The 576,716-nt window shown below is 39.5% G+C and overlaps 24 protein-coding genes, 1 long non-coding RNA gene, 5 other non-coding genes, 9 pseudogenes and 6 gene segments (V, D, J or C); 23 read left to right on the forward strand and 22 right to left on the reverse strand.

The window, feature by feature from the left end:
* Positions 1 to 4,957: 4,957 nt before the first annotated feature.
* LOC107521099 lies at positions 4,958 to 5,545 on the reverse strand. The segment is given in 2 exon segments: positions 4,958 to 5,316; positions 5,491 to 5,545. Coding segments are annotated over 2 exon segments (414 nt in total).
* Positions 5,546 to 9,514: 3,969 nt separating this feature from the next.
* Positions 9,515 to 10,337, reverse strand: LOC107521128. The segment is given in 2 exon segments: positions 9,515 to 9,934; positions 10,125 to 10,337. Coding segments are annotated over 2 exon segments (456 nt in total).
* A 7,664-nt stretch (positions 10,338 to 18,001) lies between these two features.
* Positions 18,002 to 20,859, reverse strand: LOC107521117. The segment is given in 2 exon segments: positions 18,002 to 19,692; positions 19,801 to 20,859. Coding segments are annotated over 2 exon segments (462 nt in total).
* Positions 20,860 to 26,095: 5,236 nt separating this feature from the next.
* Positions 26,096 to 26,978, reverse strand: LOC107521124. The segment is given in 2 exon segments: positions 26,096 to 26,743; positions 26,881 to 26,978. Coding segments are annotated over 2 exon segments (381 nt in total).
* A 14,300-nt stretch (positions 26,979 to 41,278) lies between these two features.
* LOC107521127 lies at positions 41,279 to 42,680 on the forward strand (annotated as a pseudogene).
* A 9,437-nt stretch (positions 42,681 to 52,117) lies between these two features.
* On the reverse strand, positions 52,118 to 54,676 carry LOC107521090 (annotated as a pseudogene).
* Positions 54,677 to 54,685: 9 nt separating this feature from the next.
* On the reverse strand, positions 54,686 to 55,889 carry LOC107521091. The segment is given in 2 exon segments: positions 54,686 to 55,475; positions 55,606 to 55,889. Coding segments are annotated over 2 exon segments (438 nt in total).
* Positions 55,890 to 63,379: 7,490 nt separating this feature from the next.
* Positions 63,380 to 64,383, reverse strand: LOC107521125. The segment is given in 2 exon segments: positions 63,380 to 63,746; positions 64,184 to 64,383. Coding segments are annotated over 2 exon segments (336 nt in total).
* A 29,033-nt stretch (positions 64,384 to 93,416) lies between these two features.
* On the forward strand, positions 93,417 to 94,364 carry LOC107521133 (olfactory receptor 4E1). Its single transcript, XM_016165542.2, has one exon. The coding sequence runs from the start codon at positions 93,417 to 93,419 to the stop codon at positions 94,362 to 94,364; it is 948 nt and encodes a 315-aa protein (XP_016021028.2).
* Positions 94,365 to 103,375: 9,011 nt separating this feature from the next.
* Positions 103,376 to 103,494, forward strand: LOC118600648 (annotated as a pseudogene).
* Positions 103,495 to 105,241: 1,747 nt separating this feature from the next.
* Positions 105,242 to 106,165, reverse strand: LOC107521103 (olfactory receptor 1509). Its single transcript, XM_016165523.2, has one exon. The coding sequence runs from the start codon at positions 106,163 to 106,165 to the stop codon at positions 105,242 to 105,244; it is 924 nt and encodes a 307-aa protein (XP_016021009.2).
* A 17,638-nt stretch (positions 106,166 to 123,803) lies between these two features.
* Positions 123,804 to 124,760, forward strand: LOC107521129 (olfactory receptor 10G2). The gene has a single exon (XM_016165538.2). It carries the CDS (start codon positions 123,804 to 123,806, stop codon positions 124,758 to 124,760), a length of 957 nt encoding a protein of 318 aa, XP_016021024.2.
* A 7,014-nt stretch (positions 124,761 to 131,774) lies between these two features.
* LOC118600399 (olfactory receptor 10G2-like) lies at positions 131,775 to 132,863 on the forward strand. Its single transcript, XM_036218006.1, has one exon. It carries the CDS (start codon positions 131,852 to 131,854, stop codon positions 132,806 to 132,808), a length of 957 nt encoding a protein of 318 aa, XP_036073899.1. The 5' UTR covers positions 131,775 to 131,851; the 3' UTR covers positions 132,809 to 132,863.
* A 7,034-nt stretch (positions 132,864 to 139,897) lies between these two features.
* Positions 139,898 to 140,854, forward strand: LOC107521122 (olfactory receptor 10G2-like). Its single transcript, XM_016165536.2, has one exon. It carries the CDS (start codon positions 139,898 to 139,900, stop codon positions 140,852 to 140,854), a length of 957 nt encoding a protein of 318 aa, XP_016021022.2.
* A 3,678-nt stretch (positions 140,855 to 144,532) lies between these two features.
* Positions 144,533 to 144,639, forward strand: LOC118601063. Its single transcript, XR_004950165.1, has one exon. It is a non-coding gene; the product is annotated as a U6 spliceosomal RNA (small nuclear RNA).
* A 10,836-nt stretch (positions 144,640 to 155,475) lies between these two features.
* On the forward strand, positions 155,476 to 156,641 carry LOC107521131 (olfactory receptor 10G3). The gene has a single exon (XM_016165540.2). The coding sequence runs from the start codon at positions 155,476 to 155,478 to the stop codon at positions 156,415 to 156,417; it is 942 nt and encodes a 313-aa protein (XP_016021026.2). The 3' UTR covers positions 156,418 to 156,641.
* Positions 156,642 to 161,100: 4,459 nt separating this feature from the next.
* LOC118600495 lies at positions 161,101 to 161,219 on the reverse strand (annotated as a pseudogene).
* Positions 161,220 to 173,904: 12,685 nt separating this feature from the next.
* SALL2 (spalt like transcription factor 2) lies at positions 173,905 to 186,979 on the forward strand. Of its 4 annotated transcripts, none has more exons than XM_016165633.2 (3): positions 174,055 to 174,280; positions 182,359 to 185,185; positions 185,800 to 186,979. In XM_016165633.2, the coding sequence occupies exons 1-3, from the start codon at positions 174,208 to 174,210 to the stop codon at positions 186,035 to 186,037; spliced, it is 3,138 nt and encodes a 1,045-aa protein (XP_016021119.1). In that variant the 5' UTR covers positions 174,055 to 174,207; the 3' UTR covers positions 186,038 to 186,979. The 4 variants fall into 4 exon arrangements, with proteins under 4 accessions (XP_016021116.2, XP_016021119.1, XP_016021118.1 ...); XM_016165632.2 differs by having other exon boundaries at positions 182,359 to 185,186; positions 185,655 to 185,911; XM_016165634.2 differs by lacking the exon at positions 174,055 to 174,280 and adding an exon at positions 181,718 to 181,973.
* Positions 186,980 to 192,804: 5,825 nt separating this feature from the next.
* METTL3 (methyltransferase like 3) lies at positions 192,805 to 206,617 on the forward strand. Its single transcript, XM_016165566.2, has 11 exons — positions 192,805 to 193,036; positions 201,514 to 201,731; positions 201,820 to 202,224; positions 203,211 to 203,386; positions 203,981 to 204,197; positions 204,409 to 204,596; positions 204,947 to 204,985; positions 205,159 to 205,267; positions 205,386 to 205,451; positions 205,622 to 205,734; positions 206,386 to 206,617. Exons 1-11 carry the CDS (start codon positions 192,937 to 192,939, stop codon positions 206,495 to 206,497), a joined length of 1,743 nt encoding a protein of 580 aa, XP_016021052.1. The 5' UTR covers positions 192,805 to 192,936; the 3' UTR covers positions 206,498 to 206,617.
* A 721-nt stretch (positions 206,618 to 207,338) lies between these two features.
* TOX4 (TOX high mobility group box family member 4) lies at positions 207,339 to 220,223 on the reverse strand. The gene is made up of 9 exons (XM_016165564.2): positions 220,128 to 220,223; positions 219,849 to 219,917; positions 214,245 to 214,487; positions 213,171 to 213,431; positions 212,582 to 212,812; positions 210,879 to 210,959; positions 209,769 to 210,512; positions 208,488 to 208,651; positions 207,339 to 207,854 (listed from the first exon to the last, which is right to left on the reverse strand). The coding sequence occupies exons 1-9, from the start codon at positions 220,131 to 220,133 to the stop codon at positions 207,794 to 207,796; spliced, it is 1,860 nt and encodes a 619-aa protein (XP_016021050.1). The 5' UTR covers positions 220,134 to 220,223; the 3' UTR covers positions 207,339 to 207,793.
* On the forward strand, positions 212,006 to 212,124 carry LOC118601338 (annotated as a pseudogene).
* A 193-nt stretch (positions 220,224 to 220,416) lies between the features above and the next one.
* On the forward strand, positions 220,417 to 231,811 carry RAB2B (RAB2B, member RAS oncogene family). The gene is made up of 8 exons (XM_016165567.2): positions 220,417 to 220,589; positions 220,817 to 220,888; positions 223,689 to 223,756; positions 225,002 to 225,084; positions 225,302 to 225,394; positions 228,746 to 228,857; positions 229,426 to 229,494; positions 230,200 to 231,811. The coding sequence occupies exons 1-8, from the start codon at positions 220,544 to 220,546 to the stop codon at positions 230,305 to 230,307; spliced, it is 651 nt and encodes a 216-aa protein (XP_016021053.1). The 5' UTR covers positions 220,417 to 220,543; the 3' UTR covers positions 230,308 to 231,811.
* On the reverse strand, positions 225,655 to 225,773 carry LOC118600615 (annotated as a pseudogene).
* A 2,195-nt stretch (positions 231,812 to 234,006) lies between the features above and the next one.
* CHD8 (chromodomain helicase DNA binding protein 8) lies at positions 234,007 to 285,364 on the forward strand. 13 transcript variants are annotated; one of them, XM_016165547.2, is made up of 38 exons: positions 234,008 to 234,113; positions 250,273 to 251,334; positions 252,205 to 252,576; positions 253,346 to 253,731; positions 254,753 to 254,867; positions 260,566 to 260,748; positions 260,830 to 260,898; positions 261,243 to 261,298; positions 261,691 to 261,808; positions 263,187 to 263,270; positions 265,789 to 265,926; positions 267,258 to 267,379; positions 267,525 to 267,768; positions 268,746 to 268,922; positions 269,942 to 270,085; positions 270,338 to 270,593; positions 271,173 to 271,383; positions 271,614 to 271,809; positions 272,328 to 272,495; positions 272,692 to 272,871; positions 273,023 to 273,133; positions 273,474 to 273,670; positions 273,919 to 274,118; positions 274,199 to 274,379; positions 274,469 to 274,558; positions 274,818 to 274,921; positions 275,938 to 276,067; positions 277,187 to 277,262; positions 277,714 to 277,768; positions 277,946 to 278,153; positions 278,585 to 278,793; positions 278,885 to 279,604; positions 279,830 to 279,981; positions 280,259 to 280,561; positions 281,389 to 281,502; positions 281,695 to 281,874; positions 282,264 to 282,380; positions 284,389 to 285,364. In XM_016165547.2, the coding sequence occupies exons 2-38, from the start codon at positions 250,492 to 250,494 to the stop codon at positions 284,950 to 284,952; spliced, it is 7,773 nt and encodes a 2,590-aa protein (XP_016021033.1). In that variant the 5' UTR covers positions 234,008 to 234,113; positions 250,273 to 250,491; the 3' UTR covers positions 284,953 to 285,364. The 13 variants fall into 13 exon arrangements, 12 of the variants coding, with proteins under 12 accessions (XP_016021040.1, XP_016021033.1, XP_016021041.1 ...); XM_016165555.2 differs by having other exon boundaries at positions 234,009 to 234,113; positions 250,273 to 250,323; XM_016165549.2 differs by having other exon boundaries at positions 234,042 to 234,113; positions 250,276 to 251,334.
* LOC118601148 lies at positions 276,519 to 276,628 on the forward strand. The gene has a single exon (XR_004950234.1). It is a non-coding gene; the product is annotated as a small nucleolar RNA U6-53/MBII-28 (small nucleolar RNA).
* LOC118601149 lies at positions 281,079 to 281,187 on the forward strand. Its single transcript, XR_004950235.1, has one exon. It is a non-coding gene; the product is annotated as a small nucleolar RNA U6-53/MBII-28 (small nucleolar RNA).
* LOC118600343 lies at positions 281,535 to 286,323 on the reverse strand. Its single transcript, XR_004949921.1, has 2 exons — positions 286,192 to 286,323; positions 281,535 to 281,975 (listed from the first exon to the last, which is right to left on the reverse strand). It is a non-coding gene; the product is annotated as an uncharacterized LOC118600343 (long non-coding RNA).
* Positions 286,260 to 321,174, forward strand: SUPT16H (SPT16 homolog, facilitates chromatin remodeling subunit). Its single transcript, XM_016165559.2, has 26 exons — positions 286,260 to 286,629; positions 298,106 to 298,198; positions 298,452 to 298,622; positions 299,297 to 299,449; positions 299,991 to 300,137; positions 300,558 to 300,709; positions 301,647 to 301,819; positions 305,888 to 305,978; positions 307,140 to 307,213; positions 307,350 to 307,462; positions 308,409 to 308,474; positions 308,584 to 308,679; positions 308,764 to 308,879; positions 308,967 to 309,120; positions 309,622 to 309,749; positions 310,319 to 310,454; positions 310,561 to 310,687; positions 311,130 to 311,248; positions 311,794 to 311,919; positions 312,266 to 312,378; positions 312,703 to 312,778; positions 313,432 to 313,601; positions 318,153 to 318,282; positions 318,954 to 319,083; positions 319,220 to 319,297; positions 319,878 to 321,174. The coding sequence occupies exons 1-26, from the start codon at positions 286,564 to 286,566 to the stop codon at positions 320,021 to 320,023; spliced, it is 3,144 nt and encodes a 1,047-aa protein (XP_016021045.2). The 5' UTR covers positions 286,260 to 286,563; the 3' UTR covers positions 320,024 to 321,174.
* On the forward strand, positions 306,697 to 306,815 carry LOC118600865 (annotated as a pseudogene).
* A 242-nt stretch (positions 321,175 to 321,416) lies between the features above and the next one.
* Positions 321,417 to 377,732, reverse strand: RPGRIP1 (RPGR interacting protein 1). 4 transcript variants are annotated; one of them, XM_016165563.2, is made up of 25 exons: positions 377,444 to 377,732; positions 372,714 to 372,835; positions 364,665 to 364,797; positions 361,568 to 361,842; positions 360,304 to 360,403; positions 359,669 to 359,800; positions 358,207 to 358,312; positions 354,894 to 354,917; positions 353,904 to 354,050; positions 353,357 to 353,430; positions 351,655 to 351,800; positions 349,867 to 350,027; positions 349,255 to 349,398; positions 348,647 to 348,797; positions 346,182 to 346,634; positions 345,869 to 346,020; positions 345,079 to 345,460; positions 343,669 to 343,853; positions 343,161 to 343,364; positions 342,454 to 342,589; positions 334,347 to 334,444; positions 329,022 to 329,214; positions 326,704 to 326,788; positions 324,208 to 324,338; positions 321,417 to 321,574 (listed from the first exon to the last, which is right to left on the reverse strand). In XM_016165563.2, exons 2-25 carry the CDS (start codon positions 372,730 to 372,732, stop codon positions 321,441 to 321,443), a joined length of 3,765 nt encoding a protein of 1,254 aa, XP_016021049.2. In that variant the 5' UTR covers positions 372,733 to 372,835; positions 377,444 to 377,732; the 3' UTR covers positions 321,417 to 321,440. The 4 variants fall into 4 exon arrangements, with proteins under 4 accessions (XP_016021049.2, XP_016021048.2, XP_016021047.2 ...); XM_016165562.2 differs by lacking the exons at positions 345,079 to 345,460; positions 345,869 to 346,020; positions 346,182 to 346,634 and having other exon boundaries at positions 334,347 to 334,447; positions 342,454 to 342,586; positions 348,680 to 348,797; XM_016165561.2 differs by lacking the exons at positions 345,079 to 345,460; positions 345,869 to 346,020; positions 346,182 to 346,634 and having other exon boundaries at positions 348,680 to 348,797.
* A 2,918-nt stretch (positions 377,733 to 380,650) lies between these two features.
* TRNAG-UCC lies at positions 380,651 to 380,724 on the forward strand. Its single transcript has one exon. It is a non-coding gene; the product is annotated as a tRNA-Gly (tRNA).
* A 9,827-nt stretch (positions 380,725 to 390,551) lies between these two features.
* Positions 390,552 to 436,051, forward strand: HNRNPC (heterogeneous nuclear ribonucleoprotein C). 14 transcript variants are annotated; one of them, XM_016165570.2, is made up of 11 exons: positions 390,559 to 390,701; positions 391,296 to 391,341; positions 394,676 to 394,839; positions 395,169 to 395,194; positions 413,625 to 413,901; positions 419,022 to 419,136; positions 419,727 to 419,774; positions 433,992 to 434,152; positions 434,689 to 434,802; positions 435,037 to 435,197; positions 435,297 to 436,051. In XM_016165570.2, exons 5-11 carry the CDS (start codon positions 413,661 to 413,663, stop codon positions 435,378 to 435,380), a joined length of 924 nt encoding a protein of 307 aa, XP_016021056.1. In that variant the 5' UTR covers positions 390,559 to 390,701; positions 391,296 to 391,341; positions 394,676 to 394,839; positions 395,169 to 395,194; positions 413,625 to 413,660; the 3' UTR covers positions 435,381 to 436,051. The 14 variants fall into 14 exon arrangements, with proteins under 14 accessions (XP_016021061.1, XP_016021068.1, XP_016021054.1 ...); XM_016165571.2 differs by having other exon boundaries at positions 394,676 to 395,194; XM_016165579.2 differs by having other exon boundaries at positions 394,676 to 395,194; positions 419,022 to 419,097.
* On the reverse strand, positions 404,370 to 404,490 carry LOC118601153. Its single transcript, XR_004950239.1, has one exon. It is a non-coding gene; the product is annotated as a small nucleolar RNA SNORA52 (small nucleolar RNA).
* A 28,377-nt stretch (positions 436,052 to 464,428) lies between the features above and the next one.
* On the forward strand, positions 464,429 to 465,611 carry LOC107521135 (olfactory receptor 5AU1). Its single transcript, XM_016165544.2, has one exon. It carries the CDS (start codon positions 464,611 to 464,613, stop codon positions 465,544 to 465,546), a length of 936 nt encoding a protein of 311 aa, XP_016021030.2. The 5' UTR covers positions 464,429 to 464,610; the 3' UTR covers positions 465,547 to 465,611.
* Positions 465,612 to 469,086: 3,475 nt separating this feature from the next.
* On the reverse strand, positions 469,087 to 480,268 carry LOC107521106 (annotated as a pseudogene).
* A 1,920-nt stretch (positions 480,269 to 482,188) lies between these two features.
* ZNF219 (zinc finger protein 219) lies at positions 482,189 to 496,537 on the forward strand. Of its 8 annotated transcripts, none has more exons than XM_016165599.2 (6): positions 482,189 to 482,393; positions 484,861 to 485,410; positions 492,978 to 493,067; positions 493,343 to 494,774; positions 495,071 to 495,202; positions 495,448 to 496,537. In XM_016165599.2, the coding sequence occupies exons 3-6, from the start codon at positions 493,062 to 493,064 to the stop codon at positions 496,047 to 496,049; spliced, it is 2,172 nt and encodes a 723-aa protein (XP_016021085.2). In that variant the 5' UTR covers positions 482,189 to 482,393; positions 484,861 to 485,410; positions 492,978 to 493,061; the 3' UTR covers positions 496,050 to 496,537. The 8 variants fall into 8 exon arrangements, with proteins under 8 accessions (XP_016021085.2, XP_016021082.2, XP_016021083.2 ...); XM_016165592.2 differs by lacking the exons at positions 482,189 to 482,393; positions 484,861 to 485,410 and adding exons at positions 488,338 to 488,382; positions 489,239 to 489,317; XM_016165593.2 differs by lacking the exons at positions 482,189 to 482,393; positions 484,861 to 485,410 and adding exons at positions 488,763 to 488,797; positions 489,239 to 489,317.
* On the reverse strand, positions 483,181 to 485,778 carry TMEM253 (transmembrane protein 253). The gene is made up of 6 exons (XM_016165603.2): positions 485,501 to 485,778; positions 485,004 to 485,114; positions 484,854 to 484,910; positions 484,430 to 484,540; positions 484,165 to 484,311; positions 483,181 to 483,795 (listed from the first exon to the last, which is right to left on the reverse strand). Exons 1-6 carry the CDS (start codon positions 485,606 to 485,608, stop codon positions 483,715 to 483,717), a joined length of 615 nt encoding a protein of 204 aa, XP_016021089.2. The 5' UTR covers positions 485,609 to 485,778; the 3' UTR covers positions 483,181 to 483,714.
* A 496-nt stretch (positions 496,538 to 497,033) lies between the features above and the next one.
* ARHGEF40 (Rho guanine nucleotide exchange factor 40) lies at positions 497,034 to 514,397 on the reverse strand. Of its 5 annotated transcripts, none has more exons than XM_016165585.2 (24): positions 514,230 to 514,397; positions 511,484 to 511,681; positions 509,636 to 510,881; positions 509,316 to 509,483; positions 509,055 to 509,175; positions 508,364 to 508,481; positions 508,197 to 508,277; positions 507,948 to 508,064; positions 506,804 to 506,899; positions 506,608 to 506,723; positions 506,101 to 506,227; positions 504,336 to 504,458; positions 504,091 to 504,234; positions 502,992 to 503,602; positions 502,625 to 502,859; positions 502,193 to 502,279; positions 501,781 to 501,996; positions 500,884 to 501,054; positions 500,043 to 500,220; positions 499,177 to 499,281; positions 498,800 to 498,943; positions 498,169 to 498,299; positions 497,720 to 497,766; positions 497,034 to 497,576 (listed from the first exon to the last, which is right to left on the reverse strand). In XM_016165585.2, the coding sequence occupies exons 1-23, from the start codon at positions 514,230 to 514,232 to the stop codon at positions 497,725 to 497,727; spliced, it is 4,578 nt and encodes a 1,525-aa protein (XP_016021071.2). In that variant the 5' UTR covers positions 514,233 to 514,397; the 3' UTR covers positions 497,034 to 497,576; positions 497,720 to 497,724. The 5 variants fall into 5 exon arrangements, with proteins under 5 accessions (XP_016021071.2, XP_036095016.1, XP_036095017.1 ...); XM_036239123.1 differs by having other exon boundaries at positions 498,169 to 498,311; XM_036239124.1 differs by lacking the exon at positions 498,800 to 498,943.
* On the forward strand, positions 513,127 to 544,770 carry RNASE13 (ribonuclease A family member 13 (inactive)). Of its 2 annotated transcripts, none has more exons than XM_016165601.2 (3): positions 513,127 to 513,878; positions 542,631 to 543,071; positions 543,361 to 544,770. In XM_016165601.2, exon 3 carries the CDS (start codon positions 543,366 to 543,368, stop codon positions 543,825 to 543,827), a length of 462 nt encoding a protein of 153 aa, XP_016021087.1. In that variant the 5' UTR covers positions 513,127 to 513,878; positions 542,631 to 543,071; positions 543,361 to 543,365; the 3' UTR covers positions 543,828 to 544,770. The 2 variants fall into 2 exon arrangements, with proteins under 2 accessions (XP_016021087.1, XP_016021088.1); XM_016165602.2 differs by having other exon boundaries at positions 513,127 to 513,804.
* On the reverse strand, positions 524,510 to 529,404 carry LOC118615095 (annotated as a pseudogene).
* LOC107521153 (ribonuclease 7-like) lies at positions 534,617 to 536,099 on the reverse strand. The gene has a single exon (XM_016165600.2). It carries the CDS (start codon positions 535,804 to 535,806, stop codon positions 535,336 to 535,338), a length of 471 nt encoding a protein of 156 aa, XP_016021086.2. The 5' UTR covers positions 535,807 to 536,099; the 3' UTR covers positions 534,617 to 535,335.
* A 719-nt stretch (positions 544,771 to 545,489) lies between the features above and the next one.
* TPPP2 (tubulin polymerization promoting protein family member 2) lies at positions 545,490 to 547,212 on the reverse strand. Its single transcript, XM_016165533.2, has 3 exons — positions 546,924 to 547,212; positions 546,536 to 546,689; positions 545,490 to 545,762 (listed from the first exon to the last, which is right to left on the reverse strand). Exons 1-3 carry the CDS (start codon positions 547,094 to 547,096, stop codon positions 545,577 to 545,579), a joined length of 513 nt encoding a protein of 170 aa, XP_016021019.1. The 5' UTR covers positions 547,097 to 547,212; the 3' UTR covers positions 545,490 to 545,576.
* Positions 547,213 to 550,850: 3,638 nt separating this feature from the next.
* NDRG2 (NDRG family member 2) lies at positions 550,851 to 559,601 on the forward strand. 9 transcript variants are annotated; one of them, XM_016165617.2, is made up of 17 exons: positions 550,851 to 550,923; positions 552,509 to 552,575; positions 553,276 to 553,356; positions 553,695 to 553,736; positions 554,128 to 554,233; positions 554,465 to 554,585; positions 554,770 to 554,832; positions 555,763 to 555,823; positions 556,037 to 556,123; positions 556,307 to 556,363; positions 556,534 to 556,637; positions 557,123 to 557,167; positions 557,468 to 557,519; positions 557,777 to 557,824; positions 558,133 to 558,168; positions 558,317 to 558,368; positions 558,602 to 559,596. In XM_016165617.2, exons 3-17 carry the CDS (start codon positions 553,282 to 553,284, stop codon positions 558,766 to 558,768), a joined length of 1,116 nt encoding a protein of 371 aa, XP_016021103.1. In that variant the 5' UTR covers positions 550,851 to 550,923; positions 552,509 to 552,575; positions 553,276 to 553,281; the 3' UTR covers positions 558,769 to 559,596. The 9 variants fall into 9 exon arrangements, with proteins under 9 accessions (XP_016021103.1, XP_016021105.1, XP_016021104.1 ...); XM_016165619.2 differs by lacking the exon at positions 550,851 to 550,923 and adding an exon at positions 551,148 to 551,205; XM_016165618.2 differs by lacking the exon at positions 550,851 to 550,923 and adding an exon at positions 551,252 to 551,410.
* Positions 559,602 to 564,901: 5,300 nt separating this feature from the next.
* On the reverse strand, positions 564,902 to 566,983 carry SLC39A2 (solute carrier family 39 member 2). Its single transcript, XM_016165521.2, has 4 exons — positions 566,869 to 566,983; positions 566,549 to 566,679; positions 566,251 to 566,301; positions 564,902 to 565,828 (listed from the first exon to the last, which is right to left on the reverse strand). The coding sequence occupies exons 1-4, from the start codon at positions 566,981 to 566,983 to the stop codon at positions 565,196 to 565,198; spliced, it is 930 nt and encodes a 309-aa protein (XP_016021007.2). The 3' UTR covers positions 564,902 to 565,195.
* A 1,187-nt stretch (positions 566,984 to 568,170) lies between these two features.
* METTL17 (methyltransferase like 17) lies at positions 568,171 to 573,919 on the reverse strand. Its single transcript, XM_016165635.2, has 14 exons — positions 573,789 to 573,919; positions 573,505 to 573,658; positions 573,285 to 573,419; positions 572,305 to 572,386; positions 571,970 to 572,051; positions 571,612 to 571,685; positions 571,066 to 571,160; positions 570,631 to 570,701; positions 570,332 to 570,439; positions 570,000 to 570,068; positions 569,248 to 569,298; positions 568,896 to 568,988; positions 568,492 to 568,676; positions 568,171 to 568,419 (listed from the first exon to the last, which is right to left on the reverse strand). The coding sequence occupies exons 1-14, from the start codon at positions 573,867 to 573,869 to the stop codon at positions 568,314 to 568,316; spliced, it is 1,386 nt and encodes a 461-aa protein (XP_016021121.2). The 5' UTR covers positions 573,870 to 573,919; the 3' UTR covers positions 568,171 to 568,313.
* Positions 573,920 to 576,716: the final 2,797 nt, after the last annotated feature.

Here is a 576,716-nt window from a genome sequence, read left to right on the forward strand (position 1 = left end):
TAATTGATGTGGTCTCTATATTCATGACCAAACACTGCCTAGTATGTACATTTTTTTCAACTTGGAATGAAAAGCACCAGCCATGCCAACTGTAATAGGCAAAATAATGGACAAAAAAAGATCAGGTCCAAAACCCTGAAATCTGTTGTCCTGTATGGAAACACATGCGCATGTGCGTGCGCACACACACACAAATACCTTTAAAGATATAATTGACTAAGAATCCTGAAATAGGAAAATAATTCTGGATCATATGGGCCTCAATGCAATCGCACATGTACTTTTAAAAGGGAGGCAGAGGGAGATTTGATGGCAGATAAAGAGAAGCCAATGAGACTGTTGAGGCAGAGATTGGAGTGATGTATCCACAAGCCAAGAAATGTCGACACGCAATACAGCTGGAAGAGTCAAGGAACAAATTATCTGCTAGAGCCTCTGGATCAAGTGCAGCCCTCCTGACAGCTTGATTTTAGTTCAGTGAAAATAATTTCAACTTCTAGCATTTAGAACCATGACAGAAAAATTCTATTGTGTGGATTTGTGTGTTTTAGTGTAAGTAGAGAAAGAAAATTTTTCTCATTAAACTTATCGGGGAAGATTGGTTAACAAAGTTATATAGTTTTCAACTATAAAATTCAATAATACATCGTGGGTACATTGCATTATGTGTTCACCGCTCAAAGTCTTCTGTCGCCATATATTTGACCCCCTTTACCTTTATGTACCTTCCATTTCCTCTGTCCCTATAGAAATCATTAAACTGTTGTCTGTGTCTGAGTTTTTGTTTGTCTTGTTCATTTGTTGCTTCCAGTTTTATATCCCACATATGAGTGAAATTATATGGTTCTAGACTATTTTTCTGACTTATTTTGCTTAGCATGATAATCTCAGGATTCATCCATATTGCCACAAATGTCAGTATTTCAGCTTTTCTTATGGCTGTTTAACATTCCATTGTATATATGTACCACTTATTTTTTATCCAATCACTCATGGAAAGATGCTTTGGTTGTTGCCAAGTCTTGACCACCATGAATAATGCCACAATGATCACCAGGGACATATATCTTTACAGATAAAAATTTCCATTGTTTTAAGCCACCAAGTTTGTAGTAAATTGTCCAGAGACAGTAGGAAACACATATGCAAACCACACTGAAGTTTTAAAGCTTGAATGTGTCTGAATCTGAGCTAACTGGATACTGACTTGCAATGCACACTCTAGCTAGAGCACTTTTTTCTTCCAGTGCATAGATTCTCACCCTAGTATAATAAATCATTAAGCTCAAAGTAATTGCACCCCTTCTCTCTTCTAACTTAGTTTGAGAAGAAGAAACCAATAAAATATAAGCCACACTTCCCTCTCACTCCATTATCAGTCTTAGAAGAAGAAGATCAAAAGAGAGTCAGTCTACTTCTACCAACAGAAGCTAGTGGTTACATTGAGGAAAATAAGAAACACCACTGAGGTGTTGGAGATAATGCTGACCTTTCTTGTTCAGATGTTTTCTATCTAACTTAACCTAATGATCTTCCCTATAAAAACAAAACGGTGAGCTAATAACACACAACCATAACTCAACCAAAAGGGATCATCTCTCCATACCAATTGCCAATTATAACCACCCTTAGGAAGAAAATAAGACATCTTGAAAATAGCCTACCGTTGACCCAGGTGAAAGAATTAGGAAATTAATTATTTATGCAAACATGTCTTTTCCATTGATATATCTACAACAGCAGAAGAATTACTTTTTTGAAAAGAAACGTGAATTTATATGGAACCATAAAAGACCCCAAAGAGCCACAGCAATCTTGAGAAAGAAGAAAAAAAGTTGGAAGTATCACATTACATATATCAAACTATCCTACAAGCCTACAGTAATCAAAACAGCATGGTTCTGGCACAAAAACAGATATATCAATCAGTGGAATAGAATAGAGAGCCCAGAAATAAATCCACACTTATACGCTCATTAATATAGGACAAAGGAGACAAGAATGTACAATGGGAAAAAAAGAATGTACAATGGGGTAAAGATAGCCTCTTCAATAAGAGGTGCTGAGAAAACTGGACAGATACATACAAAAAAATAAAATAAACTAGACCACCTTCTTATACCATATACAAGAATAGACTCGAAATTGATTAAAGACTTAAACGTAAGACTGAAACCAGAAAACTTCTAGAAGAAAACATAGGCAGTAAACTCTTTGATATTGCTACTAGTAACTTCTTTTCAGACATATCTCCTTGGGCAAAGGAAACAAAAAATAAATAAACAAATGAGACTGTATCAAACTAAAAAGGTTTTGCACGGCAAACCATCACAAAATGAAAAGACAAAATGAAAAGACAGCTGACTAAATGGGAGAAGATATTCACTTATGATACATCTGATAAGAAATTAATATCCAAAATATATAAGGACTCATACAACTCAACAACGACAACAAAAATCCAATTTAAAAAATGGGCAGAAAGCATGAACAGATATTTCTCCAAGTAGGAAATACAAATGGCAATAGACATATGAAAAGATGCTTAAGGTCACTAATCATCAGAGAAATGTAAATTAAATCCACAATGAGATCACCTCATACATGTCAAAATGGCCACCATCAATAAATCAAAGATCAAGTGTTGGCGAGGATGCAGAGAAAAGGGAACTCTCATACACTGTTGGTGAGATTGCAGTTTGGAACAGCCACTATGGAAATAAGTCTGAAGTTTTTGCAAAAAAATTAAAAGTGGATATTCCTCTTGCCCTAGCAATTGCACTTTTGGGTATTTATCAAAAGAAAACCAAAACAATGATTCCTAAAAACATATGCACCCTTATGTTCATGGCAGCACAATTTACAATAGCCAGGATATGTAAACAAACTCAATGCCCATCAACAGACAATTAGATAAAGAAGTCATGGTTCATATATATAATGAAATATTACTCAGCTGTTAAAAAAATGAAATCCTGCCATTTGCAACAACACGGATGGACCTAGAAGTTATTATATTTAGTAAAATAAGTCAGATAGAGAAAGATAAATATCATATGATTTCACTTATATGCGGAATCTAAGGAACAAAAACAACAAACTAATCAAAAACAGAATCACAAATATAGAGGAAAATCTGGTGATGGCCAAAGCGGAGGAGGTTGGGAGGCTGACAGTAAGGGGTAAAGGGTTAAAGTACAAATTATTTGTCGATAGATGGTTATGAGGATGGGAAGCACAACATAGGAAATGCAGTTAACATTAATGTAATAGCTAGGTGGACAGCCAGAGGAGTGAAAGAACAATTAGAAAGAACATTTCTACAGTTTATAAAATGTATAAATATATAACCAATGTACTATATACTTGAAAATAAATAATAATAATAATAATAATAAAGATTGTAGCTTCTCTTAAAGGATCAGAAGAAAACTTTAAAAATGGCAATAATTACTTATCTATCAACAATTACTTTAAGTATAAATAGTTCAAATGCTCCAATCAAAACACATAGGGTGGCTGAATGGATGAGAAAACAAGACATTTTGATATGCTACCCAGAGGAGACTCATTTCATATTAAAAGACACACATAGACCGAAAGTAAAGGAATAGAAAAACATGTGTCATGAAAATGGAAGTGAAAAAGAAAACCTGGAGTAGAAATAGTTATACGGACAAAATAGACTTTAAAAAAGGCTTAAACAAGAGACAAATAAGGACCCAGTAATCTCTCTTTCAGGTATTTATCTGAAATAAAAACCAAAACCCTATTTCAAACTGACATGTGCATCCGCATGTTCATTTCAGCATTATTTACATTAGCCAAGATATGGAGGCAACCTGGGTGTCCATTAATGGGTGAATAAATATAGAAGAGGTGGTAAATATATACAATGAAATGTCACTCAACCATAAAAGGTGAATGAAAATGTACTATTTGGGACAGCATGTATGTACCTAGAGGATATTCTGCTAAGTGAAATAAAACAGACAGACGAAGACAAATAAACATGATTTCACATACACGTGGAGTCTAAAAATTCAAAATATATGAACAAAACAGAATTAAGCTCATAGAAACAGAAAATTTATTGATGGTTGCCAGATGAGAGGTTAAGAAAGCATGGTGAAAATGGGGAAAGAATTCAAAAGTACAAATGATGTTTCAATACAGTCAAGGGATGTAAAGTATAGCATAACGAATACAGTCAATAATATTGTAATAACACTGTATGGTGTCAGAAGGGTATTAGATTTATTTGAGAGATCACTTCTTAAGTTTTATAAATGTTTAATACCTGTGTTGCACAATCAAAACTAATATAATAACCTATGTCAACAGTAACAAAAAAATATTTAAATAAAGTGCTCAAAGCCTATAGAAGAGCTGACAAATTTTATTACAAATATATACTGAGGAAGAAAATACAAATGTAATCGTGGTTTATGACATGCTCTCAGGACTATTAAGAATCAGGTGCTAGAGGAGAAGACAAAATTTGGAACACACAATTCAAGATTTACTATTAAGTGAAAGAAATCAGATTCTTAATTTTACTAGAATTTATGAAAACTGTACATGAAATATAAGCAATAAATTAACTGGTTGTAGAATTACTAATTTTACATATTTATATTTTATACATTTTCTACATTCACCATGAAATGTTTTATAATTGGCCAAAAATAACATATGAAATTTTTGAAAACAAGAGTTAAAAGCTCATTGCTAATAGAAATACTCGGGATTTATTTATATGAGAAGAGCCTGACTAGCAAATGTAAAGTCATTATCAAAGCCTAAATCTCAAAAATCCGCTAAACAGTCATCCAATAAAATGTTCTTTCAGGGTCATCTAAAACCTAACTTTTTTATTGTGTGCCTTTGAAAACAACACATTAGCTTTCACTTGAAGACCAAATATGACAAACACCGTGCTTGAAGTTCTGTACCTTCAAAAAAGGGGGCGCTGCTCCACTCGCAGGTTTGCGCACAGCTTGCAGGTGCCTGGGAAGCACTGTGGATTCGCTGCACAGAAGTAGACAGCTGAGTCTCCAGGCTGGGTGGCTTCGATGCTCAGGGAGAACTGTTTCTCCGCCTTCTTCAGTGTAACAGTGAATCTTCCATCTTTTTTTTCGTCCTTATTTGAACGAATATCTATAATGAACTGAGGACCTTTTCCAGCTTCTTGCTTATACCAAGGGAAGTAGCTTGAGGCACTGTCTGAATAAGTACAGGTGATAATAGAGGTGTTTCCCTCCTGGATACTCAGGGTAGAAGGATGCTGATCCACTTTCTCTCCTCGGATTACCACTGTACAGAAAGAAAAAGTCAGAGAAAGATGAAAGTTTGCCAGATTATTACTGTCCAGAATATACTTTTTCTCCTCTATAGCAACTAGAAGGAACCTGAATAAAGCCAGTCTCTTCCTTGGCTTCTAAAGAATACCCATTAATATGCCCTGTTCCCCATAAATCCTCGACTCACAATCCACTTCCAGCCATAAGAGCACAAATAAAGCTCCAATGGATGTCCTCAGCATTCTTCCCAAGTTAGATCGATTATAGAATTGCAATCTCCAGACAACTGAGCTACTTCTGTTATCAGGCTATCCCTTCTTTTCTCTAACAGACATGGAGTTTCTCACAATTTCTGCCCAGCCAATAAGAAAAGGGCTCTGCTTCTGCCACACATGAATCATTCAAAAGCCACATATTCTTCATCAACAGCAAAGCACTACCACCCTGTGGTCACATTCATAACTACTGAACATGCTGGTTCAATGTTCTCTTACCCTGTGCCTATGAGGGACTCAGACATGAAAAGGCAGCAATAGGTCAAATAAATAAAGTCTTAGAGATTAAGTTAGATGTTGAGGTCACGATTTCTATCTCTGCCCTCTATGGAGTCATTGTCTATATGTTGAAAAGAGGCAGATGCTGTTGCTTTTTATTCGATGGGGGACTACATCTCTTAAACAAAGAAAATAAAAACCTTCTCTTTTTCTTCAGCCAAATCTATATCCTCATTTATCAGTTATGGAAAAAAATCTCTTTCTAAAAAAAACTTGTAAGAGAGAAGATCATTCGATATTTTAAATACGTACTGTTTCAGACTCTGCCCCTCTAAGCATGTTTTGCCCGTGACCTTGTTATTCCCAGAAAACTGACAGTACCTACCAAAGTCAGAATGTGCAAACTTCCTTCAGTAGAGATGACTGTGACAAGAGGAAAAGGACTGAATTTCAATGATAAGGAAGGAGGAACAGGAAGTTCCATGAGACGGGAAATGGTCTGATCCATAGATTCAGTTGATTTGCCAGGACAAATCTGACGTGTTTTAAGAAATCTATTGCTATTGCCATGTGAATTATATACAGCAGAGTATTGAGAGAAAGGTGAGGAATTATCAGAATATATCAGGCTGAGATTAAGAAAATGTAGCTATATGTAAATTTGTTCTGCAGGTGTTTTTACTTTCTGATATCAAAAGGGACGGCATGTCCTAAATGCAGTGACTGACTCACACACATCCTTAGTGGAATTGCCTCAGCAGTATACGCCAACTCACCTGGCATGGATTTCTGCTGCTTTGCTAGAGCAGACTCAGGTCCTGACTCTGTCATTTTTCTCATAAACTCTGCTACAATGTTCTTTTCAAAGACATGATAAAATACCTCATTCCTATAAACTTCCAGAATTATCTCCTTCTGTCAAAAACTCTTTTTCATCTCCTTTAATAACTTTGTATTTTCCAATTACCTCCGTAAGAAAAAAAAATCCAGGGAAGACAGAATATAACCTGTGTCTGCTAGGGAACTAGTACATAGAGAAACTGACCCTAAAGAACTGATCATGAGAAATGGTCCCTGGCAGACCCAGACTACCTCATTTCCAGATGTGAAAGCCCCTTTCCCGTGATTTGTACTCACTGATCCTCCCCAGTTATGGAGAAAAAGCATAATCCCTCATCCTCATTGCACACCCTGAAGTATTTAAAGATTCTTTAGCTAGGGGGAAGAATCACAAATCAACATATAAGTATCAACATGTAAATATAAATGTGTTCTTACGTACATAAAACTTCTCCATTCTAAAGATCTTCCTCTATTTTCAGATCAATATTTGCCCTTTTGAGTTATGGATCTAGAATGGAATGTGATAATTTAACTATACTCTGCTCAGTAGAGTGTTCCACATATTAAGTCTAGCACAGATATAGTGATGCCCTGGACAAAATTTGCAGCCCCATTACTACTTCATTGGCTATGGCCTGACTCATCATCAAAGTGTTGACCTGTGGAAGCTTCTTCTAGAACCTCCGTGGACTGCCGGCTTCATGACGACGATGTTACCTTTAGGCTCCAGATTCCAATAATCCTTTCTTTACAACAGTGTGTTGGTGATGCTCCCTATTCATGTGCTGCCTTTCAGAAATGTTCACCTGGGATAATGAACATATTTGCAATTTCTAGAAAAACCCTTAGAAATACATTGGGCTGTTGGGGATGGCACTATCCCCTTTGGCTTACTCCGCAGGAGCCAGTGAGTGATGGACTTCGTTTGCCAGTAATGACAATGGCTCAGCCTGTCTGCTTTCCTGCCCAAAGCGTCAAACATTTACACCAATTAGAATTCTTCATTCCACTGGTCAAACTGTTATGCCACAGCTTTACCAGACCCAAACTGCAGAGATCTAAGTGGAGGGGCTTGCATTGGCCACTCATTGCTCAGTAGGATGGTCCTGCAGGGAGAAAGCAGGGAAAAGATTCCTAAAGAATTAATGAGATCCAGTTTCTTTCTATTCCCTTGTTACTTCATACTGGTATCGTGGATTTAGCTTTTGTTTTGTAAAATGAAGTTGAGCTAAAAAGTTGCTGAAGGCTCTTCTGGCTCTAAATTACTTTTTACGATTTAACTAAGCAAAGATTTATTGAGGACTGGTTGTGCACGACATACAATGATGTGAGACCAGAGAGAAATTGTCCTGCATCGTGGAACACCAAGACCATTTTCACAGTCACACACAGTCAGGTACATCTACGGAGCCCCCAACCAACCCTGAGCCCTCTTCATTGACAGAGATGGGATCCTGGGGATGAGTTCCTGTCTGGGTTTTCATTTCTCCTACAGGATCAGTGATGAATCAAGGAGAATTTAAGTCCCTAGAAAAATGGAATGGAATAGGACTTTCTACTAGGGTAAAGATTATCACAGGCAGTGCAATGGGTGTGGATTTTGTGGCTGAGCCCTGGGGAAGACAAAACACTCCTTTCTGGAAATTCATTTCTTATATGTATATCTGTAACCTATCATATCTCTCTTGTTAGAAGTAAATTGAGCAACTTGTAGAACCTGGAGGAGGAGCACAAGGTTAGTCACACGTCGAGGAAAAAAACTGCTTTCTCAAACAGCCTGATTGCTTTCTGGCTTCTAGCTCCAACCTCCCAAGATCAACTCCGGTGTCGAAAACTCACAGTCAGACTGACTACTATAATTTTGGGACCCAGTACAAAATGAAAATTGAAGGAAGGAAAAGTGATGTCATGTAATAAAATATAAAGCTCTCTTTTAAAAATATTTCCTTACTTAGGAAACGCCATGGGATTTATAATGATACATAAGAAATGAAATAAAATTGCAATTTGTAAAAAAATATATTGGGGTCATTATTTTAACACTTTAATAACAAGAAATATTTTATTAGTATGTAATCCTGACAATAATAAAAATTTCTGGCTTACTTTTCTATAAATTAATAAAGTAAGTTATTTTTTACATTTATACATTCTATGTCGATTTCAATCAATATAATTGAAGGCAATGTCAGTTGTTAATAGAAAATTGAAAACAGAATTTTTGGTAATTTATAATTTTGAGATGGCTATTTCTGTTGATGGAACTGAGAGTAGAGCTCTTAAGAGTATTGTCTATGGTGTGGCAATATTAGCATACATAGCTGATAAATGAGTTAAAATATAAATTCGAATAAATCTAGAGCTGACGTCTCTAGTGGAACAGTTTTTCCATAAAAGATTTAACTCTTCATACCAGTTTCATATCAGTTAGATTTCATTTAAATGTAAATTTTTATAGCAAATTTATGTTTTCTCTGATATTTTCTGTAATTCCAGAGGATTCCTAAGAAATTAAAAGTGGCTACATGACTTGTATATAATAATTCAGAATGCCTGTTTATGCATCCTATCACTGTCATTTTAATTATAAGGAAAATTAATATTTAATTATCTTTTGTGTTAATAATGAGTTTGCCAAAATAGTTCAAACTGCACGTGCAAGGATATGTTTCCATTGAAGCGATTATTTTTCTATTTAATTTCTATTTTCTAATCCTGTGAATATTTCCTTTCCAATGTGGCAGCAGTTTTCAAAACATGAGTCTCTAAACATTTTGAACATTCTAATAACTCTCCGACATGCTTTATTACAATATTCATATATACTTTTTATTTTGTAATAACTTATTAATAAAATTTATTACCACCCCCCTTTGGGACCTTACCGAGCTCATGATTGCCAAAGGTTTACTGTGCAAAGGCACCTGTGCCAGCAACAAGCCTGCCCCGGGGGAAGGGTGGGGCTGCAGGCCCAGTTGCAGTTTGGGTACAGGCTGCAGATCGCCTGGGAGCACTGTGCCTGCCCTGCACAGAGGTAGGTGGCTGAGTCCTCCAATTGCGAGGCCGTGATGAGCAGGGTACTGGACAGTTCCTTAGTATTCATTGTGGAGAATGACCTTCCATTTTGCTTCGTTCCTGAACTCATGAAAAACAGACTGGTGAGGCCGCCTCCAGGATTCTGTCGGAACCACTGCATAGATTTCACCATGGCAGAAAAATTGCACCTCAGAGTAGAATTGCTTCCCTCCTGGAGACTCAGGGATGGACTCTGCTCCACGTTCATCCCTCCCACACCTGCTTGAAAGAGGAAAAGGACACAAATGACATCACTGGGGACTGATGATGCATTTCCTAAACCTATGAAGTATCCCAGGAAGCCCATAAACAGGACCGTCTAGGAGCTCTGTCAGCTCTCTCTTCCTCTCCCTCCAAATTCAACTATGGAACACTTCCCAGACCCCCATGTGGGACAGAGTCAACTCACAGCAAACCTGGAACCACAGAAGCCCCAGCAGAGCTCCCCCGTGTCTCTCCATGACTCCTTGCCCAGGTGCTGCGGTGCCTTTGCCCCTGCTCTGGAGGGGTAGAGTCCTGGACCGGCAAATGTTGTCTTTCAGTTGTTAGGTTCCACCAGACTCACTGAACACCAGTCACATCTGAGCCCTGTCATTCACTTCACAGGAAACTCCTCCCACAGTAGACCAGTCAGATGGCACAGTCATTCTTTCAAAATCATAGATGCAAAGCGCAAATAGTGCAGGACAGTCGTGGACAGTATTTCCAATACATGAAGTTAGAAGGTGCTTTTTATCTTAAAACACTTTCTGTAAGAGAACTTTGCATTTGTGAGAAAAGGGAGATGATACTTTTGAGAAGAATCAGAGTATCGACTGGGTGAAGCAGAGCATTGAAGTATCATGAGCCTTCAAATAGAGCCTGGGAAGTACGGTCTCATTTCTAAATTGCATTGTTGGACATAGAATTTAAGAATTTGGTTTTATGAAGTTTCAGAGAAAGGAAGACGATATGATAGCATGCATCGTGCATTGAACATCTTTTCTTGAAATCAAGAGACTCATAGAAACCCCAAGGCATATGGTCACCATCTGCATAGAAAATTTTCTAACAAAGGGTCGGTTAGTGAAAAATAAGTATGTGCGTAATGTCTTCTCTGTTAAAGTCCACCTCTCCCCTATCCTGTCCACCACCTCGGCACCCTGAGAGCCACGCAGCTATCTCTCATCAAGCCGCACATTGCTGGTCAAATTAAATGTTGTCCTCTTCCTTTCCTCCTTCTAGCTGTATTTCTTATTTCATCAAGTTTTCTTCTACTCTCCTCATTATTCTTTTTCCTTCTAGTCTCAGGGGAGATATATGAAAAGGAAGGCTATATTGGATTTTGGAATAATTTCTAAGTCCATATTTTTTGGCAAACTTAGTTATAAAATTTTTTTAATGGAAAACACCTTATGGAGTTGTCTTCCTTTGAGCTTCCATGCACACGATGAACATAAACATTCTTACCCTTGCGCCCCTGCCTACAAAATCACACTCACAAAGGATTTATACAATACAAAATTTCTGAAGGGTATACAGAGTCACAGAAATAAAAACATGACGTGAACTTCACACAAGTACCATTACTCCTTTTCCCACACTGCTGTCTATAATTGGACTAGCTCACAAGCTCTCTGGTCTCCTCTCTTAGCTGTTCAACCTTCTGGAACCTTCAAATAAAATCATTTCTCGTAAAGCCAACAGTGCCCCCTAGTGGGAAAAAACCATCAACGAAGAACACTTCACACCAGCCAGCCCCGCAGTCACAAAACCCCAACCTCTTTCACTCCATGCAGATGGTCAGAAAACAAAATACATAATTAGATTTAATGGCTTTTTTAATGAGCAACTTTCTTTTAAAATTTCATTTCGTGAAATTTGTATAATAAAATCTTATTGCAGTTGTCACCCTGTGCTACTTGATTTTTTTACTTAGTTCAAAATAAGTGCATAAACATTTGCTGAAGTTTTACTATAAATGAGGCAATTTGCTAGGTCTTAAGAACATATAAAGCGATTAGGCAGTAGAGTGCAGGTTACTGGGGAAGACAAAAATATACATAACTGTAATGGGGTTAAAAAGCAGGACACTAAGAGAAATATGACCCATTGGAGGGGTCAAATACTTGCAGAGCTTGAACAGATCTTACGAAGAAGCTGTCATTTCTCATTTCTCTCTTTTTTGATGAGAGGAATAGAAGAAAAATGGATAAACCTTTATGATGGCTCTTATGACTTTTTATATATTTTAAGAGAAATTCATGAATATATGAATTATTAAAGGTACAAAACTTTACATACAAACTACAATCCCACTTCACAACCGCTCCTGATTATGACTTTTTCATCATTCATTAATTTGGAGATGATGTTTCCAGGTGTTTTAATTTGGATTCACATGCATATATCAAATATATGAATTAACATAAAATTACATTCTTTTATTGACAGTTTTCACTTTAATACAAAATGATGCATATTGAGCATGCCTTTTTGTAACTTGCTTTATAAACTGAATAATAAATCTTGTAGGTTGTATGTATCATGTCAACACCCATAGGTCCTTCTACAGTATATGACATATTATAGATATACTACTATTTGTACAGCCCTACCTCTATTAATGAACACTTAAGGTGATTTTTTTTAACTATGAAATGCATTCCTCTTTAATCATATGTGCACATGTTTCTTTAGGAGCAGAGACTAGACAGAAGTGAAGGAACGAGCCTTACAGGCAGTAGGGTAAATTCACTCCAGGCAGGGAAGGTCAGGGGTTAAGGCTCTGAGGAAGAATCGCATGGATTTATCCTCTGATTCCTGTCTTGAATGGGTGTTAACATTATTTTTCTCGATTTTTGTTGGAACTGTAGTTGATCAGCTTATTTGATAGTCTCTCTGAAATTATTACCAGATATGCTGCTAGTATGCACTTCGCTTCAACCAGCCGCTGAGATCATTCTAAACTAATGAAACAGCAAGAGAAAAGGTACACTCAAGGAGAAGGAGTGGAATACATGAAAGGAAAAATATTATCAAATAACATTGAGCATAGAAAAATATATGGGATACAGCAGGATCTCAAATAACAAAGTTTCAGAAAATGTCATTTTGATACAACATTGGTGAGATGCTAGAGAAGTTTAACTCCTCTTTATACAAATTAGATTATGGTAAAATTTGTTTTCTATCATATACTTTGGCTTAAAATGCCACAACTTACTGAAAACATTAAGCAAAGCATTACTGTATATAAAACTAAAGAATACCATAAGAAAAAAATACATTTCACATTTTATATATCAGAAAAGAGAAAAAAATATATATATATCACATATGCAAACCTGTGTTTCTATAAAAAGAAAAGATTGAAATAAATCAAACATAATAAAAAGCATATGAATCCAAATACATTGATAATTCAAACATATGTAAAAAGATTACTCAATTGAGTGGAAATTAACAATCTTGCTACATATTGTTTAAGGGACAAATCTAAAAGAATACAGCCAAGAAAGCTGAGCAGATAGAATAGGATTCTTCTCCTTGGTGTAAAGACTAACTAAGCGAAACCATCATACCCAACAAATAGATTATCCAAAGGAAAGTCAATTTTCCTAAAGGGACAGTAAAGGTGAATTGAAGAAAACGATTTAGTAAAATAAATTAAATTCTGCAAATATAAGATCTATAGTGACAGAAAAGGTTTTAAAATTAATATTCAGACAGAAAAGAGACTAAAAAAAGGAAGAAACTAGAAAGGTGAAATACTAAGAACTAATTGAGATTAACTTACAGAAAAAAGATAAAACTGAAAATGAGGACATTCCATACTCTGATATAGTACAGCTCAGATAAAGAAGCCAAGTGTAAAATGCAATTTTGTGAATGACTAATAGAGATATATTTGAGGGTCCTCTCAAAACACATTAAAGAAGATGGAAAAGCTCCTCATCAATATTATATATAATAATTTTGTGCATCAAAATTAAGAAAACATTTCACCAAGGCAAACCTCAACTGTCTTGTTTATTAACTTCCCATGTATTTACGGAGAGGGTTCTAACTGGCTGGATTGTGTCTCCCTCAAGTTCATATGTTGAAACCAAAACTTCCAATACCTAAAAAAGTGACTACATTTGGAGACAGGGCCTTGAAAGACAAGACATATTAAGGTGTAATCAAGCCATGTGGATGAGCCTGAATCCAACACGACTAGTGTCCTTACAAGAAAAGGAAATTGGGGAATGGCACAGAGGGAAGATCTCGAGGGGGCACACTAGGAAGGTGATCAGCTACAAGCCAAGGCCTCAAAGAAACTAACCCTGCCAACACCTTCACCTCAGACGTAGAGTCCAGACTGTGAAAAAACAAATTTTTGTTGTTCTTTAAGCCACCAGGTCTATGGTATTTTGTTATGGCAGCCCAAGGAAACTAATACAAGAGCCAATTTTAATAACCCGTTATAAGAAATACGTCACAAAAAGCAATTTGAAGTCACAACTATACATATAACATTTTAAGCATTTTAAAATTCTACCTTTTATGTCCATGTTTTAGTGCATTTGTTTATTACATAAAAGTATCCTCATCTTAGCTATTACCATAGAAATTGTATTTGGAGGTCTGATTATCTTAATGATTTTGTTAATATACTGAAAAGATTGAACATGAATACTGAATGTCTTGTGTATTTGATATTAAGTATGAAAGGAAATAGGGAAATTTTTTCATAAGCTTTCCAATATTTCAATAATCTTTTATGGCAAAGTGTCTCTAAATCTTAAACTAAAGAATCTCTGGAATTTCTTATCAGAAATGATTCTAGTTACATGGCTTCTAGATCTTCAGAATTTGCACAAAAAATTACTTAGAATTTTTTATAATAACTATATTACAAAGGAAGAGTGAATATTTTAAAGTGTTAGAATGTACAATTCATATTAAAATTTTTTTCAAAACGGACAATAAGATAGCGTGTGCCATTTAAATTGAACTTCAACTCTAAAGAAATTAATTGTCCTAGTCAAGAAAGCAAATTCCAGGCCAGGGGTGGTCAGCATGCCTTGTAATACAGAGCTACGATAGAAGAAACTACATTTCAGCAATCTAAATCTTGATTCATACCTGAAACTTTGCTAAATAGTATAGTGTGGATGTTCAGAGTGAGTGACTCCAACATGTGTCTCCTTGGTATGCGGATTATTTTGAACTAAAGGCAACTTTAGCCCTGTGATCAACAGAAACTCCTGCCCCTCACTGAGCTACCAAAGAGAACTTAAATCAGGAACCTTGCCTATACCAAGAGATTATCAAAGATAAATTCTTCGGTCTATCAATGAGGCAGAACTGCTATTTCCTAAACAGCTCTTCTTATCATCCTGCAATGACCCTTTGAAGACCCCAAGGTACCTTACTCATCCTTAGCTCAGAATTTCATATATACTAATTTTTTGTTTCAGTCTCTGAAACTCTCCTACATGTGGATTCTCTTACCCTCTCGTGTATGTGAGGTTCCCATATACATGTATGTATTCAATTTGGTTATTTCTCATGTTAAGGTGTCTCATGTCTGTTTGATTAGCAGACCAGTGAAAACAACCTTGAAGGTAGAGAAAAATTTCTTCCTACCTCACAACACTAAATATCAGATGTTGGGTTTACACTGACAAAAACTAGTGGCGTGTTAACTAAAATAATGAGTGTTACATGGGTCTTTAAATAAAAGTATTGAAGATACACGATTTGACTAATATATTTTAGAGACACATTCTGCTCTCGCATGAAGAGTATATAATAGTTTAGGATAACCTATACCCTGCACCTTTATCCATGAGACAAAAGATCCGATTTAAGATCTCCTGCATCTTAGGCAGTGGTGGGTAAACTGAATGGATTAACAAATTGTGACATATTCATATAATAACTTACTAATAAAAAGTGATATGTGATTGACACATGAGAACATGGATAAATCATGTTCAGTGACAGAAACCGGGCACAAAAAAGCACCTGTCGTATGATCCCATTGATTTGAAGGTTTAAAACATTTAAAACAAACCTACGGCGATAGCAATAATAATAGCCATTATAATCAGAAAAAGTAGATTCATGGAAAAAGAACCAATGAAATCTTCCTGCTCAAGGGATGGAAGTATCCTGCCATCGGACTGGTTCAAACTCACCTCTACCTTCCACATTTTAAAGACATAAAAAAAATCAGAAAAAATGTATATTAAGGAAGTTACATGCAAAAAGGATGATTTGAAATTACAATATTCAGACACACTCTCTGGTAAACGTTTGTGCTTAAAGTCAAAAATATATATTTTTAGAATAATTACAATTGGCCTCTCTACTATAATGAAATTTTCTGTCAAATATACACAAATTATGAAAACTCAAAAATATGTTCATTGTTATAATATTTTCATATCCATAAATGAAACAATGACTAAATAAAGCCACGTTAAATTCTCAGGAATATTGAAGGTAGGGAGTTTGGGGATGCTCTCATTTATTCCTTGGTGAATAAATGAATTTGGTCCTATCAGGAGTGAGAAATTAATCAGTAAATTGAATAGGCAAAGCTCAATATAAAGAATTATTAACTATTACAGAGTCTTGGAATAACAGTAGAATGCCTAACGAGAAGAAAGAGGACCCCCGAAGGAACAGCATGTGCAAGGTGTAGCCACCACTCCCACAGCTGGGTTGTAACACACAAGGAACACGACCAGACCCCCACTCCAGAGCTCACCCCCAAACCTAGTTGGAGAAGACACAGCTGTGGCTCACTGGATGGCAGAGAAGTCACTGAGATCTCTACCAGTGAAACTTCCAGAAATCCACCTTCTAGAACTTGACAGAAAACCATCCTCTGGCGTGCACAAAAAAGAGGTTCACAGGTAAGCGTTTCACTGGAGGCACCTCTTCTACACAATCACCTGAAAATGGAGACTCTAGGAGAAGCTCCTGTCCTCAGGGTGCTGGTGGCCACTGCATGACAGGGACCTGGTGCAGGCGTGCTGTGGGAGAGGCTCAGGGCACAAGCCTCCCATGCTGCAGGATCCTCTCAAGGGGGTAAAGAGGAATCAGGGAGAAAACTATTGGTCACGAGACTCATAATTAATACCTATGGCCTCCTTCATGCATTCCTACTGAGTATTTCCCCTGCCCTCCGCCAAAACTTTGGCTGGACTGAGATCCTTGCCTGGCTGAGTTACCCAAACTTTTATTTCACCATCAATTGTTCTGTTTTGATATTGGTAGGTTCAGTTTTCCATGAGCTTTACCATTGGCCGGGAAAGTATTAAGACTCCAAACACAGTATTCCCTGCTTTCATTGTGTACAAGCAACACAACTTCTTTTCATTACTCAGGATCAATCAAGACAGCCAACAGATTGTTTTCTTCTATGTTGGCTCAATGGCTAAAGAGCTCAAAATATCCAGAAGATAGTCTCTTCATCCATTGAGTGGAGTCATTTTTTTTCCCTTGGTAAAGAATTCTTCCTTAAGAAATAAAGACTTCAAAATCAACACAGCATAAAGTTGCCAGGCTGGAAATATAAAAGTCAATTAGGGCCTTATTAAGATTAATAGTGAGAGAGGCCAATTCCATGTCCAGTTTTTAATTCCTGGATTCATGTACTGTAGCCATGTGGGACACAGTAACATATGAGGGTCTCTGATACAAAACATGTGCTGAGTCTTCTTAAACAGAACTGCATCCTGGCAGAGTATTGCCTCTAAGCTGGACCTGGAACTCAGTCTCCAGTAAGCTGTTCCATCTTTCAATTAAGCCAGCTGATTCTCAGTGGTGGGGTATATAATAAAACTACTTAATAAGATGATAATTCAGAATCATTAATTTAGTTAATAAAATAAATCAAGATTTCCTGTTTCTTCAAACAAAATTCTTTATTGTAGGAATTTTCTCAAAAAAGACTATATAATTACATAAATTATCACTAAAGAAGGAAAGAATGTGGAGGAAAAGAAAGAGAAGGAAAGAGGGAAGAAAAAAAAGAGGAAGGAATGAAGGAAGGAAGGAAGGAAGGAAGGAAGGAAGGAAGGAAGGAAGGAAGGAAGGAAGGAAGGAAGGAAAGAAGGAAGGAAGGAAGGAAAACTACTTTGATTTCTAAGGCAGAGTTAGGGTTGGGAGGTGGTCATGTGATATCCAAGCTACATGGTGTGACACTTTTTTTTTCAACACCCAACAATAGTCCAATATCAAACTGGAATGACAATTCTCCTTATTATTGCAAGGTGCATACAGTGCCCATCAAAGTCCCTTTGGGCAATATAGCTGAGACAATGAAAGTGATTCACCTGAAAATAGTCACAGGGAGAAGAGAGTGTGGTCCAAATATAGAAAAGAAGGGAGGGAGGGAAACAGACCTTAAATGAGCACACATTTCTTACACTCATTTACTTCTTTACACCCTTCTAGCAATCACTCCAAGACATTATCACATATAACCTATTCACTAGCCCCTAAAAATTACTGTTGATCTCCTGATTCACCATTTGACTTTAATATCATATTGGTCACTATCGAATTATTCTCTCTGTATTTTGAGGGCTCCTATTCACCCATCTTCTTATGCGGTATAGTGTAAGGTAAAGAGCAGTAAGAAATCTCCCTCCTCATTCTCTTCTTACACCAAAGTATTTATTCCCCTCCTAGGCATCAAGAGCACAAGGACCATAAAAGCATACTATATGTTCTTTCCAAAAGGTTTATAATGGCTTATAAATTTATCTCATATCAAGTAACCCCTTAGTATCCACCAAAATCTTAATCAGTGTATCCAGCCGAGTGTGACACAGCTAAACTTACTACGTGATTAATTATGATGATGTTAACATTTCAGGTTCCATTTCTCATATACCAACAGGGAGAGTAAAAAATAGGATGAAAAAAATCAGAAAATACCTCTAAAGCTGCAAAAAGGCAGCGAAAAAGATTATGCTCACAAATTTCTGCAATAGATTTCTAGATTTAAGATGTGACCATAGAAAGTCACTTATATAACTGAGAAAAAGTCCTTTCTCCACACTACTCTTAAGTAGCTGCCAAAAGTAACATGATCGTGACTCTTTACAAAGCTCTTCACAAATCTAATTGATCTCCTATAATTGGCCAATACTTTTTCGGAATCCCTCCTGACGACACGTACTTGAATTCAGACAATATACACTGACACATTGTAGCTGACACAGTGAGACCCAGACAAAAATATTCCAAGGTCATTGTCCATAATAACCAAGTAGACATGGAAGAAAACTTTCAGAAGAAGTACATGAGGAGTTTAGCTTTTGGTGTCTGGTTTGCTAGAGAGATACAAGGAAAATAAAAACCAACAGAGTCAATCCGTTAAATCAATCAACCTCAAGACAAAGGCCTGAGCTTGTGAGGAGTAGTGATAAGAACACTGTCTCCTTCATCATTCTAGAATACGATTAATGATAATGTAGTTCCTAAGAAGAGCAAATAGCTTCTGAAATAAAGTTTATCAGACATAGCTTTGTAGGATTATATCAAAGAACCTGAGTCTCCTCCGCTCTCTTTGCCTCATTTGCTGTCATATGGCAACGGAACTTTAAAAATAGCACAGGAAGAGATCTTAAATCTCCAAAACCTCCACGACCATGAGTGGTTTGTGCTCAGCTCCCCTGCAGTCTCAAGCACTGTGCCACTCACAGCACAGAAGTACACAGCTGAGTCGCTCAGACGGGCTGAGGATTTCTGCAGGTTGAAGGAAAACTCATTCCTCCTAAATTCAGCCACAAAATCATTCTCGCCTTTAACCAAGGTGTTCCCTGAATAGGATTTGAGGAGAAGCTGGAGGCCTTCGCCGGGATACTGGACGTACCAGAAGAGAGAAGGAGTTGCGCCATAGTCATACTTGCACCTCAGCTCCAGAGAGGCTCCTTCAGAGACAGAGATGTGGCTGTCAGGCTGGGTCACAGTCTGGGCTCTGGAGTCTCCTGCAAAATCGATGTTTTATCAGTGAATGCAGTGCAGACTAGCTGTGAAACCTAAGTATTTCCATTCAGATTCTGTAGACCTAGAAAACACTATGAAATTTCACTCACTCAAGGCAAATATGATCCCCAGTATCGAGACGAGCAACAGGTGCATGACTGGGCAATAGAAACACTGTGGACCCTTTTCTGAAAAATCTATGCTGAGCAGTCAGGAAAATAGCTGCAGAAACCAAGCCTTTGAAATTAGGAGTTGGGGGGAAGAAGCAGCCTGCTCTTGTAGATAAAAATGCAAAAGCTTCTGAGATGAGCCTGGAGCTTTCTGACATCTGATTCTTGTCACCTCTATGTCTACAAAAGCTCAGCCAGCTGCAGGGAGGAGCTGAGCAGGTGATCCTGATCTTGTTCTACCTCAAGTTTGTGCAGCATCGCCCTCTGCAGGCCAGGTACTCAGCCAAAGATCCTGAGGCCCCACCGATAATGACTCAGTGGGTCCCTTCTATTTTCTGAGATACATCAAAATTTCCACACATTTTTCTTCCTTCCCTAATCACTGATGGTGTATTACCTCTATAGCCCAATTAAAAATGGGTGTCCTATAAAAGTAGACTAACAAGTTACTTCGCAGACAAATCAGTTTTTAAAAATACATCAGACGTGGAATGCAAGTTCGCGAGCCTCTTTGCAATCAGACGCAATGCATCTGACCGAGTTCTGATGGCCCAGGGCTGCCATGTGCTTATGAATGATGGCAGAGACATGTATCTTTACTGATGCTCATGCAACCGACATGACCCTCAGTAACCTATGAAGAAAAAGACAAGCCCCATTAAATGAAGGCAGTGCTACTCTTGGCAAGGAGTCACCAGATTGAAGGCTTGCTCAAGTGCTGAAGGACCTACAACCACACCAAGAAAGCAAGCTCTGAACAGCTGAGAAAAGACAAATTCACCACTTTCTCTGTGGACAAATAAGCTCTTTGACAAAATCGGAACACTTCTTTTCTTTGATTCCAAGAACAAGAGCCCAGATATCTCCTGGGGGTTCTTCGGTCACTTGTTCATTCCACACAGATTGACTTCCACATAGATTTACTAATGTTGTTCATTTGTGAATTTGTAGTACATAAAGCTGAACTTCTGATTTCTAAGGCTACTATATGCTCACTTTTCATGTCTTTTAAATATCCTTTTAACTAAGAATAGAAACACAAAGAGAATAAATCAAAATCAAGGAATAAACACAATACGGATCATCTTGAGATGAGAGATTTGTACCCACTTTCAGAATATAGAAAGTACATAGCATAACATTGAGGATTAAGTTAGGACAGAAAAAAAACCATGAACGGAAATAAGCTATAAGAAGCAATTCCTACTACCTTTCAGGCTGGTGGTCATTTTTACTCCTCTCAATGTTGCTGGACTTTGGAAAAGCCAATCACGGACAAGAACAAAGGACCCAACATTGTCTCACGCCCTGGAACACTTCTGTTTCCTCTGTACAGAAAGAATGCAAAGCAATTCTCGATTCTTCACTTGTGGTATAAGCAACATCTCTGAGCTGAAAAAGAATAACATTGCAAATAGAATATTCGCCCTTCAGAATGTTGACAGGATTCTAAGAAATACAGTGATTGCCAGAAAGAGTGAAGAGTCTCCATAGACAGCCTAGAACAGCATGAATCATGGTCCATGAAAAAAGTAATAATTAAGAATTTTTTTAATGGAGAGTAAAGGAATTTGAAAACAAAACAGCTGTGTTAGGAACTGAAAATATATAGGCTTTGATTAGTTGTACCATGCCTTCACATGCTCTTAAAAATTGATGCAGATTTCAAAACATTTGAAATTTTGAAAAGAAAATTGCAATACTTAAAGCATAGATAAAAACAAGAGCATTCTTATTTTCCTGTGGATTCTGAAAATTATACAAAAGCAGGCAGATTGTGTGAGGAAGTCAAAATTTAGAGAAACAACCTGTACTCAGATAAATGTCACATTTTAGTATTTTCTTTTAGTTGTGCTCTGGTGGCAGGACTCTGATGGCAGGGTGTCAATAACCCAGAGATAAAATGGAAAGGGACATGGTCTTTCTGACCTGTGGATTAAGCTGGTGTGGAGGGATCCTAAAGAAAGACGTGGGGAACAGCCTAAGTCCCAGGCTAATCCCAAAACAGTAGATGCATGGAACAGACCCAGACCAGAACAACAAAGCTGAGGTGGCTGAGCTGAGAGGTGAACCACTGCCCTAGTTCAAACTATACTGAGTGGACACATGCAAGACACACTCAATCCCACGTAACAGTGGTTTCAGGAACAGATCTGATATCGACCCTCTCGAACAAGTTTTAGACAATCTCTGAGCAATACGTGACCGGGAAAGACCCACAGAAACATAGAAAATGCTTGGAGAACTGAACTGACTCACTCACAAATGGAGACAACAATTACCATTTGAACAAAACTAGATTGACTTCTTGTTAAAACGAAAGCATCAACATTCTCCCAAGGATTATTATACAAATATGAAAGAGATTACACAACAAGACATTTAAAAATGTTTCAGATGTCTTCGAAAATTATTCAACATACAAATGTTATAAAACAAAATTCATCCAAATTAATTCAAAGATCTAATTGACCTTATTAAATGATCAGGAATAGAACAGCATACCGCCAAGAAGATGTGAGCTGAGAAGCTGTACAAAATAAAAGGCTTTTTAAGGCTGAAATTGGGCAGGACAAGAAAATATTAGCAAAGAAAAATATTATTTCAGGCAAGATCACTTTTCTTAGGAGTGGGAGGGAGGTTGGCAGAGGTCCTATCAGGCAGGGTACCACACTAGTGTTTATCCAGACTGATTGTTTTAAGCTCACACTCAGAGGGCTGAAACAGCAATTAAGTCTTGACTAGTTGTCCCAGGGTCTACAGACTTCACCTTGGACCTGTTGTTTCTTTTAAAACACACATGCACACATGGACAAATGCGCGCACTCGTGGGCGCGCGCACGCACACACACACACACACATACACACAACCAGAGAAATTGATTAATGTGTATCTTAGTAAAAGACCATCAACTAATAGAAATGTCATGATGAAGAATATGCTGAAACTCATTAAAAACAAACAAAAAAACACTTAAAAGGAAGCACACTTGAAATTGTCAAAATAATATAAATAGAGACACTTTAAAATGGAGTCACGCTGCCATGCCAGGGGAACTGCCTTGCACATTAGCCTCAAATCTTCTGAATGTTAAAACAGGGCTAAGCAACCTTTGGACTGGGTGAAAAGCAAATTTGTTTCCCAAAGAACTGTTTGTACGGATAGCAGTTGTCGCTGATTGACTGATGACTACAGAACTGAAAAAGTTTTTAATTGTCTGAAACTAACATCACTCTGTTACACCATCTGCACCAATAGCAGTGCCTGCTTCCTTTGATTGATGTCTCCCTTCCCCTTCTCCTAAGTACCCATGGCTTTCATCTTCTAATCAAAACACTATTTGGGCTTCTGCCTAAGTCTATGCATCTGAATAGTTTTTCTTATTCATCTCAAATAAATGCTTGTTGCCTTTGAAAGGACTGTTGTGGGGGAATGGAGGAAGTCAACAAAAGAAATGATTAAACAGGTATTCACAACAAAGAAACAGAACATACCAGAAGAAGCAAAAGGAAATTTTGTGACTAAAAACTACAATACATGAAATAAAATCTCACAGTAAGGGCCCAATTGCAGAATAAAAATGACAGAAAAGACAGTAAGTGAACTTGAAAAGAGATCTATATGAATTATCTAACTCAGCGATTACCAATCGAAGATGACTTTGCCTCCCACAAGGTGTCATTTGGAAAATCTGGAAAATTTTGTTTGTCACAACTTGAGGATAGAGTACTACTGGAACCTATAATGAGTAGAGATCACAAGTACTTTTAAAAATCCTACAATTTACTGGACAGTCTCCCACTAAAAAAAAAAAAAAAAAAAAAATTATTTGGCTCAAATGTTAATAGTGTCAAAGTCAAGAAACCCTGATAAAACTTACTTCCAAAAAAAATATTGAAACAGGAAATGGACAGAGCCCCGGAAATTTCTGGCAATACATCAAAAAGTCCAAATTAGAATCCCAGAAGGAAAAAAAAAATAGGAAGAAATTAGAGCATAAAACATATTTGAAGAAAGAATGGCCAAAACGTTGACAAATTTAATGAAAGACAGAAAGACAAATTCAAGAATCTCCGCAAACTCCAAAGAGGAAAATCATCAAATCAAATTATACCTAAATACATCATAATTAAATTTCTGACAGCCAAAGTTTAGATAATAATGTAATATATAATATACACAAATGTATTGGCTAGAAAAAACATATGCATATATATGTATTCAAGAATATATATATAGAGAGAAACAGTAGAGAGATGGAGAGTGGGAGCAGCTAGTAAAGAAAACAATGTATTATCCTGGGGAGCAATTGATTTAAACCCAATTCACTTCTCATCACAAAGCACAGACACAGTGAAAATACATGAAAACAGAGAAACAACATCTTTAAAGTGCAAAAATGTTAGTGGAATTGTAAATTGGTGTAGCCACGGTGAAAAACACTATGGAGATTCCTCAAAAAGTTAAGACTAGAGCTAGCGTATGATCCAGCAATTCCACTTCTGGGAAATTAGTCAAAGAATGCAAAAGCACGAATTGGAAAAGGCATGTGCATTTATATGTGTATTGCAATATATTTACCAAGATGCAGAAACAAACTGAGTATCCTTTGACCAAACAAAGGGTAGAAGATGCTGTATATATACAATGAATATTATGCAGCCATAAAAAAGATTACATATTGTCCTATGCAACAATATGGATGGACCTTGAGGGTATTATGCTAAGTGAAATAAGTCAGACAAAAAGGACATAAGTTATATGATTTCACTCACACGTGGAACAGAAAATAAAAAACAAATGACCAAACCAAACAAAAATGAACACATAGATATAGACAACAGATGAGTGGTTACCAAAGGGCAATGAAAATCACAGAAGGGCAAAGTGTGTAAGGGGGTACATGCACAGTGACTCATGAAAACTAGACTTTGGCTGGTGAGCACACTGCGGAGTATACGGATGTCGAATGATAATATCATATGCCTGAAATTTATATAATATTATTAACCAATGTTACCTCATTTACAAATATAATTAATTAATCACAATAAGACAAAGTGCAAAGAAAAATACAAAATTGCAGATCCAGTAGAAAACCTTTCCAAAACATAGGTGAAGCAAAGTCATTTCAGTTCAAAGACAACTAAAGAAACACAGTTGCCACAAAACTGTTCTAGAAAAAATACTAAAGGAAGTTTTTGAAAGGTAAGGGAAATGCATTATTTCAGGTACATTCCCTGGTGTCAGATGAAAACCTGATTCTTCAGGAGCAAAGGAAGAACAACAGAAATGATAACGACAACTAGAAACAACTTCTTATTCTTCGGTCAACTTTTAAAATGCACACAATTGTTCATGGTGGGGTTTTCAATGTATGTTCATGTAATATATATGAACAACCATAACTAGTACCAGTGAGTAAAGAGACATTCAGAGTTTCAACACTTTACGTGAAATAGCACAATATTAACACTCGGTAGCCTCTGAATAGTAGGCATTTATGTTGTAATCTCCAAAACGACCACTCAAAAAAGTACAAAAAGAAATACCAAAAAAGTCAATAGATAAAATAGAAAGTTAAGAAATATTCAGGTATTCTTAAACAATCAGAAAAAAAAAAGAAAAGAAAAGAGAGGAAAATAATAAAGATGGGTCAAACAGAAAAATAACAATAAAATAGTATACCTAAACTCATGCAAAGTAATCTAGAGCAGCATAGAGATGATGGTTTTCTGAGGGAGAAACGGATTGTAAAGCCCAAAAGAAACCTTGTGAGGATATGAAAATGCTCATTACCTTGATTGTGGCATATACTTATGTTAAAGCTGATCAGGTCTATGGCCATGCCACCCTGAATGTGCCTATTCTCATCTGATCTCGGAAGCTAAGCAGAGCCCTACATGGTTACTACTTGGATGGGAGACCACCTAGGAAGACCAGTACTATAGGTGGTTAAAAGAGAAAAAAATAAATAAATAAGTAAAAGAAAAAAAAGCTAATCAATTTGCATCTTCTCTTTCCATATGCGTGATCATAGGTGAGATTCTCACTTTCTCCTTCTTTTCTTGTATTTCTTTCTTCCCTTAAGAATCTATTTTTTCTTGGGAAAATGTTTCCCTAGAAATCATTCCTTTTTATCCCAGCTCATCAAACATTGAGAACTTGCAACCCCATCTATTACAGACGTTGTGTTCAAATACAACATATCCATGGATGACCTGGAACAAGGTCACAGGCTAGAATTTTAAGTGAGGATGAACACACAGAGCATTTCCTTCATCTTGAGACTTTATATTTTAAAATCACACATTTCAGCTGTGATTAAAACACTATGCTGACAAACTCTGTCTTCACTCTCACCATTAAAGCACCTCATACAAGCCATGTTTACTTATCGTTCCTCTGCTGAGTTGTTCGAGTTCATTTGAATGACTTTCATTACAATGAGAGTATAGGGTAATAAAAATAGTAGACTATATCTTGGACCCTAAACCAGAGTGAATTGATGGGTCAGACACTAAGCATCCAGGCTCCCCCTTGCAGCTCAGAGTTTGTGCTCAGCTCCCCCTGCAGTTTCTGTCACTGTGTCACTCAGAGCACAGTAGTACATGGCTGAATCTGACTCTCGGACTGAGGTTTTCTCCAAGTGGAAAGAATTTGATTCTTTGCGGTATGTGGCTTCAAAACCTTTGTCACTTCCCTTCTCATTGTCCTTCGCAGCTTTCAGGAGGACCCGTGGACCTTCTCCGGGATACTGAACATACCAGAAAAGAGTAGGATACCATGAGCTTTCATAGTAGCAGTTCACAGTCAGGGAAGCCCCTTCTGTGAGGGTCACTTGGCTTTGTGCCTGATTCACCGAGTCTCCATTGCTTCTTCCTGAAAAATAAAAATAACAGTAACGGTTCTGGTTACCTCAAGCAAGTTCTGTGGCTTTACTCTTAGAGAAATCATCGTTAAAGATTTCCAATATAATGAGAGAAAAGACTTCAAGCTTTAGGTGCCATTTGACTTACCAAACATTAAGAATAACACGATCACTGATCCTGGACAAGAATTCATTCTTAAAGTACCTGGTCTCCTTGGGTCTTCACTTCTCAAGTGTAAGAAACAAAGTCACAGTGAGAGTATGAAGGTGAGCTGAGAGTTTAAGCAGAAAGTGTGCATGTGTCAGGGAAATACACCCCCTTGTGGGCAAGATGCTAAACTAAACTCATGGGAATGTTAGTCTGTTCTCTCAACAGTCTTTTCTCCTCACCTCTGGTTTTATTTTATTAATAATACCTGTTAACTGTCAGAATGGTCCTTTGAAAAGCGAAAGAATACTTTGTACTTTTCATAAGCCTATTTTTTCCGCAGCACGCTCAATGACTTGGAAGCGCCATACCATGTCATTTCTGAGAATTCAATTCTACTTCTCTTATTGATCCGTTTTTAACCTCCTTGTGATTCACAGAAACATTATGTAAGAGATTTTAAAGATAAAATCAGAAGAATATCAAGAACATATATCTAACAACCAGTGGAGGGATGTGGGATGACACCGAAACTCTTTTTCACCACTGTATTTCCACACCTGCAACAATATTGGACCCTTAGCAGGTGGCCAAAAAATATTTCTTCAAGGCATAAATAAATGAATAAACGAGTGGTCTGTGCTTTAGATTTTGCTCCCTGCTATATGCCATCAGTTTGACCCAAATAACCTCATAAAACTTCTTTACAGGTTGGAACATCTAACATCAACATGTACTGGGTGTACATGGCAGGATTTTGATGAAGACCACACAAGACCACCCGGCAGACTTGGATCTAGTGCTGGGTACAAGCACAAGTGGGGCTCCCACTCTGAATCAGGTGAACTTTTCTTGGAATCCCGAGCCTCTTTGATTTCAATAGCAAGTGATGCTTTTGATCTGTTCCTAGAAAATCTCAAGGTGGATAAGGGTTGAGAGAACCCAGAGAAAGAAAACAAAATGGCTTGTTACTTTAGTTTTGACTTTTAGATTCATTAATGAGAGTCTGAATAAAATCTGTGCTGGTTCAATGGCAGGCTGAACTCTCTAGCTCTCAAAGAAAAGGACACTTGCTTCCCCAACTTGAGTAGCCAATGGAGTATGATAATGGTTGAGATCCCCAAATCCTAAATAGCAGAGATGGACTCCTGGAGCTGTCCAGTGCCATAACACAGACAATCCCAGAGAAGCCGGCACGAGCCCCAAAAGAAGGGCAGGATGCCCTGAAATTGGATCACTCTGAGAGAGAGGGTCCTATGCCTAGAAAGTGTCAAGGTTCTTCCAGCATCTGGTAAACTCTCGCTGGCTCTTGTTCAGGTATTCTTAGGTGATTAAAAATCTTTGTGTGTTTGCCTGAGGAAGAATAACTTCCAGGGCCTAAAGCAATCCTATGAGAATATCCACTGCATTTGGGTCATTTGGACACGTGCCTTTAAAGAGTGGTTTTCCCTAGAACTTTGTTCAGACTCTACAGATCTCAAAGTTAGCATGAAAAATAGTGTCTCCGAGGCCAACAAGCCCCACGACAGTCAGCCTCCAATCAGTGTTAAAATAGCCGAGATGAGGACTTTGTAATACCTCTAAGTTAATCTTTTACACACTATTAGAAAAACCTGGCTGTAAAATTAGGCCAAAAAGTGGGAAGCATATGTACTTGGTCTCAAAGTTTCAAAAAGAGCATTTAGAAAAATGGATCAACCTATGGTGTCATTTAGAAGTCAATCAAATTCTTTCACGTGTTAAAAATGTCTGTCATTTTAAATGGGGGAAAGTCTTTTGGAACTTGACTTGTCAAGGACACATATGACCTGTAAAAGGCCTCCAAAACAAAATTTGGATTCCACTATTCTCTGTCCATGTCTGTCTGTGCATGACTATATATGTATGTTGTAAATGTAGGATAATTCTCCTACCTCTGGATAGTACCGTTAAAATTAATTTAACCACAAGTGCTTCTACAGATTGGGTACTCTAAAATTCTCAGAAATAGAAACTATTTCAAATGCCTTAGATCAGGTGCACAAGATCGAAGATTAATCCTTAGTAAATAAAAGTTAGCTTAAGTTAGTTGGTTTCAGAGCTTATAAAATATCTTAAATATATGTGCCAAGAAAAGAGCCTACTTCCTAGAGATTATGACATATCTTCATAAATCTGCCAAGCTGAAGAATGATAAATGCTTGTTTCTTAGTTTTCATTAGAAATTGAGGTTTGAAGAGCCCAAATATCAATATGTGAGGGAATAAGTCTGTGGTATTCCAGAAAGGCCCCAGAACACTTTGAAGGTATTGTCTTTTAATGTTTAATTGCATGAAAAGATTGCAGAATAAATGATGGAAAACTTCTGTAAATTAAATGAATAGTCAGGGCTATAGTAAACGCAAGATGGCCGCTTGGATTTATTCTCCTGGCTCCCTGGCATACCTCATTTTTTGGTGTTTTTACATTCTATCATGTATCATATTGCATTTAAGCTGAACTTAGACGAAGGAGCTTATGAGCTGACATTGTTGAAAGGAGACATCTTACACTATTGCCAAGGTTTGAGAGAGTCACTTCAAGAAAATGCCAGCTTGGTCACCACTTCCTTTCACAGTGAGCTCCCAGGAGACAAAAACTTTAGATAATGTTTTTTGAAAGGACATCAGATAAAGAACATTCTCCAACTCCATTGAAAGGGACCTTATCAGCACCTAATCACAAATGGACATCTACCCCTGTCTCTGACACTTGCCTTTACCTACAATCGACATCAAAGAAGATGAGAAGATGATGATGTCAGAGAGAGACAGCTATTCCAAGATGTCGACAAGGCCTGTATACCTCCCAATTAATACTGAACTCAAAATCCATTTTGTTTAATTGCCCTTACCTGTCTGCTAATGACATTAGTCATAAGAAGTGTTATATTTCATCTTTGGCTTTCTCTATGTAGTCCAACTGTTTATGGTTACTGAACATGTCTTTGATAAGTGGTAAAACTCTTTTCATGGCTTATGTCATGTTTTACTAAATTGCAGAGACACAAAGATACAGATACAGTAGGCAAAACTGAAATCATGACAGTCCACAGGATAGAAATGATCCAGAGTCTTTTATTCACAAGGAAAACCATAAGACCTGATTATCTTCCATTTAGCTGCCCTTCCCTTTCTGGGAAATACTCAGCTTCAACTCAGATCCCGTGGTCACGGTATTGCCTCATCTCCAATGGCCAATCAGAATACTGAGACTTCCTAGAGCTGTGAGATCCTACAATCCAAACGAAAGGTTAGTCATCAATATATCCTTCAGATTGACTTACGTTCAAAAAGAGAAACTGTGGACAAAAAAAAAAAAAAGGTAGTCCTATGAATAATTAACTCAGGACTAATCTGATCATAAATTTATAACTGGGCGGGTTATGATAGGTAGTCATGCCCCAGGCATACAACTTCTTTACTAAAAGGCTTCTCCTTGACTTAAGCCAGCCCTATACTTGCATTTAGATTAAAGCACTTTCGAAATACCTATTTTTCAGACTCCTCCTTCAAGGTATAACTGCCCTCCAGAGAGCAAATGGTCATAACTATCCTGCAATCTAAACCCCACCTCAAAATCATTCACCTTTACGTATCTTCCTTATGTCCCCTTCTTAATTTAAATGCATAAAAGTAATGGCAATACTTTTATTCTCAGAAGCATTTTAAATCTTTCTCCCTGGCATGCCATCAGTTTGACTCAAATAAACTCTTAGAAGAATGCTCTACAGGTTTGAACCTCTTTTTACTTCAACGATGCTTGTTCGTGTTTAAATTAAAATATCTTTCAAAGCTGATTAAAATCTATCTCTGTGGTATAATGAAATTTTCCATTAAATGAGCACAAATGTAAAAAATCTAAATGTACATTGTATAATACCCGTCTTCCTCAAAACAAACGTATTATTAAAAGTTTATATATAAAAAACAATAAATAAATAAATAAATAAATAAATAAATAAATAAATAAATAAATCTGCTTTCACTTCTTAGACAGAGTTGGAGGTGGAAAGATAGGGATGCTCTCTGGCTGCTTGAGTTCTTTGGTGAAGGAATAAATTCAGTACAATTGAGACAGAGAAATTACTCAGTAAATTAAACAGGGGAAGCTCAATATAAAGAATTACTGACTATTACAGAGTCTTTGATTAACAGCAGAATGCCTAACGAGAAGAAAGAAGATGCCTGCAGGGACAGCAGGTGCTATGTGTAGCCATGATTCCCACAGCTGGAATGGAACACAGGAGGAGCATAACCAGACCCCATTCCAGAGCTCAGCTCCAGACCTGGTTGGAGAAGACACAGCTGTGGCTCACTGGATGGCAGAGAGGTCCATTCTTCTGCCAGTGAAACTTGCCAGAATTCTACCTTCTAGAACTTGACAGAAAACCATCCTCTGGGGTGCACTAAAAAGAGGTTCACAGGTAAGCATTTCACTGGAGGCACCTCTTCTACACAATCACCTGAAAATGGAAACTCTAGGAGAAGCTACTGTCCTCAGGGTGCTGGTGACCGCTGCATGGCAGGAACCCGGTGCAGGTGCGCTATGGGAGCTGCTCAGGGCAGTAGCCTCCTGTGCTGCAGGATCCTCTTAAGGGGGTAAAAACAAACCAGGGAGAAAAACCTTTCCTTCTTGTACTCTCTACTGACAAAGCTGAGCATTGCGCCCTTGTCTACTTTCACAAAACCAATGAAAGTTGCATTTGGAGCTAAGAGCCAATAAAGCATTGCTCACCTTTGGCTACTCATTCTACATGCAACCTCTACATACATTTGAACCACATATAGCAATAAAACAGCTCTGTATTTCCACCTCCTTCGAGATACAGCTACCCTTCTTACGGCTGAAAAATATCTCACCATTTTCCAAAAAGGACAAAATGCACAGTTGCAATCATGCCATCACTGATTATATTAATGATGCTTCAAATTCAAAGACACTCTGAAAATTCTGTTATCTGTAGATTACCTTGTAAAGTTAATTTTCCATCACTTGAATAAAAAAATAAAAGTGGGAAGAAGAAAGTGTTTTTTGCATATACAAATAAGCACACGCACACATATATAAAACAAGCAAATAGAAAATACACAAAAGTGCTACATACAGTCTTTGTTTCTATAATTGGTCATGAGGCTGTAAGTCGTATCTATGGCCTCCTTCACCCATTTCTGCTTCGTATTTCCCCTGCCTTCAGCTAAAACCTTGGTTGGTCTGGGATCTTTGCCTGGTTGAGTAACCCAAACCTTCATTCCAGAAAGATCTGCATCCTCCATTGTACTGTTTCGTTTTCGAGTTCTTCACTTTTCCATTAGCTTTTACCATGGGCCATAAAAAGAGTAAGAGGCTCCAAACATAGTATTCCTTACTTTCATTGTGTATAAGCAACATAATATCTTCCTGTTACTCAGGATCAATCACACAGATCGTTTTTCTTCCATGTTGGTTCGATGGCTAAGGAACACAAAATATCCAGAAGGTAGTCTCTGGGTCCATTAAGTGGAGCCATTTTTGTCCCAGGTAAACAATTCTTCCCTTAGGTGTTGTGGTGCGATCAAATTAGAGACCCATGGAGCCAATCGAGATGAATTATGAGTCTTTATTAGCCGGCCGGGTGACTCTCTCTCCCCACAAGAGAATCAGCCCCAGGTCTTTGTTTGAGGCAGTTTTATAAAGCCTCGGACTACATTTTAGAACAAAGAGAGAGTAAGGAAATTACAGAAAGCAGAAGTTAACCGTTAATGTCCTTTACAAAGATAAATGGATCTGGGGAATTGCTAGATCAAACATAGCCTGGTAGACAGTCTTGTTATCTGTATCTTGGAATGTTGTGCCTCTTCCTGGGATTTTGGTGTCTCAAGGAATCACCTCTTTGTTACTGATTTACGGGGAAGTCTTCACTCTTACGATTTCAAAAGAGGCAGCTCACAAAGCCAAAAACTACATTAAACGAGTAAGCAGTTTACAGAAAACAGAAATAGACCATTAACGCAATACAAATACATCACCTCACACTACGCTCTGGTTAATAAGTGAGCAGATTACAGAAGCAGACCCTGGCCATCTTCATATCCTATACAATACATTTCCTAAACTCACACCCAAGCAAGTAGGACAACTTCTGGTATCTAAAGATATTTCTTCCCTGTAGCTGACTTAGCAAGTCGGCTCACTTTGAAGATTTTCCACCCTTAACATAGGAACTAAAACTTCAAAATCAATGCAGCATAAAGTTGTCAGGGTGGGAATTCAAAAGTCCATTAGTGCATTAGTAATCATAATAATAGTGAGAGGAGCCAATTCCACATCCACCTTTAGATTCCTGGACTCATGTACTGTGGCCATGTGGGACACAGTAACATATGAGGGTCTCGGATTCAAAGCACGTGCTGAATCCTGTTAAGCAAAGCAGAGGATTGTCTCCCAACAGGACTGGAACTCAGTGTCCAGTAAGCTATTCCACCTTTCAATTAGGCCAGCTGATTCTCAGTGGTGGGGTGTGTAGGAAGACTAGTTAATCACATGAGAATTATTAATTTACTTGATAAAATAAAGTCCATACTCAAAAGAGAATGAGTCCATACTCAAAAGAGAATGATAGATCTCCTCCTCATGATTTCCTGTTTATTCATACAAATTCTTTATTATACGAATTTTCTCATAAAAATTATATAATTATGTAAATCATGAACTATCAATAAAAAAGGAAAGAAAGTGGAAAAGAAAAGAGAAAGAAGGAGGGAAGGAAGGAAGGAAGGAAGGAAGAAAGGAAGGAAGGAAGGAAGGTTGGTTGAAGTAGGAAGACTCCTTTGATTTCTCAGGCAGAGTTAGGGTTGAGAGGTGGGTATATGATCTCCCAGCTGCATGGTGTTGAATTTCTTTTGAACACGCAGCATGAGTCCATACTCAAAAGAGAATGATAGATCTCTTCCTCATACTGCATACACTGCACATCAAAGTCCCTTTGGGTAATATAGCTGAAACAATGACAGCGAGTCACCTGAAAATAGAGGAAGAAGAGACTGTAGCCCAAATATGGGGAGGCAGGGAGGGAGAGAAACAGACATTAAATGAGCACACATTTCTTCTTAATTCTATATTTCGAACACCCCATTTACTTCTTTATACCCTTCTAATAATCATTCCAACACATGTATTACCTATAACCATATCAGAATGCCCTGAAAATATTGTTCATCTTCTGACTTGCCATGTGGCTAAAATGTCCCATTGATCACAGTCTAATTATTCTCTCTACATTATAAGGGCTCCTACGCACCTATCTTCTTATGCATTACAATGAAACCCAAGTAGCAACTAAAAGCTCCCTCCTCCTCCTCCTCCTCTTCTTTCTCCAAAATAGTTGTTACTCTCCAAATATTCAAGAACACAAAAACCATAACAACTTCTTATACAGTTTTTCCATCGCAGACAAAAAAAAAAGTTTATACTGGGTCATAAATTTATGCTGGATCCAGTGACTACCCCCACCCCCAAGTATTCACCGCAATTCCTATCAATATTAACAGCAGAGTTTAGCCATGCTGAACATACTACGTGATTAATTAAGATAATGTTAACAACATACTAGAATCCATCTCTAGTATTCCGAGAGTGAAATTATACCAAAAGAAGAAGAAGAAGAAGAAGAAGAAGGAGGAGGAGGAGGAGGAGGAGGAGGAGGAGGAGGAGGAGGAGGAGGAGAGGAGGAGAAATATTTAAAAAAATATCAATGCCTGGACGAAAGTAGCAAAAGGAATAATACTCACAAATTTCTGCAAAAGATTTCTTGATATAAGATATGGCAAGAATAGGAAGCTACTTTTATAACTGAGAAAAAGTCTTCTCTCTACACTATTCTTAAGTAGCTGCCAAAATGATTATGACTGTGACACTCTGCAAAGCTCATCACAAATCTAATCAATCTCCTATAGTTTGTCAATAATTTTTCAGAATCCCTCCTGATCACACGTAGTTGAACTCAGACAAAATACACTGACACATTATAACTGGTACAGTGAGACCCAGGGAAAATATTCCAAGAACATTGTCTGTAGACGACCAAGTGGGCATGGAGGCAAACTTACAGAGAAAGAATATGAATTCGGCTTTTGTTTTCAGGCTTGATAGAGAGATACAATGATAAATAAAAACTGAGAGTCAATCCCTTAAAGCAGTCAACCTCAAAACAAGATCTTGAGCATCTGATTGATGCAGATGGGGCAAATTTCTCCAGGTTGATTGGGGGAAGTCAAGCCATGCACAGAGAGAAGAGGGTCCTTTGGCAGAGAAGGTGGAAAGTGCTCAACAACACACAAAGTTAGAGTGAAAAGGAAAGTTTATTAAAAACAGGTAACCCTCCAAAGACAGACTATGGTCTCCTCTCAGAGGCAGAGTGTGTGAGGGACAGTAACAGATAGAGTAAAGGCACTGAGAGGGACTCTGAGAGTTCAAAGAATTCAGTTTGTATGTCATTCTTTAGTTCTCATTTCCTTTGCTATGGACATACAGTGAGGAAGGGGAAGAGAACCTGGCATGAAAAGGTGAGACTATGTAGAGTGGAAGGCCTGCTGGCAGTTCCTAGTCTTTAATCCATAGCTTCCCCATGGTTTCAGCTGTAGGGAATGACTCTTGGATCCCATTTCTCCTTCATGGGTTGTTAGCAATCCCAGGAGAAATCTTCCTTCTTTCCAAAGGGGTCCTCCTGGCCTGGCTGCAGGGCTGATCGGCATACTATAGTCTCTGACTGTGGCTTGATTAACATTTTTAATTCTCTTGCTTCTTCCCTACATTATGATAGTTATGTGAAGAGAACACTAGAATAGTATTCATTATGATGCAGTTCCTATAAAAAGGAAAAAGCTTCTGCAATAGTTTACCAAACATAAATTTATAAAATTCTATCAAAGTACTTGGGTCTGCTCCTCTCTCTTTGCCTCATTTGCTGTCATATGGCAACGGAACTTTAAAAATAGCACAGGAAGAGATCTTAAGTCTCCAAAACCTCCACGGCCATGAGTGGTTTGTGCTCGGCTCCCCTGCAGTCTCAGGCACTGTGTCACTCACAGCACAGAAGTACACAGCTGAGTCGCTCAGACGGGCTGAGGATTTCTGCAGGTTGAAGGAAAACTCATTCCTCCTAAATTCAGCCACAAAATCATTCTCGCCTTTAACCAAGGTGTTCCCTGAATAGTATTTGAGGAGAAGCTGGAGGCCTTTGCTGGGGTACTGGACGTACCAGAAGAGAGAAGGAATTCCCGAGTACTCATACTTGCAGCTCAGCTCCAGCGAGGCTCCTTCAGAGACAGAGATGTGGCTGTCAGGCTGGGTCACGGTCTGGGCTCTGGCGTCTCCTGCAAAATCGATGTTTTATCAGGGAATGCAATGCAGACTCACTGTGAAACCTAAATATTTCCACTCAGAATCTGTAGCACTAGAGAGCATTACGAAATTTCACTCACTTGATGCAAATAGCATCCCCAGTATTGAGACCAGCAACAGGAGCATGGCTGAGCAGTAGAAACACCACCGGCTATTTTCTGGAAAACCTGCACTGAGCAGGCAGGAAAATGACTGCAGAGCCAGCCCTTGGAAGTAGGAGGTAGGGGGAAGAAGCAGCTTGCTCTTGTAGATAAAAATGCAAAAGCTGCTGAGATGAGCCTGGAGCTTTCTGACATCTGACATTTGTCACCTCTCCCACTGCAAAGAACTCCTCCAGCTGCAGGGAGGAGCTGAGAAGATGATACTGAGTTTGTTCTCTCTCTAGTTTGTGCAACATCACCCTCTGCAGGCCAGGTGCACGACCAAAGGTCCTGAGGCCCCGTGAGAACTAATCACTGGCTTCCTTCTCTTTTCTGAGAAGAATCAAAATTTCCACACAACATCTTTCTTCCTTCCCAGATCGGATGGCGTATTAGTTCTAGAGTCCATAGAAATGGATATCATATAAAAGTCGACTAACTAGTTACCTTGCTGAAAAATCAATCTTCTAAAAGTGTATCAGTCGAGAAATTCAAGTCTGTGAGAGTCTTCGGAATCATGCCACTTGCCTCAGACTGAGTTTTGGATAACCCAGTGCTGACATGTGATGATGGAAGATGAAAGAGATATTTCCCTTGGCTGATGCTCATGCACCCACATGAGGCTTGGGAGACCTTTTAGAGGAGATTTGGGACCCATCAAATGAGAGTAGTGCTCTGTGGAAGGGAGAAAGATGATTGCCCAAGGGCTGAAGGACATACAACCACACTAACAAAGCAATCTCTGAACAGCTCAGAATAGACAAATTCTCTGCTTTCTCTGTGGACGATAAGCTCTTTGACAAAAACCAGAATATCTTTTCTCTGTGATTCCAGGAGTCTGAGCCCAGCCTTCTCCTTGGGTTCTTCAGCCACTTGTTCATTTCAATGAGATTTCCTTCTACAAAGATTTACTAACACTTGTTACTTGTTGATTTCACTTGAGATTTCCTTCACTTGTTCATTTCAATTGAGATTTCCTTCTACAAAGATTTACTAACACTGTTCATTTGTGAATTGTTAGTCTATTGAGTATGGACGTCTGATTCCTGGAGCTTTGTACTTACTCCCATCTCTTCTGAAAGTCCTTCTGACTAAAAGCATAGAAATATGTAAGAGAATAAACCAAACCCCATAGAAGTACACAGAAGAGTGATCATCTAGAGATAAGAGAATTATAGTTATTCCCACAATATATAAAGTAAATGGGATCCTATTGAGCATTAAAGTTAACACAGAAAAAAATTATTTTAAAAAATGCTATGAGGAGCAATTCCTGCTAGCTTTCAGGCTGGTGGCCATTTTAACTCCTTTCAAAGTAGCCCAATGTCAGCAAACCCCGGCATCTTCAGAGTGGAGAGAAAATTGAAAACAAAACTGCTGCTTTAGGTACAGAAAAGACAGAGGCTTTGATAGGTTATACTATGCCTGAACATGCTTTTGGAAATTGATGTAGAATTCAAAAATGTTTGAATTTTAGAAACAATTTTGTAGTACTTAAAGGATGGATAAAAACAAGTAATCATTCTCATTTCCCCCATAGACTCTTGAAAATTATACAAAAGCTGGCAAATTCTGTAGGGCAGTCAAAACTTGGAAAAGCAACCAGTACGAGGATATATGTCATATTTCATTTTTTCTTTTAGCTTTGCTCTGGTGGCAAGCCTCTGATGACAGGGTGGCAAGAACACAGGAAGGTAACACTGAAAGAAACGTGATCTTTCTGGCCCTATGAGCTGGGCTGCTCTGGAGAGACTCTAAAAAAAGACATGGAGAACAGCATAAGTTCCAGGCTAAACCAAAAACTGGACTTGCGTGGGGCAGACTCAAACCAGAATAACCAAGCTGAGATGTGAACCACTTGCTTAGTCTCCGATTAATCTCCGAGTGAACGAACACATGCAGTACAGACGCAAACCAATGCAATACCAATTTCAGGTACTGACCAGAGATATGAGCCACTCAAACAAGTTTCAAATTAATCCCTGAGATTCACATGACAAAGAAAGACCCATAACAACTTAACAAATGATTAAAGTACTAAACCGAGACTTCAGTCACAAAAAGAGACAAAACGTACAGTCTAAAACAAGTTGATTTCCTTCTAAAACAAAAACATCAACATTCACCAGAGGATTATTATAAAAACATAAAAGAGTTTATCCAACAGAACATTTAAAAGGTTTAAGATGCATTCCAAAATTATTTAACAGACAAATGTTAAAAGACAAAATTCAGTTGAGTAAAAATGAAGATTTAATTGACCTTATTGAATGATTCGTGAATCAGGCAACATCTCGCCTAGCAAACAGAGAGGCGCTCCAAGAAATTATACAAAATGGAAAGTTTTACGGTCAGAAATTGGGCAGGGCAAAGAAGTTATTAGTGAAAGGAAATGAATGGTCATTTCAGGCAGGGTCACCTTTCTTTGTGGACAAGGGTGGCAGGAGTTTTTGCAGTCAGGGTATACACTAGTGTTAATCAGAAAATTCCACACTAATTGGTTTAAGGTCACACTCCCGAGAGGGACTGAAACTGCAATTTAGCCTGGGGTTTTTGTTCTGGGGTCGAAGAGTTTCTTGCCTTGGGCCTGTTGTTTCTTTTAACACAAAGAATCAGAGAAATTGACTAATACGTATCTTAGTAAAAGATAATCAGCAAGTACAAACATCAAATGACTAAGATGCTGCAGTTAATAAAAATAAAAATGTAGTTAAAAGGAAGCACACTTGAAATTGTCAAAGTAATATAAATGGTGACACTTTAAAATAGAGCCGAAACTGCCATTCCAGAGGTACTGCCTTGCACATCTTATGCCGCAAATCAAAAACTCCAAAATGTATGTGATTAGAGTCCCAGAAGGAATAAAGGAAAGAGATTTGAACATAAAACATATTCCAAGAAAGAATGTCCAAACACTTGACAAATTTGATGAGAGACAGAAATTAACGAATTCAGAATCTTAGCAAACACTAAACAGAAAAAAAAATCAGAGAAAATTACACCTAAAAACATCATAATTAAACTTCTGACAGCCAAAGATTAGATGACAATATAATATATAATATAATACATTTATTGACTAGAGGAAAATTATATATATGTGTATATACACCTACATATATACATACATACATATATACATATATATATATATGGAGAAGAGAGAGAGAGAGAGAGGGAGAGAAAGAGAGATAGAAAGAGAGGCTAATAAAACAATATATTACACCGGGGAGCAATATTTTAATGTCATTAGATTTCTCATTACAAAACATGGAGACAGTGAAAACATGGACACAGTGAAACAACATCTTTAAAGTGCAAAAACGTTGGTAGAATTGTGAATTGGCACAGCCACTGTGGAAAACAGTATAGAGATTCCTCAAAAATTAAAACTAGAACTACCTATACAATCCAGCTAGTCAACTTCTGAATATTTATCCAAAGAATGCAAAAGCACTAATTTGAAAAACTATATGCATCTACATGTTTATTGTAGCATTAGTTACAATAGCCAAGATATGGAAACAACCTAAGTGTCCATTGAACAATGAAAGGATAGATTATATGAGATATAGATAGATATATAGATAGATATAGATATAGATATAGATATAGATATAGATATAGATATAGATATAGATATAGATATAGATATAGATATAGCTAGATACACACATATATACAGACACACTGTTTAATATTAGTCCTCCATAAAAAAGATCAAATATGTCCATTAGCTACAACATAGATGGGCCTTGAAGGTATCACGCTGAGTGAGGTAGGTTAATCAAAAAGGAAAGAAATTGTATGATTTCGCTCACATATAGAGTCTTGTAGCCGCCAGCCCCCAATAGACACATGGACCACTAGAAACCAGTGAGTTATAGGAAACACACTCTTTATTCAGCCAGCTGAGTCTGCCAGGGGTACGCAGATCCCAAATTAAGCAGCCCCGAAATGTAGAGGTCCAGGGTTTTTAAGCCCTAAACTCCATTCTTCATTCTGTTTGAACACACAAGTCTATTTTTCTTCTTTTTACTAATTGTCAACCCACAGGTCAGTAGTGCAAGCGGAGGGTACAGAAGCAGAAAGCTTATTGTTAGAATGTTATGTGCCCATAGGCGATAGCCAAGCAGTAATTTTCCAGCCAGCACATAAGAAAAAAAACAAATGAACCAACAAAACAAAAACAAACTCATAGATATGGAAACAGATGAGTGGTTACCAGAGAGAAAGGGGAGTGTCAGAAGGGCAAAATTTGTAAAGGGGGTAAAATGTATACTGACTTATGGAAACTAGACTTTTGGTAGTCAGACATTATGGGGTACGCAGATGTCAAATTATTATATCGTACACCTAAAATTTATATAATGGTATTAACTGTTAGTTTCACCAAGGAGGCATGCCCAAGGCCAAAGGGGTTAAGCAAGGTTTATTGTAGCAGAGTGACAGCCCAGCTGAGCCGAAGATGGCGTCAACATCGAATGCAAGGTGGGGATCTGAAACTTACATGGAGCTTTAGGCGGGCTTTTCCAGTGGGAATATTTTGGGTGGGTAAATTGTCAGGGAAGGGAGGAGAGCCCAGTGAAACCGGAGGTGAGCATGTAGCGTTGCCAGCCAGATGCCGGGTCCCATTCCCACATAAAGGTAAGGGAGGAGTCTGGTTCCCACACTGAGGGGATAGGGATAGGACCTTCCTATCCCTAACATTAACTAATGTAACCTCAATTACAAATATAATTAATTAAAATAAAACAAAGTGTGCTTGGGATAATTTCATCCTGTGCGGCTGTTCTGTCAAACAGTAGTCATTTGTATCCTTCTGCCTTCTCTCCCACCTAAGTGCATGAAACCACCTCATGGTAGATTTCTTGGACTTGCACATGAGCACCCTGAGGCTCCAGAACTATGTTTTCAGTTGTGAACCAAAGGCTGACAAAGATAATCACTTTAAGGTGGATAATGATGAAAATAAGCACCAATTATCTTTAAGAACGGTCAATTTAGGGACTGGCGCAATGGATGAATTACACGTTGTTGAAGCAGGGGCCATGAATTATGAAGGCAGTCCAATTAAATTAACACTGGCAACTTTGAAAATGTCTGTACAGCCAACAGTTTCCCTTAGGGGCTTTAAAGTAACACCACCCGGGGTCCTTCTTGTGGATCAGGGCCTGTGCATATTACTGGGAAGCATTTAGTAGATGTGGAGGAAGGTGAAGAGTCAGACGATGAAGAGGAGGAGGCTGCCCCTGGAAGTGGTAACAAGTTTCCAAAGAAAAAAAGTGAAACTTGCTGCTGCTGAAGATGACGGTGACAGTGACGATGATGAAAATGATGATTTTAATGATGAGGAAGCTGAAGAAAAAGCTCCAGTAAAGAAATCGGTACAAAATATTCCAGCCAAAAACACACAAAAATTAAACCGGAATTTAAAAACACAAATAAATAAACCTCAAAATCAACACCACCAAGATCAAAAGATCAAGAACCCTTTACAAATGGGGTGGGCGGGACGAGGTCTTGGTAAAAAACGTCAGCGACGGCGAGGTCCCGGGTTTCTGGGCTGCTAGCTGTGTTCCGGCCACGGCTGGCACAGCCCATGTCGAGTGGCGCCCACGGAGAGGAGGGCTCAGCTCACGTGTGGAAGGTCCTCACCTACTTCGTTGTGCTCCCTGGGGTGGGAGCAAGCATGCTGAAATCTTCCTGAAGTTGCACCACCGGGAGCACAAGACACCTGAGTTCATCACCTGCCCCCATGTCCGCATCAGGTTCCAAGCGCTTTCCCTAAGGAGGTGGTGACCAAACTCTATTCCATAATCCTCAAGCGAATCCGCTTCCGACTGGCTATGAAGATGAATGAAGAGAATCTGGGCCACTACCCAGTGGGGACCATAGCACTGGTTGAGACCATTATTCTGCACTCGGACCAGAAAAGAGTATGGGACCCTAAGCAAACCTTTCCCTGTATCAAATCATGACCAGCATACTTACCTTCCATCCTTTTGCTTCCAGCAAGAGACGGCTTAAATAAATAACTTAGATTAGTCTTGGGGAAAATAAAAAAAAAAGAAAAACCTCTTAAAATACTGAAAGGACATAGTTCTGTAGAAGACGTTAAAGCAAAAATGCAAGCAAGTATAGAAAAAGCTGCTCTTCTTCCCTTAGTGGAAGCCAAGTTCATCAATTCTGTGAAGAACAGATTCCGGATGACTGAACAGGCGGCTTCAAGGTCTCTGGCAGTGGGGGAAGTCTCTTTAAGAAAATAGTTCAAACACTTTGTTAAAATGTGCCATCTTTTTAAATTTATAGAACAGTTGATATCTGGCTGTCCTTTTTATAATACAAAGTGAGAACTTTCCCTACCACGATTGAGAAGTGGTGTCCAGGTTCTGTTGCCAAGAATATATAGTTTAATTTTTAAAGGTGGAACGACACCTTGTGCTCGGTTTTAAATATTTATGGAATGTTACATAAGAATAGCACTGGTCAGACAAGTGGAAATGGAGGGGAGACAAAAATATACATATGAAATAAACTCAGTATTTAATAAAGTAAAAAAAAAATTTTAATTAAAAATAAAACGAAGTGCAAAAATAATACCGTCAACACAAAATTGCGGATCCAGTGGACATCGTTCCTAAATAATGGTGAAATAAAGACGTTTTCAGTTCAAGGACAACTAAAAACATAGTTGCCAACAGACCTTTTCCGGAGGAAATGATAAAAGAAATTTTTCAAGGTAGAAGAGAAATACATCATCTCAGACAAATCCCCTGGTAACAGAGGAAAACTTGAATCTTCAGGAATGAAGGAAGAATGGCGGAAATGATAAATACCTGATAAATAGAAAAGACTTCTTATTCTTCTTTTAAGTTTCAAGAATGCACACAACTATGTTTTCAATGTATGTAGATGTAATATGTATAAACAACTATAACAAAGCTTCAGTACTGATGGATAAAGAGACATACTTTACAAAATTCAACATTTTACATATAATAATACAGTATTAGCTCTCAGTAGCCTCTGAATAGTAGACATGTATATTACAATCTCTAGAAAAAACACTCAAAAAAGTGCAAAAAGATATAACAAAAAGTCAACAGATGAAATGGAATATTAAAAACTATTTAAGTAATTCAAAATAGTCAGGAAAAAAAAAGAGGGGACCAAAAACTAAAGACAAGTCAAACAGAAAAAACAATAATAAAATACTATACCTACACTCATCAACGTAATCGACAGCAACATGTAGAAGATGATTTTCTGAGGTCCAAAGTAGAAAGACAGATGAACTGTGAAGGCCAAAAGGATGCTTTGGAGGTGGTAGAAATGTTTATTACCTTGACTGTGACATATACATATGTTAAAACTAACCATATTGTACACTTAAATATGTGCACTTTATAGCACTTTAATTACTAATTAATTAAAGGCAAATGCCACACCTAAGAGATTAGTCACCTAGTCTTTACGATAACCAATTTGTGTCTAGTCTACATTTCTCAGTATGAATCCTCAATGGACTAAATAATAATTTTCTTTGCTCCATGCTTCCTATTCCAATGTCCCAAATCCTAAGGAAAATGTATCTGAGATATTTTTGTATTAACCTCACTAAAACTCTCTTCTATCTCACAACAAAAATGAAGCCAGAAAACACCTAGGCGGCTCTCAGACACATCTCCATGCTTTACCAAGTACACTGCCTAGGGCGGCATCCAAGTCCAGCTTCTCTCTCCTATATTCTTTTCTGCCACATGAAAGGGAGACTCAGGTTTACTACCAGCTCACCAGACAGCAGGGATGGCTCTGCTGCATACATTTATATCTATTCAGAGTTGCGTTGCATGTGTGAGGGGAAAAGCCAGCAAGACCAACTTAGAGTCAGAACTACACATGCCCAAAACTTCCAATTAACTTCTTGTTCAGCCTTCTCCTTACCACCGGCAAGGGGATCTATATATACATTTATATGAGTACTCTACGTTAATACTTAAGTCACATGCATTGAGAACCTTCCTTTGAGTCCTGCCTCTGCTACTACCCACCTACGTGATCATGAATGAGTGACTTACGCTCTTCGTGCCTCAGTATCCTCAGATACACAATGGGCATAGCAATAGATAACATTTTTTGAGAGAATTACATAATCTGATGCACATAAAACACTTAGAATAGCAGTAACGTGGAGTGAGCACTCTATTAGGATATAAGATCTATTAGGGCAGCAAATGTTGTTTGTTCTGTGTACTATCCCTTTGATTATGATCTGGCACAGAGTAAGTGCAAATAATTCTTCATCGAATAAATTTGTTTAATGAAAATTGGTAGTTTTCATATGGTAGCAGCAATAAGCTTTCCTACTCATTCATTAATGTAACAATTATTTGAGAGGATATTACTTTGATACAGGCACTATTCTAATGCAGAGATTATAACAGTTTTGCTTTCATGTGCATGGAGAACACCAATCTCAGCTTGACATGTAATTTCCCCAAGGAGAAACTGGAAGAAATATTCCAACATTTCTTTCCATACATGTGATCATAGGTAAGAATCTCTCCTCCTCCTTCCTTTCTTGTATTTCTTCCTTTAAGAATCGATTGTTTCTTCAAAAGATCCAGTCCAAAAATGGTCAGAGAACTTGAACAGACACTTCTCCCTAGAGGACATATGAAATGTCAACATTATAAATGAAAAAATGAAAAGATGCTCAACATTGCTAGCTATTAAGGAAATGCAAATCAAAACTACAATGAGTCACCATCTGACACCTGTTAGAATAGCTATAATCAACAGGACAAGTAATAACAAATGTTGGAGAGGATGCAGAGAAAAAGGAGCCCTCATACACTGCTGGTGGGACTGCAAAATGGTACAGCCACTGTGGGAAACAGTGTGGAGGTTCTTCAAAACACTAAGAATGGATCTACCATATGATCCAGCAATCCTATTACTGGGTATTTACCCCAAAGGCTTGAAAACCATATCTGGAAAGATATTTGTACACTGATGTTCATAGCAGCATTATTCATGGTGGTTAGGACATAGAAGCAACCAAAGTGTCCTACGATAGATGATTGGCTACAGTGGCTGTGGTACGTATATGCAATGGAATATCACTCAGACATAAGAAGAGATGAAATACTTCCATTTGTGACAACATTGATAGACCTCAAGGTAATCATGCTAAGCGAAATAAACCAGACAGAAAAATTGAAAATCACATGATATAACTTGTATGTGGGATATAAATCTAAAAGCAACAAAGAAGCAGGACAAACAAACAGAGACTTGTGGACATGGACAATAGACTACTGATTGCCTAAGGATGGGGGGAGAGGAGAGAGGGGCAATAAATGGGATAAAGGGAGACTAATATGTGGTGACAGAAACAAATTTAACTATGGGAGGTGAACACGCAATGTAAATATACACATGCCTTACTGTTAAAAGGTATGGCTGAAACTTACCAGATTTCGTTAACCAATGTCGCCACAAAAAAAAAAAAAAAAGATTAATTGATAATGAAAAAAGAACCCATTGTTTCTTGGGCAAATGTTTCCCTAGACATCTTCCCTTTTTATCCTAGTTTGTCAGGAAGACATGAAGCATTTGCATGCTCACCTGTTACAGGTTTGTCTCTAAATACAATATGTCCCTGGATGCCCAGGGACAAGGTCAGGGGGCTAGAATTTTAAGCGAAGATGAACACATAGACCATTTCATTCATCCTGAGGCTTTATTCTTTGAAAATCATACATTTCATCTGTGATTAAGGAATCTGTTTTCACGCTCGCCATTACTGCGTTTCGCATGAAGCATGTTTACTTCTTGCTCCTCTGCTGTGTTCTTGGAGTTGATTTAAATGACTTTCATACCAACCAGAGTGTCTAGAGAGTGACTGATGGGTGACAACAGTAGTAGACTAGCTCTTGGTTTCTAAATCATTGCATCAAACACTCAGCATCCAGGCTCCTTGTTGTTGCTCAGAGTTTGTGCTCAGCTCCCCCTGCAGTTTCTGTCACTGTGTCACTCAGAGCACAGTAGTACATAGCTGAATCTGACTCTTGGACTGAGGCTTTCTCCAAGTTGAAGGAATTTGGTTCTTTGCGGTATGTGGCTTTAAAACCTTGGTTGCTTGCCTTGTCACCAGACCTCGTGGCTTTCAGGAGGGGCTGTGGACCTTCCCCAGGATACTGAACATACCAGAAAAGAGTGGGGTATGATGAGGATGAGTAAATACAGCTCACATTCAGGGAAGCCCCTTCTGTAAGGGTCAGCTGGCCTTGTGCCTGGGTCACTGAGTCTCCACTGCTTCTTCCTGAGGAAACAAAAAAAATAACAATAATGGTTCTGGTGACACTGGTCCTGATCTGGAGCTTTACCACTTGAAGAAAATCATGGTCAAACGCTTCCAATATAATGAAACGAAAGACAACAAGCTTCTGTGCATTTGGCTTACCAAACATTAAGAAGAGCACAATCACTGATCCTGGACAAGAGTTCATTCTTAGGTCCTCTGGTGTCCTTGGCTCTTGACTTCTTAGTGTGAGGAAAGTTTAAGGTCACAGCGAAAGGATGAATGTGAGCTGAGACTTTAAGCAGGAAAAGTGCATGTGTTAGAAAAATGCACCCCCTTGTGGACAAGATACTAAACTCATAGGAATGTTACCATGTTCTCTCAACTGTCAGTCAATATTTGTGTAGTATAGAATTTCCATGATTTCTTAGGAAAACTTTGATTAAATTGCATTTCTTTCAATTGTATTTGCAATGTAGTATTTTAAGTAGCTGGCCTTTTTTTCTTTTTTTAATGACACCTGTTAACTGTCAATATGATCCTTTTTAAATCAAAACACTACTTTGTTTTCATAAGCCTATTTTTTTCCCCAGCACACTGCATGACTTGGAAGCTCCATATCATGATATTTCTGAGAAGAATTAAATTCTACTTGTTCTTATTTAGCCATTTTTCGTCTCCTTGTGATTCATGGAAATATTATATAAGAAATGTGTAAGATAAAATCAGAGGAAATTCAACAATACATGTTTAATATTAGCAGATGATTTGAGATGACAAACTTTCTTTACCACTCTGTTCCCACACTTACGACAATGTTGGACACTTATCAGCAGGTGGTCAAAAATATTTACATGCATAAATAAATGCATAAATGGATGGTCTTTGAGAAATTTCTGCTACTTAAAATACCACATTGCAAATACAATTGAAAGAAACATAAATTAATCAAAATTTTCCAAAGTAAAAAATGGAAATCCTATATTACATAGATATTGACATAAAAATGATAAAATGTAACTCTTAGCATTGAACAAATATAGAATTAAAGTTATTAAATCTCTATAAAATTTTCTGGCATCGCTCTCTTCTCCCTTAGGATTTTAATGATTCTCAGATCACTCGATTGGCCCATGGGCATCAGGCAAAATATTTTAAGGCTAAACTTTTAATGGAAATTTTGCCTCAAGTATGCGCTCTGCATATATCCAACTGCCCAACTGACCAATACTGCTCAAAAAAATTATTTTCATGACAGGATAGGATTTTCAGATATTGTAGATTTGCCTTAAAAACAAGAATGAGTTCAATATCAGCTTCTAGTATTGGTGGAGACGGGTCTGCTGATGTACAGAAGCATTTTAGACCAAGGATGAAATTTACTTTTTATATAAGTGTTAGTCAGTGATCATCTTAAAAGCATAATGTGGAGATCTCTCCATTTTACAAAATCATAATCTCCAGAAGTAAGATCTGGGAAGATAAAAATCTAAGGTGGTTTCTGATATAACCAGTGTTCTAACAATTGATAACCTTCAGGAACCCTGAACTAAGAGGACAGTTGAGGTCTCACTGAACTTTTTCTGGATCAGTATGGGAAAGTGCCTCCAATCTTCACAGATGTTTAAAGTCATTCTTTTTTCATGGTACTACTAAAATCAGTAGCAAAAACAAATACTGCTTACTCTCAGTATTTTTCCAATTCAACTTACAACAAAAAAACTCGGACCGTTCATGGGACAAAAATGGAAAAGTATGCCTTTTATCTATTGAGCTCTACTGTTATGTATATTTGAACATAGAAGAATTTTTCAGTGTGCATCATAAAATCTTACTCTCCATGACATCACATCGGAAGAAGCAGCTACATAGTCCTGCATCAAGGTATAAATAGTAACCAGCTTCAGATTTGGGTCCAAAAATGTAGATCTAGATATTATTTAGATTCACAGTTGCTTCTCTCTATTCCTTTTCCCTTCTACTTCTGTCAACTCTCTGTGAGCAAGGAGTGTCTTCCTCCTTTTTTCCTGGTTTTTGGTCAATGCCTCTAACTTATTCTACCTGAAGTCAAAGCAGAAATAAACAGAGTGAGCACTCATTGTCCATGATTCTCTTTATTTTTTCAAGTCAACTTTGTTTCTTGCGTACAGCACTCTCCATTCCTCTGAGGGAATCTATCATCCACATTATGAGATCATAAGTATATGAATGTCATTTGAGGAATTGTAGCAGTAGCTTTAAGTAGAATATATTAAAGCTATGTGATCAATAACGAAACATTGCTTAAGCTAATTACCAGCTAATAATAAATTTTATTCAGATGTCCTGACTTCAGGAGCTCAAGAAGCTCTGCTTAAAGGACTTAGATTTACCAAAGTGTATTAGTCGCAAGTCATAAAAAGTAGAAAAAAATTCAAATATTTTAAGTAGAAGGAAATTTAATACAAGAAATTAAACATACAGATATTGTCAGAGATAATAAAGAAAAAAATGAGAAAGATTAATTACAAGAAATTCTGAAGTATAATGAATCCAGCTGCCTGCAGTAGCAAAACGTGTGATTTCTCAGGAAGAAACCCAGGAGTCCAACAAAGCCACTGCTGGTAACCTCAGCTGTCTGACCCCAGCCAATGCACAAGAATAATGGCTTCTCTTTCTCTTCCACTTTTCTACTATCACACAATTTAAGTTAGATAATGAAAGAAAGGATTGTGCAAAACCTAGTTTGGGTTATCCTCAGGAAATCAAGGTAGTGTATTAAAGGAGATGAGGAAGATGTCCAGTTGGCAATATTCAATGCAGCATACCAGTAAACTAAGTCCTTATCTACACTATGTTAATTGTAGTTTGTTTGTTTGTTTGTTTGAATGCCGACAGCAACTGGTATTCCTAGGTGGTCTCCCATACAAGTACTAACCAGGCCCAACCTAAATGCAGTTTAAACCTACAGAAACTAGTAGCACTGTTGTGTGATCAGAAGACTTCTATAATCTTTAATACAGATAATAACTGAAAATTGATTATGACAACTATACTATTTCAGAAATTGTCATTCAGAATTTTTGTTCCGTTTTTTTCCAGAATAATGAGACTCTACATAAAAAGAACCACCACACAAAGAGCAGGGATTAAGCTAATGACAATGTATCATGTTCTATTCTTACATGAAAGTTTTAAGTCTTATTAAAACCTCACTGTGAGCTCTTCAGATGTGTCATATGCCCTTCATAAATTGTTTAAAATACTTTTGAATATGTGTGTGATAAATGACATAAGATATTTGCTTTATCACTGAGAAGAGACACTGCTAATGTGTATCTGCGGCTACTGTTTCACTAGTCACACCGTTTTGTTTTTAAATTCTGAATTCCAGGCTTGCTGATCCTATCCCCACTTCTCTCATCTAAGGTCTCCTGTTTATAATAATGACAGTTCTCCACCACTTAGAGCTGGAGCTATAATCATTCCATCTGTTTACATATGCAATGATTTCCGAGTAATTCCCACTGAATGTAATAAAAGAAGATGTGAGGGATCTCGGGATCAAAAGAGTATGCTATGCAGGAGGTTAAGATATTCTTGTTGTTCATAGTGGTTCTTAGTTTTCTGTATTGTCAACTTGGTTCCAGAGAAAACTACAAATCCCTTTCTGAGTACAAAAGTGAATTTTTACAAGATTTGGGAAGCAGGCAGGAAGTAGCAGCCATTATCTTCTGAAGATCACTGTCGGTTAATGATGGTGAAAACACAAACATAGTGCGGTTGGCTGGTTCCATTGTTCCTGCTCTTCCTTGCTGGAAACTAACTACTAACCAACTCCACAGCACCTCAATTTACCATGATCACAATACCTCTCAAAAACTAAGGTTATCACATAAGCTAGGGCAATAGCTTATACCCGAATCCCATGACAATTCACCCCAAGTAATTACTACCTGTCAGGACTTATCACCAACCCACTTATCTCTAATTGTGCGATCTTCATTGTCATATGACCGTGAATAACTTAATTCCAGAGACTCATTCCGTCAATTCACTGGCTAAGACCGCTTCTGTACCGAAAGAAATCTTAGACTGAATTTCTCCAGAAGCCAATCTTGAAAAAGGGATTTGAGTACAAAGAGTCTATTTGAGAAATGAAAGAAGCACAAGTAGGGTAGACAGGATGTGTGATTCAGGGAATATCAAGTACACAATGTGAGGAAGTGGAGGTTCTTTTGTGCTGCTGATGAAAGTGAAAACTGGTAAGAACATTTTGAAGAGCAATTTGACAATGGCAGTAAGTTGTTAAAAATGTAAATCTTAGAACCCGGTAACGCCCCTTCTGTGTATATAACATAGAACATTCTGTGCCTATGGATGAGGAATTATATACAATTATATTCCTTGTAAAACTTTATAATAATACAAAATTCAAAACACTCATTGAGTAAAGGATTAACGAGACTCTCCTACATGAAAAAATGTCTACCTGTATGCTACCTGTGTTCACCTGGAAATCTGATAAAAGTGTAACATCAGCTGTACTACTGTACAACATTGCTGTGGTCAAATGATCTCTTGTTGGTAAATTACGTCTAGACTGTAAATGAACTGTGAATATTTGGTAGGACACCCTAGCTTCGGGGCAGTGATTATGTAACTGTTGCAGGAGATACAGGATAAGGGGTTTCTGAGTGGCCTATTTGGTTCTGTTCGCTTGAGCACCTGAGCACTCGATGTGGGAGAAGGGACAGGAGAGTTGAAAAAAGAATAGTCCCTGAACTCCTGTGTAAACAGCCCATGAGACTCTACTTAAAAACACTTCTGGCATGAGGGAAACCAAAATTTATGTGACTTTGAGCTTTGTAAATGATTATCTAGTTGAGCTTAAGACCACTGCTCTTGACATTGCATGATACATCAAAAAGGGATATATGATTTATTCCTAAGATGGGATACCACATAGCAGTTAAAGTAATACAATTTATCTATATGTATAAATTTTTCTATATCTCAAAAATATTTTTAATTTAAGAAAGCAAGTTTCAGAATTACATATACGATAAGATAACATTTGGGTAAATTTTGAAAATACATCACCACACATTGTTTACAGATAAACATATATATATCAGCAGTATAAAAACACACACTTGAAAAAGTTCATAAGGTTGTCTTGGGAAATAGAAAGAGAGACTGAGGAGAAAAATAAAGGAGTTGGCAACTTTATCTGTAATATTTTGTTTTTTTAAAATTGAAATCTCATATTGAGATATAACTATTTATTTGGAAAGATATAGATAATATAATCCTCTAATATATTTTATATATTTTAAAAATATTTTAATATTTCATATAGAAAATGCATTTATGTTAAAATAATTAAGAATTTCTTCTTTCCCCTTAATATATTATGTATTATGTAAAGATTTTAACAATTATAAAATAATTATGCAAATAAAATTAACTATGACTGCTCAGGCAGCATTGCTAGTGTAAGGATGGAAAATGTTTTCCCAGGTGCTTGGTGCCAGGAGTTATACCTCCTCAGTACTCAGCTTCAGTCTGAAATCGAAAGAAACTGGCGTTTCTTCTTCTCATACATACAAAGAAAACACACATATGTGGTCATCTTGGGTCATGGATCTAAGATGGTGACCACAATTCTTATAAGCAGCCTCTCAAAACAAAGCAGGTTAATTCAGCATAAATTTCTCATGAATAATTTTACATCTTTTATTCCATTTTTAGAAATCCTTCAAATGCATATAATACAAGTAGACATATCAATATGACTTGAAAAATAATGCTGATTTTTACCAATGTCCCCTCCGGCTAAGGTAAATCACTAAATACAATCCACTATAATTCTCTATATCTTAGAATTTCTAAAATCTTCATCTCTTATCCATCACAGCATCAGGACATACACAACTAAAAAGTCAAAACTTCCTCCACAACCTTCCCTTTACTTTTTTTCAAAGTCATCATTAACTTTCGGATCCTTAACCATACAATCTTCTCGTAGAGATTTTCATTCTAGTCAAGAGTCATACTTTTCACATGCCCTTTGATCTTTTAATTCCCACTGGAATTATTATTATTTTTTTGACTTTTACAAACTGTTCATTTTCCATCAACCTTATTTCCATTTTAAGAGTTTGTAGAAGAACAGCTTAGGACCAATCAGTGGTTGCTCCTAGCCATTCAGTGGCCCGAGCAGTGGCAGCTGCAGACATGTCTTCAGCGGCAGGCTGAGCACTCCAGGCTTCAGTAGGAAACTGCTGAATAGGGCACAGAGGGCACCTGAACACCTTCAGACCAGTCTGCGACTTGAGGTCGCACAGCAGTGAACTCGAGACCCGGAGTAATCTATTCGCCCTGAAAATTCTCCTTGGTCACAACCTTTTCAGCAGCAGCCTGCTCTTCCTTCCTTTGCAAGGTCTTCAGGATCTCTGTAGAAGCAGAGATCAAGCATGACCTCCCACAGGAGATGGTGCCACACATGCACGGGACTTCCCGGGCCAGCATCCACCACATCAACCCACCGAGTAAATTCCCTTGTTGTTGCAAGCGATGGCGGTGTCCACATAGTGCAGAAGAAAGTCTGTGTTACACAGAGGGATGGTAGGCACGTTAACATGTGATGCTTCTGTGAGGGGTTGCCGGTCGGCCCTGGGATTGGTGACCACCAGAAGTCTCAGCTCCTGGAAGGCTGCCTGGATCTGCTTAGTGAAGTTTCCAGGAGTGAAGCACCAGCGATAGGAGTAGCGTCAGTGGCAATGGCAAACTTCAGCACAGCTCACTGACCCGTATTTCTGGACAACATGATGCTGACATCAGCTGGGTTTTCAGTGGCACGAGCCGCCAGCAGAAACTTCTCCCAGGTTCTCTTCAAATTTATGATGTAGATGCCATCACTTTTCCTTTTGAAGATGTACTGTGCCATTTCGAAGTCAAGGTTGGTGCCACCTAAATGAGTTCCTACTGCAAGGAATTTGAGGACCCTCTCTTCCTTCATTTGCAGGGCACCAAGGGCTCTGGACATTGTGAAAGTTTCCCTTCAGTTACATGGCAACCGACAACAACACCGTACAGACCCCTCTCTGGGTAGCGCAGAAAGGCCCCAATGAAATTTTTCGTCAGTGTACTTTCAGGGGCCACACATTGTTAAACTTTATACATTATAATTGCAATGTGAAACAGATGAGAAACAATTTCAAAATTCCAACAGTAATGCCATATGAAAACAGAATAACAGCAGAAAACAATGACAGCATGTGTAATAAATTGGCAAAGTTATTGTCCCATCAATTTTGAAGATTTCCAGTATGAATTTACAAAATTTCAGATATTAAAAAATAGAAATCTATTATTATAACTGGGAACCTACTTTAAAACAAATGGAATTTGACACCTCGATTTAGTATGTCCTCTCTTCTCAACAGTCTTTGAAGAAATACTGAAAATTTTGAGTTATTCACCCTTCTTTCTGCAATACGTCTAATGATTTACTAAAATTTGCATGAGCATGCCATATTCTTAGCTATTCACCAAGCCAAACATGTCCTCCTTCCTAGATGAGTACCTACTAAGAAGGGGAAAAAACCAACACAGAATGGAGCCAGAAAAAACAATTCCAGAAAACCTATCTTAAAATTAGCAATTTGGGAAGGCAAGCAAATTTGTAAGAAGGAGATGTCCTCAGAAGGAATCCATCTTTTGTTTTGGATTATCGAAAGGTAAAATGATGAATGGAAAGTAAAACAATCCTGATGCCATGTCTCAACTTTCATATCCAATCACTAATGTAGTAAGTATATCCACCCCACACTGGCTCAGTGTTGTGAGAAATGCCTGCAGTCCTGGCGGGATGCCTGGTGCTTGGAGCAACACAGTCATCAGAAGCAGATGTGGACTTGCACACAAGGACACATTGCAGGGAGGGCGCACACGCCTGACCTATTTTGGGACTTCTTGCTCTAGGGACAAGGATAAGAAAAAGAGAAGAAATAGCTGATAACACGGTGGTAGGTACTAGAAAGAGATACTTAAGAGGAGAAAAAGCTGATAACACAGAGGTGGCTTTGAGGCTGACTCTGGGAGTTAGCTGTAGCCTGTATCCACTTGTATCTGCTGATCTTAGAGTAACTATTTTTTAATCACAAAGCCGGCACTGTTGCGAAACTTAATAAAAAGCCATAGAGACAGGGGTAGAGGATGCTAGCATTGCCATTCCTTGCCATTCCTCCTCTCCCTCATCAATGTTACTAAAAGCATTTCCAGGCTCCGGCTCTTCTTCCTAACCATCTCCGCAACAGCTCGGCAAGTCCCTGAGCACCTCTACACTGTGCGATAAGAAGATCATGGCTTCTACAATGTCAGAATCCACAATCCTTCACATGCAATTATCTTCCTTAGTGTCTCACAGAGTTTGTGTTCAGCTCCCAGTGCAGTCCCCAGCACTGTGGCACTCACAGCACAGAAGTATTCAGCTGAGTCACTCCAATGAGCAAAGTGTTTCTTCAGGTTGAATGAAGAGTCATCTTTCCTAAATTCAGCCACAAAATCATTCTCGCCTTTAACCAAGGTGTTCCCTGAGTAGGATTTGAGAAGAAGCTGGAGGCCTTGGCTGGGATACTGGACGTACCAGAAGAGATAAGGGGTTCCAGTGTACACATACTTGCACCTCAGCTCCAGGGAGGCTCCTTCAGAGACAGCGATGTGGCTGTCAGGCTGGGTCACTGTCTGGGCTCTGGCGCCTCCTGCAAAATTCAAGTTTTATCAGTGAAAGCAGTGCAGACTTCACTGTGAAACCTAAGTATTCCTGCTAAAATGTAAACAAGAAAAATGTTACTTCTATGCAACTAAGGACCAGAATAGACTATTACTCACTCAAGGCGAAAAGCATCCCCAGCACTGAGATGAGCACCAGGAGCATGGCTGAGCAATGGAAATGCCGCCGGCTTCTTTGTGGAAGCTCTCCCTTGAGCAGGCCGGAAAACAGCAGTAGATCCCAGCTCTCTGAAATAGGGATGAGTAAGGTTGAACTACACAAGTCCTTTGTTTGGGTAAAAATACAAAAACTGCTAGATAACCATGGGGGCTTCTAATCTCTCCTCATTCTCCTCTCTTGTCTCTGTCTTCAAAGAATTCAAGGAGGGTGCTTCAATAGGCTAGTTTCAGGAAGGCGGAGGCTTAGGGGAAGGTGCTGATCTTCAGAGAAAAAAGGATCTCTAGTTTGTCCAACATCACCCCCTGGAGGCTAGACATAGGACCAAAGATCCAGACTCCTCCCAGGAAGCTAATTTTTTTTCAGATGTATCTTTTGAGATGTATCAAAATTTTCCACTGAATATATTCCTTTTTTTCCAAATATATGCTCTACCCTCTGTAGATCTTATTGATCCTTGCCTCAATGAAAAATAAGGTCTGTAAAATATAGTAATTTACTTTACAGAGAAATTGATTAGACAGTAAGTCTAATTTGGAGTCCTTTGGAGCCTTTCTGTGAAAGCAATGGAGTCACTCCTTAAACAGAGATGATCAGATTAAGCTCCCTAGGCTGAGCTTTGGGGGGCCTTGCTGGCAGTAAGTAAGCATCAGATTTTGAGGACGCAGTAGGATGTGAAGATAATTGCCTTGGCTGGTGAAATTAATGAGCTCAGATGTACAAAATAACAGATTAGAACACAAGCCCTCATCTATGAAAATGAAGTAAGATTATCTTTGTCTAACTAAATCAGAATTATTAAGATTCAGTGGCTTCAGATCAACAACAACAATAAAGAATATTCAGATTAAAAAGTACAATCCCATGGGTATCTGCTTAGAACGTGACTGAAATATTATACCCAATTTAGGACACCACCTCATCAAGAGACTATTGATAGATTTGAATTATCTACAGATGAAACCGAGTAGACTGCTGAAGTCATTGCACGATAAAAAACAAGTAATCTTTGAAGAAATTAAGGACACGGCAAAAATATATCTGCATTAACCCTAGAATCATAGGAGTGCCACCAGCAGACCAAAGCTAAGAAATACCTCTGAGAAAAATAAGATGTGAGAGCAGTTTGGTAATGAAATCTAACATAGACAGAGAACCAGCAGTTTGATAAGGGTGACAGTCAGATCTTGTCAAATGAGGGTCGTATGGGATTGTGGCCAAAAAGCAAAGTATAATGTTTTAAAAAGAGTTTTTTCCTCCACACTCACTTCAGCTTGTAGACTCCTGGGACTAAAAGAGTAACCACCACCCCAGGAGATCAATTTCAGAGAAAATGGGCATCAGGGAGGAAAAATAATTTTCCTTTCCCCTTCCAGGTTCTTGGCTGACACCAACCCCCTCTGTCCGTGATAATAAAAGACAGATTAACAGGAAAAACAAACAAGTTTAATAATATGTATAATTCCTTATACATGGAAGAGACCCAGGAAAACCGAGAACTCCCCAGAAATGACCCATGTTATTACTTTAAATACCATCTTCAGCTTTAAAAAAAAAAAAAAAAAAAAAAAAAAGATGCAGATGTTGATTGGAGGGAAGCCAGTTGTGGGAGGTTTTGAGGCAAAAGCACAGTAAACAAGATTAGAGTTGTTATGCAGATTTAAGTCAAGGCCTTCTCCTTTCATAAATTTAGAGAGATTTAGAGTGACCCTCCTCTTCCAAGTACATTTACTAATGAAAATTTCCTTATAAAAGTAAATAAATGTTCCTTACACAAGGGTAACTTCTGCTCAGCTTTCAGAGCTGCTTCCGTATCTACTCTTTCTTAAAAATAATCAGCTCAAAATAATCTTTATGTCAAAGAGGTATATTTGGGGATGGCATATTCTGCTCCCCTCCAACTGAAATGGCACTGCTGGGTAAAAAAAAAAAAAAAAAAAATACAAAAGTCCTCAACTCAGAACCTATGCCTACCATAAGGAGGTGCAATGTTCCTCATTTAAAGAGAATTACATGTAGACTCAGTCAACTGATATCACACACATAGTAAATAAAAGCTCTAAAACTATCTTCGTGATGCTCATGACTTATGGCATGTTGCTTAATATAGCATACTCATCTGTTCAGAAGATATGTGGTAAAAAACACTAGTCAACTTTTTTTCCTTTTCATCGTCATTATCTTTATAACCATGGAAATCGTTATTTCTTTAAAATGACTTTTTTCTCTTCTTTTTCTCCTGGATTCAAACTGGGCGGGTATTCACTTGCTTCTTTTCTTTCCTTATCCTTCCACCTTCCTGCATACTGCATCACCACTCCAGTAATCATTAGGCCCTTAGGTCAGCATCAAAAAGTCTTAGGAACAAAGCCTCAGGTCTATGGATCATAGAAACAGTGAAAGTCAAACTAAAGATAACATCTTGACCTCAGTAGTGTTTCAGCTCCAGACCCATGAAGGCCGAATGACCCAACCAGCATCCCCTTGAATCCGGACAGCATGATGCCGTGACTGACATCCCGACTTGGTGCAATGCTCAACTGCCTCCTAACTTTACCCTGACCAATCAGTAGAGCCCATAATCCCAACTCCCTTAGCTACCATGGCTAATGAGTTTTCCTTTATATAATCTATCCCCTAGAGTCCATTAGGAAGCCAGGTCTTTAAGTGCTAGCTCACCTGTGTCTTCAAGTTTGGTAACGTTTTTGTAAATAAATCTTTACTTTTTTTTCTGCAAATCCCTGCTCATGTCTCATTTGGCATTAAAGTGTGCAGACAATACAAACTCCCTCTATTTCGGTAACATCATCATCATCATCATCATCATTATTTTTGATGTTCAGTTTAGAAGGTTCTTAAAAACGTTTGCTATGGGAAGTGAACACACAATGTGTGTATATGTATATGTGTGTGTGTGTGTACACACACACACGTATATATACATATGCCTTACTGGTAAATGTAAAGCTGAAACTTATTGGATTGCATTAACCAATGCAACCATAAAAAATTAATTAATTAATTAATTTTAAAAAATTAATCTAGAGGAATATGTTTTTTATGTTTAAGAGGAATGTGCTTAACCCTGTATATATCTCGTGCTATTTTGGTCTACTCACAAAAACTGAACAGAATGAGCTGTCTTAAAAATAAGAATAATAAAGCAAATTCTCTTTCCTTCTCTCAGACATTCTTCAGGATGTTTTGTTTACTGTGTCTTTGAAAAACAAAATTTCGATTGAATTTCAGAGCTGACCAAAGCTTAAGAATCACGTTTAAACCCATCATTTTTAGATGAAGAAACTGAGACCTGCAAATCTCAGGCATTTCTCAAAGTCATACAGTCGGTAGCAGCCGTACTGCAAATATAAGATGTGTCCCTGCTCCCAGTCAATCCAGTGCTGTCTCACACTGAAGCCAGAGGGCAACCGAGTCCGGGACTCACACTGCCTGTGCCACTCAGCCAATACCCACACAGGAGTTGGGATATTTAGGATAAGAGTTTATTGTCAGAGCACCAGTGATCTGAGAAGGCAGCAGGTTAACACCTTCAAAACTGCCTTCCCTTCTCGGTCCAGCTTAGGGTGTTTAAGGGAAAATCTGGGCGTTATTCCAGGGGCTACACGGTGGTTCCAAGTGTCTGTCGTGCTTCACGGGGCCATTACTCTGGCAAATGGTCCTCCGGGGGTGTTAGCAACCCAGAAACAAAGATGGAAGCTGTCTGGAAAGAATGCTAGACCAGAAGGATTGTGATCAGAAAGCATAAGGGCATTAATCATAAGTTTCAGGGCAACTTTTTACGTCAGGGGACATTCCAAGATCTGGGTCAAACCACTGGGAACAATCTTTTGTTAAGTTATATGGCAGAAAAGTGGAGCCGGAGCACCGTGATGCTTCTACTACAGGGATCCCAGCTGGGCCCTTCTTCTACACTTTACCCCTTTCAAATAACTCTCAGTTTCTTTTGCCAAGAGCTGTGGTAAGCCTTTCGGGGATAGCACAGCCAGCAGCTCTGTTGACTGAATGTTTAGCAGAGTTTCAGAGCAGGAAGCCGGTGGCAGGGCCTTGCTATGTGTCTGCAGCACAGAAGTAGGTGGCTGAGTCTGCAGGCTGGGAGGCCGCGATATGAAAGGAACTCTGTTTGATGGCGGTATTAAAGGTAGCCCTCAGTCTTTCCATCTCTCTCTTGCCCTCATTTTCACGAACTAGTAGCAAGAAGACCAGGCCTCTTCCCGGATCTTGTTGGTACCATTGTACTAACACTGGAGAAATATTTGCATAGTTACAGGTCAGAATGGCCTCTTCACCTTCCTGGATGCTCAGGGTCTGAGGATTCTGTTCCACCTTTTGGCTGCTCACCCCTAGGCAGAAACACCATGCCAGAAACACAAAGTTTAGTCACTACACCGACACTCTCAAGAGTCATATTTTCTTCCCACAACTCCAGATATAACCGAAGATGCGGCAGAATGGATCCCAGCCCTTTCCCCTCCAGACAGTGGGCTAGATCCCTGGATCGCTTTGCCCTCATCACCTCCAACTCACAATGCACTGGAAGCCACAAAATCACCAAAACAACGCCCAGAAACAACTCCATTCTTCTCCCCAATTGGGACCTGAAATGCTGACTCAGTTTCTCAGTCCAACAGCCATTCTCTTTAGTCTGGTGGGTGTTACTGGGCTTCTTCCATCAGAGGAAATCTCTACTCTCTACCTAGCCAATTAGTGACAAGCCTACCCAGCCCTTAACACACAAACACTGGCCTAATCCAATTTTAAAGGGAACTTTGTTTCAAATCTGAGAAAGGATCTGAAGGGGTAGGAAACGCTGCCACCTTGTGTTCAGATTTTTATAATTGCATTAATAGATTGCCCTGTAGAAGAGTGTGTCTCAGACTTAAAGTGCATACAAATCACCTAGGGTATTTGCTAAAATGCACAGATTCTGTTTCATTAGGCAGAGCTAGATAGCTTATATTTCTAACAAGCTCACTGGTGATGTTGGAGCTGCTGGCTCTCAGATCACACTTTAAGTAGCAATTGCAGAGAATGTTTGTTGAGTCTCAGTAGTATGTGGAAACGGAATTGGCTGTATTAAAGTTTGTTACAGGACAAACGATCAAGTATCCCAGGTCGCCTTTCCAAGGCCCAGTCAAACTATTCTGTTGTTTCCACAATTGCCTCAGGATGTCGTGAGCTCTAGATAATATAAAGTACTATAGCAGCAAATTAACAGTAAACTGTGATTTGAATGTAATTTTGCTCACTCTTCATAGAATAAATGAGCTTTTAATATTTATGTAACCAAGTCTGTTTTTCCCTTGATTTCTTCAATTATTTTTAAGTTTAGAAACTTCTCCAGTTACTCAATTAATATACATTTACATGTATTTACTAAAAATTTTGTGATTGAATAACTTTAATCTCTCTGAAATTTATTTCATCATGTAAGGTATTTCATTTATTTATTCATCTAATATTTATTGATTGCTGATTTTTAAACACTTTTTTCTTTCTTTTTTTTCTTTTTTTTTTTACATATTCAACTTTGTGCTTCTCAAATTAGAGTACTCCTGCCCTCAAGACAAAACATGAAATAAACATATACATCATCTGGGGGCACTATCATTACTGAAATATTGAAGAATGGGTCAACTGGTTAATTATTTTAAAAATACGTTGCACCAAAATTGACATGGAGATATTATACAGTAAAATCAAAATGTTTCCTCAGTTTTCTAAAAGTTAAAATGAGACTTTATGCTTGCAGCAGACTACTGTAGACTACTATGCTCTCGTCATCAAGATTTCAGGAAGGAAAGGGAAGGAGAGGGTCCTGTTCATGCTCCCTGCACAGTGGGGATGCTCAGGAGAAAGACTGAGAGTCTCTGAACTAAACAAGTGATACGGCAAAATTTAAGGAATGATCCTCTTTCCCATATTAATTTAGAGCTCCTCTTTTGCTTAATTCAATTTCGTTCTTATTTGAGTCCACTCCTTGCTTTCTCACTGTTTTTCTACTATTATTATTATTACCATTATTGGCCACCACATTTTTTAAACTATCTATTTAAAAAGTAACATCTGTTGGTGAGTAGGAAGAATTCCTCCCACTCCACCCTTCTTATGGAAGGACTAGTTATAAAAAAATTGACACAAGACTAGATTAACAGGAGGAAAAAATAATTTAATATGTACACATGGGTTGATCACAACATGATGCTCAGATCATAAAATAAGACTCAAAGAAGTGACCAAACTAGGCACTTGTTTATACATTTTAGACAAAGAAACAATAAATTCATGAGAAATTGGCAAGACAAAGAAAGTTAGTGCTCATTAGAAAGGAATCTAAGCAGATCTGGGTATTCGTTAGACAGGAATCTAAACAAAGTTTGGGCTGGGGTAGTAAATTAGGGAAGGCATTACAAGGATTTTTTTGTACACATTTTTTCTACTCTGGATTTTATAGCTCTTACAATAAGTTTGTCTCTCAGTCCCTCCAGAGTGGGAAGGGCATCAATCATGGAGATTTATTTCCTGCTTTAACTGGGACAGAGGAGAGTCAGAGGGCTCCTCCTGTTCTTGCTGCTTTTCAGGTGATTTTCATTCAAAATAATCAATATGCCACTGGGATGCCCTGCCCTGGTTCCCAACACATGTGAGTTCACAAAAATATTGAGGGATTCAGGGGGAGCAGAATATGAGCTAATGCTTTATAATTATTTGTTTTTCCATAATACTATTTCCCCACCAAACCTTAAGATGACTAGAGGGAAACACTCTCCCATCCCATGGTCTAGCCATATCAGTCCCAATAGAATATATCATCAAATATTGCTTTCTCTATTGCCAAAATCAGAGACAATCTCATAATGATGATGATGATAATAATAATAATAATAATAATAATAATAATAATAAATACCCTCATAGCTCTGATGAAGCCACAGGAGCTCTATAAGATTTCCAGAAACTTCGCCATTATTTCTGTCTTTCTTTACCACTCCCCCCAAAAAACCCCAACCTTGAAAAGTAATAATAACCTAGAATTTCTGTTCCTGCTTCAGATATTGCAACAACAAAAAATAACCTATCATACCAATCAGAAACAAAAAAACTTTTCTCCACCCCCTCCTCTATTATCATCTCCATTTTTCTCCCTACGCCATCCATCATCCACGACAGGGGAATGGGAAAAAAGAAAAGAGAAAGAAGAGCAACAAAGAGAGTGAAAGATCTAAACCCAGAAGAGACTTAGAAACCATCTCATAGATTCTTAAATGGCCAAAGAAATGTTTGAGATTTGTGTGACAATAGATAATAATCTGACACAGCTAAATTTTTCTAAAGCTGAGAAGCAAGTATTCCACATTGACTGTGTGCAGTGCACATGTAAGGATGTGTAGTGGGTGTGCGTGTGTGTGTGCGTGTGTGTGTGTGAGCACGTGAATGGAGGAGCACCAGTGAGCGAAGCAACAATACTATAACCACCATAGACTGCCTCATTTTGTATAATGAGCAGCTCAGAGACCATGGTGGCATGAAGACATTGCACTGTATTGCCTTTTGCACGTTTTGAATTTCAGAGCATGTAATGAAATATCTATTTTTAAAATAAATAAGATCAAAAACTTTTTAATAGTAAAATAAAACAGGGATTTGTTAAGACCTTCTGAAAATGATAAAATAAAATAAACATTTTAGAAAGCACTGCTTTGGGGCGTCTTCCTGGGCTTGACTCCCACCCCACAGGGGGATACTGCACAGGTGCAGCCCTGTCTGCCTCACTGTGTGTCACTCACGATGCAGTAGTACACAGCGGTGTCACCCAAGGAAGTCCAGGGAAGGCTCAGTGTGCTGGACTTCCTGTCATGAGGGATAAACAGAGATACCAATTCATTTGCCGTGTTTGTTTTATATCCTTGAATAAGGAATTGTGGTCCCTGGTTGGGAAACTGTCGGTACCACAAGATATACTCATTTGTAACAATGTTGGCGTGGTCACAGGATATGTTCACTTCTTGTCCTTCGTATGAGTCCATAAAGATGGGCTGGGTGGTCTTACCAAGGCTCAAAGTACCTGTGGGAATAAAAACACAGTACTAGCTCCTATCCTGAAACCAAGGTGAATTGAAGAACCCTTCAGGTTCTCTCAAGGTCAAACCCACCCCTACCTTTACTTCCCCAACATACACAGACACATACAATTTACTTCTTACTGTGTTCCAAGGCAATATTTTAAAAACATTTATTCTGAGGAATCGCAGGAAAACATATACGGAAGCGGGAGGTCTAATATGTCTGTCCCTTGTTTCTGGCTCAGTAACCCAGAACATCTTTATTGCCCAAGGACACCCTTCACATAATGCTAAGGAACTCCCTAGAGAAAAATAGGACCCCCCCCCTCACTCCCAAAGCCAGCCCTCAACATCTGGATAAATAGCAATGGTGGAGGGAGGTTTATAGATCGCTGTCCAGACCCAGATCCCAATGCCTCTTAATCCCAAAACGACTCACCCAGGGTCAGGAGAACAGTCACTCTTGCCACCTGCCTCATATTCTACGTGTCAACCAGGAAAGGTCTAGGCTTTGTGGCTGAGTCTGAGCCTAGACTGGGATCCGAACCAGGAAATAGGCACAGCGGCAACAGGCAGAGCCCACACCAGCAGCTCCCGCAAAGAGCAAGCCAATAGCAGGATGGCAGCTCCTCGCAATGTGCTTCCTCTCAAGGGTCCACTGAGCACTCAGGAAGAATGGTGGGTAAAAATCTTCTAGCACAACAGCATAGCAGGCTGGATTTCCTTTGAGGGTTTTGCTCAGGTCTAACTTCTTACAGATTTGGTCTGAAAGAAGCAAATACATCAGAGGGTAGATTCCATCAAAATCCTATTCCCCATCACTTTTCCACATTCCCAGAAGGTGTCCATCTAGTCTGACGCTCATGGAGCTCTGAGACTAACCCCTCTGACCGGGTACTTTATATCCGGGAATCTCCCACTGATCCCTATTCAACCAGATAAAACAGGGAATATTAATCTTATTTGACAAAAGAGCAAGTGAGGTAGTTTGAAATGGACCTTTCATTTCCTGACACCCTGGTGTCCTCATATCATCTCAGTAAGTCTACATCTAACATCTGCTTCTCAGATCTCACTTAACGAATGTTAAACAGGACAGCAGACCCCTAGCTGGTCCCTGCTGACCAGCTAGCGTGAGACATTTAATGTGGAATCATTCACCTAACCAGAAAGGAATTGAGACGACGAAGAAGAAGAGGCACAAGTTCAGAGTCAGACAGACCTAAGTCCAAGTTCCAGCTCTGCCACCTTGTGACCTTGGGCAACTCACAGCTCTGAACCTCAGTTTCTTCATCTATAAAAAAGGGACAATAATACTTACTTCGGGGTCTGCCTATGGCATATAGTCCAATGTAAATTGTAATTCCTTCCCATCCCCTTCTTTACCTGAATGACTTGCAAAGCACCATCCATGGCCAGCATTGTACAGGATCATGTAAGTGGCTTTTATTTTAAATATATATATAATAAATATATATTTCACTTTCCCTTTAAGAAATATACAATATAAAATCAATAACAGTAACACAAGATTTTTGTCGAAATGGCCATTCAAGGAAGGAGTCAAATCCAAAAGATACCCTAACATTAATTGATTCAGCCAGTTGAAGCAATCAAAACATGTGAGATGCATTTATATAGAAAAGACAATAGTGTGTTGAGTTCTTTACTCATATAATATGGGAAAGGAAAATCACTAGAAAATATGTGGGAGATGCCTCTTCTAGGTCTAGAATTGCCCAATGTATTCTGAGTGAGCATTTTTTACCATTTTCCTGTGCAAAAGATGAGTGAGTGCTCATGACTTCTAGCAACATTTTGACAAAGGAGATAGCTCAAGGGATGGAATAATTAACCAGCTGACCCTCAGTATCAAGTAGAGGGGCAAGGAAGTATTTATGCGGGTGCTAAAGAGGCTAGGACACCTTGTGAAAAAATAAAATATTAGAGTTATAGGTTACAGTTTAGAATCAATTCGTTGCAACAGCGACCCGGTGTGGTAAATAGAAGGAATGTTTCACAAAAGTCTCAGACTCATGAAATTAAATTATGGAGCTTCGTATTCCTTTGTTAAGTGCTGTAGCCGGTAGTTTGGCTTAATCGAGTGGACCAAGGAGTATATTTTTTTTGCAATGAAAGAAACACTGAATGAAGACTTAGACTAACTGGATTGTAAGCAATTCTCTGGACTTCCTAGTTGTGTCAATTTGTGCAAATCATTTATCCTCTGAGAGGCACAGTTTCTTCATCTTTATAAGAAAGATTATAGGGATCAATTAAATGAGCATAAGAAAGGTCTTTCTAAACAATAGTTCTTTCTAAACTATAACAGTTTATGAATAAATAATTTTAACAAAACTGGATTGCATGTGCCTATACGCACAAACACACACATGCACATTTGGGTACCCTGGAGTTTTTTAACTTATTTCCCAAATATTTTTGCCTGCCAATAAACCTACATAAAATTTCAATTATGATGGCCTCAAAATATTCTAGGATAGAGATGTACTATAATTTATTTACCAACTGTCCTAGTAAAAATAATGTGATAATTACCTTTGTACATAGATCTTTGTCTAAACTTCCAATTATTTCCCCAGACTAGCTTCTGCAAAATGGATTTCCAGGATTAAAGAGTAAGAATATTTTAAGATTCTTGGTAAGTATTAAATTTACTCAGTCAAACGATATTTATGGAGTCCCTACTTGGGTTGAAACCAAGCAGGCACCCCTCTGCAAGCTGCCCCCCACCCCAGTTCCTCAACAATGGAAGCATGACTTAAGTCCTTCAGTCAGGCAACATGCTCAGCAGGTACTAATTAAAAAATCAAGGCGTGTAGAAACAGAACAAAGGAATCAATTAAGCAGTAAGTAATGACAGGTTAAACACTAATAGAAAGCTAGAGACAGGGTGGCAGGACTCCCGGTTCTTAACAGCTGTGCATGATCTCTTAACAATCTCAGGTTGTTTTTCAGAAACTAAGACCTCCACCGAAGGGGAGCTGCAGACAACAAAGCAAGAAACATTTTTATTAGCAGACTCAGATGTACCTTTTAGTTTTCCTGTAATAAGTCAAAAGTAGATACACTTAGATTTATATAAGGATGTATGAGTGTCATATCTTGTGTGGTAAGGATTTAGATACTAAATGAATTTCATTAAAAGATGAGCTACTCGAATTTAGCTTTTAATTAAACTTGATAAATTAGCCCTCTCAAGACACATAGCTCCCCTGTGAAGGGAAGAAGTGTTTGCCCCCTCCTAAATATGCCTTTTGGGATATTGATTTTAAGGTGGTCATTAAGCAACAAAAGACTCAGGAAAAGCCTTTGACTTCCCTCCCTTACCTGCCTAAAAGGAACTTAGATGGAGGACCTGCTCCAGGAGGGAAGATGGCATCACAGATAACTACAGTTTAATGTAAGCCAGTGTGTGACAGAAAGCAATCTAGCAAGGCCCACTTGTTCCAAGTCCTCGCTGTATCCCGTTTTACAGATGTCCCAGCAAACATTTATTCACTAAGCATTTGCTTTTCCATCTCCATACGACTGGCCTTCCTGCCCTTTGAAGTTCCAATTCATAACCCCCTTTGGCTCCTTAGCTTCAGAATGCCTTATAAACCTTAACTGCCCAATACTTCTTTGGGTCTCTATTCTTATGGCACCCCAGAATGTGCACTCGTATGATAAACTTTATACCGTTTCTCCTGTTAATCTCTCTTCTCTTTTGATTATTAGTCCAGGTAGAAGAACTTAAAAAGTGGAAGGAAATATTTTTTTTTAGCTGGCGGTCATTATTTCTGGTTAAAGTCTAGGAAAGAATGTAACCAGGTCTAAGAACCTGAAGACCTGCTTGTAAAGCTGGTTTCAGGGAATATATTGTTTGAGATAATAAAATAATGACTCCTGTTAAGCACAAGATGATTAGATCTGTTCTTCTGCTCTTAAGGTAACATCACTGACTCACAATCCCCAATATGTACTGCAGAACTTTGGTTTGTTTGCAAGCAAGAAGCTCTCTCCACCCTAGTAACAAAGACCCTGGACAGGATGACACCAAGGGATAAACAAATCAGTTAAAGAAAATCACCGAAGCTTCCACAAAACCTGACCAATCAACACAGCCCATGACTCTGAACCCCTTATTTATGAGTTTAGCTTCAAAAGACCCCTATTGTAAGCCATCAAGGAATTCGAGTCTTTCAGCATTAACTGCCCATCCTCCTTCATTGGTGCCTTTGAAATAAATGCCTCCTTTCTTTCACTGCATCCAGGCAGAGGCAAGTTCATGCATGGAGCAGGTGTCAATATAATTAGCTTGTCTGCGGGTCGGGAAAAGTAACCTCCCTTCAGGTTCTAGAGACACTGAGCTAGACACTAGATAGTCAATGATGAGAAAGACTCAGTTGTCTAGTGAGAAGGAAGAGAATTTTAAAAGAAGAGATAGTCCTCATGATAATTGTTGTGACAGGGAAAGTACAGAGTACTATAGGAACATACCACAAGTGAAACTACTTTGGCAGGAAGTCCAGGAGGACTTCCCAGTAGGAGCGACACTTGAATTCAAACCTAAGGGAAGAGGAGGTATGAACCTGATAAAGACGAGGCCCAGTAGGAAGAGGCAGAAGGAACAACATCGGACAGATCTGGAAGCAAGAAACGATGGCACTTAGGTAGATAGTGGTGCTGTTGTTGGATCTAGAAAACAAAAAAATAAGGAGGAAGTTTGTCTTGCTTTGTTTCATTTTGTTTTGGAAAGGGGAGAAAATGAAGAACTAAGCTTTAATTTGAGATGCTTCTGGATTATTGCAGAGAGCCCAGTGAAACTCACTAAACTACTGGAAAAAAAGATCAGAGAAGGGAGGACTGAATGTGCCCTAGAAGGTTCTGTGGAGGGTGATTCCTCTTGGGGAGAGGGGTCCCCCAATATCCAGGCAGGGGCAAGTCCTCCCGTACATAAAGTGGGTGGCTATCCACATCTCCTGTTCTCAGGAAAACCAGGACATTTCTGACCCCCAACATATTTCTCTCCCCCTATTTTCTCTGAAATGCTTAAAATTATATTTCTGGGACAAAAACTGTGATTCCACAAGTAATAAAAAAAAAATTTTCTTAAATGCAATGTAACCACACTATAAATAGGTAATATTAATTCTTCTTAAAAGCATGTTTTCAGAAATAAGAGATAGTATTAGAATACAGGTCCAACTGATGTGACAATGGCCAAAATAGCTTAAACAAGATAGAAGTGTATTTCCTTCTGCTATTACAATTCAAATATAAACAGTTCCCGGCAGATAGAGGAGCCCCACAGTATTGGTGCCTGTCGTAGTCCACTCGAGTTGCCGTAACAAAAATAGCATAGACGGGGTGACTTAATCAACAAATATTTATTTTTCACAGGTCTGGAGGCGGGAAAGTCCAAGAGCAAGGTGCCTCTAGACTCGTGTCTGGTGGAGACCCACTTCCTGTTCACAGGCCACTGTCTTCACTCTGTAATCTCACCTGGAGGGAAGGGAAAGGGACCTCTCTGAAGTTCCTTTGATTAGGACACTAATCTCTTTTATGATGGCTCCACCCTTATGACCTAATCAGCTCCTAAAGGCCCCACCTCCAAACACCAACACACTAGGGATTAAGTTTCAACACATATATCAGGAAGGTGGAGTACAGGGAGACACAAACATTCAGTCTATAACAGTAACCTAAGTATCTGATTGCTATGCCTCCCTCAATACCCACTATTATTTGGGGTCTAAGACATATTTTTCATACACAACAATCCTTCCAATTATCTCACTTTTAGGACTTAGGTGATAAGGTACTTAGAATAGTAAATGGCTTATCCAGTAATAGTTACCTAGAAGAAGAATCAGAAAATAACCTACGCTTTTTAATTCTTAATTTAGTCCTCTTTCCACAAAGTCCTTGAAGTGAGAAAACAGGGAGCATCAAAGTGGATATTACAAAGAAAAATTCTATTGAATTTCTAATTTTGCCTAAAAGTTATCTGGTTATAAGGAACATTTTCCAATGAGCATAGGAAAAAAAGAATACTAGGCTAACTTACCTCCTCAAAGGAAAACAGGTCAATCACGAGGACTAATTAACAAAACAGAACTTTAAGGAAACATCATTGCTCCCTCCTAGCCACCTCAAAAAATGGGGAAAATGTAGATTCCCATTTCTCTACATGACTCCCCTCCCATTAATGCAGAGAGGAGGCAAGAGAATAAAAAATGTTAATTAAGCTACATTTAGAGACTACAATATGCTGATCAGCCCCACAGTCAGGCCAGGAGGACACCTACAGAACAAAGGAAGATTTCTACTGGGATTGCTATAACCCATTCCCCATACCAATGAAGGGGAAACAGAAACCAAGAGTCATTCTCTATAGCTAAAACCATGGGGAACCTGTGGATTAAAGGCTGGGAGCTGCCAGCAGGCCTTTCCCTCTACATCTTCTTACCTTTTCACACTACATACTCTTCCCCTTCCTCACTGTGTCCATATGAAAGGAAATGGGTTAACAAAGTCCTTGAAACTATAACCCAAGGAAACTAAGAATGATATATAAACTGAATTTCCCAAACAGTCAGGGTCACTTTCACTGTCCTTCTCACTCACTGTTCCTCTCTGCTTCTGAGAGGAGAACCACACTCCGTCTGTGGAGTGTTTCCCCTTTTCTAATAAACTTTCCTTTTGACCCTAACTTTGGCATGTGTGTTGAAGTCTTTCTACACTCTCCGCCAAAGGACCTTCTGCTCTCAGTGCAGGGCTTGGTCTCCCTCTGCCCAGCTAGGAGAAATGCGCTCTGTCCTACATCAACACCACCACCACCAATCACCACCACATGATGAAAACGATGTACCGAGGGCTAGTCTGACACTGGAGAGTCTTCCTGAGAAGGTGACATTCTCGAGAGTGGTGCATCTTTGAGTAAGAAATACTTCCATTTGGGTAAGGAAATGCTACCAGTACTTTTCAAGTCCGGGGTATGACTAGATGGGAAGCCTTATTCACCATTGTATTCCCAATGACTAGAACAATGTCTGGTGCATAGTGGGAATGCTACAAATAAGCACTGAATGAATAGGTAAATAAATGAATGAGTCGTAATTGTGTGAACATCTTTCCTTCTTTTGTAGGACTTGCATAAAATCTGCTTTCAAGTATCAAAAGCAGAAACAGACCCCAGAGCCAGGTTGATGATGTAGTGTGCTGAGAGGTTCCTTCTGGGTACGAATTTCCTTTGGAGCAAAAGAGTAATGGGGCTGAGGCCTTACCTAATGCTATGGCAACGATATGTTTAAATCTGAAATAAGGATTAGAGTATTATGAGCACAAATGTATTTGGAGCAATGATGATACACAACACTGCCACTCTTAGACGTGCGCAGCAATGTCCCTGCTCTAGTTCTCTCTGGACAGCACAAGTTTCCTCCTCTTTAGAATATTTCCGAATTGGCAGAGGACAGGAGATAGGTACAAGGGCTCCCTGTTACTGTGGGAGCGATCGGAGTTCCGGTAACAGTTCTGCATGTTAAGGCTCCACTCGGACCATCCCGCAGCTGCTCCCACCCTTCTCCCTATGAGAAGTCCACGGTACCAACCACGGTCCTCTGCACTCTAAATATCTCTTCTAGATTCTGAGTACGCAGGATCCCAGAATTCCCTGCACACATATCCCCACGTCCACTTTTAAGGTCTACATGGGTTTATTCCAAGGCCCATCTTCCCAGAAACAGATATCCCACCAGTATACACAATCTTAGGCTGAAGGCGTGGTCAAGCGATGGCTTTTTGCGGGGATTGTAGACATATGGACTAAGGTGTCTACATCCCTTTGTGTAAATCCCCTCAAGGTATATGACAGAATTAGAGATCAGAAAAGAAGGAGAATAGATCATAAAATGTGAGTCAGAGGCTGGAGGGTGACACTCCCTGAAGGAACACATTCTAGCACAGAACTACAAGAATAGAGTTCAAAAATAGATCTGGGTATATATGGGAATTTCATATACTAGAAATGTAGTACTCTAAATCTGTGGGGCAAGAGTAAATTTTTCAATTTTCCAATTCCTACTATTGGCTATAAACAAATATGGGTACCTATGTAAAAAATTATGTCTTTGGGGACATACTCCTTTAAACCAAATAGAGCTGCCGTTTAATAGTTTTGTGACTCGAGCGAGATACTTCAATTCTCTGTGTCGTCATTCCTTCATCTGTAAAGTGAAGCTCAGGGTAATAGCTGTGAGAATTACATGGGTTCATAAGTGTGTGAGATCACATCTGGCACATAGGGATTAAGGATGACTTTTTTCAGTGCTTAGCACAGTAGCTGGCACGTAAGACTTCAAAAAACACTTCTTGAATGAACAAATTCTGTGGCTTTCCATTGTGATTTCGTTATAATAACTGACATAACCTGGAACCACACCACCCTCTTGTGGAGGGAGGCACATGAAGCCTTCAGGAACATTCTTTTTACTGTGCTCAGGGGTTTGTGTTCAACTCTCCCTGCAGCCTCCACCGCTGTGTCACTCCCAACACAGAAATACACAGCAGAGTCAGTCACAAGTGCAGACAGTTTCTTCAGGTGGAAAGAGGTTTGCTGCTTATCAAATTCAGCCTCAAAACCAAAGTTGCCTTTCACCAGTTTATCCCCTGTGATGTATTTCAGAAGGAATTGGAGACCTCGGTTGGGATATTGGACATACCAAAAGAGGTAAGGGCTCCCAGAAAATGAATAGGTACATTTCACAGTCAGTGGATCTCCTTCGGTGACAGTGACCTGATAATCCGGCTGAGTCACTGATTGAGCTCTCAGTCCACCTGTAAATTAATCCACACTGCATCAGTAAGACTGCTAGAAGGAATGTAAGTGGATGATACCAGTGGAAAATGGGAAGGAAACATTACTCACTCAGTGAAAAGAGAATTGCGAGTGTTGAGATCCATGCAGAAGCCATGGCGTAAGCTGGGCTGCTGGAGGCTCCTTTCCAGCCCACCTCAGCAGGAGAAGTGGCCTCACATCAGGGACTGGGCTATCAATGAGCAACCAGCACCCCTGTGTCCTCACAGCACTTTTAGAAGGGGCCCTTTTTCGGGGAACCTGGTACTTCCTGGCACCTGTGTCTTCTCTCTGTTGAGCAAGCTCTTGATCAGGCTCCCCACAGGTCTGTGAAGAGCAACACTGTTGATTTTGTGAATCCAGAACAAGCTGCAGCGCTCCCTAGAGCCAACCTCCCTAACCCAGGGGTGACTACTGTCAAGGAGCCAGAGCTTCTGGGTCTTATCAGACCTCTGGACATTCACATCGTCCATGAGAAACACAAGGAGGAATTTTATATTCTGGGAGAAGAAACACGAGTTTGTGAATCAAAGTGTAAAAAATGCATGCTGAGAGGATGCAGCTTTAAATAGCTTAGGCTCCCTTAAGATAACATAGAGATAGAAAGAAGGGAAATAAAATAATTGTAATAGGATGGGGAAATAAACAGAAAAAAGATGAAAGTGTAGATTTGGGTGAAGAGGAAAAAAATAAAAATAAAAGATAAGTCAAAATAGGAGAAACGAGTAAGACAAGAAAAGGAAAATGATAAGAAAGAATAAGAACCTTGTTATTCTTTTTACAAATAATTTAGAGACGGCTTCTGTATAAACCTCTCTGACCAAAAGATAATTCAGGTTTTTCTCCAGGTTGGACCTATCGGGCCCCTCTCCATAATAATCTTTAGTTAAAGACTCATAGAAAAAGAACTTGAGCCTTCTCTTGAAACATTTTTAGAGAGAGGAAAGGAAGGGATGGTGTTAAGAACACTTCATGGCACTTTTGTTGTATTAGATTATAAAGAAAAAAATTATCTGTGAAGGAGTGGCAAAATATAGATTTCACACATGAAGAGGCTACTCAAAAGAGAGTTCAAGTAAAATAAAGTACATAAAGTAAAAATTGATGGTTAGCTAAGCTCAAGTTATTATGACAACGATAAAGGGCTCATTTTAAGGGGAGAAAGGCTAAAGTTTTGTACTAAAAATATGTCATAATAGCAGCAGAGCGATTGTTCAATAGATTTGAAAAAAAGGAAACAAGTATCACTATCAAGACATTGTTCCTCTGATTTACCTTATTTTTCCTGTAAGTAATGTCCAAATAAACGATATATTTTGGAAAGAGAATAGAAAATCTCTTGGCTTGGAATCAGACAAAGAAGTGGAACATAGCTGTTCTTGAAAGCTTTGCTAAGGATCTCATAATTAAATTGTTGAAACCTTGACGCTATCATAATGTCTTTCTTTGAAATATGTAAATTAACTTTAAATACTATTCTTCAGGTCCCAAGAGGCCTGTTGTGAATGGGAACATGAAATAAATTTCTCTCTGCCTAGAGCCTAAGATGAATGTTCATGGTGTATATTTGAGGGTCCTGACAATTGCCTCAAGAGAATGCTTGGAAAAAGGCTTAATGAAAGAAATATTTTTAGATGTATGACCAGAATCAAGGAAAACCTACAAGAGAAGGTGAATTACCCTGGAGCTAGCAACATCCAGAAGGCTTCACCAATCCTAGGCCTAAAGAAACAGAGGAGGAAGAAATTATCCAGCCTGAGGAGACCTGTAACTGAGGGAGAATAACACTGGACAGGATGGGTGGACTATAGTCCACAAAAGCAAGGATCATACAGTGTAAATAGCCTGACCACTCTCTCCTGCCGACACCTCCCAAATCCACTGGTCTTATCTATTTACAGATCATTTTGCCTTGTAGAACCTACAGCCTTGGCATTATCAACACTGTTATAGGAGTCTCAGAGAGACGGGACACTGAGGCTATAAGCAGAAAGTAGCACTTATTGATGCCAGCACCAACTCAGCAGATTCCTATCCAAAGGCTGAGCCCCGATTGTACATAACAAGCAGTTTTACACAGTCTTGTTATTCCTACACAGCTACAGAAATAAGGAAGAATATTAATTGGTTGGCAAGCCATGAATCAATAGATGAACTGGAGAGTCCTTGAGGTGGGGAGGGGGAGAGGGGAGGTAGCTATGGGATAGTCCTGGAAGAGGCGGAGAGGGCAGTAAGGAATAGACTTTAACTGGCTGAGTTGGTCATTTCTGCAAGCCCTTTCCTTTGCATTTTTCAGTTGCCTCCTCTCCTCTCTTACTTTCTCCACGTTTATTTACACAGTCCCCTAGTGGTAGACTCATAGGCTGCCTCTAACCCCCATCAACACAGCAATGAACACATTTTTATATTTCCCCTTATTAACTATGTGATAATAATGGGGAGATATGTATCCAGCAAAGATCATTCAATCATAGTATATATGTTATTTTAATAATTAAATATTAAAAGTAGCAATGGCCATACACACTTCTACCAGCAGGGCATGAGCATTCCAGTCTCTACAAATCCTCCAGAACATTTAGTATTATAAAATTTTTTTAACTGTCTAAATTTTAGCAATATGCTGAGTGTGGAGTCTCATTTTAGTTTGTATTACTCTGACTATTAGTAAAATTGAGCCATTTGTCTTTTTTTTTCTCCAATATTATCTATTTAAATGATTTGCCCACCTAAGAAGGTCTTAATCTTTCACCTAGGGCTGACCTGGAAGTTGTGAAAGAAAGAAGTAAAGACCAAGGCACAGGTGCAAACTGCCTGGGTAAATATTGAAGGAATTTCCAAGCCTGCACACAAAACCCACTGACAAAGGGTAGGAGGCCTACTAGTTCTGGACATTTAAAGAAATCTCTGTCCAATCATGAGCTGACCACTAAGCTAATCAAGCAGAAAGTTCAGTAGCCACATGACAAGAAGACAGACTTCACAAATTAATTCAGGAAAGTCACAAAACAAACTAACAGCAAACACAATAACAGTAGCCTTCAAAGGAATAGGAGACATGAATTGTACTGTCGCCATATTATATTATTTAAAATGTCCAATTTTCAACAGTGAAAAAAATAACACATACAATAAAACAAGACAATATGGTCCATACAATGGAAAAGAAGTGTCAAGAAAAAAAGAGCTTGAAGAAGCTATATATTGGTCTTACTAAACAAAGATTTTAAATCAGCTTTCTTAAATAAGTTCATAGAACTAATAGAAACCATATATAAAGAAATAAAGAAAAGTGTAAAATTATGCCACACCAAATAGAGAATATCAATAAAGAGATAAAAATAATTAGAAAAAAAAACTAAAGAAAAATTAATAAATTTAAAAGGATTGAAATCACACAAACAATTTTCTCCTACCACAATGGAATGAAATTAGAAATCAATAAAAGAAGGAAATTTCAGACATTCACAAATATGTGGAAATTAACACAGTCTTAAATTAAACAATGATTCAAAGAAGTAATCATGAGGGAAACTAGAAGATAATTTGAGATGAATAAAAATAAAAACAATATAATCTCACAACAAAACTTACAGGATGCAGCTAAAGCCATGTACAGAAGGAAATTTATAGCTGTAAACACCTATCTCAAAAAAGGAAAAAAATCTCAAATAAAAAACCTAACTTTACACAATAAGAAACTAGGAAAAGAAGGGCAAACTAAACTCAAAACAAACGTAAGGACAGAAATAATAACTACCGGAGCACAAATAAAAGAAGTAGAGAATAACAAATGAAAACAAAAACTAATTCTTTGAAACATCGACAAAAGCGATAAACCTTTTTTTTTTAATTAAGTTTATTGGGATAATGTTGGTTAATACAATCATATAATTTTCAGGTATACATTATCATTTGACATCTGTATATTCTATTGTGTGTTCACCACCCAAAGTCCAGTTTCCTTCAGCTACCATATATTTGATTCCCTTTACCCACTTCACCCTACCCCTACCCCTCTATATTTGATCCCTTTTACCCCATCTACCTCCCCACTCTTCCCTCACCCCACTAGTAACCACTATTCTATAGTCCTCTGGTAACCTCTAGGCTATAGTCCATGTCCATGAGTCTCTGTTTGTTTGTCCTATTCATTTGTTGCTTTCAGGTTTATATTCCACACATAAGTGATATCGTATGATTTTCAACTTTTTCTGTCTGGCTTATTTCGCTTAGCATGATTATCTCGTGGTCCATCCATGGCAGTATTTTATCTCTTCTTATGGCTGAGTAATATTCCATTGTATATAAGTACTACTGCTTCTTTAGCCAATCATCTATCATAGGGCACTTCAGTTGCTTCCATGTCCTAGCCACTGTGAATAATGCTGCTATGAACATTAGTGTGCAAATATCTTTGTAGATATGAATTTTCAAGTCTTTGAAGTAAATATCCAGTAGAGGGACTGCTGGATCATATGGTAGGTAGATCCATTCTTAGTTTCTTGAGGAACCTCCATACTGTTTTCCATAGTGGCTGTACCAATTTGCAGTCCCACCAGCAAAGTATGAAGGTTCCTATTTCTCCACATCCTCTCCAATATTTGTTATTGCTTGAGTGACAAATCTTTAGCATATTGACCAAGAAATAAAGAGAGAACACTAAAATTGTTCAAATTAAGAATGGGAGAATTGCTACTGACCTTGCAAAAAGAAAAAGGATGAAAAGAGAATACTTTGAACAATTCTATGCCAACAAATTAGATGATCTAGACAAAATGGAGAAATTCCTAGGAAAATATAAACTACCATAACTGACTCAAGAAGAAATAGAAAATCTGAATAGATCTATAACAAACAAAAGATCAAATCAGTAATAAAAAACATCTCAGAAAGAAAAGCCCAGGCCCAGATATCTTCACTAGTGAATTGTACTGAATGCTTAAAGAATGAATCTCAGTCATGCACAACTTCCAAAACACAAAACAGGAGAGAATGCTTTCCATCTTACAATTACGAGGGGACAGTGCTGAGAATGTTCATGATTCTGCCCAAGACTGATTCTCCTAAAAATGTTCACACTACTCCTTTACATCCATCCTTCTTTCCTGACTTTTCTACCTTTTCATGGGCATCCCATAGGTTCTATTTCTAGAACCTCCTACTCTATTACCTCCTACTCTTTATCTCTCAGCAGTAGCTATACCTCTGGTAGTCATTACAAAGACAAAACTTTGGGGCAGTAGGTGAAACGTTTATTTTTAAATAACGATCTAACTTGATAGGGCTCTGCATATAGTCATTCAAGTATGCACTGCATAACCTTGGGAGAACAATTCAGTCACAGGCCCATCACAATTTTCCAGCAAATAGCAGGACAGCAACTTTATCTCACAAAATTCAGTAAGTTGCAACCACGTAATTGTAATTCGAATTACATAAAAATTACATTTATATGAATTGTAATTCATATAAAAGTGCCATAATTGACCCTAACTCTGACACTTCTAGTGAGTTAGGACCACTAAGGAAACTAAGGACCTCTCAACAGAAATATCAATTCTCTTTACTCCAATACACATTAGTAAGCCAAAATCTAATTTATCATTTTTACCCAAAACCTGTTTCTCTTCCTAATTTTTTATTTCTGTAATTGTTTCCATCACCTAGATTTGAATCCTTAGGCTAGCTCATTCATCTCTCCAATCTATCCTACATAGCGGAATAAAATTAATCTTCCCCTGAGATATAATAAGTGATGTTTGCTGACTGCAAATAGGATACAAACAGGTTGTGAACCAGGTGTAAAGTGGTAGCTTGAGTATAGCCTCTTGAGTTGATCAGCTTCCCCTAATGGCAAGGCGTTTTTACTTTTGCTTCAGTATTTTATTCTAAAGCAACATGTACAGATTTTACCAAGATCTTCTAATCATCAGTCATTACATGTTTTGTGTTTCTGAAATCAAAGCAGTAATTCTCAGGCTTCGTTTTTCTCCCAGAATTCACCCTTAAATACTAAACAGTTCTCCAGAGTGTGACTAGACTTTGTGATTCTCTGTCTCCTGGATATGTTCTGTGTGCATAGCTTGGTTCATTGGCCACATTTATTCATTTACATAAGTTAATCACCTCATAACCACAACAATTTTAACAAGGTCCACTGGGGAACCCAACTCCCTTTGCTAACTGCTATTCTTCCACAGAGAAGCATTTAGAGAGCAGAGAGTAATCAGTGAGAATAAGAGTTATAATAAATTGCTAGACGAATCCTCTGCTTATCTGTGGTGTTAGCATGAGACAGAGGAACACAGGAGATTAATTTAAAAGTTTAATTTTCCTCTGGGTCATCTTAATAGGCAGTCCCTATTGGCCTGTCATTTGTCAAAAGTAACCAAACTCTGGGTTTCTTCCTTCCCTGAACTTTATGTATGTTTCGGTTACAAACAGCTAACCTCTTGAGTGCCATTTGACCCAGTAGAGCAGAAGCAAATTACTACCCTACAACTCTATTCCTTTGTGAACAGCTCCCTTCATCATTAAGAGAAAGTGTAAAGAGAGGATTTTTAATCTAGAGTATAGTTAACTACTTGACAACGACCCTGTGTGGATAGTTAGTACACACGATCCACTTATTATTTTCATTTCCAGCTGAATTGGTCTGTCATCATAGCCCCAACTAGGTATGAAGTTCAAGACAATAAATTTATTATCTAAGAAATTTGGAGATGGAAGAAGTCTTAGAGTCTATCTGCTATAGCCCATTCATTTTACAGGAGAGAAAGCAGATGCTCTAGGAAGTTATTTGCCTGAGGTCACACAGAAAGTCTGTGATTGAACCAGATCTAGAACTCTAGTCTCTTATCTGGTGTTCTCCTGGTGAAAATTATAAGAATGTCTGCCACTTGAAGACAAGTTTGGAAAAAAATTAAGAGATGGTTTTAATTAAATATTGGTTTGGAAACATAATGCCCAATTATTTCCTCCTGAAGAAAATTTGAAATCTCTCTCATAGTTTCCATTTTCTCACCATTCTCATTGCCATTGTTCTAATTAATTCATGCTCCAAATGCTGCCGTAGACTCCTTGCTTTGGCTTTCATATTCCAGTCATTCCTATTTATAATCTATCTTGCATATCATTGCCAAATAATCTTTCTAAAAGATCATGTCTCAATCTACTTAATAAAATAAACTGTATACTCTTAATGTCACTGCTCTGCTTAATTACCCAAGTTGTATCGAATGAAGGGGGATCTAATTATATTTTTTGCTTCAAGTTCCTGTTCGATGACTCCAAATAATTTGTTTAAATTTGTCGAATTCATTGGCTTATGCTCTCCACTTTAATCACATGTTAGATTTTTAAATATAGCAACATTTATTTCTGGGCTTTTTATTGTAGATGTTCCATGCATCTTTCAGTTTATTATATATGTTCCACCCTTTTTTTGATAACCATATCTATATAAATTGGGAAAACAAACTGTTATATCTATGCAATCAAAATATCGCTCAGCACTAAAAAGGAGTGAATCACTGATACAATTACATGTATGGATCTCCAAAAAATTATGTTAAGTGAAAGAAGCCAGACCAAAAAAGTGCATACTGTCCATTTACATAAAATTCTAACAATTCTGAAAAGGGCAACTAATCAACAGTGACAGTTAGCACATCAGTGGTTGCCTGGGAAAGGGAGATTGGGGGCAGGAAGAGGCAAAAGGGGGAATTACAAAGGAACACAAGAAAATGTGGGGGAATGATGGTTATGATCACTAATTTTATTATGGTGATGGTTTCATGAGTGTATACACATGTCAATATTCATCAAACCGCAAGCTTTAAATGTGTTCAGTTTATTACATGATAGTTATACCTAAATGAGTCTGTTATGAAAGAGAGAATAGGCATTCTGAACTAACCATTATGAGGTCACTGGTGACCTTCAAGGGGATGGGTTCCATAGATAGTAGATGTTATGGAATGAATGTTTATGTCCTTCCAAAATTCATGCAGTGAAATCTTAACCCTCAGTGTGATAGTATTTGAAGGAGAGGTCTTTGGGACATAGTCAGAGTTAGATCAGAACATGAGGGTGGTCCCTCATGATGAGATTAATGCCCTTATAAGAAGTGGAGGAGACACAGGATCTCTCTCTCTCTCTCTCCCTCTCTCTCTCTCTCTCTCTCTCACCCCCTCTCTCCCTCTCTCCCTCTCTCCTCTCCTCTCCTCTCCTCTCCTCTCCTCCACATGAAGACACAAAGAGAAGATGACCATCTTCAAAGCAGGAAGAGAGCTCTCACCAGACACAAAATTGGCCTGCACCTTGATCTTGGACTTCTCAGCCTCTAGAACTGTGAGAAATAAATGTTTCTTGTTTAAATCACCCAGCCTATGGTATTTTTATTGTATGAGCCCAAACAAAAACAGATATAGAAATTCAACTGCAAGAAGTAAAGAGTGAGTGGATAATCAGGTATTAGAAGCAAATAATTTGTTGACGAAACAACAGAAATAGAACAGTAACCCAATCAGACAACAGGCCCAAAATTAGAAATTTTTTAATTATAGGAAAGTTCTAAGCATGTTTGGAGGCTAAGGGAATTGAATCAGTAGAATAAAATTGAATATGTCAATGAGTGAGGCAGTAAATGATGGAATAAAGTCCCAACGGAGAATGAAGATATTTACCACAAAAATTCAGAAACTTCCCCCAAAGAATTTGGGAGACAACCCCAGGAATGCAAGATACAGGTATATCTCTGAAAATCTCTTAGCAACTTTGAAATCTACATACATTTGCCCAGTTGTCTTTAACACCAATTCTACCTCTGGGATGTTTTCCAAAATTATCTCCATTTTTTTACAAAGTCTTTGAACATCTTACTAACGTCTTTGAACATAGACTGTTTTAGATCATAAATTCAATTTAAAACCTTGTAAATTTCTTTCAGATGGAAGTCCTGCTTGGCTAACTTTATTCCACCCTTGCTGTGTGCTCTGAAGCAAAGGGTTTTAGTGTATCTTGGTCTCTTTTCGTAGTATCTGTTACAGCACAGAAATATGTGCCACTGTGTCTCTACTCTACCCCTCCTAAGAGAGATTACAGGCAACATTCTAGTTTTGATGAGAAATATTCCAGCTACTACAGATTCAACAGTTGAATTCCTCAGAAAATGCAGCCCTGTTCCCCAACTTCCCTTTGACTGTTGTTATCAAAACATAATGTCATAGATGATGGAGCTGTGGCTGCAGGAGGTCTACACTTTTTCCCTTTCTTGAAGTATCATCAGGGAGAGCCATAGAACTTGAAAGATAGCAGGTTTGCGTACCACTGAAAGAGGAGAAAAGTAAGATTTTGTGGAATAATGAAAAGATTGGCATGCGACTTTCATACAGAAGAATGCTTATGAGTTGAAAAATAGCCAAATTAAATGTGAAAAAATTTTAGCACATTTAATTCTAAATGTCTAACAACTAAACTCATTTAGCATCAATACCTGCACAGAAAGTAGCTCCATCACGTTGTCTCCTTCCAAACCTGGCTCTCATTCATCTCATTCTGAAATGAAGGAGGCAGGCTCATTCATCACAGGAAACCATCTAGGGACAGTGATTCCACAGAGATATACTAGAAAAAGAGAAAAATGATTCCTCCCTCAGGTTCATTGGTTCACACTGTCAGTTGGTAAAAAAATTTCTAAATTGAACCTATTCCCTCGTAGCTAGCACAAGTTCTCTTTAAGTACATAGTGAATCTGTGGTTTTGGAATTGGTCACAGTTTCGTGTTATAGAGGCTATCCTATTTCACTGCTGTGAGAAAAAGGAAGAAAACAGAGCTATATCTAAGCATCTTTTCAGTGCTTCTGAAGCCCGTTTTTTCAAAGCTTACACCAGAATGTAATTTCTACAACCAGTCACACTTAAAATCAGAGGAGATTGTTAAAAGTTAAAAGAATAATACATTCTTTTTCTTCCTCATCTTTCTCCTATAGCATTTTATGGAAAACAAAAGCCAGATTTAATCTGGTAGATTTTTAGAGTAATATTTGCTGTGTGGTGTGGTGTGTGTGTGCCAGTATGTGTTTGTGTGTGTAAGAGAGAGAATGAGAAAGACAATAAAGGAAAGAGAGCTAAAAAAGCTATACCTACGAATGGGAGGAATAGCTTGTATATAATTAACTTAAAACTTGCGATTCCTTAAAGAATAAGTCCTCATTTTTATCACAATGGATGAGATGAGTGATTAAGTCTCAACTATAGGTAAGGCAACAACATCCTCTGACTTATAAAATAATATGAAGTTTAGCTTTTTTATAACATCTGACATGATGCTCATATCTTATCTTATTATTTTACAGAATATCAGACAATAGCATATCAAGCTTTCAATAATAATATTCATTAAGATTTAAATATATAAACTAAATTAGAAAAAAAGTAGTCCAAAAATATTTTTAATTATCCACATCATAACATTAAACATCAAGTTTTTTTAAATCAGCATCGGTATAGATGTGAACACTGGAGAAGAGGTCGAAAAACTGAAACAAGCTTATCATATGAACTATCTATGTGGATGATGACAACTGCCAAAATCTTTGAGGAAAGGGAGAGGACGGTTAAAGATACAAGACAGGATTGCAGTGGAAATTTGATAGAATTTTCTTCGAAGGTTAGGGAATTTTTACAAAGGAGGGGGAAAAACGACTCATTCCAAAACTTGAATCCTAGCTTAGGAGAAAATGCCTGCACTATTTAAGAGGGCTGCAAGAGACAGACACGTAGAACAGGAATGTAAAGGCAATGTGCAGAAATGAGGCTGAGGGTTCTACTTGCAAAATGCTCCTTAGAGGGCATAATAAAGGGTTTACATGGTCAGAGAAGAATAAGAGCTTGACTACGGAAAGTACCAAGACTTAAGAAGATAAGAGTCCATGGGGGTGAATGGAAGGTTAAAAAATATGAAGACTGAGATAACAGGCAGACAGGGCTTGATGAGATTAAAATGGCCGGTCTCTTTTGAGAGAGTAGGTGATGAAATCTAATTGTGGCCTCTTCTTGGGGTCGGATACCTGCACAGTTTGTACTGAGGGGCAGAATGATGGTCTCACAGAAGTCTGCAAGCTCTGTTGGTTCCCTTCCTTCCTGCTGTGAGAGATGTGAAGGCTGGGACAGAAGGTCACATCGCACTGTTAATTCCTATTGCATTTACTGCTAACATGACTCTAAAGCTTCCTTAAATTCCTAAAATAAAAGTCATCTTCATTCACTATATTTTAAGTGCCTCATAGGAAAGAATTATTACTTTTATGAACATTTTTATCTTCTACTGCACTAAGTACACTACTGTACAAACCCTTTATGATTGTGCTGATAATTGCTTTCAGCAAGGAGTCAGTTACCTTTTAGAAGTGAGAACCATATCTTTTTTATCTTTTGGAAAGGAAAGAATAGAATGGGAGACAAGAAACTCACTCAGTAAGGTCAAAAAAGCCCCAAAGGGTTATTTCTCCCCTATACCAATGAAAAATTTCTATATGATTTAACAAGCAATTACAGTTGATATTCAAAATTATAATAGTTTCAGGTGTATAACATAGTGACTAGATATTTATATAATTTACAAAGAGATCCTCCTGATAAGTCTAGTACCCACATGGTGCTACATATAGTTATTACAATATTATTGATTATATTCCTTATGTTGTATTCTATATCCCTGGGACTATTTTCTAACTGCCAATTGGTATTTTTTAATCGCTTCACCTTTTTCACCCAGTTCCCCAATCCCCTCCCATCTGGCAATCATCAGTTTGTTCTCTGTATCTATAAATCTGTTTCTATTTTGTTTGTTGATTTTGTTTTTTTAGAATCCACATATAAGTGAAATCATATGGTATTTGTCTTTCTCTGTCTGACTGATTTCACTTAGCATAATACCCTCTAGGTCCATCCATGTTGTAGCAATGGTAAGGTTTCATTTTTTATTATGGCCATTGTATATATGTACCACTTCTTCTCTCTCTTTTTTTTTTTCAATAAATAAAGAGAAGCTAATTCATTCCATGCCAGAGCCAGCCGGCTAAAGTCGATCAGTACCTGAAAGAGGGGGGTGAAGCCTAAGAAAAAAGAAGATAGGAAAGCGCTTCGGGAGGGCATACAGTCACTGCTGCAACCCCGAGTTTATTTAGCACAGCCTTTATATAAGTTTTTGGATACAATAGCAAAGCACAGGGTACAATATAGTAAAGCCCAGGGAACAATAGTAAGGTACAGAGTACAATGGCAAAGCACAATGTACATTACCATAGGAATGCTGACACTTAACATAAGTTCCTATTCTTTTCTGGGCTGTAAAACATTCCACTATCTTAAGAAGATTTCTTTAGGAGGCAAACCTCCCCTCCAGGGTCAGTAATGTTTAACTCCACACCCTGCTTCCTAGAACCATTGTTTAAGCAGTCTCAGCGGCTGCTCCATGGCTATCAGCTACGTGACTTCTTCAGTGCCTCAGAATGGCTCCCGACAATACCAAACCATAAGGTAACAACAATAAACCCAGTTGAGATGTAGAGAGAAATCACAAAAAGTGTAAGTATGCGGCTGCATCTAATAACAGGTGTAGACTTAAGCGGATAAAACTGTAGACAGGCCAAAAGTAGCAAAAAGGATTAGGGGCTTTTCTGATGCTACCTACCCTGACCTTGGTCATGGGTTGTTAGTTACACACAGATCAATATTTGCATCCTGTTAGGAAACCATTCTAAATCACTTCTATTTTAAAAACTTTCAGTATTTGCATTATCTTTTTAAATTCTTGCTTTATTCTTTTTTTAACTTTATTATTACTTTCAAGTACACAGTATATTAGTTAGACATTTATATAGTTTATAAAACAATCCTCATAATTGCTCTCTCTCCTCTGACTGTCCACCTAGCCATTACATTAATTCTAACTGCATTCCCTATGTCGTGCTCCCCGTCCCTATGACCATCTATCAACTAGTAATTTATACTTCTTTAACCTTTCAACCTATTCTCCCAGCCTCCCAACTTCCTCCCCTCTGGCTATCACCAGATTGCCTCTATATTTGCAAGTCTGTTTTTGATTAGTTTGTTCTTTCTGTCTCTTAGATTCCACATATAAGTGAAATCATATGATATTTATCTTTCTCTGTCTAACTTATTTCACTCGGCATAATAACCTCCAGGTCTATTCATGTCATTGCAAATGGTAAAATTTTATTTTTTATGGCTGAGTAATATTCTATTGTATATATGAACCATAACTTCTTTATCCAATCATCTGTTGATGGTCATTTAAGTTGTTTCCATATCTTGGACTTTGTAAATTGTGCTGCTATGAACATAGGGGTGCGTAGATCTTTATGAATTATTGTTTTGGTTTTCTTTGGATAAATTACCCAGAAGTACAATTGCTGGGTTAAAAGGTATACCCACTTTCAATTTTTTGAGAAACCTCCAGACTGTTTTCCATAGTGACTGTACCAATTTTCATTCCCACCAGCAGTGTATGAGAGTTGCCTTTTCTCCACACCCTCACCAACACTTGTTCTCTGATTTATCCATGATAGCCATTTTGACAGCTGTGAGATGATATCTCATTGTGGTTTTAATTTGCATTTCTCTGATGATTAGTGACTTCAAACATCTTTTTATATGTCTATTGACCATCTATATTTCTTCTTTGGAGAAATATCTGTTCAAGTCTTCTGTGCATTTTTTCATTTGATTGTTTTTGTTTTGTTTTGTTTTGTTTGCTGTTGAATCGTATGAGTTCTTTACATATTTTGGATATTAACCTCTTATCGGACGTATCATAAGTGAATACCTTCTCCCACTCAGTCAATTGTCTTTTTGTTTTGTTGATAGTTTCCTTTGCTGTGCAAAAATTTTTTAGTTTGATGTTCTTGCTTTATTATTTATCACTACTGTTGTCATCATAGTAATAGAAGGAGAATTCTCTATTTCCATAGAATATTTCATGGTTATAAAGCACCTTACAATAATGTTACCATTTTATCTTTAAACTCTGCTTAGGTGGATTGGGCAGAGAAGAGTATCTTCACTTTACAAATGAGAAATCCAAAGCAGGTACATGACGTGCTTATTATTTCAGTTCTGAAAAGTAGAGGAGTCCCTTCACTGTAAACTACTTAAATGCAAGGCATCTTACATTTACTTTATTTCTTATAACACCCAGTTCTGTGCCCAGCACCTGTTGTTGACTGAATAAAGGAAGTAATTACTGTAACTTGATGTTTGCCTAAATTACTGATTTTGACATTATACCGTGTCCTCTGTGCCCCCGTTCTCAAACTTTCTACTTTCCATCAACTGTTAGTCAAAGGAGACAGTCTCTGATATGGTTCAAGTTGAAGACTGTCTCATCCTACAATTTTATTTCCACACAGCATATTTCTCAAAAATCTTCTACCATGAGAGTTTTAATTGTTATTTTCTCTAACATTTTCTTCCACTTGTATCTGGGATCTATCTATTTTATATGATACTCTATTACTCATTACACAAGCCTCATTTCGCTGTGGACCTGTTCAGCCTGATGGCAAGAGATAAGATGACAAGACTATAAAAATTATTTAAGCAGCATATGGGACACTAATAAGGGTCCAAATATCTGTCTGATTGGTATAACTGAAGAAAATCGAAATGTTAAACAGCTATTTGAAGAAATATGATGGAAAACTTCCCTGGGGAAGGAAATGGACATAAAACCCCAAGAAGCTCAGAGAATTCCAAAAGACAAGAATCCAAAGAGGCCCACTCCAAAGCACATCATAGTTACAATGCCAAAGGTTAAATACAAAGAAAGAATATTAAAAGCAGCAGGAGACAAACAGATAGTTACTTATAAGGGAAAACCTATAACATAAGACTGGCAGCTAATTTCTCAAAAGAAACTATTCAGGACAGAAGGGCTTGGCAAAAAAATATTCAACAAGATGAAGACCCAGGATCCACAACCAGAATACTTTATCCAGCAAAGCTATCATTTAGAGTTGAAGGACAGATAAAGAGCTTCCCAGACAAAAATAAGCTAAAGGAATTTATCACCACCAAACCAGTATTACAGGAAATACTGGAGGGACTTCTTTAAGAAGAAAACACCTGTATCAAAAACAAGAATAAAAAAATGGTAACAACTAAATTCCTATGAATAAGTACCTGAAATGGAAAAGAATTAAGTGCTCCAACCAAAAGATAGAGTGGCTGAAAGGATAAGAAAACAAGACTCCTACATATGAAAAGGAAGGGGATGGAAAAAGATATTGCTTTGATGGACCTAGAAGGTATTTAAGTCAGATAGAGAAAGATAAACACCATATGATTTCACTTACATGCGGAATCTAAAGAATAAAAAGAACAAACTAATTAAAAACATATTAGCAAATAGAGTGGACAATTTGGTGATGGACAGAGGGGAAGGGGTTTGGGGGACTGAGAGAATAGCATGAAGGTTTAAAGAAGTACAAATTAGTAGCTGATGGATGGTCACAGGTATGGGGAGCATGGCATAGGGAATGCAGTTAGTGTTAGTACATTGGCTAGGTGGAGGGTCAGGGGAGAGAGGGAGCAATTGGGGGGGGTCATTTTATGAACTATATAGGTGACCCCCCCAATTGCTCCCTCTCTCCCCTGACCCTATGCCATGCTCCAATGTACTGTATACTTGAAACTAATTAAAATATGAATAAATAAATAAATAAATAAATAAATACATAAATAATTTTTAAAAGAAGCAGTGGTACATATTTCCAATGGAATATTACTCAGTCATAAAAAGAGATGATATACTGCCATTTATAACAACATTGATGGACCTTGAGATAATCATTCTAAGCAAAATAAGCCAGCTAGAAAAAGTTGAAAACCACGTAATTGATATGTGAGATATAAACCTAAAAGCAACAAACAAACAGGACATACAAGCAGAGACTCATAGCAGTTATCTAGCAGTTATCTGCAGTCAAAGGAAGAGAGGAGGGGTGAGGTAGATGGAATTAAAGGGGACAAACATGTGGTGACAGAAAAAAATCTAACTATGGGTGGCGAATACACAATGCAGTGTATATATATGCCTTACTGTTGAATTGTACACCTGAAACTTACTGGATTTCATTAACCAATGTCACCATAATAAAAAAGAATGATAAAAAACTAGAGGTTTATATCTTTTGACCGCCTTCACACTTTTGTCCACCCCCATATCTATGTGTTCATTTTTTTTCTTTTTTAGATTCCACATACAAGTGATCGAGCAACTTTTTAAGTGTACACATTCCATAGGTGATGAGATCAACCAATCACTTATACCTTGATGCTATTCCTCTTTTATGAAATGCAGCTTCCAAGTGAAGTGATAGAGTAAGTACTGAATTTAGCAACAGAAGACCTGAATTCAAGCTCTGCTTCAGATGCTATCTGACATGTAAATTCGGTGAACATCACTGAACACTCAGTCCAGTTTTTCTATAATGCTCTCTATCTTACAGGATTATTGTGAAGATCAACTAAAATAATGAATATGAAAGAGCTTTGCAAACTCTAAAGTATTGTGCGAATATAAACAACTGTTCTCATTTTTTCTGTGGAGCGAGTAGGAACACACAATTTTCGAACACGAGGAATTGCCAGGGAAGAAAAGCCTAAGTAGGACGCCTAGGTTGCAGTCTGTGAACAGTCAGAGGAAAGTGGTGGGGCTACCAAAAGGAAGTAAAGAAATAGTAATACAAGGAGGTCAAAGAGTAATTTCTCAACTTTGCATTTTGCCAATGACAACAGTCATAGTAATGGCCCTGTAATCAATTGAAAGTCATTTTCTGTAGTGCCCTGGGTATATTATGCTTGTGATAAAGGATTTAAATTCCAAGTGTACAGAGAATTAGTATGGCCAGCATAACCTTCTTTCACATGTGTTCCCTGATTGTCAAAGTAATAATACAATACAAGCCCCACAGTGGCCAAGTAGCAATATCTGTAAGTTCTGAAAGCTCTAGATTTTTCAATACAGTCAAGTCTGGCCTCTGATCAATATTAATGAATCAAACAAGAAAACTGGGGGAAGGAGCCTAAGCCAAAATCCTTGGGAGTAAGAATTTCTATTAACTTCTGACATTTTCCTCTATTACCATATTCTGTCTACACACTGTCATATGGAGAGTCAACTATGAGGCTTAGCCTCTAGCCCCAAACCCTCTGTTTAGGATATCATGACCATCCCACAAAACTGTTCAATCTTGAAATTCAAACTCAGAGTATAATCTTCATCTCTCTCCTTTGAATCCTTTCACCAACTTAAACCAGCAAGCTCATACATCCAAACAGAGAAAGAGAAAGGGGCATTAAAGCAAGAGGTTCTACATGTTCACTATTATCCAAAATAATGAAGCAATGCCCAAATAGGGATGCTGGTAGTTATTGGTGGCTGTTTTGTTTATTTTTTGAATTGCATATTACATAAATATATTAACATACTTAACACATTTACTAAGTGCCACATGCTTTGCCAAGAGTTCTAAAAATTTTTACCATTGTTATTCATATTTTTTAACTGAAAACTGAGGCTCAGAGTGGTGAAATACCTTGCCCAAATTTACACTTCTAAAACATTGGAATTTTTACTTGGGCAATCTGACTCTAGTCCAAACATTTGACTTCTCTGGCAGGAAGGTGATTAAATCTTAACTTCACTGCCCTCCCCTCATCTCCATGTTTTCATATAAATTAAATAAAAATACATAAAAGCCCTTCCTCATCTAATAGTCATATATAAATATAAATACATCCTAAAGACTTATGTTGAAGTCCTGTTTTCTCATTACATTTCCTTAGTGACAGTTGCAAGTCTGTAACTTCAATCCCCACAGAATCAGAGAGTTAACTTTTTCTAACTAGTGACTAGGGCAAGCTGATGTCACTGCTTGAAAGTTCCCAAGGACACAAAGCCTATATAATTCAGTAGAAAAACACCAAGTGGCAGCGTCCAGTTCCAGCTGCTTTCTTTCTCTACAGATTTCCTTCAGTACTTGAAGGTGGAATAATCCATTCGAAATTGGCAATGCAAAACTTCTACCTAAAGAGTATGCTGCGAAGTAACAGGATGCTTCAGATGCACTGATTCTGAATAATTCTGTCAAGCTTGTGTCGTGGTAAACTAGCATGGCCTGCAGAAGTGGTTGGTAGCACTTTTAATCCTTTCTACTTATCACTGCTGTCTGACGAAGTGTGGAAAACATATTATTTCTATTCCACACCTTCAGTTGACTAGAAACCAATTCTAGAAAATCTTAGTGCAGAGTTACATGCTATACATATTGAAAAAATATGACAATAATCTAAGTATAAAGGTGTGCTTTTGGCAGAAATCCTGAAGTGTCTCTGGTCAAATATCACCAAATATATTTACTATGACTTATTATCAGTAATTGTGATTAAGACTCAAAGGAAGTTCAAGGTTTTGACCTTCTTTACAGAAAAATCAGATCAAGGTAAGTGGGGTTATTTGATTTGTCCAATTTCAAAAAATAATTATTTCTACTGGAAAATAATATCAGTATTAAAACTACAAGACTGAGATAATTCCATGACCTTTGGAGGTGCTGAGAGCATCAGGAACAATCCGAGATGAATTTTATAGACATTTTAATTTTATTCTACTTTTCTTTTCATTGTTTTCCCCCACTTTTCTGAAATATATGCAATAGACAATAGGTTTTTATTTCACGTACCTCATTTTTGACATAAACTAATACCAAATTTCTACTACAGTTGGACACATCTCTGTTTTTTAAAACATTTTTTCTTATGACTCCACTGAAATAGAAAAAAATGATGATGATGGAACAGAAATCTTTCCTTCGGATCCATTTCTCAGTCTGCATACCTTTCCTATCTGTATAGGTGATATTTCCCATACTGAACTTAAAATAAACCCCTGGCTCTATTGATCAGTTCTTCAACTTTCAACTTTGCAATCATCCCCTTAGAACCTACAAAATTACAAAATACAAAGATAACAGAAGTAAATAATTAAACATTTGAAATTGTTTTCTGGAGCAAAAGCTTTAAATAAACAATCTAAGAAAAACTTGTAAATAGTAAAATTAATCCATAGCTACATTAACATGTTCTTGTAAACATGAATCTAAACAATAAACACCATGAGTTTAATTGAAATGTTAACTGAAAGATTTCTCCTGCCCTAAAAATTTTTGCTTTGCCACAGATTTCCTTCACTAGTTTTCTGATTTGACATGACTATTAGTCTTTCCTCTGTTATAGACAAAAAGGGCCATTGTCTGCAGAAGTCCAGTGTGATGAGGTATAGGAAATAATTGAGAAGCAAAGGAAAACTAAGAGCAGAAAAGTTTTGTCTAGTCTTTTTTCATAAGCAATGTGGAGTTAATTCATTTGTCTGGCAGAGAGCTTGATCTCAATAGATGACATAAAGCACGCATTATGATCAGTGATGGGAAGAAGGTAGCATAAGATGATGGGACTTGAAGAATGAAGAGGGGCAGCCTGTTTGGGTGGGCCACCTCTGGAAGGCTGTGCATCAAGGCAGCAGCATGAAGGAGGCAAGCTAAGAAGAAAGATTTCTCACAGATGCCCGCCCTAGGAGAGAAGGAGGGAGGTAACTAAGACACATTCTACTTATTGCCTCGGTTATACCAATTACCACCAAAAGTCAGGTCAGAATGGTGGTAAAGAAAACCTGGACCAGCAGTCAGGAGACCTAAGCTCTAGACCCAGCTATTACTCCAAGTCTCTGTGAACTTCGGCCAGATGCTTTACCTCTGTGCCTCATTTTTTTCTATTTGAAAATGAAAACAAAATAGATTAGGTAAGCTCTTAGGTCTTTTTAAGAGCTAAGATCTTATGATTCTGTCATATATACATTTCTTATTAAAAATAGTGAGACTTGGGTTGAAAGTAGACTAGTTTAAAAGAAAGTAAAACAACTACTTTTGATTTACTTGTGGGCCAGATAACAGAATTGGACTTTTTAAAACACTGAGGATAATTTAGTCAAGACAATGAGGCTATTAAGCCTAAATCTCAACCTCTAGCTTATGAATAAGCAAGTCCACCCTCATTTGAGGAGTGGAGGAGAAGCAAGCCTCCCTCACCCTCTCCAGATGTTCTAAGATTTCCAGGGTTTAATCTAGCCTCCTCTAAAGAATTGTTCAAAAAATACCACAGCCACATTGTCAATTGCCCAGCAGCTTGGTGAAAAGCCTCTACCTTCCAAAAACTAGATAATTGAAATTACAGTGTCAAGACATCATAGCAGAGGCAACAAGGGAGAAAATCATTTGGGTTAGTGAAAAATGCAATAACAAGACAATAAAGAAAGCTGTGTTCAAGGCCAGGATTTGTGTGACCTTGGACAAAATACTTAATTCGAGTCAGGAGAAGTTTAATTTCTTCTGTAAAAATCTGTAACCTAAATCTGAGTACTGATATCTTACCACAATAAGGGAGAAACAACTTGTTTGGTCTCTCCCTATCTAAAGTTGTTTTATATCTCTTAGTAAATCAAGATTCTCTATTCTGTTATTCCAAAAGTGTGCATTTAGCACCTACTATGTGTCCAGCATGATTTAAGATGCTAAATAGGGAATTTAAAATAAGATATTTGATCAGATATTCTAGATAGAGGGGAAAGTCATGAGCACAGAAGAAATTAAGCAACCAAATAATCGATGCAAATATTGGTTTGTTTGTTTTTTTTAATTCTTGACAGGAGTGTCCAACAAAGAGAATGGAAGAGGTTGGCCTACTCAATCAAACTAATTTAGTGACATATTTTCTGCTTCGAGGTTTATTTATAAATCAGAAGGTACAGGTGGCTGTGTTTGCCATATTCCTCATTTTCTATGTCCTGACTCTGATTGGGAACATCCTCATTGTCATAACTATTATCTATGACCACCGGCTTCATACCCCCATGTATTTCTTCCTCAGCAACCTATCCTTTATTGATGTCTGCCACTCCACAGTCACTGTCCCCAAGATGCTGATAGATACCTGGTCAGAAAAGAAGCTCATTTCCTTTGATGCCTGTGTTACTCAGATGTTCTTCCTGCACCTCTTTGCTTGCACAGAGATCTTTCTCCTCACTGTTATGGCCTATGATCGGTATGTGGCCATTTGCAAACCCCTGCAATATATGACAGTGATGAGCTGGAAAGTATGTGTGGGGCTGGCTGTGGCCCTCTGGATAGGGGGGTTGATCCACTCCATATCCCTTACCTCCCTCACCATCAAGCTGCCCTACTGTGGTCCTGATGAGATTGACAACTTCTTCTGTGACGTACCTCAAGTAATCAAACTGGCCTGCACTGATACTCACATCATTGAGATTCTCATCATCTCCAATAGTGGGCTAATCTCTGTGGTCTGTTTTGTGGTTCTTGTGGTTTCCTATGCAGTCATCCTGGTAAGTCTGAGGCAGCAGATCTCTGAGGGCAGGCGGAAGGCCCTATCTACCTGTGCAGCCCACCTCACCGTAGTCACACTGTTTCTGGGACACTGCATCTTCATCTATTCCCGTCCATCCACCAGCCTCCCTGAGGATAAGGTGGTGTCTGTGTTTTTCACTGCTGTCACCCCCCTGCTGAACCCTATCATCTATACCCTAAGGAATGAAGACATGAAGAATGCCTTGAACAAGTTAATGGGTAGGAAGGAAGGGAAAGAAAAAAAATGAAAATGTCTAAGCCCATAAGAAGCTTTGTGTTCCAAATCAAAGAAATACTTTGCAAAGAATAAATTACATACCACATTTATCAGACTAGTCATGTGCCTCATAGGGATATTTAGGACAATGATGGACCACATATATGACAGTGGCCCTATGAGATTATAATGAAGCTGAATTTCCTGTAAGAAATGGAAGGATAGGTGGTTCATAAGGAATATCTGAACGGAATCTGTGGGGTTTGACAGTAGATTCCCTCTCGTTCACAGCACCTTAATTTTGAGTGCACAGATTACATCCCAGTCAGACACTGACTCCTTTCTGCATAGAGGAGCCTGTCCCCGCAGTGCTACAGATTCAGAGGGCAATACAGCCCTCTCAGATCTAGCTCGATGGTCTTCATAGTACATTGCTGCATATTCTTTGTTGAGAACATAAGATCCTGTACAAGGACACAAGTCCACAGAAGCTACCTTGACAAGTATTAAGTGGCGCTGTCACTTTAGTAAGTTTTCTGTGGTAGTGTGGAGCCAGCCAGTCTCTGTATTTTGGAAATATTTTTAGGTTGTAATAACATAAAATATAAATAAATTTTATTTCTTCCATCAATTTAATGCTAGAGAGAGTCCTTTGTGTCAGATAGGGTCAATGGAAACTAAAACAAATTTTCAAAGTCGAAACATTAAATGTTCAGTTCTATACCTTCTCCCTTTTATCTTATTTTTTAAATTTTTTTATTAAGTTTATTGGAGTAACGTTGGTTAATACAATTATATAATCTTCAGGTGTACATTGTCATTTGCCATCTATATTTCTATTGTGTGATTACCACCCAAAGTCCAATTTCCTTCAGCCACCATATATTTGATCTCCCTTACCCACTTCACCTTCCCCCTCCCCCTCTACATTTGACCCCCTTTACCCCAACTATCTCTCCTTTCTTCCCTTACCCCCTACCCTCTGGTAACCACTAGCTCGTTGTCCATGTTCCTGAACATCTGTTTGTCCCGTTACACTCTCCCTTTTAAATATCCTCTTTTTTTAATGACTATCACAAAGTTCCTTCATCAAACCACTATTTCAACATGCAATAGCCTAAACCACATTGCCACGACAACCCTTTATCTTCCTTTATCTCTCCATCTTGATGTCTTATTCTTCCTGATCCTCAGGTCACCTTTCACTTCCTCCTATCAGTCACTATTATGGTGATCTACACCTTACCCAGCCAATTTCTCTTTGATATTCCAATCAACCCAGCCCACATCCTTGTTCACGAATCAGAACTGACAGCTTTGATGTTCTATTTCTAACACTTTGGAAGGAAGTAATTGGGGATGTGGAACAATATTTATAAAGCCTACAGTGGTGTACAGTACTGTCCTAGACCTTCTCATCCACTAACCACTCACTCGCTGACTCGCCCACGGCAACTTCCAGTCCTGCAGGCTCCATTTATGGTAAGTGCCCTATACATTTTTATCTCATATCATATTCTTACTGGATTTTTTTCTATGTTTAGATACACAAATACTACTATTTTACAATTGCCTATAGTATTCAGTACAAAAACATTCTATAGAGGTTTCTAGCTTAGGAGCAATAGGCTATACCATATAGTGTGGATGTGTAAGTAGGCTACACCATATAGATTTGTGTAAGTGCACTCTATGATATTTGCATGATAAAATCACCTAATAATAAATATCTAAAAACGAATCCCCATTATTAAGTGACACATGACTGTATATGACTTATCAAATTATCTTCTGGCCCAATATCTGACAATCATAGCAAGAACTATGATATTCAATATCTTCAATACACTGGAAATTGTTCTAGTCACTTTGCCTTTACTTAATTCTCACAACAACCCATTTTACACATGAAGAAACCAAAGCTCAAAGAGAGCAAGTAGCATGCTTAAGGTCACCTAGCTAGGAGATGATGAAGGCAGGATGTTAACCTAAGTATATCAACACAAACTCATGCTATTTTCATCACCATGCTGTTTCTCCCTGCTTTTGTCTTAGGATCATAACTAAGGTCTAAACAACCCTTTAGATTTATGGGAAGATTTGCCTACATCAGTCATTCAGATGCTTTCCTAAATAGTCTAAGAAACACTGGTAAATCAGACAAAGTGAGTTTGCACTTAACTTTGGTGACTTAGAAGACTTTCAACCATTAAAGTCATTGATATCCTCATGTGTCCAGAAAAAGTGTACCATTAGAGACATGAAAAGGGGATGTGTTATTATTCATTTATTTGACAAATATTCACTGAGCACCCATTATGTGCTAAGTACTATATTTATAGTTATAAATAAAACAAACATATTGTTTCTCCTTCATGCAGTTTAGAATCTAATAAAAGTAGGAAAAAGATACAAATAATTTTTAATTACAGATTATGACAAATGTTGTGAATGAACACTGTAGGATGCTATTAGAGGTCTAAAGAAAAGACTGTCTTTAGTTTGGGTAGTCAAGGAGAGCCTCTCTGAGGAAATGACATTTAAGCTAAAATATGAAAGATGAAAAGGAGCCAACCATGAGAAAAAAGAGGTAATAAACATTCTAGGCAGAAGAAATGACAGGTGTGGAGACCTATGTTGGGAAAGACCTTGGCTTGTTCCAACAAGTGAGAGACCAATGTGGTTACAACTTAGACTGTGAGAGATGACTATCAGAGAAAGGTGAGAGGTAACATCGGAGAGGTAAAAATAATACTTTCATGTCCTCTCAAGGAGTTTAGAATCTTCTTCAGTACAATTGGAAGCCACCAGAATGGTTTAAGTATAGAAGAGGCATGATCTAACTTAATGAAATTATTTTAATATTATGCAGAGAATTCATTCAACTAAGCATTTATTATTAAATAGTTAATCCTCACTCAATTTTGCACTAATCGATGGGAGAAAATACCAAGTGGAATAAAACATAGTCTATAAACCAGCATATTGAATCTAGTTGTGGGAACACACATTGTAACATTGTGATAAGTGCTCTAAGAGTGCCGTGTGCTAAATGGATCGGGAAAACAGGGGATATGAGGAAGCTAGTCCAGGCAACAGTATCTCACACACCTATACAAAAAGCTTGCTATACTAGGACCCAACAGGTCTCTCTGACTCCATTGGTGAGAAGGGCATGCTTATATGCAGCAGGGATTTCCTTGGCAATTAATGAAAGTGTAATCATTAAGACTGTGATCAATAAATCTGTGATCTCATATTTTTTCTGGTAATTTTGCCAGAAAATATGTTGGGAAGGAAATTCAAGCCATACAAGCCATTTCATTTATACAGAGGCATGGTTAGGAAGCCACCCCGTAGTGTTTCTAGGTACCATAAGTTAACTTCCAACAGACAAATCTAATAATTAATGGAATAGTCTCTTTCCCAAAGATAACTCTCTGCATAGTATAAAACCACGTTCATTGGAACTGGTTAATGGAATAACTGAACTGAATTTAAGAATTAGAGAATTTGTATGAAATACTTTTATCACAAGCAATGGCAGACAATAAGGGTATATAACCTATCGAAGAACCCAAAAAGAACCACCTTGTGCAGCAGTCGGCAGCACAGAGGAACAATGCAATGTGATAGACAAGATGATGCTTCCTAGAAGTTCTTATGGTAGTGGCTGGTAAAACTAAAATAGAACAACAATGTCATGTTTCCTTTTTTTCCATAGTTGCAAGCAAATTTCTAATGCTACCCATTTTCAATTGCATTAGTCCTCACAGCTTTCTGGGGAGGTAAAATAAAACATTTATTCTCCATTTCACAGAAAAAGCTTTTTAGACTCAAGGATAAGATAAAATGTGTTTAGCTACTGAATAAATAGAAGAGTAAAGAATAAAATGAAAATATCTTGGCTCTTGGTTCTGTGGTTGACTTACTTTAAAGGGGAACAGGGATCATTATCGATATAGAAATTTGTTTAGTAACTTTGTATTCAAAAGTTAAATTCCTCACACTATGCAATAGAGCAATATTGCCATAATACCAATAAACAAATAAGGCATTAGGAATTTATTTTTGCATAAAATGAACTAATGGGTGTGAAAAATCTGTCTGTGTAAAAATCCAGGATGTTGAGGCATAATTAGATAATTGTTCTAAGTTCTTCAAGTGTACTTAGTAGTAATATCTTGGCCTCATTTACCATAGATATATAAAACTATGATTTGACTTTGACTTTATTAAAAATTGTAAGGGATTAACATGCTGTATTTACCTGTCAATTTTCGAGTAATGATGTTTAGATATTTTTATGAGCAGCCTTTGTTTATTTAATAAACTGTTCCTGATTCTTTGTCTTTTTGAGTCCTTTCTGTCATTTTATTGATTAGTTACCTTTTAGCCAGAGTTAGTGTGTCACTCATTCTGTAATTATGCATGCAGATATCCCTATCGTTGGCGGCCAATTCTCTGGAGTGCTCATAAACATTATTTCTACAAGTTAACAGAACTTGGTAGAATAGTGACCCAAAGGCCTCAATCAATTCTAAATTCCTTTCATAATAAACAAAGAAAGATCAAATATATTTTTAATATTAAATGTATTCTATATCATTTCATTAGTTCCATTAAAATTGATACTATAACAATTTTATATGGCAGCTCTATGAGCATGTATGGTAGGATTCTCTAATCTTACACCCTTAGGTCACAGTATATCATCATCCTTTTTCCCTAAGGAGTGTGTCATGCAGTCGTCTTAATATGATCTTCCGTATTCCACAATAAACTGATATATTTTATCTCAGTGAGTGATACTAGTTAATTCAGTAAATCGACAGCTTGAAAATTGTGTAAATCTAAGCATCCTCTTAACTATTTTCCCCTGTTTGTTTCTTCAAATAAACTTATAGACTTATTAGAAAATTTACTGACAAAACCGTGTGAGTACAGACACTATGGAAGACAGTCTGGAGCTTCCTTAAAAAATTAAAAATTGTTCTACCTTTGACCCAGCAATTGTGCTTCTGGGTATTTCTTCAAAGAAAACCAAAGTAATAATTGGTAAAGATCTGTTCATCCCTATGTTCATGGCAGCAATATTCACAATAGCCAAGATATGGAAACAACCTAAATGCCCACCAACAGATGATTGGATAAAGAATTATGGTTCATATATACATAATGGAATATTACTCAGCCATAAAAAATGAAATCCTACCATTTGCAACAGCATGGGTGGACCTAGAGGTTATTATGCTGAGCGCAATAAGTCAGACAGAGAAAGATAAACACCATATGATTTCACTTATGTGTGGAATAAAAAAACAAACTAATCAAAACCAGACTCACAAATACAGAGGAAAATCTGGTGAAGCCAGTGAGGAGGGGGATTGGGGGGCTGGGAGTAAGGGGTGTATAACTAAAGACATACGAATTAGTAGTTGATGTTGATAGATGATCACAGGGTGGGGAGCACAGCATAGGGTATGCTTTCAACAGTAATGTAATGGCTATGTGTATAGCCAGAGGGGTGATAGAGTAATCGGGGGAATCATTTCATAAACTACATAAATGTCCAACCAATGTACTGTGTACTTGAAACTAATACTAAAATAAAATGCTTTAAAAAAGCCAAAAAAAAAAAAGAAGGAAAAATTCTGTGGGTTTTCATAAGTACATTAAATTTATAATTCACTTTAAGAAGTTTCGTATGTTAACAATGATTTTTATTCTTATTTAGGAACATGCATAGATCTCTAACTCTTCAAGTTTTCTCAGCAGAACTTTCTAGTTTTGTCCCCTCCCCCCGCTCCCCGCCCCAGAGGCACATATGCTTCCTTTTATTGGGAAAAAAAAATTTCGTATCAATTTTCTATTGCTGTTGTAATGACTGACCACAAACTTAGAAGCTTAAAACAACATAAGTTTATTATCTAACAGTTCTGTAGGTTAGAAATTCAATATGAATCTCACTGAGCTAAATTCAAGGTGCCAACAGAGTTACATCATTTTCTAGTCCTTTTTTCCCAGCTTTATTGAGGTATAATTGACAAAAATTATGCATATTTTAAGTGTACAACAAGATAATTTGCTCTATGTATACACTGTGAAGTGATTACCACAATCAAACTAATTAACACATCTATCACTCACACGTGTGTGATGAGGACACTTAACATCTACTACTCTCTTAGCAACTTTCAAGTTTACAATTCAGTAATATTGAGTAAAGTCACCATGCGATATTTCTTGATGACCTCATCCAGTCCCATGACTTTAAATACTTTCTATATACACTGCTAATACTGCAAAGTCATGTCTCCAGACACGACCTCTGTCCCAAATCCCAGAATCATATATCATCTCCATGTGGATGTCTACTAGGAATGGCAAATGTATCATGACCAAATAAGAACTTTAATTTCCCACCTTAAAAAAGAAAAAGTTCTCCTTCAGTCTTTTCTATTTAAATAAATGGCACTGATACAGGACGGGGAAAATTTCCTTGAGTTGAGGGGAGACCAAGCCCCACACTGAGAGAGAAGAGGGTTCTAAGGCAAGAGAGTGTAGAAAGAATGCAACATACATGCCAAAGTCAGGGCTAAAAGGAAAGTTTATTAGAAAAGGGGTAACACTCTCCAGACAAAGTGTGATCTCCTCTCAGAGACACAGAGTGAGAGTGACTAAGAGAGATGAGGACAGTGAGAGAGACAGAGCAAAGTGTATTTAGAGTAAGGGCAGTGAGAGGGACCAAGAGAAAGACATAGAGAGGGACAGAGAAAAAGACACTGAGAGGGACTGAGAAAAAGAGACAAAATAAAGGCAGTGAGAGGGACCCCAAGTGCTAGGGGCGGGGAATTCAGTTTATATATCATTCTTTAATTCCTGTGAGTCACAATTTAAAGACTTCTTTATCCGTCTCCTTTGATATGAACATACAGTGAGAAAGAGGAAGGGAAAGAGTACATATGTAGTGTGAAAGGCTTACTGGCAGATCCCAGCCTTTATTCCATAGGTTCCCTATGGTTTTAGCCATAGGGAAAGAATGATTTTATTTGTGTAAGGCAGTCACTTAAAGATTCTGTTTTTCCTGTTTCCCTTCCACAGGGATCAGAAATGGTGGTTAGCAATCCCAGCAGAAATATTACTTTGTTCTGCAGGTATCCTCCTGTCCGGGCTGCAGAGCTAATCAAGCAGCAAATTTCAGTCTCTGAATGTAGCTTGATTGAACATTTAAATTCTCTTGCCTCCTCCTTACATTAAAACCCCTATTTACAAAACAAAATGAAAAAAGTATTACAAACTCCTTAATTAACACTAATTTCCATAACTGACACAAGAAGACACAGAAAATGTAAATAATACTGTATGAATTAAAGAAATGTAATTTATTTAAACTTTCCTACAAAGAAACTTTGGGGCCCAGATGCCTTCTGTTTAGGTTACTATTACTATGTACAAAACTACTCTTAACTTGGTGGTGAAAACAACCTTTTTATTATGCTCATGTATTCAATAAGTTCAGAATCCATGTAGGCCAATGGAACAGAATAAACTATTCAAAAATAAATTCACATTTAAAGGGTCAACTGTCTTTCAGCAAAGGTGCCAAGGTAACTCAATGGGGGGAAAAATAGTATTTTCAAATGGTGCTAGATCAACTAGATAGATGGAAAAAGTAATTGCAATCTTTATCTCATACCATATGTCAAAAGTAAACTCAAAATGGATCACAGACCTAAAATTTTAAGCTGAAGCTATAAAATTAAAAATAGGGGGAAATCTTCAAGACTTTTGGGTAGGCAAAGATTTCTTGGAATACAAAAAGCAATCCAAAAAGTAAAAAATTGATAATTGGACTTAATTGAAATTTAAACTTCTGCTCTTCAAAATATATCATTCAGAAAATAGAAGAGCAAGCCAGAGAGTGATAAAAAAATATTAGCAAGACATATTTTTAACAAAGGTCTTGTATCCAGAATATACAAAGAACTCTTACAACTCAGTGACAAGAAAACAAAAATAATAATAATAATAAGTGAACAAAATATTTGAACAGACACAAAAAAGAAATACAAAAGGATAATGAGCAAATGAAAAGATGCCCAACACCATCAATCTTTAGGGAAATGAAGAATAAAACCACATACTTGGCTAGAATGCCTAAAATTATGGACTAATGATACCAATTGTTGGACATTAAACTCTTATACTTCTGATGAGAGTATAAAATGATACAACCACTTTGAAAAAGTCTTGTAGTTTCCTACAGTTTCCTACCATGCGACCCAATAACTCTACTCCTAAATATTTACCCAAGAGAAATGAAAACATATGTCCCAAAATATCCTGCAAATAGTGTTTATAGCTAATTTCTTCATAATTGTCAAAAACTGGAAATTCCCAAATGTCCGTCAATATGTGAATGAATAAACAAATTGTGGTATACCCACACAATAAAATATTACTCAATAATAAAAAGAAACAAACTACTGATACTACGAAGACATGGATTAATCTCAGAAACAGCATGCAGAGCATGCAGAGGTCAGGCATGGAAGAGTTTATATGGTATGATTCGATTTATATGAAACCTTGGAAAAGATAAATCTAATTAATAGTGACAAAAATCAGATTCTTGGATGCTTGGGTGGGGTAGAGGGATTGTCTGGGAACAGACTGAAGACACTTTTTGGGTGTATTGGAAATGTTCTATACCTTGATTGAGGAGGTGCTTACATGGGTATATATAATATGCCTTTGTCAAAACTTGTCAAAGTTTACAATTAAAAGGAGTTTATTTTATGTAATTAAATTTTACCTCAATAAAGTTCATTTTAAAATAAGTTCTTTATACATCTTAATATTTGTCAAAATAAAAATACAATAAAAAGTACAAAATAGATTTAGAAATAGTGAGAGAAAAGTGACATTAAATTTGTCACTTTCAAAAGTAACTAAATTTAAGTCAATATAAATAAGTAAAGGTTTAAATAGACACATTAAAAATATACTTGAAAGAAAGATTAAAACTTCTATGATGTAGTCTACAGTCATGCCACCCTGAATAAGCTCATTCCCATTTGATATTGGAAGCTAATCAGGGTTGGGCCTGGTTAGTACTTGGATGGGAGACCACCTAGGAGGACCAGGTGCAATAGGTGTAAAAAATAAAAAATAAGATAGTGTAAGCTGACAAGGTCCTTGTAATCTGTGAAGTCAACCAAGGGTTGCCTCACCTTAAAAAAAAAATTTTTAGAATGTATAAAACACAGGTGTGATGTATAGCTTCCCAGAGTCAATAACCTGCAGAAGAGTACAAATCAAGAAAGTAGGTTCTCTCTCAGCTATATCTGTTCCTGAAAATGAGTCTGTGCCCCAAAATGTGTTCTTTTTTTTAAAAAAAAAAAAAGTATTTATTTAAATTAGTTTCGAGTATACAGTACATTGGTTAGACATCTATATAGTTCATAAAACGATCCCCCCAATTGCTCCTTCCCTTCCCTGGCCCTCCACCTAGCCATCATATTAATGCTAACTGCATTTCCTCTGCCGTGCTCTCCATCCCTGTGACCAACTATCAACTATTAATTTGTACTTCTTTAACCGTTCACTCCATTCTCTCAGCCTCCCAACCCTCTTCCCCTCTGTCCGTCACGAGATTGTCCTCTATATTTGTGAGTCTGTTTTTGATTAGTTTGTTCTTTTGTTCCTTAGGATCTGCATATAAGTGAAATCATATTGTATGTATCTTTCTCTGTTTAATTTATTTCACTAAGCATAATAACCTCTAGGTCCATCCATGTCATTGCATATGGTAGGATTTTATTTTTTTAATGGCCTAGTAATATTCCATTGTATATATGAACCACAATTTCTTTATCCAATCGTCTGTTGATGGGCATTTATGTTGCTTCCATATCTTGGCTATTGTAAATTGTGCTGCCATGAATATTGGAGTGCATAGATTTTTACAAATTATTATTTTGGTTTTCTTTGGATAACCACCCAGAAGTGCAATAGCTGTGTCAAAAGGCATATCCATTTTTAATTCTTTGAGAAACCTCCATACTATTTTCCATAGCATCTATACCAATTTGGAATCCCACCAACAATGTATGAGGGTTCCCTTTTCTCCTCATCCTCTCTAACACTTGTTGTTTTTTGATTTATTGATGATAGCCATTCTGACAGGTGTGAGGTGATAACTCATTGTGGTTTTAATTTACATTTCTCTGATGGTTAGTGACCTTGAGCATCTTTTCATATGTCTATTAGTCATCTGTATTTCCTCTTTAGAGAAGTGTCTTTTCAGGTCTTTTGCCCATTTTTTAAATTAGATTGTTTTTTTGTTGTGGAGTTGTATAAGTTCTTTATATATTTTGAATACTAACCTCTTATCAGATATATCATTAGCAAATATCTTCTCCCAAACAATTAGTTGTCTTTTTGTTTTGTTGATGGTTTCCTTTGCTGTACAAAAACTTTTTAGTTTGATGTGGACTCATTTGTTTATTTTCTTTCTTTCGTTTCCCTTGCCCGAGGAGATATATTCAGGATACTGGTGGAGGGTAAGAGGCTCATGCGGGATTCATACTGAGGAAGTCTGCATTACCTGGCGCCAGAACGAGGGGTGGAAGAGCAGCCACCATCATGCCTTAGTCCGGCCCCCCTCGAAATGCGTTCTTTTATTGGTGAAATCAGAAGCCTTTTTAAAACTTTGTTGGGTTCTTTTTCCTTACATGCTTCACCGTGATCTTTTCCTTTATATAAGTAATGGTTATCAAATCTCTCTCTTTCACACAAGAGTCTGCCCTGCTTCATGCCATTTCACATAATGATTTTGATTCTTTACTTTTGTTCTCTCTCATTAAAGATACGGCCTCAATTACATCTGCAATCCCATGACCATCATGTACATGATTTCTGTCTGAGATGCTTCATAGCACTTTTTACTTCCTCATTCCTCAAACTGTAAATAAGGGGATTCAAGAAAGGGGTGACCACTGTGTAAAACACGGACACCACCTTGTCAAGGGAGAAACTGGTGTCTGGCCGGGTATAGAGGAAGATACATGGTCCAAAAAAAAGGGCAACCACCATGAAGTGGGCTGAGCACGTAGACAGGGCTTTCCGGCGCCCTTCAGCTGACTGTTTTCTAAGAGAAACCAGGATGACTGTGTAGGAGGTGACCAAAGCCAGGAAACAAGCGAGGGAGATGGTCCCACTATTGGACACAATCAGCATCCCTGTGAGGTATGTGTCTGTACAGGCCAGCTTGATAACGGAAGGCACATCACAGAAGTAGCTGTCAATAATGTTGGGGCCACAGTAAGGTAGATGAATAGTCAAGAAAGTTTGCACCAGTGAGTGAACAGTACCCCCCAGCCAGAGAGCAAAGACAAGCTGTATGCAGACTCGCATGTTTATCACAGTGGAGTAGTGTAATGGGGTACAGATGGCTACGTAACGATCATAGGCCATAATAGTCAGTAGAAAGATCTCAGCACAGGCAAACAGATGTAGGAAGAAGAGCTGTGCAATGCAGTTGTCAAAAGAAATGGTCTTTCTCTTTAAAAGCAAACCCTCTAGCATCTTGGGCACAGTGACAGAAGAATGGCAGATGTCAATAAAGGACAAATTGCTCAGGAAGAAATACATAGGGGTATGGAGACGTGCAGTAAAGACTATGGTAACCATGATGAGAATGTTCCCCCAAAGAGTTAGCACATATGTAGTTGAGAATGTTATGAAAAATAGTATCTCCAGTATCCAATTATCAGTAAGTCCCAAGAAGACAAATTCAGTCACTCTTGTTTGGTTTTGTACATCCATCCTGTGAACTTTCTAAAAAACCTTGTGTGGGAATCGGGAGGGATGAAAGTTAATTTAGCTTTAGTTTTACAAGAATAGACCTAATTGAATTGATTCTGCATTTCTATCTGAATTGTTTATTTATTTTTAGAGCATATAGAATATAAGACAAATTTAATAATAATTGTTAAAATATACCCACCATGTATTAGGAGCCATTCCAGGCACTTTATATCTACCATTCTGCACGATGGCATAGGCATTACTGATCATGTCTTGCAGTTGAGATACGTGAGCCTTACAAGAATAAATAAGTTGCCCAAAACCCTGAGCCACTAGTTAGCTGGCTCTTTTAATTTCAGTCTGATCCACGGATAATGCCAAGTTAATATTCCAAAGTACAACTCCCAGCTAAAATCATGCACTGTTTCATTTTTCCTATAAAATTAAACGTACCTTCAAAGTTTACAACAGTCTGCTGCACATTTATTTTTCCAGTATGGCATTCCCCTTCTCTCCAGCAAAGCAAGTTACTATGCTTCAGCCATGCTGCCTCCACCTACTTACTTTCTAAAACCTTTGTCCTTATTTATTATGTTTCTTCTGCTCAAAAAAAATGTCCTCTAATCAAATGTACTCTCTTTACTTCATCGCTGACTATTAAAATATCATTAATCTTTCAAGACTATCTCAAAAAGCAGTGCTATTAAGGAAATTTTTCTGACGCAATCAAATCCTATCTCTTCTTCCCTTTGATGCCTTTTTTGGTGATACTTAACTATAAAAGACAATAAAATGAGGTATTTGTTTTCCCTCCCCATTAAATTAAAATTTTCTTAAAAAGCAATGACCGTATATGACTTATCCTTCACAGCACTTAGAATGGTTTCTTACATACAGTAGGTATATAAAAAATATTTTTATTTGAACTGAGGTAACCTGAAAAAGAACGCAATCCTTCACAATAGAGCTAATAAGTAACTTAAAGAACATATTTTTAAAAAAATTTTAATATGCTTTTTCTCTAGGAGATATTATTATATAAATACTAAAGTTATATTACTCCTAATTTTCTATACCGATTGGCTGGCAAAAAAAATTGTAACAAAGCTTAGGAAATAATTACTACAAATCATAAAAAATATTTATACTCTTGATCCAATGATTTCATTTGTAGGAATCTCTTAAGCATCCAAACTATGGAGAAAGCTAAATACACACACAAAAAAATTAATCACAGCATTATTCAAAATAAAAGTCATGGGACATTTTTTGAAGCTTGAATGAATAGAGTGGAACTTGAATAGAATTATGTGCAGCCATTTGGAACACTAGAGATAAAAGATTACAATATAAAAAATATTGAAATATTATAAAGTATTAAACATGAGAAAATTATTTATACATTCTTAAATGTTTATAAATACATATAATGTCATGTAAATGATCAAAATACAAATAGCAGGCTAGAAGAAAATATTGCAACTCACATAACTAAAAAAGGATAGTATTCCTAATGTTCAAAGACCTCTTAAAATTTGACAAAGAAAAAGAGATGACAATTAAATATGGGTAAAAAAATATATGACTAGGTAAATCACAGGAAAAAATGCAAGTGACAAATAAGTATGAATAAAAAGATGCTCAACTTCAGAAGTAGGTAAAGAAAAACTCAACCAAAATACTTTTTTTTCTCTCTTCAGACTAGCAAAAGAATAAGGAGCTGAGCATTCTATAGACTGCTACTGGAAGCAGATATTATTAACATCTTTTGGTAAATAATCTAGTAGTACTTCTCAAAATTTTAAATGCCTATACCACTAACCCAGAAATTCCACTTTTAGGACTGTATTTCATAGAAATAAAGGATATATATTAATTAAAACATTTTTAGCAAAACAAGGTACTGGAAATAAAATGAATGTTTATCAATAGAGAAAAAGGTAGATACATTTTATGACAGCCACAATATGAAATATTATGTGGCTATTAATAAGAATGAATTGCATCTATGTATATTGACTTAAAGCAGTGGTTCTCAAAGTGGCAACATGTTAGAACCACCTATGGGGGGGTGGGGGATGTTATAAATTTTGCTGCCCAGTCCTCACCCCAGACAATTAATTCAGAATATCTGGGGTTGGACCCATGAGTACTTTTAAAGTTTTTTGTTGATTCCAATGTACAGCCGAAATTACAAACTATTAACTTCAAGGAATATCAATAATATATTAAGTGAAAGGAACACATTATAATTATATTTTGAACCAGGAAGGAAGAAAGGGAGGGAGAGAGAAAGAGGAAGGGAAAAAAGAAAGAAGGAACAAAAAAAGAGGAAGGAAGGAATTGAAAGAGATTTTTATGTGTATACATACACATATAGGTGCATACATGTGTTTTAACATATTTATACATATTCAAATATATATTGATGAATTATGTTTGTCTGTAGTATTTATTCCTAAAAGGACAGAAGATAAGTGTTGTGGAATACACACTTATTTTAACATTGGTTACCTGTGGAAGTATAGACCTGAAAGGAATAACAAGACTTTATTCATTTTTACATTATATTCTGTATTATTTAAATTTGTATAATAAACATGGGTTACTTTGTTTAAAAAAACAAAGTATTAAAAGAATGAATAGGGGAAAAAACAAAATGAAACAAAATGCTGACTTCATAGGATTATGAGTTCATTTTTCCTTCTCCATGTCTAAGAGTTTATAATATGGTTGTATTTCTTAATAAAGCAATATTCTTAAAATGGGAAAGATCTTTTTTATAAACTCCTGTCCAACAATACATTAGTAGCAGAGAACCAAGAGCTGTTTTGCTTTCAACTAGAAAGAAGAGGGCAGAGGCTCTTCATAAGAGTACGTACAATTCAAATAACTGTGACCTTTGCCTCCCTAAGCCTCAGTTTGCTGAGCTGCAAAATAGGAACTAGATGCACCTCTTCTAAATGATTAGATGTAGCAGCTATCTAGGTCTCTGTTGAAAGATTAAAAGAGAAGCCAGGGAATGGGAAGAATCTCTGGCTTCGTTAGTGGTTCTGTGGTACATAAAATTATCATTGTAAATTAAAGCTCAGATGCATTTATTTCTCTGAGAAAATGGAATGCAGATAAGGTTCCAAGATGTTTTATGGCTTGCCCTGCTTTTGCACAGCAGAACTGGAACTCTGACCCAGTTCTTCCGCCCTTAGGTTTCCATCACTCAGCAGTTGCCTCCAGAGAGGTGAGCTAGATTAACTCCTAAATCTCCTTCAGTATATTGTACCTGGTTTCTTTTTTTAAAGATCTTATTCTTCACTGCATATTGTATTGTCTCTTTTTTAAAAGATTTGATTCTTCATATTATGTTATGATATTATCTACCTGGTTGTCAACCAAAACAGGAAAAGAAACCTCTGAGAAAGAAAACTACTCAGGTTCTAAAGGTGAAAATTGCTTAAGGTAAGAATGAAATAGTGTGCTCTTCTCTGCGTACAGAGAAAGCACTCAACAGCACTTCCCTCATATGGTACAAGAATGTAATCGTGATGAGTTATGTCCCAGAGAGTGACACTGAACAGGAAAGCCCAGGGGAAGAGAAGTATCCCACCTCGGCTATATTGTAGTCTTTCGTGTCTTCTCCAGAATGGCCCAAATCTAATCTGTATGCTGACTTAGAGCACAAAAAGGACATGCTTTCTCTGGTAGTAATAAGGACTGCTTTGCTTTAAAATCCAGGGACCAAACAAGTATAGACTGAATGGTCCACCTGCCAGTAGAAAAGACCCATACTTTCTTTGGAAGGTTGTATCATTTTCAATAGTCATTCTATAAACATTTGTGAGTACTTAGTAAGGCACTGTGCTAGGGATGCAAATACAAAGATGCAAAGGGAAGTGATGGTCTTAATCCTTCCCAATCCCAAAATTCCATAGTCCTATGAATTTTTTGATAATTAGAAAAAGAAACAGGTGCTGTGGCAAAATCTAAAAGGCGACAAGTCATAATCCTAGGCATTTAGTGGAGGAATCTTGGAGAATGTATGTATTTGTGGGGTGTGTGTGGGTGTGTGTGTGCTCACACGTAGATTCTTTCATAGGAAGCAATACACTGAAGATATACACCGAGGTCTGAGACAGAAGAAAGGTCAAAACAATTCTCATAAATTAAAATGCCTTCTATTAAACTTCTAAACACCACACACTTATGCAATATATCAGACAAGTGGTGAGAAGAATCCCACTCAGCATAATGTACACGTTTAAATACATGTGCCTCCCCACAAAAAGTGTGGCAAGCAATGAAAGTAAAGAGCTGGTAAAACTTACCAATTTTTTCAAATTATACAGGGGTAATTTAGCTCATTGTTATAATATTATAATGTTCTTTCATCCATTTCTTTCATAATTCTTTCTGATAAGAAACAGGGAGAAAGCAAAATTAAGAATACAAAATTAAAAACACTCTGATTTGGACATTAGCAACTGGTTTTCTTTTTAAATATTTCCACCCTTTTAATGTTAGTCCCTAGATTTTTCAATCCTTTTATTCCCTGTAAAATTTGCATTTATCCTTTTGCCTTCCTCTGGCCAGGTAAAGTAGAAATAAGCCTACTTGTCATTTCCACTTTAATCAGTAACTACCATGGCACCATTAGAACCATTACATTTGAACCGGTTACAACAAACATTTACTATAAAAGGAAAGTAGTTATTTTTAGTTAATATAAATAAATAGCATACATTAAAAGATATGACCTGATACTAACTTTAAACATAACATTTTGTATCAAAAAAATATAAAAGTATTTTGATTGTGATAATCATGTCACAATGTATACATATATCAAATCATTACATTGTTACCTTAAACATATGCAATTTTTATTTGTCAATTATACCTCAATAAAGCTGGGAGAAAATAAAATATAAAAGTTTCAAAGGAGTTGTGTCAAATCAAAGCCAGTTAGTCTTTGTTCTATTGTTGTCCTGTAAACTAATAAACATTATCAAGTGAAGACTTATTTTGTGAGTTAATATATCTAAAAATTTTTGAATTATGCTTCCTTTTACTCCTTTAACCAATTCATCTATCATATCTCCAGGTGCACTTGGCTAGTCACTTGGTTTTATTTTCATTATCTGGAAAGTAGGTAATAATTTTATCCCTTTAATTACTGCAATAGTTAATTTTATATGTCAACTTAGCTAGGTCATGGCACCCAGTTGAATAGTGGAATACCAGTAGAGATGTTGTTGTGAAAGTATTTTTTAAACGTGATTAACATTTTAATTAGTAAACTTTGGATAAAACAGATTACCCTCCATAATGTGGGTAGGCCCAATACAATCAGTGGAAGGCCTTAAAAGAAAAGACTGAGGTCCCCTGAAGAAGGAATCCTGCCTCTAGACTGTCTTCAGACTCATGACTTTAAGAATGATTCCTGCCAGAATTTCCAGGCTGTGCCTGGTAAACTTCAGATTTGCCAGGCCTTACAATCTCATGAGCCAATTCCTTAAAATAAATCTCTGTCTCTCTTTCTCTCTCCACATACATATAATTTATTCTGATAGATAGATAGATAGATAGATAGATAGATAGATAGATAGATAGATAGATCAGTCCTATTGGCTATGTCTCTCTGGAGAACCTAATACGATTACCTTCCTTGCAATCGTCTCAAAGATAGAAATGTAGTTTATGTTTAAGAAGGTTTAGGAATATTCATTTATCACTCTCAAACGATAAACTTTCTTAGAAAATCTTGGTATCTTCTCTCTCCCTCCATCGATGTTACCTTAATAACTAACAATAATCATTATCACTCTATGAAGGTGAAGCAGAAAGAGGATAGGAAAATTCAGTGTCATCAAATCAAATCAATCAACCTAGTAGCTCTATTAAACTCCGGCTGTCTTTTAAAGGTCAAGCAATGTTTTTCAATGTATAATCAGTAACATTTATAGACTTACCTTGTTTGTTTAAAATAGATTTTCCACTGACATGAAACACTTACTATAAACTCCTGTGCCTCCTCCAATGACTCATTTCTCCTTTTATAGAAGCCCGGGATATAATAATCACAAAATTCTGCACAGAGTAGATTTCAGACTTGAAAACTTTGGGATTTTTATCTGTCTGGCATAGGATTTTGAAGTGATCATTGCATGACTATAATTGAACTTGCCATCAACGAACACTCGAGGGTATTATTAAAAGTTTTCCATTTCAATGAATTTCTAGTTACTAATCTCATTCATTTAACAATTTAGTAAGTGGACAATAAAACCAGCAGCCTCAAAATATGGAAAAGTTCCAAACTTTGGCAATTAGCATGACATCAGTTTGTTTGGCCACTGTACTAACCACTGCAATACACACCAGGGATTCAAAGGCCACTGACAAGTGACACCTCACCCATGAATACTAAGTAAATTGGTACCAATCCATGTGCTTCCTAAATGCCCAATATACAGCCTATAACTAACTTAATTTCCAGAAATATCTGATTCAACACCTACTCATTTGTCTTTTCTACTGTTTGAATACAAGTTCAAAGCAAAAATATATAATCTGGACTTTACAGATTGTCTGCATGAGGTAACCTCTTTCAATAGTGCAAAAATATCAAGGTATTTTGTACACAGTTTTTAAATCTCCTTAAAATAGTTTTGACTACTTAAAGCAAAAAATAACAAAACATTGTGGAATTTATAATATGAAAGATTAAAATGTATGAAAATAATTAAAAGAAGACTAGGAGGAAGAAAATGGCAGTTTGAAAGATTTTTATAATATACAAGAGAGACTGTGGAGTTTGATGTTGATGAGAAAAGGGTATGGGAACAGTAAATGGTATAAGCCCTGGTGGAGTTCCACCAGTGCAAGGCAGTCAATATGCAGCAAACTGTAACCACTGTAAATGCTACCCACATGATAGGGGTCCTCCACGCAATTACCAGAATTACCAGAACAGTGAGAGTAGGGAAAAGGAGGTATGGGAGAATGCCCCGAAGTTCAGGCTCCACAGTGTCAACCCTACCTCAGGCCACAGTTCTTACCTTACTACATTCAGAGACCCGATGAGCAACAACCACACTATTCTAAACCTCTAGTGCAGGAAGAAGGGATGGAGGGTATTGACAACCAGGGTGCAGGAGAACAAGGTAGACCAGTGAGACAGAATATGTATCAGAGTTATAGATAATAATTCTTCAGGGGCCCTTCTAACCAAAGGCAGTACAAAAAGAATAGCAATAAAGAAGAGAAGAAACATCAAGGAGATAAGACTCAAGGTCAGCATTCACTTCAACATTATTACCACTGCAATTTCAATTACCTCTGCGGATGTCCAGAAAACTCTCAACCACAACATGGTAAAGAAACAAAAGCAGCTGATTCACCAGCTAAGAATTTATCCACTTCTGAAGCTGAGAAGAGCCTGGCCTGAATAAAGTTTAGCTTACCACCTTTACCATTATCTGGTTCAGACATCCAAAAAGAAGAAATGAATATAAAATTTCATAGGAAAAAAACAAAATTTTGGAGCTAAAGACCTTAAGTGCTTGCTTTTTGCCCATTGACTGAATGCTAGAACTATCCACATTATCTATACAGTTGGGGTTTTTTAAATTTATTTATTTTAATTAGTTTCAAGTATAGAATACATTGGTTAGACATCTATACAGTTTGTAAAACGATCCCCCCAATTGCACCCGCCCTCCCCTGACCCTCCACCTAGCCAACATATTAATGCTAATTGCATTCCCTATGCCATGCTCCCCATCACCATAACCATCCATCAGCTACTAATTTGTACTTCTTTAACTCTTCACCCTATTCTCTCAGCCCACCAAACCCCCCTCCCTTCTGTCTGTCACCAAATTGTCCACTATATTTGTGAGTCTGTTTTTGATTAGTTTATTCTTTTTATTCCTTAGATTCTGCATATAAATGAAATCATATAGTGTTTATCTTTCTCTGTGTGTCTTAAATACCTTCTAGGTCCATCAAAGCAATCTTTTGCCATCCCCTTTCTTTTAGTCTGCGTGTGTCTTTTAATCTGAAGTGAGTCTCTTGTAGACAGCATATGTAAGGGTCTTTCAGCCACTCTATCTTTTCATTGGAGCACTTAATTCTTTTCCATTTCAGGTACTTATTCATAGGAATTTAGTTGTTACCATTCTTTATTCCTGTTTTTGATACAGGTTTTTTCTTCTTAAAGAAGTCTCTCCAACATTTCCTGTAATTCTGGGTTGGTGGTGATAAATTCTGTTAGCTTATTTTTGTCTGGGAAGCTCTTTATCTGTCCTTCAACTCTAAATGATAGCTTTGCTGGATAAAGTATTCTTGGGTCTTCATCCTGTCGAATATTTTTTGCCAAGCCCTCTGTCCTGCATAGTTTCTTTTGAGAAATCAGCTGCCAATCTTATGTTATAGGTTTTCCCTTATAAGTAATTATCTATTTTTCTCTTGCTGCTTTTAATATTCTTTCTTTGTATTTAAACTTTGGCATTTTAATTATGATGTGTCTTGGAGTGGGCCTCTTTGGATTCTTGGTTTTTGGAATTCTCTGAGCTTCCTGGGGTTTTATGTCCATTTCCTTCCCCAGGTTAGGGAAGTTTTCCATCATTATTTCTTCACACAGCCGTTCAATATCTTGATTTTCTTCAATTATTCCCATCAGACAGATATTCGGATCCTTAATGGGGTCCCATATTCTCCTTAAATTATTTTTATAGTCTTCTCATCTTATCTCTTGCCATTCTGATTACACATCCTTGGTTTTCCTGTCCTCTAGATAAGGGATTTGATCTTTTTCTTTATTCACTTTGTTTATTCCTTTGTTTATTCCCTTTGATATACTTCTCATCTCAGATAATGTGTTCTTCATTTCAAACTGGTTCTTTTTTATAATTGCCATTTCCATTTTTATGTTTTTTATCTCTTTGTTGAAGTTCTCACTGAATTTAACAAAAAGTTTGTTGAGCATCTTTATAACCAGTGTCACTTCGGATTAAAAGACACACATCGGTCAGATTGCTTGACTCCATTATATCTAGATCTCTGTTCTGTTCTCTCATGTGGTTTCTGCTTTGTTGTCTTCCTTTTTGGCTGCCTTTCCCTGTCTGTTTCTATGCACTAAGCAAAGCTCCTAAATATCCCGGTCTTACTAGTGTGGATTTGTGAAGTAGGTGACCAATGGCACAGTCCTGAGAGAGGTTCAGTTGCAGGTAAAATTTAGCCCAAGCCTCTACCCCTCCAGGGCCACCTGTTAAGATTCAGCAAGCAATCCACAGATGCTGTGCTTATAGTTGCCTCAAAAGGCCACACCAGAAACAGAGATTGCCTCCAGGGTGAGTCTCAACAAGGAGCATCTGACTCACTGAGGATACACCTGAATGTGGCTTGGGTGGGTTCACGAGTTAGGGGAGGCAGAGTTTCAGGGAATCCTCTGGGCAGAGCAACCTCTGTTTGATGACATCACATCTATGGCAGCACCGTGTCCACCCACTGGGAAGGAGGAGGGTTCAACAGGGAACAATGGATACCACTCGCACTTCTGTACAGAGTGGGTCTCGCCCCAGCCCTCACTCCTGACAATCTCTCTCTGAAAGTCCCTGGTGTTCCCACACGCAGCCTAATCGGCCCTGGTGCTCTAAGCAAGCAGTTTCATCACCGGAAAATCTGCTCGCTGACTCGGCCCCTTTAAAAGGCTTCTACCACTGCCGTAGCCTTCGTCTCACTCAGGCACTGGAGACTGGGCAGCCTCATGTCCTCATCCCGTCCTATCTTCTGCTGTTGCAAAGCGATTTTTCGGATTTCTCCCTAATTGTATGACTTGTTTACCTAGATCCCACACATTTTCCTTGCTGCTGCTCCTTATTTCCATCACAACTTTGATTCATTGCCAGAGGGATGAAGAGCCTCTATCATCTACACCATTTTTTTCCCCTATCCAGTTAGGGGTTTTTAATATTTTACGTAAAGATATCTCTTTTGGGTAATGACAAAATTTTTTTTAAGCCTGGTTTTTCTCAATACACCTTTAAAGTCTTTCAAATTGTTTCATATCTGGTCAAGTTGAGATTTTTAAGAACCTCATTTTTAATTTGTAATAAAAGTTTATAACTCAATTCTTTAAAAAGTCAACTGTGATGTTATGATTTATAATAATAAATATATATTTGGGCTTTGTCCCCTTTTCTGGCAACTCGGTTTTTACACAGTCTTTATGTCTTTTATTTACTGTGTGGTAGGTAGAATTTCAAGGAATGGCCCCAAGATTCCATGACCTAATCCCCAGGACTTTGAATGTGATGAAATAGCACTCTGTTGATTATGTTGTGTTATATGACACGGCTGACCTTAAAAAAGGCAGATATCTAGGTAGGCCTAACCTATTCACATGAGACCTTAAAAGCACCTGAACTTTTCTGGTGGCAGAGAAAGAAGGCAGAAGATGAAGCCCAAAGAGTCCACACATGAAAAGGAATTGAAATGCTATTGCTGATTTAAATATGGAGGGGATCACGGTAGAAAGAATGCAGGTGACCTTAAAAAGCTGAGGATGCCCCCAGCCCATAAACAGCCAGAAAATGAGGACCTCATTCCTACAAGTGCAAGGAACTTGATTGAAGACCCTGAGCTCTAGAAAAGAACTCAGTCGGCCAACACCTTGACTTGTAATATCCTAAGCATGGAAGCAGTTGAAACTGTGCGGACTTCTAACCTATAGAACTATAAGTAAACATATGTGTGTTGTGATAATTTGCTATGCAGAAACAGAAAATAACAGATCTTTAAAAAATATCATTGGTCATAACTTGCTTAAGATTGTTGCCCATATTTTGCCCTAATGAATAGTGCTGCTACGTAAACATTACACACTTCAAAATCCAAAGCCCCTAAACCTCATTTCTAGCCTTACCCTTTTTCAGTGAGAGCTCAGAAATGGAATTATCCGGTAAAAGGAATGTGAACATTTTAATGGCCTTGATTCAAAATGTCAGGTTGCTTTCCAACATGACTATGTCTGTCCAAATTCCATCTCAAAAGTTCACCAAAAGAGAATTTTATTTAATCTTTGATTCCAAACAAATTATATAACATAATTTGACTAACTATACCTTATTTTAACTTGGGGCAGCCCTCACTTTTGATATCCAAGTAACCTACAATTTGACCTTCCAAGTTCTGGTCAGCTTTATTGTAGGGGGACAAAACCACAACAATAATTATTTATTTTTTAAACCTACCTGACAGTAGGCTGTAACATTTAACAAACTTAATTATAAATTTGAAGACAATACAAGAGAATTACAAGGCAGGAAAGGAAGATCTTAAAATAAACTGCAAATCTAAGCAGTCTGCTTCTAAAGTCCTCTGTCTTAACTCACCACAAGCATACACTTAGGAAATATAACTTCCCATTGCCATGGCTGTCTTGAATTCTGGTGCAGCTGAAGGGGCCTCATAGTCACCGTGTCTCTCACAGCACAGAGGTAAGAAGCAGAGTCTTTCATCTGGAGCTCCTTCAGAAGGAGGTAACTGTATGTGTCAGAGCGACTAAGGAATGAAAAAAAATGACCTCTCTTCTCCAAACCATCCAAAACATTGTAAGAGAGAAATATGGGTGCTCTGCCATCATGTTGTTGATACCAAGACAGCCCATTGAACCCAAAGGTCTGGTACATGCAGTTGACCTGGACGGAGGCTCCTTCCATAGCCACCAACTCAGCGGGTTGCTGGACACCTTGTCCCGTGGTGCCTATAAGAAGACACATAACTGTTACCAGGGAAGCACTCCTAAAAACCACATCATTATTTAAAAAGTTAGTTTACATGTAGTCACAAAAAAAGCTGCCATTGATGAAGAAGTTCCTTAGAAAGAAATAAATGATGATAGAAAGAGGAGCAGGAGGAGGACAAGGATGAGGACAAAGATGATACATAAAGAAAATATGCATCAGGAAAGACTCTTATTACAAGCGTAAGAAGTTATAATCATTTCCTTTAGCTGCAAAAAAAATTACTTTGAAAATTCCCAGCAATGTTTCCTATTGATTTAAGACTTACCTCCCATTGTCAGAAAAACGTAAAAAAGGAAAACTCCCCACATCTGCTACAAGACACCATGAGCCAGGCGATGTATCCCAGTCCCTGAGCCACTGGAGCCAGTAGAAGGTCAACACCCTTGCTGTGGATGCAAAACCCAGAAGAAACACAAAGGGAGGAACTCCTTTCCCAGAGCAGTTCTGGGTTCCCTTAGAGAAGTGTTTTCACACGAATATTTTCTACAGATGAATCCACAGGTTTTAGTCCAGGTGATTCTGTGAACATTTAACAATGATGAGAAATGCGGAATAACATAAAGCAAATGTAGAAGAGATCGATTTCTCTATACTGAGTTTGTTTCTCAAAGCAGAAGAAATGAAAACGGGTATGATTAGAGGTAGGTTATACACACGTTGTGTGTTGGGGGAGGGGGGGCAGTGGTGATGGTGGTGATATTTGTGACAGTAGGGAGAGATGGGAGGGTTTTTCTACTATCTAAAAATATTTCCCAACAGGCAATGAGATGGGGTTTTTTTAGATGTTTTTAAAAAGACCTAAAGAAATACGATATACATCTGTCTGTGCATATGTGTGAATATAGAGGAAGAAATATGAAACAACAAAGGAAACTAGTTACTTCAGAAAGGTGAGATTTAAAGGAAATGATGAGAATGTTAACCTTTTCTGACACATCTCTGTTTTGTTTGACTTGTAATTTTTATGTAATAAAATGAGTACTTGAAAGAAGGAAATGGAAGGGGAAAAAGGAGGAAGAGAAGAAAACTCGAAGAAAAAAGAAGAAAGGAAAGAAGGAAGGAAAGAAGGAAAGGAAGAAGGGAAGAAAGGAGGAAGGGAGCTAGGTAGCTATATTTCAAACTATTTCCCATTTGTCACAAGAGGAAATTATCTCTTTTGACACATAGTTTTCTCAAGCTAATGTACAATATCTTTGCTAAAGGAATTTATACCCCTCAGGAGCCCTCTGGATTTATTATTTCTATTTACTCCATATAGCAGACACAGTACAGTACTTGGTTTTAACACAGATAATACTGTCATCTTGTGGCCAGATGTCACATTGCACCTTAAACACATACGCACGCATGCGCACACACACACACACACACACACACACACACACACAAACACACACACACACATCTTTGTAATTTAGAATTAAAAAGAATCTTAGAAATCACGCAGTCTTTGTCTGGCTCCATCATTTTACAGTGGAGCCTCCTGAAGATTATATCACTCTCCAGCCATTATTTCTTCATTCCTAGCCAGTTTCCCAGTATTACTCAGATTAACCTTAACTTTTGTAAAATAAATAAATGAATACCTACCCAAAGCTACTTGCACTAGACCTGCACATGCATGTGAAAATCAATTTGATATCAACTCCTGGTAACTTTAAATCAGAGGTTCATATTCAAAAGCGCAGCTCTTTTTTCTGCTCACAGCATCCAATATGTGTGGCTATTTCTCCTATTTATTCATTCAAAAGCATTTCTTGGGATCTACTATGTGCCAAGCAGTGTGCTAGTGCTTGGGATTACACAGTGAGCAAACCAACATTCAAGAGAAGGGAGACAATAAACAGGTAAATGAATAAATATTGTGTGCCAGATAATGTTAAGTGCTATGGAGAAAAATAAAATGGCAAAGGGGAAAGAAGAAGGCCAAGGTGAATCTCACTGATTAAGTGACATTTGAACAGAAACCAGAAAGGATGATGGAAGGACCCCTGATGGATATTTGGGAAGAGAGTAATCAATAGAGACCCCATAACGGGTCTAAGAAACTGGAAGTCATACAGACCTGTTCTGACAAGATTATTCCCCACAGCCTCCTGTCCAGAGATCTTCTAGAATCGTTTGTAGATGCTCTCTCCCTCAAAACAAAATAATGAGGATTTAGGGAGGGAAGATATCATTAGGGAAATACTTTAGAGTAGAATTTCCCCTGAGGTTAGAATTTTTCTTCAAATCTCTTGACAGTGTTCTTTTTTTTCTTTTTTTTTCTTTTTTTTTTTTTTTGGAGCAACAAAGGCAACAGCTGATGAAAATCAACATAAAATATGACTCAAGCGATATAAAAGTCAGACTCCTCAAAGAGCCCTGAAAAGCAGGTGCTCTCAGAGATTCTGAATGCTTGCTTGCCAGGTGAACTCCTGAAAGAATTCTAAAGCCTTTCTGAAAGGGATATGGGAGCCCTTTACAATAAGCTAGACTGAATCTCTGAAGGACATCTCTCCACCTGCTGGACCATTCCACTCAAGGGCAGCCTCCTCCACAATTTCACAGCTTTGTACATGTGAGTCTAAGAGGATGAAAAAGCAATCCTGAAACCAGCTTCATTCAGAATAAGGCCAGAGACTAATTTCGAAACTTTAAAATTGTTCTGTTATTTTGTTATTCTGTTAAATGCTAATTTAACCTGTCTCTTTTCTCTATCTTCTTCCTCAGAACTCTTTCCCAAACTGCTAGAATTGAGTTCCTTTTTCCAAACTTAGGAAATTTCTTTTTGTGTTGAGAAAATAACTCAGAAGAACCTCAACACTGTTTTCTGTTCATTTTCTCTCTCTTTTTAAGGAAGTTATAAAGGGCAAAGTTGGGCACCTAGAGGTCATAAAGAAAATTCTTTGGTTATTGGTGTAAACACAAGCCAAACCCGTAACCTTTTCTTTCTCCAGTAAAGAGGACATTAAATGCCTTTCCTTAAGCAAGCTCATTGCTTTTTACCTTTTGGTTGAAGGACAGGAATAACCTCTGGTGGAAAAAGATAAAATATGTCTAGCCCATTTTAAACTATCCATTTCCCTTATTCTGTCCTAGCTCTATCAAGATGTCTAACTGCGAATGAATGTGAACAAAAGGGAATCTATCCAGAAACAGATTTGGGTTGTGACTTCTTGAAAGGTAAATAAAAGTCCTTTGATCCTGGTATGTCTAACACAACACTGGGCCAGTCTTCATTCTTTATGCTGCTCCCTAATGGCCCATATCCGAGTTCACTATAGAAATCCCCAAGTTTAAAATTGCTTGGATTTTCTCACATTAAACTGGCCTGATTGGCAAGGGGGCGCAGGGTGTTGGGGGTGGGGGGCCGAGGGTTCTGGGGGTGGGTAGTTGCAACACAGAAAACAGCCTATCCCATGATCCCCATGTCTCCATAGAGTTCTCTAAAAAGTGCTCCTGGCAACCTCCCCTGTCCATATCTTTTCAATGACACTCTTTCACCCATCACCACAGCCTGTCCCTAGAGTTTCCATGATAATTGCTTTTTAAACATGGATTGTTTATTCTCTAATGTCACTGGGCTCTAATTTTCAGATGCCTTTTGCATTGAATTTTAGCCTTTTGCTATTTTTATATGTTTTTATGTTTAAACTCCAACTGTTCTTACAACATGATTTTAGCATCAAATAGTCTAAAACTTGGGAAATTTTTTAAAACTTTGATTATCTAATTAGCCAGAATATACAAAAATTCTTTTTAATTTTTAGAGTTATTTAAATCTGTCCCTTCCTTGCTTTAAGTATCTAAGTTTCCACAGCTGAAAATAGGGGCATACCTAAAACAAAGTGACACATAAATCTACCCAAAGGAGGAATGATGGGGTGATGGTAGGGGGAAGTATCCAGACTGTTCCCTCTTGTCGAGACATCTAATCCATCTGCAAAAATGCTCCCTGTTTCTCCAAAACTCCACCTTCTGAAAATCTATTCAACCCACCTCTCCGCACCACAGACTGCCCTCCTTTGCAGCCCCTTAACACTGTACTCCAAGTCAAAACCTCCATCCTCTGCAAAGCCAGCCTAAAAAAGTAACCTTCCCTCACACCAAGCCGCTGTAACCCTCCTCAGTTTCCTGGTCCTACCAGGCAGAGCACCCAGAACCTAGAAGGTAAAAGGAGCTTTCTTCCAATGGGACACCTGGAAGAAGCAGAACCAGATTTATGTACAAGGAACAGGAAAAATCAGACTGACCAAGCAAATAAATTGGGGAGAATTTTTTCGCCATATATAAATATGCATTTATGGAAATCTTCCAAATAATTCCCCCAGAGGTACAGTTTTATCTGATTTGATATACAATTAATGTTCATAAAACAGTCCAGGAATGTATAATTTGTCTAAGTGAAAGCATACTGGTATATATGTCTGTACTGATAAAAAAATTACTTGGGCTCCTTAATCCCAACTGTATCTCTTTTTTGTATTCTAACCAAAGAAATAAGAACTAGTCTTCTCAACCATTTCAAATAAATCAAGGTATTCTGTTCACTTGAAACTCAGGAGGCAGTAAAAATCCAGTTGCTTGTGCGTGTATGTGTGTGTGTGTGCGCACAAAGGGTATACTTAACATTTTCTGTAGACTCTGAAGAGCCAAGTGTGTGTGTGCGTGTGTGCGTACACACACATACATATTTGAGTCCTACATTAATCAATGCTTTTATAATAAACAATAATAATTCTTCTGTAACTCCATACCAAAAATCCAATCCCAAACTAATGGACCACATAAATCAACGAATAAATATAAATGATATCCTGGAGCGATAAAAAAAACATGAACGATCCTTGGAGTTTGTTATAATAAAACTAGACCTATTTTGCATGACCCAGGTGGGTCAGACAAACAAGATCAAGCAGAGGAAGAAGCACTGTGTCAGATCTATGGGATTTGGCAATATCCATTCATTCATCTCTTCAGTCACTCAGAAAACAATTATCATTTGCACCATGCTAGATGGGACAAATAATGAAGGAGTCATTAAGAAATTGGACAATGATGTGCTCACTTTAGCAGCGCATATACCAAGAAATTAGACAATGACAATATAATGTGCTACCTGTTCTGAAAAGTGTAAGCATGGTCCTTGGGAATCAGGAAGGTCTTCTTGAAGGTGAGGACCTCCAATCTCAGTCCTGAAAGAAAAGCGAAGAAGGGAGCATTACCCAGCTGAAGGGAGCAGAGAAAGCAGACTGTGCATAGGAGCATGCTACTGAGAGAGCCCTGAGGAGTCCTGTGCATCTAAATACTAAAAAGGAATTGCAAGGGATGTGAATAATAAATAAAAGTTATGTAATAGAGTGGTAAATAAGGGCCAGATAATGAATATTTATGCGTGCTATTGTAAGTAGATGGGATTTTATCTGAGGGCAAAGAGGAAGCATTGGAATGATGGTAAGTGTGGGAAAAAGTAGACATAGTAATTGTGGGATACCCAGTCTACACTGCTCAGCCTCAATCCTAGCCCCTCTTCCATGAACACTCTTTTTGGTTGGAGTTATACATCCTTTTCTGTCATTCACATGTTTCCCTATTCCTTGATCTACCAAATTCTGCTTCTCAGTATCTCCCAATAAATAAGAGTTTCCATTTATCTAGGAAACTAACCAGCCTCTCTGGATGGTTTCTTGTGTCAAGGAAACCAAAATAACTAATGGCAACACCACCTCTTCTTTAAAAAAAAAAAAAAAAATTAGTATTATTCACTTTCTCCCATAACTCTTAGACTTAATCATCAAACACAAGCATTCTCTCACCACGTCCATGTGTTGTATTCCACCATTCATCTTAGCAGACTACAGAGAGGCATGGGAAAGACCAAAAACGCATCCCTGGACTCCGTGGTGACAGATTTCATTCTCCTGGGCTTATCTCACCCCTCGAATCTGAGGACCCTCCTCTTCCTGGTCTTCTTCACCATCTACATCCTGACTCAGCTGGGCAACCTCCTCATTCTGCTCACCGTGTGGGCCGACCCAAAGCTCCATGCTCGCCCCATGTACATTCTTCTGGGCGTGCTCTCATTCCTGGACATGTGGCTCTCCTCAGTCATTGTTCCTCTCATTATTCTAAACTTCACTCCTGCCAGCAAGGCAATCCCATTTGGTGGCTGTGTGGCTCAGCTGTATTTCTTTCACTTCCTGGGCAGCACTCAGTGCTTCCTCTACACCTTGATGGCCTATGACAGGTACCTGGCAATATGCCAGCCTCTGCGCTACCCTGTGCTCATGAATGGGAGATTATGCACTATCCTTGTGGCTGGAGCTTGGGTGGCCGGCTCCATCCATGGGTCTATCCAGGCCACCCTGACCTTCCGCCTGCCCTACTGTGGGCCCAACCAGGTGGATTACTTTATCTGTGACATCCCCGCAGTATTGAGATTGGCCTGTGCTGACACAACTGTCAATGAGCTTGTGACCTTTGTGGACATCGGGGTAGTGGCTGCCAGTTGCTTCATGTTAATCCTGCTCTCCTACGCCAACATAGTCCATGCCATCCTGAAGATACGCACCGCTGATGGGCGGCGCCGGGCCTTCTCCACCTGTGGCTCCCACTTAACTGTGGTCACAGTCTACTATGTCCCCTGTATTTTCATCTACCTCCGGGCTGGCTCCAAGAGTCCCCTAGATGGGGCAGTGGCTGTGTTTTACACTGTTGTCACTCCGTTACTGAATCCCCTCATCTATACACTGAGGAACCAAGAAGTGAAGTCTGCTCTGAAGAGAATAACAGCAGGTCTCAGGGCTGCAAGTGAAAATAAGTAACTCCAGGCTCAGGGACGAGTTACATCACCTCTGTTAGCACTCTTTTCACTACTGCCACATGAGGCAGTAACGTTCAACAAACTGTTAGTGATTTAAACTGAACTGAATTAAATTCTATTTAGAAGAAACTTCTGACCTCTTTAGATTCAAACTCTTTTCATCTTTTAAATTGCTTCAAATTGTTCTACATTATCTGTTTAGAATTAAATGGGTACATTACTTCTACCACCTCTGACTACCTTGCGGTATAAGAAAATGCCTTATCAAGGATTAAATAGGATAAGCATGTGTCAGCCTCTTCAGAGATGTATTATGCCAGAAAATGTGAAAGGGAAAATAAATAACATAATGCTACGTTAGCCTCTTTATTATTTTCTTCGCTCCTAAACCCTAGCCTTCTAAATTCTGTTTCTTTGCTTATACGTGGTATTAACATTTCCAAACATTTGAACTTGAAGACAATGGATCATTATGTTTCCTTCCAGTCCCTCACTCTTTCCATGTGCTAAGACATCAAATTCTTTCCCCTCTACCTTTAGAATGTCTCTCTTGATTCCTAAATAATCTTTTGTCCCCTTTCTCATCCACAGCACATCAAAATTACCCTTCTGAACCATAGAACCTGTAGGACTCTCCAATGAATATAAAATAAAGCCAGACTCCTTAATCTGGAATTCAAAGTCCAAAAAATCTGGACCAAACAAATCTTCTCTCCCAAAATCTCTCGACCCCTTTTTCCTTCTCTCACCCTCACTGACTTACTGCCATTCCTTAAGTATATTCAATATTTGTCCACCACTATTTTGCTCAAATTCTCACCTCTGCGTGAAATACACTTCTCATTCAAATTTATTTTGTGTAATCTCCTAAGGATTTTTCTTAGAAGAGGGTCAAGCTATAAGTCCAAATTTCAACTTTTCTTAATGAGGATCTTTGCCTATGTTTTCCTTCCAACTGACCTCCTTCATGGTGCAGCACCTCTGAATAGACATGTAATTAACTCAAGGCATATGGGTGGTACTGAATAGCCCACTCAAAACAGGATAATTTGAGGAGGGTTTCTTTATATAGGAACTATTTATAAAGATATAAGAGTAGGGGGACCACAAGGAAAAATTTAGTAACCTTGGGCTTAGTGACACTCAAATGATTTATCATCCTAAGGTCAGAAGGGACAATGGAGGAAACAATTAGGAGAGCCAGTAGGATAAAAGTCCCATAAGGTTCATACCCACACAGGGATGCAAAAAAAAAAAAAGAAAAAAGTCACATAACTCTCCCAAGTCCTTTCCTCCAGAGTAATGGCACACTTATATACAGCCCTGTAGACATCTAGGTTTTCCTGAGCTACCTATGTAACAGTGAACAATCACCCTTGACATGAGGTACACTCTTGTTGATGAGAGTATCTTCCATTACCATTCTTTTGGTTTATTTTATCCAGGAACTATAACTAAAGAGGAGTTAACTGGCACAATGAGAACATGCTCCAGATATCTAAGCATCAGTGGCTCTGGAAACTCCATAAACACCACGAGGACTGGAAAATAACTGGACAATAGAATATTCCATCTAGCTCACACTGAGTGGAATAGAGAGCCCCAAAAGTCTCAAGACAAAAGACACTGAAGCAGGATTCATCCCCAAATACTCAAGGGAATAAGGCCAAGAGATGCTCAAAACTCAGAACTGAGGAAGCTTTACTCTAAACATCATGAAAAATAATCAGATTAAATGTACCCTATGTTTCTTTCTACTGTGAAATTTTATCTAAACACCCTATGGAGCCAGAGTTTGAGCTTAGAAGTTTCTAACTCCCAAGTCCATACTGCTACTGCTCTTTGAATGTGACAGCCAAGCTGAGTCCCCACAGTAATTACATTGGACCCACAGTAATTTTAAATACCTTGGTTCCTAACTTCTGGGAATGGCTTGTTTCCACCTCTAGCACTGAACCTTCTTCCAGGTAGAAATGGAAGAAGTTACTAGGTCAGCTCAAGGCAAGAAATCCTACTGGCAGAGATAAAAAGTATGACAGAGAAGTGATGTTCTTTCTTGAAAAATTCCCATGGCTGAAAAACATGATGTTAGAGACTTAAGAGTTTAGGGGAAAATAGGTATGAAAATAAGGTCAGAATAAACCCAGAAAAATCCCTATGTATATTCCTCATAATCATTAAATTAAATACAAGATAATATACTGAATAAAGGGCATATCCATAATTTAAATTAAGATATTTGATATTGTATAGTCTATTTCCATTTTCCATTCCCTATTTGCTAGAAGTTTTTTAGGCTCTATGTCCTTCATCATTTTAATGAGGTGCTTAAATTTTTATTTTTCAGTTTTACTAATAACACTTTTCATTTGCTTCAGTGTTAGATCTTCCATTCAAATGTTTGGCATCTTTCTGATTTTACATGTTGGAGTCCTACTATGAACCCAGATATATTTGAATAATTTGAAAGATTGAGAATCTTTAGATAGCACGACTTATAGTCTTGTAATCATCTAGTGCTTTACTACAGTTACTCAGCTCATGACCGATTTATTTTATAAAATTTATAACAAACACATGACATCACATTGCTTTTATATATCATAGCTTTCTTCCTCTAAAAGACAATGAAGTCCAGTTCTAAAGGTCAAGTTTATTTCTCTTATACTTTCAAAAGAATGTTTTCTAAAAGGTCTATTCTTTCTCTGTCTTTGCTAGAATATATGCAACATGACTGCAGGGATTTTTTATTCACTTATGACCCCAACAATTGAAAGAACATCTAGCACACAGTAGATGCTCAATAAAATATTTGTTGCATGAAAACCATCCATTTTACTTTAATTTCCTGGTCCCTACCGCCAAATCCCTCTTATTCTTTTTATCCCAAAAGGATGACTCAAAGTTAGCTGGTAAAAGAACTTGAACCCCCAAAGCTAATAAGAAGAGTACATATAGAAATAAATATATGTACGAAGATATAGAGAAAGAAGAATTCACATATGAGGAAGAAATGTTGCATTTCCTTCTATACACAGAATATACAGGCTGTACTGTTTAACAAGCTTCAAAGACTTTGGGATAATATATAAGAATTATGGTTCAAAAAAATAAAATCTTTAAACTGAATACCAGATTTTACTGTTCTTCATGTTTATCATCTGGTGCCTTCATGGGAATTACCTACTGGCCATGTCCTTCCCACTCCACCCACCACCTCATTGAATAACCTCACTCTTTTGTTCCACAAACAGGAGTTCTCCCAAATATTCCCTTCACTGTTTTAAGTCCACAGACTCTGCACTCCCAAAAATGTTTCAACTTTAATGGATAAATCTACCAAAAATTTAAATAATATCAAAATAATCCCTCTAAAAATACAAAAAAAAAAATGAAGGCAGATTTTACAGAATTAAATGGAATCAATATCTCAAGCCGTGGCATTTTGCTTTACTTCACAAATTTCAGAGCCTTCCAGGGATAAATGAATAAGCATATGACACTCACCAAGGGATTCTTCCTTTGACTATACAGAGCTTTCTCTAAAAGCAAATTCTACCTTCCACCCTGAGGGCCACAGGATAAGTAGTCAAAGCGGAAAAGGAGAAGAAAGAGAAGAAGAAAAAGAGAGAGAGAAAGAGAGAAAGCAGTTTGTCCCTCCTTCTAGCAGTGCATGATTCAGACGTACTAGAATTCACTTCCAGAGTCCTCTGCTACATCTTTCTAAACAAGTTTAAAACTAGAAATCTAAGTAAACATATACTTAGAAAATACCAGAACTTTTCAAGCCCATTCATGCCTATATGTTTTGCCAGAGAAGACAGAGACTTACTGGAAATGACAGTGCGTCAGCACGAGGCTGGAGTCAAAGCAAAGTCACTACTACATAAAGTGACTTTCAAACCAGAGGTCAAGAACAGAAATTGTGGATTCCAGCTGATGATATGCTGGTAATGTTTAAAATAATGGCTCCCCATCCCAAAATCCCACCAAAAAAAAAAAAAAAAAAAAAAAAGATTTGTTTTGATCACCAATTTCCATAGTTTAAATATTCCCACCACAGTCAATTTCAAACTCCAACATGACATCATTGCATATGTAATTGGTAATAGCAGCACATCATTATATAATATTTCTGCTATATTGATATGATATGAATAACTTTACAGATACCAGTAAGACATAGTAAAATAATTAGAAAGTGATAAGTTCTAAGTATTATTACATTTTAATGTAATTTATTTAATTGGAAAATGTATATTTAATTGCAAGTTTAAATTTAATTGCAATTTTAACAGAGAGCTTACAATATTCTGAAATTTAACAGTAAACTGTTATAAGCAGTACAAACAAACTCCAACACACAAATGATTCCAAATAAGTTTTGGGGGAGCAAGTCACCACACAATTTCAGATGGGACCATCCTTACCTGCATGGTCCAGTTGTCTACCAGACCTGCCACACCCCAACAAAGAGAGCAAGTCAAGGAAAACTCCTACTGTTTGAAACCATCCTCTTTATTGCCATGAGAAAATGGCAATAGACTTTAAAGTGGAGGTGACTAAATTTTACTCAACTAACCTAAATTTAGGGGGGTTCTTTTCCTATCAATATCCAAAGAGGTGAAAACGTATAAGAGAGATTAGCTCAATTATTGAAAATTATGTACATTTTCAGTGCACTTCTTGGGATAATATGGGTAAATGTGTGATCCTGCAACACTTTAAAGAAAGGAATCACAATAATTAGATGTCTTCCAAACTGATGATGTTGTTCTTCACAGCTCACTTTCTGGACATGTAGAAATGATTCCTGTTTGCTGTCAAAACAAAAAGTAATGAGCATCATGGGGAATGTAGTTCTCACGGGAAAAATGTTTCAGGGTAGAACTCCCAAGAGGTAGTTTTCTACAAATCTCTTGACAATGTTTTAAAAAACTCAATTAAGGGAAATCCATTTAATAACATAAATTCAAGACATTTAAGTAGAGAAGTCACAATCTATAAAGAGCCTCCAAGAGCATGCGGTCTCATAGATTATTAAAATAGTCATTGGACCACCCACTGGGAGATTTTATTTCCATCCCAAAGCAAAGATCCAGTCACCCACTACCACACACCCAAGAGATATTCAGAAGGACACTTTCTTCACCTGTTGGACTGTTCTACCTGAGAAAGATAACCTCCTCCAAGATTTTTCTGCTGTGTCCATGTGAGTCCAAGAACAGAAGCATTCCAAAAGCCAGAGCAATCCACAATAGGAGCAAAGACTTAATTAGTAGACTTCAAAATTTTCAGTAACTTTCAAAAATTTTATTTAGTCTGTCTCTTTCCTTCATCTACTCCCTTACCTCATTCTCTCCTCAGAGTGAATACTTTAAGCATATTAATTTTTAGTTAAATTACCTTTCTCCAGATTTGTGAACTTTCTTTTTTGAATTGAATTTTAAACATTTATCTGTTCTTTTCTCTATTTGAGGGGGATGTAACAAAGCCAGGCCAGTTCACAATAGGATCAAAGACTTAAATTCCAGACTTTAGAAGATTCATATAAATAATAAATATAAATGATGCCTCAGATTCAACATTACTGAGCAAACACAGAGATGAGACCTTTAACCTTTCTTTTCCCAGTAATAAGCACACTTAGTCAACTTACTTGAAGGTTAAGTAGTAATAAAGATTAAATATATCTGAGATTGGTGTTTATAAAAGGGTATTTTTAGTTAGATCTATCAATGTTTATATCTCTGTATAACCTCTTATTCACGTTTAATCTAAATATAGTATAATTTTTTGTCATTTCTTAAGAATTATAAGGTGCTTTAGTTCAAGCAACAAGTGAAAATACCTAAAATACTATTATAAGGGAAAATTCTTCTAGAACAAACCATCCATCAAAGGGAGTTTTCAAATAACATCGGACTCAGATGTTTAATACCTCTAAAGTGTTTGTAAGAAACTGTTAGAAGACAAATAAGTCTTAAGATAATAACATACTAAAGGTCAAATCCTATAATAATCAATGCTATTATAATCCATATCATCAAAACCATTAAACTACTTAGGTCAATCAATAAATTTATATAACATTCTAGAGCAAACAGATGGCATGGATAATGCCTTGGACTTTGTTTACACTGGGAATAGACTCACGTTGCTGACGTATATGTGACCTAAAGCATGAGAAATGTGATCACACATGGAAACAGGATGCATGATTAATGGGAACTGGCAATATCCATTCAGTCAGCCAATTAGCTAGCAAATATTTATTAATTAACTTACTGTTGCCAAGCACTAGAGCAAGTGCTGCAGAAACTTAAAAAGAACAAAACAGACTAGTCTTTGTTCTCAAGGCACTTATAACCTAGCAGAAAAAACTAATGAGAATTTTAGCAAATAGCTCTTATTACACTGCACTGCAATTGCCTTTTGTAATATAAATTCTTATCTCCCAGAAGATTGTCTTCTAAGGGAGACCTCTTCCCAAAGGAGGTGACAGTCAAAGTGAATCATGAGGAATGAGGCTATGTTGAGATGACTCAGTATACTTCAGGAGAAGTAAGTCCAGAAAGAAAGAGCATGTGATATTCTAAGGGAACCAAAGAAAAAAGACTATAGAAATTTACAGAATCAGATCACTAAGGTTCTTGTAGGTCATGGGAGGAGACATTTTGAGGCTATTAAATCAGAGACCAATAATAGGGACAGTTATTGTGGAGTGATTGTTCTGCACTGCTCCATAGCACCAGAATCCACTTCTCTGTAGTTCCCCTTTGAGGCATAGACCTATCGTTTGCACTAAGACTATTATTCAGATATACCCTGTGCCTTGGCTTTCAACATTTGTATGTAGTGTCTCCCATTGAAGAAGCATTTAGGGTACCTGGAAAGTAAGCAGCCTCTAAGAACTTGTCTTGCCAAGCAAACCCAAATGATTGATGGCAAATTTTTTCTGCCTAACACATGGAAATCCTCTGTTTACCTTCTAGACTCTGGTCCCCAAACACAGGCATTCTCTCACCACGTCCATGTGTCATATTTCCCTTGTCTGACGTCACCATTCATCTTAGCAGACTACAGAGAGGCATGGGAAAGACCAAAAACGCATCCTTGGACTCCGTGGTGACAGATTTCATTCTCCTGGGCTTATCTCACCCCTCGAATCTGAGGACCCTCCTCTTCCTGGTCTTCTTCACCATCTACATCCTGACTCAGCTGGGCAACCTCCTCATTCTGCTCACCGTGTGGGCCGACCCAAAGCTCCATGCTCGCCCCATGTACATTCTTCTGGGTGTGCTCTCATTCCTGGACATGTGGCTCTCCTCAGTCATTGTTCCTCTCATTATTCTAAACTTCACTCCTGCCAGCAAGGCAATCCCATTTGGTGGCTGTGTGGCTCAGCTGTATTTCTTTCACTTCCTGGGCAGCACTCAGTGCTTCCTCTACACCTTGATGGCCTATGACAGGTACCTGGCAATATGCCAGCCTCTGCGCTACCCTGTGCTCATGAATGGGAGATTATGCACTATCCTTGTGGCTGGAGCTTGGGTGGCCGGCTCCATCCATGCGTCTATCCAGGCCACCCTGACCTTCCGCCTGCCCTACTGTGGGCCCAACCAGGTGGATTACTTTATCTGTGACATCCCCGCAGTATTGAGATTGGCCTGTGCTGACACAACTGTCAATGAGCTTGTGACCTTTGTGGACATCGGGGTAGTGGCTGCCAGTTGCTTCATGTTAATCCTGCTCTCCTACGCCAACATAGTCCATGCCATCCTGAAGATACGCACCGCTGATGGGCGGCGCCGGGCCTTCTCCACCTGTGGCTCCCACTTAACTGTGGTCACAGTCTACTATGTCCCCTGTATTTTCATCTACCTCCGGGCTGGCTCCAAGAGTCCCCTAGATGGGGCAGTGGCTGTGTTTTACACTGTTGTCACTCCGTTACTGAATCCCCTCATCTATACACTGAGGAACCAAGAAGTGAAGTCTGCTCTGAAGAGAATAACAGCAGGTCTCAGGGCTGCAAGTGAAAATAAGTAACTCCAGGCTCAGGGACGAGTTACATCACCTCTGTTAGCACTCTTTTCACTACTGCCACATGAGGCAGTAACGTTCAACAAACTGTTAGTGATTTAAACTGAACTGAATTAAATTCTATTTAGAAGAAACTTCTGACCTCTTTAGATTCAAACTCTTTTCATCTTTTAAATTGCTTCAAATTGTTCTACATTATCTGTTTAGAATTAAATGGGTACATTACTTCTACCACCTCTGACTACCTTGCGGTATAAGAAAATGCCTTATCAAGGATTAAATAGGATAAGCATGTGTCAGCCTCTTCAGAGATGTATTATGCCAGAAAATGTGAAAGGGAAAATAAATAACATAATGCTACGTTAGCCTCTTTATTATTTTCTTCGCTCCTAAACCCTAGCCTTCTAAATTCTGTTTCTTTGCTTATACGTGGTATTAACATTTCCAAACATTTGAACTTGAAGACAATGGATCATTATGTTTCCTTCCAGTCCCTCACTCTTTCCATGTGCTAAGACATCAAATTCTTTCCCCTCTACCTTTAGAATGTCTCTCTTGATTCCTAAATAATCTTTTGTCCCCTTTCTCATCCACAGCACATCAAAATTACCCTTCTGAACCATAGAACCTGTAGGACTCTCCAATGAATATAAAATAAAGCCAGACTCCTTAATCTGGAATTCAAAGTCCAAAAAATCTGGACCAAACAAATCTTCTCTCCCAAAATCTCTCGACCCCTTTTTCCTTCTCTCACCCTCACTGACTTACTGCCATTCCTTAAGTATATTCAATATTTGTCCACCACTATTTTGCTCAAATTCTCACCTCTGCGTGAAATACACTTCTCATTCAAATTTATTTTGTGTAATCTCCTAAGGATTTTTCTTAGAAGAGGGTCAAGCTATAAGTCCAAATTTCAACTTTTCTTAATGAGGATCTTTGCCTATGTTTTCCTTCCAACTGACCTCCTTCATGGTGCAGCACCTCTGAATAGACATGTAATTAACTCAAGGCATATGGGTGGTACTGAATAGCCCACTCAAAACAGGATAATTTGAGGAGGGTTTCTTTATATAGGAACTATTTATAAAGATATAAGAGTAGGGGGACCACAAGGAAAAATTTAGTAACCTTGGGCTTAGTGACACTCAAATGATTTATCATCCTAAGGTCAGAAGGGACAATGGAGGAAACAATTAGGAGAGCCAGTAGGATAAAAGTCCCATAAGGTTCATACCCACACAGGGATGCAAAAAAAAAAAAGAAAAAAGTCACATAACTCTCCCAAGTCCTTTCCTCCAGAGTAATGGCACACTTATATACAGCCCTGTAGACATCTAGGTTTTCCTGAGCTACCTATGTAACAGTGAACAATCACCCTTGACATGAGGTACACTCTTGTTGATGAGAGTATCTTCCATTACCATTCTTTTGGTTTATTTTATCCAGGAACTATAACTAAAGAGGAGTTAACTGGCACAATGAGAACATGCTCCAGATATCTAAGCATCAGTGGCTCTGGAAACTCCATAAACACCACGAGGACTGGAAAATAACTGGACAATAGAATATTCCATCTAGCTCACACTGAGTGGAATAGAGAGCCCCAAAAGTCTCAAGACAAAAGACACTGAAGCAGGATTCATCCCCAAATACTCAAGGGAATAAGGCCAAGAGATGCTCAAAACTCAGAACTGAGGAAGCTTTACTCTAAACATCATGAAAAATAATCAGATTAAATGTACCCTATGTTTCTTTCTACTGTGAAATTTTATCTAAACACCCTATGGAGCCAGAGTTTGAGCTTAGAAGTTTCTAACTCCCAAGTCCATACTGCTACTGCTCTTTGAATGTGACAGCCAAGCTGAGTCCCCACAGTAATTACATTGGACCCACAGTAATTTTAAATACCTTGGTTCCTAACTTCTGGGAATGGCTTGTTTCCACCTCTAGCACTGAACCTTCTTCCAGGTAGAAATGGAAGAAGTTACTAGGTCAGCTCAAGGCAAGAAATCCTACTGGCAGAGATAAAAAGTATGACAGAGAAGTGATGTTCTTTCTTGAAAAATTCCCATGGCTGAAAAACATGATGTTAGAGACTTAAGAGTTTAGGGGAAAATAGGTATGAAAATAAGGTCAGAATAAACCCAGAAAAATCCCTATGTATATTCCTCATAATCATTAAATTAAATACAAGATAATATACTGAATAAAGGGCATATCCATAATTTAAATTAAGATATTTGATATTGTATAGTCTATTTCCATTTTCCATTCCCTATTTGCTAGAAGTTTTTTAGGCTCTATGTCCTTCATCATTTTAATGAGGTGCTTAAATTTTTATTTTTCAGTTTTACTAATAACACTTTTCATTTGCTTCAGTGTTAGATCTTCCATTCAAATGTTTGGCATCTTTCTGATTTTACATGTTGGAGTCCTACTATGAACCCAGATATATTTGAATAATTTGAAAGATTGAGAATCTTTAGATAGCACGACTTATAGTCTTGTAATCATCTAGTGCTTTACTACAGTTACTCAGCTCATGACCGATTTATTTTATAAAATTTATAACAAACACATGACATCACATTGCTTTTATATATCATAGCTTTCTTCCTCTAAAAGACAATGAAGTCCAGTTCTAAAGGTCAAGTTTATTTCTCTTATACTTTCAAAAGAATGTTTTCTAAAAGGTCTATTCTTTCTCTGTCTTTGCTAGAATATATGCAACATGACTGCAGGGATTTTTTATTCACTTATGACCCCAACAATTGAAAGAACATCTAGCACACAGTAGATGCTCAATAAAATATTTGTTGCATGAAAACCATCCATTTTACTTTAATTTCCTGGTCCCTACCGCCAAATCCCTCTTATTCTTTTTATCCCAAAAGGATGACTCAAAGTTAGCTGGTAAAAGAACTTGAACCCCCAAAGCTAATAAGAAGAGTACATATAGAAATAAATATATGTACGAAGATATAGAGAAAGAAGAATTCACATATGAGGAAGAAATGTTGCATTTCCTTCTATACACAGAATATACAGGCTGTACTGTTTAACAAGCTTCAAAGACTTTGGGATAATATATAAGAATTATGGTTCAAAAAAATAAAATCTTTAAACTGAATACCAGATTTTACTGTTCTTCATGTTTATCATCTGGTGCCTTCATGGGAATTACCTACTGGCCATGTCCTTCCCACTCCACCCACCACCTCATTGAATAACCTCACTCTTTTGTTCCACAAACAGGAGTTCTCCCAAATATTCCCTTCACTGTTTTAAGTCCACAGACTCTGCACTCCCAAAAATGTTTCAACTTTAATGGATAAATCTACCAAAAATTTAAATAATATCAAAATAATCCCTCTAAAAATACAAAAAAAAAAATGAAGGCAGATTTTACAGAATTAAATGGAATCAATATCTCAAGCCGTGGCATTTTGCTTTACTTCACAAATTTCAGAGCCTTCCAGGGATAAATGAATAAGCATATGACACTCACCAAGGGATTCTTCCTTTGACTATACAGAGCTTTCTCTAAAAGCAAATTCTACCTTCCACCCTGAGGGCCACAGGATAAGTAGTCAAAGCGGAAAAGGAGAAGAAAGAGAAGAAGAAAAAGAGAGAGAGAAAGAGAGAAAGCAGTTTGTCCCTCCTTCTAGCAGTGCATGATTCAGACGTACTAGAATTCACTTCCAGAGTCCTCTGCTACATCTTTCTAAACAAGTTTAAAACTAGAAATCTAAGTAAACATATACTTAGAAAATACCAGAACTTTTCAAGCCCATTCATGCCTATATGTTTTGCCAGAGAAGACAGAGACTTACTGGAAATGACAGTGCGTCAGCACGAGGCTGGAGTCAAAGCAAAGTCACTACTACATAAAGTGACTTTCAAACCAGAGGTCAAGAACAGAAATTGTGGATTCCAGCTGATGATATGCTGGTAATGTTTAAAATAATGGCTCCCCATCCCAAAATCCCACCAAAAAAAAAAAAAAAAAAAAAAAGATTTGTTTTGATCACCAATTTCCATAGTTTAAATATTCCCACCACAGTCAATTTCAAACTCCAACATGACATCATTGCATATGTAATTGGTAATAGCAGCACATCATTATATAATATTTCTGCTATATTGATATGATATGAATAACTTTACAGATACCAGTAAGACATAGTAAAATAATTAGAAAGTGATAAGTTCTAAGTATTATTACATTTTAATGTAATTTATTTAATTGGAAAATGTATATTTAATTGCAAGTTTAAATTTAATTGCAATTTTAACAGAGAGCTTACAATATTCTGAAATTTAACAGTAAACTGTTATAAGCAGTACAAACAAACTCCAACACACAAATGATTCCAAATAAGTTTTGGGGGAGCAAGTCACCACACAATTTCAGATGGGACCATCCTTACCTGCATGGTCCAGTTGTCTACCAGACCTGCCACACCCCAACAAAGAGAGCAAGTCAAGGAAAACTCCTACTGTTTGAAACCATCCTCTTTATTGCCATGAGAAAATGGCAATAGACTTTAAAGTGGAGGTGACTAAATTTTACTCAACTAACCTAAATTTAGGGGGGTTCTTTTCCTATCAATATCCAAAGAGGTGAAAACGTATAAGAGAGATTAGCTCAATTATTGAAAATTATGTACATTTTCAGTGCACTTCTTGGGATAATATGGGTAAATGTGTGATCCTGCAACACTTTAAAGAAAGGAATCACAATAATTAGATGTCTTCCAAACTGATGATGTTGTTCTTCACAGCTCACTTTCTGGACATGTAGAAATGATTCCTGTTTGCTGTCAAAACAAAAAGTAATGAGCATCATGGGGAATGTAGTTCTCACGGGAAAAATGTTTCAGGGTAGAACTCCCAAGAGGTAGTTTTCTACAAATCTCTTGACAATGTTTTAAAAAACTCAATTAAGGGAAATCCATTTAATAACATAAATTCAAGACATTTAAGTAGAGAAGTCACAATCTATAAAGAGCCTCCAAGAGCATGCGGTCTCATAGATTATTAAAATAGTCATTGGACCACCCACTGGGAGATTTTATTTCCATCCCAAAGCAAAGATCCAGTCACCCACTACCACACACCCAAGAGATATTCAGAAGGACACTTTCTTCACCTGTTGGACTGTTCTACCTGAGAAAGATAACCTCCTCCAAGATTTTTCTGCTGTGTCCATGTGAGTCCAAGAACAGAAGCATTCCAAAAGCCAGAGCAATCCACAATAGGAGCAAAGACTTAATTAGTAGACTTCAAAATTTTCAGTAACTTTCAAAAATTTTATTTAGTCTGTCTCTTTCCTTCATCTACTCCCTTACCTCATTCTCTCCTCAGAGTGAATACTTTAAGCATATTAATTTTTAGTTAAATTACCTTTCTCCAGATTTGTGAACTTTCTTTTTTGAATTGAATTTTAAACATTTATCTGTTCTTTTCTCTATTTGAGGGGGATGTAACAAAGCCAGGCCAGTTCACAATAGGATCAAAGACTTAAATTCCAGACTTTAGAAGATTCATATAAATAATAAATATAAATGATGCCTCAGATTCAACATTACTGAGCAAACACAGAGATGAGACCTTTAACCTTTCTTTTCCCAGTAATAAGCACACTTAGTCAACTTACTTGAAGGTTAAGTAGTAATAAAGATTAAATATATCTGAGATTGGTGTTTATAAAAGGGTATTTTTAGTTAGATCTATCAATGTTTATATCTCTGTATAACCTCTTATTCACGTTTAATCTAAATATAGTATAATTTTTTGTCATTTCTTAAGAATTATAAGGTGCTTTAGTTCAAGCAACAAGTGAAAATACCTAAAATACTATTATAAGGGAAAATTCTTCTAGAACAAACCATCCATCAAAGGGAGTTTTCAAATAACATCGGACTCAGATGTTTAATACCTCTAAAGTGTTTGTAAGAAACTGTTAGAAGACAAATAAGTCTTAAGATAATAACATACTAAAGGTCAAATCCTATAATAATCAATGCTATTATAATCCATATCATCAAAACCATTAAACTACTTAGGTCAATCAATAAATTTATATAACATTCTAGAGCAAACAGATGGCATGGATAATGCCTTGGACTTTGTTTACACTGGGAATAGACTCACGTTGCTGACGTATATGTGACCTAAAGCATGAGAAATGTGATCACACATGGAAACAGGATGCATGATTAATGGGAACTGGCAATATCCATTCAGTCAGCCAATTAGCTAGCAAATATTTATTAATTAACTTACTGTTGCCAAGCACTAGAGCAAGTGCTGCAGAAACTTAAAAAGAACAAAACAGACTAGTCTTTGTTCTCAAGGCACTTATAACCTAGCAGAAAAAACTAATGAGAATTTTAGCAAATAGCTCTTATTACACTGCACTGCAATTGCCTTTTGTAATATAAATTCTTATCTCCCAGAAGATTGTCTTCTAAGGGAGACCTCTTCCCAAAGGAGGTGACAGTCAAAGTGAATCATGAGGAATGAGGCTATGTTGAGATGACTCAGTATACTTCAGGAGAAGTAAGTCCAGAAAGAAAGAGCATGTGATATTCTAAGGGAACCAAAGAAAAAAGACTATAGAAATTTACAGAATCAGATCACTAAGGTTCTTGTAGGTCATGGGAGGAGACATTTTGAGGCTATTAAATCAGAGACCAATAATAGGGACAGTTATTGTGGAGTGATTGTTCTGCACTGCTCCATAGCACCAGAATCCACTTCTCTGTAGTTCCCCTTTGAGGCATAGACCTATCGTTTGCACTAAGACTATTATTCAGATATACCCTGTGCCTTGGCTTTCAACATTTGTATGTAGTGTCTCCCATTGAAGAAGCATTTAGGGTACCTGGAAAGTAAGCAGCCTCTAAGAACTTGTCTTGCCAAGCAAACCCAAATGATTGATGGCAAATTTTTTCTGCCTAACACATGGAAATCCTCTGTTTACCTTCTAGACTCTGGTCCCCAAACACAGGCATTCTCTCACCACGTCCATGTGTCATATTTCCCTTGTCTGACGTCACCATTCATCTTAGCAGACTACAGAGAGGCATGGGAAAGACCAAAAACGCATCCTTGGACTCCGTGGTGACAGATTTCATTCTCCTGGGCTTATCTCACCCCTCGAATCTGAGGACCCTCCTCTTCCTGGTCTTCTTCACCATCTACATCCTGACTCAGCTGGGCAACCTCCTCATTCTGCTCACCGTGTGGGCCGACCCAAAGCTCCATGCTCGCCCCATGTACATTCTTCTGGGTGTGCTCTCATTCCTGGACATGTGGCTCTCCTCAGTCATTGTTCCTCTCATTATTCTAAACTTCACTCCTGCCAGCAAGGCAATCCCATTTGGTGGCTGTGTGGCTCAGCTGTATTTCTTTCACTTCCTGGGCAGCACTCAGTGCTTCCTCTACACCTTGATGGCCTATGACAGGTACCTGGCAATATGCCAGCCTCTGCGCTACCCCGTGCTCATGAATGGGAGATTATGCACTATCCTTGTGGCTGGAGCTTGGGTGGCTGGCTCCATCCATGGGTCTATCCAGGCCACCCTGACCTTCCGCCTGCCCTACTGTGGGCCCAACCAGGTGGATTATTTTTTCTGTGACATCCCCGCGGTATTGAGATTGGCCTGTGCTGACACAACTGTCAATGAGCTTGTGACCTTTGTGGACATCGGGGTAGTGGCTGCCAGTTGCTTCATGTTAATCCTGCTCTCCTACGCCAACATAGTCCATGCCATCCTGAAGATACGCACTGCTGATGGGCGGCGCCGGGCCTTCTCCACCTGTGGCTCCCACTTAACTGTGGTCACAGTCTACTATGTCCCCTGTATTTTCATCTACCTCCGGGCTGGCTCCAAGAGTCCCCTAGATGGGGCAGTGGCTGTGTTTTACACTGTTGTCACTCCGTTACTGAATCCCCTCATCTATACACTGAGGAACCAAGAAGTGAAGTCTGCTCTGAAGAGAATAACAGCAGGTCTCAGGGCTGCAAGTGAAAATAAGTAACTCCAGGCTCAGGGACGAGTTACATCACCTCTGTTAGCACTCTTTTCACTACTGCCATATGAGGCAGTAACGTTCAACAAATAGACTTTAGTTTAAGCTTAACTGAATGTAACTCTACTGGGAAGAAGATTTTGGTACTACATTTAGCCTCAATAAATTGAACAGGGTTACTTTACACTTTTCTGATCCATCTCTCAGGAGAAAGCACATTTCACACAAATGTGGAATATGCCAAATAAATGCTTTATCTAGAAGGAGGAAGGATTATTACAGGTAAATTTTGGAAAAGCCGGCATAATGCTACACCATCACCCTTTATCCATTTGCTTCACTCCTAATTTCCCAAGCTCCTAGGCATGCAAGATTGTTTTGCTCACGTCTAGGCTAATCCATCCTTCCAGGTGCTTGGTGTGAATTTCTGTGCACATTGTCCATGTTTCCTTCCAGCTCCTCGCTCTCTCCTGTGCAGTAATTCACCAAATTCTGTTCACTCTGTCTCAGGAATGTCTCTCTGGCTTCCTAAGTGATCCCCTCTTCATCCTCATTCGCATTCATACCGCTACCAGTTTCCTTTTTGAAACATAGCTCTTCACTGGCTCTCCACTGCATATAGAAAAAGCCAAAAAGCCAAAAAGCTTGAAATTTAAAGTCCCCCATAATTGGATCCCATATCTCACATCCCAAGACATTTCTACCTCCCCCTTCCCTCCTGGCCCTATTAAGTTACCTGCCATTATTTAAACACGCTCTCTACTTCTGGGCCTCTGAGCTTTTACTTAAGATATACCTGTGTGATAAATATTCTTCTTCCTTTCTCATACTGGTAAATTGATGTTTTATGCTTCATTCATGGCCCAGAAAAAATTCTTATTCTTACTAGAAGTTTTATGATTCTCCCAATCAGAACCTATCTCCTTCTTCTTTTATTCATATAGTCCTTTGAATTTTATAATTGCACTTATTGTAGGCTGGCTTTTATTATAGTTTAGATCAGAGTCCCTGGAGAACAGAAATAATGTTTTCTTGGTGTCTGTGTTGTAGCTCCTTTTTTCCTAATATCTACTAGTAGGCATTGTGGTAGAGATGGCTAACTGCCCACCAAAATCCATGTATAGTTAGAACATGGCTGCCTCACTATGAACATTTCCCAGTCTATCATACAGGCAGGTGCAGATATATGTCTAAGTTCTCTCAAATTGAATATAGAGAGTTAAAACTGGCGCAGGAACTTTTCCCTGTTCATTTCCTACTCTGAGGTGGAACTGGCATATGACAAGGACCCAGCTCCACTTTGTGCCCAAGTGGAGATAAGTCACCTGCTCACCTAGAACATGCACCTTAGAATTTTAAGTGAGAAGAAAATAAACTTCTAACTTATTTAATCCACTGATTTGTTATTGGGTTACTTTGTTATAGCAGCTTCATCTCATCCTAATTGATACTTCACTCAACTGACAATTTTTAAAACTTCAAATAGCACCAGGCAAGTCTTTTGAATTGCATTTGAATTGTCCAAAGCATCCAGAAAACCTTTCGGTCAATTATAATGCGTAAGAGTCAGAGATTGGAAGCCACCTAGTCAGTCATTCAATCATTCACTGGACCAATCAGTTCATCACGTAACGTCATTCTGACCAGGCCAGGGTGAGGTAAATAACCTTGACTTATCCCTGGCTTTACCTGGAGGAACAAGAAAACATTTAAAAGAAGTGGAGACAAAGGACTCAAGAACAGGGAAGTATAAGAGCAAATGTCAATAGCTCCTTCCATAAGATGAAGAACCAGGTAAATGTGTTCTTTCATTTACTGACAGTTGTTTCACTCAATTAGATAGGCAAGGTCATACTAGCCCAATATTTTTGCAATTTTTTATTGTGGTAAAATACACATAACATGATAATTACCATCTTAACCATTTCTAAGTGTACAGTTCAGTGGTATTAAATACATTCACATAGTTGGACAGCCATCACAATCATCCATCCCCATAACTTCTTTCGTCTTGTAAGACTGAAATTCTATGCCTATTAAACAATAACTCTCCATTCTCCCCTTCCCCAGCCTGATAATCACCATTATACTTTCTGCTCCTATGATTTCAACTACTCTAAGTACTTCATATGAGTGTAATCATATAGTATTTGTCTCTTTGTGACTGTCTTATTTTATGTAGCATAATGTCCTCAAGGTTCATCCATGTTGTAGCATATTGTGGAATATTCTTTCTTTTTAAATATAAATAACATTTCTTTGTATGTATATACCACATTTGGATTATCCATTTATCCATTTATGAATACTGGGGTTGCTTCTACATTTTAGCTATTGCGAATAATGCTACTATGAATATAGGTGTTCAAATATCTCTTTGATACCTTGCTTTCAGTTCTTCGGGTACATACACCCAGAAGAGGAACTGCTGGATTTGCTGGTAATTCTATTTTTAATTTTTCCAGGAATCATCAGGCTGTTTTTCACAGAGGTTGTACCTTTTATATTCCCACCAACCATGCAAAAGAGTTCTAATTCCTCCACATTCTAACACTTGTTTTCTGATTTTTTTGATAGTAGCCATCTTAATAAATGTGCAGTAGTATCTCATTGTAGTTTTGGTCTGCATTTCCCTAAACACTGGTGATGTTGAGAATCTTTTCATATGAGCATTTGTATATCTTCTTTACAGATATGTCTATTCAAGTCCTTTGCCCATTTTTGAATACAGTTGTTTGATTTTGTCATTGTTTTAAGAATTCTGGGTATTGATCTCTTATTAGATATATAATGTGTAAATATTTTCTCCCATTCTATGGGTTACCTTTTTATTCTGTTTTTAGTGTCTTTTGATATGCAAACATTTTTAATTTTTACAAAGTCCAATTTGTCTATTTTTTTCTTTTGTTACCTGTGCCTTTTTTTTTGTTATAGCCAAGAAATCATTGCCAAATCCAGTGTTGTGAAGCTTTTGTCCTATGTTTTGTTCTAAGAGTTTTATTGTTTTTGGTCTTATATTTGGTACCTTGATCCATTTCACATTAATTTTTGTGTAGTAGTTCCCCTTTATTTGTGGAGGGTATGTTACAAGACTCCCTGTGGATATCTGAAACCATGAATAATACTAAACCCTCGATATTCTGTTTTTTTAATATATAAATACCAATGATAAAGTTTAACTTATGAATTAAGTACAGTAAGAGATTAGCAACAATAATGAATAATAAAGTAGAACATTCACAACAATATATGGCAATAAAAGTTATGTCACTATGGTCTCTCTTTCTCTGTCTCTGAAAACCAATCTGATAACCAAAAACATTACCAAGTGACTAACATGGTACACATTAAGTATGGATATACTGAACAAAGTGATGATTTACTTCCTGGCCAGAATGAATCAGGACAGCGCGAAATTTCATCAGAATAGTATGTAATTTAACACTTATGAATTGTTCATTTCTGAAATTTTCTCATTTAATATTTTGGGACCATGGCTAACCACACACAGGTAACTGAAATCACAAAAAGCAAAGCCGTGGATAAGGGGGCACTACTGTATATGGTGTTAAGTAAGGGTCCAACTTCATTCTTTTACATGTGCATACCTAGTTTTCACAGGACCGTTTGTCAAAAAGACTATCCCAGTGAATGGTCTCAGCATCCTTGTCAAAAATCATGTGACCAGTGCTCACTTCTGCAGCAGACATATTAAAATTGGAACAATCCAGAGAAGATTATCGTGGCCCCTGCACAAGGATGACACACAAATTCTTTAAGTGATCCTTATTTTAAAAAAAAAATCATTTGACCATAGCTTCAAGGGTTTGTTTCTGGGCTCTCTTCTGCTAACTTTAGGTTTTGTTTGTTCTTTTTCTAGTTCCTTGAGGGGCGAGGTTTTGTTGTTTATTTGAGAGCTTTCTTTTTTCTTGATGTATCTATTTATTGCTATAAACTTCCCTCTTAGAACTGTTTTGCTACATCCCATAAGTTTTGGTATGTTGTGTTTCCATTTTCATTTATCCCAAGATATATTTTTATTTCTCTAAAATTGTATCTTTATACATTATGTGCCCCAAAACGTACACTAATAATTCATTTAAATGCATTAGCCTCTTACATTATGTAGTAAACAAGATTTTGAGTTACAAACCAAAGTTACAGCGAAACTAGCTTTTAAACTAATAATCCTTGTTTTCTTTAAATGTATTATTCTCTTAAATCATGTAAAAAACAAAAAGTGCAGTTACAAATCATTTTTACAATAATACGAGCTTGTATAGTTGCCCATGTATTTACCTTTATTTAGATCTTTATTACTCTAAATGGCTTCCAGTTACTGTCTCATGTCCTTTCATTTCACCATGCAGGACTCCCTTGAGCACTTCTTGAAGGGCAGGCCTAGTCACAAATTCTCAGCTTTTTTTCATCTGGGAATGTTTTAATTTCTCCCTCACTTTTTTGACAGTTTTGCTGAATCTAGGATTCTTGGTTAACAGTTTTTTTTTTTCTTTTAGCACTTTGAATATATTGGCCCACTGTCTTCTGGCCTCCAAAGTTTCTGCTGAGAAATGTGCTGATCTTATTGGGGATTTTTCACTTCTCCCTTGCTGCTTTCAAGATTCTCTCTTTGTCTTTGTCTTTTAAAAGTTTGATTGTAATGTGTCTCAATGTTGGTCTTTCTCTTTTTAAAAAAATAATTGGTTTCAAGTATACAAAACATCGGCTAGACATATATATAGCTTGTAAAACAATCCCGCCAATTACTCCTTTCCTCCCCTGACCCTCCACTTAGCCAACATATTAATGCTAATTGCATTCCTTACACATATTCCCCATCCCTGTGACCATCCATCAGCTACTAATTTGTACTTCTTTAACCCTTGACACTATTCTCCCAGCCCCTCAAACTCCCCTCCCCTCTGTCCATCACCAAATTGTCCACTCCATTTGTGAGTCTGTTTTTGAATAGTTGGTTCCTTTTATTCCTCAGATTCTGCAAAGAAGTGAAATCATATAGTGTTTTTCTTTCTGTCTGACTTAAATACCTCCTAGGTCTATCAAAGCAATATCTTTTTCCATCCTCTTTCTTTTCATATGTAGGAGTCTTATTTTCTTATCCTTTCAGCCACTCTATCTTTTGGTTGAAGTACTTAATTCTTTTCCATTTGAGGTACTTATTCATAGGAATTTAGTTGTTACTACTCTTTATTACTGTTTTTGAAATATGCTTTTTCTTCTTAAAGAAGTCCTTCCAATATTTCCTGTAATATTGGCTTGGTGGTGATAAATTCCTTTAGTTTGTTGTCTGGGAAGCTCTTTATCTGTCCTTTAACTCTAAATGATAGCTTTTCTGGATAAAGTATTCTTGGTTGTAGATCCTGGGTCTTCATTCTGTCGAATATTTTTTGCCAAGCCCTTCTGTCCTGAATAGTTTCTTTTGAAAAAATAGCTGCCAGTCTTATGTTATAGGTTTTCCCTTATAAGTAACTATCTGTTTGTCTCCTGCTGCTTTTAATATTCTTTCTTTGTATTTAACCTTTGACATTTTAATTATGATGTGTCTTGGTGTGGGCCTCTTTGGATCTCTGATTTCTGGAATTCTCTGAGCTTCTTGGGGTTTTATGTCCATTTCCTTCCCCAGTTAGGGAAGTTTTCCATCATTATTTCTTCAAATAGCTGTTCAGCATCTTGGTTTTCTTCACTTATGCTAATCAGATGAATATTTGGAGCCTTAATAGTGACCCATATCCTCTTTAAATCATTTTTATGGTCTTGGACTCTTTTTTCTTGCCATTATGTTTGAGCGTCTTGATTTCTGTCCTCTAGATAGGCGTTGTGAGAAACGCCTGCAGTTCTGGCGGGATGCCTAGTGTTTGGAGCAACACCATCATCAGAAGTAGATGTGGACTTACAGTCAAGAACACATTGCAGGGAAGGCACACTCGCCTGACATATCCTGGGACATCTTGCTCTAGGGACAAGGATAACACAGTGACAAGAACTAGAAAAGATACTTAGGAGGAGATAGCTGAAAACACAGAGGTAGCTTTGAGGCAAGATCTGGGAGCTAGCTGTAGTTTGTTTTAGCTAATATCTGCTGACCTTAGAGTAACAATTACTTAATTACAAAGCCAGCATTGTAGTGAAACTTAATAAAAGGCCTTGGAGACAGGGGTGGGGGATGCTAGCATTGCCATTCCTTGCCATTCCTCCTTTCCCTTATCCATGTTAGTAAAAGCATTTCCAGACTCTGACTCTTCTTCCTAAATGTCTCCGCAACAGTAGGGCATGAGATCCTCTTCTTTATTCACTTTGTTTATTCCCTTGTTTATTCCATTTAATATACTTCTCATCTCAGATAATATGTTCTTCATTTCAGACTGGTTCCCTTTTGTAATTGCCATTTCCATTTTTATGTTTTAATCTCTTTGTTAAAGTTATCTACACATCCTAAAAGTTCATTGAGCATCTTTATAACCACTGTTTTGAACTCTACGTCTCTTAGATTAGTTGACTCCATTATATCTGGATCTCTCTTCTGTTCTCTCATATGGTTCTGCTTCTTTGTCTTCCCCCTTTTGGCTGCCTTTCTGTGTCTGTTTCTCTGTACTAAGCAAAGCTCCTAAGTCTCCCGGTCTTATTAGTGTGGATTTGTGAAGTAGGTGACCAATGGCACAGTCCTGAGAGGAGTTCAGCTGCAGGCCAAACTTAGCCCAAGCCTTTGCCCCTCTGGTGCCACCCGTTAAGATTCAGCAAGCAATCCACAGATGCTGTGCTTATAGTTGCCTCAAAAGGCCACACCAGAAACAGAGGCTGCCTCCAGTGTGAGTCTCAGGAGCACCTGACTCACTAAGGATATACCAGGATGTGCTTGGTGAGGCTGTGAGTTGGGGGAGACAGGGTTTCACTAAATCCTCTGGGCAGAGTGACCTCTGTTATCCAGTTTGATGACATCTCAGCTATGGTGGCGCTATGTCCAAGCACTGGCAGTGGAGAGGTCTCAACAAGAAATAATGGATACTGCCAGCACTTTTGTACAGAGCAAGTCTTGCTTTGGCCCTCACTCCAACAATGTCTCCCTGTAAGTCCCTGGTGTCCCCCACGCACAGTCTAATTGGCACTGGTGCTCAGAACAAGTTCATCATCATGAAAATCCGCTCACGGGCACGGCCCCTCTCAGAGGCTTCTGCCGCTGCTGCTGCTGCTGCCGCAGCCTCCATCTCACTCAGCTGCTCAAGACTGGGCAGCCCCACATCCTGGCTCATCCTACCTTCTGCCGTTGCAGGGTGATTTCTTGGATTTCTCCCTAGTTGTATGGCTTGTTCATCTCAGGCAATTTTTTCTTGCTGCTGCTCTTTGTTTCCATCACAACTTTGATTTGGTCACCAGAGGGATGAACAGAGCCTCTATCATCTACGCCATTTTTTTTCTCGTGTTGGTTTCTTTGACTTCTATTACTTGGAGTCCTTGGAGCTTCTTGGATGTTTATATTCAAGTGTTTCATCAAATTTGGGAGGTTCTCAGCCATCGTTTCTTCAGTCTCTCTGCTCCTTTCTCTCTCTCTTCTCTTTCTGGGATTTCCAAGATATACATGTTGGTTCACTTGACAGTGTCCAACAGGTCCTTTGGGCTCTATTTATTTTTCTTCAATCTTTTTTTCATTCTGTTTCTCAGATATAATTTAATAAATCGATAATCTCCATTGTCCTATATTAAGTTCACTGATTCTTTCTTCTGAGTGCTCAAATCTGCCTTTGAATACCTCTAGAGAATTTTTTATTTCAATTATTGCATTTTAAAGCTTCAGAATTTCTTTTTTCTCTTTTCTTTTTTTAGATTTTCTGTCTCTTTATTGATATTTCCATTTTGTTCACACATAATTTATTTGACTTTCTTTACATAGCTCTTTGGGCATTTTAATACAATTATTTTAAAGTTTTTGTCTTGTGTATCTGCCATTGCAACGTTTTCAAGAACAGTTTCTGTTTACTTGTTTTTTCCTTTGAATGAGCTATACCTTCTTGTTTCTTTGTATGTTTTGTGGTTTTTTGGTTGTTGTTGAACACTAGACATTTGAATCTAATAACAGAATAATTCTGAAAATCAAATTCTCCCCCTTTCCTAGGGTTTGCCAGGCTTTGTTATTGGTTTTGGTTTTTGTTTGCTCGTTGTTGTTTTCATCATCATTGTTTTTTATTGTTGTAAGCGGCCTATCCCAAGGATCAGCCTGAGGTTTAAATTTAAGATATTCTCAGATTTTTTTCTGATCCTTTTCCTGGGCATACATGGTCACTTTCTAATGTTCCCTGTATGTGCAGTTGCTTTTTAACATTCTTATCTTTAATGTCTAGTTCCTAAAAGAGTAAAAATCAAAACCTGAAGGAAGAGAAAAAGGCACAGGCCCTTTAAATCCCCCATAACTCACTTCAGTTGGAGGGGGAAGGGCTCGCAACAATGGAGGGAGGTGCAGCAATAACTGCTGCCCATCTCTTTATCTGCACCTCTCTATTCAGAAGCAGTAAAATTGCCCATTGCTCCATGAATAATGTTAGATAGAAACCAGAGTCAATGTATATGACTTTTGTATAACACCTAGGCTTGGGGACCTAATTATGGTTTTCAGAGGAGACAAGATGCTGCCAGGCCTGTTAGATCTTGGAGTCATATCCATATTTAATCCATAAAACCTAACTACTCTCTTAGAGGTGGATGTAAACAATAAACATAAACATAACTATTCTTGTGCAACAGAGTGATTTTGTAGAACAGAGTTAAAATTGTGTCATTTGAGACCAGGAAACCAGATTAAATCATGAACAATTTAAGAAATCATGAATCTATACCTGTGAAGCTCCACTTCACAAAGTACCTCCGTGCATACATTCTGGTTGCAATATACAAACTAGACCCCAAAACTCAACAGTTTCCTTTCTGAAACTTATTTCAACTGAAATCATGCTTTCTGAAGTAGTGGAAGCTGCAAAAGACCAGGCTGTGAAAAGGTAGGCAAACATTTTTGCCTGGCTCCATCTACTCACACATATTCATTTTGGCCAGTTGTTCTCACTAATTAGTCACAAACAGGTTTTGTTCTTCCCTGATTACCTCTATTCACCTGTGGTCCAGATTTGTCCTGCCAACTGTTTTTTGTATTATCTGTAAGCTAGGAATGGTTTTTACATTTTTTAAATAGTTGAAATAAAATCAAAACTAGAATAATTTTTTATGATACATGAATTTAAGTTTCAGTGTCTATAAATAAATTTTTATTGTAATACAGTCATGACATGTGTAAGTATATTGTTTATGGCTGCTTTCATGTACAATGGCAGACTTTAACAGATGCAACAGAGACTGTGTGGTCTGCAAGGCCAAAAATATTTATTATCTGGACTGTACAAGTTTGCTAATCTATTCTCTAGACACTTCAATACCAATGTGACTTTAGAGATTACCACAAAATTAAGGGAACAAGGGGAACAGATCACATTAAAAGTATTCTCTTAAGACATAGACCATCACTAGATTTTTGAAGAAAGTTTGGAGAAAGGGTTCAGACAGTTCCAAAGATTAGACTAGCAGAAAAGAAATCAGACCAGTCTCAAAGTATTCAAGAAGAAGAAGAAGAAGAAGAAGAAGAAGAAGAAGAAGAAGAAGAAGAAGAAGAAGAAGAAGAAGAAAGGAATAAAACTAAAAATCACTGTTCAAAGAATATAACCTAAAATACTATAGATGATAGTTGAAGTGGATGATTTTTTTATGTCCCTCTAACCCTGAGATTCTGTTTCTCCTAGTCTATGCAGATCTATGTTAGCACCTTAGTAATTCAAAGTATAAGTTTTATAAAATGTAAATGTGCCAATAAGAAAATATCTTTTGACCAACAATCACATTAACTTTTCCTTCCTTTTTCCCCAAATTTGTTTTTGAAAGATAAAAGAAATCATAGATATACAATCATCAATAAGCCCTATTAAGCCCCACAGACTTTGTTCTACCTGATGTTACAAAATTTTTTAAAAACGTTTGAAACAAGGGAGTTTCCCAGGAAACAAAACATGGATATTGGTCTTATCACAAGGGTGCTATTATAATATTCCCCAAGCTGAAGGTCTCACTATAATTGACTCTGGGAAAAATAAAAGAAACAACAGAACACAAGAGAGACCAACCTTAGCGGTTACCTTCGGTGGGAGCCAAAACTCCTCCCCTAGGTTGAAAGGAAACCAGAAGAGGACATCTACAAATAAGTAGGCAATTAATAAATCATTTCAATAGTTTGGTCCTTCATTTTGATCCAGCCAGAACTGACTATTGGGTCTTCTGCCATGAGCCCTTCACGATAACTACTACTGACCCCATGAGATCCGAAACCATTGAAATCTTTCCAAGAAAAGGTTGATATTTCTTCTCTCAGATTGCAAAAGGATTTTCTGTGGATACTTACACCTCCAGGTGAAGGTGATTCTTCCCCAAGTAGCACCCTCCACTGTCCTATCCCTTTTTCCAGAGTTAAACATCACTTACAGGACCTGATCACTGATGTGAAGAGGTGCTGATAAAAAGAAGATATCCCAAGATATAGATGACCACAGAGTAAGTTTCAGATACAGATAAATGATAGGTTCAAATGTTGTGCAAAATGTTTCTCCTCTCTCAGTCATTTTATCTCTCAATGTCTTTTTTTATTTAATTATTCAGTATATTTTTCTGCTCTCACAAAAATTTTCTTTATTGCTCTGTTAAGTCTAACTATGCAGCTACCATTTAGCCATTTTATATCAGGATAGTACTGTCTCACCAAGCCTTTTATCGGTTATATTTTTCTCCAAAACTACTCTTCTTCAGAAATTCATTCGCTGCCTAAATTCAATATCAACCAAAAAAGGTAAGAGCATCTCGGAGTTCTATAGTGGTTCCAACTTTACTCCTTGATATTTGGTCTTTGTCAGGTCCTTTCTCCCACCTGGAAGACAGGTTCTCTACCCACAGTTTAAAGAACAAATGTGAACAAAACTGTAACCTGATTTCTGTGTTAGTGACTGTTTTAAACAGACAGGGTTTTATAGTTTAATAAAAACTTATAGTCTCATTTCTTAGACTTAGTAACTCAGATTTTTCTCATCTCATTGTATATATATTTATTCCAATGTAACTCTTCTTTAGATTATTTTCAGTTTTCAATGTCTTAGTGTAAAATTCAGAAAATGTCAATAGAAGATATAAGCTTCTAAATATTTAAGATACTTTTTATAAATTAAAAGAAAGTGCTTTGAGTTGATATTCAAAAACTCATAAAAGCGTTTTAAGTTTTCTTCTTAAGAGATGGACAGCCATTTGAGAGATGGATGACTAGAGTTCGCTATGTAAAACTCATCTGCTGAAGTGAGGTCAAGACTGTGCCCTTTGTCTCCTCAGAAAAGGTGCCTAATCCTCCTTGCAAATCAGTCACTTACAATTTTTTAATGATCCACATTATAGATTTATAGTAATTTTGTGATCCACTAATGATTCCCATATTGTTTGCAAACATTATTGTACTAGTTGACTTTTATATTTAATAACAAATATAACACATTTATATTTAATAACAATCACAATTTAAAAATACATGCCATCAATACCTTCACAGAACTGCTAAGCCCCCAGGCAATGGTCTATTTTTTAAAGAAGTGCTTGGTGTGATAGAATGCCAGACAATTAAAGGAGATGAACCAATTTACACATTCATGGTAACAAAATTTAACTCTTCTTTGACTTTAGAACATATACTTAATTTTACTACATATAGGTTTAAAAATAGGAAGCATGAACACCAGTTTAGGATCTCTAACAGAATGAACGATTGAACTCTTAAAATCATGTTCAGATCATAAACAAAGCTATAACCTCAGGACACTGAGGATTAATATTGCCAGTAGATTTTTAAAACTCCTAATGATTTAGCAACCTGAAATAACATGATTAACTAAACTATTTTAGCTTATTTGTAGGAAGGAATGTTAAGTAAAATGTAAAAAGGGTACTAGACTGAAAAATATAAAACCTACTTAGAGTCCTTGCTCTAGCACTATATAACTACGGGACACCTCTGACATTTAGATCCTCTAAGTATCATAAGAACACTACACAGATGTAAAATACCATCATTATTTTGTGAGTTCTTATCACCTTAGTGCATTGAGGTTTCCATAAGTGCCATGTTTCTTTCTCTTTGTACCATGTTATCCTCTTTCTCTCTTTCTCTCTTTCTGTCTCTATCTCTATCTCGATCTCGATCTCGATCTCGATCTCGATCTCTATCTCTATCTCTATCTCTATCTCTATCTCTATCATCTCTATCTCTAGCTCTCTGGCTCCAGTCTTGTTATCAAAATGAATTAGGGCATCTAAGAGCCGCATCTAGGATATCAATGAATCAGTGTAAGAAGAGGGTGATCACCCAGTAAATATCAAACTCCATTCTTAGAGATCTATGGTAATGGTAGTGGTGCAAAGAAAATCATGACAGATCAGAGAAAGTCGTCCTATAATCTTTCTAACGAAAAGGAGAAGAAAAATTGTTTTTTTTAAAAAAAAAAAAAACAGTAGAGGAAAACTTAATTGCAACTGGAATGAAATCACATCCAACAAAAACAGAACTACAAATATGGCTACATGCCTTCTCTCATCCTTCCCTTTAAGATGGCGCTAAAATCTAAGGGCAAGATTAGAAAATACATTCTCTCAGGTTGAATAAAACAAAAATCAGCATGTACTAATACCAACTCATTATGATATACAACTGAAGCTAACATAATGTTATATGCCAATTATACCTCAATTTTAAAAAAATAAATTTAAAAAAATTTAAGTTCAGGTTCTGTAAAGTAACGTTAATTCAGTAGATTTCTTTTTGGTAGAAAAGATATCGCCAAAGGATATGGTTTCATTGCACTATAACCAGTTTTATGTTAACTTAGCAACTTTATGCCAACAGTATTTTTTATTTTTTAATGTTTATAAATACCATGTCCTTCAAATACTTTGGAAACTCTACACTTTACCTAGTTTGCTTCACCGTGAGTAAATAAATGATACATATTTTTAAAACACACAGGAATCAGCACACTATGCATATACTGGAATTCCTTATCTACAGGAAATTTTTCAAAAGAAATAGTAGTTCCTAGAGAATAATTCAGAGAACAGAGAATGTTCCCTAATGCAAATAAGAAGACAGAATGGAAAATAAATAAGGAAAAAATAATTAAGGAACTCTAAAAAGTTAGGAAATGTACTGAAAAGAAGAAAGCCTTTAGAAACAATAAAGGCAATCTAAAAGAAATATAGACTCAGGAAGAAAATAGAGCAAAACTTTGTCAATGTATCCCCAGTACTGCCCAGAAGAAAAAGATATTGTATCTGAAAGATTAAAGAATAAAGATAAAGGTATTGTGTAATTTACTAGGTGTAATTCACTGAGACCTATTGAATCCAAAATTGTGTGCTCCATCAAATTCCCTTTGCTCTGATTCAAAACTCAGAGATATGTGCCCAATTTCTAATTTGATTTCCAGGGACCTTGAGATTAGTAAGTGGTTGCCCCGAGTAGTAGACATACCATTTCAGTCATGGGAGTGAGATCTCCCACTGTAGATTAAATTGGTTGTTTGGTTTACAAGTCATTCTCTCAGGTATTTGAATAGTGTGAATTGATTTCCCATCCCTGATTCCCCTAGGGAGACCTAACCAAATCAGACTTCTAAATCTGCAGAGTTTAACATCAGACTGTTGTGATTCCAGAAAGCTGTAGTAGTATCCCATGACTGCCAGACCAGAGTAGCCACCTGACTTATCGCTATTGCCATCCTTTGTTTCCTCATCTCCTCTCTTTTTAACCATGCCCCAAGGCAAAATTATTATATACAAAGAAACCAAAATACATAACATCAAGTACTAACAACAACTTTACTTACATGCTTACAGCCTCATGGTCATTTTTTCCCCTTTAACTATAAAGAACGTAGAGAGTAGACTTATACAGCATCAAGCACACAACTAGCCATTTAATCAAAATTCTAGTCCATTCTCTCTACTACGAAAGGGAGAAAGGAATTTTCCCACTTCTTTTCTGCATACTCTCCACTCTATATAAATTTATGTCCTGGCAGCGAATAGAATGAGCCAGTGGACTCTGTAAGTTTCTGAACCAGAAGAACAGTTAACAAAACAAATACTCTTTCTCACATATGTCATTTCCAGTAAACCCTTAATCTTTGGTAAAAGCAGTCTAGGTGCAAACTCCTAGGAGCAAACTTTTTCTGTAAAGTTCCAGAGAATAAATATTTTAGACTTTGCAGGCCAAATGCTACAACTCCACTCTGCCTCCATAGCAGCAAAGCATCTGCAGACAATATATAAGTAAATGAGCACGGCTGTGTTCCAATAAAACTTTATTTACAAAACAGGCCAACCCCTGCCATAGAACATATTTCTTCCCTACTTGTTATCTCTCTACATAAGAGAAAAACTCTCCAGCCATTATTCCTAGTTTTTACAACTTTTTTCTCGTTCCTCCTCACTTTCCTCTCATCTCCACATTAACTCCTGTTCTGTCCATTCTCTAGGTAAGGTCTCTCCAGAGGATGGAAAAAATCAACAGCACATTGTTGACTGAGTTCATCCTGACAGGCATTCCCTACCCACTCAAGCTAAGGACGTTTCTTTTCACATTTTTTTTGCTGATCTACATCCTGACTCAGCTGGGGAACCTGCTTATTCTAATCACTGTCTGGGTAGACGTGCAGCTTCATGCCCGCCCCATGTACATCTTTCTTGGCGTCCTCTCCATCATTGACATGGGCATCTCTACCATCATTGTCCCTCGCCTCATAATGAGCTTCACTTTAGGCAGCAAATCCATTTCATTTGGTGGCTGTGTTGCTCAACTCTATTTCTATCACTTTCTGGGCAGTACCCAGTGCTTCCTCTACACCCTGATGGCCCTTGACAGGTACCTGGCAATATGCCGACCCCTGCACTACCCTGTGCTCATGAATGCTAAGCTGAGCATCTTGCTTGTGGCTGGAGCTTGGGTTGCAGGATCCATTCATGGGGCTCTCCAGGCTATCCTAACCTTCCGTCTGCCCTACTGCGGGCCCAACCAGGTAGATTATTTCTTCTGTGACATTCCTGCGGTTCTGAGGCTGGCCTGTGCTGATACAACAGTCAATGAGCTTGTGACCTTTGTAGATATTGGGGTGGTAGTTGCCAGCTGCTTCTCCCTGATCCTCCTCTCCTACATACAAATCATTCGGGCCATCCTAAGGATCCGTACGGCTGATGGGAGGCGCCGGGCCTTTTCAACCTGTGGAGCGCATGTAACTGTGGTAACCGTGTACTATGTGCCCTGTGCCTTTATCTACCTGAGGCCTGAAACCAACAGCCCCCTGGATGGGGCAGCTACCCTATTCCCTACAGCCATCACTCCTTTCCTCAACCCCCTTATCTACACTCTGCGGAACCAAGAGGTGAAGCTGGCCCTGAGGAGAATGATAGGAAGCCCTGAGACTAAGAATGAGTTTTAAAAGTGTCTGTCCCCTGCTGGGGGAACCTTCACAATACAATTACTCTAATGTTTAGATTTCAGTGTTTTTTTTCTTCTTCTTCTTGATTTTTCCCTTTTACGTGGCCATATAATATCAATACACTGAGATCAAACACAGTTTAAAATAACATACTACTTTCTAGCAGTTCCTTAGTGTTCCCTCCAGGTAAACAGCTCTCAGCTGCTACAAGAGTAGAGTGTGAGACTAAAGTCACTCAGAAGAGAGTGAAACCTGGCACACTTAGACATCCAGAGGACTGAAATACCAAAAGCATCCTAAAGGCTTTTTAACCTTTAGGATGATATTGGTCAAGCCTTCATAGGATGGACTATAGTTCTTTTGATGGGAGAATGTTCTTCAGTTCTGTTGCAATTGGACATATACCTGAGGAGCTAGTGCTAGAAGAGAAACTACAGATAACCTGCTGTGTGCATCTTAACAGGCCTCGCTTGGGGAACTTCCTGAAGCCACTATGAGATATGAAGAGGAACTAAAGTGCTTACTCTGCCTCGCCTGCTGAAGAAATAACCTTTTCTTAAACTAGCGTTTTCATAAACCAAACCAAATTAAATAATCCAAAAAAGAGAATGCAATAAAATCTTTTCAAATGTCTCAATAATAATTCCCCCACACAAAAAAAGTAAAACTCTTTATGAAATTTCTCATTTAAAAAAATTGGACAATTAATCAGGGTACATGGATAATTTATCCAAATTAGTATTTCGTATCAATTTAGATTCATGAGATTGACAAACTTTCATTGAGTTAGACCAGAGCTTAATCAATGCGGGCAAATTTTGTGTAATATCTCTGTTTTCAACACCGTCACAACTCCAATCTTATCCTATTATGCTTCTGCCTCATTCTCAGCTTTTTATACTGGACAGTTGCTTTATCCATTTAATGAAATCATGTTATCAATAGAGCAAATTCTCTCGGTCATAGTGGAGAGTAAACAGTTTGGTCAGAGGACTCACAAGTTCATTTCATTGGAGACAGAACACTAACCATTCTCCCTTTGTTGAAACTAACCTAAACAATTTCTTAATATTCTGTTCAGAAAACAAACAATATACTAGATATCGACTCCCCCAAACTAGAAAAATACTTACGAAATATCTTAATCTTTAAACATATTTAACAAATAAGACGGTCAAATAGGGAATTACAAAAATAAGCTTGAATCTATAGCTTATGAATCAAAAAAATTTCCAAAGGCTATTATACATCTTGTTCCTGTTCCTGTTTTCCCAGGTGCTTAACACAATTGCTGTCATAACTGTTGTCTTAACAAATGATAAAATAATATTATTACATGTCTTTATTCAGTTTTGTGGGTGGAGTGTTTAAGGTTCCCAGGAAGAGGCCAAAATGATCAATTCAAACCAAAAGAGAAAGATTTTGGTAAGCCACATGGTGGTCTTATCTAAAGGGTTCAAAAAGGGAAGTAAGTAGGAGGCAGAGACTAATAATCACAAGGGCTGTTGGAGAATTCGTATAAGAAACTTACATTGGCTTGTGACTCTGAGGGCTGCTACCTGGAGCATGTGCTTGCATGAGGGAGGTAATGTCAGTCGAAGGTCGCCTGGTCATATAAAAGCATGCAAATAAACAATGCCACATGGAAATCATAGAGACCTAAACCTCATCTTACTGTTTTCTGAGGGTGAAGGTCTATTTCCTCACTTAAAGGTACATACTAGCCTATGGTTTTCTAGAAGGAAGATGCCAGTGGCACTTCCATGACGGCCACATCAGGGACGAGCTTCATTCTGCAATTTTGGGATGCCCTGTCGAACAATTTACCATATATCGTCCACATAAGACTATGGTTGTAAGTGTAACTATTCTATCATTGCCTTTGTAAGCAGGCAGGGATTTGTATCTGTTTTGTTCACCACTGAATCTCCAACACTAAGAAGAATGCCTGGAACATAGCGGGTACTCAATAAGTATTTGCCAAATTAGTGAATGAATATAATTAAATCTCTTTTGCCTTCACTTTATGAAAGGAGACTGTTAGAACCCTGCCATTCTCTCTACCTCTTCCTTACCTTGCACTTCCCAACTTGTGTCATCTGTACTTTTTAATTGTCAAAATCGATATTTATATTCCATTCCATAACCATCAGTTAACCTTCATTACTCTTAAAGTGATTCCAAATAACATTAAAAGCATTTACTTAAAAATTATCACATTATGATTATGCAAATGTCATTCACATAGTCTGTTAAAATGTGCACGTGAGGTGAGTTGGTGGGTCTACATTGTTCCAGTCTGAGTGAGTTGAGTGTGCATGTAGGTGTGAGTGTGCCCTGCAACAGAAGAGCGTCCTGTCCAGGGTTGGTTTCCACCTTGCGCCCTGAGCTTCCAGGATAAGCTCCAGCCACCTTAGACACTGAACTGGAATCAGTAGTTTGGAAAATCATTATCTTACTTGTTTACACAAAAACTTCTCTTCCACTCACTCACAGCTAGGACTTTGTTTTCCAAATGTTTGCCCTGGAATCACACTCCTGGAACAGATCTCCAAATGCCCTGACAGCCTTATCTTTGCCTGGCCTCAAGAGCCTTTGTCAACAAGAGTCTTTGTTTCTTTATGTGTCCATTCTTTCAGCCAGACCTCTTAACCCTTCTAGGCTTCCTTCTTCCAGGATCCAGAACTTTTCATGTTATTCAGGCCCAACCTGATCTGCCATAAGCCAATGGCCCAGAGCCATTATTCCCAGACCATGGTATAGAACACTAAAGTACAGAAATATCTACCTACCTAGCAATGAAAAAATGTGTGGATAGTAGAGGAGAATCAGTGCTTGAAATATACAGAATTGTCATATGATAAAGTAATTTGCCTGTTCTATGTACCTTATGAAGTGGAATCATACATTATTGTCCTAAGTACTTTCATTTAGCATAATGTCTTTAAGGTTCATCCGTGTTGAAGCACACATCAAAATTTCGTTCTTTTTTAAGGTTTGTGGGCAAAAAAAAAAAAAAAAAAGAGAGAGAGAGATTCTATAGAAAGTAACTTCACAGGTTGATCTGACCATAAATTTCTAACTGGGTAGTTCATGGTGGGTAGTCACACTACAGGCATATAACTTTTCAGTAAAAGGTTTACCTTTGCCTTAAGCAAGCCCTATGCATTGTTCCTGTGTATCTAAGTTAACACATCTTTGAAATAACCACCCTCAAGTGCATAATGTTGTTTAATATCTTGTAATCCAATCCCTCCTTGCTTTCTCGCACCTCCATGAAAGCTTTATGTTCCTTCCTTAATTTCAAATGCATAAAAGAATCTACAAAACTGTTACCCTTCTGAACATTTGAGCTCTCATTCCTCAGTATATATGATCACCTTGGCTCAAATAGACTCATAAAAATCCTCTACAGTTTTGGATGTTTTTTACACTGACAGGTTGAATAAAATTCCATTGTGTGGCTATACCACATATTAGTTATCAATAGATATCAGTTGATGGTAATTTGGGTTGTTTCTACCCTTTGACTATTATGAATAATGCCATAGGAATCATAGCTCCTTATGATTCACTTTTTTTGTGAAACTATGGTAATCTGAGATTTGAAGGATATGAAAGAATTACGGCAGGCTAGCTTTGTTAATGAGAGTGAGGATCCAGGGATCTTAAAAAAAAAAAAAAAAGGAGTAGAGTGGGGCCACCAGATCATTCTGATCTTTGTAAGGACTGTGGATTTCACTCTAAATATAATATCAAAGCCATTGAATGAATCATAGCTCCTTAACATGATCTGACCTGTGGGAGGGGGTATTTGTTTGTTTATATTTTCTTATTTTCAACTACATTTGATGTATAAATTATATTAGTTTCAAGTTTACAACATAGTGATTAGACATTTATATAACTTATGAAGTAATCACTCCAGTAAGTCTAACACCCATCTGATACCATGCATAGATGTATTAATATTATATACTATATTTGATTTATGTTTTAATATTGTCACTGAAGAAGACTGCAGAAGCCAACACAGTAAAGAGACTAGTTAGAAGACTGTTGCAACGGTTCAGGTGAGAGGTGATAATATCCTGGCTTAAGGTTATGGCAGTGAATATTGAAATTTGTGGGTGCACTTGAGAAGTATTTGTCTCTTCCATCAGGTTTAAGTTTTAAAGAAAAACAACAATAAATTTAATAAATGTATTGACTTGTCCAACTTCAAGATGAGTTTCACTAAATAATACTCTCCCTTTCTAGAATTTTAAGCCTTAGAATTGTGCCTACAACCTACAGTTTTGTAGGATTGCCCTGTTTATAAATTTAGAATACAGTTAAACTTTTATGCAAGCTCCTTATGATTCAGTTAGCTCACAAGTAACTTCCACTAGGAAGGATATTTTTACTTAACTCGTTGTGATTTAATACATTTTATGTTTCTTTCATAATGATATTCTAATATGGATAAATATGATGGTCATAGTATAAATTAATCATTTTAGATCAAAGGCACTAGATTTCTTTCTTTTTTCTTTCTTTCTTCCTTTTCAAGCATATGTTATACTTTTTGTACTTGTCTCATATTTCTTGGATATCCTGTTCTGTTTTTTTGTTTTGTTTTGTTTTGTTTTTTCCCCAATCTTTTTTCTATTAGCTTTTTTTTTTTTTTTTTTTTTTTTTTTGTGCCTACAGCACCTGGTCTTCCTAGATGGTCTCCCATCCAAGTACTAATCAGGCCTGACCCTGCTTGACTTCCAAGATCAGATGAGACCTGGCATGTTCAGGGTGTCATAGCTGTAAACTCTATTTGCTTTTTAGTTTTGGAGGTTTCTATTGAGATATCCTCAAGATAGAGATTCCTCCCTCAGCTGCTTCCAGTCTACTAATAAGCCCACCAAAGGCAGTCTTCATTTCTGTTATGGTGCTTTTGTTCTCTCACATTTCCATTCGGTTCTTTCTTGGAATTTCCATCTCTCTGCTTAAATTGTCCACCTGTTCCTGCATGCTGTCTACTTTATCCATTAGAGCCCTTAACATGGTAATCATAGTTGTTTAAAATTTCTGGTCTGATAATTCAAACATCCCTGCCATATTTAATTCTGATGCTTGCTTTATCTCTTCAAACTGTGATTTTTTTTTTCTTTGGGGTTTTTTGTTTTGTTTTGTTTTGTCTTATTTGTCTTTTAGTATGCCTTGTGATTCTTTTCATGATGACTAAGCACGATGTACTCAGTAAAAAGAACTGCTGTAAATATGCCTTTAGTGATATCATTGTGGGGTGTGGGGGGAAGGGAAGCATTCTGTAGTCTTATATATTAGGTCTTAGTCTTTTACACAGCCTCTGCCTGTGGACTGTGAACTTCATATGTGCTTCTCAGCCCCCAACCTCACCTTAAGTGGGACAGGATGGCTAGAGGGGGCTGGATTGAGTATTTCTCTTAGTTTAGTTAGGCTCTGATAAGATTCCAACAGGTTAGACTGTGAGGGGAGGACTTATAAAGAAGGCAATGCTCTGGCTTATTTCAAAAAGTTTCCATTTTCCCTCCCTACTGGAAGCATGAGGGGATTTTCTTCAATATACACTGTGAGATAGACCCAGTAGAGCTCCTGGAGGTAAAACTCACAAAAGCCTGGAAGCCCCCTTATGACTGGTTCCCCATAAGTTGTTCTCTCTCAGACTTGTCCACACTGAGCGTCCAGGAACTTGTCCATTACAGTTCAGGTTTCCACTTGTCCGATGGTGCTGCTTGATGTGTCAATGTTATTTTGTCAGTTGTAACAAATGTACCTCTCTAGTGGGGATATTGATAACTGGCTATGCATGTGCAGGGGCAGGAAGTATATTGGAAATCTCTGCACCTTATGCTCAATTTTGCTGTAAATCTAAAATTGTTTTTAAAAATAAAACATTTTTTTTTTGTAAAAGTCTTTGGGAAAAAATCCAAAGAAGGCCAAAAGATATAAATAAAAGTTGGAGAAACTGAACTTCAGAAAAGAAGATAAAAGAGCAGTCCAAGGACAGCAGTACATGCCTGCCACGGCATGGGCTTCTGCTCCCATGATGTTGGTCTCAGGGGATAGAAGGACGGCATTTCAACTCTAGGATACATCAAAAAGACAGTGGAATAAATCTTCTGGTTCCCCTTTGTAAGCTGGCAAGGCTGTCCTTGGGAAAGAAAAGGAAAAGAAAAGCATGATCCAGCTCCAGGATTACACTGAATTTGTGGTGACAACAAAACACAAAACATTCAGGTAGGAAATATCAACTACGAAGGTGAGAGATATGGGATGACCTCATGTACCCATTCATAATTGGATTGGATTTAAACAACAACGAAAACAACAACAACCTTGGTCATCGACATAAAGATATTTAAATATTTTTTAAATGTGTGTGAGAAGGGGCAAGTACTGGATGCATCACAACTAAACACTTTCCTGAGTGGCATGTTACATTTTTGCATCCTCTTCCTTTGCAGCTGCTCAATAGCCTGCATTGAGGCTCTCACTCCTTAATCGCCCTTCTTAGAGGTAATTTGGTATTTCTACCACCAGATGGCAATGTCCCACCGCTCTTCACTTACTATAAAAGAGTAGAGAGGTTCTTAAGACATTTGAGGGTTGCTGGGGAGGGGTCAGGTTCTTTCGTTCCAGTAGGTATACAAATAAGCACTTGCCTTCATGCCGAGAGCAAAAAGAATTTGGAGAGCGAGCATAAAAGGTCAGGCAGTGGCTGTCTATTCCTCTTTTTTTGTTTTCTTAGTCCTTTGGTTTCCATGGGAATCTGTGTTTGAGTAGCAACTCTGAATCCATTTACTGCTCCTCAAGGCTTGGGGCTGAGCCCAGAGACTGGCTGTGAAGAACAGCAGGAGTTGAAATGAGTGGAAAGAAAAGATTTATTTGGTAAATTTAGATAGCAAAAGATGAGGACAGGTAGAGGAGGAATGATGGGGCGGGCTTTGGGATGGGGTGCACAGAGGAATGTTCAAATAAAATTGGGGACATTAATATCTTTTCAAAAACTCCAGAATCAAGGGTACTTTGTCATCTCACCATAGATCATCCCAGGACACATTCTGGGCCCTATAGATTACCAAGTCTTTCCAAACAGATCAGTAGATATATGCCTATGGTTCTGCTGATGTACTCTTTTGTTTCCAAAAGCCCTCTGTTGCAATTGATGAGAACAAAAGATTATCCTCTTTATTTCCCAAGTGTGGCCTAGTGCCTGGCATGTTGTAAGTGCTCAGTAAAATATTTGTTGAATGAATGAACGAGCCCTAGAATTATGATGGCCTTGACTAATTTTACTTAGTTCTCCCTGTAAAGACAAACTAGGGATGGGGAAAAAATTGTTTTTTTCTGTCATCAAAATCATGAGGGTGTGTTTACAGCCATGCCATCCTGAACATGCCCAATCTCATCTGATCTTGGACCCTAAATCCTGGACCCTAAGTCCTGGGAGACCACCTAAGAATACCAGGTGGTAAAGATGGGGAAAAAAAAAAAATCATGAAGATGTAAATGTCTTTCTTCACAGATCGATTAACTCTAAATTCGATTAGGGTGTTTTGCTGTTGTTGTTCTGCTTAAATCGGAGGTTTTTCGTATTTGCATTACTAATGGCCCCTGTTTCTAAGAGCACTTGCATTTCTGTGTGTTTGGGCTATTCATTCAGTATCTTTTCACGGAGAGTAGTCAATCTACATAAGAACAGCATTCTACCTAGAGACGGAATTTAGGCTTCCCTCTTAGTCCCTTACCCACCAGCCCCACTTCCTTCCTCACTTTCTTTCCCATTACCCTGTTTAATTACCACGCTCTGTAGTTATCTAATTTATTTGCTTGCATTTTTATTACTTCTCACCTCCCACAAGCAGCAAGCTCCTTGTGGCCTTCCTCACAGGAACTTCTACTCTAAATGTTAGAATCTAAATTCAAGTCTTAACTTTCTTTGAAAACTCCAATTTAAATGAATTCTTCATGATCCTGATTTTAATCTTCTCACCTTCCCACCCTCCAACTGGAAGTGATCTTTCCTTCCTCAAAATGTGTATGCATTCAATATGTATCTCTAGGCACTTACGTTGCTACCTATGCAAGACAGCATAATAATATCAGCCATCAAATGCAGTGTGCCTAAAAGATTGGCCAGGCACTGCGCAAAGTGCCTTAACTAAGTTTTGCTAAATCTGCACCACAATCCTATGAAGTAGATACTGTGAACCTCATTTTTACATGAGAAAATTGAGGCTCAGAGAAGCTAAGTAAAATGCCCAAAGTCATGCAGTTAACAAGTAGCGAAGGAAATTTAATCCCAAAAACTCACCCCATAATCCATAGTCTTTGGAGCACAGACTTTGTTATGAGATAAATGTGTTAGAGCTCTGATTCCGTAATTCACAGCTGCATGACTCTCTGCAAATTTCTAACCTCTCTAAACCTCAATTTCCTAACTGGTAAAATGAGGATAATAATGCCTACCTCACAAGATTACTGTAAGAGAATGTAATTAAAGACCTTCACGTGACCTTGTCACAAAGAAGTGGCCCACAAAGAGTGGCTATTCCCATTACCTGCTTAACTGTTTTATCTCCTATACCAAATCAACATTCCTTCAAGAAGGATCTGGTTTTATTCTCTTTGCATTTATGACATCTAGCACAATGCTTTATGTGTGGTAACTAAGCACGGACATTTGTTTGATAGGAGAGAGGGAGGAAGAGGGGGTGGGGAGCGATGAATTTATTGCCAGTGGTTAATCATTCTAAGTGAGGTCTCCCTTCTTCCTGTGGAACTTTATGCATACCTTTATGAAATTCTCTCACATCATCTGTGTCTTTTTTACCTTTGTAACCCCAGCATGTCTGCTCTCTTAATGAGCATGAATGTGATTCTATGTTGAGAAATGTATTTTTTTTCTTCTTATCTCCTAAATCCAGGTTCAGTGAGTGAAATATGAAATGCATTTAATAAACATTTATTGAGAATATAACTAATTGGAAGATCTAGTTTTGTCTTTATATCCCAAAGGAATGTAAACCTGGGCTTGGGTTTAAATCCTGAGGTGATTCTGCCACCTGGAGATACAGAACCATGAACCTGCAGGCTGCTTTGGTTTTTGACTGGACTTACTTCTGGAGGTCACAAAGATCATTGGCAGGCCTGAGAGTTGCTGATGAACTATAATTATTTTTATTAACTTGCAATATGCAAATTAAATTATAATTCCATAAAGAATGTAATTGTAATCCCATTGTTGTTTCTCCCTGCAAAAGGGAAAGACAACAGTGGAAAGAATGCAGTCAGTCCCACTCTGCATTCCATTAAATGAGTACAGAATGAGTCCGTTCTCTTCTTTTTCTTGTCTCCTCTCTAATGTAAACCTGAGTGTGATTCTACATTGAGAAGTGTGTATTTTTTATTTTACCTACCTACCCTCTCAATGCAGGCCACTTACACCATCTTATATTCAGCCAAAGAAATGATCATCAGTTCTAGTACCAGAACAAAACTGGTCTCTGATGTGGTCCTTCCTCATAGATTTTTAACTTTGACTCTAGGGAACTTTTGTCCTGAGTGATGCCTTTAGAAACTGACACCTGTCAATTTATTGTTGCAGAATCCTATATAGAAATTGTTGCAATAGACACATTTTGATGATTAATGTAGATTTTTACATACAAAATACAGAAGTTAAAGCTGGGTGAGAAAATCACCCGGTCTGACCCAACAATTGCAGATAAGGAAACTGAGGTCTAGAGAAGTAAAGACATTTTCTCAAGGTAATTTAACTGGAAAGTGGAAGAATCTGACTAGAACCCAAGTCAATGATTTTTCCACTAAAAATGGAAATGTGTGTCCTATGTGATCTATTTGTCAAGTGGACTTTCAAAAATAGGCTTCTGGAGTGTAGAAAGGACATGAGGTTATGTTCCCATACATCCTGCCCAGCTAGCGTAAAGTGGACGTCCAGTGGGTATAAAAGAATGGCCAAACTATGCTTTCATAAAAAAGTGCTTCTTGTTTTGAAAATCACATATTTTTTAATTCTCTTATGTTTAAAAGGTCTTAAATTTAGAAGGGATTTCATAGTACTGTAATGGTTATGACACTTTTTTTTTTTGTTTCCAAAGATTTGAAATTATGTAATGTTGATTTTGTTGAGTTTATTTTCTAATGCTGTTTTTCAGGTACCTTGGCAAGTGGGGGGAAGTGTTTCTTCTTCCATTTCAAGAAAACAAAGTTTATTCTGGGATTCCAGGCTGACTGAAAAAAGAGGGACAGCTTAGAAACGGTGTGTATGGAAAGGTGGTTGAGGTTTACAGTATAAAGATGGGGGTAGGTGATGGAAAGAGTAACTCTTCTTAAGTAACAGGCCTATTTCTACCAAGTATCCCTTTTTCACCCTCTCATTTCTTTCAGAATCCCATCTAATTTTTTTGGAAACACACACATGCCTTGGTGACATTTATCCCTTGATCGAGGTGGGAACAGAGGCCCTTAAACCAGAAAAGACAAAGAAAGATCTAAATTTCATAGAATACAATTTGGTCATTAAGTTGCTCCTCCATCATCTCCATTTTTTTCCACTCCAAATCCACTGGTCCCCAATCCTCATCTTTGTATAAACATTTATGTGTATGAATACACACACACACACACACACACATCTCTCTTTACATAATATATAGAGACATATGTACATGTCTGTGTATATCTCTCTCTGTCTAGAGAGAAAAGAGAGAGAACATCTACAACATGAATGGTACATCACTGAACCTCACATTAAATTCCATGGGATTAAGTGGATCATGGGGTCAAGAATGTACAAGCACTTTAAGATGGACAAAGATTAAAGAATCAAATAGTGTATGATTATTAAATAAGTACTATATTGCCATCCATTCTCATAGAAATGCTCAGTTGCAGGGAAGCACAGGATTCTCCACAATATACAACACAGCCCGTACCTTGCATTTTGAACTTCCATATTTAAGCCAGTTGTCATTCACCTCAAACCTCCAAGTCCAAAAAAGTCAGCATTCAGAGCAGTCCTCCTCTTAACTCTCTTCTCTTAACTCATTTGCTATCCTATTCCAGGCCCTTTGGACTTTCAGGTTACCTATGGGATTTTCAGCTCCTGCTAGTTCTCTGCAAGGATTCTGCTTTGATTTGGCCCCATCAGATCTTTTTACTCTGAACTATCTTCTCCATTGGAACCATGTGTCCTGGCCCATTCTATGGCCCTAAGAGCAGTTCCAGGATAGATGAGGAGCCACAGTAAAAGTCCCCAAGAATCCTGTCTTAAATTATCCCAATTATAGATGAGGAATAAAGCAGTGGCATAATTTGGAAATGGAAATAATGCAAAAAACCACAACAACAGATACCACCAAAAGATTGAAGTCCAGAATAGCTGCATAATAAATTGGATAGCATCTATTTTATTTTCTGTTCTGTGTTAGGTACTTAGCACATAGTAGGTGCTCAAAAGATATTTGTTGAACAAATGAATGTGAATGAGTAAACTCTACTGAGGGTAGACTTAAAATACAATTAGTAATCAATTAAGCATCATCAAGAATTTTCTTAGTACTTAGTCACTGAAGGATCATTTTCCTGGGAATAGTCTCCAAAGTGGGGAACAGGTTCTTATCTGACTGCAATAGTTTAAGATATGAAGTTATTGGAATGGAATTAGCTACTAAAATACAATGGTCCTCACACACAAAAAAAAGTATATAAATTCTAGAAAGGATGAAGAAATTAATTTAAGATCAATCTTTTAAATTTTTAAAAGTTTACTTTTGCTCGGCTTCCCACTCATTTTTGCCTTGTTTCTTCTCCAGTTGGACGTTTCTCTGAGATAAAATATGGTTCTGGAAAACTTTTTGAAAAGTCACTTGACCTCCCTTAGTCTTACTTTCCTTCTCTGAAAAGTGAGAAATTTGTAGATGATCCCCATGGCCCCTTGTATTTCAAAAGTCCTTGGGGAGTCCACTTGTTACCCTTCTTAAGAGTTTTTCCTTAAGACTATGAGCATGTTTTTGTCATAAGTTGTCAATTATTCCTATTTTCTGACATACTTCAATCCATATGTTCCTATTGATCCAAAGACTTGCCTCTGTGACTTAACTCTTTCTTTTCACTCTGATTTATTCTCCTTTCTAATGACTTCGTTTAACTTTTTTTTTTTGCCTTTCTCATCATGCTCCCCCACTGTTTGTCCCTGATCCCCCATCCTTTGTTGATTTGTTGATTTTCTTTCAAATGACCAACTTCGGGATCCCCAGAATTTTAACAAATTGTTCCTATAATGTTTTCCTTGAAAACACACACACACTTTCTCTCTTTCTCTTCTATCCCCTTCCTCCCTGCCCCCACCCTGGCCTTCCCCCACTGCCAGCAAAGCTCACGGCCCTTCCCCCACAACCTCCCTTTCCTGTTCCACTACCTTATCCTCTTCATAAACTCCGTTTCCCCTTTATTTAACATGAGTTGCATGGAGAAATGAAGGAGAGCAAAAAGAATAAGTTTTATCTGTCCTCTTATGAATGTTTAAATTCCTGCCATCCTTTGGAGAATTAACTCTGAAAAGAAACACCAGACAAGACTCAGTCTGAATGACCCTCCTTGATCTTCACTCCCTCCCTCTGCCCCTGAAACACCATGGCAACTGCCACCTGAAAGAGGCCAGGCGGAAATCATCTAATAAGACCAGGGACTGTTTGTCAGTGTTTTCTTAGTAAAGTTTTGCAAAGGGCACTTGTCCTTTACTCTTTATTGCCTTACTCTCTTAATGCTAGCAAGACAAAAAACATGTGGTAGTATATAATTATAAGAAACATAATTTATTGTAGATATTAACTGAAGGTCTTCAAATTTTCTTTGGAAGTTGAAAGTTTAATTCATCCTCTAGGTCAGCAGCCAAAAAGCGAGGCCTATAACAGAAGCAGAAATCATCAGGATAGCAATAAAGTGCCGCATTGTGGTGAAAAAAAAAAAAAAAATACACAGCCCGTCCAATCAGGCATTGTTTGGGCAAATTTCAATCAGCTGTTTATCGGCTATGGGACCTTGATCAAGAAAGTTATTTTGCTTCTCTAAGCCTCAGTTTCCTCATTTGTAAAATGAGATGTTAGGTGTTCTGCATGTCTAGGTTGGGAATTATATAATGCTTTTTTTGCAAAGTTATTTTAAAGATTAAATGAGATCCCTTATTTAAAAGGCATGGCACACAGAATGCACCTAAACTGTGATTATTGTTATATCCAGTACATGCATTTCTGGAATCCTAGTTTACTTCTCTTACAATTAAAATCAAATTTCTCATAGGATTCTAACTCTTTGGGAGGTAGAGCAAATGCCTCCATAATCCCTGCTCTTCTATAAACTAGCAAAAGAGGAATACTAAGAGCAGAGTATTGTCCTGAAAGAAGAGACCTTGAATAAAATGCCAAAAAATGTTCTGGACCCCCACATGACTGAAGCTGTATTTTTCAGGACAAAAGCCACTATGAGTTTATAAACTCTTTAAATGAGTTAAAAGTGTATGAATTTGAACATTGACAAACATTTGGCCAACAGTAGTATATACATTTGGGAGACCCGTTATATATTTGGGGCATACACTAGGTTCCCTTCCTGTGCACATTGATTCCCTTGGAAAAATACTGCAGTGCCCTAGGAGTCTAGAGTCCATGGTTTGGGAACCACAAGTCAAGTACCACTGTCTCAAACTTAACTCTGCAAAAGAATCATTGAAGAGCTTGTTTAAAGATCTTAGGCCCTACCCCCAGAGATTCTGATTAAATTGATCTGGGGTGGAGGCCAGGAATGTGAATTCTGGATAAAATTTCCCATATGATTACTTTGAGTCCAGAGTCATATATAAGCTGAGAATTAGCCTTCCTGACAGGCTCCTCACCTTTCTCTTCCAAGGATCTCATGCCAATCACCTTCTCTTTGCTCCTGACAGTTCTGGGCCTCTTTACCTGGAGTGGTGTGCTGACACCACCACACAGTGAGTAGGAAAGTCTCTGAAAGTCGAACATAATTGACTGGCTTTCTTTAAAAAGCAAGAGCATGTCATTGCTTTTTTTTTCCATTTAAAAAATGCTTAATCTTTTTTTTTTTTCAGTTTATTGGGTAACATTTGTTAATACAATTATATAATTTTCAGGTGTACATTATAATTTGACATCTATATATTCTATTGTGTGATTAGCACCCAAAGTCCAGTTTCTTTCAGCTACCATATATGTGATCCCCTTTATTCTCTTCACCCTCCCCCTATTCTTCTATATTTGACTCCCTTTACCCAATCTACCTCTCCCCTCCTCCCCTACCCCCTACCCTCTAGAAGCCACTAGTCCATTGTCCATGTCTCTGAGTCTCTCTTCGTTTGTCTTGTTCATTTGTTGCTTTTAGGTTTATATCCCACGTATTAGTGATACCATGTGATTTTCAATTTTTTTCTCTCTGGCTTATTTCACTTAGCATGATTATCTCAAGGTCCATCCATGCTGTCGCAGATGGCAGTATTTCATCTCTTCTTATGGCTGAGTAATATTCCATTGTGGATATGTGCCACAGCTTCTTTAGCCAATCATCTATAGTAGGACACTTCGACTGCTTCCATGTCCTGGCCACTGTGAATAATGCATATCTTTGCTTTTTAAGAACTTAATTTTGACACACAAAAAAATACCTTAACATTCATTTTAACTAATTCAGAGGCAACCTGTACTCACAAATGAAGGATACAGAGATTATACGCAAGTAGTCTGGCTTGAAAACTGGCTCCATGACATAAAAAAAAGCTCAACAGTACTTTAAGCTATTCCTGAAGAGAGAACATTATTGTTAGGCCAGTAGCCAATATGGAAGCCAAAACAGAAATTTTTTGTAAAATTAGAAACTACAAGAAGAAAGAGCCCATCTTTACCACCACCCAGAATAGTTTTCTTAGAGCCTCTCATGTTCCCAAATGTGGGAGGGAACTAGGAGTAGGGTGCAGGGATAAGTCCCTTTTTCCCATCTTTTATTATCTTCAATGCCCTTGAGTACCTCTCCATTTACAAGGTCAAAAGACCATAGAACATTTTCCAAAAATTAAAAAATTCAATCACAAAATTACCAATTGAAGCAAGAAAAGTCTTGTTTTAATATTCCCTTCTGCTATTAAGTTTCTCTCCCTCTCTCCCTCTCTCCCCCTCTCTCCCCTTCTTTCATTCTCTCGCTCTTTTTCCCTCCCATCTTTTCTCCCTCACCCTTCCTCTCCCTCCTTCCCCTTCCCTCTCCACTTCACCACACACACAAACCCCTTTTCAAAGGGGCTTTTTTCCAACTCAGTGGAGTAAAGTCTTTGCCCCTTTGTGGGGAAGGCTCATTAACATTCCCACAGCAGCATCTCTTCAAGGATTTTACTTTTGTAACTCTGTGGAGAGGTCAAGAGGCCACAGTAGAGAGAGGTAAAAGGGGGGAAAAATGGTAAATGGGGGAGGGCAGAATAAAGGAGAGGAGGGGAAAGAGCCCTTCCTTTCACAATAAGGCCAGCAAGAAGGAGGGTAGGGGAAAAAAAGGAAAAGACAAGATAGACTAGACCCAGTAAAGAGACGGATATTGTACCCCCAAATCTACCCCCTGGAGATTTCATAGACTCCTGAGGAAAGCAGAAAGCTATATTTTTTCCCTCTCCTTTCTATTCCTCAAAAAGGAAGTAAATGATGGAAACAGTAGGATGAAAGAGTGACAGGACCCAGTCTATCCCACTGAGAAATCAGAAGTTCTCCTGGCCCCGGTGTTCCCACTTTTCCTACAATAACAGCCCAGTGATAACTGCACTGTCTGCCGCAGAGGAGTTAACAGGGTGAATTAGACAATGTTAGCAAGAGCTCCAAGGGTGGAATGTGAGGGAGCCACCCAGGGTCCTGACCCCAAAGAACTGGGAAAATAATGGAGATTCAGTGAACTCCAAAGCAAAGATCAGAGTGCTTCCCAAGTCGCTTCAGATGTGGGTACCTGCTTCATTTATCACCGGCAACCCTCCCACCATCTGTTCTCTCTCTCTCCCTTTCTTAGTATTGCCAGACTAGCCTGGACTCGTATAAGGGAAGAAATGAAAGTAACTTCAGCTTTGCACCCAACACTGTCACTGCACTGAGCTATGCTTTGCTTTTCTCTAAAGATGTGGCTATCAGAGATTTACATCATTAACTCTAAAGGGAAAAATAATTCCCACTTTCCTAACTGACAGTGTTTCGAATGAATGCTCTCTCATCTCAGCCAGAATAAAGGGTGAATAAGGTTAAAAGAAAAAGACCTAGGCATTATAGCTAGAACATAGGGCATTTTGGATATTCTATGCCCAGTAGCACACCATATTACTCAAATTCATGTAGGAATAGCGTGGCCAGAAGTTAAAAAATGAATCGCCTTGAAGTGTGCAGACTAAGCAGGAGAGACCCGGTTGTTTATCAAATGATGTATTTTAGAGATGGAGGATATTCTCAAAGGTCATACTTCGTATCTAAAAGAACATTCTTTCCACAGAATCCTTGACAATTGTTTTTAGCCTTGTGAAAATATATTAACAGAAAGCTCACGAATTCACTGGAGAGTCCATCACATTATTAGAACGTTCCTTTAGAGTGAGCTGTAAAGTGCCTCCTTGTAGCTTCTACCCTGGAGGCCCACGGAACTCAACTGCATCATCTTCTCAGTGGTGGTGGCTCTTCAACCCTGAGAGCTGGGCAGGAATGGTAGAGACAGAAAAGCCACTGACCTGCTGCTATTTTAAATGAGATTCCTTAAGTCAATCACTTATTTTTTTTTTTTCATGCTAGGAGTCTCGTAGCATATTGTACCTTTAACAATATAGAAGGGGGAAAATACTAGAAAGCCAGATGCACCAAGCTTCCAGGCCCATCTGTGTTACATCATAGCTGTGCAATCTTAGATAGGTTACTTAACCTCACTGAGCCTTTCAGTTCATCTGTAAAGAGATTCATCCCTAAATGGGAGTGGTAAAATCTGCCATGCTAACCTTAGAGTTGCAAAATATGTCTGGTACCTGAAAATAGTTTATAAATTATAAACAGCTCTACATACATTAAGTTACTAGTATACTGACTGTTCATCTTTACTCTGTCATTTTACCAACCTTTCACATCCCCATCTTCAACTGGAGATAGCAGACTTTTTGGCCTTATTATCAGGATATACCAAAAAGTTCTTATTTCAGCTTATGCCCCAGAAGCAGTCACATTATCAAACAAGGTGGCATAGAATCATGAAAGAATGACAAAACACTGTGAAGATCTTCGAAGAGTTAGAAACACAAGTGAGAGACATTTTCTGAACTGACAGCACAGGGAGAGAGAGGCCGGGAGTCCTGGCAGGGAGGAGAGGGTTAAATCCTTTCCTCTGCAGTACAAAAGAAAAGAGTGTGCGGAAAGATTAGGATTTTTGCTTTTACAATGGGAGCTGCAGAAGCATAGGGAAGAAGCTGAAGAAAAAAAAGGGGGCGTCTCCCCTTTAAAGACTTGCAGAGATTGAGAGAGAAAGAGAGAGAGAGAGTCAGGGACAGAGAATCAGAGAGAGAGAGGGCGCACAAGTCTGTCTGTCTGTCTCTGGAAAGAGAACATCTCTGCTTCACAGTGACTTGCACTGGGGGAGAGGCATCAGTTGGCTTCAGATCCAAAGGGGAGACCAGACCAGGTCACCCCGGTTAAGACTAAGTGAGCGTTGCCCCTCCCTCTCCCACCTCTCTCTCTCTACCCGGGAATGTCTCGGCGAAAGCAGCGGAAACCCCAACAGTTAATCTCGGACTGCGAAGGTCCCAGTGCGTCTGAGAACGGTGGGTGCCTGAGGAGGGGTGGGGGAGCCCTGAATCCAAGCTTGTGTGGGTCAGGCCAGGGCAAGGGGAGGGCACCCGGGCCATGGGCGAAAGCAAGGGGAGGACATGGTCACTGGGGGTTTGAAGGAGTTGAGATGCAGGGAGTAAGGAGATGACCTGGGCTGGGGAGAAGCCCCGCTTGGCTTTTCTCAGGATTGATTCTGTTTGTGTTTTCCGTGTTGTTTTTCTCTGGATGAAATGGAGTTTTCAAACTGGCTCTGTCTCCCCACCCAAGAGTTTTCTCTCCAGGTCCCCCTTTGCTCACTGGTCTTTGTGCCGTTGCTAAGTAACGTCCTCAGACCTGAAGACCGTCTCTTAGGGGTGGGATTCCGCCTCCCCCCCCCCCTTTTTTTTCTGGAGAGTTGGGTTGCAAGAGAATGAATTGGATAAACGTGAAGGTTCCCTTGAGGGAGAAGAGAAAAAAGTTTCTCATTGTTGGCCTGAGCTGAGAGCAGATCAGAGCTCCCAGAGGGACATAGCTAATGTCGGTCAGATGCGGCCTGGTTTGGGGTGTGTATCCGTGTCACCTGGGGTAGAGCCCGAGGACAGAACTGGATGGGGCTTAGGTTTGGGCTTCAAGGGAGGCCAAGCTAAGAAAACATGTTTGAGTTAACATACTTGTTAATACACACATACTGTTTTATAAGGATATTATCACCTGTTTTCAAGTAACAGATTTTCTTTATGGGGGTGGTGGTGGAATTGTATTCTTTTAACATTCCAAAGAGGCAATAGACAAAAGAGCGACTAGGGTATTAAGAGGTGACATTGCCCAAAGTTTCAGAAACAGAGGCAAACTTAGGACAAAAACTTAGGTTTCCTGATGTCCAGGGCTGGTGGTGCTCACTCTACTAAATGAGGATTTTCCACACTTGCTTGATTGTGGGTAGATCTGGGCTAGAGCCTCAGAATCTATCTATATCTTTGCAAACAATTGGGTAATTCTTAGGATCAAACAAGTTTTGGACATAGTGGTCAGTGGTATGACTACATATGTTCACACGGTGACAGTTTGGAGTCCTGGCTCAGGGAGAAACTGGTTATTTAGCAAACAGTTGATTCACCCAACAAGATAGTGTAGGATTAAGCACAAGGGCTCTGAAGCCAGATTTTCAAGGTTCAAGTCCTGGCTTCACCACTCAACAGTACAACTTCACTTGGTTTACTTTGATGCTCTATGCCTCAGTCTCCTCATCTGTAAAACGGGAATGAATATACTAGCTACCTCATTAGGTTATTGTGAGGATCAAAATGAGTTAATATATGTAAAGCACCCTAAAAAATAATTAGCATAAATAAGTACTTAACTCCTGTAAGTATTGTTATTATCATTATATGTAAGGACAGTTGGCACTTCCTGCAGATGCTAAAATATGACTAAAGTTCAGGAATCTCTTGGTGAACTTCAGCATTTCTTTATAAGATGTGTGTCATGAAAAGCTCTAGGAGAATGTATTTGTAGTGACCAAAACTAAATCGCGGATTTGTTTTTCCACTTGTAAAAAAATGACTTGAGATCACGGTCAGTGTTCCATGTGATATAGAACAACCTTAACAGACAATCCTGTTTTGGGTAGAACACATCCTCCTCAAATCCCAGCTTTGCTGGGATCCCACTGTGCCCATATTTAGAGGCTCACAGTGGTGGCATCCTTCCCTCCTGGGGCACATTAGCCCTTCTTAATGCCTCTGCAGGCCGGATGTTTCCTCTTCTTGTTCTATAGGAGATTTCCCTGAAGACCCTCAAAGTTGCCTCCCAGTCCTGCCCCCCTGCTGGCTCGATTGTGGAGCAGTGCTGACTTCCCCCAACTCAAGAGACATCCTCTCACCTCTCCCAAGTCTGCTCACCCATTCTCCATACCACAGCTCAGGAAAAATCTGTGAGGGAATCAAAAGTAATCTTTAGCAACTGCCCTGACTGGATTCTCAAGCCCCTTGAGCTGCAGCTTCCACTTGGGGCTGCAAACACTTGGGGGCGTGGAAATGCTGCTCCAAAGCCATCCTCATAGAAACAATGTAAGCTTGAACCTAATGTCAGCAATTAATTTCTGTTGAAATATTGCCTTTGAGCCATGAAAGTCAGAAACATAAATGTCAGGAGCAAGAAAGCAGTAGTGACCTCTCTACCTTAGGAAAGCTTAAGGGTTTTCCGATCAGAATTCATCTGAAAGCGAAAGATCCTGGGTTACTTACATGACTTGGAGTGTCACTGGGTCTCATCTGTGGGGTGTGGTGGCTATATTTGATGAAACCTAAAATTACTTCCTGCTCTTATAAGATGTATAAATTTCTCATCCCCTCCTTTTCCGTAGACAGGGTTTCTATTTGCTTTTGTGGTCTTCAGACTCTTGACTTTTCCTTCTACCTTAGAGGCATTTTCTTGTTCTGCATTCCCCAAAATTAGGTAGGGAAGGCTTTTATTTGGTGGCTCTTACTTGTGTCCTTGGTGTAGCTGTGAAACTATAGGAATCATCCTGAGCATCAGCAGACATTTATTTAGCAGGCTAGGGTGCCACTAAGGTTTTCAGCAGTCTTTGCGTCCTTTTAAGCAATGTTGACTCTATGTGACAAGCAAATGCTGAACTGAGCCTTTGTTGCACATTTTAAAAGCCTCATCTCTGCGGTGACCTAAGATGTCACCAAGAAACAGTCTGTGAAACCTGTTTTTCAGCCCTGTTTTTGCTCAGCTTCTTTGACCCGAACACTAAAACCTAACAGAATAGTTATTGCACATAAGTGATGAGAAGGAAATAGTCTATTTACTTCAAAACTCTGGAGACAAAAAAAAAATCTCTCTCCCCTACAGAGTCTAGAAATCTGGATTAGAGAACATAAGGGATGCGAATAGGGAAAATGTAAACTAGTACATCTGGGAAATAAAGGAAATGATCAGAAACCCAGATATTTAGTGAGAAGGAGAAACCAGGACAACAGCCAAACAGATCTAGAGGGAGAAATGGAAGCTAGCAGAGAGCAAGAGCAGCAAAAGGGGAAAGAAGGCAAAAGCAGAGTTTTAAGGGCTCTGTTCTCTTAACAGCTAGAAGCAGGGAGCATCATTTCTCAGGCTATTAAGTCCTAAACCTTTCAGCCCTAGGAACTCTTGAGTCAAAAAGAACATTTCTGTGTGGACAGAAGTAACTCAAGTATGGGAGGACAGAGTACCGGTTTTCAATCTAGCTTAGACTTTGAAGCTGCATGACCTTGGGCAAGTCCCTTATTCTCCCAGGGCTTCAGCCTTCAAATAATAACACTCATCACTAATATTTGTGGAGCATTTACTATTGTCAGGTACTATGCTAGGCCCTTTATGCATTTTCTCTTGTTTCTTCCTCCTATCTCTCCTATAATTTACCTCCATTTTCTTTAAAAAACAAACAAACAAACAAACAAACAACTTTTTTATTGTGGTAAAGTATACATAACAAAATTTACCATTTTAACTATTATAAGTGTAAAATTCAGTGGCCTTAAGTATATTCAAAATATTGTGCAATAATCACCACTATCCATCTCCAGAAGTCTTTCATCTTGCAAAACTGAAACTCTATATCCATTAAACAATAACTCCCCATTCCTCCCTCTCTGCAGCCCCTGCCAACCACCATTCTACTTTCTGTCTCTATGAATTTACCAATTCTAGGTACCTCATATAATGGACGCATATAACATTTGTCCTTTTCTGTCTGGCTTATTTTACTTAGCATAATCTTTTCGAGGCTCATCCATGTTGTACCATGTGTCAAAATTTCAGTCCTTTCAATGATTATATCTTCATTTTAAAGAAGAGATATCCAAGCCTGAGATAAATTAAGTAGTTTTCCCAAACTCACAAAGATTAGAAAGTGATAGAACAGAGACCTTAACTCAGGTATACTTGACTCAGAGCTGTCACTCTCAATCACTAAGCTCACCCAGTGAAGGGGTTTGATCTCTAACGTCCCTTCCAGTTCCAAAATGGTATGAATTCCACGTTAAATTCTGAATCCTTTGATGTCAAAAAAAAAAAGTCCATTAAAATTTTTTTTTAAGTTTTATCTAAGGTATTTGAATTCTGGAAATGAATATATTTTTGTCATTTAGCACTGGATGTACAAATCATTGTGTTTTTGTCTACTATGCTGCACAGGCCATGGGTACATTAGTAGATGCGGGTGGCAAAGGAGTTCGTGCGTTTAGGAGAAGAGTGAAGAAGAGAATACAGGATATGATCCCTTAGGAACAGTCTACAGCAACAATTACAGAATCAATTCATAATTATGGACTACCAATTAGTGTTGTTCCAATGGTAACAGTAAGTTTAGGCAGGTGCTTAAAAGTGTGTTTTGTTTCTTTAATGGCTGGACAATGCTTGAACTCTATGTAAAACAAAGCCTTTCATCTTGCAATTAGAAATGTGGCTCAAGACACACACTGGGAAAAACAATACAGTCCCCTAAAGTCATAGTCAGGTATAAATCATTAAATTCTATGTATGGAAGCAGGATACAAGAGAGCTAAAGTGTAGAGAGGAGCCTGGCAGGAAGATTCAGTTGTGAGCAGCTCATTTTGCCTATGTCCTAATTTTGGCCAGGCTGAGCACAGAGGAGCAGGGTGGAAGGTTGATGGGGAGGGCAGTACTCTGATAGGTGCTATGGTTCTCACTCTTGGCTGAACAGTGGAATCACCAAAGGAGCTTTGCATACTGATGCCTGGGTCCTACCCTTGGGGATTCTGAGTTAATAGGTCTGGGGTGTGACCTGGCCATCGGTTTTTTAAAAGCCCTCCCAGTAATTCTAATGGGCAGCAAAGTTTGAGAACCACTGTTCAACTAGACCACCCTGGTGCACACAACCCACCTATTTTTCTCTTTGCTCAACCCAGCCATTCTCTCCCTAGCCTAAAGCAGCAGTTTGATGGGCCACCAGGTTTTGAGAGCCACCTGGTTTCCTTTTTTCTTTTCATTTCAGCACTTTATAAATTTAAACGAGCATGTCCAGGTTTTAGTCCTACATCCATCCCAGATTTTGCATGTGACCCCGGGTAGCTTACCTCACCTTATCTGCTATCTAGGCACACCATTACCAGTTTAGTTTATACCAATGTTTTTGACTTTATTTGTGTCTGCCTAAGAATCCTGCCCCCCTTTTCAGGGTAGGCAGTGCGTGCAAAGTGCTGAGAAATAGAGGGTTCTTCTTACAGGTGGCTGTTGATCCGTCACCTTTCACCAGGGACTAAATTTACCTTAAAGAAGAGTGCAGATCAAATTACGCATCAGAAAGCAAGTTTCATTAAAGAGTAAGAAAGGGAACAGTGTTTCCCAGGAGAAGATGAAAAGAAAAGGATTTCTTTTCTTGTTGGAAGACTTGACAAAACAGCAACTTGATATCAAATGTTCAATGCTAATTAACAAATGCTCAGTAGAAAGCTTCCATCTGATTCTGCACCCTTACTGAGGCCAGAGAGCAAATGGCAGGTAAGAGCCACACAGAGCCCTTTCTTTAACATTCAGGAAGCCGCACAATGTTGATGTGCTTCAGAAAGCACAGGACAGGAGTCAAAATTCTGAATGCTTCTTTCACTGAATTACTGTGTGGACTTGGAAAAATCACTCAACCTCTCCAAGTTTCAATTTCCTTATGTGTAAAAAATAAACAACATTGCACTAACCTATGACTTGCCATAATTGCAACAGACCCTCCACTCCTTCAGGCCTGGAAACTCATAGTTCATCTGTTTCAAAGCCATCATTCACAATGTTAAGATCCTTATGATTACCTGAAGTTTCAAAGCATAGCTCAGTAAAATGTTTCAATTCAAAAAGATAGCAAAATTCATGTTGAAAAATGGATGTTATTAATATTAGGTTGTTTTAGCTCCCTCCATAAGACTCCCTACCTTTGATATATGCCAATGATATTAGCCAACATCTTACCTCAAAAATTAATAAGATTAATAAGCAACATGACAAATGGACCTAATTTTAGTATATGTATATTTGTTTATTTTGATTATCTTGCCACTGACAATGTAAATTCTCTAAATTCATAATATTTGGAAATCCCCCACAAATTTAAAGTCCCATATGTACATATTGTCAAGAGTTTTCAAGTTTTTGCCCCTACAATACTTCTTTGAGGAAGACAGCACAGCTACAATATTATCAGTTTACACAAAAGGGAAATGGTATAGTGTCCCTTGCCTGATCACCATGCCTCAACTTACCAGCCTGGCAAGAATAGAACTGAGATTAGAACAACAAGGGTTTACTGGTGCCCAGGCAAATCACCAAACTAAGGATTCGTGCATGGTCACCTCCTTGTAAGATATTCTTTGAGGAAGCAAGAAATCCATTAAGATTTCAAGGTAGAAAGGGAATATAGAGTACCTGGTACCTAAATAGGAGGTGGCTTCTGTAGCAGTGAGTATGTATTAAGTCATTTCTGGGCAGTCAAACCTGGTCGGAGCTAAAAGGGGCTTTAGACACAGCCTGCCTAGTGGCTCCTGCTGCATTTTTTCCTGTTGTTTCAGGAGACGCTCCCCTCCCCCAAGGTTAGAGCTAGGTGGGCCTCTGGAGGCCTCTTGAGGCTAGTATCTCCCGGAGCCCAACCATCCTTAATGACAGTGTGTTGCAAGAGAAGAACACTGAAGTATGAAGGGTAGAGAAGAGGGTGCTAAATAGAAAATGGCTCCTTAAATAAGCATGAATTCTATAAGTTATGTGTGGGACGGGTGATCTATGGAATAACTTGCATTTAGCTATTATTCTGGAGGAGAAGGGGCACGGAGTAAAGGGACTTGCAGGGTGGAGTCCTGAAATGACTTCCTTGGAAATTCTACCTTGCAGCCTCCCAACCTGAGAGACTACTTTTGCAGAGGAGTGGTGAGGGTAGGGCTGGAATGGAGGTGACGAAGACAGGACAAAACTTGGAGTATTTTGAGGTGCCAATTGAAGGGTAGATGTTCTGGGCCTCCCCTCCCACTCTGGCCTCTGAGGCTCATCCGAGGCGATCAGACCACCCTCTGGAGTCCACGTTTTCCAGGCTCAGCGGATCCTTTATCCAAAGAAAAATAGGAGAAGCCTGTCGCTTTGCTCTATTGAGCAGGGTTGTGTTTCCCACTGTGCCCCCTTGAGCTTGCTGGGGGTGGGGGCAGGCCTGGGCAAGGACATCTGGAGATGGGGGGATCCGGCAGAGGGCAAGGAAAGGTAGACCCCCACCATGGCCCGCAACACCTGTCACTGAGCCTCCGGAAACCCCCCCAATGCTCTGGGCTCCCGCCCCCACGCACCCACCTCGGCTCCCGTTCCCTCCTCTTCCAGCTCCCGCCTCCCTCCCCTGCAGCTCCACCCCACAAACTCCCCTCCCCAGCAGCTCCTCCCCCACCTCCCCTCTCCCAGCTTTCTCGCTCTTGCTCCTCCCTCCTCCGCCTCCTCGATCCCCTCCCCCTCCTCGGCGGCTCCCTGCCCCCGCTGCCTCCGCGAATCTCCATCTCTGCAGTCTGGGCCACTGGGTGCGGAGGCTGCCGCAGCCCCGGGGGCCACCGCTGCCTCCCCCAATCCCTATACCCATTGTCTCCCACTCCACCCAGCCCTCCACCTCCCCCACAACCATGGCGCACGAAGCCGTGAGAAGCTCTCTTCTCGGGGTACCCTGCGGGGAGCCAGCGGAGCTTGGAGGTGCGGTAGGGCCCGGCCAGGGCAGGGGTGAGGGCAGAAGGGACGTGTCTGGGGGAGGGGAGGAAGGACTTTCGGTGGACGGGATCAAATGCACGGTTCTCTGCATAGGCCCTTGTTTTCACACCCATTCCTGCCTCGCGCCCGCGGGAGGAGGGGGGTGGAGGTGGAGGTGCAGAGGAAGGCAGTAGCTTGCGTGTGGCCCCCCCCCCATGCTGCTGTTCTCGTATCCAGGAGGGTCAGGACTGAGCTCTAGCCTTCTGCTTGGCCTGATGGTGAGCTCATCTCCCCACCCCCAACTAGCGGTTACTGGGCTCGTTGTTAATGAGAGCTTCGGTATACTCATTCCAATCGCACCACCCACGCTCTCTCCTTGTCTTCTCCCCAGGTGATGCTAGCGAGGAAGACCACCCCCAAGTCTGTGCGAAGTGTTGCGCACAATTCACTGACCCAACTGAATTCCTCGCCCACCAGAATGCATGTTCTACTGATCCTCCTGTAATGGTGATAATTGGGGGCCAGGAGAACCCCAACAACTCTTCGACCTCTTCTGAACCCCGGCCTGAGGGCCACAGTAGTCCCCAGGTCATGGAGGCAGAGCACGGCAACCCCTCAGATTCTGGGTCCTCAGTGTCCACAGATCCCAACTGGGGCCCGGAGCGGAGAGGAGAGGAGTCTGCAGGGCATTTTCTGGTCGCTGCCACAGGTACGGCAGCTGGGGGAGGTGGGGGCCTGATCTTGGCCAGTCCCAAGCTGGGAGCAACCCCATTACCTCCAGAATCCACCCCTGCCCCTCCTCCTCCTCCTCCTCCACCCCCGCCCCCAGGTGTAGGCAGCAGCCAGTTGAACATCCCTCTGATCTTGGAAGAGCTCCGGGTACTGCAGCAGAGGCAGATCCATCAGATGCAGATGACTGAGCAAATCTGCCGGCAGGTACTGCTGCTTGGCTCCTTAGGCCAGACCGTGGGCGCCCCGGCCAGTCCCTCAGAGTTACCTGGGACAGGGACTGCGTCCTCCACCAAACCCCTGCTTCCCCTCTTCAGCCCCATCAAGCCCGTCCAAACTGGCAAGACACTGGCACCTTCTTCCTCCACCTCCTCCTCCTCCTCAGGGACAGAAACACCCAAGCAGGCTTTCTTCCATCTTTACCATCCACTGGGGTCACAGCACCCTTTTTCTGCTGGAGGGGTTGGACGAAGCCACAAACCCACACCTGCCCCCTCTCCAGCTCTGCCAGGCAGCACAGATCAGCTGATTGCTTCACCTCATCTGGCATTCCCAGGCACCACGGGACTACTGGCAGCACAGTGTCTTGGGGCAGCCCGAGGCCTCGAGGCCACTGCCTCTCCAGGGCTCCTGAAGCCAAAGAACGGAAGTGGTGAGCTGGGCTATGGGGAAGTGATGGGTCCCTTGGAGAAGCCCGGTGGACGGCACAAATGCCGCTTCTGTGCCAAAGTGTTTGGCAGTGACAGCGCCCTGCAGATCCACCTGCGCTCACACACAGGTGAAAGGCCCTATAAGTGTAATGTCTGCGGCAACCGCTTTACCACCCGTGGCAATCTCAAAGTGCATTTCCACCGGCACCGTGAGAAGTACCCACACGTGCAGATGAACCCTCACCCAGTGCCAGAGCACCTAGACTACGTCATCACCAGCAGCGGCCTGCCTTATGGTATGTCTGTGCCACCAGAGAAGGCTGAAGAGGAGGCAGCCATGCCAGGTGGAGGTGTGGAACGCAAGCCTCTGGTGGCCTCCACCACAGCGCTCAGTGCCACAGAGAGCCTGACCCTGCTCTCCACCGGTGCTGGCACAGCCTCGGCTCCTGCGCTCCCTGCTTTCAATAAGTTTGTGCTCATGAAAGCGGTAGAGCCAAAGAGTAAAGCTGATGAAAATACTCCTCCAGGAACTGAGGCCTCCACCATCTCCGGGGTGGCAGAAAGTGGCACAGCAACCCGCATGCAGCTAAGTAAGCTGGTGACTTCATTACCTAGCTGGGCACTGCTTACCAACCACTTTAAGTCCACTGGCAGCTTCCCCTTCCCTTATGTGCTAGAGCCCTTGGGTGCCTCGCCCTCTGAGACATCAAAGCTGCAGCAACTGGTAGAAAAGATTGACCGGCAGGGAGCCGTGGCAGTGGCCTCTACTGCCTCAGGAGCCCCCACCACCTCTGCCCCTGCCGCTTCATCCTCGGCCTCATCTGGACCTAACCAGTGTGTCATCTGCCTCCGGGTGCTGAGCTGTCCTCGAGCACTGCGCCTGCATTATGGCCAACATGGAGGTGAGCGGCCCTTCAAATGCAAAGTGTGTGGCAGAGCCTTCTCCACCCGGGGCAATCTGCGTGCACATTTCGTGGGCCACAAGGCCAGTCCAGCTGCCCGAGCCCAGAACTCCTGCCCTATCTGCCAGAAGAAGTTCACCAATGCGGTTACTCTGCAGCAGCATGTTCGGATGCACCTGGGAGGCCAGATTCCCAACGGTAGTACCACGCTCCCTGAAGGTGGGGGAGCTGCCCAGGAGAATGGGTCTGAGCAATCTACAGTGTCTGGGGCAGCGAGCTTCTCCCAGCAGCCATCCCAGCAGCCCTCTCCAGAAGAGGAGTTATCTGAAGAGGAGGAGGAGGACGAGGAAGATGAGGAAGATGTGACTGATGAAGATTCTCTGGCAGGAAGAGGCTCAGAGAGTGGAGGTGAGAAGGCAATATCAGTGCGAGGTGATTCGGAAGAGGCATCTGGGGCAGAGGAGGAAATGGGGACTGTGGTGGCAGTAGCCACAGTAGGGAAGGAGATGGACAGTAATGAGAAAGCAGTTCAACCTGCACCTCTGCCACCACCGCCGCCGCCACCACCTGACAGCCTGACTCAAACACAGCCAATGGAGCAGGGAGGCAGTGATGTTGCAGGAGGCGTGGAAGAAGGGGGCAAACCTCAGAGGAGCACAAGCCCACCATCAACACTCACCCTTGAAGGGGAAGGCAGCAGCAGCACCACCTTGGTGGAGGAGCTGAACATGCAGGAAGCAATGAGAAAGGAGCCAGGAGAGAGCAGTAGCAGAAAGGCCTGTGAGGTGTGTGGCCAGACCTTTCCTAGCCAGGCAGTTCTGGAGGAACATCAGAAGACCCATCCCAAGGAGGGGCCGTTCCTCACTTGTGTTTTCTGCAGGCAGGGTTTTCTCGAGCGGGCTACCCTCAAGAAGCATATGCTGTTGGCTCACCACCAGGTACAGCCCTTTGCCCCCCACGGCCCTCAGAATATTGCTGCTCTTTCCTTGGTCCCAGGCTGTTCACCCTCCATCACTTCCCCAGGGCTCTCCCCCTATCCCCGAAAAGATGACCCTACGATCCCATGATCCTGTTTTTCTCTACCTGCTACCCTTGGACCCAGGTTGCAGAAACCTAGAGCTCTGTAGAAGGACTTTCAAGATTTATGAGCCCTTATTTGTTTTTTCTCTGAGTTCTTACATGGTATGTCCCAAGTGGCTTTTCTGTAGTCCCTGAGCTTGGAAATTGTTGTGCTTGCAGGGGATGGCCCCCTGAGGAATTTTTCTTCCCTCTTCATTGATTGTACCTAAGGAAAATGGATTCTCTACAGCTTTCACATTCCCAAGGGAAACCCTCTGCAGCTTCCCTGGGGTGACCATTTTCCCCTCTCCTTCCTTTCCCTTTCCCTTTCCCTTTCCTTTTGGCAGGTGCATCCGAGCACCCACATTTGGAATTGCAGCCCAGCCCAAAGGGGCTGGCAGCTGTCCCTGAAGGGCCCAGTGCCACTCCCCTCTGGTGACCTGGTCAACTGGCAGGACCCCAGCTGGTGAGGGTGGGTCCCCTGTCTCTGTGGAACCAGTACACATCTTTCCTGTCAAGTGACCCGCCCACCAACCCCAGGAGTTCCAGCTCCACCACTACTTCAAGCCTGGCACCACCAGTGCTGTTTGGCCTAGGAACTGTGGCTGGGAAGATGCCTCCAGCAATGGGGTCCAGAGAGGCCAAGGAGAAGAAGAGAGCCCCCCTCCTCTTGCTTCAGCCTCCTGCATCCAAGGCAGTGCTGGAGAAGCCCATCATAGAAGAGAAGTAACAGCATGTTCCTGTACTTCTCCTTCCTCCTGTTCCAGAAGGTGCCAGTAGTGAAGCTGCAGCAATATCTGCCTCTGTGGCTCAGCCTAGGGGGTAGGGAGAAGTGAAGGGCATAGGACACTCTTCCCGTGAAACTCCTTGATAGTCACATGAAGGCAAAGGTATTGTCTGGTCAATATGCCATGACATCTCCAGCCTCTCATATTCCTTCGTCATTGCCTCTCAAAGTTAGAGAACAAGTGGATTATTTGCCAAGAGGTCTCCTTGGGATATTTTGGGAAATGTAAAGTTAGTTTATATCTTTAATAAATGTTGGTGAGGGTAGTCGCAGAAGTAATGATGGAGAGTTGAGAAGTGTTGCTAAAATATAGAGATTTATGCTGGGAACCTGAGTGATTAAGAAAGGGCCATGATGTAAGGGAGCGGACCTTGAATTCTTGATTGGGTGGATCTCATGAATGTTTTTTTTTTTTTTGGACTAATGGTGACCTGGTGTACAGCAGTACACCGCAGATCATAGGGGATTCCCTAGCACTAGCGTGCTTCTAGTTTTAGATAACTCTCCCTTATTCCCTGGCCCCTTGTATTTCCCTGATCTTCCTCTCTCAAGGCCCATTTCCTCCCCATTTTGCCTGTCCATGGACTGGGGTTTATGTCTTTGCTACTGTCTGGTTCTTAAGAGTCCCAGACTTTGAAAAATGAGCTCCAGGTGGTCCCTGCCTCTCTGTCTTGTAATGAGATGTAGTATTTACTCTTAACATAGGATCATTTGGAACAGGAGTTCTGAGGAGGAGAGAGTGTTGGTTCTGCTGTTGACTGACTTGAATGATGGCTTCTCCTCCGAAGGCATAGGCTCCAGAGCTTCCTAACATAGTAAAATGTGAAGAGCAGTCAAGGGAGATGTTAGTGTCTTTCCCTTTTCATTAAAGGTGTTTTAACCAAATATTTGTGTGTTTTCTTTATTTCGTGACTAAGTAGCCAGCTGGGGTGTGATATGGGCATTCCTTAGTGTTGAGATCCCCTTCCCACCTACGTCTCCTGCCAAAAGCCGAACATATGGTGTTGAAATATTTATTCAGCCTTGTCCTACAACAACCTCCAGTGAATGCAATTTTCCTGTGGAAATGGAGTTTGCATTCTCAAAAAGTAGGGGATTTGTCCACTGTGTGCAGTTTTTGTTTAGATTTTCTCTTTGCCACCAGGCTTTTCTGTTTTATTCTCCTTTTATGTTGTTGTTGCTTTTGTTGTTTTTAAAGGTTGGAAGCTATTTATCAGTCTTTCTTGAACCCCGGGCAAGCCTGGCTGACATCAGTTAATCTGCAGAACCAAGACAAGTTAATCTTTATGATCCTTGAGATCTGATGTTATAAACAGAAAGAAAAAAAACAAACATAATTTGACCCTAATAATTTCTTCTAACAAGATAATATGAAGGAGGATTCTTAGCAGAGGAATACATTGGAGATGGGAGCATGAAATAAAATATATACTCATCTCTTTACAACACAGTAAGTTTCAGATTTTGCACTGACACTTTGGTTTCCTAAATAGAGCATTCTCCAGAATTTTATTTAAGACTATAGTATCACTGAATCTTAGTGCAAAAGAGATGGAATTGGTAAAATGATTTGCCCAAAGGCACTTGGCCTGTTAGTAGCAGGGTTGGGTTAAGAACCCAGGTGGACAGAATCGCTGTCTCAGTGCTACCAGCAGTGGGCAGGGTTGCCTTCCTGCTACATCAAGGACTGCTGATAAAAGGCTGGCTCGAAGACAGAGGAAAGACGTGAGTAAACTTATTCTTGGCTCAATTCAGGTTAAAAAATCATGTTTGATTCTGGTTGCCCCACCAGAGCAGTACAGGTCCCTTTAAAAGGTACCAGCGAATGAGAACACATGATAATCTTATGAACTCAATTTGGAAAAGAAGCAGCCCCTGTCTCTTTAATACCTGGCAAAGCTTTATAAAAAAACAAATCTGTTTTTCCTTTTAGCCTATGGAAGGAGGTTGGTCACCAATCCTATTTTCTTTGCCTCCCTTGCCCCCATTGGACATGGATAATGCCATTTAACTAATTAAACTAGACTTGCCCTCTCTTTAGATGCCAGTTTCCATTATGGTAACAGCTGTCAGTGAGGCTTCCACTGATGGATACTTCCTTGGGCAGGTCGACACTGAGCCTGACTCCCCACCCGCTTCTTTCTGTCTCCTTTTCATTCTTTTTCCTTCCTGTCCTGTATTTTCTTCTTTCACTGGACTCTTATCTGACAGCTTTTGTTTCTTTTCTCTCTTCACCTTAAATTTATTCTTTGTCTTAGAGCCTTTAGTCTCTTCTTTCTAGGGGTCCCTTCCAGTCCCTACTCAGCCCCACCATTTCTCGCTCTCGGTCACTTTTCCTTTGGTCACCTTTTTGGAAGGTGAGTTAACTCTAACCTGTTGGAATGAATCTATAAATAAATGCAGGTTGCAAAACACATGAAATAAACAGTGGATCCAGTTCATACTGGATGGATAAAAAGGATCACTGTTCGAAGGAAGAGACAGCTTTTTTGCCTGGTAAACAGATATTTTTACATGATAGTGGTAAATACTATGATAGACAACAATGGCCTGTGGGTTCCCAAGGGAGGCAAATAACTAACTCAATGCAAAGATGGAAAAGGGGGAGGGGGCGTATAATTCTCTTGAATCCAGCATTCATAATAACCACTCTTAAAATACACTAACTCAATCCATACAACAACCTAAGAGCCAATGCAATTACACCAATGCAGTTATCATTTCAGAACCTACATAAGATACGTCAAGTCCTTTTTGGCAGATACAAAGATGTGCTGCTTTAGAAGTGTCCCTTCAAAAACTGGCTACCTATCTGCAAGAAGCCTGGTTAGCTCACAGCCTCCAGCTGTCCCATCAGCCCCTGGCCAACGACTGAGGCACCTAGCTATTCCCATGGAACAAGGACTCAAATGAGTACTTTTTGCTCTGGAAATTCCCTTTGGGCTGGCGGAGGCTTTGTCAGGTCTGCATCATGTGTGACATCTCTCCCTGCCCAGTCACACTTTTCCCCGCTTTTCTTTTTCGTAAGTGTTACTCCCTAATAAAATTTTTGGACTCTTAACTGTCTCAGCATCTGCTTCTTGGAAATTTCAACCTGTGTCACCTCTGAGAAGGCCTAGATTCTACTCGCACATTTTCATCTCACAAATTCTTGCTCCTGGGACTCCGGTAACCATCCCTGGAACTGCTAAGTAAACCAAACAACACCTGTCTCCTGATTTGCAAAACAGACTTCATTAGTGTTAGTCTCAATTAGACCCAACTTTGACTTCCCCTTACATGTCCTGTCTTTTCTAAAGTTTAAGAACAGATTGACTAGCCCCAGTGGACATTTTGCCTTAGATCATAAAATGAAAAACTGAGTTAGGACAAAAACTTAACCAAACAACCATTTAGCCAAAGAATTTTTGGTTAGTATTGTGGATGTTTCAGTAATCCATTGCTGTGTAACAAACTATCCCAAAACTTAGGGTCTTAATAACTATGTATTTGCTTGTGATTCCATGGTTGTCTGGACAGACTTCAGCAAGGATGGCTTGCCTATGTTCCATGTTAAAAGCTGAATTCACTCTCTCCATATGGATTTGGGCTGGAGGATCAAAGATGGCCTTACTCACTTCTGGCCCCTCAGCTGAATGGCTGGAATGTGGGAGCTTCTCTCCTTATAGTCTTTTATCCTCCAGAGCCTTGTGCCCTTCGAGGTCTTTCAATTTCTAGGATATTTCTCTCCTTTCTCTTTTCAGCTGGTTTGCCATTTAGGATAACTGGACTTCCATGAAGGCCCAGGTCTCTAAGAAGACAAAAGCAGACACTATAAGGCCTCTTAAAGCCTAGGTCTGAAACTCAGTATCACTTCTGCCACAGTCTGATAGCCAAAGCTTGTCAGAAGGCCAGCTCGGATTCAAGAAGAGGGGAAATATGCTTTTCCTGTTAACAGTGGCAAAGCCACACTGCATAAGTGCATGTGGGATGTGAGCCATTGTTGGTGATAACTTTGGACACGGCTTACCACAACAGATATGAGGAATAAAAATGTAGTCCATGCAGCACTCATCTCTGCTCACAACCAGGCTCACAGTCTGTTTTGACTAGTAAGAGATCTGGATGCGATTCCTTCCTCTCTACACTGCTCAGGGTTGAATGGAGACTAAGAGTGGCAGACAAAAAAGCACTGGCTTTCTTTTGAGCAGAAAACTGATCATGAGTCTAGAAAGAATCTCTAAGCAGACCATGCTAAATAGCTTTCCCGTGCTCCTAAAATTTGACCATTTACTACTTTAATAATTTATCCAAAGTGAACGTGAAACCAAAGACTTTGGGGAGCCGCCCTTGATCTGGATGATTTTCAGAAGTACCTGTGCTACTTCTAGGCCAGAGGAGACAATCCAAGCCTTAAGAATCCTGAATTCTACCAAAGACTAAATCTCTTCCACTAGAAAATCCTTCCTTTCCTAGACAAAAATGTTTATTCTGTTTAGGGTTTGGCCTGCAGAATCCTGTCTTTAAGATGAGTCAACCCTCTTTATCTTCTGCAAGGCTATATCCAAAACCCCCCCAAGACTATTTAGTTTTACTACTATATCATGTCTGTATATTTCATTTCTATATGTTAAGGACCTTGAAAGAAACAGTGATCTTATAACAAGAGAGGGATTCAAATTTGTGAACAATTAACATTTTTTATTTTTGGGGAATTTTTATGAGTTTATTTGAGCCAAACCGATGAAATATGCCAGAGAGCAAGATCTCAAGTGCTCCCTGTGAACAATTAACTATTAATTTAACAGTTCTATAATATAGCAATAATGGGGCTATCTTACTTTAGTAATAATATATATGTCTAAACTTAAAGCTACACAGGATACATCCCAAACGGAAGTATGAAAGCATCTCTTATTAACTTTCTTGAGGGAAGTTTCTAGAGCAAAGTTATTAAAGGAAGCAAAATCCCTTAGGTAGAGCAGTCCCCCTGAGCAGTCTTCCATGATCTCAAATCAGCCAACTTTCCATAGAGTATTTCTGCTGAGGAAGATAGCACTTTTGCTTCTCAGTATGTGTAATCATGAAAATTAAATGTCCAGAGATGCTCATGTGAATACATATTTATTTCTGTGTCTTCTACTTCTAAGCTCATATACAAAGTTAACGCATCTCAAAAGGCAGTGTAAATTACCTACTAAGTAAATTAAATTCAGAAAATGAATGGAAATGAATATTTTGATTACTAACTCTTTACAGTACCTAGCACATAGTAGTCACTCAATGGATGAAACTGCCACATCCTAATACACATACATCTTTCTTCTCAAAGTCCTCTTCTATTCACCCCTTCCTTTCCGTTACTATCCACAACCAGTTTTCAAGTTAATTAAAGATCCTGTCATGAAACACTTAGTTACAATAGACTAACTATATCCTTCTCCAAACTCACCTCCCCAATCCAACTAGAACACCAGATCAATCTTAAAACACTCTCTATTCACAAACCCTAAATTATTGTGTTGAATTCTGAATAAATTGCAAGCTCTTTACTCAGGTGACGTACTTTTTGCAATCTGGTCTCAAATATGGAAACGTAAATAATTTTCCAAACCCCCAAATATAATTTTCCATGTTCTAGTGAACTAATCTGAATTAGCAGGACACACATTACGCTTTCTTCATTCTGGTCTAGACCTTTGCTTTTATCATGTCCTTGGCCTGGAATTCTCTCCTATAGCTTGACCTACTAAAGACCTAGCTGTCACTTCAAGCCTGAACTTTGATGTCACCATCTTTCCAATGCCTTCCTGGGCCATCTGGGCTTAGAGTCCTCCATTCTTTGCAATCACATATATTTTTCAGAATCTACGCTGATGCTGCCTTGTGTGTAAAGATGGTTCGATATTAATAAACCGGGTCTTAGCTCCTTTACCAGGCTAGAAACTCTGAAAACAGGAGCCATGCCTTTTCAAGCTTTTCTTTCAGACAGTGTTTGTCGCCATGCAGAAATTGGATAATTCAGTGGTTTCTAAGTGCTCCCATTCAGAGGACCCCTTAAAAATAAAAACCTTTTGTATTTAAGTTTACTACACATAGAGACGTGCACATACCAAAATGTTTGGTTCAATTAATTCTCATAAATGACATACTGATGCAACCAATATCCAGAATAAGAAACACAACGCAACTTGAAAACCTAAAGTACCTTTGTCTCCCCTTATGAGAACTCTGTTTTAAAATATCACACATGATACTTGTAGATTTGGTATAAGTAAGAAGAGTGAGAATATGTATTTGTAGACTTCTTACATCACTGATCCATCAGTCTTCCTTCTCTCTCAAAGAAGTTCTCCTCACCTGCAAATTGGGAACTAATGTAATAGCAATCTTTGTAACTGACTGCATGGAAACATACACCTATAACAACTTCAATTGAAAAAGGTATATATCAAACTGTTAAGAGGAATTCTTCATTTCAAATATCTTTAGTAGTACACATACTGGTCAACTCTCAGGGCTGTTGTCCTTGTATTCAACATGGCCGCATGCGCGCCTATAAGCAACATGGCCGTGCTGCCAGGTACCAATATGGCAACCAAAGCCTCGTAGCGCCCGGCAGCACGAGACAGCGCCAATAAAAAATATGTCCGTCATCCTGCCAACACGTAAGATGGATCTTTTTTCAGCTTCAAAGCGAGCGCGAAACCGGAAATGACTTTTCCGCCTAGCGCGTTTCCCGGGATCTCTTTCCGGTTAGCCTTAGAGTGTCCGCGTGAGAATTGAATATTTCCTGGAACTCCGGCTGGGAGGTGCTCGTCCGCCGCGCCTGATTCGAGACTTGTTCAGGCTGGGAGAACAGGATGTCGGACACGTGGAGTTCTATCCAGGCCCACAAAAAGCAGCTGGACTCGCTGCGGGAGAGGCTGCAGCGGAGGCGGAAGCAGGACTCGGGGCACTTGGGTGAGGCGCGAGGCTGTCTCGGCCGATGCTAAACCAAGATGGGCGGGAGGGAACCCTGGAGAAAGAGACAGCTCTCGAGTCGGCGGCGCCTTTCTCCAAGCGGCTATTTCTTTAACGCTTAGTGCATTGATACTCTCTTTCGCCCCTCAGCATCACTGACCCTTCGCCCTCCTGCAGTAGTTGAGATTCCTTCCAACCCCGTGCTTTGATTCCTTCAGTTCGCTTTCCCAGGACTGACGCCAGGGCCCCACCTTCGTCCCAGGGGTGATGCCCCTTAAGTCTATAAGAAGGTCTCTTTTGCTAGACCTCTCAGCCCTGCCCCTCGAAGAATCAAGTTCCCTCTTTTTGTTGCTCCCATGGCGCTTTGTTCTCCCCTCGGTTATAGCGACTGTTTTATAGTGGTTGTTTTTTGTGAGTGTGGGACCCTGAGAGCAAGCACCGAGCCTTGATATCCACAGGGCCCCTTTCAGTGGCCCTCACTGAGTTGCACTCACTGTTGCTAAATGAGTAGAGGAACTGGTATTGTTTCAGTCATTTACATGCCGAGCAGGAATATGAAAACATTTATTTAAAAAACTCTTTCTCCCCTCCGGTTACCCACTGTGTCAGCCATAAAACGAAAGAACCTCAAAAGATTTTCAGTCCTACCTGTCACCTATTCCCAGCACGAGCCCTGAATTATTTAAGGTCAATCTTGTCTTGATACATATCTGGTTCATGCACACATATTTTGGTCCCTGGAACTAGCAGAGTCCCTGGCAGGACATTCACACCATAATAAATAAATAAACATCTATTGAGTTTCTACAGTTGCATGAGTCTAGTTAGACAAAAATAAGTATGACATTGATCCTGCCCTCAGAGTTTGAAATTTAGTTAGGGATAAAGGATTGATGCTAATAAAAAGTCATATGCAATATTTTACATGTTAAATACCAAACGAATGATTCCACAATGAATACAGTGAAAGGAGAAGTGAGGAACGAGTTGGTTTGGTGAGTGAAGGCATCATGGAAGAGTTGGCACTAGGAATTTGGTTTTGACGACTATATAGGACTTATTAGAAAGAAGTTAAGAGGGCAGGGTGAGTAGAGGAAGAAGTGCAAGACACATGATCAGGAATTATTAGGCATTGGAATAGTTACTGAATTACCCAAGAGGGAGAATATTTTCCTTCAATTCCTTTGACCTCTAGTTGTTGATCCAGTTTTCTCTATTTTTTCTTATTCTTTCATTTTTTCTGTTTCTGAGCCTTTTATTTATGCATATCAGTTTTAGACAATATAACAATTACATAACTATCACATAGACACATGACCCAGTTGCTTCTTATTTTATCATATACTCTTACTGGGCTTAAGTATCCGAACTTTTTCAAAAACAGCATTTTGGAAGGAAATGATCAGAGGCATGTCTGTTACACATATGTGTGTGTTCTTGAAAAACCTTACTTTCTGCAAAAGCCTGCATTTAAGATACAGGGCTTATAGAAGAAATACATGTAGAAGTAGTCTACTCAAAACCTATGTAACTTTGTTAGTAGAACCCTTACAGTATTCTACTAAAATTACTAGCATAGTTAAATCTCTAATGGTGTCTTGACCTGTAATGAAAGTCATTCCATCTCCATAGCCTATATCCTGGAATTCCTACTTTTCCTTCCAAAAATTAGTCTTTTTGTTTAACCAAGGGAAATAACTTCACAGTTTCTTCATCTGGACTTTTAGCCTCCAAGATAGCTTAACATGGTGCAAAGTGAAGCACTTCTTGAGGCCACTAAACCAGATACACACACACACACACACACATACACACACACACACACTTTTAAAGGCATTTCTCTAGGATTCAGACCTTTTTTTTCTTAACATATTCATGTACTGCCAAAGATTTTTCTGTGAGAGTATTTGCCCATGACCACTTCAAAACATCAACATGATGAGAAAATCATTTGGGAACCAAGTTTTCCATGTTATTCTGATATTTCCTTATTTACCAATTGCATATGAACTGATTTACATTGAATAAATACATTGTAGCAAAACAGATTGTACTTGGATAATATTTGAGAGAAGTCTGAGAAACTTGTTTAATGGAGCCTCTTTTAGAGGTCCATGGAGTGGTCATTGGGAAAGCAGCAGTAGGATATGGGGGCCCTCTGGGTAAGTTGCTCGATCAGTAGAAAAGAATGGCTGATGGTTCTATTCTTTTGTACCTAGAAACTCAACAATTACTACATTTGGACACTAGGTTAATTGACTTCACTATGTGTATTTCAATAGAAGGTAATGTATGTAGCCTTGTTCTGTACCCTCCCTATATTTTCACATGGATAGCCTATCACTTTATTTTAGTCTCCTGGGACTCTTTTGCAGTGTAGAAAGATGTGACAGTCTTGGATGTGAGCATTTCTTCTAGGGATTTTTTTTTGGGGGGGGAGTATTTAATTTTAGTATGGAATAATTTGTTATCCTTCAGCAGTGGCAATTTAAAAAGGAGACTTAAAGATTCAAGTAGTTGTTGCCTTTAACAAAGTGATTTACAAAATTAATTTTTAAAAAACCGTATCACTATACTACATCATTGACTACTTTGTGTTCAGCTATGTCTTTGTCATTTTTGCGAGAGACGACATCTATATGTAGTTTGTTTATTGGTTATACACAGCATACCTTACACTTACCATTTCTAAATTCATATTCTTTAGATGGATGATCTATTGTTCTTGGTCATTTTAAGTTGCACTTCACTTTTTCATGGTTTTAACCTCACTTTGGTATTAATATTTGAGAGAAGTCTGAGAAACTTGTTTAATGGAGCCTCTTTTAGAGGTCCATGGAATGGTCATTGGGAAAAGTTGGTGCCATATGCAAACCTAACCCCTAGAGCCTCAATACTTTATTCAGGTCCTTGCTAAGCATGTTTAATAATTTAGACAAGATTGTAGTCTCCTTTGAATCCAAGTATTCTTTTTGGTTATAACTATTTCTTAACTTGTATGTCTACCTAATAATATATGGTTAAGACTCCTAGTACATCCACCTAATAATATGATTAAGACTCCTATAAAAGTATTTTTGAGGTTGTGACTAAATATATGTCGTCTTGTGTCCTAGGGTTTTGTGAGGCCCTAGGTAAGGCAGGAATAGGTAGAGATGAATCATACAAATTAATCCAGCCGGTTACTGTTTTTTTCTTTTTTCAATTATTTTGATTTTTCCAAAAAGATATTTCTTTGAATGTTAAGAATCTTAGGAAAATATTGTGAAACACACTTTATTAGTTTATTAATCAGATTGTTATGTAAGATGTAACAAAAGGCTTGGTTAAAGTTCATATCATTCTTTTTTTTTCTCACAGGAAATAAAAATTTTCATACCACATCTTGGTTTTTATAGCATTATTGAAATCTAATATTTAATTGTTTACTACTGTCCTCAGTGTTAGAAGACAAGGATATTAAACGAATGAATTGCAAAATAGTATGGACAAAGAATCTGTTCGGAGCTCTTTGTTAATTAGGCATTTTTTTTTTAAGTACAATTTTTTAAAAAATTGTATCAAAGTATGCTACATAAAACTTACCATTTTAACCATTTGTAAGTATACAGTTGAGTAATGTGAATTGCATTCACATTGTTGGGCAACCAATCTTCAGAACTTTTTCATCTGGCAAAACTGAAACTCTACCTATTAAATAGTTCCGTATCCTCCTTTCCCCCCAGTTCCTGGCAACCACCATTCTACTTTCTGTTTCTATGAGTTGATTACTAGATATCCCATAGAAATGGAATCATAATAAAGCCTTTGTCTTTTTATGACTGGCTTATTTCACTTAGCATAATGTCCTCAAGGGTCATCCATGTCATAGCATTTGTCAGAATTTCTTTTTTAAGGCTGAATATTCTGTTGTATATCTATACCACATTTTGTTTATCCATTTATTCATTGGTGGACATTTGATTTCTCCCTTTTAACTATTGTGAATAATGCCGCTGTCAACAGAGGTGTACAAATATCTATTTGAGACCCTGCTTTCAAAAATTTTAGATAATATACCCAGAAGTGGAAATGCTAGATCATATGGCACAGGTTTCCTCCACACTATCCAAAAATAGAGTGTTCTTATGAAACTTTTTGTAAGCTGAAATGGCATAAAGCAAAGCAATTACCTTAGGATCCATCACGCCCTGCTTCTCACCTTTTTTCATAAAAGCAAAAACCTTTGGATTTCTTTCATTTAGCAAGACTAGGCACTAAGGAAGGTTTTTTGTAGAAGCAAAGTAGTATAAAGCAAACTTCAAAAAGCAAGGGATTCCTTTAATTCTGTTTTCAATTTTTTGAGGAATCAGCAAACTTTTCTGTAAAGTACACCTTTTTGTAATGAAGATTATTACCTTAAATAAATCTTTATTTTAATTGAAACAAAGTAGACTTGGCCAAGTCTACTTTGTGAATATGTGAATATGTGAACTGCTCAATGTATTTCATCTGTGAGACTGCAGATGTGCACATAGATGTTAATATATTTTGGAGGTCAGCAAATCAGTAAGCTGGCCATATTTTTATATCTACAAGCTAATATTTTGTTTATATGCATGGAGCTCTTAACCAAAGAATAAACTCAAGTATTATGTATTACTGTGCTAAACCCAACACATAATTTTTATTAGATTAGAAACAGTGTCAGCATTGTTACCAGCATAGAGTAAGTAGTAAATATATTGAATTAATAAATGAACAAATACTTTCTGAAGGAGTTTGAACCCAGCTGTTCTTAATCCTTTTCTGGACAATAGGCCATATTAAGAATGATAAAACACTGGCATCTTTTCCCAAATTATGTGTGTGTACATATTATTATTCATATGTAAAGATTTGCATGTGGCTAAAGCCCATCCATAAGTAAGTTACATTAATTAGCTGTTAACTTTTCCCACATTAAACATGAAGTCCTTCCCCTTCCTTCTAATAACCTTAAAAGAGGTATTTTCAGCTCCAGCGTCCTGATTGTCATGAAAAGAAAACTCTTAGGAGGTGTTATTAACATAAGGATTTATGACCAAAATCACATCACCAGGTTGTGTTTTTAAAAAAGCAGTATTAAAACAAGTGATTAGTCAAATTGCCAAAGAGGAAAAAAAAATCTGGAGATTGAAAATGTATGTTAAAGTGGTTCCTTTTATATAAACTTGTTACTTTAAGAAAAGTTATAAATTACTCAAAGAACATCTAAATTCTGTTACTAACTGGAGAAAGCCAAAACTCTAAAGTGTTCATATGGTTACCTTCTTGATAGTATCAATAGGTTAATTATAAAAAGCCCACTTTCGTGAGCCACAAGGAAGTATACAGATGTTGTATTATAAAATTGTACACCTGAAACTTACATAATATTATTAACCAGTGTTACCCCAATGTATTTTTTTAAAAAGCACATTTCAGTTTATTGACACTAAAATTGGAGCAAAATCAGTCTTTTTCTCAGAGATAATGTCTGAGAGGGTATAAAGTCTAGATTAAAAAAAATCTTTTAGAAATAGAAAATAACATTTATATGAGAAGTTAGTAGGAAAGAAATCAAGAGCATTAACATCTAACCGAATTTATTGTTATTTTAAATATGATAATAGCAGATGTAACTGTCAAGTAGGTTGTTTTTTTTCATTGAACTGTTAGCTCCTTGGCTTTATTTAAAATAAACTCAGAAAATGTTTATCAAAAAAATAATGTGATATTGCATATTTAAGCCAAGTGTCTCAAGAACCACTTTTGTGTGTGTGTGGCAGTGAATAAATATATTCCCAAACATAGTTTGGATTAGATTACATTAATAAGAATGTTTCTGAAGTACTGATTGAAAATTTGAAATCTTGGGAGAAAATGCTCAGTAATTTGACATTTATTTTAATGACAGCACTCATTTTCTTGTAAGTTATGTGAGCAAGAAATAAGCAAAATATGCAAAAGCAAGATATAATAGGTCTCTAGAGAAGACATACGGATAACTAGCGGGTATATGAAAAGGTATTTAACATCACCAATCATCAGGAAAATGCAAATCATAGTCATAATGAGATATTAACTTCATACTTGTTAGGATGGCTATTATTTAAAAATTAAAAGATAATGTGTTGGTAAAGAGAATAGCCATCGTTGAAGACAGTATGGAGGTTCCTCAAAAAATGAAAAATAGAATTGCCATATAATCCAGCAGTCCTGCTTCTGTGTACTCAAAAGAATTAAAATCAGGATACCTGCACACCCATGTTCACTGCAGCATTACTCCCAATAGCCAAGATATGTAAACAACCTAAATGTTCATTGGTGGATGAATGGATAAAGAAAATGTGGAATATATATACAATGGAATATTATTCAGCCATAAAAAGGAGCCTGCCAGGGTGAACCTAGAAGACCTTATACTAAGTGAAATAGACAAAGATGAATACGGTATAATCTGATTTAGATGATATTTGAGATGTAGAATCTAAAATAGTCAGATGTGGGGAGTAGAATGGTGATTGCTAGGGAATGGGAGAGAGAGGTAAATGAGGTGATGGTCATCGGGTACATAGTTTGTTACATAAAATAAGTTCTGGAGATCTATATAGCATAATGTCTATAGCTAACAATATCATATAGTTAAACATTTTCTAAGAGGGTATATCTTACATCAAGTGATCTTACCACACACGCAAATAATAATAAAGGCAGCAGAAGGAAACTTCGGGAGGTGATTATATTTATGGCCTTGATGGTGGTAATTGGTTTCATGGGTGTGTATACTTTTCTTCAAAGTCATTGAGCTGTATACATTAAATATGTACAGCTTTTTACATGTCAGTCATGCTTCAAAGTAGTTAAAAAAGATGTAATAGGGATTTTCTATAGGGGGCGTAGTCCTTTATTAATAAAATAAAACTCATACTAAGGACAACAGTGTGCGTGTGTGTGTGTGTGTGTGGGGGATGGGTAATTTATGGCTCACCTAAAATATTTAAAATTTCAAAACTGCACAACAGAGTATGCTAAGTATTAACTTAAAACTTGTAGACAAATCTACATCTTCCTTTAGTCTGTTTCTGTTATCAGAATCTTTAGGTAAATAGCTTACATAATTTACTTCCTTTGGCATACTTTATGAGTTCTATAGGTCAATATATAATGTATAAAACAATTTGTGGATACAATGCCTGAAATCTTAATTTTAAAATATTTTATATTTTTTCTGCCTTATTAATGATATTTATCATTGATTGTGCTTAGGTTGCTTAATGAAATAAATTTGGTTACTTCAAAAAAATTTAAAACTTGACCGATAGTGTAAATTGTAATTGGGGTATTTTAGCTTACATTTATTAGACTTGTAGAATCTCTGAATTGCAAGGGACTTTTGTAGTCACCAACTCAGTCCTGTTCAATGCAAGAATTTTGCTTGTAGTCTTCCAAGTAAGCTAATTGTCACTCCTATTTCTTTCATAATTCTTTTACTTTAGGTCAGTTGCTCTCAAATTCTTTCTCATTTAGACCTTCAAAGTGCTTCCGTGACCCATCCATACCCATCCATGTGTACAACACCTTTGCCAAAACAAAACAAGAAACTTTTATCAGTTCATCTGGTAAAGGTTCTAGTCTCTTAGCAAATAAAGGAATCGCAAGTAAGCAAGGTGAAGAAAGTTATGTCAATTATATGACATTTCCAGCTAACATGGAGTTTATTTTCCAAATAGTGCATAACTTATTTTTATAAAATTTAATGTTCAGCAGGGTTTTTGGTGTAGTTCAGGTCCATTGTCCTTGGAATTTTTGAGTTAAATTTCACTAAAATCATTTCCATTAAAATGGAAATTTTTTAGTTTCTTAAGTCTTATTAAGATTGTGTTGGCTATTCAGTTTATGAAGTAGTAGAGTAGGTAATAAAAATAGGAAGTATCATCTAGTGACCAGGGCTTCAGCAAAGTTTTTAAGATTTTTGTGTTTGACGTTAAAGGTCACATCATTCTAACCTCCAACACTTCCATTTTCATGTCCAGTGGCCTTAATTCATAAAATTCACACTCCATTCCTCAAAAAGATATGATCACAGCTTAGGTTGTTGAAAATATTTCTGGCTTTTAAATTCAGGTTGATTATATCAATATCATTTAGAGTAACTTGAATGGAGGTGGTATAGACACTTCTATCAACTACACTGCTAAATTATTTCCTTTGAAGCACAGCAAGGATAAGGAATTAGGAAAACACCTCTTATCCAATAGAAGAAAAGGTAAGCTGTTTCTAGAAAACTCAGGGTTATCTTCGCAAATCAGTGAATACTTGAGTATGATTGAGGAAAAGTTATCTAGTGCTAAATGTGGTCAGAGTATTTCCTGCATGAAATGAAAGAATTGTCCTATGAATGCTGGGGAATTTGATTTCTGAGGAATGTATAGACTGACAGTGGTTGCCCTTTTGCGTTTTCACTTCACTCCTAGATCTACGGAATCCAGAGGCAGCGCTGTCTCCAACCTTCCGCAGTGACAGCCCAGTGCCTGCTGCACCCACTTCTGGTAGCTCTAAGCCCAGCACAGCTTCAGCAGTTCCTGAACTAGCTACAGACCCTGAATTAGAGAAGAAGTTGCTACACCACCTCTCCGATCTAGCCCTAACATTGCCCACTGATGCCGTGTCCATCCGGCTTGCCATCTCCACGGTAACGGCCTGATAAGTCAGGGTTGGGATCTACCACTTCTTTTCTTCAGTTCATGGTCAGTGTCTTATTCCCTTCCTTCTTTCCCTAGCCAGATGCCCCTGCTACTCAAGATGGGGTGGAAAGCCTCCTACAGAAGTTTGCAGCTCAGGAGTTGATAGAGGTAAAGCGAGGTCTCCTACAAGATGATGCACATCCCACTCTTGTGACCTATGCTGATCATTCCAAGCTTTCTGCCATGATGGGCGCTGTGGCAGAAAAGAAGGGCCCTGGGGAGGTAACAGGGACTATCACAGGGCAGAAGCGGCGTGCAGAACAGGACTCGACCACAGTAGCTGCCTTTGCTGGCTCTTTGGCCTCTGGTCTGGCCTCTTCAGCATCAGAAGCAGCCAAGGAGCCAACCAAGAAATCAAGGAAACATGCTGCATCAGATGTTGATCTGGAGATAGAAAGCCTTCTGAATCAACAGTCTACTAAAGAACAACAGAGCAAGAAGGTAGGGGCAGATGGAAATGCTTTTATACATATACTTTGAATTGTACCTTGGGTTTAGAGAAATTTACCCTTAGGGCAAGGAACAGTTCTTAGAATTGAAGGTTTGGAGCAGTGGTTCTCAACTAGGGATGATTTTGCTCCCCTCCTTCCTGCAGAGGACATTTGGCAATGTCTGAAGATATTTCTGGTTGTCACACACAGGGGAGTGCTACAGACATCTAGTGGGCAGAGGCAAGGGATACTGCTAAGCATCCTACAGTCCTAGTAGGACAGCCCCTACACAACAAAGGATTATCCAGCCCAAAATGTCAATAATGCCAATGTCAAAAAAATAGAGACTCTTTATCATTGGATCTGTTTGGAAGAATCATGTGATCAAAAGAAGAGCTATTCAAATAACAAATAGAGGGAGATGAATGGAGATGAATACTGTAAGTCATATGGACCAGTAATTATGGAAAGTGATTAAACAATGTGAATTGACAGTACAGCAGGTCCTCGAATAATGTTGTTTTGTTCAAAGTCATTTTGTTATAAGAATGAGACGCTGTAGGAACTTAACTCAACACCATTTGGCCTGTGGTAAAATTGGTTTCATTATACATCATTATGCTTAAAATCACAAATCCTATTGATGACGTTAAGAGAGAACTTACTGTTTAGTGGTTGACTATAAATATTGGACACACATGAGTTCTCATCAGTTTGCTACTTCTAGCTGTGTGATTTTGAACAAGTTAATTAACTTCTCTTGAGCCTTAGTCTTCTCATCTTTAACGCAAGGAAAACTAGAGTACCCTCCCTCCCTTACAGAATTGTTGCATAGACTGAGCTAAATAGTAAAGTGCTTGCACTGTTCCTTTGTTTAGTACCTAATAAATATAAGTGGTTTTGGTGGGCATTATTGTCAAGTGGAATTTATAGAGGTGGTTTAAGGGCTAATTTTATCTACAAACCCTTTTAAGTCCAAGAATTCTTCTGTCACAGGTCAGTCAGGAGATCCTAGAGCTATTAAATACTACAACAGCCAAGGAACAATCCATTGTTGAAAAGTTTCGGTCACGAGGTCGGGCCCAAGTGCAAGAGTTTTGTGACTATGGAACCAAGGAGGAGTGCATGAAAGCCAGTGATGCTGATCGGCCATGTCGCAAGCTGCACTTCAGGTCTCTTGGGAGGGAGAGCAGGGGTCATGAATCTCCAAGAAGCTGCCATTCCTTTTCTGTACATTCCTTCTAGTCTTTGGGGTTATATCTTTAATCCTGTTATTTAATGGTTTTAATATTGTTTGTCTGAGATCTCCAGACTCTGAAGGTATACTTTTAGTAGTGTTCTGTGGAAGGGAGTACTCCCAAATAGATGCGAAGTTTTTTTTTAATGCTCCTTTTTCTTCTGGCAATAGCAAGGCATCTCTGTCTCTGAGCCCCAGTGAATGTGGAAGGAGGATGTTAGGAGAAATAGGACCCAGGGCTCTTAGGTCAGTGTTTTATACTGCTATAACCAGCAAGCTTCCTTCCTTCCTGTCGTAAGATAAGGAGATTATGTCTTTGCTCAGAGAGGAATTAAAACTCCATTAGTGTGATTTATGGATTTCCATGTCACCTGCCTCCCCCTTCTCTGAAAACTCTTGGAGGAAGCTCTGATGATAAAATTAGTAGAGGGTAAAAGACAGGACATTTTGAAACAGTTTGGACCTTGAACTCTGGGATCTAACTCTGAAATATCACCTTGATTCTGATTTTCCCTTTATATTTCCCCAGGCGAATTATCAATAAACACACTGATGAGTCATTAGGTGACTGCTCTTTCCTTAACACATGTTTCCACATGGATACCTGCAAGTATGTTCACTATGAAATTGATGCTTGCATGGATTCTGAGGCTCCTGGGAGCAAAGATCATACACCAAGCCAGGAGCTTGCTCTTACACAGAGTGTTGGAGGTGACTCCAGTGCAGATCGTCTCTTTCCGCCTCAGGTACCTGTCAGCTCAATTTAGGATTTTTATCTGAGTAGGGCAGCCATACAGATAGGAAAGCAGGACATAATCAGTAATTTGTCTTGCTTATTGGGAATGGAGTGGGATAGATATGCTCATGAGGGAGTAGGAAAATCAAATGGAAAAGAGGGAATGGGGCCATGAATCTGAGAGTGAGGAAAGGAAGATGACCAAATACCACCTCATGCAGTGGATCTGTTGTGATATCCGCTACCTGGACGTCAGTATCTTGGGCAAGTTCGCAGTTGTGATGGCTGACCCACCCTGGGATATTCACATGGAGCTGCCCTATGGGACCCTGACAGATGATGAGATGCGCAGGCTCAACATACCAGTACTGCAGGATGATGGCTTTCTCTTCCTCTGGGTCACAGGCAGGTAATGCAGTTCAAAGATATTTAGTTATGGGCAGATATAGTACAGAGTAAGTACTGAGTGGCGATAAAATCCTGGGTTTTCCTAGCCATGCTATTAAATATATGATTGAGTGAGCTTTTTTTTCTACTGAGACCTAAAGCCTGTTTATAACAGAAATTATACCTTGAATTCTACTTAGAGGTAAGGCCATTGAGGATACATTTTCTTTCCCTTCTTAGATCCACCCTGTTGCCCAAATGGTGTCTTGCATATAAATGTTCACTGAATGTCTACTGAAAACAACACTTAGCTATCTTGAAAGGAGGAAAAAAATATGGATATAGAAGTATCTCTTTATCCCTTATTTCTAGGGCCATGGAGTTGGGTAGAGAATGTCTGAATCTCTGGGGGTAAGTAGCAATCATTGCGTTGCTTTGAGAGAAAATAAATACGTAATTGCTATAGTTGAGATATGTGTCCTGTTCTTCCAGAGTATTCCTTTTGATTCCTTGCCTCTGTAGATGGTACTGTTCAAACTGTGAAAGCCTAATTAAGCTCTAGTTCTCTTTTTTATGCCCCACAGTTATGAACGGGTAGATGAAATTATCTGGGTGAAGACAAATCAACTGCAACGCATCATTCGGACAGGCCGTACAGGTCATTGGTTGAACCATGGGAAGGAACACTGCTTGGTGAGCAGCAGTCGGGCTCATTTCATTAGGTGGAAAAGACAAATTGTTTGATTTTTTTATTGAGAAAAAGTTCACATGTTGGGGATTCATAAGGTAATTTGTTCTCTGTGGTGAGCAGGTTGGTGTTAAAGGAAATCCCCAAGGCTTCAACCAGGGTCTGGATTGTGATGTGATCGTAGCTGAGGTATGTGTTTTCTCAGGCATCTAAGGTTTTCACATTTTAATTGGTATCAGTTATTCATGTCAGGTATATTCTTATCCCAAGTTCTCTCATTTGGATCATAAACATAAATGGAAAGGGCTAGAATTGCAGTCTTGGGTAACTTAAAAGCAGCTAGAGCCTTTATTTCCTAGGTTCGTTCCACTAGTCATAAACCAGATGAAATCTATGGCATGATTGAGAGACTATCCCCTGGCACTCGCAAGATTGAGTTATTTGGACGACCACACAATGTGCAGCCCAACTGGTAAGGTGATCTGAGACCATGCTTGCCCCAAGGGCAAAACTGTTTATAGTCAAGAACAGAAGTTAGTACAGCTTCACCTCATATTCTAGTAGTCTATAAGTGGGATTCATAAGCCACCTAAGCTTATATTTAAACTGTTCTACAGGATTCTGCAACAATGGAAACACAATAGGTTTTAGGACTCAAAACTACTGCTCTCTAGGGTTTCTACTCTCAAGCAACCTAAAGAGCTTCCTCAGTTATTCTAGTTATGTTTTGAATGTTCCCCCTTGTGGTTTAAAAATCTGTTAAATCTGTCAACAATTTTAATATATTTCATCCTGTTAGTAGAGCTTTAAAAGACATGCTGCTAGCATTTTACTTTTATCCTAAGAATACTCACTGGCACCAACAACTTTGTGAAGTAGGCCTGGATAGCCATCAGTTATTAACGCTTAAGTAATACAGATCCTGCCTGTTTTAACACCAGAATCTGTGCTCAGTTCCTAACCAGGCATGCTACCCTATACTACTATTAAAGTCTTTTAAAATTGATTGGCATGAATATTTGATGAGACAGTAGGCAATCTTAATAAAAGTTATGCATCATTTAACAATATTAAGCCTTTTAATTCCAGGATTTTTGGTTTGTCCTCTTTCTCCTTGCTTCAGGATCACCCTTGGAAACCAACTGGATGGGATCCACCTACTAGACCCAGATGTGGTTGCCCGGTTCAAGCAAAGGTATCCAGATGGTATCATCTCTAAACCTAAAAATCTCTAGAAGAACTTTGTCACAGAGATAAGCGTCCATAGCCATGGCTCTGCAGGCAGCACCTGAAGAGTGATATTTGTACAATAGCTTTTTTCCTTATTTAAATAAAAGTTTATATTGTAATTGGGATTTTGAGGTCAAACTTTGGCTTTGCCACTTAACAGTGTGTAATCTATGTAACTCATCTCTCAGTATGATTCTTGATACATAAACTGGGAATATTATTCACCTCATGGGTTGATGTAAGGATTCAAACTGAATGCATGGAAAGCATTAACGTGTTGATTATAGAGTACAAGATCAAAGTGATTAGCAGTTAATACTATATAAACATAATAATCAAGAAGGGAGTTCTCTGGGACAGCATTTCTCAAGGTGAGATTTGCGTTTCACTTAAGGTTAGCATCACTAGGGCTATCATGTTCTAAACATTTGCTTATACTGTTACACTATGTGGCTTTGCCAGTCTCTTATTCTTTAGCTTGTTTCCAAGAAAAACGAAGTAAGTACATTTTAGATTAAATAAGTACCTAGGATGTGCAGAGAATTAACCTATACATATTATTTACATGAAAACACCTCTGGCTTATCTTTTAGAAGATATTTCATCAAACAGAAGTGAACACATCTTTAGACTTTGGTGAAACCTTATATTTAAAAATGTTGAGTTCTGCCTTTTACCCTCATAAACTGAATAACTGAAGTAAGGAGGGATAGTGACTACAGAAATGACATTTGTAAAGAGGAAGAAGAAAGAAACTCCTAGGTGATGTTATTGTCCCTTCACTCCAGTGTGCCTGTGTTGAAAACCTTTGTTCTCAAAGCAGTGTATAGACATGATAGCAATAGCTCTGTTTAAGAGGTAACTTTTAATCCAACTTTTTATCCTCTTAAAAATGGATGCACACAGTGGTAGGCTCAAAGCTGATGTGTACTGTCCCATAATTTTAATGATCTTTTAGGCAAGTCCTATGATAATTATACCAACAAGTTTCCTCAAACAACCCCACCACCACCACCCCTGTTTTGCTTGTCCATATTCCCTTCACCCTTTGCTCTGCTATCATCACTGGCATCTCTGCTTATACTTGAAGTAAAAAGCAATTCCAGATTACAGCAAACTCAATGGGCTTGCTCCATAGCCTGGCCCCTTATTGAAGAAAACAAAAAGGGAGAAGCAAGAAGGACCATCATCATCATGCGCTGAGATCAGGCACTACCAGAAAACCAGCTTGAGTTTTACAAACAGGATCTTGGACATGTTCCTGGCAGATAAATCTTCACTGGCTTGGAGAACAGGAAGGACTATTTTACAAACACCACTGTGTTTGAATTTCTAGAGGCTACCCAGGCCAAGAAGACATCCCTAAGAGAGAAAAAGACATGCACAAACTTAGAATTAAAGCTTAGATATATTCTTTTAAAATTCTTGTCTTAAACAAATAGGTTCCCGGTTCATTTCCTATAGCATCAAGGTGAGACAATATCACTCAATAGGAGTATCAGGACAGTAAGGATAGGCAATCCTACTTTACTGAAGAGGATTTGAGATAGGAAATACCTATGCCTTGTTTTGTGGATGTGGGAAAAATCCCAGGAAAATCTGGGGAGAGGGGCAAAATCTTCAGGACCTCTCCCCTACTCCTTCCACACTTCGCACTTGTTGCGCTACTTACCACCTATCCATTCCTCCTCAAATTCTAATTCCCTAAGAGGTCTAATTTGCACTGAGGAGATAATATTCAGTCACAAACTAAATGTGTTATCATGCACTTAAAGACCAAATATAGAGTTAATCGTGAACTGCTAATTATGTCATCTTTGTCTATGTGGCAAATGTAAGCTCTTTTCAAGCACGGGAATTTTTCTATTAGTTTCTACAATCAGACATACATATAGTGACCTGCTCTAAGGTAAGAATGGTATGCTTAGGGTTACCATGTTTTCCAACAGTTAATTCAGCAATACCTGAATTATAAGAAGAGAAGTTATAACTCACCTGCAGTGCTTCACCACACACTCATTGCTGCAGTACTCATTGTCCCAGTCCTTACTCACAACGGGAGGGTTCTCACAGCCAGACCGCACACATCGAGGCTGAGGTGAGAGTGTCATAGGAGACCCACTCACCAATTCAACATCCATTTGAGAAGGAGACTCAACCTGTGAGAGGATGAGAGCACCAATGATGGATAAGATTTGCTACTTATTTCATCAGCCACTAGTCAAATTAACTCTGGGAGCCAATGGAGCAACAGGTGTTAAAATCCTTCACATTAGGGGGGTAATGTTCCAAAAGGTGAGTTCTTGCTCTTTCCTCTATATCCAGCTTCAGTACTTTGCCAAACATACTGACATGAAAATTCTTCCCATAAGGGGAATGCTGGCAATATGTTAGTACACTAGTTGACTCTAACAACTCAGGTTTGAACTGTACAGGTCCATTCATACATATGCAGATTGATCATTGCAGTTCAGGGTCAACTGTATTTTCAATCTGCTGCTGGGAATCAATCTAAGTGAAGAGCCAACTAGTAGTTTTACATGTGTGTGGTGGACCACTGCATTCTAATTTTAATCTTACCCATCACTGACTTTATTCCACACTTGAATTAATATTCCTCTGAAAATATCATATCCAAAGTAGGCCATGAGTAGAGGTTGTGTCACCTTAACTTAAATTGTGAGGGCTTAGAGAAGACGAAATGTGTCATTAGAAAAATGGGAAGAACTTGGAGATTTGGTTTCCTCCTGACAGCAGTATTATTTTTCTTTATAAAGTATTGCTTCATTAATTGTGGAACTGGTCTTAATAGACCGATATTTTAAAATGAGTATTGGTCATACACAAGTTAAAACTAGGGTAGCTGGCATCTGTTTATATCATTCTGGATTCACTGCTATGAACCAATTGAATTTTTCTAGCTATATCACCTATCCATCCCCCCACTAGAAACATCAAGCTAAGCTTCCAGATATAAGAGTAATGGAAAGACTTCTATCTCCAAAGTTAGAATCCTTGGGTAGATAGCATCAAAAAATAACTCTGGGCTTCAGCTGTATCCTCTCTAGTTGAACTACAGTATTCTGCATGGATGAACACTATAGAGTATTACAGGTGGGACAAGTCACGGAGAACTGTCTTTTAGAGGATGTCATACTGCTGGTTGCTGCCAGGCATTAAAGGCTAGGATAGCAATCCCCATTTTTATTGGCTCAACCAAAAATGCCCTAATATATTTCCACCGGTCTAGAGGAAAGACTTGAAAACAGAGCTCACCTCAGGAACTACGTCTGTGATCATCTCACAGATTGTCTCAGAAGAGGTTTCCTCCACTGTATGGGCCTCAGGGCTATTGTTCATAGGCCGCTCAGGACTGCTTTCCACAGCCGGTGGAACTAACGTAGTCTGCATTTTCAGAGTGGGTCCAGGCACGATCTTGATCTGCAGAGGAGGTGGTTGTTGCTGTAAATTGATTCGAGCTTTCTGAGGTGGAGGCTGTTGCATGGCCTGGAGTGGGGGAGGCTGCTGCAGAATGGTTACTTGCTGCTGAGTAGGGGGCTGAGGCATCTGTTGCAATGGAGGGGGTTGTAGTCGGGGTGGAGGCAGTTGCATAGAAGCAGCAGCAGCAGCTGCTGCCTGTAAAACTGACCGAGTGACAATCTGGGCTTGTTGACTGGGCTGGATGGTAGCTGTGCTGCTTTGGCCTAGTTGGATCCCCCGGGAGGTCACCACTGTGGCTGGGATAACAGTAACCATCCCTCCTTGAGACATGGTAATAGATGAGGGCAACATCTGTTTGGTAATAATCAACTTGGTGATATTAGGCTGACCCCCAGCCCCAGAAGATGCCTGGTTTGCCACATAGGATGAAAGAGTAGAGTTAACAACAATGGAAGGGGACAGGGCAGGGGGCTCTGTTGAGGCTGGTGCTGGAGATGCTGGGTCTACAGTAGCCACAGGAGGTGGTGAAGGAGTTTGTGATGGTGGCACTGGATCCAACTCTACTGTTTCCACAGTGGCCTAAAAGTCCAAAAAAGAAAAAATGTTATTGGGAAATTTACTCTCTTTATCAGGACATAGTTACTCTAATTACTTCCCAAAAGATATGTCACAGACTGGAAAGATAAATAAAAAGAAAGGAGAAGAGCTGTTGTGAGTGATACCCTGGCTTAAGCAAATAATGGAAATGAACTCAAAAAGACTGTTTAGCAAGGTTTATGATGGAAACAATAGGAAACCATGTTATATACTTTTAAGCTTTTAATACTACATAGTATTAAGATGTTCTACAGGATTTTAGTGATATTTACTTATAACTGCTAAGAAACAGCTCAAAGAATCTTTTTATTGGTTTAAATAAATATCCACCTACCCTAACCCTCTTACCTGACACTCTTGATTGTCTTTATAAGCAGCCAGAGCTTTCAGATACTCTTTCTTGGCAGCCTCAGTTTTCCTTTTATACACCTGCAGGAAAAAGACTGTTTAAAAAGTCCCCGTACTCATAGAAAAAAACTGTTAATCCTGTTATTCATTAATGAATGACAATTCATCTCAGTCTAAACACTGACAACTCCTTTTCATGAATACAGTTCTGAAAGCTAGTAATCAGGAAAGCGTCCATGGCAGACTTCCCAGTAACCATGCAACCAAAAGCTAGCTAATCAATAAGAGTTCTGCTGGAATAACTACTCTTCTAAAGCTAACACTAACCTATGCCTACTTCTATTACCAAAACAAAGCCTTACTCCAAAACTACAGACCAGTAGCTTGCTTAGCTTCGGATTGTATTGAACCAATATAGTCTCCCTTAAGGAATGTGTTAAATTGTTTGCATTGATGGCCCCAAAATTTCTTCCTATCTTGCATGCCTCTTCATCAAGAGCTGAAATCTATTTCCCCTTTCTTGGAATCTGGGCTAGCTCTCTGAATTGTTCTGACCATTAAAATGAGGCTAAATGACACAAAGAGACCTTGGGGCATCAGCTTTTGTTCTCTTGGAACATTGCTCTAAATTTGCCATACTGTAAAGAAGCCAGTCTAGCCTATTTGGAGGATGAGAGGCCATGTGAAGGAGAACCAAAGCATCTCAGCCAACACGTAACAACAACTGGCAGACATGGGAACAAGGTCACCTCGGGCAACCATACCAATGGTCGTCTGACAACAACCACAGGAATGAGCCCAAACAAGAACACCAGGGAAACCACCAAATCAATTTACAGAATCATAAGAAATAATACATTGCCATTGTTTTAAGCCATTTGTGGTGCTTTGTTGAGCAGTAATAAATAATCTATACAAGATATCTATAATAAACTCACCTTTTTGTTTCAAATATTAAGTAGCAGACTCACTTTGACACAAGACCTGGGTAGTCTACAGTAATGATAATTATAGCCATCTTCAATTTCAACTGTATCTTATCCAGTATCACAATTTTAATTTCCTTGAAATCCAGATTAAATTTTGGGACATTAACTATAGTGCTGAAATTTAAAGTAGACCAATGAGTTTATGGCCATGCCACCCTGAACAAGCCAGAGCTCGTCTGATCTCGGAAGCTAAGCAGGGTTGGGCCTAGTTAGTACTTGGATGGGAGACCACCTAGAAAGACCAGGTGCTGTAGGCATAAAAAATAATAAAAAATAAATAAGGGACTGTAAACTGACAAAGTCCTTGCAATCTGTGAGGTCAATCAAGGGTTGCCTCACCTAAAAGAAAAATAAATAAAGTAGACCAATGAGAAAATCCTAAACTAAATTCTAAATCCAAACTTGGTAGTGGATTTTAGCATTAGCCACAGCATGCAGCTTAACAAAAAATAACCTAATTTAACAGTGGGGAAAAAGTGAGGCTTAGAAAAGATAGATTCAGTGTTTTTATAGTATTTATTAATTTTTATATGAGTACTCTGAACTCAGTTCGCAGCTACAGCTTCTAAGACAAAGGGTGATCTGTAAATGACATTAACAAAAGCCAATATTAAATAAGAACATGTAAGAAAGTTATAAGAAAATTTACTTTTTTATGCCCTTACTTAAAAACTTCTAGAACATTCACTACCCACTAGCTCCTCATTTGCTCACCTGTTTTTGCTCCTCTCCAAGACTGTCCCACATGGAGGCCACAATTTTTGAAACTTCCCCAAAAGTGGCATTGGGATTCTGTCCCTTAATGGCAGCCTGTGTATCACGAAAGAATAACGCATATGCTGAAACTGGTTTCTGAGGTTCATTAGGATCTTTCTTTTTTCTCTTCTTTGGGGTCTTCTGCTTTTTCCCTGCTTCCACCACAACTGTCTTCTGGCTGGGAAGTTGCTGTAAGGAAGAAAAGAGAGAATTACAAGAAGGAAGAAGGGAAGTATATCTACACAACTGTAAGAAAAGGACTTTTATATGGGGGAAATGATCTACCCACATAGACAGAATTTTCAGAAGTGCTAAAAATAGAGGCAAGAAGATTAAGACGTTAGTAAAGTATGTGTGAGGACCAATAAGAATGGAGACTGGCAGGAACATTATATTATAAACTGTAAGTTGAGAGGTAGGACCCCATACCCAGAAAAGAGCAGAGGAGATGGCAGGGCATGAGTAAAGATATAAAGTAGTGCTGTGTGCCAAGAATTTTATCCCAGAATATCATGGCAGATTTGAAATTTGGCAGGGAATGCCTCACCCTCCGGAAATCCTCAACACCATCCTCATGAAGTGAACTAGTAGGTGAAGGGGTGGTTGAAAGACGATCCTCAGGTGACTGGGCAGGTGGTAGGATGGTGCCACCCCCTAAGCTCAAACCAAGTTGAGAACTCAGTTCTGACTGATCAATGGTGGTTAACTGGCTATGCCCCATCAAGCCAGATGTCATGTCTGTCATTGGTACATCAATTGTAACAGGTGGGTTGGCACTATACTGAGTTCCTATAGAATGATCCAAGTCCTGAGAGAAGCAGAAGGACTAATTAAACACTAAATATAAAAACACCACTCTTCCCCAAACCCCGAATTCAGGAGTTTATAAACCCTCTGCTCACCCACATTTTATCATTGTTTAAACTCTAACCATCAAATAATTTGTCTACATATAAAACCTAGTAAGCTTTTTAATAAGGTACAGAAATTAGTAAAGTTACTTGTTTGTATTCGAAGGCCTATTCCACAATAATTAAAAATAACCAAAGAATTCTAAATTTTGGACAAGTTAACTTAAAGAGCAAATAAATTACTTGGTGATCTGGAGGTAGTTATGACACATGGAGTGAACAAAAACTTTCTCCCTGTACCCTCCTAAAATAAAGGGCTTTAAAGTTGCAATACACAGGCAATCAGAGTAAATAAAGCCAATTGTAGAGATGTTTAGCATCGAATATAATGTATAGATGTGTTACTGATGAGAGTGATGGAAGCCCAATTCAATGATTTATAACACATACTAATCCACAATACATTTGGTTTAGACTGTTTTTGAATAAATCTCTCAATGTGCCAGCTATCAACACTCAATTTGAATCCTAGGATGTGAAGGCCATATTAAAAGGGTAAAAAAAAACCCTTTCCTTTTTTCAAAAATCACTGTAAATCATTTTCATTTCAGGGTTAACATTAGATATCACAATTTTAAACCATTTTCAAGTAAAATTGATTCAGCTAATGACAAACCAGTCACGTGTAGTAATGAGAAGAGAGTCACTATTATCTCCCCTAACACCGTGCCCATGAACTTGGTTGAGTCTGAAAATGTCTTGCCCCTTACCATGGTCAAGCCCCCACTCAGGAGCCCCCCTCCCTGCTCCATCAAGCCATGGGTCATGCCCACAGGCATGTCCAATGTCTGGACCCCATATTGAGCTGAAAAGCTGCCATCCTGAGAGGAGGAAGGGTCTGCCAGGTCATCAAAGTGGCCAACCACATCTGAGACAGCCAGTGAGGGGTCAGAATCCAAGGAGATAGGTGGGATTTCAAATTCCTCATCACCCAAGCTTGGTGTATGGAATGTCTGTAGGGGGAAAACAGGAAAAAGAATTAGAGGAAAGAGGAGAAACTGCATACTGCTAAGTTAACTGCATACCTCTTTCCAGCCTGGATCTTATTTTTGTTATCTAGTTCTTAGGACCTATTTAATTTTACAAATAAATCCCTTGTCTTCCTCATACTGTTAGTCATGGTACATACAAAGGTGCCAACATCAGTCACAGATTTCAATACTTATACCTCTTTTCTACCTTCACCATCTGGTTATCCTAAACTACTATGCCTATTGTTCTAATGAATGATTCATCACCATTAGTAAGGACACAGATCTTATAACCTGTTTAGCTATGATGCCAAGACAGAGATGATAGTGAGGAGAAAAACCTTCATAAGAGGTACAGCCAAAAGGCAAAGTGGTTTTTCAACAGTTTCTAAACACATTCCTAGTCTTGCTCTGATCAAGCAAGAAAGAAAAAGACTGCTCCAGCTGGCTAATGACTCAATCCTTTCCTCTGAGTCCAACTACAATAATAATTTACTCTTTTTATTCTGAACAGGGACACCATTCGCGGCTTTAACCAATGCCCCACATAAGACACAGTAAATACTATGGTTACTTTTTGACATTAAAAACTTAAAACGGTACCTGCAGCAATTGAGCAAGAGACGTTGGTGTCAGAAAGGTCTGGGTTCAAGTCCTAGCCCTGCCATGTACTATATGAGTTTTTCTCATTTATAAAATGGGCATTGTAATGTAATCTTCTATTTTTCTTATGTGGATTAATGGGATTTAGTACACAAAAGTCTATCACATTGCCTGGAATATATATATGTATATGTGTATATGTGCACGTGCGCGCGCGCGTACACACACACACTAGCTTAACTATTATTAACCATTATTATTAAGGATATTAACATCCTAATTATTATTAACTTGCCACCTACCCCAACTAATTATTATAGGTAGTTGAAATTTTAGAAACTGTCAGTTCTGTCAACCTGTCATATGACATAGTAACCATTACCTGATTCAGATCAAATTCAATAAGTACTCACATTTTCTTTTCATGATTAAACAATGCATTCTAAGAGTCATTCAAGGTTTTTCTAGACCCAGAAAGGGTCTCACTAATATTATCATTTTTATTTTAATGAAGACATTGCTAGAAAGAATACTTCCAGATAGCAGAAACTAGGTGGGACAAAATATATCTGTGAAATGCCCAATCTCTGAATCTCACTGGCAAACAGAAATAAGTTTCCTAGAAGACAAAAAGATGAAGGTACATATATCTATCTATCTTCATTTTCACATTTTACTCCTCCAAGATCCTTACTAGTTTACTTAACGTGGTAAAAAATTTCATAGCTGTCTGAGCTATAACATGACAGTAGCATAGGAACATAGGAGTAGGCAGTTTTTGATACGAAAAATTAAAACTCTCCCCAAGAACTGAACTTTTCTCAGTACACAACTCATAATTTTTGCTATTGAGTGGAAGTCCTTAACTGCAGATCCATGACTCTAAAATTTCAGTTTAGGTTCAGGTAAGCATTTTTCAGGAAGTGGGTACAAAGATTTTTTTTTTTAAAACAAATTCTCATGCAAACAAACAAAAAGCTACAGGGACAGGAAAAAGGATCAGGGGAAACATTTATTGTTCTAGATTAATAGTTACGTAAAAGTGGTTTTCAATTTTTTTAAAAGACACAGATTGCTTTGGCAAAGCAAAAAGTGCCTATCCTTTTCTGCTTATCACAACAATTAAAAACAACTCTGCTGAAACACGAAAATAATACTATCTGTTAATAAGAACTGCAAAAAAACAAAACAAAACAAAACAAAAAAAGTTAACATCCAAAACAAGAGACCAATGTTCTTTCTGCAAAGGACACACATCTCACAAACTATCCGGAGTGCTCTTGAGGACTAAAGCCAGACATGCAGAGATTTTACTGTATCGAATTAACAAGGCATTCTTTCTATGCACCACGCCCTGGAAACAGCTTTGTCATTTAGTATTCATGGCTTTAATGGTATTTTGGGGGGCAGCTGTTTCATTTTTCTTGTTTCATCCTTTAAGTAAGAAAAGTAAAATAATGGCAATGATTATGAATACATAAGGATAAACTACATACTAGAATAAACATAGAGAGTCACTCTAAATCTCTTACTATCACAAATAATCTGTAAGATTATGGGTAAAATTCAATAATGAAAATCTTAAGTTATTTTATTTTAGTGGACCTACTACATAACTAGATCATATGCTAGACTCTCAAATATAAAACAAAACTGTAGCAAATATCAAAATAAAAATAAATGATATGGCTACAGAAGGAGAAAACAGGAACATGTTGCTGCTACCATCTCACTCAGCTTTCTCTTCTTTCTCTATTAAATTCCTGGGCCTTGTGGCGGGGGGAGGAAGCAGTCTGGGAATTATAGTTTTATAAACAAAGATGCTTATCTACTGATAGAATCAAAAAATAAAAATTCCATTTCCCTGCCATTCTACATTCCCTCATACCAAAGCAAACAATCCAATATTTCTTTAGTTTCTTGTGTAGATTATTCATTTTAAATAACTTTATTTTAATCCAACACCTATTTACTCAATAGTACACCGGTACTATGTTGTTTTTAAAACTGATATAATAGTGAAAATGTTATCTATTCAGCCTGAAATCATTAACTGGTTCTAATATTATAAATACTTTTCCTAATTAAAGATAGGTATAGTTATGACTTATTATTTCCCCAAGTGCTCAAGGCACAATAACATTATATGAGCCAACCTGAATGAAACAAAAAAGACTGAAACTCAACCTTCAGATTACAGAGCTTTCCTATTTCAAGCAATGCTGTAACAAATGTGAAGTTTGCCCCCCTCTAGACACTTACTCTTTAAAAATTATTATTTCTTATTTTATTGAGATATAACGCGTACACAAATTTAAGTGTATAGCTCAATTAATTTTTACGTATGTAAACATCCAATTAACCACCACCAGATTAAAGAGATAGGACATTTCCAGCACTCTAAAAAGATTTTTTCATGCTCTTTCTCAGTCAATACTTATTCCCTTCTACAACAGATAGCACTATTCTGATTTCTATCACTATAGTTTAGTGTTGTATATTCTTGGTCTTCATTAAAAAATGAACTCATATAGTGTCTACTTTTATGTCTAGCTTTTGCTACTCAACAATATATTTTTAAGACACCCAAGCTGCATTTATTAGTAGTTTGTTCTTTCTTATTGCTGTATAGTATTCCTTTTTCACAAATGTACCAGTTTATAGACATTTGGGTTGTTTCCAGTCTTTAGCTACTATGAATAAATTTGCTGTGAACATTCATGCTTTGGGGGAATATATGCGTGCATTTCTCTCACGTATATATCAAGGAGTGGAATCACTGGGTCACAGGTTAGGTCTGTTTATCTTTAGTAGATACTGCCAGATTTCCAAAGTGCTTGAATCAATTTACACTCTCACCATCAATAATTAAGACTTACCTACAAAAAAAAAAAATATTTTGCCCATTTTAAAATTCAATTCTTTCTTTCATTTTGAAGTGTTGGATATATTCTGAATATAAGTCAGATATATATTAAACTATTTTCCAATTGTCTGTGGAATGTCTAATTTCTTAACGATGCTTTTTGATGAAAAGACATTCCTATCTTCAGTGAAGTCCAACTTTTCAATTTTTTTTTTTTTAATGGTTAGTACACTTTTGGGGACATCTTTTTCTTGAAAGGAAACTTTAAAAATTACTCTTCTAAAAGAAAAATTTAAAAATATTACCTTTATCTAGTTCTAAGTGGCTCATAGTATGACCAGATACAACAAAAACCATGACCCAATTAAAATAAATAAATAAATAAATAAATATATATATATATATATATATATATATATATAAAACAGGAAGGGAAGGTGAAGAAATTGTAATGAGAAGCACTGTTAACAAGGCTAAAGGAAGCCACTGAAATTTTGTCATGAGCTTCTGGATAAAACAGTTTTTAAATTTTTCTTAAATCATAAAGCAAAATCAAAGGATCCACTCGAACCTGGAAAATTTCTTGAGGCCAATATGAAATTTACAACATTCTAAATAAATTTAAATTGTGGAGACCCCTGATTTAGAAGAAATTGGCAATGATGCACTTTCATGTGGATGAGGCAAATGTGAAATTTCCAACACTCCCAATAATGAAATTAAACCATGGAGCTATCACTCAGAAGAAACTGGCAATTAGACTTCGAAGCATCAGGCAGATTTTAGTTTTATATCATTTCTAAATTTGCTGGTCATTTGATTGAAAATTTCCCCTGCTTAGAGGAATAATAATAGCAATAAAGACGTTAAAAACTAGCAACTGCCCTATGTCAATCTGATTCTTATCCATAAACACGTTAAGATTATAGGATAAGGCCATTCAACAGCAACTGCGAATTCTTGATACAAAAACACTGATGTAAATGGTTCCCATCACTTTTGAAAAAAAAATTAGTCTTTAAAAGATAGTAGTAGAAAGCCTGACTTCAGTTTATCAAAGATCAGCAAATTTATTCTTGAATGTTCCATCTTCCTCTTTTACCTTGCATGCATAAGCAAGTGATACATATCTATATTATGACAATATTTCAACCAAAACTTTTCCACAAATATTAAAGGACCTCATCATAACTATTACTTCTATTTTACGACATCACAAGAAACTATTACTACAGCCATTTAACAGCTGGGGAAACTGACATACAAAGGTTAAGTAACTTTGCCAAACTGAGTCACTGGCAAACAGAAACACATGTTCTACTCAATTCCCTTCGTGTTTTCCGGCAACTATTTCCTTTTATCCTGTCACTAGCAAAACAAGCTAATATCATGAACGTAAACATTACTTTTTTTTAATCATTGAGTAAGAAAGTTAAATGAAACAAATACCCTCTTGAACAGAGTTCGTTTCAAGAATGAACACATGCCCGCAGTTAACCCCTGTTGGGTGAACAACTTCTCTCACCCCAATTTTAGCTGAAACATTCTCTTCCCTCTGCGATCTCCCAAGACTGTTGCAATTATTTCTCCCCAATGAAAGGAGGTAATTCCACTCTGTCTTCCAATCCAGAATCACTATGAAATAGGTTAGCTCTTTCCAAAGTCCTGCTTTCTGATGACAGCAGCTTCCCGGACCTTCCCCTTAGTCCTCATAGGCTCTAGAAGCAGCTGCCACTTTTCTCTAAACACCAATCACGGCCCCTGGTTCCCAGCCCCCGGTCCTCGGCGTTCTCTCTTCCCCACCACCCTACTCAAACCGCTGCCTCAAGCCCCCCCTCCCCGCTCCGCCCCCAGAATCGGCAGCTCGTGCTCACCTCGGCCCCTGACAGGAAGGGGTGCGAGGGCCCTGTGATCGTCAGGTAATTGTCATTTCCTCCGGGAAACTGAAAACCAAAAGAAAGCAGCAGGGGGATAAGTTAGGGGGAGCTGGGAGTTGGCACAGAGGGACGGACTCTGACCCCGACGTTCTGACATTTCCCAAACCCTGCTCTCTCTCACGTTCCCCCAGCCGCCTCTCCGCCCGGCTTCCCGCCTGTGCTTTAACCCGGTCGGCCACGCTCTCTCATCAGCCTTCTTAGCGCTCGGGTTCCTACCTCCATCTTCACACAACGGCTACTACCGTCTCAGTCCCCTCATCTCTCCCACCGCCCCCACCGGACTCGGAACTGCCGTCACTTCCGCAAGGACTTGCGTCGCTCTCCGCTGATTGGAAGGAGCGCCGTAGGGCTGTTAGGAGTCAGGCCCGGGAAGGCCCAGCGGACGAAAAGGCTTGCTAGCTATCGCCCCCTGGAGCTTGGTGGGATAATGGCACGTAGGACTGTTAGAGGCGTCCCTGGAGGCGGTGTCTGGGTATTACCATCGCTCCGACCGAGACTGGGTTTTTGGGGAGAGCAATAGAGACGTAATCTGGGCTAGAGGGGCCGGAGCTCAGCCGATTGAGTGGCTAGAGAGGCCGGAGGTAAGTGGCTGTGGAAGTCGGGCGGACCCGGAATCCAGAGGAAACAGGACCATGACTTATGCTTATCTCTTCAAGTACATCATCATCGGGGACACAGGTAACCCGCGGGAGACTGCCTTCGCAACTGGGGCGGGGATCTGAAGCTCCCAAATCGAGTCGTGGGGGCGGGGCTCATTTAGTGGGCTGGGCGATTAAGCAAAGAGCGGGCAGGGGCGGGGCGGCCAGGGGCGGGGCTCGGGGCTCTCCTTCCTCTGTCTTAGACGCTCAGACTCGGGACTACTCCTGGGCCGCGTGACTCCTAGAACGCGCGTCCTCTTCTTTCAGGTGTGGGGAAGTCATGTCTCCTCCTGCAGTTTACAGACAAGCGGTTCCAGCCTGTTCACGACCTCACAATAGGTAAGTGCATCTACCTGTCCCTGAACAGATAATGAAACCTGACTAAAGTGGGAAGTTATCAGCCTTCAGGGTTCGAAGTTAGCTTTGCCTACTTTTAAACTAGTCCAAAGTTATGTTAAATGAAGAATGACCAGTCAAATGCTGTAAATGGGGTGTAGTGTAATGGAGAGTAAATAATAGATAACTTTAGAGATAAGCGTGAGGTGTGGATTAATTGCCAGCCGTTGAATTTTTTTTTTCCAAATACAATTTGAGTGTTTATGGGAAATCCCATGAAAACTACTTATTCAGAAACTCACCATGCTTTGCGGTAAATTAGTGCTAGCCTCACGTATGATTTTAGAAGTAATTACCAATATATAGATTGTTTTGTGTGTAGTAGAGGAAAAAGCAAATTGGAGAGCTATTCTAGACTTAAAAGGTAGATGAAACTAATAACTTTTAAAGAAAGGAGTATGATAGAGTTCCAAAAACACACTGTTAATCCTGGTGAGTATAAACATCCCCCACATATTTGTGATACGGTATGGCCTGCTGGGGATTTGTCAAGCCTACCCCATTATCTCTACAACATCAGGCCAAATAAAGACTATATGTGAAACTAGCTTTCTTACCATATAAATGCAATTTCTGAATAAAATCCCTGGCTCCCATTTTTACCACATTGCCACCTCTAGTCCCACCTTCTAGAAATCTGAGGTTACTACCGTGCCCAATGGACTTATTTAGAGCCTAATAATGAATGTTAGGAAAGGACGTAGAGCAGCGGTCCCCAACCTTTTTGGCAACAGGGACTAGTGCTATGAAAATCTAAGGCCCAATGATCTGAGATGAAGCTGAGGCGGTGATGCTAGCACTGGGTAGCAGCTGCAAATACAGATGAAGCTTTGCTCGCTTGCCTGGTTCTGAACAGGCCATTGACTGTTATCTGTCCATGGCTGGGGAATTGGGGACTCCTGATTTAGAGGGCGGCATCAATAGGAAAATATTTTTGGAAATAAATATTAAGTGGACACCCACACTGTGATAGGTGTTAATGACAACATTGCTTAATAAGGCAGGCATTGTGCCTGTCCTTAAGTAGCTTATAGTCTTCTAATGTAGGAGGTGGGGTTGGAGGAAAATACAGTGCAGTGACAAGTAAATTCTTATTGCAAAAGGGGAGGAGAGGCTGTGACCTCTATCAGGAAAGGCTGGATGTGAGGGCAATTTGGCTGTGACATCTGTCACCCCATTGATCGCCAGGATTGATTTGGCTGATCTGGCTGGCTGGGTGTGTGTCCCCTTCCTCACTCACTGCTCCGTGTGCATCCCTTCCAAAGCTGCATGCTGGATCAAAAAGAATGACCTTCCCCTGATAGAGGAGAATACCGTTCTTAGGTCAAGGGTATATGAGTAGCTGCGCTCCCCTGCTACAACCTCCGAACAAGCTATCAGAAAAGGCTGAAGATAGCTAGGCAAAGGGGTTGTAGAGATGAGGTAAAAGTGATCAGGACAAGAGGGAATAACATGTGCAAAGGCTCAGGAATGACTGAGATCAGGCTACCTTTGGAAAACAAAGTAATTTAATATAGCTGGAGCATGCAGTTTGAAATGGAGAGTGGCAAAAAATTAAGCTAGAGGATAAAATAGGCTGGATGTGAGGGCAACTTGGATGTGAGGCAAGTTTTGAAATACCTGAAGGTAATGGGAGTAAACGACAAGTTTTAAAGCAGAGTAATGACATGATTAATTTTTTTCCAGAGTCCAATATAGGCTCTGTTTCTTTCTGAATTCAGCCCTCTAAATAAGGCAATTGTATAGAAAATATGTGCAAAATGTAAGGGTCTCTGAGTGTAACTAGAGAAAGTTGCGTAAAAGGAGACAAAGTTTTATTTTTCAATTCTTCTTGGTTGAAATTCCGTTCCTATTGTCCAGAAAGGAAAAAAATTAGTGACTTTTTACAGTAGCTATCACTGTTCTTGATAAAGTAGTCTAGAGTAGTAAGAAATATTTTTTTGTCTTAGCAACTCCAGCACCTTAAAGTGGAGAGAGATACTCTGGATGTATTATATGTGGGACTACTGAATAGGCGCACATGAGCCCATTAGCAGAAGCTAGATTAGTGTTCTTTCTTACTTGGAAATCAAAATTCCTCGAGTAAAGTACTGTATAAAGTAGAACATAGGACAAATTGACTGATCAAGTATTTTTAATGTAAATGACCCTTGAATTTTAAATTTTGTCCTGATAACTACCTTGAAAGAAGTTGAATGCCAGATAAACTGAAACCTTTATTGAGACTGTCGGTTTCCATACTCCTATGAGGAGGGCTGTTTTCCAGGGAACTCTAGCAGTTATTAGAGATCTGAACTATATCGTTCTTGAGAACTTATTTCTTAGATAGGCTCCTTTTTTAAAAAAAATATTGTTTCCTATATAAGTCTAGAGAGTGACTTTGAGAAAATGCTGGGAAATATTTTTTAGAAGTGTTTTAAAAAGTTACAAAATTGAACATTACCTAATTAAATGTGTTAACTAACATTGCTAAAATTTTTTTCACCTTTTCATTTGACTTCTTAATTCATTATATTCCCATATCTGCTTTTTGGTTACATTCCTGAGGTCATTATCACTTAGAACACAGTTTTTAATTCTAGGAAAGAAATGAACTTCAAGGAACACAATTGGAGCAACTAGGCAGTGGTAATGCACTTAGTGGCACTGAGTGCAGACAGAGGAGTCATTAGCACATTGAAGAAAGCATGAACATCTCACTCAATATTAAAATCACATTTTTTCTCTTGGTCTTCACTGACAGGTGTGGAGTTTGGGGCCCGTATGGTCAACATTGATGGAAAACAAATCAAACTGCAAATCTGGGACACGGTGAGAGAGGATAAAATAACTTAGTACCTGACCAAGATCTGAATATAACACTAAAGGCCAATGAAGGGGAAAGGGTCTAGGAGGGTGGGCCAATGGTGGAAATGAGAATAGGGGAAGAGTGAATGAAATCAAAGAGATAGGAAAGCTTTCACTTCCCTCTGTTACAGTTACAAATATAAATGCTATATATTTTAATTTTTGTTTTAATATATGAGTTTGTTTAGTAAAAATAAAAGCAAACAGTATAAATGTATAGAGTAAAAAGTAAATGTCCCCTTTATACACATGAACCTCACTCCCTCCCAATCTTGGTTTCTGCTTGACCAGAGTAAACCACTTTTAATGATTTAGACTTTTTCTCTGTATTTAGATGCATAAGTAGAAACAAATATATGGTAATGATTTTGTTTTTGTTGGTTTTTAGAACTGTGGCAAAGTAGACCTAGCTTCGTGACTTAGGTACTTTTGTTACCAATCTCTGGGTTTTATAGACTTTCCCATGTCAATACATATAGATTCACCTCATTTCTTTTTATTTCGTTATTTTATTTTTTATTATTTTTATTATGGTGACATTGGTTAACAAATCCAGTAAGTTTCAGGTGTACAATTTAACAGTAAACCTCATTTCTTTTAATCATAATTTATTTAACTGTCCTCCCATTGGTGGAAATTTAGGTTGTTTCCAATTTTTTTATCATTGCAAAGTTTCTTTGATTACTCTTATTTACTACATCTTTATGTAGACGTTTGAGGATTTCTGTGAAATGCCTGCTCACAAATGGAAATTCTGGGTCAAAGATTATGCATATTTTAAATTTTGATTTGTTCAACATTGTATTTTGGATTGACAATGCAATACACTCTAAGTTTCTAGTCCTATTTCCACTTTTTCTCTGCTAGAGAATATTAGGAAATGTATGGCTATGTCTAATTGCCACACTCACCGTGGTGTGCTACTGGCACTTAGTGCCTAGGAACCAGGGATGTTAGTCAGCAATTTGATAGGTGGTCTCACAGGAAGAACTAACCCAAAATATCAATTGTATTCCCTTTGAAAAATAGTGATTTTCTACCTGGTTTTCTTTCTGGGCATTCATGTTTCCCTTCCCTAATTTTCTTTTCTTAATAGAAATTATTTTTTAAAATTAAGTCCTTTGTGTTAGAGTGGCATATGATCAATTTATTTCTCTGAAAATAACCCAGTTTTGTTGGGATTTTTTTGTTGCCACATTGGTGGATAAGGCTGGGCAAGAATCCTTCCGTTCTATCACCCGTTCCTACTACAGGGGAGCAGCTGGAGCACTGCTGGTGTATGACATTACAAGGTGAGTCAGAACTAGTGGGTGGGAGGGAGGCTGTTCGCTATGTTCTTGAAATCTCTTTCTCTTCTATCTGCTGATTCTGGTAAGAATGGTAAAGAGGAATGGCCTCTCTTATATTTTTCTTTACATGTGTAGCTTTTCTCCTTTTCCCATACATTTGGAATTTCTTTGGCATTTTGAAATGGGCCTCAGACCCACTTTCTAAACTTTTCTGCTGTAGGCGTGAAACCTTCAACCACCTGACTTCATGGTTAGAGGATGCCCGGCAGCACTCTAGCTCCAACATGGTTATCATGCTGATTGGGAATAAGAGGTAAAATTTTATTTGAATAAATAATAGATACTAACAGTCATCTAGGTATTCTGTGAACATTGAATCACTTGGTTCCCAAACTTTTTTAGTTTATGATGCTATCAATAGCTCAGTAAAAAGAAATATGGTGAAATACATAACAAAATTTACTGTTTTAATCATTTCTTTTTTCTTTTTTTTTAGGCAAGGCAGCCTTGGTTGACCTCACAGGTTGCAAGGACCTTGTCAGCTTACAATCCCTTATTATTATTATTTTTTTATGCCTATAGCACCTGGTCCTTCTAGGGGGTCTCCCATCCAAATACTAACCAGGCCCAACTCTGCTTGGGTTCCGAGATCAGATGGGATCGGGCTTGTTCAAGGTGGTATGGCTGTAGACCGGTTTTAATCACTGAGTGCAGTTCTGTGGCATTAAATATGTTCACGTTGTTCTACAATAGTCATCACCATCCATCTTCAGAACTTTTCATCTTCCCACACTGAAACTCTGTTCCCATAAAACACTCATCTACATTCTCCATCCTACTTGTCCTAGCAACTATCGTTTTACTTTCTGTCTCCATGAGGTTCACTATTTTACGCACCTCACATAAGGGAAATCATACAGTATTTGTCCTTTTGTGACTGGCTTCTTGCCCATAGTGTGACGTCCTCTAGCTTCACTTATATTGTAGCATATGTCAGAAATTCCTTCATTTTTTTAAGGCCGAAAAGTATTCCTTTGAATGTATTTACCACATTTGGTTAATCTGTTCATCTATTGGTGGACACTTGGGTTGCTTCCATCTTTTGGCTATTGCGAATAATGCTGTTGTGAACATGGGTGTACAGATACCTGTATCCCTGCTTTCGATTCTTTTGGGTATATACCCAGAAATGGAATTGCTGGACCTTATGGTAATTCTAAGTTTGATTTTTTGAGATTCCACCATACTGTTTTCCACAGTAGCTACACCATTTTACATTTCTACCAGCAGTGCACCAAGAAGTCCAGTTTCTCCACATCTTCCCCAACACCTTTTACTCTCAGTAAATTTTCTATGGTACTAATAAGCCAAAAGAAATAAGTTTGTTATTAAATACTTAGATCTAAACAACATAGATATTTTTGTCATAACAACTTAGTAACTGTTTGAAAAATAGAAAGCATAAATTAAAACAGTTTTTAAATTTTCATTCTTTTTTTTTTTTTTGTCTTTAATAAAAAGCGAAATGGCTCTTTGCTTTTACAACAAACCTGACCATTAAAAATTTTATTCTTAAATAGCCGTAATTACACGAATGACCTATGGGTACCTGGATAGCTTCTTAAACTTTCGAATCAGGATTGGATATTTTCCTGTCCCAAAATGATTTTTGTACAATACTTGCTTTTTATCACAGCAGCTGCCAAGAACTAAGCTTCACAAAGATGTGAAGATATTAAATGGTATCTGTTATAATCTGATGTTGACACTGAACTATCTTAAGCTTGTCATTCGTGTGATGTTCTTACGTTGAATGCTGCTATTTCCTTTGAAAATTTAAATTGTCCTGTGGCACCCTTGTAAGTTTGTAGCACTGTATGAAACTGTGACCACAGACTAATTGTATTCATTTATTAGGTCAGCCAGTTTCATGGAAAACTTACTATGTCTACACTGTGGCAGACTTTGAGTGTGCAAAGTGTATAAAAAAACACTCATGCCCCCGTTCCCATGGAACTTAATGGCCTAGGGGGGACATTATAAATGTAAATACAGTGAAGGAAAAAAGGGCTGCTATGAAAGAGCAGTAACAAGGTACCTGTTTTTGATTAAGAGTGATATTTAAGCTGGAATCTGAAGGATGAGTGAGAGTCTGGTGAGCAAAGACTTATAAAAAAACAAACAAACAGAAAACCGTATATCAGATAGGGAGAACAAACTGTGTGAAAGCCTTGAACTGGGAAGAAGCTGAGCAAGTTATGGTATTGAAAGAAATCTGATATGGTTGGACTGAATCAAGGGGGGGAATGGTGCAAGATGAGGTTGCAGAGCAGTCAGGGGCTAGATCTCATAGCACTTACAGACCTTAGTAAGGAGTTTCGATTTTATTCTAATCACAGTAGGAAACATTTAAGTCTTAAGTAGAGAAGTGGCTTGATCAGATTTTAAAAGATCTCTCGGCAGGGGGAGCAAGGTTTGAAGTGGGATCCCAGTTACAATATACCGGGCGAGAGAGAATGGTGGCCTGGACTAGGGTGATGATGCTGGAGAGAAAACGATGATTTCAAGGTAGATTTTGGAAATACCTCACTATGTATTGGGTATTCGGAGTGAAAGAGGGAAGGGTATTAGTAATGACTTCTTAGTTTTGGGCTGTGCTATTTATTGAGATGTGGAAGCCTGGGGCTGAAGCAGGTTGGGAGGACAAGACCAAGTTCCATTGTGATGAAGTTTGAGGTGCCTTTTACAGAGCAGAGCGGAAATGAAAAAAGGCAAATGGACAAAGATCTGGAGCTAAAAAGAGCATCTGGGCTAGAAGTACAAATTTAGGAGTGTTGATATTTAGATGGGTAGTTCTTCCCTGGTCATTACACAGCTAATAATGGATATACATATTGTAGATTTTTTTTTTAATGGACTTACTCTGTGATGTTTTTTTTTTTTTCATGGTTGAAAAATTGGAAACCTCCCAAATGAAAATTTCTAATTCGAAAAGTGAAACTCAAACAGTGCATCCTTACTTATTCTGTAGCCTTTTATCCTGTCTTTCATAAAGTCTTTCCATGCCACTTTATTCCCTTTCTCAGTCCTTGGTTTTATCTTTTTTCCCTTATAGCACCTAATTTTATTGTTTTCTCCGAATCCTTCATTTCCCTGATGTCAAGCTGCTGTTATACACATTAAAAATGAAACTAGTGAGAATTAAGGCAACTGCATTCTTATACCTGGCTTTCTCTCTTCTTGTAGCTTGATTCCAGTGAGAGAGGAAGACACTCTTCACTCTGGGATGGGACATCTATCACTTTTCTCCTAACAAATAGAATTTCCCTTTTACCTTTTCTTTCGCTCTTACTGGTCACATTTGCAAATAAAGTATAGGGCATAAGCCTTGAGTAACTATGGGGCTTGCTTGGTACTTTACAAACTCTTTTCTCTGTAATAGAGTAAGGTGTTATCCTCAACCATGCAGCAGGTGTCATGGATTTGAAGAATATTTTCCTAGAGGCTATAGAAATTACTAACCTTGTATAAGAGAATATCATCTAGGAGTTACATTCTTTATGGATTAACTGACAGTTGAAACGCTATGGGATTCTTTTAGATAAAGAGTTTCTTCTTTCATTGGGCTCTGATTTTAGTTTTCTCCCCAATTAATCTCTTGCAGTGACTTAGAGTCTCGCAGGGATGTGAAGAGAGAAGAAGGAGAGGCCTTTGCTCGGGAGCATGGACTTATATTCATGGAAACTTCAGCCAAAACAGCCTGCAATGTTGAAGAGGTACTATTTGGGAAAAAGTAGGGAAAACTTTTCAGAGAGTACACCATATCTTTGTCCTTTTATTCAGAATTCTATTAGACATAGGTAAGGAGAGAGTGTCCATTGGTTATAGTGATCATATGTCTCACTTTAAGGGAACTGTTCAATTTCTTTTACCTTGATTTCTAAGGTTTTACCTTTACTTTGGATAACATTTTTAAGTGTGGGTTAACCCCACTGTTACTTGTAAATCATGTTAGTTGGAGGGTCTGATGGGTTCCTACTGTAGTCATTCCTTCAGAAACTTAATTGAGAAGAGAATCTGTTTTATATGCAGAGGATGTCAACCTAGGAACCTTATGGACATCTTGGGTCAGTACCTAAATACTATGTAATTTCTTTTTTCTATTTGAAACCATTCTCAATGGCTTTTACAAGGACTTCAGGGGAACTTTTATATTTTTACTCCATTCTTCTAATGGTTTCTAATTCACCTTAGAAATGCAAATAGGAATAATATTTGTATTCTCTTTTCCTAATTTCTCTACCTGAATAATGAACCTAATAATATGATTTATGTCTCCTTTAGGCCTTCATTAATACAGCCAAAGAAATATATAGGAAGATCCAGCAGGGTTTATTTGATGTCCACAATGAGGTGAGAAAGAGTGGGGGACTAACTGACAATTAACTTTGCTTTGTCTTAAACAGGACAGGAAAAGTCCCTAGAACGTGAGGGCCTTAACATCATACTATTTGAAGCTATGCCAATTCATACTTGTTTTTTTTTTTTTTTTTTTATGTAGGTACACAAAAACCTATCATCATTTTCTGTTTGTTTATTTTTTTCCCACAAGTCTGAAACCCAGAATGCTTACAGCGATTTTTAGTTGGTAATCTAAAAGACATACGACATAAGCATTCTTTCCAACCTCAGTTTTTTACTCTTCTAGAACATCGGGGAGGTGTGATTTCTAATTGCTCAGCAGGGCCATTTCTATAAAGCAAATTCTGGGGCAAAACAAAAAAGAATGTTAATATGCTACTTCTACTCTTTTGTGTGCTCACACTTTTACCTAATAACTTTGTGATTCAGCACAAAGCTATGAAAATTAAGTATAACAGTCACCTTAACAATGGGCACAAAAGTCATTTCTAGTCATCTGTAATACTTATACCACAGCTGGTTGTCTCATTTTTACTGTCACTGATTATTCTTCTACAACAGTGTAGCTAGGGTACCTAGATACATGCCAAGGTTATATCTGCTTATAGAAAATATTAATGATTTCCTTTTCTCCCCCTTTTTCTCCCATTTACTTTAGCATTTGAAGTGGGAACTATTGTTTCTTTTCTTTTACAGGCAAATGGCATCAAGATTGGTCCCCAACAGTGTATTTCAACATCAGTGGGATCCATTGCTTCCCAGAGGAACTCTGGTGACGTAGAGTCCAACTCTGGCTGCTGCTGAACATCTGGCCTGGATTCTCTTTTCTTCCTGGAACAGCTTCAGATCAATAGGCTTAAAGAAAGAGGTCTTACTTGTTTTGGCTGAGAAAAGCTTCTTTCAAGATGTGATGTTTTGCCTTTCCACTTAAAGACCGAGGGAGAATTTAGGCCCTTACTGACCTGTCCTTCTTCAGGGACGTGAGCATTCCCTATAGAGTAGGGCTCTTCTCATCTTCCTTATTTTAATTTCTAAAATGTTAGGATCAAATTCGATTGTCATAGTAGTTCAAAAATAAATTCTTTTATATAAGTATACACAATCTGACTCCCACCAAGAATTAGTAACTAGGGTCTGGGACATTCCGCTAGAGCACTTGAGATTACTGGGATCTGGCTGGCCTTTGGACAATAGATCCTCTGTCTAGGACTTTCATTGAGTTTTTTCACTTGCCACTTTATAAGAGTTCTTGCAGAAGGCAGTTCCTTCTACTTAAACTTCTCTACCATCCTATTTCTAGTTTCTCTGTCTGAGAGTACAAAATTTTTGAGAGCAGTGGCATTGCTCCTGGACCAGTGTCCACTTATCTTTACCTAAAGAAAACATTTTTCCCTTTTCCTTTTGTTTTAGGAACCAGACCTAACATTGCAGTGTCTCTCACCAAACAGACCCCTACTGTTTCATCACACTCACTTCTTAATGGACCTATTTAGACTTTTTTACTCTATAATCAAGCTAATCTGCTTACTTACTTGACATGACATATTTACTTCACTTCTATGCCTTTGCACATGCCCCACTTTCTGCTAACATTACACTCAGAGTCCAAAAAGTTTTCCTTTAGAAAGCCTTTGACTGACCTAGGGACTTCTAAACAATTATTGACACAGTACCCTTTAGTTTTCATATGTTCTTTATTCATATGTATATTTATTTGTATTTATGTTACTCTGTAAATATGTTTTATAGTTGTTTTGTATGTGGAATTTGTCTTCCGATATAGGTTGTAAGCTCCTTGAGAGCAGGGACCATATTACCTTTTTACTTTTGTAAACCACTCTCCACACCATTTCTTCACAGTGCCTAGTGCTATTTATGTGATCATTGAATTTAACTGACATACTTAAAGACTTGGAACAGATCTATTTTAGACTGCAGAGGAAACAAAAGGCCTTAGAGTCATCTGTTTGTAACTTTATCTCAATCTCTCCCATCTGCTTACCCTGGATTCTATATTGATCTTCTCCCTCTCCTTTCTCCCTTCCTTGGCTATTTGCCTCCATTCCATGTAGTGTACACTAAGGCTGCCCGCTTCTAAGTCAAGTAAGTGGATACTTCTCTAGCCATTCTTTTTAAGAGCACATAATACTATCCTAGTCAAATTTGCCTTTGTTTGCCTCATCTTACAGCTTTGTGGTTCGGTTGCTTTATCTTTTTGCCTTGCTGTCCCATTCTCTTCCACAGCACCGTGGTCTCATTAATTTTTCTAATTTTGTTGTTTCATTATTAAATACATGCATGTATCCAAGCTGTTCATATTTCATGTGTCATTTCTGATAGTATCCCAAACATAAGTAGATATTCTTCTAAGGAATTGTATCAAAGGTATTGGAAGAAGACTCCTTGAGATACATTCATTTTGTACTGGATTCTGCCCCTAGTAATAGTAATAATTAACACTACAGGAAGTTGGAAGACATTTGGGGTATTGCTTTGATATTGCTTTTGTTTTGCTTTTAAAAATCCTACCTTGTTCCAAAAAGGATTTGAGATTGTTGAATTTGGGGTTAGCCTGCACCCTCACACTAGGGACAAAACTGAAGTAAATATAAAGTTTTAATTTCTGTACAGTTTTTCTGTACCAACCAAAGTAATCTTTAGTGATGGGGAGATATCAGAGCATTGATCAAAAATAGCATTCTGCTTAAAGCTGCTACTTTCAGTCACTGAAGGATACCACTTTGGTATTTTGGAGAGTACCTTTTTAGTCCAAAATCACACATCCGATCTATTATCTAAACTATTCATAACTCTATACTTGGATATTTTGCTAACTGTAAGGGAAGCGTGGAAAAGTATCTGGGCAAATTCACGATCTGTGTTGATCATCACCGATGTTCTGAGTGAAATGGTCATGAATTACCATAGGAAGTGGATTCTCTACACCATGTGAAGAATGGTAGTTTTGAGATAATACAGGTGTTGATTGGTTTTTAAGGCCAGAACCATTGAAAACCATATTTATGGATGTCTAAGTCACAGTATTTATAAATCACTGCAGGTAGCACAAATTAGACCAGGCACACCTTTTCCCCTTCCTGTGTTTATAACTGGTTCTTTTGATAGCAGGTTTATTTTGTATCATAAGCAGAGGGATAACAGATTCTCATTCTATCAACTATATTTGCATATGCATTTACAGACAAACACATTGTTCTGGTAAATCCTAATATCTCAAATTCGATAAAATGATACCAGTTGCCAGGGGAGAATTGGGCCAGCAGACTTTGTTAAATATACAGGGAAATGTATTTGGCTACTTCTTAATCACTTTTGTGATGAAATAGCTCACGTGACTCCTTAAGGTTTCTGAGATACCATGTGTAGCCATGCAAATAAGTTATTTCTTGGGAAATGCCTTTAATGATCTGGAAAGACTGTTCAAGAATTAAAACTTGTTGCAAGTAGGGATTTAGAGTAGGAATCAGGAAAATCTCATTGAGCACAAGAGAACTTTAGTCACAATAGTTTTTTTTTTTTTCCCAATTTAAATGCAGTTATTAGAGAATTACTTGCAGCAGCCAGTGTTTTTAAGGCCTTACTGGCCCTCCTTACATATAATTTCTCCTTTGAGTCTTCTTTAGTTTGTTCCATTTGTATTCAAAAGTATTTTGGGTCCATAGATGAACTTATTTTAAAAAAAATGAAATTCTTCCCCCAAACCAGTTCATTTCCAACTGACTCCCAGTCCTCTGTACTGCATAAGTCGGAGCACGGGAAAACTTTTAAGTTTTCGAAGCACAAGGACCAGAAGCATCTAGAATGGATAGATAACCTGTTTGTCTTATGCTGATATCCTGAGTGAGGTACCTCTGAAGGATTATTCTAGGAACTGGGAAAATCCACTGTCATTTTAAGAATTCATTTTTGCCTCTTTGATTTGGTAAGATTGCCTCACTTCTATGCAAGGGTGGTGGTGGTTGCCTCTAACCACATTCAGCATTATTCCAGAGTTTCTCCCCATCATGACTGAGGAACATCCTAATTACATAAAGGAGAGGAAGTTGGACCTGGACCTAAGTAGTCGGACAGAACGCCGAAAACAGCTTCAAATTCTTTAAAGCAGTCCTTCCTTCCTTTCCCCAAGGCACCAGACCGACCCAAGATGGCTTCCCAGAAACAGGTAACTAAATGTTTTAGTTTAGAGCGACCCCAACGGCGGGTGTCAAAAAAAAAAAAAAAAAAAAACGAAAAAAACACACTCCACCAAGCCTGAACGCCTGTGAACTGAGCATTCAGAGACGAGCTACCGCCAGATTTTATTTTCAATCAGGCATATCTGTAGTTGCCTACGTACCCTTCTCGGCCTTTTAGGACCTCCCACTCTCGAGAGACTTCCTGGATGGCACTCGCACTACCCTGCTGGAAGAGGCCGGGTGTCGGCTCCGCGATTGGTGGGTGGCAGCGTAGGTGGGCGGAGCCGAGCCAGAATGGACTACTAGCAAGCTAGATTGAACCGAGGGCTGGCCATGCTCCGCCGGAAGGCGCCTTGTTCTCCGAAAGGGTGAGTTGAAACGCTGGCTGGAAAGGAAGCACCAGGACTGGTTCTGGTAGGTTTCCCGCTCGCTCTTGCTTCTCAGTGCAGGTCCAAGGGTCTTTGCAAAAGCTAAGGCTCTTAGAATTGGTTTTAATAACTCATTCTCCTCCTCGCTCCCCCGCCCCCTGCTCGTCCGCCAGTTGTTGAGGGATCAGGTGCTGAGTGATGCTCTGGACTGAACCATTCTCCTTTGTGAGAGGCCGGGGGAGAGGCCAGCTGCCGGGCCCGCGGGGCCCCAGCCGCATCGAGCCGCGAAGGGATCTGCCCCGGGCGCTGAGGAGTTTCAGGGATTGTCATTGCATTACTGGGCGTGGTGTAGATTTGAGGCAGCTTCTTGTTCTGCTTACCCCTTCAGAGGATGGAAAACTCCCCGGCTCCGTTTGGTTACTCCATACTTTGGACTCAGAAGTGAGAGGTTAAGGTTTTTGCGTTTTTTCTTTTTCTCTTTTTCTTTTTGTGTGTTTTAATAATAAAGGTGGGTAGGGACGCATGGGGCGAGCGTGTGCAGATTGTTATACATTATTAGGTGTAATTTCTGTTGGTCTTCGAGAGAAAAGAACAGGCTTTTGGAGACTGTTTAGAGATGGTGGGAAGAGAGGAACTCCAGCCTTGCATCTCCATTGACAGGTCTGCAGAGCTTACTGGTTTTCTCTTGCATTATGTAAACTCTTCACTAGCAGAAGACCCCTCCCCCTGCCTCGGAGCCAATGCAATTTTTTTATTTACCTGTCTCTAGTGTCGCAGGAAAATTTCCCTGCCGTTGCAGCAGCTGTGAAAATGCAGCAGCTCCTACCTTTAAAAGTGCAGTCCTGCAGAGATTTAGGTCTTCAAAGAAGAGGTGTATAGTGGAGGTGTATAAATGTGTAATGGGCCACTCTCTTCTCAATGCCTGAGCATAGATAGTGAGCCAAAAAAGTCAGACTTAAAATTTGATCTTTTTCTTTTAAAGAACAGATATAGTGGAATGTCCCAAACTTAAGCCAAAAGAGCTGCATTGTGGGTGTCTTCTGTATCCTACCTTCACACCAGCAGTCACAAATTGTTTACTCTTCCTGTTGTTCTGAGGCTATCAGTTAAGTCAGGGATTCTCTGACTGGGTTATCTATAGCATCAACTGGGACACTTTAGATACTAGAAGATGAGTTTGTGTTGTGAATAATGTCCTCTATTACTGAATTAGATAATGTCTTCTGCTTAAGAATTTCTTTTGTGTTGGTCACCACATAGGTTTCAGAACAAGTGTCGTCAGCCTCTTAGGGCCAGAATGTGGGAAGCTTCTCATTACAGTATTTTGGAATTATCTTGCTCCTTAAAAGAAGAGTTATAATAAGGAACACAACATTTTCCACTTAATAAGACCTGGGTTGCAAGAGTGGTATACCAGTGGGTCTGCAAGGCAAGATGAAGGACACCAGCCAAAGAGAGAATAGGCATGTGTGAAGAGACGGACTTGTGGGGAGGTTTAAAACTGAAGTAGCAGGGGAGTAATGGATTGGAATCAAGGATTTGATGGAGCAGTTTATGGGTACTTGCACTGTTCCCACCTCCCCCTTGCGTGATCTATCCTGTGCCTCTGGCTTTTTGATTTTGTCAATTCCCATATTGACAAAATCCATTTGAACATGGATAGAAAATGATAGAGATCTGCTGAGCCGATTGTGAATCACCAAGAAACACAGATCTTGTATTTCCCAGTACAGCCTTCTCTGCAGCACTGCTGGGTGTTGGGATGGAAGAATCCTGGCATTGTGGTAATGCTGTGGAGTTTTGGTTGTAACAGGAAGAATTTGATATGTGACGGGTCGAGTTTCTGATAGGTAAGGTAGGATGGTGAGGGGGATCAGTCTTTAAAGGAAACTGTAGTACACATCTCCTTTGAAAGGGCGAGATTTTTCTAAGCAAAACTACCACTTAAGATCAGTTTATGGGTGCCAAGAACTGTGCTTGCTTACTAAAAGTATGAGATTTAATATTCTCATCTGTTGAAAGACTAGTATTTTTAGAGCCTTCAGATGGGTGCTAAATGCTTTAAAAATGCTGTTTGTCCACAGCCCTGCAAGAGTTAAGCTATCTTCTGAGCTTACATTGAGCCTAGTACTGCGAGGATAAACAGAAGACAAATATTTTTCTGGACCTTCCACCCTCAGTCCTCTTCTGGGCTTGCATTTGAGCAAGTCCCTAGTCTGCAGGACTTTGCCTGACCAACCCTTGCACTACTGTGCTGTATTTACAATTTTACCTTTAACATTCAATTCTTTGATAGACTATCATTTCATATCTTACTCAGTTTAACTTTATATACCGCCTCTTTAGTTAATTATTTTTTTTCTTCACAAAGTTTGTAGTCTTCCCTTCATTGTCCTGTTAGGATTTTGTTCACTTTGCTTTTCGTTTTTATTCACTGTCATTGTGCCTTTTTGCTTCTTGCTGAAGCCTTTTAAGGGATGTAATGAAACTCTCAATTTTCAAGATATGGTTCTTTTGGTACCCAGTACCCAAGTAGCAGTTGTATTTCTAGATAAAGCGGTTGTATGAACTGTTTTTCATTGCCTAAAAGTTTATTTACCTGTTTATTACATTCTAAATTTTATCCAGAATAACCTTTCTTTCTCTTAACCTCTCAGTTTTGTCTTATGTGTGCACACGTATGAAGTTGTAATTTAGTTGTTTGGTCCTCCTCCCCCCCCCCCCCCCCCCCCCCCCCCCGCCCCAGAGGAGTAATTTGGATTCATTTACTTTGTGTGTTTTCTAACTGTTTCACATTGCCTATAAGATTTTCATTATATTTGTACTGCAGAATAAGGCCACCTCTTTGTAGTTAGTGGATGTTTTAAATTTAAACTACAAAGTATGTTAGTCTCTGAGATTTCTAATTAAGCTGTTCTGTAGGTATTTTTTTCCCTTTTACTATCTGTAACTTTCTGTCCTTCACTAGGCTCTTGATTGTTTAATGTCACATGAAGCAAAATGATCACTTTTAAAATATCTTAATTCTTGCCTTCAGATTGCAGCGGGAGGCTTTTAATAATAAAACACTTAATTTCTACCCACTAACATACATTATATGATAATCAGAAATCCACCAGATGTAAACAGAAACTAAACTGGCATAGATAAATGCTTTACATTTGTCTTCAGCAGAGATGGGTTCAGGAATATATTTCAAGCAGTAGAGCCGTGTGGGGAACCTAGATAATGCTTTAGCCTCTTCAATTTCAGGCTAAATATATTCTTATTAGTCTGCTTGTAAAACGTTCCCAGAACATTAGACTCACTCCTATTCAAATAAAAGTACACGAAAATTTCAAAGACAAACCAAAGATTTAAAAAATTACTTACTCTTAAGCATAATTATTAAGAAAAGATTGAGTTTGTCATTGAAAGAATGAAATATCCTTGATTTTCTTTTCTCTGTACATTTTCAGAGAAATTTGTTGTGTATGGCCTCCTTTAATTTGGCATTTTCAGACTTTATTTCATTTTAAAAAGGTAATTAAATGAAATGTTACTGAAATTACTAGGTAATAATATGACTGTGCTGCTTTTCTCCCCTCTATGTCAGCGCATTAAGTGTGATAATTCTAATCCTTTTGATAATGTCCCAATATTCCAGTAATTAGTAACTCTGTAGTAATACCTTTTTGTTCTGAGAGTCTGTAGTTCTAAAGCTTTCGTTACTTTTCTGATAAGGAATACATAGTAACTTAATTCTTGATTTCACCTGAAAGGAAAGATATTAAAGACCTACAAAGTCTTTCAGGTCTCTCAAATTCTTTTTGATCATTTTAAAACCTTTGAAATATCCTACTTTCATTTTTCCTTCCACTACATTCTTGAGGGTCCACTACGTCTTTGGGAATTGTTTCTTTGGGACTTGGGGGTTAAGTGCATTGTCCCATTGGTGATATGTGAATTTCTTTTTAGTTAGTCCTAGAAGAAACCAGTGGTTTTAGTAGTTTGGCAGTTGAAACCATAGCAGGATTTTGTAGGAGAACATGATTTTATCAGATATACGTCTGCCCAAGTAAACTAAATAGGAAAATTTCTCTGATTTTTGAATAGGGGCTACCAGGTTGCATGAACCCTTGGCTTTCATTCAGTGGTCTACTTTTCTGCTCAGTACTCAGTCATTTTCTTTTTTTTTTACTCCTTGTCTGGGGAATGGAGCACATTATTCAGCTCTTTGTTTATTAACATATCAATTCTCCTGTAAATGTAGTGCTTTTGCCTGTTTTTCAGGTATGCCTCCTGGTGAGGCATCCTTTTTTCATGAGGGCTTAAATAGATAGAGGTAATGATCACTTCCAATCACTGCTTTCCTGAAAGGCGTGGGAGTCACAAGTTGAGGCAGCTGGATCTAGCATGTGAACTACCGGGGGACAGCCCAGTCAGTTGGAGAACTGTAAGTTCCCACAAGCAGGCACTGTGAAGTAAATGGAGTACTATGAAATAGACTGTGGCTTCATCCCTACAAACACGAACATGATTAATTGAATTATCTGGATGTTGCCCTAGACACCAGTGCAGGTTAAAGTCTTTTCCGTGGGTTTGAGGTTAAAGGGTTGTACTGCTTTCTCAGCACAGCAGTACTAGAGCCCTTTCATCCTGCCCAGCAGTCCTGCTAGTCTAATTGTGAAACGTTTGAATCTATTTCAGTATCCCACTATTCTGCTTAGAAGATGAGCTCAGCCAAGTTTCTAAGAGTAATTTTGCTTTGAGAGAAACCTTTAGTGGTACTATTTTAAATTTTTAGACAGGGAATAATAAATTCCTTTTTATTTGCCTACCGCGTGCCAAATATTGTATATTATCTTTTAATATTCAGAATAATCCTGAAGTGTATGTGATGTTATCTTCATTTTACAGAAGAGAAAAAATAAGAGTTAGGGAGGTTAGGTAACTTAACTAGGAGTAGGATTGTGGTCTGTTGGATGGACTTCAGAGCCTCATTCATTATCCAGTCTTTCTCCATTTAAAAGTTCAGGGCTGACCCCTGTGAGAGAATTGTCTTTGAGCATAACGTTAGACAAGTAGGCACCCCCGTAGCCTGTTAAACCTGTACCTTTAGCAGTTGTAGAACCTTGAGAATATAAAATTTCTTTGTATCTCTGCTTGCTAAAAGGCAAAAAGAATAGTTTGTTTCTTTTATTTAACTTAGTTATTTTGAAGATAAGATTATGTGAAATACTTTAAGCTGTACAGAGGAAAATCACTTGATCAGTCTTGGAAATAACTCCATATATTAGCCAATGCAAGTCAAACTAGCACACTAAATTTTCATTAGTCCCATGTCACTGGGGTCATTTTTGTGCCTGGAGGCACAAGTGTCATAATAACAGTGCTTTATAATGTGTCCCCCACCTTCCTGCACTCACTTTTTAAACATAAATGTTGCAATGAAAACAATCATTTGTAAATTAAGTAAATATTTATATTTTCCTGTTAGGCTGAAGAAATGTATGTATTCTTGTCCCAGTTAAAGTAGGGCATGTAGGAGTGGTATGGGGGAGCATAAATCTCTGTTATTTAAATTATATATAGATATAGATAGTTACTTATGCTGGGTGCTCAAAAGTGGCATCAATCAAGGTGGATATATTCATCTGGAATCCAGAATATTATTTTCACTTTGGTGGCCATGTGCCAGTGAAGAAGAACTTCTCTAGATCCAGTCTAACCTTACCTAAGGGCAGTGATCCTTAAAGATTAGAATCTTATTTTATGTCTTCAGACTTAGGCCAAAACCCCAGGGTTTTACTGGGGGAAAAAAATCTGTAATGAGGCTGACTTAAAAATGAATGTGCCCTATTTTTGAGCCATATTGGTATGGTGTCATCTATTTGGTTCTTGCCACAGCTTTAAATTGACTGCCACTGAAGCTTTATGGTCCCAAGCCTAAAAGAGATAACTAAAATTTTATTACTTTCAACAGTGATTATCACACTATAGAAAGTCTTTAATGTGTATTGCATGCAGACCCTTTTGCTATGTGTAAGAGCTGTTTTGCTGCAGGTCCTAAAAAATTGAAGATGCTTATAATTTTATAATGCCTTTTATGAATGTTTCTGGTAGGAAACTGCCAGTGCCCATTAATTGGTTACTATCTCTGCAGTCTGAGGGAAACCCTTTGTTTTGCTCAGAAACCTCGCCATTATATCCCTTCATGTCCCTACTCCTAAACACCTCTGGCTGGAAGTCGAAAATGCATTCATTCATCAAGGATATCGAATACCCATGACTACCTGCAAAAGGAGTCTTGTAAAGAACAAGTCGTATTCAGCCCTTGCCCTTGTGGAACTTGTATTCTTATATGGGATGGTGGTGGATATAAAACCATTAACTGCATAATCAGTTATTCAGTCTCTATCACAGAAAAAAATTATGGATTTTACAAGAGAATTTATAATAAGGGCATGTAACCTAGAGCATAGTATAGTACAGTGGTTAAGATTGTGATTTCTCAAGCCACTCTGTCTGAATTTGAATCTGGCACAGCTTTTTATTAGTTGTGGAATACTAATATCTTTGTGCTTCAGTTTCTTCATCTGTAAAATAAAGATTGTTATGTCGGACTTAAGAAAATGAAATAGGTGCATACATTTTCATTGTTTAGGAGTGCCTGGCATGTGATATACACTATAAATCTGGCTGTTTTTTTATCTGGGAGGTCAGGGAAAACTTTTTTTTTTTTTTAATGATGATGTTGAAATGAGCTTTGAAGAATAAGTAAAAATTAAATAGGCAGAATGCAGGGGAATCGGTTAGAAGGCAGTTACAATAGTTTAGGAAAGTGAGGATGGTAAATTACTCCAGAATGGCAATAGAGGCAGAAGTGGATGGATTTGAGGGATATTTGGGAGATAAAGGTAGGATTTACAAATATTGCATATGGGTAGTAAGGAAGAGAAGAGGATTTGTGGTTTCTGTAGCCATGACTGAATAAGAGATGCTGGAGGATGAATACCATGTGTGTGTGAGTGCACGCGCGCGCATGTGTGTGCGAGCATTCATGGTAGTAGGGATGGAGGAGACTAGACAGACTCCCAAGGAATCAGTGTCTTTGAGGTCATAAGCCTCTTACAGGGAGAGCTCGACAAGTGGGTCAGTCAACGAGACTGGAGAAACTACCAAGATCTACTGAGTAAGCAAGTGGATATACTTGCTGGAGTTTACAGAGTTGACATCTTGCCCAGAGATATAAATGAAAGACAAGCATATAGATAATTGGTTGAAAAAGTAATAATAATTGAGGCTATGTATGTGAATTAGATATTCTCAAAAAGAAAGTATAGAATGAGAAGAAAAGAGGGCTCTAGGACCAAAAATTGGTGAACTGCAACAATTAAAGGCTGGTAGAGGAGAATAGCAAAGGGGAAGTGGTAGAAGAGGTAGAAGGAAAACCAGAAAAGTGTGATATCCTGGAAGCCACCTGGAAAAAATGTTTGAGGGTGAGACTGGTTTTTCCAAAGTCTTTGTGACTCTTCCTTGGATCCCTGAGAGTCTTAACTTAGATCTCTCGTAACTCAAAGTTGGATACTAGTGATTTAGAACATATACAGCAGGCTTAAACTGACTGAAGCAGTTAGTTGAACATGATCTTCAGACTGTAAAATCTAAAGTGTAGTTATTCCTGTTTGCCTTAAATTAGATATAATATAGAGGAAGAGAGCTAGAGTATATATTCCAGCTCACAGGTATTAGCCTTGAAGTTAATGAATTATTTTGGAGGCTATTGATATGAGTGATGATTAGCATCTAAGGCTGATTAGTATCTTTGAGACTCACTGGCAAAAACAAATTTTTTTCCCAACTATATATCCAGCAACATTATTTGAGTATCTCCTAGGACAGTGGTTATATGCCAAATACTGTGCTAGGTATTTCATTAATCCTCATTAGTAGCCCTGTAACTTGATCCCCTCTTTGTAGAGAGGAATAAACTAGACTCAGAAAGTGAATTTACTTGGTGGGACGTAAATTTGAACTCAGATCCCTCTGACTTCAAAACTCATTATACCTCCATGTACAAATGTAAATAAAATAACAAAGTAGAAGATAATTATCCTAAAAAAGTACTTAACAAAAATGCAATGAAAGCTCATATGGGACTGATTCCTTTTTGCCTAGCAATGAAAAGTAGTGATCAAGAAGGCTTTCAATTATTAAATCCAATAGACATTTTAAAGTTCTTATATTATTGTATGGTTTTGCTTTGTCACTATAATCACTTTCCCCCTGTAATACTTTACTCTTTGCTTCTGTGACATTACACTCTCCTCTTCTCTAGTTTTTCCTTCTCTGCCTGCTTGGTAGGTAGGTATATTTTAGTCTGATTCTTAAGTCCCGATGTCCTCCTGGATTTTTCTTTAGCTTTTCTCACCCTACACCAAAAATCTAAACAATTGAATTTCCAGCTAAGCATTTTGTTTAGCCCGAATAGTGTTTAAAACATTTTTTTAAAAATTAGTTATCTACATTTTAAACTTAGACAATTTACGTAAAACTTTGTATTTCTGGGTTTTGAAAAATCTGAAGTTCTCTCAACCTTGGATGTGCATTTCCATGTGACAACACTTAACTAGAGCTGAATAGCAGCTGCTCTCTTTGGAATGGACATGGGTTCTCCAGTTCTTCATGGACCCCAACATTCTCTATTGTCTCTACCAGAATCGGTGCAGTTTTTCATATACTTGCTCTGCTCTTCACTCCCTGGATAATCTTTACTCTTAAAACTACCATTTAGATACTGATGACTCTTTCCTAAAGCCAACTTTTAGTTTTATACATCCAATCTATTGAATGTTGCTACTTAGCATACTATAGGCAACTCAGACTCAAATGGCTGAATTTATCTTTGCCTCTCAACTCTTGGTTCTACCAATTTTTATCTTCCAAGTATTACTCGGCTTTGTCCCTTCCTTCCCATTGTTACCTTTTGAACCACATTGCGATGATTCAGGCCCTAATCATCTTGTTAGGATTCTTCTTTGCAAACAACAAAAAAATCATCTTTTGGCTAACTTAAGCAGAAAGGCAGTTTATTGGAAGGATATTGTGCGGCTCACAAAATCAATGGGGATGCTAGAGAATCTGCTTTAGAAAATGATATGAAACCAAGTGAGGTTAGAGACATGGAGAACATGGTCAAGGTCACACAACTGAACAGTCTGTTTAGGATGCTACAGTAGAACTCTGGTGTCTGCTGTTGCTGAATATTGTTTAACTGGTTAGTTTTGGGTCTCTGCATAAACTCTTCAAAGTCAAAATTCCCCATAGCAGTGTCTGCTTGAACTAGCCTATGTGTACTTTGTGCCAGGAAGAGGAGGTAAGCTTTACCTCCCCCCACTCCACCCCCAGCTCTTTAGTGGGAAATAATATCCAGCCTCCCATTGGTCTCTTACTTTGAGCTATTCCTCCAATATAGGAGGGGGCTTTTGGTTGCTGGACAGAAAGAAAAAATCAGCAAATAGCCACGCAATACAACCCTTTTCTGGACTACCACAGCAGCCTCCTAACTGCTTCTGCATCCTCTGTTTTTTCATCCCCCAAATCTATTCTCTATCCAATAGCCAGAGTTAGCTAACTAAACTGCAGTTCTGTTCTGATCATGTCATTCCAAGCTTCAGTAGCTTGTCATCCACCTATAAGAAAATGCTTTAACGTGGTTTTCAAGGCTCTCCTTGCAGAGTCTGGCCCTTACTTATCCCTTCAATCTCATCTACCTCTAATTTCTTTGTGACTTACACTTTGGCAAGACTGAATTACAGAACTACTTAGAGTTGTTTTTAACCAGGAGACTAATTTGACAATACTGTGTTTTAGGAAATTGGTAGCAGAATAGGTTAGTAAAGGGAGAGATCAGTTATGAGATGCGTATACAAGCAACTGCATAATTAAAGAGGTGGCAATAGAAATAAAAGAGTCAGATATACGGATCCTAATTTTGCCACTTAATTTCATAGTTGAATCACTCAACTCTCTCTGTTTTCTCATCTGTAGGAGAGAGAGCTGACTTGATATTATTACCAATCTTTGTCAGCCCTGAAATCTGTGATACATTGTAAGAGTCAGTGGGACTTGGCAAATAAATGATTGAATGGTGGATACAGGAGAAGGTTTCAGAGACGCCTTTGAGGTTTTGAGCCTGAGCGAATGGGAAAACAGTACTGCTATTTACATGAGTATTAAATGGGTGTTCATAGCAATAGTGGAAAATGCTAGAATTTTTAAAAATAGGAGATCTGTGACCAAGTTGATCTTCCTCATTTTTTTGTCCTAGAGACTTAGAAAGTACGATTTCAGTATTTGAGGATAGTTATATTTTAGGGGGAACTAGAGGTTAGGAGATAAACAACCATTTTTAATAACTGTTTACTTAAACTTGCATACCATCATTCTGGGGTTGACTACTGTCATTGGGAATTAGAGTGGTCTCAAGTGGCATTGCAAAGTGGACACTGGCCGATATGTCAAAGGGGTTGAATTTCAACAGAAATGAGGGGGGGGGGTGGGAGACCAGGTTTGGGGATGCAGAGTGCATGTGTGCTTTGGCGGGGAGTGGGCTGGGACTTATTAGAGAGCACCTGGGATTACCTTCTAGAAAGAGATACTGGTGTCCAAGAGTTGGAGTGTCAAGAATGCAAACTAGTATTTTGGGTTGTGGCAGAAAGAGTGCTTTATCTTTTAAGAGTAAACTAAAAGGCCCCCATATTCCAGCAACTGGACTGACTTACTCCCATAATGGAGGGAAGCTGTGGCTCCTTTTGATGGGTAGCGGGGATAAGGTAGTCACTACAAGCATAAGGGTTGACAGAGCTGCTTGAATGCAGGAGATTCAGAGGGAGGCAGAGTTGGCCTAGTGTAGAACCCTCTCTCCCGAGTTTATGCTCTTTGGCGTGCAGATTACAGTGTAGGTGGTAGGGAATTTAATCCTGAGGACTAGTTTCCCGCAGCATGAGACTGTTCCTCTGGCCAGGCCCCTTTTTTTCAAGCAAACTGCAGGCTTGCCTCGGCCCTAGAAACCGGATAGGCCTCTCCGTGCGCTCTCAACCTAACCCGCGGTGGCGGGGGAGGGGGAAGCTCTTCCAAGTCCCACCCTTTGATCTGTTTTGCGTCTTTGCACCTCTGGTGAGTGGCAGTGTAGTTTAGCCAATGAGGACGCGGGGCGGGCAAGAGCATCACGTTGGGTTGCGCAGAAGGAGGAGGGGGAACTGGTGCTGGAGAGACAGCGAGAGGGGCGAACCGGCCCCCCACGCCGCTGCAGGTAAAGGCACCTCTGTTTCCCCAGTGGGATGAGGCACAGCTCCTTTTCTCTTTCAAGGCATGTCCGGCCTTCCGGCCTATAGCTTCCGCTCTAACATTGTTCCGACCCAGGCATCCACACCCCACCTTCCCCCCGCATCTTCCCGTCTTGGCCATCCCCACTTTGGAGGGCACCCCGCTAGTTCCCTCCCTCAAGTGCATGTACTTCATTTCCATTTTGGGGGCTCCAGTTGACAGAAAACCCCGCCTCTGCTCTATGGGCCTTACTGGCACCAACCCCGGCAGTATGAGCAGGTAATGTACCCGGGTCCCCGCCACCCCCACCCCCAGCCGTGTTTCCCTGTTCATCAGCCTCTGACTTCCTTACCTTGCCTCTTCCCCTCTCTCATTTGAGCATATAATTTCTGTAGTTTCTCCTTTACCCTCTGAACATACGTTCATGCTTTTTAGCTTTCATAGTTGCCTAGTTTGCTTTTCTTGTTTATTCAGAAGGGCTGACTTTACCAGCCATGTTTGCTCCCAAATATCCATTCCCCCTGACTGAAGTGTGAGTGCTTTTTCCTTAAGTAACTGGGGAAAACAAAAACAGAGTAGCCACATTTAGCAGTGAGAATGGTGAAGGTAGAGGAAATGGCCTAGGATCTCGATCTTCTTGAGGAAATCTCCTGAGTGGCTCCAAGTTAAAAGCTCCATTTTTTTATGGTCTGTGTCCGTCCATGCTGATCTCTTGCTGACCCTAAATAGTGATTACATTTACCTTGGGTGTTTATTTCTGGGTTTCTCAATGTGTCAATGGTACAGGTTTTAAATTCTTTTAAAATTATGTTGGCGATTTTCATTTTAGGCCTTCTGCTTATTTTCAAAGTATTTCTTATTTACTTTAAGCTGCTTCTGCCCATCTTGTATTTCAATAACATGTGTTTATGTCTGCTGCTGATCCTGTGAAAAGGATAGTTTCCGATAACAAGGGCTACACTTTAAAGTAAAATAGTTTGTTCTTTTATGAATCTTTGAGCAGTTAGAGGTTAAGTGGGAATGGGTGGTACTTCGTAAAGTGTATAATACTAAAAAGGTTCAGCATTTGTCATAGCATTCGTTCATTATCTTCTAAGAGGATGGGCAGTACAGAGAAATCTGTAAATGAAAAATAGATGTCTAGTTCATTTATATAATTTATTTATTAGACAACTGGACTGATGTCTATTGCAGTGTGTCTCATCCATCATAAACAATAACTGTGATAAACTCCCTTCTTGAGAGACCGTTAGAAATCTTATCCTACCACAGAGGTATTGATAACCCTTCTAAGCCAGGTATGTTTCTCTCTCTGCAACCCTCCACCGCCCGCCCCCATGGTCTTTTATAGATCCCCACTAGCCAAGAAAATTTTGTCCAGTTTTACTGAATGAAACAATATGTTGTATTTTCCTTTTCCATTTGATAAATATAAAATTATAATATTGAATACACATTTTCAAACTTTACATACCTTCCATCCCCTAGTTGACAATCACTGCTTTGTGGAAAAGTTAGGGGAGTTTGAAATGGAAAAGTATAGAGCAGAATTAAACTCCTTTGTGATCAGACAAGTTGTTACTGAAATGGGTGAGGATGAGGAGACATGTAAAATAAAAACAGGAGAGTGGGAACCCAAGAACTATATTAAATGCGATAAAGCTGCAGAACAGCAGTTTATACGTGCATCAAGGGGAAAAAATAGTTATCCCTTGAAAAAGGAGCTGAGATGAAGAGCTATTATATAAAGTATTTCTGAGTGTTAACTGGCTTGTTATTTGGAGAATATAGATGGATGGTCTTGGATTTTAACCTTAACTGGCTAGTTTGTTCCACTTCTCTCCAGCTTCCCCTTTCAAGTTGTCTGTCATTATTCTGGTAATTAGTTTGAAATTATTAATTACAACCATTAACCTCTCTTTGTGAACATATACATGTTTCTCTTCTGGGCAGTGGTAGGTCAAGACTGGCTTTGCATTCTCAATATGATAAAGCCTGGTATGATTTCTGTATTTATGCATTTGCTTTACTTGGGATTTCCAAGTGCTTCATATACTTGAATGCTTAATAACTATTTTTACTACCAGTGTTTGAACCATGGAAAGAGAAGTCATGGGATAGATGAACTTGGTGTAGGATAAGCCAGATGTGGATACAGCCAGGATGACCCACAAATAGGAGTAGAAGGAGGGGGTGAAGAAAGTCGGAGGTATGTTGTGAGAGCTTTAATCTTTTGAGAGTCAAAGACAACTTAAAGATGAGAGTTAAAAAGAAGCAGGAGACTAGGATTTAAAAATATGTGCAAGATGAATTAGGTTGGTAGAAGTGAGTTGATGGGCTGGGACTGAGAAACACTGAAACTTTGTGGTGTGACATTAAGTCCGAAATTTGGCCCCAAAATTGGGAAGGGAGATAAATGATAAATGTCTTAATCTTTAGAAAGTTATCTTTGAGTTGTATGGGGGTAAGGAAATATTTCAGAAACTGTTAGCCTTGTTTTTCCCATTATAAAAATAAGATCTTTCTCTGTCTGAGTTTGGACTGCTGTCGAAGGAAGGAACATTTAGATGAATAAATAGTAGGGAGTTCTAGAAAAGGCAAAATACCCCATGGAAGAAAAAGCAGGTTATAAACTATTATTAGCATAAACTTCTAATTAGTGGAAACTTTCACTATAGTTTTTATATGACACCTAACTGTTAGACATTTAGTGTAACTTCTCTTAGATATTTAGTGTAACTTCTCCGACAGTGAATAAGAGGTGAAAGATAATAGGTAGCAAAGTAAGGGCATAACTAGAAAAAGTTGATGACTAATAGTCTTGAGGAAATGTATAAAATTATTGAGTAGATTTTCATTAAATCAAACATTGATAACTTTTCTGATGGCCATTTTAAGTAACTTTGGGGTATTAGATAGGAGAGGCAAGAATGAGCTGGTGGAATAGTTTAGACAGGAATAGGAAGTGATAAGATCTTGGGTGAGATGTGAAGGGTATATATACATTACTGAAACAAGGAAGATATTGTTTAAAATTGGTGGAGATGCCATGTATATACTTTGTAATTTTGACTGATGTGCCAACTGCTGATGAGTGTTCTATTTATCTATGTCTGAGTTTCTGGGACATTTGCCCACATTATTGTTTAATAAGGATAACTAAAATGAGTTAAGGAAGGGAAAAAAATAGTTTGGGGGTTGCGTGGAAAAGCCTTCTTCAGTCAAGTCTATACTGTGTCACTGACAAATTTCTTCTTTGGTGTCTTCTAAAAATTAGAAGAAATAGTCTTTCCCTGCTTATGAAATGTAATGTCGTACACCAAAAACAGATATAATTTTTTAATACAGTTTAGTTATTGGTGATGAACTTAACTGTTCCTTGTCTTAGATTTTCCTTTTTCCATCATTTTCATGAACTTGAAGTCCCAGATGCGGATTTAGTAAACATACTTTAAGTTATTTGTAGAATAGTTTTTCAAAATGGGATGCTTTCTACTGTCTCATCTTAGAATTAGGGAATACCATTTGTTTCTGCAAGGACTGAATGTTTCATTCCAGATAACTGCGAGCAAATATATTAATTCAATAAATATTTTTTGAGTATTTACTGTATATGTGATATCGTTCTGGTTCTTTAGGGATCCACAGATAAATAAGACGTGGTCCCTATAATCCAGGAACTATTTTGTCTCTTGGGGAAAGAGGAGCTGGGCCACCACGCAGGATTGCACCAGGCTGTGCATTGAACATTTTCGTATATTCATTATCATCATCGATGATATCATTAGTATGACAATTTTCCAGCAGATGGCAGACAAGTGTCTTGAGGAGCAAGCAGATTTTTATAATTTACACGAAGAAATCATTCGGGCCTTCAGAGGGTATGGACAAGAGACTCATTATTTTAGTAAAATATTAAATAAAAGTGCTTTCAATAAGGTCCAAACAGCCCTGTGGTATTTAAATGAAGAGAAGGACCAAGCCCTCAACAAATTACTGTTGTTAAAGTGACAGAGGTTCAGGGCTCACCTTATAGAGCAGAAGACCTTTGATGGTAGGAAAGATTTCAGCTGGGAGAGGTGAAGGGGGTAGGGGTGTTCCAGGCAGAAGCTAAAGCATAATAGGCAAAGAAAGACATTCAGATAGGAATCACATTAAGGCAACTGTGTAGTCTTGTTGGACTGGAATATAGGAAGTGATGCGAGGAAAGTTGGGAATATAAACTGGAACTAAAATGTAGGATTCTTTGAATTCCTTGCAAAGGAAGTTTTTATATTAAATATGAAAAAAGGGGGAAGGGATTCAGAAGAAAAATGCTATGTATAGATTAATTGATATGTTAACTAGCATAAAGTTTATAAAACTTTCTGGGTAAAATTATACCATAAGCTTAGCAAAATTGTACTGAGCTTGGATAAAGGTGTTATTTTTGCCAGTAAGTGTCTAAAATACAAGGGAAATTTACCCAGAAATGTATATATCCAGAAACCTTTATCACTGAAATGCTGTTGGTATATTGTTAAGTTCTTTCAAATAAAGAACCCTAAATAGAAGATGAATGACTGTTAAATTTCCTAATCTCTACCTAAGAATGACAATTGTTAAAAAAAAAAAAAAAAAGATAGAGACAGCTGAATGACCTTGAAAGAAGCTTCGGTGTGTGTAGGTATAAGTCGAAAAAGGGGGTTGGTTGATTTCATTTGTTTGTTTATTTTAGTTTCAGTTTTGAAGCAGAAATTTGGGTGTTACTTCTGTTTCGTCTTTGTTCACAGATTACCTCTTATTTCCTTTTCTTACTATTTTGATGTGATTGGATATTAAGGGTAGTTAGTACCTAAGAAAGAAATTTTTTCTGAGGTCACCTACTTTGCTTATTTTCATTTGTCTTCCCACAGCAGGAGTTCCACCATCTTCCTCTGAAGACCTAGCCATCTTGCTCCATGAAGGTCAGGACAATCTGACATGCACTTGTTTCTTGCCTCTTTACCTGAAGAGTAATCTTCTTCCATTGTGTACATTTTTTTCTTAACAGGGGAGGGGAGGGGAGAGCCAGTACCCCCCCTCCCCTTCCCTCCCTAGACCTTGGGGGAAGTACCCTCCATTGCTTTCCCAAGATGGCAGACCCCATCATGGATCTGTTTGATGACCCAAATTTGTTTGGCCTGGACTCTCTGACTGATGACAGCTTCAACCAGGTCACACAAGACCCCATTGAGGAAGCCCTTGGACTGCCAAGCTCTCTGGACTCCTTGGATCAGATGAACCAGGATGGTGGAGGTGGTGATGTGGGGAATCCAACAGCAAGTGACCTGGTCTCCCCACCAGAGGAAACAGCCCCCACAGAACTTCCCAAAGAATCAACAGCTCCAGTTCCAGAATCTTTAACCTTGCATGATTATACCACTCAGCCCATCAGCCAGGAGCAGCCAGCCCAACCTGTCTTACAGACACCGACGCCAACATCAGGACTTTTGCAGGTCTCCAAGAGCCAGGAGATCCTGAGCCAAGGGAATCCTTTCATGGGTGTCTCTGCCACAGCCGTGTCCTCCAGTAGTGCTGGAGGGCAACCACCTCAGTCAGCCCCTAAGATTGTTATCCTTAAAGCCCCACCAAGCTCCTCAGTCACTGGTGCCCATGTGGCACAAATTCAGGCCCAAGGTATCACCAGCACAGCACAGCCCTTGGTGGCTGGCACAGCCAATGGTGGAAAAGTCACTTTTACCAAAGTGCTAACCGGCACTCCCCTTCGACCAGGTGTTTCCATTGTCTCTGGTAATACAGTGTTGGCCGCCAAGGTCCCTGGGAACCAGGCTACTGTTCAGCGCATTGTCCAGCCCAGCCGACCAGTAAAGCAGCTGGTCCTACAGCCAGTTAAGGGTTCAGCTCCTGCTGGAAACCCTGGGGCCACAGGGCCCCCACTGAAGCCTGCAGTTACACTGACCTCTACACCTACCCAGGTGACTTGAGTGAAAGGGGGAGGTGAATTTTGGTTTAGTGGAGGGCCCAGCAAGTGTCTGAGAGAGCACACAAAGAGCTAGCTCTAGGAAATCCTGTTTAAATTCCACCTTTGCTTTTTATCAGTTAGTGTTGACAGCACGTACTTACTACTTATCAGGTGGAAGCAGTTAGTGTTAACATGTTTTTTGAGCTCTTACTACATGCTTACACTACCTAGTTGGTGGTGAACGAGACAGCCACATTCCCTCTTACAGAGCTCACAGTCTGCCAGGAAAGAGACATGTAGACAAGAATTCACAATAATGTGTGATATAAACTTTTATGAGAAATATAGTATGCTATGAGAACAAAGAATCATTTTTTAAAAAATGTATTTGTATTTGTAAGACTTATAAAGCTTTGTATATCTTTCCCCTGTTCTTATTACTAAGATTCTCCTCCTCGTGCTTTGCCCAGTGAAAAGGCTAGTTTCTATTGTAAGACAGTAGAGGTTCTAGCCTCTGTAGAGGACCAAAAGAGTTTGAGGGGGAGGGCTTAAGTAGTATTAAGTGGTATTAAGTAGGACCAGTGTACAGAAACTATGAGGCAGATTTCAGTTCAATATAAAGACTTTTGTTCTAATAGATTTCCAAAAAAATGGAATGACTGCCTTAGTAGGTAGCCTCTCATCAGTTTTTCAAAAATAAATTTGATACCCACTGGGCCGAGGTATTACAGAAAAGATTCTATCAGTACAGATAGGAAGACGAACAAAATGAATTATACTGTTTTCTTATCCTCAGTTTTGATGATTCTAGGATGAGGAAAACTGGTGTAAATATTTAAGTGTATACCATTCTTAAATATTGTACCTCTTGTAATTTCTTTAGGGTGAATCGAAACGCATCACCCTGGTCCTCCAGCAACCACAATCTGGAGGTCCCCAAGGACACCGGCATGTCGTGCTAGGGAGTCTACCAGGCAAGATAGTGTTACAGGGCAACCAGCTAGCAGCCCTCACTCAAGCCAAGAATGCCCAGGGGCAGCCCGCCAAAGTGGTAACTATCCAGCTGCAGGTGCAGCAACCACAGCAGAAAATCCAGATTGTACCACAGCCTCCATCATCACAGCCGCAGCCCCAGCAGCCACCCTCAACACAGCCAGTGACTCTCTCCTCTGTGCAGCAGGCTCAGATAATGGGACCAGGACAGAGCCCTGGACAAAGACTTTCTGTACCACTCAAGGTGGTGCTGCAGCCACAGGTGAGACTCACACAGGAAGGAAAAATAGACTTCTCAGTCCTTTGCTATTACCCTAGGCAACCACTCATTGTTGAATGTGAGGCCATTCTAGATTTATAACCCTGAGCTGAGATGCAGACTTTTATTTCATTTGACTATGGAAACCTTGTTTCAGTTATATCATGAAAAGATTTGAGAGTTATTGTTGGGTTTGGGATAAGACGTGATTTGTATAGTATATATCTTTGAGCTGTTCATTTATCATCTTTTCCTAATGTTCTTGTGAAATAAAAATGATTTGAAATATCCTCTCATTTGAAACATAGAGAGAGAAACAGTCTTAAAGAGGTTAAGTGATTATCAGACCTCCCACCCCCAAGGGAAATAAAGGTAGGCCAAGAGTAGAATTTGAGGTTTGGGGCTTTTTTGGTTTGTTTTTTGTTTTTTACTTTTAGCCCAGAAACCAGTATTGGCTATATTGTTTGAAATTTTTCTGGAACAGTGGACATGGGTATTGACATTAGGAGCATGGCTAAAGGATTTTGAAGTTTAGTTTGACACAACCCTTGCTTTTTCTTACCCCCTTTTCACCAAAAACCTTTTTAAAAAAAAAAAAATATATGTCTAGGTGTACTGAGACTTAGTCTGAGCCTGATTCTTAAGGAATTAGAGAACTAAAGTTTCTAGCCTATCTGCTTCAGAACTGGGGTTTTGTTTTGTTTTGTTTTGTTTTGTTTTCAGGCCATTTAGCTATAGGCATGTTGAAATTTTAGTCTCTTTATTTCTATAGGCTGGCTCTTCCCAAGGGGCCTCTTCTGGACTTTCTGTAGTTAAAGTCCTAAGTGCCAGTGAAGTGGCAGCTCTGTCCTCACCAGCAAACTCTGCTCCTCATACTGGGGGCAAGACAGGAATGGAGGAAAACCGCAGGCTGGAGCACCAGAAGAAGCAAGAGAAGGCAAATCGGATTGTAGCAGAGGCCATTGCAAGGGCCCGTGCCCGGGGTGAGCAGAACATACCTCGAGTCCTGAATGAGGATGAGTTGCCCAGTGTTCGGCCTGAGGAGGAAGGTGAAAAAAAACGCAGGAAAAAGAGCAGTGGTGAAAGGCTCAAGGAAGAAAAGCCAAAGAAGAGCAAAACATCTGGTACCTCCAAAACCAAGGGCAAGAGTAAGCTGAAGTGAGTACCACCCTTTGCTGTTCTAATGGGACATTTGAGGGCAGTGCACTTATTTTTAAATTAGTTTTGAAAGGAAATACTTGTATTCAGTAGCAATAAAATTCAAGGTGATCTGTCTGCCAGAAGAGATAATAAGGCCTTTCTTTTCTTTGTCCTAATGCTTATATTATTTATTAAACAGAAATTTGTAAATTAGCATATTTTGAAAGCGAAACATAAGGCACAGGAAAGATCATTGTGTTGGAGGTTAAAAAAGCTGTGACTGTGTTTTTATGTATTCTTCCTGATTCGGTATCACTGTAGTGGAAGATTTCTCACTACCCCCTCACCCCCACCTACGCTAGTATAAGAGAGCTGCTGGAGACATAGCTGCCCTGTTCTTGCATCTCATCTGTGAACTAGTTAAGAGATTTCCGCAAACACTGTCAGTCTTAAGCAGTGTGACAGAGCGATGGTTTGCTATATAATTCTTGTCACAATTGAATATAATTCTTGTCACAATTGAATGTCTTCTCTTTCCGTTTCAGGTCTTATAGCTTCATTCCTTTATCCCTAGCCTGGGATTCTTTAGGCTTTATGGTGTAATTATAATAATTCTTTATATTTATATAGGATTTTTCATATCTGTTCTTATTTGATCATCAACAACTGTCAGGCCAGGTATCATCAATGTTTATAAATAAACTAATACCCAACTGGGACTAAAGTAAGACCTTGTAATTCTTAATCCAGTATTCATTCTGCTATCTTATGCTACCTTCCTTCCAGTATTTGTGAATAGAGTGGTAGCAAGGATTTGTCAAATCTGGTATAAAGGTCAGCCAGTGGTTTTAAGAAACCTCAGTATCTTTTTTTTCCCCCCAAAATACCCAACTCCGTAACTGTATGACCCACAAGCTGAAGATCTAGACACTTCTGTCTGGAAGCTTAATCTGTAATGGTTTAGATTAATTGTATTTTCTTACTCCTAAATTTTCCTTGCTGTTATTGAAAATGATTTTTTTTTTTTTTTCTATTTTAGCACCATCACTCCTGTAGTGGGTAAGAAGAGAAAACGTAATACCTCATCTGATAATTCAGATGTTGAAGTCATGCCTGCACAATCACCCCGGGAAGATGAAGAAAGCAGCATTCAGGTAAAAGGATCCCTAAAGGACTAGTAGGAAAATCATGTTTAGTTCTGACAACCCAGTAATAGATACAGAGAGACTAGAAGTCTATATACATTTCAACAGTTTTTCCAAACAAGAGGTAGGACCTGGTCATGGTAATGTCTTTTAAATTTTTATCTTTTTAGGTAAAAAGCATGTTACTATAAAAATAGCACTACTCATTTTCTCAAATTCTAGAGTTTCAAAAACTGAGCAAATATGAAATCATGCTACATGATAGTTAAGGCTATATCAGTTCTTTGGTTTACTTAGCATTGTTCGGCTATCCCTTTTGCCTTACCTTTTCTATACTTCGGAGTTCTGACTCTGAACAGTGTTTTTTCCTGCCTTTTGAGGATCAGAGACATTAGAAGAGAATAAAAGAAGCTAGACCAGAAGAACTTTAGTTCTCAGTCTCTGATTGTTACCTTACAGTGACATCTTTGGCTCTATCTTCCAACTGTGGAAAGAACCTGGTATTGAGATTCAGGAGACTCATGGAACCTCTGAGTAGCTCTATGGGCCTGGCTCATTTACTTAGGTGTGTCTGAGTTCCTCATCTGCAAGTAGAGGTTTGGGCTAAACAAACCTTAAGTGCCTCTCTAGCTATTAATATTTATAAATACCTCCCCTCTTGCTTAATATACATTCAGTACATTGACAAACTGATGCTTGGGGTCTTCTGGGAGAAATTAACATGTGCGAATAGCCAAGACATTTTTGAAAAGGAAAATGAGGCAAAAAACTAGATTTAACAGACATTATATTATGAGTTTTCAGTTAGAGAAGAAATAACATTAATAAAAGATTAATAGAGTCTAGAAATAGATTCATGGTTATGAGAATTTCGTATATGAATTAAAATGCCATTTTAAATTAATGGGGAGAAAGATTATTTAATAAATTATATCAGGACAACTGTCTACCCACTTAGGAAAAATCAATAAAATTGGATTTCTGTGTCACTCCTTAAACAAAAACAAATTGTAGTTTAATTAAAACCCTTAAGTGTAAAAATTGAAATCATAAACTTTCTATAAGACCTGAATATCTTTATAATTTTCCACTGGGGTAGATCTTTACAAGGGATTTTAAATTCAGAGGTCAAAGAAAAGATTGATACATTCAGCTATAAAAATTATGCATGTATGACAACAGAATTTCATAAACAGCAGGTTGGTTGACAGCGCAGACTCTGGAGCAAGATTTCCTGGGTTCTCATCTTTACAGTTTACTAACATAGTCACTTCAGGCAAGTTTGCTTAACTTCCTGGTGCCTCAATTTCCTTATCTCTAATATGCAAACAATACCTACCAAGTAAGGTTGTTAGGAAGATCAAATGTAAACATTTATAAAGCACATAGAATAGTACTAAGCTACGAGAGTATAAGCGTTATATATATGTTTGTTAAATAAATAAAGGGTTTGATGAAGTAGTAATCAAAAAACAAACCGAAGGCAAATCTTTAATACTAGAATTACAAAGATTAGTAAAATTTAAAAAGCGTTTTATTAGTCTGTTAGTGCTGCCGTAACAAAATACCACAGTCTGGGTGGCTCAAACAACAGAAATTTTTTTTCTCCCACTTGTGAAGAGTAGAAGTCCAAGATCAAGGTGTTGGCAGGTTTGGTTTTTCTTGAGGCCTTTCTTCTTGACTTGTAGATGGCCAACTTCTTGTGTCTCCATGTGGTCTTTTCTCCCTGCATACATCTCTGGTGTCTTTCTGTGTGTCCAAATTTCCTCTTCCTATAAGGACACCAACTGAATTGAATTAGGGCCCACCCTAACAGCCTCATTTTAATCAGCTCTTCAAAGATCCTGTCTCCAAATAAGGTTGCATTCTGAGGTGCTAGGAGTTAGGGGACACATTCAGCCCATAACAAGCGGTAATACCAGTGTTGGCAATGAAGTTAAGGAACAGACACTTAGTACATAGTTGATGAGAGAGTTGAGATCATCTTTTTGGCAAGTCAGTAGGTAACAAAATTGAAAATGTTAATACCGTTTGACTTAGTGATTCTGTACCTAGTTAACTACTTTATGAAGAAATTCTTAAAAGTACGCTGTGATATATGTACTGTAGTAATATTTGCAATAGCAAAAATATTTAAATTAAATGTCCATTGGTAAAGAAATAGTTAAATTATGAAAATCCATGCAATAGACTTCTGCATGGCAATTAAAAAGAATGAAGTACAATAGGGTGTGCTAATGTGGAATACTCTACATGTTAAATGAAAAAAGCTTGGTGTAGAATAGTGTATAAAACACAAGCAAACTTCGTTTTATTGTGCTTCACCTTATGGCACTTCACAGATACTGTGGTTTTTACAAATTGAAGGTAAGGCCCTCCGTTAGCAAAAAGATTATGACTTGCTGAAGGCTAAGATGATGGTTAGCATTTTAGAGCAATAAAGTATTTTTTCATTAAGATATGTACAGTTTTTAGACTTGTTTCTATCATACACTAAATTACAGTATAGTGTAAACAACTTTTATATGCTCTGGGAAACTGTAAAATTCATGCGACTCACTTTATTGTGATATTTTCTTTAATGCGGGGTGGTCTGGAACCGAACCTGCAATTTCTCTGAGGCATGCTTATATCTCTTTAAATACTTTTAAAGAGAGAGACAGACTACATACATGTATGTGCATCCATTTTTTTTCCTGGAAGGATACACAAGAAATTTAATTTTAAGGGTATATGTCTTTGAGGAGAGGGGTTAAAGGGTAAGTGGGTCATGATTACTGTACTTTCAATTTTGTCCTTGGGGATTGTGGTTTTTTGTTTTTTGTTTTTTGTTTTTTTTTTTTTTTAACATCTTGGTTATTTACCATTTTGTTTTTTAGATTAAAGTCCATATATATGAGTCTCTGTGTGTGTGTGTGTGTGTGTGTGTGTGTATGAATGAATGAGAAAAATTACAACAGTGAAAAAAAGTAGATACTGTGAAAGTCTCACAATCTAAATCTCAACCTCACATTCCCCCAGTTCTCTTCCCCAGAGGTAACTTCTGTTACCATTGTTTTTGTGTATCCTTCCAGAAATATTTACGTTCATGAGCACTCTACACTTCTACTTGATGTTAGTATTCCATACTTAACTCTTCTGTACTGTGCTTCCCCCCCTCCCAACAATACATTTTGGATGTTGTTCTTTATCAGAAAAGATAGATCTAGCCCATTCTTCCCTCTCCCCTCATTTTATTATGAGAATTTGAAATATTTATAAAAGTAGATTATTTAATGAAGTTCCATGTTCCACACCCCAGAAAGTTCCCTTGTATTCTCTTCCAGTCAGTCCATCCCCACCATAGGCAACTATTGTTCTGATTTCTATCACCATAGATTAACTTAGCCTGTTCTTTAATTTATGTAAATCATGTGGTTTATGCTCTTGAGTTTCACTTCTCTGAGCAGAATGTTTTTGAGATTGATTCATGTTGTTGAATGTATCAGTAGCTCATTTTTTTTCCTGAGAAAGATTTATGAATATACCACAATGTTTATCCATTCTCCTGTTGTTGGACATTTGGGTTGTTTCCATTTTGGAGCTGTTGTGAATAGGGCTGCCATGAACAATCTTAGTACATATATTTTGTGAATATAGGTTTTCATATCTCAGAGCTAAATACCCAGGAATGGAATTGATAAACCGAAAGATTGTTAAGCATATAAACATATGACTTTTAAAGACTCTGCCAGCTTCCAAAGTGATTGTGTCATTTCACACTTCCATCAGTAATGAGAGTTCTGGTTCCACATCTTCAACATTTGGTGTCGTCAATGTACCCCATTCTTTTTAAATATTTCTATAGTATTTCACTTTTTGACTTTATCGTATTTTGTTTATCCAATCCCCTATTGCTGGGCATTTAGATTTTTCTTTGGTTTTCTACTACAAGTAATGATACAGAGGTTTGCACACATGTAAAATTATCTGTAGGATAATATCTTTGAAGTGGAATTACTGGATCAAAGGATATGTAACATCTTCTTCTGTAGAGGTCATGCCCATATATACTCTCACCAACAGTGTACGAATTTCTGTTTCAGGTATTTGATAAGGCTTTATGATTTTTGCCAGTCCATTATATGCAAAAAAATAAAAGTAAAAGTATCAGTTTAGTTTGCAGTTGTAATTATTTTGAGTGTAACTTTTATTATTAATATCTCGTTACATTTAAAAACATTTGTGTTTTTTTCTCATAACTGTATTCATGTTATTTGCCCATATTTCTGTTGTGTTGTTGATCTCTTTCTTAGTTAAAAACGACTCTTTATTCTTTATTATTTCTCTCAACTTTATTTATAATGGATTATATTATGCAGCATGAAATCAATTTATTAATTAGAAACACTTTCCGTACTCTACAATTATAAAAAATTCTTTCTTGTGTTTTAGAAATGTTATGTTTCTATTTTACTTTTAAATCTTTAGTCCTTTTATAATTTTATTTCTTTCATCCTTTAGGTGGCTAGCTTTGTGTTTTCAATTTCATTTATAGAATATCCGCTTTTTCCTCACTGATTAGAAGTGCTATTTTTATCATGTTCTAAATCCACATAAGCATTTTAGTCTATATTTGGGCACTATTTCATTGACCTGTTTATCTCTCCTTGGAGAGGTATCAAGCTGTGTCAATTAGTATAGCTTTATGTTGTCCTTGGTATCTGGTAAGGCCCAATATTCTTTTTCATATTTTTCCTGGTTATTCTTAGATGTTTATTTTTCCATTTGGATTTTAGAATCAGCTTTTCTAATTAAAAATTTTTGTTTTGTCAAATTTATGTAATTAGGAAGAATCGTCTTTTTATCCCAGAATAGTATATATTGGTGTTTATTCAGTTCTTTATGTCATCCTATAGTGTTTTAAAGTTTTCTTAGTATAGATTTTATATATTTCTTACTAAATTTAATCCTTTCAGTAATCTTTTTGTTTTTGTAAATAGACTCTTTTCTTTTCGTTATATTTTCTTGCTGAGTCTACATTAGAATACTGTTGATTTTTATGCCAAGCAAATTTGCTCAATTCCAGTAGTTCTGCTTCTAATAACTTATTTGATGATTCTTTTGGGTTTTCCAGTGATATAATCATGATTGAAGAATAGTAATTTTCTCTCCAGTTTTTAAATCATGAGTTGCAAGTATTACTTAAGTTACTTAATTAAAAAATGTTTTATTCAACCACTTGAAAAAATAAGGTAGATCTAAGATGTATTGGTGTGGAAAACATCCAAGAAGTACTGTTAACTAAAAAAGTAAGCAGCAAAACGATATTCTATTTATTAAAACAAAACTTTAGAACTAAAACAAGCAATTAGAAATGAAATATTCTTGGACCTTTGCACATCAGAATTGCCTCTGCTAATGTAAAGTACATTATACCCTGCAGGCTGAGAGTCCTGTTTTATTTCCCAAAACTACGTGCCAGTGATACCCTGTTTGTTTTTTCAGATGGATTCTGGTTCTTTGATAAAAACAGTTCAGCAAATTATTCATTACATAGAACAAATTAAATGGGTTGACATTATATAATTTTATAAACTCTTATCTTTAAGTTGTTTTTTTCATAGGGATTTTGGTATAAAATCTAAGTATACAACAATGGGCAAATAGTTTTAAAGGTCTTCTCCCAGAGGCTAAGCAGTTACTTTAACCATTTTTGCCTTTACAGAAGAGACGCTCAAACCGTCAAGTTAAGCGAAAAAAATATACAGAGGATCTAGATATAAAGATCACAGATGATGAGGAAGAAGAAGAAGTGGATGTAACTGGTCCAATAAAAACTGAGCCTATCCTCCCTGAACCAGTGCAGGAACCAGATGGCGAGACTTTGCCTTCCATGCAGTTCTTTGTGGTAAGCTGAGAACTTAAGCAATTTGAGAGGTTCGTTCTGCTGCTCACAATCTCAGTTGACTGACTGCATCTTTTGCTATAGGAGAATCCCAGTGAAGAAGATGCAGCTATTGTAGACAAAGTGCTTTCTATGCGGATTGTGAAGAAGGAGGTGAGGCCTCTTATCTTTATGTTAGCCCATAATGCTACATTCACAGGCTTTGTTTAATGAGCACTTCTGAGTGTCAGGATATATTGCCACAGTGTAGTTACGAGAGATAATGGAAAATTAGCTATAAAATAGGAACTGTCTTTTGCCCTTTTTGCTTATCTGTTTAAAATGGATAAAGACTTGTTTTCTCCAATTATCAGGCCTTTAGTGTTGATTAGATTAGTTCTTTAATCCCTCAGTCAATTCTAGGAGCATTGATGTGAAGCTCTACCACATATGGTTAAAATTAAAGGTTCGTTCTTTGACAAATAGAGTATTAGTAACTGTAATTTCTTTCTTCTCAGCTTCCTTCTGGACAATATACTGAAGCAGAAGAATTCTTTGTCAAGTACAAGAACTAGTATGTGATCTGTGCAAAAAGCTTTTCACCCCAAATTCTACAGGGTTGTAAAAAGTTCTCCTGTATAGTCTATCCTGGGTGGGAATGTGTCCCTTTTTTATAGTCTCCTCACTCAAATTGTTGTTTTCAGTAAGGAAAATGGCTATTCAGAGAGATGATTAGGAATTGACATGACTCTTAACTATTTCCTTGTGGGAAAGTGGGGTCAGGGTGGTTTAAGCCCACCCCAGACCAGGTGGCTTGTATGCAAATTCAAGTTAAGAGGCACTGACCTAAGAGACTGTCTCTCCATTTTACTCATTATGTCTGTTTCTGGCTAATCCCCAAATCTCAACACTAGCCTACCAGTTCCCCTTTCTTACACCATGCCTGACTATTTCCATCCCTTTCAGCTCCTATCTGCACTGTGAATGGGCTACCATCTCCCAATTAGAGAAGGATAAGAGGATCCATCAAAAACTAAAACGCTTCAAAACAAAAATGGCTCAGATGAGACACTTCTTCCACGAGGTAATTGGGAATAGGTATTGCCTATCGATTGAAATAGAAGCCTAAATTACTGGGGTTATCAGACTTGATTCTTCAAAAGACTTAACAGTTGTTTTGTATATATGGATGTAAGATTTTAATTTTGATCATTGGACTTTCCTTAATTCCCCCATGCTTGGTTTTCTAAGTATGGTCTTTTTATAAACTGTAGGGTATTTTTATATTGACTTACTCAATATTCATGAAGTGTTTTCCAAATAGATGATAAATCTCTCTGGTCCACTTTAGGCATTATTCTTCCTATGTCAGTCCTTAGCAATTGATGGTGTCTGTAGCCATAAGCAACCATATCTTTGAGAAAATATTTGTTTTCTCAAATTTCTAATTCAACATAACGAGAAATAGTGATAAAGGAGGTTTAATTTCCCACATCCAGTGTTACTGCTAATGCTGGAACATGCATAAGGGTCTTTGAAGCCAAATTTACGTTTTGTTTTGGTTTGAAAGTGTTGTGTACATATTCCTTTGCCAAACTGAGTTTTTTTATCTTTATTTTATATGCAGTACTAGGTGCCTTGAGAAGAAGGATTTTTCAAAGCTTCTTAGAGCTAAAGGGGAAAATGCCTAGTAAAAGTTGAGAGAAGGAATAATGTGTAGCTTCAGCAAAAAAAACAAAAACAAAAACCAGTTTTGTCTGAATACATCTGATAAAGCTAACTTTATACCACCAGAGTTGCCAGTAAATGAATTATTTTCCACATTACCTGGAGAGGGCAAGTAGGACCATGTAGGTTTATAATTTCTTCTTATATGAAAATAATGATAATGGGTTTTGTTTTTCCATCCATGTTCCTGGAAAGCCTAATTTGTGAAATGTACAGTGAAACTGTAATCCTTTTCTAACTGGTATTAGATGTACAATTTGTGACCATTGAACCAACTTTGCTAACTAATGCCAATTTCATCTGTTTTCATGCAGCTCATTATCTAATTGAGGAGAGAGAGAGAGAGATTAAAAAATAATTCAAGTTGTGATAAGTACTGGGAAGGAAAGAGCACAAGGAGATAGAAGAAGGGAAAAAGTGCCTACTTTACTTGAAAGTGAAAGTTAGGGAAGACTCCTGAGAATTGAATCATGAATAGGCGTTAACAAGGGTATGGACACACATAATTAGTATCTCTGGCCCAGGGAAATGACATATGTAGAGCCCTGAGACAGGATTAGGAACTAAAAAGACAGTGCAATTTGTGGACAGTGGAGAGTGAATTGCCCAAAATGAGATCAGAAATTTAGGCAAGTAGGTGCAGTTTGAGTTTAATTTTGGTTTTATTCTGAGTGCAAAGGGTTTACTGGCCAGTTATCATTTGATCGTATTGTTGGATTTCATAACTCCTCTAGGATGAAGAGCCCTTCAACCCAGACTATGTAGAGGTGGATAGGATATTGGATGAGTCTCACAGTATTGACAAGGACAATGGGGAGGTAAGTTGGTTCATGGTTCAGGAACATGAAAGGCCTCTTACAGATTTCTTACTGGTCTTCTTACCCTTCCTGTATTTTTCTGATATGGCTGAGAAACCCCTTGGACTATAAAGGTATTTTTGAATTTTTCTGAGAGATCCTTAGAATGATACTTGGAAGGTAAGGGAATAGGAAGACAGGCTAAAAGGAGAGATTCCCATAAAGTTAAGCATGTTGGAGCTATATATGTAAGTACTGGAAGCTAATGTTGACAAGTACTTATTCACCTTGGTCTCATTTTCTCGCAGATTTTATAAGGGAGACCCTTGACATTCACTTGGTGGTGAGAAGTGGAGAGAAGAAAAGGGATACTTCACAAATCTCCAGTCTTAGAAATGTAAAAATACTTGTACAGACTCTTAGCTTTCTCTATGTTTTGTTGACAGTTATTTATTTCCCAAACTTACTATCAGTTAAATGTAATTTTATTTGTTATTAATACAGATCTACTGCATTCAGATCTGTACTTTTAAACAGGTAGTGGGGTCCCACTCCCACAGATTCAGATTTAGTAGGTCTGGGGTGGAATCCAGAGATCTGTATTTTAAGTTTGTTTTCCAGGGCATTCTCATGTATATAGCATGATATGCTAATCACTGCACTAAAGCTTTCTTAAGATTGAGAGCAGATTAAAAATATGCTAAAACACTTGCTGATACAGCTTCATAAATCACTTTTTTTATTTTCAAAATAAGAGTTATATAGATCTAAGCCACCAGTGAATTCAACATTCTCCCATTTAAATTCATTGCAAACTGACTTAGGTGTGATTCACTTTAGAATTCTTAACTTTATTTTCATTTTCAGTAGTAGTTGGTCTAGCTTTGCAGGGTCATATTTCATAAAGTTTTTATCACTTCTGACAGTTACTACTTACATAATGATGAATAGAAAACAACAGAATCTTGTTAAGATGTCAGCGCTGGGTGGTAAACTGGGCTTACTTACGAGCTAAGTGACTTGCTTTCATACATAATCCTTATAGGACCTAAGAGTCAAAGTCTTTCCTCTGTAAAATCTAAAGTTTACTCTATTTTATAAGCCTTCAAGGTCACTCAGATAGAACCTTAGATGTCCAAGGCAAGTTACAATTCATTATGTCTTCAAATCCTAACAAGCGTGTGTCAGATAACATATATTCTGCTTTTTGGGTTAGATGTGGGAGTTCATTTGTGGGAGGTAAGTGGAGAATGGATGAGTTATTAGTCAGGATAGGGTAGTTACTATAAAATTCTTCGTTATTTTCAGGATCTCAGCCTTGTTCTGCCACCATACCTACCCTTCCAAAAATAATTGGCTTTTGATTAGGTCCCTTCGGATGTGTTGTAACTGGCATGACAAATGAAAATGTTTTAGTACACCGATACTGTAGTTTATGCTCCCAGTATTGGATAATAACATTCTTGTATCCATTTTACCTCTCTCCAACTGAGTTTAATTTGTCATTCTTTTTACATAACCTAATCATGGAAATACATATAACAAATATTAAAGTCCTTGGGAAAGTAACTTATGATGTTGGAAATGTGTGACGTGGACAAACGGCTTCATGTAGAAAGTGACAGGAGTCATCACAATAAAAAGATACAAGACCAACTCGATTAATTCTAGAGATTTCTTGATCTGTGACTCTACAAACTTCTTACTGGCTGTTAAGGGGTATTCTCTGAGTTGATAGTTAGAGACTCCTTTTGATTACGCTGGGCCTAGTCTAATCCTTCTTGCTTCACATAAGCCAAACATGTTAATGAGGTTCGTGCAATGATCTTGAGTAGTGAGAAGAGGAGCCATTTACCATTGGTCACAGGCCGTTTTCTTACAGTGGAATGCCTGGATAGAGCATAGTTTTATAGTTGGAGCTTCTGAAATTCTTCCTTTCCACTCTTGTTCCCTCTCTTCAGTGACACCTCTTAGAGTTATCTCTTTCCAAGGCTTACAAGGCAATCTCCTTACCCCCATATGATTGCTCTTTGAAGTAGCATTTGCACTCAGAGCTCCAGATATTCAGAAGCCCAGTGATTTCAGCCCTGCTGAACTCCTGTGGGGTTAACTTGTTCTTCACTTCTAAAAGTAGCCTGGCTTCCACTGTATCAAATTTAGTGCCAGGAGAATATTATGGAACAGAGCCATATCTTTTAATTACATCCTGATTCAATACAGTATAGGGAAATAAGTTTTTGCATCTTCTTGGTTCATCAGCATACTGTTTCAGTGCTTACTGTTCTAGAAACTGCTGGTTAGAAATTTCACTTTTAGAACAGATTCTGATAAATTGCCTGGAAAATTAATCAAAGCCATGAATAGTATAGTCAGTGCATCAGCAGGTGAGACTGTGGTTGGCATTTTCAGCCTTTCTTCTTCAGCACCTTATTTAGGTATTGACATTTTGCGATCTGATTCTGTAGACAAATTTTTAACCTTTAACCATAGCATAGAACACAGAATCAGTTTATAAGGGTTTTGGTTTCTTCTCTTCTAGCCTGTAATTTATTACCTGGTGAAATGGTGCTCTCTGCCCTATGAGGATAGTACATGGGAGCTGAAAGAAGATGTTGATGAGGGCAAGATTCGAGAATTTAAACGGATCCAGTCAAGGCACCCAGAACTCAAAAGGGTGGTAAGTACATTGGCATTTAGAGAATAAAGTCCATATAGGCAATGACTTAATTTTTTCCCCAGAAGTTTATGATACTGTTTTAGCTTTTTATTATGGAAATTTTCAAGCATATTACAAAAATGGAAAAAGTAGTATAATGTACCCATCACTCAGCTTTAACAATTAACACATAGCCAATCTTCTTTTATGTATCTCTGTACCCATTTATTTTCCTGTTTCCCAGAGTGTTTTAAAGCAAATCCCAGATTTCTTTATTTTATCTGTAAATATTTTAGTGTTTATATCTAAAGACAAATAATACCATATATACCTGAAAATTTTTAACCATTTCTAAGTACTATCAAATAAGCAGTCACTGTATATATTTCACTAATTCTTCTCTAATTTTTGTTTAAGTTGTTTGAATTGAATCCTAAATAATGTCCATATATTGCTATTGGTTAATATGTCTCAAATCTCTTACAGTTTCCCTTGATTTCCTCTCCCTCCTTTGTCATTTTCTCTTGAAGAAACCAGGTGATTTGTCCTCTAGGATTTTCCATAATCTAGAGGAAAAAATCTAGATTTGTTCTCTAGGATTTTCCATAATCTAGAGGGGCCAGTTGCATTCCCCTTGGAACCTTTGAACATGTTTTATGTCCCTTATAGTTCACATAGTGGTTAGATGTAGAGCAGCTCTAAACATTAGAACTTTTTAGAGCTCTGCTATCCAACCTGTAGCCTCTAGCCACATTTAAATTCTCAATAGTTACATGTGGCTAATTGTAAAACATTTTTTATCATTGTAGACAGTTCTATTAGATATCACTGTTCTAAAGGCTTGATTAGATGGGGGAGGGAGACCACTAAAGCTGCTTCATAGGTGATTATACCAGTTGTCTTTTGTGATATCATCTGCTGTTTATCATCATTGTCTAGATCTATTTTTTAAGGATTTTAAATGGTGATATTTTAATTCTGTCATTTTTTTTTTATTTATCAGCCAGAATTTTCTCTAAAAAGGAATTCATTTTACCTACTATTTAGTTACCCTGACGTACAGATGGCATAGGAAAAGGGGACAAGGGCTTTATTCTTTTCCTTATTTCCTAGTTTTCAAAATAATGAAGTAGTTTCCTAGAATTTTCCACAAGTGACCAGTGGGTTTTTCCTCTTTTCTTTTTTCCATTTTTTAAAAAGTGGCTTTATAAACTCATGAATTTGAATATATTTAACATTTTATTCCAAGCAATAATATTTTTGAGTTAACGTCAACTACTAGAACTGCCTAGTAAGTTCACCTAATTTTGTTAATGTCTTCACCCTATTTATTCAAATTTCCTATTTTTTAGAATCGTCCACAGGCAAATGCCTGGAAGAAGTTGGAGCTGTCACATGAGTATAAAAACAGAAACCAGTTACGGGAATATCAGCTGGAAGGGGTCAATTGGCTGCTCTTTAATTGGTATAACAGGTAAAGAAGAGAATGAGCCCATAAATACAGGCCTATTTCGTCCAAGATTTTTTCTATTCATTTTCTGTTTAAACAGTTCTTTTTATGTTCTTTTTAAAAGATGTTACTTTTGACATGCTTTTCATTTTCCATGATCAATCTGCAGGCAGAACTGCATCCTTGCTGATGAAATGGGATTGGGCAAAACTATTCAGTCCATTGCCTTCTTACAGGAGGTATATAATGTAGGCATCCATGGCCCCTTCTTGGTCATTGCCCCACTCTCCACGATTACTAACTGGGAGCGAGAATTTAATACATGGACAGAGATGAACACTATCGTGTACCATGGCAGTCTGGCCAGCCGGCAGATGATTCAGCAATATGAAATGTACTGCAAAGATTCACGGGTGAGTTGTATGTCATGTGAATGTATGGTTTAGAGAAAGTGGGCCAAGGTATCTGGTATGTTAGAGTCTTTAATATGAATAAAAGATTTTCACTGAGGTTCTCTGTCTTAAGGCAGTTTTGTCTGGATTGTGCACAAAATGTTTTTTGATTTTGCTCTTTTGATCCAGGGGACATTTTGATCCAGTGGAAGTTCTGACTCTTATGAATACATACATTTTAAATAGACTTTGACCAGAATTGATGACTTTTCATCAAGAAAGTATTTTCCAGAATGAAATGCATTTAGCCACTTTAATTTCTCGATCTATATGGTGGTGAACCTTAAGCCATTTGCTTTCTTTTTTTATTTTTTTAAAGTCTTAAAATTTTCATCAAGATCAATTCCTTATGTGTAAATTTGAAAATAGAAATTTGAATTATCCATCCTTTCTTAACATCAGATTTTATGAATTGTTTTTCTACCATTAGTTTTCTGTGGTTTTTATTTCTGCCAAACCAAATTTATTCACGTTATATTGTGCTTCTCTTAATTTCATTAAGATGATTCAGTTATTCTTTCCATTTTTATATAGTAACCAATATTATCATATATTCTATTAGTGATTTTCCCTTTTAGTTTTGTCTTAAATGTTTCAGCAGTCATTAACATTTGTGGATTTCACTGTTAATCAACAAAAAACCTAGGGCTGAGATACATGAGCAAAGCATTCTATAGAGTCAAAAAATGTCTAGCTTTATTCAGTGAGATCTGTCATTTTCCCAAGAAGCTGAGTATGTTGAGGAGGCAATGTATTTTTACATTGAGTGATGTGGCACTGTTTATCAGGAGGAAAAACAGCAGCGGAGGAGGGTAGTGGTGCAGTTCATATTTCCTGCTGGGCTTCCCTGAATATAGAAAAGAGACTATGTAGTTCAGAAAAGCTCCTCATTTAAGTACATTTCAGGCCTTTTCTGACTTTACTGCCTTCATGTTTAGGGTCGCCTCATCCCAGGTGCATACAAGTTTGATGCCCTGATCACCACTTTTGAGATGATTTTGTCAGACTGTCCTGAGCTTCGTGAGATTGAATGGCGTTGTGTCATCATTGATGAGGCCCATCGACTAAAGAACCGTAATTGCAAGCTGCTTGATAGTCTCAAGCACATGGACCTGGTGAGTTCCTCTCATAAGCAGAGGCACTTGTAATTAAAATAACTGCTATTCCCTGTGGAATTAATATAATCCTGATAGAGCAGAGAAGAAAATAGAATGAAAATCTTGGTATTGGGTGGTGGGTATGGCCTATGGGAGTGGTCACCCTGAGAGTCATTAAATAGTAGTCAATTTTAGAATTAGAAGACAACCGTAGGGTAGTTGTTCTCAACCAGGTGGAGAGGTGAGGTACTATATTAGTTACCTAATGCTGCATATCAAACTACTTCAAAACTTAGTATCTTAAAACAACAAACGTATTTTTCATGATTCTCTAGCTCAGCAACTTGGGCTGGGCTCAGCTAGGCCTTTCTTTTGGTCGTCTTGCCTGGAGTCAGTAATGCAGCTGCAGCTAGCAGTTGATGCTGGTAGTTGGCTGGGGCGCCTGGGTCATCTTCCATATGGCCTGTCATCCTCTAGTAGGCCAGACTTTGGTAGAGTCAGGGCAGTGTTCCAAGAGGGTAAAGGCAGAAGCTGCAAGGCCTTTGAGGTATAGGCTCTGAAACTCACACAGTATCACTTCTGCTACATTCTCTTTGTCAGAGCAAGTCACAAGGCAAGCCCAGATTCAAGGGTTGAACCTTAATAGGAGGAACTACAAAGAATTAATGGCCATATTTAATCCAGCACAGGTACACTCCCTAGAGGGGGACATATTAGGATATCTGTGGGGACTGGAATGTGGAGAAATATACGTAATTAGAAAAAACATTCTGAATATTTCTTTCTTTATAACATTTAAATTAATTCAATATGTTAAATAATGACAGTGGTTTTTTGGAATGTTTTGTGTTTATCAAAAGAGGGAGCAAGTGAAAGAAAAGTTGAGACAGTAAGCTGATTCATTCCCATAATTTTATAGATAAAGAAAAGAAAGCTAAAGTTATATACTTGATAGAAAACCCTAGAAGTCCTTTGTGTTTTTGAATTTTCTCATTCGTCTATTTTTTTTTTTTTTTTTTTTTTTTTTCCATTTCTAGGAACACAAAGTTCTACTCACAGGAACACCATTGCAAAATACTGTGGAGGAGCTGTTTAGCTTGCTTCATTTCTTGGAACCATCACAGTTTCCCTCAGAATCAGAGTTCCTCAAGGACTTTGGGGATCTCAAGACAGAGGAACAGGTAGGAAATCTGTTTCTGATCAAGTACTAACCCTAAGCAAAAAAGGTGTAGTTTGTACTAGACACAAAACTATTTCCGTAGGCATTAAGGGTTTTTCTGAACTTCGTATAACCTTGTGCCTACATCATTTGTGGCATTATCCAAAAATCTGTATTTTTCCGATACTGGAAAATTCATTGTATTTCTCCATGTTTCCATGTCATGTGGAATGTTTTTCCTCATATTATTGCTTTCTTTTTCTCTCTGTATTAGGTTCAGAAGCTACAAGCCATTCTCAAGCCAATGATGCTGAGAAGACTCAAAGAGGACGTTGAAAAAAACCTGGCACCCAAACAGGAAACTATTATTGAAGTAGAGCTGACCAACATCCAGAAGAAATACTACAGGGCTATTTTGGAGAAGAATTTCTCCTTTCTTTCCAAAGGGGCAGGTCATACTAACATGCCTAATCTACTCAACACAATGATGGAGTTGCGCAAATGCTGCAACCACCCATATCTTATCAATGGTGAGGGACTTTCTGAAAAATACCTGCCCTTTCTGTATTATCTGTTTACTTTGTAAATGATATTCCTCAGGGACAACAAATGCATTGACTGATTCTGGCTAATTTGGGTGAAGGTGGGGTTCTCCTTTTGAAACAATTCTTATATGGAATATCTTTATTCTTTCTAACCCATTGAGCCTGCATAATCTACAAAATTAAATAGGATTTGCTGTGTAGAATTTTATGAATAACAAGTCATTCTGTTATCTGGCTAAATGTCCTCATTGGTAGGTACTCCATTTGCTGTTTTGTTTTGGATCAGAGTAGTTATAGTAGTTTACATGTCTTTGTCCACATATTTACATATTCTGTACCCAGTTACAATCTTAAGCTTTACTTGGAGTATTTTATATAACAAATTGAAGATGATTTAAGATTTTGGGGGTGCTGAAATTTTGTATGCATGATAAGGTGATCTTAAGTCAAATCACTCTTGTGTTGTCGTTTTTTTAAATTTTATTCCTTATCTCAGTTAAATAAACTGTAGCCTTAGTATGTTTTTCTGAATTTCACCATCAAGTTTGATTTTTCTTTTGGCAGGTGCAGAAGAAAAAATCCTAACAGAATTTCGAGAAGCTTGCCATATTATACCTCATGACTTCCACTTGCAGGCCATGGTTCGTTCAGCTGGCAAATTGGTTCTTATTGACAAGTTACTTCCAAAACTTAAAGCCGGTGGCCATAAAGTTCTGATCTTCTCCCAGATGGTACGCTGCCTAGATATCCTAGAGGATTATCTGATCCAGAGAAGGTGAGAAAAGGGTGATCCCTTGCCTCGTGTTTACTGTATCCTCATAAAATTGCAAAAAGTAAGAGGGCCCAGGATAAGAGAAATATTGAAGACTCTCATTCTCAACTTTCTGATAAGGTTTTTGGTCAACTAGAGATATGGAGGTACTGGTATTGATGATCCTAGTCTGCTGTTGTGATCTCTTTTTCTACTTAGCCGATTAACTTTTTTTTTCTATGATTCCTGTACAGGTACTTATATGAGCGTATCGATGGACGAGTTAGAGGTAACCTTCGACAGGCTGCAATTGACCGCTTCAGCAAGCCTGACTCGGACCGCTTTGTCTTTTTGCTATGCACCCGGGCTGGTGGACTTGGTATTAATCTCACAGCTGCTGATACCTGCATCATCTTTGATTCAGACTGGAATCCACAAAATGACCTGCAGGTAACAGAAATTGTCTTAGGGACTAACTTACCTAATGTAGGACTTTTTCAGCAGGATCAGGGTCTCAGAAAGGATTGTCCTACAGAGAGTATGGAATTGTTGACTTAGTGGTGGCAGTCTAGATCAGAGGTCAGCAAACTCTTTGCGGAAAGGACCACAAACAATAAATGACTTGGGCTTTTTGGATGATATAATCTCTGTTGTAACTGCTCACCTCTGCTCTCATAGCACAAAGCAGCCATAGACAATATATAAATGAATGGGTGGGGCTGTATTCCAATAAACTTTATTTTTAGCAATAGGTGGCCATGCATACCATAGTTTGCTGACACCTGGTCTATGTGATTGGACAATAATTTCATTTTGAAATTTTGAAATTGACTTTTGGTTTTTGAGTTGATGTCCTGGCTGCTTCATAGATATGAATTGGTATTTTGAGTACCCTCTTATCCTCTATCCTCCCCTACCAATTTTATGTTATCTTTGCTGTTTCCTACTATTGTTTGTTTTTTAATTAGGCCCAGGCACGGTGTCATCGAATTGGGCAGAGCAAAGCTGTGAAGGTGTACCGTCTCATCACTCGGAATTCTTATGAGAGAGAGATGTTTGATAAGGCTAGTCTGAAGCTGGGATTGGATAAGGCTGTGCTTCAGTCCATGAGTGGTCGGGATGGCAACATTACTGGAGTGAGTCCTCTTGGTCTATAGATAATGTTCGTAGCATAGCACGTCATATTGACAGTGGGATACAACTATTTTTGCACAGGAATATGACCATCTTGTTTTGAGTCTCAATTTTTATTTCTTATCACAAACTAAAATTATGGTATGGTTAGATAATAAGCTCATGGTAGTCTTTTCATCTTTCTATTCGATTTTGTAGATCCAACAGTTCTCCAAGAAAGAGATTGAAGATCTCTTACGAAAAGGAGCATATGCAGCCATAATGGAGGAGGATGATGAGGGCTCCAAGTTTTGTGAAGAGGATATTGACCAGATCTTGTTAAGACGAACCACAACCATCACCATTGAGTCTGAAGGAAAGGGCTCTACCTTTGCCAAGGTATGTTCTATCGGTGCCAGATGCTAGAGAAGTAGAGATAGAGACAAGAATTTCTAAAATTTAAATATATTGTTTAAATGTTTATACTGAATTCCCATTGCTCAGCAAAGTGTTACAGTCAATTTTACTCTGTTCCTTTGTTCCTCATTAGGCAAGCTTTGTTGCTTCTGAAAACAGGACAGATATTTCTCTGGATGACCCCAACTTTTGGCAAAAGTGGGCCAAAAAGGCTGACTTGGACATGGATCTACTCAATAGCAAGGTACACTTCCTTTTCCTTTGGAGAGGAGATATGATAGAAAACATAGTTCTTTCAGGAGTTTCTAGCTGCTCTGATTCTTAGATGCTGACTTTGCTTTATGATGGTTTATTATATACAAGGGCTGTTATAAAAACTTCCTACTTAGTAGACCCCAGGAAACTACTTAGATATCTGCCACTTAATTTTGCTTCCTGAAAACTCCCTTATTTTGCATATCCTAAAAACTCTCTGAGTGTCTATAAATGTTCCTTGCAAGGCCGTTTCTATCCATGATTGTCTAAATTCCTTTCCCATGATCATATGTTGAAGAAAATTACTTATTCTTCTGTTCTTTGCGTAGAATAACTTGGTGATCGACACACCTAGAGTACGAAAACAGACCCGCCACTTCAGCACTCTGAAAGATGATGACCTAGTGGAATTCTCTGATTTGGAAAGTGAAGACGATGAACGGCCACGCTCTCGCCGACACGACCGTCATCATACCTATGGGCGCACTGACTGCTTTCGGGTAGAAAAGCACCTATTAGTATATGGGTAAGAACCCCCTTTGCCATCAGAGGCAGTGCATCTCCATCCTGAGACATACCCTGTTGCCTTTCAAATACAATTTCAAAGAAGAGATAATGGAAAAAACTTGATTCTACTTTCTCTGTTATCATATTTTCCCAAGATCTGTTTTTCTCCCACCTTTTGGAATATGTAATTCTGGGAGACTGGAAGAGTATCATTGAATTAGAGTCTCCAGGAAAAAAGTAATGTAATTTCCTTTTCTGTTTTTCTAGTTGGGGACGGTGGCGAGATATATTGTCTCATGGACGCTTCAAGCGACGCATGACTGAACGAGATGTGGAGACAATTTGCAGGGCCATCCTCGTTTACTGTCTTCTACACTATCGTGGGGATGAAAATATCAAAGGCTTTATCTGGGACTTGATTAGCCCTGCTGAAAATGGCAAGACAAAAGAATTGCAGAATCATTCAGGTAATTATTAGCTTTTTACTTTTCATCTTTCTGTAGGTTATCTAATCCTTTTCAGGTCCAAGGGGTTTTCTCAATCCAAGTCTTTAATGTCTCCCCTTTCCCAGGTCTATCTATTCCCGTGCCACGTGGACGCAAAGGGAAAAAGGTAAAGTCACAAAGCACTTTCGATATCCATAAGGCAGATTGGATCCGGAAATATAATCCTGATACTCTGTTCCAAGATGAAAGTTATAAGAAGCACTTGAAACATCAGTGTAACAAGTAAGGATGGAATTTAGCAAAGACTAAAGTATTTTCCACATCAAACTTTCTATGCTAAATTGAGCAAGCTCTTCCTCTCTCTCTTCTAGGGTACTGTTGCGGGTACGAATGCTGTACTATCTGAGACAGGAGGTGATTGGAGACCAGGCAGAGAAGGTGTTAGGGGGTGCTATTGCCAGGTAAATTTATGCTGTATTTTTTTCATGCCCTACCTTATTTAAGAAAAGATGGCTTACTTATTTTATACTATCTTTGGTATACTTGATGATTAGAATTTATATATTAGGTCTTTAATTCTACACTTGATCCAGTGGAAGGAAATAGGCAGCTGCATGAGCATTTAAATTAATAGATAAAAGAAGATACTTGTAATAATCTTGTCAAGGGTTATCATTTTAATTTCCTTCATTATTGTGGTGGCTGCTCTTATACTTTTAGCGATATTGATATATGGTTCCCAGTTGTGGATCAGCTGGAGGTTCCAACAACATGGTGGGACAGTGAGGCTGACAAGTCCCTGCTCATTGGTGTCTTTAAGCATGGTAAGTACCTTCTCTTAATCTATTCCTTTCCTGGTATAGATCTGTCCACAGATGGAACATTTAGCAAAATGCTCAAGACTGATAACTGGGTTCTGTGATTGATCTTCAATAAACTTATGTTTGAATGGGAAACTGGTTCTTAAATATCCAGAGCAGAGCAGTTCATCCCTATAAATAGACGTTCAAGAATGACCAGATGGATAGTTAAATCTTGAGGTAGGGAGTCTCCCATCTGTTCTCTAGTAACTATTACCAGTCTGTATCTTGTTGCATCTAAGTTAAGGTTCTACGAATCAGGGAGGTAATTAATATATGCTCACTTCTACTAACCATGTTTAATTTGTATGACTTTCCTGAAAGGGTTCTATGTGTATAACATCCCATTTGTCTGAATGTTCAGCATTCACTTTGATATAGGTATGAACAACAGTGTTTAAATGTGAAACAGGGTATAATAAGGGAGAATATTCCTTTTTAGTCTTGCCTAATAAATCTCAAGCATTAAGAGCAGTGAGCACTAAATTCCAGCCCACTAACTTAGATAAATATCTTTTTAAAAAATATTTTTCTGTTTAATTCTTTAATAGCACTGATCCACATGTTTTTGGTAAGTTCAGTGGGACCAGAAAAACCATTAGCATGTGTGGTCTTAGCTTTACTTGTGAGGCAGAGGTTTAGAAGAGTCCGAACATCCTGAAGTGTTCATTCATTCACCATTCATCAAAAGTTCAGTGTTTGTCTGTTTGCAGATACAAGTTTTTTATCCTTCATTTGAAATGTGTGACCTATTCCTAAATAACTTTTTTAGTTTCTCCATCTTTGTGGTAAGAATGATGATAAGAATAGAAAGATTACCATTTAACTGTCTATGTAAATACATTGCCATTTTCTTTAAACCGTATTTTGCATTGTGAGCAAAGTAGCCCATATATTCTAATTACTCCAGCAGCATACAAAGTATGCATAAAGGCAAAAATGAATCCATGATTCTCTTCAATTTATGACTTTTTCTGTAGGCTATGAAAAATATAATACTATGAGGGCAGACCCAGCCTTATGCTTCCTAGAAAAGGCTGGCAGACCGGATGACAAAGCTATTGCAGCAGAACATCGAGTGTTGGATAATTTCTCTGACATAGTAGAAGGGTAAGCATTCAGCGTTCAGTTCTTTCAAAGCTCCAAGTTCTCCCTATGAAGGTTGTTAGTTGCTTGTGCTAAGATATAATACTAGCGTTGATTGAACCATTGAGATTCTTAATGGTGGTTATACACAAGAATGATAACTTCTTAACAAAGAGTAGGGCTAGCAAAAAGGACTCCATAAACTGGCCTTAAACCGTATGTTGCCATAAGATGTAACTATGAGTGAAAGTAAATGTTGCTCATAAATGGCTTATTTGATGTTTTATTCAGTTTTCTTTGCAATACTTTTCTGTACAGCCATAGTAGTGGAGAGGATAACTTGTCCTCTTGAAAGATAATAGTCATGCAGTTCTTCCATGCCACTATGGGGTAGAGACTCAGGAAATTTTAGCTCTGGTTTATCATCTCCCAATGGTGGCTGACCCATAAAGGCATTTACTTGCCTGGATTCATGCCTCGATGATGAGTTGCCATGCTAATACTGAGCCACCAGGTAGGGCAGTATTGCCCTGGTTTGGGTGTCAGTGAGTTTAACAAAACTTCTCACATGGAAACCTGAGGGGCATGTGAAAGAGTTGGCTTAGTTCATGAATACCCACCCACGCACCCACGCACCCACTCCTTTGAGATTGAGAGGTTTCTCTTTAATGACTGCAACTTCACTTTGCATTAGTGATAGACCTTCAAAGGATATTGGGTCATTTATTCATTTTAAGCAAATCATTTGTTATATTATCCTTCTGCTCAATAGAGCAAAGTAATAAAAATAAGCAGGTGTGGACCATTCAAAAAGTAATAAAAGTAAATAGTTGGGAAAGAGAGGGATAATAAGTTAAAAAATAAAAGGAGCTATCAAGAGAAAGGAAGTATGTTGGACCATGTTCATTTAAAATTAAAACAATTTAGAGTGGCACTTTATTTAGAGTGTCAGTTTCTCCCAGCTCTTTGTTCTGTTGGATGCTGTACCTAACTTTCTCAAAACTTAGCACCTAACCTGCCATTCGTTCTAGTATAAAAGACTATTTCATGCTGGATTGTATGTTTGGCTTTGTCTTCATCCTAGGTTCTTTTTAGTGAAAGAAGATATATTGTTAACATTTTCTCATACTTTGATAATTTTAGGGTTGACTTTGATAAGGATTGTGAAGATCCTGAATATAAACCACTCCAGGGTCCCCCAAAGGACCAAGATGATGAGGTGAGGAATCCTCATTTAAGTTTATTTTCTGTTACTAAAATAGCTAAATATTCTCTCATTCCCTGAATCCTGAAGTATATTGATTAACTTGTAAATTAGAAAGTGATGACCATTTGGGAATATAAAGTACTAATGGAAAAGATCGTAATGCCAGCTGGAAATCAGGGATGGCTTTGTGGAGGAGGTGGGACGCAAGACAGTGGAGTATATTATTGGACTACTAAATTCCTGAGTCCTGTTATCTTCAAGTCATTAATAAAAATTGACTTTGCAGGTTCTACTTCTTATTTTAGCTGGTTGCTTCCAATTTTTTGTAAGGGTTCCTTTCATTGGAGATTTTTCTTGATCCCTTGGTGCCATAGAAGGACACACATGAGAAAGTGATTTCAGAGTACCAACTCCCACCCTTTCCCTTTTTCTTCCATCCTGTGGGGTGGATCTCCTTCTCTAGGGTGATCCCTTGATGATGATGGATGAGGAGATCTCAGTGATTGATGGAGATGAAGGTAAATTTCTAGGTCAACTAGTACAATTTGGGGTGCTGGGGTTGGGGAATTATTAACTGAATTTTATCCTATCGTGGGATTTCTGAGAGCTTTGCCTTTGGGTGGGTTGAAATACCAGTATTATTATCTGTACTACCTTTCCTGTACTTCCCGGTCATACTGCTTTGCTTCTCACAGCCCAGGTGACCCAACAGCCCGGCCATCTATTCTGGCCTCCAGGCTCTGCTCTGACAGCTAGGCTTCGGCGCCTAGTAACAGCCTATCAGCGCAGCTACAAGAGAGAACAGATGAAGATGGAGGCTGCAGAACGTGGGGACCGGAGACGGCGGCGTTGCGAGGCAGCCTTCAAGCTAAAAGAAATTGCACGGCGGGAGAAACAGCAACGGTAAAATATGGCTGGGAATTTGGGTGGAGCTTAAGCTTGTCTTCACCTATAGGCCCTATATTGAAAAGTATCTTAGGAAGAATTTATTTGGAATTCCCTACAGAGGGACCATCTTCTTCACCGTGATCATTACACTTCTACATGTAAACCTCTGTTGTGTGCATAATCATCTCTTAGGGAAGATGTCCTATGTAGCCATTCTCATCATTTGTATCATTTTCCCTCTTAGCTTGCTGAATTTTAAATTCTTACATGTTACAAAGTGCCTCTTACAACTACCTCTTCTGTCTTCTGTGCCTTTTTTCCCCCCCGCTACTTTCAGTTTTTGTGTATTCAGATAGTCTAAGCCACACTAAGAAATAACCAGTTTCCCAGTGTTCTTCTGATCACTGTTACCTGATCCTGTTGCCTGATTCCTCTTCCTTCTATAGATGGACAAGACGCGAACAAACTGATTTCTATCGAGTCGTGTCTACCTTTGGTGTGGAGTATGACCCTGACACCATGCAGTTCCATTGGGATCGCTTCCGTACTTTTGCTCGACTGGACAAAAAAACAGATGAAAGCCTTACCAAATACTTCCATGGCTTTGTGGCCATGTGCCGTCAAGTATGCCGCCTTCCCCCAGCAGCTGGAGATGGTAAGCGAAACTGTAAATTCTTGGATGAGCAGGGATGGATGGCAAGAGAGCCAGCTCTTGGTTCATTTTTCCTTCGACCTGTCTCTTGCAGAGCCCCCGGATCCGAATCTGTTTATTGAACCCATCACTGAGGAGAGGGCATCACGGACTCTCTATCGTATAGAATTGCTTCGACGCTTGCGGGAACAGGTTTTATGCCACCCCCTTTTGGAAGATCGACTGGCATTATGTCAGCCTCCAGGTCCTGAATTACCCAAATGGTGGGAGCCTATTCGTCATGATGGGGAGCTTCTACGAGGGGCAGCCCGCCATGGGGTGAGCCAAACAGACTGCAACATCATGCAGGACCCAGACTTCTCTTTTCTGGCTGCCCGTATGAATTATATGCAGAACCATCAGGCAGGAGCACCAGCTCCATCCCTGTCACGCTGCTCTACTCCACTGCTACACCAGCAGTATACCTCGCGCACTGCCTCACCGCTGTCCCTACGCCCAGATGCTCCTGTTGAAAAACCACCTGAGGAGACAGCTGCCCAGGTTCCCAGTCTGGAGAGTCTGACTTTAAAGCTAGAGCATGAGGTGGTGGCCAGGAGCCGACCAACCCCACCAGACTATGAGATTCGAGTAGCCCCTTCTGAACCTTCCCCTCTGGGTTCCCGGAGTGTTCCACCAGTGAAACTGGAGGATGAGGATGATTCAGACTCTGAGCTGGACTTGAGCAAGCTGTCGCCATCATCCTCTTCTTCCTCATCCTCATCCAGCTCAAGCTCCAGCACTGATGAGAGTGAGGACGAGAAGGAAGAGAAGCTAAGTGAGTGCATGTGGATGAGCTGTTGGCCTTCTTCCCCGTTTCCCCCCTCCCTGCTCTTTCTACTCTTTTCTAAACACATTCTCTGAGAGAGATTTGGATTTCGATTTGATGTACTATCACAACAAACTTGTTATTCTTTGAGTCTTTTTTAAAAACCCATATAATACCATTGCTATATAGCATTACTAATTTCATCTTTGCTCACACATCCTGTATGATCTCTAGCTGCTGACCGGTCTCACTCAAAGCTCTATGATGAAGAGAGTCTCCTGTCCCTCACTATGTCCCAAGATGGATTCCCAAATGAAGATGGAGAACAAATGACCCCTGAGCTTCTGCTGCTACAAGAAAGACAAAGAGCCTCTGAGTGGCCCAAGGTAACAGCCTCATTCCTGGACATGTAGAGTAGAAATACAGTGTAGCATATACAGAGAACAAGGAACAGATGGTTCTGGTTTCCTTTGATTGTGTTTAGTGTTAAATGTTTTTTCATGAACCTCTTTGCAGTTGACTTAGGAATCTGATACCTTTACCTCCCTCCTTCTGCCTTATGATTTTATCCATTCTGATAATGATGGCACTATTGTTTTCCACAGGATTACATAGTTAGTATTCATTGTTAAAACCAGTACTGATTTCTTTTTCCCCACTTAGGATCGTGTCCTGATAAACCGTATTGACCTCGTCTGCCAGGCTGTACTCTCAGGGAAGTGGCCTTCTAGCCGCCGGAGCCAGGAAATGGTAACAGGAGGAATTTTGGGGCCAAGCAACCACTTGCTAGACAGTCCCTCATTGACTCCAGGAGAATATGGTGACTCTCCAGTCCCCACACCACGGAGTAGCAGTGCAGCTTCCATGGCAGAGGAGGAAGTGTCTGCAGTCACCACAGCAGCAGCTCAGTTCACCAAACTTCGCCGAGGCATGGATGAGAAAGAGTTTACAGTTCAGATCAAAGATGTAAGCTCAACATTTAGGCTTTGGGAAGTGGGGAAGGAGGCTATAGTTCTTGCTAACAAGTTTCACTGACAGGATACTAAACTCATTTGGTTAGCTAACTTTAAAAATGAGAGGAGGAAAGAAACTGGAGCTCACAAAGATCCATTTAGGAAAAGTCATTGCAGTAGAGGAAGGGGTCTCGACTTGTATCTCCTGAGAACTAGTTAAAAGAAACATATTTTGAAAAGATTTAAATGACACAAAGCTTTTGGGTGGCTTGTTGCTAGATTCTAGAAACCTAATTTTTAAAAATTGAAATCAAATTGTGAGAAAGCTGTTAAAATGACACCTAAGTATTATGGGCCTTTATTAAGTTAAGGAGTTGTTCATACTGACATTAAATCAGTGTTATATATTTTATAGATGGAAATTTTTATTTTTCCTGAACTTTTTTATATTGAAATTATTAGCTAATCATTGAGTACTCAACGAGAAAATTTTCTTCAGTTAGTATGTGATGGGAATATCAGGATTTTTGCCCCTGTGATGAGTTGCCATGCTAATACTGAAACACCAGATAGGGGGTTTTACCCTGTGTTGGGTGTTACTGAGATAAATTCTACTTCTCTTAAAGCTACCTGAGGGGCACTAGGCCAAGAAATGAAATCCTTCTAAAGAAATAGTATTTAAGTTTTGTTACATTTCTGATTTCTACCCTTTAGTTAGGTGGTCTTCTCAATATCATTGAGCCACAAAGGAAGACTCTTACCCCAAGCTACCCAAAGCTCAAACTTTACCATAAAAACATGTGCTATATGACGTCTTGGGGGGTTGGGTTGTCTTCCTAGGAGGAAGGATTGAAGTTAACATTCCAGAAGCACAAGTTGATGGCTAATGGAGTAATGGGAGATGGACATCCTCTGTTTCATAAGAAGAAGGGGAACAGAAAGAAGCTAGTCGAGGTGAGTGACAGAGAAAGTCTTTAAAATGATGATTAGATAAGATCTTTTTATTCCCAGTAATTGACGAAGGCAGTTGGGTTGAGGGACTAGAAGATGTTAGAGTTATTTTATGGCTATCATTGGCTCTGCTCCCCCTCTCTCCTTGCCCCAAAGGAGAGTATGTGCTCATGGGGGTGGATTCTGGGTTTGCAGCTGGAGGTGGAATGCATGGAAGAGCCTAATCACCTTGATGTGGACCTGGAGACCCGGATCCCTGTCATCAATAAGGTGGATGGTACTTTGCTGGTGGGTGAGGATGCCCCTCGCCGGGCTGAACTGGAGATGTGGTTACAGGGTCATCCAGAGTTTGCTGTCGATCCCCGATTTCTAGCGGTGAGTGGCACTTCCATCCAGCAAGATTTAAAGTCATTCCCATGGTTTTTAAGCAGTGTGAGAGGAAGGAAGCATGCCATATTAAGTCATTTTTTCTGCATCTGCAAAACAAGAGTAGTAGTACCCAGTCATCCTACCTCAGAGTTGTAAGGATCAAAATAAAATATTGTCAGAAGTACTTTTTAAACTAAATGCTAGGCAAATATTAACTATTACATAAACACCTAAATTTTTTGGAGAGATCTGCTTAATGGCAGTTTTCCACTAGGACTAATCTTTTGTTTACCCACACAATAAGCATTTACTGTCAGACTAGATACTAGTACCATAATAATTACTCCAGAGAGGATTTTTATTTCTCTAGGGTAACTGATATTTTTCTATTGCAGTATATGGAGGATCGCAGAAAACAAAAGTGGCAGAGGTGTAAAAAAAATAATAAGGCAGAATTGAACTGTTTGGGAATGGAACCAGTACAGACTGCTAACTCTAGGAGTGGAAAAAAGGTGAGTGAGACCGAGGCATTGCTGCTCTGTTCCCACAATAGATGTGACTGGAGAAATTATTTAATGTTCTTTGCTTTTTTTTCCCAGTATATGTTTGAGAAAATTTATCTTTAGTTCACCAATAAGAAATCTAGAGTATTTTTATTGTCCTGTGGCATTGTTATCTCTAGAACATAAAATTCTGAAAACTAATTTCAGCACTGTAAGCATATTAAAATATAAAAATTAGTAAGATGTATTAGAACATTCAAGGCCTTATCGTGTTCTTCTACTGGCTAAAGGATTTTTAGCAAATCCTTTAACCTTTTCAGTTTTCTCATCCTGAAAAGTGAGGGGTTTGAAGTAGATAATCTCAAAAAGTTTTATGGTTCTGTGTGTGTTTTAGAAATGATTTGGAGGCCTACTAAGATAAACAGTCATGGAATCTCCCAACATGTAAGAGGTTGAGAATTACTAATAATATTCCATTGATGGAAAAAGGACAGGAAACCACATTTTATAACTTATAGCAATTTGGTCAGTAGGTTATTTTATTTTTAAATGTTTCTGTTTTATCATGGTTATAGGGCATTTGGTAGATTAAGTACCCATAATCCTTTCCACCAGAATATAACTGCAGATGTTTCTCTTGGCTGTGTTTGCCTTATTTTGGGCAATAATTATATTTTTTAAACATATTTAAATCATGGTTTGGTTTGGTAAGCATTGATTTAAAAACGGATTTGCACTTTCCTAAACCCACTTTATCTAATCATTTCCCATTTGATCTTTTATTTACACCCTTTTATGCATGTGATACATATAAAACTATGTAGTTTCTTTTAACAAAATTGATTTCCAAATGAATAATACCTTCTTTTGCATTTAATAAATTCCGAGAATTTTATTTTGCACATAATATATATATTTGTGATGTGAATTTATGAGGCTTATTACTTTTATATTGGTGAACGTAGTTTCCTATAAATATTGCTGCTGTAGAAGAATGTTTTAATTTTCTCTCTTAGCATCCACGAGACCAAGAGTATAATAAGCAGAATGGCTGATGGCTAGAAGACTGGTAGCTTCTTTGTCTTAAATTTAACATTATAGAGCAGCCTGTAAAAAGGGCTTTTCTTTCTTTAATTCTAAAAATAGCATTACCTGTTTTTATCTCAAGTACTTTCGCTATTTCTTTATAGTCAGTTTCCTTCTAAGGAAGAAAGGATCATAGGAAATCAGAAAAAATCATAATATATGACTGGTATAGAATTTTTAATGCAGAATTAATGGGATATCCAGCACTATGTACTTTATTACTGAGGCCTGCAGGAGTTTAGGTGCTATTATAATATTTTTAAAGTGTATACATAGAGTTTTGAGATCTTTGTTTTTCCAAGTCAGAAAGGTATATTCTCATGTTAGGTGTTAGACTTAGATAAGGAATTGCCTCACAACTATACTGGTATTCACAATCCTACCCTTCATTATTGCATCAGAGTGGGGTAGATTCAAGAGAGGTCAAAAAGATTGTGGCTAGATCCTTACCAAATTAATGTTAAGTTTTTCACATTGATAAAAAATTTACATGTCTGCTGAATTTTAAATTACTTCTAAATGTTCTGACTCTAAATTTTGGTTAAGTTCACTGAGACTGGAAATTATTCCTTCTAGTGCCCCTGCTTTGCTAGACCTAAGTGCAATACTGGGTAAACTGGCATTAAACTCATACAATTGATACCTCATTCACAAAGTTAAGCGTTTGTGAAGGAGTTGGCCAGAGTAATCATATAGTATAGTCATGGATAAAAGCAAAACTGAATTTTACATGTGTATCAGTATCAAACTTGATCAACCAACTATGTCCAGCATTTGCTCCTTCCCATTTCTGTCAGGCCGCCTCTATCATTGTTTTGCCTGTCTAAAGATAGATTTAGTGAAAACTTCATTTGCAAACTAGGACTCTGTTGACTTCTGTTTTATTTTTTTCCCTTCCTTTCTACTATCTTTTTCTGTTCCTTCCTCCCAGGGTCACCATGCTGAAACTGTATTCAACCGGGTTTTACCAGGGCCTATTGCTCCAGACAACAGCAAGAAGCGAGCCCGTAGGATGCGACCAGACCTTTCTAAGATGATGGCCCTGATGCAGGGTGGAGGCACTGGGTCCCTATCTCTGCATAATACCTTCCAGCACAGCAGTAGTGGCCTGCAGTCTGTGTCTTCTTTGGGTCATAGCAGTGCCACTTCTGCATCTTTGCCTTTTATGCCGTTTGTGATGGGTGGTGCAGCATCATCCCCTCATGTAGACTCCAGCACCATACTTCATCACCACCACCACCACCCCCACCCCCACCATCACCACCATCACCATCCAGGCCTGAGAGCCACTGGCTACCCTTCTTCACCAGCCACTACCACCTCTGCTACTGCCTTGAGGTTGTCACCACTGCAACCTGAGGAGGACGAGGACGATGAGGATGAAGATGATGATGATTTATCTCAGGGCTATGATAGCTCAGAAAGGGACTTCTCACTCATTGATGATCCTATGATGCCAGCCAACTCAGACTCCAGCGAAGATGCTGATGACTGAAGCCCCAGCATGGTCCCCATTACTTGGGTGGCTGCTGTATTTTTATTTACTCTGGCCCTTGGACTATGGAAAAGTGGGAGGGGCAGGGGAGATGTGGGGAAACCCAGGACTCCAGGAGGTGAAAAGGAAAAAGAAAATTTGTACCTGATTGCTTCCAAATTTGAGCAGATTGGGTGGGCAGGGGAACTCCTAAAATCATACATGACCACTTCCTCATTTCTGGGGAAGGAAAGGAGACTAGAGCAGCTGAGGCGCTCACCCCTCCCCAGACACCTCCATTAACCACAGACTATGTAGCGCTGGCCCTGGCCTCTGGCAGAGCCTGTTCCTGGCCGAACTGTGGATACAGCTGGAGGGTCAGGAACTGTTACCTTCCTTCCCTTGGCATTAATAAATTTAAGTTAATCCTTTTCCACTCTTCCCTGTTCTATAGTTGTTCAAACCCAGTATCAATGTTAATTTTAGGAGTTGATATTCGTGATGGGCAATTTCAACACCATTCTCTTAAAGTTCATTACTATTGGTGCAAAGTTAACTTGGAAAAGGCAGAAAAGTCATCTGTACTCCATTAAAGGATTCGTGTAGGCTGTTCAGTTTGCTCAAGGCAAAGGAATGATTTAAGCTAAATTGGAGGCAAAACATTGTTTCAGATTCAAAGTCAAGTTCTTAGAAAAAATGAGAAGAAAGAATTTTGGCAAGTGCCACGTACATTTTGTTTCGAATTAACTGAAGCCACAAGTGGTCTCACTTCATGAACGGCTGCAAGAAGACTGACTGGAAAAGCGCCATCACGACTTGGGCCCCGGGTACTAGGTTGTGTGAATCCTCTCAAGCCATTTGTTTCCTACACCCCTTCCCCTACCATCCCAGCGCTCAGATGAAGCCTGGGCATTTCGTTTCCCTGTCCTAGGTGAAGTACTTCCCCTATTGCTTGGGGGATAGTTTTATCAGGAGGGTGTGCATCCTGTCCCTCGTTTGAGCTGTGTCCGTGCGGAGCCCTAACCCAGCATCCTGGTATCGCGGATCCTTACTGCCCTGGAGCAGCAGGCTTTTGCTTCCCTACCATTTCTAGGAGGGAACGTACCCCAGTTACGCTGTAGTCTTCCCTCTCCCATCCCACGCCATATACCCTTCTTTATGCCTTCCTTTCCTATGCCAATGGGTGGGGGCCATTCCACCCGCGCGCGGCAGTTTATGAGGGGCGGGGCTGGCACGACAGGCCTCCCGCCTCAGCATTACCCAGACGCAGCATTTGGGGCAAAACGGAGCTCCTGGAAACTGCGGCCCAGCAGAGAGGGCGGGGGCAGAGCTTCACGTGATGACGTCAACTCGCCCGCGGTTGTTGCTAAGTTGACAAAACCCCAAGAAAATCTAGATTCTTTGCACATTTTGTTGATTCCTGTACTTTCTTCCTCTTCATCTCACGAGAGAGATTTTTGAAAAAAAAAGAAAAAAAAAAGGCGCTGTCGGGACCCGGAAGCGGAAAGGGCATCGTTGAGGTCGATACTTCCGGGTCACTGGGAGAGTGCGGGATTCCGGGGCCGAGAGCTGGTGGCGGAGCTGGGACCTCGCGTGATTCTCGGGACCCGAGGAGTAGCGGCGTCTGTGGCTATGGCTGTAACTCTGGACAAAGACGCTTATTACCGGAGAGTGAAGAGACTGTACAGCAATTGGCGGGTGAGAGAGATCCCGTAAATTTCCCTAGGGAGCCCCTCTTTTCCATCCCATAATAACCCCGTTTCTCGGCGCCCTTTTTTCCCTTTCCGTCGGGAATTCCCGGGTTCAGTGTCGCGCCCCTTTAGTTGCTCCAGGATTGTTCACCGCAGTGGCCCCAAGCGCCCCGGTCCCCGCAACAGGGAATCCCCTGCAACCATCCTGCCCTGCGGCCACCACCATCTTCCGCGCCTGCCGGCCCCCGTCATGCATAACAGCTACCTCTCGTAGTCTCTTCCCGCCCTAGGAGAGGCAGCATCTTTCCCTCCCACTCCGTGATCGCGTCTTGTTGCCCCCTCTTGCAGTGTTCACACACACCCACGCACTCCTTCTGTCCTTCCAGAACCAGAGTATTCCGCCCCGGTCCCGCCAGAATTAAATCATCTAAGTAAAGGATGGATGGAGGGGCTAGGAGGATGTGAATCGAGCTCTTTGCATTAATTCTTTGCGGCGCTTTTGCTGGAGTTAAAAAAAGATACTGCTCACGCGCACCCGCCTCACGTCCTAGGCCCTGCCGTGGGTAACACAAACCTAACGCTGAAAACCTGCAGGCATTAGTAGTACAAAAAACGGTGCGATGCCTAAAACCTCATTAGTTTTTCTCCTTGATAGAGTATCGGGGCACGTGTTCAGAAAAAGAGCTGTTGGAATTCCCAGTTTTGTAAAGATGGGCAGTTTTGTTGCTTGAAAAACGTCCACAGTTAAAATTTTATTTTTATGATCGTAATTTACCAATTAAAACATTTGGTTGTATCCTCTGGTACAGCCTAAGCTGTGTAGCTTAAGTCTGGCCTCTGAACCCTGTCATCCAGGGAAGATAAAGCTAATAAAGACTTTTTAAAACCTGAAAAATGTCCTGACAAAAATGTTTAATTCTGATTTCAGCATTGTAAATTGCTTTTCAAATTGATTCTGTACGAAAAACCAAGCTATTAAAATTGGTCGTTTCTCTGCCATTCACATTAAAGGTTCCTGTACATGTTTCTTCTTTTGGGGATAAATGCATTAGATAATTGAAAGTAAAGCGGATTCTCGGTTGCATTTTATGAAAAGTAAAAATAAGGATTCTATGCTAAACAAGTGGTGAACATAAATTTTATTTTTAAAAATTTTTATTAGTTTTTGCCAAGTTTTTTTACAGCTCTCACTGTCACGTATTTAAAGTTGAACATGATCCATGTTAGAAATACTCTAAAAGCCCTGAAATTTTCTAAAGATTAGTAAGCGCTAGTGTGCCAATAATCAAACACCCTCTCTGCCACCCATAGACCCTGAAAGTATACCCCTTTGATGTGGAGCTTGTTTCTAGTCTCAGTATTCAGAGTTTAGCAAATTATTCTTCATCCTCTTTAAACCATCTATGAAAGCTAAGAGTTAGAGCCCTGCATAATAATTAAGTACAATCATGAAACTAGGAAAAACTTGAGGCCTGAGACAGATCGGCAAACTTAATTTCAAATGATGGTTATTAAATCCATAGGAGTTATGTTATGCCTCCATTTTTTTCCCTCAAAAATCATCAAAGTTTATCTTGGCCCTCCTTTTTAACTTAATGACATCATGGGAAGGGAAAATTAGATGTTGATGAGACCCTGGCGTTATAAAGTTTGAGCCAAGTCAATATAAAAATTACTCATTAGCAAAATTTGTGACTAATATAAAAATCCAATATGCAGTCTTTCCATGTTATTCTACTTTCATCTGATCCGCTTAAACAGAGATCATAGTTTCCTGGGATAAGTTCTGATTGATTATCCTCTTAGCTGTACCAGAAAGATAGTGAAATATATAAGTATGAGCTATACTTGTTTTCCTTTTACACTTTTTCCTTTTTTAATAAGAAAACTGGCATTGACACGAGAAAATAACTTGCAGTTAATTGTTTATGAATCCCAAGCATGTGTTGTCAGTGCCCATCTTCAAAGAAACCTGTTATGACAAAAATTAACCAACAATTAATTTGGGCTCCACACCCACTTTTTAGTTTTAGATACCCTTAAGCATAAGCCTATCAGAACTGTGATTGTACAAGGTAGCTCCAGCTTTCTTCAACTATATAGAATTGGAGTGGACTGAAGAACTACTAAATTTTTTTTTTTTTTTTTAATAGAATGGAAGCTAATTTAGCTCCTAATTTCATCTGTGAGTTGAGTTTGGGTTAGATACTGTGGGGCTAGTGCAAATAAGATGTATCATTTCTTAATTACAGTTTTCATAACATCCTAAAAACAACTAGTATCACACACTTTTAACAGTTTGAGTAGAAATTTCTAAAACAAACCTATACCAGAATAAGTAGTATCATTTTAGAGATGAGAAAATAAGCTCAGAAATCAAACAGGAGCTCTGCAGTGACAGTATTGTAGCCAAGGAAATTTTATCTGAGGCGCAATTATTGCTAATTGAAAAATCAAAACAGGTGACCTCTATAGTGGCTAGAACTTATAAACTGTTTTATGACTCTTGGATTTTGAATCTAGTCCAGTCCTACCTCATATTTAAGTTAAAACAAAAAGGGTTTGCAGCACGTGTGTATTTCCACATTAGAAAACACTAGGTGGTAGTGGTGGGTGGTGAGACTGGGATATGGGCTTCTCTGTCTTCTTATACTTTACTGAATCCCTATTCAGGGCTTCCCAGCCTTTACATGATTCTGAATATTTTTAACCAAGTAATACAATTAGTATTGCATGGAGGATGAAGGAGTAGCTTACCCACCTTTCTGGCTTCCCAGCTGCTTTGGGAGCTGAGGGATACATTATCAAGGCACATCTATAACTCATTTGAGACCTGCCTGTTAGGACATATTGCTGAATGAACCTTAACTACAGTCACATCGGCCTTTTATCCAAAAGAATTCCATAAAATGTCAAAACAGCAGCTGTTTGGCAAAGGAATAGCGATCCAATGCATTCATTCATGTGGCTCTACCAGTCATATTTGAGGTGGTGGCTAGTTCCAACCCTAAAAAGAAAATTCGTGCCCATGGAGAAAACTGTAAGCTGTAATGACAGTACTTCTCTTGAGTGCTGCTTTCCGGCTCTTTGCTGATTTGTGTCGTGGACAAATTTCTTGTTCTAGATTGCTTTCCAGACTAGACAGTTATCTTCTGTGGCTTAGGAAGTCTTTGAAATATTCCTATACTATTTTCCCATACTACTTTCAGCAAGATAATGGGCATCTCAGTTCTTCATGGCTCCTTTATCTCTGGAAGGTGTTAGAGAAAGATTTAAATAATGGTTTGGTCTCTTGAGTAAAGAGTGACGATGGAAGTAAATGCCTGGACAGGTAGGATTCACTTGTTCTTGTTCACTCAACTGTATAGTATTTATTTTTTACCCTAGTTACCAAGTGTAATGAGGGCCTGGCATGTCATAGCCGCCCAGTGAATGATGGTGATGATTTCTGAGCTTTCTAGGTTTGAAGACATTTCTATCCAGCCTGTACTGAGGGTGACCGTAAGTCCTGCCTTTCCTGAAACTGTTCACCTGTTCCTATGTAAAATGACATGCCCTTTTGTTCTCAAAATTATCTTGTTCAGATAGTAAATTATATGTGTATTCTAGCTATAATCAGAGACCTTAAAAATGTTTCAATGAATGCAATACCCCTTTGGCTTTTTCAAAGGAAGATAATTGTTCCTGTGTTGCAGGATTTCCCCAGCTTTTGTTATTCAGATACCACCTTCACAATTTTTACTGATTCCTTACCACCCAAATTATTTATTTTGCACTTGAAAAAATTTTTAATCAAGTAATGCATACATAGGTTTTAAAAAACCAAGTAGTTCTAAAAGCCTTAAAACAAAAAAACAGTCATCTGCTCAAGAAGCAACCACTTTGAGTTGTTCTTTCATATTTTGAAGTAATATCTATATACCGTTGATTCTTGATTTGTCAGTTTTTTTGATATTAACTTGTTTTGGTAAATTAGGATTTAAACTTTTTTATACCATCACATTCATTCCAATTTCCCTGCCTTCTGATACTTTTTAAATTTCTTCTTTTGACACATCGTTTTGAAAAATTTCAAACATATAGGAAGGTGAAGAATTTTACAGTGAGTACTCATGTACCCACCACCTAGATTATGCGGTTAATAGTTTATTAGACTTGCTTGGTCACTTCCACCGATCTTAATAAGTTCCCCCCACACACACACAATTCTTAGTAAAATCAGTAGTCAGTTTACATTGTTAATGCTCATGTAAATGTTTTCACTATTGGGTGAAGTAATAGAGTTTAATTACCTTTTTCTCTAGACTTTATTTTTCTTGGCATTAATGATTGCCTCGATTTTTCTCCCTTTTTGAATGCCCATACCCCTAACTTTTTCCTGCAGATCTGTCATAATTTTTTCTAAAATTCTCAAACTCTTCAGATATTTTATTCTGTTTATTTTTAAAACACCTTTCCACACCCCCTCCAAACTTACCGTTATAGTTATACTGCTATATCTGTGCAGATTACTCTCCTGTTTTGAACCTTGGGACTTCCATTGTTTGGTTCCCTATATACTACAGACCACGTATTGATTTTTTGGTTCCCTATATACTACAGACTATGTATTGATTTTTTTCTTTGTGTTAAAGCATTTTCTCTAAGAACTTTTAAGAAAGGATACAGAAAATATGTATTTCTTGAGCCTTTGTGTGACTCAGAAGTTTTATTCTGTCTTCACATTTAGTTAATAATATAGTTCGGTGGGTATAAAATTCGAGGCTGAAAATACCTCAGAATTCTGCTCAGAATTTTGAAGCTAGTAGTCTTCAAGCTTACAGTATTACTTTTTGGAAGGCTGATGTAATTCTCTTTTCTGTTCCAATATATCTGGCCTGTTCTCTCTGAAACATTTAGAATCATCTCTTCCTTATATTTTGGATTTCACAACATTGAGTTGGTGGGGGAGGAAGAGTAGCTTTTTAGTCTCAAGACTTATATCCCCCAGTACTGGAATCTGTTAGGAGTTTTTTTTCTTTTTCTTTTTCTTTTCTTTTTCTTTTTTTTTTTTTTTTTTGATGTTTTTCTCTCCATCTCCTCAGTGATTGCTCACTCGTGCACATGCTCTCTCTTTTTAACCTGAAATTTCTATTCAGTAAGGTTTAGACATCTTGGCTTAAATTTATTTGTTCTCTTTCATTTCTAGTATTTTTATCTTTTACTTCCATAAACTTTCTTACAGTTTTTCCAAATGTTTATTGGAAAATTTTTGAAATTTTTAAAAATTTCAACTTTTTGATTTCTAAGAGTTCTTATTCTCTGTTCTTTTCTTGTTTCAGAGATGTACTTTATTTCTCCTGTTGGGGGTGTTTAATTTTTATTTCCTGTCCTCTGCCTTTTATGTTTCATCTGGGTTTGTTTGCTTTCTCTCTGACATATTGGAGACTTCACAAAAATCAAAATGATGCTCGTCTATACCCATCTGTATTGAGAATGAGATAATAAAAACTGATTGGAAGCCCTGCATGAATATGAATCTGGCTTCTCAACTAGTAGGGGTTACTTCAAAGTAAATAGGCTGGCTCATTCCATGGAGGACCCCTAACTTAGTATCTGAAGTGTTTTCTCTGAATTCATTGAAGGTTTGCAGAGAAAAATCCTCCAATTCTTTTCTTTGTGGCATTTGTTCCCAATTGTCATTCAAAATTCAGACTTTAATTTAATTCCCCAACATTTAGCACTTGCCTTCTCCTGGGCCTAATATCTGAGTCCATTTCTCCAGAGAATAAGTCAGGTGTTTTTGTGGAGAGATTATGAGCTGTCTCAGGGCTTCCAAGAACTGGGGATTCCATCTCTTATGCTTGATAACTAGACCTTCTGTTTTCAGTCCTGAACCGATCCATGTACAATATACCCAATTCTCCTTCTTTGATACTTGGTGCCTCCTGCGTTCTGAACCCTTTGTGGCTTCTGAGCTATGCATGCTTATCTATCTATCATCAATATCTTCGCAGTGAGAATGCTTGTCAAGCACTTAGGGATTTGCTAACCCAATTCTGCTTAGTCAACCATTCTTTCCATTTCATCTTACAAATAATTGTTGAACTCTTTAAACTTTAATACATTCAGAAAGGTTACTTCACTATAATTGGAAAGTCTTTCCAAAAGTAAAACATAGCTGTTAAAAAGTAAAGACTGTAAACACAACAGCATTGTTAAATTGTAGCAGGTGTTAAGGATTAGCATTAGACAGGTAGTCCTTTTTGTAATCAAGTGGATTAAAGGAAGTTGAAAAGTATGTAACTTTTTTGCTCTGATTGAATATTTAAAGCCATATCTGGAATCACCTAAAATCTTTATGGGTTGTGCACTTTCAGAAAGTCTGTTCTACCATACATGTTCTGTACTGATTATGTAATCAGCTAATCATTGACATCAGTAGTGGTGTGGTACACAGTAAATTTTTAACAAATAGCCACATCAGTCTTTAATAATAATGGCAAACATAGTGGTTACTGTGAGCTAAGCACTATTCTAAGCACGTTATACACACTTCTGATCAAGGAGATTAGCACAGAGAAGTTGGTCATAATAAGCGGTGAGGCCTAGAATTCAAACCCAGGCAGTCTGGCTTCAGGGTGAGCCCTTACCCAGTAGGCATACTGTCTCTCTAAATCCAGGAGACAGACTTTGATACATTTTGCTTTCAGTTGCTGAAATAAATTTCTGGTAAATTTAAGAAGTCACTAATATTAACATCTTACCTGAAAAGTTTGTCAAATGATCCTAAGTTTCCTTAGAAATATAAGTTACAGACCTTCCAAAAAAAATTATTTTTCTTTTTAGGACCCTAATGAAAGTATTCCCTCATCTGATTTGTTAACTGAGAGAGTTAGAAATGGTAGAAAATGTATAACTTTATCTGTTATTACTTGCTAGTTGTATCCTAAGGAAAAATATTTTAAACTTAATATGTGCATCTAAAAAGGAAGGACTTTTAGCACCCTCTTTTTTTTAAGCCTAAATCAATGTAAGAACTGACTATATATTTTTGTGGAACTTTTGGGTGTTTTGTGGCTTGATTTGAGATTTTGAATATAAAGATGTATGCTGCACTTAAAGTCTTATTTTGAGAATTACAGATAATAAATGCAAGAAGGCACATAGAAGGAAAGCGGCTACTCAGTATATACTAGTATTCTCATCTGAAACACCTATTTGAGCAAGACTTGGATGTCAAATCTACCAGACAGAATAGAAAGTGGCAGAATTTGGGACAGAAAGAATGTGGTGGATGTTGAGAGTCTATGCACACCAGGGGTCACTGCTGCAAGAGAATTCATCTAGAAAAGGGAGCACAAGAATCCCAAGTCCAGATTTAGCAAGGGTTCCAGTCTGAGTCTGAAGACCACCCTAAGCAGAAGACATCAGGTAGGAATCTGGGACCTTTTAAGCAGCACCAAGCCACCTCTAATAGTCAGGCTGGCACTTTGAGCTGGTCCTGAGGCAAGAGCTGCTAGCCTTGGGGCTTTTTTTTTTTTTTTGTTAAACTAGTTCCTTCCACCCTAGTATTCATTCCCAAACAAATCCCAGACATAATCTAATCAAAACATTTTAGTATTTTATATATAGAATATGTAAGTTTTACAAGCAACCCATTAAAAATCTCCCATAGTTTCAAAAGATTATTTTCAGATGTGATCTGTATAAGAATCTTAGACTCTTCATAAGGTTTGAATACAAAATAGTGTCTTCGATTTTGCTGTCAAAATATTTGGTTTTATTATAATCCTTTTCACTGAATCACATTTTAAGAAAAATTTAATCCAAATTCATTATCTTCAGATAGCTTAAATTCTGGTATTATTACATTTCTTTATTCTGGGATTAGAGCCCATCAGATTTTCTAAAGAAATAATATTCTATAAAATGGTCAGAGCAACTGGGTGCCAATAGAAATTAGGATTCATCCTCTCACCCTTTTGATCAGCAGTGGAAAAGTGGGCATTTTATATGAATTAAAATCCCTGAGATTAGGTGAGTTTGTTTCCTCTATCATAAAAAAGCTGAATATGTGCCTCTTTTTTTCTCTATTTTCAATTGTATTGAGAGCCTTTTGGATAATTTTCCCATATCAGCAATGATTAAGTTACATGATCATACTCTGTATTTTGAATTTGTTGTTCATGTTCATGTTGATACCTTTTTCTTTCTAAAAAGTTAATTTGACTGAGATTTTAAATAGTGAAAAATACTAAAGGGGACTTTTCGGTTAGTTTCAGTAGTGCTTTTTGTAGACAAAAGTTTAGGAGAAAATTTTACCTGTATCCAGAACACTTAAGTATTAAATATAAGGGAGTGCCTGTTACTAATTTTGGGAGGTTATCGAGGTAGCAGTAATATCACTGACACAAAATTCATTTTTATTGAAGAATTAAGGTGTATGTGGCAAAAATTTGGAGAGAAAAATGTTGATATAAGAATAGTACAGCACAATGATTCTCAAACTCTGATCCAGTCCCCTTACATTTTTAAATTATTCAAGACCCCAAAGAGCCCTGTCTTTGTATAGTGTGTATCAAGTATATAGAAAAAAATCTGGTCCCATACATATGAAGCTGGAAAAGGGGGCATATTTCAATAACCTTTTTAGGTAATTATGGGTATCCTTTTACTACACTAAAACTCAAGAAGTGGTAGTCTCTTAAAAAGTTAGTTGTAATATGGAATGTGAAACCACAGTGGTGAATTTTTCATATTCAAGTTATGTATCTGTTTTGTACCTTGGATTCTTTACCCATGGATGGTTTCATAACATCACGGAGTGCTTTTCGGAAAATACTGATTCTCAGTTGTACAGTTCTTCTAAATGTTACACATTTCATTATATGGTATGGAAGAATCAATCACACATGTTAATATCACCACTAATCTTATCAGAAAAGTCTTAAGTAGGAAAGTTGTCAAGTTCACAGTGGTGGGTACAAATTTTTTGAGATTTTAATTTCTTGCTTGAAAACTCAAATTTTATTGTTGACAAACATGCTATTCATTTTCATTGACGTGATACGCTTACGTCATTCATTTTTGAGGAAATGTATGCTAGATACCCAAGTATGGTTAAGTGGTTAGTTTAACTTGTTACTCATAATGGTACAAGTGCTTTTCCTGCAGACAACCATTATACTTCATTGCACACACAGAAGTGCTTTGCGTGTACTCATATCTTTACACAGAATATTAAAAAGACATATACTTAAGGATTGGAATTTCATAATACTAATCATTGTTACTGCATCAAGGACATTCTTTAGTGAAACCAACTTTTTTCCTCTTTTCATGAATGTGTGGTAGTAAAGAATTAGTTTGGTACCACTGCCGCGATTCATGCTAAGGCACTAGCAATTTTAAACTATGATTACTTTTGTATCATCAGTGAGAACTAATAATAAAACTTTACCAACCCTAAGAAAAACATTTTCTCACTGAAAATCAATAGGCATATATATATATACCCATTCTATGTAGTAACTTCCGGTTATATGTTTGTCGTGGTAGAGAAAGTCAACAGAACCCTCAATTGCTATCATATTTGGTTTATTGGCGGCCAGAACCCTTAAAATGTGGAAGAGGGATTATAGGTATTTTTCTTGACTTTACAGAGAAAGTCAGAGATTTGACCTTAGAGCCCACAATTACTAATCCTTTGGTCTTAACAGAGCGTTCAAAAGTAGTTAATCACACTCCAGTTTCAAAACTTATTACAAAGCTGTAGTAATCAAAACAACAAGGTACTGGTGTAAGGCTAGACATGCAGATCAGTGGAATAGAATTGAGAATCCAGAAATAAACCTTCACCTTTATATCATTCGATTTTTGACAGTTGTGCCAAGACAGTTAAGTAGAGAAAGAATAGTCTTTAACAAATGGTGCTGGAACAACTGGATATGCACATGCAGCAGAATGGAATTAGGCCTGTTTTTACACCATACACGAAATAAACTCAAAATGAATTATAGATCTAAATATAAGAACTAAAACTATAAAACTGTTGTAGAGGAAAGCATAGGTAAATCTTTATGACTTTGGGTTAGGTTAGCCTTATTAGATAAGCCATCAAAAGCACAATAATTTGGACTTCCTCAAAATTAAAAACTTACGCTTTAAATGACATCATTAAGAAGGTGAAAAGACAACCCACTGAATGGGGTTGTAAATTTGCAAATCATATCTGAGAAAAAAAAAATCCAGAATATAAAAAAGAACTCTTAACAACTTAATAAAGCAATAAGCCAGTTACCGAATGCGCAAAGGCTCTGTCTGCCTAGACACCTCTCCAGAAAAGGTATACAAATGGTCAGTTATCATGTGAAAAGTTGCTCAACATCATTAGCCATCCAAAAATGGCAAATCAAAACCACAATAAGATACAATTTCACATTTATTGGATAGCTATAATAAAAAAGATAAGTGTTGGTCAGCCTGTGACAAAATCGGAACCCTCATACATTGCTGTTAGGAATGTAAAATGGTGAAGTCACTTTGGAAAAACAGCCTGGTGGTTCCTCAAAAAATTAAACATATAGTTACTATTAGACCTTGCAGTTCCTCACCTTGATATATACTGGAGGAATATCTCTACACAGGAACTTACATGAATGTTTATAGCAGCATTATTCATAATCACCCAAACTGAAAATAACACAAATGTCCAGCAGTCAATGAATGGATACAATGTGGCATATATATATATAATGGAATATTATTCAACAATAAAAAGTATATAGTTCTGATGCATGTTACAATATGGATGAACCTTAAGAGCTTAAGCAAAAGAAGCCAGACAGAAGGGCCACATGTTACATTATTCCATTTATATGAAATATCCAGAGTAGGTCAATTCATGGAGACAAATGAGATTAGTCATCTAGGGCTGGGGGGAAATGGATAGTGATTGCTAATGGGTTTCTTTTTGATAAAAGCGTCATAGATTGTGACTGATATGTAACTGAATACACTAAAAACCTTTGACTTATACATTTTAAATGGATGAATTACATGTGAATTCTATCTCAGTAAAGCTTTTTTAAAAAATAGAGTAACGGGGGTGACTCCACGGTGTAGTGGTTATCATATCTGCTCTACACACAGAAGGTCCTGGGTTCACGCCCCAGGTGGAGCCACGAACCCATACCCTGGCACACACTGCACACACCGGGAGAGTCCCAAGCATGTGGGAGGAGATGCCCCGCCTTCAGAGGTCCAGTTCTTGAGAAACAGCAACATCTATAAGTCAGGGGTGGAAGTGTGGGGGAGGGGGAATTAAAGAGGGGAAACAAAAATAGAGTAGCTAATGGCTATGAGCTTGCCAAGCAAACCTTAAATTTGGAATTTCTTTTAGGAAAAAAATATATATATCCTGAGTAAATACTGGAGTCTATTTCTATATTTCTAGTGTTAAAAAAAAAAAATGACCAAATTACCTATGCTTTGCTTTTCAGAAAGGAGAAGATGAATATGCCAATGTTGATGCCATTGTTGTATCAGTGGGTGTTGATGAAGAAATTGTTTATGCCAAATCAACTGCCTTACAGGTGAGGGTTTTATAGCAGTTTGGAACCCTCAGAGTCATTGAATCATCTATTTTACTATTCAATATAGTAGCCACTAGCCACATTAAATTTTTAACTTCTTGGTCCAAAATCTCAAGTACTCTCTACTGGCTATCATATTAGAGCAGATACAGAATATTTTCATCTTTACAAAAAGTTTAGTAAACAGCATTGATTTAGAACATAAATTTTTTTTATCTGTAAGTACTGTTGTTACTGTTGTCTTTTCCCATAGACATGGCTCTTTGGTTATGAACTGACTGATACTATCATGGTCTTCTGTGATGACAAAATCATTTTTATGGCCAGCAAGAAAAAAGTGGAGTTCTTGAAGCAGATTGCCAACACTAAGGGCAATGAGAATGCTAATGGAGCCCCTGCCATCACACTGCTGATACGAGAAAAGGTCAGAACTAATAAAGAAATGTGTCATAAATGTGAAAAAATATCTAAATGTGGTAAAAAGAAATGCCTTCTAGGAATTTAAAAGAATAAAAAGGGGAGATTTTAGCTGACTTGCGATTGTAATATCAGTTTTGTTGCATCTTCATTGTTAGGAAGAAAAGAGTTCAGTAACCCTAGAAGTTCTGCGACAAAACAAATGGACTGTGAAATTCTGGTCAACACTAACTTTATCCTCCATTTTCAAGGACACTGTCAATTTTTGTTTTCATCTGAGTACCTTAATTGGAACAAAGAACCTTCAGTATTCCTAGGGAAACTTAGATATACCTCATTTCCAGTTTTTCTCAAAAGAAATCTTTTTTTTGTCATACTGCCCACCTGGCAGATTTTTTTTCTCAGGGTATTGTTCACCTATTGTTCAGCTTTTCCTGGAGAAAAAGAGTATTCTTGTCAACTTACATGGCACTTCACTTAAGCATATAAAAATATCCAAAGAAACTTTGTGTTAACTTTTGGTGTGTTATGGTCTGAGAGAAAGAAGTAGGTAAGGCATGGGGCTATAATTTATTCTTTCTGGGATTTAGAATATTTGTCTTTGCTTGTTCGTTACTAGTAGAACATGTCTAATTCTAAAACTAATTGACAAATCTCTCTTCTTCCCTGTGGCACTGATAGAATGAAAGTAATAAGAGCAGCTTTGACAAAATGATTGAAGCTATTAAAGAAAGCAAGAATGGCAAGAAGATTGGCGTGTTCAGCAAAGACAAATTCCCTGGAGAGTTCATGAAGAGCTGGAATGACTGCCTGAACAAAGAGGGCTTTGACAAAGTAAGAATACTCCCAGAAACAAGCAGGTTGGGAGCCGAATAGGCCAAAGTGTTAGGGGTTTCCGTAACAGATAATGCAGAGAATATGTTTTAGGGAAACTGTACGTTTGTTCGCATTTCCATTTTCATTCCCTTTGGTGGAGCAGTCAGCCAGTTTTACTTTTCAATCAGGAGTAAGGCATTCAGGAGATAGTTCAGCTACTTCAGAGGGAAACACAAAAGTATCTTATCTAAAAAAACTTTTGTTTTTCTCTTTTTCCCGTGATCCTCCTGCCTGTCTTTCTAGAGAGGGGTGCTTACATGTACATTTTAAGTAGTATATTACTTTAACACTTCTTAGAATACACACAGTGACCTGGTAAAGAGCAATTTGCAATGTTTATTCAGTCTAAGAAAAGAATATTTAGATATTCTTTAAGCTACTGATGAATACTTTGCTAAGTAATCTAATGTCACTGATAATATTCACATTGGGAAAGATATGTTTCTTTAGCAGTTTTATATTTGCATGTTAGAGAAACTCTTACCACTTTTGACCGCAGATAGATATCAGTGCGGTTGTGGCCTATACCATTGCTGTAAAGGAGGACGGGGAGCTCAACCTGATGAAGAAAGCAGCCAGCATCACCTCTGAGGTCTTCAACAAATTCTTCAAGGAAAGAGTCATGGAAATAGTTGATGCAGATGAGGTAAATGGAGAGGGGAAAGTCTTTTTGCTGTTTTAATGAAGCAGATATAAATCTCTACAATGCAGTGTTTTGGTATGTGTTCTGCTTCCTTTGAAATTAAGCCTTTGATACTTAAGTTGGTGGTGTGTAATTGTGCCAGCTCTCTTTCAAATAACTGTAAACCTGCACTGTAGTTTCTTGAGGTTTCCAGTGCTTTACTTGAGAATTCCTTGAATAACTAAATTCCACATACTGTTATCTAAATTTGCTTTGCATCCATACTAGTATGTTATCTAGCGTACAACCTGTTTCATGAGACTTTTATAGCATCCTAAATGATGTCAAGATACATGTTGTCTTCTAACGATAACATCCAAAAATGCAACACTCCTCTTTGCCACCGTCTAGTAAGTATTGTTTCATTTCTGGGTATACTTACAGAAAGTTCGACACAGCAAACTGGCTGAGTCTGTGGAAAAGGCAATTGAAGAGAAAAAATACCTAGCTGGGGCAGATCCCTCTACTGTGGAAATGTGTTATCCTCCTATCATTCAGAGTGGTGGCAACTATAATCTCAAGTTCAGTGTGGTGAGGTAAGTATGAGAACTTCAAAATAAACTAACCACCAGAGCATTTTAACCTTTAGCCTGTTTTTCCTTTTACTCATTCTGGAATTCAGAAACTTTGGAGGAGACAGAGTAACTATTAGTCTGCCTTCTACATTTTCTTCTTGTCCTACTCTCTTCATATTTCTATTTTATTTCATATAGTTACTCATTTTTTGTAAACATTTTTCCAAAGTGATTAAAAATGCCGGGAGGGACATGCAAAACATGCCCCGCAGAAAACATTAAAATATTATTTGATATACCATAATGTAATTCCTCTTCTAATTTTTTAAAAATAAATTTATTTATTTTAATTAGTTTAAAGTATACAGTACGTTGGTTAGACATTTATATAGTTTATAAAACGATCCCCCTAATTGCTCCTCCTCTCCTCTGGTGTTCCCCCTAGCCAATATATTAATGCTAACAGCATTCCCTATGCCCTGCTCCCCATCTCTGTGACCATCTATCAACTACTAATTTGTACTTCTTTAACCCTTTACTGCATCCTCCCAGCCCTCCAACCCCCCTTCCCCTTCTAATTTTTAAAAATACTGTGAAGAATGCTTTTTACCTGGTCAGTCTGAAAGTACTAAATCAGAGTGAATACTATAATTCATAGTAAACTGGTGACTTCTCAACACCATAGACTGTAGTGAAAAAAATTTAGTATATTCTTTTCATATTTAGGATACAGCTCAACTTTTCACTGAATTTTTATTCTAAAAGTTTTGGTCACTTATTTTAGACCCTTATTATAAATGGTTTATTAGTATTTTTTTAATGTGTAGGTCCTTTTTCTGCTTCAGCTTTGGAATATAGCAGAGAGAGGTAGTGATTACAAATGTTATGTGCCAGTGTGATACTAAGGACTTTCCTAGATTGGGTAATGAATGAAATGCTTTCTTCCTTTGGTCTCTAGTGACAAGAATCACATGCATTTTGGGGCCATCACTTGTGCCATGGGTATTCGCTTCAAATCTTACTGCTCCAACCTTGTTCGTACTTTGATGGTTGACCCTTCTCAGGAAGTTCAAGAAAATTACAACTTTTTGCTCCAGCTTCAAGAGGAGCTGCTAAAGGAATTAAGACATGGTGAGGTGCCATAGAAAAAGTTTGGAAATCATGTAACAAAAATGTTATTAGTGTTGATGTGAGTTTATATTCCTGAGGCTCTCGTACTAAAAATAGAATTAGATATTACTAACCTATCATCACACTTAGTTCTTGAATCTGCTTTTCTTTTAGGCATGAGTTATTGTCATTTTACATTGATTTTTACAAAAAACTCACTTCTGTGTCCAGATCTTCATAAAATACTGTGGCCTTATTACTCTTCGTTAGAAGTTTAGAAAGTTTTGTGGTTTTTTTGAGGCATAATCACATAAAATTTTATTAGTTTCAGGTGTATAACATAATGAATCTATATTTGTACATATTGCAAAATGAATATGCAGTACAGCAGGGGACCCCAAACCGCAGGCCATGGACAGTACTGGTCTGTGGCCTGTTAAGAACTGGGCCACATAGCAGGTGGTGAGCAGTAGGCAAGCGATTGAAGCTTCATTTGTATTTGCAGCCATTTCCCAGCACTAGCATTACTGCCTCTGCTCCACTTCAGATCATTAGGCATTAGATTCTTACAGGAGCACTGGTCCCTGGTACCAAAAAGGTTGGGGACCACTGCAATACAGTTTAACTATAGTTGTCATGTTGCACATTATCCTTATGACTTATTTATTTTATAACTGGAAATCTGTACTTTTTGACACCCTTCACCCATTTCACCCAACCACACACCCACCCCTTGCCTCTGTCAACCACCAATCTATTCTCTGTGAGTTTGCTTGCTTGCTTGCTTGCTTGCTTGGTTTGTTGGAGTCCACATACAGTGAGATCATATGGGATTTGTATCTCTAACTTATTTCCCTTAATGTAATGCCCTAAGTCTTCCTATGTTGTTGCAGATGGCAAGATTTCTTTTTTTATGGCTGAATTGCGTGTGTGTGTGTGTGTGTGTGTGTGTGTGTGTGTGTAACCCTTGAACGGCACGAGGTTTAGGGACACTGGCTTCCCACGAAGTCGAAAATCTGCGTGTGACTATTACCAAAATCTTTGCCAATAGCTAGCTGTTGACTACCAGAAGCCTAACCAATAAATAAACTATCAGTTAACATATTTTGTATGTTATATGCATTAAATTAAAGCTAGAGAAAATAAAATTATGAAGAAAATCATAAGGAAGAGGAAATACATTTGTAGTATTCATGGAAAAAAGTTCACATAAAATCAAAGGTCAGCTGTACCACATTTTCTTTATGCATTCATCTATTAGATTGTTTCCATATCTTGACTATTATAAATAATGTTGCAGTGAAACTGGGGGTGCGTATATCTTTTCAAGTTAGCGTTTTTGTTTTCTTCAGGTAAATACCTAAAAGTGGAATTGCTGGATCATATGGCGGTTCTGTTTCCAATTAGGGGGAACCTCCATACTATTCCGTAGCGGCTGCAGCAGTGTACTTTCCCAGCAGCGGTGCACAAGGGTTCCCTTTTCTCCACATTTTTCCAACACTTGTTATTGCTTGTCTTTTGATGATAGCCATTCTATCATATGAAGTGATACCTTATTGTGGTTTTGATTTGCATTTCCGGGATAATTAGTGGTAGCAAATATATTTCCATGTACCTGTTGGCCATCTGTATGTTTTCTTTGGGAAAATATCTATTCAGATTCTTTGCCTATTTTTTAATCAGATTGTTTTTTTTTTGCTATTGAGTTGTATGAATTCTTTGTGTATTTTGGATATTAACTCTTACTAGATATGTGACTTGCAAATATTTTACCTCATTCATTTGGTTGCCTTTTGATTTTATTGATGGTTTCTTTTGCTGTGCAGAAGCTTTTTAGTTTGATGATTCTTGCTTTTGTTGCCTTTGCTATGAAGTCCCACTTACTGATTTTGGTGTCAAATCTGAAAAAATCATTGCCAAAAATGATGTCAAGGAGCATATTGCCTATTTTTACTTCTAGGAGTTTTATGATTTTTCGGGTCTTATTTCAGGTCTATAATCTTTTTGTGTAAGTAAGTAAGTCTAGTTTCATTCTTTTGCATGTGGCTGTCCAGTTTTCCCAATACCATTTATTAAAGAGATTGTCCTTTCTCCGTTGTGTATTCTTGGCTCCTTTATCATCAATTAATTGATCATATATATGTGGGGGTTATTCTGGGCTTTGCATTCTGTTCCATTGATCTTTGTGTCAGTTTTATAATATACTGTTTTGTTTACTGTAGCTTTGTACTGTAGTTTGAAATCAGGGTGCATGACACCTTCAGTTTTGTTCTTTTTTCTCATAATTGCTTTGGCTGTTCGGGGTCTTTTATGGTTCCAAATTTTAGAATTGTTCATTCTATTTCTGTGTAAAATGCTATCAGAATTTTGATAGGGATTGCTCTGAATTTGTAGATTCTTTGGGTTGTATGGACATTTTTCCAATTATATCTTTAGTTTCTTCATCAATATCTTACAGTTTCAAGTCTTTTACATCCTTGGTTAAATATATTCCTGGGTATTCTTTTTGATGCAATTATAAATGGGATTGTTTTCTTAATTATGATAGCTCATTAGTGATATAAAAATTCAGCAGGTTTCTGTATATTGATTTTGTATCCTGCAACTTTACTGAATTCTCCTGTTTTTTGAGTTTTCTATATATAGTATGTCATCCACAAATAGGGACAGTTTTACTTCTTCTTTTCCAGTTTGGATGCCTTTTATTTCTTTTTTTGCCTAATTGGTTTAGCTAGAAATTTTAATACATGTCGAATAAAAGTGGAGAGACAGGGCATCTTTGTCTTGTTCCTGTTCCTGATCTTAGAGGAAAAGTTTTCAGCTTTTCACCATTAAGTATGTTAGGTGTGGGCTTCTCATATATGGCCTTGAGGTATGTTTCTCTATATCCACTTTTTTGAGTTTTTATATTTGGATGTTAAATTTTGTCAAATGCTTTTTCTGCATCTATCGAGATGATTGTATGATTTTTATCCTTTTGTTAATGTAGTATATCACATTGAATTATGGGTGTTGAATTATCCTTGCATCCCTGAAATAAATTCCGCTTGATCATAGTGTATGACCCTTTTAATATATTTTTGAATTGGGAAGAACTTTAGAAAGGTACGAGAACTAGTATCTCTACCAGCAGAATGTATAGTGTTAATTCTGCATTGAATGGATAGGAATAATCTTAGTGTAAGAGCAGAATAACAACCCTGCTAAGCAAGCAACTGCTTTTTTTGCCTTGAACCTGTATACTCCCAAATGGGGCTAAATGGGACTTTATATTTACCACCTTTACACCATTCTATAAGCCCACCCATGTTTCCCAGAGCTTCCGGGCACCATTTCTTCATGACATCTCAAGTTGATTTTGAGAAATCCTATTGGAAATCATGGTAATCATTAGTTTAATGAAGATAAAGATCTCTCTGAGGCTACCATATGTGGACTACTCCAGTGTGAAATATCTATCTATATCCTCTATCCTGAAAATTAAGGCCAGAGTCCTTCTAACAGTAATTCACCCCTTCAGTAGTCCTGTTTTTCAAAATATGTAATAATTATCATGTAATGCCATTTATCAACACTTAAAAAGTTATTTCACTGAGACTAACTGATGTTTCACAGTCTCCCGGGTCAGTATTTCTCAAATTGTATAATTAAGAATGATGGGGTGAATCATTTTAAAAAATATGAATTTCAAGGCCCTGCTACTCCCACAAGGAACTGTATTCCTTAGTTCAGGGGTTCCCAGTCCCCAGGCTACAGACTGGTACCAGTACATGGCCGGTTAGGAACTGGGCCACACAGCAGGAGGTAAGCAGCAGATAAGCGAGCAAAACTTCATCTGTATTTACAGCCACTCCCCAGTGGTAGCATCACCACCTCAGCTCCACCTCAGATCATCAGGCATTAGATAGATTCTCATAGGAGCACTGGTGCAGTGCTGCCAAAAAGGTTGAGGACCACCGTGCTTATTTCACATTTTGAGAAACCATGCTTTGGGAGACTTAATAGGTGAGGAAAATGTTGTTTGAGAAGTGTGGTTTTGTTTTTGTTTTCTGGAAGATACTTAATGTTCCCTTTCTGGCTTGTCATTAGGTGTAAAGATATGTGACGTGTACAGTGCTGTCATGGATGTGGTTAAAAAGCAGAAGCCAGAACTGCTAAACAAAATTACCAAAAACCTAGGGTAAGATTCTGTTGGATATACATTGTCACTCTGAGTGGATTTTCATGACTGGCCTTGGTCATCAGAATATTCTTAGAGTTATTTAACCCACATTTATGGACAATAACTTAACTGTGTACCAGAGAACATGAGAAAGATTTAAGTTCCTCTCCTAGGAGTAGGGTGGAGATTTTTCTAGACCAGTATAGTAGATGCCAGTAGGTATTTCAGGCTTAAATTGCAAATGTTAGGGAACATTACATGCTATATTACTTCTCTTAGAGGAGCTCAGCTCACATTTAAATACTCTGAGATGTCCTATTGTATAAAAAAAATTAATTTGAGTTTTTATTTAATCCATTGTTTCTCAAATGTATTCGACGATTGAACACCTAGAAATACCTAATAACATCTTATAGAATCAAAGACATTTTGGAAAACAAAAGCTCTAGGCAGTCTCCTTAGATGAAAACCATTCTGGGGTTTACAGTTACTTACTGCACTGCTCTAATGGACAAGAGGAGATATATTGACCTAATACCAAGTCTTAGTCGGTGACCTAATGAATCTAGTTATCAACATTCCAATAAAAATTGCCTTTCTTAATCCAGTTATTACTGTCTTGATAATGTACCACTTTATACTCTCTGCTAAGCTTATAGGAAAACTCACTTGATTCCATGGTAGGAAATTAAAATTAAAACATAGATGAATAAGCTAAAATAAAGAATGCTTAATAATCTACATCCATGCCATCCTGAACAAGGCCGATCCTGTCTGATCTTGGAAGCTAAGCAGGATCGGGCCTGGTTAGTACTTGGATGGGAGGCCACCTCGGAAGACCAGGTCCAGTAGGCATAAAAAATAAAAAGATAAGGGATTGTAAGCCAACAAGGTCTTTGCAATCTGTGAGGTCAATTAAGGGTTGCCTTGCCTTAAAAAAAAAAAAAAAATGCTTAATAAATGTTACATGAGGTACTTAATTAGGATATTGTTTTCAGTATACTAAGAGCCATAAGACTACCCTCTGATTCTCTTCCATAACTGACTGATAAGCAGCATCAAATCACTCAACATGTTTGCTTGCTTTATCTTGAAAATTGGAATAAGATGTATTATACTTGACACAAATGCAAGATCTTTTAGCCTATTGCTGAGGTACCTCTTCCTTTTTTGTTTTAGATTTGGAATGGGAATTGAATTCCGTGAAGGCTCTTTAGTAATTAATAGTAAAAATCAATACAAACTGAAGAAAGGTAAGTTTTACATACATGCAGTAGGAAAATACTATTTTAAATCATTTCCTTTAGCTTCATCTCCCACTTATGTGTAAAATCTATGTTTCTCCATCCTTTCGCAGTCATAGACTTATTTTCTGTTTTGCTATTTTAGGGATGGTATTCAGCATCAATTTGGGATTCTCAGACCTGACTAACAAGGAAGGGAAGAAACCAGAAGAGAAAACCTATGCCCTATTCATTGGTGACACAGTGCTTGTCGATGAGGTGTATATTGCGTCTTAAACTTTTGAGTGCTTATGAACTGAGTTTTGAGGCACATTTTGTACTCTGTGGTTTTGTTTTGTTTTGTTTTGTTTTCTTAAAAGTCTGTTAAATGCTAGCCAAGGGCAGAAATCCATGTGAGAGCCTGACCTAATACAGCTAGGAATAGAGATTGTAGCCCAAGTACAGGGAATGATTTAAACCAAACCATTTGTTGTGTTGTGGCTTGAACCTCGATAATGATAATATTAAGAACTGATTCTAATAATGGAACTGATTTTTTTAAGTAATGGCTTTATCGAGTTTCAGTTACATACCATACCATTTACCCACTTAAAGTGTAAACTTTAGTGATTTTTTAGTTTATTAAGAGTTGTGCAATCATCACCACAATCTAATTTTCATTCCTCTTTCCCCACAAGTACCCTAGGCTTAGACATTGACTAAACTACTTTCTGTCTGTAAGGATTTGTCCAGTCTGTACATTCGTGGTCTTTGGTGACTGGTTTCTCTCACTTAGCAGAAACTGATTCTGGATGATAATGATAATGATAGCAAATACCTTCAGTGTTCTTATTACAAGCTAAGTAAGCACTTTTACACATTCAATGATTGAATTCTTACAATAACTATTATGTAGGTATTCTTATCCTCTTCATATACAGAAAAAGAAACTGAGGCACAGAGAAGTTTAAGTAACTTGCCAGATGTTACATAGACAGTGTTTTGGCCAGGTTTCAAATCAAGCCTGCATTCTTAACCATTATCCTAGTGTTGCCTCCCACATTACAGTTCTTACTGAGAGACTGGAACCTAAGAATTGTATTTATTCATTGTCAAAGATTATAGTATCCAGAGGTTCAAAGCATTACCCAACTACATACTAGGTTAGAAAGTGAAAGTGTTTAAGTGTTCTTATAGATTTCTGACTTCTCCCTTTTTATTCCAGGATGGCCCAGCCACAGTTCTCACTTCTGTGAAGAAGAAAGTAAAGAATGTGGGGATTTTTCTAAAGGTAGGAAGAGGATAAATGAGTGATAAAGGAAATTTGGGTACAGTGAAGAAGATAAACAATATCAGCTAAAATATAACCCAAATTTCCGATTATGACTTTTTCCCTGTAGAATGAGGATGAAGAAGAGGAGGAGGAGGAGAAAGATGAGGCCGAAGACCTATTAGGAAGAGGTTCTCGGGCAGCATTACTTACGGAAAGAACACGAGTGAGTTTACTGTTTTATACTACATCGATCTCGTATCTGTCATATGGCTCACATGTTCTGATCGCCTGGATTTTTCTTCTCTAGAATGAGATGACTGCAGAAGAGAAGCGAAGGGCACATCAAAAAGAACTGGCAGCTCAACTCAATGAGGAAGCAAAGAGGCGACTGACTGAACAGAAGGGAGAACAACAGATTCAGAAGTAAGAGTTTGCATTGAACAGTGAAATTGTGTTAGGGTTCTGTGAGATTTGCAGAAATTCCTCAAAAAATTTTTCTCCTCACTCCAGAGCTCGCAAATCTAATGTGTCCTATAAAAACCCATCTTTGATGCCTAAGGAACCACATATTCGGGAAATGAAGATCTATATTGATAAGAAATATGAGACTGTAATAATGCCTGTGTTTGGCATAGCAACACCTTTTCACATTGCCACGATCAAGGTACTAACATTGAATCCAGTTCCGTCCAAATTATTTCTTAAAATAGTAATTGCACTTACTATAGATTACTGTTTTGTACTCCCCATCTTCTTCAGACTCTGCCCGTCTCACTTTACATACTTCCCCCTCTCTCCCTTACCTCCTGCTATCATTTTCCTCCCTTTCTAGTGTTAACTTTGTAGAAAGTTAAATGATCTAATTTAGAAACATAATATGTTGCCTCTCCTTGAACATTTTTTGAGCATTTTTTAACCTGTAGTTGTACACATGGCATAGGTACTAGGAGAACTCAGTGATTCTTTTGGAAACACAGTCAGTCATATAAAAAGATCAGCTAAATATGTAGTTTATTAGATTTAGATTAAGGTTGACAAGTTAGGTTTAACAGTTAGCTCGTAACTCTTAACTTAATTTTAGCATCTTTATAACTCCTAATCTTTGTCAAGAGAAGAATTCCGTGTATTTGTTTTATTTTTTAATGCTTTCCTTTACTTTGAACAGAATATAAGTATGTCGGTGGAAGGAGATTATACTTACTTACGGATCAACTTCTATTGCCCAGGCAGTGCTCTGGGCAGGAATGAGGGCAACATCTTTCCTAACCCAGAAGCCACTTTTGTCAAGGAAATGTGAGTCCCCAGGAAAACAACCATCCCCAAATCTCCGCTGGCTGGAGTGGCACTCTCAGAAACATTTTATTCTCTGTGGTACATCCTTCCCAATCTAGCGAATGGCAAAGCCTCCCTCAGTAGCACTTGTTTAGGATCACCTTATAAGCTTTGTACTATTTCGAGGATAAAACATAACTTAGAATCCTCATGAAAATATATTATACTTACTACACATATTTTGCAAAAGAATCTTAAGGAAATGTATGCCACATTAGAGTCTATTCCTTAGTGGTACAGAATGGAATAATTTGGGAGGTTATGCCAGATTTGAAGAATAAGTATGATTACCCCATCCAGTGGCTTAGCCATTTTTAACATTCTTTGATTAAGACACAAGAAAGAGATTTTTTCTTTCTTTCTGTCTTTCTTTTTTTTTTTTTTTTTTTTTTGTTTGCTTTCCAGACATTGTCTCAGTATTCAGCAGTACTGTTTTCTTCTGAAAGATATTAAGCCAGTTATAAAATATAGTAATGAGTGCAGGTCACCTGGCCTGATGAAAAAGCTTATATATTTTCCCCTTTCTACAGTACATACCGAGCTTCAAATATGAAGGCACCCGGAGAACAGACAGTACCAGCCTTGAACCTTCAGAATGCTTTTCGAATTATAAAAGAAGTACAGAAGCGTTATAAGACTCGGGAAGCAGAAGAGAAAGAAAAGGAGGTGAGCCTGAACACAGACAAAAGCACCTCTGTACAAAAGGACTCATGAGGGTTTTGGAGATGTATAAAAATACGTGAGGATTCACATTAATTTTCATTGCGCTTAGGGCATTGTGAAACAAGACTCCCTGGTGATTAACCTAAACCGGAGTAACCCCAAACTGAAAGATCTGTACATTCGCCCAAACATTGCCCAAAAGAGGATGCAAGGTTCACTGGAGGCCCATGTCAATGGTTTGGATACTCTCTCTTTTTTGGGTGGGGATGTGTGTGCATGTGTGTGAAATTGCATGAGTACTACAAGTGAGTGCATGTAATGCCTCACGTTTTCAGTTGTGTTTCATAAAGTCATCACATCTTAGACTCAAATGGAGTTTTGGCTTCTGACTGCCAGATGTCACATGCTACTTTACCTGTATGAAGAGACATGGAGTGGGGAAGGGCTTTGTCTTCTAGGGCACATTTGTAGGAATGACAGATCAGATAATATAGCATGACAAGGAAATACTGAGGGGAATCTGCTTACATCTCTATGGCCAGAAGGAAAGGAAAGCTCTGTACAATTGTTAGCATTTCCTCCAACCCTATCCAAATGAGCCAGGAAAGATACAGTGCCTTTTGGCCTAACCTAATGATGCTCGTTGGTAATTAGCCGCTTCTTCCCTCCTCCATCAAGGTTTCCGCTTCACATCTGTTCGAGGAGACAAAGTGGATATTCTGTACAATAACATTAAGCATGCACTGTTCCAGCCTTGTGATGGAGAAATGATTATTGTCTTGCACTTTCACCTCAAGGTATATCTTTCTACTTATTAGCTATGAGATCTTGAGCAAGATCTTTTTGTCACCCTCTTTCCATTAAAATGGTGATGAAAAATGTAACTGATCACATAAGGTCATTAAGAAAATTGAATAAAATTATGTTTATCAAGTCCACTGTGACTGACATCTAGAAGGTGCTAATGATGTTTGTTCCTTTGGTGTGATATACAATGACCACCAAAATATGAAAGGTCTCTAATTTCTTCTTTCTGAAGTAGAAAGTTTTTTCTTTAGACACAATTATCACCATAATCTCTAGAGTTCATTCTGTTAAATAGGAGTACATTTTAAAACCTATACTCTTTTACATTCCCAAATGTCATTATTTGTGATGACTCCGTAGTTTAACTGTAGCGTTTAATTATGAATAGTTTAACTGTTGTCACATAAATGCTGTCATTTCTAGTGTAGATATTTTTTATGTTTTCAGATTTTATTTATTTTTGGTGTCTTGTGTCTTTGTTGTGTAGCCTGAGTTTTCTGACTTCTTTCTTGTTTTTTCTGCTCTATTCCTTTAGAATGCCATCATGTTTGGCAAGAAGCGGCACACAGATGTGCAGTTCTATACAGAAGTGGGAGAAATCACCACGGACTTGGGGAAGCATCAGCATATGCATGACCGAGATGACCTCTATGCTGAGCAGGTCTGAAGTTTCTTTTAGCATTTTATTTGCAGGGTAGTGAAGTAGGATGTGGTCCAGATCTGAGCTCGGTAATTGTTATATTTTATAAATAACCCCTGATTCCCTCTGCAGAATAACTCAAGTATCTGCTGAACTTGTATAGTGCGGTAGCTTATGGGTTAGACTTAGGATGCAGACTCAGCTCTGCAATTAATGGTATGCTGGCCTTCAATTAGGTATACATATTAGTATCGTTAGTAACTGTAGTATCATTAGTAACTATAAAAACACTTCGCACCTTTCGAAGGAATGCACTATTAAAAAGTATTGTGACGGCTATAGTTAACATTATTTTTTTCTTCAACAGATGGAACGAGAAATGAGGCACAAACTGAAAACAGCCTTTAAAAACTTCATTGAGAAAGTAGAGGCTCTAACCAAGGAGGAACTGGAATTTGAAGTGCCTTTTAGGGACTTGGGGTAACATATCTAATTTTTGGGGGGGTTTGTTTGTTTGTTTGTTTGTTTGGCCTGAAGTTTCACTGGTCTCCCTTTAGAAAAACTGGCTATTTTTAAATAACTTAATGTATCATGTCTTTTTTTCATATAACTGAAAACCTTTGAAACATCCATTCCCTCTTGAAAATTTTTAACGGGCAGAGTGAGTGGCGAAGGACGAGAGGCTTCCTCTGGAAAGGCGTCTCTACTGAGTATGCTGGAGTTGTTGGAAATGGGGAAAGGAAAGAAGTTTAGATGGCACCAGCAGTTTCTTTGCAATGAGTTTAGTTTCTTATTCTCTTTCAGATTTAACGGAGCTCCCCATAGGAGTACCTGCCTCCTTCAGCCCACTAGTAGTGCGCTGGTAAATGCTACAGAATGGGTGAGTATTTTTTTACCTCCTTTTAATAAGAAAATTGTTAGAGAAAAAGCAGGAGAGTAGGCGTTTTGGAAACTAGTTCCTGACTACGGGCATGCTACCCTGAACAAGCTCGATCCCGTCTGATCTTGGAAGCTAAGGGGGTCAGGCCTGGTTAGTACTTGGACGGGAGGTCACCCAGGAAGACCAGGTGCTGTAGGCATAAAAAATAAGGAATTGTAAGATGACAAGGTCCTTGCAATCTGTGAGGTCAACTAAGGATTGTCTCTCCTGAAAAAAAAAAAAAGAAAGAAAAAGAAAACTAAGTCCTTGTTTTTTCTTACAATTTTCAGTTTTGATGTTTTTTATTTATCTTAAACATAAAATCTATTAAACATATTCTCTAAAAGCCTCTTTAAATAGTTTTTTTTCATAGTTTCTTCACATAGTTTCCTTAAATTTATTCTTCTTAAGGAAAGACTTTGATTTTGCAAATCCTTTTACTAGGCTTCCTTAACATGTTGTACTGCTATAAGTCTTCCCCCCCCCCCAAAAAAAAAAAATTCAAAACAGGTCATTTTTCCTTTGAGTAGTGATTTAGATTCTGAAAGTATTTGAAAATTTCTAGTGCTTGGGGGAAATATTTATATGATAATGAACCAATTCCTTCCTGACAGCCACCTTTTGTGATAACATTGGATGAAGTGGAGCTGATTCACTTTGAGCGGGTCCAGTTTCACCTGAAGAACTTTGATATGGTAATCGTCTACAAGGACTACAGCAAGAAAGTGACGATGATCAACGCCATTCCAGTAGCCTCTCTTGACCCCATCAAGGAATGGTTGAAGTAAGTAAATCTACCAGCAATCTTCCATTTACTTCATGAACCCTATATTTAGAATGTAAGTATGATGCGTTGTACATAAAAATCCATGGTGCATTTCGGTTGAGTTAAAGACCAAGACTTAGAAATTTGGGATCTGTTAGAGCTATTCACTTTTTTCTGAGTATCCCAACAATAGTTTATGGACACATACACAAGGAAAATCAAAGTCTGAGATTTTTTTTTACTGTATTTGATAAATGTATAAAAAGGTTTTATACACGTGTGTAATATTTACAAAAGGGGGCATATTTCTTGTTCTTTTTACTGAAAGATGAAATGATAAATTTCTTATTTTACCCTTTGACATCCATATACTCACACTTCTACTGAAAGTATTTCTCATGAAAGTACCAGAATCCCAGTAAATAGGGAGATGTCACTCCATACATAAAGTGTGAAGCTTGGGCAGCCATAAAATAGTTTGCTTGGCCTACCCTCCCCACCCCACCGCCCATTTTCTGGGAAGGGGAGGTGCTATAAATGTAATCTCCTCTTAAGAAATGTATTGAGAGCTTAGTAATAAACTGAGAAAAATACAGATTTATGGTTTCCAAGAGGATTTTCCTAAGAAACATGTTGCAGGTAGGTGATATAGGATCGCATATATTATATATTAATGTATATGATTTTTTCAGATCACTTTATTGAGGTACAATTTCCATGTAATAAAAATACACCAATATAAGTATATGATTTGATGGGTGTTCTAACAAATGTATGCAATCTTATATCTACCATCTAGAATCTCTTAGTTAACATTTCACTCCTAAAAGTTCTCATACGCCTTTATATATAGTCAGTCCCCTCAACCCCATCCCTGGTTTCTGTCACTACACATTTTGCTTCTTCTAGAATTCTACAATAAATGTAATCGTACTAGATGTCATCTTGTGTATCTTGTATCTTTTTCAAGTTCTTGTGTACCAGTACTACATTCCTTTTTAATACCGAGGAATATTTCTCTTTTTATTTACCCTTTACTAGTTAATAGACATTTGAGTTGTCATTTGCTGGCTATGACGAATAGGTGCTGTAAACACGCACAGGTCTTCGTATACCTGTTTTTATTTCTCTTGCGTAAATGACCTAAGACTGGGATTGCTGGGTAATATTGTTAAGTTTATGTTTAACTTTATAAGAAGCTATGAAATTATTTTCCAAATTGGCTGGACTACCTACAATATGTGAAAATTGTAGTCGTTCACATCCTCACCAGCACTTAGTGGTGTTAGTCTTTTTAATATTAGGTATTGTAGTGGGTGTATAGTGCTATCTTGTTGTTTCCTTTTGCATTTCATGTTGACTAATGATGTTGAACACCTTTTCATATGTATATGTGTCATTGTCTGCCTTTATGGAATATCTTCGTAATTTTTGGCCATGTTAAAAATCTATTACTGAATTGTAAGAATTTTGGGGGCTGGATAGAAATCCATCAGATACAGGTTTTGCATATGTTTTTTTTCTTTAATAGAATCTTTGTCTTTTCATTTCTTTAATACCTGTTAAATATCAGAAGTATAAACTTTCCATGAAATCTGTTTGGTCAGCTTTTTCTTTTGCAATTTGTGCTCTTATGTTTTTTTTGTTCTTCTATCATTTTATTTTTATTTTTTAACATTTTAATTTTTTCCCCCTCTCTCCTTCCCCCCACTCTGGTAAACTAGTCCATTGTCCATGTCCATGAGTCTCTGTTTGTTTGCCCTGTTCATTTGTTGCTTTTAGGTTTGTATCCCACATATGAGTGATACCACGTGATTTTCAACTTTTTTTGTCTGGCTTATTTCGCTTAGTATGATTATTTCAAGGTCCATCCATGTTGTTGCAAAAGACAGTATTTCATCTCTTACGGCTGAGTAATATTCCATCGTATATATGTACCACAGCTTCTTTAGCCAGCCAATCATCTTCGTAGGACACTTCAGTTACTTCCATATCCTGGCCACTGTGATAATGCTGCTATGAACATCAGTGTGCAAATATCTTTTTGGATATGAGTTTTCAAGTCTTTGGGGTAAATACCCAGTAGAGGAATTGCTGTATCATATGCTGTATCAATTTTTAGTTTTTTGAGGAACCTCCATACTGTTTTTCCATAGTGGCTGTACCAATTTACAGTCCCACCAGCAGTATATGAGAGTTCCTATTTCTCTGCATCCTTGCCAGCATTTATTGTTACTTGTCCTGTTGATTATAGCTATTCTAACAGGTGTTAGATGGTATCTCACTGCGGTTTTAATTTCCATTTCCCAAATAGCTAGCAATGTTGAGCATCTTTTCATATATCTGGTGGCTATTTGTATGTCCTCTAGGGAGAAGTGTCTATTCAGGTCCTCTGCCCATTTTTTGATTGGATCATTCGTTTTTTTTGTTATTACTGAGTCATATGAGTTCTTTGTATATTTTGGATATTAGTCCATTATCTGAGGTGCCACTTGCAAATATACTTTCCCATTTGGATGGTTGTCTCTTTACCTTGTTGACGGTTTCTTTTGCTGAGCAGAAGCTTTTAAGTTTGATGTAGCCCCATTCATTTATTTTTGCTTCCACTTCTCTTGCTTTTGAGGTCAAATTCATAAAATCCTCTTTACGTCCAAGGTCCTTGAGTTTCATTCCTATGTTTTCTTCTACGCATTTTATTGTTTCGGGTCATATATTCAGGTTCTTAAGCCATTTTGAGTTAATTTTGTTGTGTGGTGATAGACAAGAGTCTAGTTTCATCTTTTTGCAGGTGGCTTTCCAGTTTTCCCAGCACCATTTATTGAAGAAGCTTTCCTTTCTCCACTGTATGGTTTTGACATTTTTGTCAAAAATTATTTGCCCATATAAATATGGGTTTACTTCTGGACTCTCGATTCTGTTCCACTGGTCCATGTGTCTGTTTTTCTGCTAATACCATCATGTTTTGGTTACTGTCGCTTTGTCGTATAATTTGAAGTCGGGCAGCTAGATGCCTCCAGCCTCGTTCTTCTTATTTTAGCTTTGAAACAGTTATGTTATCTTTTAACTTACAAAGTGAGAGGAAAAGTCTTTTGTATTTATTTACTCATATTTACCATTCCTGGTGCTTTCCATTCCTCTGTATAGTTCCAACCTTCTGTTTGTTATAATTTTCCTTTGCCTCATAAACCTTTACCATTTGAGGAGACGAATTTCCTCAGCCTATTTCTTGAAAGTATTTCACTTTCATTTCAGTAAGGTGTTTTTTTGCTGAATATAGAATTCTGAATTGACAGTCTTTTCTTTGAATATTTAAGATGTTGCCCCATTGTCTTTCAGCATTCAGGGGTCTGATGAGATACCTGCTATCATTCTTTGTTACTGTGTACATAGTGTCTTTTTTCCTCAAGTTGCTTTAAGATTTTTCTGTTTATCATTGTTTTTCAGCAGTTTGACCAAGTGCTTTGGTACGGTTTTCTTTATAATTATTCTACTTGGTGTGCATTGAGCTTTGTAGAACTGTGGGCTTTATTGTTTTCATCATATTTGGAACTGTCAAATATATTTACTCTTTCTTTAGTCCCCCCTTTTTTCTGAGAGTTATTTTACAGATTTTATTTTTTCATATCATCTTGAATTTTCCTTCTTTCTAAAACGTGGAACATGTTTATAATAGCCTTCGTAACATCACTATATGCTACTTCATCCCTTATCTTTATGTTTTCTGGATCTGTTCTGTTGGTTGATTTTTCTCCTGCCTCTTGAGTGTCTGATAATATGTGATTGGATGCCATACATGTGACTCCAGATTTTGGGGTGCTAAGTTTTATTTAATTTTTTAGGCTTTATTCTAAGGTACAGTTAATTTACCTAGATTCCTTTTGATCTTTCAAGACTTGTTCTCAAATGTCATGAATGCTGCTTCAGAACAGCCTTTAGTCTGGGGCTAATTGGTCCCACTGGTGAGGCAGCACTCTTCTGAGGACTCTACCTGATTCCCTGTGTGTTATGAGGACTTTGCACTGAAGTTGGTGGAAACAGACATTATTTCCAGCTCTGAGATCTAGGAATCATGTGGCCTCCTGCTTTGCAATGCTTTTTTGCCTAGTTCTAGTTAGTTTCCTCTCACATGTGTTCAGATTAATCCTCAGCTAAGGAATTGAGGAAATCCTGCTGCAAATCTCTAGAGCTTTCTCTATCACTCTATCTTGTAGCATTCTAGCTGTCTCAGCCTCCTCAAATTTTACTCTCTCTCTCAACACCAGAGACTACCAGGTTTTGGTTGGGTTCTCCCTTCTTAAAGAAAATGGAAAAGAGGGAGATGCGCTCAGACTGACTTGGACAGGGCTGGCTTTGGTTGGAAGGCTGCTTTGATGTGAGGGCTGGTGCTCTGGGAGACCATATTTCAGCCATTTGGGCATACTCTGGTTGCACAGTGCAAAAAATACCTGCTCTCATACATTTAAGAAAAAATTATCAGCCCTTCAGAGATGCTAATCACCAATTTGGCACTGGACATTCTCAGAAAATACAGAGGATTGATTTTGACATTGGTAATATTATTTCTCTTAGTTCCTGTGACCTAAAGTATACAGAAGGAGTACAATCCCTCAACTGGACTAAAATCATGAAGACCATTGTTGATGACCCTGAGGGCTTCTTCGAACAAGGTGGCTGGTCTTTCCTGGAGCCTGAGGGTGAGGTGCGTGAGTGTGGGGTTTCTATTCTGCTACATAGTTGCCCATTTTGGGGGCAGTTAGGAAAAGGCCATATAAGTAATACATAAGGGAACAGACCAAATGGGAAAAGCTCTGAATACATCTTGGTATTATTGTTTCTCCAAATTAGTTTCACAGGTAAATGATAAACTAACTGGGCATTGATAGCCACTGACAAGATTTCCTCGAAATTATGACAACTCTTTCAATGAATTTTTTAGTTCTTGGAAAAAATTAAAGGAATTTTGCAAAAATATGTTTTCTAAAAACTGGTTTCCCACCTTTGCATAATGCATTATTACCAAGAGTATAAGTTAATTTTCCTGACTAAGGAAGGATGAAGTGAATCTTTAAGAAATACAAATTAAGGAAGCATTTGAGATCTTATTCTCTGGCATATATCATCAGTTTAGCTCAAATAAACTCTTACTAAAAAAAAAAAATAAAAGAAATACGAATTAAGGTATCTAATGATTATACCTTACTGATAATTTTTAATAAGTCATTTTATTTCTTGGTCACTCAGGTTTTGGTTTTGGAGTTTTATTAATGTAAATAATGCTGGTGTGCTGAGTGGGTTCAATTCATTATATCAATAAAGTGAATATTTTTTAAAAAAACAGTAAATAGTATTATTCTCTCTCTAACTCAACAGGGGAGTGATGCTGAGGAAGGGGATTCAGAGTCTGAAATCGAAGATGAGACTTTTAATCCTTCAGAAGATGACTATGAAGAAGAGGAAGAGGATAGTGATGAAGATTATTCATCAGAAGCGGAAGAATCAGGTTAGTCTTTATAAGGAAAAGTTTCTGTGTCTTCCTGATCTAATATCATTTATGGAAACTACTTTTGTAGAAGGGAAGAATTCTGTCGTCATTCCATTCCTATCTAATGACTAAAGCATAATCAATTTTATTCCAGACTATTCCAAGGAATCATTGGGCAGTGAAGAAGAGAGTGGGAAGGATTGGGATGAACTGGAGGAAGAAGCCAGAAAAGGTAAATTTTTTGATGCCTTTTTTTAGGCACATATTTCTAAGAGATTTCAGTCAATGATCCACAGTGAAAGCAAGGTCTAGAATGAGTATTCTCCCAGAGGTGTGACTCTGCCTGATAGATGATTTTTCATCTGCTGAAGCCCCCAGTGGGTTCATAGCCACGATAGCCATATAGTCTTACAAGGCTCCAGAATTAGGCTATTTAGTTTCCAAATCAAAGTCCTGTAATAGTCTAACTTTTCTGGGTCTCTTCCAGGTTAGGAATGTTTTTATAGTGTCAGTTTAATTACTCTGGAACCAAACACCACATTTAAGTTAAAGATGAAATATCTATTGTATCTTAAGCACTGTGATAGGTACTTTGCATAGATTACCTTATTTAATCCAAAAACACTTTTTCATTTTGTAAACAAATCAAGGGTCAGAAAGGTTAAGTATTTGAACAGGATCACTGGCGACTGAGTAAAAATTAAAGCTTAGGTTTGACTTTAAACTACATTCTCTGTTCCCTGCTACCCAGTAACATTAGGTACCTAAAGCTAACCTGTAGCTGACTGATAATGCCTCTTTCTTCTATTTAGCGGACCGTGAAAGTCGTTATGAGGAAGAAGAAGAACAGAGTCGAAGTATGAGCCGGAAGAGGAAGGCATCTGTGCACAATTCAGGCCGTGGCTCTAACCGTGGTTCCAGACAAAGCTCCGCACCCCCCAAGAAAAAGAGGAAGTAACTTCTGAACTTTGGCCCTCAGTTCCATTCTTCCTCCAGCCAACCCCTGAAAATTTTACATGACAGAAACTGTATTTTTCCTTTTTTTCTTTTGAAGTTTTGCCATTTGTGTTTATGGGTTAAGGGGGCCATTTGTGTGGACCAATCTACTCGGGGAATTCCAGGCCCACCAGGAGGACACGTGCCAATGGCCCCATCCAGGTGGCAGGGTAGAAGGTGTTCTTAAAGAAGGGCAGAGGCTTCCACTGTTAATAAATACCGTTTCACTCCTCTCTCTTCCTGTCACCTTCTGCTAAGACATTGATGGCTTCTGACATCTTATTCTTTGATGTCTCAAAGCTGTATTTCCAAGACATTGGTACAAGGCAACCCTTAACTACCTGTACCATGGTTCTTAACCAACAGATTTGATCCTCCATCCTACCCTACTGTCATGACCTTCCTTCCTCACATCTTTGCAGTACTCAAGAACAGGTTCTTGGAATTTGCTAATGATTGTGATAAGCTATACAACTTGGGTTAGTGAAGCAGATCGGACTGGTACCTCCATCTGAGTTTTCCTGCTTCCTTGCCTCCTGCAGATTCTGAGGTATTTCTGCTGCCTTGGAAGACATAAGAAGTGATGACACTCCCTGACTTGGTTCCATTCTCCTTTCAAATTCACACGTGGTACATTGGTAGAAACAATTACCACTGGTTATTTTCAGGTATATCTGACTAAGAATGGTTGTGCCTCATATACTGCTTCTGGTGGGATCCAGGAGGAGGCTCAAAGGAGTCAACAGTTAGATCTGGATGCTGTAAGAGTCATGTCTTGGGCCTAGAATACCCTGATGAGAGAAGAGGAAGGGAGGCCACATCTACAACATAGCCTCTCATCACTGCTGCTCCTTATTTTTACTTGTCTTGCATTGTCCTGTATTTATCACAGTTTCTGTTGAACAGCTTTTTAAGTATTTGGGGAGTTTATCTTGCCATCGCCCCCTCCTGGTTCTCTGCACCCACCTGTCCCACTGCAGTTCATTCTGTGTTCTGTGACTTTAAGAGAAGAGGGTGGGAGGGGTCTCAGATTTTGTTTGTTTGTTTGTTTCTCCTTAGCAGTAGGACTTGATATTTTCAATTTTGGAAGAACTAAAAGATAAATAGACTGTGGTTTTTTTTGTTGTTGTTTTGTTTTTTTTAAATTCAACTTTTGTGACAGTTCTTTGGCAGTTCCTGAAAGCAGACCTGCTTCTTGCCTGGTGAAGTGCCAAGGCGTCAGAAAATAATGCCTTTATACAGCTAGTGTGATAAAAATAAACTTTCATATTCTAAGCTTCCGTCATTAGGTTGAAAGATACTAGACATCACAGTAAACCAAATTCATGATATAGCAAGTTACTTTATAAGAGACTTTTACTATGGTGCCCTCACAGAGTTTAGAATGAAATAGCACTCGTTTCATCACAAAAATCTTCAGTCATCTCCTTGTAAATAGCATGGAAGGCAGCAGCAGCTTGAAGGGACACCTTCAGAATTCCTATTGGGGTTGCCTGATCTGCAGGGCTAACAACTGTTGAGAAAGGAAAAAGATGTGTCAGGCAGCAGCAGCATTCAATTAAAAAACAATAGTACCTGGCATTTGCCATGTTAGGTGCTGGGGATGCTAAAACAGCACTGCTTCATTTCTTAGGAGGACACGGTCTAGTGGAAGAGAACGGAAAACATGATGGGAGGTGCTGCGATGAAAACCCAAGGCGCTTTGGGAACACAGAGCAGCAGCACCTAACCCAGAATGGAGGAACTGGAAAAGGCTTTCCGGAGACAACCCCTGAGCTGAATCTTCAAAAAGTAAAAGATATTCTAAGCATGTGCCAAGACAGGAGAACATGTCAAGTTTGGAAAACTGCCAAAGAGTGGCAGAAAGGAAGCTATGCATATAAGCTAGGACCAGCTGTAAAGGGCTGTGTTTGTCTTCTGAGGAGTTTAGTTTTAACTGAAGGTATTACAAGTGATGGTTTTTATTTGTGTTCTAGAAAACTGACTTCAAAGGGAGCGCGAGTAGATCAGGAAGGATAATTACGAATCTTAACAGTAATTCAGGTGAGAAATGAAAGGCTCTTACATAATGGTGGAGATGTGAGGACAGATTCAGAACACTTAAGGAGGTAAAATTAATAGAATTTTGTCATTGTTGAGAGTGCAAAGGTTGAAATCAAGATGCCTGTTCTAATTTGGATAACAAGATGGATAGTGGCTAAAAGGGAACACAAAGTCCAAGGTTTTAGTGTGTGGGGGAAGTATGAAGTAGACATAGAAGTAGTGACTTAGTTTGCTCTAAATTTTATTAAAAGCCTGGTCTAGAAACAGATATGAGATCATTAATAGGTTATAATTAAAATCCTGAAAGTGGATGCAGACACCCAGGAGAAGAGGGTATATGGAGAAAAGAAAAGGCCAAGAATTGAACCAGGGGAACCCAACATTCAAACCCAGGAAGAAGAACCTGCAAAGGAAACAAGGACCTCCCAGAGTGATACAGTCACAATAGCTTAAAAACCAATGGAGAACAATTTCAAAAGGAGAATGAGCAATGGTATTAGAGATTTCGAAAGGTCAGGTAGGATGAGTAAGAAAACTAACTTGATGTGCCAGGAAAATGGGTAACAATTTTCAAAACTCAATCGAAGAGTATAGGAGGTGCCAAATACTATTGTGGACTGACCGACCATTCAGCAAATATATCTGGGAACTGAGTTTGAAAGTGATAGGTAGCTGCAGCAGAGCCAGAAAGAGTTTGGCTTTAAAAATCAGACTAACATGTTTAAATCCTAAGTGGAATGGAGACCATAATAAAATTGCTATAACTTTTTCTTTCGAAGAATCAAAATTGAGAAGCATTCATTGGTTTTAGGGATTTCTGAGGTCACCAGAAAAGGTTTAAGAGAATTTCCCTTTTTTACAAAGAGCATGGAGGTCAGGAAGAGCATGGCACATTTAGAGAATGGGGACAGGAATAGAAATTGGGAGTGAGAGTTGGAAAACGGCTAATAGAGATGGCATTTGTCATGTGCCAAGCACTATCCTAAGCATTTTAATCCTTCACTAAGGTACTTCCTTAATCCCTATGACAACCCTGTGAAATAGGAACTGCTGTTATTCTCATTTTACAGTTGAGGAAACAGGCACAGAGAAGTTAAATAACTTGCCCAATATCACAGGAAAGGTACTAGAGGAATAATGAAGGGGTAACTCCTGGTCTGAAGAGTTTTCCTCAAATTTTTAAAATTATAATCAGTACAAATTTTATATCATGACAATAAACATGTACATAAGTCAAGTTTCACAAAATACTTGTGCAATGTACTCTGATATTTTCTAAAGTTTTTATCCCTCAAATTATGATCATGACTTACTAATTTAATTTCACCACCCGCTAATGGGTTATGACTGGAAGCTGGAAAACCATTGGTCTAATGGATGATCTTAAATGCCTACTACAGCCTAGCAGCTAAGGTAAATGTCTGAAGTCCCAGGTGTGTAAGTAAGGACTGGACAGAGCAGACCCACTAAAGGCATTCAAATGCAAATATTCTTTTTAAATGTGTTGGTCCTATAGCAGTCTTCAAAACATTTAAGAGGAATGTCATGATCAAATGTATAGAAACACTGTAGTAAGTGGAAATGGGGGTGGAAGAAACCAGTGGCAGAGAGACCAATTCAGAAAACTATTACAGCAGTGGGGATGTAGTCAAGACACTTGTGAAGTAGAATGCATAAGACTTAGAATGTAAGGGAAGAGGAGAGGTGGTGTCTATTAAGAGGCTGCATGACAACGCAGCAAGACAATGCATTAAAAGAGTAGGGTTATTAGCTGCCTTTACAAATCTTAGGGGTTTAAGAGAGGTTGGACATTCTGGTGTTTAAATCTGAAATTAAAACAACTTGTCTTTTCAAAAATTTCCTATCTTAAACATTGGGGATTTGTAATAGATTCTAGTTGTCATGAGGAATATAGGCTAAAATAGACAACTATCATGCTTGATCTAAAAATAAATAGAGCTGTAGGGATTTCAATCCAGTTTATGTCTCATCAACTTGATAGCAGTAATTATGTACTGTAAGTAAAACAAGAAAACTATACATTATTAGGATGATTTCCTTAGAAATAAATGGAATTGAGAAGCACAAAAACTTTTGACTTACTATCTAGCTCTTGCTCTAGAATATCTCTTCCGGATTCCATAATCTGCCACAGTTCCAGATATGCATATCCTACTTCTTGACATTCATTATTTTCATCATCCATAGGATCACTTACCACTGTAAACTTTAAACTGAAGGGGGGAAAAAAATCCGTTTAACTCAGCACTCTTGATGACCTTAGGCTTTGAAAGAAAACCTAAGTGGGAGGAGCAGTAAAAGTAATCATAAATTACACAATGTCTTCCCTGAAGCACTTTTCCCTCAGTCTCCGTTTTCTTAAGATTATGCAAAAGAATGAGGAATCATTATAATTCAAAGTAACAACAGGTCTTGAGAAGAGGGAACTAAGACTTGAGGTAATGTAACTAATCAAGTTGTCTCAAAACTGTTGAGATATAATACTTTGTAAGATGGTTTATAGTTCTGATGAAAGATTTGATATGGGCAGTGGAGGTATTGCCCGAGAAACAATAATACAGGAAATTGGAAGAGGTTTTAAATTTTTAAATAAAAGTTGGGTACCAAGCCTGAGCAGGGTAAGGGAAACAGAAAGAAAACAGAATTGCAAAACGAATATAAAAGTGTGTTCCTTTGAGCACATAGCACAGTGTCTCAAGCACTGAGCAGTCAACAACAATTATTGTCTTGACTGAGCCTAGCAAAGAATAATATGAAATTTCAGAAACTGGTACCTATTAAATTTTTTGAGCTAAAACTCATGCCCCATAAATTCATTATTTTAACTATTTTAAAGTGTTTTGGTTTTTTTTTTAGTATGATCACAATGTTGTGCAACCATCATCACTATCCAATTCCAGATCATGTTCCATCACCCACTCCTCCAACCCCGCCCCCCATCTACCCCCGCAAAATCCTATACCCATTAAGCAGTCATTCTCCATTCTCTTTTCCCTCAGCTCCTGGTGACCACTGATCTACTTGCTGTCTCTCGGTTTGCCTGTTCTGGACATTTCATAATCCTATTTATTTTTAAAAAGCAAACATTGGTGGCTAATAGAGAGTGTGCTAAGGGAGCAATAAAAACTATAAATCCGAGTTCTTAAAATCACAGCGAAAGATGATTAAGCTGAAATACATTCTGAAAATGATGTATTCTTAGCCCATTAAGCAATATTCATTTGTGATTATGTTTCAGGATCATTACCAAGAACTTAAACAATCCAAAGGGATAATACTGACTCACTCATCCCAATTTTCCCAGGAAAGGAATGGTAACTATCATGACTATGTGCTAGACACAACACCAAGTGCTTAAGGTAAACTACGTTATTTCAATTTTATCCTCCTGGGAGCCTTGAAATTAAGTAACTCAGAGATCATAGAACTAGTAAATGGAAGAGTCAGGATTCGAAACTAGGTTCGTCTGATCACAAAGACAATGTTAATATGTTCACTGTACCGTACTGGCAAAAAGAAAATCAAAGATAAAATTAACTGAAATCTAAAATTAAGTAGAAGTTTACAAAAAGAAAAAAAAGAAAGAAAGGTTACCACTGTAAGTGAATAAAGGACTAGAGTTCTAGGAATGCTGACAGAAAAAAAAGAGAAGAGAAAGCTAAATTTAACATTAATGCAGAAGGGAAACAACCAAAGTACTTTTAATTTCCAAAAGTTACCAGTAAGAATCTATCTGTTTAAAAAGTCCACAGTGATACTGACATTAGATTCACTGTTTATTTCAGCTGGCTCCTTTTTCAGTTCTTTCTATGACTAACTGGAGATAAAATGCAAATTAAACAAATATGTTGGGCTTTTAGAAAAGTCATGGATTAAAACACTAGCTCTACATTATTTCTTACCCACACAAAGAAAGGAGGTGGGGTTGCCAGATTTTACAAAACAAAAACAAAAACAAAACCCAAAACAGATGCCCATTTTAATTTGAATGTCAAATTTCAGCTAAACAGTGAATTTTTTAAAATATAAGTATACCCCATGTGTTTCATCTGGAACCTCTAAAAAGAAGCCCCTCCAGATTACAGGAATAAGGACAATTCACTTTCCAAAAACTTACAGTAGACCTAGAATCTCCTTCAATTATATCAAAGTCAAAGTATTTCCTTCAGAGACATAATTTTTTAAATCTAAATATAAAATTAATATTATAAAGGCATAATGTTCAGTAAGCTAGCAATAGTACTGTATTTGTAATTAATGAATCAAGTCATCTTAGAATGTCAAAACATTCTGTCCGTTCTGCATAGGGCACTGTCAGTACTCAAGTAAGTTTCTACCTCAAAAAGAGCAAAGCACTTATCAGGGGCTGGTACAGGTGAAAAATGAACTAAACCTATGAGAGAGATTTTATCAAGAAGTCGGTCACAAACAACATAGATTCAAGTGATGAGAAATTGATTAAGAGTAAATTAATATAAAAGTTGTTCGAATATTCAATATTAGCACAAAACCAAACTAAAACTCCCAGATTCCTGTGTGAATGTCTCCTTTCTTTGAAAATGGGGAGCAGATGCTTACCATCCTTGCTCAGGACCTTGTCCATTCAGCATGGCAAACAGAAATTGCCTTCGGCCTTTTTGCTCCAGTGGGTCCAGGTCTATCACTGTATTAAGAGTAGAAGGGGGGAAAAAGCAAAGAATCATACACTTTTGCTATTTGTGCACTAAGACTTTCATAGTGGTATATATAGAACAGAGGTCGGAAAACTAGGCACCATGGGCTGGCCACCTGTTTTCATAAATGAAGTTTTATTGAACATGGCCAGTGCGTATTTGTTTACCTATTACCTAAGGCTACTTTCCAACTACAATGATAGAGCTGAATAGTTGTAATAGAGACTGGCCCACAAAGCTTAAAATATTTAATATCTGGCCCTTTAAGAAAAAGTTTGTAAGCCCCTGATATAAAGGAAGCTCTACGATCCGCATTAAAAGCTATTCTGCCATATGCAAAGATATATGTACTCCCACAACTTCACAGCTGTAAGAATTCTAGGAGACTGGTTTTTTTAGGGCCACCTAGAGAACTGGGTTTTGTGGCAAGTTCGACTCAAGGTACTTGTCACAACATCCATTTCCCCTTCCTCCTCATTTTTTATATGAGAATGTTGTAGCCTCCAATAAATTAGCCTATGTTGTCCAGCCTCTACTTTGGCTAGGTTGGCCACGTGAAGAAGTTCTAGCTATTGTGTAGTGAGATACCTGCCTAACAGTCTCAGCAGGAAGGCAGTCTTCCTTTCCTCAGCAGCCACTAAAGACCACTGGGGTAATCGAAAAGATGGAGGACAGACACCTTGAAGGTGGGAAGGCGAGACAGGAGTTTGTGATGGTATCACATAGCCTCAGCCCTGAACTGCCCACCTCTGAACTTTTTATACACAAATGAGAACTAATATGAGGACAGGATATACTTAAAAAACAAGAACCCCCCCCCCACACACACACACACAAGAAACAGCTCTTAAAAATTTAAAATATTTTTACTGGAAGGTGAAATTAAGAAAATTTTCAAAAAAAAATGAAAAATAAAAACAGAGGTAGAATTATAGAAGGAAAATGATAAAATTAGAGAATCGATTTGGAGGATCCAAATTCTACTAAGAAAATGAGAAAATGTTGGGGACAGAATTATCAAAGAAATTCAATAATATTTTCCAGAACTAAAAACCATGAGCTTCCAGACTGAAATAGTCCACTGAACATACAGAACAGTTAAAGGAAAAATATGTACATTACTCTAAAATTTAAGAACATCAGAGATAAAGAGAAAATCATAAAGTCTTCTGGGGAGGAATGGGATAGAGTTCATATAAAGGTTATATACCTGGCCAGGATCTAAAAAAATCATGGACCAACTGCTTTGAAATTCTAAAAGAAAGTATTTTCATTCAACACAGATTTTTATACTTGGTCTAATTATCAATTAAATGTATGGGCAGAATAGATTTCTAGCATGACTGTCTAAAATATTTACTTCTAATGTACCCTTTCTTTGAAAGCTGCTAGAAGATATGATCCATTAAAAAATGAGAAAATCAGATAAATGAGACAGAATGACACAGAACACAGGAGACAGAAAATCTAGCATAGGAGAGAATTAAATAAAATTCTCCAAATAGCAACAGTGGGATAATAGCTAAACCGTGGTCTAGAAAGGAACAAAAGAATGAAGAAAAGTCTTCAGGAAAAAAAAATAGACACTATTTGACAGTTTTGATTATTGGAAAAAGTGGAAAGGAGGATGAAAAAGAATTACAGTAGGTGTAATAAAAATGAAGCCATTGAAAAATCGAGGCAAGCAAAATAATAAACAATAATAAACAATATAATCATGGCATACTCCTTGGCCCTGCAAGAATTCATATTTACATATTCATAATAGATGCAATTAATATTGGAATAAAAATTATGAGCCAACTAATGTGGGAGGAAGGGAACACAGGTGTGGTATAAGAGAGAGAAATATTATGTTCCAAGGTAGGAAATCAGAAGATGATCTCTCAAATTGGTGAACCAAGAAATTGCAATAGAAACACTATTCAGAAACATGGAGTTAAATAACAGAAGAAATAGTGAAAAGTGGCCTGGTGGACTGAGTGGGGAACAGGAGGAACACGAGAGAATGGCTTGTGGAACAGGAGGGGAAAGGACTGCTTAATTTTAATTTAAAACCTGTTTAAGCCTCTTTGATATTTTTAACCCATGTGCATGTATTATTTTGATAAATAAAAGAAAATAAAAAAATTGGATCCACCCATTCAGAAGTCCAGAGTAGTTCTGACCCCTCGGTCTAAAAGTCGGTCGGGCTCTCCCCACCAACCACGGGGGATGCCTCACCCTTGCTAAAGTGGAAATGGATCTCTTCTCCTGCCCTCGGCTTCCTCAGGGATACTGGAGTCTCCGTCTCTGACAAGGGTAGATCGTAGAACTTGTACTCCACATACACCTGTTCTATGTTCTCATCAAACATCACTTCAGATTCTGGGTAGAAGGCCAGGCTGACAATTTCAATGCACATCTTCTCTGAACTCTGGTAAGGAAAAAGACATTTATCTCCCATAGATTAGTGATGATCCAAGTATACATACTCCACTTAATCAACACATTACTCTCAAAGAATCAAGCATAGGCATACTCCATCTAACATATTACTCCTTGAGAATCAAGTTATAGGTAAAACTGGTACCAAGGGAAAACTTGACTAAATTGACCCAACTAATGTGTGGGAAATTTGTTCTATCTCCTAGTCCAGTGAACCATTTCTCCAGACCAGCCTTTCTCAGCCACCTCCACATACAAAAAGACTCAAATAACTTTCCGAGCAGACAGCTTTTCTACAACTTTCTTGATGAAGATCAATCCACCATTTTCCTGAGGTTAGCTCGTAAGAGGCGTGCTGATTGATATTAAATATTTAATAGCTGTTTTAGTCACTGTAGCAAACAGCTACCCACCATTTCCTGTGCCCACCTGAGTGCGAGCCACAGAGCAGGACATCAGACCGTATGTACTGCCCTCCCACAGCAACTCCAGTACTTTCAGCTTCACTTCAGAGTCACTGCCACCACCACGTCCTCTCTTTTGATTGTTGCTGTGTCTAATTTTCATATTAGGGATACCAGGAAGGGAGCTGACATCTCTCTAGTTTCAGGAAGTGAACCGAGGCCAACATAATAAGTCTCTTCCTTCCACAGTGTGGCAGCAGGTTAGCGTCATAGCACTAGTAAGGAATCAGTCCAGGATGGCCCCCTAACCAGCCCGTTCTCCCTTTCGTGTGTGAGTACCCTCTGGCTGCTTCTCTCCTCTAGGTTGCCAGACCAGTGCCCTCGCTTCTACAAAGATGTGCTCCCACGCCCTTTTCTTTTCTTAGGAAACAAGTGGAACCTCTGTGCCTTCTCTGCAGAGGCTCAGGATACTATATTTCTCAACAAATCAGCAAAACAATCTGGGTGCTTCTTAGAAATAGATACTTGGTGTTTCCCTATCAATAGTCCCCATACAACCCTTCTCAATACCCATTGTAAAAAACCATTGATTCTATGCAGTGTTTTCCAAAATGTGGGTTTTCACACTTATGGGTCAGCTTAGTGGTTTCACTAGCATTTTTTTTTAAATAAAAGAATAAAATAAGATAGGCTAGGATAGGACAGAATAGAACAGGACAGACTAGACCAGATACTTGCTGATTCTAAATACTATGAAGAAAATAAATAGGGTGATAACAATAGAAAATAATGGGAGGAGTTGAGTTAGGTAAGGCAGTGAGGAAAGACTTCTCTAAGGAGACAACAAATTTGATGTTGTCTGCAAATGATCAGAAATTCATGTTTAGGGAGACTACCTAAAATTTAACTCAGCTCCTCTTTTATCATCTTATTTATATGTTTTTCCTCAGTAGGATGTAAGATTCAAGAGGGGAGGAACCAATTCTGTCTTATTCACCATTTTGTGTGCATAGAGTCTGGCAAAAACTAAGACAGGCACTCCATAATGACTTATGAAAGGAGCAAACAACTCAGGGGTGCTGTGAAGTCAATGACTATCAAACACAGTGTAAAAGCTCAATCAGCGTTCCTACTGAGGTCTAAGTAAAAGGTCATATATTATTCATCAGCAGTTGAGAAATTAACTAGAAACAGCTAAATGTATCGACATGGATGGACTACCAAAACATTATTGATTGAAAAATGCACATTTCAGAATATGTATCAAAAAAGAAAACAGGGGAAACTAGGTGATGAGCACATGGCACCTCGCTGTATACTTTTTGCAACCGTTTACAAATCTATAATTATTTTAAAATAAAAAGTTTCTTTAAAAGACTATGTACAGTTCAGTGTCATTTACTTAAAAGCAAAAAAGACAAATACAAAATGACATAAATGCTAAAGATTTTTTTAAGATCTGTAAAGATATACCCCAAAATTCAAAAGAATGGTTTTCTTGGGGCGGGGGTAAGAGGCAGCGGAAACTTTGGGCAGTGGTCAATAGAGATCTAGCTTTACCTATAATATTCTAGTTTTTAAAAGAAAAATGTATTCTTACCTCACTTACATAATTTAATTTTAAAATGTTTAAACTTGCAGCAAATAATCCTACAGCAAATAATCAGAAATCCACATTTATGCAGACTACATCAGATTTATTCTGATAACAAAGATGAATTAGGAAGACAAATAAGATTAACATTTGAGCTGTAGGCTGAACCATATGAAATTGACAATAGTCTACCATTTTTTATCTATAAAAGTGATCATTGCATATCGTTTGTTATGGACTAAATGTTTGTGGCCCCCCTCAAAGTTCACGTATTGACACCCTAACCCCAGTGTGATGGTATTTGGAGGTGGGGCCTTTGGGAGGAAACTAGGTCATGAACAGGATTAGTGCACTTAAAAGAAGAGGTCAGAGCTGGCTCTTTCTCTTTCTGTCATTTGAGGATTCAGCGAAAAGCTGGCGGTCTGCAGCCTGAAAGAGGGTCCTCACCAGAATCTGACCGCGCTGGTACCCTGATTTCGGACCTCCAGCCTTGAGAACTGTGAGAAATAAATCGCTGCTGTTTATAAGCCGCCCAGTGTCTGGTCTTTTGTTTTACCAATCCAAACCGACTAAGATACAGTTCGATATTTTAATTTCATCCAGAATCCTTTACATGAGCTAGTTCCATTATATAATTTTATTGGGACTGAACAGCAAGAATAAAACAAAACAAATAGTATGCAATCAATAATACTAAACCACATTAACCACTGTATATACTAACTCATTTGAACTTGCTGGCAGAAACCCTAAGGGCAGTTAGTATCACAGTATTAGTGCCAGAGACAGTTCCCTTCGGCTTATTAGTTCAGATGTGCTAGCTAATTTGGCTGGGGCGGGGGCAGAGTTGCTAAAATTAATTAGCTAGCATATATAAGGGGTCAGGGCATCTTTGACACCTGAAATTAAGAGTACAAGAAAAGAGAATAAACTTTGAGGTGCTTGATACATACTATGGCTAAAAGACAGTAACCTGAGGCCATAGAGCAAATGGAAATGATTGCTCTCTTCTCATTAGTAGCTGTTAAGAAGGGGAGGGAAAAGTTTTCTATGGTCCACTCAGAATGGGAGATCAATTCCTGGGACCAGGAATGGGACTTCATCTGGAGGAAGCCAGGTTTGGGTTGAGATCATTTCTTGGGGATTCTTAGGGGGAAGATAACTACGGAAGGGCCTTAGGAACCTCGCACTGATAAATAGGGCCTCCTGGGGTATAGCCCCACACACATCCCATCAATATAGGAACTGTCCTAATTCTGGACTCAAAAAGAGGCTGTTAAAATATTCATATGTGTTTAATTGTTTTGCTTTTTTTTTTTTTTTTTTTTTTTTTTTTAGCAATATAAAGGAAAGGCATTTATTTTGGAAGGGTCTTCTTTATGTTGTACCATTCGATATGTTCAATTGACCTGGCAGGCAAGAGAGAAATTACATCCCTCTTTTTCAATCCCCTCCCCTAGGGCCTAGTCTTTCTTTGTAGGGGTCGCCACGAGATTATAGAAGCTTGACCCTGAGAACTAGAATATTTCATCATCATCATCACTATCATTTAGTGCTTAACTTGTCTCAGGAATTTTACTGAATCCTAAGCACGCATTACCTTATTTAAATCATGCCTAATCATTATAAGTTGGACATTATTAGCACTTTACAGATGAAAAAACAAAGCCTGATAGAGATTAAATAACACCCCTAAAACTGCATAGACAGTAAGCAGCAGAACCAGGATCTAAACCACTTCTGCCTGAACCAAATCTCCGTGCTCTTAAACAACGCTCTCTTGCCTCCTCCAAATTACCAAGTCTAATTTGATAGCAACACTAAATTTTTTGCTAAGTATGCTCAGTTTTCATATCTAGTTTCTCAAGTAACATTTTTAAGTAAAGAAAGGTTTTCTAAAAGGAGTTCTTATTCAGTAGCCTTTAACATAGAGTAATATTTTTTAATGTGATCTGTCTACTTTGTAGTTCAAAAATGTGCCAACCGGCAGGATGCTTTTTGCTTTGATCTGAAGCAGCATGGTTTAGAAATCTTGACTGGAGCTCCAGCTCTTTCACTAACTAGCTCTGCAATCCTGGGCACATTATTTAATCATTTTCACCTTTATGTGTTTCTGTCTCTTTCTAACATTCAGTGGCTCTGAGCTGTCTTATATAAATGTTACTCAAGACACAAATTATATGACGTCTAAAAAAGATATGACAGATAAAAATTCAGAAGAAAAACTTAATTGTTTGCCACACTAAATGTTTAAATCTACTGATTTAAATTGTTTCTCCGTACTACAATATCTTTTATTTTCCTGCAAATCCTCAGTATAGTTTCTGACTTTCAAGGAAAGCAGCAATACTTTCCCTTTTCTGAATTCTTACAAACCTTAGAATTTATATCACATAATGCACTTGGTTCTAGCTCAACTATACTTTTATTCATTGTTTCTAATGAAGTTCATAATCCTCAATTAGATTTTAATATTTCATTCAGTCGTTCATTCAACAAATATTTATTGAGTACCTACAAATGTGGCCCGAGAGGGTGATTGTTTTCTACCTCATTTCTAAATCCACGAGATTCTAATACGATGATTGTTGAATATATCTGTGGATATTTATTAATATTCATATATATGTGTGTGTGCGTGTGTATCCTCATTTAGTTCCAAAAGAGATTTGAGACTGAAATGTTTAACAAATAATTGTAATGACAGGTTTTAAAGGTTGGGTCAAAAACTTCAGAAACCAAATGATTCCTCTGAGCCCTCCCAGGAAGAATCCTTTCCTCCCTTCTAGCCTCTACCTCCCAAAGTCAACCTGCTCTACTCAGATGAATTTAAAGAAAGGGGCATCACTCAGGCTAGGGATGAATCGCAGTGAAGAAGGCAGGCAAAAGATCCAAACAAGAGAGAGAAGTGTTGAAGCAAGTCCTTATTACCACATCGAGAAAATTATTCTTTCATCTGACTGCATCAACACACTTACATTCACTCACATATTTAACTAACTTGAATTTCCCACCAGGTTCATTAAAACTGGATTTGAACTTCACAAACATGGCCATTAAGCACAGTAACTGTCATTATTTACAATCTTGTCTCACACTCAATAATTACCGCAGAGTACTTACTGGCTTGGGACATTTCTGAGGTACAGGTGTTATTATGTCGTCACTGTCTGTAGTTTGTGCTTCACTGACTTCAGAAGCTTGTTCATAGGATTCTTTATCTGCTAGAGAAGAGGCTGGAGTTACAGAACTGTCTCAGAGCACCCTGTCTCGCTCAAGAAGAGATCCAGTACCTACATCATCAACCCACTGTCTGGTCACGAATTCTGAACACCTAGATTTGGGCTGCATTTATTAGGAATCAAACACTCTTTTAAAGATTCACTGATTCAGAAGCTTGCCAAACACACAGTGTTCACTTCTGAATTAAAAAGAAAAAAGAAAAAAAAAAGGGAAGAAGGAAGAATAGAAGGAAGATAGAAAGGAAGTTTGTCCTTTTCTAAGGGCTAGAGAAAATGACCAAGCCAAGGAAAAACAGTGCAATTAGGGAGTGGCAGATCGCATTTCCACAGCCTCAAGCACAACTTCTCATCCCACGTGTCTCTTTACAATGTGACCTTGACACATTTTATTGAACATTCAAATTTCCTTTTTGTAGAGTGCCTTTCAAATCTTTTGCTCTTTTTCTATTAGGTTGTCTTTTCCATATTGATGTGTGGGAGTTCTGTATATATTTTCTAAATTTGAGCTCTTTGATGGTTATATGTGTTACAAATATCTTTTCCACTCGGTAGGCTGCCTATTTAATCTCTTACTGAACAGAAATTCTTACTTTTAAGGTAGTCAGTCAACTTTATCAATATTTTTCTTATGATTAGTACATTTGTTTCTTATTAAATCTTTCCTTATTCTGAACGATAAATAATGCTGTTATGAGTATGTGTGTACAAGTCATTGGGTAAAGAAATATTTTCATTTCTCTTTCGTAGCTACCTAAGAGTAGAATTGCTGGGTTGTAAACTATACATTTAACTTTTTAAGGAACAGCCAAATATTTTTTCAAAGTGGCTGTACTATTTTACATCCCCAGCAGTAATGTATGAGGTTCTAATTTTTTCACACTCTGACTAACACTTGGTATAATCGGCCTCTGGAACATATCAATTCTAGTTGGCATATACTGGTATCTCATTAAGGTATTATTTTCTATTTTTCCCAATGACAAATGATGTTGAACATCTTTTTGTATGTTTATTAGCTATCCATATATCTTCTTTAGTGAAAGTCTATTAGAATCTGTTGACCATTTAAAATTAAGTTGTCTTATCATCGAGTTTGAAGAGTACTTTATAGATGTAAGTTCTTTATCAGAATGCGATTTGCAAATATTTTCTCCTAGTCTAGAGCTTATCTTTTTGCTTTCTTAATATGTCTTTTGAAGAGAAGATGTTTTTTATTTTGCAGAAGTCTAGTTTATCATTTTTTATTTTATGGATCATGCTTGTGGTGCCATATCTAAAATATCTTTGTCTAATCTAAGGTCAAACATTTTATACTATGTTTTCTAGTAGAAATGTTATAGTTTTTGGTTCTAATATTTAGATTTATCATCTATTTTGGTTAATTTAGCATATAATGTGAAATAAGGGTCTAATTCTTCCCCCTCCCCCACCCGGTTGTCTTAGCACCATGTGGTTGAAAGATGAGATTTCACCATTGAATTGCCATAAAACATTTGTTGGAAAATCAATTTACTATAAATATGAGGGTTTATTTCTGGATTTACAATTGTTTCACTCATCTATAAGTGTATCTATTTGCTAATATCACACTGTCTGCATTATTGTTGCTTTATAGAAAGTTTTGAAATTAGGTAGTACAAAAATTGTCACTTTGTTCTTCTTTTACACTACTGTTTTGGCTATTCCAGGTTCTTTGGAATTAAATATAAATTTGGGGAAGAATTGCTCTTATTAACAATAATGAGTCCAATTTATAAACATTATTCAATTTGTTTGAATCTTCCTTAATTTCTCTTAGGAGCTTTTGTAGTTTTTAGTATAGAAGTCTTATATTTCTTTTGTTAAAGTTATTCCTAAATATTTTATTCTTTTTTAAATGTGGACGATATTGTGAAAAAAAATTGTTTTCTTGATTTCATATTTAGATTGTTCATTGAGAGTATATGGAAATACAATTGATTATGGTATATTGACTTATATCCTGCAATCTTGTTCACTGGCTCTTAGTTCTAGGATTTTTTTCCAATTTTTGTAGATTGTTTATAATTTTCTAAATACAGGGTGATGTCGACTGCAAATAAAGTCAGAATGACTTCATTTCCTATCTGTATGACTTATTGCAATGACTAAAACTTTCACTATAATGTTCAACAGGAGTGGTGAAAGTAGACATCTTTGTTCTCAATCTTAAGGGAAAAGCATTCCATTTTTTACCATTAGGTAGAATGTTAGCTACAGGTTTTATTATACTTTATTAGTTGAACCAATTTCCTTCTATTCCTAGTTTGCTGGGAGCTCTTATCAAGAATGGGAGTTAGATTTTGTGAAACGCTTTTTTTTTTTCCATCTATCGAGTGGCTATGAAGCTTTTATTCTGTAAATACAGTGTATTAAATCAATTTTTAGATATTAAACTAACTTTGCCTTCCTGGAATAAATCCCACTTGATCATGGTGTGCAATCCTTTTAATATATTTACATTTTGATGGATTTGTTTGCAGACATTTCCTTTAGGATATTATATCTGTGTTCATTATGGATATTGGTCTGCAGTTGATTTTTTAAAAAATGTCTTTGGCTTGCTTTGGTATCAAGATAATACCAGCTTTATAAGTGAATGAGTTAGGAAGTTTCCCTTGTTCTATGACTTTCTCAAAGAGACTATGAGGAATTGGCATTATTTCTTCCTTAAATATTGATAGAAGTTATCGATAAAGCCACCTGGGCCTGGACTTTTTCATATAGGAAGAGTTTAAATTACTAATTCATTGTCTTTACTTTTTATAGCTCAATATTGATCTCTTGTTCTTTTTGAGTCATTTTTGGTAATTTGTATCTTTCTAGGAATTTTTTCTTTTCCATCTAAATTACATGAAGTTGTTCATAATATTCTCTAAAAATCATTTTATTAGTGACCCTACATTCATTTATGATTTTGCTAACTAATGTCTTGCTCTTTTTTCTTGATCAGCATGCCAGGTGTTAATTTGTTGCTTTCCGGCTCAATATAAAAACTTCACCATCTGCTTTGCAATAATGGAGCTGGACCCTGTAAATATTTCTTTGCCAGCTGGCACTATGTTAAATGGTCAGGGCATTGGTTTATCAAGTGGGGTACTTCTTATTCAGCCTCTCAAACAAAAAGAGAGCCAAGAGGCTGGAGACAGCTTTTGACTGCCAAATGTCGATGAAGTTCAGATAGGAATTACTGAAATGAAAAGCACAGTCCGATGAGAACAAACCCTTCTCCCTGATGATGGACATGAAGGTGGTTTTGCACTTTTACAAATCTCAGGAGTAGCTTGTGAAGGATGCAATGAACTATGTCAAGGAAATGTCTCTGCATTTGAAAACTAAAATAGACTTGTCCTTCCTCAAGTATTGTTAAAACTTGTAGACAATTTTGTTGCAGGTAGAAAAGGGGATAGCCCTGGAGAATGATATAGCATCAGAATCAGATGCTCAGGTTTAGAGTCTTTATTTCTGGACATCAGTCAAAAGCTTCCTTTAATACCTCATCAGTGAAGATTCTTTATGAAAAAGTAGGCTCTGCTACCTGTAATCTCCAAAATGTGGTCCTCAAAAATATTTCCCCAGTTGATGCTTATCGGAACATCTACTTCACCTTTGGTGGACATGAAACTCTAATGTGTCTTGCCCTTTTGTTCTGCTACCATTCATCAATGAGATGATCTCTCCTCCTCCTTCAAAATCAGCCAGTCCCTGGCATTCTTGAACCTCATTGTAAATGAGCTCCTAGATGAGGGCATCAAGTTGCTATGCATGGCTTTGAGACACCAAAAGTATTTCCTGTTAAGGCTGTCATTTGAAAATTGTTACCTTACAGGAACTTGTGGCAAGGAGCTGTCTTCTGCCTTGATCCTCAAAGCAGACACAAAGGCTGACACACCTGTACTAAGCAAAAAATGCCCTTAGGAAAGGCAGGGTGAATCTTCTGTATGAGGGCTTGAGTTATCCCCAAAGTAAACTACAGACCTCGGTATGATGGTGCTGCACACCACCAACGATGGCTGTGATCACATCTCAAAGCTTCTCCAACAAAAATCAGCCTGGCACTCTTGATCTGGAGCTGAATCACATAGGAAGCTTTGAAGAAACAACTGTGTAACTTGAGATGTAGTATGTGGTTGGGCGATGCTCCATCACTTCTTTCAGTTGTGCGGCCCTTTCTTCTGCCATCAGCAGCAGCCAGAGCTGGATCACTCTGGACTTGGGCCAGAATTCCTTGACGTATAGTGGAGTAGAGATGTTGCATTAAGCCTTGAAACTTCAAAATTACCCCCTCCAAACATTTAAGTTATTAAAGATAAATAAATCTGATGCTCAAATCCAGAAGCTGCTGAAAGAAATAAAAAAAAAAAAAAAGCAACCCACAACTGACTATTGATAGTGACCATCAAGATCCTAGGAAATAAAGACCTCATGACTTCATTTTCTGAATGTAGATATAAATTATACCTATCACCTTAAATATTGTCTCTGTCCCCCTTCTTACTCATCTACATTTAATTAAATGTGACTTAGGCCTCCTCATTTTATGCTTTATGACTTTTTCTCTTTTCTGTTGAGCCATTCATTCTATAATAAAGTAATGGATCTTCAAGGTGATGGTGAACTTCCTATTCTCTCAGTAATGTTAGTTGATGGGTCAGATGTTATTTTAGCCTTGGTTGTGCCTCTGGCTTACATAAAACATGTACAAATCAGTTAACTTTGTTATGGATGAAATGTCTATACCTCAAGTATATCAAGAGAAATAAAGGTAAAAGCATTCATAAAACGAAATATTAAAACAATAGGAGGTTTATTTTCTCACAGGTCTGGAGGCCAGAGGTCCAAAATCAAGGTGTTTGGGAGTCCATGCTCACTCCAAAGGCTTTTCCTATTTGCCCTTGCTTTTTTCAGCTTCTCATTGCTCCAGACATTCCTTGGCTTGTGGCCTCATCACTCCAATCTCTGACTCCATAACCACGTTGCCTCCTCTTCTTCCTACCATGTCTGTCTTCTGTGGTCTCTCCTAGACACACTTTCATTAGAGTCCACTCAGATAATCCAGGATTACCTTCTCATCTCAAGATCTTTAACTTCACTTACATCTGCAAAGACTCTTTTTCATCTGCAAACTTTTTTTTTTTTTTTCAAGTAAGGTCACATATTTGCAGGTTCTGGGGTTTAGGACAGGGACTTATCTTCTTGGAGGCCACCATTGAACCCACTACGTTATTTAAATTTTGAATATATTTTTAAACCCCATGAGCTAATATTTTTGCTTTATATAGTCATTTAAATTAACCCATATTCTTTGCTTTCCAATCCTTATTGTATCTTTATGTTTTCTTCTGGGATAATTTTCTTTCAGCCAAAGAACAAACTTTACGCTTTCTTTAAAATGTAGCTTAGAAGCCAACTCTCCATTTTAATTTTTCTTTAAATGTCTATTGTTTTCATTCTGGAAGGACATTTTTGTTGTGCAGAGAATTCTTGGTTGGCACTTGGTTTTCTTTCAGCAGGTATCTTGCCATTGGTTTCTGGCTATAGTTTTAGCTCTTAACAAATCTAGTTGTCCATCTTACTGATGCACCCATGGCTGCCTTTTTCTTTTAAATGGATGCTTTTAATATTTTCACTTTGATTTTATTTTCTGTATTTTTACCCTGATATGTCTAGAAACTCAAATCTTGAGTTTCGTTTAATTGAATCCTAATACCTTTTATTTGTCTGGAGAACTCTAAGTCATTATCACTTCAAATGTTGCCTTTGTCCTACCTCTTTCTCTTTTTCTATGTTTAATTAAGAATAGCTTAGACATCCTCATTTTATCCTTTATGTCTCTTTTCTCCTCTGGTATTTTTCATCTGGTTATTTCTCCTTGCTTTATTCTGGATATTTTCACCAACTCTCACTTCAGTTGTGTCTCATCTGCTTTAATTCATATATTTCTCTCATAAGCTTCTGTATTTAGCAGTTCTATCATTTCCATTGATTAATTCCCAAATTCGCAATGTATTTTGCAAACATTTTGTAATCAATTCAGGGAAAAAAACCTATACATTGATGCCAAAAGTATTAGGTGAAATCTGATGAAGAACAAGATATGTATATAGTCTAACCAAGTGACCAAAGTTAACATCACAATGGTAGAACAAACTAACATCGCATACTTCCTAATGTGATATAGTGAAGACATAATATCACTTCTGTGATAGTCCTGTAAAAAACTGATGACCTGAATCTAATTATAAAAAAAAAAAATCAGACAAATCCAAACTGAGAAAGAATGCTTTACTGAATAGCTCACCTATACTCTCCAAAAATATCAGTTTCATGAAAGATAAAGAAAAGATGAGAAACTGCTCCAGATTAAAGGAAATGAAAGAGACATGACTAAATGCAATGTATACTACTGTATTAGATGAGGGGGTGGAAAGCCTGCTAAAATGGACATTATTGGGAAAGTTGGAAAATTCTGAAAATGGACTGGATATTAGGAAATAATGTACCCATGTAAAATTTGCAAACTTGATCATTATACTGTGATTATATCATTTCTTTTTTCTTACTGCAATGTATATCAGTAAGGGGGTATAATGTTTGCAACTTATTCTCAAATGCTTCAGAAAAAAATGATAAAGCAAAGAGTAGAAAAATGTTAAAATTTGATGGATTTGTGTGAAGGGCTTTTTGTGTCCTACTCAATGCAGCTTTTATATAAATTTGAAATTATTTTAAAATAAAATGTTTTTTATTTTTTACTTTTTGAAATTATTTTATTTATTTATTTATTTATTTAATATTTTTTATTTTTTAATTGAAGAAATGATTTAAAATTTTCCCCACATCTAATTTCCCCTCTCCTCTCCCCATTCCTCTCTTGTAACCACTAGTATTGTCCATGTCCATGAGTCTCTGTTTGTCCTGTTCGTTTGTCGCTTTTAGGTTTGTATCCCACATATAAATGATATCATGTGGTTTTCAACTTTTTTTTGTTTGGTTTATTTATAAAATGTTTTTTAAAATTTAAAAATCAATTTTCATAGCTCCGGTTCCTTGCTGACATTTTAAAGATCGGCTTTTATCTCCACGAAGCTAGTAAACACGGCTATTATGCAGGTTGTGTCTGATAACTCCAACATCTGGAGTCCTGGTGCATACTGGGTCAGCCCTTGTTCCTCTAGTCCTGCAGATGCCCACAGCACCAATCTGTCTCTCAGAGTAGAAGTGGCTCAGAAGGGTGCTGCCTTCAGGGTCCCAGACCAGAGGGGGAAATTCTGCCCTGGACAGACACCTGCCTACTCTGGGCAGACATCAGAGTCAGGCTGCATCCCATTTCCCTACTCTAGAAGTCCACCAAAAGCATGGTTCTATCTCTCCCTGACTTCCTCCAGACCAGCAATGTCCCAGGGCTGAAGTAGTTTCAGCCCATCCTTATTTGGGTTTGGTAATTCTTCTTTCTCTTATTGCCTCTTTAATGCTTTTAAGAACATTAAGATTTTTAAAAAATATATTAACTTTAGCTTTTTAGCGATCATCAGTGGGAGAGTTGGTCTGAATGACCTAGTTTTCCATAACTATAACTTGAAATCATGTCTGCTTCTCAGTGTAACACAAAAGCCTTGCCATAATTTAAAAAGAAATTTGGATTAACATTCCAAATGAGCCAATTACACTCCTCCTTCTATTTCTCGCAACGATAATTCACAAGGCACAGGAATGAATTAACAGTTTATACTTACTAGATAAATAAACTGGCTATAGTAGCTTTAAATACATAGAATGCTACTTTCTTTGAGAATTCCAGCCTTAATTGGCCTAATTAGCATACTGTAACATAAAAATGAGACCAGGGTCTTCAGTATTAATTTTCCATGAAAAGTCTAACAATGCAAGATGAACAAAAAAGTAACTAACTGTCTTGATAAAATAATTCCATAACTAAATAAGAAAATTAGATTTTAAAAAGACAATACCATTTTCAGAATGTAGGGTTTCCTTCTGTATCAGTGCTGAAGGAGATGTCATTTCCTCTTCCTCTTGCTGATTTTTAAAATCATCGTCTATGGAGATCTTAAGCCCTGAGAACTTCCATTCAGTGTAGTTCACCTGCTTCAGAATGAAAACACTTTTATATATAATTACATAGAACATACATAATTATATAGAACTATATTATATAATTATAATAACAATCAATTAATCAAATTACATATTAATATGATCATACAATTAATATAAATTATTATAATGTAAAATATTGCATATAAGTATATAATTGTATAATAATACATATCTATTATCTCATATATATATTTCTTAGGTGTTACATAGTAACTTTAATTCAATTTCTCATGAAGGCAGTATCAAGCACATAGTAAGTGCTCAACAAACATTTGTTTTTAATTTATTTTAATTGTACTTGAAGTGGACTGGTTAAAACTACAGTACTAAAGTTCTAAGCATAAAATGCAGAGTCCGTAATCTGTTCAATTAAATTACATTGAAATGAACAATCCAGAGGCTTATTAAACTACTTGTGTTTGTGGAAACACATATTAGCCACAAAAAGCCATGATTATTGTTTATCTTCTGTGTCTGCTTCTGCTTCTACCTCTGAGAATAATATATCTGGGGACACTGCAACCCGTATTTTAGTTCTTCAGGGTTTCTAAGGCCTTACCTGTAGCGTATTTCCATTTAAGATGTTACGACTAAGATACTCCATTCTGTTCTTTCCTTGGATGCTTGTTCTTTTGCCATGTTTTCTTCTTGAGTAGCTTACAACCTGGTGTTCCCTTTCCTTCCTTTCTACCAGCTGAGGAGGTTTTCTCTTAGCTGGGTACTGACCAGCTTCAATAGGAATCTCAGTAGATACCACCTGGTCCTAAATAGAAGGATCAGAGACAGCCATAGAAGATGATAGTTTAATAGCACTGATACTCAAGAAAGGAATTTGTAAACCATCACTGGGCTTTATTTCTCTCCTGCCACAGAGCTGAGAGATGCCATCTCTCTCTCCACCCTACAATAAAACGCAGAGGTTTGCTCTATGAATGGCCTCATGGCATTCTGAGGGATGCAGATTAGATTAGCAGAACATATGACGTTCACAGAAGAAACTTCTTTTCTTCAGATTTTAATACTATCTTCTTCAAATATGCTCCACAGGATTAGTGGAGGTATCTTACCTGGGAAGGAAAGACAGCCTTTTCCTCTTCAGATGGGATCTCTAAACGGTCCTCGGTGTCCTTCTCCTCAGTCTGAGCTTCTGCTTTTAGGAAGCTCTCCGGAGGTAGGTAGCAAGACTTCCAATCCAGTTGCACCTGCACAGATCCATTGGGTTTTCCCGCAGGGTCAATGAGGTCAAAATCACCTGAGAGGCACATAGATATTAATAAGATCTGATCACATGAAACAGGCAAGTGAGCATTTACCAGCACCTCATCTATTACCCCATTTTGATTTCACTACATTTTGTTTTAATTAATCATGATAATATATAATATATGCAGAAGTAATAAAGAATGGCGGTAAATATTTATATTCCCTTAGAATATTTACTTCTAATATTTCCTTAGAATATTTATAGGTGAAGATGGGTATCTCCAGGTTTCAGGAAAGGATAGTCAAAAGACATATGGAAAGGTATAGCTTGCTTGTCTTCAGTCACCCAGCCAATAAACAAAACTGCATTATCATTTCTATTACCAAATGATGGCTATGCCCTAGGTATACCAAAGAAACCATTATCTATGCTCAAGTGGTCCTTATTTCTAAAATAACAAAAGTCAAAAAAACTTAAGCAAAATGGCTTTTCCCAAATGCCAGACTTCTGATTTATAACACTGATTAATTTAACAGATGACTCACATTGTCTCTCTCTGGCAAAGGATAAGGTGCAAGTGGAAGTGTCAGACTTTTTTTCTTTAAAGTGTGTGAGGGAGGCCTCACACACTTCCTTGTACATCCAGAGGCTTGTTAAACATGATTGGTATACTGCCTGTACCCATCCACACCTCCAAATGAGAGTACAGATACCTCCACCGCACACTCCAGAGACCACAACCAGAGAGTCGACCCTGCTAGGGGCACCTCACAACCCTGGGTATGAAAGTAAGGTAAGGCAGTATGAAGTTAAGCTCCAAATTATGGGGAAAAAAATTTCAAGAAATTTCCCTGAGTCATGGTGAGACATGGTAGACTTGCTAACTTGAGTCTAATGTTTAAAAGACACAGCTTATAATCTGATATCTTAGTCACATGCTAAGAAAAAATAGGCCTTAAGTAAAGACAAGTACTGGGAAGCACGACAGAATCGGAAAACATTTATTCAGAGAAAAAAGCCCGGACTTCAGGTTGGCGGGTCTACCCACTTGGGAATCTTGCTTTCGTTGTTGAAAAGCAGCAGCAGATGCCAATGTTTCCATGTGATTAGTGAGGCTCTAAGTCTGCTCTGTCACTCTTGCCAATATCCTAGAATCCTTTCAGTAGGTTTTAAGAGAGGCTGATACAAGCAAGTAATCAAAGAAAAGTAGGATTAGGAAAGGGAGACAACACTGGGTAGAGATCATAAAGATGCAATAACCCTGAACTCCCACCTTTAATGGATTTGTTTTGTGCAAGAGGCAGCAAGGGCACTTGGACTTTGCCAAGGTACAAGCCAGGCTCTGAGTCTTCATCATCAAAAACGTACACGGACAGGGCCTCCTGCCTCAGATACTGATCCAGGTCAGAAGTCACAAGCACTGGGAATCGAGCCTGGTCTCTAAAGTAGGGATTGTTACTGGCTGGAACGATGGCAGTGTCGTGGTCAGAAAAGGTGAAGAAGCGGTACATGACATATGGACTGGGTTGGGTTACCAGCCATCTACTCCGGAGGCCACAGCATCTGGTGATTTCCACCTGGAGTTCATTCTGATGCTTCCAAGTCTCTGATCTGGACTGAAGAGATGTTGGTCTCGGATGGAGGAAAAGGGCAACCTGAGAGAGTTGTTTTAGGTGAATCCCAGCACCTTTGATGAGCAAGAGCTATGACTTAAAGAATTGTCAAATCCTGAATGGGTCATAGAGAAACCTAATGACTTTCACTTGCCTGCAAACTGGCTCTGGCAGATGGTTATCTGAGGGAGATGCTGGCACTGAGGCCTTAGAGAATGGAACACAGAAGCTATTTTGTTCACAGCAGGGAGAAGTAGCTAGCTCCAAGGGCATGGTTTCATTTCACACTTAGGCTTGACCAAGAGGAGAATCTGAACTAGCTGTGATGTGACCATTTTTCTCTTTCATTCACATTCAACAAACATTTATTGAGAATGGAAGACTGAGTTGTTCTCATGAGCTGCTTGGCTGAGGCTCCTTTGAGATGCAAGGGCATATCCTTTTTCTCACCTCTTCCTCCTGGGCCACCCAGGCTCCATGCACATTGGCTGACAGGTATGCCTGGGCTTTCTTTTGTTTACTGCATGCCTGTAGGCTGGATCTTATGGGGAAGTGCAGCCTCATCCAGTATTCTAGCACACCAAAGTCTTCTCCACCAGCTCCTGGTAGCAGAAAGTATGAAGGGCATGGAGGATATGGATGGTGTGGTGAGGATCAAGAAAAAAGGCAGAGGAAGAAAAAGGGAAACCACCAGAAGATCAACTATAGACTGTGGGAGATTCTGTATTAGTTCTGGGAACTACGGGAGGCTGACAGCACTTACCAGTAAGAGTGGCAGAGCCAGAGACTTTCTCTACAGTCTCCAGCACCCTGTCAAAGCAAATCCATCCAGCTGCAAGGGTGTGGTGCTCACTGGCTAGAGCCTGGTGTAGATCAAGCCGGGCTGAAGCCCCTTGAAGGTAGTGCAAAAATAGGGAATCTGTCTCTACCACATACTGGGAGGTGAAGTCATACAGGGGCTGTGGTCCCACAGCTAGTGGGGTACAGTGGGTTTCAAAATCATAGAAGGAATAAGTGCAGAAAGTGGTAGGTTGAGTATCTTCAGCCTGAGCCAGGGCAGCAGATGTCAGGAAGGCCTGGTGGATGTGCAGCTCAAAAAGATTCTCACTCTGATGTAGCCGAGAAATGTCCACTTTATCCTCATCTCTATGGGCTGGCAGTGTTTCCAGACATAATGACATCTGTCGGGTACCATAAGCCACATCTTTGAGCTGTTCTAGAGAGGAAAGAAAACTTCCCATCCATTAAAGGGTAGGGAGCTCTTCCTTAGGATAAAGGAAAGTGGACAGAAGGAGAAAAAAACCATGGCGGAAGTCCAAGTTGTGATTCTTTCAAGAAATCATGTGACTCCAAAGGAAAAGCAGCAGAATGACAACTGGAGTTTTGAATTCTGATGGCCAGATAACCCAATGTCTCTCCTTGAGAGAGAAGGTTCAAAATGAGTGACTGGAAAGTAAACACTAAGCTCAGGAAAACACTAGAGGCACAATGTCATCTATAAATGACATTGTTTTGGCTTATAGCAAGGCCCTATAAATTAATTGGTAATTCCATTAGAAAAGCACAAGAAACAGAAAATGTGAATATCCCTAAAGTTTGGGATATTGGCCATGGAAAGACAAGCAGGTTGTAGTCACAGTGTGAATTATATGACACCGGGCCCCACCAAAGAATGAGTCCCTTCTCCAGGCAGATCAGCCTCAAGACTTCATACTGTTAAGATTTGGTTTCATTGTAAGAAGGCAAAAAAAATCCACTTTAAGTTAAAGAGTAATGGAATAAAAAGTGGAGGAGGACACTTACTGGAAAGAGGTTGAAAATATTGGCAATAGAATGCAAAGATATATAAGACGATCTACCAGAACTGTGCGTTACCTCCCATGTTCAACCAATCAGAAACTTTGACATACAGTTTGCTTCGAATCAGGGAATATTTGAGTCATCATAGTATGTCGATAGTGAAGGTCCTATGTTAAGAGTTAAAGGAGCAGAATAAAAATATTTAGATACATCAGAATTTCTTCCTGCCCAAAATAAATGGAATACAAAGATTGACTAATGATTTCTTATTCATCACATTACTCAAAATATATTTAAAATTTTGCATTACATGACACAGGGTTAACAATCTTAGCATATAAAGAACTACAAATCAATTAAATACTATTAAGAAATAGGTAAAGGACAGAAACAGGCAATTCTCAAAAGAAATAAACATAAGAAAAACTCTTAAGCCTTACCAGTAATGAAAGAACTATTAAGTTAAAGCAAATGAATCTTCAGAAGTAAATAAGGGTATTTACCCTGCACAGGACTGGGAGAAAGACATGAGAATTTCAATCCAAGGGGGGATTTCCTTTGTTATATGGCAGTCACCTTTGAACAGACTCACTCTGGCATAAATAAATCATGCCCCGAAGGACCCACCTCCCTTTACTCCAGTTCCATGATCACTAAGTAACCGGCTTACTGATTCTGCTTTCCAGAGAAAGGGCTGCCCTGAACAGCAGCTCCAAATCTTCTCATGGCTCCAAACATTCTCATGACAACAATTAAACTGCCACTATCATAAAACAACAAATGAACGTTCTGGCTTAAATATCAGTCTTTTGGTTAATTTTGGTTAGTGTAAGTAAAGGTCTCTCACCACTGAGTATAATACCAAAGCCAAATTTGTTGACGTGCAAGATTGAGACCAAATCCTAGTCAGCAGTGACTGTACTAAATACAGGAAGTACCATATTATGAAGTTGTCATAAGCGTCCAGCCAGTTGCCCTGTTATGGTGACAGTCTTAAACTGGAACACAGAATTTGGAGACTTTTAGAGAGAAATCACAGCAAAGAATGATGAGAGATGAGTGACGAAGCTTGACCATCCCACTAAAACTGCTATAGGCCTGGGTTGAAGAAACAATCTTCAGAGAGGGAGTGTTTATGGCACCCTGAGGGCCAACAGCCATACGCTCTCATTCTCAAAATAGATTCAGCAATTGCTGGGCCCTGCCGAAACTCTCCAGAGAACTCAGAGAAAGATGCTGACGCGATGGAGGAAAAGAAGCTGCTAACTACATATTAAAACAATGACGACGATAGGATAAAGAACGGGAGGGATAAGTCATACACTGAGAACATAAGAAGCGGCCTTCTAGTCAGGTACACGGAGGGGAGCACAGGCATTAGCTGTGCGACGGGTCCCAAGGTGAGGAGAACAAAGTACTAAGACTTGCCGGATATTGGAAGGCCATGGCTTCTTAAAATACCTTCCAGCTGCTTGATACGATTGTTCTTGAGGTCTAGGAGTTGATTCAACCTGTCCAGTTTTTCTTTGTGATCTCTATTTTCATTATCAGCTTTCGTCACCATCGCCTCCAGTTCCTCCTGAAACAAAATAAGGTCTGAACTTTTCTATCACCCTGGCCCAGAACAAAAAAGCCCAGATAAAAAGGTGGTACTCGCTGGGGAAAGGTGGCTCTGCCATCTCCTTGGCAAGGCAAATTATCCACTAGGGAAAAAACTGGATTCCTCAGAGACCACTCTGGGACCAGCAGTGCTGTTAGTGCCATAGAATAGTGTTTTCTTGGGAAAATTTGAACTCAGAACGTTCACACCTGCCATTTTCATTAGCTGGCCCCTTCACTGGCTTCTCCTGCCAAGGTGCTATAGACACGTGTGAGTCCTCAAGTTCTTCAAAGGATAGCACCTCCTGTGCTTGCACAGGACAGCATATCACTTTGCACCAGCCCCAGAAACTCGGGTCTTGCTTCATTCCCACTCTTGTAAATAGTTCCCATGTGCCTATTTATCTATCCCCTTCCTGTACTATCTTTTCTTGCACCTGATAACACACGTTGATTTTGCGCTGCAGAATAAGCATGTCTCTGGTCTTTTCTAGTTCCAATGTTGTCTCTGCATTTGATATTTGCAACTCACTTAACATCTGGGACAGTTTCTTTTCTTCTTGGCTTTTTGGTTCACAGGGCTATAGAGAAAAAAAGCATTCGTAAAAAGGAGTATAAATATAATAGGCACAGTAAGAACTATTCTCCATAAAGCAGTTGTTGGTAATAGTAAAATAACAGCAGCAGAATCTACTCTAAACTGTAAAAGGGGATAATGTAAATTTACAAGTGCTATCTCCCCTACTTCCTCATGTTCAGTAGTAGTGGAAAGGAAGTTATCCAGCCTCTAATGGCTGTTTGTCCTCGGTGGATCATTTCAAGTCCTCATCTGGAAAAGATTAAAAACTTTTTGAGCTGTAAAAGTTAGAAAAAGTGTGTGAAGCTCATGAAGCTATTTCTACTCTCAGTCTGTTCATATCCTTCCAAATACTGTCCTCAATCAGTGCAAAATATTATTCAGTTAGTGTTCTAATCTCTTTCTCTTTTCTAGGGATATTTTTCAGAGATCCCTCTGTTGAGGGGACTTGCTTAATTAAAGATGCACATACCTCAATCAGAGTGGACTCTTGGAATAGAGCTGGGTGAATGGCTGGTTCAGATTGCCTGTCAGAAGATTGGGAAATTGTGTCTTCATTTTGGAGAATCTCTACTTCCTGTTTATCCTTCTGAAGCAGGTGGGTGACTTCAAGCTTCAGATCTTTGTTTTGAGCTGAGGGAAAAGTAACCCAGAAGGTTGAAACTCTGCAGTTATCAGTAACCATGGTTAAAGCTGGACCAAGTGTGAATTAAATTTTCTCACTAATGTTTAAGTCACTTATAAATTTGCCCTCAGAGAAATAGTTCTTTCTTTCTTCTACGAGGGGTTCTAGTTTGTTGACCCAGTAAATTGAGTTGAACTTGGAACTCCAAAAACAAAACAAAAACACCTACAGAACTGTAGAGTAGAAAGGAGAACAACAACAATAAACAAAAATAGCCACTTGACTGACTGGGGACAGTCCAAACTTTTGACAGCACTATCCAAGCCAGTATCTCAAAAACTCCCTTCCAACGCCATTCTGACTTCTATGCTATTGACTCTTTGTGGCACCCACTCTATACCCAGCCTGAGGAAGGGTGGGCATTTGGGGGGTAGGGGGAGAGAGAGAGAGAGAGAGAGAGAGAGAGAGAGAGAGCGCATGTGTGTGTGTGTGTGTTTCAGGGAAGGAAGGTGATCAGTGTTTAGTGTGATCATCTCATTATTCATTAAACAGAGGGTTAGATTAGATTGCCCTAAGGTCTTTCTGAGACTTCACTTGTACTTCATACCTACTACATGGTCCTCAGTATGTGCCCTTAAGCTTCACCCTTTTATGGTTCTTGCCTTTATTTTTCTTGATGTCATATTTCTTTTCCTTCACTCTTCTATATAATTATACTAAAATATGATGAAATATAAGTTTTCATAAGACTAAATATCAAGGTCTAGGCTAGCAAAAATAAGTGAGACAAAGGTCTCTTTGAAATTGATAGTATTTAAAATTTTTTTTTAAATTTATATTTGTTTCACTCTTAGGATATACTCTGATGATTAGTTGGCATATGTTAACACATGCTGCAGTAATACAGATGTGCTACGTCTTCATGGCTTAACACAACAAAGTTAGTCTTTTCTCAAGAGGTCCAGTATAGATCAAGTGGCTCTTTCATTTTGAATCTTGAAAATTAATCAGCTTTAATTCTGTTGGATCTAACATTTTGACATGTGGCCTCCAATGCAGCTTGTATAAACTAAGCAACTAAAACAACTTAGCCAAAAGGAGGGGGTGTGGAGTCACCACCTTGCCTGCCGATTGCTTCCTCAGACAGGAAAACCAGAATGTGATGCTCTCAAAGTGGTGAGCCCCTAAACATCTTTGGAATAACTATCTACTGTGACCCAAGTTGGCATAGAGGGAAATGGTAATGGTAACTATGAACAGCAATTTGCCTCTCAATTTCAGGTATCACGGGCTAAAAAAGGGGGTTAGGGCTCTCCATCACCTCTAAAATAATTGATTAGACTAAAAGGCAGAGACAATCATTTTCAATACAGTCAATATAAAAATGAATGTATAAAAACATAATAAATTAAGTACTGGCATCTTCTCAAATGGAAAGTCATTACATAGGAAAAAATATATGTATGAGGTAGGTGTCATACTTTCTGGGTTGTAAATCTGATCTGATTGCCAGTGTTCTTATTCTATTATCCATGACCAAGTGAGAGATTGGAGAAATCCTGGCCCAAGTTCCCTTCTCCTAAAACAGATATAGAGAATGCCTCATTTGAAAATGCTTTTTAAGGCCCGACCTACCGTTCTCTCTGGACAGCTGAAGTAAGACTTCTCTCTTCTTCTCCAGCTCAGTGTCCAGCTGATCCTGCAACTGACAAGCTTTCTGCTGTAGCTGATCTCCTACAAGCTCATTGTTCCAGAGAGGCTGATTACTGCTGTCCAGCATGCTGAAAATGGGAAGCGTATAAGGAGGAAAGAGGGAGTTATCAAGTGGATACTGAAAGGTGTGTAATAGGACGTCTTTATTACACAGTTTCAGCATCTTCTGGGCCTAGCTCATCATTCATTCCCCTACATGTTTTTTCTGCCCCTGCTTTATCTGTAACTGTCATTTACCAACTGCCTTGGAATTTTTGGGTCTTATTGAGTTCTTAAGTATCACTTCTGTTTAGGTCTCAAAAGACCAGTGAGCAAACAACTCAAGTCATATCTATTTCCCAAGGAACTTCCCCCACATGATAGATTTTTTTAGGCAGAGAACTGTGAACAAGACATTCTTAGGCCTGCTGGATTAAAAATTAGGAACAAAATAATCTTCTTTTTTTTACTCCATTCCTCTATTTGCCATCACCAGTGGCTTATTTAGAAAATATTTGCCTTTGAACTAGATTATAAATTACTACACTGAAGGGCAGGAACTAAACTTTTAAGTGACCGTACTCTGCACATCGGTGTATCTAGCTGTCAGATTATATTATGATAAAATATAAGTTTGATAAGACTAAATATCAAGGTCAGACTGATTTCGAGTATAAAACACATATGGCCAGTCCTTGACATTGATAATCACACTATTATTTCTGCCTATATCTTTTTTTATATTTATCATTTTAATAAATGTGATCTAAAAACAACTTGCTTAGATGAGTATTAAGAGTTCTTGGCACTTTCTGACCATATATTACATAACAATCCAAGAAGATAATGTTCTGAATAAAGAAGGGAAGAAGCCAATAAGTGTGTGTCACAGGGAGTCTTCCAAGTGGATAATCCCCACACTACTTCATTTCACTGAATTGAAAAGCATCAGCTGTTGTCAGAATGCTCCTATACAATCTCCCCAATCTACCCTTTGCTGCCTGTACCTGAGTCAAAAGGAATATTTAATTTTTTTTTTACTTCTGAGGATTTTTAATTTCAAAGTTGATACATGAATAAATATGTTATGAAAAATTAAAATAATGTGGAAGTATATAGAATAAAATTGGAAGTGCCTCTTTACCCTACTCCAATCCTTTCAAGGTCAGAGTTAACATATTCTTTTACAATTGATTTTTCTTTTAACAATATATCTTAGGCATACAGGTCTACCTCATTTTTAATAGCTTAATGGTATTTTATTGTGGGAATGCAGTGTGATTTATTTGGCCAACCTCTATCAAAGGAAATTTGGATGTTTTCCAATTTTTTTCTATTACTAACAATACAGTAATTAATATTCTTATTATACAATATCTTTGTACATATATAGAGGATTTCTTTAGTTTTGATTCCCCAAAAAATGGAATCATTGGCACAAATGATATGCAAATGTTTAACATTTTGATAGTGTCAAATTCTCTTCCAAAAAACTGTGACAAGTTATATTCTCACTAACAGTATTGAGTACCAGTTTCCCATATCCTTATTAGCACTATGTATTATTTTTAAAAATTGGTAAGGCGCTTTTCTATAATTGTCTTTTTAAACAAACAATGTTTTGGGACCCAAACTTGGTACTCACTTTTCTAAGAGTTTGTCATAATTGTCGTTCAGCAATTTTCGTTCTTTTTCCAAATCTTCAACTCTTACCTGAAACTAAGAATGACAGTAGAATGACTGAGATAAAATTTTAAAATCTATCGCCTTATACAAGATTTCCCCTTTCTGCTGTAGATGGGGCTTGTGTGGAAGGTTTTCTATGTTCATCTTCCATGTCTATCAGGAGCCTTTAACTAGGAAAATCTTGAACCAGTAAAGGTGGGATAAAGAACTTTTATTGGAGTTAATGAAGATTCTCTGAAGTAAATCATGGTGTCTGGGTTTCTACTGGTAGGAAAGCAGCAGCACACTATAATAGAGCTAAGACCTGGGATGACAAATATAAGTATATATCCCAGTTCCCCCAATAGTATAATCTCGAGCAAATTATTTAACTACAGGAAGCCTCATTTTTCTCATTTGAAAAAAATGAAATACCCATAGTGTTGCTAAGATACACTTTTTAACATCTCTAAAATTGGAACATAACTTACTATTGATGATATCTTTCAATTATCATTGTTATTTACCTCCTTCAGTGTTATTTGCAGGATGGACATATCTTCCAGTTGGCTCTTCAAGCTCACAGCCTTCTTGCTCTCCTCCTTCAGCTCTGCTCTGAGCTCATCCACTTGGCTGAGGAGGGCATCATGGGTTGCACTCAGGATTCCCTGATTCTGGGGCAAAAGGAAACTTGCTCTTGGAATGGTCATATCATTTACTGGGAGTGGTCTCAAGATACCAGCAACCCTAGCATTCCCTAGTGAATGTCACAAAGAATGGCTTTGATTAATAACATGTTAAATTTACATCATGAATTGACCTTGTTTTTCACACCAGAATTTCTCAGGAAGTATTATTTCCCTGAGAAATTATGAATTCAAAATTCAAATTAATTCTAAATTACCCCAAGGTTCAAATTAAACCCTGGCTCTAAGCAAAATGACACTTTTCATAGCTGCCTTTATTTTCTAAGCTATTAAATAATTTTTATAATAATATACTCCTCCCTCTGCAACTCTCAAAGTGACGTGTCAGCTCTGGAAGTTAAGTGTGCATTTTGCTGGTAGACACCTCCGGTGAGGAACAGCTCTCTGTCTGCTCACGCTGGGAACTCTGCCTTAGTGACTCTGAATCATGGACAGGGAGAAATAGGGTCAAATATTTAATAACACAAGAGAAGATTTGCAATGACTTTGTTATATCTCACCACCTTGCACATGCTAGAAAAATAGACTTAGGAATTTTTGAGCAAATGCTGTAATTCTTTCTAACAATAGGTTGAAAAATACTATTTCAACTATATCTCAACTCACATCTCATATTTCAATTTTTATGAAAACAGTGCATTAAGTATCTTCTGATTCTATTAGTAGTATCACTCATCTTAATAGAAATTACATATGACCTAATAAATGATTTAGTTGGCTAAATTCTGGTGTTATGCTACTTAAAGATGAATCTAATTTCATTATTCTGTTTACTCAGAAACAGAGATTCAAGGAATCATTATTAAGTACCTTCTGGAGCAGAGTTTCATATGCCTGCAAGAAAAAAGTAAGTATTATTGTACTGATACAGCGACTTGATGTTTATTTTTGTTTATCTCTGTATTATAAATGTTTAAATATTTATTTTAAAAGACATTAAAAGTCAACTTGTGTACCTGTTTACTAATTGCTGCTACTTTTCCCCTGCCCTAGCTTGCCAGCTAGTCTGTGAACGTAATAGATCTAGAGCACACCATTTCTTCTAAAAGGATGAAGGGTATTTATCTACATTTGCATTGGATTTGGTGGATTATCCTTAACCTTAAAAACTCAAAGCTTAGAGAGCTAAATCACTTGCTTAGACTCCAGAGTCTGTGCTATTGACCATCATATTTTACTCCTAAGGGATTAAGAGAATGCAAATTTACTTTAGTATATGTGTAAGAAAGCATGATTAAAAGATAACTTGCTAAAGAAAAACTTGTAAAACTTACATTTTAAAAAAATTGTGAATGATATTCACCATTTTAGGTCATCTCTACCACTACCAATGACATGGGTAAAGACATTCAAGTTACAATGGCTTTCTTCCTTTTTTCCTTTAATGCAATGGAGGAATTGATACTTTTTAAGAAAAATCTAATCCCACAAATACAGGTATCCCTTGCTTTTCAAAAATTCGCATAGCACCACCTCACTTTTATGAAAGCCCCACATTAGTACCTGTTTTCACTAACTGAAAAAAATCCAAAAAGGATTTTCACTTCAAAAAAAAAAAAAAGGTGAAAAATAAAAATTGCATTTTGTGTTTCTTTTTCAGGGGACCTGTATAGATGCAGTACACCCAGAGCAGAGCAGTGAGAGTGGTACCACCAAGCTCCTTCCTAGGAACTAAATTCAGCATCTCAGCATCAAGCCTCCAGAGCTTTAAATTGTGTCTGTGAGCATCTATGCTTCATCTATATTTTGTGGGTGCATTAGCAAGATGTGTCCTAAGGTATCAGAAAAGCCTAAGAGAGCTCATGAAGTTGGTACACAGCATAAAAGTGGATGTAATTTAAGTGTTTCAATCAAGCATGTGTTGAACTTGTCTGTGTCCACCATTTGTAATATTTACACGGAGAGGAAGAATATTGAAAGCTGCAAAAGTTGCTCTTGGTTCTGCTAGCAGCAAAGTGGTCTCTATTAGTCAGCATCCAGTAGCAGACAGAATGGAAAGTCTGTCTATTGCTTGAGTGGATTGATGGATATACAAAGTGTGGTGTGTATTTATTATGTCATTTTTGTTTTTACTATATGTTAGAATTATGTTTGATATGATTTGGTGAGTTATTTTTGGGGTCTGAGAATTCTCCAAAATTTTCCCATATAAACTAATGGTACATGCTTCTTTGCCATTTTAGCTTTCAAAAGGCTACATAGGAACATTCTACTTTTAGAGAGTGAGTGGGTGTGTGTGTGTGGGGGGGGGGAGTGTATAGCTATTTACACATACAACTTTAAATTATCTTCCTTCCTATATCTCCACATCCTTTATGTGCTACCAAAATTAACCAAATCAAAAGAATACAAGCAGACATCTGGTTTTCTACAAAACATAGATTTGAAGGTTGGCCTTGTAAAGATGTCTTTAGTCCTCATCAGAACAGACATAGCAAGGGCAGTCCTAACTGCAGCCAGTCTGAATGAACAGCACCACCATTATCTAATCACCCAAGCTAGAGACCCAGGAGTCATCTTCTATTTCTCTTTTTCCCTTACCCACTCCTCCTTGGTGATGAAGTCCTTTCTTTTACTTTCTGAACCTCTCCTGATACAGTTCTTTCTCTGCAAGTCTCTCTCACTCCTGTCTCTCTTGAACCACTGCAGTCATCTTTTACCTGATTTCTTTGCCTCCAGTCTTATACCAGCCAACCTATCATTCACTCTGCTGCCAGATAATCTTTCTTTGTAGTTCTGTAATTTTTGAGAAGCTGAAATTTTCAGAAGAGTATAATAACAGTATCTCTAATTACAGTGCTTTATTATAATAGTGTTTTTAAAGTATTATTTCTTTATTAAAATGTATAAAGTATTCAAAAATATTTCAGATATTTAAAAAAGGCAAAATGATCTTTTTTGGGAAGGAAAAGTTGATCATGTTATCGATTTGCTTAATATCCTTCTGTAGCTCTCCAATGTCTGTAGGATAAAGTCCAAATTCCTGACAAGGCCTCCATGGCCCACTACCTAACATTTCTCACCTCTGTGCCTTGGCTTCCATCTCTCCTTTGCTGGAAAGCCCTCCCCTCTCTTGCACACTTATTAATACCTGCTAATCTTTTTGTAAATAGACTCCTTTAAGAATCTTTTTAGCATACTGCACCCCATCCTCTGGTGGATCTGACTATTCTCTTTTATGTCCCCCCATATCCTGGAAGTGGATAGTTGGCACTTGTTTACTTCTTATTCTCTCCTATAAATTTCTTAAAGGCAGGAGGTGTCTTACTCATCTTTGTAATCTTTGTAGCCTAGGGCTTTTGCACAGTTCCTGATACTCAATAAATATTTATTCAATTACAGAATGATGCCAATCTATCACTTAGACCCTTTTGCCCTATTTCCACCATTCATTTGTGAGTTTCTTTAGTGTGGTAATAAGAAAAGAACATGAGCCAGATAAACCTGAGCTCAAAGCCTGCTCTGCCCCTTACTATTTTTATTTTTATTTATTTATTTTAAATTTTTTATTATGGTGACATTAGTTAAAAAAAAAAAATCCAGTAAGCTTCAGGTGTACAATTCAACAATAAGGAATATATATATTGCATTGTGTATTTCCCCTTAATATTTTTATGACTTGAGCAAGTTACTTAAATTCTTTGAGGCTCAGCTCCCTCATCCGTTAAATGCACTTATCTGTGGGGTGTCATCAGGCCTAACTGAGATCAGCACTGTAAGTACCTAGTCCAGAGTCCAGCATACAGAAGGTACTCAGTAAAAGCTGCTTTCCTTCCCTTCCCCTGTGACTGCTCCTGGCCTCTTCCTAAATTAAGTACATTCTGCTTGTGGTCCTTGGCTGGAACCTTAACCCCGACCCAAATGAATCCCACTTAATTCCACTTTGGTGGGCAGGGCTTGAGCCTTCTTCCTAATAGAGAGACAATTGAAAGTATTAGAAAAAGAACAGACCCTGAGTTGCAAGGCTTAGATTTGAATATTACCTGTAAGTTGTGTGACCTTAGATAAGTAACTTAGTTTTTCTCAGTTGTAGTCTCCCATGTGTTAAAGGGAGAAAATAATACTCATCTCTTAACTAACTGGTTTTCCCCCTAAAAAAGCACAGCTGATGACGGCAACTCACATTTTGAACTTCTGTCAATTGTGCTTTTGTGGCTACCAATGAGGTATTCCTTTCACGTAAGAGCTTCTTAAGTCGAATCAGCTCTATGTTCTCCTTAATGGAAGCTCTGGAGAAAGAAAACAGTGCTAAAATATTCTATTGAGAAAGGACAAAGTTAAGCACCTTTTCCCCCTGACTCTGCACCAAGAAGAACATCTTTCTTTTACCTCTTGCCTTCCTATTTTCCCCATGACATGCCCCAAATAGGAAGTATATATACACTCCCATAATAATCTCCTTTCTCCCTTTTCCCCTCACACCACCTGTGAGTTGATAAAGAGGCTACCAACCTTCAATTCTATATTCTGAGAAAACATAATAGCTATTTTTAAAATTATGATGTTCACAGTTTCCCATAAACCTTGCAAAGAGCTGCTAAATCTGAGTTTTGTTTCCTTAGAGAAACCAGAAAAGTGTGGCTATGAGGGGACCCCAGGGAAGATTATCGTTTTTAAACCCAGAAGATTGTTTTCTCTATCATTCGAAAAGTACTGGGGAGGATTTAGGTTTAGTAGATTCTATCTCAGTGATTCCCAGTTCCAGCTGCTTATTAAAATCGTCTGGAGAGATCTTTAAAATTACACTACCTGGAGTCTACCCCTAGTAATTGAAAGGATATCTCTGGGTGGCGCCCAGGCATTTCCAGTTTTAAAAGGCCTCCAGGTTGAAAACTTATGTCCACACAAAAACCTGCACATAGATGTTTACGGCATTTTCATTCATAATTGCCAAAACTTGGAAGCAACCAAGATGTCCTTTGATAAGTGAATGGATAAATAAGTAGTGGTACATCAAGATAATGAGACATTATTTGGGGCTAAAAAGAATTATTAACTAATGTCACCCCAATAAATTTAATGGAAAAAAAAAAAAGAACTGAGCTATCAAGCCATGAAAAGATATGGAGGAAACTTAAATGCATTATTGCTAAGTGAAAAAGTCAATCTGAAAAGGCTACATACTATATGATTCCAACTATATGACATTCTGGACAAAGGCAAAATCACAGATGCAGTAAAAAGTTCAGCGGCACAAGGGGTAAGGAGATGGCGAAGGATGAATAAGCAGAGCACAGAGGATTTTTAGGGCAGTAAAACTGTTCTGTATGATACTATGATGAATGCATATCATTATACATTTGTCCAAACCCATAGAATACACTGATGCACAGTGAGGGCTAAGAATTCACATACGATGATAAGGATGAAATAGTTTTCCTTTTATGAAGTGAGGCAGCAAATCTTCTATTTATACATAAGAATCCCCTTTAGGCTAATTTATTTCTTAACCCACTTAGGACTCCAGGTTTCCTCAGACTGAATTTAAGCCCAAGCATTCTCTTTTCCTGGAGGAAAGGTAAAAACAAGAATCTTTTACTTTTTCAGTTCATTATGGCTTGAGGCATGGAATGCCACACTCTTACCGAAGCTCTGTGGCCTTCTGAGCACAATTCAAAGAACTTTTCTGTTCAAAATCTTCATCTTTGGGCCACATTTTCTCAGGAGACTTGGGTGGTTCTTCCAGTTGCATTGTATTGATAGTCACAATGTGGGCACTGTTAAGCATGCATAGACCAATGAGTTTAGTCATAATTATGACTTTGCTAAAGGAATTATGCTGTTAGAAAGAACATTAAACACAAAAGAAGAAATAGAAACTGCTGTTACAGAGACTGAGATTGGGCTCTAACAAATATAAAAAGTTAGAGTAGTTAGTAATCTTGATATATATGGAAGATAATGTTAAAAATATAACTTTTAAGTGTCAAACAGAAATATAAATGAATTATGACCTAAGTAATAAAAATATAAAGGGAAAAAGAGGGGATACTTTCAATTAAGGAAAGGGCCTGTATTCTCCTTTCCTTGGAAGACAGACAGTTGCTTATTTTCCATTTTTAAGCAATGAAGTTGGAATTTGACCTAGGGTTGACTTTCATCTTCTCTGATTATGCTGGAAAGACCCCAAAATACAAACGGTATACGCTTGTTTCCTAAATGATAGATTCTCAAAGAAAGCTGAAAGAGTAACAGTGCAGGATAAGTGAAAAGAACTCACAGTTCACTGGGTTCGCTGGATATTTCACCTCTGGTTTTTTCATTTGCCTCATGCTCTTTGAATGTGGGAGGGGCTGTGTAGCTCAGCCTGACCCTTGGCTCTGAAAGTTGAGACAGAAGATGGGACTCTGGCAACAGCTTTCTCCAGAATACCAAGAAATAAAACTAGAACACCAAGTGCTGGACGTAGAGAGCCTTGAGACTTGGGGGAAGTCCTTACATGACCACTGATCCAAAAAACAGGTTCTCGGTCTTCGCCCTTGCATGCATATGCAGCTACAGATTTTTAAGTCGGCAGGACTACGGATGCTCAAGTAAGTGAGTATAAATGGGAAGAAGAAAGGTGCAAGTTTGTCCGAGGACAGGGACTGTACGTCTAACTCTATTGCATCTTTATTTCTAGCACCTGGTATATAATTGGTAATAATGCTGAAGTTAAACTGAACTGAAATTTAGATTTATTTACTTTCTCTACTTTTAGCTGTTTTTGCAAAGATGTGATAGGCTCAAGTAGGAAGCTCGAAAATAGAGGGGCATACTAAAGAACACCTAAGACTGAATTCCCAGGGTAAAGACACTCCATTCCCATGGACCTAAATCAGGCCTGAGTAGGCTAGGTGAAGGAAATTTACATACAAAATTTTACTTAATTCAATGTTGGGTTTCGTAGTAGCCAGAGACTCTTAGCCACTTGGAATACAGGAAAAGTAGAAATTGCAACACTTCACTCACAGCCTGACTTCTAAGTCTAGACTTCAAGAACGGGCTTTGGGAATCTCTGAACCCAGGGAATTGTATGCAAAGTTTTATCTATGTGCCGTGTATTTTTCTTGGGAGGAGGCCCCACTTTGATCCTGGTTTTAAAGGAGTTCGCTTCCCCAAAAAGGCTAAGAACCCCATTTTAGAGGCACAGCCACTCAGTCCTAAGTCCCAGTAGGATTACTGCCCCTCATACCTGAGAGGGACATCAACATAATCTCTGTATATGTTTTCTAGACCTGCTGCCGAACTTGACCAGAAAATTCCCGTTTCAGTTGTCTGATTGGTCTCTCAGCAGTACTTAACTGAGAATTTTGAACCTGACATCCCACTCAGGGGGAGAGAAAAAGAAAAGCTTTTAGGGAGGTGGAAAGGGATGAGAACAAGAGAATAAAAGAAAAAAAGAAGATGATGGGAAGAACAAAGCAATGAAGAGGAAACTGTTCCTGGCAAATCAATCCATCCCAGGGTTTTAGTCCTGTCGAGGACTCAGCCCTGAGTCTCACCCCTCTTGGGTTTCTCGGACACGGGAGCACCAGCAGTGTGGAGCTGTCTTTGTGCCACGTGGACGCGAGCCTGGGCGCTGCGAGGAACAGGGGGGCCGATGCGCTGGAGCTGCTGTTGTGGCCGGAGCATCAGGGGGCGCTGGTGCTTTGGGGGTCGTTGCCGCCACCCCGCATTTCGCCGACGCCTAGCGGGCTCTGAGAGCTGCTCCAGGGCTGCCGCCTCTACCCTCAGGTCCCGGCCCGCAGCTGTCAATCGCAGCAGGGCTGTCCTCATCCTGCGGGCAAAAACAGAGCTGGTCGAACGTGACTTCTCCTACGTGACAGTTATTTCTACAGTTTATTTGGTGGCAAATCATCTGAGACAATCTGCAAAGTAAATATATCTATCGTAGTGCATTATTTACACTTAAAAAATTAATTTTCTGTCCCCAATACACTGTAACTCTTTGAGGGTAGGGACATCGTGTCCACCTTTGTCCATTCTGTTGCAGTGATCACACATTCATCTTAGTAAAAATGTTGGGGCACTCAATATATTTGTGTGTATATTTATTTTTAAATTATATACATTTACTTCTAACAAATTATGCTCAGTGTAAAACAAACAAAAATACTAATTTTTAAAGGGGAGATAATTAAATATAAGTAGAAATTTTAATATTTACTTTTCCCATCCCAGTTGTCCACACATTGCTGTATATGTGCCCAACCTTAAAGAAGAGTCTTCTACAGCTGTTGGTATACACTGAGCCTTACCTAGAGTGGAGAGTTAATCACTATTTATCATCTTAACCTAAAATCATTCTTTCTACTACTACCATCAGATTCTATGGTCCCATTGCCTGCCAGTTCTGACATTTACTATGTGGCCTTAGGCATGTAATTAACCTTTTCTGCTCAGTTTCCTCATCTATGAATAATGATAAAAATAGTACCGGCCTCACTAGGTTGTTATGAGGATTAAATAAATTAATATATATAAAGTACTCAGGACACTGATGGTGCATTGTAAGCACTGTGTGAGTTAGTTATTATTACTTACTGTTATATCCAGATAAAGAAATCAAGGCATAAAATTTCTAGGTAACTTGCCCAAAGACAAGGATGGGGGATAGAATTCAATTTAACCACTAAGTATCTATAATCTCAAGTACTTTGTGGTTATCAACCAAGAAGCAAGACTTTTTGTCTCACGTAACCTTCTGACTTCAGATTCTTGAGTTCTCCACAACATAAAAGAATCTACAACTCTGAAGAGTGCTGGCATACAGTGGAAGCCTACAATCCTGTAGATTCTAAATGAAGCTTTGAACTACTCCTTGGGATTACCAATGAGAAAGCAAAAAGCTGCTCCTGACATGGGGAATTGGTCTGACATGGTTAGTGCTAGGTGCTGTTTGAAGTTGGCCTGGTGCTCACAACCAGGCCATGTTATTATCCGTTGGACATATCCCACAGAGCACCAACATCAGAAAAGTCCATTCTGAGGCTATGACTGAAGGATATAAAATGAATTCACTGCATAACCCTGTCTAAGCACAGATAAAATGCAAGGTTACTGTGTCGCCACAAACTATTAAACATCCTCGCCTCCTGGCTAATGTGACTGCTACTTCTTCACAGTTACGGCTTTAGCCTCACTCTAGTCTATCCTCCCTGTAGATAAGACTTTTTGAGATATCCAAACATGGAAGAATCCCTGCTTTCTGACAGTACCAAATCTGGAGCAAATTCCTTTACCTTGGACATTCCCCAAATCATCCAACTGAAGCCCAAATCTTATAAGTTTCTTTCTAACATATTCTTACTGAGATGCCTTTATTCCTCCCCATGGTGTACATTTTCTCTAGCTGCAATGAGTAATAAACCCAGCTTGCTCAACTAAAGGTGTGTTCCTGGTGGTCTTTGGCTGGAAGGCAATATCTTCAAAATACTTCCTAGAGATAAACCTGGAACTTCCAGAACTCCCATTCTTCTGTTATGTTTATCTACCCATACCCCGCATCTCAGATTCCTCTCTAGGCCCTCACCCAAGCCATTGACTTTTGAAAGCCAATACCCTAACGTCACTGTACATAGATTTTGGAGTTAAGAGCTTTCAGCTCTGCCACTCACTAGCTGTGACTTCAGGCAAGTTACTTAACCTCTTCATGCTCCCTTTTCCTCTTAGTAATATGTCATTCAGAGTAGTAAATAAGTTAACAGCACTTATAATATTAACTTAGTTATTATATATAAAGCATTTACAACATACTTCCATACAGTAAATGATCAACATGAGTTTTAGTTCTGTTTTATAAAAAAAAAAACCAAAGACCCTTTTTCTTACTTGCTCCTACTGCTTGAGATTTTGGCCATTGCCCCTGTCTCCTGTCTCCATCCCCTCTTTAGTGACTGCCGGAGCCTGCCGGCAGAGATCGAACAGCACCTAAAAGGTGGGGGGTGAAGCCTCAGAAAAAAAGAAGACAGGAAAGCGCTTCGGGAGGGCATACAGTCAATGCTGCAGCCTATATAAAGTTTTTGGATACAATAGCAAAGTACAGAGTAGAACAGCAAAGCACAATGTACATTACCATAGGAATGCTGACATTTACATAAGTTCCTATACATCCTTCCCTCAGGGTACAAACATACTTTTCTGGGCTGTAAAACATTCCACTATCTTAAGAGGATTTCTTTAGGAGGCAAACCTCCCCTCCAGGGTCAGTAACGTTTAAATCCACACCCTGCTTCCTAGAACCATTGTTTAAGCAGTCTCAGCGGTTGCTTCATGGCTATCAGTTACGTGACTCCTTCAGTGTCTCTTAATGGCTCCCGACAAGTGACTAGGGCAGGAACCTGCCCAGTCTCTTGCTCTGTAGGTTGAAATAGCTGTCCGTGGCGCATTGTGGCCTATGGCCACAGTCTATTTATGTGTTTGGGAAGAAAACCAAATAAAGAAATATTGCTACAAAAATTATTTTTGGAGTTAACCATTCTTGACATTTGAATTGTTTTCTGGTGTAGACATCTCAGGAAAACATATTCTTTTTGGTTTACTGTGGTGTAGGCCTACTGTGGATACAGCTTTTAAAGACTCGAAGAGAATTCTAGGTACCTTTTGATCTCATCCTGTTGCTTCCAAGAAAGTTCCTTCAGCAACATGTGCTCTTCACGAAGACGAAACAAACTGTCCTCCAATTCTTCTCGGCTCATCTTGCTCAAAGTTGGTTGAGTTTTTATATTCTTACCTAAAGTCCCAGGAGAGTGTAAATTGAAGTTATTTTTACATGCAATTTTTTAAACCCATGAGGTCTCTCATCACATTTTGTCCAGAGGGCTTGAATCTATCTTGAGTTAAGTGTTTAAGAGGAAATAAAGAAGTATGTATGTAAAATATGTACTAATGGTCCTCTTTATCATTCTGTATCACTCCTGGATAAGGAATGTCATTCCATATTATTCCAGCATAAGGTATGACTCAACTTCCCATCTAGAAAGCACATCCTCTTTTTTTAAATATCAAATAGGGTTATTAGTCTACTTACTTTTTCTTCTTAATTTACTCTTCTATTTTTTTTCCCCTTATTAGATAATTTAGACCTAGACAAGGATTGTGCTCACAACCATCTTCAAATTCCCAGTAAGGAAAGGATGGAATCTTTTCTTGATTATCAAGAGTCATCTCATTTGTTTTTGTGGTCTGGAGAAATTACCTCCAAAGCTGCCTCCTTGGAACTGAGCCTCTCTGTTTGATCTAAGCAGAGGAAACTAGAGCATATTTTTCAGTGTGTGAGTATTCACTGAACCAGGGTCAGTTCTAATCTAATGGGAACCATTCTAAAATCCGAGAGCTGGGGTTTTCCCTGAAAGAAAGATAGCTCAGAACTTTAATCTCAGAATTATCACTATCACCTCTCTGATCTATTCTTTGGAAATGACAAAGTTTTTTTCTTCCATAATGGAGATTTTATTAGTTGTTTTGAGGACAAGTATACATTTTAATTTGTACATAATTTTTAACGTATATACCAAAAACCTAAAAAGTCATATAGTTGTAATGCTTTCCTAAACAGTTATTCCAGTGACTTTCCAGCTTAAAATTGGGAGGCTAATTTTACTTAATAGAATTTCAAGTACCAAATCTTCAAATGTTGATATTCATCAAAGTCCCACTAATTCATAATTTAATATAACATACACTATGTAAACAAATTTTCAACCTTACACAGCACATAAACAAAGTTACTAGGAAAACTGTACTACTACAACCAAAGATATTACAGAGTGCATAAAATTCTGACAGGGAGAGGCAAGACCAAGGACTGGTTTTCTTTAGGAAACAATTCTACCCAAAACATGGAAATAGTAGTAATTTAAAATGTTCAGGACATAGTAAATGAACAACTGACTCCAAATTGCCATTTAGTATGCTTTACATCATAAGATATAAAAACTACCCCCATCTATGGAATGTTAAGCTGACACCCAAGACAATCAAAACCTCCCATATTCTATATCCCACTATTTTCTGGTTGTACCAAAAAATAAACAACCAGCAAATAATTTAACCTCTTTAAAAAAAGCGTTTACACTTAAAAATGGGATAAGGTGGAATTCCCTCCATCTTAAAAATGTTTCTAGAGCTACCAAAACACTTGCATTTACAAAATAGCTGCTAAAAATATTCCTCTGGATTGTACAAGAAGGGAGACAGGGACCACTGATAAGACATGGTATGTGATATTAACCAGACTTGGCTTCTCTCCTGCCTTCTCCCCTCCCCCACTGTCTCTCCTGCTTTTATCAGAGGCTGTCCTCTTGTTTTTAGTTTCTCTGTCCTCTGCAGGCTAATCTTCTTTAGTGTCTTGGTTAGCCACTTTTGCCTGTTTTCCTTTTGCTTCCTTTTTCCCTTTTGTTTGGACTTCTTTGTCTGCAGATTTATCCTTTCCTGCTACATTTTCTGGCTTGCTTTCTACTTTTGCAGAAGCAGGTGTAGCTGACTACCTCACAGATCTCATCTTGGGCACCTTCTTCGTCGTTCCCGCCGGGAGCTCACCTTATTCTTGGGCATCTTGGCGAGTTCGCAGGTTCGTGAGTTCACGAAGATGGGCTGCTGGGCAGCTACCCCTCCTCCCGCCACCAGGGCTGCTGGCACCCACGACTGGGGCGGTGACAAGATCTTTTTTTTTTTTTTTAATAGCCTTATTGAAGTATAATTAACATGTAATACACTGGACATATTTAAAGTGTAAAATTTGATTAATTTTTACATATGTATATAACTGAAACCATCGCAATAAAGATACAAACACATTAAATCTATTTCTACATGCTGGAAGCCATGAGTTCACTCTGATACCTTCATTGAAAATCCAGAATTATATGGTTTATTCTAGCCTTCCCCCTTTCCACATTTGCAACTTTCTTCTCAGAGGGAAACCAGTGCCCACCATCCTCAACATTTTTATTTATTTGCTCAATCCTTTCAAAGGAGACTAGTCTCCCAACTATTTGAGTTATTTCCTTATCCATGAAAGTATCACACTGACTTGTGCTAGCTGAGGCACCTCCCCATATCCAACCAGGTGCCCCACTGAGTCACACCTGTCTGCAGTGGCAGAGAATTACCCCATCGGCCCTGATGGTACACACCTACCAAGAGGTGTGTGTGTGTGTGTGTGTGTGTGTGTGCGCGCGCGCGCTCGTACGTGCTTTACGTTACATTGTTATGTTCTCTTTTTTGCTTCGTTTTGTTTTGTTTTTATCTTTATAATGTCAACATTCCTCCCCTCACCCCCCCACACAGCACCCGGTCTTCCTAGGTGGTCTCCCATCCAAGTACTAACCAGGCCCGACCCTGCTTAGCTTCCGACATCAGACGGGATCCGGCATGAACATTTTTAGTAATACAATTAAATCTGATAAAACTTTACCACAAAACATGATTATTTCTCTTTGGAACAGTGAAATTAGAAAAAAAACATTTAAATTAATTTTTGAAAAGATATTATAAAAATATTTCCTTGATGTATCTTTGGCCATGACACCCTGAATGTTCCAGATCTTGTCTGACCTTGAAAACTAAGCAGGGTCAGGCCTGGTTAGTACTTGGATGGGAGACCACCTAGGAATACCAGGAGCTGTAAGCATCTAAAAAAATAAATCAAATAAATTTCCTCGATGGGGTCTTATCTGTTTATGACATCAAAATTTTTCTCCTTCCAAAGTTTCTAAGATACATTCAAGATTGCTTAGATTGAAAAGGAAAAAAAGAAAAAAAAAAAAGAACTTCCAAAACCATGAACTTACAAAATGATGCAGCTGCTTGCTAGACACACTTAGCTTAACAGGAAAGTATGGTCACTAAGAAGAAAATTTGTAGCATGACCAAAAACCTTTATGAAAAATCTTCATTTATAAGTACTTTTCTTAGTTTATGTTTAGCTATTTAATACATAACAGAAGGGCAATTCGACACAGTTGATAATAAACTTACAAAAAGTTTTTTTCCACAAAGTAAGTGTATAAATCTTCCACTTTGGCATCTTTTTCTATACTTCCTTTACTGTGCTGAAGAAATACTGAGTTCTTTTAGATTTGAGACTGTATTGATAGCTTGCAAACTGATTAGACTCTCTAGGTGGTTATTTCCTGCAAGGGTCTTCCTAATGCTTGATCTATGACTTTTCCAACTTTGAAAGCTCTTTCAGCCAGTTCATGTTTCATGAGATTTGTTTGTGGAACAGTTAAAGCTTTGAGAACCACAAAATCCCCAACTGTACACTGCTAGAGAATCACGAACACAGATTATTCACTTACTAAAATATTATGATCCATTTAGCATCAGAAATTGTACAAGCTCTAGACATTATATGGCTTTGGCTACCTCCCAGCTTAACTAGGTCCCATCATGGATCTTTTCTCCTCCTCCTCCTCCTCCTCCTCCTCCTCCTCCTCCTCCTCCTCCTCCTCCTCGTCCTCCTCCTCCTTCTCCTCCTCCTCCTTCTCCTCTTGCCCTTCCCCTTCTCCTTCCTCTTCCCCTTCCCCTTCTCCGTCTCCATCTTCTCCTCTTATTCCTCTTCCCCCTTCTCCTTCTTCTTCTTCTTTTTTTATGAAACAGGTTTTGTTGTTAATATCTTACATGAATGATAGCACAAACCAAATCTTATCAGATGCTGCTAAAGCAAGAATAGGAAAATCTGTAACTGTTAATGCTTTGTTAAAAAGAAAGCAAGCTCTCATATCAATTGCCTAACTTTTCATGTTAAGAAATTTGAAAAAGAAGAGAAACTAAACCCAAAGCAAGGAGAAGAAAGGAAATGATAAAGATTGGCGCAGAAATAAATGAACTAGAGAATAGAAAAATAATAGGAAAAATCACCAAAAGCAAAGTTGATTCTTTAAAAGATCAACAAAAGTGACAAAACTTTAGTTAAACTGACCAAGAAAAAGGAGAGACTTAAATTACTAAAATCAGAATGAATAAGGAGACATCACTACCAACTTTAAAGAAATAAAAAGAGTGATAGGAGAATACTGCCAACAATTGTATGTCAACAAATTAGACAATCTAGGTGAAGTGAATAAATTCCTATAAAAACACAACCTTCTAAAACTGACTCAAGAGGTAATAAAAACTCTGAATAGATTTATAAGAAGAGATTGAATTTTTTTAAAAACACCTACTACATCTGGTATTCTTAGGTGGTCTCCCATCCAAGTACTAACCAAGCCTGACCCTGCTTAGCTTCCGGAATCTGACAAGAGAGGGAGTGATCAGGATGGCATGGCCATAGACTGAAGAGATGGAATTTGTAATGAAAACTTTTCACATACACAAACAAAAAATCACGACCCCTGATGACTTCACTGATAAATTCTACCAAATGTTTAAAGAATTAACATCAATCCTTCATGAACTCTTCAAAAAAAAAAAAAAAAAGAAAAAAGAAAAAGAAAAAGAAGAGGGAACACTTCCCAACTTATTACAAGAGGCCAAAACCAAAGATGTCACAAGAAGGAAAAAACTATAGATCAATATCCTTTATTACTGTAGACACAAAATCCTCAACAAAATAATGGCAAATTGAATTTAGCAGTATGTAAAAAGGATTATGCACCATAACCAAAAGGAATGTATTCCAGGAATGCAAGATTGGTTTATCATATGAAAATCAATTAATCCCATATACCATATTAATAAAATAAAGGACAAAGCCACATGATCATATCAATAGACACTGAAAAAACATTTGACAAATCTAACATCCTTGCATAATAAAAACACTCAACCAACTACTAATAGAAGGAAACTTCCTGATAAAGGTCATCTGCAAAAAACTCACAGCTAAAATTATGATTAATAATAAAAGACTGAAAGCTTTCCTCCTAAGATAAGTAAAAAGACAAGGAAATTAGACATGAGAAAGAAAAAAAAAAAGGCATCCAAATTAGAAGGGAAGAAGTAAAACTATCTCTAGTCACAAGTCATATAAACTTATATGCAGAAAATTCTAAGGAATGCACTGAAAAAAAACTATTAGAATGAATAAATGAATTCAGTAAAGTTTCAGGGTACAAGATCAATATAAAGAATCAATGGTATTCCTATATATTAGCAATAAACAATCTGAAAATTAAATTAAGATAACAATTCCATTTACGATATCATTGAAGAGGATAAAATACATAGGAAGAAATTTAACAAAGAGTTTCAAAACTTGTACACTGAAAAATATAAAGAATGTTTAAATAAATAGAAAGACATGCCATATTCATGGATTTGAAAACTTAACATTGATAAAATGGCAATACTTCCAAAATTCACGTACAGATCCAATGCAATCTCTATCAAAACTCCAGTTGGCTTTTTTTGTGTGTGTATGTACAGACACTGACAAGCTAATTCTAAAATTCATATGGAAATGCCTGGGACCCAGTACAGCTAAAATAGCCTTGAAAAAGAACAAAGTTGGAGGACTCACACATCTTGATTTCAAAACTTACTACAAAGCTACAATAAACAAGATAGCATGGCACTGACATAGGATAGGCATGTAGATCTTTGGAATAAAATTGGAAATCCAGAAGTAAACTTTTTCATTTATGGTTAACTGATTTTTCGACAAGCATGCCAGAAAATTCAATGGGGAAAAAATAGTTTTTTCAACAAATGATGCTGGGATAACTGGATAGATACATGTAAAAAAAAAAAATGAAGTTGTATCCTTACCTCATACCATATAAAAAGTTAACTCAGAATGAATCATAGGCCTAAACATAACAGCCAAAATATAAAATTCTTAGACGAAAACATAAAAGTAAACCTTTGTGATCTTGTATTAGGCAATGTCAGATGTGACACTATGAAGTCAGACATGAAATTAAAAGCACAAATGACAAAAAAAAAGATAAATTAGACTTCATCAGAATATATTTCTGTGCTTCAAAGGACAATACCAATAAAATGAAAAGACAATCCACAAAATGGGGAAAATATTTGCAAATCAAATATTCAATAAGAGATTTGTATTCGAATCTCTTACAACCAACAATATGAAGGCAAATAGCTCAATTTAAAAAGGGCAAAAAAATCTGAGGAGACCTATTTCCAAAGAAGATATACAAATAGCCAACAAACACAAAAAAAGATGTTCAACATGATTATTCATTAGGGAACTGCAAATCCAAACCATGAATAGGATAAATTTTTAAAAACACAAGATATTATGTCACTAACAAGTGTTGTTGAGGATATGAAGAAATCGGAACCCATATATTGCTAGTAGGAATGTAAAAGGGAGCAACTGCTTTAGAAAACAGTTTGACAGTTTCTTAAAATGTTAAATATAGTGCTCCCATATGACCCAAAAATTCCACTGCTAGGTATATACTAAAGAGAAATGAAAACATATGTACACACAAAAACTTGTATACGGATATTCATAGCAGCATTACTCAAAAATTGAGAACAACCCAAATGTCCATTAACTGATCAATGCATAAACAAAATGTGGCATGCTCATATAATGAAGCATTATTCAGCAATTAAAAGGACTGAAGTATTGACAAGTGCTACAACATAGGTGAACTTTAAAAACATTATGCTAAATGACGGCATAAGGAATGCAGTTAGCATTAATATGATGATGGCTAGTTTGAAGGCCAGGGGAGGGAGGGAGCAATTGGAAGAATCGTTTTATGAACTAAGTTGTCTAACCAATGTATTGTATACTTGAAACTAATTTAAATAAATGAATCTTAAAGAAAATTAAACTTATACATTTTGTCAAATATAAAAAAAAATTTTCTAAATTAAAGGAACTAGACACAAAAAAATCATATATTATATGGCTCCTTTAAAAAAAAAAAATGTCCAGAATAGTGATTATCGGTGGCAGGGCGTGAGGACATTGGGAATGTCTGCTACATGGTTTCTTTTGGGAGTAACTAAATGTCCTAAAATTAGATTGTGGGGATGCTGTATAACTCTGTGACTATAGTAAAAATTACTGAATTGTACACATTTACATTATGGTATGTAAATTATATCCCAATAAAACTGTTATGTATTATATACAATGTAAATTTCATATGTATTGTTATATAAACTTATTATATATAACCTATTATATAGAGCGACAGATATCACATATACAAATGAGGAAATAAAGCATATACGGACAATTTGAAGAATAACTAAGTGTACACAAATATACATACCAGCTTAAGAAACAGAACGTTACTAGTAAACTAAGAACTCTCCGTGTAAATTTCTCACCCATATTATTTCCTTTTTCACCCAAAGGTGACCACCATCTTGAATATTATATTAATAACTGCTTTATATTTCTTTATAATTGTATAAAGAAAATTAAATTACTTTACTTATTTAATACAAATAAAATAAATTTATTCTTTTATTGTATAAATATATACCAATGTATATTTATTTTCTGTTCAATGAATATTTATATTATTTCCAATTGTTATGATTATGAATAATGCTGCTATGAAAATTCGGGTATATGTCTGGTACACATATGCAAATATTTCTGCAAATTTTATACCCATCAGTAAAATTGTATATTCAAGATGTCCCACAACAACAGACTGAAAGTTGTTTTAATTCTAAAAGGCATCCATCCTCAAGCACTGAATTTACCTTTCAACGTTGGCACCATCAGAGGTATCAAATTTATGTCTCTAACAAGTTCTTTAACGTATTGTCCACCAGAAGATGTGATGTCGTATCAGTTCCCAAGCTGTAAGAGATCCCAAAGGACACTGAAATAAAAAATGAAAAAGTCCAGCCAATTACACACAACTTTAGGATGCCTTCCGCAGGCTGTAGCAGGAATTTCTCAACACTTCCATGATGGTATATGACTCATCGTAAACTGTTTAGTGGTAGTACGGGACCACTTTGTACTAAAGAGTAAGACCAAGCATTCAGTAATAATGATGTTACTTCTTAAAAATATCATTTTGGATTATTTTGTAAGTGTCTCCTTAGACTAGAAGCCAATGACCACCTCCTTTCTGTGAGAAATGAGCTCCTGACACTGCTCCCCTACTTCCATTTATGGGAACTAAGGCCCTGGTGACCAGTTTATACTCTATGATCCAGTCCCCACAGCCATCGTTCATTTGACTATAGGTAGAAAACCAGTTGGATTCTCTTCCCCAGATGGTTGGAAATTGGACTAAGAGAGTTAAATTAACCTCTGCGGATGGCTAGAATTATTACGTATGGTCATATTTGGCTTTGTAGCCTGAATAATGAGGGAAATCTTATCTGTAGGGTCACCTCACACCTTGGTAAACACTCATTTTCTGAATTATAGTATCCAATTTCTTGGCTTTAAATGCTCTATATATGCGTACATATATACTATTCCTTCCAAAATTTTCAGCTCCAGTCCTGATCTTCAGATTTGTATATCTTCCTGTCTTTTAAACATTTCTGCTTCTGTGACTACCCAGTATCTCAAACTCACCTGTCTCACATGGGAAGTTTTATTTTTCTCTCAAACATGATCTCCCAGTCTTTCTCTATCTCCATAAATAGCACTACCGTTCTACCAGTTCTCAGTTGATTTCTTCTTTTCTATCATTCATTACCAAAATCCTTCAGGTACTTCTTTAAAAATCACCCTGTTTCCACAACTACCACTATAATGGAAGGCACTTGTATCTCTTACCTTAACTAGCATAGTTTCTTAATGCTCTCCCCATTTTCCTCTCTCTATCCCCTTCTTATCAATTCTCTCTGAAACATCCAGAGTGATATTTATAAAACTACCAGGTCATAGCATTTCCTGCTTAAAATTCTACAATGGCTTTCCTTTACATTTTAAATAAAATCTAAACTTCTTACCATGGCCTACAAAGCCCTCCATGATCTGACCTTTCTCCTGTTTCTCAGATCATACCTGATACCGCTCCTCCTCTAGCTTACAATACTCCATGGCCATTGGCCTCCTTTCTGTCTCCCCCAACCTTCAAGCTCCTTTTTTGCCTCAGGACCTTTGTACTTTGTTGGAATGCTCTTTCCTTGCTCTTTACAGGGCTGGTTTAGTTTCTTCTTCCAAAAGGACTTTCTGACCTTCATAACTACTGTGAGCATTTCTTCAGTTTTACTCTGTCTTGTTGCCCCATTTATTTCCCTTTTAACACTTACCATACTCAGAAACTACCTTCATCTATTTACACTTGTTTATTGTCTGTCTCCTCTCACTAAAATAGAAGGACATTTGAGGCAGAAAATTGGTTTATATTGTTAACTTTATTTCCTAGTACTTAGAAAACTCCTAGAACATGTTAGGCACCTAATAAATATGTATTGAATAAATAAATAGATGAATAAATAAACAAATCAAGAGAGAATGACCTGAAGTGGCTAAGATGAGTCAAAAAGTCCTGAAAGCTTTCTGTTCCTGATTTTGGTCTTTTCTAAGGCCTGTCTCTGTTCTTGTCCTTAGGTTCTATAATAGAGAATTCTGTCCTGTACAACAAATTCCCTCTTTTTGCTGAAGCTAGCTTGACTTGTCAACTAAAGAAACTTGTTCCCAAGCTTGTTTTGAATAGAGAAATATGAAAAAGAAAGTAAAAAGCATGATACAGAAATTCTATCGCTGAGAGAGAACATTAAGATTTCGTGGATCTACTTTCCAGACAATTTAACTTGAATTGGGTTATTCCTCTTCTGTTCTATAATGTTTCATTTTTTTAAACCACAGTAAGTGGAGAACATCTTTCCAATGACATAATTTTAAATGGATCTACACAGATTTTATAACATGCCTATTTTAAGGAAGCTGAACAAACACCCAAAAGTTGATTGTGCTTTCATGTTAGACAATAGTCCTAGGATTAGAACAGAATGGAAGTAACTAAGAAAATCACTTTGTTTTAAAGTAAATCTCACATTTAAGGTAGCTTTTGCAGGTTTGCTAAGTTATCCCATCTTCCCAGCCTCCTTCTGTAGAGAAGTAACGTGAAAGGGAGAGGTAATTGCATCATGGGCCTGGTTTTCAGGACCTGAAGCCATTTGCAAAAATAGAGCTGTAGTGGAAAAAGAGATTCTGTGGTACCTTAATATCTTGGCCCAGAAAAGATTGATTTGGTTATGATCATTCCAAAATACACCACCAAAGCGGTATAACACTGTGGAGTAACTGAAAAGTACCGAAAAAACTGAAGCCAATAAGCTCTAAGAAGGAAATGATGGTTATCAGAATGTCAGAAATGAAAACCCAGGAGACACTGTCAATGAAGGTGTGTGAAGGAACATCCAAAATCTAATGAGGTGGCCAGATTTAATCTCTCAGGAAAAAAAGAATGGAGAGTAAACGTAAGAAATGAGATTTCATCAATCATTTTAACTCAATGGAATGAAAGATTTAAAAAATTCCTTTGCAATGCACTGGGGCAAAGGGAGGAGAGTGAGGACATCCTTTCTTTGCTGTGTGACCATGGGCGGGTTACTTAATTACTCTGTTTAATTTTCTTATCTATAAAATAGGAAAGAAATACCTTATATTAGGAGTCCACAATCCCCAGGCCACAGGTCAGTACCTGTCCATGACCTGTTAAGAACTGGATTGCACAGCAGGAGGTTAGCAGTCGGCCAGCAAGAGAAGCTCCATCTGCATTTGCAGCTGCTCCCCAGTGCTAGCATCACCGCCTCAGCTCCATCTCAGATCATCAGGCATTAGAATCTTATAGGAGCACTGGTCCCTGGTGCCAAAAAGGTTGGGGAACGCTGCTCCATAGCACTGATACATCATGTATCTTTTCACTAGTCTATAAGTTCTTTTGAGGATATCTTTGTATTTATAGTGTCTTGTACAATACCTGGTACCAGCAGATGTATAATAATTTTTCAGCAGATGTGTTATGATGACATTGGATTGTGACAGAAATTGTTTTTCTTTTTATAATTGCTTTTAATGATTTTACAAAGTTTCGTATTAATCTCCTCCACTCCCAAGAACACTGTGAAATGAGAGCCATAATGGAATGACATATTTGAGTAGGAGGAGGAAGAAAAAAATTCAAAAATCAGATGACAAATCTGTTTAAAGGAACATTAGTAGCATTTCAATATAGAAAATAATGCTGCAAAAATATTCTTATCCTTTAAAAATTCAAGGATTAAGTAGATCTGTGTGACAAAATATAGAAGTAAGGTTTAAACACTTCAAATTTAATATGGATTAGATTTTTGAATCTTTCATTAAAAAAATTAACTTTAACAGTCCAAATACATACTCAAGCCCCTGAAAGGGGAGCTGCATTTGGGTTCCTTTGAGTTGAAGGTCTGGGGGAGGAAAGGGACAAATTATGAATAGATCCTTAAAGAAAAGGTTTTCCAGTAAGTTAGCAAATGCAGGAGTTGGTCTTATGTAAGAAGATAGAAGCAAATGAGATGTAAGCATTGAGAAATAATTCTTGACGCAAAGCTGAAAAGAAGTTGTGGAGAAAAAAAATTGTAGCATTTGTTGTACGAATGCTCATAAAAGATGATAGGAACTCCTGAATTTAGATTGAACTTAATTTGACAAATATTACTATGTGCCCATTTTGTTCAGTTGCTACAGGATAAGAAAAATAGAGCTCTTACTCTTAGGAAGTAAATAATTAAGATGGGAAGTGAGAAAAGCATACTCTTAATTCTAAGGTGAAATATAAAAAGTCAACCAGAGAAGAACAAAGCAAAGTGAGAGTAAAATGGAAAACTGAAATTCACATTCACTTGAAGGTTCAGATAAAGCTTTATGGAGGGAGGGTTGTTGGAGTCTGGGAGAAATTATGGCAGGTAGAGAGACAGGGTGTACCATACAAAGAGGATAGTTTGAATAAAGTCAGGGGTGGGCAAAGAGCAGGGTAGTCTTGCACAATAGCAGGTAAGCATGAAGAGTTTGAGAGAATTGTGGAAATTTAAGTGAAAGGGTGCATATTTTAGAATACCTTGATTTTAAGATAGAGGAGTTTTATTCATTCTATGAACAATGACCAGCAATTCATATATTCTGAGCACAAGAGTATTAAAGTTAGAACTGTGGAGGAGCTTTAGGAAGTTTCATCAGCTACTAGTGAGTTAGAAAAACTGGCAAAGAGGAGTGCTAAGGGGATAGTGCCATGGTTCAGTCAAGAGGCCTTGAACCCACAGTGGGATGGATCACAAAGATCCCCAAGGAAGGAGAAGCAAAAGATTTGACAACTAGTTGGATATGGGATGGAGTAAAGAGGGTGACAGGATTAAAGATGACCTAGTAATGGGCCTGATGCCTGGGAGACTGGTGGTACAATACAAAATGAATAAACTTCTCAAAAACAGCCCATGAAAAGAAATAGGAGACCATAAATATGTATTAGATATAAACTTACAATTTTTGCTTCCTCCAGGGTGTTCTAATTCTTCCCTCTGACTTTTGTGGCGTCTTCTGGTACTCTAGAATCCTCTTGTCTGTCTGGCTTGTTAAGAGAGGAGTTAATACAGTTCTGTTTAGCTCTTAAGATGTTAACTCTTTGTAGATCAGAGCTTGGAGGCTGTGTTTTTCTCTATGCGTGTTGTAGTTGGAGAAAGAGAGGCTAAAAGATTCCTTAACATACCAACTTCTCAACTAAAATTAAAGCTGAAAACATATTCATTTGATTTGAGATTAATAGAACATTGTTGGTTTCAGAAGAATGATCTTTAAATCTCTCTCTCTCTGAGGGGCAACAACAGGGGGAGATCTCTTTGAAGAGAACGGACCCTGCCCCATTAGGGATCAATGTGCCTCCTCAATCCACATGTGCCAGAACTCTCTCAAGAAAAAACTGTATGTCTGTTTTGCTGTGACCATAGTTTCCAAACCAAACATTGTGATATAATTATGCAACAACAAGACTTCATATTTAAAAATTAGGTGTTCTTAATGTCAACATAAGAAACATCCAAACCAGTAGAGAATTTTTATGAGTTTATTTTAGCCAAACTGACAATAATTTCTGGGAAACAAAATCTCAACAGATTGAGAAAACATTCCAGAGAATGGCATCTTTATAGCTTATTTTATACATTGGAGTCAAAGGAGGAAATATAAGGGAGTTACATGGAATTCATTGGTGGTAGTTTAGGGAGGTGGGAGAAAGCAAAGCTGGGAAATCTCTGAGACTGGATAAAAAGTAAAACTGAGAAACACATACTTCTTTTACATTGGTGAGTACAAGTTAGTTAATTAACATTTACGGCACTTAGAGATGGCATGTGGGCAACAAGATAACAGCGAGGTGTTCTGTGGTCTTCTGCTCTGTAGGGAGGTTGTGCCCTGAGGGGTCTGGATAAAGATTACTCTGACATTTCAAAAGTATATTATCTTAGATGCAAAAAGACAATAGACAGGCTCACTTAATATAAAGATGAACCTTTGTCAAGGGAGCAACAGGGCCATGACTTGCTTTTAGTTAAAAATTTTTATGTTCAAATCATCCTATGTGGTTACTTTTGGTCTTTGAGTTTGTAAGGTCCACCATGCAGGCCTCTCCTGAGCCTGTCAGATTTAGTATGTGTCTCCTCCTTTTTTGTCGACGTTAAAAATTCCACATGGCTGGTCATTGCATTCATATTGTATTTTAAGTGGAAAATGGTCTCAATTGTTACATGAAATCCTCTCTTTTACACACTCATAAAAGTTGCTGCCGTGAAGTGCAGGAATTCCCAGGAGGGTGAGCAAATATTTAATGGTCCTGTGTAACTTCCATATAACCTTTTAAATAAAAAAAAGTGGAAGAGACAATTAGAAATCATCACGAACACAAATTTCCCAGTGAAAAATAGGAAAACATAGTATTTTCCCAGGTCTAAGTCACAGTTATAAAAATTGGCCTTTTCTGCATTCAAGATTGTTTCTTGTCTAACCTATTTCACAATGAATCTTGGGTCTTCTTTCCTTTGTTGAATGACCTAAGCAGAGATAGTGTTGGCCAAAATTTTGAAGTAGGCCACCTTTGTGTTTGGTATCTTGCTCTCTTTTCTGAATCTGATTTTTGTTTATTTTTGAAACATTTCCTCTCACCTCTTTCAGGCAAACAGTTACCTCTTGTTGTTTTTTTTTTCCTTTGACATCCTCATTACAACTTAGAGTGAATATAGACCATTTCACATTTTTTTTTGCTAGGCTTAATGTACTTTACAGGGAAATAAAATTTGCCACCAAAAATATGTCTCCCTGGCATGAGGATTATTTTATTTTCAAGAAACAAAAGACTCAGGAAGAATCATTGTGCTTACCCCAAAGGGCCTAAAAGAATTTAAGATAAAAGGCCTGTTCCAGGACAAATTACCATAATAAATAACCAGAGTATAATATGAACTAGGTAAGGTAGACAAGAAGGAAGTTAGTAGGCCCCTTGTGATCAAAATCCCCTCAGTGACCCATTGTCTCAAGATAATCCAGGAAACATTTGTTTACTAAACATTAACTCTTTTCAACTCCCTGTGAATTGCCTTATTTCCCTTTGAAGTCCTATACTGTTATCTCCTTCTCCTTAGTCTAGACTGACATGAATGCCTCATTTTGCCTTAATGTTTGGAATTTTCGTACTTATGTGCATATATATTAAAACTTGATTTTCTCCTGTTAATCTGCCTTTTGTCATTTTAATTATTCTACCAGCCATAAGAACCGAGATAGGAAGAGGGAGAATGTCCCCTTCCTCTACAACTTCTGAATGTGGAACGTAACTAAGACTTTTTTCCATGTTAAAGGAATTTCACTCATCAACAAAGAGTTGGAGATATAACATTTTTCTGATTACAAAAGTAATACATGTTCATGGTAGACATTGTGGGGGTTCAGAACCAGCCACCTTAAGATGTGTCTCAGTGGTATGTAGATTATTTTGAGCTAAAGATAACTTCAGTTGCAGGCTCTAGAGAAACTTCTGCCCCTCCTTTTACCTAAAAGAACTTGAATAAGAGGGGTTACCCACAAAAAGCTGTTATCAGAGATAAATTCTTTTAACTTATCTATAGAGCAGAGCAAACTTCTATTTACAAAACATCTATTCTTCTGTGTCATCCTTATAATGATCCTTTGAAGGTGCATTACCTCATCTCTAGCTCAGGAGGTTTTGTATAACTTAATCATCCTTTATATTCCTGAATCTTTCCTGCAAGTGGAGTCTTTGATTTGGTTATTTTCTCTTGCTAATCTGTCCCATGTCTATTTTATTATTAGCCCAACCAGAAGAACCTTGAGGGTAGAGGAAAGTTTTTTTTTTTTTAATTTATTAAATATTTGTTTTAAATAGTGGTAAAATGCCTATAACATAAACTTACTATCTTAACCATATTAAGTGTACAGTTCAATAGTGTTAAGTATATTCATATTATTGTACGACCAATTTCCAGAACTTTTTTATCTTACAATATTGAACCTCTATACTCACTAAATTACTCCCCATCTCTCCCTCCCTCTACCCCCTGGCAACCACCATTTTATTTTTCATTTCTATGGGTTTAATTATTCTAGATCATAATTTTTTTTTAAGTCTTTATTTTTAACTGATACAGAAGAAAAAAAATGAACATTTAAAAATATTCGCTGTGGCTCCATAGTGTAGTGGTTAGCATGTCTGTTTTCCATGCAGAAGGTCCTGGGTTCGTGGCCCAGGTGGAGCCACGAACCACGCCCCGGCTGTGCCAGGGCTCCCCTCGCAGTGCAATGGGGTGCCAGGCCCCAGGTACAGGCCTCGAGCCTGTGTGAGAAGACTCCCCGCCTTCAGAGATCCAATTCTTAAGTGGAGACGGCAACATCTATAGGTCAGGGGTGGAAGTGGGGGGGATGGTAATTAAAGAGGGGGAAAAATTAAATATTTTACCACATAATTTCAAGTGGCTGCTTAATGTTCTATTCTATAAACATATCACAACTTATTTAATCAATGCCCTATTGATAGGCATTGAGATTGTTTCAATTTTTTTTTTTTTTTTTTTTTTGCCATTATAACTACATTGCTTTAAAAATACTCATAGTAAACCCCAGAATCAGTTCAATTTCTAAGTCAGACCCAGCCTGATTCCAGTAGTGTCTGGACCCTGTCTGGAAAAAGAAATGCTCAAATAAAGTTTGGAAGTTCATAATGCAAAAGCTGCAGAGCTACAAGGGTCTTACCTACCCCCTCCCTCCTGTGGCAGCAAGAAAACAGCGAGCTCAAGGGTTCAGAAGCCCTTGGTAGATACGTGACTTTTCAAAAGCTGTTTTAGTTCAGAGGTAAGATGCAGAGGCTGCACACCTGAAAAGAAGATAACCCAGGTACAAATGGAAGGTGGAGCTCCACAGTATGAGAATAAGAAGATGGCAGAGATCAAGGCCTCAGATGTGGTTAGAGTTAGCCAAGAGAGGAATTTGTACGAGATTGGAAGATGGAAATAGAGCAAAAGCCATTGCTCTCAGAACTTTCTAGCTTTCATAAAAATATACATACCAGAAAGGGGGGGGGGAGGGGAATAGGGAAAACAAAAAAATAAAATGTTTACACACACACACACGCGCGCGCGCGCACACACACACACACACACACACACACACACACACACACACAGATGCCTGGCATTCTCTAGCTTCCAGATCATCTTCCCCAGTACCAATCTAGTCAAACAACAGTAGCCTCAAGTACTAGAGTATATTTTCTATAGGAGATGCCATATTTCAGAGTGGGTCCACTCTAGCAGCCATAAAAATTATAGCTGCAGAAATTTTCCTGCAAGCTCTGAGTTGCCCTATCGTCGAAGTGTTGACTGTGATGGAGAGTAACTTTCTTTGTTTTTCAAGTTCCTATCTCCCAGACCTCAACTTCTCCAGCAATAATTTCTCCTTTCTCCATAATGGTTTTAACTCTCTCTTTTCCTGACCGAACATTGACTATGTAATTAGTATTTTAATAATATTTAATGATACTAGATTTATTATATATGCTATTATGCTATGAAGTAATTTCTACATGAACCATCATTATCATGTACTCATGAAATGCTATGGATAATAAAGCTGTGTCCTAAAAGTGGTCACCAATCAAAAACACACTTGTTGGTAAGTAGAAAAATATACTGTTGATGTAAATTATATCTATATTTTTAGATTATGATTTTCTTAGTGACATCCTGCAAATATCAACTACATTATTAACAATTGATTGATATTTAAAAGTCCACTAGTAAACTTTTTACTACTTTTACAAATGTTATATAATTCTAGATCTTTTTCTAGTCATATAAAAGGTGTATCATTTTGAAGGTAAACTTTTCACTTCCAAGGTTGTGAATTATGATAAAATTCAATGGTAGATTCGACTTACTCATAAGTTCTATTTCTAATTCTTTTGAATGTTTGAACATCACCCTACCACCACCACCTGACTATTCAATAGAAGAGTCACTAAAAAAAGAAAAGCATTAACTATTTCTGCAATAAACAAATAGGCAAACAAGAAAAAAAAAATCCTCAGAGAAATCCTGCTTACATTCATAATTATTTTTTTTTCTAAGATGAATTACTAGAAGTAGAATTGCTGAGTCAAAGAGAATGAATGCACATTTTTAAGGTCTGTTACTTATTTCCAAATTGCCCAACCAAATTATAGAAAAGTTTTATCAGTTTATATTATCAGTAGTAACCATTTTTTTTTCTCAACACTAGGAGCATTTTTAAAAAATATCTATTTTATATATAAAAGTAGTAATTCAATGTCCTTTTAATTTGCATTTCTTTGATTGCTATTTGCCTTGAGCTTCAAAATATTATTGTATTTTTCTTTTAAGAGTCCTTGATGTGTTGAAGATATTAAATGTTTGCATGTTTTCTGTTTTGTTTGTTATATATGTTGTAAGAATTTTGAAACAGATTTAAGAAAATATTTTTTAACAGCATGGAAAAGTTTTATGAAATAGACCTATGTTGTCCAAAGCAGTAGACACTAGCCACATTAAATTTAGGCACTTGAAATGTAGCTAATTTAACTAAGGGATTGAATTCTTAACCTTATTTCCTTTTAAATTTTTCTTGCAGTTTAAAAAAACTTTATTGAGGTATATTTTACATATGCCCATTTCAGGTGTAAAATACCATGATCTTTTTTTTTTTTTTTTTTTTTTTTTTTTGTAACTTCACTGACTATTGCAACCATCACCATAAGTCAGTTTTAGGACATTTTTGTGCCCTAATTTTATTTGTTTTCAATTTAAATTTGAAAACTGATACTTGATTCAGTTATTGAAAATCTTGACTTACACAAGCTTAATATGGTTTTCTTTTGGCTTTTCAGGATTTATTAGACGGGGCTTAAATTGTCTCTCATTGTTTGAATCTGCCAATTCAAATGTATACTACCATGTAATTTACATTTTTTGTGGTATTATTGTCCTTAATTCATTATTTGCTCACATTCCCCAAATTTACCATTCTTCGACCCCCTGCTATTTTGTTTTTACCACTCCCCAGAAGAGAATGGTAGTCAGGGTTCTTTGAACAATAAGGAAGTGAACAAGAGAGTAAATTCAAAGGTTTTAGGTCTCTGAATATAAATTGAGATGAGTAAAAGGCAGCATTCTGGGATAGAGTTGTGGAACAAGTTAACAAAAGATAAGAGGTACTCTATTGGAAATGTTCCTCAGACATTAAGAGAAGTTTCCAAAATTGCATATAAAAAAAGGCCCTGAGTAAATCGTATAATGATCAGTCATGTGAAAGATAATTACTACATGAAATATAATTTCATATTTGAAAGAATCTAGGCCAAGCAGGCCATAGAGTATTTTTATAACATTTAGAGATTTGCTCAAAAGGTCAATTTCTACCATAATAGTAAAATAAACACTAATTATGAAATGTAAGACTTGTCAACTGAAAAGCACTTTGTAACTTGTACAAAGATTAGCAAAATAAAAATATTACCACAGGATAAAATCCTGCACTTCAGAGCCAGGAGAACAGATGGTAAGTGTGTTAAAGAAGGCTTAACCTATAAGAAACCAGATTTAGGTCATTGCTAAGATGAAAATGAGAAGAGAAGCAAAGAATACAAAGAAAAAGGTGAAGAAAAATATTTAATAGGAAGGAGGAAAAAGAAATCGAGGAAATAAGAAATAAGTCTTTTTAATTAAGTCACTTATTTTCACAATATCTCTTTGAAGGGGCTGAGGCCTATATTATAGAGATCTCAAAACACTGTATATTATTCTTAGTAGCACTTAATACAATTTATTAAACAATTAATGGAGTAATTATTTATTTAATACTTAACTCTGTTCTGAAGGTCAGGGGCCATGTCTATTTTGTTTACTTCTATGTTCTTGTAACCTGGCATAGTACTTGGTACAATGCTAAACATATAGCATGTACTTCATAAATATTTAATAAATAGGTAGGATTTTTCCACCTGGGCAAACCTTGTATTATTAATAACTGTGTAATGGGTACATGTACACACTGTAAAATCAGACTTCCTAATGTCAGAATATTAGCTCTATCAAAAACTATATGCACCACCTTAGGCAAATTACTTCATTGTGCTTTAGTTTCCTCATTTTTAAAATGGAGATAATAAAATACTTAATGAACTAATTAGTTTTTAAGCTCCGAGTTTTGGTTCTTAAGAAAAAGAGATGAATGCTAGTACTGTCCAAAGCTCTTAGGCCTTGCTGAAGGCGGTTTCAAGAAATTCTGGTAACATCTTGTCAATTTTTAGCATTCCCAGGTACAGCTATACAGGCCATGTATAGATCACTAGCCCCAAACTATCCATTGATAGGAATATTTAATACTTCCAGAAAGGAGTCTACTTTTCCATTTAAAAGTAATTGAAATGGTTAAAAAACAAAATTCAACTGAGTAAATCTGAAAATCTAATTGGCTTTGTTAAGCAATTCATGAATTGGGCAGCATCCCATCTACAACTAAAAGGGCACAGGAAGGAGTTGTACGAAATGGAAGGTTTTTATAGTAAGAAGGGTGAGCAAGGGAGCTATTCACCAAAAGAAAATAAGAGATAATATTTAGGCCAAACATCTTTTCTTTAGAGGAAGAGAGGGAAGGGTTTTTATCATGCAGATTTTCTCTCCTTTCCATGGGAGATGGAGAGGAACCATGTGACAGATTACCTTACTGGTGCTTGACTAGGAAATTCCATACTAGTTGATTGATATTATGTTTCTAGGAGAGGTTGAAATTGCAATTAGATCAGGTGTTAAATCTAAGTTTGCTATCATGGGCTTTTAGCATAAGTAATACCATTGGGCCTGTGGATTTCTCTGTAACTGGATATAATACTGAAAAACCAGAAACAACCTCAATGTTCATGAACAGGGGATTGGTTTTTAAAAAATTATCTTGTCCATAGGTTTTGATGCTGTTATAAATCAGGATGAGGTTGATCTTTACATACCAATATAGACAAAAATGTACTATATAACTACCTTTAAAGATTATAGATTATGATACTATTTAGATAAAAATAAATCCTTATACACATATATTTAAATCTGTAAAGATCTATACCAAATTGTTAAGAATGGGTGTTTTTGAAGGAGGGCTCACTCAGAAACTTTCAGTTTTTCTGTATTTCAAGTTTTTACAATAATCACTTTATCAGGAAAAAGTGTGAATGGGATATTTCTATTTGGAAAGCTTTAAAATAATGAGAGGAGAAAAAAAAGAAAAAACACTGGAAGGTGCATATCCAACCAAAGTGACCAATACATATATTAGCAACAGTATGTAAAATATACTTTGGAAAATTTGTACTCTAGAAACCAGATCATCAATAATCTATTGACTGGACTCTATATTCTAAATTCCCCTATTATTTTAACTACTGCCAAGGCTTTGGGGGATGAAAAGAAAAATGGTATAATAAAATATTATGTCAGATAGCTAGTCAAACAATCTAGCAAGTGCTGTGATTCACACACATACACCAAACTCAAAACAGAGTCCATAAATAAAAGGATTACAGAATAAAACAGTGCAATATTGTTTTAGGGCCAATAATGACTATGAAATATTTTGAGAAGGAATGTGAAGCTTCAGGCCTCAAATTATGTTATATTCAGTTTTGTGATGTTTAGGTCAGTGTCTTGAGTACATAAATCACTTAAAGGATATGTTGATTGAATAAGCAATTGAATAAAGTATCATATATATTCCTTAAAATAATTAATTGGGACTTGAGTTGGATTTTAAAGAATGGTTGGACTATGGGGAAAGAGCAGCAGTGTGGCCTGTTGGAGTGAGGACTACAGGGATGACTAAGTGTAGGATCTTGTAAAGGGGCTAGTCAGGAAAGAGGTGTGAATAAAACAAAGAAAAACACTGAAATAGAGAGATATTTTAGCATTTTTGTTGTGGGAGTCACACAATAAAAATGAATGCTTTCAGATGATTACCATAACAGCAGTTTGCAAGATCAGCTGGGGGGGGGGGAGGGGATTAAATATGGAAGAAACAGGATGCAGTAAGAGAGTAAGGGCCTTGAAAGCGGTGTGTAATATCTTTATCATGTTATTGTCCAGGTAGAATAGGGTCGCCTGTAAAAGATACACTGTAAACAATCAGAAAGGTCTCCAAATTAGTGTAAAGAAGGATAGTGTTGGGTAAATTAGAGAGCTCTGTGAGGTTTTAACTAAGTGTTTTGTCTGGGTTCATCAGAGACCACCTCCTCACACTTCAGTGGAAGGTGCTTATGTCATCCTTGGATGATGGAGGATGCAGAGGGAGAGAGGCGATGATGACTGTACTAGTAAAGTCCTCTTTGACTTGTTGAATGGATAAAGTAGATGGCTAGGTAGGCTGAGGTTATGTAGAGTGATAGATATTGAAGGTAGTATTCAGCTAATAACTTAGGTAAAAAGTAAATGAGGCATTTCACAGGTGTTAACTGTTTTTCTCTTCTCCTTCTTTTTAACAGATGGCTTGGATTTGGGAGGAGGTAACATAGCAGAGGGCACATTATCCCAATAATACCTCCAAGCCACATAAAGCCTTCTTCAAGAAGTATTACTTCTTGAATTAAAAACAAAAGTTCAGTTTTGTTGTTTTCAGTTTTCCTTTGTTTAGCCTTAGGTAAGGAGTTTCCTTATCTCTTCTCCTACTCTCCTTCCATTACTGGAGTCTGACTCATGGCTTTCTAATTATACACAGCCACCAAATAGAAGTATTCAATTTTAAAACTGCGAGGTTTAAAGTAGGAAGAAGAGATCAAGGGAACATCCTACTCTTCATCTCATCCACCAAAGGTTATAGAACCTTAAAACCAGATAATCATTAATGTTTATCATCAACATGCTACTTAGTATTCTGACTCGTATTATGATATTTCTGCACTGGTTTTCTCATCTTTAGTAAGTTCTAATTTACTTGATGAAGGGACTGGTTGTTAATTCTTCTTGTATCCTCCACCTCCACCCCAGTTAACATAGGAGTGAACTATTGAAAACATAAGTAAGTAGTTCATGACAAAGATCATGCAATTAAACTGATTTCTGGTAAAATGAAAATAAGTAGTTTTCATTAACATTTTTCTATGAGAACAATGAGTAATAAAACATTTAAGGTGTTTATTGTTGTTTACTTAAGTCAAGAATTACAGGTCAGCCAAGCCTCTGGGTCCCTCTGAGTTAGTGCTATATAAAATATATAATAAAGAAAAGACAGTCTACCTATTTGTCCTGAGAAAATAGTAATTTCCCCATGAATAAATTAATGATTATTTTAATATAAATGACACTCTCTGTTTAAGGCCCTGTGATATATAGTAAGCAAGGGGAATACTGAGAGGAATAAGAATGAAACTCTGCCATCAAAAAACTTACCGCCCAAGAGGGAGAAGGGACGAGTGTAAAATTAACCACAGTGCTATGAGGTAGTTTTAAATAAACTGTAATGTGGCAACTGAGCTAGCTGAGCTTTAAGCTCATAGAGGATGTTTTCCCTCTGATCATTTGTTCAAAGTTGACAATTTTGAAATATAGAAAAGTACAAGGAAGTGCCCCACAAAGAGAGAACCACTATTAACATTTTAGTATATTTCTTCTTACATGCTTTTCATTTTTGCTTTTTAAATTAGTCTAAAGCAACACATGCATGCATATGGCAAAAAATTCAGTGTAGAAAGGCATAGTATTGGAAAAGGTTGTCAACCACAGTTCTCTGGCTCTAATGCAATGCTAACAAGAGTCCCTAGTTTGAGGTTTGGTAAAGAGACTTGACTTTATTCAAGTGAAGCAGCTCAAGTGTTATACCTCAGATATAACAGCCCAAACAAGGAAAAAGCAGCTGAAAGTGTGTGCCTCACGAAGACTGAGGGGAGGCTGGTTTATATAAAGAGGTTCCTGCCCCTAGTCCCTCTTGGTCCATTTCTATGCAAATGAGAACTCCAAATCCAAATTGTTTGATTGGCCCAAATAGCACTGTTGATTGGTTGGAATTACACATTCTGATTGATCATTATGGAGCTGCTCTAACTAGTTTGTAAAGATAAAAATGATAGTATAGCTATGTAGCTGTGATTGGACAGAGAAAATCTCAGTCATTGGTCCAAATACAATACCAGGAGCTTCTTTATAAGCGTGGACTCATGGCAGGAACACAGTGCAGGTGACTTGGCAGCTCAAACTGTGGCTTTTCTATGAAATGCAGTGCGCATGAGAGGCCCCCAGTAAATAACGGCTGCTAGACTCTTATTATAAACTTGGGCCCAGTTAAGCATAATGAGTCCCTTTTGATAGGTGTATTCCTTCTTGGGGCCAACATGGTAAAAGTTTCACTCCCCAAAAGTACATTGAAATAAATTTCTAGGCTCCAGATAGAACCATTCCTGCCAGGTGAACTGAACTTCTGTGTTCCTGTGAAAGCTCCGCTAGACTAGAAACATACATAGTATATCCAGTCATCCAATTACCAAACACCTTGCCAAATCTGGGCTTTATACGCCCTTATTCTTTAATCTTTCTAAATAAGGTCAAGTAACCAATCCCAGGCAATCGTGCTGTTTCTGCTTTGCTGTTTCAAACACTGTAAAAGTCTCTCTTGCTGGAAATCTCTCAAGAAGAGTGCTCCACTGCCTGTGAGGCACTGTCCTCCTCCAATCGATGGATTGTTTTTCCTTGAAGGACATCAAACTCATTAAGAAATGGTTTAAGTTTTGTCATTTGACGGGTAGCTGCATGCTTCCTTGTGAATCTGTAATTCAGAACTAATTTAAAACTAATGCGTAAACCTTCATTCACATATGCATATAGCCCTTAAAATGTATACAGATAGAATCACATTATTTAGATAATGTTCTGCACCTCAATTTCCCTAACAGCACAGAGAAATTTCCCTCATTGTTAGTACAGCTGGTCCTATTCCATTGAGTGCACGGCTGCTACATAACCAGAAGGACTGGCATGCGAGGATATGAGTGAATAGGTTCAAGAGCCATTTCAGGATAAAAAGAATTAAGGGGCTAGATTGGGGTGGGGAGAGGGGGAGGCAGATGGGTAGGGCAATTCGGTTGGAATGCAGAGAGTATTAGAAAGTGAGATGACTTGGAGCCTTAGGATGGGTATTTCAGGTCAGCACTTTAGCCTTCGTTTACTTTTTGTAGTAAAGAGAAATAGAGAAGTTAGTTGGTTTGGATAAAATATGGGTTGTCTAAAGAAGGGTTGACAGGCTAAGAAAAGTTGTCCAGGAGGGAACTGAGGTTGGCGTCTGGCAATGAGAAGGGATTTACGGTTGGAAAAACTGCAGGGCTAGTTAGTTTCCACACACCGCTAAGTCTTCATTGTTCCCTCTCCATTCTAAGCCCTTTCTTTTATCCACACCACACAATGGAGGAGTCATTGGCGCGTCTCCTTTTTCGTAGGCCTGGGGGTAGGGCAGATACTTCCAGAGCCCGCTACCTACCAAGCTCCCGCCCTCCTCCCTCCCCCTTCCTCCCTCCCTCCCCCTCCCTCCCCCCTCCCTCCCCCTCCCTCCCCCCTCCCCTCCCCCCTCCCCCTCCCTCCCTCCCCCCTCCCCCCTCCCCCCTCCCCCCTCCCCGTCCCTCCCTCCCCCCTCCCCCTTCCTCCCTCCCTCCCCCACGCGCCGCGGGAATTCCAAGATTTAGGCGGTCCTTTCATTAGGCGGTCTAAGGAGCGGAGATAGGATATGGCGGCCGCCAATCAGACCACCCGGATACCCGGATGTGAAGCGGTGCGCGATACAAAGGCGAGTTTCTACCCAGCGCTTCCTCAGGTACAGTGACCAATAAGCATTTCTCAGGGGATAAGTGACAGGAAAAGTAACCAGTTACAAACTAGTTTTTCCCACGCATGTGGAAATTCTTTTGCTTAGTCTAACCCACTGCTGATTATGATTGGTCAAAAATGTGAAGAGCGGTAGAATAGTCCATTTAGAAGCGGGAGCGAGAAAAATCTCAGCCAATAGGAAGGCGCCCAGGAATGGGGCGGGGGGATAGGCCTTCGCCTCGGCGGCAGAGGAGATACGGGGGCCATTTTGTGAAGAGACCGGGGCTGAGCGGTTGCGGCCGCGTTGCCGACCTCGAGCAGCAGTCGGCTTCTCCACGTAGAACCTGGGAGTAGGAGATTCAGAATCGAATCTCTTCTCCCTTCCCCCTCCGGGTAAGTGGAGGAGGCGGAAGCAGGGGAGGCGCTGGGTTCCTCTGGGAGCGCGAGGAGGTGTGGGAGAGAAGACGAGGGAACCCTCCCCTCGGTAGAATAACCAGGCCCCCCATTTATTCTGTTTTGCACTGGGGTATTAGGGCTTATGCGGGAGAGAATTTTATAGGCCTCAGCCCTTGCGTAGGTTTAATCTAGTGTCTTCTAGGCCATGATCAGCAGGGAAAATGTCTTTTTCGTTCTTTCTGTGTTAACGGCTGCTTTCCTTTCATTTTCTACGACCATGAGGACTCGGAGAGATAATGAAAGGGAAGCTCGAGATGCTGATTAATGTAGTTGAAGTTAACGTAGTGCTGACGCCTCCTGTGATATTTTAAAATTGGGCGGGGGATGGGGAAGGGTTACCAAGTAGACATTGTACCGAGGACATAAAAATAAAAAATGTTGCAACAGTAGGTTTAGTATTTTACTGATTACTTCTTATTTTATTTTTCTGAGAAAATGATGGACCCGGAATGGAAGTATTTTCAGTTTCTTAAAATTGTAATCCACTTACATATTAACAGTAATTAAATCTGGCTTGCTTTTCATCTGCAGGTTACAAATCATTTGAAATATATAAGTTAGTGGAACTTTGCTTGAGGTAGGTATTACTATCTTTCTCAGAAAGAAACTGAGACATAATAGAGTTGATTGTCAGGGTCTTACTAGCTGTTGGCATTTTAGGCACTAAAGACACTATATTTGAATCTTTAAAGGAACTTAATTATAGCATCCCTAGCAGTAACTGGAAATTCCCAAATGCACTCGGGAAAGAAATTTAATTGTGAGAATTGCATTTATTATTGCTGTAACGTCCAAAAGTGATAAAGTTTAATAGTCAAGATATTTTGGAATTAATTTTCCTGACCATCTTAGCTGGCAAAAGTGCATAACTTCATACTTAAGCAAGTATTATGTGCCTACTATTTGCGAGATCCTGAAACATTAAAATTTTTTGCCAAGTTTATAAAAATTACATAGGTTTTTCAGTGGTATCAAATTCCTTTATCCAAGAAATCGCTTTTTTATCCTCATGTAATATTTAATTGCTTTTAATTTCCATAACGTTAATCTCACAAAAATAATGTTATTTACCAATAGTGCAGGGGAAATTAATCCTTTAAGAAACCTATTGGATAGGAAATACTCTTTTTCTAGATTGATAAGCATTTGTCGATTCTTCACCATGCAGATAATGATAGGAATCAAAAATGTTGCCTTTATAATAAAATCCTAAAACATGTTTATCACATGAGCTTAAAACTAAAGTCATTGTGAAGAATTGTTAGAAATGAGATAAGGGCAGTGATTGACGAATTTAGGAAATCCTTTACCTAGTTAAAAATACTGTTGGCAAAGAAATCTAGGAATTACATTTAAAAACAACTATTGGTGGGTTGGAATTAATCGAAGGGCGCTTTTGTTTTGAGTGTTAGAAATATGGCTTCCTTGGGATCAACATGTACTGAGGTAAACAATCTTTGAGTTAAATGTTCATCTGGAATGATTTAGCCCCAGAATTAATATCTGAAACAGTTCTGGATGTGTTTTCAAGTAGGTAGTCATTAGGAACATTTGCGTGTTGGCGGGAGAGGAAGGACTCAAGAAGGATGACTTAGTTTCAGGTCTTCCTTTACTTATCTCACGGGAATGCTTGATGGTTGCTATTCCTTCTGAAGAGAATTTAGACAGCTTATATTTGTAATTAGGTCTCTAGAGGGTTTCACGTAGTATGACCTTGTTTTGGAGGAAATTTCTGTTAGAAACATGGAATAAACTCCAAAGTAGCTATTTTAATCTCAAAGATTAACTATTTTAAGTGGTGAATGTTAAATGTTAACGGGAGCGGAACAGTTAAAGGAAACTAGACCTAGAAGTTAGAGAACTGGATTTTGTTCTCTCCATGCTGATTATTAGCTGTGTCAGTCAAGTCAAACATTTGATTTCTGTAACTCATTTGTTGCCAGAAGACTGGACGGGATACAGAAAGTTTTACTATCAATAGCAATTTCTGTACATTATCAATTAATGTTAACTGTCTTTAATAATATTTCATCTTCAAGTAATTTTATTAGTACTTGTCTTTAGGACACATTTGCCTTATTTCATTGAAATCAGAGAAGATTATGTTTTGTACATAATTAGATTTATTGGCGAATTGACTGGTGAGAGCCAGAACTATTAGATGTAGCATAACTGGATGTGTTTTTGTAGATACTGGAAAGATGGAAAAGATTACTATAGGGTTCTTTTAATAATTTTCTTGAATTTACTTAATATACTGTCAGGATGAGGCACTTTCTTTATAAATATCTGAACTAGAGAATCGAGATTCCTCATTAAACTCAAAAGATAAAAGCTGGCATCAGACTCCAACCGGCTAGTTAAAACATTGCTGGGCTCTCCACCACCAGAGTTTTTAATTAAGTCAGTCTGGGGTGGGCCTTGATAATTTGCATTTCTCACAAGTACTGTGATTCTGGTTGGCAGACGTCCCTTTAGAAGAAAAAATCGTAATCTCGCAGAGGACTGACAAAGTAGTGTAATCTAGGTATACTGTTATTAAAGATCATTAGAATTACATGCCGAAGTAGTTTGGTTTTTATTTTTATGAGTGATAACGTATCAATGTTTAAAATCTTGGGAGACATTTTTAATGTGAAAGATGTAAATGCTTTCTATCAACTGCTTCTTTAAGCTTATATCTTGTGTGACACATGTGAAGGCTTTGTTAGGTGAGCCACCAAGTTAACATAACCTGAAAATTTTAAGTGCCGTGTTTAGGCTATGACTGCAAGAAAGAAAACAATGTTTCACCATTACTGTACACCCCAAACACTAACTCAAAGGAGGTAACATTCAAAAGAATACATTTTCTATAACTTTTTTTATAATTTGTACATGGTGCAATTTAACACACCAAGTATAAAAGCAACTTACATATCATGCCTAAACTTTTTATAAAATTTTAGAGTTGTACTTGTTCTGTTTCTGTAGTTACTCATACATAATTGACTAATGAGACACTTAAAAATTCAGCTTAAAATTTTTTAGTTTACCGATATTTGGAGATGAGAAAAACCCTCAAAGCTAAATATTGAAATGTAAGTGCAACCAGTTCATATTTGCCCAAAGACCTACAGTCTAATTGCAGATCTTGTTCTCTGATAAGACAGCTAGTCTGTCATGTGCGGTTGTGGTGTTACGAATCAGATTCTTAGAATTCCTGTCTTGGAATTAACTACATATACTAGGTTATAAGTAGTGGGACCACAGAAACAAATTCCTTAAGGACCGTGAATTTATTTCTCATCTGTTTTATGACATTAAATATTCAGTAGCCATAACCTTTTTTCCTTTATCTGTTCTTCATTCAGTCTGTGAGTGGAATAATGTGCTCCTTATTTAAAGCATCTTTACCCCTTATTGTAGAACTAAACAGGTGTTGTGGTTTGCTTACTCCTTGATTTTGAGAAATAATGCCATCTCTATTATGTATCTTCACCGTAGAGCATTCTCCTTCAGTCTGTATTGTAGGAAAAACGACATGGACTTAAATTTAAAAATCCATGAATTCACTTCATAGTCTTGATATTTGACATTTGCTCACTTCTTTATCTGTTGGCCTGGTTTTTCTATATTTTCCTTGCCCAAACTGCTGGTTATCAGAATGAATGTTTGAATTTAGACCTTTTTTTTGAGACCCTTAAGGGAATACATGCACGTATTTTGTTAATTTTAGTTACCTACTTAATGTTGAATTGTGAAGACAATCACTGGTCAAAGTGATTGTGTAGAGGCTCTCCCCATCCCCATGGAATGTTATGCTTTACCAAAATGTGTTAGATGCAATGGACAGATGTTTCTGTCTTGGGGGTTTATGGCACAACATTTCTGAGGAACTCTGACTCAATCTGTCCCTTCTCCTTTCACAGGGCAGCAAGGCGAACCCCATCCCTCCTCACTGGAGCTCAGCTTTGATTTTTAACCTCCCTTCCCCACCCCTTCAGAACACACACATTCCCATTCCAAAACTGATTTTATAAAGACATTTTAAACATAATGATGCAACTTGGTGTGCACTACGGCAAATTTACAGGTGTTTTTTTTTAATTGTTTCCAAAAACGGGACTTGGATTTAAGATGTAATTTTTAAAATTTCTATTTCTATTTTTTCTGCAGCAGTTGGGTTAGAGGAGGAGGAGCCTTTTAGCCTCTCATAAACTGACCTCTCTATTTCCTCGTGTATTTTTAAGATTGATTGATGATGTGGAAAGGGCTTTGCTTGTCTGCTACTGAGAACTTTACCCTTGCGGTTTTTGTGGAAACTGCTTTTGGAAAGAGAAAAGAAATGAACTTTACTGACTTGACATTTTTGCACCTCCCGTTTTTCTAATCTGGGCTATTTTTATTTTTGTTTTTTTACAGTGAGATTTTTTTGATCTTCAGCTACAGTAAGTTATTCCAATTTTTTTTTTACATTTTTCCTGACTTTCCGCTGATTTCCTTTTTATTGTTGTTACTAGTTACTATTATTTATTATTATACTTATGATGGTGGTGATGATGATGATAATGACACTGATGATTTTTAACCGGATTAAAATCGAGTTTTTCTGAATGTTATAAGAATTTCTCCGGCCTCCTAATTGACCTTGGAGTTTTGCATCTTGGGAGAGAAAGTGAAGGCAATAGCATTTTTAAGTGGATTGATCACATAAACCTTTTCTCTCCCAACCCCCCCTTGCCCTCATCCCCTTCCCCGCTCGAAAGAATTTTACTGGCTGTTAAGTCTGTGACCTTATTTTTCCTGATCTTTAACTTAACTGTTTTAGAGCATCTCTGGACGTCTGTATTTTTAATTTTTTTATTTTTGTTTTTTTTTATTTTTAATCTTTCATTTGTTAAATTTTTAAACTGTGCTGCAATAAAATGTGTGTGGTACTACTTGACACCTATGACGATGGTGGCATTTTCCCGAAAAGCCATCTTCCTCCTGTTTCCCTTGAAAACCCATCCTGCTTTTCCTGTACACTACCCCTCACAAACCACAAGCTGCAGCAACATGGATGCCCAGCCTGGAGCAGCGGCAGCCAGGATGACCTGGAGCCAGGGGGGCCTTCGGAACAGATGCACACCCTTCCTGGGTGATGGTAAGAGGTGTGAGGTCCACTGGTTTCATTGCAAAGACTAGGAAATAACACCAGTTAAAGTTTAGTTGATGAGAGGTGTAGGTGATAGCTTCTGGAAGTGCTAGGGTTAATCCTTTTGGTGTATCTTAGATGTTTCCCAAGGGAGGCCACTTCAATTTTTTGTAAACTAGTGAAATTAGTATCTAATTAACTTGGGCTGAGAATTTTTGGTAATTGAAAAAAAGCAGCTGAAGTTTACACATACTTTAAAGTGAAAATGGCTTGTTTTAATGGTTAGTAGCAAAGGTGGTCTTTTTTCTCACTATTGCAAATTAGTAAAGATTTTCTGTCATTTGGAGTAGTCTTGTGTTTGTGACAATTTTGGGTTTTATTCTAGACTTTTTCATTAATACTGAACAAGACTCAAACCACAAGAAGCTTACTGTAATAGTAAAGTGCTGTCTTGCTGGAAAGCTTTAAAAAAAAAAAAAAGGTTGGTAGGCTTTTAACCTCACAAAGCAGGGAAATCTGCTTAATCCTTTGTATGCAAATCTGGGAAGCTGGAGGGTTGACCTCTTTTAATGATGACTTATGGCCCAGCTAGGTACTGGGAAATCCAGTGTTTCTAAGGGCGATATGAAGGAATGACTCTGATCTATTCACAATAAAACAGAGATTAATAAGGATGTGGATAGTCAAATAGTTAAGACTTTTTGCAATTTGCAGTAGTTTATTCACAACAGTAAAATATCTTAACATGTTAGAGTTCCTTTAATAGATTTTGAGTTGGGGGCAAAAAATAATTTTTAAAGGCATATTCAGTGCTGTGGTACTAAGATAAATCACATACTTGACCCCTTATTGGCACTGAAATGGTAAAATCTAGTTAAAGTGAAAGTGAAGGCAGCTTCAAAAGAAAACAATGGGAAAGTTAAAATGTTCTGAGGTTATCTGGGAGAGAAATGAAAAATTTTATAGGACCAAATGTTATCGATGCTCTCCAACGTAGTAGAAAACTATTTCTACTATGTTGCGCTCTGTCATTGTGGGTCTTCTGTTTCCTATAGTTTAATTTATTCCTTACTTGCTAATTCTACAAATCCATTACTCTGTGGATCTTATTCTTCTGGTTTTGAGGATGCAAAAAGATACAGTAGTTCTTTAGGGATTTAGCCTCGTGAGGGAGACAGTCGAATGAGATTGTGTCATGTGAGGAGAGATATGTGCAGAACCCTTAGAAGCATGCAATTCTACAGGTACCTAATTGACTCTTGTAAGAGGTTGGGAATGCTTTTAAGAGAAAAGGAGCTGAAGTGAATCTTAGGTTAGAACAGATTTTAAAAATTTTAATGCCATGCCGAGGAGTTTGTATTTTATCCAGAAACCAGTGGTGAGCTATTGAAAATTTCTAAACTGGATAGTGATGTCAGACTTTCCTTTTTAGAGATATCTTTCTGATAGCCGTGTAGAGATGGCTTTGGAGGAGAATGAGATTGGAAGTAGGTGATAAATGTAATAAAATACAAAGAAGAATATGACCTGACTTCATCAAAAGAAATGGTATTGGGATTATAGAGGGAGAAGGTAAATTTAGGAGGATCTGGTGGTGGCTGTGATATGAAGAGTAAGGGATTTAGTATGACCCCCTAGGTTTCTAGCTTCTGAGATGGGAATACATGGGTAAACAAAAGGTTAGGGTTGAGAGTAGAGGAAAGAACTATTTGCTCATGGAACATTTAAGTGGAGATATTTATTCATTAAACATTGGAGTGCTTATTCTGAAATGACCATTAGGCTTGGGCATAAACAACTCATACTGTCTCCTGCCATCTTGACTATTATAAACCTTTGAGGGGAGAAATAAAATGAGCAAATTGCACTTTTGCAATCTAGATCCATGAAGTAAAAGAATAGTGAGATGATAGGGGAACTAAATTTAGACTATGGAGGTAGAGTTCTGCCAGTGAAAAGATATGGGAACTGATGTTGAAATTGAGATCTGTAAATTGTATCTGAAAGCAGATACTGGGGGAAAAAATTAGGCCTGGGCGCAAGAAATAATACTGGAAAGTAGTCATTAAGAATGCATAGGATAGGTGAAAGGCAAATACTAACTAAGCATAGTATATAAGTCCTTGTAGGGCCATGTTTAAGATTATCTATTGAAGGACTTGGGAGAATGGAAAGATTTTATTGCTTTCTCTGGAATTTTCTTTTGGCTATTTTGTGAGGAACTTAAGTGCCAGTAGGACAGACAATAAATGAGAAGCTCTATTCTAGTAGGCCTCTATCTGTTAATCTCTTGAAAAAAAGTAGTAATCCTAGGCCTGAGGGTACTTGCCTTGGTTTTCCAAATGAGTTTTCTTTGTATGTATGGAGTGTATATAAACTTAACATAATTAGTTTGAAGATAGGTTAGTTAGGCTCTAGGAAATTACTGGTTATTTCTCTAACATCCTTGTTGGATCAGACATGATGTAATACATTTCGTATTTGACAGGAAAAATGGGGTAGAACCTGAATTCCTTTTGGGATGTAATCATCTGGGCACTTTACCATGTGTTTACTACTAAAGTTCTTGTGTTATTTAATTATAACCTTGTGTGAATAATGAAATGCATGTTTTGGAGATATGAATATTGAAGCACAGAATTTAAATAATTGCTTAAAGTTAGATATACCTAATAAATGGTGAAACGTGGATTCAGCCCAGGCAGTTAAGCCTGCACATTTCAACTCTTACTCATATTAGACTTGACTACTTGACATGTGTGGTATTCAGGAAAACAGAGGTTTAATTGGTTAAAGTACAAAACAAAAAACAAAACTGCTTTGGACTTTTGAGTTTTTAAAAATATGTTTTGAAAGGGTTTTAAATTAAATGTTATATATTATTTAATTCATAGCTCTTTAAATGGCATGAAGAAGTATCCAAGGTTGTAAGTAGATTATTTAGGTAGATGTGGCTTTGTGGTATAATATGACAGCATTCTTTTATGGAAGTAAAAACATTTAAAAACATTGAAAAAAAGTAATTGTATTTAAAGTAATTGAGTTTAAAAAAAATGTCACCCCAGAAGGATATTGCTAAATCCAGCAGTCTTTTTTCAGCCCTCATCACACTTCATCTACTTGTGATTTAACCAGTCAAGCCACTTTCCTCCTTGAAACATTTTTTACTTTAAGGTTTTCTGGTTGATCCTTCACCCAGTTGGAGTGCTCTGTGGTTCAGTTTTTCCACTTTTCTGTTCACACTCCCTGGGTCACTTCATTTAGTCATATGGTTTTATATGCCATCTATAAATTGATGGTATAACTTATATACCATCTATAAATTATCACCAGCCTGGACTTATTTTGAATGACACCTATATATCCAGCTACCCACATAACAACTCCCTTGAATGTTAAGTATTAAAAGCCCAGAGCTGGGACTCCTGGCTATTCTTCCTTCAGACCAGTTTCTTCCGCATTGGCCAATTTCATTTAATGAAACTCCAGTTTTTTTGTCATTTAGGCCAGACTTTGGCCTTGATTTATTTTTTCTCTCTCATATCTCATATCCTACCTTTATGGTCTTGAAGAAAATCTCATGAGCTTTTCCTTTAAAATATGACAAGAATTCAGCACCCTTACTGTCATGGCTTGTTGCAGTTTCAAGCCACGGTTGTCCCTTGTACATTATTGTAATAGATTTCTTTTCCCCCTCCCCACCAGTGTAAGGCAGCTAGATAGAACCTATTAAAATGTAATACTAGAAAATGTTGAGTTTCTGTTTAAAACTCACCTAATAACTGCCATTCCGCATTGAAGTCAAAATTCTCATTGCGATTTACAAAACGCCCCATGCGATTTGCTGTGCCACTCTGTAATACATTCTCCAGCCACAGGCCTCCTTAGGGTGTCTTGAATACTCTAGATGTTTGTACCTCAAACCCTTTTCTTGGAATTTAATTCCCTTATACATTCATAAGGTTAAGTTTCCAGTTCATTCAGGTTCTTACTTGACCTCAGTAATATTTTCCCACAAAGCCCTTCAAGCTCTTCCCCCCTTAAATACTGTAGCTCTTTCACTAGCTCACCTGTTATAGAACTTAATGTAAAGGCACAGAGAAATATTTGGAGAGATATGCATAAAACAACATTGATTACCTCTGAGCAAGTGAGAAGGATTTAGGGTAGAAGGGAACTAGCTTTGTGTGCTTAAAGACAGTATAATGAGCAACACCATATTTTGATTCTAATTAAAAAACTTAAAACTCCTTTTTGTGGATTTATTTCAACTTTAAAAGGTAGCCATTAACAGATTGGAAGACATTAGACTTTTTTTTCCTACCTAATCTGAATCAATTTCACCAGTCTTAAATAGTCTTCCTATTTTGCATTTAGATTAACCTATGGCTTTTGAGTCAATTTTAGCACTGATGTAACTTTGGGAGTTAATTGAACCAGTCTTGGGCTTTTCTGGTGAATCTGGAAAACATTTATGAATAGTTTAATAGAATACATATTAAGTGGAATTTTTGCCCTAGCCTTTTTACTAAAATTCTGTAGTCTGAAAATTATGTAACCGTTCATAGTGCAGTATCATTTTTTATATTAAGCCTTTAAATATAGTCATCTTCACTTAAGTGATTTTGGTGTTAACTTTAAAAACTTTAAGGCTAAAATTGATGTAGGAAAGTGTGCTTCCCAAAGAAATAGATTTTGTCCTTGGAAGCTGGTTGGCTTCTTAAATGGGAATTATGCATTTGTGCTTTAAGATTTAGTTTTACTGAAATAAAAAAAGACTAATCAAATGACTCATGATTGCTGTGGATTATGATACTCTATCTTTATTTTACCTTTAATCCAAATTAAGTAAGTAGTGCATGCCCATATAACATTTAGAAAATGCAAACCAGCCCCTATCCCCAAAAGAAATATGTCAACCAGTCAAAAAATATATTTGATGTGTCTGTCCAGGCTTTTCATACATACAGTACATAGATTTAAGTAGTAATTTTTTTTTTTAAACATGAACATAACATTAACCTCAGATGTTAAGTAGGTAAAGATCTAAAAATTTGAATAGCTACACAGTATTATATTGCATACTGGTATAATATTTTACTTAAAAGTCTATTGTTGGGCCCTTAGGGTTTTCCCCATTTTTCCCTTTTATAAACAGTTTCATAAACAATTGAAGCTTTACAACTAAAATTTTGTAAATATCACTATTTGTTTAGAATTAAACCCCTAGAAATAGAGGTTTTCAATATAGGTTGTTCTCCAAAAAGGTAATAACAGTTTATCTACTTATTGGCATTTAAGTGACTACTAATAATTTCTTGTTCTGTGAATTACCTGGGTTTTTTGCTAATATTTTATTTAAGCTTTGGACACTGAATTTCAGAGTCTATAGTATTTGATGAGTATAAATTGACTAAGAATGTTTAAGTTACAGATTTGGTGGGTGAAAAATAGCTATCATGTTGAGTATATTTATGTGTATAGTTTGAGGTTCATAAGTAAATTTTCTCAGATGTGTGTGCATATATTTGGTGCTGTCTTTAATTTTGTTGTGAAAAAATTGAAAATAAACACAAAAGAGAACTTGATCATGCCTTACCAGTCCTTGGGTAATCTTGTTTCATCTATACCTGCATCCACCCTCCCCCTTATTTATTTTGAAGGAAATCCTTGATCCATTTCATCTATATTTCAGTATTTCAAAATGTATTTGTAACATTTAAGGACTTAGAAAAAAAACCACGATCATCATCACACAAGAAAAAGTAAATATATTTTAAGACCCTAAAATGCTTTTCTGAGGATTAAGGCATTCCCCAATTATTTTATTTCTGCAGGAGTAAAACAGATTGGATGATTGTTTTTGCTTACATGTCTTTCACTTCAACCTTTCTGGAATTTGGGAGGTTCTGTTTTCTAGAGATAAGTTTTTTAAAAAATTGAGAGAATCTTGGCATGGTTATCTTTATATTGGTGATAAAGTCAAGTTTGGGATAATAAAGGATGGGATTCCACTATATATGTATTTTATTGTCAAAATTTAGGGTATAATCATGTTTTAGCTGCTTAGGCCTGAGTGATGGAAAATATTAAAACTTTTTTCTTTATAAATATTTTTGCCTTACTGGTCCAAAATCATTTATTCACAATTCAGAAATTTAAACATATATGACAGTTTTTTAAATTAACTTGTCAGATTCATTTGGTGACAAAACCTGACATCAGTAGTGACTATGCATATGTATTACTGCAGAAATATTAGTGTATCTGATTTGATAGCTAGATGCTTCCCCAGATCTCATTGGGGTGTTAATAGCCAAAAAGCACAGTATGACTTTGTCAAATCTGAAAAATTGGGATATTCCAAACACATGCCTCCAAGGGGGGACCATGCTAGACTTTGAAAAGTATACTTTGTTTTGGAACTCAGTGCTTAGTTTGAGTTTACTGATAGAATGAATTGAAGCTTTCTACAAGACTGTAAGGAAAGAAAATTAACTCTTGCTATTCAAAATATATTTTGTGTTCCAGCAGCAGCAGCAGCAGCAGCATCTGGAAGCTTCATAGAAAAGCAGTTTCATTCCCTATCCTAGAACTATCATGGGCACATTTAAAGAGAAGCACTACTCTGTATCACTTTATTCCTTTTTATTGCTTGGGAATGAGAAATTTTGGTGGGCTTTCTGGCAAGAGTGTTTATGATGTTTGGGTCGGGGAAGTTGATCATAGTGTAACCATATTTTATGTAAATTTGAAATACAGTATTTAAAATGACCATTTTATATGCAAGTTTTGAACTCATGACTCAAATTACAAATTAAATTAAGAACCAAGCAATTTCAAGCAGGCAGGCTGGTTAAGTGGTGATGCTACTTAAGCTAGTAATTAGAACTACATGCCATCCTAAAATATGTATACTTTGAATGATCTATGCTCTTAGGCACATATCTGGGTAATGTTACCAATCTGTAATTACTTCCTGGTTGTAAACAATAGCAAATGTTGATTTAAGACAAAGACCCTGTAAATTCTTAAGCAAGAATCCCTTAATTATAAAGATACTCTTTTGATTAAGGGTTTATACATATTTTGTTAATCTCCATGCACATAGGTTTTTATTTCAGAAATAGTAAGCCCTTTGTATAGTTTTTGTTTACTTATTATTTTTATATATTGACTGTACCCAGTCCAGATTTATTGGCCTAACTGAAGTAATTTTGAAATACTGATTTTAGTTTTTTCCCTCCTGTGAGAAGCATTTTTTTACATATTTTCTAATGCTTGTTTGATAGAAGATTCAGGAACCTCTTTTTTTCAAGTGGCTTAAATGTTCCAAGAATATATAGCTGCTTGCTAATGGGTAGTTTTACTATGTGTAGAAGCTGCTCTGGTTAAGGATATATTTGGTGGGTTCTAATTGCTGGGTGGAGGGGTTTCCTTAAATCTGATGAAACACTGATAGAAACAGACAATTTGTGTTTAATAATGGTACAGTTAATTGTGAAGGTAGAGAGAAATATCAATGACTGAGAGACCCTAAATTACCAAACACAATATTCAGTGATAATTTTGATGCTTTGGAGATGCCCATTTCCTTGTTTTTCTATAGTTCTGAATTGCTCTTGAGGAAGGAAGCGCTCAACTTTTCCAACTACTGTTTAAGAGTTTATAGAAAGGTTTTGCTGTCTCTAGGGCAAGCTGTATATCATAATCATTACATTCCAGGGTAGCATTAAGCTGTCTATCATTACAGAATTAAAAAATTATAAAGATAATGTTATTACAGAAAAAAGTACTTAAAAACCTCACGATCAGTCTACGGCCATGCCACCTTGAACAAGCCCAATTCTGCCTCATCTCGCTTGGAAGCTAAACAGGGTCGCGCCAAGTTAGTACTTGGATGGGAGACCAACTAGGAAGACCATGGTGCTGTAGGTGTAAAAAAATAAGGGATCGTAAGCTGATGAAGGTCCTTGTAATCTGTGAGGTCAACCAAGGGTTGCCTTGCCCCCCTCCCAAAAAAAACCCTCACAATCCTACCACATTGTGAGATTCTAATGCTTTAATGTGTACTCATCTAGATAACCTGGGTATTCTGTATGCTTTGTAACATCTTGAACATGTGTTTATACATCATTTTAAAATAGTTGTTGCTGCTTGTATTCAATTGGATTGATGTACTGAGATTCATTTAGCCATGTTTTCTCATTTTTTTACTGTTAATATGTCTATATCCATTTTTCCTTCAGATGAGTTCTCAAAAGATTATTGGATTAAAGAATGCATAGTCTTAACGTTTTTGGTAAAGTAGTTTATTTGTCCTCTGAAAATATGGTAACTTCATAATGTCAGAAATAATGTGTGAAAAGGACTGTTCTAATATAAAAAATTTTTTTTGGTAGGTGAAAATGGTATTCGACTTAATTTATATTTCCTTTATAGTTATACTAAGTTTATCTTACCCACCCCACCCCCGCCCCCCACCCCCATGTCTAGAAGGGCCTGGCACGAGCCCACTGAACCGGTGCTCACTGTTCTGGGCAAGGCTTCTAAGGTGCTCTGATCCACAAGTGAAACCTGGCAATCTACAGAGGTTAGGATGGACAAGATATTGAATTTTTTAAATCTCCATAAACCTTAAATATCATTAATCACCTGGTTTTGTCCTTGACCCAGTTTTTGTCATATGTACCAATAATAGTAAATGATGTTGTAGAAGCTGTAGCTATGGTAGCAACACTTGAATATGCCAGGCACAATGGCAGTGTTTTTATTAACTTTCCTTCATTTAGGCTTCATACCTACCCGTGAGACAGATACTAATGATTATTCATTTTGTAGTTGAAACTGGGTTTTGATGGGATTGACTTCCTGAAGGGAAGTGCATACGTGAAATTGAAACAGGTCTATCTGACCCCAAAGCCTGTGAGCTCTTAACCATTAAGGTGTATTTATCTATTTTCATTTTTATATACAGTAATAAGAACTTAAATTGTGGACAAACATGTTGCAGACATTCACCAGTTCTTTAGGGTATATTTAATAGGAATATTTTATATTATGTTCTATTTAGGAACTTCTCATCTCAAGGTTAGTTACTTTTTTAAATGACACTTGGTCATGGTGGACATGGCTTGAATTTGTGGGGATAAGTGTTTTTGTATCTACCTTTTCAGTTAAATTTTTTTTAATAGGCTTTAACCTAAACTTCTGATTTACAGTTTTTAAAGTATTAACCTGGGCCCTGCTCAAAACTACACCAGGGGAGATCTTTTCAGTGTACAGAAAATAGGCAGAAAGGCTTCTCAGTTGAGATTGACAATATTATTATTGTTCCAAAAGTCAAATGTAACCTGGAACGTCTTATGTTTTTGAAGGAAAATCGTGTTGACTTGTAGAGACTCCTCAAGATATGTTGAATAGGTCAATGATGGATGTATAATTGGGAGTGAGTGTTAATATTTCACAACAAAATCAAAGTCTGAAATTTTCTTTAGGCTGGAACTAAGTATAAGAGGATGTAATAGTATATGAAATGTAAAGCCTAATGCTCGATGTAGTTGTTCAAATACAGGAAGTTAGCATTATATTAATAAATGAATAAGAATTTGGGGATTTTAGTAACAGTGAATTCTGCATGTGTTGACAGTGCCAAAGTTAGCAGAATAATAGTGTCTGGGTAGCATGCAAAGTGTGTCCCAGAATTGCAAGAGCAACTGTATTTGGACTACTGTGTTCAGCTGGACATTGACAGATTAAGTTATATTTGCTGTAAGGCACAATTAATTTCATAAAAGATGGTCAGGATAGTGAAAAATTTGAATAAGATGTTTTAAATCAAAGAAAAAATGATCTGGTTGCTAATGAATGATTGAAGAGAAGAGCTAAGGGAAGGAATTACTTAAGAGCCATTTAAGTTTTAGAATTGAGTATCTTTAGCTCGTAAATTCTAGAGTCATGATCATTGGTGAGTGAACAATCATGTTGTAGAGGAATTTTAACATTCTTGAAGAAACTGGAGAGGCATTAAGCTACATGATTGTTTTTTCCATCATTGAGATACTGGGAGTGTTTTCTTAAAGACCTTCATTTAGAAACTTCATTTTTGTTGGCATTATGTTACCCATTTCTACTTTGCCAGGAGAAATTTTTTTTATTATAAAATGCTTATTGAAGGAAACACAGCAAACATACAGATAAAATATTACAGCATCAGCCCTCAAAGATAATTACCATTAATATTCGATGTTTTGGTCCGTTCTTTGTCTCATGGCTATAGGTTATATATATATATTTTTTATATTTTTGTGATATATTTTATATTTTACCAATATGGAGTCATTACTATATATAATTTTAGAGCTTCTGTATTATAAACATTTTCCACTTCATTTTCTACATGTTTTTAAATGGCTTTCTACTATTTCTTGTCATAGGTTTACAAAACTTACAGATGGTCAAAGTTTCTCTTTTTCAGTTCTAAACATAGGGTGACCTGAAATTTAACCATTAAAATGTAACATTAACCGTTAAAATTTTAACGGTTGCTTAATTAATACAAATATGTAGAATTTTCAAATAAACCTCCAGAAGCTTAGTGGTATACTTAGAGCAGTGGAAGTACCCCAGTGAGATTGTCATTCTTTTATTACCAAATTTGACAGAAAAATGTCGTTTTGCTTTTTCTGGAAACTTGTTACATTGTGTGACTTGGCATATATATCATTTTTCAATTTGCTATAATAGAATCTTTAAAAAAAAACCCTTCGAACAGATAATAATAATGTGGATGTAGAAAATACATTTACATGTACCATGCCTGCTTCAACCTCCCCGTTCTGGTAGCAACTATGTAGATTGTTATGTTTTGTCCATATATGCTTTTTTTCCCTCCTGAATGAATTTAAAGTTAGAGGCATGATGCTTAAGAATAAGAATTTCAGCACGGCTGCATCCTCTAAGAATAAAGCTAGTGTTATCAAAATACTTATCAAAACAATTAAAATTAACAATTCAATATTATCTTGTATAGTCTCATTAAAATTCTCTAGTTGTCACAATGTCTCTAATCCAGTGTCCCGTCATAATTCCAGACACTTTTCTTAATCTAGAAAGGACCTCCTAGTTTTATTTTTGAGGCATTTCAACCAGTTGTATAATGTCCCCACAAACTCGAAGTGTGATTGTTTTCCTCTGTGTATATTCCAGGCAAATAGGTGATGTATGTTATTTTGTCATGTCAGGAGACACATAATGTTAGATTACTTGGTTTAAGTGAAGACTTCCATGTTTCTATTGTAAAGGTGCATTTCCCTCTTCATAATCATAGAGTGAGTGACCTGTTGGGTAAGGCTTGAAGATCAAATCATATAATTTGTTTCCTATCCAACAAGCTTTCCCTCAGTGTTTTTAGCTTGCACTGGCATTTGTAATTTTTACCAATCTAACAGTTTTAAAAAGTGGTACCTTTGAATTTCAATACCCTGTTTTCATGTTTCTATTCATATTTTTTGGGACTGCTGAGTTTTGTCTTAGGTTTTGACAATTGCATGTGTAATTTTTTACACTTAAATTTTGGTCCATTTATAATTTTGGTGTACAGTGTGAGATTAGTCCCCAATTTTTGTTTTTAGATGTGCTACCATTTATTATTGGGTTGGGCTCCTATTTATAATGAGTATTGTCTTAGTTTTAAGCCCGAGAATTAGCATAGTTTATCTAAAGTGGCCAATTTTGTTTACTCGTGGCCTGAAAATGTCCTAAAAATACTATCTACCATGTGCTATTTTCTCATGCTAATAGTCTTTACATAATAGTCTTTATCTTGAGATCATGTCTGTGTTTTGATGTAGCAAATTAAAGTACCCTGTTTGTTTTGTAGACACATGGGCACTTCATTGTTGACCTGTGAAGAGTCCAGAAGAAAATAGTCAGTAAATGCAATAAAGAGATATATAGGATATAACAAAGACGGGGCTAGGTAATTAAGTAGTGTGGGAAAGATTTTGTACCAAAAGGGGCAAAGGGGCAGAATAGGAGCTCTTAAGTGTGTTAAAGGAAAAAACAGACCAGATGATGATGCTCTAAGTAGACAGAGAAATTATAGTATCCAAAAGGTACTAAGAAACCATTGACAAGAAGTTGTGAAAGACAGTGTGAAATAGAAAATTTTTGGACTTGAAGATTGTCATCTTTTAAAAAAATTGCCAACTCATTGCTGCCATCTAGTGACACTGTCTTCAGAATTCTTTAAAGACAGGAAATAGCAAATTAAGCATGACAGGAAAATGCCTCAAACTTGAATATAGAACCTAGTTTAGGTTTTAAGGGATAATAAATTCTAAGGTAGGGTTCTAAATTCCTTCGAGGTAAGTTATTTCTCTTCTGTAGTTAGTATGATTTTAACATCTGATTAGCTATACTTGGTGGCATCTTTAATTTTTTTTGTGGTTTTTGTTTTTTTGTTTATTGTTTTGTTTTTTTGGTTTTGTTTTTGGACCAAGAGATAATGTGATTAACCAATGTGAATGGGGTGAACAAGGTAGAAGATTGGCTGAAATGCCTACTAGTAGAAACATCTTGTGACTGGTTTACTTACTTTCCCCCACCTGTGCCCACCTTTATTTGCAGTAAATATGCCTTGATATGGTACTGAACAAAATCTGGTGCTATTTTGTCAAGTATTTATCTTCCATCCCCTCAATTCCTTTGCACTAAAGGTGGTGTTCTCGTTGCCAGGACATAAAGGCAAAGGATGCTGAGGCTTGATTCCAATTGTAAATTGATTTTGGCCCAATTCTCAGCAAATTCCAGGACCTTCATAACCTGTGTTTTTGGACCATTTGAACCTTGTGTTTTTCATAATTGTCAGTGCAGTCTGCCTTTACTACCTTGCTACTTCTCCATGGCAGAATTTTCTTGAGATGTAATGTAAACTTTAGAGAAATGGACTAGATGCAAACGTTTCCCAGTTTTTCAGCTAGATTGACAATGCAAGGTAGGTTGACTCTCCAGGGGTAATAGTTATGATAGCTCAATCTGTAGAATGAATAGTTGGAAATTGGCAGTTTGCTTGCATCCCAATGAGATGTAGATTTCATTTTAGTTTTAGGATGTGACCGGGATGATAGAAGTAGGAATCGAAACAATTTCTATATCTGAATCTTAAGCATTTCTTGTCCTTCGTACTGCCATTAAAATCTCAAATTGGCATTTACTGGTTCACTATAAAGCATAGATGATCAAACAGACACGTAGATTATTTGGTGTAATAAGGAAATAAAGGTAACTCAGTATTTCTGGTTTTGATTTTTACTTTGCTTGGTAAGACAAGCCTTAGTGATCCTTTGATAAAAATCATGGGAATAAGAACCTGGGATGAAAAAAAACTAGGTACAGACATAGGGCGTGCACATGGAGTGCTGCCCAATAATCTGCATTAACTTAGATCTTTTGTAGCATCCAGTGTTGAGTTTAAGAAACCATGAATTTGACTTCAAAATAATTCCACTGAGAAAACTTGTAAAGGCTGCAATTATAGTGCTTTCATCTTTGAGGAATTACAGAATATTTAGGATGTGCTGAAAACTTCTGATTTTCGAAAAGTAGAATAAATTAGAATTTACAAACTGTAGGTCCATGCACTGGACATTGTTCTCCATCAGAATACTAGACGAGGTTATTCACGTTAAAACTAATTTATGTAGATTAACATCACTTCATTATTTAACAGTATTGTTAAGGCTATAAGTATGTATAATAGTACATTAACGCGCTCAAAACATTTGAGTAGTTTTATAAAACATTTTTAACACCTGGATTAACCAAAGGTAGAGTCCCTGCAGAACAACATTTAAAAATATTTCTGATCTATCTTATCTAAGCACATAATTTATATAGTTTATATATAATTCCTGTAACGTATTATACGACTGTATACTACTTTTTGGTTTAAACATAATTCCCACATTTAAAGCGATTTGTAAATTTCCTAAAGACTGCAAATGATGATAATTAGAATACAGAGCTGTTAAAAGAGTCCTTTTTAAAAAAAAATGCATGTTGAAAATAACCAAATGCTACAGGTCTGTATGAGGCAAGCAGCAAAAATTGCCCCATTTCTTTTGCAGCTTTTACACTTAAAATCTGATGTATTTCTTAAAGACTATTTGGATTTGGATTGGATTTTTAAGCTCGTTGGAACAGTCTCTCATTTCTTCTTTCCCTAGTACTTTAAAAAGTTAAGAGATTGACCTGTATTATGAAGGTAGATTATTCCCAAGTATTAACTTTTATGATCCATGAGGCAGCCTCAAATCAATTGTTTAGATCTGTTCCATTTCTATTAGTCTTTTGAAAAAAGATAACTAATGAGTTATAAAGCAGAAACCCTTTAATTACTCATCCAGGAAAAATAGAACTTTGCCAACAAGGTTTATAGCTTAGAACAATCCTGTGACAGACAGTCCAGAAATGAATGGCATGACATATTTAAAGAAAGAAAATGTGATTCGATGATTTTATACCCAGCAAAACTGACTTAGAAGTATAAAGGGCACAAGCAAACTGTTAATAACCTGTGAGAACCAAGAAATTATTCTCATTTCTTTCTAAATAGTATATTAGAGATAACCTTGGAATATACCATAATACCTCTAGAGATAAGGTAGAATTTAAACATTAGTAACATCACAAAAAGATAATGCCACCTACATATGGTCTTGTACCAGGATTGCTGACATAGGAATCTAATCAAGTCTTTGATCCCAGTTTCTAATTTCTGGAAATACAGAGGACAGAAGAATATGTGGAATTGTACTAAGAGTGTGGCATTTCAGAAAATCCAAACTGAAACTGCAGATCAAATGCCCTGGATTCTTAACTGGTGGAAGGGGAACTTCTCTAACAAAAGCCTTAAAAGATACCGAATTTGTTTTAATGGGTAAGGCTTGTGCAGTGATAGAATTATTTTTAAAGGAAGAAAGGGATTAAAGTATAGTTGCTTTTGGGGAGAGGAAAGAGATTAAGAATGGAGTGGTATACATGGCACCTCTGAGTTTTGAGATTTTAAAGAGCTTAAGCTGCTCTAGCACCTTCAGACCTTTATATTACAGTTCTTTGTACTGCCTACTGTTGGATCAGGTAAAACCCTTCCTGTTTCATCTGCTTTTCTTAATATTGGTTCTTCTCTTTTAGGCTCTTGGTTGTTTCTTCTCAAGTTATACTGTGTGTGTTGGCTGTTGAGTTTGCCCTTAACCAGCTTGCATTTTGGGGGTTTGAGATACCTTGACACCAAGTTTTGTTGTAAATGTCCGTGGGATTTTAGCTTTACTATCTACTTGCTTTTGTGTGAGGATTCAAAGATTCAAAAACTATGCTGTTGTTTTCTTCCAGGAATCCCAGTTCTTTTCCAGTAGTTTTGTACATTTAAGGTATTGATCATTTTTTCCCCTTTTAACAGGGATTCCACTGGTATGGTAACTTCAGGTAGGGTGGAATGTTGTGATCTGAGATTATTTGATTATTTCGAAAACTTTGGGAAGTCTGTTCCCTCTTAATCATATCTATTCTTCTTTGCACCCTAAAGTATCCCTGGTTCCTAGTACTTAGCAGATACTCAGGAAATGTTCAGTGAAGAAGTGTATTAATTTGTAGTAACTATTAATGTTTTTTAAGAGAATGTGTTTCTAGGAGTGAGGTTAATGGATCTTCATGGATTCACCTGTCTTGACAGTTGCTCATACCTTAATTAAATATTTAAAGTATGGCATTGAAAGCTATTCCATTGACCTATATAGGCAAACTTTTGAAGCTGGGGTCATTATATTATTTCTCTGTTAAAAATTCATGATTTTTGTATCATTTTAGAACCACCCATAATGAAAGAAAATGAGACAATCATATCCTTAAACTCAAATTCAGGTGACACAATGTTTCTCTACCAGTCTTTTCAAATGGGATTTCTCGAGAGAAGCCTTCATACACTACTATAGCATTCTTTGTACGTAGTGAATTCTGTGTATCTTGATTGGAATTAGCTATGTATCATCCTTGTGAAAACTGAGAAAATAGTCATTTAAATCCATTTCTGTTCTGTGGTTCAAAGGAGAATACGTGAAAGGGACATTAGTTTAATGTCTTTGATGTTTTCACTTCATGTTAACTATGCTGGTAACAAGTAGAAACTATCCTCTTTCCTCCCACAGGTAATTACTTCTATTAAACCCAGGGTTTCATATGTCAATTGTGAAAAACATTTCCTGAAAACTGGCTTATATCCAAACTTAAAATAGCAAGCCTTAATAGCCAGCAGTGATATTTAAAATCAGAGGTTTTAGTAGGTTTATGTTTTAATTCTTCCTGGTGTTCTGAGGATTTCTGGCATTCACACTTAAAATTGGAAGGCTGTCAGTGATTCTCAGTGGCTACTGTTTATAAAGATATGATTTAGAAACTAAAACACAGACAATATTTTTTGAATTTCAGAAAGGCTAGGCAGGAAAAGCAGTTACGTCTTTAAAATTGGTACTGCTTATGAAATGACCATGGCGGTGGTCATACCTAAATGAGGTGTCCTACCTGTTTAATTGCATATATGTATATATATGACATTTTAACATAAACCATGAACAATTTTGACATGATATTCTCGTCATGAAACATGCTAGATAGACACTGACATCTTTTTTGATTTGGGGTTCTTCATTATCTTTCAAAGGGATGAATGGAAAATCTTAAGAAAGTTACTTTAAATCATAATTTAAGTGTGGCAGTTAGAATGGCACGGGGCAGCAGTCAGATGAAAAAGCTAAAAGAATGTCAAAATAGTTTTACTTGGAAAAGACCTAAGATACGAATCTCTGTAATATAAAATAGGATCCTGTCTCTCCAGTATACATACAGAAAGATCATTTTTGTTACAAAATAGTCTGAAGAAAGTTATCTTGTCCTCTTTTGATTCATGCAGTGTTCTACCTGCTAGCTATATCATCATCACCATCCAGTATTATTAAATGTCCCACATATTTGTAGGTTATCACAGAAAAAGGAAGTAAAGAGTCATTGCATTTTGTAAAAAGATAGTGTTAAATTTAAAGTATCTGGCATATTATAAATCAATAGAAGGACCTGGGAATAGATATTTCCAGAGTAATCGAATTGGTTCTATCTCTTGCTTTTGATTTAAAAGGGTAATTATACATGAAGGGTGGGCACAGTGTTAGTTGTCCACATTAATCTAGCTAAAAGAATGGTTTGTGGACAGAATTTGGAATTTTTGTGTATCTTTGCGGGAACGATTGAGACTCATTTCAGTAAAAATGTGCAAGAAGGTGCAATTGATAGGTGGCTAGCAGTGGCTGGGTTAGCACAACTGGAAAGGTGAAAAATGAGAAATTGGTAATAGAGAGCTTAAGGGGTTCTAATTTGCTTGAGAACCTTAAAACGGGTCTCTTGGAATTAATGTCGAAGAGTATTGTGTTGCCAGTAGTCTGAAGATTGTTTTTTCCCCTTGAAATGATAGTCTAATACTGTTGGAATAGACTAGAGAAAAGGAAATTGAATTTATAAGGATATATTCAGGGGCTCTGATCTCTTCTTGCTCCTGTTGATCTGTTTTAACTTGGCTGATATTACAACTCTAGGTAGTTAAAATGGTTCAAAACAAGAGCAGAAAAGGTTTTATCAAGGAATAAATGCTGTTTTAGCATTTTTTCACCTGAGTTCCTTTTTTTTTCTTTCAGTTTTTTGGCTTTTGAGGAACCTTATCATCAAAGACAATGGCCAGCAATGTTACCAACAAGACAGATCCTCGCTCCATGAACTCCCGTGTATTCATCGGGAATCTCAATACTCTTGTGGTCAAGAAATCTGATGTGGAAGCGATCTTCTCAAAATACGGCAAAATCGTGGGTTGCTCTGTTCATAAGGGCTTTGCCTTCGTTCAGTATGTTAATGAGAGAAATGCCCGGGCTGCTGTGGCAGGAGAGGATGGCAGAATGATTGCTGGCCAGGTTTTAGGTAAGGTCTGGGTTGGGTTAATTTTTCATTAATTATGTATGAGAACTTTTTTTTAATGTATCTTTCTCTCCCTTTTGCCATAAAAATAATAGTCTGAGATTTTCTGAATGTTTTAACTGACTTCAACCTAATAAAAATGTTAGGTTTATAGATATAATAGGCAAAATAAGGATTTTATTTATTATTCTGCATTGTGTAGTAGAGACTGGAAAAACCCTCATTTGGCAGTCTTGAGTAAAGGTTGAGTGGGAGGTAGGAATGATATTTCGTAAGGTACAATTGCTGCCTGAATGGCAGTGCTAAGTTCACAGTGGACGAGGGGAAGACAATATAGTCTAGTCACATGTGGGCTTTGAAATCAGATAGCTTGGTTCCACATTGGTTCTTCACAATTGTATGTGTTGGGCAGCCTGTGTATGTATCTTGTTGAGCCTTAAATTTTCTCACTTGTTAAAATGGTAATAGTACTTTGGATTGTCAAGAGAATTTAATTAAATTGAGGATTAATTGAGATAACTCATGAAAAGCTTCTAGAAGTTCATCCAGCATGTTATACTCAATAAAAGGAACTTACTAAATCTATTTTAACAGCATGAACTCTGGTTCTGTTCATTTAGGCCTTCGTTCTAATAGAGGTCTTTTCTGTGATCTAGCATGTTCAAATGTTGAGAAATAAGATCTGATTGAGCTCTGCTCAAATAATGGTTTATATTCTGAACTTTACGAAATATCATTACATATTATATTATAATGAGTATTAAAGCTCTAAAGTATGTTCCTGATTGCAGAATATAATTTCCTTGAATAGTTTTATAATTGCTTGTCGGTTTCTAAGATTTGCTGTCAGGGTCGTGTAATTTGATACAGTATATGTTTTTTGGGCTGTGAATATTATGGAAACTGAAAGGTTTGTAAGACAAATCCATTTCTTTTTACTTTTTTATGAATAAAAAAGAGTACACGGATGTCTTGAGGGCCAAGAATGCCTGGTTCTATTGTCGATAATATATTGTTTACCAGTTGAACAAGGTACTTACTTTAGATTTATAAGCATTTCATAATTGAATAAAATCTTTAAAGTTTTTAAAAATATTCCTTTGGCTTAAATTCTTGCTTTTGACATTTTCAGGAATTTGTCTTTTGTTTTTTAAAATGCATAATGTAAAACAGATTTGAAGTCCAATTTAGGCTTCACAACCTACTTGGTTTACTCTCTAGTTGGAGTGGATTTTATCCCCTTGTTTCCATATTGGTGTTTCCCTATATAATACAACTGAAAACTTAAGCTTTCCATGATTATAACATTTAAATAAATGTTTACAACAAAAAAAAGTAAAGTTTCAAAGGCTTTTGAGACCATTTTTGATATTTGGCTATGGTTTCTCAGTAATTATTTCATTACAGCTCTTTCATTCTAGAATAAAAATTTTGTATAACTTAACATTTCATTTATGAGCACATCTCAAATGCTAACATTTTTAAAGTCCCAATTCTAGTGGATTGGGAAGGAAAAATATTGGACGTTAGAGAATCTTATAATCCTTAACATTTAAGATACATAGAGCAGTTGTAATTGAGCATGCATAAGAAAATTTCATAACTTTTTGTCCTATACCCAAAGTACAGGAAAACTCAGAATATATAAGACTTTGGCATCTATAAAATGGCAATAGCAAAAATGAACTAAAGAGTTCTGTGAGAGATCTTGAAACCAGTTTTTTTATTATACTTGTTATTTTCTATCATGGAAATTTTTGAACAAAAGTGGAGAGAAGAACATAATGATCCTGTATGTCATAAGCATCTCCCTTAGCTTAACAGGCACCAACATTTGACTTAGTGTCTTTTTCTACTACAGTTTTTTTTTTTTAATTGTTGGGGTATTTTTAAGACTTCAGTGTATATGTGTAGCAGAAAAGGACTTTTAACAAAATGCAAATCCCACTGCCCTTTTCACACACAAAAAAATTTATAGTAATTCCTTGATAACCACTGATAGTCTATATTCAAATTCTTCCTTTGTTTCAAACTTTTTTATAACTTGGCTTTATTCATATCAAAGTCCAGTTCATGTCCACATATGCGTGTGATTAACCACTTCTTAATGTCTTTAAATCCGAGTTTCTCCGTCCCTTTTTTATTTAAAAAATTAATAACAGTTGATTTGTTCAAGAAATCTTTAGTAATTCCCATACGCAGTACTGATTGCTTGTGTTATTTGTCCTGTTTTATGTAATGATCTGGAACAGTGCGGTCAGAAATAGAATACAAGCCATTTATGTGATTTTAAATTTGTGCATGGCCATATTAAAATAAGTAAAAAATTGATGAAATTACTTTTAACATATTTCACCCAATATAAGCAAAATACTGTCATTTCAATAGTAATCATATAAAAATACGATTGGGGTATTTTACATCCTTTTTGTACATAGTTTGAAATCCACTGTATGTGCTTCACTTAAAACGTACTTGATTTTCAGACTCAATGCTTTTAAAATGCTCAGTAGCCACTTAACGGCTAGAAACTTACTGTCTTGGACTGTGCAGATCTGAAGACTTGATCCAAGATCCAATCGAGTCTATTTACTTGAGAACCTTAAAACGGGTGAAAATATTCTATAGATAGTGTTACTGTGTCACATTATATGGCCTAAAGTATTTTTCCCATTTTTAGTGATACTAAGAATAATTTGTGGGTTTAAGATTTACATCTTAACCCATCTGTGATAAAGTTCCCCATTAATTTTTCATTTTGTGGTGATCATCTGTTGATGATCATTACTTATGTAGTGACTCATTAGGGGCTGCAAACGAGTTGGTTTTCTCACGCCTTCTGCATTTATTAACTGTAATTTTTCTAAAACGAACTTCTCATGAATATTGGTTTTTTCAGAAATACTGTTCACTTCGGAAAAACAGGATAAATCTTTTATAAATTTTGGTCTAATTAATTTACCCTAGCAACCTTTAAACCTTTTTCTGTTTGCTCTGAGAGTACTGCCTATCAGTGTTTGCAGCTACAGTGTGTACCCTGAGATAACTCACGATTACAATCCTAACCTTACCCCCAAAGTTTGCCATGAAATAGCTTGCTTTCATTATTTTCATTGTTCTAGTATATTGATAATTTTTGGAAACAGATGACATCATTCTATTATTAGTAGCATTCTGTTCTTGGTAGTGTTATTTCCGTTTACAAAATAGAATGATTCTTGATCGCTGAAAATGTCATCCTAGAAAAGGTAGCATTCCTATGCATGATGTTAAGTGAATGCTGGCAGCAAGCTGGACTTTTTTTTCCTAAATGGAAAAAGGGTTAAATATAATGCTTGCTTAATTTTAACTGGTGTTTTTAGTCCATTGCAAATGATTTTTTAGAACTCAAAATCATTTATCTTTAGCCTGTGAATCACCTTCAACTTGATTCCTGTGTCCTGAGACCTTCCTAATGTAATATACTGCTTCCTTGCTTTTTGATACCACAAGATGTCCCAGGTCATTTGGTAATATATCTTGATCTAAACCTAGAATTTGACGCTTTTTCCTAAGAGCCTTAGCTCCATTTGTTTGTTTGTTAGGCGTGTAACCCTTGGACACCTCACAGATTGCAAGGACCTTGTCAGCTTACAATCCTTTATTTTTTATGCTTAAGGCACCTGGTCTTCCTAGGTGGTTTCCCATCCAAGAACTAACCAGGCCTGACCCTGCTTGGCATCCGAGATCAGACAGTATCGGGCTTGTTCAGGGTGACATGGCTGTAGACCATTAATAGGAATTACTTAGAAACCACTATTCGTATATGTGGAGGGTTTATTTAATTTTGATTGCTTCTAGGTAGTTTCAAGAGGCAGAATAGGGGACACTTATTTTTTTAAGGTAACAATTTTATGTGCGCTTTTGCCATAGTTTCAAAATAATGATGCCTGTATTTTTACTAAAATGCAATTTTACTAATATATATTCTGGGTATTAAACTCAGTCCTATAAAATCATGCAATAACTCAAGTGTAATCAATTTTGATACAGTTTAGTTCTGTTCTTACGTTTAAAATTGCTTTTTAAAAAATTCTGTCTTTAATTTTCTAAAAGTTTGATTCCAAAGTCAAAACTAAAAAGCAAGATTGTTACAAGCATTAGATGTTAAGTATTAAAAATAAGTTTAGTGAACCAAGAACTCAAAGATTATTCATAGATGTAATGGTTTTTAGCAAATAGACAATGTACTAAAAATTTGTTTTTTAATTGCTCATTTGGTGAACTGAGTTTTGGAGGGCTACTCTTTGATAATTGGTTTTTGACAAATGGACTCTAGTTACCAGAAAGACCATGGACTGTTGGTAGGCAATGGTAAATGGTAATGGTAAGGGTAAGTGGCTGGCCACTGGAATAGGTGTTTTAAAAGTTAATGTTGTAAGTGGAAACTACAGGATTTTTTTTCCCCATTGCTCCTTTATTTCCCTTTTCTTGGTGTGTGTTTGTGTATATATAAAAAAGGTTGTTTACTTAAATGATTCACAGTCTGCACAGTATTTCTTTACAAGCCTTTTTACGTGCACCTACCTTTACAGCTGATTCTATATGCAAGGGGAATAAAAATTTGCCTTTGTGGATAATTTAAAGGTATCATACTGCAGCCATATTACTTCATGAATTGTATGTTTTTATTTCTGAGGTCAGCCACTCATTTCTAATATATTTGTGCTAATTTAAAATGCACAGAATCATTCCTGGAAAGGCAGATTTATAGTCAGTCATACTTTTCTCTGTGTTGAAACTATGTGTTAACTGAATGAGCAGAACGGGTGGTCTGAATGAATGGTAAGAGTTCCATTGAAGTGGGAACGGAGGGTAGAAGGTACTAAAGACAAACTCAGTGTTTTCTATATAATGAACATTTCTTGAGTACAGAACAGAGGACTAAAAGAATGAAAGATTAAGTCCTTCTAGCCTTTTAAAAATTCTTGAGCTTTTTTTTATATGAGGAAAGATGAGATACAGTGTTAGACCTTTGTTGATTTACATGATTATTTACACTTTTAAAAGTTTGAAATTTCACCCTTTCTCCCAACAGAGTTGTCACTAAAATTTTTGTTTTGTTTTTGTTTTTTTTTCTTCAGATATTAATCTGGCTGCAGAGCCAAAAGTGAACCGAGGAAAAGCAGGTGTGAAACGATCTGCAGCGGAGATGTACGGGTCAGTACCAGAACACCCTTCTCCGTCCCCTCTACTCAGGTCCGGAACTTTATTATTTATAACTGCATTGTGTCCATCAGTGGGCATCTTCTCTGTTTTCTGGATGTTGGGAGGGTTAACTATAGTATGTTTTATCTATGTAAGATTAATGCTTTATTAATTTTGTATCAATATACTGCTTTTGTGTCTGTTTCCCAGAGAATTATTAGAATTCCCTGAGATATTTACTATTAAAGGGCAGTTTGGTATTTATAGCATAAATTGAAATCTTTCAAGTGTTGTTGTTTAGCTTTTAAGAAGCTGAGGTGTAAGAAAGGGAAGGAGGATGACATAAAAAATGTTTAGTGTACTGTTGTAATTTTCAGTGCTCTTATTTTAGCTATTACATTGTGTGTTGAAATTTTAACAAAACTTTTCGCGTAAATTTGCAATTTGGCACTGCATGCTCAGTGGCCTAAGGTGCTTGAATTTAAGTGATCTGTTGTTTGAACAATTGAGGATTATTCTGTTTATCTGTTTGTAGAGGTTGATTTGGCATGGGTTTTGTTTGGGGTTTTTTTTCCCCATCAGCTTTTTGTGAGTGAACATTAATAGCTCCAAATTAAAACTGTTTGGTATTTATTTTTCAGCTCCTCTTTTGACTTGGACTATGATTTTCAACGGGATTATTATGACAGGTATGTTAAAGTTTTGTTTTTTCCAGTAAAAAGCTGTCTGGTGAGAACCATTTTATTTTGTTTTGTGGTAATGAGCATTCCCTTTTGTAGAAATGAACAAGAACACATAGTTTGAAACAGATTCCTCCATTTCTGCCAATACAAAATGAAAAATACTTTCCTGTAAATTGTCAGAGGTAGATTAGGTAAGGTGACATTTCTGTTAATTTCAGAGAATCAGTTTATATATCATTAGGACATATGAGGACATTCTCAGTATTTTCTGGAGTAATGGTTTTTCTTGAGACAAGTCACAAGTCAGTTTTCTCTTTAATATTTGTATGCCAAATAAAAGGGCTGACTTGCCTAATGATGAAATGGAGCTTAATTTGGAGTTCCATGGTCTCTATTTCCCTATTGCATACTTTCTACTTGACTTTGCATTTTATGGGATTACAACAAAATTAAAAAATGATGTCTAACCTCAATTCCTGGTCACCTTTAAGCAAACCAGCTAATACAAAATAGGATACAGGGGGTCATGGCATAGTTATAAAAATCAAGGAGGTTCGAATAATGATTATGATTTCCTCTTGTGCCATCAGAACATTAATCTGTTTTCGAGAGTCTTGAGAAATAAAATGGAAAGCTGTGTGGGTAGGGATAGGTCATGGATGGCTTTAAATTTTGGATTTAGAGCTCATGTAGGAATTAGTCATTGGTGAATGATACGATATGCAAAAAGTATTAGTATTACATTGGCATTCTGATAGTCTTCATAAATGTTAAGGAAACTTAGGTCTGTTTGATTTGCTGCATTTTAAATTATGCATTGTATGGAAGTATTTGAGCGTATTCATACATTGGACTTGAGAAATCAATATAAATTTTTGCTGTTTTTCACCTTATGATTCCAGTATTCCAGTCATTAGTATTTTTATGTTAATATATATAAGAATTCTAGCTAGATCAGCGCTGCTTTTGGAGTATAAGTAATTATCATCCTTGATTTGGGAACATTTTGCAGAAGAGAAACATTTGGACTCAGTTGATCAATTATGCGAAGGGAGCTGAGAAAAGGAATAAAGTTAGCCGGTAAACAGTATGAGTGAAGACCTGAACATGTATACTGTGTTTGAGAAATACCACTTAGACTATGGTAACTAGTCACTAAAAGGCCAAAAGAGTAACTGGAAAAAATAGTTTGGATCTGCATTGTAAAAATCCTTGAATGCTATAACATAAGGTTTTGTGATTTGAGTCTCTTTCATGCATCATCAAAATGGCTATTTGTACTTGAGATTTTTTCAGATACTGTTTGAAGACATTTTAAAAACTAATGATTTTTACATTTTGAAAATAATAAAATATAAAAATGGCAGACCATAAACAGTTGAGAGAATAGATCTGGGAAAACTTGGTCACTGATTGAATGACTTGAAGGCCCTGAAACCTAGTGAGTTTGAAGTAACTGTCCTTTTACTTATTCTGCACATGGGAATCTCTTGGTCACATTTAAAAGATATCCATGCCTAACTATACCTATAGAGGTTTTTATACAGTTGGTCTAGATAGACTTGTAAATATTGGTATCTTTATTTTTTATTTATTTTCTATTTTTTTTTAGGTGAGGCAACCCTCAGTTGACCTCACAGATTGCAAGGACCTTGTCAGTTTACAGTCCCTTATTTTTTTATGCCTACAGCACCTGGTCTTCTTAGGTGGTCTCCCATCCAAGTACTAACCAGGCCTGACCCTACTTAGCTTCCGAGATGAGGCAGAATTGGGCTTTTCAGGGTGGCATGACCAAAGTCGGTATATTTTTTGAAAGCCTCCTAAGGAATTCTAATGTCCAAGTAGGGTTGAGAATCATTGACAGCAAAGGATAAGGAAGTAGTTTTATTTCTGTGATTCTTACTTTGTTTCTTTATTGTCACTCCTTTTAAAAATATTTTAAGACACATTTTCTTGGATATAATTTCTGGGGTAGCATGGACTCTAGCATAAACTTCTATTTTAAATTGAGTGTATAGAAACTTTAATAGTGTATAATTCTACCTTCATGAGAGTAGGTCTCTAAAACTTTTAGTTGTCTTTGCAAGGCAGCAAAACTTTGACCATCGCTGTCTTGCTTTAAATAATTTTGGAAAAGTTGTTTTAAGAGAGGAATTTTGCAGAGCTAAATTGATAAGAGGTACAGATAGCAAGGAATAATGAAAAAAAAAGTTTATAGAACACGCTCCCTTTTTAATAGTTACTTCAACTTTTTTTTAACTGCATTATGGAACATTTCAAATACATATAAAGAATAGTGTATCAGTAAAAGACAAATAGTGCTTTTATAAACATAACTATAATACTATTTGTACATAAAATAATAGAATTCCTTAATTTCATCAGTTTTTGCAGACTTGGTTTTGTGGGTTGTATTTTGTGTTCTTTAGCATGTTCTTCTGCCAACTATATTTCCTGTGCATTAGTAGGTGGATTAGGAGGCTTGATTGGAGGATTCAGGTTTTTTTATCTTTTTTCTCCTCCCCCCCCCCTTTTTTCCCCTCTATAATTGGGTGGGAGATAGACCAGACTATTTCATTTAAAAGTATGCACTTCAAACATGATTTGCCTGACTTGACAGAAATGTCAAGTAGGCATTTTGTGTTTTATGAGGAGAAACATTTCAACTATCAGGAAGTAGGTGACTGACAATGTTTGTTAGGATTTAAGTGATTTGTATTTTTGCTTGGGTATTCATGGGTGTTAGTGATCAAGTCCCAAAGATTGTAAATACTTTACCTTTAAAACTGGAGGATAATCAGATGATAAAAAACTGAGTCACATGTTCATATATTGTCTTCTGAGGGAGACAACAGATGATTGGATTCTGTGGCCTTAATGCTGCTGCCTTCGCTGCAGTAAGGTTACTGACTTTCAGGTGGGGATGGGGAAGAGTTAAAAACTGTTAACCTGCAACCATTAAGTCATTGCCTTAGTTTGGAAAAATTTTTTATGCAAGTTTTTGCTATTGCCATTTTGTTCTTGTAGAATTTTGGATTCCATTTGTTTGTAAGGCCATTCCTGCTGTTAAAAGTGTGGAAGTTCTTAGATGAATTAACATAAATTGTTAGTTTATGTGAAACCACCATTTTAGATAATTTATTAATATCTGACACTGATACGCTGTTAACTCTGTTTCAGATATACTATAAACTCTATCATACATGGTTTATGATTACCCAAAGATTCCTTAACGACCCTTTTTTTCTGGTAGGAAAACAAGCCCCAAAGTAGCTTTATCTTTCAAGATGAATGTTTATTCAGGGTCTATTTATAAAACCAGGGGACTATATAAGTTACCCTTGTGTGCATAACATATTCTTTATTAATGATGAAAGTTCGATAAACCTATAAGCTGACAAAGATGCAGTTCCATGTGAGTCCTCTTTAAAATCTCTTTCCACATTGATTTTCATTCATTCACTTTGAAATTATTATTAGATAGTAGTATAATAGGCAGTATGGCGTTAAGTAAATATGCCAGTACACCATGATTAAGAAATGAAGTGCATCCACTCACCGAACAAATACAACCCGTGTATAACAATATAGTGTACAGTGAAGAAAATGCTGTGAAATTTAACGAGTTTTATGTGTCTTGCACTGTACAGGATTAGCTCTTAGAAAGATGAATTGTGTTGCCCTTTGGGGAGCTCTGAGTTCCATCTTTAAGATTTAAAGAGGCCCATTTTGTTTCACAAAGGGCTATATTTTAACTTACCTTTGATAATAAGGTTATTAAGCAGATAAAGGGAACAGCATTTAATAAAGATGCAGAGTTGTGAGTATGTATCTCTGGTGTATTTGGGGAAACTGGCAGCTGTAATTGGAAGGATAGTTGATTATAAGGGGCTTTGTATGGCACATTAAGGGATTGTGTCTTGTAGGCAGAGAAAGTTTAGAAACAGCCCCATGGCTAGAAAAGAGAAACTAAAGGGGCAAAATGATATAAGTAGTTACCATTGTGTGAATGCTGGAATAGAGAGGTAGTCTGGGCTTGGTGTGATTTATTGGGTTAAAGTTAGGAAAGTAGGTGTTTTGTGGGAAGAGTAGAGTCAAGTATTGCTGAAATTTTATCTTTTGTTTTTGTTTTTTTTAGCACCTATAGCACCTGGTATTCCTAGGTGAGATTTTATCTTTTTTGAGTAGAATTATGCGTTTAAAGGTTGAAATGAAGAGAGGTTAGACGTTTGAGTTGAGTTTTGGGGAACAAGCAGTTTTGTTGTTGATTTCTTATTTTACACATCTTTTCCAGGAAGGTATGCTGCTCAATAGTAAAGGAAAGTAGTTGATGTGTATAGTGGTGGCAGGCTATCGAAATTAAAATGGGCAAAAGAGGCTATCATGTTCAGTATTTGAGCCATTATTTTGTTTAGGCACACCAAGATTTAGGTTTTGGATAATAAATCAAATATAAAATATATTTGGAGGACATGCCACCTTATTGAGGTCATAGGAGTTGTCATATTGCTTCTCTCCTTTTCTTCCGTTTCTCATTCCTGAGCAGTGCTGGACCTGAAAGATGGGCTTTGTATATGTGTGTAAAGGGACATTATATGAAATACTCAGGTTTAGGAGAATTGGTTAGGTCGTTTGCATGAAATAGCATATGGTTCAGAGAGAGCAACAGGTTCTGGGCTATTCGAAAAGCTAAGAGATGCCTCTTTAGTTGTCAGCTTACAGTGACATTTTAGATGTCATTTTAGGCATGAGGTAAGATTTTGCATTTGCTCAGAGCCTCCTTGTATTGGTTGTATTTTTGTTGTGGGAACCTGACTTGTGTTATAGTTGCCAGGAGAAATTTGGATGAGGGTATAGGTGAGTAAAAATATAAAAATATACTTTAAACATGAAATTGATTGTTAATAGACTTAAAAATTTATATTCTACTTAGAGTTATTTTCTTGTTTCCTGGACTCTTGTTGAGTAGTTGGGAGATAGGTTTTTTTGAAAAATAGAGAAGCATTTGAATCTGGATCAGAGATGCCAGATGGCTCTGAATTAAGTGATGTTTTGGTTATATTATTGTCTAATCCAAAGGTAGTCTCTGCTGTTTCAGCAGTCTGCTTCTGGACATTCTTTCTTTCAGGTCAACGTTATTTCCCTCCCGTCCCCCCCCTTTTAAAAACTGAGCTTTATTGAGATATAATTCACATACTCCAAAATTCATTATAAAGTGTGCACTTCGGTTTAGTACATTCAGAGTTGTACAACCGTGATCATGATTTTAATTTTAGAACATTTCATTACTCCCAAAATAAATTTTACCTTATTAGCAATCATTCCCTATTACTTTGTCCCCAGAACCAGCACCCAGAAATCCACTTTCTCGCTATAGTTTTGCTTATACTGGATATTTCATATCAGTACAATCACACAATATGTGTCTTGTGACTGATTTCCTCCACTTAGAGTAATATTTCACATTGATCCATTTTGTACCATGTAGTAGTACTACATTTTTATTGCTGAATTATGTTCTCTAGTATGGATAATACCACATTTTGTTTATTCTTTCTTAGTTGTTGGACATTTAAGATGTTTCCACATTTTAAGTAACAGTGCTATGAACATTTGTATACACGTATGCATGGACATATTTTTATTTCTCTTGGGTATACATTTAGGAGTATAATGCCAGGTCTTAACCTTGAGGAACTGTCATCCTGTCTTGCAGTGCAGCTGTACCATTTTTACATTCCCATCAGCCATGTATGAGGGTTTCAATTTCTCCACATCCTTGTCAACATTTGTTTTATTATCTTTTTTTATTTAAGCCGTTTGAGAAGATTAGTAATGTTATGCCAGTGTGGTTTTTGTTTGCCTTTGCTTAACTTAATGTTGAACATTAATGTGCTCATTGGCTGTTTATCTTCAGAAAAATGTTTGTTGCCCATTTTTAATGGAGTTTTTCATCATCATTGAGTTGTGAGGTTTCTTCGTATATTCTGGAGATATGTGAAATGGACAGTCGAAGTTTATTACTGTTTTGTGATTGTAGCTGTATTAACTTAACCAATTTACTAAGGACATTTAACTGGTTTCTAAGGATTATGGTTTTGTTATAAACTGAAAAACTCTAGGCTGTCTTTGGAAATTTTTTATAGGTAGTAAATAGATGTCTGAGGAAGCAACAAACCAAAACAGTGCTGTCCAAAAAAACTTTCTATGGTGGTATAAAAATTCTATATCTACACTGTTAGTATGGAAGACATTATCCACATCTGGCTGGTTAGCATTTGAAATGTGGCTAGTAGAACTGAGGAACTGAATTTTCAGTTTAATTTAACTGCATATGGCTAGTGAGTTCACTGAGTTCGGACAGTGCAGGTCTAGAATGCTACAAGTAAAGACTGCTCTTAGGCAAGAAATTAGAGAACCAGGTTGTAGTTTGGAACTAAGCTAACAAGGGCTATTGACAGAATATTCAGGAAACTTATTTTTCAGGTAAAGAAAGAGTAGGTATGCTTTGGATAAATAGGATGAGATTACATTTTGATACCCTTTTCATAACTAATCCAAGGAATGAGAAACAAAGTCCATTGAATAGAATTTGACTTGTTTGGGCAGATAACCCTCTTTTTCAGGACCTTATTATTTTACAGTGACCAAAATTTATTACAGTGAGATTATTGGAGTTCAGCAGTGGGGACAGATTATTAGAGAACAAAAATTACAAGCAGGAGAAACTCGTAGAAATTTGTATTTTTGATTTCTTCACAGGGGAGCATAACATGATAGTCCAAAATCACGTTCGTTATAGGCACAAGATTTGAAGTTTATTTTGTGATAAATAGCTTGAAAACAATTCCATTTTTGGTAAATTATTCAAATTTTGTCTGATTTTTCTTGGGCTAAAACCTCCAATAATCTTTGCAATAGAAAGAGGCAGACCAGTCCTGATTTTCCAGCTATAAGGGTAGTTTTGATTTGTTATCTGTTGTTGGTAACGTGATTTATAATAAATTCTTTCCTAGAAGCCAGTTTAGAAAAATCACTTATTTTCTCAGCAAATATTTGTCAAGATCTTACTGTGAAGTGTTGTGTATACCAGGGATACTATAGTGGCGAACAGATGGCTTAAGAGAAGAGAAGATGGTTGGATTGAACACATCGCCCAGAGCATTTTAAAGCATTGCATATCTTTAGCTTTTACTCTGAATGAGATGGGAAGCCATTTGAGCATTGGATGAGGATCTTATTTGTATTTTAACAAGATTACTCTGGAAATAGAATAGTGGCCAATGAAATTATCTAGGCAAGCATCATTTGGGGAAGGACCAGGGAACTGGGAGTGGGAGTGGTGAGAAGTGTTTGAATTTCGAAGTTAGTTACAGATAGATTTGCTGCTTACAGATCAATGTGTGGGCTGAGAAGAGCAATCAAAGATGTCACCAGAGTTTTGGCCTGGACAACTAGAGACTTGATATTTATAGACACTGACAATGGAAGAACATTGGAGCAACTAGAGTGAAGGGTGGATTAGTTGTGGACATAGTGCACCCTGTACACATCTACTTTGAGAGATGTTAAGTAGTAGGTAGTTGTTTCTGCTCACAAGTCATAAAATCATGGTACTAGATGAGTGGAAATAGAAATGAGAGATCCCTGGATGGAGCACAGCAACTTATAAAGACCTGAGAGATGAGGAATGAGCAAAGATGATTGAGAATGCTGTAAAGAAAAACATTTAGAGAAAAACCAGAAGCATGAAGTGTTCTGGAAACTGTGTGAATGTCAAAAGGGTAGAGGGATGAACTGACAAATATTGATAGTTTAATAAATGAAGGTTTAGAAATGTCCGTTTTTGATTTATCAATGTGGAGAACATTGACTTTGACAGAGGTAGGTTTTGATAATGGTGGGGGGATACTCTTAAGGAGATTCAAGAGAAGAGAATGAAAGGTAGAAATTGGAGACAACATAGAAAACTTTTGCCTTCGGTGTACAATTTTGACATGAATAGCCATGTGCCTACCAGAACAATTAAAATACAGATAGGTCTATATCTCCCAAAATTTCACCATAAAGTTCCTTTGTTGTAGTCAGTTACCTCCCTCCACCCCGTGCCATAGCAACCACAAATCTGTTTTCTCAGACAGCATCTTAAAATAAATTTTATCATAAGTGAAACAAATGTATGAGAATATAGGAATGAATGGGCTTACAAGTTCTTAATGTATGGTCTATAAACAATATTCTTCATAAATATTTTAATAATTTCAGCTTTTTAAAACTAAAAATCTGACCACACTGACAGTGTAAGACATTATCTTCAAAAAAGATATGAAGTGTGATATTTTGGAGCATTTGTTGAGAACATCAGGACAGATTATTGATGTTATAAATCTTTGGTGAGGAGTCTAGAAGAGATTATCACCTGAATGGAAAGCTTTATAAACAGAAGCAAAGTCAGATTAAAAATCGTGCTTCTTAACATAGTCTTGGATCCAGTCCTGTTACTGAAAAGATTAAAAGATTGATCCAAGACTCAAAGCAACCTCCTAGTTATTGCTCAGATTTCTTTTTTATTAAGAAGATTTTTGGGTGAATTTTCAAATTGTCTTCCAGTGAAACATCTAGTTTCTTGTAACATAGCTTCTCAGTGAATCCATCAAGACACACATCACTGTCTTAATTTTAAGATGCAGTTTTCATATTTTAAAATTTGTAAAGTCGCATACATTTTTTAAATGACTATGCATACTTAATTTTTCCCCCATGGAAAGCTGTTATAAAAATAAATCAGTGGGGCAGTTTTCAATCCAAAGTGTCTTTGAATTTGTAAAAATACCCCTCAATACTAATATCAACAAATCTTGCTGAAAGACTGCAGTACTCATTGTTAATGGGCACCTTTGATGCTACATATGCAGGGGCTATTGATTCCTGTCTATGAAGGAATGCATGTGGTATATCTCAATCTTGATCATTGTTCTTCGGGTAAGGTTCTTAAACATGCCAAGGATAGTAATGAAAGTTTTCTTTCTTTCCTTTCCTTTCTTTGTTACAAAATTTTTTTCCCCCATAGTGTATTAAATGTATATGGAATGATCCTGTACATCATACTGTTTTATCATGCTGATTGAGCAGTGTTTGCTGTTTTTAATTTGACTGTTATACAGATAATCTGTATCCTTTATGTATCATTGGATAAAGTCAACAGGAAGAAAGTTAAGGAACATAAAGTGCAACTATACACATTTACCTTGGTAATTGGCACTTCATCCATAAATTACCTGAGCAAAACAAGTGTAAGTTAACAATTATATCCAGTTTGGCTTCTCCCAGACTTAACACGACAGCATATTTGTGAAGGAGAGCCTGCAGATAACATTACAGACAGACAAAAATTATAAAAATTTAGCTAGTTGATTTATTTTTAAACTCAAAAGCAAGAATTCCAAGTACATCATGAAAATGAGGGCTCAGGGATCTTTTTTAACATGTAATTTTATATTTACATTTTAACATACACATAATTTAAACATGTTACACAGTCATTTTTAGGACATTTTTTTCTTACATAATTAAAGTCAGTATACTCAAAATATAGCTTCGAAGTTTAAAAAATATATGCTATAAAAATTACAGTAGTTAGAACTTAAATTTCTAGATTTTAGTAGGTATTTGTCTACATTTGAATTTTATTTCATAATCTTTGATAATAACATTTAAGATAATTTCATTTCGTTAGTTAACCGTGTTAAAACATAAGATTTTAAAAGTCTGCTGAGGGAGTTGTGCCATCTATACAGTTAGTGGGAAATGTTTTGGTTGTTTTAAAAGATATTGGAAAATAGCTATCTAAATCATTCCATCATAGTTTCACAGAAGCGTTTATGAAGACTGGGAAATAAATATTTAGAAATTATTTTGTAATGTTCACAGATATCAGTTATTGAAAGCCTTAAATCTTGAACGGTTTTAGAAATTCTGGTATTCATGAATATCACTACCCGATACTCTGTTCATGCAATATAACTGCTTAGCTTAAATAAAACAAATTTTGTAAGGTCCTTTTTTATAATGTTATGTATTAGGGTATGTTCTGAAGGTTTACTCTGGTGACATGTTAGGAAATTTAAAATTGAAGTTGTAGATTGTCACCGGTTAGAGCACACTGGTAGGAATTAAACTTTTATAAAACATAATAGCAGAAGATCTTTACTCAGTGCTTTAGTTTAATTTCAACTTTTTAAGTGATGTGTTAAAGTGTAGCTATAGAATTTGAGACGGGGATCTATTATTAATTGGGATTTAATTATTAGAGCTAGGTTGGCTCTTAAAATTTATAAATTTACAGTTGTGTCACATTGTATTTTACGGTTCTTTGTATGTGTCCCACAAATTACATTTTACTGATAATTTATTCATTGGGATCTTTGTTCATCTCCACTTCCTTAAAATCATCTTGTGAATCTTAGGGATTTGTACCTATTTTTTTTCTCTGTGTCTCTATAAAGCATATTTCTCAGATACGGGCACATAATATTCTAGATTTGGTCCTGATTAGCTTAAATAGAGTGGAATATTCCTGTTGTTTCTAAATCAGTGGTTTTTAACTTTTTGCGAATGGGTACATTCACAGAATGTTAGCAATTTCAGGGATTCTCAGACATGCTAAAGCTCAATTATAGTAGCCTGTAAAATCAGTCTCTTTTCTAGGAAAATCAAAGGCAAGCAGGAATAAAATTCATCTTGAAATTTTCCATTGTAGATAAAAAAGAATGAAGTGGAAGGAAATGATAACCTCCGGACACTTTACTGAAATTAAAATGGGATTGCATATTTAAACTGAATTTGATAAATTAGTATTGTACTGGGGGGAGGTAACTTTACTGTAGTGCTCTCACCTTTAAATTATTTCATGTTGTATTTTTTTGTGTGTGGGCAACAATATCTGACAACTAGTTGGTTCTCAAGTTACCTTTTTGGTAATTGATATGCTTTAAATTATTTTTAGTCCAAATTTTTAAGACAGGACACTTCTATGTTACATTAAATAAATGAATTTAGGAAAATATAGATTTTTAGTAATGTATTCTAGTTGTTTCTATTTTGATAGTGATTGAAATCTCTTTTTAAAACTATTTTAGAGGAGTTTTATTATTTTTCTATTAGAGTTGGCATTCAGTATTTTTTTTAGCTTTAGTTATATGACGTAGTACTTTGATATTTATATAATTTTGTAACTATCAGTTTGTACTTAATTCCTTCACCCAGCCCCACCAATTCCTCTCCTATCTGACAACCATCAATTTTGTTCTCTGTATCTATGAGCCTCTTTGTTTTGTTTGTTCATTTATTTTGTTCTCACATGTAAATGAGATCATAGTATTTGTCTGACTTCTTCCCTTAGCATAATATCCTCTAGGTATTATGTTAAGTGTTGGTTAACGTGTTTTCACATCAAATTTATTGTTGTTATTGTTGTTGTTATGACCCGAAATGCGTTAAGAAGCTTGCCTTTGAAAACCTGTATTTTCAATAAGTGCCTTGTAATGCTAATGTTTTAGCTTGGAGATTAGGATAAAGACTTTTTGTCTTATTTGTTCAGATGAGTAGTAGTAGTAAGCTGATGTAAATCCAGAAATGTTTAGTTTTCTTTAAAACAGCATTTTAATTATCTTTATTCAGACTAGATTTTATTAACAACACTTACTGTGCAGATTTCTGATTTAGGTAGCAGTCATAATTCTTTTAGGTGTTAGTATTTGTTCCTTTGGTAATAATGAAACTTCATGAAGACTTTAATGACTTGGGCTTTATTGGTAGGGGATCAGCAGCTGTTGCCTTAGGTGATTTACTATACATGGAGAAAACGATTAATTTATAACTAGTTCTTAAAGCTGTCATGCTGAGCTTCCTATTATCTATCCCTTAAGGGTTATCCTAGTAGGTATGAGTTTTCTCTTCGTGTTGTCTTTATGTTTCATAGCCATGCACTTTGACATTTTTGAAGCAAGATCAGCTTAAACTTCCTTTAGAAGTTTTTAGGGGTCCGTTTTTGCTTGAGCAGCACTTAATTTCTATGGCACTAAAAGCCCTTTGGGATTATCAGTTGATGTTTCTAAATATATTTTTCTTCCAGGAAGTAGAGCATTTGACTCCCATTTGTGTTCATGAGGCCATTACACAGATTCAAAACAAATTGCATTTCTTGGCTTATTTTCATTATGGCCATTGTCCTGGATCAGATGAAATAGTATAGTTCAAAGGGAATTCAGTGCCATAAAGTATAGGGAATCTGGAATGGCTAGCTCATTGTTTTGGAGACTGGTGCCATTGAGAGTGAGTGGTTTGGGAGGTAGGTTAAATCTCTTAAATTCTTCAGGGCTGGGGCATGAGCTCTTTCATGCCCAAAGATACAGATAACTCAACCTTATTTACTTCCAGAAATTATTTTAAAAGTATCATAAATGTTGTCATCTTGCACAGAAGAGAGTAGTTTCTGAACACCAATATTTTATAGTTTCTTAATCGTTATACGTAGGAAAATTTGGGGCCAAAAAAGGAATTTTGTGTAAAAATGGAAAATAGTAGTGGTAATAAAAAGTATCTTCTCCATGTTAATTCCCATAAATGGGTTAAATATAACATAAAGTCACAGTTCACTTAATAACTTGTCTACTGAGAAGAGACCACTATAGAAGTGCCAAGGCCTTCCTGATTTTGAATCATAAATTTTACTTTCTGGGGCTCAAACTTCAAAGTGTTTTTATTGTAGCTTAGAAAAAAGACATAAGGCTTTACTAACTAGTACAACATCATTGATTCTTTGGCATGTGGCAATTACTACATTTCAAGGGGAAAAGTTGTAGGTGACCATTGACTAAAAAAAACTGCTTCAGTAAATATTAGTCATTCCCCATCTTGTTTGGCTGTGTGTATATGCGCTTTCTTAATTTAGGAAAATTTTTCTATCATAGAGAAAGATAAAATATATAATCTTGTTAAAATAGGATGGAAACATTTTAGGTTAAGTTTGGTTAAGCAGAAGAATTATCTATGAGAGCCTGTAAAATCGGTGTTTTCACTACTAGGAGGATTGGGGACTATTACAAACTCAGAAGACTAGCGATTAATGAATGACATATATAAAAAGAGAAGACTCAACATCACATATATGAATTCTAAAGATTTCAAAGCTGTTTAATACATCACATTAGTTCCTTAAAACCTTTGAACTAAGACAGAGCAACAGTTAGGTGTTCTTTATAGAAGACTACCTGGGCCTTGGAGTTCAATTGATTGCTAGAAAGGTGCAGATCTAGAATTTTAAGTTTTTTGTTTTTATTCTACTGGTGTGTCTGCGCTGCCACAGGCTTTTGTAAAAATAGCAGCATGGAATCTAGCATCTTTCTAGAACTGATGTCCATGTAAGAAGTTTTTGGTTGTGTTTTGAATTTTTTCTTTGCCTTACCTATCTTTAGCTATCACAGGGACACTTATCCAGTGGAAGCAGCAGTTGATCAACCAGTGATTTTTGAGAGCCAAATGTGTGCTGGGCAGTGGATATAAGCACTAGTGAATAGTGGGCAAGATAAAAAATATTCTCTGTCCTGTTAGAGCTTTGAGTAGAGCTTATGCATAAATGTTGTTAGAATTGGTCATGGTATTTTACACACAGCTAACACACGAAATGGCTGTTTGTTTTTTAGGCCCAACATGGTTAATATTGGCAAGTTTATGTGGTTCAACCTAGCAATCACTAACTAGTAGTAATGATTTTGTATGCTTCTGTGGGTGAAAAAACCAGGATTTAGCTAACAATGAATATTCCTATTTGCAGACTCAATTAATTGCAATTCCTTTTGTGAATATTTTCTTTGGCTTATATGAATTGTGTATATTATAGCATATATGTAAAAAGAATAAGGTCAAGGTAAAAGCCATGCATTATAAAAACTACTGTTTACCATAGTACATAGGAACCTTTTAGTCCAGTGCTTAAGGCCAGCCAACCCTATCATTGGATGCGTTAGTGTATATTGTAGTATTTTCTTGAAGAAAAGTGGCAGGCTTAAAAATTTCAAAAGGTGAAAATTTTTACTGGCCTTTTGAATGAAATTGGAAAATAAATGATTAAGAGACTGGACATTATTACTTTATAAAGTCACTGTTGTTTGGGTCCTGCTGACTTTATTTTAGTGTGAAGGAATTCTGTTTTCTTATCTATAGGATGTACAGTTACCCAGCACGTGTTCCTCCTCCTCCTCCTATTGCTCGGGCTGTAGTGCCCTCCAAACGCCAGCGTGTGTCAGGAAACACCTCACGAAGGGGCAAAAGTGGCTTCAATTCTAAGAGTGGACAACGAGGATCTTCTTCCAAATCTGGAAAATGTATGTATTATTATTGCAGTTTTGTAATTCTGGTATTTCTTGTGTGTTGAAATAGGGAAATCAATACAGTTAATAATGTTCAGTTTTTGTACAAATGCCTTTGTATAATCAAAATAATGAAAGAGAAGAAGATAGGGATTAAGGGATGAACTCTAGACTGTCTTTTATCCTTAAGACCTTGTTAGTTTGGATAAAGTTATTAGGCTTTAGAGAGTCGAGGCATCTGTTAAATTTGTGAAATACATATCAGTAAATCAGTACAGAATGTGCTTTCAAAAGGAACTGAAATCTTCAGCAGGCCTACAAAAGTCAGAATGCTACTGCTAGTTGAGTAAGGCACCATTGGTTTCAGTTTTCAGCTACCAAACTAAAAGATCAAAAGTCCCCATTACTAGGACAATCTATTTATTATTGGCTTCATTTCTCCCTGCGGATCTCCTGTTGGCTGCTAGTGTATAGTCTACTAGGAATGTATTTGGTAACTGGTAGCTTCTGGTACATTTGATTCTCATTTATGGTTTTGTTTATATTAAAAGTGAAAGGAGATGACCTTCAGACCATTAAGAAGGAATTGACGCAGATAAAACAAAAAGTGGATTCTCTACTGGAAAGCCTGGAAAAAATTGAAAAGGAACAGAGCAAACAAGGAGGTAAATAGTCCTGCTGCTTGTTGTGTGTAGTTTTGGGTTAGTTACCTAAGATAGTTGAAAATATTCATTGGACTAGTGGGATATAAAGCAACTGACTATGGGAATTTGAATTGGGAAGGTCATTTGTGTGGGAGGATTTAGACTTGTGCTGCAGTTGTACGATTATTAGTGGGGATTGTCTACATCCTGTGGACATTACTTGCCCCTAGACAGACTTGTCCTTCTCATCCCCAGTAGAGATGAAGAATGATAAGTCAGAAGAGGAGCAGAGCAGCAGCTCCCTGAAGAAAGATGAGACTAACGTGAAGATGGAGTCTGAGGGGGGTGCAGATGACTCTGCTGAGGAGGGGGACCTACTGGATGATGATGATAATGAAGATCGGGGGGATGACCAGGTGAAAACCACGGGAAAGGAAAGAAAGAGGTGGTGGAGGGGGGATCAGGGACACATGGAGTGCCTCTAACTCCATCCTATTTGTGTCTGTTTCTCACAGCTGGAGTTGATCAAGGATGATGAAAAAGAGGCTGAGGAAGGAGAGGATGACAGAGACAGCGCCAATGGCGAGGATGACTCTTAAGCACATAGTGGGGTTTAGAAATCTTGTCCCATTATTTCTTTACCTAGGCGCTTGTCTAAGATCAAAATTTTCACCAGATCCTCTCCCCTAGTATCTTCAGCACATACTCACTGTTCTCCCCGTCCTGTCCTTCCCATGTTCATTAATTCATATTGCCCTGCGCCTAGTCCCATTTCACTTCCTTTGATGCTCCTAGTAGTTATGTTAAGTCTTACCCTGTAATTTTTGCTTTTAATTTTGATACCTCTTTATGACTTAACAATAAAAAGGATGTATGGTTTTTATCAACTGTCTCCAAAATAATCTCTTGTTAATACAGGGAGTACAGTTCTTTCCATTCATACATGAGTTCAGTAGTTGCTTCCCTAACTGCAAAGGCAGTCTCATTAGTTGAGTAGTACCTGAGAGCAGCTTTGAGTTAGAGTATGTGTGTTATACCCCACATAAGAGTGCTGTGTGGGACTGTTCAACACAAATGTAACAATGTTATTTTTGTGAATGAGAGTTGGCATGTCAAATGCATCCTCTAGGAAAATAATTAGTGTAATAGTCTTAAGATTTGTTTTCTAAAGTTGATACTGTGGGTTATTTTTGTGAACAGCCTGATGTTTGGGACCTTTTTTTCTCAAAATAAACACATCCTTATTAAACCAGGAATTTGAAGAAAAAAACCCTGGTTTTTTATTTTTGTATTTTATAATTGTTTATTTCAAATTCTTTGTTTCACAGCGGCTTCCACAAAACCCTTAAAATGTATTAGATATAATTTTCCCTGAGTTGTAATCATTATGTATATCAATGTACACTACTCAAATTATATTTCATTAGGGTAGGTATTGAATTAAGGAGACAAGTAACTGTGGAGCGGAGAGTCCTTCATATCCTAATGAAAACATTTGGGAAATACATTATTAAGCCTTTTCATCAATGCTTTGTGGTCTGTTTGGCACCCTTTTTTGAGATTGTTGTTTTGTCCTTACATAGAAAAGGCTCAAACATGTCGAGATTTTAGGAAAATTGAAACAACTGGATAATGGAAACCTGTTTTCTTCCATTTTGTCTTTTTAATTGCTATTTATAGACTCAACTACCTTCTGGATTCTGAGTCTGTGCCTCCTTGTTATTGAAAATAGCTCTTTCCTGGTCTTCTAAAGTCTGTGCCTTCCTAGATAACTGATGATATAGTAAAGGTTATACATTTATTTTACTTTGAATTAGTTCAAGCCATATGAACTAATTTTTAGGGCACACTCCCCTCCCTTGATTAATTGCGATTATTTTAGCCATAGTTAGCACCTAAATTTCTGAGAATGGATTTATTAAATAGCTCCCAGATTTATGATGGCTTGTCTAGTCCTACAAGGTCCAATTTATTTGTTTTTTACCTTAGTTTTTCCTGGAGAGCAGGAAAAAAAATAGGGTTATTTTGGACTGTTATCATTTACACAAACCTTGGATTCCCTGGAAAGTTGCTATTTATTTCATTGCTTTTCAGCAAAGGCATTTTTTATACCTAACCCAGTATGAGCAGAACTCACGTCTTATTTATAAGGATCTCATACACCATCTTATATAACAAGTGACAATAAAAAGAGGCTGAAATGTGGATTACCCTTGGGTCTCAGATCAAGAGTATAAAAGTAGCTTTTGTGTGTTAATTTGGTCAAAAATACTTCTATCCACCCTGTTCTCTGATCACATGAGGTTTCCTATGTTACAAACTCACTTTAAGCACGTAACTTATGATAAAATAAACTGGATGCTTTAGAAGGGTCAGAGTTCTAAGATGTTAATAAAATCTATTTAAGATTATAGTGTTAGCCATTAGTAAAAAGATACTACTAGACCAGTTAATATAGGCATGAAAATGTCTACTTTTAATTTCATATGAAACCAAGTATTGAAAGATTCTTGAGAAAAAGCCCTTTTAATAACTAGAGAAATGATCATACATCATAGAAACTATATTTACACATACAGGATTATTGATAAAATACTAAGATGTCTCTTGTTTGTCTTGATAGGGAAGAATTGTTTCACACTCTAGATCTCAGGCTATTAATAAATTAAAAATGTCCTTAGGTAAGGATATTTAGAACAATACACTAGGTTTGCATAATCACAGGTTTATTTTAATACTTTGAAATTTAGGATCCTGGGTCATAACTATAAAGGAAACAAAAATAGCATAAGTTTATATATATCTTTTTGAAATTGGATCAAATGCAGATGTTACAGCCTTTTTTTTTTTTTTTTTTTTTTTTTTAAGAGACTGGTGTTTTAAAAGACCAGTGATCAGATGATAGGCTTATGTAACCCTGGGCCCCAGGAAATGAGGTTAGAGTAGGTTAAATAGAAATTACAGAGGCACAAGAGTAGGCTGGACAGTTTTAGAGTAAGCTAATTTTTATAAAGGGAATTCTGGGTAATGGCAATCTCAGTGACAACCTTACTCTCACTGTTTAGTGGAAGTAAGTTTTTAAGTAAAATATAGTGATGAACTTGTTGGATATAAAATTCAGAACAATGGGGTTTTTCAATTTGCAATAGAATCTAAGAAAATTCTATGGAAGCATTTAAGAATGCAGTTTCCAGCCATGGTTGAAAAGCAAGAGAAAAGGTGAATGGTTTATAAAGGAATTCTTCTGAAATATTTCTGTTACTACATCATTTTTCATTGGAAAACTGCTTAGAACTCACTAGGTTACTTTCTAATATGCTGCTAGCTTAAACCTGTCAGGATGGAATGGATGATAAATTTGAAATGCTTGAAAAAATTCCCAGTAGATTTCAGTTCAGATGTTACCACAACACCTGAAGCCTGCAGGATTATAACATTAGTGCTAGTGTGTGTTTTAAAGCCTGTTACAGAAGGAACTAGGTGTAACAGAAAAGGAAAAATAATGCAAATAGGAACAATAAGATGGCAAATAGGAACAATAAGATGGCAAATTGGATGGGAATAAGTCAAATGAGGATTGAGAATGTAATGGAAGGAGTGGAGGAAAAGTAACCATTGATGGAGCCATACATGAGCCATAAAATACCAATAAACCAATCTGCTAGACAATTTTAACAGCAGTGTGTTCAAAAGAATAAGCAGGGGGAAACAAAGCCCAAGGGGTATAATACTGAAAGAAACAACAGATGACAAACCGTACTTCACAAATACTAGTGTATTTAAGTAATATGAAATGATAGGGGTGTGTTACAGAAGTAGGGAATAGGAAATAGCTGTGTAATGAAATCAGTTGAAAGACGTACTTGAATATGTAGCTCGCCTGTGATGGCATTGATGGACCACTGATAAACTAAATTTTATATTCAGGAGAGGGCCAGGAAGTATTATTGATTGGCCTGGGAGAATGAAGGACTTCGGCCACAAACTTTCCTGCTGACACTTGACCTTTTTAATATGAGGAAAATTAAGCTATACCAGTGTCAAATGGGATTTGAACCCTAGTTCAGATCACCTGACCAAGAAAATGCATTTCAGTTGAATTTAGAGGGATAAAAGAATAAGCACCCTGATTATTCAAGAAAACCAAATAACTAGTAAAACAGCTATACAGCTATTACAAATGATAGTAACCAGTAAATGAGTTCAATGTAACATGCAGAGTATGAACTACTAAGTAACTTAAAAACTATCAATACCTCACAGGGAACAGGTAATTTGCACTATGGTGTTTATTTGACTAAAGGGCACTGCGTTGGAGAATTTTTAGTGTTATAAAAGCTTGGGACAAAGTAAAAATGTAAGCTGGTTATAGATAAATACCTGATTGCGATGAAAGAATTACCAGTTTTAGGAAACAAATTAGGGATGTTGGAAAATTCCAAATTTGTATTGTTAAATTAATCCTAATGAAGTAAAGTAAATCAAGGAGAAGGCCTCAAGACAATGCAGTGGTATTAATAACAGGTTAATATGTTTTCCTCATTTATGAAAAGCAGACCTGTTTAAAGTGGTAGTCCTGTTGTCTATGCTGGGACTCTTCCCCCACTAAACTAGAAGTACAAAATAGGAAGAGAAGAGAGGGTGTAATGGGGTTAATACCAAAAAGACAAGTTAGTTAACAAGATGGAGTTGAAGCCTAAGGAGAATGGGGGATAAGGCATATTGCTCTCAGTTCTGGTCCTGAGCTTGCTAGACTATTTTTAAGGTATCACACAGGAAATTCAAGAGCTTGAGAGGAAATAAGATGTTCTGAAGGTTTGACAAAATTTTTACTTGTGCAAAAATAACTTCTACAGGCCTTTCACAAAAGAAGTCATTAGAATGTTAGATCAGTTGGTTTTTAACAGTGGTTGTATGATAAAATTACCAAGAAAGCTTTAAAATCCTGGTTTTTAGGTGTGCGCTCCAAACCAATTAAATCTCAGCCATTGGGACTCTGGCATCAACATTTCTCAAGATGCTATAATTTCAATTTGCTACTGTATGGGGAGCCCACAGTACCAAGAGGCAAAAAGTGCCCTTTATGTGGTAAATAAAGTGAAAGGAAAGGATTAGGAAAAGATGAGGCTTTCAGAAAGTGTGTCTCTAGGTGGGTGACTGGCAAATAAGTTAGTAAAAGAATGCTCATGTAATAGGTTGAATGGGTTAAGACAAGTGCTTAAAGTAATTTAATAAAACTGATGAAATGGTACCTGCGTTGAAAGCTATGGTCAATGTGTAGACATCACTGAGGGAGGCATCTGGGTAGAATTAAAAGATGAGAAAAGCTAGGGTTTAGGGAGAGACAAATCCTTATTCTCTGAGGTTGCAGGAAACCATGGTAAGGTAAGCCCAAATCGATTGGCCCACCATTTAAAACTACTTCAGTGTTGAGTAGAATTTTCTATGATGGACATGTTTCACAATGCATCGACCAGTATAGTATCCCCGTGGCTAGTGTGAGAGATAGGATTTCTTTTTAATTTTAATGTAAAAAGCTACATGTAGCATGTGGCTTACCTTAGTGTACTAGAGAATACTGAGCAGTTTCTAAGCACAGATACTGATTACTCATTCAAACTTAAATGAACGAATGTTGTTTATAACATAATTTATATGCTGAGTTCACAGAGCATAACATTTCTAGGCCCTAGACCCTAACATTGAAGATTTCCTTAGTATGAGAATATCTAGAACTGTAGACCTAGTACATGTTGGTCACACCTTTATTTAGCAATGTGTCTTGCAGGATAAAATATATTTTAATTGGGAATCCATGTCGTCAGTTGGGTGTCTGAAGGCCAAGGCAGATATTATTTACAGAAGGTTTTATATACATCTAGCATGATGCTGCACAAACATTTAACTAATGTACATACATATAGTCTCAATTCTCAGTCCTATTACATGTGTATGGAAATAGTAATTCCTATGTTTCAAAGAGTTTCAGAGAGATGAAGTGCCTGGTTTAAAGCCCCATAGTTATTAAATGGAACAGCCAGCATTTCAACCTGTGATCTGACAACATCCGTGGCTTTTGGACCCTAGGAGAGGAAGTGGTGTCTTTGAACCCATATTCTGAATCCTAGAAAATGACAAAATGATTTCCAAACTATTGTAACAGACTAAGATTCCAGCACCTTCTCAAAATTGATGAAAGAGGAAAGATTCTCACCATTTTTCTCTGTTCTTTACTAGAATGGTTTGTAGACAACAGTTTCAAAAGCATATTATTGAAAATTGCCTGCCTAAGAGCTGAAATGCTGTTTCATACAAAATTGGGCTTCATAACTAGCAAAAATATAGAGAATACTGTCTCCTACCCATTTTCCTTATCTCTTTCTGGGGCACCCAGGACCCCTATTTTAAACCATTTCTTTCGCTTCAAACAAGCTTTCCAAATATTTTGTAAGAATCACTGTCAGGACAATGACTAGATGACTTTGGCCATGTACCTAGCACGGCCCATTAGAAGCACCTGGTAGTGTCATTGCAAGTGCTTCCTAAAAAAAAAAAAAAAAGGTCTTTACCAAAAGGATTAATGTGAAAGGGACTCAGGGACTCAGTGACACAGATTGGGTCACCTTTGCATACCCACACAAGCCATAATGAATTTCTGGTGTGAATTTAAGACATACAAAAATGGGAATTAAAAAAAATGTGAGCCTGGAAATTACCATCCGTTGGTCTTTAAAGTCTTTAATTGTTCCCATCCAGACTTAGAACTATCTTCCTAAAGAAAAAGTCATGTTTAGTTTGTTTGGATTTTTGCCTGTTTTGTCCCTGCTCTAAAGGATACTTACTCCAGAAAAGTGTGAATGAGATACTTGAAAGCCCCTCTTGGCCCTGCTGGGAGAAATTACCCCAACCAGAGGACTTGTACCTTGATCGGACCAAGGGCACTAGGGTGCTAGCTAGAGCCAACTGCCAGCCCAGCCTCACCCACAATATTTCTCTCCCTACTTGGAACTTGTTACTTTCAGTTTCCTCATCCAGCCAAGCTTCCCCTTTTCCAGAACTCTGTGCACTCTCCACGAAAGTTGTTCTGTAGCAGCACCCAGGTCATTCCCACAGTCCCAGGAGCCACTGGGGTTTAGTTCCCAAAAAGTTGTGTGCATAAGTGCTGGAAATGCTGTGGTGATTTTCTCTGTCCTTTCCAGGTCCCCTATCCTAAACGGACCTTAGTGATTTTCCAGCTATAGAGGTGTTTCAGCCATCTGGTTTAGGCAGAGGGACAGAATCTACTCCCCCAGGGGAAGTCTAGAAGCAATCTCACTTTTTTTTTTTTTTATTCTCTCTCACCTAGACATATAATCCTGATCGATCCTTGTGGGGCCCAGCAACTACCTGGGTACATACACTGGGCTCTACTATATACCCCTCAGCCTGTAGATCAGGCACATGGCAGCATTCTGAAGTTTATGCTGACTTGTCCTATTAAGCACTCACCTGAGTGTAAGGATATACATCTTTCTTCAAAACAATACACAGTCCCCAGCAGAGTTCTCTATTTTGCCAAGAAATCTACAGTCTTCACATAAACGACTTGAAGGATCATTTTCCCTACATCTCTACAGACGTTGGAAAGCATTGCTTTGCTTTGGTATACCTTAGGAGTCCTGTTTACCTTCTTAGTACCAAAATGGCAGCATCTTGCCTGCCCTTTGTACACTGGTTTTTCATTTTGCCTTCCTCACAATGCTCTTTAGGTGTTTTTTCTTCACTAGTAGTCCCCTAACCACGATCCCCACCTTTTAAGATTCAACTTCATGGCAATTTTCAATTCTGTCCCTTAGCAGTTTGGCACTTAGCAGCTTAAGAATATCCTAGACAGATTCAGTTGCAACATGGGCACACACCGTTTTCCTAAGAAAAAAATGTGCTAATTAAACAAGACTGAAACCAAAGTTAACAAAATGCATTCCCCTGTATCTAGCTGATATAAACATATGACTATATTTGCTCAGATCAGGAATAAAGACTGTACCATATTTTATAGCTATGGTTAAAGCTTATGTGCCTCTTAGCTATCAGTTGTTCTATTTCTCTCCCTCTTGACTGCCACCAGCCCAGTCCAAGCTACCATGACCTTCCTCCTGGCTTACTGCAGTAGCCTCCTGCATACCCATATCTACTGTGATGCTTTTGCAGTCACTTCACACAACAACTATTGCGATCTTTTCAAAACACATATAACCTTGGCCTAAAACCCTTTCACCTTTACTTGCCCATTAGGATAATGACAAAACTTTTTAACACAATTTACACAGCTATAAATGGCATCCCCTGCCCATCTGTCAGCCTCTCTGGCATACGCTCCCTCACTTTCCCTATTCCAACCATATCAGACTTTTCTTTGTCTCACTCTCCATTCTCTTCTTCACCTTCGCCCATTTGATTTGATACACACACACACACACACACACACACACACACACACACACACACTCATCCTTAGAGTTGAGCTCGAGTGCTGCTTCCTCCAGGAAGCCTACCCTGTCTCTCTTAACTAAGCCAATAGGCTCTCCTAGAACCAGGAATCTTGTCTGTAGCACTAATTACAGTCACACGTCAATTTGTATGATTATTTGATTAATAAGTTTTTCTTATTAGAGTAGAACTCAGTGAGAGCAGGAACCACATCTATTACTGTTCACCAATATATCCCAAGCAGTTAACATAGTGTCCAAAACAAATATATGTTGAATGAATGGGAAAGGAAAGGAAGAAGTTAGAAAAGGTTAATCTTGGCTGAGGCCATCTTGGAAATAAATGGGTGGCAAGAATGCCAAGAAAGATTGAAGAACTGACTTTTCACAACACACCTGGAAAAGTGTTTTAATGCCTTGTGCCTTTCTTAAGGGCGTGTATTCTTACAGGTGAGTGTCAGGGGGCCATACTTTCACTATAGTGGAATTTCACAATCTCCCAATGTCAGCCTCCAACAAAACCCTCAATGATCTGTGTTTGATGCCAAGGGTGAGAGAAAAGCCATTATCCAAAAAAAGATGGATGTGCTCATTGCAAATAACCTGTCTTTCAATACCTTTTAGTCCAACTTCCTTTACAAAACCCACTCTCCCCTTAGCAGCTCTCATACCTCTCAACACCTACATTCTTTAATTTTTAAAATTCAAATATACGTATATGCCCTAAAATGCATATGTTTTAAGCGTGCAGCTTGATGATTTATGAAGTAATCATGCCTGTTTAAACACCGTCCTGCTCAGGATATGGTACATAACCAGTATCCATTCCCCCCTCCATTCATTATCCCACTAGGTAACCACTATTCTGACTTCTCTCACCATAGATAGGTTTGGCCTGTTTTTGAACTCTATGTAGATGGAATAGTATTTGTATTATTGAAGTTTGGGCTCCCCCTGAGAGAAACACTTGGATACAGTAGGATGATTCCAGGAGATAGGAATGAGAAAGTGGGAAGAGTGAGACAGTTAAGGAGGAAAAGCCAAAATAAGGGTTTGTTATTGAGATTGGATAGTGTTTTCCAGAATTGTCTGAAAGATGAGAGAACTGGAGGCTGAAATATTTATCTATTGGTTATTTCCCATTGACTGATGGAAGCCACAAGCAGGTTAACTTTCTTGCAATTTGGGGCTGTAACTGATCTCTGGCGGCACTGAAGGACATTTGGATTGTTTTCAGTTTGGGATAATACTGCTAAGAACATTCTTGTACATTTTTTGTTTTGACAACACGTGTACATATTTCTGTTAGGTATATTATAATCAGATGGAATTGTTAGTTTATAGGGTGTGTGTATATTTAGCTTTAATAGATATTGTCAAACACTTTCCCAAAGTGATTGTACTAATGTATAGTTTCACCTGCTGTAAATGAAATTTTAAGTTGCTTCACATCCTTGCCAGCACTGTTGTCTGTCCTTTTGATTTTAGGTTTTTTAATGAGTGGTATCTCCTTTTGTGTCTATTTGCTTTTTGGTAGAAATTTTATGGCAATAGAATTTACATACAGAAAAGTACTTAAGTCGTGTGTAGCTGTTACTTTTCACACATCGAACACACAAAAACAAGAAATCAAGAATTGGAAAATCACCAGCACGACAGGAGCCGCCTGCATGTATGCCCTCTTCCTCCCATTATGCCCCCAGGCCAACATCTCCATAGATTCTCTTGGCTTTTTTTGAACTTTAAATAAATGGAGTATCTGGCTTTTTCGATTTAAAATTATGTCTGTGCAATTCATATTTTTTATTGCATGTTGTAGTTTGTTCAGTCATACTATTGTATAACATTGTATAAATATACTGCAACTTATTCATCCTGTAAATAGGCATTTGGACTTTTCAGTTTTGACTCATGAATAAAGCTGCTATGAACATTCGTGTCTTTTTTGGAACTTATGTATTTCTGTTGGGTATAAAACAGAATGAAATTATTGGGATATAGAATATTCCCCCACACTCTCACTTACTTTCTATTTTCTCTCTTAATTTTAGCCATTCTGGTAGGTGTGTAGTGGTATCACATTTAAAAAAAAAAAAATGCTTCACTTTTTTTTTTTTTTAAATAACCTTTTAATGTTGGAATAATGTTAGGTTTACAGAAAAGTTGCGAAGTCAGTAGAGAGAGCTCCTTGTATACCCATCATGTATATTTGTCAAAATTGAGAAACCAACATTGAAAAATTACTATTAAACTCCAGCCCTTATTTATATTTCACCAGTTTTTACACATGTGTGTGTAGTCCTGCACAATTTTATCACATGTATATTTTCATGTAACCACCACTACAACCAATATACAGAACTGTTCCATTGCCACAAAGGAACCCTGGTACTATTTATTGTCATACTACATCCCCCATTGTCCTACTACCATCCCTAACCCCTGGAAACCATTAATCTGCTCTTTATCTCTGTAATTTTGCCATTTCCATAAGTTATATAAATGGCATCATATGCAACCTTTTGAGAATGGCTCTCCCCCACCCCCACAGCATAATGCCCTTGATTTTCATTCAAATTGTTATATGTATTAATAGCGTGTTACTTTTTATTGCTGTGGGTGTACCAGTTTATTTAAGCATTCATTTGTTGAAAGACATTTAGGATGTTTCCATTTTGGGCTATTACAAACAAAGTTGATATGAATATTTCTGTATCAGTTTTTGTGGAGATAAGTTTTCATTTCTCTGGATTAAATGCCCATTAAGTGTGGTGATTGGTGAGTAATATATACATATTTAGTTTTATAAGGAATTACTGAATGGTTTCCCAGAGTTGCTCTGATTATCTTACATTTCCACCAACAGTATTTATTTAAGACATGCCATTTCTCCACATTCTTGTCAGGATTTGGGATAACCATTAGTTTTTATTTCTACTTTTCTAATAGGTAATTTGTTTTGTTTTAGTTTTTGTTTGTTTGTTTACATTTCCCTAATGGCTAATGATGTTGGCCATCTTTTCATGTGCTTATCTGCCACCCATATATCCTTTTTGGTGAATGTCTGTTCATGCCTTTTGTCCATTTTATAATTGGATTCTTTTTAAACTGTTGAATTTTGAGAATTTTTTATATATTCTAGGCATAGGCCGTTTGTCAGATGGTTTGCAAATATTTTCTCCCAATCTGTAGCTCATATTTTTATTTTAACGGAGCCTTTTATAGAACAAAATTTTAAAATTTTAATGAAGTCCAATTTATCAATGTTTTTCTTTTATGGATTATGCTTTTAGTGTCATTTCTAAGAACTCTTTACCAAGACTTACATTCTGACAATTTTCTCCTATGTTTTCTCTAAGAAGTTTTATAGTTTTACAGTTTATATTTAAATCTACGATCCATTTAAAGTTACTTTTGGTCTAAGATTTCAGGTAAAGATTGAGTGAGGGGTTTTGTTTTGTTTTTACCTATGATTATTTAATTGCTCTAGCACCATTTGTTGAAAAGAATAACCTTCCTCCACTGAATGACTTTGGAATTTTTTTTTTTTTAATTCAATTCAACATACTTGTGTGATTCTATTTCTGGATTTTCTATTTGGTTTCATTGATCAATGTATTTATCCATCTGTACATACCATACTTTGTTAACTATAGCTGTATAAAAAGTCTCATGGGAAGAATGATTCAGTGTATTTTTTTCTTTATTTTTTAAAACTTGTTTTAGTTATTTCCATATAAATTTTAGAATATGCTTGTGTATATGTAAAAAACAAAATCTTACTTGGATTATGATAGGAAATTTTAAATCTAAAAATCACTTTGAGGAGAATTGACATCTTTATCATGTTGCATCCTCCAGCCCATCAACATGAATATCTTTCCATTTATTTAGATCTTTTATTTCTTTCATCAATATTTTGTAGTTTTGAGCAGAGTCTGTATAAGTTTTTCTAGGTTTACACCCAAGTATTTAAGAGCAATTGCAAATGGTATTGTGTTTTAATTTCAGTTTTTACATGATAATCGCCAGTATATAGAAAATTTATTTTTATATCTTGACGTAACTTTACTGAACTCTCTTCTGATTTTCTTTTTTCTTTCTTTTTTTTTCCTAGCTTAATTTAAAATACATTTTCTCTATTTGTTGAGAATTTGGTAGATTCAGCTACCTAAACAGTCACGTCACCTGCAAATGGGGATACTTATATTTCTTCCTCTCTGATATGTATGCCTTTTATTTCCTTTTCTTGTATTATTACACTGGGTAGGATTTCCAAGATTATGACACATAAGGGTAATACAATCAGATATCCTTGCTTTGTTCCTGATTTTAGGGAGGAAAGTATTCAGTCTTCGATTATAAGTATGATGTGTTTTTTGTAGATCCTCTTTTTTATTTTTATTTTTTCATATGTTCTTCAACCCACAAGCTCTTTGAACCCTATTGTTTAGAGATTTTTTTATGAGGTTTTATTTATGTATATATAATTGCTTAGATCATTGGCCACCGATGGCTGAATTCAATCTTTAGCCCCTTTCCCTTCTCCCAGGGTTAGGGGTAGGCTGAAAGTTCTAATCCTCTCATCACTTCCTTAGTTTTTCTGGTGACCAACTCCTATCCTGAAGCTATCCAAGTTTCTCACCCTCCCATGAATCATCACATTTGAATATAAGAGGTACTCTTTTCCATGGGTTTTAGGAGCTGTGTGCCAGGAAGTAGGGACAAAGACCAAATATTTCTTTTTATATCAAATATATAGACATATACCTAACATTTTGTTTATACATTCATCAGTCGACGGACACTAGGTTGCTTCACCTATTGACTATTGTGAATAATGCTGCTATGAACATGGGTGTACATATTCAAGTCTTTGTTTCTATTTCTTTTGGGTTTATACTTTAAAATGGACTTGCTGAATCGTATGATAATTCTGTTTCATTTTCTGAGGAATTGACACACCACTTTCCATAATTATGGCATCATTTTAAATTCTCACAAGCAATGCACAAAGGTTCAAATTTCTTCGCATCCTCAACACTTATTTTCTTTTATTTCTCCTCCTCCTTCCTCTCATTCTTTTTTGAGAATAACCGTTCTATGAGATGTGAAGTGACATTTCAATGTGGTTTTGATTTGATCTTTTCTTATGCTTATTGGCCATTTGTATATTTTCTTTGGAGTTATATCCGTTCATTCCTTTGCCCATTTTTTAAATTGGGTCATTTGTTATATTGTTGCTAGATTATAGGAGTTTTTTTTTTTTAATGTTGACACTGATTAACAAAAGGCACATAGGAGGCTTCAACCATAGCTGTTATTCATTCATTCATTCATTCATTCATTCATTCATTCATTTAGATGAGGCAACCCTTGGTTAACCTCACGGATTGCAAGGAACTTGTCAGCTTACAATCCTTTATTTTTAAATTTTTTATGCCTACAACACCTGGTCTTCCTATTGTTGGGTCGGCGCGGGGAGGGTGGGCTAAACAGATGTCTGCCTGGGAACTTCTTGGCCTGGTACAAGAATCCAGCCTCCCAATTGAGATAGAATTCAGACGCTCAACTGACGGGCCCACCCTATAGCCCTGGCGCCACTACCCTAACAGCCTCTGGGTCCAATTAACGCTTCCTGATGTGGGCTTCAAAGTCCCGTTCTACACCCTACCCCCACATAGCCCTATAAAAACTACATCCTCCCATCCCAGGGAGGGACTTCCCTGGCCCCCTCCTCTTGGGACCAGAGAACCTTGCCTCGGGAGCTCTCTCCCAATAAAGGCTTGCTTTTAAAACTCCTCAGTGTGTCCTGAGTTTACCTTACACCTATGTGGTCTCCCATCCAAGTACTAACCAGGCCCAACCCTGCTTAGCTTCTGAGATCAGACGGGATCAGGCTTGTTCAGAGTAGCACAGCCATAGGATATCAGTTAACAAAATCCAATAGGTTTCCGCTGTACATTTTAACAGTAAGGCATATATATATATTTATACTGTGTGTTCACCTCTCATAGTTAGATTTCTTCATCACCACATATTTGACCCCTTTTACCCCATCTACCTCCTCCCTTCCCCTGGATTATAAGAGTTTTTATATATTCTGGATATCAAATCATTATGAGCTATATGATTTTCAGATATTTTCTTCCATTTCGTGGGATGTGTTTTCACTCTGTTGAAATATTCTATAATGTTTTTTAGTGTATCTTTTTTTATAGTTTTTTTTAGTTGCTCTTAATATTACATTATATACAAAATTTTGAAAACTACCTTATTTAGATAACTTTACCCTCCTCCATAATATAATTGTCTTAAATATTCTTTCTACCTAGAGAACCAAATCAGACAATTTTATTTTTACTTCAACTATCAAACAGAGTTTTTAAACAACTCAAGGAGAGGATATGTTATTGTATTTAATCATTGTCCTTTTTTCATTACTAAAGGATTTCTTCCTTTATCATTTTCTTTCTGTTCCAAGAACTTCTTTTAGCCATTCTTTTTTGGGGTAGCTTGACTGGCAAAAATTCTTCGTTTTCCTTCATTTGAAAATGTCTTTATATAACTTTCCTTCCTGAGGGGTATTTTCCTTATATATAGAATTCAAGGTTGACCAATCTTTCAGCACTTGAAAAATGTGCCATTTCTTTCCGGCCTCCATGATTTCTCATGAGAAGTTTCCTGTCATTTGAATTGTTGTAATGCATTTTTCTTTCTAGCTGCTTTCAAGATGTTTCCTTTATTCTTAGTTTTCAGAAGTTTACTTACAATGTTCTGGGTATAGATTTCTTTGGATTCATTTTGCTTCTTAGTAGGCTTCTTAAATCTCTAGATGTATGCCTGTCACCAAATTTAGAGGAAATTTAGACATTATTTAAAAAAAAATTTTTTTTTAATTCCTATCTTATTTCTGTTATCCTTTTGGGACTCTGATCATACAAATATTAGATTTTTGTTATTGTCACACAAGTATCTGAAAAAATTTTTTCAGTCTTTTTTCTTCCTGTTTGTTGTCCAAATAAGGTAATTTCTGTGTTTTTGTAAAATATTCTATTCTCATATTCTTTCCTCTCTCATTCCATTAGATTATTTGGTCCATCCAGTTAGTTTTAAATTTTTAAAGTTCTAATATTTTCATTTGGTTCTTATTTATGTCTTCTTTTTCTTTGCTGAGATTTTCTATTCTTTCACTTGTTTTAAGCATATTTATAATTGCTCATTGAAGCATATTCATGATGGCTGCTTTAAAGTCTTTGTCAGATAATTCTAATATTTGCGTCATTTTGGCATTCACATCTGTTGTCTCATTGAAGTTGAGGTTTTTCTTGGTTGTTAGTATGACGAGTGATTTTTCTACTGTATCCTGAACATACTGAGTATTATTTTATGATTTTCTGGATCTTATTTAAATTTTGTATTTAGGAGGCCTCCACTGACACCTTGCTGGTGGGAAAAGAGGAAGGACACCTCTTTTTACCACTGGGTGGGGGTGGAAGTCCATTGTCCCCACCCAGACTGACTTGGAGTGACACTTCATTATTGCTGGATAGAGATAGAAATTTAGATTCCTGTTCAGCCTCCAGGGACACCGCAGATACACAGAGGAAATATTTTGTTACTATGGGGCAAGGATGTAAGTCTAGACTTTCCATTCAGCTTCTGTTGACAGAGCAGAGAGGGAAAATGGTGCCTCATTACTGTTAGATGGCATGGAAATTTAGGCTCCTCATTCAGCACTGCTGACTGCAGTTTTTGATGATGTTTTGCTGGAGTGGTGTGAATATTGTCATTTTTTTTTTTCTATCCTACTAGGCTACCTCTTCGCCAGTCCTTTGGCTAAAGAGAGGAGTTTTGGAGGACCTTCTCTTTTTTTTAATCTGCCATATCATTTTTAAATCAGTTTGCTATTTCCAAAGACAAACTATTGTGGTTTTGAGTGATTCCGAATTGGAATCTATCGATCAGAATGGAATGAACCTTTATAATTTTGAGTCTTCTAATCTATGAAAATAATATTATTCTTCATTTATTTAGGTATTTTCTAATTGTTTTAATATTATTTAGTAGTTTTCAGCATAGAAATCTTTCACATCTTTAAAAAGAATTCATTTATTTTGGATAGTGATATAAATGTTATCATTTAAGATGTTTCATATTCTATTTTTCCAGTGATTTATTTTTTTAATGCATTGGCTTTGTATTCAGGTCCTTACTAAATTTACTTATTAATTCTGTACCTTCATCTCAGATTTTCTATGTATATGATCATGTTGCCTGTGAATAATGAAAATTTTATTCTTTTTCAATACCTATATATTTCTCTTCTTGCCTTATTACACTCTGTTGAATAAAAAATATGCAGTTTAATGTTAAATCAAAATAGTAATAGAGGACAACATTGCCTCATCCCTGATCTTGGGGGGGAAACTTTTCATCTTTTTCGACATTTAGTGTAGACAATAAATATGATGTTTTCTGTAAGAATTTTTTAGTTTTTGTTAGATTAAGGAAATTATTTTTTATCACTGGTTTGTGAAGATTTTCAAAAATCATGAGCGAGTATGAAATTTTATTAAGTGCTTACTCTCCATCAGTTGTGACATCCCTATTTTTTATTCTTTATTTCAAATGTTAAATCAACTTTTCATTCCTGAAAAAACCTGAACTCAATGTAACATTTACACTTTTTATATATTGCCAGATTTGTTTTGCTAATATTTTATTTAGGATTTTTATATCTATGCTCATGAGAGAAATTGACCTGTAGAATCTTTTCTTATAGTGTTGTTTCCAGGTTTGGGTATTGAGGTTATGCTGGTCTCTAATGAATTGGGCAGTATTTCCTCTTTTTCTATCCCATGGAAGCTTTTCTGTAATATAGGTGTTATTTCTTTCTTTAAATGCTTGGAAAATTTTCCTGATAAAGCCATCTGGGCCTAGAGTTTTCTTTGTATGGAATTTTTAAAAAATGGATTTAAATTTTTATTAGCTATAGGACTAATTCTGATCATTCCCCTTTTTTTTTAGAACTCAAAAAAATTATATTACAAATTTATTTAATGTGCTTTATCTTTTGAATCTTTGTAGTGCCTCATTACTATTGTGATTTCTTTTTTGACTTGGTTATATGAGATCTATTGTTTAATTTCTAAGCAGGATTTTGTAGTTATCTTTTTGTTATTTTACAGCTCAATCCCACAGCATTCAGAGAACATACTCTATACAATTTTAATCCTTCAAAGTTTGTTGAGACTTGCTTTATTGCCAGGTAGGTTCTATTTTGGTAAATATCTACATATGCTTGAAAAGAATGTATATTCTGTGGTGTTTATGTCAGTTTTATTAGTTGTTTGTTCATATCCTTGTTGATTTTTTGGTCAGATTATTCTATCATTTACTGAGAGGTGTGTTAAAATTTCCAACTATGATTCTAATTTTATCTATTAATCCTTTATGTTCTATTAATCTATTAATCCTTTTTATCTATTAATCCTTTATGTCATGTTTTGCTTTATATATATTTGAGGTTGTGTTATTAAATGCATATGATTTTAGGATTTTTACTTCCTGTTGTTGGTATTGGCCCTTTTATCGTTATGAAATATTCCTAGGTTCTAATAATGATCTTTCCCTTAGTGTCTACTTCACCTAATATTAATGTAGCAAAATCAGCTTTCTTTTGGTTAAAGTATGCATAGTATATACATTTTTCATTCTTTTACTTTTAACTTTTCTTTGTCCTTATATTTTAAATGCAGTTTACATAGGAAATGTAGGATAAACATTTGATTATTTTTATTTGTTAGTTTTCAAGATATTGAATTGACTCCTGTTTATCTTCCAAATCTGATTGACAGTCAGTCCCCAGGGACCCTCACCAGGGCTGACCTGGGTAACCAATAAGATACTGTGAAAAAATAGTGTGCATTTTCTGAAACTCCCAAGATATTAAAACACATTGTGGCTTCCTCCTTGTACCATCTTTGTCCACTTCCTTTGCAGGGAGGCCATCACCATGTCATGAGGATGCTCAAACAATCCTGCAGGAAGATTCATATGTAGAAGAACTGAGGCTTCCAGCTAACAGTTAGCATCAACACCAGCCATGTCAGTGAATTATCTTCTAAGCAAATCCTCCAAGCCTTCCATTAACAGCAGCCCCAGCTGACATCTTAACTGCAGCTCCATGAGAGAGTCAAGTTATCCCAAATTTCTTACCCATCAAAATTGTAATAAATATTAACTTTAATGTTTTTTGAAGCTGATTAATTGTAATGCAATTTGTCACACAGCAATAGATAATTAATATAGATTTTGGTCCATGGAAGTAAGATCTTAACCTAGCAAAAATCTAAAAAGTTGGAGTGGCTTTGACAGTAGGAGGAAGCTGTTAGAACTTTGGGGAAAGAACCAGTGAAAGCCTAAAGATCTTGAAGAGACTGTTAGCAAAATTCCGATAGCCTTTGAGAAGGCTACCAGTGTGGATTTAAAGAAACATGAGGACTGTGATTTTGGAAACTGGAGATCTTTCTTATGTAGTGGCAGAAAGTTTAGCAACACTGTTGCCTGTGGTAATATAGAAGGTAGAAAATGGGTAATCTATTTGAGGAGATTTTCAGGAAGAATGTTGAAAGTGCTGCTTAATTTTTCTAGCTTCTTAGAGTAAAATGTGAGAGGAGAGAGATAAGCTTTAGGAAAGATTGTTCAACAAAAAGAAGCAAGAATTCTTGGGTCAGAAAATTCCTAGCACATACTATGCTTATAAGTAGAAAGAATTAACATTGTTAAAATGTCTATACTACCCAAAGCTCACTATAGATTCAGGGCAATCCCTATGAAAATACCAATGGCATTTTTCACAGAACTTGAATGAATCACCCTAAATTTTATGTAGAACCACAAAGACTCCAAAGAGCTACAGCAATTTTGAGAAAGAGCAAAGTCAGAGGTATCACACTACCTGATATCAAACTATATTACAAGCCTACCGCAATCAAAACAACACGGTGCTAGCATAAAAACAGACACATAGTCAATGGAACAGAATAGAGATCCCAGAAATAAACTCACACCTATAAGGTCATTTACTTTATGACAAAGGAAGCAAGTGCAGTAGGGGTAAAGGCAGTGTATTCAATAAGTATTGTTGGGAAAACTAGACAGATACATGCAAAGAAGAAAAAAGAGAAAGAAAGAAAGAAAGAGAGAGAGAGAGAGAGAGAGAGAGAGAGAGAGAGAGAAGGAAGGAAGAATGGAGGAAGGAAGTAAATTAAGCATCGGAAGGAAGAATGAAGATTAGTAATGAAGGTATTCCTTAAATACCTCTGACTACATAATGAACTTCACTTACTTCCTTCCTTACCTCCTTCCTTCCCCTTCCTCTCCTTCACTCCTCCACCCCTCCCTCACTCCTCCCGCCCATCCCGCCCCACTCCCTCCATCCTCCCTAACCTGGATGACCTTCTTACACACTATACAAGAATAAACTCAAAATGGATCAAAGACTTAAATGTAAGATGTGAAACCATAAAACTCTTAGAAGAAAACATAGTCAGTAACCTCTCTGACATTGCTCTTACCAATATTTTTTCTGATATCTCTTCGGACAAGGGAAACAAAATAAAAAAAATAAGCAAATGGACTACATCAAACTGAAATATTTTTGCACAGCAAAGGAAAACATCAACAAAACAGACAATCTACTGAACAGGAGAAAATATTTGCCAACAATACATTCAAAAAGAGGTTAATATCTAAAATACATAAAGAATTCATAAGACTCAATACCAAAAACAAACAATCTGTTTAAAAATAGACATGTTTCTGGAGAGCGGGGATCCTCTCCTGGCACGTTGTCCAGGTTCTTGATGTCTCGAACAAAGAATTGAGCAAGGCACTGAAATGCAATAGAGAGGAAAAGCTTTATTAGAAGGGAAAGTTCACTTCCAGATATAGAAGTGGGCCTGAGCAAGAGAAGTGTGGCTCAAAAGGGCTCGGTAACAAAGCTTTTGGGGTTTTTATCCCTATTTGCTCTGGGTAGTCACTTTTCTTAGAGGAATGAGCTTCCTTGATTGACAATTAAGATTGACAGGACCCGGTGGTTCATCATTTGCTTTCTGCGCATGTCATTCCCAGAATTCAGTCTGTTATAACGATATTGTAACAGGGCATATGCATCATATTATAATGATGGTGTAATGAGGCTCAGGTGAGTTGAAGGTCGTTGGGGTCTTCATCGCGCAGGTGTGAGTGACTGGCTAAAACTGGTACCCAATTTTCTTCCTGCTTGTTTCCTGGTATGTGTTACTTTTAGCCCAAAAATGACTTCCAGCTTGCTTAATTGTGTGCAGGCTGGGGTGGACCCCTCCTAGAATAGGATAACCTCAGTGTCTTTGCAGGCAGACCTGAAGCCCCCTATCTAACTTTCCTGCCTCTTTTCTAAGAGCCATGATCCTCCTTATCATTAATATGAATGTTGGGGGATGAGAGGTCTCTTCTGTATCTGCTTTCTGCAGAGAAAAGTCATCATCTCTGCCTATTGGGGTTTCATGGAGCTCTTTCTCTTTCTGCCTTAGTCAGGGCAGAGTCTTGGGTTTCCTGTTGAAGTGCCACCACTGTCCCTAGATAAGAAAAAGAAGATACAAACTTGTTACTTAAATCATATATATTAATTTCTATTATTGATTTGCCTATTAAGCAAGTAAAGGAAAACAGTCTTGGTTAATATATTTCTTAAAGAATAAAAAACTTTCGACCTAAAGTCCCCTCCCCTCTCAAACTCTAAGGACCCTGCCTGGCCTAGGGCCGTTTCTGCATGATGGTCCAATGATCAAAGGCTGGAGGATCTAATTAACAGTTTCAGAGTCATTATCTAGATTTAGGTGAAAGAGCCTTTTTCCCAAAGAAAGGAAGGAAGAAAACTTAACTAGGTTTATGGGGGGAAAAAAACTTAAGAACTCTGTAAGAGATGTCCCATATCATTTCCCGCTAAAAGATCAAGAATTTTACAGGTGATGTCCCCTATCAGGCAGAGGATCTGAATAGACATTTCTCCAAAGAGGACATACAGATGGCCAATAGACATGTGAAAAGATATTCAATGTCACTAATCATCAGAGAAATGCAAATTAAAACCACAAGATATCACCTCATACCTGTCAGAATGGCCATTGTCAATAAATCAACAAACAACAAGTATTGGCCAGAATGAAAAGAGAACCGTCATGCACTGTTGGTGGGATTGCAAACTGGTACAGCCGCTATGGAAAACAGTAGGGAGGTTCCTCAAAAAATTAAAAATAGAACTACCCTATGACGAGCAATTCATGTCTGGGTATTTATCCAAAGAAATCTAAAACATTAGCAAGAAATGGAAGCAACTTATTGCCATCAATAGACAACTAGATAAAGAAGTGGTACCTATATACAATAGGATATTACTTTGACATAAAAAAAGAATGAAATCTTACCATTTGTGACAACATGGATGGATCTAGAGGGTATTATACTAAGTGAAATAAGTCAGACAGAGAAAGACAAATACCATATGATCTCACTTATATGTGGAATCTAAAGAACAAAACAATAATAAAACAAAACAAAACAAAACAGAGAAACAGACTCAGACACAGAGAACAAACTGATGGTTGTCAGACGAGAGGGGGGTTGGGAAGCTGGGTAAAAAAGATGAAGGGACTAAGAAGTACTAATTGTTAGTTACAAAATAGTCACGAGATGTGAAGTACAGAATAAGAAATATAGTCAATGATATTGTAATAACTTTATATAGTGCCAGGTGGGCACTGGACTAATTGAGAGATTAGTTTGTAAATTGTACAGCTATTTAGCCACTGTGCTGTTCTCCTGAAACTAATATAAAATAACACTGAATGTTAAGTGTAATTGAAAAAAAAGAAAAAAATTCCCAGCCTTTTCAGATGACAAATAAAGCTAATACTAACAAATGGCAAGTGGAAAAGATCAAATTTAGGAAAAGATCAATCTTTAGGAAAACATTGTTTAAAGATTAAGTAGAGGAGGACAGTTAAATCTCTTATTAAGTCCCTAGAAAGATCCAAGGTGATGCCTCAAAGAATAGTTCAAGCAATAGGATTCAAGGAAGCTTAAGAGTGTTATCCCTTACCACTGTCAGCAGAGGCTCAAGGTACAGAGTTGTCTAAAAGAGATGTCTTAAAGTGACTTTTGTCTAGTGGAAAAATCCTGGTAAGATTCATAGAAGACCCTGAAAGTGGCAGAGCCACCACCAGTTTAAATTGTAAGGCAGAAGAAAATGAAGCCTTTTGATCTCCAAACTTCTTTAGACAGAAAGCAAGCTGAGAAGACTACTTGGCTACAAACACATGCTAGCTTTCATATAAAATGGGTAGTTCATTTCAGTGGGCAGAGGTAGAGCCAAGAGCTATAATTATTCCAAGGACCTGAATCCTAATCAAAGAATTGCCAGCAAGTATTCTAGATTTCAAAATTTCTATGACTCAATGACTTTCGTGTGCCTGCTTCCCCCTTCCCCACCCCCTTATTTTTCCATAGTGTTCACCTTATACCTGTCCTGGCATTCTTTGTATGCGCGTAGCAGCCACATGTAACTGTGTGTTTAGCTCACCAGTTTTATGATTGAGAGGAACCGTACTTGAGAAATTCTATGTAAGAAACCACACCTGATGAGCTTCATTCATACTTGTACCTGATTTAGATGGTTGATTACTGTAATGGGATGTGACTTTGGGGGGTCTTGGGACAGGGTGAGTATATCTTACATGGAAGGTGGATGTGAACAAGTGAGGGCCAGAGGGCGGACTATGATAACCAGTCTTCGAGATAGCCCCAGTGAGTCTCACCTCACGGTGTTGATGTCTTTGTGTAGGCCACTTCCACAGTGAATAGGGCTGACCTATGTAACCAGTAGGATATTGCAGGAAATACAGTATGTCACTTCCACAAAGTATGAGATGATGTTATTGATTTACGCTGCTAAATTTGGGGATAATTTGTTGTGTGGTGAAGGGAACCAAGGTGTTGCCATCCTGAAGCTGCTTTTTGGGATATTGATTTTAAACCATTTTTTAAGAAACAGAAGACTCAGAAAGAATCTTTGACTCTCCCACTTTTCCTGTCCAAAAGACTAAGATAGAAAATCCTGCTTCAGGAAGGAAACTTTAGGAAGTTTGCTGTAGCCTGAATAGCCTAATTTGAACTAAATATGATAAATAAAAGGGCTTCAGGCAGGGGCCTGTGTGCCATGGTTTCTGAGTTGCAAGAATTTCCCTGCTATGAATGATCTCAACTACTTGTAAATCACCCATTCTCACTGTGGAAATCTAATGCCCCCATCCTCCCTTTTTCTCCTTTATCCAACAAACATGTCATATATACACAATGTTGCCTCACTGTCTTTGGAATTTTCATGCTTCTGTGAATTTCCCATGTGCATGTATTAAATCTCTCTGTTAATTTGATTATTAGCCCAGCTAGAAGAACTTACAAGGGAAGAGGAAAAATGTTTTTTGCCCCTACAGTGGCAATAGATAACGAATGCAATTAATTTATTTAAATCTCATTATAAACTCATGGGTTTAAGCATATTTGATAAGATATTGTTAAATCAAATATATGATCATTAAATATTTAAGGATAGCTATTAATAGAGAGGAATCAGTAGAAGGAAAAAATGTGCATTGAAAAGCAAAGAAAACTTAATTCAAATGGTAAAAGGAACAGGTTCAGAGGATGAGGGAAGGAAGCAAATTATAAAAAGTATGGTAAATGGAAAAATTAAAGTGTGATGTAAAAATAAATTTAATATATCAGAAAGCCTTGAAATTGTAACAAAAAAAAGAAGAGGAAGAAGGAGAAGAAGAAGAAAGGAAAAGAAAAAAAGAAAAGAAAAAAGACAAAAAAAGAAGAAAGCCAAAGCCCCCCAAAATCTTACCTGTAAAAACAGAGATTTCTGATTGGTTAAAAGAGAACATTCCAGATATATGCTGTTTACAAAAGCCACGCCTGAAACTTCGAGTGTTAGTTCCCAAGGTGACTTTATTGTGAAATAAGCTAACAGACACAAATAACGGACACAAATTCCTGTGCTGTAAGTAAAGGATATGCGGAATTAACCAAATAAATATAGTACCTGCATAGGAAGAAGACAGCAGCACTTTACCAAGGTAATAATTATCCCTGGCTTTTGGATCTACACTTAGTCATCCAGTTGACTATTATACTACCTGATTGGGGTAAGGATCCCATCTCATTCTTCTCAAAGTTGCCTTTCATGAGTTTTGTTTGGTTTCTGCCTAGCCCATGCCAGCTCTTCTGATTAAGTCTCAAAATATTCCTGAATGTTTGCACCATGACAAGGTACATCTGAAATCAATTTTCCAGGCATATCGTTACCCTAGAAGACCCAGATTTCAGGTCTGCTTGGGGAAATTCTGCAAACAAAATGGCAAAGAAAAGTTGAAAATAAAGGGTAAAGAGTAAAGAGATGGGAAAAGGTATATCATGTTAAAAGTATTAAAAATAAAGCTGTAGTGAAGTATTAATATGAAACAAAGTATATTTCAGATCAAAAGAGATTAGCAGGCATAAAGAAGGTTGCTTTACAATGATAAGTGGGTAAATTTATCAAGAGGACTGACAAGAAAAAAAATTTTGAGATGTTCTAAATTAAAATGACAGCAGCTGGAGAGTGAGAGAAAGAGACAGAACAGTTAGTCTGTTAATAGCTGTGGACCAGCTCTGACCAAAGGCTGTGGTATGTATCTGTAGGAATTTAGGATTACCTTCCAGTTGGCTATTTCTGTGATTATTTAAAAGAGAGAATAGCCAAGGGCCATAAAACCCCATGGCAGAGATATAGCCTCCACTTCTTATTTACACAGGAACTTTCCAATCTGCCGCCCACAGCTAATCCACAGGAGCAAACATTTCTTTCTTGTAGATTCTGCTGCACCGATCCCAGAACTAGCCCCGCTCACCTTCTACAGTCCCCTTTGTCTATAGCTAATGTAGATTCTTTCACAAGTGCTTATATCTTTCTCCCCCTCACCACGCCTGATGTATAAAAACGCTTGCAAAAGTCCCAGACATCGGACATATTGTCTTCTGCTTAGCCATGCTCCTGGTGGTTTAGACTCTGTGCCCCAAGACCAGTCTTTTTTGCTAGCAATGGCTTGTGAAAAGACTTTCAGCCATGGAAGTTAAAATTTTTTGTTTAACAGAACACAACAATCTTAAATATTTATGTACCTAATAACAGGAATTCAAAATACACAAAGCAAAAACCAAAGAACTACAAGGAGAATCAAACAAATTCACAGTTGCAGCTAGAGATTTCAATATGTTCCCTTTTCAATGCTTGATAGAACAAATAGGCAGAACATTAGAAAGAATATGGTAGATATGAACACTATCAAGCAACTTGACCTAATTAACAAGTATAGACCATGCCACGTGACAACACCAGAATATACATTCTTTTCAAGAGTACATAGAACATTCACCAATATTCTGGGCCATAAAACAAGTTCTAATAACTTTGAAAGCATTCGAGTCATACAAAACATGTTCTCTGACCACATGCTATTAAATTGGAAATCAATAACAAAAATCCCTAGAAAATCCTCAAATATTTGGAAATGCAATCACATACCTCTAATTTTATTATGATCTTGATGGGCAGAGAGGCCCTTGGGTGTAATCTAGGTCACATTGTACATTGGGTAACTAGGATAGAAGAAAGAAAAGCTAAAAACTCGGTTTTCCAGTGTAGAGGAAATATAGATAATAATCATCTAAGAGTTAAGTTTGGAGTTAAGGTAGAGCTGTCCTTTGGGGCTAATAAATCAGCATATTGTCGGGGGATGGGGGATCCGGTGTGGACCCATTTCCTTCACTTCTGGTTTCCCATCACCTGATTCCTCAGGGGTAGAGCCTCTTGGAGATGCTAATAACTTTGCAAACACATTAATGGGTCTACAAGGGGCCAATTATTCTTTCTTCCTCACCTCAGTCTCCAATGTACCATTTGTCTCCACCCCTAGCTGTGAGCTGATAGCCTGCCCAGGGGAAAAGATGACTCTGGGTGTCTCCTGCCCAGATGGGATCCGTTATGAGGACCACAGGGAGTGGGGCTACCTCACACTTCTCACCATGTGAGAGGAAGTCAGTAGCAGGTTCTGATTCCAAGGCTCAGTCCGTGAACCCAATGAGTCTACCTTTATCTTCACTGTTTTTTCTACTGAAGGCTTGTGTTCTGACCCCCAAGTAATGTGCCACCCTAGAATTAAATGTTTTGCTTGAGAATATCTCAAGCAACTTTGAAGGAAGAAATTTGCTTATCATCAGGTAATACTCAGATTTCTGGAAATTGTTAACTACTGACATATTCTGGAAGGAAGAAAATGTCCAGGACAGCCATTCTACCTATAGACTGATTTTCCAGGGCATGCAGAATTCTAGCAAGTTGACAAAAGATATTTATATGTGGCTCAGGAAGATCTGTGTACTCCTGCAGGTTCTCTACAGGTTAGTGTTTCTCAAAATGTGGTTCAGAGACCACCTTTTTCAGAATCACCTAATTTTGGGGACCTAGCTCTAGACCTAGTTGAGTAAATTTTCTAAAGTCGGGACCCGGAATTTGCACATATAACAAGCCACTCCAGTGAGCCTTGGATAGGGCACCTTAATGTTTAAAACCATTATTTGGGATTCCTGTTGCTCAAAGGGACACTAGCTACTTCCTCTGGCTGCCTGCTCTCCATATGCTCCCTCCACTCTGTATCTCAGGGAGGAGATGAAGAGGCAGGTATAAATAAAGCCCCTTGCCTACTCTTTTCTCATCTATAGGCCCCAAGGATCTACTCTTACTCCTAGACACTCCACTCACCGATCCATTTTCATATGAGACTGCCCTTAAGTTTTCTTCCAAGTTTTTATTCACAGGTACAAACTGCAACCAACAGAAATAGTAGTTATTCCAGCATCTTTTGGGAAACTGTGAGAAATGTTAGTTTCTCTACAATTCCTTGCTTGACTGACTCTCTAATCCTGAATAATTTTGAATTTTGTACAGAACGGAGAAGAGAGATGAGAGAGGAAAGGAGAGGAGAAGGAAAATTGGATTTAAAGCAAGTAATAAATCTGGAGGCTCTGATCAGCATCCACTGTATTCTCCACCACCCTATCCTATCCCATTCCACCTCCTCACCTCATCCTCACTATCTCGAGCATTGGCCACATTCCTTCTTTTCTCTGCTTCTGTCCATTACTTTAATCAGAGAGATATTTGCAGATCCATCGCCCACATTGAAACAGCTTGTTGAGGAAAGACGATGTGAAACTGGGTCTCAAGAAGTTCTACTCCACTCTTAACTGTTTCTCAACTTCCTTGAAGTTTCTGTAAGTTATTCCATACTGGGATTTTTATAGTCATTTCTCTGAAGTCCTTGTAATTTGCCTTGAAGCTGAGTTGGATTTTGACACCACTGGAACCAATTTGTAATCCAAATCTAGAGCTGTGCACATCCTTGCAATAATGAGGTCTATTATAAGCCAAGCAGCTGTTGGGTTACGAATAGTTGAATGGTACATCTCAGGGACATCAAATAAATCACGAACTTATGCTCCATGTGCTCTAAAAGAAGTTACCAATGCCCTGTGTTTAAATTTACACTCATGTTTATGTTACCTCTCTGGGCATTAGAATGCTTTTTTCTTGCCACTCAGTGTTCTAGCAACAGCCACAGTGCCTTCATTACCTACTTGACAGCTACATTTGGTTATCCATACGTACACTCTTCTCTTGACCTGGCAGTTTGCTGATTCTGGAAACTCTGCCAGTGGGATAAGCTAGCACCTTTGTCTCTTTGATACAGCTTTCTTCTCTGGAATCCTCCTAACATCTTTCACAGCTGTGTAATTCATTTACTCTCATCAGGGCAAGAGGAAGGGGCTCACTTTTGCCCTTTTCCATTCTACCCCAGTCACATCTGCTGACTTCAAAGCCTTCACAACTGAGGGTCCCCACCAAAGAGCACAGTGTACTTCAGGGGTCCTCAAACCCCAGGGCCACAGACTGGTACTGGTCAGTGGCCTGTTAGGAGTCCAGCCACACAGCAGGAGGTGCGGCTCCAGAACCCGGGGGTAATTCAGGAACGTGGGTGGCAGAGCGGCAGATGGAACAGAGGGAAGTGTGGTGCTTAGGGGATGCAGCCATGACCTTGTTCATTTCCTGAAGAGGCATTTTTACAAATCCCCAGTCCAGGGCAGGGCTGTTTTTTCCCTCTGGCCCCAGTGGCCCTTGAGTCCAGAGTGATTCCATTCACTGGAAGTGACCAGTACTTTTGTGAAGAAACGGGGGGTGGGGGGAACGTGGGGGGTTGGCTCTTGCACCTTGGCTGATGCTCCTGAGTGCAAGGTCTGCTCTTTACAGCCCTACTCCATCCCCACCTCTCCACATCCCCAGGCATCATCACCTTTTGAACCTACAGTAGTGCTGGATTTGTGCCAAGTTCATAGAGCGATTTTGTAGCTGAGGCAATGAACTACCTTCAACTCCTCCAGAACATTCAGGATCCTTTGAAGGCCTATTTAGTCACTCTTGCTTAGTACATGTCTGTATTGTTTGATGACATGTTGCTTCCAAATTCTGTTGTTGTTTCATTTTATTGATTCTGTTTAGTTTATTTCTCCAACAAGAATAACCAAAGTTGGCATTCTCTGAAATTTCTCAGTGTGCCAGGCTTTGTTCAAGTGCTTTAAATGGATTAACTCATTAAATTTTTACAGTCTTTTGAGATAAATGCTCTTATCCCTATTTTACAGATGAGAAAACTGAAACTCAGAAAGATCAAGTAATATTCCCAAGGTTTCACAATGAGTCAGTGGTGAGATCCCATCTTGGAACCTTGACAGTCTGATATCAGAGCCTGTGTGCTTAAACATGCAACATACCGTCTCTAGAATATAAACTTTTTGAGGTCAGACGCTCTTGAATTCCTGACAGGGGGAAGACACAGCTAAACCTAGGGAAGACTGTCAATACATATTTGGCAAGCAACTGTTTCATTATTTAGAATCATTTAAGACCCTCGAAAAACCGAATTGTGTATGTTTCTTTTACATTTTCCATTGCTACTCAAGTAATGCTTCCTAACTAACCAATCAACCAAGTAGAGAAGACTTCTCTATGACAGAGTTCCATCCACAAAGCCAGACTTCCTCAGCCAGACCAATCTTCAGAAGGCTGTCCTCAGGGCAAAACTAAACCCTGTGAGAGCCTCCAGGTGTTCCACCTCATTTCCTGTGGCCCCTTTTTCCACACCCAGAGCACTGAAGAAATATGGAAGGGGCAAACCTGAGCCAAGGGACTGAATTTGAGCTCTTGGGCCTCACCAGTGAGCCTCAGCTCCAGACACTGCTCTTTGTGGTGTTCCTGGGCATGTACGCCATCATCCTGTTGGGGAATCTGATCATGTTCCTTCTTATCCATGTGAGTGTCACTCTACACACACCCATGTACACTCTCCTGAAGAGCCTCTCCTTCCTGGATTTCTGCTACTCCTCCACGGTTGTCCCCCAGACACTGGTGAACTTCTTAGCCAAGAGGAAGGTGATCTCTTATCTTGGCTGTGTGGCTCAGATGTTCTTCTATGCAGGTTTTGCCACCAGTGAGTGCTATCTCATTGCCGCCATGGCCTATGATCGCTATGCTGCTATCTGTAACCCCCTGCTCTATGCCGTGACCATGTCTCCTAAGGTCTGTCTCTCTCTGATTGTGGTGTCCTACATTGTAGGATTCCTCAATTCTCTTATCCACACAAGCTGTATTTTCAGTCTGAAATTCTGTGGCGCTCACGTGGTCACTCACTTCTTCTGTGATGGACCACCCATCTTGTCTCTGTCTTGTGTGGACACCTCATTGTGTGAGATCCTACTCTTCATTTTTGTTGGTTTCAACCTTTCAAGTTGCACCCTCACCATCTTGATCTCCTATCTCTTAATTCTCGTAGCCATACTGAGAATGAACTCACCCCAGGGCCGGTTCAAGGCCTTTTCCACCTGTGCTTCCCACCTCACTGTCGTGTGCCTCTTCTATGGCACATCACTGTTTACGTACCTGCGGCCCAGGTCCAGCTACTCCCTGGCCCAAGACCGCAGGGTTGCTGTGATCTACACGGTGGTGATCCCAGTGCTGAACCCTCTTATCTACTCTTTGAGAAACAAGGATGTGAAGGAAGCTTTAAGAAAGATTTGGGGCAAGAGAATAATGGAATGATCTTCTCAATTCAGTACCACATATCTTAGGAAGCCAAGGGAAATTCATCTTCTGTGGCGCTAACTTGAGCACATTCCCATGTTTGCCTGGTGAAAAGCATGCTTTCTAGTCTGCAGGCGCCTCTGCACCAACGTGCCAACCTGCCAGTAGAAAGAGCTGGTGGCATCATGGAGACAAGAAAGAAGTGAGAGGAGAGTGTCTGCTTGTTATGTAATTGGACCCATTGGCAAGATTTAGTCATGCCTATGTTCAGATGCTCATTTCTATCTCCATGTTTGCGAATATTTTGTTCTATTATTAGAAACTGACACTTATATTATTTATAATAAAGTTCTCCCCTTAACTAAATTGAAAACCTCAACTGCTTGCAGAAATCCTCCCCATTCTTTACAATCTCTTCTTTGTAAAAACTGACTTATTGGCTTAAAAAAAATTTGATTGTTTAACTATTTGAATGATACTATAAAAACAACTTCAAAAGTTCACATGATATTTTATTGTCTTTGTTGACTTTTTCTCTGGCCAAATAGCCACCTGGTCACTTTCGAACTGGATAAACTTGGGCAAATACTTAACTTTTTCTGGGTCATGGATGTTTCATCTTTTAACTGGTGTGAGTTGTAAATTAAGTACTCAGTTAGATATTGCAGGTAAATTCCTCTGTATGTCGTAGTCATTTGTATGTTCCCTTGCCTTTTCTTTTATTCCAGCACCCCCAAGTTCTCTCACAAAGTGAGAGAGAGGAGGATGTATTCTATTTTTCCCGAAGACTTGCTGTTTCTACTAGTGTTCTCTTCTTAGTAATTCGTAAGTTGAGATTGAATTAAATTAAACATTTTCAAATAAGAAGATTCACATAGAGGGAACTCAATCAAGCATAATACTCCTGGACTCTCTATCCCCATTGATAAACTTGAGGAAAATAAACCAGGCATGCTCAGCTAGTCTCCTCACAAGGGAAGACCTGTCCCAGCTCAGTGCATCCATGACTGGGTCAGCAAAGTCTGCCTAACTCTGGAGTTTGGTGCCATAAAGACCATTTTCTCACAAATACAATTCATATGCTATAATCTAACCTTTAATAGTAACACAATCAATATTTTTTCTCTCCATCTGATTTCTTTGCCCTTTTCCTAAATTGTTCAGAATCAGGATGGGAAAGAATGGTGCTATATAGCAACACACCTACACAAAGATCCTGATATTAAACTGAGTGCCAAATTTTAATGGAAATTTCTCCTTTTATTACAGAGTTTACTATTAGCCTTAGTAATTAGTGTTGATCATATTTAAGTATAGTGATTTCTCTTTTGGTACTGATTAGAGATTATAGCTGATAAGGATGTGGACTCTAGAGCAATACTACATTGATTCGAATCCTGGCTCCATTATTACCTGTTATGTGTGACATTATAAAACTCTCTGATTTTCAGTTTTCTCTTTTGTAGAATAGGGATAATAATAATGATAGCAATACAGTTGTTGCTAGGAGAATCAAGTAAGTTAAGGCAAGCAAAAACACTTAGAACAAATGCCTGGCACATAGCAAGCACTTAATAAACATTAGCTGTTATTACTGGAAATGGCTGCTGACTCTATCAAATGTCTTTTCAATAACTCTTGATATAATCATGTGATCTTCTTTATAATGTTCCCATGGTAAATTGAAGACATAGGTTTCCTAATGTGAAATCATTTTTGTTTCCTGGAATCCTATCTGGTCATGAAATGATTTTTCTTTTAATAGACCGTTGAAATTGGCCTGCGATCTTTTTGTATTATTTTTATTGTGTTTTAATATTAAAGCTGAACTAGTTTTATAGAATGTATTTAAGTTCTTTCTTCTTTTTCCATAGTGTAGAATAATTTAAATAAAATAGAACTATCTATCCTTTTAAAATGCTATAAAGCCATCTGAGACTGATTCCTTTTTAAAAGGTAGCTCTTTAATTACCTTTCCAAGTTCTTGTATGATTTTTGGTTTCATTTTAGTTTTTTTCCCCTGCTTATTAAGTCAATGTAATCATTTGTATTTTGCTCAAAAATTATTTTCTCCCTCTAGACTTTCAAATTTATTGCCATGAGTCACGCATAATATTCTCTTATAATTTTTGTATTTGTTCTCTAGGTCGGCACCATCTGCACTGGGACTCCTCTACGCCTCTCCAAATAGTTCATTCCATTTTTAGGGCAATGTAAAAAAAAAAAAAAAAGATCCTCTTTCGTAAAATGAGGGAGATAGATTAAGTGGTTTGTAAGGGTCTTCTGGACTCTAACATTTTATGAGATGAGCATTTGAAGAAAGGCAGTGTTGAGGAATGATTTAACACATATGCTAAAGTGCTGGACTGCCTAGAGTCCAGTCCCAGTTCTGTCAGGCGATGGCTATGTGACCTTCTTTAACCTCTCTGTGCTATAGCTTTTTTTCATCTGTGAAATAGAGATAACAATAAAACCTTTCTCACATATGGAACTGTTGTGAAAATTAAATGACATAATATCTAAAACAGTGCCTGACACATAGTAACTCTTTTGTATTAGCTACTTTTATTTCTTTTGTTTGTATCTGAGGTTATAATTGCCTTGTACATTCTTCATATTTTTGTTTTGTTTTCCTTAGTAATGCCTGACAGAGGACTTTATCATCCTTTTAAAATTTTCTAGTTTGTGGATTTTCTTATTTCTATAATGTATCAGCTTCCCATTTTAAGACATTTATAATTTTTTAAAACTTATAAATTGTTTATTTCTGAAATTTTCCATTTAATGTTTTTGGACCATTGATAACTGAAACCACTGAAAGCGAAACCAGATAAAGGGAAGACTACTGTACTGAATCCATGCTAACTACTATTTAACTGTATTAACACCACACCAATGTAAAAATATTTTAAGACAAATTTAAAACACATGCATTTAACTTTATCATTGTCATTTAAAGCTTGATTTTATAAAACACGAAAGGACATTTTTAAGAGTTTTATGTCACGAGAATTTAAACAGTAGAAATATTGATAGCTTCGTAGGTTTGTTATATAAATCAAAATCAAATAATTGGAAATTTTTTCAATATGGAAATTATACAAAAAAAAAAGGGCAAAAAGACTTAACAACAGTACTTCATTATTTATGGATTATCATTTTAGGACCTAAACAAAGATTCTGAATATTTAGACTTCTTCTGCCTTATATTTAAATGTTTCTTTACCTATATTTTGAGTCAAGCTACTGGACCAAATAGTCTGACTTAGGAAGGCATTTAGCTTTATAGTGAAAGTTTTTCAGTCTGTAGCTACCACCTTCAAAGGAATTGACATTGCAGTGCTGATGTAATCTTCCGGTTCCTTTCTGAACAGTGTGCAATAAATTATGTCAATCCTGTGTAAGCCAAACAGGTACCAAAAAATGGAACAGTTATGCACAGTTCAGTAAAGTGTAATGTTGTTTTCCTCATCTAAAAATTAACCAATGAAATAAAATGTATCAATTGTAGTTGACTTGGTTTCAGGAAAACCACATTTGACAATTACATTATTGTTCTCATTTCTTTGAGTCAGTGACAGGGATTTTGTAGGCCACCATGTTATTTACTTCGTGAATTATAGTACTGAATGAACAAAGACGGATTTACACAGAATTGGTAATGAACTGTGGTCCCAACTCTTCTAATTTTTCAGATGCAACCAAATCTTTGTATAAATCAGTAGATCAAATGAACAAGAAACTTACAACAGTGGCAGAAATGTTACTGTAGTTGCGTTCTCTCTGATCACGGGAGGATTTCATCTTGGATAGCTTCTTGAAACTTCTCTCTAGGTGTACTGTCTCTTTGGCAGTCTTGTCGCACTCAATATCAAGCTGGAATCTTTCAAGGACCTCACCACTTTCAATATTTGAGACGACTCCCTACAGTTTTCTGAACTGAGCACTTGTATAAGCAATCTTTTAGTAGTTCCACCACATTATTTATTTTATGAACTCAGGATCAGTAGTTACAAACAAGGTGAGTTCATGTTTCTGCACTCGAGTACCGGTTTTAGATGGTTATATGCCACCCTGATATAGAACGCTGTTGATGCCATTTAAGAAGAACTCAGCAAGGATCTTGGCGTTCCCGCGCAGGGTGGTTGGTTCCTTGCTCCCGAGAGAGCTGCAGTACCACGGCCAGGAACCGAACGCGAAAGGGTGAGCACCACCCACTCACGGCGACTGCAGGGGCTCCACAGCAACTGCCTACCACTGGTTTCAAAAGTAATGAGGCAGCACCAGTTTCCCATTTTATTAATTTCAGACTTTCTTTATTGATTCCTTCTTTCTCAAGTTACTGTTAAATACTGAAAATCTACAAAAGAATATTTTTAACATAATTCTTTCTGTCGGTAGGTCGGCCAATCGATTTATCTATCATCTATTGCATAACGATTAAAAGAAAATGCATCCATCCACAATTCAGCTAAAGAGACAATATTATTAATCCACCAGGAGTTGTTCTTGTTTTATTTTCTAGGGGTGCTTGTTCATAATTCATGTCTTTTTGTTTTTTATTTGTATTTTTTTTTTTAATCCTGCAAAGTAATCTTTGGTTGGTTAAATATGTGGCAAACATTTTCTCATAGTTATATATTTTAAAAAATATAACTTATTTTCTTTATTAGGCTTCTTAAGTTCCATGAAAAACCTTCTTGGAATTTTGATTAGAATTATACTGAATGCATATATAAGTTTGGGAGAATTCGAATCTTTATGATATGTCTGGGAAGCTGTTTCCGCTTTTTCCTTCTGAAGTCCTCATTCTTTCATCCTCGAAGTCCTTTTGGAACTTTGGCCAGCCCTTGTCATCTGTCTTAGCTTAAGTGGTCACTTTGGAATTTGTATTATTATCTGAGTTGAGAGAGGTTTTTTTTTTTTTTTCTTAAGGAAAATAAATGCTTAAGATAGTGCACAAAATTGGTTATGACTTTTGTCAACCTTTCCTTTTGGTTATTGTAAAATTCCCTCATGCTTAGAGCCTATAAAGAAAAAATGTCATACTCAATGTGAGAATCCTAATGACAGTGTCTGTGGTATGGCTCTCTAGCAGACTCAAAACTTGCAATTGATTGGGAACACTGGCCTCACCTGAATGATCATTTTTACCTAATATACATGGAAACTTGCCTCCATGTTAGCTTTGACTTGGTATCTATTCTTCTTTCTGGAGTCACAGAGGTCTTTATACATGGTGATCACTTTCATTTCCCCAAATGTTCTCTTTAGGCTAAACAACCATTATACCAGTGTTTTTCGATGTGTTATTATTGGATCTTTTGCTTCAGAATCAACTTAACACCTTTAAAAGAGAGAGAGAAAATTCCTGAGTCCCATCCCCTAAAAAATGAATCTGCATCTTTCAGGGTGGAGCCCCAGAAGTTGCACTTTTAATTAGTTTACCAGAGGATTCCCTGGTATGCACACTTATGTTTTTGGACCATTGCACTAAACTCAAAGAGTCAAGGGACCATGTCACTCTTGTCCATCACTATAATCTTCACACTTGGAATGTAGTGTTCAATAATTCTTGAATGAATGAATGAATGAATGAATGAACTCTGGCAATCAGTTTTGATTATTCCTTTAGAAATCATGTTCCCTTTACCTTAGGGCAGTGGTACTTAAACATTTTAGTTTCAGGACGCCAAAGAAGTTGCCTTAGAAAATCCTAAAAAACATAAGACTATATAAATACATTTTCTATTACACGAGACCATACAAACACATCAGCCATTGAAGTGATGATGTCATCATAGTTCTTGCAGCCTCTGGAAAACTCCTCTGTATATTCATCAGAGAATGAGAATGAAAAATGGGGATAAATCTTCTCATTATGAAAATAGTTTTGACCTCCCAAACTTCCTGAAAGGACTACCCTTTGTGAACCACCGCTCAAGGGGCTGCGTTGGCCACAGAGACATGCTGTAGTGGTTAAGTGCATGAACTGTAGAGTAAGAGCTCCAGGACTTGAATCGGCTCTTTCACTTACTAGCTGGATGATATTAATGTGCGACATTACTTTACTTTCCTGTGCTTCATTTCTCTTATCTGTAGCACAGGGGTAAGAGTGCCTGCTTTTTAGGAATGTGCGCGAGCTCCCTTTTCTCTGTATCCTCTCCAACACTTGTTATTTCTTGTCTTATTGATAATAGCCATTCTAACAGGTGTGAAGTGGAATCTCATTGTGGTTTTGATTTGTATTTCCCTCCCTTATAATTATATGTCATATATCTGTTGGCCTTTTTTATGAAAACAAGCCACATTTGCAGCCCATCTATCCTGCCGGCCAGTGGCCAGCTATAGTCAGAGGTCACAGGTTTGGACAATGATTTTCTAATTCCTTCCCTGAAGTTTTTAAAACTTCCCTGGCACTGTTTGTTACAATTTATTACAGAATCAACTTCTAGTCTGTACCTCTTAACATGAATTTGTTGCATGCTCATTTTCTTGTCCTTGAGTGCCTTGCCCTTTTTGAAGGTACTTCTCCCCTACAGTGTATCTTCGACTCAGTTATCTATGCAAGAGATTTTTTTCTTTCTAAGAACATGCTTACTTGTCTCTCAAAATATTCTCTTCCTCCTTCATTTTCATAGTTTCCGGATTCTCTTTTTTTATGGGGCACAGCTCTTTTGATTTATTAATTTGCTTTTTGCCATGGGTCTTATCCTTGTTGTAATGCTCACACACTCCCACTTGTCTCCTTTCCCCCGTCAGCCACCACCAGCACCCTACCTCCCAGTTTCTAGATTCTTTGGTGTTATTTACTTTTAAAACGCTGTCTTCCAATTTTTCCTCAACCAAAGATTTCATTTTACAAGTAAGAAGAGTTTTGGGCTCAATATAAAGAAAACCTTTAAAAAATATTTAAAACCCAGATTAGAAAGTTAATATATAGTTAATATGTATAGAGAGGAATTTTTTAAAAATGTATTTTTAAAAAAATAAATAAAATTCAGCTATAATCACCCCACTGAAATATAACCATTAATATATTGGCATATATACTTCTAGTAGGTTTTGTTTCCTTTGTAATAGATGTATTTTTACAATGAAATTGGGATCATTCAAATACACTGTTTTGGTTTAATAATATACAAATATATGATGAATAATCTTTTATTTCATTAAATATTGTTCTACCACATGTTTTAAAAAGGACTCAAGTAATCCAGGATTATTGCAGTATAATTAGAACTTTAGTCCTAAATGACCACCCACTAATAACCAGAATAATTTGATATGTATCCTTCTACTCCTTTTCCTAAGCTTATGTTTCTAGAAAAAGAAAAATCAAGTATACCTACTATTTTGTAATGTGCTTTTAAAAAATTGTGATAAAATTCACATAATGTAAAATTCTAACCATTTTAACTATTTTAAAGCTTATAATTTGGTGACATTTAGTATATTCACGATGGTGTGCAACCATCACCACCCGTTCTAGAACATTTTCAGCATTGCAAAAGGAAACAGCATAGCCATAAAAGCAGTCACTTCCTATTTTCTCCTTACCCTGGCCCCTGGTAACCACTAGTATGCTTTGTATTTCTATGGACTTGACTATTCTGAATATTTCAGATAAATGGAATCATACGACATGAGGCCTTTTGTGTCTGGCTTCTTTCACCTAAGTGAAAGGGTTCTTCCATGTTGAAACATAGTAGAATAAAAAATATTCCATCATATTGATATACACCACATTTTGTTTAGCCATTCATTTGTTGATGGGCATTTGAGATGCTTTCACCTTTTGGCAACTGTGTATTAGTGCTGCTGTGAACATTAATTTGCAATTTTTTGTTTGAACACCTATTTGTTATATATCTATGAATGGGAATGCTGGATCATATAGTATTTCTATGTTTAGCCTATTAAGGAAACTGCAAGTTATTTTCCACTGTGGCATTTTACATTCCTTCCAGCAATACATAAGAGTTCCAATTTTTCCACATCCTTGCAAACACTCGTTATTTTTTGTTTGTTGTTTTTATAGCCATCCTAGAAGGTAATGGTATGTGGTAGGTATCTCATTGTGTTTTCAAATTGCATTTCCCTAATGACTAATGATGCTCAACATCATTTTCATGTACTTATTGGTCATTTGTAAATCTTCTTTGGGGAAATGTCAATTCAAGTGTTTTGCCCATTTTTAATTGGATATAATGTGCTTTTTTTTCTTTTTCTTTTTCTTTTTTTTTTACTTAAAAATATAGCATGGGCATCTTTTACTCTATCATTTTTAAGCCAGTGTAATGTAGTATGATATTTCATTTTCTAGGTTTATTATACTTTACAAATCAATTACATTACTGTTATTTAGACTGTTTGCACTTTTAAACTTTTTAAGTTAATGCTGTAATAAACATTTTACTAGGTAACTCCTTACACATATCCAAGAGTATTACTGAGAAAAATTCTTTGAAGCAGAATTACTGAGTCAATTAACTTGTTGATACAAATGATAAATTGCTTTCCATTATAATTGTATCAATTTAAAGTTCTATCAGAGGTATTAGAATGTTACTATTTCTTTGCATACTCATCAACCATGGGTTTATGCATTTAAAAACATTAATAATGTGATTGGCGCAAAATGACATCTTTTCGTTTTAAATTGCATTTACTTAATTACTATAAATATAAATCATCTTTCATAGGTTTATTGGCCATTTAAATTTATTTATTTCTGGTAAATTGGCTGTTTTGTCTTTAACAATCTTTCCGTTTTAAAAAATATTAATACTAATACTCTTTTAGCTTTATACTACTCTCTGTCATCCTTAACTTTTCATCTGAACTTTACCTTTATTTGTTGTGATTTTTTATGGATAGAAAGTTTAAATTTTTCAATGTAAAATAAATCTTTTTTTTTTTTTTTTTTGGCTCTGCCAGTAGTGTTATACTTAGAAAGATCTCATCTGACCAGGTTATAGAAATATTTACCTATTTTCTTCTCATATTTTTATGGGTTTTTTTTTTTTTATGTACATCTTTAATTATGTAGAATTGTTTTCGGTGTTTGATGTATGTTAGAAGTTTAACTTAATTTATTTGCAAATAGTTATACAGTTGTTCCAACATCACTTATGGGGGGGGGAAATCAATATATGCAATGGAATTTACTCAGCCATAAAAAAGAATGAAATCTTGCCACTTGTGACAACATGGATGGACCTGCAAGGTATTATGCTAAGTGAAATAAGTCAAACAGAGAAAAACAAATACTGTATAATCTTACTTATATGTGAAGTCTTAAGAACGAAATAAAGAAACAAAACAGAAACAGACTCAGATACAGAGAACAAACTTATGGTTGCTGGATGGGAAAGGGGTTGGGGAACTGGGTGAAAAATTTGAAGAAATTACAAAGTATAAATTAGGAGTTACAAAATAGTTAAGGGGACATAAGGTACAGCATAGAATACAGCAAATAATATTGTAATGATTATGCATAGTGCCAGATAGGTACCAGACTTATCAGGGGGGTTACTTCATAAGTTATGTAAATGTCTTATCACTATGCTGTACACTTGAAGGTAATATAAAATAATATTAAATGTCAACCACAGTTGAAAAAAATAGTCACGAGGATATAAAGTACAGTGTAGGAAATATAGTTAATAATACTATAATAACTATGTGTGGTGTCAGATTGGTGTACTAGAGTTATCCAGGTGATCATTTTGTAAGTTATAAAAAAGTCTAATCACTATGTTGTACACCTCAAACTAATATAATTTTGTATGTCAACTGTAATTTAAAAATTAAAAAAATTTCAAAGAAAAATGTCAGTTAACAATTAACTGACTAATAAGAAATAGTGCTATTAAAATATTTTAAATCTTTATAAATATTCGAGCTCTTTTTTTTTTTTTTTGACTCTTTATTCTGTTCCATTCATCTATCTGTCTATTCTGATGCCAATACCACAGTTTTAATTTTCATCTTTATAATATATATCAATAGCTGATAGATCAAGTCTCACCTTATTATTCTTCTTGTTAGAGACACTTTCTTTTATTTCTCCCTTCCTTCCTTCCTTTCTTCCTTCCTTCCTTCCTTCCTTCTTTCCTCTCTTCCTCCCTCCCTTTCTCTCTTTCCCCCTCCCTCCCTTACTCTTTCTCTCTCTCTCTCTCTTTTTTGTTATCATTTGTTTATCCTTCCAGATGCACTTTAGAATAACTACTGAGAAGGTAAGAAACATAAAGTGGCTGCAGAAACTGAGAGTAGTATTACAGCGCGGACTTTAGGATCTAGTTGCAGTTCGAGATCATAAATTTGTTGTGGCATCAGTTGCCACGTTTGAGTGATTTTTCTCACTCAGTGGTATTTTTCTCAATGGCACCATTATTGTTAACATTTGAGCAGAGAGGAGTGACTATTAAAATGTTGCACAGGAGTTTCTATGTTGAGTAGGATGCCTTCTCAAGGCTCCTTTTGACAGCCTATTCATTCATTCAGTAAACATTTACTGAATGTCTCCTGTATGCCATCCACTTAGCCAGGTCTGGGGTTATAAAGATGTATAAAACACAGTTCTTGTTTCAAAGGGGGACACGAAAATAATCATTTCAATTGTAGGAAGGGAAAATAACTTGATCCTCTTAGGTTTAGTAGCTAGAGCTTGCAAATCGACAAAAGCCAAATTAACAGGAGGAAAGGCATACCAATTTTATTTGGTGTTAATGTTCTAATTTTTATATGCAGAGAGGGCCTTCATAAAAAAGAAATGAAAACCCAAAGAGGTGATTAGATGCATACCATTTTAATAAAAGGGTGAGAAATTATGAAGAAGCGACGAGACAAGGAAAAGGGGTTTGGGCTTCTAGGGGTGGTAAATCGTGGGAAAGTAAATATACAGGGGAAATTCATGGAGGATAGGGGTGATTTTAGTAAGGTCTGTTTGTGCAGAACCATCAGAATACTGACTTTCTGTCTGCAGTGATAACGATTGCTTTTCTTCCCTCTGCTATGAAAGAGGAGAGGTGGAAGACCTCAGGAAAGCTTCCTAACGTAGGTGAGCACTGAACTGAGTCTGAAAGGATCAGTAGCAGAGAGCAACATGAAAGGCCAGTATGGGGCCAGCACTAGATACCACCACCTGAATTAGGCACGGAAGTAAGAAATATATGTACCAAATGGAAATGTTTTGACTTAGCTTTTTTGATATATGGCTTTGACTTCCCACTAGTGTTCTGTTTTGACTTCTCACTACTGTGCGTAACAAACAGCCCTGACCCCCACCCAGCTCATCATTGAGTCAGTGCTGTCATCATCATCATCCTTGAACTAATCAGAAAGAAAAAAAAAAAAGGAGAGGGTGAAACTCATAGATGGGATGGAAGTGTTTATCATACGCATTTGTTAATAATTAAAAAAATTAAAGGCCGCATGCCAATGCCACCTTCCTCAGACTGCTGTCACTAAAGAGTAAAGTGCAAGGGAGTGGATGTGGGAAATGACACTGGAAAGGCACCCAGGAGCCAGATCACAGGGGTCATCACACCATTTTAAAAAGCTTGGACTTGATCTCATAGGTGATGAGGACGAGTGAAAGGCTTTTAAGCAGGGAAGCTAGTAGTCACATTTATGTGACTAATGTGGAAGATATATATATATCTGAGGAAGAGAAGCCTAGAGGCATATAAACTATTTAGGAATCTTTTTCTGTGGTCTGTGAGAGGTGACGATGAGGAGAAGACGACTGATGAAGAGCAAGAGGAACATCTATAGAATGTGGTGAGTGTTCAGATGATAGGAAATGGGAGAGAGGAGTTGGCATTCAGCTTGTGTGACCAAATGATAGAAGATAGACAATTCAGAAGGGGGAGTAAGGGGCGGAAGGATTTCAGATTTTGGATGTGTAATATGGTTCTTGTAGACCTTTTAGGTCTCTTTTAAAATACAAGAGAAATTAGACATTATGTTCTTGAAATCTTTATCATATCTCTCTAAGGCACTGGTTTTCAAGGATGGGGGCTATCTAGCCTCACAGGAAACATTTGGCAATGTCTGGAGATTTTTGGTTATCACAGCTGGGGAGAGGCTGTGCTGCTGGTATCTAGTGGTTAAAGGCCAGTGATGCGGCTAAACATTCTACAATGGTTGGGAAAGCCTTCTGTAACAAAGAATTATCAGGTGCATACAAAGGACAAACTGGCAATTGCCAGATGGGAGGGGGATTGGGGAGCTGGATGAAAAAGGTGAAGGGATAAAGAAGTACAAATCAGTAGTTACAAAATAGTCATGGGGGTGTGAAGTACAACATAGGCAATACAGTCAATAATATTGTAATAGCTATGTATAGTGTCAGGTGGGTACTAGACTAACCAGGGTGTGTGGGGGGGGGGGGCGGGAATCACTTTGTAAATTATATAAATATCTAACTCCTACACAGTACACCTGAAACTAATATAAAATAATATTGAATGTCAACTCAATTGAAAAATTAAAATTAAAAAAAGAATTATCTGGCCCAAATGTCCATCGTGTCAAGGTTGATAAACTCTGTTCTAGTGACTAGAGGAATAGAAATTAAAGATCATCTATTTCAACCATTCAAGCTGATATTTGAATACTTGCTTCAAAAACCTATCAGTGCATAAGTGCATTGCATGAAACACCTAACATATTCTGAGGTTCAGAGCCCAACTTCAAAGCAGCTCATCTTTGAAAAGGTGTTCAGTTTCTTCTCTTTTTGGTCTAAAATCGGCCTCTCTATAACAAGTAACCATTAGACCCAGTTTTACTTATTAGGTTCACAAAGGACAGTTTCTCTTCATCATAACTGTTTTTGAGATTTATAAAGATATCAATCCCGTTTCTTCTATATACCCTGACTGTGAATCTTCTCGCTTTACCTAAAGCATAAGAGTGGGTGCACTGCATTTTCTTTCTTTTTTTAAAAAAATAATTATTTTTATGGTGACATTGGTAGACGAAATCCAATAAGTTTCAGCTATACACACACTGCATTTTCTTTATGCATAAAGGGAACACATGATAATAAAGAAACAAAATGAATTAAATTATACCTTGGGATCTGGAACTTGGGTAAAAACATTTTAAACAAGAATTTAAATTTCCGTTTACCAAGTTTACAAAGGCAAGGCAAAATAGACAAAAATCAATGAAGACAACTGATTAATTCTGGATAGGACATAGGAAAAGTTTCTGATGAGAAAAATAAACCAAAGATTCCCAAAATAAGTAGAATTGAGAATAATATGAAACAATATAAATGAAACAAAGCAGAAAAAACGTAGGCAAAGAAGGAAAAACAAAAGAAATAGAAGATAATTCACATTAGGTAAATGGTATCTGAATTTTAAAGAGGAGCAACACACAGCTGCTTAGTAAAGGCTGTCCTGGCCTGATGCCCTAGGAAATTAAACAAGGCAGCCTTTCTCCCGGAATTTTTATACCAGGGAAAGCAGGTTAAAACACCAAAGGCAGCGGTTTCCACTCCCCTTCTCCCTCCTCTCTCCTCCTGTTCCTTTCCTCCACCTCCTCTCCCCCCCCCCCCCAACCTAGTTCTTTCTCCTCTTCCGGGTTTAGGGTAATGGTAGAGTCAGGGCTCTCCGTAAACAAGTGGAAGGTGTACAGGCAGAGTTAACAGGAGAGACAGTCCTACAAATTTGCTTTAGCCACTGAAAAAAAATTTTAATACATTATTATAATGAAAAAAAAAAATTAGCATTAAGTAAGAGTTTTCCTGCCCTCTTATCCAGTGCTGAGTCACTGCACCGTCACCTGCAGCCCAGCTCAGCACGGTGTCCCAGATTCCCTCTACTCTGGAGAGGGACCTCTGATAACTTAAGTGCACTGATCCTGTCATATTTATAGGAAACATTGTCTCCCAGTGACCACGCTGCCTCTGTTCTGCTCAAGCCATCAAATATCGAACTTGAGGCAGCAACAGCTGGCCAAGCCAAAATGAAGGGCGTAGACACAAAGTAATACAAAATGGGCCTAGACAAAAAAATGAACTCCAGAAACCCGATGGAGCAATCTTCTTTTCTCACTGAGACTAAGAACATCCTAGCCCCAGGTGGTGAGTGGTGAGAGGATACAGAGCATTCATCAGGCCGAGCAGGCGAGGTCAGCTCCGATTACTCCTGGGTAGATGAGTTTACTGATTTCGGTGGCTCATGTCCAGCATTGCGTAACAGACACAGAGGCCCAAGGCAGTCAGGATGACCCGGAAGGGCCCTGCGCCTCCCGCCTGCTCGCGACGTACAGATTCCACGCCTGGCCGCGTTAGCAGCTGCCCTGGTGGACTTATTGCAGGGGAGGGATTAGGGGAGCCCCTCAGAGCGTGCAAAGATTCTTTCTCCAACTAAGCCACTGCCACACACCATAACCTTGCGGAAAGCTCTTTGTGAGACAGCGACTGGGGCAGCCGAGAGGCCACGAGATGGCAGCAGAGGACACAGTCTGGGGCACAAAACCTGAACCATCTGCAAAAGCAGATATTTCATTTGGGAAATATCATTGGTTATCTATAGTCATGAATTCAAGGCCAGAATAAATGACTGAATATCAAAGGAATGAAGGTAAAATTCAACATGGAGAATTTCCCAGCCACCACAGAAATCGGCTGCATACGAAGCCACCATGTGAATCAGACATTTCTCCATGCTTAAAGCCGGGAATTGGGGTCAAGGCCTTTACCTGACGTCATTAGGAACATGCTGACAGTCACTTCTTTCTGTAAAAGTTCCAATGGGAAGCAATTTAAGTAAAATATGAGTGACTTCCACAAAGGCTGCCAAATTGATGAGGGGACGGATACAGTGGTTGCTGGGAAGCATTGCAGCAAAGCAGAAGGTTTTCAAGGAACAGCCAGGGACTCTGGCACTAGGCAGTGTGGAGGAGGGAATATGAGGATCACAGGACAAGTCTCAGTCTTCCCTTGCAGCTGGTAGAGGATAATGCACAGGAAAGGGGCATTAGTAGCACTGGGACTAAATCTTGGATCTGATTTCTCATCTAATGCTCTTTTCCTCACATATCTGTCCGTCTTCCAGTTCTCACTACCAAAAGTCTCCAGCCATTGCCAAATAACCGCTAGGATATGGTGGGGGGAGGGGAGACTTCTCATGGAGTGAACTTGAGAACCAATGCCATAAAGGGATCTGATTAAAAAGTTTTAAGAACATAATGTTCAACCTCTTCAGGATTTGAATTTCCAAAGAGGCCTTGAAGGTCTACAAATCGGCCATCATTGCACATCTAAAACCTGCATTCCTACCATATGTTTGTATAACAGACTATAATTGAAGGACTAATATGATTCTTATCCTCAATTAAAAGGATTAGTTATTAACATTTTAATATAAGATTTCACATTTAAAAGTCAGAACCTCTTTTATAGGAAAATTGTAACTATGGTAATACCAGGTCCATAGTCCCATATGACAATAATTGGATGGAGTTGAAAGGGGGTAAAGTTGTTAAACAGAATGTGTGCTCTCTAGTTTGCCACAGTCCCCACCAATCTTTATTACTTCATACCCCATCTGGTTCACTCATTTACACTATTCCTCATCCCAAAGGCAATTTATTTTCAACCTCTGAAGTGCTTCAGTTTTAAATTATATTTCCATGTGTGATATTCTTTTAGCCTTGATACTCCAGTAAGGTAGAAATGATAAATACTATGATTATTATCTCCATGTAAGCAAAATGTAGTTCAGAGAGGTTTGACTTGCTCCACCTTACACAACAAAACTAGAATCTAGGTTTTCTGACTCTCAGTTCTATTACTTTTGGGGGAAAAGTTTCAATTAAGAACTTCATTTAGTAGTTCATGGAATGAAACCAAAGTAGATATGAGCATGACTGCTAGAACAGATGAGTTCCAACTGCTATACCATTCAAGAATCACTGCAAATGATTAACTCTTCTTTTAGTATTTCTGCTTCCTTTCTCCTTCCAGTCATATGAAAAGACTGCCCTTCTAGCTATTTTGAAGTTGGGTGGGGCTATATGACTTGCTTTGGCCAATGAAATATGAGCGGAAATGATATGTGTCCCTTTAAGGCAGAAGCATTTAAGAGCCCATGAAGAATTCATCATTTTTTGGGGGGGTGGGGAGGTGTGACTCTGAGCCTGGGGTGACATAGTAGGATCTCAAAATGGAACTTCTGCTTGGTACCTGAATAACATAATGAGCAGAGCCTCCCTCTAGACAACTCTAGACACGTAGAGAGATTAACCTTTGTGGTTTTAAACCATTGAGATTTTGACATTTACTACAGCATAACCTAGCCTACCTTGACTAATACAGGGTTCATTCGCATGATCATTGAACTTCTCTAAGAAATAGAATGCAATGCCTAGACTTCTGATCATACCACTAAGAGCTGTTGCTATACCCGGAAGACAGAGTGATTTGTTGATTTTTAACCCTGGCTTCCTTATTCACCACCACCCTCTGATATGGAAATCATTTTCTGAATATTTCGCACATGAGCTCTCCATTATTCTGGCAGTTAGACTGGGAGGAGAAAGGGGGAAGTAGCTCGTTTTCTCCATCCCAGAGCCTAATCCCAGAAATGTCCCCACCCACTAGTACTCACACAACCTTGTCATAGGGCAACTATTACCACTCCCAAGGTGTCACGAACAGAAAGGAGTTGCCGCTGGCACCACTGCAATGTTAGGGCAAGGCAGCTAGGCTGCGCTCTTTCCTCACTGGTGTCTGGGCTTGGCTAAGCCAGAAGCAGCATTCTCTAAGGGAAAGAAGCCTTCTCAAGTGGGAACAAAAATGAGTGTGAGGCGCACACCCATCCTGGGCACTATGTGAATTTGGGGTGAGTTCTTTTAGTACTCCAGCTCTAGTCAATTTCTAGTTTCTCTAGCGGCTAGTAGGCTGCCCGGCTTAGTACTACTGGGCCTCCCAGTTTTCTTGGGCTTTTCTCAAGCTCACCTGAGCAGCTCATCTTTGCACACTTGTAAAGGTCATAAACGGTGGGGGTTGAGTGCAATCAGTTTCAGCAACCGGACCGCCGCCGGGATCAAAGGTCGGCGGGGCTGCCGAGAGGCTGAGCCTGCGCAGTCCTGTTCCCGTTTTGGAAAGAAGGGGTGGCGGCAACGCGGGTTCGTTACACCCGCGTGCTCGCAAGAGGCGGGAAACTCTTAGGTTGGGTCGCCGCGTCCCTCCCTCTTCCTGCCCCGTCCACCCGTCTGCCCAGCGAGCCGGTCCTCCTCAGGCGCCCAGGCCCTGGGGGAGGGGGACGAGAAGAGCGCTGAGCTTCTGACTCATCATCTCCAACCCCTTTCTCGCGCGCGCTCCAAGTCTCAGGACTTTGGACCTGGGCACTGTGGGAGGGGGCGCGACGACAGCATCTGGGGAATTCCAGCTCTGCCCAGGGCCAGCCTTCAGCCCCTGCCTATCTCCGAAGCTGGCAGAAAGAGGGGTGCGGACCCACAGTCAGCTCTTAGTTGCCGCGGTTGGAGTGGCGGGGTCCCCGCGCAGGATAACCCGCCCGGCTCCTCCCTGAACGTGGGGCCAGTGGTCGCGTCCGAGTAAACTCGGCTAGGCTCCGACTTCCAGCGCCTCGCGTCACTCAGCAGATGCACAGCACCCCCACCGCGGAGAAAAGGCTCTTTATTTCCCAGCAGGCCGCGAGGTAGTGGGGCATCCTGGGACTTGTAGTTTCTGCTAGAGTAGAAAGGAAACGGATCTGAGAGAGAAAAACTAAAGCACCTATGAATTGATTTCAGCGAGTGGGTGGGCACCGGAACCCGGGCTTGGAATGAATGGGATTGTGAAAGGTGGAAAGAGTATAAATAGGGAGATGAGGCAGTTGTTAAGCTGTATGGGAAGTCCGCAGGGAAAGAGGGTAAGGATGGAAGAGAGGAAGTGGGTATAAATGAAAGTTGGCTTAAGGATGTCCTTCAGGTGGGCAGCTTTTCAGGGCAGTGGGGTGAGGAAAGACTCTGGTCTGGGTATACTTTCCGCTAAAAGAGAAAGGGGTCTAGTTTGAACGAGAACTGAAAGCATTCCACCAGACTTCTTGAGTCTCAAGAGACTCCATCTAGCTTCTGAGTTCAGTGGGGTGGGGTGCTGGAAGGTCTGGAGAATGCTCCCACGGGGTAGAAGAGCAGCACCTGCCTGCTTCCCTTGCCAGCTCACTCATTTGTGCCGTTTGCTCTGCTAGTCCTCTTGGGACCATTCTCCAAATCAGGAATTTCCTCCAACTCCGAGAGCCCCTGAAAACCAGACAGCGATGTGAGAAGAGTAAACTATAGGGGTGAGAAAGGAATCCCAGACAGAGGCAACTTCCTCCTCCTCCTCCTCTCTCATTTTTCTCGTGTTCTCATAGCCATTCCAATATTTAGGCAGCTTTCCAATGTTCCCCCACATTTCTAGCCCCGACTCTTCAGATACCCAATTCCCTCTTACCCACCACCAGGGGAGAATTATCTAAAGCCAGAAAACCAGTCATTTTCAGTCTAGGACCCCTTCTTTTTCTCCCCGCCCCCTTGTTTTCCTTTAAGTGCCTTCGAATAAGATAGCCAGTGAAAAAAAAAATGAGCTGCTAGCTAGCTGCTCCATACTTTCTTTTCTGCTCTCAGTACCTCCTGCAGCTCCTGGTAGTGCAGACTCTGGCTCTTGCAGCATCCTGGCTTCCTCTGGCTCAGCAGGAATAGGGAGTATGCTGAGACCAATACTTCCCCTAGGATGAAGGCCTCAATGCTGAGCTCCAGCACCAGCAAGCTGTCCAACTGCAGGTAGACAGGGCTGAGGATGCTGCCAGGGACCCAGCACCTGTTTGCCCCTGCCCTTTCCCCTCTCCGTCTCCTCTTAACTCCTCATCCTCCCACCTTCTTTATTCACCCATACCTGGAAGGGGACAGTTGGGGCAGGCCCCAAGGCTGTCTTCATTACCTCCACCACCATCACGATGAAGCCAACGATCAGATTGAAGATGTTGAATATCATCATGGCCCGCACCTGCCAGTGAGCCAGCTCAGCCTTACCCAGCCTAGGCAACTCATTGCAACCCCAAGCCCCACTTGCACCTAGCCAAAAACAAAATTCAGCTCTTCTGCCTCCACCTCCCAACAGGGCCATCAGCCCTCTAACCTTTTTGCTTTCCCTCCTCAGTCTTTTAGGCCAGTCAGGGGAAGAGAGCTGATAAAATTAGTCAATATTTAGAGAGCCACTTCCTGGGCTGAGGGGTGTGTGTGTGTGTGTGTGTGTGTGTGTGTGTGTGTGTGTGTGTTGGGGGGTGGCAGAATAGTATTGCATTATCTTCTCCTTTCACCTTCCAGAGGCGGGGCGCTCTGCGCAGCTCAAGGGTAACAGTCCCAGTGAGGAGACCCTGAATGGTGAGAAAGGCAAGTGCTGAGCTCTGGCCTCGTTACTGAAGGGCCCCCAGGACCTTCCTTCTACCCTCCCTTGTGGTGGGTCTTACCAATACTCCAGGTCCAAGTGGGAGTGCTGTGGCCATGTGACAAGAAGAATTAAGGCAAGCAACTGAGACAGCAGAAGGTACCACAGCTACTGCCAGCCATAGCTGGCTCACCTGAAGGCCAGATGCAGGGTGTTTGAAGGGGAACTATCAGGAATTCCCTCCTTCCAATCCCTGCTTCTTCTAGAGATCAGCAATTGCAGGAATGCATGGTGGTGGAAAGCAGTCAATCAAGGGAAGTAGAGGAAGGGTGGTATTTAATTTGTTCTACCTCATCTTGTAGTTTACTTACATACCTATGTGTTTTCCCCACATGATGGAAGCCACTTGGAGATTACGGGTCCTGCCTTGTTTATCCTATGCATCCTCCACCCTCCTCCCACTCAGAGCCTAGCAGTTTCAAACACATGGTAGGTGCTCACAAAGCATAGATGGAATTGAATTTGAATTGGGGTACAAGTAAACATGCTGAAGCTTGGGGTGGGGCATCCTGGCCTCACCGCCAGCACCAAGAGATGCCCACTCTGCCTGTGCCTTGCCCAGTGCTGTAGCTTTTCCAGATGAGGGCTGGATCTCTCCGGCTCTCGCTGACCAGCTCTGTCCTCCATGGCTCCCGTGACCACTGAAGCTCGTGCTTTCCTGGGAAAAATGTATTATGGCACCTATCTGGAGGCAGGACATGCAGAAACGTCTCTTTCAGCTGCCCCTCTGTCTGCTTCTAATATCCAAGGAGTCGAGGCTCAGGACCTCTCACCTACCTAGTCTGAAGCAGCTACTTGGATGGGATGGGACCCAGCTTGGCCTGGAGCTCCTGGCAGGGCCTGTAGCTCAGAGCAGACAACAAACTTGTCCTGGCAGAGACAGGTTGTCAGGCCTGGGGTGTGGTGGGGCAAAGGTCTCTATGAGAGCCTAAGGATCCAGGAAGTGGCCCTGGGTAGACATCAGCTTCAGTTGACTCCACAAGATGCCCAGCCCTGCTTTGCTTTGTTCCCGTTTCCTGTTGCCCTATCCTGGGTTCCTCTATTGATCACTCAGCCATGGACACTACCACTCTAGGCCCCAGTTTCCCCTCATTTCCTTATAATCTTTCTCCTTTTTTTTGGATTTCCTCAAATTACTTGCTGTTTCCTAGGGAAATTGAACATTACTGTCTAGATTGATCCCGTCATTACTGCTTGTAGCTTTGTCCCAAGACCTGGCAAGGTTTAATTCCCCTGGCTTCCTGCCTTTCACTCTCTGGATGGTTTCTCCTCTCCATTTTTTCTTGAAGAATTTCGTCTGGATGGGACATTGACTAAGTGGATGTGGTCCCCTATTTATAGTGGGGATTGTTTTTGACTCAGTGATAATAACTTGCAGCTAGACATGTACAGAAGTTAGTCCCCAATTGATCAGTCTTGGGAAGGATGGTATTGAAACAGTATTTTTGAGAGAGACAAGTTGCCTTGCAGCCAGGCCGACCTGGACTAAAATCTCAGCCCTTCCACTTTCCTAGCTATGTGACCTTGGATACATTATTCTACCTATATGAACCTCAGTTTGTTCAAACTGAGTGATCGAACATGGTGTGTGAGTGTGTGTGTGTGTGTGAATAATATGAGTGTGAACGGTTGTTGACGCATGGTGGGTGCTTAGTAACCATTAGTGGTTCTGATGAGGTCATACTTTTGTGCCCGATGCCCATATAACTAAAGGGCTTATTCGGAAGCTAAGCTGGGGACGTTTATTTCTACAGTAAGAAGCAGAAACAGCTGGGCTCAAATATATACCCTAGAGATCAAAATAGGAAAGGTCCATTTTGTTGCAGAGCCTGAGGTCTGGAGGCAACTAGACCAATGTTCAAATTCGATATCTACCTGGATGACCTTGTGCAAGTTGCTTAATCTATTTCCTTACCTGTAAAGGGACGTTAATAATAGCAACAGGGTTGCCTTGAGTACCAAAAGAGAAAATGCAGATGAACCAGCTCAGCCCAGCACCTGGCATTTAGTGCTCAATAAATGTTAGTGGCTATTATTATTATTGATGATAGGAGGAGAACTGAGCCAGGAGACCCCTGGGAGTTAGTACCAGGAGATAGAGTCCTGCGAGGCAAGGGGCCTTTTGTGTAAGCCACTTCTGCCCTGCTCAGTGCTGGGCCAACACTCATTGGAGCATTGTGCCCTCTTCTTTCCTGGGGAGTGGGAAAGAACAAAGCGTCACATTTAAACGGACCCGAATTGTTGTGCATCTAACTCCCTCCTCCATCTCCATGTATTAATTTTATTTAATGGCGCTGGCCTAACAGAATGTGAGACATTGGGCTTGCACTTAGGATCCCTGAGCTGGCAGGCCAGTGGAAAGAGGCTCGTTAGTCTAATTTGCCTTACCTATAAATGCAGACTAATTATATTTCAGAGTGTTATTGTAAGGATTATATACTATTAAATACGTGAACAGGCATCCAGTAAATATTGATTAAATCTGAGTATCCTACTTACAAATTTGTAGCCCCCGTTTAGATTACAATCTCAAGGGAGGGTACTACATTCCCCCGCCTCATCTATTCATCCCCCACAGCGCCGAGCATAGTGCCTGGTACTCAGTAAGCACTCAGTAAATATTTGTTGTATGAAGAGCCATTAAAGTGACTTAAGAAATGGAAAACAGAATTCGAGAGGAAGGCGCAGGAATTGTTTATCAAGAACAGAAAGGACCGAAGAGTAACTTTAATAATGTTTCTTATACGGCAGACATTTACTATCTCTATAATCGCCCCTCCTCCTCCCCAAAAAGAGAGACAGAAATTGTAAGGGAGAGGCTTTGAGATAAAACCCCAGGAAGAACTTCCCCAGTCTGTGCATGTTGGGGCAGAAAGAGCGGCAGAGCCAACTCCTTCCCTGGTATGTCCGGGTTTAGGGTGGGAGGGGCAGGGCTGCTTGGAGGCTGGGGGAAGGACGAGATGACCTTTCAAAATCTCTTCCAGTCCCCAGTAGGAATCGTCTGTGCGCCCCACCCCCCTCTTTCCCTCCCACTCTCCGACAGCGCCCCCCGTCTCCAAACTACCCGCACCCCGCCCCTGGCGGCCGCCTCTCGCGGCTCCTGGGGTCCCCAGCTCCCTGTCCCCGGAGCCAGAGCCTCGCTCCCGCTCCCGCGCGGCTCCCAGCCCCGCCGCGCCGCCCCCCGCATGCTAATGGCCGGGCCGCCTCCCGCCGCACACAATGCGGGCCAGGGCCGGGGGCGGGGGACCGGGGAGGGGGCGGGGGCCGGGCCGGGGGCGGGGGGGCCGGGGCCCGGCGCATCTCCCCCGGCCCCACGTAACGCTGACGCCCGCGCCGCCGGCCCGCCGCCCGCCGCCGCCGCCGCCGCCGCCGCCCGCTCCGCCGCCGCCCGCCCGGGGCTCGTGAGTAGCCGCTCCCCCCACTCCCGGCCCCCCCTCCGCCACCCGGCCCCCGCCCCCGGCCCCCTCCCCCCCTCCCGGAGGGGGGGGCCCGCTCCGCGCGCCGGGCTCGGAGCAGGTGCAGGGGGCGGGGGCGGGGGAGGGGCGCCGGCTCGGCCCCGAGCAAACTTCGCCCAGAGCTCCTGGGGGGGCGGGGTGGGGGCGGCGGCCTCCGAAGCCTGGAGAGCTAGGGGGGCCTCGAGGGAGGGGGGGCAAGGTGGGGGATCCAGGAAAGCGGACACCAAAGGGGAAAGGCCAGCGGTCGTGGGGGGGTCGGGGACGGGCGTCTTTGTAGGGGCCCGAAGGCAGGGCGCGAGGGGCCTGGGGGTGCGGGGCGGCCGAGCGGTGATCCAGAGTGGATGAGAGCCCCCAGGCCCAGGTAGGGCTGATGGAAGAGGGGGAAGGGACCCAAACTCCCTGGGAGCAGGAGTGGGGGAGGGGAGTGGATGGGGGGTGCTTCCCTCTCTGCGTCCCAAACAAAGTGTCACAAAGAGCTCGGCCGGCGGCAGCAGCGGAGGCGGCTGCAACTCAGCTTTTGTTCTCCCGGCCTGGGTAGCTGAGCCCTGGCCTTCCCGTCTCCCAACCCTGCCCCCCGTCATCCTTCTGGCTTATCTAACCCGGGATAGGTCTTGGTGCTGCCGGAAGAATCTCTTGTGCAGGATCACAGGTCCTGCCCTACTTGCCAACCTACCTCTGGGAAGTGGATTTTCCCAGAGGCTCTCCTGCCCACCCCCACCCCCTAATCCCAGGACTGAGGCCCATATGGGTGCTAAGACTGACCTTTCTAGGGTCAGCTCCACGCCCTCTCCCCCAAATCCAGGTCCTCCACAACTTTCAGAAGAGGGGTCAAGTTGGGACATGCCTCTGGAATAGGATTCACAATGTTGGGATGGCAGTAGGTGAGCAGGTGTACCTTCCCCTTGCCTTCTGCTGTATATTTGGAGTCTAGACTGAGATTCCATGACCCCAACCCAAGTTGGTGAGGATGGAGGAAAGGAGGCTTTACCAAGAACTCAGTTTAAAAGCTGTGGTCTCGGGTCAATTTGGAGGAGCTACCTGAGCAGTGAGGTTCAGAGGACCATGGAGAAGAGACCATAAAAGTGAGCTATTGGGATGTCTGTGTGATAAAGGAGATCTTCACTCCAGACCACCTACAAAGCTCCCTCTCCTTTTAACCCCATCTAATGCAATAATTATAATTGTTAGAGGACTTGGGAGGTGTAGGATTCTCAACAGATGGGAAAACATCAAGAATTAGATATAACTCGTGACAGAAGCCTAGTCACAACCACACCTCAGTAGTCCTGAACTCTTGCCCCTTACACTTTGACCCCAAAAACTTTTGAACCACGTGGCTTGAGGGACAATCTGCGTGGTCCTCTAGCCAGCATATGTTTCTATGTACCTGTCCCTGTTGTTTCTCAGAGTCTTCTCACCAACCTCTCCATCCTTCCCTCAGTAAGGTTTGGTGGTGCACACCCCTTTCCCCACCAGCACTCCTAGCACATAAAGTAATTGGCTTGTTGCTTTGGAAAGCTTTCTGATCCCTACCCCTGGCCTTGCATCCTTATAGAACGCAAATAAGGGCAAGATAACCCCTGATTCCCAGTAGGGGTGGAAAGTAGGTCAGTGCTACTGTCTGGCTAAGTCTTGTGGATGGTGTTGAGGGCCTGACTATAAAAAAAACTTGATTATTGCCCATGGGCAGTACGTGTATGACCTGGGTTCCAAGGCAGTTAATGGAATTTTGAGCCCTGTTAATGCTTTCTCCTGTTGAGAAAAACTCATAGGATCAGGTGCCTAGGATCTGGTTTGGTGTGGAGGTGATTCAGAATCTGTTGACTTGGACTAGGAGGGTCTCTCAGTGGGTTCTGTTGATTTGAGGCCACCATCTGGGGAAACTTACCCAGCTTGGGAATATATCTCTAATTTGGGTCTTGTGTATCACTGCATTTCCATCTTAGAAATTGCTGTGTGCAAAGCAGGTTTTTGTTGTTTTGTTTTGGGGGAGGGCGCTTTGCCCTATCCTACTTTACTTGCCTCAGATACGAGGTCAACCTCCTATTAGTTATTTTGCTTGCTGTTCTATAGGCACTTTCAGGGGCCCTAGAATCTTCTCGGAATCAGAGTATGTGCCCATAGGTTAGTCAGCTATGACCATGCAGTATTCCCAGCCTTCTCCCTCCTCCCCCACCATCTGCTTCCTCTGAATATACCAGATTGGCTGTACACCAGGATGTTCCGGGAATCCCCAGGAGAGCAACAGAATGTGATGGACCCAAATACGATGCCTCAGTCACTCATTCTGGGATGTACAAACTGTAACTGTCAGGACACTCCTTACAGCTAATTAAAATTCTTCTAGTTACATCTATTTTCTATTACATCTATCTATTTTCAGTGTCATCCAAAAAGGCAAAAATAATCCCCCTGATACCACTGTTCTCTCCTTCCCCTCCCCCCATGGCTCCCAGATAGGAATTAAAAAAAAAAAAAATCCTCTAGCTTTTCTCAGCTGTAACTGTGGTGCTAAAATGGCAAACGTAGCCCCTCTAGCACTTCATAGCCCTATCTACTGAGGTAGCCACAGAGGCTCCTCTGGTAGCCCACTGCACTCTCCATGGTACTGAAGAGATGACCATTTGTTTTAACTTCTCTCGGGTCCAGAACAGTCCTGTGACTCAGAACTACAAAACTTTCAGGCTGGAGGGGACCATCAATATAAATTAGACCATCCCTCTTATTTAACAGATGAGTAAACTGGGAGGTTAAGTGATTAACTGAAAGTTGCAGGGCTATTAATGGTCAGACTGGGCCCACAATAGCCTTGTACCATTCAGTCCTACTCTAATTCACCTTTCATGGTACTACTTAGTGAGCCTGGCTAGGCTCTTGGTCCCAGGAAAGGGATTTATTTGGAGATCCAGAAGATGAGGTTGGATGCTCTAATTTGGTGCTACAGAAATACAAATATTTGGTGGTGGAAGTTGTTTAGTGACCCTTGGACAAGGACACTTTGTTAATTAACTTCCCGTTAATAAAATTCTCATAACCCAGATTCCACATGTAACAGGTACACCTGCCTGTTATGGTGTCTTATCACATTCATTAAATACGAAAAATTAAAGAAGCCTCAGACCTCCAGAGCCTCTTCTCTTTGCTGATAAGTAAATTGGGCTGACTCCTGGCCCAGTTCTCTTCCATTAAAGATCCTTAAGCAAAGTAATGCTTGAGTCCTTTTCTTTGTCAGTAACCCATTTCAATTTCACAATGTCTATTATAAGGAAGTTCTTTATTTTTATATTTCAAATATTCTATCTCAGGCAAAAAAAAAAAAAGATTAGGCACACATTTGTTTAGCTTTGACCAGAAAAAATTATACATGTAAGCAGGAAGGTATACTGACCGATTTCTGGTCATCCTCCCAGGCCTATTTCCATGAATCTTAATTCTGGGATTGCTTCTGAGTCCTAATGCTAACCTCCTCTGCAGCTTAGAATCAGGAGACACCCCCCCCCACCCCAATCCTCTTCTCTATGCTCTTCTCCTTCCTCAGAACTGGAGCTCTGCACATCCCAGGCCCAGGGAATTTTAGCCTGGAGAATTTTAACCCTTTCTTGCTCAGAGCATGTGCTGAGCCCCTATCTGTGCAGATGGCCCAGCCCCGCCCCCCGTCCCTCACTCCAGCCTCTTGAGCTCAGAGCCAGTGTAATCCTCCTCTTGTGTGAGGGAGCCTCTCCCCTGCAGAGAGGAGGAAAGCCTGCTTCGGAACAGCCCTGGACAAAGGGGCTGAGATGCCCCATCAAACTGCAGGCTCCAAGGTTTGAAACATGGGGATGAATCCTATCTGGTATTTGCAGTTTTTAACCCCCTTCTCCAGGCCAGCAGCGCCCCTGAACTTCCACTCCTCCCCCCAACTCTCTCTTCATTCCCTCTCCCTCTCGCTCTCTCCCCCTTCGTGCCCCTCCCCCTCTGTCTGTCTCCAGACTCTGCTGCTGGGAGGTGTTTCTCTCCCATGCATGAATGAGTCTCTGTAATGAATGGAAATGAATGGATCAGGAATCCAAGCGGAGGGAGGGAGAATGAGGGGGAAAGACAGAAAGACAGGCTAAAGGCAGAAGGAAGGACTGTGGAGCCTGGAGGGATGTTTGGCTGGCTGGTTAGTTAGGGGTCTGAGAGCAACTAGTCCCATTTGGATAACTGGAGAGCATGGCAAGCCCACCCCACTGACTCATCAAGCTGCACAGCCCAAACTAAATGAGAGGGTTATACTGTGATGGTCTCCCTCCACCACCAGGGGTGGTGGTGGTAGTTCTGGACCAGGCATTTAAAACCTATTTAGGGGAAGAAGTATATTATCAGGGAGCTTTGTGAGCTTGGCAAATCCAGCAGTACAAGTTTTGAAGACAGCAGCCCCCTTCTGCCTCAGGATGCAAGGAGGGAGAAGGGATAGGTTTCAGTAATACAAGGTGCTAAGATTGTGGGGTTGGGGGGTGACACTTCCCACTGCTGAAAATCAGGACTCATCTTTTACTTCAAATCTGTCTCTCTTGCTTTAGCTCTTCAGCACCTGTTGCCTTCACTAGCAGCTTTTCCTCCTCCTTCTCTGCACTCCCCAGAACCAAAGAATGTGAAGGGGGTCCATGGAGGTGAGTGAAGCTCTGGCCTGAACCTGCAAGTATCTACAACTACACTCCCTCCCTTCCCTACCTCTCTCTTCTGGCCTGCCAGTATTAGAAGTTATCTCTGGCCCCAACAGCTCAATTTCCATTTCCCCAAATTCCCCAGGGTGAGTGGGAAGGGTAGCCAGTGTACCTGGTTCAGGCCCCAGCCCACCTTCCCTCGGGTTCTTCTGGCCCTCCATTGCCCTTGCTTACCCCACAACTCTCTCCACCTTTTGCTCTATATACTTCTTTCTCCACAGGGCTCACGTTCCCGTGCCCCGGGTGGCCATTTAGCGCCGTCACCGCCGGCCTTCGACGGCGAACTGGATCTGCAGCGCTACTCTAACGGGCCAGGAGTGAGCGTGGGGTCTTCAGTAATGGGAGCGGTGGGCTGGTCTGAGAGTCGCGCTGGCGAAAGACGCTTTCCCTGCCCTGTATGCGGGAAGCGCTTCCGTTTCAACTCCATCCTGGCTTTGCACCTGAGGGCACATCCAGGTGCCCAGGCCTTCCAGTGCCCGCACTGTGGCCACAGGGCAGCGCAGCGGGCCCTACTGCGCTCGCACCTGCGCACACACCAGCCTGAGCGCCCGCGCAGCCCCGCCGCGCGCCTGTTGCTGGAGTTGGAGGAGCGTGCGCTACTGCGCGAGGCCAGGCTGGGGAGACCCCGAAGCTCAGGGGGTGTGCAGGCCACCCCTGCCACTGAGGGCTTGGCACGGCCCCAAGCTCCTTCGTCGTCCGCCTTCCGTTGCCCCTTCTGCAAAGGCAAGTTTCGCACCGCGGCGGAGCGCGAACGCCACTTGCACATCCTACACAGGCCCTGGAAGTGCGGCCTGTGCAGTTTCGGCTCCAGCCAGGAGGAGGAGCTGCTGCACCACAGTCTGACGGCCCACGGAGCTCCTGAGCGCCCCCTGGCGGCCACTTCAGTCGCGCCCCAGCCTCAGCCCCCACCACAGCCTGAACCCAGATCAGTCCCCAAGCCGGAGCCAGAGCCGGAGCTGGAGCCTGACCCGGAGCCTGAACGTGCGGCAACCCCTGCCCCTGCTCCTGCCGCCCCTGAGGAGCCCCCTGCGCCTCCAGAGTTCCGTTGTCAAGTGTGTGGTCAGAGCTTTACGCAGTCCTGGTTTCTCAAGGGCCACATGCGCAAGCACAAGGCCTCCTTCGATCATGCGTGCCCTGTGTGTGGCCGATGTTTCAAGGAGCCCTGGTTCCTTAAGAACCATATGAAAGTGCACGCCAGCAAGCTGGGCCCACTGCGTGCCCCGGGGCCTGGTTCTGGGCCTGCCCGGGCCCCCCAGCCTCCTGACCTGGGTCTGCTGGCCTATGAGCCGCTGGGCCCTGCGCTTCTCTTGGCCCCAGCGCCCACACCAGCTGAGCGCCGTGAGCCTGCGAGCCTCTTAGGCTACCTGAGCCTGAGAGCTGGTGAAGCCCGGCCCAATGGCGAGGGCGCTGAGCCTGGGGCTGGCCGCAGCTTCGGAGGCTTCCGCCCCCTGCCTTCTGCTCTCCCAGCCCGGGCTCGGCGGCACCGTGCCGAGGAGCCTGAAGAGGAAGAGGAGGTGGTGGAGGCCGAGGAGGAGACCTGGGCCCGGAATAGGGCACTGGGCCCTCTGGCTTCACTGCACCCGCGCCCAGGGGAGGGGCCAGGGCACTCTGCACAGGCCGTGGGGGCGACGGCAAGATCTACTGCCACGCAGGGTACGTAAGGGGCTTCTCTGAGATTTTCCAAATTCTCGGCCTGACACCACCACCCTCCTCTTGTACTGGCCTTTAAAAAAGGACCTGCTTCTTATTTCTCGCTTTTTCCCCCTTGGAGGCTTTATCACCTTCTGAGACCACCATCTCAACTCACAGCAAATCCCACTCATTCCCCCAAGCATGCTGTTTCCTCCTGGGCCCAAAAGGGAAGCAATCTGGGGTCATTGCTGGGTGGGTGGCTCTTATGGGATTAGGGCAAAGGTACCCTCTGACTTCCTTTAATGCTTGTATTGCAGAAGAGAATGGGCTGTTAATTGGAGGGACCCGGCCCGAAGGGGGCCGAGGGGCCACTGGCAAGGATTGTCCCTTCTGCGGAAAATCTTTCCGCTCAGCGCATCACCTCAAAGTGCACCTGCGAGTGCACACAGGTAAGGGGGCAGCCTCCAGGGTGGGGAGAACACTGGAAGGCAGGAAGAGAGGTGAGAGGGCCACTAGAGATGACGTTTGGCAGCCTTCAGACTGGCCAGATGAGGACGTTGGGCAGTCCTTTATTAAATCAGAGGGGTGGAGAGGCAGTATTTTTTCCTGGTCCAGAGATCTGTACACTGAGCGAAATGCAGGTGGGGCGGGCAGTGGTCATTACTGTGACCTTATCGCACACTCCTCTCCCCAGGCGAGCGCCCCTACAAGTGTCCGCACTGCGACTACGCAGGCACCCAGTCGGGTTCGCTCAAGTATCACCTGCAGCGCCATCACCGGGAGCAGAGGAGTGGGGCTGGCCCTGGGCCACCCCCAGAGCCGCCACCCCCTTCCCAGCGGGGTTCGGCCCAGACGCCTGGAGCCAAGGCAGCTCCGCAGCCTGCGACCTGGATGGAGGGTGCCACGAGCCCCCGGCCTTCCAGTGGTGCTGGGCCGGGGTCCCGTCGAAAGCCCGCCAGCCCTGGGAGGACCCTGCGCAACGGGCGAGGCGGTGAGGCCGAACCCCTGGACCTGTCCCTGCGGGCGGGGCCGGGAGGCGAGGCCGGGCCGGGGGGTGCCCTCCACCGTTGCCTCTTCTGCCCTTTCGCCACTGGAGCCCCGGAGCTCATGGCCTTGCATCTGCAAGTGCACCACAGCCGCCGGGCTCGGGGCCGCCGGCCGCCCCAGGCTGATACATCTCAGCCCTATGTCCGAGCACCGTCAGGAGAGACCCCTCCCAGTCCTCCGCAGGAAGGGGAGGAGGGCCCCGGGCTGTCGAGATCCGGAGAGGTGGGGCTGGGGGGCCAAGAACGGTAGGGAGCCCTCTTAGGGGCGGTTAGCTTAGTGAGCTTACCCCGCCGGAGCGGGGGAGCGCTAGAGGTAGTTGGGTAGAGCAGCCAGCAGGGGGCAGCATGGGACCCATATCCCAGCCCCAGGTGGACCAGAGGTGAAGGTTGTGGAGGGCATAGGAGAGTGGGCGGGAAGTACCCACCCAGCCCAGGGGAGTCACAGTGCCTTAGAAGTGGCAGGGGTGAGGATCAAAGAACGGGGTCCCAGGGCTGGCAGAGAGGGTTGTGCCCCTATTGAGGAGCCGCTCTGCCAGTCCTTGCTGGTCCATAGGCGTGAGAGTTTATTTTTGTACAATGGGTGGGGGTGGGGGGGGCACTGTACCCTTCTAAGCCCCTTCAGGGGCCCTGTAGACGTCGCTATTTTTGGTACGATTCCTGTCATCCCTGTCGCAGAGTTGTGTCCCCAATAAACGTGTCTTAAGGCACAGGATGCTGTGTCTGTCTGAATATGTCCTGTCCTTCTTGGGCCAGTCTGTCCAGGAAAGAGGCACCTCTTTAGGCATTTATCGCCCAAAGAGCTTGATAACAAAAGTGTAATCTTGGGTTTACCCCCAGGCTTTGGCTTCAGTAGCTCTGGGGTGGGGTCCAGGAATTAGCATTTAGCAAGTAGCCTAGAGGATTCTCATGTAGTGTGTGATCTGAGGACCTCATTTTGAGGTCTGCTGGACTGTGCTGAATCCCAGCTTGACAATGACTAGCTCAACTTCAACAAGTGGGTGCAAGTGTGAGAGGAGGAGCTTCAAAGGGTGCATTGAGTCTCTGGGAGCCACTGTAGAGGAGGCACATTTTCCCAGGCCTGGGCCATACCCAGCTTTGGGCCAGGAAGGGGTACAGGGTATCTTGTAGCCTTGGTTTTATTTTCTGTGTTCTAGTTAATGGTTGAGGGGAAGTGTTGAAGTTAGTAGTATCACCTCAACCCAGAGGACTGCTCTCTAGCTCTTTGGACACAAAATGTGAGTAAATACATTTTAATAGAACAATAGTATTGTAATAACAGTAATTACATATATAAAGTTTGCAGTTCCCCGCCTCACCCTCATAAAATGGCTTGCATAGCTGTTTCTTATGACACCCCAGAATGGAGTTACCAGGAATTATGGTTGACCTGGCAGAGACGAGTCTTCTCAGGGAGACCCAGAAGGTGGGAAAAAGGGGAAAACACTGGTTGTCCAGGGAGGCCTGACATGGGGGTGGTGCCCTGGGAGTATGGCCTAGGATGGCCCAGGATGGGGAAGGACTGCACCAGGGACAATTTCCCTGCCTCCAGGGTATGAAGGCAAGCAAGTATGGCTACTCTGGTTCCTGAGGGAAGGTGCCCAGCTGGGGAGAGCTATAGAGATAGCGGTAGCAGGGAAACACGCTGGTCCTTTGACCTCTCTGTCCAGGAAGCAGAGGGAAGGAAGTCAGTGCTCTTCCAGTCCTTCACTATGTCCCACTGCCATCCCAGACCAAAATGTGCTGAGAGGAGGGACTGTAGCCAAGTTCTGGATTTTCTCTAGAAGCCAGGAGAGAAGAGGGAGATGGGTTGGGAGAAGGAAGAGGCTGACTCCCAAGCAGTTAAGCAACTGGGAGGAGGAAGGATGGTACATGCAAGTGGGAAAGGGTGTTGTATGTGGTAGAAAAGGGGTACCAACTCACCCAGGTCACAGAGGCGTGGTGGGGTCACTCAAGGCTCGGGCATGACTCTTAGAGGAGAGAAACTTCAGTGAATTGAAAGGATAAGAAATGACCTCTTTCTTATATCCCCTTCTCTCTCCCCTAAGCCTGTCGATTCACCTCTTTCCCCCTCAGAGTTTCTGAATTTGCTGATTTAATCCAAGTCCAAACCAGGCTGTTGGCATTCTCCCCTTTTCATCTACTTTTGCATTGTGCTACTTATTAAAGATTCCTTTTCACTTCTGACTTTAGTGACTCTCAGCCAGGCCTGGATGAGGAGAAAGGCAGACTGGACAGTATAGCCAACCTGTAGCCTCTCTGGGAGCACAGGCTCACTGGCTCCCCCTGCCTTCCATGGGTTGAAAGATCAGAAGAGCCCACCCAGAAAGTGGCGGAAGTCACCCATTCCCAGCCCTATTGCAGGGACTTACCTGCCGGGATAGCCCTAAGATCCCTCCACTGGCCAGAGTGGGAGTGCTGCTCCCAGGGTGGGGGGGTTGCAGGCTGGGGCTGTCTCTTGGTCCTGGGGACACATCTCCAGAAGAGTCAAGTGTTTCTGGGGCTGGAGGGGAAGCTAGGGTGAGAGCAGGGTATAGAACCCCTCTAGATTACCTTAAGCAACCAAGCTGCTCCATCAGGGAAGAAAAAGCTCCATAGCAACAGGAAGCTGTGAGTCACTATAGCAATCCACTTGCAAGAGAAACCCCCTACCGAGAGGCAGGAAATGTCAGCAGCATCATTAGAGCAACCAGGGAAGAAGCGACAGGAAACTATAAGGATTGCCGCGGTGAACCAGGAGGGTACAACAGGAAGCTGAGGCAGTTTCCATAGAAACCCAAGGAGAGCTAGAGAGAGAGGTACAGAAGTGCTTCTTAGCAACAGGCTGCTGTAAGTACTACCCTAGCAACCAGATGGAAGGCTCTTTTAGCAATTGGGAAGCTGTAAATAGTTGTCATGGCAACTGGGCTACTTGGCTAGAAAAAGGAATTGCTCAGCAGCAAGCAGCCTGAACATCACATAATGACCCAGCTGTTGGGAGCCACCCCTTGAGAGGTGCCTCACCCAGGGAAATTTGCTTGACGTCCAGATCCCAGGCCTCCTCCTCGACGCGGGCAGGTAGGGAGCAGGCTCCCGGTGAGAGGCCGGGAAGGGAAGGGCCGGCATGCTCAAAGGATGACACGGCCACGGAGGCCCGGGTGCGGGCAGCTGCAGAGAGTGGGGGGTGGGGAGGGTGGGGTACTGGTGTGGAAAAGCCCTCCTGGCTCCCTGAAAAGACCCTCTCCGTCTCATAGAGTGCCTCCCAGTCAATCCCACAATTTCTGGGAAGACATATCCATTCACTACCCTTTCTCACTTTCTACCTTGTCTCCCCACTCACTGTACCCTCACTGTCAAGGTCTTGACTTCTGGGGGCCAACCCCCAGCACTGTGGCCCTCACCTCTTCCAGTGAGTAGGGCACTCAGTGTCCGCTCTCCAAGGGCCTTGATGTCCAGGAAGGGTTTATTTCCGATGCCCATGGAGACCATCTGCTGCACTCGGAGCTCTAGGGAACAGAGACCCTGTTATCAACCTCCTTTTGCCCCTTCTCTGCTCCAGCCCTAGCATCATTTTGGTCCACTCTTCCTTTTGCTCCTTCCCAACTCTCATCTCTCTCTCCCTTATTCCCCTGTTATCTCATTACTCTTCCTGTTGACCGTCACGACATGGATGGAGACAGTGGTCCTCGACTTCTTCCCCACATGTCTCTCCTTTCCTGTATGTTGCATCCTGTCCATTTACCATTCCAGCTGCCCAACTTCTTCCCTTTATTTTGGGTGTCGAGAGTGAAACTCATATTTTTACATACCTTTACAGTTAATCAAGTGCTTTCATATATATCACCTTATTTAATTCTCCCTATCATGCCAAAATGTAGATATTACTTTTCATTTTTTTCAGATGAGTAGAATGAGGTTCAGAGAATTCAAAACTAAACAAAAACCAGCAAAAACCCCAGAACTTGACCAGGTCATGCAGCAAGTAAAATCTGGAACCCAAGTCCAGTGAACATTTTCTTACTCTTTTTGCCCGGCCTTTTGCTTTTGCTTCCCTGAAATTTGCTAGATTCCTCTCTCCTTTTGGAATACCTGAGACTAATTGCTATCTCATCAATCTCTCTCTAATCATATCTTGAATATTCTCATAAGTAATTCCTTCTCCGTCGTACACGCTGTTGTCCCAAGTGGTCTTCACACTCTCCAGCTAACCTCCTGCTATATATAACCTTGATCCCCAAGCACACCCTCCCCAGGCTTTGCCTGGTACCCTTGTTGTGGGCTGCTTGTCTCCACAGCAACTGGGCAATAGAACTTGTCCACTTGAGTTTGATCTCTGCTGAGGTCGCCTGCAGAGTGTATGCCTCCCGTGCACGCCGCCGCCGAAACCACAGCTCAAAGCAGAGCCCGCTGTCCCCGATGTTTTCTGTTAGCCCCATGTCAGCAGTCTGAGAAAGAGCAGAGGAGAGGGGTGAGGATGAAGTGAGTCCCAGATAGATGGTACCACATGGAAAAACATTACACTTAGCCTGGCATCTGGTAGACGTTCAGTAAATGTTTGCCCAACACCTACCATGGGCCAAGTGCTCGACATTTAGTCTCCATAGCAACCATAATTTACAGAAGGGGAATGCCCAGAGACATGAAGCAACTTGCCTAAGAGCTTATCACAGCTTATTAGAAAAGGAAGGTTTAAACCCATGTCTATGTTATTCCAAACCTAAGCTTTTTTTCTCTACACTGTAGTCCCCCCTGAAGGGCTGGAACTAGTGTAGGGGCACAAAGTCTAGAAAACCTTAGAATCATGCCACACAGCCTGATCTAGGACCATAGGTCATTACCTAGGGTCGTCCTCCTTTCTGGCTTGGAATGCCTCATGAGTCTCCTTCATGAACAGTGAGGAAAACCCCAAGGAGTAGACCCTAGGACAGGGACTTCTATCACCCCGACACTCTAACTGATGGTTGGTTACAGGCCAAAAGCCTGTTCTAGACGATGGAGATTCTAAATCTCGGTTGGGGTTGAAGTTCCAAAATATCCCGAGTTCTTGAGAAGATTATGACTTCCTGACTCATTCCCCACCACCCCTTTTTTCCCTGCAGGCATTGTACCTTAAAGGCCTGCTTGTAAACAAAGGTCTCCGACCCCCCCTCAGAGCCCTTGCGCTTGCTGAACAGGAGGAGATGCTCAAAGAGAAAGACATGGCGAAGGCACTTTTTTCGGCCACAGATGACAATGAAGGGGTCTCGGTGTAGGAGCTGTCCCTGTTCCTTCAGATCTGTCTGGAGGAAGGAAACGGAAAGGTCATTGGCCCTGGAGGCTTTTTGTGTATATTTTATGGGGAGTAAAAATGGGATTTATAGGGCAAGGGCCTAATGACTATTTCTCAGGGAGAGTCAGGCAATTAAGGAAGCCCTAATTTGGCCTGGAATCCACCTACTGGTCACTACACACAGAATACCTGGCTTAGTAGCACAGCCCCTGAAAACGAAAGGTACATTTGCGTAGTAGGGTTTACAGCCTCCCCTATGGGAACCCTTTGAATGTTGGAGGGGAAAGCACAATTTTGCCTCGGGAAGAGAATCAGCAAAGAATCGACGGGGAAGAGGTCTATCCCAGAGGAGGTAGGTTTCCAACCTGTTCTGGAACCTGTTCTGGGCTGGAAAGAGACTAGGTAGAGAATAAGGTATGTGTTAAGTGCTGAGATGCAGGAGGAAGTGCAGGAAGATAATTCTTATCTTAAGGAAAGATAAGAATTCGGAAAGGAAAAGGAAAGGACAGGCAGATGTAGAATCATGGTATGATGGGTAGGACACAGCTGCTTTATTTATAGCTGAACCTGAGGCCCAGTGAAGTTCAGTGACTTGACTACGGCCATCCAACTGGTTAGAAATTACAGCTTGGGGCCCTCTGACCTTGAGTCTAGTTCTCTTTTCACCAGCCCAGACTGCTTCAGAGGCCACAGAGCTAGGCAGTTTGAACTATAGTGACTGGGGCTCTGGCCTCACCTCGCAGCCACGCACGGCCTCCACGGCCAGCAGGTCTCTGCCACGGGTCTCTTGTTCCCGGAGCAGCTGCACAGCGGCCCCAAGAGCCTGACGCTCAGAACTCAGTTCAGGCCCCGCTTCCCTTAAGAGCTCCTCCAGGAGCCGCCCATACCGAGCCAGCTGTTCCAGGGGCTGTTGCAGGGCTCGGGGCAGGTGAGGGCCACCCTCCATGGAGCCCTAGGTTAGAGAGGAGACAGATAGGCTCACCTGGCACCCAGTCCAGTGCCTGTCTCAGCAATCTGGGAGATTATTGGTAGGTGATGTTCCTGGGCACATCCAGGAAAACATTTTTTTCCTGAGAGACTTTGAATTGAGGTGGGCTTCACATCTTCCTGGCCCATCCCCTTCTCATGAAGGCTGGAGAAAAGGTTACCTTGGTTGGGGGGCCGAGCGCAGCCAGACCATTCTCCAGTTTGTGTCGGTGCTTCACGTACTGGGCGTAAAGGCTGAACTGGTCCCCCTGTGGCAACAGATAAATAAGCCATCCCCGCAGACGAGCCCCTCCCTTTCCTCCTCTACATCCTCACTGCAGCCCAAAGGAAGGGCAGGCCACCAGGGAGCACTCATTCTTTCTGCCTAGGGAATGACGCTTCTGTAGAGAAGGCCAGGCAGCACTTTAGGACAGGGACACAGAGGCTGAGTAGGTCTAGAGGGGTCCGGGAAATAGCGCTAGGCCCCAGCATATTGGACCATATATTTTGGTAGGGAGGGGGTGGGGAACAGATACTGAGAAGCAAGACCAAGTGGGTAGGGCTGAAATATCTGAAGGAAGAGGACCTGGGAGAAGTTTTAGAGGGTCACTCACGTGGCGAAGGAAGCAGGCCCCAATGCGCAGGGGGTGGGTGGCGCAACCTTGAAGCTCCCGCAGAAAGTGTGTCCGATGGAAGCTTCGAAGCTTCTCCCGTACACTCAGGGCAGCGGCCCAGGTGCTGCGAAGTTCAGGGGTCAGCTCAGATCCAGGGTGTGGTACTGGCTCACTCAAAGTGGCCACATACTCCTGTTCACAGGCAATCAGCTCAGACACCAGACGCTGCTGGGCACTGCGGGTACAACGAGGAGTGGCAGAGGGGGCTAGGACACGGGAGGGACTCACCACCCCCCACAACGTCATATTCTTTTCCTGCTGGGCAGTCAGGCCTGCCTCTCAGGCACCAGTTGGGTGGGGCTCTCACCTGATGCTCCGCTTGCGCTCCATCCGGGGCGTGCCTACTCCCCAGGGCCCGTCTGGCCCTCCTGCCCGGCCCAGCAGCACATGTTCCCGGGGTGAGCACGTTCTGTCTACCACCTCCGTACTGGTGACCTCTAGGCCTCGTATCAGTACAGTCCTCGGTGGCCTGCCCTCCGCTTCTGGAGCCAGTTCAGGGCCCTCCTCCTCATGGTCCTCTCCGCAGGGGGCCAGAGAGCAATGGGACGGGGCTGCCCGTGGCCCAGGGCTGCTGGGGAGCAGCAGGGAGCTGAGGCTGGGTGAGGGGCTATGGGGGCTCCGCTGGGCCCCTCCACTGCTGGCACTGTCTGCCCGTCGTCGCCGGTGGCCTTGTGGACTAGCCTCCTCTCCCAGCTGTTGCTGAATCCTCCTCTCCAGCTCTTGACAACGGGCTCGGCAGTGGCCCCATTCTCGCAGGGCTGCTGGGCTCCCCAGGTCCAGGGCCAGGGCCCGCATCTCCTGGAAGGTGCCGGCGCTGGGCTCTGGGGCCCGCCGAAGGGCGAGGGCTGCCAGCACTGCCTCTCGACCTGGCCCTGCTCCTGCCAGCCTGGCGGAACCTTCATCCACCCATTCATGTGCCTGCAAGGCCAAAGGGGTTAGGAATGTGGAGAGGATGGAATGAGGTCCTGCGCTGCTCCCACATGCTGCGGACGACCGTTCCTGTCCTTTTAAGCTGATGGCTTCTCAATGTCCATCACCTTCCCAGTCCTCTCAGAACACATCCCCTCAGTATTCCAGCATCACTGCCTGACCATGCCACTCCGAGCTGGAATGGAGACAGCAGTCTAGGTGAAAGAATATGCACTACTTCTACAAATTTATTAGTGGCAGACTCTACACTAAGTGTTTTCTATATGTTGCTTATATAATCCTCATAGCAGCCCTGCAAGGTGGCACACTCAGGTTTGGTATCTTGTCCCAGGTCATTCAGCAAGTAGGTGGCAGAACCAATACTTAAAGCCAAGCAGATGGCCTCCCGAGTCCTTGCTTTTGACAACGACCCAATCAGCCTCTCCAGGCAAAAGAAAGACAATGGCGGGCATAGAAGAAAGAGGCTGTGCACACACCTGCTGGAAGAAGCGCTGTAACCGCAGTGCCCGGTGGAGGCCACTCTCAACCTGCTCCAGCCGCTGTTCAAAAATATCCAGAACCTTCTGGGAGGCGGTGTCTTCCTCCAGGTCCAGGGCCTCCCGTGCTTGGGCCAGGCGCTCCTGGAGGAGGGGGGCTGTGCTCAGACGTGGTCCCGAGTCCCACTTGGTCTCCCACTTCCTCCCGCATGTCTCCTCTCACCTGCCCCTCTCTGCCTTCTTACCTGAACTTCAGCACTGAAAGCCCGGAATTGGAGCTCTGTCTCCTGCAGGGCAGACAGGGAGTCTCCGGGTGCAGTGAAACTCACCAGCTGCTCCTCCCCTGGGCCCGAGAGCCACTGCAGCACCTGGGACAGATGGGGTGGGAGAGAGGGCTGTGAGGGAGGAGGCGGCTGTGCAGCAAGAAGGAAGAAGAAAGCCGAGATCCAGCTCCAACCCCACCACTCAGATCCACAGAACCTTGGGCGGACCACTTCATCTCAGCTGTGAAGTGGGAATGATAACAGTGAATGGAAGTAGTTTCCACAAGGCCAAGTGAGAAAGTGAGTAAGACATCTCTGTAAAGCAGAGATGCAGGGGAAGCTGGGCTGGCAGGATGCACCGAGGCAGGTGGGTTAGGGCTCCAGGGCTATGCCCGGAGGTGAAATAGGTAAAATGGGTGTTAGCCTGAGGCAGGATGAGGGGATGAGGACCTAAAGGAGAGCCAGGAGAAATTTCGCATTCACCAAACCAATGGTGGGTGGGCCAGAGGCCCAGTGACCGGCCTTGGAGAAATGGCCCAAGAGGGAGGTGTGCGTGTGTGTGTGTGTGTGTGTGTGTGTGTGTGTGTGAGAGTACTGGTTCGGGATATTTGATCAAAAAAGGTCAACTTTCCCTCTGAAGAAAGGCTGGAAGCTGAGTGAGACAGTCTGAGGATGAGAAGTCAGAATGTTCCTAATAACCAGAGCCAACAATGAATGCTGCTATAATCTTTTGCTGAATTCATCTGGTCATCCTAACACCCATGTAAGTGTTATCATCATCTCCATTCCATAGATGAGGACTTGGGAATTCAGAGTCGCTTCAAGATGTGTCCAACATCTCTCTCCTAGCAGAGCCAGAACTTAAGCTGAGCACTTTAGACTCCACATTCCGTGTGGTAACGGTTTTTAAACAGTGTAGGGAAACGGCTAACAAGCAAGCACGTAAGCAGTAGGGATACAACACCTTGGACACTGGATGGAGGAAGCCAATGTGCAGAAATTCCAGGAAACAGAGCGCCCTGCCACCCCACCCCCTCCCCTGCCTTTTGACATTGGCTCTGAGATGACCCTTCGCTGAGGTGTTCACTCACCACACTTGGGGCTGGGGAGAAACCATCAGATTTCAAAGGCCCTTTTATCCCCCATGGTAGGCTGGAGAGCAAATCCTTATGGGGCTCTTAACCCAGAAGAGAAGAACCAAGATTGAGAGAAGCCAGCCTTATCCCTGAATCTTCCCCACAAAGAGGCCTTAGTTCCCACGGCATTTAGGGCTTTCATTGCCCTCTCCGTCCAAGGTGGAGGGAGGTGGGAACCTTTCGAGCCTCAGGTTTGGAGGATGACATTGTATAAGAAATTGAGGGAGCATGGGTGGCAGTGAGCTAAAGAGCTGGTACCAGTAGATGTTTATTAGTTTTGCACTAAGGAGGCAGGCACTCCAGTCAATCAGCTCTTCCCAGACCCGTAGGACACCAGAGCATCTCTCACAATCACTAAAGGTTCTTGATCAAACATAAACAGTGGGGAGGGGGAAATGTGGCCTTTCTTCTTTGCTGGTCCTGAGATTCTATCTCCCTCTTGACTCTCACACTGACCATGACCAACCTCCAGGGGAGGTGAGGAGCGAGGGAGGGCCAGTCAACCAAGACAGGTTAGAAGAACACCATTAACTCTAAGTACCAGCGGAAAAGGGGTTGCTGGAGGACGGGCCCCTAAGCGGAGAAAGAGGGTCCCGGGGGTCCTGTCTCACCTGCTGGAGTCGGTGCAGGCGTTGCCGCTGCTCCTGCTGTTGCACGTGCAAGTTGGAGAGACGCACGAGCTGGTGAATGGCTTCGTCCACCTCCTGATACAGTGTGGCTGGGCCTGGGCCCTCCAGCCTGGGGAAGGTGTGTGTGCAGGGGAAGGCAGAATGAACGATTGTCTTTGTCACCCTACCCTTCCGTTCTTGCATCCCAACATGAGAGGTGGCATGACATTGTGGGTCAGCGTATGGCCCTAGATTTGAATCCCAACTCTTCCATTTACTGACTAACCTTGGCCAAGAGATTTAACATTCTCGATCCTTCAAATCCCCATTTTTAATTCTAACTAGCACATAGGAACCTTGTGAGGATTATGGGATAATTAGTGGAAAATCATAATATCTTGTCCAGATGCACGCTCAGTAAGAATGATTTGGCAGCTAAGATTTATTGGCAGCCCTCTACCGTGCCTCCAATTGCCATGTCCACTTGCCCACCCCACACCCGCCTCATACTTGCTGCTGTGGGTGGAGCGCAGCCTCATCAGGATGGCACCACCATCCCTCTGTAGCTCTGTCAGCCGGGGATCTGCCAGCACCTTCTGTAGGGGCTCGGGCATTCCTACCGCCTCCTGGGAGCAGGGAGCAGTCGACAGTTGGGGCTCCATCAGAGTCCACACCCCACGCCCTTTAGTCCTGTCTCATTTCATACCTCTCCCTCTGGCTCTGCTGCTCCCTCCAGCTCCGCAATGGCTTGCCGTACAGAGCCCAGCACACCTTGGCATAGGCGGCACAGCCGTGCCACCTCCTGAAACACACACATAAGGATGGAGTCCGGGGACAGAGTTTAAAATATGGAGCCCTAGCCCTGGGGTGAAGGTGGGCAGTTCCAGAGACTTTCATGGAGGCAATGCTGGCTTCAGCTGCTGAATTTCTTGCTTACTGATTGTAAAACTTGCCCAATGTTATACAATTAGTAAACCTTAGGTTCCTCAACTGTAAAGTCCAGATAAGACACACCAGATTTTGTGAGGTTTAAAAAGATGTTGCTATGTAAGCACCTAGCATGGGCCTGACACACTGTGTAGCTTAGTAAACATGAGTCTCCTTTCCTCTCTCTGCACTGGGTCTTCACCCTATAAAACCCTCCTCTCGGCCTTTTCAGATCCATGTCCCCTTTGATACATGGCTTAGAGACCCCCTTTAATGTTCAGCTCAGATCATGTTTATACCTCTTTTTCTTTCTCTCTCTCTGGTATTCCAAGGTGGTCTCTCATCCAAGTACTAACCAGGCCTGACCCTGCTTAGCTTCTGAGATCGGATAAGATCCGGCACGTTCAGGGTGGCATGGCAGCAGACTTATACCTCTTTTCTTGATTAGTCACAGCACTTAGCTTCATAGAGTCAGATTATATCACAATTGCTGTACTTTGTGGGCAGGAATCTTGAAGCCCGGCTGTTGGTGCACAGAACAGGTACAGAAAGGCACCACCTCCAGAAGTGAGGTACAATAACTTATCCAAGTTCACGCGGAACCAGAGCCAGCCTTTCTGATTCTCAGCTCTTTCCAGAACCCCAGTGACACTATTTTGTACTATTCTCTAGTTGTTCCTGACCTATCTCCCACCAAAAATCATATGCAATTTAATGTCACATTAAGAATTTAGTTAATATACTCCTCTAGTCTCTTTGGTAGCCTATGGTTTGTGAGTCATAATATTTATTGAATTGAATGGAATGGAAACCAGTTTTTCCCAACTCCTTGGGAATGTCTTGATCTGCTTTTTCTCTTAGAATGTCCTCAGCTGGGTCAGTCCTGGCTTCCGGTGTTCTGGGGTGGGAAAGGCGAAGCTTACCTGGTGTGTCTCTACCCAGTGGCTCGGAGACGGCTCCCTGTGACCTCCCAAATCCCACTGCAGCTCCTCTGGCTTGACCACTCTTTTCAGATCATTCTCTGACAGCAGCTCAGCACCCTGTAGTCATATGAAAGCAAGGGATTTCTCACCTGGGCACTCAGGGGTTCAGGGACCACCCTGGGGCTCCAGCCAGCCTCTTCTCCACTCTCCACTACTGAGAGGGATTAGGTGGGAGTGAGGGGCTCAAACCTGAAGTCCGCAGAGCTCAGCGGGAGGGTCATTGTTACTGAGAAGCAGCAGCCGCTGAATGAGGGGAGGGTCACTTGAGTCCTGAGGGGGGAAGAATAACCCTAAACTGTGGGCAACTGGAAGGCCTGGGATGGCTACCAGGGAAGAGTTTGGATCGGAAGAAGTACCTGTCTCAAAGGGCTGGTTTCCTGAAGTTGACTCAGGACAGGAATGAGTGCAGGAGGCAGGGGAGGTGCCTTGCGAAGGTCTAGCAGGATGGACAGCCCCAATATCTGCAGATCAGGCCTGTGAGGGCAGGAAGATCCAGGGAGGCAGTGGTGTGCGTGTGTGTGTGTTGGGGAGACAGAGGTACAGGCCCTGGCTTTAGTGTTATTAGTTCACAGGAGAAGTGAGTTCCTGGTATGTTTGGGAGGCGATGGGCCAATGGCCAAAGTCTGGGATGTGTGTCTAAGAGGTAGTAACCCAGTAATCAGGAGTCTATATTCAAATGGCTACTGGGTCACAGGATCAGGGTGTAGAAAATTAAGAATTCCATGCTCTTGAGGGTATACATTCAATGTCGGCATGTAGCATGGTCCCTAATAGGTTCTTGGTGCTCAATAAATAGTTGTTGAATGAGTGAATCAATGTCCTGATAACCTAGCTAGTGTCTAAGGATATCGGAAGAGAACAATGTTGATTTTGAGGATTGATGTAGATATCCTGGAGGGTAGGGGATCAGTAAAGTCAGAGGTTACTGACTTGAAAACATAAGGGTTAAAGAAGTAGGTGTCCTAGAGGTCAGGCTGTCAGTGTTCTGAGAAGAGAGGAGAGCGAGTCCTCATGACTCAGGAGGTTAGTGTGCAGGGCCTTGGTTACCTGAGCAGCGAGTGGAGGTAATGAAGAGCAGCGCTCAGCATGTCTCGGGAGGGTGGGGGCTCCTCAGTAGAGCACGGTGGGGTAATGGTCAGCAGAGCTCGCCCACTCTGGTCCACTCCTCCTGAGGACACAAAATGGCCAGGCTGTCCTGGCTGGGGGCAGGCCTTGGCTACCTCCCATCCACCCTGCCTCCCTCTGCACCCCACCCCAACTGTTCTCTTTCCTTGACCCTTTTCTCTTCAACCACTGATGCCCACTGACCAGTCAGGATGAGAAATCCAGATGCCATCAAATCCCAAGCTATGTCAGGGTCATCAGAGATGGAGACTGGAGGAGCCTCTTCTGAGATACTGTTCCCTTTCACTTCCTGCACGGTCTCCAGGGGTAGTGTTGGGGCATCTGAAAGGAGCCCTTCAGGACCTGTGGGTCCTGCACAGACATGGGTAGAGCTATGGGCCTGAAGTGAGGCTGGGTGTGGCTGTTCTGCTCCCAGCCTCACCTCTCCTCCTCCTCCAGCCCCCTTCCGGAGGCCTAACATACGCAGGCTGCCCCTTGCCCCACTGGTCTCAGTGTCATCTCACCTGCCATGCACACGAGGCTCGGCCCCTCCTGCTCTTTCTCTCTGGCCCTCTCTTCTATAGGCCCACAAGCTTCTGGGGACCGAGGCTCTTTTTCGTCTGTTTGTTTGAGTTCCTCTTTTGGCCCAGACTCTGGCTTCCTCGAGCCTTCATGCTCCTCCATAACCAGGCTGCCTCCTGGAAGTTCATGCTCATTTGGTGAAGGCAGATTGATGAGGACTTCCTGTTGGCTGGTCTCTTCCTTGTCCCCAGGGATCAGTGGGACACTGTCCCCTGCTCGGCTAAGAGCCCCTTTGCCTGCAGCTCGCTTCTTTTTCCTGTTTCCTTTGCCTGTCCTCCGAGGGGTGCCAGGTGGTCCTTCACTTCCCTGGCCCGCTCCTCTCCCAACTTCCCCTGCCCTCAGGGGGCAGGATTCTGAGGTTTCCCCCAGTACCTCTGCTGGGGGCTCAGATACTTCCAGGGCTGGTGCCTCTGGGAGTGCCTCAGCTCCAGGGGGAGATCTGGGGGAGGGTCCGCTGCTGCTCCCCTCACCTGGTGGGCGTGCCCCATCCTGGTCCCGAGGGCTCGGACCCTTCTGATGCACCCACGCTCGGTGTCTCCGGTGCCTGCCCTTCCCTCCAGCACCCTTGCGGGTGGGTACTGTCCGGGTCCTGGAGAGGCCTGAGGAGCCCTCGGCATCCATGGGGTTCCCCCTCACGGGCAGTGTCACCTCCAGTAGCTCCACATACTCGCCCTCTGGTCCTTCAGCAGGGGCATTATGCCCATCCCCAGGACTCCTGGTGCCCAGGGCTTCCTCAGGGAGTGGAGGGCTGGGGAGCCCTGGGGGTGCAGAGGGCAGCTCTAGGGGCGGCGTGCTTGGCTGATGTCCTACCACGAGGCCTCCTTTGTGCACAAACCGGGGGCAGATGAGCTCAGCCCAGGGTAGCCGCTGAATCCCAGAGGGTGAGGAGAGCAGGCAGGTACTGAGGCGACCTGCTGACCGGTCCTTATTGATGCCTTGTAGCCATTCAGGTGTGAACAGGTAGGCACAGGCCTCACTGGGTACAGGCAGCTCCTGTACGCGCCCACCCCCAGGGGCCAGGCACTTAAGTACCAGGCGGGGTGCTTGGGCTGCCGAGGGCACCACTTGCAGGTAGAAGTCCCCCGGGCGCAGCAGCTGCCAGGGCAGGGCTGCTAGCTGCACCACCACCTGCTCATGCAAGCAGAGGGGCCAGCCCTCATGGAAGAAGAGGAAACCGCTGTACTGGGCCTGGAGAGAGAGATGGGAGGCTGTGCTCAGGCCTCTGCAGATGAAACCAACAGGAGGGGCAGTTAGAATGGGATCATCTTAGGCAGGAGTGGCCTTATGCCTGGCGGGTTATAACTCCAGGGGAGCAAGAGGGATATCTTGGTGTGTTCATATGGCAGAGGACAGGCTTGGGACTGGTCAGTTTTCTGATGGTGGGAAGCTAGTTCCATGTGTGGGAGGGTAAGAACTGAGTCATTTCAAAGACATGGTCAGCAAATGCCATTGTCTTGGAGGAGTCAGAGACTCTTAGGAAGTCTTTATATCTGTAAAGTAAAGGGTCTCTGTTGAGCCACGTCTGGGGGAGTTAGTATCCTGAGTAATCAATATGAGGGAAAATATGTCTGGAATTGGATCTGAAGGGTCAGGGTCTTTGGGAGTTGATGTTTCTTAAGGGGAAGATGAGCGTCTGTGTGTGTGTGCTAGCATCTGAGGGGCTGTGCCTCTGGGGGATCAGTATGGGAAGGTGGCATCTCTGGGTGGAAAGAATTTAGTTGGTCTGGCTACTCTCTGGAGTAAGGCAGAGGATCTCAGGGGAGATAAAACAGGGAAGCACAGCCACTCACACAGGCTTCCTGTTGGACCTTGGCAAGCAGGTGCTTTGCGGGCACCAGGAAGTCCAGAGTGTACCTCAGCGCATCTTCCCGGTAAGTCCTCTCCACCACCTGGAACACCTGGCCCAATAGTGTGGGGGCTGTTGCCTCGAAGGGCGGGTACAGGGCAGCGAGCGTGCTCTGCACACAGTCCTCCACTGGTTCGGGCTCCTGGAAGAGACATGATCAGGCTGCAGATCCCTACAGATCACCCAAGCCTGGCTTCTAGGGACTCGTCATGTGCACATTGTGTGTACAGAGAGGGCCCTCAGGAAATGCTGGCTGAATTAGCCCAGGATGGGAGTGGGGCTGGGCCAAGTCAGAGTGTCCAGGACTCACAGTGCACTCAATGCGAGAGCTCTGAGATCTCGGCTTTGGAGATCAAGAAAGAATTTGCTGTGAATGTCTCTGTTCAGGGCAGTCCCTGGTTCTTATGAATCAGGGTACTTGCACAGGTCCTACCGAGGAGGCAAGAGACAGGCTCCTGGGACGTCGGGAGACTTACTGATGGCTGAGAGCTCTGGAGGGTGGGGGCTTTCAAACAGCCACCCTGCAGGTCCCTCCTCACAGGACCTACCATCTGGATATCCTTAAGTGGCAGCGCCATCACCCAAGAACAATCATATGCTAGAGATGGTCATTGGATGAGAAGGAGGGCTGTCTTTCTTGAGTTTTTCTAGCACCCCTCTTCCCTCTCCCAGAATGGCTATGAGGCAATCATCCATTCCCAGAGCCTGCGGGATTTGGTTACAAAGAACTGGGTGGGGACAGTTAAAAGAGGAAAGGAGGAGCAGGCCTTGATGGTATATATTGGAGATGAAATCTTTTCTGATTCCAGCAAGACCTCTCCACCAGCCTCTCTACTTTGAGCCACTGTCTCAAAAGACTAGGCTCTGCTTCCTCCAGACTTTCTTCCCTAAGTGAATCCAGTGGGTTATCTTTCTCTATCCCACACTCTATAAACAACTACCCCTCAGGCTATGCTTTTGCAAACTTATTTCTCTTTTAAGATGGCTTTGAAGTTCCTTTTATCGGATTTCCTTGCAGTAAATGAGCAAGGAGATGCTCACTGCTGAATTTTTCTAGTTCTTTACCTTACCCCGCCCCCACTCCCACCCCTGCTTTTGCCCTGAAGACAAAACTGCATACTATTTTACTTTGAGTCTCTCCAGGAAAAGTTGTCTGCCTGTCCTGACCGTGAGAAGCTAGGGCAACCACTCCGGAGCGGGACATTCAGTGCGTCACATAGAGACCCGGCCCCACTGTGTGTGGGCGAGCAGACAGACCCCCCAGTGTTCCGGGGACCCGGCCAGCGCAGTGAGCGTGGGTGGGTGGGGGGAGGGTGGAGATGGGCGGGGGTAGGCTGAGTGGGCCGTGCGCTCCGAGGCCAGGAGGGGGGAGCTAGAGCTGGAGCAGCGAGGCAGCTGCAACCCATTAGGGGCGGTGAGCTCATGGCTGAGCGAGAGTCTCAGCCACAGGAAACGACAGCGGCGGGAGGGGAGGAGGGGTCTGGGGTGGGAGGCGGCAGGCAGGAGCACGGACACCGGGCCTCTAGTCGGTCGGGACCAAAGAGGAGACCAGAGAGACTGAGTCAGCTCTCCCTGGCCCAGTTCCTCTTCTTGCTCCAGACTCCCTGCCAGGGGGTGCCTTTCCTTCGGTAGAGCAGCCCCGGTACTGCTCCTCCCCCTCTTCTACTCACCGCAGGGAGCTCCCCCTGGCAGGGCCTCTCCCCCTCCTCCACTCTCTGCAGTGAGCACCCCCTAGGCCGTGTCCTCCCCACTCCACGCCCGCAGTGGGCGCTCCCTGGCAGTGCCCACTCGTGCAGTGATTCTTCAGTGAGTATTTCTGGAGTTAAAGTTCACAGTATAGTGTCCACTCCCGTTGGTACGGGCTTCCCCTTTTAACTCTGCCCTCTGGCTTCCTGTGTCCTAAATTGCTGCTGCCAGGGTCCCCTACCCCCTGCAGGGAGCTCCGCCAGTGCTTTCTCCTCTCTGCAGCGGCTATATGCTGAGACTGCTTCGGTTCCCTGCAGCGTGAGCTCGGGGGCACTCTCCCAATACCCCACAACTCCTATCTCGTCTGTTCTGGCAGCGTCACGCCCCCTGGCACTGTGAGCCCCCTTCCCCATTCTGTCCACTATCCTGAGGTAGCCTCTCTTCTCCGCAGGAATTTCCCTCTTTGGCAATGTCCCTGGCCCCAGCCCAGCCCCAGCTGTGGCCGGTCCCCCAGGGCCGGATGGGTGGGTCCGGCTCACCGGGCTGGGGACCGGGATGGAAAATGGTGGTTCCAGGCAGGTCAGTTCTCATGACCCGAGGCCAGGCCCCTTCCAGTGCTGCTGCAGCACCCAACCCCCAGGGGTCTCCCGCGGGTAAGAAGCTGGGACCAGGAGGGGGAGGGAAGATCCTGCAAAGGAAGGCACAGGTCAGGACAGAGGACAGCTAGGGGAGGTGTGTGGATTAGGGTAGAGACTAAAAGGAGGATGGGGGAAGGGGCGGAGAAGAGGAGGAAGAAAGAAAAGGAGAAGGCAATGCCCACTGGGGATAGAGCCAGACGGTGGGGCAGACAGATCAAAGAAAAGAAGGGGGGATGGGAGAGAGGAGAGTCCCAGGAGCGCTCAACAGCCCAAAGCAGGAGCAGGAGGCACGAAGCTGGGGGCTGGCGGCCCAAAGCGGGCTGCGCGGAGGCGGCGAGGACACCCGGGTTGCGACGCGGGACTCACCATGGCTCGACGCGGGGTCGCGTCCGACGCTTGGGCGGGCGGGGCCGGGCGCGCCGCCGCCTCCCTCCCGCCGCTCGCGTCTCGCCGGGTCTGGCTAAGGGACAGCTCCGGCCGCGGTGGCGGCTCGGCCGGCTCGGGCTCCCAGGCCGCGGGGCCCCGCCAGGGAGGGCCGAGACGGCCGCCCCTCCCCTCCCCGCCCCTCCCCGCCCTTCAGCGCCCGCCTCCGCGCCGGACCCCCCGCGGGGACTCCCCCTGCCGGGACTCCCGCCCCGTGCGGAGCCTCCCCGCCGCTTCTCCGACGCCCTCAGCCGAGCCGCTCGCCCGGCTCTCCCGCAACCCTCTTCCTCCTCCGCTCCGCCCTCCAGCGGGTAGCTGAGACCCTGACCCTCGGAGGCCCGCCCCGCCGAGGATGCCTTCTTTTCCCGCCACCACCTCGCTCTCTGCAGGATCTGTTTAGTTCCCGCGAGGGACACAGCAGCTGGGGCATCCGTGAATTCCCTCGGGTCCCCAGCCTAGAACCGGGGTCGTTTGGCGGCCGGAAGCCTCCCGTCTCTAACTCGCCTGGGAACCTCTCCTCTGTTTGGTCGCCAGAGTTGGGCAGAACCTAGGGCTCAAAAGAGACCCCCGACCCAGGCCGCTGCCGGTCTCGGGTTTAGCAGAGAGGGCAGGGAAATCAGGGGATTCCTCCCACCCTCCAGGGGCTTGCCTGCCCTCCCCTTCTCCCCTCTCCCCCTTCTCCGGCCTCGAGCATTCGGGCTCTGACAATGGGCTCCTCTGTGCGGCCTGGGGAGGGCGGAGGCGGGGGGCGGGGTGGATTAGGGAGCCGTGGAGGCTTGGGGTGGGCATCGTGGCTGAAGGGGGGCAGGGTCCCGGAATCAGGATCCTCCTGATGTAGGGATGTGTGCAGCCGCTAACGTGTTCTGAGTTCCTAGGTCGCTGTCCTATTCCCCTCCGCATCCCCTTATCTCCCATTTTTGGCTAGCAGAGAGAAGGCACCAGAACCCCAATCGGACTCCATGATTTGATGATACTGGATGCCAGACTCTTCTTCCTCTTTGTGGGACGGCGATAGAGAGGCTCCCAGAGTCACTTGGGCTCATGGCGGAGGGGATGGCTATCTGATGCGGTGGACAAAGGGGAGTCGACTAGTTAAGAAAGTTCTAGCGTCACCCACCCTCCCCCGCCCCGTGATGAGAAATGAAGGCCCGGTGAGGTCCCCCAGGAAGGCTAGTGGCGGCTTAGGCATAGCAAGGCGATACTTTGTCTCTTTTCGGAGCTAGCACCCAGAAGCCCTGCATGGGCTGAGGGCAGGTGTGTGTGTGTGTGGTGGCGGTGAGCTGTGGTGAGTTAGGTGATGCTTCCAAAGGCTGGGGGCATTTGAGAGATCAGAAAGCCAGATAGTCCCCAGAGAGGGGTGTGAAGGCATGTGCCACTGCGGCTGAGAGATGACGTTTGGAAAACATCTTGCCAGTGGATGCAACTCCTGTGAGGACAGGAGGCCAGAGCTGGGCAGTCCTTGGAACAGCGGGAGAGGAGGGCGTCATCTAGGTGGTTTGGCTCTTCTCTCACCTCTTCAGGATGCTAAACTCCACCCTTTCTCCACTCCTCTGGGTCTGGAAAAGAAGAGAGGGAAATGTTCTTAGGAGGCAAGATCCATCTGCTCCTTAGCGTCAGAAGAATAATCTAGGACAGTGACCATCTTCCTAGCAGAGTTAGAAACAGGGACCTGGAGCTCTTCTCTATCTCGGGGTTATGGAGCCCTGAGGCTGGGACATTGTCCAGCTTCCTTAAGATTAGTGCCCGGGAACTGGGAGAGTGAGATTTTGCTACCCCCTGGTGTCCACTGGTAAATGCTGCCCAGTAGCTGGTTACAGGCCAGTACTTATGAAACTTTCTTAGAGGATATACAGTTGAAACTTGAACAACAAGGAGCCCACTGCTGGTGCAGTCCAAAATTTACATATAACTGTTGACTCACCCCAAAATTTAGTTTCAGTATCTACGGGGGATTGGTTCCAGGATGCTCAAGTCTCCTATACAAAATGGCAAAACAATGCATGCAGTGGGCTCTCTGTAGATTCCCAACCATAGATGGAAAACAGTACAGGTGTTTATTGAAAAAAATCTTAGTATAAATGAACACGGGCAGTTCAAACTGGTGTTGCTCTAGAGTCAACCATATTGAACCTATTCCCAGTGTTGAGGAAGTCCGAACCTTTGCTCATCTGCTCTTATATTCCTTATACTCAAACAAATTGTTTGGGAAACAGTTGGTAGAATCTAAGGTTCCTACAATTAGAAAGTGGAATATAAATTAAGTTGGCTGTGGGAATCCATAATGCCTGGAAAAAAGAAGTGGATCATTTTCTTTTTTCCCCATGGAAAAAGGAGAGTCAATGAAGATTTTTGAGCTTATAGCATGAGAAAGTTTGGATGCAGGGTCTGAGGTCCAGTTACTCCTTTCCAGGAGTTGTTTTAGTTTGTGCTAAATTAGAAAAGTTTATTTTATTAAGTAAGATGACACATACTTGTGCTTATAACGGTTGAATACCACTTTCTCCAAGAATGTGAGCTCCTACCTAAGAGTGTGTGTATGTGTATGGTATGTGTTTATGTGTATAGCAGAATGTTGATATATATGTTTTTGGGATATATGAAGGGGAAAGCTTATAATGGAGAGATTAGAGGCAGGGAATAGACAAGGCTTAGAAGCCTTCTCCTGCATTCAGAAACAGTTCTCATCACATTTCACCAATTTCAGATTCTTTGAGGTTTATCAAATTCCCATTTTACAGATGAAATTCAGCTTATTGAAGTCAAATAACTTGCTGTAAGCTACACAGTAGGTGGAGAAGCCAGGATTTGAACTCAAGCAGTCTGACTCCAGAGCTTTCACTCTCAACAAGTAAGTTGTAGGGCTTCGTTTTAGCTGTCCAAGTCCATAAAAGAAGCACATCGAACACCATATCACCTTTCCTACCACCTAGCCACCACGGTAAAAGATGTTATCTTTATTTTTATAGTAGCCTGTCCTGAAAGAATTTCTAAGAGTGATAGACATGTCCCTGCAGATCAGAGACTAAAAGCCATTCCCCCCACCCCAGACTTATTGTAGAGTAAGTAATAGTTAAAATAATCCCCAAGAAATTTTCATTGTGGTTCTTAGGGGAAGGAGTGTTATCCTAACATGAAAGAAGGCAGAAGAAACATTTGTGTCTAGAATGTTTATTACCTGGCTTATACCTGGATCTTACCAAGAGATGTAGCTGCCATTTTACAGAACGTTGGGGCTTTAGGCTGCTCACTGTCCATTTGGAGAGTAGCAGTGACTTGGGCTTTGCTTCATTACCATGCCTCAAGGTAAGGGGGAATTAATGAAAGACCGTGGAGAGAAATTTTAGGGACAGGAAGGGACAGACTTGAGAGAACATCTTCATGTTACTTGTGCCTTCCAAGGAAACTAGAGGCTGACCTTCAGTTACCTTAGCATAAGAAATTTGTGTTGTATATATATGCTAATTTTATTTTTTATTTAATTTCCCCCGAGTTTTGGTTTTATTTTATTGGTAATATTGCTTTTAAATTTTACAACTTGTTGTCTATGGCCATGCCACCCTGAACAAACCTGATGCCATCTGATCTTGGAAGCTAAGGAAGATCGGGCCTGGTTAGTACTTAAATGGGTGACCACCTAGAAAGACCAAGTGCCATAGGTGTAAAAAATAAAAAAATAAGGGATTGTAAAATGACAAAGTCCTTGTAATCTGTGAGGTCAACCAAGGGTTGCCTTGCTTAAAAAAACAAAAAACAAAAAAATTTACAACTTATCCTCTCTGAAGTAGGCATTGCCAAAGTCCACACCACAAACATCTTGCCTACATCTTGCTTGTGCTAGCGCATTAGTTTCCATACCAGTCCACACACTCCACTCTTACCTCCTGATAAGCCATTTGCTGTACCCTTGCCAGAGTGATCTTCTAAAATATCTCAATGAGATCACATCAACCCCTTCCAATGGCTTCCCATTTTCATGATGGCTCCTTTTCTGCCTATCTCTCCAGCTTCATTCCTCACCACTTCCCTGAGTGGGAAGCCACTAGTGACACTCCAGCCACAGTGGCCGTCTTTCAGTTCTTCACACATGTCTTGCTTATGCCTAATTTGGGGGATTTTTGCTCTCTTTTCTTTCTGCCTGGAGGCCTCTTTTCACAATTCTGGTGGCTGACTCTCATCCTTCAGGCTAACTACAGTGTTGCATTCTCAAATGTCTTCCCTGACCACCCGCCTACTGTTCTCTCGCCCATTGTGCCTCCCAATAATGTTATTTTGTTTTGTTTCATTTTTCATAGCACTTATCTCTGTTTAAGTATTTATTTATTTCCTGTTTCTCATAATAAGCCCACCTCCACCACTACTTATTGTTTTTAAGTAAGCTCCATGAACTCAGAGACCTTGTCTATTTTGTCACTGCTGTATCCCAGATAGTATCTGACTAGTTCCCAAGAGAAATCACCTCTCCAGGTGAAGACCATAAGGGGAGCAGAAAGCTCCACGGAACAAGAACGGTGGCGGCAGCAAGTGAGAAGTGAAAACTGGGATGGAGTGGGGAGGCTGAGCTTGTGGTTTGCTGCTTAGCTTTCTTTCTTTCCGGAATTAGTCCTCACGGGCTCTTCTTTGACTGTTGTTCAATATTTGCAAATAGAAGGCACACAGGACAGAATTAAAAGAAAATGTGGAACAGCTTCTGGGTCAGATGTAGGTTCACTGGGCTGGGAGAGACTGGAGAGAGCATAGTTTGGAGAGTTCTAGAAGGGCTCCGCATTCGCTAATGAATTTCACTGATGTATAAACCCAGAGACCCATATAGTTGTAACTCAATGAAAATATAGTTTTATGTTGTGTTTCCTTTCTGTGGCACTGTCCAATGCTAGTTCCATGCATCGGTATAATTTCCGTGTGTTTGTCTTCAGTTAAGATGATAAATTGATACTTCAGTTAAAGTGTCAAATAGTTCCCCCATCATTTTTTTAGTTACACTCAATTTGGGGGAATTTGCATTATTTCTAACTTTTCTCTGTTACACAATGGAAAGTACAAACAGATTTGCGCAAATTTACTCTTCACTGAGTTCCTTCCATTTCGCCAATTTTAGCAAGTGGAATTATTGGATCAAATAGTAGGAGCCATTTTATAGCTCTTGCTATTACCTGATTAAGCAATATTTGGAGGGCACGGGTCATGAAACTCTTTTAAAATATTTAAAAGGTTGAATGTGAAGAGGAATTGAATTTGTTTTGAATGACTCACAGTGATGGGGCATCAAGAATTGCTGCAGTGACAGAGATGTAGATTAGGTTCTATTACATAGCGAAATTTTTAATATTTAGAGCTGCCCGAAAATGGCACAGATTGTCTCCCTAGGTGGTAAATTCTCCCTCTCTGGAAAATTTTAAGCATAATGAGAGCTTTTAAAAAGAAATTGTTTTATAAACTTTCCAGGTTTGTAATCTGTGTATTTTCCTAGCCTTGTTCCCTCACTCTGAAAACAAATTTTGTTAAACATTTAGGAAGATCTGACATGTGCTAGGTATAACTAATGGTAACCTGAACCCTCACCTGCAGACTCCCAGCAGAGTCTCCAGGAGCAGGCAAGGCAGTCTGGGAATTACAATAGCATGAAGTCATACTTCCACCCCCACCCCAAACACACAATCTTCAGAATTGCTTAGCCAGTGGGTACAAATCTGTCTCCAGTCCCTTGACATCCTCATTTCTGGGCTCATTGTCCACTTCCAGGTCTCTGCTCATATTCTACCTATTCCTGAGACCTTTGTTATAAACCTTTCAGTATATACTAAGCCAGCCTCCAAGTGCCGCCAAGCCAAACCCAATACCTAAGTGATTGATTCCAAGTAGTTACCTTATCTTGTTTTTTGTTTTGTTTTGTTTTTATTTCTGCCAAAAGATATTTTACTTCAAATGAGGAGTTTTGGTACCCCAAAAATCTATAATTGGTGAAATATAGCACTCCTAATTCCACGAACATAATTTTACCTCCTTACCATGAACACACGTGTTTACTCTTTCTCTTTCTCAGGCAAGCAGCCTGATATATTGAAGGAACTAGTTGCTTAACAATCCGTTATATTTTGTTTTTGTTTTTTAAAGCCACCTTACTTGGTAAAATGCGGTCTCAAAACTCCAAGCTTGGCCAAGGAGGAAAAGCTCCCATTGAGGATGGAGTCTAAAGCGTCGTCTCTGAGTTTTAGTTTTTCTTGGAGTATATTTTGCCAAATTCCTCTGCCACCACCACGCTGGCCTCAGGGAAGCCCTTCTCCCTTTCTCAGTTTCTCCAGAATGCAATGGAAGCCCTCCTCAAGTCAGCAGAGTGACCCATCTGGCTGCAGCACAGTGCAGGGGAAGGAGGGCCCTGAGGAGAGCTAGATACAGTTCTGGGTTTAATTCCCGTGTCCCACTACTGCCAGCCGTATGCTTTGAGTGCGGGATATTGCATCATCGGTGGCCACCGTCCCTCCTAAAAGCTCAGTAGAAGAAACAGACATGGGAACACAAGCAAATACAATCACCACAGCTAACTGTGCATCATGTACATGAAAAGAACACAAAATGGACTGGCCATGCAGTGTCAATGTGAATTTTTATTATGTCCCTTTTGTGCCCAGAAAAAGATTTTAAGAAGGTCACTCTGGATTTTTAAATTTTATGTTCCCTGTATTAAACATGCAAATCAGAAGTCCAGTTCTTCCTTAAGTTTTTATATTTAACTTATGAACAAGTACATTTTAATAATCTCTTTAAAGGATTGTATTTGATGACTATTTGTTACCACTTATAAATATAATTAAGACTCATTTAAACAAATTTAAAATATATTTTATAAATTTAACATATTCCATACTTTTATAAAGTAATTTGGTCTTCTGAGATAATTAACAAGACATTCCTAAATACCCAACCCCCTCCCACCAAAAAAATCCTCTTACAAAACTAACAATTTATAAATGTGGTGGTTCAATTTTTACATTTCAAAACTACTTTTAAAGGGAAGTTCTATTTCAAATCACACGTTTAAACGAATTATTCCTTTAAAGTTAGAATTGCAAGGCCAATTTTTACTGTAATAGACTCAGTTCTCTTAAACTCTGAAAATACCTAAAATACCAAATATGCACAAATTCCTTAATACAAACATATTGGTGCTATGGGTTTGATTCTCTTAAATATTTCTATACTTAATTTAAAAATTTCTAGATATTAAAACAAACTTACCCACTAGGAAATAATTATGTCATCTTAAATGGTTGGGGTGCCGCTTCCTAAGTGCGTTTTTTGAAAACAGGTCCTCAGTGGCCCAGAGAGCATAATCAGCGGAGATTTGTCCCGAGGCTTTCATGCAGCTCTTCTCAGGCCCCCAACTGCCCCACTGAGCCCTGTTTTATGGATGCTGTGTCATTACTCTGTGAAAGAGTCCGTTTCACAGTCAAAGCCCCTAGATTCAAGTTACACTTTGTCTAATTCTTCAACCTACGCACGGAAGTCAGAAACTCCTACCAAGGTTGCTCTACCACTTGTTGGGATATAATTAACCTATTTAAAGATTCATTCTATTCTGAATTCTTTCCACACTCTTTCCAGCTTCTGGGACCACAACTTCTTTCAGATATTGAATGACTGAATTTCACCTGGTGTTGCCTAACTCTGGTCACAGACCTAATGTTACACCAGAGACATAAAGCAGGAAGAAGATTAACTTGTAAAACATAAACAGGTTTTGGATTAGGATGAATGAAACCCAGGGAGAGGTGGGAGAAAAATGTTACAGAATCCATTTGATTCATTAGACTCTTCTGTTATTGTTTGATATGTTTCAATGTTTCAAAGGTATTATTTTTACCTGCCTCTGAAGCTAGATAGTGAATCATTGCAACAATTTGGATGTGTTTGTCTAGCTTTAAATGGCAGCACATGTTAGAAACCCAGTGATGTGGAAAAAAAGAAAACCCAAGAACTTTTGTGCTCTCTTAAATCAGTACTTGGAATAGATGGGTGATTATGGAGAAGCAAACAAACAAAAATGAATGAGTTCACACAGGTGTCGCTTAGATTAGGACCTTGAATGCTTGGGTATGATGTTCCACTCACCAAGACTGAGACCGCAGGATCAGTTTGGAAGCCTGGAAGACACGAGTGCTGTTCTTTAAGGTGCCTGTGGGACACCGAGGGGACTAGTATCAGTAGGTAGATGGAAACGTGTGCCTGGAATTTGGGAAATTGGGGCTGGAGATATGCTTTTGGGAGTAAATAAGTGGTGATTGAAGCCGTGAAGTGTACCAAGTCACTCAAGAGAGTGCGGTGTGGGCTAAGAATAGGACCTAAAAATAGGATCCTGAGAAACACCATCATTTAAGGTGCAGACAGAGGAAGTAGAGCCTGCCCATGACACCAGGGTGAAGCCAGAGGAGTAGAAGAATGTTGTTGTTGTTGTTGTTGTTTCCCTTCCAGTCTGTCTTCCTTGATCAGGAGCACAGGAGTGGGCGAGATAGCAGTGGTAGTGGTGGGCAGATCATGGTATGGCCGGGCTTCCTGGGTGCTGTGGGGAAGCTATGATCGGGGTGGATAGTGTGCATGTGGCAGGGAGCAGAGAGCTCTGCCTTAGATCTCTTTTTCTAAAAAGGAGGGAAGGGGATTGGGAGTCAGAATTTTTGGATTCTCTGCTTGCTCTACCAGATCACTTTTCACCAATCATCCTTTCCTTATTCTATTTTCCTTATTTTATTTTCCTACAAAGCCTTAGTCTTTGTAGGAAAATCTTTCTAAATACGGAAAGGGCAGTATGTGGAGGAAGCAGAGTTGGTAGAGGAAAGGAGAGGGGCTGCCTTATTGTTGAGTGTTTGCCTATGTGTATGTGTGTTTGTTGTGCACACGAGTACACATGTGTGAGTTCCTGAGTATGTATGTTTATGTGTATGGGTGTGTATGTCTTATGTTGGCATTTATGTGATGTGTGTGTATAATATGTGTATATTTTTCTCCGCATGAGTATTTATCCAGCTAGGTATAAAAGTTGAGAGGAAGCATTGAGAAACTTTTATGCCAATTTGATAGAGTGATTTTATGTTAATTGAATTTAATAACCCAAAATTTGGCCTTGTGTTTTCTGTATCTGCATGTTCTATTTCATTTTCCTAGTAATTTATTTCATTGTATTTTATGAAATTATTAATCTGTGGCAGACTGCATGTAAAACTGTTTCTTTGCTACAGTTAGAGAAGCCCTCATTAGGACCAGATCAAGATTCCTGGAAGGTTCTGATTCTGAAATTCCCAAGGGAGAGAAATTCACTTGAGAAGTCTGGGGTTCTTGCTCTGGGTCATATCTGTGAGGCATAAGATCAGCTTGAGCACTTGAGCACAAGCAAGGGGGTCAGGCCTTAGATCTGACTGGCATCCCAGGGCTCGGCCTGCTCTTCCTCCCCGTCATAGATGCTTGAAATGATGAGGGAAGAGAGGTGATTCTTTTTAACATTTTCGTTGCTGAATTCACTGCTTTCTGAATATGTGATATCATGGGGCCCTTCAAGTACCGAGGGATGGGATCGCCTGGCAGTTCTCAAGAGGGTGATGGCAGAGTCCAGGCTGCTCCTCCAAGCCGAGCCTGCTCAGGGTGCCGCCCTCCCTCCTGTCTGCCAAGCAAGTGAAGTTGATGTCTCGCAGAGATAGGAAGGGGTTTTTGAGCCTCCATACTTCACGTCCCCCACCCCCACCGTGCCCCAGAGAGTAACACACGCTCAATCAGGAAGAGCAGTCTTTTACTGAAGCAAAATAAGACACATTCCTTTGTCTGCCTTTGTCTGACTTAGCAAACCCAGCACAGATTCTTCTGCCCTCCTTCCGAAGATAATCTCCCCCACCTAAGATCCCTCCGAATTGTCTGACCACAGCCTTTCTAAGGCCTTGACCTGAGTTTGCATTTGTAATTTTATATTTTTCTTCTTTAAGACAGTCTTTAAAATATTATATGCCATAGGTCCCACAAAACCTGGACCCACCCTTGCCAAGATCCTTAGTACTTGAAGGGCCCCATGATATCCGCATATTCAGAAAGCAGTGTATTCAGCAACGAAAATGTTAAAAAGAATCACCTCTCTTCCCTCATCATTTCAAGCATCCATAAAACCCTCTCTGGAATTAAGAGTATGTGAACTTAGGTATGCAGGAGAGAAGTGGTATTTGCAAAGAGGATAAGGATTAGTAGAGAACTCAAGGAAGGGGAGGACACAGCAGCTTCAGGAGTCTGCAGAGGTTGGGGTGAGGGGAACACCTGGCTTTAGACATCAAGGGTACAGGAACCAGCAGGTACCTTAGGTCATCTTTCTGTTGTGGAGGGTCGCAGGCCATGATGTAAGGAGCATCCGGTTCCTTTTTTATACCTGCAGTCTGGGTGCTTCTCCATGTTCAGGGACATGGGCTTCTGGCTCAGGTGGCAGCTTTTAGGGCTGTATGGGGGTCTGGCAGGTGGCGGCCACACTGTAGAAGGATTTATGCAGGAAAGTGTTGAGATCTTTGCAATGTTTTGTATACTTGTTGGCATTGCCCGTCGCCATGTTGCATCTCTGCCTGTTGGGTTGCTTGTTCCGAGTTTCAAACCCCTGTGCTGAGGTCATGTGTTTGAGCTTGGCACTGAATGAGGCTTGGGCCACCTAGAGGCAGGCAGCAGGAGCAGCAGCAGGGGGCAGAATCCTGCTCTGGCAGGTGCCTAAGGGGAACAGTGCCACAGAGGAAGAGGTAGCTAGGTGAGTAGATCACCAGATGGAGGGCCCTGCTAGCCCTTCTAAGAATTTTGTACCCTAAGTCAATCATTGCAAGGCTCCTGCAGCCTTGAATATTTAAGAAAATCATTGGCATTTTATTGTTCAGTCCCAGCAGATCATGTGCCTTTTTATACCCCTAATAAATATTTATATTGTTTATCCCTCAAAAGAGTTTTATGAAGTGAGTATGATTACTTTTCTTTATATATGAGCCAACTGAGACTCAGAAAGGTTAAGGAAATTGCCCATCATTACACAGCTAGAGAGTGTCAAACACAGGATTTTGATCAATGCCTCTTGGCTTCCAAAGCTCCAATTCTCTCCACCCACCCATGTTTCTTGTGTGAAACTCTGAGAAGTCAGACTACAAAAGCAAACTAATCTTGGAAGAAAAATAAGCCATGGGTCCATACCTCACTCTCCTAGGCTAACTCAGGCATTCCTGAACGAGACAATATTAAGGTTGTGGAGTCAGGCTAATTCCTGTCTGTTCTGAAGCCCAGTTTCTCATTTTCAGTAATGGAATCACTGTTCCAGCAAGCAAAATGGCATAGTGAGTTAGGTTCCTTCCATGGCCAATGGTTTTCCCTGTTGGAGAAAGTTTTGAGATGATAGAGGGTCAGGGCTGGAAGAGTCCTTAGAGGTCATCTCAATAACCTCCCTATTTTACAGATGGAGGAGCTGGAGGTCCTGAAAGAGCAGTGTCCTTCTCGAGTCCACCAAATGAGTGGCAGAGCTGAGGCTAAGAGCTCCTTGACTTTCAATCCACCCCTTTGGTCTAGTGCCAGTTAGAAAATGAAGGAGAAAGTGGTTTCTGCAGAGGCAGACCATAGCGAGTGTTTCTCTGTTTGAATTTAAATGGTGTATACACATTGCCTTCAATAATTCTTTTCTAATCCTTCTGATAACATTTAGGGAAAAGTCTCCTCTTACAGAAAGAAGGTCAATTCTTTGTTTCTCTCCCCTTTTCAACAGACCTCAGGCTGAGTCTTCAGCTAAGAATAATCTCTCATTAGAATTTTTAAACAGTAGATGACAGTCATTACATTTATTTTTACTACTATTTATTAGGTGGTACTCCTTCTTTGAAATATGATGTTACACAGTTTTGTTTTCAAAGTATTATTTGAATTAAAAGAGTACATACTTATGGAGTAAATTATGAATTAGTGGCAGTAAGTGGATATTGCAACAGTTGTCAAGAGAGAAAGCAAATGACGTAAGTTGGGGAACTTGCTCTGGGTACAGCCTCTTAAGTCTGTGTGGGCGTGTTGGACCCCACCCAATATCTCCACCTCTGGGATCTGTGTGACTTCACTGCCTTTTAGATAAAAGGCTCCTCATAGTGGCTTAAATTCCTTAGGCAACTAGGATCTGCATTGCCAGATAAGAATCTTCTGAGACGTTTGTCTGTCGCTCTGCCTCTAAGGTAGAGCCTGGGTCACTAGCGGAGTTCACCCTTTCCATGGTGGGTCTCCCTTCATGTACTCCTCCCACAAAGCTAATAAAACATTGATTCTTGAACCCAGGAGAACATTCTCCAGCAAGCAATTGACTTGGGCCCCAGGGAGCAAATATATGTATGTATTTATTCAGGAAGTCATTCCTCTTTTACAGGCCCTCAGCCGAGCCTCTCCCATTGGGATGGAAGAATTACTAAGCGATTATTCATTAACAGTTGCAGACCCAAGCTTCTGGCTTTGGAGTGAGAGGGTGGGAACAGCAGCAGGAGTCAAGGGCTGGCAGAAACATTTCATGCCAACCGAGATGATAGACTATGAACTTTGCAAGCTCTGAATCAAATTAAGTTGCAAACGTGCTTTCCCTCAAGTAGGTGCTGACCCTGTACCTGGCCAGCCCCACTCAAGGAGGCCTGGGGAGGGGGTTCCTTTGATTGTGTACTTGATCTGGGTCATTCATCACAAGTTTCCCAACTGCTACTGTCTCAAGGCTGTGTTACCTATTAAGCACTAGAGGCTCAGTGCCTATGGTCTGGGAGGTTTTCAAGGGCCTACGATATTTGAGACTGGAGAAACAAATATATTAGCTTCAATACAGAAGAAGTCAACTGAGAAATCAAATTTAAAATATTTACTTACTTGCTACCACAGTATTATAAAGCTGATTTCATTTGTTTTGAAATTCGGCATGTATAAAAATTTGATTACATTGGAAAACAATCTTAGGTTAGATTTTTTCATTTTACAGGAATTCCCAAGTACCATGATTATAGAAGGAACAATGCCAATTATAAATTCCCTGTAGTCAAATAATTTCAGAAGTAAAACTTACTAAAATCGCTTCAGATACGTTTCTGTAAGAATTATATTGAAGGAGGAATATATATTTGGTATATTCGATGTGGTGTGATGAAATGTTAGAGTGCCTGGTATGGTCTGGTGGCATTGAATATGGCCCTAGACATTCTAGGGCCAGTTGCCTTGAGTGTAATATTTATTCTGCTTTACTAAAGGCAGCCAGGGTAATACAAATCGCACTGCTTAATGGTCAGGTCAGCACAGTGTTGTACAACAGCCACAGAAGGACAGGAATACTACTAACCACCTTTTACGAACATCTAACATGTGCTTAACACAGTGCTAGTTGATAGCTATCACTTAAAAAGATGCTTACTGTGTCAAGGTGTTGTGCTTTCTATATGATTTTATATACAAAATGATAGTATGTGTTCCATGTTATTATCCCCATTTTACAGAAAAGGAAATAGGCTTTGGTTAAGATCATAGATTTAATAAGTGGCAGGGCCAGGACTGAAAATGAGGTCTGGCTCTAAAATTGTGTTGTCCCTCTATGCCACACTGGTTTCCTGCTTATGGGCTGAATCACCTTGTGTCCAAATTCTATTCTAATAGGCTGGTCTTCCTTTTGTCTCCTAGAAGTGCTTTATTCCCTCCAACTTGACTTCTTTTTTTCACTCTTACCTGAGAGCCCTCCCTCATATATTATTAACCTGTCAGAGCTTAGCTATATCATATCATCTTGATCATGGTCAAATGTATAAAGCTTCCTATATAACTCCACCTCAGGCTAATCCCTCTGGAACATAACCTTCTTTAGCATTAACTCCTGGTGCCACTCATATGGGCACTTAGTTGTACACTACCTTGTTTTGTTATTTAGCTCTTACATGTGTATCCAGTTTTCCCAACTAGACAGTAAACTCACGGGTCAAGCAGGAGTCTGGTCCTTTCATGCTTCTCTGTCTCCATAGTGCCAAGCACACTGATAGCTCACGAGGATACTCAGTGACTGTGTTGAAGTGAATCTCCTCTCAGTCTCCTCTTCATTTGTAACGTGAAGAGTTTCAGTGTAGTAATTTCTAAAATGCCCCCCGGTTCTAACACTCTATGAAACAAGAAGAAACATCAAAATGCACGTAGCCAGACTAGAACATGAGGAGAGGACCTACAGGAAGATCACAAAGGTAGCTCCAAAAAGGGGTGGTAGAGAATAAGCATTGATCCCCCAAGGGGCAGTTTTTTTTTTTTTTTTTTTCCATGAAAGGTGGGTGAGAGTGCCACAGAATTCCATTTGGGTTGCTGACCTGAAGCCCAGCAGCACCAAGAGGTAGTCTTTGAACTACAAGTGCCACCCCCAGTGTATGTGTCAGGCTTCAAACTGCAAACAGCCTCCTGGTGGTGAGAGGCAGAGTCTTCAGGAAGAAGGGGATTCTGGAGGAGCGGGCCAGTGCAGGAAGGGCTGGGGCCACTACAAATGACCAGGAGTGGCTAAGGGGAAAATGTTCTGAACCTTGGCTTGTGTTCTGTATGACAGGGGTCTCCAACCCTCCAGCCGCAGACCAGAACTGGTCTGTGGCTTGTTAAGAACCAGGCCGCACAACAGGAGGAGAGCAGCGAGCAAGCTAGTGCAGCTTCATTTGTATTTGCAGCCGCTCCCCTGCGCTAGCATCACCGCCTCAGCTGCACCTCAGATCATCAGGCCTTAGATTCTCATGGGAGCAGAGGTCCCTGGTGCCAAAAAGGTTGGGGACCGCTGCTGTATGAGATTGTCCCTCAGTAGAAGGCTCAGTTCACAGAGGTTTGTATGAGGATAGGTGCAGCTGTGTGTGACTGACCAGCTGGAAGCTGCACTGCTCTGATAAGGTGCTCATGACAGGGTGTGAGAAGAACTGTTGCTGGTGCTGGTTCCAAGGCTGAGCTGAGCTGGGATGTAGAAGCCTTGAAGTAAAATGCACCCAGAGACAAGGCGAATAAAGGTATAACATTGGCTTCAAGAGGCAAGTGGCTGTTGACAGGACTGTTTCTCTAGGCACAACATAAAAAATTTTTAGCTAATTTTCTGCCAAACAGCTTATACCTCCATGGTGGACCATCTGGGGCCGGGACAGGTGTCTGGAAGGAGCACTTAAGTCCTAATAGTGGATTACTCTGACATCTGGGCATTTGACTAGCTCTGGCTGTGAAACGTTATTGGAAAATGAGACCGAGATTGTGAATATATAGATCCCCAGTTACTTGTTAGTGTATATAGCAATATCCCTGGGAGAGAGAGTAGAGGGAGAAGAAGGGAATTGTGCAAACAGAATGAAAGTCTAGGAAGCTGGGTAGAAGTGAGCTCAGGCCGACAAAGCCCAGAGGGATAAAAGAAGGATGAGGGGGCCGCAAGGCAGCATCCTACTCCTGAGCAGCTGTGGAAAACAACAGGGCTACCTTGCCCCAGCTTCTCTGAAAGTCCTCCTTGGTCTATTTGCTGGGATTGTGGTGTTGGCAATGAGTCAACAACTGGAGCAGGGGAACTGGGTCGGTCTCAGATTGAGGCAGGAGCCTTGTCAGAAGCTTCCGCAGAGAATCTCTCCAAGAGGGGTCCCTGGGTCTGAAGGCCCATATAGCTATGAGATACCCTGAACTCTGAGCCTTGGAGCCCTGTCACGTGAAATCCAGTTGCCACCCTCCTGGGCAACCTGACTCTGTTCCTTGGTCAATTTTTTTTACTGTGTAGCCCTTTGGAGCCTTCTCAGGGAGCCGGTCCCCCTGTGATCTTGCCTCAGTGGGTGCATTGTTTCCTTTTGTTCTTGATGTCAGGATCTGTCCTCAGGAAAAGGATGTGGTCTTCACCCCAACCAGAGGTGAGGCATATGACTCCCCTCACATGGGTTTTGTGGCCTTTATCTCACTACGAGCCTGTGTGCAGCATTCGGATCTCCCAGGATTGACAATGACAACCATGATAAAAACAATCATAGCTAATATTTACTAGGTTTCTATGTTCCAGTCACTGTTCCAAGTGCTCTGCGTATATTCTCTCTCTCTCTCTCTCTCTCTCTCTCTCTCTCTCTCTCTCTCTCTCTCTCTCTCTCTCCCTCCCTCCCTCTGTGATTCAGCATGCAAAGGACCTTCCTATTGTCCTGGCTCCATGATTATCTAATCTTCCTCACACCATTCTTCAAAAGAATTACTAGTCAAAGACACAGACTCATGGAAAGAAAGTTAAGGAAAACCTCATCAAGGCCAGTGTAGTCCTGCCCTAGGCTGAATGCAGATGTGTGCCAAGAGTACACAGACCACAAGATAAATGTCTTCTTTTCCAATTTTACTAAAACTATTTTGGGGGGAGAGGAAACAAAGCATTATTTTTACATAAAATAAAACTATATGATGGAGTATATTGAAAAATTCAAATAAATTGCATTTAAGAAATAATTTTTAAAAAAATTATTTTTGTCTGACCTTGAGCCTTTATCTACTCTTGGCTAGGAGTTTTTTGTTTTTTGTTTTTTTTGTTTTTTGTTTTTTGGCAAGGGGAGGCTGAGGAGTTTGGTCTCCTTTGTTTAAATTTCTTTTTTTTCTGTCATGAAAGTCAGGCCTACTGCGTCCATCACAGGTTTGACCACTTAACCCTTAACAGCACAGTAATAAATATAAAGGATCTCGAATTTTTCTACATGCAAGCCACTGTACTAAGTGCTGTATATATATTGTCACATTTAATCTCCATATTATTCCTATGAATTAAGTTTCCTTTATATAGATGAGGAAATTCCCATCTACCTAAGACTAGAGGACTTTCTAGCATAGTATGTATTTTCAGCATGGATGGACATCTTTCCTTTCCTCCCCTCTTGTAAACTGTGGACTTCCTATGAGACCTCTTTAGTCATGTCTTCTCATGCCCCTGTGGCTTCATGGATGCTTCCAAGCTTACTGGCTTTGGTGTCTTGCACAGGTAAACATCCTGCTAAGAGCTGTAACTGCTCTTTCTACCCCTCCATGGTGGGATGGGGGTAGGAGGAGGGCTTTAAAACAGTGAGGATCTTAAGCCCTTTTGGAGGGCTCCAATTGTGCAGGAGCAGAGGATAAAAATGATGAAATGCGCCAAGGCTCTCTTCAGAGAGAAGGCTTCCTGGATGTTGCTGCTTCTGGTATGTTTTCTGCTGCCATAGCTCTAGGGTTATTCCCTAGAGCCATAGATATTATGACGAGGGCTAACTGAATCAATGTGAGGAGAAGGGTTCTGATATCAAGGGTATTTCCTTCCTCCTACACTCTGCTTTTGAGATCAGGACCCTTCTCCTCACATTAACTCAGTTGTCCCTCTTCATAGAATCTACAGGTCATTTACTCCAGAGTGTGGAGACATTGGGGAACCAGCATCAAGTGAAAAAGTCTCCTGCCTAATTAACCTCAGTCTCACTCTTAGGAAAGCTAACTCACTCCAGTTGCAGATCTTGGGTTAATTTCTTTACTGTATTCCATTTCTGTTCCTTAGGTCCAGATTGGAACAATTCTTTAACATCATCTACACAAGGCTGGGCAAGACTTCCTTGAACACCCTCCTACCCATTCCAAGCTCTCACCCCCAGCAACAGAAATGTCTCATAATTAATCAATCTCCTCTCTTACTTTTCAGCTTTCAAACAGGCATACATTAAGTTCAGCTTGACTTGGTATTAGCCCAAACATGTTATTCATTTTGGTCCTCAGCTTTGACCTTTGGAAGGCTGAATAGCCAAATGCCTATTTTAACATTATTCCTGGCACCCCTAATCTTGGCTGTGATCAAGATCGTGCGAAGGAATAGGGAACTGTCAAGCCGAATCAGTGAAAGCATCAGGAATGAGAACAAAGCAGGTCCTTTCAATTTATTATTAAATATCTGAAGAATCACTTTCAAATAGTGGTGAGCATTCTAGGTGAAACTTGGAGTGAAATTTTCCTTATGAACTTTTTGAATGTTAAAATTCCATCAGCTAGCAGAAGTATAAATGTATATTTATTAAAGAAAAATGCTGTAATAATTAATGGTTATGAAAGCTTATGTTATACATGAAATAATTACTAAGAATTTTCACATAGTTAAAAATAGAAAAATTAGTTGACAGTTAATAGGAGAGAGCGTATTAGCTGGATAATTATAGAAAGAACTTTATAAGCTTTTTGAGCCCAAAGTATTTGTAACAATTTAATAAATAATAGAAACGCTGTTTAATTTAACAGATAGTATAAGGCAGAACAATAAAAGTTAGATTATGTTATAATTCTATCTATGATTTCAATTGATTAGTATATTAGCATTTGTCATGTTAAATAAAATAATCCTTAAGAACTATACTTTTGGGAGAACTAGCCAGGGAAAAAATTTAGATCATTTTTTCAATTAAAAAACATATAAATAAATAAAGAACTATACTTTTTAGGAGAATTTTTTATTGAGTTATAAGTATAATTTACATACAGCGAGTACACAAATCTTAAGGTACAGCTCAATGAGTTTCACAAAGTAAATATCTTCAGGCGAGAAAGAACATGTCCAACTTACCTCTGACCCCTTGCCAGTTAGTACTCTCCAGGGTGGTTTCTACCTCTGTCCCCACAGATTACTTTTGGATTATGTTTAATTTTTAGTTATTTAATTCTATATAGGTCAGAAGTCTTTCAAGAAAAAGTCCTATTTGGAAATTCTTCTCATTTTGAGAGGATATAGCAAAAGCATAATTTTAGCCACTTCAAACTTTTATGAGGAGAATGTCTTCGAAACCATAATATCACATAAGGAAAATCATGAATAAAGAATGTATAAGGAGTTGTGAAAAAAGAATAAAGTGAAGAGAAAAATCAGCTATGCCCAAGAATCTTGCACCTCAGTTGAAAATCTGTTTAGACTGATAAGTGTCTAGCATGGTGACCACAGGATATAGATTTTACACTCAGCCATTTGGTCACAACGGTTACTTTGTGTACCTCTTATTTCAAGCCTCTATGATGTATTTAGTGCATCTCGACTTATCAACTTATTGGCCCCGCACTCTATTTAAATTGTTCAATGTTCTCTTCTCCTTTCTTTTGATTATCCCTTCTTTACCTTCTCACGTGTCATCTCAAACCACCTATCTCACCCAATAGGACTCTCTGTCTGCAGACTTGTCCTCTAACTGACTCATAAACAAGGTAGTCGCAGAAGAGAGCCCTCAAGGCAAACTAAGTGGGGTATTGGTCTGCATGTTTGCCAAAGGTGGATATGACTGGACAGGGATATTTCTAATACTACTACCATTACTAGTTGTCATTATTGAATGACAGTGCCTGGGGCTGACTAAGGCTCCATAAATGTCATTTCTAAATCTCTCCACAATCCTGTTGGGTAGGTGGTATTATTCCCATTTTGCTATATGGAAGTACAGCTACAGAGAGGTTTAGTCATTTTCTGGAGGTCACGCAGCCCGCAACTGCTGAGCCAAGATTTACATTCAATTCCATCCGGCTCCAAAGCATCCTCTGACTCTGGTAAGAAGTAAAGGAGAGCTAGAGTTGATAGGCAGAGAGTAGACTCCCCAGCCGGGATAGGCAGAGAGTAGACTCCCCAGCCGGGAAGGGAAGGTCTAACAACTTAGCTGGGTGCTGAAGGAGGGCAGGAGGGATGAATATGGGATGGGGCGTGGTGCAGTTTGTCTGGGGCTGAGATAAAGGAAATGGGGAGGGCCTGATGAGAGTCAGAGCGGCAGGCAATGTGGGAGGGGCTATTAGGACCATGGCAACAGAAGGCCATAGCTTCTCCAGCTCTGCTCACTAGAGGGGGAGCATGGTATCTGTGGCCCAGGGGAACAGGGAGGTGGCATTTTCATATCTCAACCTCGATGGCTGGGAAGAGTGCCAGAGTAGAGAGTCAGGGAAGCACCGAGGCAGAAGAGATGATTATCAGGAGGAAGGAAGCTCTGGCAGCTCCCACCAGCCTGTTTGTGACAAGCAGGCTCTGGGTCAAGGAAGTCTCTTGGGGTCAGGGGAAATGTGACCTGGAGCAGGGGGATAAAGTTGGGACACTCCCCTTATCCTATGCCTTCAGGCCAAGGGGATGTAGCCAGAGCCAGGCCTAGGTCCTACCCAGGCTGGAAAAGCAGTGGGCTGGAGAAGCAGGGTGGCAGTTAGAGAGACAGAGAGACTGAGAAAGCGAGAATGAATTAAAATCCCTGAAGCACCTTATAAACAGTCTTTTGGCTAGAGAGGCAATGACCTTTATGTAGTCAACAGGGTTACTGGCTCTTCAGGGCTCACAGGGTACATTTCTTCATGGGTGAACTCATACCTAGTTCTCCTCTTGTCCCTGCAGAGGTCTCTCCTTCTTTTGCCCAGTGGTAAAGTAGAAAGTGCACCATATGTAGAATGAGGAGACATAGGTTCAAGTCCAGGTGCTGCCACTAACCAACTTCACAAACTCTTTAATTGATTAAGCTTTATGAAATCTCAATTTCCTCATCCTTAAAGAAAGTGTCTTTAAATCTATTTCACAAGGGACTCGTGGCCACACCATATAAAGCGTGAAATGCCATATAAATACGAAATGGTACTTTGTCTTCTTTCATTCCAGCGCCTCTCTGCACAGAGACCACCTCACTAACACGTCAGAGTTGGGGAAGATTTCTAGTTTAGGAAAAGGAACAGCTCTGTTCATAAACCCCATAAAACTCTCTTACATTTATTTTCTCCTTTCGTCATGCTGCCATGATAAGATGGGGCAGCGGAAAGATGTACAAAGCTGCCCCCACCCCATACAGGCCCCTTTCTTGGTGGGGATAAGTTTCTGGGAAAAGAGCAACAAAAAAGTGAAAGACCATCTCTTCTGAGCTTAGCCCACCGAGGTATCGACCTCAGCTTCCCCTCAGCCATTCAGAAAAGCCTGAGCTAGGAAGGCCCCCAAGAGATGAAGGGAAGAGAACCTTCTGGGCATACGAGGAGGGAGGAGCGGTGGAGAGGCCTGGAGGAGAAATTAAAGCACAGCTCCAGAGTAAGGCAGGCTGGAAACCTAAAGGACTGTGTCCAAGTGCACAGGAACCAGGTGGAATTCTTCAGAGTCCCCTTTCTGGGGAGAGTCACAGGCCACGATGTAGGAAGCGTTCATTTTCTTCTCTTTGTACCTGCAGTTTGGGTGCTTCCCTGAAGTGAGCTCACATATGGTCAGGGACACAGGACCTTTGCTCCGGTGGCAGTTTTTATGGCCATTCTTGCAGGTTATGGTGGAGGCCTGACAGGTGGCAGCCACACCGGAGAAAGATTCATGCAGGAAAGTGTTGAGTTTTTTGCAGTGTGCTGTGTGCTTGTTGATGTTGCCCATCGCTGCGTTGCAGCCCTTGGGGCTGAGTTGCACGTGCTGAGTTTCAAACCATTGAGCTGAGGTCATGTGTTTGGGCTTAGCACTGACTGGGACCTTGGCCATCCACAGCCCCAGCAGCAGGAGCAGCAGCAGAGGGTAGCATCCTGCTCTGGCTGGTGCCATCTCTCTTAGGGGGAACAGTCAGAATGAAGAGCTGGGGTCACTGGGGACAGAGAGCAGGTGGTGTTTGGTTGAGAAATGAGCCTTCCTATCCCTGCTCCTTCTAGCTAACCACCACCTCCCTCCCCTCTTTCACCCTGGGTCCCATTCCTTCCTCCCCATCTTGTGCCTTACCCACTGTGATCCCAGCACCAAGCCGTAGGCCCCATCTCTTTTACCTTGTATGCCTATCTCCTTTCATTCTGTCCCTCTTGCTTTCCACCCTCTTCTATCTCCTCTTCTCAAGTCCCGTGTTTGTGTCCCTATGTTCCTATCCATTTCTCTGTGTCTCATCCCCTCCATGACCCCATAACCGTCTCCTCCATATCGCCATTCCATGCCTCCACGCCCTCAGCATCACTCTCCTCTCTCCCCTATGTTTGTCCTCATCCCCTCTCCACTGAGTCCCTTCCTTTGTCCATCGTATCACTCACCTGGGTGTACTCTTAACTGGTCAGAACCCATCTCTTCTCTGTCTTATCTCATCGTCCATGTCCTGCCACCCACCTCACCTCCTCACTGGGTCCTTACGATGCCCACTCTTGCTCAGCAGGCTGAGGGTGCACCTTCCACCGCTGGGTCTCAGCTTTCTGAGGGCCTCTTCTGTCTGTCTGACTTCTTAAGAGCTGGTCTGCACTGTGTTGCTTCTGTATGGGGGCGGGCTGGGGAGCAGTCCTGGGACAGGAAGTGAATCAGGTGCATGCCTCTCCACTCATATGTCCCAAATAGCCAATACCTACAGAGCTAGTGTACCTGCCTAAACATGTTTGGCAATGAGGAAGCTTGAATCCTCACACTCAAAGACTAGATTTGGTCCCTGGCCACATGATCTTAATGACTCTAATAAAGCACCTGACCTAGGTGTCAACCCAAAATAAATTTTAGAGAGAGTTGTCATTTATCTCCTTCTACATACGTCTCTGGTTCATGATTCTGGGAAGAGTCAGTCACTGTGGTGATAAGGATTGCTTTTTCTCTGGCCTGAGATTCAGGTAGAATAGCCTGGAAATTTTCTTTGTATGGTTTCTTGTCACCAGGATTTACTGCTTACCTTATAGAGGAGATAGAGAAGACAGTAACAGTAGAGAGGCCACGTAAACCATCTTGATGATGAAGTTTGTGTTTTTGCTCAGAAGTTAGGGTTTCCAGTCAGGAAGATTTGGGTGTTTATTTTCAGGCCAAGGGGACATCCGTTTAGTAAATAGCACAGCTGTGGGTCAGGATGAAGGATCTTTGGGGAAAAAGTGGTGTTAGAGATGGGGAAGCACCACTAGATGGCAACAGAGAGCCAAGAGCAAGTTTATACAGGCTTCCAGCTCAGTGAGGCCTTCCTTGGCTGTGGGAACAGCATTCACTGCTTTGTTAAGGTGCCTGAATCTCTGCAGTTTGAACTTCTGGATGGAGAATTATGCCTCCCATGCTGTAGGAATGCAAATGTGTGGAGATAAAATCCATGGTTTAAAGCAGATTGTGGAGAGAATGCAGATCAGCACAGGCCAGTCCAGCCCTGGACTGGAGGTGGGGTTAGATGAGGGGGTGGGAGGCCAAGAGCTCATTTGAATTCCTAGCCCAGACTCCTTCTCACTTCTCATTATTCTAGAGTGAGATGTTTCCAAACCACGACTTGCACTGACTCTTGTGTTTTCCTGTCATTTTAATTCTTCTAGTTTGCTCTTCAACTCCATTAGGCCGGGTTCTCCAGAAGGCTGCCTCAGTGCTATGTGAAAGTAAAATACCCACAGCTCTATTGTCTCAGGTCAAAGGAAAGGGAGAGTAAAGGTTTAGGTTTTCACGCGAAATTTGAGGTGTTGAACTTACCATTTGCACAATTCAAGCTAAAACTTTTATTTTGCCTCAATTTGAATAAGGCGGGTGATTTTATTTATTTGCTTAAACTATCCAACTCCCAAGATCTGCTTCACTTTGCACTTGGTAAGTTTTTTTTTTTTTTTTTTTTTACATGTTTGGGGGAATAGGAAAAGGTAATGAGATGGGGAGACAAGGTTAGGGAAAACAAAAGGAGTCAGACGGAAGGCCAAAGACTGGTGCGGGACTCTGGCAGAAGAGAGAAGAGAAACTTGAGAGAAAGGAGAGCAGAAGACAAAATGGTAGGAGAGAAGATGGGAGGGAAGAAAACCTCTCACACAAGCAGCCTCTATCCAGGGATATGAAGTCGTTACCCTAACCTCATTATTAGATTGTCACAGTCATTGCTCTTGGCCCAACTTCTTCCCAGGCTGCTAGTGTGTGTGTGTGTGTGTGTGTGTGTGTGTGTGTGTGTGTGTGTGTGTATTTGTGTGTGTGCGTGTTTAAATTCATTGGGGCGGGTGTTGTGAAAATCCTAGCAGTGCCAGGTGGACCTCTGCCTGTCTTCTCCACAAGACAACAGCTGCTGCTTCCTCTAGCCTGCGCTGAGTGGGGATGAGGGGGGCTGGGAGAGAGGAGAGCTGGGCCTGGATTGGTGCCCACCCTTCAGAGCCCAGCCTGTCTCTTTTCCGGAGTTCCACACAGCCTCTGGATACCAATGGAAAGCCCATGAGAGTTTCCCTCCAAGCAGGAGCAGATATGAGCTCTGTTATCCTAATTTTGTTGCTCTTAGGATAAATAAAGGTAATGGGCTCATTTTTGTAGAATGGGGAAAGTGAAACAAACAGCAAGTTGGGGTCAGATGTGGAACTTGCTTTGGGTCTTTGAATTCTCATGACCTTTTCTGGAACAGCTGTGGGTCTGGAGGCAGCACTGACAGAAGGTTGAAATCCTTGGCTCTGAGACCGATGTCTATAGGCAAGCTAGGATGTAGGAGAGGGGAACTTGCTTTGGGTCTGAGACCTCCCTTATGAGAGGTCTCATAAGCTATGTCAGCTCCCCAGTTATCAACAGAATAAAATATAAATTCCTTAGCCTGATGTTCAAGGTCTGCCACAATTTGACTAACACGTCTTTCCAACTTTATCTCTGACTCTTCTCCCACTGAGTGCCTCAACCTTAGCCAGGCTGGTTGTCTCTCAAACATACCTTTCATAATTCTTTTTATCTCCACTTGGCCCCCAAGGTCCCAGGATGGCTCCAACCCTCAAAACTTGCTCTGGTCCTCTCAATTCATAGGGATCTTTCTCACCTCTAAATTCCTACATTTGCTGTCTTCAAGACATATGATTTTCTGCCTTAAACCATTGGTTATTTATTCATATGTACTTATGATTTTCCTTCAATTTAGACTGTCAGTTCTCAGAGGACAAGGACTATCCATTACACTTTTTTTGTACCTCCCACAGGACACAGTATAGTGTCTTGCAGATAAGTGACCTTAACTGATTCAGCTTCTGGTTTAGAGGCATTCACTCTGCCTCTGAATGTCTCCAGCCCCAAGTGGGACCATGACTAACCCATGGTGTTGGTTAGCAGATCGCGGAACTGACAATACAGCTCCTAACTTCAACCCTGGGCTTGAGGTGAAGCTCTGAGAAGTTAAGATGTCTGAAGCAATCCTTTGGGTTCAAGGACAATCCAGGAACTATCCATGACACAATATGCTATTTGAGTAATTTGATTTGGGTGGGGCAAAAAATGATGCCACTAAGACTGAGGTGAGCTCACTTGGGGAAAAATCTCAGGGTTCCCCTCAATCATAGAAAATCACCCATGAACCTGATACTTTAGCCAGCTGTTCTAGAAAAACCAGAACTTGGGGAGGAGAGGAGAGAGACTGTATAGGTAACTACCTGCAGAGGATCACATTTATGGAAAAAAATAACTCAAAATTGTTTCAGTGGTGAACTATCAGTACTCCTTTTGTTGATAGAAAAACCAGTACCATTATAAGCAAAATCTACCAAACATGTTTCTAAGTCCTGAATATTTACCAATCTTTTCTAATATATAAGGTATAAGTAAGTCTACACTTGTTTGGAAATCTGATTCATTGAACCAGTGTTTCTCAGTCTCAGCACTATTTACATTTTAGTGTGGATGATGCCCTATTGTGGGAGCCATCTTGTGCAATGTTGGATGTTTAGCAGTATCTCTGGCCTCTACCCACTAGATGCCAGTAGCACCTCCTAGTTGTGACAACCAAAAAATGCCTCCCGATATGACCAAATTGTCACCCCTCCACCCCCTTGAGAACCACTGAGTTAGACTTATGACCTTTAGCAAGCTGCTGTCCTTCTCTAAAACTTAGTTTCTTCATCTCTAGGGTAATTTTTGTGTGTGTGTTAAGTCCATTGTAATGGGGTAACAATTCCACAAATCTCAGGCTTAGGGAGCAGATGAAACCATGGCAAGGATATCAGAATGGAAGAAGCAATCCTGTGGATCAACACCTCTAGGACAGAATTTAAAGACCAGACCACCAGGATGGCAGTTTGAAAACCAAAGGCCCATAGCACGGTCAGCCCTTGTCCTGGCCCTGTGTTCATGCCTTTGTAACATATGTTCATACGGTGTGTCATCCTACTGAATTGTAAATTGAATCTGGACTGGAACTGTCTTATTTACTTTTGTATTTCCCCCTAAATTCGTCATAGTGCTTTTCAATGACATTTTAAAAATTAATTTTTATAATATATTTTAGAGTAATCAAAATGAGGTATGGCTAATAACAGAAAGCTTTGCAAAGATGAATTTTAAGTCAGGTATTAGAGGGGGCTCTAATTGGCAGAGTGGGGATGAAAAAGGTCCCTTGGCTCATTGGGGGAATGAAAGAGGCTTTGCAGTGAATTGGGGGAATAAAGTGAGTTGGTATAGAACCTGGAAGACCATCCCCAGTTATCCATTTATATATTATTTAATGGTTAAAAGGCACTTTCATGCTGACCATCTCATTTTATTTTTATAACCTCATGAGGTAAGGAAGGTTTTAATCCCATTTTGTAGAAGAAACAGAAACTCAGTAGGTTATCCGATATCAAGTCCTGAACTCTTTACAATGTGCTCTTCCATTTCTGTAATTGTGTGTGCAGAGGTGAGTGGTGGTGGGTGGATAGCGAATGAAGGAAGAGGAAGACCAAGAGGCGTGAAGGGCCCCCCTTCTTCTTTTCAGGGAAGCTGCTGCCTTGAGCATATAGGGAAGAGGTGGCATATGCTTTGAGGTGGAGACCACACAGTAGTAAACTTCCTTTAAACAAAGGCTTGAGTCAGCTAGGCTCAGGCACAACCCTGCACAGGCTCCCACTCGGATTTGGCTTGTAGACTAGCCTGAAGAACACAGATGAGCCACCTGCCTGTGCAGGCTTTACTTTCACTTGCTTGGCTGTGCATACTTCTCTGGGGAGGGCTTCCATCCAAGTGGAGGCTTCTTATACAAGATCTCTGGGCTCGGTCTCCACTGAGCTAGCTCAGTGGACTTGATGGGGGCGAGAGCAGAAGAGAAGGGCAGATTCAGGGTAGAGGTGATGACATGAGCAAGAACAGGGGCGTGGAGTTGGCGCCCAACGGGGGAAGCAGGCAGGCGTGGAGTTGCAGTTGGAGATGTGGTGGGGGCAGGTCATGGAAGGTCTTATATTCTCTGAGGCACAGAGTCTTAACCAGAGTTGGAATGTGTGTGTTGTCCAGGAAGGGAAGAGCTTAAGCAGGGAAAGAACAAGAAATGGAAGGAATGGGTTTAGGAGAAGCTTAGATAAGATTGCCAGGGCTGAATAACTGATGGACTCATGCTCATATTGAGTCTCATCATGTACCAAGTACTGGGCTAAAGGCGCTTGACATACACCTTAATGAATTCTAATACTGCCACAAGGTATATAATATTACTCTCATTGGCAGCTGAAGAAATTAAAGTTTATTGTATTTTAGTAAACTTAGATTGATGGTGTACAGCCTATAAACAGCAGAGCCAGGGTTCAATTTCTGGTTTGTTTTACTCAAAAGCCTTGCTCTTATCCACCATGTACATGCTGCCTCCCCACAGACAGGATTAGGGAGAGGACAGGCTCTGGGATCACTCTCAGATTTCTTGTGTAGGTAACTGAGGGAGGTGAGATAGACAACATGAGAGGAGAAGCAAGTTGTGGGAAAGACAGGTTCAGCATTGGACTTATTTGTACTGTCAGAAAGCAAGTTACGGGGGCTGTGAATGAGGAACACCAGTACACCAGTCTCTCCATACCCCGTCCTGATTTACACATTGGTCTTGGAGTACTCAGCATTCTGCAGTCTGACTCCCCACTCCAGCTCTCCAGGGAGACTGTGGTAGGCTCTCCTGAGAGGAAGCCCACAACCCGCATTGCACTCGGCAGGGAGACCAGGCTGAGAAGCCTGTGGAAGTCAAGGACTGTGGCTGACAGGCTCAGTCCTAGGGAGCTGGCTCTTTGCTTGTGATGAAGGGGCAGGTGTTTACAAAAAAGAAATTTGGGAGCCCAGCCCTTTCCCAACATGACCAACAGCAGCAAAAGTCTGATTCATTGAGCTCAGATGGCCCACACCCCACTCAATGTCAAGGCTATGCTGTCTAATGACCTGACAAGTTTGAGGCTTCAGGGTCAGCATGCAAAAATTTCCAGGTGTGTTCTGACTCCAAAAGGGCCTGAGGACAATTACAGGTGAGGGAGTTGTGTGACCGTGTCATTGTGATTGTTGTGAAGGAGATGATAGGGACTGTGGGGGTCCGCAAACCACATCTTAGATTCTCAGTGCAGCACTCTGGTGGGAGGTCCTTGCATGTGCTTGGCCTCTGGGCTCCTGTGAGTGGGACAAGAGTGTGGCAGATGCTCTGCTCTCTAAGGGTCAGGAACAAGCAGCACTTTGTTCCTCCGAAATATGACAGTGCTTTTCTTCTTACCTCTTTGTAGGAGAAGGCCCATGGACCAGAGAAAACATTAAAGCCCAAGAATTAAGGGACTTCTGGCAAGGAGATTGGAACTAAGTGTTCTTAATGACACCAGAAAGGAGGAGACCAGATAGCAATGTCTCTTTCCTCCCTCCTATTCAACCCCCTCAGCACAGAAGCTTCTCAAATTCAGGGGACATTCCCTCCTCCCAGACTGGTCTTTAACCAGAAACCTATCCAGCCTCTTCTCACCTCTGGGCAGTCTTTGGCTTCAGGCAAAAAGAATCCCTGCCTCCTGATGTGTTCATCTTCCAGCTCCTGTCCTTCCTCCAGAGCAATCAGAGAATCATAGCTCAGCCTGTTCCTTCTATTGCCTCTGCATTTTTTTATCAGAAGGGTTGACTGGGGCCAGAGATAATTGAGAAGAGTTGCTCACCCCAGCGCCATTTGGACCTCTTATTCTGTAAGTATTACAACTGATGGACTGGGTGAGGCTAAGACCATAGGTAGACTAAGGGAGGGCTGGGGTGGGGGGAAATGGCTGAAGGTGGCTGACCGGCTGGGTGACCTTAGGCAAGTGTCTCTCTCTCTGGGGCATAAGATCTAGGGCTGGATGATCTGTGAGATACAGTCCAGCTCTTATGGTGTAGAAGGCACACAGGGAAGTCTGGGGGAATGCTGGAGGCTCCGGGAAGGGGCAGACAGCCTCTGTGGGCCCACCTCTGCCTACAACACTGTAACTCTACCTGCAGGAAGAATGGCACCAGCTGCGGCCTGGCTCCTGTTACTCCAGCTTATTCTAGAGCCAGCTCTGGTTATGAACATCGGGGTACAGATGGCCATGAGAAACTTCCGTGACTTAAACATTGACTATCCCAAGGTTTCCTACCCAGACGATTTCCAAGGCTACTGTAATGGTTTGATGGCCTATGTGCGGGGCAAGAAGAAAAATTGGTATTGCCCAGAGATCCATTATGTGATACATGCCTCCTGGGGAGCCATTCGGAAGTTCTGCAAGCACTGTGAGAACTTCTGTGATAATTACGATCAATATTGTACAGTCACACGGGACGCCTTACCCCTCACAATCTGCTCTCGGGCTACCAAACAGCCACCTCCCGGGTGCCACTACAATGACACTGTAACCAACCAAAGGCTCTATCTGCTCTGTTCCCAAAAGGATGAGGGTGAACCCATAGATATCATTGGCACCTACTAGGAAAAGGAGGGTTTGATTCTGAACCACCCCTCATTGCCACCACAGACCAGCCTGTCCCCTTTGCCAAAACCCTGATTCCTGGTACAAGGCTTTCTCCCTGACTTTGAAGGCAGGCAGGGTCCCCTCCCAAGAGACCAGGGAGGTGAGAAAAATGTCCAGAGCTTTGGTCACCATGTAAAGTTATACTGTCTTCTGGCTCTTTCCAACTTATTTACCCCTGCCCACCTCCCACCCCACCCCCTCCGCCCCACCATTCTCCTTTTCCCACAGACAGTTTTACCCACCCAAGAAGCTGTGTTCATTTGGCAGTGACTGTCCATCTGCTAGGCCAGATCTTGATTTCTAGATGGAGGCCCTGAGCCTCAGCTCATACCATGGCAACAGGCACTCAGCTCTATATCTCAACTCCCCACTCCTACCACCCTTCCCTTCTCAGTCTTCCTCATTTCCTTATGATTCCCTCCATTCACTCACCCATATGATGGGTGTCTTTCTCTATAGCAATATCCCTGAAACCCTTAGGTTCATTTTAGACTCAGTTCCTCAGAACCCCGCTCAGTTCCCAGTCCGCTTCTCACTATGAAATCATTGATCTTTTCTTCATGTTTTTTCCTCCCTCCTTCTACTACGGAGCCCAGTGCAGTCTCTCCTCAACATTCCCAGCCTCCTTTAGTCACCTACCTTCTCCAATCTCTTTCCTTTTTACCATTCTCGCCTGACTCACTAGAGTTTCAAGTTAACCTATCCCCCGAAAGATTCCTGCATCCTATTTCTTCCCTAAATTCTCAATGCCTCCCAAACTCTAGAATCTTCCACCAAAAAGTTGGGTGAGATGGCCTAGCTGTAGTCACAGAAGGTTCTAAAACCACATCTGAGTTATGTATCGCCATTGGATGAACCTGGGTGAAGGGTACATGGAACCCCTCTGTACTATTTTTGCATCTTCCTGTGAATCTATAATCATTAAAAATGAAAAAGATAAAAAAAAAAAACACATCTGACTCAGTTCTGATTTCATTTTTTCCCCCTCAGTGCACTAGAACTCCTACTCTCAGAGTCCCGGAGTCCACCCACCTCTGGCCATCTTCCTGGTCTACTTTTAGCAGTCAGTAGGACTTTCTGTTCCATGTGAACCATGATGGAGTTGTGGTGGGGTGAAACTCACTTCCAGCTGGGTGTTAAAAATGGATTCTCCCTTCCCCCAGCTTTAGAACAAACTTATAATCGGGTTCAGGCTAAGTAGATCCTTGGACCACCCTACCTGACTTCTATTTTACCCCCAATAAAACCTAGACTGCAACAGATGTGGAAAGTGGACAGACAGCGGTCTGGTTGGTGGCATCTGGGTCATCCTATGTCAAATCAGGAGTTGCTACTTCCCTTTGGCAGGTAGAGACGGGTGGATAACAGTAATGTGAATTCAAGTGGCAAGTACTTTTGCCTCCACATCTAGTTCACCTCTTATCTTCAAATATATTCCTCAGCCCTGATCTTAGAAGCAGTTTTTGAAGGGAATGCTAACTTATGGCTTGGGGGCATCAGGCTAAGTAAGGCAAAAGATGGCGAGCTAGAAACCCTGACTCCTTGGGCTTTCTCTTCTCTCCTCTCTACAGCAATGGGTCCATTCACTCACCCTGGTGGAAGACAGAGCTCATTAGCTGATGCACACACAGATGTTTATTGTTCCCCAAGCTCCCTGGTGTTAAAGATGCAGGGTCAAGGGCTCGCAGGTTAAGATGAGGCTACTCCCTAGTGGCCCTTCTTATCATAGGTGCCAGCACCCTTGTAGCCACTCACATAACCTGAGTTGTCGGTCTTCTCTTCCCGTCCTGCGATGCCTTTGCCCTTGCCACTCTCATCAAAGCGCTCCTTGTGGGTGCCGGTGTACTTGCTGGTATCCGTCAGCCGGCTCACCCCGCCAACGGTTGTTGCTTTCTGTAAGCCAGAGGATTGTGAGTCTGATTCCTCTCCTTTCTCTCCTCTGCTATCACACCCCTTCTCTAAAGACGGCCTTTGATTCTGCTGGTGCTCAAAGCCTTTGTTCTACCCATGGCGTGGTGCTGCTTTCTCAGGGCCCAGATGTGGCTATGGGCAGGAACTGTGGCAAGAGCCACCCACTTGTGAGGGAGGAAAAGTCTGGTGTGTGGGAGTGAGTGGAACGTGTGTAGATTTTCCTGCTTCCAGAGGAGTTATTTTGACCAGGTTTCAGCCAGAAGACTTCAACCCCAGACCCAATATGCAATGTCCCTCCCACTGGGTAGGTCCTATTTGAAACCTAGAGTAGAAAGAGCTTTTAGTAGAGAGGGAACAAATAGAGAACAGAGAGTAAGTGAGAGGCAAGCAGTCAGAAATTAGACCTTCCACAAGAGCAGGAAGAAGAGTGTGGATCAGGTACCAAGTCCTCTGCACTCTGTGTCCACCAGGCCCTAGTTGCTTGGCTCAGATATTGGACTCTTGGGAATAAGTCTAAATTTTAGGATTAAGATAGCTGTGGGCCTTGGGCAAGTCACTTCTCCTCTCTGGGCCACAGTTTCCTCATCTCTGAAATGACTAGATAATCTCTAAAGTCTGTGCCAGAGGCTTTTTGCCCTGCCTCCCTACGTATCACTAGGCAGGTGTCAGGGTCATCAGAGGGTGGGAGAGGAGGTGGGAGCAGCAGGGATTTAAGGAAGCAGGGTTAAGTATTAGGGATGAAGAATGTCACTCACAGTTACACCAGTGGTAGCTGGATCCTTGCCCTCCATGAGTTTAAAAATGTTCCCCAGGGCTTCATCTGGGTTCTTCTCTTTGAACCGCTTCTGGCCCAGTTCCTTCATTGCCTCCTGGAACTGTTGAAATGTGATGGTTCGGGCATTCTTGGCCCTGGTCAGACAAATCCAGGGACTCTGGAATATGAACTCATTAACTTCTAAGGTCCAAACCTCTCTTTACTCAGACTTGGCCACCTAATGTCTTGAGGACAGGGAATAGACAGTGCTAGGTACCTGGTAGGTGCTCAGTAGACCCCTTACAAATGTTCCATCACATGAACCCGTCCATGTCCCACTAGTTCGCTTGTTCTACTCACCACCCCCACTCCCATCTTTGGTCCCTTACTTGACTTTGCTGAATACGATGTCCACATCAGTGGAGGTGACCAGTTTGCCATCCATGATGCCACAGTCTTTACACAGCTTGGAGAAGTTTTTGTTGTTCATTTCAGTGCCACTGCTTGATGATTCTCCAAAGACGGCAAACCGCTGGAATGTTTTTTCTGCTTCTGATGCCATGGTCAACTGGAGGCGAGGGGAGACTTGGGGGTGAGGGAGGGGAAGGTAGGACTGAAGGGAGGGGAATAAGGACTGGGGTTAAGATAAAATTTGAATCGGCAACAGGAACAAATCCCTACTCCCTGTTCCTCTCTGCCCCCTTCCCTCTCACTCCCATTCCACCCACTGTTCTCAGCGCTAGGGGTATTAGTGTGAATCTTGCATTCTGAGTAATCACCACCACCGCCCATGTCCCCACCACTTTTGGTACCTAGGAGTGCCCAGATGGTGTCTGACCCTTCCTTTGTGTGCAAGTGTGTGCAGATATGTGGGAGACTGCTGGCTGAGGAGACTGTGATAATGGGGAGACAGACAGGGGAGGAGATGGAAAGTTCTATGACCTCAGTAGTGTTTATGTGACATCATCTCAGCTATAGCCCTGGTTTTGGGAGGAGGGGTGTTTTAGTTTCCCTACCAAATGTGCAAGTTGCCAACCTTCTGATCTCTCCAGATGATCCGATTTCCCTCATCATCCTAGCCCAGCTTGATCAAGTCTGCTGGGTCCCTTATGCTCTGCCCCTCAACAAAAGTCGAAGAGAGCCCAGGGAAGGGGTTAATAAAAACAGTTGGCATCGGTTCAACATTGCTTTCCTTTCTAGTCTCCAGGCCCAGGCCAACATGGAGAATTCCACTGGCTTTGGCAGATCAACCTCAATGGGAACTTTAAATGGCGTCCAATATTGGGCCCAAAGTGGAAAGGGCATGGGTCTTGGAGTATAACAGATCTGTGTGAGTCAGGGTGAAATAGACCAGGGTGAGCCTGAGTCTCAGACTCTGAAAGTCTTCCAGATAAGTTTCTGTGCAGGTCAAGAATGCTTCTCAGGGGTTCCTCTTTGACTTTTTCTCTAGCCAGAAACTGTATAGATGGATAAACTTCAGGGACCTTAAAGTAGAGCAACTAGGTTGGTGACTTCCTCTCCTTTCTGTCTAAGCAGTCACTAGTTCCTATAAATGTTTTTTCCTTGTCTTATGCATCCATTCTTTTTTTTTTCATTGCTATTACTCTCACACTTTTTGAAGTCCTTGTCACATCTAGGTGATTACGCTGACTTCTAAATGATCTCTTTCCTAAGTTGAATACTGTATCCCCACTTACCCCATGATTCATCTCTATTAACCCCTCCAACAGATTACTTTTCACAAAACTATTTTTTATTCACTATTGCTCAAGAACACTCCATGGATCTTTGGTGCCAAACCTTTTTTACTGTCATTCAAGTACCTTCATACGTGGCCCCAATCTATCTTACTAAACAACATCCACCTCTCATCAATATTATTCTTCATCTGGGACCATAATGGCCTAATCGCTACATACTTGTGAGGCTACCTCATATTGGAAAGAACATACCCTTGGAGTGGAATGAATCTGGGTGAGGGTTTTAGTCTTGGGTATGTCATTTATTAGTTGGTTGGCCTTGGGTAAGTCACTAAACATCTCTGAGCTTTAGTTTTCTCATCTGTACAGGAAGGACAATAATACTTAAACTGGGGTATTGGGGAATAATACATGTGAAGTACTTTGCACAAAGCAACTACTATTCCATTCTTCAAAATAACTTGTGTATTTCTGTCCCCCCAACTTTCCCTCATGTTCTCTCTTCCTGGACAGAATACCCCTCTCTCCTATTTAAATACTCCATGGCTGCGCTTGTCATAGGGTGGTTCGCCCTAGGCACAAACCCCTTTTCTTCCTCTGATTTATGTTAAGACAAGTTCTGAGTCTGTGGGCCATGGCTTCTTGGGGTGAGGATTTCTGGATTATTGCAAGGGCCCTTGGAATCGGTATGTATATATATTGATTGTCGACTGAATAAACAATATGCGTTGTGGATATAATTTTACTATATACAAAGATACTGTGATTATCAGAACACTATACAAACTTACTTGAAATTATTGCTGAATTCATGGTTTGTCTTTATCAGAATATTAAAACCATCATGTGGGAATGGAAATCTCTGATCTCCCACTTGAGAAGCTTGGGAAACTACTGTCATAGGACTTATTGTTTAAACAATTCATCTTATATATAGGCCATTTTTCTTAACTTTTTCTCTCTTTATACCTTCTCTCAACTATTTCATCATAAGCTTCTAGAGAGAGTATGACTAGATTTCACACTTCTTTGAATTCTATCTATACAGTGGCTTCTCATAGCAGATACTTAAAACTGTTGCTTAGTTGAAGGTAAAGTTTGAAGCCACTTCTGGCCCAAGAGAAGGAAGTTAGCTTGAGAGGTTATCTTTATTGGGCCATTTATACAGGGCTTGGCTGGGACCTGCCCTGACAAAGAGTAACCCTATCTTAGAGCAGAAGCAGCCTCACTTCTGCCTGCAGCAGGCTGAGACCCCTGCAGCTAGGAAGCAAACAGATCTCAGTGGAAATTTCCCATCTCCTGCCCGCCCCACGCCCCTGCCTAGGCCCCTTATCAGGTTCCCCCTGAGTCATCCTGACCCAGAGACGAATTTAGATGCTGGAACCTCCAGGTCTTTCCCTCCCCCACTCCAAGTAGTCTACTTTAGACACATCAGAAAAGGCAACAAACAAAAAATTCTCCCTCTAGACATTCTTTCTCTTCCAGTTCCAGGAGGGCTGGTGCGATTTTTCTCCTGTCCTGGGCATCTTTATGTACGATCTAATTCCAGCAGCTTTTTCTTGTCCGTGAGTGTTAAACTGGCATCCAGAGGGGAAAGGAGGCTAGGTGAGGAGCTAGGGTGCCCAACTTCCATGCCAGTTTCTGGGGAAATAAAGGGAGCAGGGGAAAGGAATATAGGAAAACTTGGGTGCTCCAATTTAGGAAATTGAAGGGAGCCCTTTAGATTTGGGGTTGTTGAAAGCTGAGTTTTATCCTGACTGGTTCTCTTACTCTGGGTCACCTCCTCCCTATCCACCCCTCCTTCTTTCCAATAAACCCTGCCAAGTGGGGATGAAAGGGGCATTGATGTTCCTTGGATGGGAGGGGACTTGTGGGTGGTGAGGGGGGTTATGGGGGGTGGTGGTTCCCAGGCAGGAGTTGGGAGGGCAATTTGGGGGTCTTGGGAGGGCAGTATGTGCTGGTGTTGCAGTTGGCAGCTTCAGTTCCATTGGCCATTGTTCCCAACTGGCCTGGTGCCCAGCCCCCTAAATGGCAACTCAGGAACCAGGCTGAAAGAGGATGGGGTGGGGACCCTGGGGGGAGGGGAGCTAGAAGGGGTGCAGGTGGGAAGAAATTCAATCTGGTTTCCTTTTGCCTTAGCCACATAACTATTCCATTCCAGGTGGCTTTCCTCTTAGCGGCACAGGGAGGGTGCATCTAGGTGTGGGAAGGGCAGGGTCAGTGGGGAGTCTAGGACAGCAAACCCACGCAGGCCCTGAGGGAGACGCAGCAGTCAGTCCCTGAGAAACCGTCGCCTGGGCATTGCGAGTCAGTCGGGCAGAGCTGGTTTCACCCTCCTTCTCTGGACCGGACTAGGAGGGGCTAGCGCCGATGCCACAGGGTCTCTTGGGTCCCGGCCCGGGACACTGCGTCCCCCTCAAGCCCCTTCTCCACCCCCGCAGAATTAACTCCGCCTTCGCGCCTGTTTATCCAAAAGTCAGAGCCCCTGGGGGTCTCTGGCCCCTCCTCCCCCCGCCTTTGGGGCCTTGACCCTGGAGTCCCAGTTGGCCATCCTCTTCCCCCTCTTGCGAGCTCCCTCTATTTATAGCGCCCCCCCCCCGCATTCCCCGCCCCCTCCCCGCCTTGTTTTCCAACTTCACTAGGAGCAGCCAGCCGGACAGCGGGCATCGGGACGCAGTAAAGAGAGGAGGTACCAGGACCCTGGGCTTCCCGGAGTTGGAACTCCTGCGCCCTCGATGATCCCCCGCCCCAAGTTGGTGCTGGCACACCTGCCCCTCCCGGCCGGCGAGACCCCCGCCTGCTCAGCGGCGATCCCCGCCCACTTTCTCCTTCCTGAACCAAGCTCTCTGTTTCCGGGCGGGCGGTGTCGAAATCATAGGGTGTCAGCGCCCTGGCTTCGTCTCGCCTTACCCGTCCCTACCATTGAGTCTGGGGGCTAAGGAGGGAGCCACAGTGTGATTGGCAGATCCAGGTCACGGGTGGGGCCGGTGTTGAGGGCGGTGGTGGGGATTCCCTGCAGGGCTAAAGGATCCCCGCACACCCACAACCGCCCGGTTGCCGGGGGATGTTGTGGGGAGCTCCAGAGGAGCCCGCAAGCACCCACAGTTTGCTTTTCTTAGAGCTCCCCTCCAGACCCCCCGCACAGGCCCTCCGGAGCGGCAGGCAGCCTGGGCAGGGTAAAGGGGGGGCGTGTTTACTGGGGGTCTGGGGCGGATCCGCGGGGAGCTGTCGGCCCATGGGCGGGCGGGGGCGGGTCGGAGGCGGGTCCGTGGGGAGCCTTAGCTGGGGCTGGCCGAGGAGTCAAAGGCAAGTGAAGGTGGAAGCAGCCGCGGCGGCAGCAGGTAGGGGGAGGGGCAGGCGAGGGGCCGCGGGGCCCGGCTGGCGCCAGCTCCGCCGGTGGGCGGTTTGATCCCAATCTCTGGTAGCCGACCGCTCGCGGGAAGGGGCCGGCCAGGAGCGGGTGCTGGGCTGCTTCGCACAAAGGCTGAGGCTCAGCGAGCTGCAGGGCGTGTTTAGCGTGTGTGCGAGGCTGTGTCCAGGGTCCAGGGCGCTTCGCACCCGCAGCGCGAGGGAGTCGGTCCCCACGCGGAGAGGCAGCGTATGGACTCGTTGGGACCGGTCCCGCGTGCTGGGCCCGGCCAGGCTCATCTCTACTCTCCATCCTTCCCAGCTGGCGCTCGGCCCTTGCGGGTCGTCTGTCGGGGGAGGCTGGGAGGAGATTGTGGGACCGCCTTCCTCGCTTTTCTCCACTCGCGGGACCCACCCAAGACTGGGTGGAGGAGAGAAGCGAAGGCATGAGGCTTTTTAAATTCTTCTTTTTTTTTAATGGCGGAGAGAAACAGCCATGCTCTGCTACCCTGGTCTCGCTCGAGAGCTGTAAAAAATTTTGGGGGTCGCCTAGTCCCCACATCTAGTTTGAGAATAGGAAATTGAGGCCCAGAGTAGGACTGACTGTACCAAGGTCACGCCAGTAGCAGCAGAGCCGGGGACTAGAATCCAGAGGTTCTGACATAAGCCACACTCCTTCCTCCACATCAGCTCTCCCTCCTCTCCTCCCCACAGCCTGGACTGATAACTAACTGCTCACTGTGTTGATTCTAGCTGAAGCCTAGAGAAGGTGTGTTCACTGGACTCAGCGTTACAGATTGGGGAGGGTTAGTGACCTGAGGAGCGATGGTGATTTCGGTAGTCCAGGTCTCTACTGAGGCTTTCTGTCCCTAAAAGACCCAGGGACTGTCTCCCATGTCATTCACCTCATTGCCTTGTTTTCTCAGACCCCAGGGCCAGGAGCAGTGAGAACCCTGAACCCTAACCCCACTGCATCCAGCCAATAGGAGCCCAGTAAGTGACCCCACCCCCAGGCTGCAGGCTCTTTACTGTGCTGGTCTACAAGCCTGCTCTGCTTCTCAGAGGCCCCACTAATGTTGGATGGACGCTGATTTATTCACAATGGGGAAGGAAAGTCTTGGAAGGAAGGGAGACTTTGGGTCAGTTGGACACAGATGTCCCTTGTCGCTCTCTTGGTCATATTACTCAGGTCATTTTTAGCCCCTTTCTTTTTGAGCTGCTGACCTTGGGGCTTTAGTTGAAGGTTACAGCCAGTTGTGAGGTCTCACTACCAGTCCCGTAGTATCTTTGGAGTACCCAGTCACTGAGCCACGAGTTTCACCCCCTACCTAACTGGGAGTATGGGGTGGCCCCTAAATATAGCCTGGGAAACCTGAGCTGCCCTGCTGCCCCACCCTGGCATTTCCATCCAGGATAGGGGAGGAGGGTCCAGAGGTGTGGGTGTTGAGGGGAGCAGCGGGGATGGCCAATCTGAAGAGAAGTGCTGTCCTGGATCCTCTTCCACAGCCCCTCCCCCCAGTGGCTTGGACATGGAGCTGGGCAGGAAAGGCTCTCTGTGTCCTGGAGTCATCTTCAGCTCCTGGGGCCCCGTGCACTCTGTACTATCCTGCCCTGAGAGAGGAAGCAGGTATTCAAGGAGATGTGGGGGTGTAGGGGCAACCTTTCCAGTCTCGATGTTTCTTTACCCTGCCAGGCCACCATGGCGGAGCTGCAGGAGGTGCAGATCACGGAGGAGAAGCCACTGTTGCCAGGGCAGACACCCGAGGTGGCCAAGGTTATTAGAGACCCTCTGACTCCCAGGCCCGAATTCCAGACCTCCAAGCCTCCCCATTTCCTACCTTTCCAAATCCAGAATCTCATTTTAACCCACACCCCTACTTTCTCCACCTCTATCGATGTTTCTGTCCCCATATACCACAATTCGGAGTCCAGGCCTTTCGTCATGTCACTATACTAATCTTCATCCTCTCCATGTCTCTTTTTGTCACCTCTTTCTGTTTTTGGTCTCTGTAATCTCTTTATCTATATCTCTTTATCTATGTCTGTCTCTCCATCTGTGACTCTTCATGGCTGTGTTTTTCTGTGTGGATATGTCTGTGTGTGTCTCTCCAGGAGGCTGAGATAGCTGCCCGAATCCTCCTGGACCGGGGACAGGTAACAGCGCGGGGCGGTCCCAGGGTGGGAGGAGGGGCTTTCCTCTCCCCTAGGAGAGAGAGGCACCCCTACCTGGCTCTCCTCTTTGCTTCCTTTCCTTCTATTTCTTTCCTTCCCCATCCCCATCTCTCCCCTTTCCTTCTCTTCCACCTTCTTAAAGTTCCTCAGTGCTCTTCAGTCTTTCATTATTCTTCTCTACTCTCAAATATCATCTTCCACTGTCATATTTACCTAAACTAAATTCTTGTTGACCTTATATCTAGTACTTTGTTCCCGTCTCCTCTCTTTGCTCCTCTCCCTGCATCAACTCCTCAACTTTTATAGAGGTCCTTCTCCTGCCTCTTTTCTTCTCAGCCTAACTCCTACCTGATGGTCACCTATTTTCCTGCAGACTCACTCTGTGGAGACACCTTATGGCTCTGTCACTTTTACTGTCTATGGCACCCCCAAACCCAAACGCCCAGCGATCCTCACCTACCATGACGTGGGACTCAACTGTAAGGACTTTCGCTTCCCCTCCCATTCCTTTCTGGGAAGAGGCTGCGGGGAGGGGTAAAACCCCAGTGTAAGGGGAAGGATCCGCATGGGCAGGAAGGGAGCCATGTGGCATGTCAAGGAGACATTCTCTCCTAGTCTGACTGTAGCATGAAAGAAAGAGAGTGGGTTCTGACTTGGGGACACTTTTCTCTGTCTAATTCTATTGTTTGGGTGGTGGGGATTCTCTTTAGATAAATCTTGCTTCCAGTCGCTGTTTCAATTTGGGGATATGCAAGAAATCATTCAGAACTTCGTGCGGGTTCATGTGGATGCCCCTGGGATGGAAGAGGGGGCTCCTGTGTTCCCTGTGGGGTGAGAATTAGCTTCCTCCCTCCTCATCAGACTGTGAGGCACAGGGCAAGTGTGGGGAAGATTGGACCAGGGGAGGAGGAAAGGGAGAGCATTGGTGATTTTTTTGACAGGATGAGTAGGACACCCTGAGGTGGGAGCAATGGGGGCAGGTTGGCATTTTCCTTAACATTCCTCTCTTCCCCAGATATCAGTACCCGTCTCTGGACCAGCTTGCAGACATGATTCCTTGCATCCTGCAGTACTTAAAGTGAGAAGCCTGGGGATCCCTCTAAACCAGAGTTCTCTTTCCAGCACAAGGTGGCCCTTAAAGCTGTTATGCCCACCATGGTTCCTGGGCAAGTTTTGGTCTCTGGCCTAGATATATCCTTCCTCCTCCATGCCCTCAATCGATTTTTGAGAGTGGGCAGGGGGGTTGGTGAGTTTGGAAAACTGACTTAAGTCATCAGAGTAGCCCTAATGGATGGAGGAAAGAAAAAAGGAGGGACTATGCTCAGCCCTACATCAGGCTGAAGAGGGATCAGGAAGCTAGAGTGGAAAAGGAGGGGGTGACAATCCCTGAGGAACCAGATAGACCTGCCTCTGTTCCTCTGTTCCTCCTACTCCCCCTCCTCCATAAACACACCTGGAAACAGGGAGTCCTGTGTGTAAGGGAGAGGGGGGAAAGGAGGAGGAAGACAGGCAAGGCCTCGTCCATTTGCACTTGGGGCACTTCTGTCCTTGGCTTGGCTTTTCCTGGACACCAGGGCTCCAGGCAGCTCTGGTTCGCCCCTTTGGCTCTTTAACCCCCTTCTTCCTGTTTTTTTTTTTTTTTTTTAATTTTTTTTATTTTTTATCTTTACATCCTGCCTCAAATTTCCTTCCTCTAAGTTCCTCTAGAGGAACTGAGCTAAAATGGAACAAGTTTAACTTACTCTTCAAAGCTGAGAATGGACGCAGTGCTACCTAGGAAAACAGTTGGTTGGTGGATGGCTGTTTCTTTTCAGGACACTAGTTCTCCAAGAGGGAGCTGGGGAAACATTTCAGGGTCCTATGGTGATTATCAGTGTTAGCTTTCAGCTCCTTGGCAGGTTCCTTTCTTTCCTTCTGTGTGCCTGTGGCCTTAGGAAGGAGGGTGAAGAATTTGGAAAGCCAAACTTTTGGACATCAGGGTCCATTAGACATAAATTTTTCTTCACAGTTTCTCCACAATAATTGGAATTGGTGTTGGAGCTGGAGCCTACATCCTATCACGATATGCTGTAAGAAGTGAAAATCCCCAGTGAGGGAAAGGCAGGTCCAGGGCCTAGGCAGATTGATTAAGAGTCTCGTTTGCTAGTGTGGGTTTGATGGGAGGACATGGGTCTGAGGGTGGGAAGGGAGGCCCCGTGGGAGCCTAAGATGGGTGAAACTCAGTGGGGAAGGGATAAGGCCATGCCTTTCCTCTGATTGCTCTTCCTTCTTCTGCCTTTTAGCTTAACCACCAGGATACAGTTGAGGGTCTTGTCCTCATCAACATTGATCCCAATGCCAAGGGTTGGATGGACTGGGCAGCCCATAAGGTTGGCATGGGCCTGTGTGCTGAGATCTAGGGTGGGGGTTCCCTTGTATGGGCCCAGTTAAACTCTACCAGTATAAACGATTGGTCTGTGAACTTCATAGACCAAGAAAGAAGCTGTGTCACTTTGCCTGGGTCTCTTCTCCCCATAATGTCCTGAGCTTTCTCACCTTCCCTTTCCCCATAGCTAACGGGCCTCACCTCTTCCATTTCGGAGATGATCCTTGGACATCTTTTCAGCCAAGTAAGTGGTTGTGGAAAATGGGGGAAGAAGGGGGACCAACAGGGACTTGAATGCTTGGGGTGACTTCCTTAGCTGAGACAGAATATGGGGAGGAAAAAAGGCTTGCCTCTTTGCATCCAGCAATGTTGGCTTCTCTTCCCAACACTAATTTTTCTCCTTCTTTCCTTCAGGAAGAGCTGTCTGGAAATTCTGAGTTGATACAAAAGTATAGAAATATCATTACACATGCGCCCAACCTGGACAACATTGAACTATACTGGAATAGCTACAATAAGTGAGTGGGCAGTGCCTGTGCGTGTGCGTGTGCGTGTGCATATGAAAGCAAGGTAGAAGCAGTGACTGGGGGAGATGGGGAGGCAAAGAGGAGGAGAGGGGACTCCAGAAAGTAGTACAACGTGTGCAAGAAGGGAGGGATTTGATGTGTAACTGGGGCAGCTGCAGAACAGACCCAGTGGGAAGAATTGTGAGATGTCCCTCTTTCTCTTGTTTACTTCCTTTGGAGTTTTGGATTCCCAGGTGATGGTCTGTCCTTGTGCCTTTCCTCCCCGTTCGCTGCCCTCTGACCAGGGACCTAGGGCTAGTGGCTGTAGGGATTGTGCTTGAGGCCTGCCTAGCACCTTCCCCTACGATACCCACTTTTAATCACCAATATTTGACTGTAGTTTTTAAGAGGAAGATGCTTCCTAAGGGGGAAGTTTCTATCTGTATGGATAGCATTGCCTGCCTAAAATTTCAACTCCTTTTTTAACTTTTCTCTAGCCGCCGAGACCTGAACTTTGAGCGTGGAGGTGATATTACCCTCAAGTAAGACTCTAAGAGAGATAGCTTTGCTTCTCTCCCTGGATCTTCCCTTGGTGCTTATATCCTTTAGAAGGAGAATCTTTTGCCAGGGAATTTTCTTGTCACCTCCCACCCCATCCCATTTAGCAAATCGCCACCCTCTAGCTCTAGGTCTTCTGCCTTTGAATCCTCTGGGCGGGATCGGTGGGGCTTAGAAGGCTGTTTCCTCTTTGGAGCCAGACATTTTCCAGCTGCTCTTCTGGGAAGGGGTGAGTCAGGGAGTGTCAGGTGCTCACTGCCTTCTCCCTGACACTGTGCCTCTAGGTGCCCTGTGATGTTGGTGGTAGGAGACCAAGCACCCCATGAAGATGCAGTGGTCAGTAGGGAATTTGGAGTGGGCATGGGAGGGTTGGAGTCCTAGGCTGGTGGTCAGAGGGGTATCTGGCCAAGAGGGAAGCTCGGTTAGGAACAGGAAGAGAGACTATGGTGCATAAGAGGTTGATTCCTGGTAGGAAGGAAGTGGGTAGGGGGCTGATAGGAGAGGAACTGGGGTCTGGATCCCTGGGTGCCTTGGATGGGAGGGGTCATAGGGAGAGAGTGACCTCCTTCATTCAGCCTCCTCCTTTACTCCAGGTGGAGTGTAACTCAAAACTGGACCCCACGCAGACCTCTTTTCTCAAGGTCAGTAACCCTACTTCATGTCCAGCCTGGTCCCCTGTCCAGAGCCCTACATCCTGAATCTTAGATTCAACTTCTAGGCCTCCAGGGTCCTGCCTGGGAGCAAGCGGAGTGGATGAAATAAAAATTAAAACAAAACAAAACACACATACACACAGAAACAAAACAAAACAAAACAACAACAACAACAACAAAACCCTAAGGGCCTGGAGTGGGGAAACAGGGAAGGGGGAGACCCTTTTCTGACTCTTGGCCTGGCTCACTTTATTAATGTGTATGTCACTTTTTCTGGGTGGCTCTCTTCTGAGCAGATGGCCGACTCCGGAGGTCAGCCCCAGCTGACGCAGGTGAGTACCTCTGCCATCCCCGGGATGGCGTATTAATGGCACTGAACTATACCCTTTGCCATACAGCCCATCCCCAACCTGCCACAGCCTTGGGCTCCTGCTCAGCTTCTAACCTCACCTGTCTTCTTGCCTCGTCTTACTTCCACAGCCAGGCAAGCTGACCGAGGCCATCAAGTACTTTCTACAAGGCATGGGCTACAGTGAGTATGGAATCACGCGGATGAGGGATTGCTGCACAGGAGGAGGGATGGCCACTGAAGGGAGAAAGCATTTTAGGCTAATTCCTGGACTTACCATCATCTGCCGAATCAAGCTCATTGAGCCCCTGGCCCCATTCATAACTCTCATCTCCACCCAAGCACCTGACTCTGAGTTGCCAGCATCTCTTTTCACACCTCCTCTCTGACTGCCTGCTTATCCTCTGTCTCCACAGTGGCCTCCTCCTGCATGACTCGCCTGTCCCGTTCTCGCACAGCTTCTCTGACCAGTGCAGCATCCATTGATGGCAGCCGGTCCCGCTCTCGCACCATGTCCCAGAGCAGCGAGTCTGGGACTCTCTCTTCAGGGGCCCCAGGGCACACCATGGAGGTCTCCTGTTGAATGGCCCTTTTGGCCTGGTGTGGGACCCAGCCCTCACCTCCCCCAGCACTAACCTGGGAGGTGCAGAGGGCACTGGGCCAGAGTGAGCAAGGGAAGCTGGGCAGATCACGTGTGAAGATGACATTGATCTTTGATTGCTACCCTAACCTTGACCTCTAACCTGTGATTCCCCTGAGCTCCTGGGAGAGATGTCCTAATATCTCTTAGGGCACCCAGTCCCCTAAATGATCCCTCTCCCTCATTCTGGTGTTAGCGGGGAGAGGGGATGTGTCCACTTTTCGTTATCTAGGTGTCTGTAGATGGGGGAAAAGAGGTCGTTGCAGTTGTCCATGGTGCCTCCCCCAGACTCTCCCTATTCATCCCATTTGCAAGGGTAGGGACTTGGGGCTGGGGCTCCACTCACCAAAGCTGATATGACGTCTCATTAACTCTCTTCAGCTTTCTGAAGGGTTTGGGCCTAAATGAATGTGTGAGGGGAGGCTTGCTGGTGGGTTAGTGGTCTCAGGATGTGATAGAAACATCCAATGTGTGAATGAAAGTTTGAATGGGAGATGGTGGGCAATGAACAAGTTTGAGGGAAGGATTGGAGCTGGGGCAATAGGAAGGGGCCTGGGGCCATTGGCTGCACTAACTTTGGTAGCTGTCTAGACAGTGTGTGTCTAGAGTGGGAGGGGGTGGGAGCCAGGCTGGGGCAGGGTTGCTTGGGGCTTGGCATAGAGGTGGGAAGGGCTACCTTGGGTCTCTGACCACAGTGTGTTATGTGTGGAAGGTGCTCTCCTGTCTCCCACAACTCCTGCTGTAACAATAAACTGTAGAGGAATCTGAGCACCATTTTTCTTTGTCTGAGTATGCCTGCGTCATGCCCCTTTCCTACCCTCTCCTTGCCCAACTCTCATATTCTCTTCTCGAAGTGACAAACCATGGAAAGGGGTTTGTATAGCATAGGCACTTCACAAAGTGTGACTATATAGTCACTGGCCCCTGTTCAATAGATCGGTATTGTCCTAGGTATTGGTAATATCTTCACGTTTGGGGAGAGGAGGTACTTAGCTCTTAGAAGACTTCCTTATCAGTTATTGAGAAATGCGGTAGGATTTCAGAGATGTCACCAACGTGATCTTAAAGAAGGAAGTACAGGAAGTTGACCGAAGTGTCCAAGGACATCTTGTGACCCATCTTCCTGCAGGATCCTCCCTGGGGTCACCTAGATTTCACTTTAGGTGGTTCAGCACAGTTAGCATGTAGTTACTAGCGGGGTCATTGGGTCGTTCATAGTAGGTCCCAATCTGAAGACTCCTCCGGGTGAGTCACAGCAGCAAGGAAGAGTTCCTCCTAGGAATTCCTCGTCCACATGAACCCAGGAACTCAGGGAGTTAGTTAGACTATGGTTGTGGCTCTCTTGAGAAGGCTTTCAACAAGTACAAACAACAATCATCAAGAAGGCTTCAGATATTCTGTGGCTGTCACAAGCTGATTCATGAGCTCTTGAGGCACAAGAAGTAAAAATGAGAAGGCACTCCACAGCATTATCGACCGGAGCACTGTGGTCGAAATATTACCAGATCACTTGCCAGATGACTGTATAGAACTCCTCAGGTAATTATACACTTTCCTCAGTGAAGACAAATGCAGCTCAATATCTAGTGCTGACAAACCGATGTGGAAATGGGGCATGGGGCATGTTTGGGATTCTTGAGCATTTCATCACTGTCTCATAGGACTGAGTCTATTTTAAATGCAGTAGCCAGGATCAGAAGGGAACAGGGTGTTGAGTGACCACATGCAGGGCAAGCAGTAGGTGCTTGAATGCCACACTAAAGAAAAGAAACCGTATAATTGGGATCATTGGTCCAACTAGCTCCCAGGTAAACAAAATGGAAAAGAAAGAACTCCAACCAGCATCAACCTTGACTGGCAATAGCTGCTGCTGTGCATTATGGAAAGGAAGGAAGCTCTTGTCAGCACCGCCACCTGCGCAGGTAACACGTTAGCAGGGCAGTCTTTGGAAGAGGGAGACAATCTCATTTCTGTGTACATATGTGAATGCATGTGTGTATGTACCTGTAATGGAGGTGGTGTGTGAAATGGGTGGTGTTCATGTGTGTCTCTGATAGATGTCCCCTGATAGAGTTAGGTAGAGTTAGGTGGAAGGAGAGATGCTCTCTGCTGGGAGCAAGAGAGAGGGGCTTGCTGTCCTTGAGTGACCTCTACTTTGTTGGTCCTAGACATTCCAGGCCAGCCCATGGGGACGCAGTGCCCCCCTGTGGTTGCCATGGTTCTTTGTAACTTTCCCCAGTTCCAAGTTCCCATCCTGTCTCCTGGTCTTCATGATTCTCTACAGTAGCTGCATAGGAAGGGCCAGATTCCATGTCTGTGGTTCCTGCCCATCCTCAAGATCAGAGCTCAGAGGCTTGGAAGAGGTGAGGTGTCTTCATAGAAGCTCAGCCGCTTTTTGAGTAGAGACAAAAACTCTACTTTTTGTCTCGGTTTCAGGCTTAGGACTCCTGTTTCTCTCTTCCTCTCATTCTCAAGGAATGTGTTTCCCTGACTTCAGGGAGAGAAGTCCAAAATAGCTAAGAGAGTTCAATGGGAAGGAGAATAAAACTGAAAAATACAGTGACAAGAGCCTTGTGGCATCAGCTTGAAAACTGTAGAACTCGTGAAGAGATTTTAAAGAGTAATTCTCTGAAGGTACACAAATAGTGAAACTAACAGGAGGGATGGAGAAATATATAGTAAAAGTAAATCTAGTAACTCAGAACAAACGTGAAATAAAAAAGAAATCATCAAAACTGCTGTCTTTAAGCAGCTCCATAGACTGGGGCCCAAGAGTGTAACCCTTTTCTGTACCCTTTTTGCTTCACCTTTGCTAGTGGCCATGGGCTCTTCTTTTAGGTCACTTGGGTGTGAGGGTGTCTGGCTAGTTGGCACATTCACACGTACCAACTTATACCAATCCTGGTTGCCAGTCCTTATATTCTATCAACCAGAGCCAGGAGCGAGGGACTCTGGCCTTTGTTGAGGGAGGCAAGACCCTGGGAAACAGCCTTCAAGGGAGGGGTGAAGTGGAACAAATTATCTCATAAGAAGTTCATCTGGAGCTCTTCAGGTTTTGTTCCTGGGTGTCTCTTGTTCTCTGACTGACCTCCTGCCCTGCTCTGGGATATTTGCTAAATTCTGGTTTCTCTTTGATGTTGTTCCCCATCTCCTTGTCTTCATAAATTATAACCTTACAACTGCAATATCCAAACCCAACCCTTAGCTTATAAGCGGAGGAAAGGTGGGGGAGGGAGAGTCATTTATTGGCGCAAAAATGGAACCTGGCTCTAGGTGGGAGGGCAGTCAGAGGTCTCATTCTTCTGATTTCATTTTTTTCCTGTTTAGATATATAAAAAGTACATGTATGTGGATGGAGAAGTGGGCGGGGAAGGGGCACAGGGGTTGAGGAGACTTGAAAATTGTTTCACGTAATTCTCTTGTGACTATTCCAACTAGTTTCTCCTCTTATCCTTTTTCCCATCCTACATATCTTCCCTCCTATTTTTATTTTTCAACTCTCATGATTTTAATGTCCTTCAGTTACAACCTGTCTCTCAAGGATGAATTAAGGTTCACTACTAATTCTGGCTTCTAGTCACCCTGCCCCAGCTAACTCGGCTCTCCCTCCTGTCCTGTGGTTCTCATGTCTGTTCTTAATTCCATCCTTCCTTGTTTCAATCTCATTTAAAATCACATTCATCTTCTGCTCCCTTAGAGCCCTCTCTGGCTTCTTGCTGGGATCTATATCTTTTGAAAATAATCAAGATTGTTCCCTTTTCCGATCCTGATGTTCTCTCTATGGAGCCATCCTCTAGCTTTATTCCAGCTTTTGATACAATATAGTTTGAACTAAAGATATTTTTGGTTCTGGTTGGTAAGGATTTTGGGAAGGGGAAAGGAAATGGCCTTAGGGAGGAAAGAAACCATTGATGTCTGGAAGCAGAGGCAGCTAGAGGGAAATCAAAGGGCTCCTGAGTTGGGAGGAGGCAAAAAGCATGACTCACCTGTGCTTGAAATCTTCTGACCTCTGCTCATTTACCTCAAATGCTGATAGCATCAGTGACCCAGAAACACATGAAGAGCCTTCTCAAGTCTCCTTTCCATGGTCATACAAATTCTCTATACCAGAAGTAGCTCTCTAACATCCATATAATCATGTCCCTTCCTATGCACCCTTCTGAAATCCTGGCAAGATCACTTAAGTTGAAAGCAGCAGGGTTTGAGGGCATGCTGGATGTTTTTCGTTGGCTCCTCCAGATTTGTTTCTGAGCTGTGCTTCCTGAGGCCGATCTATCTGCAATGTACCACCAGACATTTTTATCCTTTGCCTTCTGTTTGGGCACGATCGATGAGACACATGGCAAAATATCCAAGAGTAGGAGAGTAAAAGTATTCCTCTGGCTTCTTGTGGAGCCGCTGCATGCTGGTTGTCGCCCTCCACCAAAGGCCACAGCTCTCAGTGGACGGCCCTCTCCAGTTGCGGGTGACTGTTCCTTCTCTTCAGCCCAGGTAACAGCATCGCTGTTACTGAGCCCCAGGCTGTTGCACCATGTTTGTTGCTCTGTCCCGGCCCTGCCCACACCTTCTGCACCCTCCCTTTATTCAACTGTCCTCAGTGATTCAGTGCGCTCTCTGCTTTTTCCTGAGACCTAACGTATAAGATGGGAGTACAGGTAAGGTAAAGGTGGGGAAGGTAAAGGTAAGGAGGAGAGAATCTACATATTGAACTATTCTTAGAATCACAGAAACATGGGTTTGAAGCCCAGCTAGCTAGGTGATCAAGTTATTTAACTTTCCTGAGTGCACGTCCCTGGACTTACAAGGGGGATGATCTCTACCTGGCAGGGTTGGAAAGGTGAGAAAATATGTGTGGAGGAGGATGACATCTACCTGGCAGGGTTGGAAAGGTGAGAAAATATGTGTGGAGGCAACAGCACAGTGCCTGGCACAAGCAGGTGCTCAGTGTGGAAACTCTATTATTATTATTACAACATACTAGGCGCTGTTCTGAGCATGTTACGTGTGAGCGCATTTAGTACTGAAGGGAAACAGAATAGGATGGTGCTTCAGAGAAATGATTTCCCGTGTCAGACATTTTACTTAGTTTTGCCTTTAGCTTGGCTTCTCACTGGTCATCCCTGGGTGTGTAAGCTGGGCTCGTGAGGAGATTTGTATATCTTAATTTGTGGGGAGGTGAATGGGATGGATAGTAGACAGAAATGAAATGAGAGACGAGAATGAAACTTAGGAGACCTCGCTCATGTTAAGGCTTGGACTTCTACATTGAAAATATTCAAAGGGGCAAATTGGTGAGGGTGTGTGAGCTCACAGGGCACACCTTTTTACCTGTTTCTCTACCAAGTCTGAGATATTCCTCCATCAGGGGCTGGGCAGCAGTTGTCCTTCTCCTCCTCAAGTCTAGATAATGATTTTGTATTTGTGCAGCTTTGAAGAGAAGCAACACATTGTAGGGGTTACTCAACTGAAAGACACACAGTCCAGGGGGGAGGGGCCACAGGCGTGGTGGCAGGTAGGGCAGCAGAAGGAAAGCCGCCATGTGGCAGCAACAAGTAATCACCCTCGGCATTTATCTGGCGCCTTTCTCCCTTTCCAAACACACTGCTTCTTAATCCCTCAGCACAAGGCAGCTGGAAGGAGACAGAGGCTCAAAGAACAATCATGCCCCAAAGGCCACACAGGGCTCAGTGTGGAAAATAGGAACCAGATGGAGGTAGGCTCCATTGAGCCTGATCTCAAGAGTCTGTTGGACATGTTTCAGGTAGCTGATAATAGGTACTGTGAGTAGGGTGGGTATGGTTATTGTAGGAGACAAATCTAGATCCCCATGGTTTCTGTTTTTAAACTTCTTTTCTCTAAATGCTGAAACTCTGGCTTAATATCTAAACACTTGTGATTAAGGTTAGAATTTCAGCAATGCTCCCATGTCTGGCGGGCATAGCTGCAATTACCAAAATGGCTGGAGGCCCTAATTCCAGAAGAAAAGAGTGCATCTAACACTCACCCTCCCCACTCCCCATTCCCCAGGCAGCTCTTAGGCAACCTGAAGAAATGAAGTACAGCATGGTTGAAGGGGAAGGGTAAAATGGACATTTTATTACATATGGTAGCAAAAATGGGATGGGTCAAATCTGGAGTGATGGTCTTTATATCAATTCTCCAATGTATAAGAGACATAAATAAACATCTTTTTCTCAGTCGTGGATGAGCAATGGGATCTCATATAGGAAAAGCTGGGGCCGTTCATGGGGGATGATGCCTAGTAAATGCCACTTAGTCTCACTGAAGATGTCTGAAGGCCAAAGCCATTTGGGAGGTGCCTCCTGGGGCGATCATTCTAGAAGAGTCTGTCAGAGAAGTCAGGAATCTCTCAGGCCCACAATGCAATGAGGGCCATGAAGGCAAAACCAGCGGCTACACAGCCCCACTTGGCCAGAGGGGCTTCAGGACCAGCCAGCTCCCGGGGCAGAATTTCTAGGAAGGTGACATACAGGAAGGTGCCAGCTGCCACACCCTCTAACACAGCCTGGGCTAAGCCTCGTGCCCCTTCAGAGTCTCCTCCAGCCACAGCCATCCCTAGGGCTAGGCCCAGGGGGGACATGAGCGCGAACAACAGTATGGAGAACACGGCCCATCGGGACTCAGTGCCTGTCTGCACTAGCCGCAGTCCCACACCGAACACTACGAGCCCCTTGTGAGCCAGGACGGCAAGACAGAGCTGCACGGTAGCTGCTACTGTTGTCTGCAGCCCCACAGCTAGACCTTCAAACACCGAGTGGAAGGAGAGCGAGAGCAGGAGGATGAGGGCCCGAAAGGGGCTGCGCGCGGGTGAGGGCAGAGGGCCGTGGCTGTGGAATCCGAGCACATGAGCCCCCCCGCATTCCTCCTCCTGCACTTTGGATCCTCCAGCAGCTCCAGGACAGCACTGCAGTGCCAGCGACTCCATAAAGAAGACCAAGAAGAAGCCCAGGGAGATGACGAGCTCTCCGTAGGGATAGTCCATCTGGGAACAGAGAGAGGGGCTGTGAGACGGCAAAGGAAGGAAGGAGGTGCAATGGATGGACTGAGGAGAATGGGAAATGTGGGACTAGAACGTAAAAAAGGGTCAGGAATAAAGCCCAGAGGAGATATGAACATGTGACAACAAGGTACCAGAGGACCAAGGGATACAGCGTCAGCAGGATTAGAAATAGGGGAAAAGATGCGAAGCATGTCAAAGAGTGCAGAGAAGGAGTGCAAGAGTAAAGCAAGAGCTTAGTCTGGGGTTCCATAAACCCAAAAGGATCGGGTTGGCTCCTCCTACAGTGTCCGAGCTGAGGAGTAGATCCTGGTATTTCTCATGTTCTCCTCCCTAAAGGGTCTGGGGGCCAGAGGAGTCTCTGGTTCTCCTCATCATCCAGGTAGGGGCTGGTGGGAGATACTTACGTAAGCTGAATCAGCATCACCAGAAAAATTTCCCTCACTTTCTGTCCTGTTCTATGGAAGAAAAAGCAGAAATTAGATGAAGGATGGAGCAGCTCAGTTTCCTGTCCTGTCCCTTCGGCTCCTCTGCTTTCTCCAAAGCCCAGTCTGACCTCTTGTCATCATTCCACACAGCACAGGAGCTGTCATCTTCTCTCGTTCCACCCAGGAGTCATGTCTTTGGCTCCATCACTTTCTCCTCTTTCTTCCCTTGGTTCTGTTCATCACTCTGGCCTCCCAGCCCTGATACTCAGCTGCTCACCTGCATCTCAAATTTCTGGATTTCTGATTCCATTCCCTCCAGAGCTTCAGCAGTCATGTGCATGAGCCCTGCTCCCAGGAAAACACCAGCAGAAATGCAGCCCAGGAGGCTGAGGACCCGGCGGTGACGACCTAATGAAAAGCAGGAGTTACAATCCAGTCAGCAATGAGGAGATAGACAAAGATGACTAAAGAGCAACAGGCAGCACCCAACATCCCAAGCTTGGGGATGGCGAGAGAATCAGAGCAAGGTGTCAGGACAAAGTGACAGGGTTGAAATCAGACCCGTGTTATGCGGATGAAGATACAGAAGGGCTGTACCTGTGGCCGCCTCGATCTGGAACCATTTGAAGCAGATGGGAATAAGGCCACAGACCAGGGTGAGAGCCAGCAGGGCAAACAGGCAGCCAATTTTCACTCCTAGTAGTGGCTCCATCCTTGGGCCTCAGAATGACAAATGGAGCTACAAGCTTTGGGGCAAGAGTGGCCAAAGCTGCAGTGTCCACTCCTGCGATTGAGGAAGCTGTTGGGATCCTGTTTGGTGCTGCCTCTGGTTACACAGCCTTGCATAGCTGACTGGGGCCCTGCCCCAGCTTCCCGCCCTCCCCCAAGAAGGCCCCTCCCCTGGCTCACACTGAAACCAGAAACTCCAGACTCCCTCCCTGTTAGGCACAGCCCTGTGCTCTGTCTTCTCTTCTTCAAGCCATGACTAATCCAAGGGCTGTGGAGTGTCTTGGTTCATGCCCAGGGATGGTCTAATCCAAAATGGGACAGTCTGTGTTAGCTTCTCCTCAGCTGTTTCATGCTGGGGACAATCTGGTCCTGCCTCACTTGGGACATTTGATCTAAGCCTTCCACATCCTCTGCACCCTAACCCAAGTTTTACGGGCTGCTATGCTGATACCTGAACCATACCCTTTCAAAGAGGATTTGGGGCCATCTGGGTTTAGAGGAGGTGGGGCGGAGGGCCGGTCCTGCCACCACTCTGTGGGAACAGGTAGATGAGGGGACTCCTCTTTTCTGTAACCCCAGAAAAGTAGCTCCAGGTATGGAAATTTCCAATATTGCAATGTTGTTACTGGTACAACTTCTGACTGCCTATTTCCTGATATATACTGTGGGAGAGCGACTAAATTTTAATACAAAGAATGTTGCTCTAGCTCTGAAAACAGCAAGGCCTACCGGACAACTGAGAAATGAACCAGGTAAACTAGAGGATCCTGGACATGCATGGGTGAAATGGAAGATGCAGTTCTGATGGGGATCAATTCTTGAGGAAAATGTATGACGCAAACTGAGGGAACCGATGAACCCTGAGAAAGACAAAAGGAAAGAGAGAAAAAGCTAGAGGCTAGGCAGCTGCTGGTTCCCTATTCAGGTGGCCTAACAACCCTGAGACCCGTTGAGCCAGTTCTCAGAGTGCTGGGGGCGGCTTTCCCCACTACTCCAGGTTACCTCCCTGGGAAATCCAGGTCTCTGGTGGAAGCAGTATTCTTACAGCAGAGGGCGAGCTTGAGATTTGTGTGGGAAGATAAGATAGGCATGGAAAGTCTGAGGATTCATTTCATCACAGGCCAGGCCATGATGACCCACCTCTATACCCTTCAAGAATCACAAGATCCATTTCCATTCTTTGAAAACTTTTGTTTATTATTATTAAAACCTCAAAGACAGATACTTAGGGGTCCCAGCGCTCCCATCCTGGATACCAGGTAGCTTTAGCCTTGGCAAGTACGATAGAAGAAAACTCTTATTACATATCCTTGTCAGCTCTCAGGTGGATCTTCAGCAGAGGATGGAGGAAGCTCAGATGGTGTGGTCACAGGTAAAAGATCTCCCCAGGAGCTGACACGGGCACAGCGATACAAATCCCTATGGGACAGAGGTCACCGTGGGCTGCAGGTTTCTGACACCTCCCACTCATTTTGATCACAACTTCTATACCTGCCATGGCGGCGGGCTGTGATCACAGCATGCTGCATATGCCCATCTGGACAACACAGGTGACAATGCACATGGCGTGGCCGTTTAAGGACAGGCTGAGTGATCCGGGGCCAGCGATTAGCCTCCTCTGGACACCCCCGGGCAAGGATTACCATTGAGAACTTTTCCTCCTTTGGCTGCTTGTTCTAAGATAAGGATAGAGAGACTGTTTGGAGGAAAAAGATATGGGAAAAAGAAAATCTGACCCCCATTCCTGCAGCCCTTTTAATGTTCTACATCACACACATTGAGGCCCTAAAATTTCCAAGCTATTCTCTAATTTCCCAACTCCTCCCACCTGATCCTTTTCTATCCTGCTTTCCCAGGCTATCTTCTCTCTGCCACAATATTCCCAGGGTACATACCCAGTTGAAGGGGATAGGATGGTAAGCCTGAGAAAAGCTACAGGCCAGGGGCTTAGAGGCTGTCAAATGCGGACAAGGAAGTTCATGGGGACACTGTAAATACACATAAAAGACATGAGGTAAGATAAAAGACCACAGATCATAAAACTAAAAAACAGAGTTAAATGTTCAGGAAGGGCTAGGCATAAGGGAGCACAGGAGCAGGGGGTAGGGAGAGAAGGGCAACCACTAAGAAATTAAAAAGGGACACATAACAGGGGAGGGTGGGTGGCTTAGTTTTATACTCTCACTTGTCCTCGATACAGCTGAGCTCAGATCTTCGAGAGCTGGGAAAGGCAGAAGTAATACTCACCGGGGCAAAGACAAAACCGGGTTGAGAGTCCAGAGGTGACTTCTCCTTTCCCTGAAATAAAAAAAAAAATCAAAAAAATTAAGCTGAGCCTGAGGGGTCTATACCCACAAGTCAATCTCTGTACTCAGTCAATTGAGGATTCCTTTAGCATTCAATTCTGGTAATTATTAACTATGTTCTTTGAATTAAGTTGGCAGTTTCTCTAATACTCCAAACAAAAAACTTTCTCTTTGCACCAAGAAAGACAGGAACTTGGCACATAGGATGGTGCTCTCCTTGTCGGCAACTCTACTCTCAAAAAAATCCCACTCCAGGACAATTACATTTATGATTATACACTGACTCATGCTATTCCAGAGCGATAAGGTTTTTGGCTCAGCAATGTCCCAGATCAGGGGTCAGCAAACTTTTTAAAAAAGGCCCAGAGAGTAAGCAAAATATGTTTCTGTCTGTTATTCAACTGCCATTTGTACTGTGCAAGTAGCCATACACAACAGACACTTGAATAAGCCTGGCTCATATAAACACAGATGGCAGGCCAGATTTGATCCACAGGCCCTACTTTGCCAACCACTACTTACCTATATCATAATGACTTTACATGTCTACTATCCTGAGTTGCCCTTACCATTGTATGACAGTCTTTTCAGTTTTCATGGGAGTACCAGTAATTGGTGACAGAGGTGATGGTGGTGGTTGGGGGTGGGCGTTGGGGGAGGGTTGGGGAAGAGGGAGAAGGGAAATACTCTTACCTTAAGGACCAGGTCCCTGGCTTCCATGAGAAGGCGGTGCCCAGCTTTTGTACCATTTTCCACCAGTATCTGTTCACAAAGGGGAAAACAAGCAGAAGCCCTGAATCACGTGAAAACATCCATGTCAGCAGCTCTGTAAGAGCATTCAGATGGAAAAGTAATCCTAAAGGAAATGACATTATATATAAGTTGGGGATGGAGAGCCTAAAAGAAGGGCAAAGGAATCTATGCTAGAGAGAAATGTATGAAGACAAGCTCCAATGAAGAGAAGGAAAGGCATGGGACTCATGAAGCTGCTTTAAAGTTTGAAGGGAAAAGGAATTTCAACTTACTAGAAAATCACTTGTCTTGCGCCACAAAGTTTGGACTACTTCAGTGCGGTCAGCTTTGCTGGGCAGCTCACTTAGGGAAAAGGCAGATACCACCACATTGAACTGTACCTGAGGACCAAGACAAGGAACATGACAGACCTGACATATCCCCCTTCTAAGAGCACAACAAAGTTCTATATTTCTAAATTTCCTCTGCTGTCTTTTATCTTCTAACACTCAATACTGGGTTGTGGAGCTGAGGCCAAAGTTTTCTATCTGCCAAATTCCACATTTAGCATACTCTATCCATTGCTACTTGCCTTGGGTGATACAGGTAGAAACTGTCTGAAAAAGACACCTGGAACATAAGGCTCCCCAGATTCTGAACCACCTGTGGAGGAAAGGAGAGATGTGGCAACTATGAGTATAGGTATAAACTGAAGTGATATCCTGATAAGAAACATGCCCCTGAGAATTAAAAAACTGCTAAGTGAGAGTGAGATGCAATAGGGTAAGCAAACATTAAAAAGAACAGGAAGAATATTGGGTCATCTGTCCTGTTAATTTTACCCAACCCATCCACAGTCCAGCAAAGGCCTCCACCACCCTCTGCTCGACCATAATAATGGAAGATGACACACATCTTTAACTTTTTGTCTTCTCCTTTACTCCCAATAAAACACCCCTTCTAGTAATTTCTTTGCTTTCTTAACTACTTCAGCTACGGATAGCCCTTTCTTATACCTTGTCCTCACCTTTCAATAGCTTTTCTGCCAAATCCAACATGGCAGCTGAACTGTCCACACACATATATTCACGTAGGCTCTGGCCCCAAATACTATGAGCAGCCCTAAGATGGCAAAATATAAATCACCAATTCTCATGACAAAGGGTCATTCCTATAAGAGACTCCTTTACCCCTAACCCCACCACTGGCAAAAATGAACGTTATGTTAAAATAGTTGGAAAAACGAACAATGTTATTTTCTTATTTCGTTTATAACTCCTTAAAAAATTGACTCAAAAAAACGGCTTGTAAGTAAAAATATTTTGATAATATGTAAAACTTATGTCCTACATTTCTTACTTTTTTTATCTTTCTAAACATGGGTCTATCCCTTTTCACTTGACATTTAGGTTTTGGCCCTAATCCATATACCTTCTCATGCGTCACCTAACCTGAGAGAGAAAACATTCTTTTTCTCAACTTTCCTATTCTTCCTCTGGTTCTCCAGTCTCTTGAGGTTGGCATAAGCATGGCTCTTTAAAGCTAGAATGGATGGAGATAGAGGGATACTTACCAGGTGACAGAACCAGTACCTGACCCAAAGTCCATCAAGGTTTGTGGTTGGAACTCTGGAATTCGAGTCTGGATCTGAAGAAATAATATAATATCACACAGTAGGATAAGCAGACATTTATTTAGGGCCTTGGTAAATATGAATTAGGAGACCGTCACAAAGGAGACGTGAATCGCTTTTGATAGTCAGTGTAAATACTTTATAGAACAGAAAGCTTCTAAACCTTTCTTGGGTCACAAAATCCTTTCAGCGGATAAAGAGAGCCTTTTGTCCCAAGAATCTTACTCCAGAAGACTACTTTATTGAATAAGGGAACTGATGGTAAAAGGGTTCAGGTGGGAAGCTGAGGAACTTTCACCTCATGGAATGCCCTGGAGACTGCTGCAAAGCCACCATCCAGTCTTGCTGCCATATACACCAGGCTGAGTCCCTCATTGTAGCTGCCAAAAAAATCACAGAGTCATACCCACTGGGAAATAACCTCTATCCCATAGCTGCCTCTAGATTTAGGAAATGAAATCTTTGGAAAGGCTCTTCCACATCAGTACTTTCACTCCTTAACACAGAATAGTCCTGTGGAGCCTTATAAACCACGTGGCTTTTTCAAACACAAAATTGTGTCATTGTACTTCTCCAACTCTCCTTCAAAAGTCAAACTTTTCTTTTTTCTGTAGCCCTTCTAGTCCCCCTTACCTCAGTTCTTGCCAATGGTACGTAGTTTTACGTAAGGCATGCAGTACTGCTTTACGAAGTTTCTCCTCTGTCTGAGATAAGTCTGGAGTGAGAACAAGGACTGGAAGTGAGGACCTAGGAAGAATAGGGCTCAGATCCAATATTTGAATTTAGTGCCTGCCCATTTATCCCCAACCCCCATCTGGGAAAAGCCTCAAAGCTAAATAGAGAAGCCAAACCTAGAGAAAAACTTCAGGTAAGAATAACTACCAACACCACTACCAATGGAGTGTATCAGATATTATTTTGCCTCTAAGAATAGTTTATTCAACTCAACCCACCCCATCCCACAGCTTTTGTTCTATATTAAAGGGAAGTGTGGTCAAGATTTAAAAATAAGATAAGGACAGTATTTTGTGGATTTCCTTATTTCCCCACAACTTAACTTATGAAACCTCCAATGTTCCTATAGGGAGGAAAAGAGCTTGGAAATCTTAAGACTCATGACTGTGTTTGGTTCAGTACTATTTTACCTACTGAGTGCCTACTATGAGCCAGGCACTGTGGGAAATATAGGGAATACAAGATAAATAAAAGGCAGGTCTGTAATATGAAGGAGCTGACAATCATGAAACAACGTGATGAATTATACTTATTCTCTGATCCCTGAAAAAGGTTAAGTACTGGACAGGGGGCCATACAGGGACTTTATTTCAGGTGAACAAAAACTCAAGACGGTCCTAATACAGTGGATTTGTAGAAACAAAAAGATCTAGATTTCAGCACAATACTAAACAATTGTTGACCTTCACCAAAACCCCAAGGACAACATCTGAAATAAACTATCTTCTCTTAGTAAAGCATCATTGTAATAACTGCTCTGTCCAGAAAGTCAAATAAGAAATTGTAGTATCTATTTGAGAAACTAAAATTATTTCTTACTTTTCATTTCCCATTGATATTTCAATTTGACCCAGTTTTTAATTATTCTTAAACCCTACCTGCGTTTTCCAGGAATTTTTTCTCAAGGTGCACAGCCCGTCTTTGTAACTCCTCTGGCTCTATGGGTAAATGTCGGCTCCAGAGATAATTGGTCAGTGCTTGCACCTGCTTCTCCACATTGGGCACTGAGCATTCTATGGACCAAAGATGAAAAGCGCTATCAGTTGCTTGCGGGCCCAGTTGCCGCTTCTTCGGCCTTCCCTTCCAACCATTACTCACCGAGCAGCAGTAACTGCGCGGTGTCAGTCAGTGCTTGGGGCAGCCGCAAGCGTGGTAACTGCATGATGCCAGGGTGCCGGCGATGGGGCTTCTTTCCCAGAAAATCAGACTTGTTATCCACCTGGGATACGCCGGGCACAAGGGCGGCGAGAGCCTGCAGGCGGGGAAAGAAAAGCTGATTGCAGGGCAGAAGGTAAAGTTGGAGGCGCTCGTGAAGGGAGAGGCGCTCCTCCTCCGAACGGAGATCCAGAGTCTCTCCAAGAGCAGAAATAGCAGACACTCACCCGGGACGGGGGAGCTACACCAAGGCTGCGGCGGCATCTGCCTAAAATCCATAGATACCTCGGTCCGCTAGTGGTCGCCATGGCGCCGGAGACGAACCGGAAACGGAAATTCAGGTGCCTATGACCCTCAGTCTCGCCGCGGCGAACATCCTCTGTCGACTGTCGGCTTGGCGCAGTATCAGCCAATGAGGAGAGCGAGTGCATTCTAGTAGCCAATAAACAGTCGTTATGTAAATTACTTGGAGGGCGAGCGTGCGTGAATGAGACTTGGACTTCAGTTCCGACGTAACCAGCGGGAAGTGGGGTGGACTCAAGGCTTTGTTGGGACTGGTCTCGGCGTCCAGAAGTCAAGGGATGGGCGGACCCTTTCCGGGGTCTCTAGGAATGCACGGTAGACAGGCAGACAATTTCCTGGATGTGTTAAGTCCCTTGCGTTCCCTTGATTTTCTGGAGAACGTTGAAGTCTTGGGGTTTTCCCCCTTATGCGAAAAGGGGGATGGGGTGGGGGAAATGCAGTAACCGAAAATGAGATAAAAACCAGATTTAGGCGACCGAAGAGAATGAAAATTAATAGTTAACAGATTTAATGTTTTTTACATTTTAGTGTTTCTTCATATTAAAGCGATTTTCTTAGATATATTGCTAACGCACAGAACTTTATGTGCCAGATACTGTGGCAAGCACCTTTACATATTACTTCATTTAATCCCCACAATCCTATAAGATAGGTTCTACTGTTAACCCCATTTTGCAGCTGAGGAAAGTTTAGTCTTCAGGTGGTTAAATGCCACGCCCAAGATCAGGAAGTTCCTTAGGTGAAAACTAGCTTTAAACTTAGCCTCGCTCTTAAGCTTCACCTTTAAGCATATGCCCTATTGCATATTGTTGGTATCTGGAATGCAGGTTAGCAAATTAAGAACAATGTGCTAAATGTCCTGAAATGTTAAATTAGCATGTAGCATTAAAATGAATTTACTGTGCTGTAACCTATTGATTCCTATAGCAAACACATTAGTCAACTGTGGTATATCTTAATCTGGTGACTGGATGGGTAAAAGTATTGCATTTAGTATAACTTCAAGAGTCTAAGTATGATAATTATGGGGTAAAATATAGGGAAGTATATCAGTTGGAGAGTTAGATGTCAGGTTTGTATTTAGAGTATTGAGCTTTGATTTGAATAAAAGAGGCCTTTGCTTTATAATCTAAATGTTCTGGATGGAGACTTGAGGGGTGCTTAGGACAGCTGTTGTAAATTCCCCACTTGCTGCTCTCTTCCCTTTCAGGTTCACCATCCCCCCACCTCTGCATGCCCCACTTTGATTCACACTGCCACATTTAGCTTCATCTCTTGCAACACTTTGCTTTTACTTTAAATTACTGGCTCAAGTACAGTTGTCCCCCAGTATCTATAGGGAATTGGTTCCAGGACCCCCATGAATACCAAAATTCTTCATGCTCAAGTCCCTTATATGTAATCTAGGCAAATTCTCCTGTTTACTTTATCTCTAGATTACTTATAATACCTAATACAATGTAAATGCTATGTAAATAGTTGCTAAACTGTATTGTTTAGGGATTAACTTTCTGAAAAATTTTTTTCAAATATTTTTGATTTCTGGTTGGTTGAACCCACACTTGTGGAGCCCATGGATGTGGAGGACTGATAATATTAGCAAAATAAAATATCCTTGTCACTGTAGGTTAGCTGGAGCATAAGATTGGCTATGTTATTTTCTGTTATAGAGGGATAGAACATAGGCCTAAGATTTTTGGCATCTGAAATTTGGCAGTCTGGATTTAAATTCTAGAGCAGCAAGATAGTAATACTTGCTACCTCAAGTGTTTATTGAAGTGAGGGTTTAATGAGATAATGTCTGGGTCAAAGCAAACACTCAATATGTTTATGATATTATCATATGTATTACATGTATTTTAGGAACATGAAGGCCTATAATCACTTTTATTTTGATTATGAATTCATGTCTTATTTCTAAGACAGACTTGAAAGTGGTGTTATTTGGAACCAAGTAAGACTGAGCACTGGAGACTGAGAAGTAAGAAAGAGACCTTGGTAGTGCCTCTAAATGTCCCTCCCGTTTTTTAAAATTTATTTTTATTTTATTTTTTTTATCAAACTTCCAACACAGATGTGGCTTCTTTCATTCTGACACTAGTCTAATTAAGATAGTTCCCTTCCTTCAGGGATACATCTCGAAAGCCAACTTAGACCTAAATTTATGTCTTTGTTCTTAATCCAAAATATTGTTTGTAAAAACAAAACAAAACCAAAACCTCTACATGAGGTGAGGATGTCCATAAGACAGCTAAAACAGTGATTGCGATTCATTGTGCATTGAAAATGCTTAATCAATATTCATTGATGATGTTGATAAAGTGACCACTCTGTTTATCTAATTCCTTGGAAAAGCCCAGGATAGACTGGGTTGAGGATCTCAGTCTAATTGTTTGACCAGGTCACAATCTCCCCAAAGCACAGATGAGCCTATTTCATGCCTGATCCATGAATTTTGCTACATTCACAGTAGTCCTACTTTGACCTGAGTAATAGTTCCAATTACTGGCTTTACATTAAAAAAAAAAAAAAGTTGTCAGTGGGGAGAAACTAGACAATATTAAAGAGAAGTACTCCCACCCCCAAATTAAGCACAACAAAATAAAAGAGATTCTCTGAGGAAGGTTTGGATAATTTGGTTGGAGATGGGTAAGGACCAACTGATCTTCTCCACTAGTTTATGAAAAAGGGAGATAGTTAATAATTAGATTTAGAGATACCCTCAACAGTAAGGGTGTCAAGCAACTGGAATAAGTTTATTGGAAAATTGAAGAAATTCTGCCATCAAAGATCCCAAATAGTACCCTTTTTAAAAACCTCTTTCTTCATTTCTTTTAGTTGTTGTTGTTAAT

This window comes from Rousettus aegyptiacus, unplaced genomic scaffold, assembly GCF_014176215.1.
Source record: "Rousettus aegyptiacus isolate mRouAeg1 unplaced genomic scaffold, mRouAeg1.p scaffold_m13_p_3, whole genome shotgun sequence".
Classification (NCBI taxonomy): domain Eukaryota; kingdom Metazoa; phylum Chordata; class Mammalia; order Chiroptera; family Pteropodidae; genus Rousettus; species Rousettus aegyptiacus.

Coding starts and splice junctions, on each gene's coding strand:
- RPGRIP1 (XM_016165563.2), bottom strand. Junction 361,843..364,664: donor CAACAGGATGAGATCAAAAG/GTACCTAGAATT, acceptor TTTTGCCCGCAG/GATGAGGACAGCCCTGCTGC. Junction 350,028..351,654: donor TCAGCTGTCCAGAGAGAACG/GTAGGTCGGGCC, acceptor CTTTTCCCTCAG/CTCAAAACAAAGATCTGAAG.
- HNRNPC (XM_016165568.2), top strand. CDS start 413,661: ATGGCCAGCAATGTTACCAACAAGACAGATCCTCGCTCCATGAACTCC. Junction 434,153..434,688: donor TTCTTCCAAATCTGGAAAAT/GTATGTATTATT, acceptor TTATATTAAAAG/TGAAAGGAGATGACCTTCAG. Junction 434,803..435,036: donor GGAACAGAGCAAACAAGGAG/GTAAATAGTCCT, acceptor TCTCATCCCCAG/TAGAGATGAAGAATGATAAG.
- RNASE13 (XM_016165601.2), top strand. CDS start 543,366: ATGGCACCAGCTGCGGCCTGGCTCCTGTTACTCCAGCTTATTCTAGAG.
- SUPT16H (XM_016165559.2), top strand. CDS start 286,564: ATGGCTGTAACTCTGGACAAAGACGCTTATTACCGGAGAGTGAAGAGA. Junction 298,199..298,451: donor CCAAATCAACTGCCTTACAG/GTGAGGGTTTTA, acceptor CTTTTCCCATAG/ACATGGCTCTTTGGTTATGA. Junction 310,688..311,129: donor ACTGGAGGCCCATGTCAATG/GTTTGGATACTC, acceptor TCCTCCATCAAG/GTTTCCGCTTCACATCTGTT.
- LOC118600399 (XM_036218006.1), top strand. CDS start 131,852: ATGGGAAAGACCAAAAACGCATCCTTGGACTCCGTGGTGACAGATTTC.
- ARHGEF40 (XM_036239123.1), bottom strand. Junction 509,484..509,635: donor GAGCCTCGTGTGCATGGCAG/GTGAGATGACAC, acceptor ATGTCTGTGCAG/GACCCACAGGTCCTGAAGGG. Junction 504,235..504,335: donor CTTTCAGTGCTGAAGTTCAG/GTAAGAAGGCAG, acceptor CCCCTCCTCCAG/GAGCGCCTGGCCCAAGCACG.
- LOC107521103 (XM_016165523.2), bottom strand. CDS start 106,165: ATGGATGTACAAAACCAAACAAGAGTGACTGAATTTGTCTTCTTGGGA.
- LOC107521153 (XM_016165600.2), bottom strand. CDS start 535,806: ATGGCACCAGCCAGAGCAGGATGCTACCCTCTGCTGCTGCTCCTGCTG.
- CHD8 (XM_016165547.2), top strand. CDS start 250,492: ATGGCAGACCCCATCATGGATCTGTTTGATGACCCAAATTTGTTTGGC. Junction 276,068..277,186: donor TTCTCTGACATAGTAGAAGG/GTAAGCATTCAG, acceptor TGATAATTTTAG/GGTTGACTTTGATAAGGATT. Junction 278,154..278,584: donor CGGCGGGAGAAACAGCAACG/GTAAAATATGGC, acceptor TTCCTTCTATAG/ATGGACAAGACGCGAACAAA.
- SALL2 (XM_016165633.2), top strand. CDS start 174,208: ATGTCTCGGCGAAAGCAGCGGAAACCCCAACAGTTAATCTCGGACTGC. Junction 174,281..182,358: donor TCCCAGTGCGTCTGAGAACG/GTGGGTGCCTGA, acceptor TCTTCTCCCCAG/GTGATGCTAGCGAGGAAGAC. Junction 185,186..185,799: donor ATGCTGTTGGCTCACCACCA/GGTACAGCCCTT, acceptor CCTGTCTCTGTG/GAACCAGTACACATCTTTCC.
- LOC107521122 (XM_016165536.2), top strand. CDS start 139,898: ATGGGAAAGACCAAAAACGCATCCTTGGACTCCGTGGTGACAGATTTC.
- LOC107521129 (XM_016165538.2), top strand. CDS start 123,804: ATGGGAAAGACCAAAAACGCATCCCTGGACTCCGTGGTGACAGATTTC.
- LOC107521135 (XM_016165544.2), top strand. CDS start 464,611: ATGGAAGGGGCAAACCTGAGCCAAGGGACTGAATTTGAGCTCTTGGGC.
- METTL3 (XM_016165566.2), top strand. CDS start 192,937: ATGTCGGACACGTGGAGTTCTATCCAGGCCCACAAAAAGCAGCTGGAC. Junction 201,732..201,819: donor TCCGGCTTGCCATCTCCACG/GTAACGGCCTGA, acceptor TTCTTTCCCTAG/CCAGATGCCCCTGCTACTCA. Junction 205,268..205,385: donor ATGGGAAGGAACACTGCTTG/GTGAGCAGCAGT, acceptor TGTGGTGAGCAG/GTTGGTGTTAAAGGAAATCC.
- SLC39A2 (XM_016165521.2), bottom strand. CDS start 566,983: ATGGAGCCACTACTAGGAGTGAAAATTGGCTGCCTGTTTGCCCTGCTG. Junction 566,680..566,868: donor CCAGATCGAGGCGGCCACAG/GTACAGCCCTTC, acceptor GCTTTTCATTAG/GTCGTCACCGCCGGGTCCTC. Junction 566,302..566,548: donor TCCAGAAATTTGAGATGCAG/GTGAGCAGCTGA, acceptor TTTCTTCCATAG/AACAGGACAGAAAGTGAGGG.
- LOC107521131 (XM_016165540.2), top strand. CDS start 155,476: ATGGAAAAAATCAACAGCACATTGTTGACTGAGTTCATCCTGACAGGC.
- TMEM253 (XM_016165603.2), bottom strand. CDS start 485,608: ATGGAGGACAGAGCTGGTCAGCGAGAGCCGGAGAGATCCAGCCCTCAT. Junction 484,312..484,429: donor CCCCAACTGTCCCCTTCCAG/GTATGGGTGAAT, acceptor GTCTACCTGCAG/TTGGACAGCTTGCTGGTGCT. Junction 483,796..484,164: donor ACTACCAGGAGCTGCAGGAG/GTACTGAGAGCA, acceptor TCTGGTTTTCAG/GGGCTCTCGGAGTTGGAGGA.
- LOC107521133 (XM_016165542.2), top strand. CDS start 93,417: ATGGAAGAGGTTGGCCTACTCAATCAAACTAATTTAGTGACATATTTT.
- NDRG2 (XM_016165617.2), top strand. CDS start 553,282: ATGGCGGAGCTGCAGGAGGTGCAGATCACGGAGGAGAAGCCACTGTTG. Junction 553,737..554,127: donor TCCTCCTGGACCGGGGACAG/GTAACAGCGCGG, acceptor ATTTTCCTGCAG/ACTCACTCTGTGGAGACACC. Junction 557,825..558,132: donor CGCAGACCTCTTTTCTCAAG/GTCAGTAACCCT, acceptor TCTTCTGAGCAG/ATGGCCGACTCCGGAGGTCA.
- TPPP2 (XM_016165533.2), bottom strand. CDS start 547,096: ATGGCATCAGAAGCAGAAAAAACATTCCAGCGGTTTGCCGTCTTTGGA. Junction 546,690..546,923: donor ATCGTATTCAGCAAAGTCAA/GTAAGGGACCAA, acceptor TTGTCTGACCAG/GGCCAAGAATGCCCGAACCA. Junction 545,763..546,535: donor CAGCTACCACTGGTGTAACT/GTGAGTGACATT, acceptor TCTGGCTTACAG/AAAGCAACAACCGTTGGCGG.
- TOX4 (XM_016165564.2), bottom strand. Junction 213,432..214,244: donor TGAGTGGGGGCTTGACCATG/GTAAGGGGCAAG, acceptor TGCTTCTCTCAG/GACTTGGATCATTCTATAGG. Junction 210,513..210,878: donor AAGACAATCAAGAGTGTCAG/GTAAGAGGGTTA, acceptor TTGGACTTTTAG/GCCACTGTGGAAACAGTAGA.
- ZNF219 (XM_016165599.2), top strand. Junction 494,775..495,070: donor AAGATCTACTGCCACGCAGG/GTACGTAAGGGG, acceptor CTTGTATTGCAG/AAGAGAATGGGCTGTTAATT. Junction 495,203..495,447: donor GCACCTGCGAGTGCACACAG/GTAAGGGGGCAG, acceptor TCCTCTCCCCAG/GCGAGCGCCCCTACAAGTGT.
- RAB2B (XM_016165567.2), top strand. CDS start 220,544: ATGACTTATGCTTATCTCTTCAAGTACATCATCATCGGGGACACAG. Junction 223,757..225,001: donor AACTGCAAATCTGGGACACG/GTGAGAGAGGAT, acceptor TTGGTGGATAAG/GCTGGGCAAGAATCCTTCCG. Junction 225,085..225,301: donor CTGGTGTATGACATTACAAG/GTGAGTCAGAAC, acceptor TTTCTGCTGTAG/GCGTGAAACCTTCAACCACC.
- METTL17 (XM_016165635.2), bottom strand. CDS start 573,869: ATGGCGACCACTAGCGGACCGAGGTATCTATGGATTTTAGGCAGATGC. Junction 573,420..573,504: donor CGCGCAGTTACTGCTGCTCG/GTGAGTAATGGT, acceptor TTTGGTCCATAG/AATGCTCAGTGCCCAATGTG. Junction 568,420..568,491: donor ACAGCCCGCCGCCATGGCAG/GTATAGAAGTTG, acceptor TCTGTCCCATAG/GGATTTGTATCGCTGTGCCC.